This window comes from Chelonia mydas, chromosome 1 (assembly GCF_015237465.2).
Source record: "Chelonia mydas isolate rCheMyd1 chromosome 1, rCheMyd1.pri.v2, whole genome shotgun sequence".
In the NCBI taxonomy this organism is placed as follows: domain Eukaryota; kingdom Metazoa; phylum Chordata; order Testudines; family Cheloniidae; genus Chelonia; species Chelonia mydas.
In genome coordinates this window covers 78,417,177-78,993,892 of record NC_057849.1, presented here as the reverse complement: position 1 = coordinate 78,993,892, position 576,716 = coordinate 78,417,177, and the positions used below count along the sequence as shown (strand labels likewise).

General features: G+C 40.7%; 4 protein-coding genes, 3 long non-coding RNA genes and 1 other non-coding gene across 51 annotated transcripts; 4 read left to right on the top strand and 4 right to left on the bottom strand.

Moving 5' to 3' along the window:
* Positions 1-46,226: 46,226 nt before the first annotated feature.
* Positions 46,227-229,538, bottom strand: LMO7 (LIM domain 7). 26 transcript variants are annotated; one of them, XM_037895300.2, is made up of 34 exons: positions 229,218-229,368; positions 228,441-228,511; positions 174,375-174,445; positions 169,444-169,513; positions 135,573-135,679; positions 100,548-100,578; positions 100,010-100,123; positions 99,480-99,678; positions 97,059-97,311; positions 95,727-96,017; positions 95,286-95,420; positions 94,164-94,883; positions 92,619-92,648; positions 89,116-89,233; positions 86,271-86,413; positions 84,351-84,801; positions 83,238-83,555; positions 78,440-78,554; positions 75,228-75,389; positions 72,621-72,808; positions 71,079-71,139; positions 69,886-69,942; positions 67,849-67,874; positions 67,412-67,516; positions 64,832-64,924; positions 62,133-62,590; positions 60,000-60,065; positions 57,481-57,533; positions 56,513-56,674; positions 55,037-55,256; positions 53,742-54,047; positions 51,688-51,796; positions 49,925-50,027; positions 46,227-47,092 (listed from the first exon to the last, which is right to left on the bottom strand). In XM_037895300.2, the coding sequence occupies exons 2-34, from the start codon at positions 228,507-228,509 to the stop codon at positions 47,070-47,072; spliced, it is 5,427 nt and encodes a 1,808-aa protein (XP_037751228.1). In that variant the 5' UTR covers positions 228,510-228,511; positions 229,218-229,368; the 3' UTR covers positions 46,227-47,069. The 26 variants fall into 26 exon arrangements, with proteins under 26 accessions (XP_037751228.1, XP_037751244.1, XP_043389990.1 ...); XM_037895316.2 differs by having other exon boundaries at positions 72,621-72,727; positions 229,218-229,367; XM_043534055.1 differs by lacking the exon at positions 229,218-229,368 and adding an exon at positions 229,108-229,154.
* Positions 229,539-238,057: 8,519 nt separating this feature from the next.
* UCHL3 (ubiquitin C-terminal hydrolase L3) lies at positions 238,058-302,702 on the bottom strand. 2 transcript variants are annotated; one of them, XM_037895256.2, is made up of 10 exons: positions 302,429-302,702; positions 302,129-302,140; positions 288,572-288,700; positions 277,818-277,974; positions 277,146-277,231; positions 276,525-276,572; positions 262,617-262,715; positions 249,307-249,382; positions 241,240-241,298; positions 238,058-238,283 (listed from the first exon to the last, which is right to left on the bottom strand). In XM_037895256.2, exons 1-10 carry the CDS (start codon positions 302,468-302,470, stop codon positions 238,200-238,202), a joined length of 792 nt encoding a protein of 263 aa, XP_037751184.1. In that variant the 5' UTR covers positions 302,471-302,702; the 3' UTR covers positions 238,058-238,199. The 2 variants fall into 2 exon arrangements, with proteins under 2 accessions (XP_037751184.1, XP_037751190.1); XM_037895262.2 differs by lacking the exon at positions 262,617-262,715 and having other exon boundaries at positions 302,429-302,694.
* On the top strand, positions 285,367-334,945 carry COMMD6 (COMM domain containing 6). Of its 9 annotated transcripts, XM_043534044.1 has the most exons (9): positions 285,367-285,371; positions 294,671-294,676; positions 300,582-300,593; positions 307,756-307,773; positions 308,381-308,446; positions 308,558-308,634; positions 309,146-309,314; positions 313,306-313,458; positions 316,137-320,183. In XM_043534044.1, exons 6-9 carry the CDS (start codon positions 308,582-308,584, stop codon positions 316,185-316,187), a joined length of 426 nt encoding a protein of 141 aa, XP_043389979.1. In that variant the 5' UTR covers positions 285,367-285,371; positions 294,671-294,676; positions 300,582-300,593; positions 307,756-307,773; positions 308,381-308,446; positions 308,558-308,581; the 3' UTR covers positions 316,188-320,183. The 9 variants fall into 9 exon arrangements, 6 of the variants coding, with proteins under 6 accessions (XP_043389979.1, XP_037751209.1, XP_027685549.2 ...); XR_006286999.1 differs by lacking the exons at positions 285,367-285,371; positions 294,671-294,676; positions 300,582-300,593 and adding exons at positions 305,494-305,566; positions 330,083-334,945 and having other exon boundaries at positions 307,715-307,773; positions 316,137-316,283; XR_005224803.2 differs by lacking the exons at positions 285,367-285,371; positions 294,671-294,676; positions 300,582-300,593 and adding exons at positions 305,585-305,906; positions 330,083-334,945 and having other exon boundaries at positions 307,715-307,773; positions 316,137-316,283.
* Positions 334,946-335,443: 498 nt separating this feature from the next.
* TBC1D4 (TBC1 domain family member 4) lies at positions 335,444-489,885 on the top strand. Of its 7 annotated transcripts, none has more exons than XM_037895237.2 (20): positions 335,466-336,651; positions 424,437-425,030; positions 426,674-426,763; positions 430,297-430,401; positions 434,335-434,467; positions 436,754-436,845; positions 438,390-438,500; positions 439,811-439,930; positions 448,315-448,389; positions 449,554-449,780; positions 465,961-466,121; positions 467,055-467,264; positions 469,580-469,582; positions 471,667-471,825; positions 472,682-472,840; positions 474,054-474,298; positions 481,564-481,723; positions 484,748-484,917; positions 485,986-486,162; positions 487,547-489,885. In XM_037895237.2, exons 1-20 carry the CDS (start codon positions 336,181-336,183, stop codon positions 487,778-487,780), a joined length of 3,696 nt encoding a protein of 1,231 aa, XP_037751165.1. In that variant the 5' UTR covers positions 335,466-336,180; the 3' UTR covers positions 487,781-489,885. The 7 variants fall into 7 exon arrangements, with proteins under 7 accessions (XP_027685548.2, XP_037751165.1, XP_043389938.1 ...); XM_043533985.1 differs by lacking the exon at positions 335,466-336,651 and adding an exon at positions 369,776-369,956; XM_043533995.1 differs by lacking the exon at positions 335,466-336,651 and adding an exon at positions 402,763-403,094.
* Positions 368,067-371,218, bottom strand: LOC122463547. Its single transcript, XR_006287015.1, has 3 exons — positions 369,710-371,218; positions 368,255-368,311; positions 368,067-368,152 (listed from the first exon to the last, which is right to left on the bottom strand). It is a non-coding gene; the product is annotated as an uncharacterized LOC122463547 (long non-coding RNA).
* On the top strand, positions 383,902-384,004 carry LOC114021246. Its single transcript, XR_003565885.1, has one exon. It is a non-coding gene; the product is annotated as a U6 spliceosomal RNA (small nuclear RNA).
* Positions 489,886-524,508: 34,623 nt separating the features above from the next.
* Positions 524,509-530,288, top strand: LOC122463537. Of its 4 annotated transcripts, none has more exons than XR_006286987.1 (4): positions 524,509-524,659; positions 525,861-525,926; positions 527,442-527,694; positions 529,135-530,288. It is a non-coding gene; the product is annotated as an uncharacterized LOC122463537 (long non-coding RNA). The 4 variants fall into 4 exon arrangements; XR_006286990.1 differs by having other exon boundaries at positions 527,442-527,699; XR_006286988.1 differs by lacking the exon at positions 529,135-530,288 and adding an exon at positions 528,890-529,094 and having other exon boundaries at positions 527,442-527,699.
* A 2,369-nt stretch (positions 530,289-532,657) lies between these two features.
* Positions 532,658-547,380, bottom strand: LOC122463536. The gene is made up of 3 exons (XR_006286985.1): positions 547,073-547,380; positions 535,094-538,505; positions 532,658-534,332 (listed from the first exon to the last, which is right to left on the bottom strand). It is a non-coding gene; the product is annotated as an uncharacterized LOC122463536 (long non-coding RNA).
* Positions 547,381-576,716: the final 29,336 nt, after the last annotated feature.

The window sequence follows — 576,716 nt, the reverse complement described above, 5'->3', positions numbered from 1 at the left end:
ACAACTCATGTAAATGATACAAAAATAGGTTGTGTGGCACGACACAGTCCACAAAAACTAAAAGCACACTTGGGACTCTAGGCCCTGAATCAAATCAGTTCCTATTATTCTGGCCAGGAATTCTCCTGCAGGCAGCTCTGCTTGGTTCCTATTAAACCTAGTGCACCATCAAGGTCTGAAAATGGCTCATCATTGCTCAGGCAATGTGCAGACTCTGAACACCAGTTAACTATTTCTCCTCTCTTATCCCCTCTCTATCAAGAAGTCCTGACCATTCTCCTGCCTAAGCTGTCATTCATGATTCTCAGCTGAGCAGGCCCAGGGAAATCATCATGTCAATACATACAGGAGTCACCCCAGAAGAGGGATGGTGACAGCATTTCAAATTAGCCTGAAAGGGTCTAATTTACTGTAAACCTAGCTGCTCTCGGGAATATGCAGTGAGAGCTTGTGGGGAGATGCAGTTTCCAGATGAGAAATCTGACATGGCCAATTATCCATTCAAGGTGTAGCTCAGCATTTATGCTAGCATCAGTTCATGTCTGAGCTGGAGTAACTTATAAACATAACAGACGCCGTCAATGACAGTGCAAGGTGGGTGCACGTTTGGTAATTTTAGCTAACCCAGTGCACTGTTTTGAACAGTTCACTAAAACTGACAAGTAGTACTGGAATGTTTTGGGAACCACCCAGACCAGTAAAGGGTTCTGTCACCTCCTGCCCTGTAACCTTGGGGGCTTTTGTGCTGTGCAGCTGTGGTTCAGATCTCTCACCTTGACACCACTAGCTTGCCCTCAAGCACAAGGTCTTACCTTGGCTCTCATCAGCCTAGTTACTCTTTGCAGGGTGACAACAGCAACTCTTCCAGAGTGGAGAAATTCTCTCTTGACTTGAGCGCCCATATATATTCTTTTCAATTTCAGTTGTCTCAATGTCTTTCCAGTAACTATAATGACCCACCATTGTCTTCTCCTGGGATGGACAATGGAGAGTTACTTGAAGCTGGTTTTGTGTAAACAACTGGCTTGGGAAGTACCCCTGACTGCCCCCTGCCCTGCTGTGAGTTGTAGTGCCGATTATGAGCACAGTTTTCTATATACACAACCCTAGTCTGTATAATTTCATAATGACCATCAAATTCAGAACATTACAAACTTTCATAAACGCCCTTACTCAATATATTTGTGTAGTACAATAATGCAGTATGCACTCAGTTGGTTTATCTGCTAATTTTTTTAGTTTCAAACCTTGTGTTCTCTCCTTGGGCTGACAGGTGACAAACATGTTTCCAGCACTTTATTTGTCCTCTCTCCCATTGTACCTCTATGCACCATATGCCTTTTTCAAGGAAGTACTTTATTTCATTTCTTTTCAGGTATTGTTTGTGTGTTCTTTATTTAAAAGCAATAGCTATAACCATCCATCATTTATGGAGCCCAGCAAAGATTTATGGCCACAACAAAATTATAAAGCCAGGGAACAAAAGGTTACTATTTACAGCTCTTTAAGTCTCCAGGGGAAAAGATCACATGGAGCTATTCAAGGAAGAGGAGTGGTACGAAGGGGAGAAAGATTCTCACTGAACTATAAAAGATTAATTAATGCTCCTTTACACTTCTCTTTGAAGAGAAGCATCATGCCATATTGATTTTTAGTTCAATTAGATTGATACATTTTTCCAGCATGGCATGACGTTTTATTTAGAAGAATGACTCATAATTTAATATTTGTCAGGCCACAAAGCAGAGATGGGACTTTCTTCTATGCAGACAAAAGTAAGCTTCCTCTTCCATTACAAAAAGACTTTTCTAAGTATAAAAAAATACAAACCGGCCACATTTGCTGAACTGTACATTTTCAGAGTGGTTTTGGATATATTCTATCCATTGTTCTAAGTACAATCAAATAGTCCTGTAGTTGCTTGTATGATGTTACATGGGTGACGTTAGAAATTATAGGTCAGACCATCTGTTGGTGGAAATTGGCGTAACTCCAAAGACATCAAAGGAGTTATGCTGAGGATCTGCCCCTATATTGTCTCTTGTTGCGCAAGATATATCTTTTCCTGTAATGTATTTCCTGTCGGTGAAAATCTGACATACTGTATGCATGTAAATCCTCCACACCGTTAACGCTGCATGTACTACTTTTTCTGTTTAGATATTATAGATTCGTTAAGCCAGCCACTTATGTGTCTAAAGTATGCAAGAGGACTTTCACCTAGGACACAACTGGCAAAACTTCTTATACTAGCTTGGCTAGACTACATACATATATCAGACATCTCAGGTTGAACATTAGTTAGGATGTTCACCTGTACTAAGCTAAATTCACAACTGGCATAAATCAGTAACAACTTCAAACTTAAAGAGAGTTGCACTGGCTTATGCCAAGAGTGAATGTGGCTTGCTGAATCTAGCAGGTGCTGGATGAGGAATTGGTTAATTCTAGTCAACTCTCCTTCCAGAAGTTGGCAGACAATTCACTTAAAATACTTTTAAAATTGGTGTTGCTCCATAAAACTTAGAGGTTTACGAGCAGGATGCTTGTGTGATAAGAATGAATTTTCTCTCTCTCTTTGCTCCTGTATATGACCATTCTTCATATCTGACTGACAAGGATCAGAGTCTTCATGGCTAATGACCTTGGATCAGAATTGCATCTCTGCTAAGTCACACATTGTTGTAAAGCAAATAAGAGAGCTCAACATTAGTGCTGAGATACTAAAATGATAATAAGTGCTACAGAAAGACATAAGATAGGTAAGTAGAGGGTGTTGCAAAGGAAACTGACTCCAAGCTTGGGAGACTTCTCTTAAACCTTCTACAGCACACCACAAAGCAGAGTTTGGGGATTTATTCTCTTTTTGATCAACTAACTGAATTAAAATGAATAGTGATGATATGCATGTGCTCTGAGAGGAAGTACACTCATTTCCTGTTTTGAAAAGGAAGCTGAATCATGCAATTCTTTACTAATTATTATCAAATCATATTTAAATTTGCATGATTTTAAGTCATTTTAATTTTTTTTCTTGTATATCTCCTGTTTTTCAAATACTCATGTCAGACCGCAGAGGGGTGGAAGCTCCAATTTCAAAGACTTTCAAAACATAGTAATTACAACCCTGGAAGAAGCCAGAGAAGTCCTCCACATACAGCAAATCAAAATAATTTAATACATATTTTAAAAAATAGAGACACAATGCCTTACCAATATGAACACTGGAGAAAAACATGCCCTTGTGAAACTGAAAATTACAAAGAACTGCATTAAACTGAGCAGCCAACAAGGTTAATATTGCATGTCAAAAACAAAATGACAGAAGTTAACTGGTGTCAAAGATTCGCTCTTTTCTCTTGCAGTCAATTATAAAACTGGTTGTCAGTATTGCTAAAACCTAATAATCATCATGATTGATAGACAGCTCTAAAAGTCAAGTATATAAAAGCAAAGTGATTTTTCCCATTTACTCCAACACTTCCACCCAGATAATAAATACAATTTAAGATCTTTTGTGGCAAAGGTTAGAAAGGATCAATCTGATGTTTAAAAGAATCCTTAACACCTCAATTGAAAATAGATCATTCAATACGCCAAGACAAAAAAGTGCAAACTATATTCAGTCACTCAGTGACATCAAAGTAATTTCAAATAAAACATTTTAAGCAGCACAAGTTTTAATCTTCAAAGATGAACTGTTAAAATGAGTCTACATTCAACTGAGAAATAAAAGTGAATCTGTCTAGTGAAGACAATAACAATGTTTTTAACAGCATTTCTGAGATGTTTTGATGCACACTTAGCTGAATTACAATATACCAGATGAAAGGGCAAGAATTTGATGGGATTTTTCTGACAAAATTATTGGGTAGTATTTTCAAATGGGCTGTTCATTGGGCTAACTCTGCTCCTAGTGCCAAATCTGAGCACTATTTGAAATCCCACCCACAGTGGTTTATCCACTATAGCCTTGTTGATTTTGTAATTGTAGCAAATTGGAAAAATGAAACGCTCAGATGTCCATAATTAGATTGGTGTTGAATTTTTGGGGCCATTAATTGACTTGAGAGATGGCACAGGGTAACTTGTAGGAGGAGACCACAGACATGATGAAGCACACCAACCTGGCAGAGCGTGTGGCATCAGTGGGGCAGGGGTTGTTTGAAAATTTTAATCCAAGCCCTGTGGTAGATTTCCAACGGCCAAAGACAGATCCCATCATGGTACTTTTCAGAAGGAGCAGGGATAACATTGTTTTCCTCTATGGTAACAATCATTTGAAAGTTGAATTCCCCTATTCAACTGAGTTTACTGTTGATTTTCACGTAAACAAACAAAAGACCACATTGCCCTTCTTTTAGGCACTTTTGCCATCAATTAAAATGCAACTCACAAGCAATTTTTAAAAATTGCAGAACAAAATCTCACCACACCTTGAATCCCCAAAGGAGGATTCCGTCGTCCCCCAACACTCTTTCCCAGAGATGAGCTGTTTCAGAGTGACCCCTGCAGGGGAACAGTTACAGGCTATTTTGGACCAAATGGGAAGTTCATGGGAAGACAGTAAAAAGTTACACACAGAGTCACTTTTTTTCGAACATTGCAATCAGGGAACTTTGTTAGAATAATAAATCAATATTTTTGCTGTGTTCTGTGTATGTCTCATAATGTGCTTGCAAAAGGTAACTTTCTTTTTTAGGAAGTATTCAAGAGCGGGGGGGGGGGGGGAACTGCAAGAGACACAAACATGCCAAAGGTAAGTTTAATACTACTGCTTGGTAAAGAGTGATAAATGAAAGGAAATGCAAAGTATTAGGATGGCATTCTGATCCTGACTCAGAAAAACACTTTACCCACTTGCTTAACTTTAAGTCAATGGGAGTGAAGCACATGCCTAAGTGCTTGGCTGAATCATGACCTCTTTCCTGAACTCAGTTCTTTGTGACTGAATGTACTGCTGGACTCCTGGAATAGCATGGAATATTAGTGCCATATCAAAATACAGAAGGGGAAGATGGGAAGGACAGAGATACACTCAATCTCTGTAGCTGTCCCCTATGACTCCTGGAAGTCACATGAGATTGAACTTGTAGGATAGATTCTCATTATCCTTATGGGTGACTCTCCAGTTTTGTGCTCTTGCTAGAAGGCAAACATTCTGCTCCAATCCCTGCCAATGTGTCCTGAAGGAAAATTCCCTGTAATCCCTAAATTGAGTGATTGATCCCTATGAAAGGGAGCAAGAATTACCTTAAATGTTTAATTCCATTTCCATCCCAAATAGAATGTGCTGTAATGACCAGGCAGAAAGGAAGGAGTTCAGGCAGGAATACAAGATTTTCCCTTGAGTTTATCAGCTATTCTTGGTTTGCATCCCACCACAATGACTTGAACGCATCCTTGTGTCTGTGCCCAAATTTTTGTTTTCAGATTTGTTAGGCAAAAGTATAGGCCAACTGTACATTTGGATTTATGAAATGTTTAACAGCCAGATTAAAGAAAATAGTGAAGGAAAGATCTGAATAATATTAGATGTATTATAAAATCAGGAATTAGCTGTGGGTTTTGTCCAACACCTCTGTCCTTAGAACGCCATCTATAATTTCTCAATAGAATTCTGATTAGAATTCCTCATGAATAGAACTTCAATCTACTGAACCCGCTTTACTTGATTTCTACCTGAAGAACTTTAGAATTCCATGGAATCTCATTTAGAAACCCCATTTCCCTTCCCTATTGATTCCTCTGTTTGATTTGAACTTGTTGGTTCTTCTTTTTCCGCCCTTAGAGGGTACCAAATATTTTCCAGTATTAAAGCCCTCCTGGCAGCTCGGTTTTCACTCTTTATTTTTAAAGCACATTTATCACTTATTGTACGTCCCCCTCTTTAATTTCTTTCCTTTAACTCTTTTTGTGTCCTAGATTCTGAGGAATGTTGGCAACTGCCTTCATTTACATTTTTTAATCTTCACCTGTCACTCTTTTGAGCTGCTGTTTCAGGCTCCTCTCTATCACCTTACATGCACTTTTCTCATCTTACTTCTATTTGCTTTCTCGGTTTCAATGAGGCATTTTTATTAAATACACTCATCACATCAGAGCTCTACTGAAAAAGAAATCATAGGGCCAAACTGCTCTGTTATGCCAGTGCAACCCCAGAGACTTCAATGAGGAAACACAGTTGTAAATGGGAGACAAATTTAGCTCTCAGTCTCTGGTGGCTAACTAAACTCTCTATCTGAAAGTGGTAATGGCAGATGGGATCAAAGGAATGACTAGAGAAGAACTCAAAGCCGATACATGTGATCTCTTATTCTGAACAAACAGTGATGGTTTGCAAGGCAATCAAAATGATGAAACTCCTAGATGAAGGAGAGAGAGTCTCTTTGGCATCATCAGGCTTCATATCTCATGAGATCTGATAACTTTGCATCAATGTGAACCCCAGATTTAGTTAAGAACAACATGGATTTAGTTAAGTGTAAAATTAAAATAAAAAGACCATAGATTACAGTGATCCTGATGTCTCTTCCGCACTCTTTCCCTCCCCACTGGTAACAAAACCTCAGTGATCACTTACAGCTCCCTTCTGTGATCTGTACATTTTAAAGGAAATTTACATCTTGCTGCCATTTCTCAGTTAATAGCGCCGCTGGCTTTAGCAACTGTTAATTAGACTTGTTAATTAGATCGCCTGTGAATTTCATATAAACACCACTTTCATAATTGTGCTAATGCGTGAAATGGGCAAACATGTCTCATCATCAAAAGCAGTAAAAAAAAAAAAATGTACTGACCTAGACTTCGCTATCTCAAAATAGAGAACCACAGTCCTGGAAGCCTTGTTTCAATTCAAGCAGAACTACTACCCTACTCTGAGTGCGTTGGATTACCCAGGAAATCATGAGCAGGACTCAGCAGAATGAAAACAAGAGTTTTTTTTTAAAAACACGTCGTTCAATCTGTTTTCTTGCTTGTCACCTGGATTTCAGGAAAGCTTTGTACCTGCGGGCGGGTGTGATGGGAGCTGAGCAGTACCTAGGTTTAAACTGTAAGCTTTCTCTGTGCTGAGAGCAGCTTTCATAGATATTTCAGAGACTCCAAAGCACAAAACATATGATACTGTCCTTCTCCAGGGCATCTCCTCCGGGCCAGCCTTAGGGAAAATGGCACTCTGGGCAAATTTGTATTTTGGCACTCCCGCTGCCTCCCCAGGCTCCCCATCCATGTCCCAGCCCCCACTGCCTCGCCAGCCACCCCATCCTCACCCCATTGACACTGCTGCCTCCCCCCACCCATTGCCCCAAACTCAGATTAAAAATAAAATCTCACAGAACAGCTCATTTGTAATGTCATGCCAATAGGCTGAAGCCAAACAACTTGACAGACTGCCAGGCATTTGTTTGGACACAACTCTAGTTCCCTGCTGAATTTTTTGTGAGCTTGTAATCCTGTAAGAACACACTTAGTGTTATTTTTCGACTTCTGCTTCCAGAGGAGTGGGGAAAGTAGAGTGTCATTAATTAATTAAACTTTTTACAATATATGTTTGTGATTGAAGTACCTAGAAGCTCTAGTATACAATCTTCAAACAAAGCCAACTATAAAATCAAAAACAACCAGTCACAATCAGCACCTTGCTATAAAGTATCATGGGGTAGCCGTGTTAGTCTATATCCACAAAAATAATGAGGAGTAAGTGTAAGTGTCCCTGTAACAAACTCTGTTGCCTTCTCTGTCCCCATATCTACTCTAGCGACACCATCATAGGACCCAACCACACGAGCCACACCATCAGGGGCTCATTCACCTGCATATCTACTAATGTGATACATACTATCATGTACCAGTGATGCCCCTCTGCCATGTACATTGGCCAAACCAGACAGTCTCTACGTAAAAGAATAAATGGACACAAATCAGACAGCAGGAATGGTAACATACAAAAGCCAGTAGGAGAACACTTCAATCTCCCTGGACACTCAATAACAGATTTAAAAGCAGCCATACTTCAACAAAAAAACTTCAAAAACAGACTTCAAAGAGAAACTGCAGAGCTACAATTCATTTGCAAACTTAACACCATCAATTTGGTCTTGAATTGGGACTGGGAGTGGCTGGCTGTCTCACTACAAAAGCAATTTTCCCTCTCTTGGTATTGATACTTCCTCCTCAATTATTGGGAGTGGACCACATCCACCCTGACTGAATTGGCCTTCAGCATTGGTTCTCCACTTGTAAGGTAACTCCCTTCTCTTCATGTGCCAATATATATTTCTGCCTGTATTGGTAATTTTCACTCCATGCATCTGAAGAAGTGGGGTCTTTTTACCCACAAAAGTTTATGCCCAAATAAATCCGGTAATCTTTAAGGTGCCACCAGAGTCCTCGTTATTCACCTTGCTATAAAATATCTCACATACAAACTCAAGAAGTAGCACAGGTTTTATATTATATTGAACGTATGAGATCATATCAATCTTTCAAATAATTAATGCAAAAGGGGCCATCTTCAGATATCGAATGTATACATCCATGTAGATGTAGATATATGTGAGAAAATAGCTACTATCTATACATATGTAACACATCCCCTCCACATGTGTAGGTTTGGCAAATTGGGCATTTGATAGGGATATGAAGCAGAAGCTCAGCTGGTGTAAATTGTCATTGTTCCAATAAAACAAGTGATACCAGCTGAGGATCTTGCCGTGAGTATATATACATGCACATAGTGACGTGAAGACCACATTTAAAATAAAAATTAATATCCACTCCTGCAACAAAGTGTGGGGTGTAAGACAGGGAGGGTGTAAAGCAAAATAAAAGATGATCAAAAACCTTACTCAGCTGGGATCAAACAGCAGAGAGAGAGAGAGGGAGAGCACATGCACAAATTCAAAGTCAGCCAGTGAAACACAGACGAATACATTTCTGAGACAGGAAATGGAAGAAATAGGCTTTCTTAAGAGCCGTCTTGAAAAACACTCCGACACAGGAGGGCAACGAGGCCCCTGTTGTTCCACTTGCAACAGTCTGCAAGCTCACACCTAGCCAGCCATTTCCTAGATACACACAAGTCATTGAAGATCCGGCTCATTGAAAAAGGGACACAACACGATTTATAGGAGAGCCTTAAAGAAACATGGTCATCTCCAGTATGGCCCCGCATTTAAATGTTGTTAAAACATGCTTTTACAACCCCAAGAAAAACGGTTGGTTTTGTTTTTACTTGTTGATGGAAACAGTCGGTTTTGAACAAACAGTCCCATGTAACGTTTGCAACCTGAACCGCCTAGCACACAGAACCTGAAGATGAAATTGATTGTAAACAAAAATGAAACCAACCTCAGTGTCCAAACTGAGAGAATGGAAAAACAAAACAAGCTTCACGTATATTAAAGGGTAAAATGAACTGTTTAATGTTCAGATTTTGTCATCTGAGAGCCAAAACCCATTGGAGTCAAAAGTCTCTCATTGACTTCAATGGGCTTTATGTCAGTCCCTAAATTGATACAAGGTATCATCTAATGTGTATTTAGTTATATATCTGATTATTTAATATTTAATCTACTAATCTCCTTAATAGTTGTCAAGGTTCCTTCCCCACTCTGAACTCTATGGTACAGATGGGGGGACCTGCATGAAAGACCCCCTACGCTTATTCTTACCAGCTTAGGTTAAAAACTTTCCTAAGGTACAAACTTTGCCTTGTCCTTGAACAGTATGCTGCCACACCAAGCATTTTAAAAAATGAACAGGGAAAGAGACCACTTGGAGACGTCTTCCCCCAAAATATCCCCCCAAGCCCTGCACCCCCTTTCCTGGGGAGGGTTTGATAATAATCCTCACCAATTGGTACGGACACAGACCCAAACCCTTGGATCTTAAGAACAATGAAAAATCAATCAGGTTCTTAAAAGAAGGATTTTAATTAAAGAAAAGGTAAAAGAATCACCTCCGTAAAATCAGGATGGTAAATACCTTACAGGGTAATCAGATTCAAAACATAGAGAATCCCTCTAGGCAAAACCTTAAATTACAAAAAGAGACAAAAACAGGAATACACATTCCCTCCAGGTTTCAGAGTAGCAGCCGTGTTAGTCTGTATTCACAAAAAGAAAAGGAGTACTTGTGGCACCTTAGAGACTAACATTCCCTCCACCACAGCTTATTTTAGCAGCCATTAAACAAAAGAAAATCTAATGCATTTTCTAGCTAGATTACTTACTAATTTAACAGGAGATGGAAGGCTTGCATTTCTGATCTGTTCCCAGCAAAAGCATCACACAGACAGACAGACAACCCTTTGTTCTCTGCCCCCTCCAGATTTGAAAGTATCTTGTCCCCTCATTGGTCATTTTGGGTCAGGTACCAGCAGGGTTATCTTAGCTTCTTAACAGGTGAAAGGGTTTTGCCTCTGGCCAGGAGGGATTTTATAGCACTGTATACAGAAAGGTGGTTACCCTTCCCTTTATATTTATGACAATAGTCTAAAATGTAAAATAGGTAAAGATACTTGTGTGTTTATAGTCTATGGATTTAAGTTGATTGAAACAAATGTAAAGTCCCTCTACACCTTTCAGTTTCATATGGTGGCCACCTTGTTAATAACCACACCTAGCTCAGCCATAGAGGAGGAGGAAGTTGTCTCATACCAGACCAGTAGCCTCCAGAGACTGTTGTAGGGAATTTAAATGGGAAGGATCTCTACCATCATATTTTATGTTTTCCCTCCTAAACACAAGGCTTTTGAAATGGGTTTATAAAGACTGTATAACAAATTATTGTCATTAACATAGGGTTCTGGTAGTCCTAATATCAGTCACGAAAAGTCCAGATGTTAGTTAGCATGCTGTTTCTTGGCCACATTATCATGAGAAATTAGAAATCAAATAGTCCACCTCATAAAGGCAGGTTGATAACTGCATGGTATGTTCTAAAAATGGGAAAAAATAATTCATACAAATCAAGCTATGCTGGAATGTTAAATTTAGTCAGCCACTCCTGATGCATTTTCTATAATTTACATCTTAACAGCCAGGACATTTGCAAGGGAAATGAAAAAGGAAAGGTACAGGGAATAACACGAACAAGGAATGTGGGAATTTATACTCTGAGCAATATCTCAGAGACTTGAGGCTCAGCTCTCTGATGGAATCTCAATTGGGAAAGATCAGATGTGGTACAAGTGCTCAAGTCTGTTGCTATCAGGATAATTATCTCTTCCCTCCTTCTAGAACAAATCCTCAAAAAGACCTTTACCCGTCTTCAAGTTTTCTTCACTAGGCCAGTCACTTTGCTGCTGTGTTTGTTAGTCCTGTAATAGTTTGATCACTTTTAAAAATAGGGATGGAAAGGACTGCTGGAAAAGTGGCAAAGTAAAATAGAGATGAAGAAATTACTTTTTTTCTTTATTCCCACCTCTTTGATGCATGCAAGGAATATAGCAAGGATTTGAGCAGAAAAGACTGCTGCCTTCCTCTCTTATACCAGACCTTGGCATGTCTGCATCTTTTAGACAATTTGAGGCCTGGTATCCCAAATTGATCTCCCCTAATCCTCTTTCTCCATGGAGAAGTCTGGGACAATCAAATGGGAGTTATTTCTATGCACAGACATGAGGCAAGAGCCATACATCTTATAAGTCTCATCCACTCATTACTGAGCATTGTCAGTAGGGACGAAGGATACCCAGGGATAACATGATCCCTTTTATAAGGGGCTTTCAATCTAGATTAGCCATTTTGAGCCAATGGAGCTACACTGATTTTTTTCATAGATTTATAGATTTTAAGATCAGAAAATATTATGATAATCTAATCTGACCTCTGGCATATCTGGGTCATAGAATTTCACCCAGTGATTTCTGCATCAAACCCAATAACTTCAGCTACAGCGTATCTTTTAGAAAGACACTTAATCTTAATTTTAAAAATTCAAGTGATAGAAACTCCACCACATCCCTAGCTGGCTGTTCCAATGGTTAATTACTCTGAGTGGAAAAACTTTGTGCCTTGTTTCTACTGTTAATTGGATTTATACCTGCTGAGGATCCGGCCCTTGGTGTAAGGTATAACATATTTGATAATGTTATCAAAGATAACAAAGATAATGTTATCTTTCTTCACGTTTAGCACAGTATTTCTTTTGATCTGATATGACAGTGAGGTCCATTACCACTCTGTGTGTCTGCCTAGGGAGGTTGTGGAAGCTTCTTCACTGGAGGTTTTCAAAAGAAGGCTGGATAGCCCTCTGTCTTGGATGGTTTAGACACAACATCCTGCATCTTTGCAGGGGGGTTGACTAGATGACCCTTACAGTTCCTTCTAACCCTATAATACTATGACATCATTTAAAATAGCAACACAACGGAACAATGCAAGAAGCAAACCCCCAGCACACACCATCCCCAGCAGAACTGAATAGATAGGACTTTCCCCACGACACTGGTGCCCATCCAGCTCCCCCTCTCTCCATGGCAAAAAGATAGACTTTGCAGCATACCCTGAAGGTCGACAACTCTGTACTTTTTGTGACCACAAGTGGAAGCTGAGCCAATTTCGTGGAGTAAGCTCTATCATCAACTCTCATTCTGTTACACTCAGGGGGCTGGTATGCTGACACATCTGCAAACCACAAGAAGTTTAGGCCAATCTTGAGCTTGTAAATTTGCATTTATAGACTGTTTGAATAGCAAATTATGCAAATATGTATTTAGGGATTTTAAAAAAACCTGGGTCATTGAGCTGTTAGACTATAACAGCTTCTTCAGAGCCATTAGCATCTATTCTGTGCGTTGATATTTACAGAATTGGTACACTGCATTTTAGCCACCCAACAGAATTTAACAGGTCTACTCTATTGTACCCAACTGCATAGATAGAATCCCATATTAATGCTAGATGCCTTTTAATATCAGATAGGCCACAAAGACCCTTTAATTATATTTAGACATTTTAAAAACACAGAGTTCTGCATAGAAAATTCTAATTAAAAATTGGAATAAGCCCATGTTCATCAACTAACTTAAAATTACAGTTCTTGGCCAACCTAGGGTTGTTTTTAATATAGCAAAGAGGCTGAGATCGTAACTAGAGATTAACTGCTAGGCAAACTTTATTTCCAACATTTGAGGTCAGAATATAATAGCATCAAACTTTTAAAGAATTTTATTTATGGTCTTAAAAGTTTAAAACAGCCGAAGTTATCTGTTTTTGAAATGTGTTAAAAATGTATTCAGAGCTGAGATGAACTATGGTACACCAGGCTTCAAAGGGAAAATGTTCTCAAGTTTTCAACTACGTGGAAGAGCTTTATATATATACGGTGAGCAGTCTCTCTGTGTACACACACACACACACTGCTCACCATAGCACATTCCTCCTTTGGTGTGCTGCTGGGAGCAAACAGCAACGGTTTTTTCCACTTCTCCACATGGTGTTCGAATATGTTCTGGTTTTTCAGAGGAGGTTTCAGGCTCCATCTCTCACAACTTTTGAAGCCATATGCCCTGTTTTTTCATGCAGAATCTCTAGTTACTTGTGCTGCAGTATTAGTGAGGGCAGAGGAGTTAATAAGCCTGACCTCTTCCCTGCAGAGGGAGCTGTTGTGCCAGTGCTACGCTAAAATGAGATCCCAACAGGTCATTTTAATCAGGGAAGCAGAAAGAGAAGGCTTCAGCTAACATTTTAATTTCCATAGGCAGAACAACAGTCGCTCCCTCCTGATTTTTTGCTCTCTTAGTCTATCCCAACTGTTGCAGTGTCAGAGGCACCAATGTCACACTCATTCCCACCCTTCATGTTGTCGGTAGTTGCTTTTCTAGAGCACAATGGCCTAAATTTTCAAAAGCGACTAATGATTTTGGAGATCCTCAGTTTTTTGGGTACCCAACTTAAGACACCTTCAAAAGAGGCTTTGTTTTCATAAAGTGATGAGCACCAAGACACTGAACATCTGGCCCCTTTTGGTGGTATTGTCAACTCCCCTTCAATCCCCATGTATGTGTCAGTCATGTTCGTGCTCCTTCAGTGCACCACATGGTGCAAGAGAGAACAGGCCTGGAAAAAGGAACAAACTAAAGCATCAGGGAGGCATAAACAATGTGGTTAGACTTTTCAGTACACAGCAAAACTAGTTCTCTGCACTTTCAAAAATGCCTTAAAATATACATCCAAAGCCGGGGGGGGGGGGGGAGGAACATATTTAGTTTCACCACCGTTTGGCTGATCTGAGCATTAAAAGTAGCATTCTCCTTCCATATACTAGGCTTGAATTCTAAATCTGTAAGCAATGCATGGAAAAACTATATTTGCTAATGTCTTGGATGTTGATAAAACAAAAGGAACAAGAATAACCGTAATATAGCTTTACAATTTATTGAAGCACATACAGTAGCTTTCTTAAGTAGGCACCTTCTCAGTACTGGACAAATTATATCCACTCGGCAGAAAAACTCCATGACTTTCATTTTTCTTTTTCATTTTCATTTTCAGTTTTCTGCAGTTTTTTCCACTGTGGGAGAGGAGTGAGACGCATCATACCCATCCTTAGATCTTAAAGGCTGGGAGGAGCAATCATTGTGACCCAAGAACTTCTTAATGCCCATTGGCCATGGGGACCAGAGGGCTTACAGGAATCTCCTGCATCTGATATGTACATTCTAGTTCACCAAAGAATGTCATGTGAGGTCTCAAATGAAAGCTGGCATCACAGTGGTAGTCAATATCCATGTGAAATGTATGTACAGATATTATGCAAGAAGTTATGTATACATACTAAAGTATGTTCTTAAAGTCTGTATCAAAGTATTAGTCACTACCAATGGTGAAAAACAGGTTTTCGGTCAGATAGATGTCTAGCCATCTAGCTGTTTACATGTAAATGGAGTATTGCCTCTTTCACGGGTCTCCTATCGCCAGTCTGAACTGAATGCAAATGAAGGATTGTAAGTACATCAGAAAGAACGGAAAAGGAAGAGAAAAACAGTGGGAGAAGAGAACTTTATCTTGAGGTGCATATCAAGTGTTTTCTTGACTATATTTAGGGGGACAAAGGGGACTACTGAACTATCTTCGCTGAGGAAGTATAAAGACAGCGATTTTGCTTCCTGCAGAAGGGGGCTCAGCAAGGCGTGGCTGAAAATGCTGGAGAGAACTTTGTATGAGAAAAGATTCTTTAGACAAGACAGTAACTTGTTAGTTTAGGCACTAGACAGCATGCTCTGATTTTGTTTTATGTGGTACCATTTGTTTCCAATATTCGTATTCATTTTTGTGTGAATCTGTTCTTTAATAAGAATGCTTGTTAAATTCGCTGTAAATATAGCTAAGTGCTGTGGAGTTAAGCACAGTGATGATCCCGAGTTGAATCTTACAAGCTAGTAGGTGATGTTCCTTTGGGAACCGCAGGCCTGCTAATTCTCAGTATGCAGTGGATAAGGGGCTGGATACTGCAGGGAACGTTCTGCATATTCAGGAGCTGGCCTATGGCTACCTGTACAGAGAGCTCAAGGCTGGCAGAGGCCTAGGAGGTGGGGAGTGTGTGTGCTGCCAGAGGCGGTGCGTTTCAGGGAGCTCATACACAGCAGGCCCAGACAAAACTGCTTCATGCTAAGGGTAGGTCGTGGTGAGGTGCCTCAGGTACCCCAGGGGAGCACCACAGTCATGCAGAGACTAGTGGGTTGATAACTTAAGGCACAAAGGGCAATTAGTTGCCCAGTGCGAGTCAGTAGGAACTGTGGCTCTAACTCCCATTTGTCTCCCCAAAAAATCACTTTTTCTATCCTCCTAATACCTTCCACATTAATTTCTTGTACCCCACATCCTTCATAGCAGCACCATTCTCCTTAGAAGCCGTGCTCCTGTGGGATCCTTGCCAGCAGCTGCACTTGAATACATTGGGTCTTGGGAATTACTAGAGCCAATAATGTAACTTCCCGTAACCCCCTTTAGTAAGTATTCTGCAGTCTCATGAAGACTGAGCAAATGGACTGGGAGGTGTGGTGGCGAATACTGTTTCGTTCCCTGGGTAGGGACTCTGCCTCAACTGCAGGCCACAAGGGCAGCAACAGCTGAAGCCAGAAAGGAAAATGTCATACAATGGCCAACAATAAAGAAGATGGTGAGATGCTGCTTTACAGCTGGAGAAGAAGGGTAGAGACAGCTGCCCACATGCTATGGCTCATTCAACACTTGGGGTGGGGGACCACTCCCTTTATCCAATCAGCAGGTCAGCCAATAGCCAAGCCCTGCCCTGGGCCAATCTGCCCAAATGAACAACTGCTTGAATGGAGAATTTCCAGATCCCACACTATTATTGCAAGTCACAGCATTCTGGGAGTTTGGGATTTGTTTGTTTGTAGCTCCTCCTGTAGCATCCTTGACCTTTCTCAAAATGGGCACCAATTCCCATTACTTTGAACAGGCCTGATGCCAGAGTGCCTCAGCTAAGCTGGTCATTTCCCTACAAGCTTTCCAGCTGGAAGAGAAGCTGCGGTAGATGCATTTGGCTGTTATTTTCCATAGTGTCTAATGGGACTGAAGTCAGGCTGCCCGCACTGAAGACTACCACTGCTTTTACGCTGGGGTTTCGAAACCAAGGTGAAGAAGGAAAATATGATGAATACAGCAGGGAATTAGAGAAAACAGAGAGCAGGTGAATGTAGAGAGGAAGTGTAGGATAGGACAGTGAGATGGGCACTTGGAGGGAAAATGGGGGTGGAGCAAGAAGCTGGAGGGTGTGGCAGGAAGGGAGGGAAAGTGATGGGAAGACAGGCACAGAGATGGAAATGGAGAAGAGAATAATGAAACACCCACCATCAGCAGAGGGTTAAATGAAGCCTCTCTCCCGCGCATGCACATGTGAACCTGCACACACCCCTCACTTTTGATGGCGGTAATGATCACACAGATGTTGGGGGTAGGCAGCTTCCTCCTATAGGCCCCCCAATCAGAGGGGAGACTAAAAATAATGCAAACTATTATTTTTAAATGTCATGATTTTTAGGGGGTGGGAGATCTGATTTACAATTTTTGAACACTTGGGTAAAATTCTGATCCCACTGAAGTCAATGGCAAAACTATCATTGACTTCAGTGGTGCCAGAATTTCACCCTGAGAGTTGGCAATGCTGTAATAATTTTCAGTACTATTACTGGAATTGTATTGCGTTGTACCTTAGCTTCACACACCACGAGGAGTGTGATGTATGTTTCTAATTGTAATTAGTGTTGGTCCTTTGCATACAGTGGGGGACAGGGGCTCTCTCAAGTCCCTTCCAGACCCCACTTCCAGTCATTTATAATGTCCTTCCCTGTTCACAGCAGACTGGGTTCTTTAAGTAAAACAAAGAGCCAGAAGAAAGATCCTCTCTCCTCTTTTTCTCTTGTGAGGGAGGGGAATCTGTTTGAAAACAAAGAAAGGCAAATGTGGCCTGGCTATCAACCAGTCTTTCTGGATTTGGGCCTTGGCTTTAGCAGGTTTATTGTCTTCTTAGAGGGGGTGACCTCCAGCCCTTCCCTCTTGGGGCACACTGCTTTGTAGCTGGGCCATGCAGCTTCGGGAGCAGTGAGACCTGCCGTTGTCTCCCTCTCAGCTTGCCTCAGCAGTCTCTGAGGTGGAGCAGCCTTCTTCCTGTTCACCACTCCTTCCTGTGGCAGATGTTCCCTGGGTAAGCTCCCTCATTGAGGCAGAACAAGCCTTGCAGGCCCAGAACAGCTGGTTAGTCTCCTCTCCACCACAGTGAGGGCATGTCCCTTCACACATGTAATGACTTGAAAAACTCCTCAGTGCTTTCACAACCATCAGATGCACCTTGATTTCTGAAATTGTTTTGTGCTGGAGTGTGAGGTCAAACTAAAACGTATATTTTCAATTACAAAGTAAAAAAGTGGGGGGAGGGGGTGCGTGTTTCAGATTCGACATGTATTTTTGTCAGTGAACAGGATCCATGTTGTGGCTATCCAGTAAGTTTTCCAAACTAGAAATTCTCCATGGTGTGATAATTCTCACCATCTGTGATCTGTAAAGGTCACTTTGACAGCCAACTTTTAAAAAAGCTTTCAAACTGTAAAAAAAATACAAACCAAAACAAATGAGTTACCAAAACCTGGAACTGCTCTATGCAGGCTCCCCATAGAGCCACTTCAATAAAGCCTTCAGAAAAAAAATGTGGGAGGAGATGATTTTACAAACAGGGTATTTACTTCCACACCTAAGTAATCAAGTTCTCAGGAGCCTCCTATCCATTACAGGAAATGTTTCCTTCAGGTGATTGCTGCTTACCTTCACGTTAAGAGAACCTGACAGCTTTAAGTAGATTTCCCAGAGGCTGGCTGAGCTGAATATATGCAGAGGTATTTGTTGCAATAATCCCATTTTGATGGGATTGTTGTCAGTGCAAACTATCCAAGAATGTACCAATTCGTGCAGTGAAAGTAAATACCCTATTTGCAAAATCATCCCCTAACTAGTAAATGGAACGCCTCCCATGTGGTTTTCTGAAGGCGTGATGGGAAGCTCAAAGTCAGAACAGCCTGGGTGCAACCAAGGAGACTCTGTTCTGCCCTAGGGCTGACCTATTTAAACAGGGTGAGAAACCTGAGCAAGAGAAGAGGGAGGAGATTAGAAACTATCCAATTTACAAGGGGTGATGATCTCTCTCGATCTCTCTCCACCCCCATTCCCTGCTCCCCCTCTTCCACGCTCCCGGAGGGTTAGCCTGACCAGACACAGAGACTTTGTTTTGGACTTTAACTTCGGGAGCACTGAACTTGGATCCAGAGCTAAGGACCTTTAACTTTTATTCTATCTGAATTGTATTTAAAGGAAACACTTCTTTTTATTAATTTCATTTGGCATCTCATTGCCCTGATCTCTGCAAGCAGATGGGTTGACACCCAGTTGCAGGAAAGTTAAGTTGGGACTCACCCGCAATGCCACACCTGGCCAAAAGGGTCACATTGTAAAAGGATAAGCCATCCTAACAAATAAAACAACCCTAGAAGAGAATTCAGTCCTGTTCAGACAAGAACATTAGTCACATGAAGACAGATGGCAATGACTGACTTTTTATTTCAATAGCAATGCAACCATTACAGATCTCTCTAATGCATTCCCTCTATCCAGAATTTCGACTAACACCTACCAAGGAAAGGCAGCTCACCTAGTCAAAGGTTATATTCAGCACAAGAAACAGGTCATTCTAAGAAAGGCAGCTGCAGCTAGCTGGAGAGTCTTCAATAATAGATTTCCCCCAACAGCTGCCTGAAGATTTCAGCCCCCAGAAAGACTGATCAAGAAAAAGCAGCATGGAGGGTCACTTCATACATTCTCTTATTATCTACTACATTTTTTACCAGGAATTTCTGCTCCAGAGAGGTTGTTAAGCGAATCCAGCCTGTAATGCTACATGGAAAATGACTTTAAGCTGTTTAAGCAAGCAGCCTTTGGAGAAAAAGACTGTAAATAGTAACTAATATAGTGACTCTAGTCCAGTGAACTAGAGAGCCCACTCCAAAGTTTGATTATAAAATGTGGGTTTGACGTAGAGTAGGATAAATCAAATGATAAATCAAGCAGAAGTGTAGGATCACAAAATGCAAAGTAATATTTGATATTATTAATTCACACTTTACTTCTATATTTTGGCTTAGCCAGGAATCCTTATATGATTGCTTATCCATGTCAGGATATAGGGAGATCCTGTGTGGTTACTCTAGGCAGCATAATCTATGTTTAGTTAGCTTGGGTGTTAGCCAGAGACAACAACAAAGTTTGCCTGTGTCCAGTAGCTCCAAGAAAGAACACTTTGTTTTTATTGCATATGTCTCTACCATGAGAGGCACTTCCAGTGGGACGCATTACAGTGAACGAAGATATGGCTAACAACCGACACCCTTGAAGAACCAACGATACTCAATAGCCTACCGTTGTTGTGAAAAGCCTCAAGAGAAAAGATGTGGTACATTTATCAAGAGTCAGTTATTTAGTTTTTCACTTGAAATCAAACTCCAGTAAAGAAGAAAACCCTTTAGTGATCAACTAGAAAAGCTCGGTCAGCACAGTAAAATCGAGTGCACAATTAGCAACTCAAATAAAGAAGGGGAGGCCACAAGCCAAAAAGGAAAGGCAAAAATGAAAGTCATAGTGTAAGGAATGTGTAAGAATTTTCTAGGGTAAAATAGTGTGGTTGAGATTTTTGAAGCAATACAGGGAATTTAGCCACACTTTCCCCACCCATTTTAATGGGTGGACTAATTTTCTGATGATATTTTAGTGATACTGAATCATAGATATATCTATCTATCTTTGATTTCATATACACCTTGGACAGAACAGGATCCAAACTGCCTTTAGGATGGCATGGGAGAGAGGAAGGTGCTTTAGAGAGCCTCCTCCAGTGCCGAGCATAGCTCCTCTGTACCCAACATTACTGTAAACCAGCCAGGCAGTTTACAGACTTGGATGATGTGCTATTGAAAGCTCTAAACAGAGCTTGTCAGTGCATACATGGACTAGAACAAGTATCACAACTGGGTCCTGGCTAAATTAAAGATATTTTATAGACTGGTGAATTACCTGTTTATAGCATTCTGCTTATAGGGGTACATACGTCCTAAGTACCAAAGTTTAGATGGTAATATACCATTCCGTTGTATGGAAGTGTTATTGCAAATCTATATTTCTGCTGAGGTAGTAGATGTCTTGTATAACATCTGGATTCTAGTACTGTGATTTTTATGCTTTCTAAAATAAAGTGGTCCAGGTCAAGATTAAAAACCTAAGATGATGGATTCTAAAACTATTCCAGGAAAGCATACAATGTGCCAGAAAATGCCATTGTTGTCTGGTACTCGGAAATCAATTTTCAGCATGTTATAATCTTCCACAACAATTTTTGATTGCATTAACTTTCTTTTGCACCTACTGCTTTCTTCAGAAGTGCATTCTCTGAGGCTCTGTCTATACTACAAAAGTTGGTCGATGCAAATTATTCTGGCATAAATCTGCCATGGTATGTCGCTCATGCATGTGCACACTTGGCTGCTTGTGTTTGCACCACAGGGGCTCACCAGGAGTACTTATGACAATGAGCAATGTGGTTCACCATGGCTAGGCATCCCAGTGTGCAACTTGCCATCATCTGGCACACTGCCTTTTAGGAAACTTTGGCAATGCATGATGGGGCATAAACGAGTCCTGCAAGGGGGTGACTGGGAGTGAGGTCAAATTCCCATCATGCAACGTTCTCCATCCCATGATGCCATCCATATCCCATCATTTTCATGCCTTTTTTAAAAAGCCCACAAACCCATGCAGCACTTCTCGCTGTCTGCCATGTCCAACGGAAGCATGGAGCCTGCACAGCTCTGAACTACTGCCATCAATGTGGCAACCGCAGGACGAATAATCCTCTGGTATTGCAGAGCCGCAGGAAGAACTGCAGCAATGGGAAACATGCCAATTTTCTGAAGGATGGATTGCTGTGGGATGTACCAAAACCAATTCAAGGTTGTTGGTGGCATTCACAGAACAGCTGCAGATGGTGGAGGACTGCTTCTGGGATCAAGACACAAGCGCTGACTGATGGGATTGCATCATAATTAAGGCTACGGTTCTGTCATGGAGATCACAGATTCTATGACTTTCCAGGACCTCTGGGATTTCTTCTGAGGCAGAGCAGGAGCAGCTGTCAGCCCTGGGGCTGCTGCAACAGCTGACCAGCAGCCAGCCCTGGGACCGCCAGAGCAACAGTCCCCAGCCCGCCAGAGCAGAGGCTACGGTTGGGGTAGTGCCCTTGGGGCTGGAGCAGCAGCAGTCAGCCCCTGCCCCAGGAGCAGTGGCAAGACTGGAGCAGCTGCAAGCCCCAGCAGCGCTCTGTTTGTCCAGCTCTCTCTACCCCCAGGGGATTTTTATGAAAAGTCAAGGACAGCTCATGCATTTTTGTTTATTGCCCGTGACCTGCCGTGACTTTTACTAAAAGTAACCATGACAAATATCTTAGCCTTAATCATAATGCAGGTTTGGGATGATGAGCCGTGGCTACAGAACGTTTGGATGTGACTGACCGCATTCCTAGATCTGTGTTTTTGAGCTCCCCACAGACCTCCAGCGCAGGGACACCAGAATGAGAGCTTCACTGAAAGTTGACAAGCGAGTGGTGATTGCACTGTAGAAGCTTGCAGTGCCAGATTGCTACCAGTCAATGGGGAATCATTTTGGAGTTGGAAAATCCATAGTGAGGGCTGTTGTCATGCACGTGTGTAGGGCCATTAATTATCTCATAGAATCATAGAATATCAGGGTTTGAAGGGACCTCAGGAGGTCAGCTAGTCCAACCCCCTGCTCAAAGCAGGAGCAATCCCCAATTTTTGCCCCAGATCCCTAAATGGCCCCCTTGAGGATTGAACTCACAACCCTGGGTTTAGCAGGCCAATGCTCAAAGCTCTGAGCTATCCCTCCCCCCAAAAGGACTAATCCCCAATTTTTGCCCCAGAACCCTAAATGGCCCCCTCAAGGATTGAATTTAAAACCCTGGGTTTAGCAAGCCAGTGCTCAAACCACTGAGCTATCCCTCCCCTCCTGCTACACAGGACTGAGACTCCAGGAAAGGTGCCGGACATAATGGATGGATTTTCATTAATAGGGTTCCTGAACTGCCGTGGGGCAATAGATGGCATGCATCCCTATTTTGGCACCAGCCTACCTTGCCACAGAGTACATCAACAGAAATGGCTACTTCTGCATGGTTAGGCAACCATTGGTTGATCGCTGGGACACATCACAGACTTCAATGCTGGCTAGTCAGGAAAGATGTATGACACTTGCATCTTACAAAGCTGCAAGCAGGGACACTCTTTCCCAACCAGCAGATAACCATTGGCAATCAAAATTGAAGTGCGAGTAGTGATCCTGGAGGACCCCCCAGCATACCCCTTGTTCATGAAGCTGTACTCAGCCACCTTGACAGCACCAAGGCAAAATTCAACTATTGGCTCAGCAGGTGCAGAATGACAGCTGAATGTGCTTTTGGTGAGTTGAAGAGATACTGCCATTATTTACTCGCAAGATTGAATCACAGTGAGAAAAATATCCCAATGATTATAGCTGCCTGTTGTGTCCTGTATACTGTCTGTGAGGCAAAAAGGAAAAGTTGCCATTGGGGTGGAGGACAGAGGCGGAGCGGCTGTCTGCTGACTTTGAACAGCCAGACGCAAAGGCTATTAGAAGAGCTAAGCGGCTGAAGGCGGCCTTGAAAGAGCATTTTAACAGTCAGCAACAGTAATGTGGTATGGTGGACTTTTCCACTTACATTTTGGAAGCTATTAGGAATTGTGTGGGTGCTTGGTGTACATTTTTGAGTATAACAGTGCTAAGGAACCTATTAATTTTGCAGTGCTTGCTGTGCATTTATAATTATTACACTGTTTGCCACTGATCCTATGAGTTCTGTTGCCCTGTGCAATTAACAAGGAGTGGGGGCTTTCAGGAATCGTAAGTGTTCTGCAGCATGTGTTGTAAGGTAATAAAGATGAATATACAGAAATAAAGATGTATCATAAATTAGTTATTTATTGTAAACAGAAACCAATGTACAATTAAAATATGGACAATAACTTCTGAAATACATTAATGGAACAGAACTTAATAAGGGGAAAGAACATTCATGTTCATTTCTGTTCATTTTGGCTACACATACAACAACCATGGCTATCACAGGTCTGTGCACATGAAGGCTCCTGATATGTGGAACACTGGAGTGTAGGGAGGTGCTAAAATGGAGTTCTCCATTGGCTGCAGGGGGAAGTGAGACTGCATTTGTTGTACCTGTAGGTCAACAAGAGTTTACAGCATCTGTGTTTGCTGCCAGAGAAGCCCCATTATGTCTTGCTGCTGTCTTTTCCTTTCCAACTCCTGTCCGTTTTTTGTGTCCACTTTTTCAGTCTCCATAATGTCTGCAATATTAACCCTCCAGGCCCTCTGTTCACAGTCCGAAGCTTGAAGGATCTCACTGTACATGTCATCCAAGTCCTCTTCTTTAGTCTTCTCCTCATCTGTCTCAGGCATTCTGCGGGTGTGGACGGTGAACCCCTCAAGGCCGCAATAGGAATAGCTGCAGATAAACACACACAGGTATCACTGTATGTATAATCACAACAGAAAATGAAAGTTACCTTTCAGTACTCCTTTCCCTTGCTCCCCCGAAGTTCTAAATAAAACATGCTTATAGACATTTCAGCCTTAGACTACCTGTGCACAGCACAGATCTCCAGGCCCAGACGAGGTGAGTGTGGTCCAGCAAGGGTGGGAGTGAATGAGGAAGGAATTGTTCAGGTATGTGAAACAATAAAATGTTGGCCCTTATTTCAACGGGTAAGAGTACAGGGCAACAGCACTCACTCCTGGCACTCTTTTCCACAGGAGGGTGGTGATTTTAGCTGATCTGTCACTCCTGGAGGGTAACAAAGGCACACACAGCACAGCAGCCGCTCGCACCCCAAAGCTGTGCAGGCCCATATGCTGCTAGCCTGTTTATTGCACTAGTGCCTGCTGAAGTCATCTTGGAGAGGCACAGGAAAGCAATTTACTGCAGACAAAAAAATCAGGCTGCCATTCCCAGAAACCTTTGGGGGAGGGTTGCAGTGTGTCTCTATGGAAGTTCCATCAAGGTTCTCTCAGGAGGATTCCAGGAATGTTCCTGTATACATAAACAACCTGCTCCAAATGCCCCCCTCCCGCCTAGCTGTACGGGGCAATGAAAAGCAGGTAACAGCTCTATGTCCGTTTGTTGTACCACTACCCCTTCTAGTGCAAGTACATTAATTAAAGTCACTACCTGTGTCCGGCTACACTGGGGCTGGGCGCCATTTGTACTTTTAAGCATTGTAACACATTCACACAATTACCTGAGGCTCCTTCCCCTGCATCGGGCTTGCCCATGCTCAGCGGACTAGATTGGCTATACTGCAGTGGAGACTTGAACAGATCCTGGCTCATGGCATAGCTGGACCCATCGTTGCACATCCCCCATCCTCATCCTCCTCGCTGTTCACAGCAAGGATTTGTGCCTCTGGCTCTGCCAAGATATCCACACAGCGTTTTGCTGATTTGGTCTTCACCAAGTATGGCATGCAGCTTGTAAAAACTGCTACGGCTCAGCACCAGATCAACTGTTGGCTTCCCTGGCCTTCTGGGATGCTTGCTGCAGTTCCTTGGCTTTCACAAGGCTCTGCTGCTGATCCTGGTCTTACCCCTTCGCTTCCATCCCCCATCCAATCTGTTTATAGAGGTCCATGTTCTGTGACTGCACCGTAGGTTCTTCCCACAGGCCCAAGAGATCCAATATACCTCTGTACTCCAGGCAGGAACACGACTGGAGTGTGTAGCTGGCATGATCGGCTGGGCAGCTGCATACAACAAGGGAGAGCTGCTAGGAGTGCTCTCCAAGCCAGTCATTTCAGAAATATGCAGGGTTTTTCAAAGAGTATGGGGGGCAACGGGGATCCAGTCTCCTTGGCAGTGGAGTTCACAATTGTGACCAAAATGGTCACTGTCTGGCATTATGGGACAGATTCTGGAGGGCTGTTAGGGTCGATATAAGTCACACAGTACATTGACCATGGCTAGATGCAATCTGGGAAAGTGGTGTTTTAATTCATCACCATCATGGGATACTTAAGTCAGTGGGAGGCAAGTTTGAGCATAGACAGATGAACAACTAGGTCAATGCAAGGCAATTTACATCAGTTTAATAGTGTAGCATAGACCTGGTTTGTGACATTACACATCACCAATCCATGCCACTGTCCACCAATTCATCACTAGAACCATCACTGCACATTGATAACTGTAGTGTAAATATCTCAGAGGGAGGTACTATGGATAATGTACCAGCTGAGCCAGAATGAAACCAGGCAGAGTAGAAGGGATGCAAGTGATCTCAGCAAAGGAGCAGCGTGGCATCAGATGCTTGAGAAGATGTCAAATAGAAATTAGGATTATAAAATTAGAGGTCTGCGGAAGCAGATGTTTAAAAAAATAAAAATATTAATGCAATCTATAAATATTCTTTCTGGTTTGAATTGATGTCCTATCGCCAACGAGTCCAACTGTAAGGTCATGCAAACAAAAAGCATCATCGACTAATGCTAATTGGGAACATGACATGAAAAGCTATTGCATTATAGCACAGAGAATTGCCCAAAACCACACTGACATACTAAATGATGGTTTCTTTACAAGTGTGTTGCCAAGACAACCAATTAAAAATCACTCTCTCTTGCTGAATTAACTAATGCCTAAGTTGCTAAAAATATAGAGAAAAACATTCTGGGTAGTGATCATATCCTTGTGACTAACACAGAGATTTAAAACGAGTAGCAACTTGCCTAACAGTTTATATCAATTCCACAGTAAAATAGCTTTGTGGGGGATTGTGACGGGGTTGTGCTACTCCCTGCTCATCGATATGTCCTCGTGGCTCCTCTGGGGAATTAGTTCACTGCTGTCCATGCTCTAGCCTGCAATTGCTTAGCCTGCTGCTTCAGTCACTCACTCTGCGGCTCCTCTTTCGCTAGTCGGGAGCTGTAGTGCCTCTCCTTCATGGCGCAGCCCTCTGGCCAAGTCTCAGCTGTCTCTCCCAGCTGGGATCTCACCAAAGTCTCTCTTTACACAGTCTCAGGCAGTCTCCATATACATGGCACGGACTCTGCCATTTCCACAGTATAGGAGAAACTGGGCCTACCCTCTACAATAGGTTCCAATCCCAGGACCTTCGAATCTGCAGTTCAGATCGACATGCTCCCAGATTTTACTGCTCCTTTGCTGGACTACTTCCTACGCTCCTATTGCAGGTTCCTGGTCTTCACTCCTATTGCTGGGCTACTTCCTACACTCCTATTGCAGGGCCCTGGTCTTTCATTTTAAAATAGCAAAATTAAAAGAGCTCATCTGTAGATGCACTAAAGCGCCTTAAAACAGAAAACCGCTGATTAGAAATTTTAAACTTTGCTTGTACAGAACAACTTTATGATCTTATCAGTTAATTTCGCCCAGAAGTTAAATCTAAGCAGTGACTTTCTACCGGTCTGTCTTAAAAATGTAGTTTAAAAAACAAAATTTTACAAAATCCAAATACTAAGACTCAGATTCTAGGATGCTTAGGATCGGTAGGACAGTGATAAATTAACAGGACTACTTGTGGAGTAAAGATGCTATTCAACATGAGTAAGGTGCTCAGAATATGGCTCTGAATGTTTTTAGGACATTAAAATTTCAAAAACTTGTTTTTTTTGTGGGTTGAACTTAAATATTCCACCATTGTTTGTATTGAAGCATCGTACTACTCTCTAAAAACTATTCTGAGGAAATAACTACATGAAAAACAGAAAGGGACATCTTTTTTTCATGGTCCAAACTGAAGCTCAAAAATGTAAACAGCAACCAAATGTAAATGGACTTTATAAAAATTGTTCTAATAATCACCATCATTGTTAGTAACACAGACATGGGATTTTGACAGCATTCTTTTAAAATAATAAAATGTGACTTATTTGGTTGTTGGATTTTAGTATTTTTTTAACCAAACCTTTCAATAATACCGTATAGTTGTTTTAAAGAAGTTCTAAATTCTTAAGTAGTAGTCGCCAATATCCATACGGTCGGATTCTGACTCTCTTAGCCCTCAGTGAGTCACCACCAAAAACTCCATGGATTTCTGTGACACTAAGCACCCCTGTACTCACACCCTACACAACATTGTAATCTGATCATTAACATTCTTGTGTGATGTGTGTGTGTGTGATAGGTAGAAAGAGTTACAAATATATGCTGGAATTCTAACTAAAGGGTGTATAAACCAGGCATGTCAGGGGGAGTTGTTAAACAGGTCTCTCCTAAACAAAGGAATGTGTGTTTACCTCAGTTTACATATAAGCAGTTAACAAATTCATCAAGCTAACAAGGGGTGGAGGCAAACCTCACACTAGCAAGTGGGGGAATAGACAGCACAGGGTCTACACCAGAGGTGGGCAAACTACACCGCATGGGCCAAATCCGTCCCGCGGGACCCTCCTGCCTGGCCCTTGAGCTCCCAGTCAGGGCAGCTAGCCCCTGGCCCCTCCCCTGCTGTACTCCCTCCCCCACAGCCTCAGCTCACTGCACTGCCAGCACTCTGGCCCGCAGCTCCTGCCGGGGAGCACAGTGGCGCAGCTGCAAGGTCCTGCCCCTTTGGGCGGCATGGTAACAGGGCAGGGAGCGGGGGAAGGGGGCAGGTTGGATAAGGGGCAGGGGGTTCTGGGGGGAAGTCAGGGGACAGGGAGCAGTTGGATGAGGCATGGTGGTCAGGGGATGGGGGGTCAGGGGGCAGGAAGGGGGGTTGGATAGGGGGTGGGGTCCCAGGGGGCGGTAAGGGGCAGAGGTGCGGATAGGGGTCAGGGCAATCAGGGGACAGGGAGCAGGGGGGGGTTGAATAGGGGTTGGGGTCCCAGGAGGGGGCAGTCTGGGGTTCTGAAGGGGGCTGTCAGGGGGCGGGAAGTGGGATAGGAGGCAGGGGCCAGGTTGTTTGGGGAGGCACAGCCTTCCCTACCCAGTCCTCCATACAGTTTTACAACCCCGATGTGGCCCTTGGGCCAAAAAGTTTGCCCACCCCTGGTCTACACCCACCGGGCAAGAAGCTTGGTCTGGGTTTTACTTGTCAGAAGAATCCATTTCAAAGGTTTCCTGGACTACAAAGACATGGGGCTGATCCACAAGTGATAACCAATTGAATCAACTGGTTGTATACAATGTTACTGTATTATAAAAGTGTATAGAGAGATCTTTTCTGAACACAAATGACACACTGGTGATTAATATGCTTGTGAAATGTGTGTATTAACACTATATGAAGAATTATGAAAACTTATTGATATTATATTTTAAAGTGTGTGGCTGAACAAAGGAAAGAGCAGTTCCTGCCCAGACCAGGGGAGGGGGTCGGCAGCGGCACAGGGAGGGGCAACTATTACCTGTAGGGTCCTGTGTAAATTAAGCATGGTAGATCAAAACAATGGAAGCCTCATTTACATACAGTGGGATAGGAAGTCCACAGGAAGGAAAGAACAGCATGAGATAAGCTTTCTGGTGGACACAGCAAGCTTCCAGCCTCCTAAAGCAAAGTCATTGAATTTTGGAGGTTATAAGCAAGGACAGCAGCCATCTTTGGCATCCATCCCTAGACAGACACAAGGGAACAGAGCTGAGAAAGATGGGCCCTTCAACCAAGAGAGGGTTGCAGTCACTGGGAACTGATTTGTGAGAGACCCGCTCAGCCAAAGATTGTACCTTTTTAGATTAAGTTTTAGACTTTTAGAAGAGTATTTTGTTTTTGTTTTACTTGCAACTCTTTCTATCTTCATTCCTTACACTCGAACTCACTTAATGCTACATATATTTTATTAATAAATTTATTTTGTTTTTACCAGAAACCAACTCAGTGCTGCGTTTAAAGGGAAGGGTGTATTTACCCCCAGTTAAGTTAATAAGCTGTGATTTGCAGGAGCAATGAACCTTATTATTTCTCTGAGCTGTCCAGGAGAGGGCTGGACATCTCAGGGCACATGGTTTTGGGAAAATTTGGGACTGGGAGCGTGTTGGGGTCCTCTTGCTGGTTGTAACCAAGGCTGGTGGGATCCAGAGTGTGACTGGTGTGTTGCTGGCAGGCTGCTGGGATCAAAGCTGCTGCACCAGGGCTGCACCTATACACAGACACTCAGGGTGTGACCTGCAGGCAGGTAGTGAGCAACTCAGATTGGGAGCTAAGCACTGAGAGGCACCCCAGGGTTTCAGGGCAGGCAGTGACATAGCCTCTCACTGGCCTGAATTGCACCTCAGAAGGTGACAACCTCACATACATAAGCTGAGGATCTGAACCATGCATTTTGTCAACATTGCAAAGAAAAGGAACAAATATGAAGATCTGTAAGCATATAAAAAAGTAATTGATTATTAGGGCTGAAATAAAAATACATGGGGCAATATGATCACTTTTTAGGTAGAATTACAAAATTAGATAGAATGACAAATATTTAGATCATCAGAAAAAAAATTGCCATACCAGTGAGAGCACTTTCCATTTTAAATAGTGATAGCCGCATTTATGAAATTACTTAAAACTGCTCTGGAGAATATACATGTAGGGAATTATCCTGCTCTGACACAGAAGATATTTACGAGGTCCTCTAAGCTGTCTTTCTCTTCTGATTTTTTGGGATTCCGAAATCTAATTTAAAAAGAAATCTGTTCACTGACGCTATTTTAATGAAAACTTAAAAACAAGCCCCAAGCTTAAAAATTACTAGATGTAGTAAATGAAAGAAGCAGTATAGTCACCAATTGTATATTATACAGAGAGTTATGAAAGCAAACCATTCACTCCCATAACGATGTACAGCATAAAAAATTAGTTAAGCACATCAATCAGTGAAATGGAAGGAAGTAGCTTCACAAAACATGCACAATAAAAATACTCCAATGACGTTTGTAGAAAAAGAGCAGATCATTTTTTTTGGAGACGCTCTCACCATTCTGCTGTGTTTTGCTTGATTGCTTTACATTGTCCTTGGTTGACTAGCATTTTGAGTGTTATGAACAGGTGAAAGGAGGTTAATTATAATGGGAATAAATGTATCTCAGTTTGTAATTTGATATGGTCTTGTAAAATGATTGTAGCTTTAAATATTTCCATAAGTGACCAGACCCTTCATGATCCTTTGCAGATCATAGTGACTACTGGGCATATCTTGATTTCTGAACCATGACTTTTGAGTCCTGTTTAAACTCAGACCATATTACCAAACAATAATTAGAAAGACAGTAGCAGTAAGAGGCCCTCAAAAGCAGATGTTCTCTACAAGATGTCAGTTCACACTGGACTATGATTAGCTCACAAGTACATGCCAGATTTAAAAGATTGAATAAACTGCAGCTCTCAAGCATGAAGAGAATTAAAGCAAGTGAAGAACTACCATAGACTTTTGGTTTTCTAGGTCTTCCTTCCCCCCTTCACATTCACGTTTCATTAAGTGAAGGTGAAGCTAAATCTTCAGTCATGGCAGTGGCCTCAGTAAGTCTCACAAGCGAGGCAAGTTCAAGCCTAGAGAAAAAGTGTGAATGTGAGACCTCCAAGGAAAATGTGTGTCCCAGAGGAAGTGGTGCTGGTTAGAGCAGGTCAAACACAAGGATATTTTTCATGAAAAAATTAGTCCCCATTTTTCAAAGAATATTTTAAAAATTAATTTTTATTTTACCAGTTCTGATGATGGTAATTCAGAGACACTCCTCTGAGTCAGTTCTGCACTGATTCTGCAGCACAAGTCTGTATTTTGGAAGTATAAAAGCAAGGGCCTGCCCAGTTCCACTTAAAAGATCCTGTGCAGTTTTTTTTTGTTTTTGTTTTTTTTATTAGAGTAGAGGATCCAGTTTCCTGGATAGTTTGCAACTTGAATAGTTCTAGCCTTAATTCTCCATTTCCCTTCAATTGAGTATTCTTCACTTCCTGTCCTAAACAGCTATGCACTGTCAAACATCTGTCATATTCCACCCTAAAGGAGGCTGCACTTCAGTTGTGGATCAAGTAATTCCCAAATGAACAGTTTGTAACATACTTCGGGGACCTTTGGGATGAAAGATGCTTCAGTATATAAATAAAATATGTTACTTTTAAAGGCAGGAAAGGGCAAGTCATGAGAAGAGTCTGTATTCTATATGGGCAGGAAGACACAGCTTCCAATCTGCACCAGCCTGATAGCAAAACAAGTCCAGGCAAAATGGGGCGACTCCTAAAGCTACCCATTGTTACTGGAAATTATTCCTCTGTGCCACCTTCCAAGTGTCACAATGACTTTGCTCCATGAAGGAAAACCCTGGGCCAAGCAATGGTAAAAGTTAATATCATACCAGGACTGAATCTAAAATTAACTAACAGCATTTTTTTGTCTTTACACTTATTTAGTTCCACCCTGAAGCTTACAAACAACTGTGGGGTACATCATAGGTATCTGAAAGATTTAAACCTCAACCGCTCAGGCTGAAAATACAAGTCAGTGTAGCTTCACAGACACTTACTGCAATCATCTAAGAAAGCTAGAAAATACCACATGCAAATTCTGTAAAAAGATGGACTTATTTGTTTCAGTACAATGTAATGAGGAAAGTACAAACCCACTGCCTGTCAAAGCTTGGTATCAGCAGAGATTGTCCTAGCTTCATTAGATCATAATAGAACCCAATACAGCAATGATATTTTATGCCAAGCAATCATTGTATTTAATCAGGAACAAATGGCTTTTCACAGATAGTTAGCTGAAAAATTGCCAGCTGAATTTAATTTGTATAGAAATTCCTGGTTTACTCTCATTTTCCTCAGTCAAAACAAGTCACTTGATAGACAAAAAATTACCAGAAACTCAGAATCCTTGAAATTAGAGATGTCATGAGCACCACAAAGATGATTTATAAGCCCCCCAAATGTGTGGGCACTCAACAGCTTCTCCAGAGGATGGATTTATTTGTTTTTACACACACAGTTACTTCCCAGTGCCTCTCTCAAACTTCCAGAAATACTAGAAGGGGATACTTACACAGCTATACATCAGGAATCAGGGAGACAGGAAATAGCTTTAATTAACTACAAGTCCTAGTGGTTGCTTTGGGTTTTTTTTAACCCACACATTTTTACATTCATGGCTAGATCCTCAGCTGGTGTAAATCAGTGTTGCTTCATTTAAGTCAATGGAGTCATGCTGATTTTTTTTTGCCAGTTGAAAATTGGCTTTTAGCATTTAGCTCAGTCAAAATGACCACTTAGCTGCCTTACAAATAGGCCACACAGAACTAAGTCACAGTTCAAATTATAATTACTCTATGTTGGAGCAAATCTCCAATGGTTCTGGAGCCTTACTACATTTTTGTACTTTTAGCAAACACTTGCATGTGCTCCCATTCCATGCAAGGCACTGGTGTTCAGCAAAAACTGTCTGGTGCCAGTGGATTAGATCCAGAGATCATCTTCTAAGCTGGGTAACAAGAGCGTTCTTGCAGAGTGCCTGCTCTACCATAGGAGGCTACAGATGGGTGAAAGACTCCCAGACTTACTTTTATTTAGCACTGCACTGCAAACCCCACTAGTCGGACTGTGCCACTCTTTGATTCCCGCAATCAGCCTATGTGCACTAAAACAGTATTATACATGTATCTGTTTCACTGGCTCAGCATAAAGCCTGATTGGAAGGTAAATATATTTGCTGAACAACATAACAACCCCTGTTCCCATGTAGAGACACCGTGGAGCTGAAGCTATGAGAAAAATATTATTTCGGCTATGAAAATTAGGAGTGCCAGGTTTAAATATTCTTCTTGAAGGACAGGGAGCGGGTCTGGTTCCGTCCACAGAGATGGATAGTTTTGTTAGGCTATTCCAAAGGTCATGTCCTTGAGAGACTAGAGGAGAATTAAAATGCCTTCCAACTCTAGATGAAAACGATGCTTTGATTTCACAAGCTCAATGAGTTTGGCAACTTCAATTAGTTTCTTATGAGTAATTCTCCAATTTCAAGTTGCCATATGTGATTGCTCATGATTTGGAATATCTGCTTAAGAAAGATTCAAAGACTACATGCACAGAGTTTCCAGACAGGATGGATTCTTGACAATCAGGCTGAGAAACTACAGAGGAACAGAGTTTTGGAGGAGTGCATGGGGATATAGGCCAAATTTCTATGTTACCAAGTATCAAGGAAGTGGGAGTGTATGTACTTATAACAACATTTTGGACTTCACATTTTGCAAGTGCGATAGGGAGAAAATGAGGAGGAGAGAGAATGAAATTAAATAGGGTTGGGTGGCTGAAATAAAGGCAGATAAGAACATAAGAACGGCCATACTGGGTCAGACCAAAGGTCCATCCAGCCCAGCATCCTGTCTACCGACAGTGGCCAATGCCAGGTGCCCAGAGGGAGTGAACCTAACAGGTAATGATCAAGTGTTCTCTCTCCTGCCATCCATCTCCACCCTCTGACAAACAGAGGCTAGGGACACCATTCTTTACTCATCCTGCCTAATAGCCATTAATGGACTTAACCTCCATGAATTTATCCAGTTCTCTTTTAAATCCTGTTACAGTCCTAGCAATCACAACCTCCTCGGGCAAGGAGTTCCACAGGTTGACTGTGTGCTGACTGAAGAACTTCCTTTTATTTGTTTTAAACCTGCTGCCCATTAATATCATTTGGTGGCCCCTAGTTCTTATATTATGGGAACAAAAATAACTTTTCCTTATTCACTTTCTTTACACCACTCATGATTTTATAGACCTCTATCATATCCCCCCTTAGTCTTCTCTTTTCCAAGCTGAAAAGTCCTAGCCTCTTTAATCTCTCCTGACATGGGACCCATTCCAAACCCCTAATCATTTTAGTTGCCCTTTTCTGAACCTTTTCTAATGCCAGTATATCTTTTTTGAGATGAGGGGACCACATCTGTACGCAGTATTCAAGATGTGGGCGTACCATGGGTTTATATAAGGGCAATAAGATATTTTCCATCTTATTCTCTTTCCCTTTTTTAATGATTCCTAACATCCTGTTTGCTTTTTTGACTGCCGCTGCACACTGCGGGGACGTCTTCAGAGAACTATCATCCACGATGACTCCAAGATCTTTCTCCTGATTAGTTATAGCTAAATTAGCCCCCATCATATTGTATGTATAGTTGGGGTTATTTTTTCCAATGTGCATTACTTTACATTTATCGACATTAAATTTCATTTGCCATTTTGTTGCCCAATCACTTAGTTTTGGGAGATCTTTTTGAAGTTCTTCACAGTCTGCTTTGGTCTTAACTATCTCGAGCAGTTTAGTATTATCTGCAAACTTTGCCACCTCACTGTTTACCCCTTTCTCCAGATCGTTTATGAATAAATTGAATAGGATTGGTCCTAGGACTCACCCTTGGGGAACACCACTAGTTACCCCTCTCCATTCTGAAAATTTATCATTTATTCCTACCCTTTGTTCCCTGTCTTTTAACCAGTTCTCAATACATGAAAGGATCTTCCCTCTTATCCCATGACAACTTCATTTACATAAGAGCCTTTGGTGAGGGACCTTGTCAAAGGCTTTCTGGAAATCTAAGTACACTATGTCCACTGGATCCCCCTTGTCCACATGTTTGTTGACCCCTTCAAAGAATTCTAATAGATGGTTTCCCTTTACAGAAAGACATGGTTTCCCTTTACAGAAACCATGTTGACTTTTGCACAACAATTTATGTTCTTCTGTGTCTGACAACTTTACTCTTTACAATTGTTTCAATGAATTTGCCCGGTATGGACGTTAGACTTACTGGTCTGTAATTGCCAGGATCACCTCTAGAGCCTCTAATATTGGCGTTACATTAGCTATCTTCCAGCCATTGGCTACAGAAGCTGATTTAAAGGACAGGTTACAAACCATAGTTAATAGTTCTGTAATTTCACATTTGAGTTCTTTCAGAACTCTTGAGTGAATGCCATCTGGTCCCGGTGACTTGTTACTGTTAAGGTTCTCAATTAATTCCAAAACCTCCTCTAGTGACACTTCAATCTGTGACAATTCCTCAGATTTGTCATCTGTAAAGGATGGCTCAGGTTTCGGAATCTCCCTAATATCCTCAGCCGTGAAAACTGAAGCAAAGAATCCATTTAGTTTCTCTGCGATGACTATCGTTTTTAAGTGCTCCTTTTGTATCTCGATCGTCCAGGGGTCCCACTGGTTGTTTAGCAGGCTTCCTGATTCTGATGTACTTAAAAATCATTTTGTTATTACCTTTTGAGTTTTTGGCTAGCTGTTCTTCAAACTCCTTTTTGGCTTTTTTATTACATTTTTACATTTAATTTGGCAGTGTTTATGCTCCTTTCTATTTACCTCACTAGGATTTGACTTCCACTTTTTAAAAGATGCCTTTTTATCTCTCACTAGATAGGTATGTGTTTTGTAGAAAGTTATAGACAATGACTCACCCCACATTTTACATAGCTTATTAGACTGACAGGACTCTTCAGCAACACACAAGGATCCAGAGAATTTTCATTTGGCACCACCAGTCTGTCTTACCAAAAGGAAGAGTGAAATCCCAAGGCTCAATGTTATTTTTACAGGTGTCAAGGATCTAACAACCACCACGAAGGCAGGAAAAAAAGCTCTACAGAGATAGAAATGAAAACATGACATGTTGCAGAGGAGGATTGAATTCCCCTTACTTTCAAAGACACAAAATGATGAATTACTCCAATGGAGGAGAAATAGGGGCAATTTGTCACTCTTCATTTGTTGATGACAAAAAAATCCAGTGGAGAGATGTCTGTAGTGTCACTGCTGACAGAACCACACACTCGGTTGTCATACTTGCTGCTAATGTTAATTCTGAGTAAAACAACTACTCTGACTAGCTTCCCAGACACTTATTTTTATGCAGCATATCTTGCTAGTGAAGCATTGAAGTCCCACCAAAGATGAAGATTCGTGACCAGTTGAAGGCTACACATTGGTAATTTGGTCAGAGACAAACCTACCATCATTGAAGTCAGTGGGAGTTTTCCCATTGACTGTAGTAGGAGCAGGATCAGCCTCATAATTTGCAATAAAACAGAGTATTGATATAACTGCCATCATCATTCCTAGTCAGGTGTGATCTGTGTAGAATGCCACCTGGAGGTGATATGAAGGTTCCGTAGGGGAATTATCCAAGCAGGATACCTTGAGCTGACATAGTGGGTTAAACATCTCTTTACACTGGGGTAGATGTGGCATGTCATGCACCTGCAGAATATTTGCCCCTTAAGGTCTCCTGATAGCATGAAGTGCAAGGTTGGACAGAACAAGCAGTGAGGCCAGGTTACTTGGTGTCATGCACAAACACTAAGAAATTCTGCCAGTAAAATTTCACCATATAGACAAACCATTAGTTACAATGTATTGGCCAAGATTTAAATTCTTTGTTCATTTTAACAGCTGCACTCCATGGCTTAGTAACTCTCTGAGAGTCTGGTGATATAATCCACCAATTTATAATTGGGTCAGTCTCTGGTTTCTCCTTTATGTAGAGTCTAAACATTCTCCCCTCTGTTTCCTGTGTAATGTGCTAGATGACGCTTTTAAACCCAATAAAATATATTATATATATTGTGACAGGGTCAGGCCAGATGGCTACAGGAAAGTGATAGAAGGCAGATGTATTAGCCCCAGGTTAAGTAGGTCCGTTGTCCCTGGGTAAGGTAACAGGGAAGGTTCCAGAACAATCAGGAACTTTCTGGAAACAATTAAGGCAGACAGGCTGATTAGAACACCTGCAGCCAATCAAGAAGCTGCTAGAATCAATTAAGACAGGCAGGCTAATCAGGGCACCTTGGTTTAAAAAGGAGCTCAATTCGGTTTGTGGTGTTCGTGCGAGGAGCTGGGAGCAAGAAGCTGAGAGTGAGAAGGCATACTAATGGAAGACTGAGAAGTACAGCATTTTCAGACATCAGGAGGAAGGTCCTGTGGTGAGAACAAAGAAGGTGTTGGGAGGAGGCCATGGGGAAATAGCCCAGGGAGTTGTAGCTGTCATGCAGCTGTTACAGGAGCCACTGTAGACAGCTGCAATCCACAGGGCCCTGGGTCGGAACCCGGAGTAGAGTGAGGGGCCAGGTTCCCCCCATCCCTCCAACTCCCTACTTGATACCGGAGGAGTTGACCTGGACTGTGGGTTCCACCAGAGGGGAAGGTCTCTGGCCTGTTCCCCTATCCACTAAGTGGATCAGCAGAGACTGCAGGGATTGTTCTTCCTTTTCCCCATGCTGGCCAGTGATGAGGCTAACTGAGTGAACAGCAGATTTGAGCCACGAAAGTGGCCAAACCGAGGGCTGCTGTGAACCTCTGAGGTGAGCAAACCCGCCAATAAGCGCAGGACCCACCAAGGCAGAGGAGGAACTTTGTCACTATATATATATATATATATATATATATATATATATATACACACACACACACATATATACACACAAAAAAAAGTTGAGATCCTATTAGGTATCCAAGATACCAGCTATCAAAGTCTTCCATAATTCCCCTGCCCTCCCCTTCGTTTCCAGACATTGCAATGGAAATTTTTTTTAACATCCTGTTACATCCTTGTCTCAAAATATACCAGTTTATTTCAAAACAAACAAACAGTAATTGTCCAACCTCTCTCCCTCTAACATTAGCAGAAGGCTGGATACAAGAAGGAGTTGGTGCTGATGGCATAGAGAGTACACTTATAAAGTTTGCTGATATACCAAGGTGGGAGGGGTTGCAAACGCTTTAGTGGACAGGATTAGAATTCAAAATGATCTTGACAAACTGGAGAAATGGTCTGAAATAATTAGGACCAAATTAAACAAGGACAAAAGCAAAGCACTAAGGAAGGAATAATCAATTTCACAAATACAAAATGGGAAATGACTGCCTAGGAAGGAGTTCTGCAGAAAGGGGTCTGGGGACTATAAAGGATCTCAAACTAAATAAGAGTCAACAATGTAATACTATTGCAAAAAAAAAAAAAAAAAAAAGCAAACATCATTCTGGGATGCATTAGCAGGAGTGTTGTAAGCAAGACAGGAGAAGTAATTCTTCTGCTCTACCGAGCACTAATGAGGCCTCAGCAGGACTTGTGTCCCCAGTTCTGGGCACCATACTTTGGGAAAGATGTGGACAAATTGCTGCTTTCCCCTGAAATTTCTCCAAAAATGATTAAAGGTTTAGAAAACATGGCCTAGGGGAAAAGATTGGGAAAAAAATGGGTTTGTTTAGTCTGGAGGAAAGAAGATTGATGGGGGACATGATAACAGTCTTCAAGTATTTAAAAGATTGTTATAAAGAGTAGGGTAATAAAATTGTTCTCCTTAACCACTGAGGACAAGACCAGAAGTAATGAGCTTAAATTGCAGAAAGGGAGACTTAGGATAGACATTGGAAAAAACTTCTTGTCAGGGTAGTTAAGCACTGGAACAAATTACCTACAGAGGCTGTGGAATCTCCATCATTGCAGGTTTTTATGAACAGGTTAAACAAACATCTGTCAGGGAAGGTCTCGATAATGCTTAATCCTGCCTCAGTGCAGGATGGCTTATCGAGCTCCCTTCCAGTTCTACATTTCTATGATTCTGTGTTGCCTGCTCAGCTCCCCACAGCAAAGTCAGTCGACCAGCAAACTTCCTATAGTTTGTCACTTCAGAGTTATGTCCTGATGAACCTGAACTGCTTCAGAAGACTCAGTCCTGCAGAGAAGCTGAGGACAGCGGTCGGAGCCCGGTGGCCATTACTGGGGAATAGAGGGGAGACTTAAAAGGGTGGATGGGAAAGGGGAGAAGAATATTAACGCGCCTTTATCCTCCTAGGGAGTCTTTTTTGAGAACATATGGGAAATGAAAATCAGCCATACTCCTTCATTCTGAGGCATACTTTGGTCTTAATGAAAATATTTCAACTAGTCAGCTTTAAAATGCACACAGAGTAGAAGTGACCAGTTTTCAAAATTTCAGTGTAAAAAAAAAAAAGTACTTTAGTAAAAAGCGCTATAAGCAAAAATTAAAATTGATAAGCAAAGTCATTAATGTCAAAACTCTGTTTATAATCTAGCAGAAAAAGAAAGAATCGATCCGACAGTTGAAAGCTGATGTTAAATTAACACGGACTAGAAACAAGGTGCAATTTTTTAAAGTGGGAGCAATTAACTACTGGAACTATTTACCAAGGGATTCAGTGGATTCTCCATTACTGGCCATCTTTAAATCAAGACAGAATATCTTTCTAAAAACTATGCTATAGCTCAAACAGAAGTTATGGATTTGATGCAAAAATTGTTGGGTGAGGTTTTTTTGGCTTGGGGTTTGCAGGAGGTCAGACTGGGTGATTATAATCATGCCATCTATCCTTAAAAATCTCTAAATTTCCATCCTAGAACACAGATACAATTGGAAAACTGATAAATGGCACACCGAGTTAACTCCCCAAGAAAAATTTCAATTAAATGACAACACAGTTATTACCCGGCTACTTGCGAAAATGTTATTTAAAACGTCTACATGGTTAGCAAGTCTCGTTCAGAGTGGTTGATATTTGGGTATTAGTGGATCCTAGCTTAAACCTCTTACTTGGCAGTCTGTTACTCCATAAATTCTCTCTTTTTTTCAGTCTGTTGTGGCTCGTATAAGCGTCTACTCATCTCAATATATACATATTCATACATTTTTGATACTTTGTACAATTTTGATTGTTACAGCAAATTCGTAACATAAAAGTGAATATATTGCAGCACAACATATTCCTCTCTTAACTATCGGTTGCCTCTAGCAGCTACTTAATTGGCAAGTTTCTTTCCAGTAGGACGTGTCAGTTAAGAGGATTCTTCAGTATTACTAGACGAGGTACCCTACTGATCACTCCAGATTATTCTCCCTTGGACTCTACATCTCTTCATATATTGTTAAAAATGCTCCTCCCTCCCCCAAATAAGAGTACTGTGGAATAACTCCCACTTCCTTCCAGGCTAAAACAATCTGAGCTCAGAGCTGCTGTTGGTGCCATAATAGCTTATTAAAAACCGCTAACACAAATAGCTGGCTTAGGACATATTCATTCCTTCAGTCAACCAGTAATGATGTTGAACTTTTCCATTTGGAAATAGCAGAATCTAGCCCTTTCACATTTTCTAAGTAATGATCCTGGTCAGTTTAAAGATATTCAGAGAACAACTTTTAGCTGAAACTAGTTTAACATAGATCCTGTTGTTTCAACCTAAAGAGAAACTTCCTCATGGCTCACCTGACAAAGTGACTTCCTTCAAAGAACTAAGCTCCACCTTCTTGTTTTGGCTCTTGTAACTTGCACGAAATCCAGCCACCAGGTAATAGAGTCTGCTAAGCATAGCCATCTGTTAGCAGACCCAGCAGTATGGCTACCTACCTCTGTATACATCCATACATTGTAAAGAAGGTACTTTTATTGGGTGTGTGTGCATATATACATACACACACTTGCCAGTTAAACTAAAAACATATACAATATTTCAAACGGCTCCACTTGGAGAAAATTTTTTTTATTATTAATAGCTAGAAATACACTGTCACAATAGATTTTTGGAACTGACCATTAGTAAATTTACACTGACAAAAATCTTATTAGGATTATTTTTTATCTTTTGATGTCATATTTTATTTAAATGCTCCCCCTGACTGGAGACCATTATCAGGCTCCTCTGACTGTGGATCACCGTTTCAGAAGCAGGATCAACTGCACATTGCAGTTCATGCCTGGCACAGATACAAGTAGAAAGCTGGTGCAGATCTAGAACTGGTGACTCTTCGAGTCAGGGTTTCTCAGACACTTCAGCAACTGCAATGGTGGTGGCAAATTTATTTTCTAGGGACACGGTGTTCAAAAGTCCCACTAAGAATTGCCACTGCATGTCAAGTTTCCTTCTTTTCTTCAGCTCCCTTCTATCTGGTGGTCATCCAGGTAGAAGGTAAATATCCAATTAGCAGTTAACCTGGACATGAGCATCATCCTTTGATCTTAACATCCCACCCCCACAATACCAACAAGTGGTAAGACTCAAGACGGCGTGAGAGATTGCTGCTCCGTTAACCTATACATACTCTCTGTCCTGGGAGTATAACTGATTGCTGAAGCACATTGAGATACTGACTATGAACGCTGCTATGTAAAACCAATTTTTATTCACCACTTATAATTGCTACTTGCAATTCTTTTTTACGGAGACATGTGCACAGTTCCATTCCCCAGACAAAAAGCCATAGATACTAACTTAGTCATCGGACGATGACATTGGACTGTACTGCAAAACAGCAACAGTTTCAATTTGCTCTTCTCCAGGCTGTGATCACTTGGATTTACTATTCTTCTTCTTGCTGATCTATAGTGCGACTAAGCACTGGTTCCTGTGTAGAATATTAACAGGGAAGTAACATCAGTTTTAATTCCAAAAGATGACTTTAGGATCCTTCAGCAGATTAAAAACAGGCATTTTTCTTTCATGTCAGTTGTATTTAAACACTGCCATCTTGTGTTTTAGTGTATATCCATTTTGTTAAACTTCAAAATTTGCCTTCCACTTCTGCACCGAATCCCTGTACCTTTGTGGAGAAACCTACACCTGCTGCTTGGAGGAACAGGATGGAATATTAGCCCTGCAAGCCATGGGTAAGGGTAGGTCAGCAACAGCCTAGCAGAGTCCACCACATAAAGGGAAGGCAGGGAAAAAGCACCAGTAGCCCTGAACAGTCCATTACACCAGGAAGGGTGTGTAGAGAAGCCCTAAACAGTCCACTGTTCTGGGAGGTGGGGTCAGCAACATCCCCACAGAACACTGTGCGGGGGGCAGCAGCTGTCCTACAAAGTCTACTGCACCAAGTCAGGACAGCAGCTCCACATAAGCAGGAATTGGTTGGGAGAGAGGCTGCCCCCATTTCTTACCCAGATTCCCCCCAATCTCCAGCCCAATCACCTTATCACTGTGATGCTCCTTGAGGGGCTCCTTTTGATCCAGATCCTTCCCGCTCCTATGCCATACCCTAATCAACATCCTGACCCTCTGAAACTGCCCCTGTCCTCTTTCCTGTCCAAAACACTCACCTCAATGGGCCTCAGTGATCTTTTTTGCCTAGCCCTCATGATCTCCCCTTTCTCAAATCTTGCAAATCTTGTGCCTGCTCAGTTTCCCTTCCTCCCACCCAATTTTTTCATCCCTTCCTTTTAGCCTTCCTAATCTCTTCTGCTACCCCCGAGCCTTCTTTTTCCCCCAAGACTAAAACTCCTCCTTTTTTCTTCATAAAAGAGCTAAATGTGTGGGGGGGGGGGAAGGAGAGAGGGAGAGAACATAACTTAAGAATGGCCATACTGAGTCAGACCAAAGGTCCATCAAGCTCAGTATCATGTCTTGGACAGTGGCCAATGCCAGGTGCTTCAGAGGGAATGAACAGAACAGGTAATCATTGAGTGATCCATCCCGTCACCCATTCCTTGCTTCTGGCAAACAGAGGCTAGGGTCACCATCCCTGCCCATCCTGGCTAATAGGCATTGATGGACCCATTCTCCATGAATTTATCTAGTTCCTTTTTGAACCCTGTTATAGTCTTGGCCTTCACAGCATCCTCTGGCAAAGAGTTTCACAGGATGACTGTGCGTTGTACAAAGAAATACTTCCTTGTGTTGGTTTTAAACCTGCTGCCTATTAATTTCATTTGGTGACCCCCTGTTCTTGTGTTATGAGAAGGAGTAAACAACACTTCCTTATTTACTTTCTCTACACCAGTCATGATATTATAGACCTCTATCATATCCTCCCCTTAGTTGTCTCTTTTCCAAGCTGAAAAGTCCCAGTCCTATTAATCTCTCTTCATATGGAAGCTGTTCCATACCCCTAATCATTTTTGCTACCCTTTTCTGAACCTTTCCCAATTCCAATATATCTTTTTCGAGATGGGGTGGCCACATCTGCACACAGTATTCAAGATATGGGTGTACACGGATTTATATAGAGGCACAATGATATTGAAGGGAAATAGTCCAACAGATGGAGTGGAATCTGAAGCTCCTGGGTGAGCTGTGTGCGGTGCAGAGGATTTCTGCTCATGCACCCAACACAGTATGAAGAGAGTCACCCAGCAGCAGCTGCAGCAGAAGCAGCATCTAGAACAGATAAACTTTGAGGCTGGCTAGAAGGGCCCTGTGACAGCCTGTTCAGGCCTAGGCTCTAGGGGCAGAATTACAATCAAGGCCCTAAACCCAGCCTACTGCGTCTAGTGGTTAACCTGGTCCTCTCTGGTCTCTTCCCCTTCAAGTAGAGTGGAAAAAATGCAAATGACTAAAGATTTTTATATGTGATGCTGTTCAGTAAAATTCTACCATCTAATTTATGCAAAGACTTTTTCCATTAGTTCATAGACTCAGACTTTAAGGTCAAAAGGGACCATCATGGATCATCTAGTCTGACCTCCTGGTCATTGCAGGCAACAGAACCTCACCCACCAACTCCAGCAATAGACCCCTAACCTCTGGTTGAGTTATTGAAGTCCTCAAATCATGGTTTAAAGACTTCAAGTTACAGAGAATCCACTATTTACTCCAGTTTAAACCTGCAAGAGACCCATACCCCATGCTGCAGAGGAAGGCAAAAAAGACCCAGGGTCTCTGCCAATCTGACAGGAAAATTCCTTCCCAACCCCATATATGGTGATCAGTTGGTACAATGAGCATTTTGGCAAGACCCATCAGCCAGACATCTGGGAAAGAATTCTCTGTAGTAACTCAGAGCCTTCCCCACCCAGTGTCCCATCACCAGCCATCAGGTATATTTGCTACTCGCAGTCGCAGATTAGCTACATACCATTGTGGGCAGTCTCATCATACCATCCCCTCCATATACTTATCAAGCTCAGTACTGAAGCCAGATAGGGGTTTTGCCCTCGCTGCTCCTCTTGGATGGCTGTTCCAGAACTTCACTCCTCTGATGGTTAGAAATCATCTAATTTCAAGCCTCAACTTGTTGGTCAGTTTATATCCATTTGTTCTTGTGTCAACATTGGCACTTAATTTAAATAACTCCTCTTCCTCCCTGGTATTTATCCCTCTGATATATTTATAGAGAGCAATCATACTCCCCCTCAGTCTCATTTGGTCAGTTAGATTAACTGTTTCTTGTCAAATTTAGAGATACTTCAAGTAAGAAATGCATGTAGATAATCCAAGTTTTGGCTGGAGGCATTAGCTTCCACTTTCTTTCCTAGAAAAGGAACATTTAGTTGTAGAGATGGCTCCTCAACCCATTCACAGAGGTAGAAGTTTTTAGCAATGGTAAAAATGTAATCTTGCTGCATCTGAAATGCCATACTATAAAAGAAAGTAAGAGATGATAAATTCAGTTGCCTGAATTTCAACTGTGTCGAGTGTGGAGAACAGAGGCGGCCACACAGTGCATACCTTTTAACTGCTTTCTTTTGCAGTTCTTGTTGCTCATCTTCATTATGACAAATTACTTATTGCAATGAGACCCACATTTACAGGTCAGTACGATAAAGAACTTTAGCATGCAGTAGCCTTGTCATCCCCATTTCCTTGAAGGCATTTACATTATATGCCAAATGTACCAAGTCAAAGACAATAGGTCCACAAGGACAGCAGAACAGGCAATCTACCAACTTCAGTGTGATCAGGTATTTCTAAAGGAAACCCTATATTTAAAAACAACACATAGTAAGATTTGTAGGCAATTATTTGGGTCAAGAACCAAACAGAAGTTGAGGAAAAAGATCAGTGAAGCTAGAATGTTGGTGAAGATAAATAGCACTTGATAAAATGGAGGAAAATTACTGCCTAGATTTGTGCTAATCTGTTTCCCAGGCTCAGTTTAAGAAAACAGGCCAAGGCAGAAAATTTAGTATAAACGGTTACATCTCCTTTATGAAAGGATCCCTCCCCTGCTTCCTTCTGCTGCTGCAGCTGCGGCTTCTCTCTCTACACCACGCTCACCTTTCCTTATCCTATCTAAGGTTCAGAGCCCAGTCAGATGAAGAAACATTCCGGGGGCTTTGACATAAGATTTGCTGCCCGTTGATGTGTTACTGCGCAAGACTTGAGTCTGTGCCTCCCTCCCCTCACCCTTTTTTGATGCAAGCCACCAAATGGTCAAAAAATGTCTTGTGAGCCAAATCCTACGCATCTTTGCACCTGTCAAGGACTGTGCAATATGATTGGTCACAAGATTATTTTTCTGCCATTTCAGGGTCATTGGTAAAAAAAAAATGTTGAAAACCACTGTCCACGATAGCATAGTACACATCCCACCAGAGTTCTCTAACGCAGCAGCAATTCAGAGATACCTTCTGCACTTCATTAAACAGCCTGGTGACCTCAACAAAGCTTTTCAGCAAAGCTTCCAGCTATCCTTAATTAACTAGCACATGTTATGCAACACAGACGGTCAGTCAGGTCACTCGTACTAAGTTTCAAAAAGAAAAAAAACAAATGGAGCTTGACAGGAAAAAAAACCTACTACATTTCAATCTGGAGTGAGTGAAACAGCATATAGCAAGAAGTGAGCCATTAGTGTCCCTGTGCATGCATGGTGGTATGGTGAATATTAAACAAGAAATGTTTTACCAAAACAAATTCAAACAATCATATTTATTGTTCAGCAAATTCACTCTATGCACCATTCATGGCTCTGAATATTTTGAAAGGCAGGAAAGAGAAAGAAGTACCTAATAAATTCAGCATCAGAACATTTATTTACAAATATACTGGAATTCAACAAAAAATTCTCCACTTTCTGGATTAACTTCTTTGATGGGAAACTGATAGTTATATTTTTCAATTATAAAGAGAAAAGAGACCCCTTTCCTCCAAAGAGGTTCCATTGTTCTTATGCAAAACATTATGCCATCACCACTGAACAAACAGCCTATACTTTGTACTTTACTTTCAAAAAGCAAAGAGTAAACAGTTTTAGAAACCAGAATACAGAAAGCAAACATTTTGGTGTACATTTTAATGCAGCTTCATATTATTCTAGAGACTTCACCTCGTAGCATATGTCAAAAATAAAGATAGCAATTACAAATACATATTTATATTAACTATTTCAATAGTGTTCATTTAAGAGCATAAAAAACAAAATACCCTCTTCATATACCATTGGAAACTCTGCTAGCTGATTATCAGCCTCAGAAATGTTTTGAAGTTATGACTGATAAATGTTTGTTCTCCCTTGTGCTTTTAAGTACATTGAACTCAAAAAGTGAATGTGTTTTCCCCCAAGAGAGTTCCTTCTTGTGATTACATTCTCATAAATAACTAAAGTTGAATGAAAGATACAATGCATCTTCTACATAATCTAGACAGGCAAAAAAGTTACCCTTAAAAAACACAAACAAAATACATATTTATAGATCTACATCACCAGCAACCACCTCCTCTTCTATCTGCAACAATGGTTTCATGTTTATGGTTGCTTCACATGGAGGTTGGCTGTCCAGCTATTGGGGTCGGGGAGAAATAGAAAAAAAAGGTTTTAATTAAGGAAGAGTTTATTGGAGTGTTTTAGTAAACGTAAGATACTGAGTTCAAAAATGCTTGTCAAAATATCATCATTAATCAATATCTGTTTGCAGTTCCCTTTTGCAAAAGGTAATTAACACAGAATCGAAATACAAGTTAGAATCAACATGCAAACTATACCGAAAAATAGCAACAGTGGTTATACTGCGAGAGTAAATCTAAATTGCCATTTAAAACAAATGGATTTTCAATGGTGTATACAATCTACCTAAAAATATCATTTTAAAACTTGTTCTCAGTCAAAAATATTGGGAGGTTTTAGGTATGGGAGTGGGGCAGGTTTTTTATTTTTTGCCAAATAAATGTTTGCCAGATAGCTAAGCCCTTAATCGCAAATCTTTTCAATTAACGTTTAAATTATCCATCTAATACTCTGTTGCTTTTGCAATATTAAAAAATGTTACCATTAAAATAAACAACTTTGTACAATATATTTACATGTCACTATCATAATAATCCTATAATTTACCATCCCAAGGTTCTTAACCAACCTTCTACCCAAAGCCATCCTTAGAAGTTTTTAAGACCTGGCTTGACAAAGCCTTGGCTGGGATGATTTAGTTGGTGTTGGTCCTGCTTTGAGCAGGGGATTGCACTAGATGACCTCCTGAGGTCTTTTCCAACCCTAATATTCTACGATTCTATGAAATATATGAGGAAGAAAATGGGCCACTGTACAGCATGTCTAGAAGTTTCACAAAGTATAGGTTGTGACAGACCAAGAGGGACAGAAGAGACTAATCAGATCCAGAGTCAAGGCCCTTTTACAGAGAATGCACTATAAACAGCACTCATGTCTACAATGGGATGGGGTCTAGCTCAAGTGCCTCCACTGATCACAACTGCTGTAACAACATACTGTGGGAAAGGCAGCTTCTCAGCTATCCACGTCCAGAGAACTGTACTTATTAGGTTAAAATCAAGATTCCACGTGGAAGCAAATTGGTCTCCATTGCAGATCCAGGAGCACTGGTGCTCTGTGCATAATATTTCTCTTAAGTGATCACACAGCCACATTGTGTGTTATTCATTTCATTCCACTGATGGGGTGAAAAGTGGTGAAGATATAGAGCCCTCTCCTGTAACTTACCCTCTCAATGGCTTAACATACACACTGAACTAGGTAACAAGTTAGAATCCTACAGTAAACTACATGAGAACTTCTTTGCCCCAAACGACCTTCTAGGTCTTTAAGAAGGGTAGAAAGGAGAGCCACTCCAGAGTAATTCTGTCCAGGGATGGCTACATGTCACCACAGCTTTGTGGACCAGAATATTACAGGCAGCTCTGAGATTTAAAAATTAGCAGGGGCACTTCATCCTCATCCACAGCAGCAAATTTTCAACCACCACCACTCAAACACTGGCTAGCTATAGTCAAGAAAATCTGTGGATTACAAATGCCAGTGTTATATCAGTTACACAGCAATTTTCCCCAAAAAGGGCAAGTCATCAAAGGTAAGTCAGCAAGAGCATATGTGACAAGAAATGGTTTCTTTAGAAGAGGCACCACAGTTGTTTTTCAAAAATAAGTGGCATCCCTTTACCTTCTCCAAACACATACAAAAAACCCCAATCGGGAAAGGGTGACTGTAACAAGGGAACCAATACTTTTTCCCTTCCTCCTGCTGGACCTCCACCATCCAGAAAAAGACCTGGGGGTTCAGCTCACAGCTTGTCACCCAGGATATCCCCATTCCCTTCCAAACCTCAGTGAGCCATACAGACCAAAATTCAATGGAAAAGCTGGAGTGTTGGTCTCTCTGTCATTCATTCTTAGAAACTCTGACACCCCTCTCAAAATTAATAATTTAAAGATGTTTGGGTTTGCCACATAAAAGTAGCAATATAGGAGACTCTGGGCAGAGAACTCTCCTCATAATTAAGAAGTTGTTTAGCACTTTCTGCAGCAGCAAAGAGAAAAATGCTTTTTATTCAAAGCACCAGCACCAAGCTCACTAAGTTCGAATTTTTGTAAATGGGAATAAAGAAAAAAATTCTGTACTGCATCCTTTAATTAAAACCTGCAAGTAAATCAATCCACTGCTGATCTAATACTCCCAAATGAATAAATAATCATGAGGCTATAATTCAAAAAAGAGTAGCTTTGGAAATAGTAACCAACATCCTATAATTAGGATAAACTAATCATTTTCCTAGTATGTGCATACATCAGTTTTATAAGTAGATGCAATTTTGCAGCGTGACTGATTTGTTATTTAGTGAACAGCAATGACTTTAAGGGTATGCCTACACTGCAACCAAAGGCATTATTCGAGCATACTGTAGTCACAACAACAGTGAAGCCACAGAAGCAAGGGCTGCAATATGGACTGTACACCCCATCCAGGACCACCCAAGTAGCTAGTCTGTGACTCTGTGGCTTCACTGCTATTGTTAGTCAAGCTAGCTAGATCAAAGCTAGCTCAGATATGTCTACACATGCGGCAGTCACACCTCTGATTGCAGGGCAGCCATACCCTAAGGTGCCACTTTCCCAGATTTGTAAAGAATGAAGCACATCCGTTATAACGGGATGGTAAACCATTGCACAGTATGTTAAGGGAGTGGAGAGTACAGCCCACAGAGAGAAACTGAAATGAAACCTTTATGAATCAATTCACTAATATACCAGGCTAGCACTAAAAATAATAGCCTTTGATAAGTACAGCAGCAGGCAGACTCTGGGGGCTCCAGAGCAAAAGTAGAAAATAAAGTTTTCACACACTTATTATAGTCTGATCTCCTTACTTTTAAATTTGACATAGCAGTCGTTGCAGAAGAGTTCATTGTTTCGGATCCTGACTTCAGCTCCTGAGTGCGAGCCTCCGAGGTCGCATGCACAAGCTGTGCACTGTATTAAACATCAATAATTAGCAACTGGTTACAAACACGGGGAGAAATATGTACATAAGCAGCTTATAATAAAAACCAGCGAAGCCTGAACCATAAACCCAAATTAGCAAAAGCAAACATACGATTTGCAAATTAAAATGCAGCCAACCAGATGAGACATCATTTAAAGGTGATGACTAGCAAACTAATAGAGATGCACATTCTAAACATATAAAACAGAAATGATTCAGAGATTAGCTCATGAAATCTTGTTTAAGGTTCAATTTCTCAGAAACAAAATTTTAAAAGATGGCACAACAGGAAAGAACTTGTTCTTGAAATGGTGACAGCAATTTTGGCACAGAACATTTGTGTGTGCCACTTGCAGATTCCGTGCAACACTATCTGCTTTTCATTCTGTTAGCTTTCTTTTCAAGACAGGAAGCATTTATGCCCAATTATTCTAAGTGTGTATGCATAATTTAAAAGAATTCTCGGGAGCTTCAGATTGCTTCCTTTTGCCAAAACAGAATTCTTGCCACCCTTTCTTATGCTAATATTAAAACGTTTAAGCATAGTGGGCGAACAATGCATTACTATAGCATGAATTAAGCAATAGCTCTCGACTCTCCAAGCAGGCAGAGGACACACATGTACATCTAAATCGCATCGTGTCTGGATGGACTGTCTCTGTATCGCCGTTCACAATACATGCATGCTGGATTTAGAAACTAAAAATAGTCTTCAAAGGGGTTAGCATTTGCAGCCTATGTGAAAAATGCTACAATATGATGGCATCTAGCAAGGGTATCAGGAGAAAAAAAAGGATTCTAGAATTAAGATATATTCATTCAGCTGTTCCACAGGGCCTTACACACATCGATAAAAGCCATATATAACATCTAAAATAATAAATTCAACTCTGCAATACTTTGTTCAATGGTGCACTAATCCTAAAACAATTTCCTTTAGAAGAGATCATAACTCCTCCTATGTGCCAGTGCAGGTGAGTGAAAAGAGGTAATTCCTCTGTGCTGACTACCCATGTAGCAGGAAATAACATGGAGGAAAGGCAGTGGAGAGCACCTTGTGTGGATTTCTATTCTTCCTTCTGTGCAGGTGTACAGAAGTAGGTGAAGCCTTGGCTCCTTCCCCTACAACATGCCACCCAACACAGCTGGCACAGATTACTTCTTCCCTTTAGCCTGGGGGGAACCAATGACCAGAGACACTTAAGTCTTAATCTAGTTTCTCATCTATTCCTGGAGCAGTGCATCTATGTGTTGTCCCTTACTAAGGGGTTTATGGCAAAGTGGCAAGATTTTCAGAAGTGACAAGTGATTTTAGCTGACTCAATTTTTGGGTGCCCAACTTGACACACCATAAAGCGGCCTGAGTTTCAGAGAGCAGGTGTTTCAGCATTTTCTGAAAATGCTTTTTTTTTAAACGTGAAACTTGGAGTGTAGATGTTAAAACTTTAATACTACTCCTCTGATTGTTATTAAAGTGAATGCTTAATGCCTGTCGATAGGACTGTTGCATGGATATATGCATGTAGCACACAACATGAGTGGAGCATGTATCATGTGATTAGTAGAGCCTTTGCAACCAGAACTCCAAGTAGCCATGCGTGCTCCAAGTTAGTTCCCGTTTCTTCACAGTGTTTCTCCAGCTCTCACCTTAAAACAATGTAAATGATAACAAAGACCAAGAGATTCGATGATCATGGCTGCTCCTTTGCCCAGAACGTTATTACAGTATGAGCATATTTTCTTCCCACTGACTGACCTAGATACAGAACAAGAATGTGGCTCAGGCCCTCAAAACCACTTGAAAAGGTTTAAAATATAAACAAAAGTGATCAAGAGCATGTTGTCATGATAGAAAGCATTGAAACAGAGGACTGTGTGCTGCAGTAATGAGCGGAAAATTAGGTTATCAGGAAAAAAACATCAAAATTAATGTTCTGTAATTAAATATGCAAGCTATAAAAATCTAAAATTTAAATGGGAAAAAATATACAGAAACACAGACAAAACAGAAGTGAACATAAGATTTTATGCAGCATTCTTGCGCACTATTTTATCATGTTAAATGCTGGTTGAAGAGGAGTCTAAAACAGATATTGCTAGGCTTGGAAACTAGTGATGCATAGTTTTTGTGCTCCTGCCTCATTTCTTATCTGCAAGGAACTATTATTAGGGCTACACTTTACTAAAACCTTTGCCAAGTACCACCCTCTGTAGATTGTTAAGTAACTGAAGTCTGGTTCTGGACATACATTACATTAACTCCTTTAAACATGTGCCTTATAGAGGTCAATTTCCACGGGCCAACCGGAATATTTGAAATCCGAAAATGGAAGACAGAACAAGAGAAGCAGCCATTTTTAAAATGGTCATTTTCTTACACTATTAAAAAAAATTAAGAAGTCTAGCTTTTAAAAAATGCATCAATTTATCAAAATGTTCATGAATGCTAGAACTAGGAAGGGTGAAGGAATGCTTTTGCAATGGTCTCATTACACCTATTGCATGTAATTGAGTGTGCATGAGTTTCCACAATCATATATACATTTGATTAAAAAGTTTTAATTACATGAAAGAGCATGGTTACCTTCAGTCCAAAATAAACTGTAATTAGTACTTCCTTTTCTGGATTAAAATAATGGCCTACCCTACAATTACCCAGGATCACTAGCCATGAACATTCCTGAGAATTCCCTGAGAAGATGTTGACCACATGTCAGCAAAAGAGATGTGGTCAATAAAATGTGGGTCTTAAAATTTTATGTATTTATTTTTTAAACAAAAGATTCTTACAAAACCAATACATGTCAGAAGTGATGTCTGGAAAGTACAAGGAGACTTTTATCATCGTTTTTGTAACCCATAAATAATTTTGAGTTGAGTGACTAGAGATTTATTGCTTCACCTGGAAAACTTTCTGAACAGCTATGAGAAACATGGAAGTTATAACACTGTTCTTCTATGGTACCTTTCTGCTAGATAACTCAAGGGACTTTTCAAATATTAAGGTTTCAGAGTAACAGCCGTGTTAGTCTGTATTTGCAAAAAGAAAAGGAGTACTTGTGGCACCTTAGAGACTAACCAATTTATTTGAACATAAGCTTTCGTGAGCTACAGCTCACTTCATCGGATGCATACTGTGGAAAGTGTAGAAGATCTTTTTATATACACACAAAGCATGAAAAAATACCTCCTTCCACCTCAACAAAAAAACTTCAAATCCAGACTCCAGCGAGAAACTGCTGAAACAGTTTGTTTGTTGCTGAAACAGTTTCTCGCTGGAGTCTGGATTTGAAGTTTTTTTGTTGGGGTGGGAGGAGGTATTTTTTCATGCTTTGTGTGTATATAAAAAGATCTTCTACACTTTCCACAGTATGCATCCAATGAAGTGAGCTGTAGCTCACGAAAGCTTATGCTCAAATAAATTGGTTAGTCTCTAAGGTGCCACAAGTCCTCCTTTTCTTTTTTCAAATATTAAGTTTTACAACACTCCAGTGTGGAAGTACAGTATAATTATCTCTGTTTCACACACAATCAGACTCCAATACTAAGAGATCAAGTAGCTTGTTTAAGATCAAAGCAAGCCAGTGGCAAAGCTTGTACAAGACTCATTAGTTCCAACTACCCCGCTGTAAGTACTGTATGAGCGTGTCCACAGTTCAGCCCGCTATTTATAAATTTTCAACAGATGGGCAACTACTTACCTGTTCCGCTGCTGAGCTCCTGATTGGGAAGCAGAGGTAGGAGACTGAGCACGAGGTACAGAAGAAGGTGCTGAGGGGAAAGTGTGGGATGAAGTTGCTGATCTTCCAGAGCTGGCTGAAGGAGGTGCTACACTGGAGGAGGGGGTACGTATGTAAGCTCGGTTCGAAGTAGACACTAGTGGAGCAGCAGAGCGACTAAAATCTTGATTAGATGACAAGGATGTGGAAGAGGCAGATTGATTCGTCCAAGGTGGAGATCTCCATGAACTTGTTCTTGAGGAATCAAGGTTATCTAAAGATTCACCTCTGAAATGTATAATTGTTATGTGCAGAATATTACTGCCCAGAAACATATCTTCTTATGAACTAACACTTTATCATGCTTTGATTTTACAAAAAAGAAATATTTAAGTTTTCACGGTACACGAGGTATCAAAATATTCACTGTACCTATTTTAAAGGTTGATTTTCTAAGCATAATTATTTTTGATAACCTGAATATTTTATTATATTCCTTTATTAAAAATATTTGAAGCTGCAAACTGTTTATAATAACTGGGCTTCACTAGCCTTAGGGGAAAAAATGACCAAAGAAGGTGAAGCTAAAGCACGAAAGATAACAGCAAAATACACTTCAGTACAGCTTTATCAGCGTGAACCAAATCAAATTGTTTTTATTTAGTAATGACACCAGATAGTGGTGGTGTTTGTATTTTTCTCTAAGGGATACCAGTTCTAAAATAGATCAATCCCTCCCCTCCATTAGATAGTCACATTGTTCAGAAACCAGCTGTTGGCACAACTATGGTCTCATGACTGATATCTTACTGTTTCCTAAGTGACAAACCCAACATTTAGACCCTATGCAAGCAACAAACACAGAAATTCTGAAGTTTCCTACAAGATATTTGTGCATGTTAGAAATTACTGAAAATTATTCTTCAGAACCCATAACCTTTATCTGAGAACAAAGTAAATTACTGAGGTTCTCAAATACATGTACAAATGACAATGCACATTAATCATTAATTCACATTACTGGTATTTCAAAGGAGAAATAAGCAATTGAGGAAGTATTTACAGTTCACACAACACCACCTTTATACTCCATACTTGCAAATATTTGATCTCAGCTATAACACAACCAAGTTTGACCCCACTATGTTGTGACTCAAATTAGCTCAAAATCTTTACTGGCTTTACAATCTGTGCTGCAAAGCAACATTAGAGCGCCCCAAATCTAAATATTTATCTAGAGACAAAGTTCAGTTTACAATTTTCAACAAGCGTCCTACCTCTTCATTGTATTCTTGTGAAGATTAACAGGGTCCTTATGCACACTAGAACTACGTTGCCTAATCCAGCTGTTGTCTGTATGTAGTGATGTTTTCTTTCTCATTTCCTGAAGGATATGTTGTCTCTCTATTTCTGCTGAAGACTGGGCACGCTCTTTCTGAGACCCCTTCTGTGAATCACTGACATTCCAAGACTTTTCCAAATATTTGTTGTTTGTACCTAATTTGAAAAATACAAACATCTGTCAAGTTTTAGGGAGATAAAACACAAAAGCTAAAATTAAAAAGCAAATTGTAAAACTAGTGTTGTAAAACTACTGAAGCAACGTATGCACCTTTGTGTTATTAATATTTGATGAAGTATAAATTTCACCATTTTAGTATTGACTGCCATTACTAAAACAAATATTACCAGACAACATGCACATTAGAAGCATTAAGGATATCACCAAACAAAAAGGGAGATATCCAGTGTCAAGCCAGCAGTGAACTATCAAATATCAAAGTTAAAGCACAGAAGCAAGCACCAGGTATTCTGTACTTCTAGGCTATAGTGCCAGAATGGGGTATGAGTTATTTTGCGCTTCCTCCTCTGCCCCCCAATATAAATATCCCTAGCCTGCTTTTCACAGGTGTAGGGTTTTCATGTGACTAGTGACAAATCAAGCAATAAATCATAATTTACAATGTGGCAATTTACAATAAAAAAAAATCAAATAGAGACAAGCAAAAGCTGCTTATCAACCATGGTACAACATCACGCTACTTTTAAACAAATGGGTATTCCCTGCACTTTTAAGGTCAGATGAAAGTCAGAAAGATCCTTTGCTCTAAAAGCCTGAACTCTCCTCCCTCTTTGAAAGAGGCTTTTCTCCAGTAACGAGATGGAAACCTGCCGGAATACACAACTGCATCACAAGTTCCTTCTCCCCTTTCAGAATTTATAATCCACACCCCCTCTAATTATAGGAATTATTCCCTGTTCAAAATGTCAAATTTATTGTGTTTTAGAGGAGACAGTCTTACTTTATAAATGTATCTGCTTCAAAAACGCCCCTTGCTGGAAGCATTTTATCTACTACCTAGTTACTGGGATATCTAGGCCATTGAAGGAAAGGTCAAACTTTTGGTGTAAGGCATCCTTTGGTCCTTACTTGACATCTTAAAAAGGTAGAAAAAAATGCTATTCTCCTCAAAATGAACAGAGTTACTAGTGTTTTAAAAAAAAAAAAAAGGAAATTTGTTTTTATTCAGCTATTCTTTGTGCTAGGCCTACTTAAGTGAACAAAACAGTAAGTCACTTCAGTTGTAATAGTCCCTCTTCTAATACTGCTTTGACTACAGATTTACTATTGGATTTATTGGTACAGATTAACTTGTCAGATATTTCTGGAAGTCTAGTCATCTCATTAGTTTTGGTGATTGAGATGTGATTTGAGAAAGCGATCTTCTTGCCAATTTGAGATGCACTCCCACCTTGGTCTGGGTTAGCATGTTCCATCTGATAAACCATTTGTTTTCTTGTAGCCTCCAGCTCTCGTTCTTTTGCCTTTTGCAGAGTCTTCGTACTTTGCTTTCGGTTTAACTCCTCTTGCAACAGCCATTGGGCAATACCACCTAATGGTTTTCCATATTCACCTACAATCACGTTTGCATACACAAACCCATTTATCACTTGTACAAAATTTTTTTTTGTAAAGTAGCTTGTTGTATCTTCCATCATATTGTCTTTAGTAAGTCACCCACATTCCCTTACATACTATACTCGAAGCAGATTATAAAATATCTAGAATATAATTTCTAAAGAGAATGCTATGTAATCTTATATTTTAGCAGCTCCTTAAGAAAATTGAAGCCATTGTTATATCCCCACGAAATCATCTCCAGCTGTTTTCTTCCCATATAGACATTGTAAATGTTGCAAAACAATTTTGTTAAAAATAGTGCCCCAGTGTTTGTAGCATTGAGTTTTGTTATTCCCAATTCAAACGCACTAGCATATCGTACATCTATTATCCACATTAGCCCCATTATTTCTATATTCAATCTACCACAGAAAATGTATTAAAATACAGCCTTACACATAACTGTTTAAAAGTATTAATGCACTATATAGATTATCATTACAATATGACTGTAATCCATACTACTTTAAAATAAATTTGAACTAAAGTATATCTTAGAAAAGCATCCATTCTGAATTTAAAGACACTGACTTTTGGATAATTTACCACATCTCTTAGATAATCTATACTAGTGGTTAATTTTCCACACTACTAAAAATCTGATATAGTATATGTATACTTGAATTATGAGTGGCAATCAAAAACAATTATTTTTGCCCTTCAAATATCTAGTTGCTGTAACTACCCTTTGATTGTATTCATGTTTTCATGCAATTAATAATCAACTTAAAAAGATCTAAGAGCAATTAAAGTGCTCACCATTTTGACTTCTGGGGTAATCATCCAGTTCTGAAGTCGATCTGGATTTATTTCTATAAATACAGAAAACTTGTATTACCATAGCTCTAGTCATGGTGCAGGACACTGTTGGGCTAGGCACTGTACAAACACAGATCAAAAAGATGGTCTTGCCCGCAAAGAGCTGACAATTTAAGTATAAGACAAGATATAACAGATGGATAGACAGAGAGTACAAAGAAATAATGAGGCAACACTAGTCAGCATTGACAGGCTGTGGTCTCAGCACACTAGCGGTATAATCTATTGTTATTTAGTACTAATCTTGCAGTAATTCCCAGAGACCTCAACTACAGAGTGGAGCATCATTCTCCTAGGTGCTCTACAAATATTTGTAAACATGGTCCCTACCTCATTCCCCTAGATCATTAGACTGCAATATCAATGAAGATCAGAGACAGTGCAGCCTACCAGTCTAAGGAGGACTGTTTCAATTTTTTGGGTGCATACTTATGTTTTTAAGTTTGTTACATGGTGACGTATTTACCACTTCCTAGTTTGGATGTGCTATTGCCACTGAAAGAAAAGTATGGCCTTACATGCAACCTGAGGATGTTTCTTGGGAAAGCCTTGTGGTTCATTGATCCTATCATGCAGGGGAAAGTGCCTATGGGTTTTAGCTGACAAAAGTCATCAGATGCACAAGAAAATGAATAGTAGGCAAAAGTGTTCTGGCTGCCCAATGTGAAAGTTAACATCGTACCTGGCTGCTCTATGCTTAGCTCTAGCTCATGAAAGTGAGGCTCTGACTATACATACAAATATGGTGTTTATTTAGAAAAGCAACAAAGAGCTCATTTCTTGGGCAGCAGCTTCAATATTTAAACTACAGAGGGCTGTTACAGCAGCAGCACTGTATGCATTCACGACCCAGTGCAAAATGAGTCCGTCGTATTAAACCAATATGGCCTTTGGATGCAATATTCTTAATAATTGTATACAGTTTCCTGCTCTCCATATTAACTGTTTGTGCTAACAGTCTGACTGATCAGTTCTTGCACTGGTGAAGAGCTGGTGTTACAAATGCTCAACTGCTTATAGAAGCAGTTACAACAGGGAACAAGGAAGCTAGACCGGTGCTTATGCCTCTAGCACCTTTGGCCTCTCCCCATGCCTCCATAGCATAACCATTTGGTGCAAAAGCCCTCACCACTCTGAGGACAGAGCACTAAGAGGAAAGAATACCCATCAGTAGACCTTGGCAAAATATTTTGGACAAATAGTTTATTTGCCAAAAAATGCAGTTTTGGTCAATCCAAAACTATTTGTCAATTTGACAGGAATTTGCTAAATAGTTTCAGCCATTTTTCCCCCCAGGATTTAAACACCATTCACAAAGTGGAGAGGCGGGGAAGAAGAGGAGAAAAGGAGGAAGAAGAGCTAGTGGTAGTCCTCCCATACAACCATTAGCCCTGGGCTAGGGTACTCAACCAGGATGAGAGACACCCTCCCTCGCTCCTTTCTATTTAAAGTGGAGAAGGGATTTGAACTGAACCTCCACCCTCTCAGAAGAGAGCCATAACCATTTTTGATTCACCAAAAAAATCCAGAATTTTAAGTTCAACGAAACCTGAATTTCATTTTCAAGTTTTCAGAACTGCTAATGAACTAAAAAAATCATTTATGTGCCCAGTTCCATGCATCAGATGCACCATCTCAGGTCTTGGAGTTTCTTCTTGTGACATCACAAGTGCCATACTTATTTCTGTTGAAAGACTGGATTAATTGCTGAAAAAGATATACAGATGACGCTTACGAGCAACTGTGGGGTACTATCTATATTAATGTTGGATGGGAGAGTTATGGATAGAAGATATTTTTACAGAGATGGGGAATTTAGAACTTTTAGGGTTATTCCAATAATTAAAAGGGGAAAGAAAATACAACTGTGCATTCAAATGAACCAATGCATTTGTAACTGTTGACAAAAAAGCTTTTATTAAAAGCAGAAAAGAGGATAGCAAAAAACAGGCATGAGTTAAAACAAAACAGAAAATAGGCAAAGTTTAAAAAAGGGAAAACTAAAAATTTGTGTACCAGCTTCCTGATAATTTTGTACCTTCATTTTATCCCTCCTTTCCCTGCTTATCTTTTATTATGTTACACAGTTTTGTGTGTGGGAACCGTGCCTTAGGTTGTATTACACATTATGACACAACCACTGTAATAGCTGAGATTGTTTTCCAGTCTCATCAGTCCACTGCCACCCACACATTCAACTCCTTACACTTCTTGGCTTGCTTTATAGAAAGATCTACTGACTGAAAGACGTTCTACGCTACAAATGGAGTATGACTTAAAGAAATTAGGTGGCCAAAGCTCCTGTAGGTGAAAGCATAGCATAAGGACTGCAAAACAATATTGCAGGTAAGGACTCTAAACTGTACCACACCAAATGGTTAAAATTTATTGTCAAATCCAAGGCTCTGTAATATAAAGGTGAAATTCTAACCTGCCTGGAGATTCAGTATCATACTAACCTGTCAGCAAGAAAGTGGCCAGATGGATCTTCAAAGTTTTTAGATACTTCATAATGGTCATAATGTCTATAAGCAAAAAATAAAATAAAATAAATACATGAAATAAGGTGAATTAAGTAAATATCAAACCCAAATTGGGAAGAGATGAAGAAATAAGGTACAAACAACAGATCCCTAAATGTACATAGCAAACAAATTCTAGGAGGCTCAGCTCTTGTTTCAGTTAGAAACAAAGTTGCATGACAGATACAGCTTTCAAAGATCTTTTATGAAGTCAGACCTACAGTCTGTAAATGACAATCATCAAACACTGATACCAAAGCTCTAACATTAGAGGAATATGTATATCTACAGCATGAATACAGCTTTTGGGGGCAGGGGCCACGTCTTCATACATGTTTGTATAGTGCCTAGCACAAGGAAGCTACCATCCCAATTGTACCGGAAAGTATTAATATTGTTGTTAATACATTTAAAGTCCTACTTCAGCAAAGCAGTTTACACATGCTTAAGCACAACCCTATTCAGCAAATCCTTAAGAACACTCAAAAAATGTTTTTGTTTCTCTGATATTTTACTGAGAGTGGCACTTCTATATTATTTGTAACACTAGTAGGTGAAACACTTTCAGAAAGGAATGTTATATATAAGTTAATGGGTGTCCCTTCCTCCCACTCTCTTTACTGTTTAAAATAGACTGCTGAAAAAGGTAGTGGAAAGAGATTGTCTGAAATAAACAGATTTAGACTAGGTATTTCTAATATGCTGTGGTATCTAAGCTAATATAAATTATCTCATAGATACTGTAGAATCTTTAATCCACAATTAATAGAAACATATTGCTGTACTGGTCAAACCACTGCAAGATAACAGCAGTAAGTGTTTTGACTTAGGAATGCAGACATGCAGCTAGTAGGAAATAATTAACTCAGTATTTCATTATAAATCTCTACAGAAGTGTTGAACCACAGACTTGCAAATTCCCCATTAATGCTACATATTGTCCACAGAGCAGAGGTGGGCAAACTACTGCCCGCGGGACCGTCCTGCCTAGCCCTTGAGCTCCTGGCCGGGGAGGCTAGCCCCCTCCCCCACAGCCATGCAGGCACCACAGCTGGCTCTGGCCAGGCAGCCGGGCTGCAAGCTCCTGCTGCTCTGAGCTGCATGGTAAGGGGGTGGGCGGGGGTTGGATAAGGGGCAGGGGGTTCTGGTGGGGGAAACTTAGGGGACAGAGAGCAGTTGGATGGGGCAGAGGTTCTGGGGGGTGGGCGGTCAGGGACGGAGAGCAGGGGGGTTAGATAGGCATGGAAGTCCCAGGGGGCCTGTCAGGGGGCGGGGTGTGTGTGTGGATAGGGGTTGGGGCAGTCAGGGGGGTCAGATAGGGGGTGGGGTCCCAGAGGGACAGTTAGGGGCAGGGGGTCCTGGGAGGGGGCGGTCAGGGGACAAGGAGCAGGGGGGGTTGGATGGGTTGGAGGTTCTGAGGTGGGCAATCAGGGGGCAGGGAGTGGGAGGGGGTGGATAGGGAGTGGGGGCCAGGCTGTTTGGGGGGGGTGGGACACAGCCTTCCCTACCTGGCCCTCCATACAGTTTCACACTCCAATGTGGCCCTCAGGCCAAAAAGTTTGCCCACCCCTGCAATAGAGCTAGGTGATAACCTCAGAAGTTTTCATGGTAAATTTTCAAGTTTTTGGCCCAGCTCTTATCAGTCACCATGTTCACTTGCATAAACCCTTTTGAACAAAAACCTAGGAAAGCAAATAAATAAACTAATTTCGTTAAAAGTCAAAACCACCAGCTTTAATTATGGGACTGATTCTGTCACACCCTTACAAACCGTGAATAGCACTTTACTCTGACACTCAGTAGGATGATGAGCAAAATAAGGTATCACTCCATATAAGTAAGGATGACAGGCCCTTATGTTGGACTAAGGTACAAAATGTGTATTGGTATTGTAATGAGACAGGTTTAGGTTGTCACAGAATGCACTCTGCTTAGTGACTTCATGTCTGTCTTTTCTCTTGATATTCACAGAAACATATGTTTAATATGCACATACTTCAGGACATCTGCATTATCTTTGAAAATATACTTTTGAAAAGTAAATGCATCTCCCCAATTGTGAGTGCAGACCTTCGGTATTGGGGCATCTGTATTGGTATCTCCCTTTCTTTTTCCATGCGCCGCTTCTGCTCCTCGGCCTCTGCTCGCCGCTTCTGCTCCTCGGCCTCTGCTCGCCGCTTCTGCTCCTCGGCCTCTGCTCGCCGCTTCTGCTCCTCGGCCTCTGCTCGCCGCTTCTGCTCCTCAGCATATTGTTGTTCCTTTTCTTTCTGCTCTCTTTCAAGCTCTAGTTCTTGGGCTTTCCTTTTTTGCTCCAAATGCAGGGCTTTTTCCTCTTGAAGTCTCCTTTCCTCCTGGAGTCTCCTCCTTTCCATTTCCTTCTCTTCCTCATTCTGCTGCGGTTCCCCCCACTCATGTCTTCTGCCTCCTTCAAGAACATCAGCGTCTTCTCCCACGTTTGTTCTCCAGCGAGAAATAGGTGGAGCATGGGCAGGTACCGATACTGTGTTGAAGGTTAGGACAGTCGGCTCCTGTAGGAAAGGAAAATAATGGTTTTAGAAACATGATAGCGCAGGCTACCTATTTAGGAAACATTTTGTTTTGTGACCAGGGACTTGAGGGGAAGGATCTCAGGGGACTCTCAGTGGCAACAAAGAGTGCGCTTCTTAGTTTATGCTTTAGGGACGCCTACACACACAGTCTTCTAAAGTGAGAAGTTCCATTCTGTTTGCTAGCCTTGATTACCCCGTTGCCTAGTCTTTCCAAAAGTGTCCGCAGCTTTTATTTTTTAAACCACCTTTATGCATGAAACACCCAACCTATACCTATGCTTCAAGCCATTCCTTCTCCTCTTAAATCCCTACACTATTTCCACAATAAGTGAGTCAGTGAATATTCACTCACTTTTTTCCTTATTTTACAGATTTTTAGAAACAACCTTAAGTGAACTACAGTGAGCACATATCTAAACTCAATATCCATGTTAACTGTACTGATGTAACCCTTATCCTTCAGCATCCTCCAGCATCTAAAATTTAAGAACATAATGGGCATACTGGGTCAGACCAAAGGTCCATCTAGCCCAGTATCCCGTCTTCAGACAGTGGCCAATTCCGGGCACTTCAGAGGGAATGAATAGAAGGGCAATCGAGTGATTCATCCCATCATCCACTCCCAGCTTCTAGAAGTCATTTCTGACATTGTATTTTTGTATGCACTCCTATGAGAAAGGTCTTTGAATAGTTTGTTTCCATGCAGGAAGCAAAATAACCCTTTGAAATGAAGGAATAATGTGTCAGCCCAGATCACACTCCCAGCACTTAACGGTTTAAAACAAAATGTCCTTGAGGGCTTCATAGTGAAAGACTTAACAGCTTAATTGAGGGACACCAGTCTTGCTGTTTAAGTTATATAAGCTTTAGATTTGTTTTGCTTTCCTGTTTACCACTGTATAAGCCTAAATACACTTGCAGGTACATCTGAAGGAGGAGGAAGTGCTCACTGAGCTGATACAGGAACAGGGAACATTGATGCCGCTAAAGCATCTGGAAACCCAGAATATAGCCTGTCCAGCTGTAGAACAGACTACAGCTGCAGAAGGAAGCAGCTAAAGAAACTAGACACACTCTTGACATTTTGAGATATATGGACGTCTTCCATCAGCAAGGCTGCAGTTGATTTCTTCTCTAAATTCTTCAGAGGTAGGATGGCTCAGCCTTAAGACCGCAAAGGTACTTAAGCACATGTCTTAATTTGAGTATGGGATAGTCCTAGTGACTTCAGTGGGACTGTTCATAGGCTAGAAGTTTGGTACATGCTTGATTACTATGCTGAATCAGGGCTGAAGTTGGTCATTTTCACTCTGGTCACAATGATATTGTATAAGCTGGTAACTGGCTTATAAAACAAAACATTTCTTGTGTTCATACACCTCAGCTGCATGTTGTCCTGCTGTCTTGAATGAGTCTAAACCAGGGTGGGCAAACTTTTTGGCCCGAGGGCCACATCTGGATATGGAAATTGTATGACGGGTCATGAATGTTCACGAAATTGGGGGTTGGAGTACGGGAGCAGGTGATGGCCCCGGATGGGGGTGCGGGATCGGGCTGAGAGGTTTGGGGGTACAGGAAGGTATTCCGGGCTGGGACTAAGTGGTTCAGAGGGCAGGAAGGGGATCAGGGCTGGGGTAGGGGGTCAGGGTGCAGGCTCTGGGCGGTGCTTACCTCAAGCAGCTCCCAGAAGTAGCGGCATGTCCCCCTTCCGGCTCCTACACGTAGGTGCAGCAAGGAGACTCTGGTGCGTGCTGCCCCGTCCGCAGGCACCGCCCCTGCAGCTTCCATTAGCCATGGTTCCTGGCCAGTGGGAGCTGTGGGGGCCATGCTTGGGGTGGGGGCAACTTGCAGAACCCCCTGGCTGCCCCTATGTGTAGGAGCCAGAGGGGGGACATGTTGCTGCTTCTCGGAGCCACGCGGAGCGGGGCAAGCCTCTGATCTCGCTCCCCGGTGGGAGTTTGAGGGCCAGATTAAAACATCTGGAGGGCTGGATGCAGCCATCGGGCTGTAGTTTGCCCATCCCTTATCTAAAGCCAACTGATCACAAAAGTAAACCACCAACTTTGTAGACAGTTATTTTTATTTTAGGAGTATTTATTCTCTGCATTGGGCAAATGAGAAAGCAAAAAAGTCATCTGCATATTTAAGTACCTACTTTTGCTAATGCTCAATAAAGGAATCGTGAGAAACTTGAAAGGTGAACACACACACATCGCCTACCTCATCTAAATATTTGGAACTCTCTCTTTCTGCTTCTTGCTGAGCCTGTAGCCATTCTTTCCGCAATTTCTCCTGTTCACGTTTGTATTTCTCCTGGCAGGAAGAGTCACGGATTATATTAAAAGCAAATAAAAGCGACAGGAAAACACGACCTTCTTCATTAGTATTAAAATATTTGTTTTAAAACTAACCTTGTGCAAAGCAGTAAGTCAAGTAATAAAAAATCCTAATAGATTGCAGATGGCGAAATCCTGACCCTAATGAAGTCAAAGGGAGTTTTACCATTGACTTCAGGGGAGCCAGGATTTCACCCTAAGCCTCAGAAGACTCACCAACCTATTACATTTCCCGCACCCACTTTCACCAGGCTGGGGCAGCGGGTTGGGGTGCGGGAGGGAGCCCTGGACTGGGGAAGGGGGTGTGGGGCCGGGCATGAAGGCTGGGACAGCGAGTTGGGGTGTGAAGAGGGGGTGATGGATGTGGGCTCTGGGAGGGAGTTTGGGTGCAGAAGGGGGCTCAGGGATGGGGCAGGGGATGATGGGTGCAGGCTCTGGGAGGGAGCTCAGAGATGGGGCAGGGGGTGATGGGTGCAGGCTCTAGGAGGGAGTTTGGGTGTGGGAGGGGGCTCAGGGATGGGGCAGCAGGTTGGGGTGCGGGCTCTGGGAGGGAGTTTGGGTGAAGGAGGGAGTATCCAACTTGAGGCAGGGGGTTGGGGTGTAAGAGAGGGTTCAGGATTCAGGCTCTGGCCAGGTGGCACTTGCCTCAGGCAGCTCCCAGTCATTGGCACAGTGGGGCTAAGGAGGGTTCCCTGCCTGCCCTGGCTTCGAATGGCTTCTGGAAGCAGCTGGCATGCCACAGTTCCTGGCCAATGGGAGCTGCAGAGCTGGCGCTTGAGATGGGGGCAGCATGTAGAGCCCCCATCGCCGTCCCTGCGCCTAGGAGCCAGATGCGCCAGCCACTTCTGGGAGCCATGAGGAGCGACGGTAAGCAGAGAGCCTGCCTTAGCAACACTGTGCCGCCGACTGGACTTTTAAGAGCCCGGTCTGCTGTGCCAGGGTCCCTTTTCAACTGGGTGTTCTGGTCAAAATCCAGACACCTGGCAACTATAGGAAACATCCCAGCTTAATGCCAAAGCTCAGGCTGGATTTGCAGGACTAGCAATTAGAAAAAAAAATATATTTTGCTCATTCACTGAGCTACCGACAAATGAAAATCAGTAAGAATGAACATGGAGTCTCACAACGCCATTTTTAGAAAGCCTCTTTCAATGGGGAAGAAATCAAACTGTACATTAAGACTACTCTAACAACAGCTTTTTGTGGCCATAAATATTTAACACTCTCTAAAGCTGACTATAAAGAACATGAAGCCTATTTTCTCCTTTTTTAAAGAGATGTTAGAAGTGCCAAGTCACTCTATTCTCTGAGCCTCTACACCACTGTGGTGAGTGACTGGTCCACTGCTATCCCAAAATATTGGGCTGTACAACACTAAGTTATCACAGATGCATAATTCCCAGTACAAAGCCTTGTTGGAAAAATTAGTACAATAGTAGCTGCCTTTTTTATTTTAATATATATTACTAGTACACTAGTCCATATAAAATATTACATTCCATTGCTTAATTTTCTATTGTGACTGACAATCAAAAATACTGGAAGTGAAGGGGGTCATCTATTATAGAAAAACAAAATCTTAATCAAAGTTAATGAAGACTAAAAATTATCCTGTATAGTCCATACATAGCATTTAAAATTACTTTTAGTTTGGTAAACTACAAATATGTATGAACTGTTCTTAAAATGAGCCTTCTTAAAAAATATTAATTAAAACTTAAAAGATTAATTTTAAACAAATCATTCCGAAATAAATTAGCTGGGTTATAAACCTGTAAGTAGAGCTGGTCGAAAAACCATTTTTTCTAGTGAAAATTATGAACAAATTTTTTCATTCAAACTTGTTGATTTGAATTTTTTGCAGGGAAATTTCAAAACAAAACAATGTATATCACATCAACATTTTGTTTCAATTCACCTTTCGGAACAGAACATTTTGATTTTCAGTTTAGCAATTTTTGGTGCATTTCCCCCTCACTTCCCTCCCTCCCCCCCTCCTGCCCCACTGAGGTTTGTTTGTTTGTTTTTTGCCATTGTCTGCAACAAAACTCTGATTATTTTAATTTTTCCCCCATCCCTTCTTTTTCCACTATAACTTTTCAAACTACCTCCAACTTTTGAAAAGTTACAGAGTGACAAAAGAAAATTTTTTTGCTATTGTGTAACTTTTCCAGAATTGGGTAAGTTCAGAAAAGTAGGCCATCCAAAGTCTAACATTAATAATTGTTAATACTTCTGCAGCTTTTATTCATAGATCTCACAGCACTTTACAAACTTGAATGAGTAGAATTATCATTGTACAAATGGGAGAAGTGAGGTGCACAGAAGTGAAATCACTCATCCAATGTTATACAGCATCTCAGAGGCAGAGTTGGGAACAGGGCCTAAGTCTACTGAATGGCAGTCCCATACCCTTCCCTCAGTCAAAGGAATCCCTATATAGAAGTACATAGTTAAACTGTACCTGAAGTAAACGTTCCTGTTCTTTCTGCCATTTTTCCTGTCGTTTTCTCTCTTCTTCTTGGTCCCAAGTCCAACGACTTGGAGCATTAATAGATGGAACTGGGAGCTAAATCATCACAAAAAGAGGATGATTAATCCATTGTCATTTTAAAAACACACATTTTTTAAAAGCTAGACACAAAAACATTTACAAACATTAGCTACAACCTTAGAGCAATAAGAACCTACACACTTACAACAGTTAAATTGTAACCATTATTACGAGCTTTAAAAAAGGTTTAATCAGCAATCTGGATAGGTGTCTGATCAAAATCAGAGCATGCAATATAAGAACAATAGAAAACAAAAAGGTAGGGTTCCCTGAAACGAACAAAGCCAGGCAAACTAATAACCTCTTCCATAAAATTCATGTATAAGCAGTTTGTAAGCAGTACTCACATCAGACACTGCAGGCTCTGAGCCTCCTGTAGGATTTAGGGTAGGGAGGAGAAATAGAAAAAAATATTACAATTATGTGTTATGAGGTTTGTTTAAATGTGGAAAGTTTCACTGGTATGAATTCCAGGATATAATTTGTTTAAACTGTAAGCCATACTTGTTTCATTTGACCCTATTCCCTTTATTTAGGTCAAGGAATATTTAGGTATCTTCAACGAATACATATCTATCCAGGAAGTTTCTGAAAAGAGAATAACTCTATAACACCTTCAAATCTTTCAGATGCTATCTATAATTACTCGGTCTTGAATTAGCAGTACATCCCCAGCCTTGTAACATGAAGGACTAATCACAGTTTTCCCATAGCTACTCTGAAAAAATAACTCAATGCTGTTTCATAATCAAATAAGCTACTCTCTTAATCTAAACAATTTTGTTAGGATTCAGTTATACTGCTTATATATTTAGGATTCTAGAGACTCACATTTTACATGTATTAATACCAATAGACCTTCCAAAAGCAACTAATCTTCCACTACTAACCAACATAAATACCTCCTACTCTACTCCCAGAGAGAATCTTCGACTTTTCCACACTTGATAGTGTGTGTCAAACCTGATATTTGAAGGTTGTCACTCTAGCTCTGAGCTTATGCCAGGGTGATAAAAAAATGCATAAACTGCATTGATAAACTAAACACTGAGGAAAAACTGTGAGAAATACACTTGGTTGTTGTTTTTTTAAACAAATTCTTGTCCATTTAATTTTGTTGTCCTAAATAACCAATAGTTTAGATCATGTTACTCACCTGCAAAATTTAATTAGTGGAAAAAAGTAACAGGAAAGCAACATATCGGAACCTATTATTTTCCTACAATATAACAAAGCATGGTGGAGAAAGTGGAACAAATTTGGTGTACAAAAAATGTCTACCTACTCAGAGGCCTTATGTCAAATTGATATAAAAATGAACATACATTAATTATATATCTTCAAAAACAGGAATTTATTATTAGTGACAAAATTAAAGCTCCTTAAGTGAAGCTATTAACATACCACATATTTTAACTATTAATACAATATTTAAGTGGATATTAATAGTATGCTTTACTATATGAAAAGATTTTTTTTTGTAAATGAGGGGAAAAGGACTGCAAATAAAATACTGCTGTTAAAGCAGAAATTTAGAAATGAACAGCATGAAGTGTGCAGTGGCATTTCAAATGTCACTTGACAAAGACAACCACTCAGTGAATTCCTAGCTCTCCTGGAGTCAATGGCAAAATGCCATTGATTTCCATGGGTCCAGAATTTCATCCTCGAGGTCTACAGCAAAATACTGACATATACAAAACACCTTTGAAGACAGTGTTAGATATTCTACATTAGTGAAAATATGAGATGTGACATGCAGAACACACCAGAAAAGCAAGCCTACAAAACTGTAATGAGAGCTTTATTTTGCACACCTTAAAGCAAAATAATAATAATAATAAAAATAATACAATGAGCTCTGCAAAATTTGTATTGCATTTTCTTTGGACTTGGTCATTGTTACCTACTTTATAATGATAAGTTATCCATTTTATTGTATTCTATCAATTTGGACATAGATGTAAAGCAGCAGCTTTGAATAAATTGAATTTACTGTTAAATATTTTAAATGCTCTTTAGCCTCTGCACTAAAACTGTGCTGGAATGGTCAGTTTTAAGCTGTTTTGTAGGGAGTTGCAAACCTGAAACAAATCTGTTACAAGTGGAAAAGTGTTTTGAACAGTATGTCAGAGGTTTAAAAGGTTTTTATATATGTACAAAAAAACATACAAAGACCCATTACCACAAAGGTAAACCCATGAATTGTAACAACAACCTGATGACCCTGGGGAAAGAATGGAAAAGGATTATGTTGCTTTGTCATGGTTGCAAAAAACAAAACTGAAGAGGCTTAGTACCCAGCACCAGAGAGACTTATTAGGTAGAATGTACAGTGGGAACAATTTCATGAAAGTACATGAAATGTTAGATTTTTGTTTTACCTTGTTCAAAAAATTGTGACCGTCTTTTTAAGTTTTTCAAAGAAATAGGTTCAGATTCTATTTGAAAAATACAAAGAATACAAAGAAGTCAATACGGTGCTGTCTAATTACATATTTTTAATGACTGTCACCACTGAATAACAAATGACATTCATCAGACCTTTCCAATCTACAGTAACATCACTTGGAAAAACTGACAGAGAAAAGCTAACCTTTTGTTACAACAAATGCAGATTTTTTTAGTAGGTTACACCACATAGAGATTAGTACTTCATTTTAGTACAATTGCTATCCATCTACTATAACAGCCTGGTTGACTCACTTTCTGTGGGCCTGGAGATCTGGCAGCACCATTTTTCCTACCTAAGATCCCACCCAGATTTTAAAAGTCTGTTTGATAGATTTTATAAATTTAGATTCCTTGGCATCTCTTCTCCTCTACTACTCTCAATTTAACGGTGAGTCTAATGCATTGCACCTTTGCCTATGCATATATTCTCCTGTTCACAAGGCTCACCTGTAATCCACCATGCACATTTACAATACTACACAATGTAATTGCATAAGTTGTTCCCATTAGGGAATTAGAATTCTATTAGTAGGTTTAAATGCCTACTTTCACTCCCCTTCTCCCCCGGCCCAGGCTACCTTTGTTAACAGAGTCACTAACAATTATGGCACAGAGCCAACGATATGCAGTCCACATACCCCCCCCAAAAAGTAATCACACTTGAGTTCTAGCAAAATAGAGATTTGGATGCTCTTCATCCCATGTCTCCAGGAAGGAGGTTGGAAGGGAGAGAAACCACATTTTCAAATTCTTAAAGGCAGAAGAAAGACTGATCACCATAAGGCATCTATGTTATAGCCACCATTGCAGAATGGATAGGTGGAGTTAAGTTTCTGTGTCTTCTTGTTTCTCCTCTTTCATCCCTATCACACAGTCAGTCCACAACCAGTCATGCTGAGATCTAGGAACTTATCATCAGTACTCTGTCTGCAGTTCTTAAACCATTCAATGCTCCCTGGATTAGAACTCCATGCCTCTCAGATGCAATTGGACTTACATACTACACTTATAGCTTTCATTTTCTCAGAGGCCTAATATTTATTTCACTGTACTAGTAATATTTACAGGTATAATCTGTGTTCTCCTCTCTCTCAATTAGCAGCTGAAAATATTGGCAGTTTACCTTTTTGCTCATGAGAGCTCATATCTGCTTGCATTCCATTTATCACTTTTGCTCCAGCATCCTACAAATAGAAAACAATTTTGGTATAATTTCATGTGAATCAAGTTTAACATTTCCTCCCATAGGAATTCCACACAGCAAAGTGGGCCAGGTTGTTATAAATTCCTCAAGTTAAAGAAATTGTTTAAATCTTCTTGCATATATTTTATATAATAAAAAGACCGTAGGCATTAGCTAGGATTAATGACCAGTTGCGAGATGATGGCCCAAAAGGAAACCATTAATTCACCAAAAAATGTCATCGGCCAAGATGGATACCCCAGTGTTTTGTTTATAAATAAAAGCACACAATTTCTGTTTCTTGGAATGGCAGTATTCATGTAAACTGTCACTGGAAATCCCTTGTACTGAGCATTTCTAAAGAATTCAGGCTCTATAAGGGTTGTTATAATCAAAAACATGTTCTGATTAATCTTAAAACAGCCTTTAAATTGCTTTGTACTGATTACACACTCATCTGGGCATACAGTAGTCACCCAAAATGTGTTATTGGCCTTAAACATCATCATATCAATATTAGCAGTATCCCATGTGTTTCCTATAGTATATGGAAGTAAACGGTACACAGCAAACCCTGCAGTAACTTTATCAAAGGCAAAATTGGCAAATTTTTAAAGGTCAGCACTGCATGTACATAACTTAATAATTCAAGTACATAAACAATATAATGACAAAACCGAACTGCTCCTCACTCCTTGTCTAATGACAAAAGCCACCAAGTAAACATGTTCACACTTATTTTATTATGCAGCCAGGAAGACCAAACAGTATAATGTCATTCTGAATAAATTAGTAAATCTAAACTCTAGATAAAGGGGGGAAACAAACCCCTAGACTCAAAGAGAGCAAAGGGGAATCAGGGAACCCTCTGATTCTGTACTGGTCTCATGCAGACATCAAGAGCAGCCTAGTGGCTGCTCTAACTTACATCAGTGGAGGACTGAAAAAACAGAGATCCAATCTGCCAAGTCCCCAGCCCACTCCTATCCTGGGGTGAAAGTGCCATCTAGCACAAGAGCTGCCACCGCTAGGTTTAGATCAATGGAGAGTTCCTCCCCACAAGTGGAATCGTCCACTGGCTATTTATGGCCAGAATATGGCTCCTTTGTGCCGTCATTCTGGAGAATGTGCCCCTATGTCTGAAACTACATCAGTGCTCAAATAATTTTATTATACCATGAAGTGTTTGTGTATTTATGCAGAAATCAGTTACCTAAAAATGTAATTGCTACCAGAACAAAAATATTGCTATCGTATCATCTGTGACTCCATATAATATTACACAAATTTTGTACAGAAATAAGTTAGACACACAGGAATTAAAATATTTAACTGAGATTCTAGTATTCTAATTAGAAAGCAAAATGAAAACTGCTTTCCTGGAATTGCTTTCTTATTCCTCTGTGAGGCCTTAAAGCTTTTCCTTCATTTCTCCTCCCAAACACCCAGACACCCTTCATGCCCTGAAAAAAAAAATCTTACAGAATTTTGAAGGTTGTAGAAGAAATCTCTTTTGGCTGATATGTTTGAAGAGTTGGTAGAATTGTGATCTCCAGAAGTTGCTTCAATCCATTTATTTTCAGGTGTACCTACAATGTTGGTAGCCATACTGGTGAGATTGAGGATTTTATGCCTTACATATGGCAGGGAAGGCTGGTCTTTGCCCCAATCTGATTGGCACATGGAGATCAAGAAATGAATGTGGACAGAAAAGTCAAAGTATAAAGAACAAAAGTTAGTGAAAACACATTCTCATTTTAAAAAAAGACAAGAAGAGAGAGAAAGATGAAGTAGGTAGAATTCCTAAAGACAGGAAATGGTTAGGGCTTTTATAAATAGACCAGCTTTCCATAACAAGCAAGAGTTAGTCAAAAGACAGGCTTGAGAAATACTAGCAAGTTTACTAAGATTCATTACATAAACATGAAGTTCTGTAGTTCAACATTACAAATATAGATATTAATATTCATTGAAGTTATTTTTCCACAACATCATTGGTAAGGACAAAAGTTATCTCACCTATAATCAAACCTTAGGGGGAGTGAGCAGTAAACTGTGTTTTAACTAAAAAGAAAAGGAGTACTTGTGGCACCTTATAGACTAACCAATTTATTTGAGCATAAGCTTTCGTGAGCTACAGCTCACTTCATCGGGTGCATACTGTGGAAACTGCAGAAGACATTATATACACAGAGACCATGAAACAATACCTCCTCCAACCCCACTCTCATGCTGGTAATAGCTTATCTAAAGTGATCACTCTCCTTACAATGTGTATGATAATCAAGTTGGGCCATTTCCAGCACAAATCCAGGTTTTCTCACCCTCCGCCCCCCACACACAAACTCACTCTCCTGCTGGTAATAGCCCATCCAAAGTGACCACTCTCTTTACAATGTTATAATCAAGTTGGGCCTGGATTTGTGCTGGAAATGGCCCAACTTGATTATCATACACATTGTAAGGAGAGTGATCACTTCAGATAAGCTATTACCAGCATGAGAGTGGGGTGGGAGGAGGTATTGTTTCATGGTCTCTGTGTATATAATGTCTTCTGCAGTTTCCACAGTATGCATCCGATGAAGTGAGCTGTAGCTCACGAAAGCTTATGCTCAAATAAATTGGTTAGTCTCTAAGGTGCCACAAGTACTCCTTTTCTTTTTGCGAATACAGACTAACACGGCTGTTACTCTGAAACCTGTGTTTTAACTGACAGACGCATTGCTCCTGGAATATTATCTACACATTTTACAGGAGTACAATCCACCAAATTCGCCCCTGCAAATGTATGGATGGATGGTATAATCCACACTACAATTGATTAGACCACACAGGTAAAGAATTTTAAGTGGCAGACAGCACCGTTAACTGTATAGTAACTAGGAAGAGAAATTGTCCTCACCTTAACTAAACCAAAGCAGCAAAATGGGTAAGGAGATGGCTACCCCTGGCCTAACGTCTACATTAACCTCAATCAGGAATTCAGCCCAGGAAATGGACTCCCACATCATCTTCCCCACATGCAGGACATGAGTGTATAAATGAGAAGTGCCTCAATTTACAGATGACTTAAAACCACTCAAAACCCCAAAATCAATCAAGGTCTCTGCGAGAAGCCTCCTGGGTTTATCCCAAGAGCTGACTCCATTACCTTCTAGCCTAACCTGCACTGGACACGAGACAAGTTGTGACAGACCACTTTGTTTGTTTTTAAACTAATAACTTTTTCTACCTACTGCAATGCATGAACTTCCAGGCTCTAATGGTGAATGCCGAACATTCATTGCACATCAGCCATATGTGGGCAGAAGGAAAATCCTTTCCTGATCCAAAAAAGGGCCAGCACCAGAGCATATCTGGATTCCTGGCAAGGCAACTACACAACCCAGAAAGAATGTAAGGGTATGTCCATGCTGCAGGGCCAGTACGGTGCTACCATGAGTAGGAAGGAATTTTTAATGCCAAATGGATGGGCTGAATGACCTAATCAGCTCTTACAGCCCTCCCCTGAATGGGCCAATCATAACCCAGAGGGGCAATGGCAAGATCTGCACTCTCCCTCCCCACCAGCTGCGCATTTCACACACATCGTCCATCCTGAGGGGGACACAGGGTGCAATGTTATATCAGAAAAGGCGGGCATTGCTGCCTCTCTCAGATGCGAGCAAGGATCCTAGGAATGGACATCCCCTCCTGGTCTGACAGAACTACCTTCTACCCCTAAACTGAGGTGGCAAGAAGGGGGCATTTTCAATTCCTTTCTGTGGTGCCCTTATGGATCTAACAAAATAATCTAGGACGTACATGCAACTATGCATTCCCTCAAAAATTAGACCAACGCAGAACAGAGTAGTCACCAGTTTAAGGTTAGCAGACTTGCTAGTGAAGTTATTTGTGATACGAACTATATAAAAAAGAAACCCCAAGTTGTGTTATAATAAAATAGACATACTAACAAAGCACATAGGTTCAGAAAAGGTGTTACTGAAGCAAGGACTATAGGTCCCAATCCATCAGAGCAACTTCACTAAACACAAAGCTTATTCACCTTATACAACATGCTGTAGTTGGCCCAGTGAAACAACTCACCATTTTTTCCATATCGTCTGACATCCATGACCAAGTTTCCAGTTTCTAGTGCATTGGCCATGGCTTCCTCCCACTGATTATGGTCCATTTGTGAAACTCTTGTGCCATTAACAGCAATGATTTCATCATCTACTTGCAGCTGGCCAAGGTCTGCAGTGCTACCTAACAGATCAGACAAAAAATTCCTCATGTCTGGGTATACTTAAACACTTCTACTACAGTCAGGATGTGGAAAGTGGCTATAGAGTTTGTTTCCTGAAAAAAATGCTTATTGTTCTCGGCAAATGGGAGCTGCGGGAAGCGGTGGCTGGGCCCACACCGCTCCCCGCAGCTCCCATTGGCTGGGAACAGCGAACCACTCCACGTCTAGTTGGCAGCTGGTATCGAGCAGAGTGCTCCAAGGGTCGGTCCTGGGGCCGGTTTTGTTCAATATCTTCATTAATGATCTGGAGGATGGCGTGGACTGCACCCTCAGCAAGTTTGCAGAGGACACTAAACTGGGAGGAGTGGTAGATACACTGGAGGGTAGGGATAGGATACAGAGGGACCTAGACAAATTACAGGATTGGGCCAAAAGAAATCTGATGAGGTTCAACAAGGACAAGTGCAGAGTCCTGCAGTTAGGACAGAAGAATCCCATGCACTTCTACAGACCAGGGACCGAGTGGCTAGGCAGCAGTTCTGCAGAAAAGGACCTACGGGTTATAGTGGACGAGAAGCTGGATATGAGTCAACAGTGTGCCCTTGTTGCCAAGAAGGCTAACAGCATTTTGGGCTGTATAAGCAGGAACATTGCCAGCAGATCAAGGGAAGTGATCATTCCCCTCTTGTTCGGCATTCGGGAGGCCTCCTCTGGAGTATGGTAGTTTTGGGCCCCACACTACAAGAAGGATGTGGAAAAATTGGAAAGAGTCCAGCGGAGGGCAACAAAAATGATTAGGGGTCTGGAGCACATGACTTATGAGAAGCAGCTGAGGGAACTGGGATTATTTAGTCTGCAGAAGAGAAGAATGCGGGGGGGATTTGATAGCTGCTTTCAACTACCTGTTGAAAACAGCTATCAAATGATGGAGCTTGGCTGTTCTCAGTGGTGGCAGATGACAGAACAAGGAGTAATGGTCTCGAGTTACAGTGGGGGAGGTTTAGGTTGGATATTAGGAAAAACTTTTTCACTAGGAGGGTGGTGAAGCACTGGAATGGGTAACCTAGAGAGGTGGTGGAATCTCCTTCCTTAGAGATTTTTAAGGTCAGGCTTGACGAAGCCCTGGCTGGGATGGTTTAGTTGGGGATTGGTCCTGCTTTGAGCAGGGGTTGGACTAGAGGACCTCCTGAGGTCCCTTCCAACGCTGATATTCTTTGATTCTATGAAAGACAATGGGGGACAGCTGTCAGTTTCAAAGATCCTGGATTTTATCTCCAACCTTGTTTTTCCAGGCAGGGAACTAGACATCAAAAGACTTGACTGAGCTAAAATCTGTCTTCAAAGTGAGTGGTGTACTGCTGCTCAACTGGAGTAGCAAAAGAGGGCATGGAATTGCATGTGGGAAAAAGCTAGAATTTCAAACAAGCCTCCAGGAAAAAAGTTGAAGAATTCAAGGTCACACAAATCCTCCCATACCACCACCAGAAGGTAACATATCCAGGACCAGACCAACCAACCAAATTTGAAGCAATGGCACTTGCTGGGGTCTCCAGATCACATCCGTAGACATATATCAGATGACCACATGTCTGTACTAAGCATTTTTTCATTCCAGTGCACAGGCTTTTAGATAAAGATTGAAGCACTCAGTTAAGGTATTTTTTCATATTTTTCCTGCAGATAAAAGGTATTTTCCTTTCTAAGAAGTGTAAATATTGCCATTTTTCTACTCTTATTTTTGATACAAGTATTTCTTTAGTTCTATTTGAGCATTATGGTAGCAAACTAATGCTCAGCTAGCTTCATATAGTAAAATTAAAATATTTCTGATTTACACTAAAGAGCATATAAAGACAGCCCTTTGCACAAAATAACTGAGACTTAGCGGCAGTGAAAACAAATCTAAATTGCCTTTTGGATAAAGCAGTTATCAATTGTTTTAGCCTGTTTTATCTGGAAGGAGCAAGCCATGATTAACAGTGATTTAAAACCTGGCCTTAGCTTTCATTTTAAAGTCAACGTGTAAAGTGATTGTTACAATTATTTTTCTCTCTGTGAAAAGAAATGCAATTAAGTGCCAATCCAATGTGAAGCTTCCAATGGCGTCTTCTCTGCTCTCATTTTAAGCCTGTCTCATTGAAAGGTAATGTTGTTGTTGTAACCAAGGACGTTATCGAATATGGGGTGAATGTTACTGAAAAAATATCCGTGTACTCCATGAGACTTGACAGTTTATAGTTTTGGGGGAAGAGGGAGTTGGATGAATTATTGATAGGAGAAATTTTTAAAATAAACAACAATGTAATACAAATCATTTTAATTTGTTCTTTAAAACAAACTACAAGAAACTTAAGAGATATTGATTAAAGAAAGATTAATTTCCACAGGAAAAAAATGATTAATCCTGGATATTAGTAAATATCTGAAGAAAATGGTACTATAATTTATGAGTATTTATTCCAATACCAAATGAAACTCAGGCTAATTCCTTTTTGCTACTTCAATAAAAAAATATTTCATGCAGATAATTTAGAAGCTACAATTACTCATGGAATGTAATATTTTACAATCTTTAACATAGTGGAGGAAAGGAAACCTGAAATTAAAAAAAAAAATCTGCTCACAAATACCTTTTCTATGCACCTGTTTATAGGTTGTAGGAAGTGAAACCTTTTAAAATATACTCCAAGAGAGGAGCAGTCTATATTTTATATGCATGCCCCTGTGACATCCCTAAGTAATTGTATTTAGCAGACATTTTGAAGCCTTAGAATAATGTTCGGTAAATAAACCAGAATTTACACCATTGCTATGGATTTAAGACTTCTTTACTTCAGAATACACTTTCAAATATTTCTAAATTAAACCAATTGTAGTGGATGAAGATACAAAGGAATCGTAGTGTATTTAGCCTTTAACAGTCAAATGCTGTTTTCTTTTCACTTTCTTTCCATCTAAATTCTTTGGAAGAAGATTTTTATTCATCATTAAAATGAAATGCCTGTGTCTAGCAGTCTCAATCCATTAACAGTAAGAGAAAAGTTCATAAAAGGGTTAAATATTAGTTTACCTTCTTCAATTGTCTGTACAAAAACCCCAGAAGGTTTCCAATTTGTGGTGAACCCGAAGTTGTGACTGTTACCAGATCTCTGGTTTATACTGATTCTCATTTCACTGTACTTGTCCTGAAAAATAAAACATGACACTGTACTATCGGGTGTCACAGGCATCTACATGAAGGAAAGTTTATCCACTAAATAAGTGAGGCTACTCACAATATATGCTTTAATTATCTATTAACTGACTATAAAGCGGTTTTCTTTGTAGAACATGCTAACTAGGTTTTTACTTAGATAATTTTACTTAGATATAGGTGTGAGGTTTTTTTGTGGGAGTGGTGGGTGAAATTCTGTGGCCTGCGTTGTGCAGGAGGTCAGACTAGATGATCATAATGGTCCCTTCTGACCTAAATATCTATGAATCTATGAATTTATGTTTTAAAGGTTACACAGAAGACATTTAGTGTACATACATTTAACTGTGTGTAGATATTATTAAATTCGTCATAGCATGCTGCTTAGTGCAAAATGCTTTAATAAGAGTTTATAGGAATTAGATGACAGTGTGACACCATGGAAAGTGAAATGGACTGCTAGTTTACACAAATTGTATCTCAGGAGACCGATTTATTAAATTAATTATGAAAGATTTGAAGAAATGGAAACCCTAAATGGGTCGTCATACATAATATAGTTAACCTGAGGAATTAACTGCCTCATAAGACTGAAGCTCATAACCTAACTGGAATTTGAAAAAGCTGGATAAAATGACTCATTTAATCTGTACATTATGCATACTAAGGCAGGGGTAAGCCATGCTCCTTTAGGCCCCAATCCTGTAACAGAATCTATTAATGTGGACAACTGCCTCTGTGTGGAGTTCTAATGAATGGGTTCTGTATAAGCACAGAGGTCTTAAATTGTAAGCAAATTACTAGAGCAGCTCAAACAAAAATTTCCATTCCCTGGGAAATTCTAACATTTTGAAATTTACCATGAACAAGAATTCTGAAAAATTCAACTCAGAATTATGAAAAATATTATTTCATTTTGATAATATTGAAACACTATAATATAATGTAATATGATATAATATAAACACTGAAACAAAATTAATTGACATTATAAAAGTCAAAGTGAAATATGTTTCAACATTATCGAAATGAGAAAATCATAACACTTCATTTAGACTTTTTGGTTGAAAATGTTGTTAAAATGGACATTTCCACAAAATGAGTATGTTAATACTAAACCCTTTACTGTGGCAGAGTAGGCCACTATTACTGTATTACATACAGTATAATACAGGAGATAATCAGTTCGTACGAATGAGCAGCAAGCAGCAACAGTTCCAGCACCGTCACTGGTGCAAAGAAGGAACTGAGGGTGGGGAGAACTGGCAGCGCCCTATATATCACGGATACGGCTGAGGGAAAAACTTCCAGCACCAGTGCATGTGGCGAGCACACACCCCTAAGTAGAATGGACATGAGCAAGCACTCAAAGAGGAATACAAAGATCTGCATAATTCCTGGACATTCTACACTGTTCTGAGCAGCAACTGTCCTCAAATCTCCATCCATATACTTACAAATTTTGTCATCCTAATTTCTGGCCTCTGCCCTCATCATGTCACTGTCTAACCCCACATACATTAATATCAAAACAATTCAGTGAGAGGAATTATTCTAATTAGTGATGGGGGAAGAGCTAAATTATAATGAGCAAGGAAGAGCAGGGAAAATATAGCGAGTAATAAGACTGGGTGGGATGACACGATGAAAAGGGTGTTCCAAGCAGAGGCAACCACATGGTTGGGCAAGTCTGACAGCGATAGCCAGTTGTGCAGAGGGGTTTACAGTAGTCAGAGCCCAGGCTGCAGAAGAGGAACATACTACAATACATCAATATGACATTTCTACCTGTTTACCAGATAATCATCTTGGCCAATAAAGTCACAGACACTCACAGTATATAAGTCCAGGACAGATATTTCTGAGTTAATTATTAGTCCAAGATACAGCTATTAGCTTATAAACCAGTAAATGTCCTTAAATTATTTAAATAGGCTTTTACTTTTCTTGCTATACAACTGATCTAATTAAATATAAAGAGAGCATTATACTAAAGTTAATGTAGTATATTGAGTAAGTTCAATACAGTATCATATATTAAGAATGCTTTTGGCTCTTAAATGTTCCATAAATGTAGGGTGGATAAAAATTAATGATGTTTTTATTTAAATTAAATACATTTTTCTTTTTCGAAATAAACCTACTTAAATTTAAATGTGAAATTATGACAACATATGCTAAAACCTAAACTTAGTATAATTTATGAAAAAATCATTTTAAGTTTTAATGCAAATCAAACTGCTGAACTAGGAGAAGTCACTAGCTAAGCACTGAAACCAGAGAGTTTGTTGAAGTACTAAACTAGCATTTGACAGCAGTAGTCTCTTCTGCAGGTGCAGAGAGATAATTTTCTTCATTTCAACTTATTCAACTAGTTCAGTTCAATAACAAATGGAAACATAGGAAAACTTGTTTTCCTCTTCTAATCCATGGATTAAAACTAGGTACAAGAGAGTGAGTTCTACTAGTTCTAAAGTTTTGAAGGACATGGTGATCAGAAACAATCACTTCAATTTACTAAACTATAGATACTACTTACTTTGCTCAATAAATCAATTCGTTTTAATGCAAAATATGTTTTGATAAGGAAAAAAGTTTACATATTCAGCATATTTAAGATAGCATTTTCATGATCTTTTATTAGTTAAATAAAGCTATTTTTATTGAATTCCAATTTCCTTGCAAATCAGTCTAGTAAATAAGAAATGTACCATTCACCATTTTCTATCATAACAAAAAGTAACAATTAAGAACCTGAATAAATGTATGTTAAGCTATATAATTGCTTAAATAAATGTGTATAGATAGTGTATTCTCCTAATTAGCAAAAGTAGTATCTAATTTAGTGTATAGACTAGATTCATTTGCATATCAACACATACTGATATGCAAATAAACTAATGAGACTCAACCTTTCTTCAGGAAAATAACTGAAAAATACAATTGCAGAATCAGTTAAACTTGATTATTTAAATCAGTGATTTAAATTGCTCAGATTTATATCAATCCACCCTGCAAGAAGGTCTCATGTCTATTATTTTCGTCTCCTCAATCTGAAGATGTGTTCTGTCTCCTCAAGCCCAGCTGCCAACAGAAGGGCAATCCGGCTCCATGCACTGAACTGCACCATTTGGTCAGGTCCACCCCAATGCCTACAGCGCTCTACAAACTCTGCATGAATGGTTCAGTGGTTCACAGAGATACCAGTCTCTCACTTGGCTGTGCAATGCCTTTCCAGCACACAAGTGGACATCTCAATATGTGGGAAAGGAGTTCCCACCTTAACTATAGCTTGTTTGAAGCATGTGGTATTAAAAAAAAAAATTCCTCATTTGCGAGGCAGGAGAGTTAACCATCACGTACCTGATAACCAAGCCCCAGCTAGGCTTGGTCTGAGTTTTAATACAGAGAATAAAATGAAATCTGATCCAGAAAATTTTGTTTCTATTCAGCTCACATGAGCCACAAAAAAGGACCCATATCTAACCTAATATAATTCTTTTTACTGCAACGCACTGAAACCGTCTCCTCCCCCTACATGCAACACTCATGCTGTCAGAACCTTTGATTAAATAAAGCAGGATGACAGGCCTGGCAGCAATGCTAGGAGCTTGTGGTGTAAGCTGAAAAATACTTCATTTCAAAGTTGTTGTTTTTTTAAAAAAAACTGTTCAAAGTAATATTTGCAAATCTATTTTAAAACAAAAATAGAGCAGGAAGTGATTGAACCATTTGGAATTCAGGGTCCTGTATTTTCCCTGCAACAGCTGACATAATTGCTATCTACAGCAGCATAAACAATGTAGAGAATGCAACTCCCAGCATGATCTTGGGAGTTAGTGAGGTTGTCAACTGTTGCAAGAAGCTACTGACAGCTGACACTATTAGTATTCAGGTTACATTTGAAAGAACGGACTGAGGGCAGGAAACAGCAGTCAGTAGCGGAAGGATTATGGCACCTTACATGCCCCAGAGCTCTTAAAGTAGAGCACAAGACCTAACTTCTGAACCAAAGTTGGAAACTTTTCATTAAACAGGCAACTATTGAGGAAGTGATTTATTTTTAAAAGTAATTCGTGAATACAGTCATTAGAGTAAACCAAATAAAAATTATTGTGTGTGTGTGGAGGAGGGTGGTGGTGGGAGAGACAAAAAAACCATGCCTCAAGCTATTGCAGTAAAAAGTGAAACCTGGAGTGATGCTTAGCACATTTAAAGGTCAGATATTCAGAAGCTGCCATTCATTTTGCCACTTAACGTCTGAGGGTGCAAATAAACGCTAGTGCAACTAACCTAATTAAACCCACAAACCAGATTCTTCAATGTCCTAGTGACCTTAATTGCTACTGCAAATAACAGAGTACAAAAATAGAAACCTGCTTGACGCTAAGCTGAAAATTTGGCTCATTTTTCACAAGAAACAGAGTCAAACTCAAAACAGAAAAAAGAGGTTTAGAAAGATTGTAGTAATTAAAAGAACAAATTACACAGGCCAAGTATTCCTTTTTTCATCATCCATGGGAAAGAGAAGTGCTTCTTAAGCGAAATGGGTTAGCTGTTTATCTGAATACCTCTCATTGGTGAAGCATGTTAGCCTACGGTTTTAATAATCTTTGTTCACACAGACCTAGTACTACTAGGTTACTATGGGTAATTATATACTTTTCAAACTCACCTGTGACACTGAAACCTCTGACTCCGGCAGGCTTCTTATTTCTGCAGAAGCTGCAACTGTAACAGGGTCAGGATGAGTATAATACTCTGATTTAAGATCAGGGGACACTGCATCCTGGTATTGGGATGTAGCAGAGGCTCTCAGGGTAGGAGACTCTTTTCTTTTAATGCTTTCCTTTTCTTCCTCACCACCACTTGTCATTGCATCTGCAGAGAGAAGTGGTCCTGCTTCCAGTGTTGAAAATGAATAGCTGGTGAGCAAAGTTTGAGATCTCTTGGCTCCATCTACTTCTCCATTATATTTCTGGACATCGTCCACCTGGAATGAAAATGCTGTTGTTTATACAGGAACATGCTGCTTTGTTTTAAAGCATAAAAGCCTCAAGTTTGGTTCTCAACAAATTAAGCTAAACAGTCCAGAGAGCTCAGCCCAGAAGTTTTTTTTATCTTTTTCTCCATCAATTCTTTCAATGCAATTTCCAATTGCCACACGCACTACCCTATTATCCACTATTACTAAAAGAGCAAGATGGGTTATTTCCCCTTGTCAGATGCATGTGAGCAGGATAACTAATTCAGGTCTGGATTTAAAAGAAATGCATTAAAATAGCTTTTAGCACATCAGTTTCAAAATTAGGGCAGCTAGGGAATTATGGAAAAGACAATGCAATTTATGCAGATATGCTGATTGCCCATATTAGGTTTCATTAACAAGGGGCAGATGCTCAGCTGGTGTAAAATTGTTCTCATTCCATTGACTTGATGGAAGGACAATTTACAGCAGCTAAAAGTATAATTATGCTAAGTAAGTTTCAGAAAAATGTACTGATATGTCAATAAATTTTCTGGCAGGAAAACACGAACTTTTACAAAAAATATTGTATCAATATATTTATCAGATGCCTATTCATAGGAAACAGATGGTCATTTTAAGTACATAAACATCAGCAATTGTTTAAGCACTAACAGAATTATCTGCTCCATTATTAATACATCCTTTGTTAAACAGGGGCAGGAAATTTAAAACTAAATGCATGAAAAAGTTAAAACGGTATTGGGTTAATTATTCAAGATAGTAACATTCACAAACATGAATAAATTGAAGAAGTTTTACCGTAAATGATCTGGGAAGTGATGAAATTCCTCTTGAGTGGACACCAAAAGGTCTTGGTGTAACCACAGATGTTAACCTAGAGGTATCTGTTTTCTGGTTACTTCTGGGGAGAGAAGCTGAAACCCGAGCTGACCCCATTTGTGCATTCACTGAATGGTGAGTAGACAAAGGGACTGAGCTCTGTTCTTCTAATAGGCTTTTAGATGGAATTTGAGTTTCAACTGTTGCATAGATCTCTAGCTTTTGAGAATTCTCTTTGTTAGTTTGTGCAGCATATGATTTTTCATTCTTCTTAAAGCTGTAAGGGGCATCTTTTTCGACAAGATGATCTTTTGCTACTGATGGTCTGGAAGGATGTTTTTCTTCACTAAATACATCATCTGATGAATACATTCGAGTGCGTTCACTCTTTTGCTGCATGTCGCTGTAGGATCCTTGATCTCTGTTCTCCCTAAGGAGACAGAGAATTCATTAACATACCAAAGGAGTGACCTGGAGAATACATGGACTTTAAGAAGTCTTTCAGCTATGAAATGCTCAAAGCAAAGACTGAAAAAACTATGAAAGTCTTCCTGTTTAAATGAAAATGAATCTACCTCTAATCAAAAATTCAAATTCTTTCTTTTTTCCACATTTTAAAATGACTAATGATATTTTCAAGTTGTAAACTGTTATGCCAAGAATGACCTTTTGCCTGAGAAAGCAATACAACTAGTTCACGTAAAAATGCTTGAAAGACTAGGTTTTCATTTTTAGGGTTTTTTTTTTACATCTTACTTTATTTATTTTTTGATGTTCGGCAAGGGTTGGATGCCGAGTTAGATTTGGTAAGGTGGAGGACTTTGAAAAGTGTAAGCCAAACTCTATAGTGCTATTAATCTAGCTACTGAACTAGAATGGTATACCAATTTATAGAGAACACATTTTAGACATTTGCTAGCACTTAAGTGGAAACTTGGTTCCTTGCCACACACATTTCCTTATTCTGTGAAATGACACAAAAATATTATTTAGAAAACAGTTTTCAGAAGTTTTGGTAATATTGATATTAAATATGAATATCTGTGCTATGTTACTGAACAAGATGTCATTTCTATCCTAGAAATAAAAACAATGGAAATTAAAAGTTACTGAAACTCAAAATATTATATTTATGTTTTAAAAGTATCCTTTAAATTTAGTTTGTAAGTGTATGCAGCATGTATATATACCTAAACACATATCCCATTGATTTAAACATGGATGGCAGTGCATTTATAAATCCACCACCTATAGGGCAAATGGTGTTGTTACTCCATTTAATTTCTGCTTATTTAGAGAGAAGTCTTAAAAATATTTACAGTCTGCTCATTCTGTAAACACCAGAAGGATTCATATAGCAACAGCATAGGGGAAAATTCAAGTGAAATCTTAATCCTGCTGTTTTGCAATATAAACAAAAGCCCTGGCTATGTTTACTCAAATGGCTAAAAAAGAATTTCAGTTGCAATATTAATGCAAAGAAAAATACACAGTCATAGTAAATCAGAAACAAGATTATTCATTCTAGACAATTGTTTTTAGACCTGTTTAAAAATATACTCTTAAAGTGAATGAAGTTTGATTTCAAAGCAACATTTATTCCTACTTTGTTTCACTCTGCAAGTTACTTTTTACTTTACTAACTTGCTTTAACTTCCACTTTAAAGAGTTTACTAGTATCTGCCTTTCAGTTGTTTAGATTTCTGCATTATATAAATGGACCCAAAGGTCAGTAAAGAGTAGCTTTATCAAAATATATTCTTCAAAAAAAGGTGTACCGAGATAGTTCTATTTCATATATGAGCACAATTAAAATGCTAGTTAAAGCTGCTCTAAGATTAATTAGCACATATGCTCAAACGTAAGTAGTGCATACAACATCTCCATTAGGTGCATTACCTGTCCTGCTGCATTTCTTTCAGTGACTCGTTATTTCTTTCAGAGGTCTCAGAGGCTCTCCTTTCGATTTCTTCTCTCTCCTCCTTTTTCTTTTGCAAATCTGAAGTGAAACTCTTTCGACGATTTTTCCATTTTGCTAGATCCTAAAACAAATCACATTAATATATGGAGATCTGATTTTCTAGAGATCTCGAACAACTACTGAGACTACCCCATTACATTGCTTAGACTGCTCATTCCAACTGGATACCAGTGTGTCCTAATTTTGCTTTATAAAGCCTGCTTGTCTGCACCAAGTCTAGAGTCTCATGTGTCTTCCTGAAAAATCTGACCCAAATGATTCTGACCTAAACGTTTCTGAGACTGACTGTTTATATTTTTCAGGTAAGGTGGCCTGCTGCCTATCGTTAAGTAAGGGTAACAATTGCAATTTTACACCATAAAGAAAAAGTGCAGTTTTCCTTTTAACTTCTTTCCAGTCACCTCTGGCAGATGAAATTTAATGTTGACAAATGCAAAGTAATGCACATTGGAAAACGTAATCCCAACTATACATATGAAATGATGGGGTCTAAATTAGCTGTTACCACTCAGGAAAGATCTTGGAGTCATTGTGGATAGCTCTCTGAAAACATCCACCCAATGTGCAGTGGCAGTCAAAAAAGCAAACAGAATGCTGGGAATAATTAAGAAAGGGATAGCCGATAAGACAGAAAATATCATATTGCCTCTATATAAATCCATGGTACGCCCACATCTTGAATACTGTGAGCAAATGTGGTCGCTCTATCTCAAAAAAGATATATTGGAATTGGAAAAGATTCAGAAAAGGGCAACAAAAATTATTAGGGCTATGGAATGGCTTCCGGATGAGGAGAGATTAATAAGACTGGGACTTTTCAGCTTGGAAAAGAGACGGCTAAGGGGAGATATGATTGAGGTCTATAAAATCATAACTGGTGTAGAGAAAGTAGATAAGGAAGTGTCGTTTACTACTTCTCATAACACAAGAACTAGGAGTCACCAAATGAAATTAATAGGCAGCAGGTTTAAAACAAATAAAAGGAAGTATTTCTTCACACAACACACAGTCAACTTGTGGAACTCCTTGCCAGAGAATGTTGCGAAGGCCAAGAACGTAACAAGGTTCAAAAAGGAACTATATAAATTCATGGAGGATAGGTCCATCAATGGCTATTAGCCAGGACAGGCAGGAATGGTGTCCCTAGCCTCTGTTTGCTAGAAGCTGGGAATGAGCAACAGGGGATGGATCACTTGATGATTACCTGTTCTGTTCATTCCCTCTGGGGAACCTGGCACTGGCCACTGTCAGCAGACAGGATACTGGGCTAGATGGACCTTTGGTCTGACCCAGTAGGGCCATTCTTATGTTATGTTCTCTTCAATATTTATCTAAAATGTAACAGCAATGCTTAACTGGATATTAACTTTAAGTGAGTGAGAGAGAGAGTGAGTGTAAAATACAGAAAAGTAAAGCAACATCTGAATGGATTCATGTATGGACTTGAGTATATACCCGCCTTAAATCCTAAACAGAAACTGTGAAGTATCAACCTAATTTATGTTTGTTCATGTTCTAAAATCACAATGCAGTTTAGCAGTCAGCTGTGTCTGCCCCATAGAATACCAGAACTAGTTTAAGCAGAAGTGCTAAATGTTTAGAACCAAGATGCATTAACTAAGCAATGTTGCTCAGTGCCCAGTGCTTATTAACACTAACCCCTCACTTCTATAATCATTACATTTCAACATTTGAAGGAAAAAATTAAGGTTTTGATATGCCCTGATGGATGGATAGACGGTTAAAAATGCTTATCTCAAAGCTGGGATATTAGTTTTCATGGTAAATTTAAACAAGGACTTTTTTTTAAAGGGAGAAAAACTAAAAAAATTGGAAGAGAAAACACAGGGGATATTTTTCCGAATGACTAAACATTCAAACATAAAACCATCCAAATAGCTTTACAATGTCACTGCATGTGACTATGTGCTAAATTACTGCACCTAAAAATACACATTCTGCCTCTCATTAGATTTCACAGTATCACTAGTATGGCGTGCCCCGCCAACACACACACACGTTTGGTTTTGTTCTGCTAATCTGATCTGCAGCCTGTTTTTGTACCCCTTCCTGTGAAACTAGTTTATAAGATTACTGTACTGCAATACATTGTCTATTAGTATTTTAAGAAATTTACGCTTGCCATTACATTAACCAAAAAAAAAAAAAAGATGCAAATAACTGGTAAAATGACACTGTGCTAATTATAGTGCCTTATCTTTCATTGTCCTGCACATAAATTGGGCCTGAAGCTGGTTTTTATTTTTGTACTCTTTAAAAGCTATCATACAGATAAATATTCCTCTGCAGAGTTGATCAAACAAACAGATAACACAGAAAGAAAAGGAGTACTTGTGGCACCATAGAGACTAACAAATTTATTTGAGCATAAGCTTTCGTGAGCTAGAGCTCACTTCATCGAATGCATCCAATGAAGTGAGCTGTAGCTCACGAAAGCTTATGCTCAAATAAATTTGTTAGTCGCTAAGGTGCCACAAGTACTCCTTTTCTTTTTGCGAATACAGACTAACACGGCTGCTACTCTGAAAGATAACACAGAAGCATTAAGGATTAAGGATTTAAGCATTAAGGATTTACATTCCACACACCCAGATAATCTACAAATGTTTAAACTGGTCATTTATGACCCAATCCTGTGATGTGCTGACACCCAATGCCCTTTGGCTTGAGTGAAAAGTGACACTGGATTACAGAACTGGGCCCTTAGTGGGGCATTTAGGGGGAGCAGAAAGGAACACTCACATCTTGCCACTTTTGATCTTGTTCCTGTAGCTTGGATTTTATTTTCTGTAGCTCTTCATAACGAACCTGACGCAGCACTTGGGCCTCATCTGCACTCACATCATTCAAAGACTTGCTCCTAGGACCAAAAACATTGTTTTGCTTAATGTAGTCTTTCCAGTAAGACTTCCAAGAGGGAGGAAGGGATTTATATTAATATAACTTAAGCTGTCCTATCATGCATTTTTAAACAGAGCAGGAAAAACATATACTAGCTATTTTTCAGTATCCTGTATGTAGTGGTGCCAACACAAACATCAGTGACAGCATCATTGGTCAAACGTGACTAGGAAAAGGGAGACTCTGCTCCTATGGTCTCCTACCAGCTTTGCGCTGATCATTCAAACTGCACTTCTCTGCTCTTGAACTCTCTCCCCCTGTTCAGATTTTTTTTTAACTCTCCCCATGTGTTCAAAATCTCATGATGGATCTCCTCTGCCTCTTTGAACTAAATATTTCTTCTCACCTAATCCCACTCTCCTCCCTACTTTCTCCTTCTGCATTTATAATTTCATTAGTCTGCCTGTTCCTCAGGCTTACAAGCTTGGTGTCATTTTCAATTCTCTGTTCTTCTCTTCCCTTCCATCCATCTCCAGGTGCTCACAAAATGTTACCACCTCTCCAGCAAAACTGATTTCTAAAAGACCACTCCATTGTCACTACCGAAAAAGCTGGTTTGTGCTATGGTTCTCCTTTGCCTGGACTACTATCAAATTCCACCTCAGTCTCCCTGACTGTTCTCTTGAATCTAACATCCAACAGCTAAAGTAACCTTATTCTCACTCTGCTCTCACCATGCAACCCTTCTCCCCCAGTACGTTCACTGTCTCCCTCTCTCCCCTCTTCCCTAATTCTTCAACACTGGTTTCTTGCACCCTGCTTTCCATGTCTGACTTCCACTCCTGCACTACGAATTCATCTGCTCCTGCCCTAACTTTATTCCCTCATTTAATGATTCCAGAACTTACGATTCACTTGCTATAGAATAGGACTCACATTAATTTGTGTTAGTCCTAGCCCTTTCTTTTCTTACTCCCTCCATTCATTGTCTACCCCATGCTCTATATTTGCCTAAATTGTAATCTCTTTGGGGCATGGACAGTGTCTTTTCTTAATCTTTTTAAAATGCTATGCAACAGCACAGTTCTGTATTACGTATTTAAAAGGGACAGTCTTTTTTTTTTTAAATTAGTTCTCCCATTCAGAACAAAGCCCTATAGGTCTGTGAGGTCTTTGTACCCTCTAACCTCTTTAGTACTACCTGGGTTCAGAAGTCCTCTGCTAAAGCCCCAAATCCATCAAGTTTCCTTGTAGCCTGACTTCAGGGTTTGGCCATCTCATGGAGAGAGTGTATTATAATTTTCTCCCTGCCATTTCTGAAATTTTTTAAAGCCTCTTCTGGATTGGCCATGGATGTACCTTTGGAGTGACGTGGGACCCTCCCTTCCCATCACAGTACTTCAGTTGATTGCCTGAGGTGTGCTCCCACCCAACCAGCTCAAGGAGCAAAGTGACTGAAGAAGGAACCAATCATATGATGACCTGAATGACAGTGAGTGGCCACTAGAACACCAGGCCAATAGAACATATTAAATGTTCCTGAAAGGGAGGAATTAACAGTACTCACGTAAGCCCATTATAACATGAAAAGGTATTGTACACATTTCACCTATTTTTTGCCAAAATAATTCAGTCCTGATCTGCTCCTCCAAACTTGGGCCTATCTGAAGCAGACATGAGCTGTACAAAATTATGTGGTGGTTTTGTGATGCATGCAACTAGGGACTAGGAAGAGGGTAAACTTAATTTCAGTGGCAACCTAAGACTTTGGACTCTGCTCTTTAGAACATAAAAAGGTACAGCACTCAGTTATTGCCCGTTTATTTTATTTTTTTTAAATGGGAAGCATGCCAATTCTAGCAACAATACCATGGTTACTACCTCAGGCACTATTTGTTTGCTTAGTTTTCTGTCCTGTCCTTGTTTTTATAATTCACTTTTACGTCAGGCACAGAAATGGTTTTTGTATTACAATAAACCGGTATCAAAGCACCAAAATTGTTCAAGACTGGTTGAGGGAGTGTACACTAATTATTATGAACTGCTTTTTCCTCTCTGCTTTTCTATATTCTCCTTGAACAAGACAGAAAATGTAAATAATTGAAATTTATATATTTGATTAAAACCTACTTATAAAAAGTGTGTTATTTTTATGTAACCATCTTAACATCAAAAACCTATCTAATGGATATACCCTCGTATTCTCCCTCCTCTGAATATGTAGCAGTGCTCCCTCTCAGACCAGTTTTCACTCCTTACTGATTTTGGCAATAATTAACCAATTATAAATAAAAGCATGTCACACAACTTTTTGGTTTTTTTCCAGATTTTTCTTCATTTTTACAGATCATGGTCAAAAAGTGAACAGATTTCAAAAGGGAAAACTAGAAAAAATTAGTAAAGCATGCAAAAAACAAACATTCATGCATATTCAAATCTACGAAGTACATTCAGGCAAAAATCAGTAAAGCACTCCTCTTCCCAAACACACACATATTGTAAGCCAAGTAAAAAGCAAGACTCAAATGACAAAATGGTGCTTTAATGTGTATTGCTGCCATAGAACATGAAGTAAGTTTACACTTAGTATTCAGTCACCTAGCACTGGACAAATAGAATCAATAAATTATACAGTATCCAGAAAGCCCAACCTCTCTAGTGGAAACTATACCATTAAATAACCCTGAAAGAAAAAGCTACCCTCACTTGCCTATCTATTTTTATTTTAAGATGCCCTCGTTTTGAGTTGCATTTTTGGTGCAATCTTTGACAAAGATTCTTGACCTCAGATGCAGAATGATATCCAAAATAATAGGAAATGCTGTGCTAAATTAATTTCACATTAATTTAAGCTGCTCTTGATTTTCTTTTCTTGATTCTCTCTCATTCTAGGTGATTTATTCCACACATTTGGACCTTGGCCAGTTGAGATGTCTTCCTATACTTTCTTACCAGGATAAACGTAGGTATTTAAATTCACATCAACTTCAGTATTCTTCCCAATGCCCTCCATTAAAAAAGAAGAAATATTTACTAGCTTTACTCTAGATTTGTTAAAACTCTAAAAATCCAATTTGAATATAGGGGGAAAAACACACGTAAGTTTCAGCAAGAGTGAAATTTCACAGCTGATTTTTAAAAGCCTGACAACAGCAGCCATTGCAATTTATTTACTATATGTGCAATACTTTATGCTACAATGAGCGTCTATCAGAAGTATAGCTATTGTGTTTCCTATAACTTATGGAAGTTACTCACGTCCAGAACTACAAAGCAGCATGCACAAGGTGCTCTGAGCAAGAGTTTTTAGCTATTATGCATGCATAAAAATTACTGGAAAAGTTTAATAAGATGCACAAAACAAATAGTATGGTGAAATGTTCATATTTTTATCATAAACTTACCCATCCTCATCAGAAAGCTTTTGAAACAGTCTGAGAAATCAGAAAACCAAAAATAAATTCATTTCAGGGTCTTACTCTATATGTAAGAGAACATTTAGAAGTTTGATGCAGAAGCACTTTGACTAAAGTGATGGGAGAACAACAAAAGATCAAGAGTTACAGGCTTGGATCAGTACCTCAAAGTTCAGATGCAAGACAAACTTACCAGAAACTGTGTATTCTGGAAGTCAAGCTTAAAAATCTCACAATACAAAAGGGTCCCTATCACAATTCCTAGTATTTTCTGTTTTGGAAATAATGCATGAACATTCTAATAGTTATTACTCATTGCCTCTTCCAATGCTATCTAACACCAGGAAGTGCAGACAAAAAATGACGACTATTTTGAACTGAGTCCTAAGACAAAGTTTAGTTCAGAAAGGTTATATATGTTCAAAGTAATTTTCCCATTCCTAATTTTAATGCATGTAATAAATGGAATGAATAAACAGAATGCCAAAAATGCATTCAGCTTAACACATTAAGATGCAGAACCAGATGCATCCAATGTGATGCACTGAATTAATTTTTTTTAAATTTTAAAATACTTAGTGAAGACATTGAGCATAAATATAATTTTTATTGAGTGAAATAGCCTTAGAAGTCAATTATATTCAGGTGTTTTAGAAATACTTTTAACCAAATGTAAGCTTTGTCTAGTTGTGTTAAGCTTCAAAATTAACGACATACACACAATATTAGCTGGAACATAAAATTGTATCAGTTATGAAATGATGCTGAATGAGAAAAATTGCAACTTGCAATTCCGTATTTTCAGCGATAAGGAGGACTTGAAAAACCCACTCTCTCTGAGTGAGCACAGAGTTTGAAAGAGGGCTGGGCAGGAGTTAAAACAGAGGGCAGATAGGATAGCAAGGCTCTGAGTGAGCCAGGCAAGGAGTTGAGCATTAAATGGTGACACATTTGATTTGAAAAAAGGGAAGACTTGACTAGAGAAACAAAGATGGGCTAGAGGAAGTTAAATATATACAATACACACATACCCCCTTTTGGGAGTGTGCTTTTTAGGATCATGGCATAGGCATTGTTCATCTAGTATAGTACCCTTTGAGCTGTGGGCGAGTGAGCCTTGGGAAATTTTTTTAAATCCTAGCTCATAAGCAGTATTAACAGAGCTTCTATTTCCTAAGACCCTTCAATAATATATACAGATCATTTAGGAATGTTTGTACACTAGTGTAGAGAAATGACATTGCCTTCCATGGTCTCTTAAGTGCTCATATTCCTGCTCAATCATAGAAAGACGCATATTTCCTTCAGTCTCAAATTATACAATATACATTACTGGAAGGAATCGAATAATCTAAACCATGTTGAAAATACGGTATTGCCCTGTCATAAGCTTTTCCACCACTACACAAAATAAATACATTGCAGTTTCACACTGCATGCACGGTTCCATTCAGTACAAGATGATGCTTTTCTTAATGGGAACATTTCGAATACTCAGACACAAGCACTCTCCACACAGGGACACAACCTGACCTCTCAACCATCTGGCGTTTCTTGTGTCTAACTTTGCTGGCCTCTCTGATAGCCTCCCATTTTTTCCAGTCTTCTTCGCTGCATGGACCTGGAGTAAAACTGACTGGCTGCAGAACACTTCCTATTTTCCAGGACTCAATCTTGCGAGTCAGCATATCATCCTTCTTCTGCTGCAAAGAGGGTGATAAGACTCTACCACCATTTTTTTCATCTTCTGTTGGGGTAGTCTTCTCAAGTAAACAAAGAAATTTGGATTGGATTTCTGGTGGAAGACTCCAAGGATCAGGAAAGAGTGCAGGATGGTATTTGTCTGGAGCACCTGATAAAGGCACTTCTTTTTTATGTGTTTGTACTTTACGAACAATCATGTCATCTTTTTCTAAGTCTGGAATAACAGGTTGGTCCTCTCTGGGTTGCAGAATTATTTCACCCTCTAAAAGAGGTTCTTGCTCAGAGGATTTTCTAAAGTATTCAAAAGCTTGGAGAGCAATTGGATTTATGTGGAAAGTCCCAGTCTTCCGAACAAACAAATCGTCATTTTCCAAGTCTGGATATGGGTCTCCATTCAGAGTTTCCCTCTGGTTGCATCCTGGTGTAAAAAAAATATTCTTTCTGCATGTTATGACCCTAGGGCCAGAAGTAGGATCAATTTTGGTCTTCATTTCAGAAGACAAGTAGTCATCAGAGTATTTTTGGAGGGTCTGAAGTAATGAAAACTGACTGAAGCATATAAAACAAAAAAGAGGAAGGAAGAATATCATTAATTGCCAGAAGACTCAGACTGCAGACAAAAAGTATTCAGAGGAGCATTTGTTTTAGAACTGGAATATTCTGAGAAGCACACATACAATTCAGTATTTGCTATAATGCAGCACATATCCACCCCTCTAAAATGACAGTACAGCATATTAACCTTGGTAGAAACAGCAAGATCACATGCTCAATACACGAAGCCAACAATCTTTTACAGTTTGTTATGCCTTTCAGTAAACTAGCAACTTGTGACTATGTACAGAGATAACAGCAACTTCACGGGTTGCACTTTTAATTCACTCAACTGTTACATTACGAGTAGTTTCCCTTGATGCAGCAAGTGTACACAGTTCATGCAATTATATCAACCTGGATTGATCAGAGGCGTATGTGATTCCCCCTTCTGCAATGTGGGACAATGATTCCCCCACATAATCAGCAGTCAGTTTGGCATTGCTTTGTTTATAGACTGAATCTTCATCCTCAGAATCAGACTTCCTTCTACTGTAGAGTAGCATGAGGAATGGAAAAGAGCGGAAGTTAATATTTAGAGTAATTATGGACCAAAGCACAAAAAGATAGAGGTGCATTTGTCTATTGTAGATAATACATCAGTTTATTTCCCTGCAAAAACCTCTGTTTGAACAACAAATAAGACACAAAAAAAGCCAGCTGTTAAACTTTAAAGAAACAGCCAGTGGAGTTGATAAAAAACAGACCAAAAAAAAGGTTTCTTGATGCATTTAAAGCTACAGTGCACTCAACCACTGTGCATACATGAGATGTTAAGAGGAGCATGCACACACAAACCTGAATCCCTGAAGCTCCTTATACCAGGGTTTGGAAGAGGATCCTTTTTTGATTTTTTTCCAATGCAATTCTTCTGGAGTCCAAAATTTAGGTAGAAACTTATCAAAAGAAACCATTGGGTTTGAAACTGCAGAGTTTAGTTTGCGAACATAGAGATCATCTTTTTCAATGTTTGGGATGCCTACTGCCTTTTCTTCCTCATCATCAGAATAGCCGGAGAATTCTGAAGAAATGTTAACTTTTGGCTTGCTTTCCTCTTTAGGGTCCAAATGCCTCTGCCTCCTCTGGTTACTGTTCAAAATAGCCAATCAGTTAAGATACTTTAGAAGCAACTTCATAACATATGCAAGAGACATGCTTTTTGGCTCAAAAGTTCAAAATTGTGAATGAAGCAAATTAGTTTTTAATTCCATTACTGCAGCACTAAAACAAAGTTAAGTGGTTATAACAGCATCTTATTTCATCTGATAAAAAGAAAGGAATTTGACTACAAAGAATGTAGTAATTTATCAGCAGCTTTAAACAAATGCTGATTAGAAATGTTGCTTTTTGATGCAGTTATTTATGGATTGCAATTTTGGTAGTACAATACTTTGGGTCTAGGATTAGTATCTCTGACCTCATCGGTTCAAGCACAGCAGCTAATGGACCAGCTGGATAATTTTGTTGCAAACAAGATTTAGGAGAGTCTTTGTGCAAGATGTAAAGATGTCCAGGTGCAGCAGAACTCACAGGGCTCTTTTTTATTAAGAATCTACGTTTTGCTAAATCATCCATAATCACATCAGGCAGTCTTCTTTCATCTTCTGAATCAGAGCCACTGTCATACTCATAGATCATCTGCAGGGAAGCTGGATTTGTAAACCCACATTCTGCTCTGCTATTCTGACAGGAAGCTAAAGGATTCTTTCCTCGTCCACTGAGATTGACCAAAACAGGAACAAAGTGAAGACAGTGAAATCACCTAGGTCATGATGAAGCCCCAAAAATGCCCAATAATCTCAAGTGTGTACATTTACAAATTGGAAAACTGGACAGCAGTGATTAGTAACAACAAAATTTGGATAAGCTTTAACCAAAAAAGTTAAACATATGTTCTGGTCGCTTTAATTCTGCATTTTAAGATCATATAAACTTCCACTGTTAAAGTTTTATCCATGTCACAATGTTATTCATCAATGAGCTATGCACAGAAATAATGTTTTTTATTTTGTAAATCTCATATACTTTACTTTTAATTACAGTAGAGGCAGCTTCTCTTGCTTTAATGAATAAGTCTGTTCCTTTTGCCATAAATCAAAAGTTTGCTCTATTTAGATAATACCCTAGTACCTTGAAAATGTTCCATCTGGCTCAGTGAAGACAGGACTTGCCCAGCTTCTTCTGTTGTCCTCATTCTTCTCTGTCCTTTTTTTTCTGAGTGGTGCTGGCATATATGATGCCTGTTTGGTTTTGCAGGGTAAGAAACGATTGAACTCTGTAGTAGGTTTTGGTTCAATCACAGCAGTCCTGCGATATGACATGTCATCTTTGCCAGAATCATGCATTTTGTAAGGCAGTTCAGAGTCCGTGTCACTTTCGCAACCTTAAAAAAAAGCCAAAAGCACATAGTTTATCCTCTAGATTTAAATCTGACTAAAACCTAAAATAAAACAAACAAAAATAAAGTTGATTGAGCTATGTACTTTCAGAAGTTTCACCTGAAAACATGCAAAGCTACTAACAAGATAACAGCAGAGGTATTTTTAGAAGCATGCCATGAAGCTTTGATAGGATGCATTAGGTTGAAATTGGTTTACATACTAGTGTTAGAATGTAAATGAATGTTTTACTGTCCCTATTTGAGGCTGAAAGCCACATGCTCATCTCCAGAACTAAACTTAATTTTAAGGTTGTGCATTTGCCATTCAAATCAGTCAAAAAGACTGTGTGTTAGCACATTTCATGTACTAGTGAGAAATTTAATAATACTTTTGATTTATGAAATGTCATTAGATTAACACACAACTCCAAAGAGGTTGGCTGAGGCCAGGAAGAAAAAAAAAAAAAAAAAATCTATGAAACCTTGACCAAGTAGCTCATAGAATTTACACATTTGGTTTTGTAAATTATACAGTTTAAGCAGATCCGAAAACTTGGACAACTATAAAGTCAATTTTACTTTACTATTGAAATTTAAAAGCATTCAACTACAGGAGATATGCTATATTCAAAAATAACGGAAGGAATTTGATTTAACAATTTTGGCTCTTGGCAATTTTCTTCATCAAAACTAAAAAGCCAAAATAAAATTACATCTATTTTCAAAATCTGGGATGAAAACCTTTTGAAGTATTTCACTTCGATGCTGGTTTATGAGGGAATGTGGAAAAAAAAATTAGAGGTATGACATGCCTACAAAAAGAACAAGGTAGAAAAGACTTGTAATTAAGAGGTCTGTCTAAAGATCTTTAAATAATATTACCTAAAGTGTTGAAATATACAAGCAAAGGAGAACAGGATGTGGTAAGTGTAAAGCTCGGCTTCATTTCCCATCTTCCTGGCTGCTAGTGATTTAAGTCCCACATTTAAGGTACATCTACACTGGAGCTGGAGATGTAATTTCCTTCTGGGGAAGATGTACATGTGCTACCTTTGGTCAAGCTGTTTAAAACAGCAGTGTAGCTACTGTGGCAAGGGTAGTGGCTCAACTACACTGCTATTTTTGGTGTGCTAGCTGAATCAAAGCTAGCGCATATACGTCTATCTGAGCTGGAAAATTACATCTCTAGCTGTAAATGAGCTAGAATGCCCTTAGGTAAGTATTATATTACGCATGTATTACATCATTTGTAAAATGCATAATTAGACTTTTCATCTGCTGTTCTCAATGTGCTTTACAAAGCATTTCTATCCCCATTTTCTAAATGGGGCAACAAGCCCAGAAAAGTAAAGTGACTTGCCAAGAGTTAAACAACAAATCAGTGGTAGTGTCCAGTGCTCTAGACATTGGAACAGTGAATACACAGAAGAATAGCCTTAACTTAATATGTAGAATAATCCACATTTTACACCTTTAGTTGTTTGGGATTTTTTAAATAAGTTATAGGCATTCCAGTTCTTCACAGAAAGCAATCTCATGTAGCATCTCCTTTGAAACTAGACACACCCGTGGAGATTCTAAAATCTGAAAACCATCATTAGTGCTGGTTGAAAAATGTTAGGTGTGTATTAATTAAAATAAATAGAAGACTTTTTATTTTTCAGTTTTGATTATGATGTTGAAAGTTTTTGGAAAAAATGAAAGTTTTCCATGAAGGCTTATTATTGATCAACAAGTTTCAAATCAAAATTTTTTGCAAGCACTATTAGTCATGCAGTTCAACAGTAAAATCAATCCCACTTCCAATCAAAGCAGTGTGGGATAGGAGAAAAACCTGGTGATAGGCAAGTGGTCAGCAGCCAAACCCTCCCCACAAATTAAAAATGAGCAAGAGAGGACAGTGGGGCAAAAGTCCCAAACAGTCCAACTGGAGACACATTTGTGTGACTAGATTATTTGTTTTCAGCCAGCTAGTCAATAACTCTTCGTGCAAAAACGTCCTGATATGGCACCCAGTACTACTGCAGCAGCATCTGACTTGGAGCTGCCTTTGAAATCAGTGGGAATTTAACGTGTTGAGCAGCTGCAATATTAGGTCCATACACTTTCTTCCCCCAATCTGTCTCCGAGAATCCATAAATTAACAGAGAACCCTAATAAGCAAAAAATACCTTCACTGCCACCCTTCAAGGTTATATCTGATGAAAAGCTTGTGGAGGATCTTGAACCAAAGGAGTCCAGGCTATCGAAAGAATCGTCTCTTTTATGGCTAGTGGAAGGTGAAAATGCTTCTCCACGGTCAATGTACCAAATATCACCGTACCCGCTATCCCTGCCACTGCTTTTCAGACTGCTGGATTCTTCGAGGGCCTAAAGGAATAAGTTATTTTTTTTGTTTTGAGCAGTTATTTTTTTCAGCAATTTAAGAAGCAGGTAGTATTTTACATAGTGCATGTTATACACACTATTAAACTGGTAGTGGAAGAACCCAAATATGCTTGAAGTTTCTTAAGCACATTAGAAAAAAAAAATGTGAGGAGAAATATCTGCCATTTTCTACAAGAAAAATGTAATTAAACCCCAAAGAGATGTTTGGAGTTGACATCTCTAATGCACAGCATATGGCAAACTATGCAGCATACATTTAATACTCAGCCTTACAAAAGTACATAGCAATTAATATTCCATCTGGATTTCTTACCCTGGTCAGAGCTTGTCCTAGTAATTTCTCAAATGCTTTAAGGTTAAGGTTTGGACCATTGTAACCAGGGTTGTTTTTTGCTTTCCTCCCCAGCCAGTATAATGTAATCAAAACCTAAAACCAAAAAGACAAATTGAGAAGTTCATTAGTTAACTATTAAACAGCATGCCAGTGCAAAAATGTTTGAACACAAACTGCTGTGGTTGTTTTCAGGTTTTCCATAATGAAGTGTAAAATCCCTTTTTTATACATATTTGCCAGGCTGTCTCAATCAAAATCAGCTGAACAGTTACCATTGTGCTCCATACAGATGTGTGTCAGTGAGAGAATATTTAATTATTACTGTTTCTAATTAATTTTTTTAGTAAAGTAAACCAGGAAGAGAGACACAGTAAGGTAGAACTAATCTACATCAGACACATGAACAGCTGAAGACTAAGCTAAGAATGACAACAGCATGACTGGAGAAGTTTTTAAAAGAGTAAACTGGAGTAAGTGTGAAATCATTTCAGAAAGCATTAAGGTAAACATGTCTTACATTTTTCAGTCTTCTATTGGTCTCTTCTTGCCTGCAAAGGAGAAAAAAAATTTCAGTATTTCTGACTAGAACACGCAATACAATTTTAATCTGAAATAATGTAGTCATTAAAAGTCAGAGCTATTGTTTTTTAAGCCCAGTTAGAAGTTGCCATGAAATATGGATAGATTTGATTCTTTAAAAAACCAAAACATTACAGGCATAATTATTTACTACTTCAGCCACTACATATAAGAACAAAGCTGAAGACAGAAACAAAGAGTGGTCTGAGGTTTTAGACCACTCTCTGTAAAAGAACATGTCCTTCATTATAAATCGGTATTTTTGACTTTAGGGGAAAACCACACCAAAGCAAAAATCTGAATGGTTTTGTATTATAAAACTTTTGCTGGAGAACTGAAATGTTTAGCTAAAGTGGCAAACAGCCTAATGCTCCTGGGGATAAACTCCCTGTTAATCTGAAAGATCTACAGGTCTCTCTGGTTCCATCTGCAGATTGTAACAGATTGTAACCTTGAGGTATTTTTGGAGTACATTTTCCAAAATATTTGCCTCTGAGCCGCAATGATGCGTAGCAAGTTTCTGCTAAGAAAGAATTTTTCAGAAACTTGAGCAACGGAAACTGGAAACATATGGAGAAGTCCATATTTCAGAGAATGCACTTGAAGAGTACAAGCAGTAATACTAGTGACCCTGTTTTTAAAAACTGCTCGCTTGTAGAGATTTGGTGTGTAAATCCAGGTGTATTTTCAAGGGTTCTGCTCCTCCAATAAAATTTTTAGGAGGAAAATTAGGAGAAACTTCTCTTCCTCTGGGGATGCTCTCCAAGACTCCATAGAAGATCATACAGTTTCAGTAACAGATACTTCAAGTGCGGAAGAAATCCTATAGTGGACAACTATGAAGTCATCTGTTTATAGGGGAAATTTCTTCCAAAATCCCTTCAGTCAGGGACTACGAGGGCTTATATCTCCTTATGAAAACATTTTGTCCTACCTAATGTAACTGTTGGCCAGAGACTGGGATTTTCCCCCTTTTCTTCTTGGCTCCAGGGAGACTTCTATCCTCATCTAGTTCACCTGTAATATCTCTCCTGTCCTTTACAGCATATATACATAACTTTGTATCACTGACAACCTTAACAGATATTTTGATCTAAGTGTTCCTTGCCACGTCTGCTTTTTGTCAGGACTTGTTTATATGGTCTCCCCAAATCTTACTGATTTTGTACCAACCAGTTTGGTTCCACCTTGGTTCAGGTGCAACTTTTCACTTCTGTACAAAAATGCTCCTTTCTCTAAAACATTCCACATGCCTAATAAAATTAAAACATCTACCCATTCACAATCCATTCCCCAAGGTCCCGTCTTGATGGCCCTACAAGCAGAACCAAGCCAATTCAAACAAAAAGCTACCTTGGAAACACCAATTTAAGCCTTTTTGAGAGTAATCTAAATTTAGCATCCAGGACCGCTCACACCTTCCTGTATTACTGGTACCAATATATACCGTGACCACAGAGGCTTTGTCTAAGATATCTCAATTTTGTTTGCAATTTCAGATGGAGATGCAGTATATTTTTAGTATGTTTTATACTCTTGGGGTCACCTTTGCTGCTTCTCTCAAAGTGGGGCCTTACAATGCATGTTTTCCACTTATATTTGACAAGGGCTCTACAATGTTTATGCCAAGATGTAGACTTCACTACAGTATCTGTGCTCTGGAAAAATCAGGGTGGATGGCTAATGTGCTCCACTTAGAAACAGGAAGGTGTCCTGATAAGCCTTCAGAAATTTCTGATAAAGCAGAGAATATGACAACCCACTTTCTGAGCATGGTGAGCCCCTATGAGCATATAATTCCTATGCTCACCACTCCATCAGTTCTGAGTCCAACCCAAAAAGTGTTAACTTTATAAGATCTAAGAACTATTTATTAAGATGCCATTACCTCTTTTTTCCATTACAACCATTGGAGTTAATTCGGGTGTCCTGCCTGATAAAAGCTGAAGTTTTGTTTTCTGGGATTGGCAGCCGGGTGTACAGTTGAAAGCCCTACCCCTTATCGTGTGCTAGAGCCTATTTCTGGGGCTCAAGTCACAAATGGTTTTTTTTCAGTCAGGCTTTTCAATGAATATTATAGTGTTTACTTGCAGTTGTTTGTTTGTTTTGGTGGATTGCTTCAGGCCAATTATTTTGAAATAGGAAGACATTCCGCTACTTTGGGATGTTTAAATAACCATTATATAATACCTGTGTAGGTTAACTATAATACTTAAAGCAATATAAATTCTGGAGATCTACTTTTACACCTAAAAAGCCAATGAGTTTATCTTATCCCAGAAGAAAACGCATGAAAATTCCCGGAAAACTTAGTTTAATGAGGTGAAATCGCCTTAGGTTTGCTACTGTAATTAAATAGGAAAGTCAAGAGTTGCTCAGACCTATCCAGTAGGTTTTCTATCACTCTGTGCTGGCACATACATCACTCCTTTGCTTCCTCTAATTTGAATTACTATCAATTGGTGCTTTGGAGCAGCCTGTTACAATGGATGCAGCAGGAAGGCATGGAAAATAATCTCTCAACCCCAATATGATAGCCGCCTTCTCATTTAAATACCACCCAAAGATGCAAAGTCCAGAAATAAAACCTATGAGAAATTATTAAAGATTCTTTTTAATAAGCTACCTAGACTGTTTCTGGTTCTTCCAGTGTGTCTCATCTTTCTATGTTCTCTCTTCTGTATTGTAAATTGTCCAGTGCAGGTGGTACTTCATATTCGTATTTTGCACAGTACAGCAATATTATGGGCAACTAGCAAAAACTTGACTTCTTTTTAAAGTGGCTAACAACCTAGCTTGCCAAAACCTGCCAACATCCTAACATGCCAAAGCAAGTATCAAAGTCCTGAAGGAATTTTCCAGCAATATGGTGTAGATGTTTACAAAGAGAAATTGTTCAAAGTGCCTATATCAATGCTGGAGTAACAATAATAATAAAAATAGGTATCCAAAACCTTGAATTTTAGTAAAATGTAAACTATTAAAGCAGCCTAATGAAATCCTGGTAAAAGCGCCAATATCACCATGTTACTGAATGGAATTAACAATTAACAAGTCAATTGTCACCCAAGAACTTGCTAAGAACTTGTCACCTAAGAGTTGCTACTCAATGGTTATTCTACCTGACAGGTGCAACAGGAATGTAACTCAGATTCACCCACTCCAAAAGGCACTTGTTATTATCATTTGAACTATTAAAGAACCTCCTACATGAACATATTAGCCAAACTCGTGACCAAAGTATAAAATCCACAAACAACTTTACACTTAATACTTGATACATTTCATTTAAACAAACTGATGGAAAAGATTATAGCCATTTGGTAGGAACTCATTGTGAATTGCGGAAAAACTACTAAGAGTGCTGGTGTTTTTTCCAGGTCTGCATCAAATTAAACCAGTGTGAAATTTTAATTTCGTTGTTATTAATGAAAGTGTGGAATAAATAGCAGCACACCTCAAGTTAACATTAAATTTAGTTCTCTTTAATAAAGCACTCCTATTGAAGTGTTAGTGTATTACTGTGTTAATCATCATAGGCTGGATTTTGCCTTTAGTATAGACCTGAGTTAGGGTGGAGCGTATGAGGTCTTAGGCACAATATCTCCTAGAATTCACTGTAACACTTGGGTCAGAAGAAGGAGTTTGTGACATCCTTTTTGGGGTGCCACACTTCTCAGCCTCATAGCCCCAGATGGCTAGCCAGCTTTGTAGCCAGTGCATAGGACAGAATAGCTCCACCTACTCTCCACCCACTTGTTCCTATCTGACATGCAGCCTCTGTTCTTTGAGCTTAGCTCTCGGTAGCTTTAATGCAGCCAATTAAGGTTCACCTCTACTCTTCCATGCAGCTCCATAAGGGTTAGCCACAATTTAGCTCTGAACAAGTTTTCCTTAACTTTCCATTCTCCTATACTGTGTTTGATGGAAATAGAAAAAAGGATAGTACAATGATTTTGACTATGTAGCTTTTGAATCACTTAACATTCTTGGATAATTATAACCTCCTCTTGAATGTGAAGATAGAGTATCCAAGTACATATGCAGCCCTGATTTAACAAACACTTGTCTCCTGTAGGCAATCCAAGGAATTTAAGTGGTATATTAATTGCTGAAGCAAACAGAGTTCACAGTTTCTTAATCAATGCAAACAAATTCTATTACATTTAAATTTGTAACCAGGCTGCTCCTTTGCTCACTAAGAACACAATGACACAACCCAAGGCTGCAGCTATGATATATTTGTAACAGTCATGTTGGGAAAAATACGCATTACTATGACTTACTATAAGCCAGCCAAGTCACTAGCAATATCATTTTGCTAATGTAAATTATTGAAGTTTCAATTTATAAGGCTGCCTAATGTCATTGTCAAACATTACTTCCTCCCTGTTCCCAAACATTTTAGTAGAAAATAGCACTAACTGTTAAAGCTCTGAAGCTTCTCTGAAAACAAAAATAGTTATTTTAAAAAAAAAAAAATTACTGCATTTTCAATATGTACACTCTCTCATGAGGTTCTCCTTACAGTTACACAGATGAAGAAAGAATTGTAACAGCTATATTTAGAATTGTAACAGCTATATTTAAAATTGATTTGTTTTGACCATTTAATTTGAGTACTTACTAAGGTTTTAAGAAAAAAAACCTCTGGTCTGTTTTGATGTCAACACTTACTTTCCTTCCCCGTCTCCTGATAATACACACACTAAACTACAGGTACCACCAATACATGAGTTTATGGCTAATTTGACATTTCCCAGCAACAAGTGACATGAAACTCAAAACAAAGAGCCCTCAGGTCAGGGAAATACTACTGCTGCTGATTTCATGGCATCCACTGAGGCATTAAAATGCTTTCTAATTTACTCTATTTTTTAGTTACAAATGTAGAAATCTTATCCATAGTTCTAAAAAAAAAAAAAAGTTTATCTGTTATATCTGAATCTGGGAAAAAATCCATCTTTATTAAGGTGTTTTTTTAAAAATTCAGTTGTATCTCTCAAAATATAGATGGCTATTTTTCTTTTCCAGACCTGCTCGGTATATAAATCCATGCATTGATAGACTTCTGCTCTAGGCCAGTGCATTCTGCAGTCATCCAAGGCTGCTGAATTTGCCTCTGAACGTGTAATGTGTGTGACCATATGTAAAATCTTCCCTTGTTCTGTCTGGCATTGAGAGCATCTCTCATTACCTGACACAGCGGATAAAGCAATGACCTGTACTCTATTAGTGACACTGTACAGGAGTACAACGATCTCTCTTAATGAGCCAAGACAGTTCTAGGAAGGGCACTCTACTCATTCTCAGGCTGAGCAAGTTTCAATGCTAAACTAAGGTGCACGCCTTTGTCAGAAACAAGACTACTAGATCCACATCAGATCTCCTATAAGGAAGATACTGTTGAGGGAGCCAAATGGACATGGATGAGGAGAAAGAGACCAGTTTGAATCACCCAACAGAAGGAGGTCTGGAAGACACCATTAGTGGAAAAGAGACTATTACTCCTTTCATCACTGACAAATGCCCCAGGCCCATTGCTAAGCCCATGCCCCAGCGACAAATACCCTGAACCCCTCCTGACAGCTCTCAAAACTCTCTCTCCCCTACTCAGTCCCCCATACTCTAAAATATTGTCACTATGCAGTTTATCATAAAAACAGAAAACAGATTTCTTTTAAATAGGTATCATATTATTCTCCTTTTCCACCTTGTATCATCAGGGGCTTTTCATTTCACAGATGCAGGCTGCAGACTAGAGGTCCGCTGTATTGCGGAATGCACAGGCCCCCTAACTGTGCTGGAACGAACCAAACACTCATTAACGGACTTAAACAGAGGACGGACTCAACTTACACTTATGAGGATGTTAAAGCATCTGAAGGTTTCTCCACCCACTCAGGGATATGCTGCACAAGTGAGTTGTTCAGTCTCTCTGCCCAAATGGCAATACACTCATGCTAAATTTTAACCTCCTTGGACACCTACTCAATTGCTAATAATATTCTGACTATCAGATTTCACTGAACTCCCACATGTTGCTAAGAATAGAAGAGCTTCAATGGAAATGGCACAATTGCATGGTTACAGAAATATAAGGACACTTCCAGCAGCTGAATTTTTCATAATCTGGATATTCAGCTCAAAGCAGCCTCATTTCAGAACTCAGCCCAGCATAAACATTACCCTGTGATTTCAGCCAATACCCAACTTTAATTTGAGCTCAAGCCCAACTTGCAGATTTGGTCATTCTTTACAGGTAAAAAACCCACAAATATGTTTCAATTTAGAGAGTAATGTGCCCACTGGACTCCATGCTATGTATCATATATGTAACAGCATATCAGGCCACCTGTAAAGTAATGTTTAAGGAGTCTCCCCTTCAAACACCCACTCCATTTATGACTACGTTCCCCACACCTCTGGGCCCTTGCAGCCTGCTCAGACTGTGACAACCATCCCTCATCAACCTACTCGTGAAGCTCTATTGTCTCTGATGACCAAGCAGCCACAGCACTGGAAAGCTAGATGATGGAGCAGAGAATTTCCAAAGTGAGGAGAGGCAGCCAGGGAATTAAAAGACTGATGCAGATTTAAAGTCTTCGTGTGCTCTTCCTATTACCCACCTCACTGCTATGATCTTTCCTGCTGTCTCCTGAGACTGGAACACCCTTGCAGATCCCATCCATTATGCCTGTGCATTTTCTTACATCCCTTATCAAAGTGAACAGAGTCATTTCTAGATACATGCATTAAACCTGGCAAGGGACGGCACAGTCATTTTATCCACTTCCTCATGCTTCTCCTTTCCTACCCCTCCCTGTGTAGTCATCCCCTCTAGTTTGTTCACATCTTAATTTAGATCATGAGCTCTATTGGAAAGGAAATCCACCTTTATATTGCAAAGTGCCCGGCATATCTATGATGCTATATAGTACAACAGTGCCAATAAAACAGGACTATGGCCAGAGACTAGACATTCTGGCTGACAAATTGAGTGAGGTCAGGATCCCTGGTCAAACAAGTCCCTATAGGTCACAAACCTAAAGCCACAACTAGTAGGACAACTGATTGATAGGGTTTGTAATTTCATAAAAAAAACCAAAACAAACATTTTAAGGTATTTTAAAGCATGCTAGAATGTAAGTTATATTGGTGGTTAATGCAATACCACTGACTGGCTCTAATCCTTATATTTTTCTTAATTATCCAGACCTTGAGACCCCTACAGAAAAACACAGCTTCTCAGCTGAGTGAACCAAACAGATTTGCCTGGGTAGTTAAGCTGTGCATTCCCTCTGCTTTGCCTGTTTACTCAGGTCCTGAAAATATGTGGAGACATCATGAGGTAACATCTGCAGGCTTACGTAGAACAGTTACCTCCACAAAGCTAAAGCACCTAATTTTAGGCCTACAAAGTTTTGATGATGTTTTGGTGGTTGGTGACTGACAGCACTATGAAAAGTTTCAGCCTCCCCCCAAAATTCAGTGACAAGGAAACCACTGTTTATGAAAACCACATGAAACAAGTGGATAAATGATACTGTGAAAATGTTCACATATTTCACACAACCCTAACTGGTGCCCATCTACACCTCTGCTTTGATTTTTGTCTAATTTTTCCTTTCTGACACACTTAAAGATGTTTGTGAATGTAACAGTAATACACAAAATCACATGCCCTTTTTCTCTCTGCTCTGTGAGCACAGTACCTATTAACATCAACTTCTGGAAACCCATGAGACCTAGTATGTATGTCAAGTAGAAATAGAAGAAAGTTGAATAAAGTAACTACCAGGTTCTTTGTTGCAGTCAGCCACATGCCAGTCATTCTGGCCAACAGCACCAGTACAACACCCTACTTTCACAAGAAATGCCTCCTCCTAAAGATAGCAAGTTAAAAGATGGAAAGATGACTCAGGCTTGCATGGGTGATAAAGAGCTCTCGAAATTTTGGATAAACAGTTTAACTTTATGGGACATATCTGAACTTCATGTTAGCGCATACTACTCACTAGTTGTCTACTCAGTGATAAAACAGAGTTGGTCAAAATTATTATAAACAAGTAATTTTTAATCACATTTAATGTTTTAACAACTAGCTCCAATAAAATCATTTTTTTACATTTCATACCATTATTGGTACATCCGGTTATTCCATAGATCTTCAAAACATTGCTCCAAAGTATTTGTAGAGTATTATCTGAGGATTTTTTCTTCCTTTTGGCCTTCCTCCGATTGTTTACATTTCTCTGTATTGAATTGTATAAACCCGGTCGGTCTTCCCAAGCATCTTAAGTTACCCTAAAGTTTATTTCCTTTATCTTTTGTTTTGACTGCCTTTTGCTTCATTAGTGATTTTCAAATTATATAACCACATTCCATATTCCTTCCTCAAAGTCAATACAGATCCTTATGGTTTTCCACTAATCTCCACATGCTCACTTTCCTTGTATTTATTTTCTCAGGTATATTTTCTGGCTAGACCATATAATTTACTATTGACATAAAAAAAAAGTTGGTCATCTGCAGATTTTGTAGCTATCCACACAAGGCAGTGCAACTATCTAAATTACAGTGCTTAGTTTTCCTCCCAAATCAGACTGTAGACTTATTTATGAGGCCTCTTCGAAAACTATAAATATCAAATTAAATGTTAAATCAGGTACTGTGATTATTGACTATAGGCACAACCCATAAAGGTATAGTTGTGGATTAGCACAGAAGTATGGCAGAAGTTCAACACAATATATCAAAAATATCACTGAGTAAGAAAAAAACCAGCATTTACTTTGACTAAATTAGAGTAACCATGGTAACTTGCAGGAAGAATGTCTCAAAACAATCCCAATATTCAATTTCTCTGCCAGCTGGCCTTGTTTTGTTGCCATTATATTAAGTTTAACATTTCTTCTGAATCATGAAAACACAAGTGCTGTACTTTTACTTTAATTTCTGCTCTTTGATTTTGATTGAAATATTTGCAGTGTGAAAAAATTTGCTCGAATGGGGTGGATACTAGAATTAAAATTTCAACTTCACTTTCCTTTCATCCACCTATATTCTTTCATTACATCCACTAAAAGTTGTGCTTGTCACAGTGGTATCTGAACAATATCAGAACCTAGACAGATTAGACTGAAAAAAAATATATCTGTTGAGGCTCCCTGCTTGGTCTGTACCCAGATGTAGATTTGTTAATTGTTACTTGGGTGGTAGGAAAGCAGGGCGAAGGAATATACTCATTAAATTATTAATATCTTTGTACAAATTAAAATAGCTGATTAAGGTTTCAAACTTTTAGTGTTAAGCCCTCACTGAAGAAAAGTTACTGCTTACGATTTGAAAAACTGTTCTAAATAAGTTATAAGCATTCGGTTGCTTATTTGGATTGACAATTTCTGCTATATTTTATTTCTGTAGGTATCTGTGGGTAAAAGAGTGGCAGGTGATGGTAACTTGTATTAACTATTATTGCACATAGGACTATAGCAATACTGAATGTCGCTAAGTGTGAACTGTTCTTTGCTTCACTGCTGGATAGTTATGGATTTATGTAGAGACAGCACAGTAGTTTAAACGCTCAATGGAGATTGTTTTCTTGGCTAACTATTAATGTTTTATACTATTGGAAAATCAAGATTCCCAACTCTCCAGGGAAGAAGAAATAATTATTTCCAGCACCTGATGGTACATGAAATACTGGACTGAATAGGCATCATTGGTCAAAGACTCACTGTAAGAGTCCCAGAAATAGGACAATGTAATTTTGTGGTCCTGATGTTAATGAAATCTAGTCTGTTGCCACATAAAGAAATACATTTTTGTGATAGGTTCTTCTGAAATGATGACAGCTGTGCGAAAGTTCTTGACAGAACAAGAATCTTGGAAGTCGATCTGGTTTATTCAAAGAAAGGACAGAATGCAGGTGACAAAAGTCAAGGATGGTAAGTAAATAATTTATTCCACAAGTGTCATGACAATATGATATGGAGGCTTCACAAACACCACCATAGTTAAGGTTGTGCTGAGACTTATCTTTATGTCAGGGTTAAATCCTTCTGTTTCACACTTCAGTTGTTGAATTTAGTCTCCAAATTTGACATGTAATATTTTGACAAAATATTAACATTTTATAGTTCCTTTTTCAAATTTTCCCTTATTTTCCTCATGTTTATTTGAGTTACTCTAGCAACCACTATATATTATCAAAAAGAAAAGGAGGACTTGTGGCACCTTAGAGACTAACCAATTTATTTGAGCATGAGCTTTCGTGAGCTACAGCACATCATCATATATGAAAGAGAGCAAGTGGGAAAGAGGTCAGAGTAATAAAAGTAAAGGCAAGCTCAAATTGAACCTTGTCTCCAGAAGCTAAAAAAAGACTCAAATAATTTGGTTTCAATCACATGTGCACAGAGTGAGGCATAAAGTAACTGACCACAAGGAAAGTATTCAAGTTTCATATTGCCTTAGGTTTTCCTTGTTTGCCTCTTTATTTATGGGCAGAGACTTGAGCCAGAATCAGACATTCCACAATTCAGATTTTCATTGACTTGCCTTCTGGGTTCAACTTCCTTTTTGGACAGAAGTTGTTTCTCTGAAGTGGTTCATGTAGAAATCATAATCTAAACAGTAAAACTATTGCACAAACAAAAACTATGAATTATAATCCCCCTGCAAAAAGTCAGAGAACAATTATCTTGCCTCATTTTGCTTAGACAAGAACAAGCTAAAATAAGCAAATATTTTCCACATTTGCTGCAAATATCACGTGCTGATCTCAGCCCTTGTATCATCTATGTGTAATGGAGCAAGTTAAAGGAGTGACCAACCTGAGCTGAATTTTCTGTAGTTTTCAGTCAGTTCTCTAACATTTGAATCATTACTAAATTTAATTGGTCATTGTCACTGAGAAAGTTACTCTTTTTCTGCTGGAAATAGAACAGCTCTCCAGTGAAATGGACAATCTAAAGTGCTTTATGGTACATGGAAGCACTTACCTTTGACTTAAGCCAGCCAATCAGATAAAGGATATTTTTAAACATTTGCTCCAAATGTTAAAATTTGAGGAGCAGGTCTTCTGTCCAAGTTCTCAACGTTGGAAAAATGAATGCTCCTCTATTGAAAGAGTGAGAGAATGGGTAAAAGTCCAAGTATTTGCCTTGTCAGCATGCCAGAAAGTGGTGTGCTTGGGGTGAGGTGCGGGGGGGAACTAGTCTGGCCACGTACCTTCAAAGTTAGAGTTATATGAAGCAAAACTATCTGTATTCTCAGCACCCCAAACAACCGAAATCAAAATGTGCTGTTAGTCACATGAGAGTATCCTCTGTAAATTGGAAGTGTAACAAAAATTGTTAAACTAAATTACTAGCATGGGCAAAGAGACCTAGCCAAATAAATATGGATGATCTCACACCCTTACTTGCATTGGTACTTGTGAAACATGTAATTTGTACCAAAAAAGTGATGACTGAGAAAAAAACCTAACATCATAATTAAGACACCACTAAAAAGAGCTTTAACAGGCTATTCCTACTTGACCTGCAAAAGAAATGGAACACAAGGTCCTGCCCCTGTTTGAAACAGAAGTCAAGAGCAAAACTCCCATTGACTTCAATGGGAGCACAAAACAGACCCTAAGTTAGGAAGCTTTCATCCAACAGAAAAAAGGTACTGTACTGTAGGCATTCACACTTTCCACCGAAGCTACAATTGGTCATCTGCAAGCTTTTAGCAAAGTCTAGCCAAAATAAGTATAGGTCTTGCAAGCTCACTGAAGCAAACACACATATGTAAGGAAAGTGTATGCTGACCTTCCCAAAAGCCAAGCTTCCTTAGTGGCTTTGTCCTTCGCAGCCAGAGGTTGGGTGAAACTTAGGGCTTGCCTACACTGGAAAAACATGTTGCTGCACACTAGCTACTCCACACTATGTGTCTTTATGCGCATTAACTTAATGCATTTTGGAAGTTTAAACTAAACCACCTGAGGTCACTCAGTGTGCAAAAAGCGTCCACACAGGGAGTTAATGTGGAGTAGCAAGTAGCTTTAAAGTCATATCCTAGCTTGTCACATACTAACTTTCCCATATACACAAGCCCTTAGTCCATGGAAAGCAAAGTGGGAGTGGAGAAGAAGTACAAAGCCTTCTTCCAACAACATACAAATAACATTTCTGCTTGCAAGATGGAGTTTCTTTTGACCCAGCTAAGAGCCAGAGGCATCCCAAGGCTCTCATCTGGGACTATGGGCCTAGAAAGATTCAGGGCTTCCTTAGAAAATTGTGAATTGTGTCATTTATAGGAAATTACTAAATTAAATAAAATCAAAAGAAGAGCAAACAACTAAATCTGCCATTCACAAATTACAAAGGGTCAGGGTGAGCTCAGGATAGTCAATGATAAGTGTCACATGCAGTTAAATTCAGCCTTGTTTCCTATTTAAGTGCACAAGCTCCCTGGCATCCTATCATTTACCACTTTTAGTCCACCAGTAATTAATGGTTTGTCACCCATCTGCTCCTGGGCCAATACTCTCTAATCCCATAACAGAAGTAATAGCCAAGTTCTTATCATCCAAAGTCATTTAAAACTTCTAATCTGAGATCGGATCATAAGCCTGAAAATACATCCAGTCTGATCAAACTAATCCACGGTTTTCTTCTTATTAGACTTACAGCTATGGTTCTAAGTGTATCTAAAACAAAATTACATTTCTGGAAATAACACAGGGAGGGCCAGCTCAGAGACGTACTTGCCCAGAGATGACTCTGCATTGTGGTAGACCTGGGCTAAATTCTAGCCCTGTTCTCTTATCCAGTGGGCTAGAAGTGCTACAGAGAGGAAATTCAATCAGCCCAATGGAAAATAATTTTATGGTGTCACTCAATTTCAACCTCTAAAGATGATTAAGGAATAAGATTGTCTGGCTCCAGCTAGAACCCATATGCTCCTTGGTCAAAAGGATGAAGGACATAAAGCGCATGAGGAAAGAATGGTATAGGAAGTTCTTGGTGCCATGACATGGATGCAGAGAACTTGGGAAGAAAAGCCAAACATACAAGAACTGTCATCTTGGTAGATTAATCTTAAATTTACATATACATGCATTAACCAGGTTCTCTCTACATAGTCATTAGGAACAAATGCTGTATTCTTAATACAGCTGATTTACAGTCACCACACACAGTCACAGCAGTTAGAGAAGGAAAATAGTTACTAGAGGTTCTCAGACAGTGGTCCACAGACCACTGTTGTAAAAAGTATTGACCATCACAAATGTGTTGGACCTCCTTATTACAAGCTGCTAAATGGAATTAAATGCTAAAAATATATTAAATACTTGCCTAATACATCCTCCTTTTCCTGTTTCATGACAATGAATGGTTGGAGAGCTGGTCCATGACACACCAAACCTATTCATTTATCTAGCCCGTGCTCCTGCCAGTGTGCTCCTCACTTGTTAGTACATAGGCTAGTCAACTCTAAAATGTCACCAAGCTGGGTCCCGTAGTGTATTTTAAAAATAATGTATTGAAATGCAGGCTTATGGTAAAAAGTTATGAAAACATATAGAAATTAAAGTTTAGAGGTTATTCAGCAATTGTTTTATACGTCAAAGGAATGATAACCATTATCAACATAGCTTATATTAATGAGAGAAATTAGCATGATTTACCAGTTTTATAGATTATGGTTATTTTCCATATTCTCAGCAAAGGATTGCCCAGATTGCAGTGTATATCATGCAAGCATCATCCTTTATCATTTGAATTTTTTCTCATAGCAGACCACCTCATGATATAACAAACCATCTGTTCAGTGTGATATTATTGGGCGTCTGCAAGGAATATATGGTGCCTTAGAGAACAAAGGGGATGAGTGTTAAATCTCTCATCACAGTTCAGGAGGAGTTCTTCTTTGAGTAAGGTTTCAAAAATATTGGACAAATGGAATGATATATGCCTCAAAAAATATTTGGCATGAAAACTATTCCACAAGAGGATATGATGAAAGTTGCTTATCTTATCAGAGCCCCTTCAACATAAATTTGAATATGAAACTACATGAAACTTCAAGCTTGAAGTGCAAATTTAGGGAGTAACATAAAAGCGTTACATAAAATTTGATGGCATGAATGCAAGACAAAGCTTCCATATGTATCTGTATTTATGAAAACTGCACATAAAAGCCCTTTGCTTGGAAAAAATATAGTACAGCGTATATTTTAGTAAAACATATTCTGCAGCTCACTACCTGACATCATATTAAGCTGTTTTGCATTTGCATGAAGACTTTCACCCTAAAGAATCCCAAATTGTTTTACAAACTATGGACAATGTATTCAAGTATTTAGGCACTTGAATTCCTATTTACTTCAAAAGACAGTGCAGGCACTGACCATATCTGTAAATCAGACCATTTATTTAGGTGCCTTTCTTTAGGCACCCTACATTTTGCAAATTTGTTCTGTATACATAAAGTACCACTGAAATCGAGGCAACCTGTTTTGAAAACTACCACCATGAAGAAAGCAGAGCCAATGGGGATACAGCTGTTACCCTGGGTGATGATAAAAGGAGAAATTGTGGCCAAGTACTTTGGACAAAAACTCCTACCCTTGTAAGCAGTGCCATAGGATCTTCAACATCCACACAGAGCTGACAGGACTGTGGATTTTAAAGCCTCTTTCTGAATCACTGGATTGTATGTGATTTAGAGTAAGATATGCAAATTTGAATACATCAGAGATCTAACTTAACTCTGTGCTCATTTAAACCTACTTAGAATTCTTACCATACTCAAAATGCTTAAATTTACGATTAGACAAAATTAATTTTGAGATCCTCCTGGTAAAACTAATGAAAATGCATTATGTCTTTTTTGAAAAGCTCTTCATTTTGCTCTCTAATTAAGCGCCCTTCTCTGCAAACAGAAAATCTAAGTCCAAAGTTTCCTGATATACCTTTTGAATTGAATCAAAATTATGTTTAGATAATATTACAGTGACAGCATAGGCTTTTAGTATGGCAGTTAGTAAAAGTCACACCAAAAAAGTTATTTTCCATGGACTACTAGAACTCATTTCTTTAATGGACAGTGAATATAATATTATACTACAGTATTTACACATTTATTTTTAGTGCCTCTCAAATTCATTGTATTACAAAACTCTTTACATGGTTAAATAATGGCAAGAGAGATTAACAGATCAGAGGATCTGCAGCTCACATCAACAAAGGTGTTTCCTTTTCTGGCTCCGCATTCCCTGTGATCCACCTGTAATGTGGATACCTCCTCCTTCCAAGCTGTCCCTCACACTTGGAACACACTCCCTCAAAGTCACTACTCATAACTTTCAAATCCTGCCTACAAACTTACTCTTAACATCTCCTTTATAGTGAGTTTTGGGGAAGACAGGTAATTTTTTCTTTAAAAAGTAATCCTTAACGTCTTAACAAGCAACTGTGTGATCGTTTGACACTCACTGTCTCTCTCTCCCTCTCTCTCTCTCGTAACATCCTTCAAACACTCCTTGCTTGCATCCTTCACTTGTTGTCTCATGTTATACTTGGATTGCGTGCTCTTTGAAGCTAGGGCCATGTTTTTACTTGTTTTGTGAATTGGCTAGCATATGTCTAGGCTCTTGAAAAATAACCAAGAACAGAAGAGATGCATTTTCAGCAGAGATCTGAAAAGATATGGAGAGATACAGGAAGGCTATTCCAGACAGCAGGAGGAGCAGAGAAGGCTATTGGAAACTGTAGCTAGATTGCATGTAAGAATTCAAGAGGCTGAGATGATCACAAGGAGGGGAATATAGGGTGGAACTGGAACAAGATTTTGAAATGATTTCACGCAAAACTTTGCCCCTTGTAAAATCTAACAGAGTGATACTAAGACTAGAGTATTTTAACACATTAGTTTAGGCACCCAAGGTACTCTAAAAGTCCCTATTGTCAAACACCTAGCATGTCACAATTAATAATAAATCAAACACCAGTCTTGAAGTAACCTGAAATAACCAGCACAAAAAATCTATGATGTATAAAGCTGGAAAATATGTATTTAACAATTTTCCTTCTACCATTTTCACTACACCTCATTCTAGTTGGCAAGAAGCCCAGTCTCCTCTGAATAGAGCTGAGGAAATAGTAGGAAAATTAATTAACGTGATCACTAAATGCTACATGCCAAACCTATATGCAATTAAATCTGATCAAAAAGTGGGGGCCTTAAACATATTTGCTTTTCTGTGAAAATTCTGGGAGGAGCTTTTATTCACATGAATACAGATGTCTTGCAAGAATTACCATACTTCCACCAGCAGTGCTAACATGCCCCTACATCCAGTGACCAATAAATCTAGCTCCTCCCTCCCTTGTTCAGTCAGGAAGGAACTGAGCCATTTTAAATAATGGAGTTCAAATACATAACAAATATAATCCTTTTCTTGGGGACAAGAAACATTTCAAAATGCCCCCACACTTTCCAGGCCTGCTATCTCTTGGCCTCTCTCTTCCCACAATGAAGTGCTTTCTCCCAGGTACATACGCTCTCAAAGAACCAAAGCCTCAATGACTTATTCAAGCTTTTCTCATATTATATATATATATATATATATATATATATATATATATATATATATATATATATATATAGGGGGGGGGGGTAGATATACCCAAAAGGGAACAGAAGTCATCCTATATGACATAGGTCAGTGATTCTCAGACTTTTGTACTGGTGATCCCTTTCAAATAGAAAGCCTCTGAGTACGACCCCCCCTTATAAATTAAAAACACTTTTTATATATTTAACACAATTACAAATGCTGGATGCAAAGCAGGGTTTGGGGTGGAGGCTGACAGCTCGCGACCCCCCATGTAATAACCTTGCAACCCCCAGAGGGGTCCCAACACCTAGTTTGAGAACCCCCGACATAGGTGGTCAAGTCATGCAGCCAGAGTATTGAATTCTGACTACTGAATACTCCAAGATTTATTTGATGCCAGCAGTTCACAAACAACTCAGTTTTAGAACTTGTAGCTTTGCAAACTTATTTGAGTCTATATGAACAATTGCAAAGAACTGTTTGAATCATGGAAAACATTTACAAATAAATTTGTGACTGACAATTTGTGACAAATTACTCTCTTCTCTGTATGAGCTAGCTGGATAATTGAATAAATTATTCATGAGCAGATTTTCTATGATTAACAGGAACATAGTTGTTGAATATATTATTCATCCATCTTTGTGAGAATAAACTGAGGAAATCAGATTGATTCATGATGAAGTTTGTACAGACAAAAATGGGCCAAATAAAACAAACACACAAGAACAGTTAAACGAGCTACTTTTGTGAAAAAGTTGCATGGCTTTTCACCCATGAAGGGGCGGAGAGAAGAGAATGAAATGGAAAATACTATTTGTAAATCCTTGGAGCTCAGTGACCTTTGTAAGATTTTCCACCAGCAATTGACACGCAACAGAAGCATGCACAGTCTAAATTTCAAAGAGTAAAATACTCTGGATAGCAAAAGTGACTGTGGTTTGCAGAATGACAGCACTGAAGACATATTTCGTTAGCAATGCGTCTCATTCTGTATTTATTCAGTCTGGGTGGGTGTGCCTTCTGCTTAACCATCTGATGTGTGATCTGAAAAAGTTGGTAAAAAAACTCTTGAAATCACTGCACTTTATAAGAGTAAACTTACTACAAGTTACGATGTTGGATGCAAAGTATATGAAAATAGTTTTTTGCTTATTTGTAGACAGTAATCTCAGCCACTTCTGCTAATTTGTTACTGGTATTCACTAGCTTTAATAAATAGAATGTTAAAATGGTTTTATAAAATAAAGTATTTCTAAAAAGCTAAATTTCTACGAGTTTATGACAAATATCCACTTTCCTGTGAGTGACTCTGAGCTGGTCATACCTACTAAAAAAAAAGTTTCACTCTGGTCTAGATTAAGAGATTCCTTCCCTACACTGATTTTACTGAGATCGTCAAAGACAACGATCCCATTATTCTTAGTACTGAGGAACATTTAACAATTGCAGGTAGACATACATACGCTAGCTCTGCTAGTTCAGTAAAAATAGCAGTGCAACCAAGGTGGCACAGGTAATGGCTCGGGCTAGCTACTGGAATATGCACCTGGGGGTTGGGTGGGATTGTATTTTGGCGACAAGCCTGAGCCATCGCCCGTGATACCATGGTCATGCTACTATTTTTAGTGCACTAGCTTGAGGAAAGAGCTGGAGCGTGTCTACCCAAACTGGGAATCACACTTCCCTGCTGCTGTGTAGATATACCCACAGAAGTTAAGAGCTGAAAAACATCCTGGATGAGGTTTTCAAAGTCTTGTAAGTGACTTTAAAGCACAAGCCATAAACTTTCAAATGGACTTGTGCTCTTAAATCACTTAAGTGCTTTTGAAAATCCCACCCCGCAACTAGTCTGGCCCCTACTTGTGCAGTAGGTGCCTCCAGTTTTCACAAAGGCACCTCAGTGTCTCTCTCTTTCTGCCTAGTCTATTCTTCCACCTATCTTGTACTGGCTTCATTAGGCTGGATGTGCCACTCACACAATTTTCTTTAAAATGTTTCAGTCATCTAATAGGGATCCAGAAAATTACCAAGCAATTAAGTTGACCAGTTGCACAACAGGATTATTGAATATCATATATTGAAAGAACAGTTCACAAAAACCTCATTGCTTGATGTTTGTTCAGTATACAGAAATCAGAATTGATTTGCAAACAGCATAAAGGGCTACATTCATTGGATAGTCTGACCAGCTCTAGTTCCTAGATCCATGTTAATAAGGTATCAGTTCCTTTGAAGACCACCAAAACAGTTTGAAAGGAGAGAAGTTGAAAAAAGAAATGGAAGGAAAACGTAAGGAATCTATTGCCACTGTAAAACAGTTGGAAAAATACAGAAAATATACTTTGCATCTATTATTAATGTCAATTCAAAATTGCATATGAAAAGCTCAGTGATTCAAGTTAAAACAGCCATTACCCTTTGTAACCATCACTTATGCAACTACCTCACGCTTTCTATTCCATTCTATCTAGGTTGTGACACCACGCCCACCAACGTGGCAACTGTGTGATGGCTTAATCACCGTAGTGATGAGTATTGCGAAACATTGTGAGGGTGGAACACAAGCTACGCTCTTACCTACATAGTTTTCAGCCTACTAAGATAATATTGCCCAATAATAGCCCTCCTAGAGTTTCATGTGAGAGTTAAAAGCCTCTCTGAAAACCCCAAAAAACCTTTGAATATAAAGAAAAAAAATTGTTTAAAAAAAAAAAAGCAGCTCAAGAGACACCATGCATGTCTAGGAATAGTCCCTTTAAAATGGACTATTAGGGACTAAAAGCAAATGGGAGTTGAGGATGCTCAGCATCTTGCAGGAGTACTAAGTATCTCATAGAATCAGGCTAGCTAATAGGGGAAGGAGGCAAGAAATAGAAAATAGGAAGAGGACAAGAAACAGGCATTCATCAGCATTAGGCCAGAACTCTCAGAGCTCACATGGTAGCATCAAGGCCAGAGATCAGTAGCAATATTTTTAAAAGATACAAAACAAATCATAAAGGAGCAGAGGAAAATATATAAATTTAAGCATAAAATTTTTTAAAAGCACATTAGCTCAGCAGTGAGCTAAGGTTTTGTGAATTTAAATGTTTAGCTTGTCTGGTTCTTACTCCATGAATATCATATAGTAGCTAAGCTAATCTTTCCTTCATTTAAAAACAAGTTATACACAAGCAAAAAACCCAACAGGATTATCCATTTTGTCAGTGTGAAAAAGTTAGCAAATCTTGAAGAGCAATTGAGTCTGCTTCTGTGAATATGCAGACAAAAGTCTATTGGGTTTTTAAGTTTTGTTAACATCTGTTGCACTGTGGAGTTACACACTTTTCCTTACCTGCACATAATGGAAGTTTTTCAGAAATTTCCCACTGCTGCTAACACCAGTTCAGTTCCACTCGTAGTAGCAACATTAACCACCAGCATAGAAGAGTCTCCAGCTGCTATGCCGTCATTCCTGCAAGGTGCTGAGCACTGTCATACACCTTTATAGTGCCACAGTTTGTTCTTCCATTCACCTTTCCCTGTCCCTTCTCACTCATTTTTAAGAAAAATGTTTTTAAAAAAGACTATGTTAAAGCAGGATCTGTACCAGTACCCCATAGCTGGAAGACTAAATCTACTCACCAGGGTAAATTCAACTTCATCCCTCCTGCAATTTTGAAGGAATAGTTGTAGCATCTTGCTTATGGGATTTTTATTTAACCTTTTCAAGACCATCAATCTTTTCTTTTTATCAGACCTCTTTCCCTTCCTGGCCTCACTTCACCTTTTCTTTCCTATAATAGATCATAAGGCATCTTTTCTTGCATTATTTTCAGCATCTGTTCTCTCATTCCTATTTTCTCATTTTACCCCCTTGTATTTTCTTCTTCATTTCTGTTCAATATTCTCCTCTGTATTTTCTCCTTCCTTCTGCCTCCAAAATCTTACTTTTGATTCCCTACTGCTTTTTTCTAATTTAATTACCTCAGTCTTTCTTCCAGTATCTCTCTTGCACACATCCATCCTTAGACCTACACATCTAAAATTTGCAGTTATAATGTTGCAGATATTTTTGCATTTAATACATATACGGACATTGTATAAAAGGTCAGTTCATCACAACTCTCACATTAGCAACTACTATAACAGAGAATTAATTTAATTCTGATAATGCTGTTGAAGACAAATCTTTACACGGAGAAAGTTATTATTGCAATTATTAGCGTGTGCAAAACTGGAGGCTGAAATACACGTGTTCCACTTCTGTGGGTTTTTTTGTTTTTTTTGGTTTTTATTATTAATGGAGCATCTCATCAAGGATTGTTTCCCTTTAAACAGGAAAAAAGAACAACCATATTAGAAAGTTACCCTGTGAAAGAATGTTAAACAGAGCTATTGACTGACATAGTCAACACTAAAGAAGGCGTGGATTAGTATTAGTTTACAGAATTATGCGATAATATCTTTGCTATTCAGATTTGTGATGAAAACACGTCTTAAAGTCAAACACTACTAGCCTTAAATCTGTGCAACTAAACCCTGACTTTCAACTGCTCTAGGTATGTTTGACCACTTTTTTACATGACTACATTGATCACACCTGAGGACAGTCAAAATTTGAAAGTATCTTCTGCAATGTGCTGCAACATTTGAAAACAGCCTTCGACATGGGTATGAATTAAAATGGATACACTATTACCACATGGATTTGCCCAGTTTCTTTCAACAGTTTCTTCTTGTGAGTTATTCACTGGGCTCCAGAAAATTTGGCTGTAATTTAATATTCCATGTAACAGTGTAAATATTTCAGACTCAGCATTTTATTTCCAGTTAAATATATCCTGTCATGTATAGCTCAGGGATTAACAATGGCACATATGCAGTTCTACAACATCGGGTTCACAGGTGAGAGTGTATATTTACAGGAGGGCTTTTGTGGGAGACTAGAGAAATGGGAGAAGAAATATCACCCATATTACTCACAAAAAGTTAGTTAACTAATCATCCTTAGCCGCTTCATTGCTTAAAATACAATTCTGAGTCAATATCAGAGACCCGAGTCATTTTTACAGGAATCAAGTGTCATTACTACTGCCTGTTGCCTTTACCTGTTACATAGTTCTCTAGTCTTATGCTTACAACAGGTCTCTGCCCTTTCTTCAGACAGTGACAAGGAAAGAGTGGGCCACTTCAGGTTGTTTATACGTTTCTATCAATTTGGCAACCTTCATTTACACAACACTGGTTGGGGTTTTTTTGATCATTTGTGGAACGTTCTTGTGATAAGATAGCAGCAATAAGGGAGGTGGGAACAGAAATTTCAATCCCCTTCAATTTGTACTATATAAAATAATTAGTATGCTATTTTTGTAATAGCAATTATTTCAGATAGTACTAGAAGTAGAAATCATGCAAAATGTCTTAGTGACTATTATATGCCTAAAAATTACAAGAAACATCTGTTAGAATTTTGGTCTTTGAAAACATTTTGAAATTGTATTAAGTAAAAAAAATATATAAATATGAACTGATTACTAGAAGTAGAAAATAACCTGTTGCAAATGGAAGACACACTATTAGCTTAGTTGGCCAACATTACTGTCCTCTTGTATAGAAGTTTGCTCACTGTTACTCTGCAGATAGGAAAGGTACAGAAAATAATGCAAGTGTCTTTCCTCCTCTACTCTCTGCTCTCCCCAAAGCAAGAAATAAAACATATAGCTCCCAGTAGATTAAAAAAAAAAAAATCAGTTCTTCATGTTGCATGCGGGCTTGTCTATTGAAGAGACAACTGTATCATTCAGGGATTTAGTGGTCACTTACAATTAGAGATAATCTGACACTGAATTTGTATCTAAGAGTTTATATATAATTTGGCATGCATACCAAGAAAGTAGATAGTCTACATTATCTTTACAGGAGTCTTTCAACATACCAAATCCCAAAGGCACACAATGTATTTCTATAAAATAAGGTACCAGCACCAAAAGATTACAACTTCCATAATGCACCTTTGCACCCTTCAGTATTAGCTTCCATTCTTCAAACTGGATTTCCCTCCCCTCATCTCTCCCATATTGTTTTATGAATACCATTTGTTTTCGGATGGCAAGAGACTGAAGGCCAAATTTGCAAATGTATTCAGGTGCCTAAAGTCGCAGATATACATCTAGTGGGATTCACAAAACAGCCTACGCAGATTAGGTGCCTAACTCACATTGACTTCATGAAATTCACTATAAAAGCCAATTAGTAATAGTGATGTTATCTAAATTAAAGTTATCTCAGGAGTGTACTTTTTAAAAGGTAACATGCGTGAATCCTGATCTGAACATATAAATTCCTTCAAGAAAGTTGCTCTTTTTTCTTATATGGCAGTTAGATTTGGTTGAATAACTTCCAACTATTTAAATACCAATAAGGGTTGACTGGTGGCACCATAATCCTCACTAAATGTATTTGAATTACTCTCTCATCCATTCCCACGCTACACTTTATGTCAGAATTTTTCAGACCTTTTCAGCCTTTCTGTATTTCCGGCTGTCAACTAAACTGCTGTGGTTTTCAGCTTTTACAGCAGAACACTCTTACAAAACAATCAAGGTAACCAAACAATATACAGACTATGATCGCTTACAAAAAACACAAGATAAGCAAGATACCACTAAGGATCACTAACTAGTAAATTACCCTACAGAATGACCTAAATCCAACAATCTTAATTATAAAAGACTTCAGATAAAATAAATAAGATTAAATAGTTTAAAAGATTGACATGTATACCAGTTACTCTGAAAAGCTAGATTTAATTCCTGATACGCAAGTCCAAAGTCCAGAGCATATTTTATTACTTACAACCATAAATGACTCAAAACTTAAGCATGTTAACCATATGAACTTTGAATATTTTATACCCAATGTTACTATGATTTATGATACTATTAGACTATACAACGTGTAATGAGTTCCATTCTCTTGACATGTGCATACTTCTCATTGATATAAATGAAAATTACACATTACAAAGATTCAACTGCCATAGACACTGATACACATATGGAATTACCAACTCTAAAGTATTAATTCAAGTTTTATGTTTTTAAGAAAATACTAGTGGTAAATGACATGAATAGAAACACTCAATTCATGAAACCCTTAAGGACGTTTCTGGTGGTATTCTGAAATGGGGTTCCTGAGGGTTTTTTTTTGTTTGTTTGTTTTTAACAGCTGTCGTGTGACCAGGAAGCTTAATTACTACAATGAACATATATTTTAACTATGTGTAAGAAATATTTTTCCTTCTCATCTGAATGCAAACTTAAACAACATAAGAAAGGTCATACCAAGTCAGACCAGAAGTCCATCTAGCTCAGTAGCCTGTCCTTCAATAGTTGCCAATGCCAGGTGCCCCAGAGAGAATGATGTTTCAACAATTGCACTTTAATCTCAGGTTAAGTAATATTCTGATGTATAGACAGGTCAATTATCGATAAGTCAGTGAAATCTTGCCCTTTAAACTTTTCATTTTAAACAATTAAATTGCAGTTTCTAAACTTGATTCTTCCCCATTAAATTTAACACTAAGGAGGATTTTGTTCTTATTTACATTGGTATAAAAATTGGAATAACTATTGAGGTTAACTACAATGCCACTTGTATTCCTGAAGTACATGACATGCATCAATTGCATAATTCGCTGTTCTGCAAATTTAAAAAGTGTGAAATTGCAGTTCTTTGAATAGTTTAAAGTTGTATTTTCCAACTTACTTAAAATGTTTTCTCCTTGAAAGTAAGGAGCTATAGCAAAACCAACTTCCCCACCCAACTCAGCCAACATATCTCAATTCTGTCATGTAGCATGGCCACCAATGCGCTATTTTATAGTGGTTGCCAAGAAGAACAAAGTTTGAATTCAAAGTTGCTAGTAATGAAACAATAGCAAATTAAATAACTGAGCCACTTACTCACACATTTGCTTGAGGTCTTTTCTTTTTAAAGACAGATATTCTAGGATTCCCATTTTATAAGCCTTTAATTCTGAATTCTCCAATCCAATTGTGGTACCCTACAGCGGAGAACCAGCTACAATTCCCTGAAGAGCTTGTCATCAATGCACCTTGAGCTGGCCAGATGGTCCCTTTCATCGTTTGTTGGAGAGTCTGAGTGTGTTGCCTCCACAATGTTCTCACAATGCTAAGCTAGGGAGCGAGAAATGGTACTGTCCCAATACTAACACCCAGGCCAACAGACCACAAGTGCAGTTCTCCCCATAGATTTCTCTCTATTCTCTTCATTTGTGTATCTTTCATCTTTTCTTTTTCTGTCTGTCTGTCAGATGTTTATGACTGTACGCCAACTATTGAAAAGAATCAGCCCGTCCTTCCCGCACACAAAAAAACCCACTCCCCAATATAATTTGGCTTAAAAATCACAAAAATATTAGGTTTAGATTTGTCCTCGTTTTACTTGCCATTTGATTTTAGAACATTTACAGGACACTTGAGTCAAGTTTTTCAGACTTTTCTCTGCAACCACAAGGGCTAGAAACTGATGCTTTTAAATGAAAGCTGAGATTCTCAGAATCACATGACTCCAGGAGCCAGGGTTTTACTAAAACCACCAATATTACAAGTCTTGCAATAAAAGTACGAGAAGTTGGTAACATTGGTCATGCGTCAAAGTCAACACTTGGAATACTTCTAAATATAATGCTTTCCCCATTGATGCATAGAGGAGCACAAGCATGGATGAGACCTCCACCAGCACCAGGTTTCAGAGTAGCAGCCATGTTAGTCTGTATCCGCAAAAAGAAAAGGAGTACTTGTGGCACCTTAGAGACTAACAAATTTATTTGAGCATAAGCTTTCACGAACTACAGCATCCAATGAAGTGAGCTGTAGCTCACAAAAGCTTATGCTCAAATAAATTTGTTAGTCTCTAAAGTGAGCTGTAGCTCACAAAAGCTTATGCTCAAATAAATTTGTTAGTCTCTAAGGTGCCACAAGTACTCCTTTTCTTGTTGCGTACACCAGCACCAGTTTCACTCTGCTTTTGGTGATTGAGCACAGGAATGGGCATCATTAGACCAGGATTCTACGCTCAGCTCAGCTACTATTTCCATTGCAATCTGTATGTTTCCCATTTGATAGCATGTATGTGGGTGGTGTTACCAATCTATCAGAGCACCTCTCTCCCTGTAACATACTTTTACAGTTGCAGTCCACAGAGATACCTGAGCTGGAGCACCATTGGTACAGGAGGGAAGGCACTATGGGCAGGGTGCTCTGTGTTAGAGCCCTGTACCTTTGGAATTCACTTCCTCCCTTAGTCCATAAAAGTTTGATAATCTTTAGTGTGTGGCAAGGCCATTCTTTTCTCTATCTCCCATAAGGACATGGGTGATGAGTTAGGGCTGGGTAGCAGTGAAGTGGAACTCGGGTGGGGGAGGGAGGAATTTTTGGGGAGGTTAATTAAATTTATATTCTTTTAGGTTATTTGATTTGATCATGGTGCAATTGATGGTTCTATTTATGTCTTTTTTAAAGATTGCCCAGGGTGAAACCATTTTTGGATGGGTGAAGAGGAGCAAAAACACAAATAACTTCTACTGCTATAAGTTACTCACTTAGCTCAAAATGTAGAGCTCTATGCCTTGGAGTTAAAAGTGCCAAGTTATTTTGTTTTAAAAACTAGGAAATTACATACAAGCCATTCTCCATCCCCCATGTTTAAAGAACGATAAAGTTACAAAGACAAGCACTTAAAGAGTTAGGAAATACCAAAATTAAAGTTGCCCATGCAACCTTAATTAAGCCCCTTTATGTTTGCATAAGCTAGTCTTTAATAACATCATATTCTTCATTCTGCTTCATTCAGTGCACAGAATGGACAGTGAATGAGGCGAGGGTTGTCAAAAAAGCAGAAGTATTCCACTGAGGTTAAGGAACTAATTTAAGGCCAGAACCCCTTGTACTGAGGAACCTCACCATCAATATAATTTAATGGGAGCTGAAGGTACCGATCTGATCATTAAGTAGCATGAAGGCTAGTTAACTATTGCTGCTTAGTATGTCCATGAACATTTGACTCAACTTCTGCTTAAAATGGAAGCCTATTACTTATTTAAATTAAGTTAGTGAAATATTTAATTACATATTTAATTCAGTCCTTACAGAAGGCTAGAAGTGGGGTATTAAAGTTTAACATTACTCCTTCAGCACAAGGTTTTGGAGCTTGCGATAAATTATTAGAGATTCTTTAATGCTAAGCTTTGCAACACAGGAAATTCTTTCATAAATTTTTGGCTTACTACCTTTTTTCCAAACTTTTTACCTCTTCACCAGCATTTATTTTGTATTACCCATTCACCCATTGGAAATAAAAGGTCTTCACTTCTTTAATTAGTTATACACTACTGGCTCTGCATTTTACTCTGATCGAGGCATTTGTCCACTTGAGACGGACAATCCCTATTCTTTAGCATCCATATCTGTTGAATAACTAGGAAGCCCATGACTAGAGTTTCTAGTATCAGTAAGAACATTTGAAATTTGATATTTCACTGAGGTAACTGGTAGTTTTAAAAGCTATTGCACTATTTTTGTAAGAACCCTGCGACAACTGGGAACAACTGGGTGTGTCATTTTAAAAAGAACTTGGTAGGAAGTACTCAAGGTTTTTAAATAGTAATTGTGTTGCTAAATGAAAGTCACTGAGCCCATGTTACACTCAAGCTAATATAACTGAAGAGACCCAAATGAATCAGAAAGGCAACTCCATGCTCTTTCAAATTAAAAACCATTGAGAAGTTGGTGGGTTTAACAATAATACCATCTCATTTAGTTCTAAGTATAATAAATGTTTAGGCTAAAAAACTGTGGCAATAAATTACATACCCTGAAGAGAATGAACAGAGATAGCCAACCATGAAGTAAGAAGAAATGCACACAACTCTTTGGGATGCTGTATGATGGACAGTGCCACCGGGATCATTTATTTTAGACATGACACATTGCTATACTACACCAATAGCCAATAATTTCTAGAGATTTACAGAAAAACTGAGCCATAAATATATCAGACACTAAGCCCTGTTCCCATCTTCACTGGCAGAAAGTCATTCATGCCAATATATTTCCCATGTCACACTACTGCTCTTCTAGTCACTTAACTGCCGTGGTATGAAGAGATTTGCAATCTTCTATACATATAAATACCAGAATTTGGATAATTCAACCTGCACTTTTTCACAAACTTCCATCTTTAACAAAATGTTAAAGCAACTGTTTTAAAAGCATAAACTAGTTATCAAAGAGAATAAAAAACACTAGAAAATTAAGAGTTCTATTTAGCTCTATGGCAAATACAACAAATATTTACAGCAGGAATTTCAAATTACAGCTACCAATCTCAACTGTGAGATGAGGAAAGACTCAATAGAAGTTGGAGTAAATTAACTTTTAAGCACACTTTTAAACATACCAATATAACAACTCTGCAGTGCTTATTGCATATTCAAGCCTGGATTTTGACATGTGGCTCAAAGAACATGATCTGATTAGAATTGTGGGCTTTTTTGGTGTTTAACAGACATTAATAAAGTCTCAACGACACAGTTGCAACCACATTACTGAAGATCATCAGTTTGTTTATATCAATCGCTATATCTTGGTATGGCTTCTATCAAGATAGGACCCTCCATAGCAATGCTGTCTTGAATCCACACAAAGTAAAACTCCATCTGTCTTAAGGTGTTTCTAATACCTGTTGTGTTGGAAGTGAACTCCTCTTCCTTTAAAAGCCAATTTTTTCTGGCATAATGTAAATTAAGTATTGTTCGGTGTATGATCATTTATATTCTAATAATTTGTAATTCACCAATGTGCTAAGTACTGTCCCTCACACACAAGAAGAAAGTTCCTGCCCTGAAGAGCTTACAGTTAAGAAACAATTGATCTAATCTATTTTTAATAGTGTAAGACACATACTCTAACAACAACTGAGTCTTTAGTTGAGTTCAGCACATAAGCTACAGTTGCTTATTGTGGGTCCTGAGATAAGACCAAAGACTAATTCTGGACCTGCAGCCTTGTTTTCAAATGTCACAGAGGAAGACAATTGCAGATGAACGTGTGTTGCTTTTAGCTTTACATCTTGCATGACTCTCCTTGATTGCTGCAATCAGTGAGCTCTCAAAATCTTTCAGTCCAAGGTGGCAAAACTGCTGCCATCAGATCTTGTCATGGGCCAAGAACTCCCTGGTGTTGAGTTCAACATTGCAAGATTAGAGAGTGGCTTTGAGAGGTCCTTGTAACATTTTCTTGATCTACCCCTAAAATAAGTTCCAATCTGCAGTTCTCCATAAAAGATGGCCTTCAGTGTTCTACTGTCAAACATATGGACCAGAGGACCATGCCATCTCAGCTGCAATTTCACTATAAAAGTGTCAGTGCCTATGATGTTGCAGCACTCGAGAACCTTGGTGTTTGGAACCAAATCTCTAACAGTGCACTAATACGACATAGGTACATTACTCAGATGTTTAAATGCACTGTGCTATAGGCATACACTAATACCATACTGTACACCCAAATGCAGCTGATTTAAATGTGGGCAACTAGCCTCCGGTGAAAGCAGAGAAAAAAATTTGTTTGGGGATTTTAGGAGGCCTTGAACAGAAGTAGAGGATACAAAAATCCTTTATGAAGTCAGCATACAGTAGAAGCTCAGAGTTACAGACACCTTGGGAATGGAGGTTGTTCGTACCTCTGAAATGTTTTGCAACTCTGAACAAGAGGTTTCTGGATGGGGTCAGAGGTGGGGGGCAGTGTCATGAGGGCTTCTGACTTTCAGGGTGTCAGGGCCCTGGACGGGGGCTCAGGGCTTCTGCCCCATGAAAGCACCAGGGCTCAGGGCTTTAGACCTGGGGGGAGTAGTGGAGCTTCAGCCCCGCAGCTCTGTTTCCAGCTTCTGCCCTGTGGGGGGGGGGGGGCGGGTCGCCAGAACTCAGGGTTCCCCACTGCTCTGTTCCTGGTTGCAGCTGCAGGGGAGGACACGCCGTGGTTCGGGACTTTAGCTACGTGGGGAGAGCTGGGGCTGAAACTGGTATTCCCCTCATAGCTAAAGACCCAATGACCCCAGAGTGACTGAAGCTGAGAATGAAGCCGCGGACCTGAAGCACCAAGCCCTGGCTACCCCTATGGGGTAGAAGCCATGAACGGAGCTGAGGGACTGAAGCCCCGAGCCTCAGCACTCCCCCAATTCTAAAGCCCTGAGCCCTGGTGCTATTGAGGATCAGAAGCCCTGAGCCGACCTCCCCACACCTGGATCCCCCACCCACCCTGCAGCAGCAGTCCAAACCCTCCACGTCTGAAGCCCTAAAGTCTTGCAGTACTTGTGGTTTCGTTTTTGTCTCCACTGCTGCCTGATTGATTACTTCAGGTTCCACATGGTGTCTGGTTGACTGATATATCCGTAACTCTGGTGTTTGTATCTTTGAGGTTCTACTGAAAACAAAATCTTTGTCTCTTTATGACACCACCACCACCACCACCACCACCATTAACTTTATACAAAACACTACTGTAAACAAGGAATAATGCATTAGCATCGAAACAAAATGCATACTAATTTGGAACAAGCTCACCTCATATGGTATATGAGAAACAGCATCAAAGTTCCTAACACGACGCAGTGTACCAATTTGAGGCAAGTATATATATTGTATATAATTCCATCTGTATACGTCAGAAACCTATCACTTGTATGTAATAAGAAATGAAGTGAGCTGTAGCTCACAAAAGCTTATGCTCTAATAAATTTGTTCATCTCTAAGATGCCACAAGTACTCCTTTTCTTTTTACGGATACAGACTAACACGGCTGCTACTCTGAAACTTGTATGTAACATTTCTAATGTTTTTTTAAAAGACCATTTAGAGAGTCACTTTTTGAGCACATACTGTTAATCCGCTGACAACCTTATTATGTTATCTGGGAACTCTCTGCAAGAGACAGCCTTGCCTCCAGGGTGATTACGTGACATTCAATCAACTTTCTGATGAAGAGTTATCCTAGTGTAAAGCTCTACCAGAAGTTTAGCAGGAAATGACCACTCACTCACTCTCTCCTAACACAAGTTTTGTGTGTGCCAAAATTTGCCAGGATATTCAATTTACTCCTTTACAATGTGGTCAAACTGAAATGTCATGGCATTTTAGACATATTATGGAGCTATCATATGATACAGGTTACACAGAAAGTTGAACTTGTATTCAAACAAATTAAAAAAGCATGACGGTATGGTATGCAAGTATTTTCATTCTGCTCTAATCTTTCTGTATATTCGTACACATGAACCATAAAAATGATCAATGTTTAAACCTGCTTTTCCTAATAATTGAATAAATGGGGCCCTGTTGTGTGGTGGGTTTAAGATACTATTTTACATTACTATATGACACACCCATATTTGATCCCACTTTTATTTCTCTGGGAACTAGTAGAGGAACTAAGGGTGTTAAAGGAAAAGTTCTCAAAGCCAATTAAAAGGAAGGATAGACAAGTGGTTAGAGAATTAGCCTAGGACTTGGGAGATCTGGGCTCAAGTCATAGAATCATACACCTGGAAGGGACCTTAAGAGGTCATCTGGTCCAGTCCACTGCAGTTATGGCAGGACTAAATAAAAACTAGACCATTCTTGACAGGTGTTTGTCTAACCTGTTCTTAAATATCTCAAATGATGGAGATTCCACAATCTCCCTAGGTAATTTATTCCAGTGCTTAACTACCCTGACAGTTAGGAAGTTTTTTTCTAATTTCCTTCCGAGGCAGTCATTTCCCATTTTGTATGTGTGCAATTGTTCCTCCATAAGTGGAGTACTTTGCATTTCTCCTTATTGAATTTCCTCCTATTTACTTCAGACCATTTCTCCAGTCTGTCCAGATCCATTTGAATTTTAATCCTATCCTCCAAAGCACATGGTATCATCCGCAAACTTTATAAGTGTACTCTCTATGCCATTATCTAAATCACTGATGAAGCTATTTAACAGAACCGGACCCAGGACTGATCCTTTTGGGACCCCACTCAATAGGCCCTTCCAGCTTGACTGTGAACCACTGATAACTGGTTTGAAAACAGTTCTAGAGAGTATTATGCACCCACCTTATAGTAGCTCCTCTAGGTTGTATTTCCCTAGTTTGTCTATGAGAGGGTCATGCTAGCCCAGCATTTCTCAAATGCTGCCAGCAGGGGCTTTTTTTTTTTGCGGCCACAGCCCCTGGACTGTTACTGGGGGTGTAGGAGGGGGCAAAGTAGTGGTCCCTCCCTGTTGCTCCTGGATGCACCGCCTTGGTGTTTGCTGACAGCACCGGCAGTCGTGGTTGGGCCCTACTCCCCTGTGGAGACACCTGGGGCACAATGCTGGAGGACCAGGCAGCCAGTGAGTTCCCCACCTTCCCAGGGGTGGTGGGGTTCAGGCTTTGGGCTTCAGCCCTGGGGTGGCGAGGCAGCGGGGAAGCAGGCTCTGGCCACAGGGCTTTGGCTCAAGGCCCCCCGCAACCTCACCAGGGCTTAATTTGTCCCAAAGGCTTGACAGGCCTGAGTAAGTCTGCTGTGACAAGCGATATTTGTATGCTTGCTGATATCACTTTTCACAGCAGACTTACTAGCTAGCAATAAATAAATTACAATGATTTGGAAGTGTAAATGTGCACATTTAATTGTTCTTCCTAAAGCAAATTATGTATTTTAGGAAAAAGTGTGAGTGGCCACCAGCAAAAGTTGTTGGCTACACTCTGAGGCCACCAAAAAATGTGTCTTGAGAACCCCTGTGCTAGACAGTATCAAATGCCATACTAAAGTCAAGATGCATCACATCTATTGCTTCCCCCCTCTACCCCACATCCATAAGGCCTGTTACTCTGTCAAAGCAAGCTATTAAGTTGGTTTGACATGATTTGTTTTTGACAAGTCCATGCTGACTGTTACTTATCACTTTAAGAACATAAGAACGGCCATACTGGGTCAGATCAAAGGTCCAACAAGCCCAATATCCTGTCTTCCAACAGCAGCCAATGCCAGTTGCCCCAGAGGGAATGAACAGAACAGGTAATCTAGTGATCCATTTCCTGTTGCCCATTTCCATATCTTTAATATGTTTGCAAACTGATTGCTTGATTATTTACTCCATTTTTGGGTACCGAAGTTAAGCTGATTGGTGTGTAATTCCCTGGGTTCTCTATATTTCCCTTTTTATAAATGGGCACCATATTTGCCCTCTTCCAGTCCTCTGGAATCTCTCCCGTCTTCCATGCGTTTTTGAAGATAATCGCTAATGGCTCAGATACGTCCTGTAACTCTCAAGGAGCTGACTGAGGAGGTATTTCATCAGGCCCTGGTGACTTGAAGACATCTAAATTGTTTAAGTAATTTTAAACTTGTTCTTTCCCAATTTTATCCTCAGTCCCTACCTCTTTTTCACTGGTGTTCACTATGTTAGAGGTCCCAGTCATTACTAACCTTGTTGGCGAAAACTGACAGATTTCCTGAAAGACTTTGGACAAGCCACTCTGTGCCTCAGTTCCCCATATATAAAATGGGGATAACACTACTGCCCTATCACACAGGGGTGTTTGAAAATAAATACATTAAAGACTGAGATGCTCAGGTATCACAGATACTAATGGGTGCTATATAAGTATGTAAATGAGATAGACAAGTCTTCTTTCATTTCATGGCTGACCACCACCACCCAGGCACACCTGCTACTTTTGTGACTTGTGGTTAGTACTCAGACAAGTTGGACAACATACCTTGCACAGAAGTTTGTTAACTTACTATGTGACCTCCCTCAGGTTTCAGATTGTCAGAATTTACTTTTCTGAAGACTGACTAATCACACACCATTTTAAATTACTCTTAGCTATATTTAAAGTCAATCTAGACTAAAATAGGGATTTGGAGACTTTTGTGAATAATTATAGTAAGGCAGAGTTTACAAACATCTTAGCTCCTTGTACTGCATAAAGTCAAGAATGCCAACATTTTGAAACTCAGCAGCTCAATCATCATCAGCTAAATCATCAGGCCAAATAAATCAAATATTTTAGAAGTATCTTGCTATCATAAGCATAAGAGTTTAATCCTGAATTAAGTTTCATTTTGCAATGGACATGAAGAACATTTCCGCATATTCCCATGCAAGCAACCTATACGAGAATCTTCCAGATTGAAAAAGCTGGGTTGTTTCACTTTTTTCCCTCATCACCTTTACCAAGGGGGGGGGGGGGGAGGGGAAAGAGATAAGAAGAAGAAGAAAAAAGTGTTCCTACCAACTCAAACAATTGTACAAAATCAAAGGACATGTGTATTCAGTAAGTATCCTGGAATTTAAGATAGTCAGTTTCCGTCCCCACCCACTGTCCCCCTTCCCCTACTGGAACTGAACAATTGAACAAAAGTGCCAACCACTACAAAGCTAAATAGCCCAAGGAAAAATTTGCTGCATGCCATATTTACCTTAGTAACACCTGTTAACTACCAAGTTCTTGGCAGCTTATTAAGGGCTCTATGCTGTTCTCATTGAAGTTAACAGAACTCCCATTCAAATGAGAAAAGCGTGAGTCCTAAAATTATGGGACGCAATGAGTTATATTGCGAGAACAAACATGTCTATTTCATGGGAAAATATTGTCATCTGTAAACAGAACAATTACTCTGAGTGTAATCCAACATCTAGTGGTCTCAATACATTGTACTTAGTTCCTGTTTCTCTCCCCACTCTGAAGTGTGATGTTCAGTAACAAATCTTTGAATGATATTCTGAGTGGAGAGAAGTGTGGTACTTCAGAAATACAATACTCATACCCACAGCAACTCATCTGAATGCCACAAATTACTAGTCTAATCCTTGCGATTTTTTTCAACTACTGATTTCAAAATTTAAACAAATAAATCAAGAAATAATTTTTTAGAATCTATTTTTATCACCTTCTGGTTATTATAGCACACAATTCACCTACAGAGTTTATTTATTCTAAAATTAAATTGTAACAGAGCAGTTTCTGCTTCACGTCTTTAAACACTAAATATTAATTAGCAAACCAATATACTGGTTGGTTTTAAAATACTAATTTTAAATTACAAAGTAAGGTTCATTATAGGAAATATTTGCACTAATTATATCAGACCTAACTTTAACAGACTTTAACAAAGCTAAGACCGTTCTGAGCTACACTGCTTCAAAACTGCTCTGTTGCTACCTGTTTTAAGCAAGAATTTTCTAGTCAAACATTTTTTAAAACTCTGACTGTAAAACATATTAGCTAACTTTAAAAATATTAAGTGAAAAAAAAACTTACTTGACAGTAACTCGACTGGACAAATCCTGAAGATCCCCAGGATGAAAGAGCTGAGCTGCTTTCAATCCAATATTTTCACAAGCTTTCAGAAAAACATTTATATTATCCTGTGAAGAGAAGTGGAAAGTGATTGCTTAGTTAAGCAGCACTGAGCAGGTACTTCAAGTTGATTAGTATGAACGCCCAAGTTTCAAAGTCCAGCTCATGGAAATTAAAAAAAAAAAGCAGCAGTCTTCCAGATCATAAATACTAGCAATATTTCATATACATGCTGGGCTAGCTTGTAATTTTTGTGACTGACACACACATTAAAGATAACCTGGTATAAGGCAAGTGGCTAGCCAGTAGGCAGCAATCTGCACTTTGATGTCAGTTCTGCTCTGCAAACAAACGCCCTCTTTCTAGCTTTGCACGACAAGCCTCACCTCTCGCCTTTAAAAATAGCTCCAGCTACTGACATTCACCCACCCAGAAACTGTTGGCAATGGAGGAATAAGAGGAGGAACATTCTGTTTCTATGATTACAGACTACAGAATGATTGTGGAATACGGCACCTGGAATCTGGGTTTGGTTGCTGAGCAGGCTCTTGAGAGAGAGAGAGAAACCAAACTGCATGATCAAGGAAGCAGCAAAAAATATTTTTTTATAGTGTGAAACTATAAAATATAGAAGTGGTACAGTACTCACTCATTGCACCTGCTACAGACCAACTGCCTAATAAAGACAGGGTAACCAATATACAACTGTAAAGATTGCACAATTCACTATTTCATTTTCTACTTCATAATCAACAGGCAATTTACAAGAAATTCTCTCTCATTATATATCAACAGAAGAATTTCCCTTTGCACACACTTCACAACTCAACATGGTAGAAAGGGTTACAGGAGACGGGAGGCTAATGTTACTTAATTCATAAGCTAATATAGCCTTGTCGTTCAAAGTTTCTGTACTTAAAGTACTAGGTCAGACTTTGCACAGTCTGTAAAACAGCCATTTCATCAACTCAGTACCACCTTAAAACATCCTTTCCCCCTTTTTGCTCTCCCTTGGGGAAAGAGCTCAATAATTTAAATTATAAAAGCCCCTCCCCGCCCCCCCATCCAAAACAAAAAACAAAAACAAAACAAAAAACAACCAGAAGTATCAGTAGCTTCCAATACAAAGCACTGTTTAATGAGTGAACTTCAGTTTTGGTAGGTCCTTAGACTCCAGTATATCTTAGCATATTTATGAATGGATAAATTCAAGTTTCATTTCAGGAAAATGCCTGTATAACATTTAACATGTAGACAGTATTGTATTATACCATATGTCATAGACCCCAAGCCTCACTGGACATGGAGGCCCATGGAACCAGAAGCATAATTCCTCCAGGTGTAGGCTGTTCCCCTTATGCAGAGGGTGGAATCGGGGACAGAGTGGCACACTGGCATAGGCACAGGAACTAAGGATGAGGGAAGTACTGCAGCACCCACAGCTCTAGGCCCTGGCTGCTAGCCTCAGGCACACCCCCAACTATGGCCCGAGCCTCGGCACCCTTACTCCTGTCCATGCCCCCCCCCCTTCCAGAGCCATGGATCTCAGGGGATAGGAGGGGCACAAAGTAAAGTTTGGGGGAACACTGCTTTACAGTTTCCTTAGCTGACTTTCAGCACCCCCAGGATAAAAAAAGTGTTCAGCTCCACTGCACACTGGAGAAGAGGCAGGGCCATAATCACAACCCTGCCCCCACACACACAGCCTTGAACTGAGTGCACTGCTGGCTGTACAAGCAGTGAAATTATAGCTGCCTCTTGAGTGGGTTCACTGTGAGGAAAGGCTCTCATGCTCTCTCCCCTCCACCCAGTGCACACACACAAGAGGCAGCCTCAATCTGGCACTTAAGGTGCACTGTCAGTTTGTTCTGGCCTACAAATTTACCTAACCTTAGACAGGAAGGCAAATTTATGGAAACTCAGAGCATACCTTTGCCTTCGGTGATTTTATAAACTGAATGGGGCCTCAGAAGCCTCAATGAAATGGAGAACACGCACTGTACATTGGCCTGCAGAATGCTTCACGGCCAGAAGGGGCAAAAAAGGACCCCATTACCCTGAAAAGTACAACAGCTGGAAGGAGAGTAACCATGACGCACTCTGATTGGGGAATGACACTGAGATAGGAGGAGCTGAGAGGCTAGACAACTAAACTAGGAATTGTTTAAAGGCCTAGGGAGTCCGAGAAAAGCATGGGGATAAAACTGTTACTGAGCTGCTGTGAAAGAATGCGCCGTTACCCTGGGGGATTTGGAGTGATAAGGGTGGATTCAGGAGTTAAACAAAGGTGGCATCTTTTCAATGGGTGGGCATACCAAAATCAGAAGAGAAGAATCAGAAAGTACTGGATGTTCCAAATAAAATGTGAAGTGGGATCAGAATGTGCAGATAAGCAAGGAAGGAAGGGGTCAGAGAAAAGAAAATTGGGTCTTGCTGCCAAACAGATAAGCCAAAGTTGCTGGTCAGGTTGGGAGAGGAGAAAAGTTGTGTACACAACAAAATTAATTCTGAAGATGCTATACAATATTTGCTCAAGACAAAGAATCAAAACGTAACAGCAAAATAAATTTTTAGGACATCAGAAGCAAGAAGCCTGCTAAACAGCCAGTGGGGCCACTGGACGATCAAGATGCGAAAGGAGCACTCAAAGAAGATAAGGCCATTGTGGAGAAACTAAATGAATTTTTTGCAACGGTCTTCACAACTGAGAATGTAAGGGAGATTCCCAAACGTGAGCCATTCTTTTGAGGTGACAAATCTAAGGAACTGTCCCAGATTGAGGTGTCATTAGAGGAGGTTTGGGAACAAATTGATAAATTAAACAGTAATAAGTAATAAATCACCAGGACCAGATGGCGTTCACCCAAGAGTTCTCAAGGAACTCAAATGTGAAATTGAAGAACTAACTGTGTTATGTAATCTATCATTTAAATCAGCTTCTGTACCAGATGACTGGATAGCTAATGTGACGCCATTTTTTTTTAAAAGGCTCCCAAAGCGATCCTAGCAATTACAGGTAGGTAAGCCTAAACTTCAGTACTAGGCAAATTGGTTGAAAATATAGTAAAGAACAGAATTGTCAGATACACAGATGGATATGGTTTGTTGGGAAGAGTCAACATGATTTTTGTAAAGGGAAATCATGCCTCACCAATCTACTAGAATTCTTTGATGGGGGTCAACAAGCATGTGGACAAGGGGATCCAGTTGATATAGTGTACTTGGATTTTCAGAAAGTCTTTGACAAGGTCCCTCACCAAAGTCTCTTACGCAAAGTAAGCTCTCATGGGATAAGAGGGAAAGTCCCCTCATAGATCAGTAACTGATTAAAGACAGGAAACAAAGGGTAAGAATAAACAGTCCATTTTCAGAAGGTAAATAGTGGTATACCTGAAGGGTCTGTATTTGAACCAGTACTATTCAATATATTCATAAATGATCTAGAAAAAGGGGTAAAACAGTGAGGTGGAAAAATTTGCAGAAGATATAAACTACTAAAGATAGTTACGTCCAAAGCAGACTGCAAAGAGTTAAAGGGATCTCACAAAACTGGGTGACTGGGCAACAAAATGGCAGATGAAATTCAATGTTGATAAATGTAAAGTAATGCACATTGGAGAACATAATCTCAACTATATGTATAAAATGATGGAGTCTAAATTATCTGTTACCACTCAAGAAAGATCTTGGAGTCATGGTGGATACTTGTCTGAAAATGTACACTCAATGTGCAGTGGCAGTCAAAAAAGAGAAGAGAATATTGAGAATCAAAAAAGGGATAGATAAGACAACAGAAAATATCATATTGCCTCTATATAAGTCCATGGTATGCCCATATCTTGATTACTGCATGCAGATCTGGTAGCCTCATCTCAAAAAAAGATACTGGAATTGGATGAGGTACAGACTCGGGCAACAAAAATGATTAGGGGTATGGAACAGCTGCCATACGAGAAGAGATTAATAAGACTGGGACTTTTCAGCTTGGAAGAGAGATTACTAAGGGGGGATATTATAGAGAGCTATAAAATCATGACTGGTGTGGAGAAAGTAAATAAGGAAATGTTATTTACTCCTTCTCATAACACAAGAACTAGGGGTCAGCAAATGAAATGAATAAGCAGCAAGTTTAAAAGAACAAAAGGAAGTATTTCTTCACACAGCGCACAGTCAACCCCTGAAACTCTTTGCCAGAGTATAACAGTGTTCACAAAGAACTAGATAAATTCATTGAGGACAGGTCCATCGATGGGCTATTAGTCAGGATGGACAGTGATGCAAAACCATACGCTGAAGGGGCCACAGCCCTTAGTTTGCCAGAAGATGGGAAGGGGCAACAGCAGAAGGATCACTTGATTACCTGTTCTGTTCGTTTCCTCTGAAGCACCTGGTACTGGCCACTGACAGAAGACAGGATGCTGCGCCAGATGGACCAATGGTCTAACCCAGTATCGCTGTTCTTATAAGATTGTGGAGCATTAGAATGTCATCATGCTAGTGCACCACAGCCAAGAAATGTCTTTCCAAATAGCTAGCAGCCATTTTAAATTCTTACACAAATAAAATACATTAAAATAAGTTTTTAATTGATTTTTATCCAAGTTCCTATGGGGTTATTAACAATAAGTGAAAGTGACCGAAACCAACAGCAAGCTTGAGAGCATCTCCTTAAAATATAGGAGCAGGAACAACAGTGATGCTATAATAGAATGGGATCCATCTGGTCAGGTAAAATGTGTGGCAACTAAGGACATTACGTGATTAGATCAACACCTCTCCTTACAAAATAAATAAAAATCAGTAAACGAGGTTGTAAGAAATAATTACAGGAACTCAAAGATAGCAGTTTCAGAGTAACAGCCGTGTTAGTCTGTATTCGCAAAAAGAAAAGGACTACTTGTGGCACCTTAGAGACTAACCAATTTTATTTGAGCATGAGCTTTCATGAGCTACAGCTCACTTCATCGGATGTAGCTCACGAAAGCTCACGCTCAAATAAAATTGGAAAGATAGCAGTGTAGTTTATTATGTAAGTTATCTCTCTATGGCTCTGAACCAGCCTCCAACAGGAGTTGTGGGGACAAACAACTTGACTAGTTTTAAGAGAGCTTGACAAGCTTGTGATTGCATGATAGGTTGCTTGCAAGGGTTGGGGGCAGAGATCAGTAGCCCTGTTTGTCCCTTCTGGTTCGCGGCTTTTGTCTGTAAAATCTCATAGAATCATAGGACTGGAAGGGTCACGAGAGGTCATCCAGTCCAGTCCCCTGCACTCATGGCAGGACTAAGTATCATCTAGACCATGTGGGGCCAGGAAGGAATTTTAACTCCACCTCAGACTGGCAGTGGCCTTGTGGGTTCGTCTTCATCTGCAGCATGGGGCATGGGCCATTTGTCAGGCTAGTCTGTGTGTGTCTCATTTAATTCTCTGCCATTGGTGCAGCTCAGTATCTTTTATTCTGTGCCTGTGGCACACAATAGCTTAGTCTCCTGGGGGTCTAATTTTGGTTCCTGGGTTTAGTGTGGGGGTGGCTGGATGGTAGCTTGTGATGTAAAGGAGGTCAGACTAGATTATGTAGTGGTCCCTTATGGTCTTAAGTTGTATGCCTCTTTATGGTTAGAAATCTGACAAAGTAAAAACAGCAGCTTACGGAATAGACTTACTGCGTGTCTATTTCATGTCACATCGGTGTAGTTTTCTAGCTAAAAAACAGTTGATGCTGCTTTTTACTCCTGTTTATACCACAGGGTAAATTCAGATATGTGAGATTAAAGGAAGAATAGAATCCCACTCTTACACCAAAATGAACAAACAAAATTTTAAGCGAAACATCTTGAACAGGTGGCCCAGCAAGAGAGAATAACGCTTTAACTTTCAGATCCCATGTTAATGCTGCAGAGCAGGCAGTTAGAAAGCCATCTTTTTACTGGTGCCACCGAAAAAAAATGGATCTGAAAGACACTGAGACAAATGGAACCTATAAACTTATTTTTAGGGAGTAACTTTTCATACCGTAACTGCACTTTAACAACATTAAGGTTTGATACTACTTGAAATTTGAAAGATATTCTGCAATCCTAGTAAAGTGCACTTTACTAATTCCATTGTACTCAAGTCACCTCAGGTCAGCATTGATGTTTATACACCATTTTATACAACTATGAGGCTTAATTGTGAGAGAACTTAAGACTGAAGGTCAGACACAAAATTCAAATGCAGTTAATTTTTGGTGGGATGTTATATGCAAAAAAGGAAAAGCAATTTCGGCTGCTTCATGTAGGACTCACAAAAACTATAAAGATGACATGAAATGAACACCACAAATGCTGACTTGCATGGAAATATTAGAATTCAGTATTTCATTTTGCCTGAATCAAAGTAAGCCATATCCCAAGATAATTCGATGGGATACTAATAGCAGATTCCCAACCTGTGGTGAGAAATATAATCTATGCTTTGGTCACCCACAAGCAGGAATTTAAATGCTACATATCTCAAGAATGAGGGAAGATGCTACACCCTTCCAGGGGTGCACCTGTCTCTCTGCTCTGTCACAGGGGATTGCTGGCCGCACAGTTATTCCTGTTTCTGCTGCTGAGGCTTTGCTATACAGTACTGTGTTAGTGCTGCTCTCTGCAATCTCTGTGGTAAGAGCCAGGAAGCAGCACTATGTAAGGGAAGGTGTGAAACAAGCAGCAGTAGTGAGGTTGGGAGAACAGACCCCTCAGCTAAAATATGGAGAAGGGAAGAAAGCCCCTAAAATGGAAGCGAGCAGCATGGATGGACAGGGAAACAGGTGGCAGCACTAGGGAGTACAGTAGAACAAGAGCAAGGAAGAGGAGCACCATGAAACAAACAGAGAAAGAGGGAGGAAAGTACTGTAAAGAGGGAGGGAAAAGAATAAACAGGACTGAGAAACAAAGCACAATAAAAAAAGTCCATAAAAAAAGAAAAAGCAAATGAAGGATACAAGAGAATAGAAAGATATAGGCAAACCAAAAAAGCTAGATAGAACACTTGTATCAAGGTTTGAAATAAGGGAGTGGGCTCATGCTCCAATTTGTTACAAAGAGAGGTCTCTAAATAAGAGAGGATGGAACTACTGTCTTATTTTGACTTATCTTGTGGCGTTTAAACATAAGGAAACATGCTAATTACATTAACATCAACTTACATTTATGAACTGAACTTAAACTGGAAAAATATCATCCAGTTTACAGTTATGGCTCCCTGATTAGTTGTCACTATGATGGGGGGTGGTGGGAGAGAGAAGGAAATCCAGAGCTTGTTTACTTTGAAACAGACTTGCTTTCTTTGGAGTTTAGTCACCCTGGGTGGGAAGCATATGTTCACCTTATGTAACAGTTTCTGACATTTTATATGTATACTGAAATGCAGTGAGATCTTGTTATTCAGCTGGGGCAAACAGCTTTTTAACATTAGTAGAAACACAAGTTGTCACATCTTTAGAATTCAGGGACTCTTAAAAATAGCGGTTTGGGGGGGAAAGCAGTCTAGTTAAAGTACTTGGAGTTTGAAAAAAACAGTTTCCACCGGACAACACAAAAGAGTATGTAATCCTCCAACCCATAGATTGGGATCGTCTGCCATTCCAGTTAACTGTAATGCAAGCACACACAGAATTAGACCTACTGAACTCAAGTAAGTTTCTTTTGCCAATTTACAACTTTCATAAAGGAACACACCACCCTAAGAACTATGAACCAGTGTTGATTTATGTTAAAGTACCACATATTCACCTGGATGAGGAGTTAGTGCCAAAATTTCTTTAATTTCTACTCAACACAAAGAAAAAAAGGCAAAGTGATGCTAAGATTTCACAATGAAACACCTGAAATTCAGGAAATGTGGAACTGGGTGGGAGTAACAGAGTGGTCTCTTTGCAGAATTTGGAAAGCTCTCCTGAGCAGGCATTCAGTTCTGGGTTGCTTAGAGTTCTGGTATGTCAAGTAAAAACAACTGCAGGACTAAAAATCTGCCATGCTTTGAAGAGCTACATCAATAAAGCATAAGGGACACTTTGCTCTTCAGGAATGCTTTCAGCAGGCACTCTTTCTTGAGGACCCCACGGTTTCAGTCCAGGACCAGGGGAGCTAGCCAGCCAGCAGGCTTTAAAGCCTGCAATCAGGGCCAGCTCCCTCAATTACCCAAACATATAACATATTGTCTGCCTCTAGAACTTTACTAATCAAGCATTATTCATTAGTCACAGCACAGATGTGCATGCGAAGTGGGTAGTTTCAAGATGCAGAAATTTGAGTTATTCCCCCAAAACACAGTGGTTACAAATTTTAAAAGCAGGAACAAAACGAAAACACTCCTTTCACGATATCACATAGCAACAAACAGATGAACAGGATTAGCTCAAATCTTCCATATATTTCACCTTTGGGAAGAAATCAAGCATAGACAATTTCATTCTAAAAGGTATGGGAAAGTAACAAGTGTGGGATGGGGGGAGGGAGAAGAGGGTTATAATGAAAACATTTTTACTTTAAAACTATAGAAGTCAATGAGACTTTTGTAATATACTCAGACAGGCACATAGGCCAGTAGGATCATGTTACCCACTAAAAATATGCTATTTCTTAATACACTATTTATGATACTCTAAGTATATCCACAGCTTTGGCGGTGTAAACCATGCCACCTATATGTTCCACAGGAAGCCTGCTTGCAGACACTTGGGAATATACAGTAAAAAACAAAAAAAAACAAAACAAAACGGCATATTTCAGCCACAAATAAGGTGTTTAAAAAGTATAAATATTTGTTTGCATACACCCAAAGTCAATTATACTGATCAAAAGGCCCATGTTACTGGATTTAATTTAGGACAGGACTTGGAGCTGCATTTTGCAATAGTACCATATGATAGAGAGACATTTAAATTAATAAGCAGGGTGGGGGAAGAAATCTATAAAAGAATCTTGATAAACAAGATGGATGACTAGCCGTTTATCAGAGTTGTGTTCAGATTATTAGTAGTTTTCATATTATATGTAAAGAGGGGGTTGGCCTCAAGGTGTTATCACAGGACTGAGAGCCAGGAATTCCTAAATTCGAACGCTAGTCTCTTGTGTCTTTCAACAAGTAACTAAATATCTGACTCATATTCCTTACCCTTATTGACAAGGAAAGCAAAGAGACAAGGAGAAATCTACGGCCAGCACAGATAAAGGACAATATGGACTTTTTAAAGCATATTAGGAACAAAAAGAATCTTAATGGTATTGATTCATTAGCGGGTGGAAATGGTAGAATTATCAATAATAATGCAGGTTTCAGAGTAACAGGCGTGTTAGTCTGTATTCGCAAAAAGAAAAGGAGTACTTGTGGCACCTTAGAGACTAACCAATTTATTTGAGCTCAAGCTCAAATAAATTGGTTAGTCTCTAAGGTGCCACAAATAATAATGCAGAAAAGGTAGTCGTGTTCAATAAATATTTCTGTTCCATATTTGGAGGAAAAACAGATGTAGTTATATATGATAACATTTTCTACTCTATTAACATCTCAGGAGGATGTTAGCAACAGCTACTCAAGTAGACATTTTCAAAATCAGCAGATCCACATAACTTGCATCCAAGAATTTTAAAAGAGCTGGCTGAGGAGCTCGCTGGACCGTTAATGTTGATATTCAATCATCTTGGAACACCAGGGAAGTGCCACAAAAAAAGGTAGAAAGCTACTGTTGTGCCACTTTAAAAAAAAAGGATAAATGGGATGACCCAGTAATTACAGGCTTCTCCGTCTGAAATCGATCCTAGGTAAAATAATGGAGTGACTGGCATGAGACTCAATAAAGCACGAAAGAAGAGTAACATAATTAATGCCAATCAACATGAGTTTATAGAAAATATATCCTGTCAAACTAACTTGATATTGTTTTTACAAGTTTGGTTGATAAAGGTAATAGTGTTGATATAGTGTTGATATACTGTGGCTATGTCTACATTACATCATTCACAGTGGTGCAGCTTCACTGATGCTTCTGGTGAAGATGCTCTAAGCCAATGGGGGAGAGCTCGCCTGTTGGCTTAACTCTTGCCTCCACGAGAGTTAGTAGCTATGTTGGCAGGAGATGTTCTCCCACTGACATAGTGCTGTCTACACCTGCACTTAGGTCAGTATAACTTACATCACTCCAGGGTGTGGATAATTCACAGCCCTGAGCAACGTAAGTTATACCAAAGTAATACACTTTTTAGGCATTTGACTTGGTACAGCATGACATTTTGATTTAAAACTAAGACTGTATTAAATTACATCTCAAAATGTAATTGTAAACTGGGAATCATCATCTATCGGATGTGTTTCTAGTGGGATTTGTTCTTGGACCTATGCTATTTAAGATTTTCATCAATGACCTGTAAGAAACCATAAAAGCTAAAAAAATGTTCAGATGACAAAAATTGGGGGAGAGCTAAATAATTAAGAGGACAGGTCACTGATAAAGAGCATTCTGGATTGCTTGGTGAACTGGGCACAAGCAACCAATATGTTTCAGTAATGGTTAAATGTAAATGTGTACATCTAGGAACAAAGAATGTAGGCCATACTTACACAATGGGGGACACTATCCTGGAAAGCAGTGACTCTGAAAAGGACTTGGGCATCATAATGGATAACCAGCTGAACTCCCAGTGCGATGCTAATGGCCAAAAGGAGCTAATGCAATTCTAGGATGCACAAACAGGGGAATCTCAATTAGGAGTAGAGAGGTTGTTTTACCTCTGTATTTTGCACTGTGACCACCAGTTCTGGTGTTCACAATTCAGGAAGGATGTTGATAAGTTGGAGAGGGTTCACAGATGGGCCACAAGAATGATTAAAAGATTAGAAAACATGCTTTTTAGTGATAGATTGAGCTTATTGGGTCTAGTTAGCTTAACAAAGAGAAGGTTAAGGGGTGACTTGATTACAGTCTAAAAGTACCCACATGGGAAGCAAATAATTAATCATGGGCTCTTCAGTCAAGCAGAGAAAGATACAACATGATTCAATGGCTGAAAGATAAAGCTAGACAAATTCAGATTGGAAACAAAGTGAACATTTTCAATAATGAGAGTAATTTACCAAGGGTCATAGTGGATTCTCCATCACGGACAATTTTTAAAAGTAAAGATTGTATGTTTTTTCTAAAAATCTATGCTCTAGGAACTATTTTGGGGAAGTCCTATGGCCTATTATACCAGAGATCAGACCACATTGTCACAATGGCCCCTTCTGACTTTGGACTCTATGAAAAATGGCATACTACCACCTACTTACCTCAGAGTGGTGTTGTAAGATGCAATTAATGAACTTAATCCTCAGCTGCAACTCAATGCCAAAGGGGCTGAGCAGAATGACTTTCCTCCTCCCCTCCAATTCTGTGCCACTGCGGCCAAAATGATGCCTGACGTAGCTTAGATCAACAAAGGGCTGACCTAATCTACCCCAGCTGCAGTGGTCCAGTATGGAGTGGTGCACTGGTCAGGGATCAGATGAAGTGCCATGTGTTCTTCCCCTCCCTCTGCATGCCCTCCGCATAGCCTTGTAAGTGGGGCAGAGGGATAAGTGACTCTGTAGAGAAGCTTATGCTAGCTCTTGCCAGTTGAGGAATCCCCTGAATTCAGGACACACGATTGATTGTACCCAGTGTTTGTAAAGTATGTGGTGGATTAACTTTCAGCATTCAACTTCTAGAAAGTGTGTTCAAGTTTATTGTTCACGATCTTCCAAGGATAAACAAAAATTCTTGCAGTCTATAAGCTTTTCCATTAGCTCAGTGTTTTAGGTAACAATATTTTTTAATCTAACCTGCAATATGCACAACCATGATACACTGTGGAAATAATGTGTTTTGTGAACTTTAATACTTCGAAGGGGAATATTAAAGTTTAAAATCACTATAAGTGTGACTTAATTCAAGTATTTTACACTGAACAGGACCCATTGATTATGTGTAGCCTTCCTAGGCCTTTCCTATAACCAGGTACTTTACTATAAAGTAAGAAATAGGATAAGAAATACACACTTGTAAAACCTCTTACTTTAACGAATATGCAACATATGTAGTGGATAAAGGACAACTTGCTGCGCCTTGCTTATTCTGATTAATAAATTTAAAATGAACTTTGCTGCCAGTTACTTGCATGCATGTGGGAGAAAAGAAAATCAACCCATGTATTTTTCACTCTTGACAGTTTCTGAAAACATGAGTTTACAAGCTAAATGTGCGTAAACTACCAGGACACCAGGTTAACCAACTACATATAATCAGAATGACAGTAATCTACCTGAAGGCTAAACTTCCCTGAGACTTTATGAGTAAAGATTTAAAAACTTTTGGTTTGCCACTGAAACATGGAAGGTGCTGGCAAAGCAATTAGGTTTTTTTCACTTTTGAATACTGTGATACTCTGTACCTCAAACCTGAAACCCACACATTCAGCACCCTGAAACCCACATATTCACCATTGTCATAAGATTATGATGTGTCTTGTAAAAAGTATGCCTGGTGAGGTATTCAAAAAGTCTTGATCTGTTGAACCTTAATATCCTGTTGGATTGTACATCATTTTATATAAAGTTATGAAGTATTACTTTATGAGCTACTGAAATATGTTGTGAGGTTTGGAAATACCCACAGCCAACCTGTCAGTTGCAACAAAAGGAGGGCCAGACAGCATTAATGGACCATCAAGAAAAATCAACTATCCCAGACACTTCCCAGAGAAGGCATGTATGCAATGAGGGCAGACTAACCCAGGTCACAGCAAGGATCTTTCTAGCAACTGGAAGAAAGTATAAAAGAGGGACAGTGACATCATCACTTGGCCTCTCCCCACCCACCCCTTGCCATCTCAATGCCTGGAAGATGGTCTGGAAGACAAAGAATTTGAAGTAGGAAGACTGGTCCAAGGCTGTAAGGGAGTCTAGTCTGTCTTGAGGAACTGTAAGATGCTTGTACCATCAGTTAGGGTGAGACTGATTCAAATCTTGCTTAGTCTGTTTAAGTTAGAATTGAGACTGTGAATTAACCTTTTTCCTAGGTAACCAACTTTGACTGTTATGCCTGCTACTTATAATCACTTAAAATCCATCTTTCTGTAGTTAATAAATTTTTTATATTTTACCTAAAAACTGTGTGTTTGGTTGAAGTGCTTGGGTAATCACAGCTCAGATTGCAAAGGCTGATGCATGTCCACTTTCCTATGAAGAAGTGGTGAACTTATTAGTTAGTTTACATTGCCCACGGGAGCCTTGAGCAGTGCAAGATGGTACAGTTCTGGGGTGCAAGGCTGGGGATTTGGTGGGAAATTGGCTGAAGCCTTTCTATTGATGGTTCATGAGTGGCTAGGAGATTATTCATGTAACTCAGTTGGGTGTGTCCCTGCCTGTGGAAGTCAAGTGTCTGTCGGAGACCTGTAGCTTGACATCAGCATCACATTGCGAGAGACAGCCCAAGCTGGTGGCTTTAGATGTCTCGGTAATCCCACAGTCCAGGTTGCACCCCAGGGACCCCATCAGATAGACACAGGCTTTTGAGTTTTGTCGATATAGTTTATAATTCACCACAAGAGAATTGACCCTAAACTACTATATTCTTACACAGTACTTGTAGCAGTAAAGAAATGTTCGTATGTGAGAAAAAGGACCAAGCCAACAAAGTATCTGTCAGATTCTCTGCTCATTTACTCTCCCTTCCAGATTGTGATTGTCTGGCTATGCTGAAAGAAGGACAGGAGACATTTGGCATGGGCTTAATCAGGCCACAACTTTATTATTAGATGTCTGGGACTACCTGGCAGATAACAGTGTACAGAGCAAGTAATCCCATGTTTATTCCATAATTACCTGGGGGGCTTCTACCAGCTCCCCCTCTTTTTCCCTCCATGTCCCTCCAACAAATCCGTTGCTGGGACCTTACCATCCATCCTGCCGCTTGTAGGAGGGTTAAGGTAGGCTATCAGAAGGGGGGGTGGGGAGGCAGGTTTGGCTCCCTGCCATACCAATCATAGGAGTCTCCAACCGCCCCCCAATTCCTTCCTTTAATGAACAGCTCTTTTTAAGCCCTTTTCCAAGCCATTTATCCAGGGACTGTATACCTTTCCTATGGAGTACCTGCACTGAACATCCGCCCTACACTTAAATGAGTTGCGACATATGGCCTATCACCCATCATGCCATGCATATACGGAGCCCCCCCGAACCCGCTGTGGGGAAGGCAAAAAACCCCAACTGCACCCAAGCCAATCAGGTGGTAAGGGAAACATTCCTTCCCAGCCCCCCTAAAAAAAGGGGCAGTTAGCGTAATGCCCACAGCAGGTGTTGACCAAACCTGGTATTTTACCACCTAAAAGGGAGGGAGGGTGGGCCCTGCTTCAGCCTTGGTCCATGTAAAAAGGAAGGCTTGAGGCACCGAACAGCCTCTTTTTAAACCCTGCATTCCCAGGGGATGAGTCAGTGACCACACTGCCCCTTTTTGCAGTAGTTTTCATACCCCCCTCCAGCTATGAAGCACTGGTCCCTTCACTCAGCCAGCCAGCCAAATACCCCCCACACCCAGCTTAAAGGTGCAGGGCGGTCATTGCTCCTCTGCGTTTAAGAAAATTCTCTGAGATCTCCCACTCCCTACCCCTCCTTTCCTTTAAAAAAGCTTAGTTCATCTTCTGAAAATAACTTGCTTTGTACAAGCTGCACTCCATGAATTGCAGCTTACTGGATGCTGTAAGTATGATACTCCAGGCTTTGTGGACCATGGAGGAGGAACTGAAAGGGCTGCACATCTCAGCAACATCTAAGCTCTTGTGCTAGCAAGAAGTTCTCGCAGCACAAGAATTAGGATGGACCTATGCAGGAAGAAAGCAAGGGCATAGGGATGCAGCAACTCAAACTGCTCAAAGCAGCATTAATGCTGCCAGCTTTTTCATTAGTTCTTTTTCACACATGCCATCACAGAAATAAGTAGTATGACACAGGCAGGTATGTAGCTAAGGCAAGAAGTTTAGGTATTTGTATCACAGTGATAGAAATGGAACGAGACTCTCAACAGAATAGAAAGGTGAGCAGTATACCTGTCCAATTCAAGCACTGAACTTTATGAAACGATCACCTCTTGCAACTCATTTAAATTTATCCTTGCATCAAAAAGTGGATAGATATGAATCTTTCAACAAAAGATTCTGTGACAAGCGGGAGAGAGAACATGTGTCCTGCTTATAAATATCCTTTTAGTTTAGCACAGATACTATGAACTGCTGTAATATAAATTCCAAAATATCTCCTGAATTTTTTTTTTAAGTCAAAGCATAAAATGTCACTAACATAATCATGCAGAAAAGTTTAAGTTGTCATATCATCATTTAGTTAGGAATGTTCCTTTACAAACATATTGCTAGTCATAAAATGTTTAAGGAAATAAAAATAGCATACAACAAAACAAAACAGTACATACTAGACTACAGTTGACTCTGTTGCTGGATAAACAGTCATACTGTGCAGCCTATCTAGCAACATGCTTTGCAAGATGTGAAAATGTTAGCACCTCTTGGGGGCTGAGGGGGAAATCAGTCTTTGGTGTCTTACTATGGATTTAGGTATGGCACCCTAGTTTAAAAACTTACTTTACAGGTTATTTTAAGTCATGCCTTTATACTGGCATTAGAAAAGGTTCAGAAAAGGGCAACTAAAATGATGGGGGGTTAGAACAGGTCCCATATGAGGAGAGATTAAAGAGGCTAGGACTTTTCAGCTTGGAAAAGAGGAGACTAAGGGGGGATATGACAGAGGTATATAAAATCATGAGTGGTGCAGAGAAAGTGAATAAGGAAAAATTATTTACTTGTTCCCATAATATAAGAACTAGGGGCCACCAAATGAAATGAATGCGCAGCAGGTTTAAAACAAATAAAAGGAAGTAGTTCTTCACTCAGCGCACAGTCAACCTGTGGAACTCCTTGCCTGAGGAGGTTGTGAAGGCTAGCACTATAACAGGGTTTAAAAGAGAACTAGATAAATTCATGGAGGTTAAGTCCATTAATGGCTATTAGCCAGGATGGGTAAGGAATGGTGTCCCTAGCCTCTGTTTGTCAGAGGGTAGAGACAGATGGCAGGCAAGAGATCACCTGATCATTACCTGTTAGGTTCACTCCCTCTGGGGCACCCAGCATCGGCCACTGTCAGTAGACAGCATACTGGGCTGGACGGACATTTGGTCTGACCCAATATGGTCATTCTTATGTTTGTACATTTAATTAGGGGTCCATTAGCAGAGCTATGATTCGCACTATAAAAAATTAAATTAAATTCTCTTGAAACTTCAGTTTGGCATGCAAGCTCTCATCCCCAACACCCTAAGAAACCCACCTAACCCTACACTTTGTGGTTTTGTATAGAATTCATAAATATGCACAGCATTTGCTAGCCCAGCGTAAAGAGGACTGGGAACTGAACCATACATCCCTAGATGGCCAAGCAGATGACTACTTTTAGATATCTAGATCAGCACAGTTTAACAGACATTAGATTATTAAACTGCATGTTATATCACAGTCTACTGTGAAGCTAGGTTTTACCCTGCTAGAATTTCAGTGCTGTTACTAAAAATATCCCACAGATTTTATATCACCCTGCCCTTTACATACACACCCTGCATTTCAAAATGTTTGGGCAGTAACAAACAACTGAACAAGTTCATTGTCAAGGCTGAAACATACCATACATCCTCAAGCAGAAGAGCACAAGACACCAGTGACCCACATCAAGAACTAAAAACATGCTCAGTTCGGTCACTGGAGGATATATGGCATGCTTCATCTCTAAATATTATTAAGAAGCCCTACTTCTTCCCAAGGGAAGAGAATTGAGACCCAGCATGTGCAGGGATTTAGAATGTTTTCTTTGTTATTCAGTAATGTGAAAAGTTTCTAAGGTTATTTTAATACTTGTTATATACCTATTCACTGTAAGACTGTGGGTGGGATACAGGAAAAGAAGGGAGTTATGATTCTACAAATAGCCTTATCAATCTTCCATTTTTCAAGTGTTTTTTTTTTAAATCTACAGTTTGAGGTTCTTTTTGTTAGAAGTAGATAGTATGTATTTCTCAGCTAAACTCTATATTAATGTTTTAGTTTATTTCCTTAATTTTTATTCTGAAAGGGTGATAATTTTTCTTAGATAATGCATTTGTCTTTGTTAGGAATAAAAAAAGACAGGCTTTTTTCCTTCAAAATTCAATATTTTAACCATTTGATTTAAGGGACTGTTTCATAGGGCTTCTTAAATGTGGAACAAGAATTGCTTGGGAGGACAGAAATATCATGAGACTCAAAGCCTTTCAGATTCTGCAATGAGAGGAAGCCACACCAGAAATAACGGTGTTAACTTGTAATTACATTTTGTAGAAATATTGAGAGATTTTACATTAATAAGATCCACTAACCAAAATAGCAAAAAAGTTTAATAAGTTAATAAATTGGTTGATATTTACACTAGACAAGCATGGCTTCCCTGTGTCAGCTCAGGCGGGCTCACGTTAAGGGGCTGTTGAATTGCAGTGTAGACATTCAGGCTCAGGCTGGGGCCCAGGCTATAAGACCCTGCAATGTGGGAGGGTCCCAGAGCTCAGGCTGCAGCCTGTGCCTAAAAGTCTACACTGCAATTAAACAGCCCCTTTGGCTTGCAGTCCTCAGGCTGAATCCAGAGATATTCATGCAATTTATTTCAAACTGCACATTCTGAAACATGGTAGCTAAGTTTCAGAGTAGCAGCCGTGTTAGTCTGTATCCGCAAAAAGAAAAGGAGTACTTGTGGCACCTTAGAGACTAAAAAATTTATTTGAGCATAAGTTTCGTGAGCTACAGCTCACTTAATCGGATGCATCTCTAAGGTGCCACAAGTACTCCTTTCCTTTTTACGATAGCTAAGTGCTCTTACTATTTCATCAAAGTGAATTTACTGTAAGTTTAAAGGCTTCAAGCTATGGTCTTGTGTCAACACAATCGAACAGATAACTCAAACCACAATATCAGGGACAAAATCTAAAGGGTTGTGTGATGCATATACTATACTTGTTTTTATGAAATGTAGTAAATACAGCAGAAGTATTTAGAACAATACAAATTTGAAGTCACTTGCAATCACCTGGTGTTTAATGCTTTTTTACATACACACAAAATTTGCTTCTGGGGGGTGAGGGGGAATCTCACAATATACTGAGTAGCAGATCTTGTTATATTCTGTAGCTTTGTGCTGAGGATATCACTGATAAAGAGATGAAGTAAAGTGAATTAATCTCATCACTGCCATTTGAAATATGCTTACTTCATACATGCCTTCATATATGAAGGCTGAAACTTTGTTAAAATAAGGTATCAAAGGTGATCATGGATGCTTAAAAACATCTTCTCTTCCCACTTCCAAAAGGAGAACTCACTAGCAGGATGGCAATAAAGAGAGGAGAGGAAGCATTCATATGATATGGGCTGGGCCAGAGGCATAAATATAACAGCCTGAGAGAGAAGGATGTGGTGCAGCCTTCACTTTCTGCCTGCCCCTGTTAAACATTGCTGTACACAGATTGAAGTTGATCATGAAACACACAGCTGGTGTAGTAACTGAAATGTGTTAGTTCATTTAACTAGAGATGTTAAATCTACTAATTAAGAATCTGCTAAATTATCAGGCTGTAAGAACTCCACAAGAGTGTGCACAAATAGAATCATGTTGGATGAGGGAAAGACAATAGCAACTCCTACCACTATTTCTCTCAGTTCAACCTGTCTGAGAGTCCCTCTTAAACTGTAAGTTCTTCAGAGTAGGGTCTACCTTTTTGTGTCTTGCCCTGTGGCAAATATAAAACAACAAGCTGAGTAAGCCAACGTCTAATTTAAACACACAATACTTTTTAGTAAATCAGATTACACAGCACTTTGCGAACAGTGCAAGCCACATACCCTGCCCCAGAGATTTTCTGTCTAACGGTACCTTCCCTGCAGAGTTAGCCCAAGTGATCAGCAGCCAGAATTGAGCACCTGAATTAGCCTAGGCCAGGTGTGAGCAGTCATAGTACAAAGCCCTACCTGAGTCCTCACCATTTCTGCCCTGTGCTTGTCTGGGGGCATTTCCCATGGTTCTTTGTGCTGAGATGCTTGACAATTCTTTCACAGTCACTTGTGTCAATACTAGGAGAATTTGTCAATCAGGGGGAATTGTGGGAAAGCACTGGAGGACCATCAGCACTCAAGCTTTTTATTCTGCATTCTTGATTCCCAAGTGGAAGCCACACTCTAACCTATATCCCTAATCAGGTCAGCTAGCCTGGGCTTAAAGTGCTTCCAAATCCAGGTTAAAAAGGTGTGTGTGTGTGCGCGTGTGTGTGGATAGTAGGGGAGTTTGGGCTAAAAGCTAGGTAAGTCTGTAGTGAAGATATTCCCCAAAAGACAAATCAAAACCACTAGAAAAGACATGGCTCAATAGTCAAGGAAAGGGAAAATGAAGAAAGATTTTTGGTGAAGAGGAGAATGCGAGGGTAATCTTAAAAGAGGGCTTTAAGGAAGAGTTTGTATAAGAGATCCTGTTGCTGCATCAGTTTATTATAGTCAGTGATGCTTGTAGTTAAGGTTGCTTAAACACTTCAAAAAAAAAAAATTGCTCCAAACCAGTCAGTGTACTAGAATGTGTTAGTCCTTTCTGCCATGGGGAAAGGAATATGCAACCAATACAAGCAAACAAACACAGAAATGTTATCCTAAATAAACAACAACAATTTCAATACAGTATTAAGTTCACTGGCTCAGTGGTTGTCAACCAGGGGTACGCATACCCTTGGATGTATGCAGAGGTCTTCCAGCGGTACATCAACTCATCTAGATATTTGCCTAGTTTTATAACAGGCTATATAAAAAGCACTAGCAAGTCAGTACAAACTAAAATTTCATACAATGACTTGTCTATACTGCTGTACGTACTATACACTGAAATGTAAGTACAATATTTATATTCCAATTGATTTATTTTATAATTATATGGTAAAAATGAGAAAGTTAGCAATTTTTCAGTAATAGTGTCCTGTGACACTTCTGAATTTTCATGTCTGATTTTGTAAGCAAGTAGTTTTTAAATCAGGTGAAACTTAGGGGTACTCAGGATAAATCTGACTCCTGAAAGGGGTACAGGAGTCAGGAAAGGTTGTGAGCCACTGCACTAGCCATCTCTGAACCAAAGCTTCCCTGGCTATGCCCATTTCTCCCAAGGTTCTGGGATTTTTATTCTACTCCGATTCCCATTTGTTAAACCACTGCACCACCTGTGCCTCCAACTCACTCCTTTTCCCATTACTTCTAAGTACTATGGTAAAAGTTAAGTGTGTCAACAATTTCACAGCAGAGAGAGGCGGTTATCCTGTCCAGACCTGCCCAGTGGGTTTTTATTCCATGCTGAAACCTTAAAAGGAGCTGGAGAGAGTTAGGTGCCCAACAATTCCATTTGAATTGAGTACTAAACTCTTAGGCTCCTTTGAAAATCAGTGTCTTTGGGTCCCTTTCAACTCAATCCTCGAGAGATTCACCAAAAACATAAGCCCATAACTGTGGGTACAAAGTGAGCCAGAGCTGCCCTGAACATGATAGACAGGGTTAAAAGAAGATAGGCCTTTTCCTCTTAACTGCAGCTGTGTTTGTATATTTTTTTTAAATCGTTGGTGGGTGGGTATTGGGAATTTCTAGTTGTGCTTGCACCTCCAGAGATTGCCTTGGCCAGAAGGGAAAACAGGACAAATTGTCATGACAGGGTTTGGGAGGTGTGATCTGTGAAAACAGAGCTTGTCAAAGGATAACTGACCTGGATGAAACTGCAACATTTCCCAGACAAGCACAGAAAAGCAATGTGAACTTGGACCTCAAAGTTCAGAGCCCTATGGGCAAGAAACTCCAAGACCCTTCTCAGCACCACCACAAGCAAAATTGTAGGCTTTCCCAAAAAGCTGAGCATTTAGAGTATTGTTCTCTGCCCTCTTCTTCCCCACCCCAGAAACTCATTGCCAGAGCACATAACTACACTAACTGGAAAATCTAGCTAAACAGGGCAAAGTGTCCAGCTGAGCACTTCTGTGTAAGGAAGAGCAAACTTGGGGAAAGTCAGGAGAGAAGGGACAATATCTACATGTGCCAAATTATTCTGCAGTTTTATTGGTGTGAGTCCCTCCTGCATGAGAGACAGACAAAAGCCCACTAAACATGGACTGATGTTAAAAAAGCAAAAACAAACAAAAATCAGAGGAAAATGCGAGACCTCTTACCTGAAGATGTTTTATACCAAGTTTTTTCTTGCAACCTCTGGATGATGTGTCTCTCTCAGAGACTGACCTGGAGAGGCATAGCAACCTCTGCCCTCCCTCCCAATTAATAGCCCCTGTGATGGTGTCTCCCATAAGGCTTTATGGAAATATGCTTATGTATGTATATATGTGTTTTATGCTACATATGCCATGTAACATATCTCTGTAAAGATTATGATCCACTGAATCTATTAATCCTATTTGTATGCATGTATCATTTTTGTATTTGTAGTTATGAATACTGGCTTGATTTCTAAGCAGCCTTAGTAGAGCATTTGGTCAGCTTCAGGAGAAAGGAATGTGCATATTACGTACCCAATCAAGAAACACTTAAAGGAAAATTAATCTTGGAATGCTCCAATGCTTCAGGAAAGCAGACTTCGACTCCCTCAGGGAACAGATGGCCAGGATCCCCTGGGGGACTAACATGAAGGGGAAGGGAGTCCAGGAGAGCTGGCTGTATTTCAAGGAATCCCTGTTGAGGTTACAGGGACAAACCATCCCGATGAGTCGAAAGAATAGTAAATATGGCAGGCGACCAGCTTGGCTTAATGGTGAAATCCTAGCGGATCTTAAACATAAAAAAGAAGCTTACAAGAAGTGGAAGGTTGGATATATGACCAGGGAAGAGTATAAAAATATTGCTCGGGCATGTAGGAAAGATATCAGGAGGGCCAAATCGCACCTGGAGCTGCAGCTAGCAAGAAATGTCAAGAGTAACAAGAAGGGTTTCTTCAGGTATGTTGGCAACAAGAAGAAAGCCAAGGAAAGCGTGGGCCCCTTACTGAATGAGGGAGGCAACCTAGTGACAGAGGATGTGGAAAAAGCTAATGTACTCAATGCTTTTTTTGCCTCTGTTTTCACTAACAAGGTCAGCTCCCAGACTGCTGCGCTGGGCATCTCAAAATGGGGAAGAGATGGCCAGCCCTCTGTGGAGATAGAGGTGGTTAGGGACTATTTAGAAAAGCTGGACGTGCACAAGTCCATGGGGCCGGACGAGTTGCATCCGAGAGTGCTGAAGGAATTGGCGGCTGTGATTGCAGAGCCCTTGGCCATTATCTTTGAAAACTCGTGGCGAACGGGGGAAGTCCCGGATGACTGGAAAAAGGCTAATGTAGTGCCAATCTTTAAAAAAGGGAAGAAGGAGGATCCTGGGAACTACAGGCCAGTCAGCCTCACCTCAGTCCCTGGAAAAATCATGGAGCAGGTCCTCAAAGAATCAATCCTGAAGCACTTACATGAGAGGAAAGTGATCAGGAACAGTCAGCATGGATTCACCAAGGGAAGGTCATGCCTGACTAATCTAAATCGCCTTTTATGATGAGATTACTGGTTCTGTGGATGAAGGGAAAGCAGTGGATGTATTGTTTCTTGACTTTAGCAAAGCTTTTGACACTGTCTCCCACAGTATTCTTGTCAGCAAGTTAAGGAAGTATGGGCTGGATGAATGCACTATAAGGTGGGTAGAAAGCTGGCTAGATTGTCGGGCTCAACGGGTAGTGATCAATGGCTCCATGTCTAGTTGGCAGCCGGTGTCAAGTGGAGTGCCCCAGGGGTCGGTCCTGGGGCCGGTTTTGCTCAATATCTTCATAAATGATCTGGAGGATGGTGTGGATTGCACTCTCAGCAAATTTGCAGATGATACTAAACTGGGAGGAGTGGTAGATACGCTGGAGGGGAGGGATAGGATACAGAAGGACCTAGACAAATTGGAGGTTTGGGCCAAAAGAAATCTGATGAGGTTCAATAAGGATAAGTGCAGGGTGCTGCACTTAGGACGGAAGAATCCAATGCACCGCTACAGACTAGGGACCGAATGGCTAGGCAGCAGTTCTGCAGAAAAGGACCTAGGGGTGACAGTGGACGAGAAGCTGGATATGAGTCAGCAGTGTGCCCTTGTTGCCAAGAAGGCCAATGGCATTTTGGGATGTATAAGTAGGGGCATAGCGAGCAGATCGAGGGACGTGATCGTTCCCCTCTATTCGACACTGGTGAGGCCTCATCTGGAGTACTGTGTCCAGTTTTGGGCCCCACACTACAAGAAGGATGTGGATAAATTGGAGAGAGTCCAGCGAAGGGCAACAAAAATGATTAGGGGTCTAGAGCACATGACTTATGAGGAGAGGCTGAGGGAACTGGGATTGTTTAGTCTGCAGAAGAGAAGAATGAGGGGGGATTTGATAGCTGCTTTCAACTACCTGAAAGGGGGTTCCAAAGAGGATGGCTCTAGACTGTTCTCAATGGTAGCAGATGACAGAACGAGGAGTAATGGTCTCAAGTTGCAATGGGGGAGGTTTAGATTGGATATTAGGAAAAACTTTTTCACTAAGAGGGTGGTGAAACACTGGAATGCGTTACCTAGGGAGGTGGTAGAATCTCCTTCCTTACAGGTTTTTAAGGTCAGGCTTGACAAAGCCCTGGCTGGGATGATTTAACTGGGAATTGGTCCTGCTTCGAGCAGGGGGTTGGACTAGATGACCTTCTGGGGTCCCTTCCAACCCTGATATTCTATGATTCTATGATTCAATCCACACAAGAAGTCTACTTGAGGACGTTCAAGGAAGCATGTGAACCATGGCTGCTACCCTGTAAATTCTGAGTCATGCATCGACATGTGACTTGTCCATATGACTCCAAAACTCCATCTTGGAGCTGGACTTTGCATAGGAGAGAGGAGGGGGTCTCCACCCACACGAGGAAGTCTATTTAAGCCCATGGGAGACCCCTCCATTTTGTCTTCAGCTGGCTAAAGAGAGAGTCTCTCCACCCCCAAAGATACCTGAAAGAAACTGGAACAAAGGAAAGTAACTATAGGGGGTGTGAGTGATTGCTGGATCCAGACTAGAAGGAGATTAGTCTGTAAAAGGAAGCTTACTGGGTGAGGTTTTTATCTGTGTTCAGTTTTATTACTGTACTAGACTTAGACTTGCGTGTTTTATTTTATTTTGCTTGGTAATTCACTTTGTTCTGTCTGTTACTACTTGGAACCACTTAAATCCTACTTTCTGTATTTAATAAAATCACTTTTTACTTATTCATTAACCCAGAGTATGTATTAATACTTGGGGGGGGGGGGCGAGAACAGCTGTGCATCTCTATCAGTGTTATAGAGAACAAACAATTTATGAGTTTATCCTCTGTAAGCTTTATACAGGGTAAAAAGGATTTATTTGGGGTTTGGACCCCATTGGGAGTTGGGCATCTGAGTGTCAAAGACAGGAACACTTCTTAAGTTGCTTTCAGTTAAGTCTGCAGCTTTGGGGCACGTGGTTCAGACCCTGGGTCTGTGTTGGAGCAGACTGGCGTGTCTGGCTCAGCAAGACAGGGTGATGGAGTCCCAAGCTGGCAGGGAAAGTGGGGGCAGAAATAGTCTTGGCACATCAGGTGGTAGTCCCAAGGGGGTTTCTGTGATCCAACCCGTCAGCCCCCCATCAACAAAATGGAAGAGCTACTACTGGTATACTCTAATCACTACAAATAGCTTTCTGCTCTGCCTGAAGCACATGGCCAGAAGAGCTGCAGGATATGTTAACCATAGCACTCTAGCCTCTGGTTTGGCCATGTATTCACCAAATGCAGAAAGGTGTCTTAATCATCAGCAGGGGTAGTGTGCTGCACTCCCACATAACCAACAAGATTTATGGAGAAGGGCACGCAGGCTCAGACAGGGGACTGGACAAGAAATGCCAAAGGCAGGGCTGAATTCTAGTCTCTCCCATACTCTATCCAACTCCAGAGGCCTTCCCCTCCACCCACCCACCAGGTTATCCACACCCTTGTCCTGTGTTTGCTTCAGTCCTTACTCAATGCACTCCCAGCTTCAAAACTGATAAACAAGTTTTGTTTTGCCTCAGAGCACACAGGGGAAAGGAGTACAGTACAGTCATTCCCCTTGAACTATGCAGAATACACTACTGTCACAGTTTCCACAAAGTGAAGCTTGCTGACTAGTGCTGGTTGAAAAAATAATGATTTTTTTCCACAAAAAATACTGAGTAACTTTCATTCTGCAGATGTTTGGAAAGAATGAGCTTGCCCTTTTGTTTCTTGAGTTAAAAAACACAAAAGTTAGGCCAGAAGTTTACATCAAATCAAAATTGTGAAGATACACAAAAATAAAGTTACACACCAGTCTGGTGCTAATATTTTAATTCAGTGCTGATTTTTAAGCACTTTGGGGTATTTCTTACCTTAGCTGCAATGGAGTTACACCAGGGAATAACTGAGCCTCATTTCCAATCACTTCAACAACTGGCAGCTCCTTACTGAACTCACTATTTTATCCCATCCCTTAAATTGTGCATCTGAAATTTGACAGCTGAGCCCCCTTCAGGAAGCCTAAACTAATTGCACCCACCTTCCACCCTGAAATATGGTGTTAAAGGCCAACTCTTACATCCTCCCCCCCCAAGCTAGTTCTTTGCACTCATCCCACCTGGGCATGCCCCACACCTTGGGAAACTCCGCTATAATCATTACATTAAGGGTATGAACCTTTCCCTCAATCCTTCACCCAAGTTTCCTCCTCCCAAAACAATATTAATGGAATCTCCCTAGAAAGCTGCAGCTCAGGCCTTTCAAACCTTTGTGAGGCAAGAAATACTATTGTAACCCCTTTGGAGCTTTAAGAGCATGGCCCATTTAAAATCTTTTTCCTGAGGCGGGGAGTGATGATTATTCCAGAAGGAGGAAGTGGGGAGGAGAGAGCAAGGGGGTGTGTGGCTGCAGCAAGCAGGCCCTCACAGAGTGAAGCAAAGCAAAAACCTGCCTGAAGCCTGGGAGGGACAGAGCAGCCAATCAGGGATACCCCAGGACAGGAGCCAGGAGGAGCACTGTGCCAGGGAGAAATCGCCTGATGAGGACAGACTGGAGCTGGACCCAGTATTTCTCTTGCCCAAAGCTGCATGGGGCTGAGAGTACTGAGGCTTGTGACTCTGCATTGGGAATAAGGAGGGAGGCTGTTACTAGCTAAGTGGGGAGGTGGTTGCTCTGTGTAGCTTTGCAGAGAGCAGCAGAAGAGGGCACAGGAGGGGTTTGTTGGAGAAAGTTTACTGGCGCCAAAGATGAGTAAGAGCACCCAAGACTCACTGCCAGATTGGAACTTTGCCCAGGACTCCTGAACTCTGTGTGCAGACACATTGCTTGGTGTCTGCCCTTTCAGATTGTGGTACCACTGGGCCTTGAGTTGAATGCATCCCTGTTTTACTGCTCCCCTAATATTTCCCCATTTTTCTTCTTTCATCCCTTGGTGAATATTTCTCCTTCCTATATTCATTGTACTTTTCTTGCGCGTGCGTGTGGCCCTGGGATGGAAGGGACTTTCACTGATGCATTCCTACTCATGCTTTCTCTTGGCCATAGCTGCCTGCAGAGCAGACTTATCTTGGCCACCAGGGCGCTAAAGTTACACTGTGTTGAATTATCCTTTATCTTACTCTAACAAAAGATAACATTTATTTTAAGCAGGTTTAAGACCACATAGACATTTATGGCCAGTGAGCGTACATCTACCCTGCAAAACACCCCACAGCAGCAAGTCTCAGAGCGTGGGCTCACTGCCTCAGGCTCATGCTAAGGGGCTAAAAACAACAATGTAGACACTGCCACTCAGGCTGGAGCTTGGGCTCTGAGACCCCCCACCCCTCCCTCAGCAGTTTCAGATCCTGACCTTCAGCCAGAGCTGGAATGTCGACACTTCTATTTTTAGCCGTGTAGACAGAGACAGTTGACCCTGAGTTTTGAGAGTCTCAGCCATGGCTCTTTTATTTGCAGTGTAGACGTACCCTGAATGCCCAACTTTCATTTCAGTGTTTAATCATTCAAATATACCATTTATTGTCTTTTTTATCCTTCCATCATGATTATCCCTGAACTGTGTGGGGCACACCCAAATTCTCTAAGCAGCAATATAATGAAACTAGACATGAAAATTATAGCTTGTTTTCAACTGACTAAAAAAAAGCTTGGAAATAAAAGTGATCCCACTAAAAAACTAATCCCACCTATTTTTTTTTTAAAAGTAGAATACAGCTAAAAGGTTACAATAGCAACTGACTTATGTCCATTCAGAAAAGAATTTGGTACATAAAAATATGCACATCAGTTTCCTGTTGCAACAGGCAGAACACAACAGCACATATTTCAGGTGAAATTTAGAACATTATTTTTGCTTTCACTGTTTATTTTACCATATTCAACAAGTTTATTTTCAATATAATCTTAAAGCTAGTAATCATAAAATTCTGCTGCACAGTCAAGCACATGCGATGCCTTCAGACCTTCATTAAAACATCCTACTGAAAAATTTCTGGGCAACTCTTTAGTACACAATTATCACCAGCCCTCTCTTTAACCACAGCTAAGCATGTCAGCTTCATACCATATTTGCATTTCAGATCAGGCAAGTTCTATCAGAGCAAAAACAAACCTGTGAAGGAATTCTGTGAGAAAGGCAAAGGGAAAACGAGCATTCAAGCCACTACGTTTTTTTCTCCAAAGGAAAATGATTTCGAAACGGCCACAGTCTTGAAAAAAAATAGTAACTGTGCATTTCTATCAGTCAAGCCGTGAGCGAGACCAACGTGAGCAGCCTGAGATGAAGATTGCATGAAGTATTTTGGAAATATAGTTCTATAGTTTGAGTATGACATGGTGCACCTGATGAAGAGGCTGTGGCAGCATGAGACTAGAAGATCTCCAGGAGTAGGGTGTTGGCCTGAGATTTTAGTTAAAGTCCCAGCTCCACTACATACTCCCTGCATGATCTTGGGCAAGTCACTTAGTCTCTCTGTGCTTCAGTTACCCATCTGTAAAATGGGGATAATAGTTCCCTACCTCACAGGGGTGTGATGAAGCTAAACACGTGAAAAGATTGTGAGGCACTCTGATACTACAGTAATAGGGGCCATATAGGATATAAAAAAAGACACGCGCACACACAGCATACTCCAATAAACAATATAAAGTGGAGGAAGGAGTTTTGGGAGGAGTAATAGGCACTATGAAGATATTTTCAAAACACAACAGGAAAGACTGATTCGTAACTTTCTAATACTTTGAGTGCTTCCAAGCAATGGAAGTCCCATTATTCTGAAAATTTAAAAACAGCTAGACAAAGCACAAGTAAATATTGTAAGGAGTAATCCACAACTGGTGGGATATAGAGTTGATTACCAGTAGCTCTTTTCCATCTGTAATTTCTACATTTTTGATTTCACTGACCTGTCTTGAACCCCTACGGTGGCAAGTAACTATGTTCAATATAGTCTCCTTCCTTTGGATAAACACAGAAGGATAGAAGATTAGGGTTGGAAGAGACCTCAGGAGGTCATCTAGTCCAACCCCCTGCTCAAAGCAGGACCAACACCAACTAAATCATCCCAGCCAGGGCTTTGTCAAACCGGGCCTTAAAAACCTCTAAGGATGGAGATTCCATCACCTCCCTAGGTAACCTATTCCAGTGCTTCACCACCCTCCTAGTGAAACAGTGTTTCCTAAGATCCAACCTAAACCTCCCCCACTGCAATTTGAGACCATTGCTCCTTGTTCTGTCATCTGCCACCACTGAGAACAGTTGAGCGCCATTCTCTTTGGAACCCCGCTTTGGGTAGTTGAAGGCTGCTATCAAATCCCCCCTCACTCGTCTCTTCTGCAGACTAAACAAGCCCAGTTCCTTCAGCCTCTCCCCGTAAGTCATGTGCCCCAGCCCCCTGATCAATTTTGTTGCCCTCTGTTGGGCTCTCTCCAATTTGTCCACATCCTTTCTGTAGCGGGGGACCCAAAACTGGACACAATACTCCAGATATGGCCTCACCAGTCCTGAATAGAGGGGAATAATCACTTCACTCGATCTGCTGTCAATGCTCTACTAATGCAGCCCAATATGCCGTTAGCCTTCTTGGCAAGAAGGGCACACTGCTGACTCATACCCAGCTTTTCATCCCCAGGTCCTTTTCTGCAGAACTGCTGCTTAGCCAGTCAGTCCCCAGTCTGTAGCAGTACATGGGATTCTTCCATCCTAAGTGCAAGACTCTGCACTTGTCCTTTTTGAACCTCATCAGCTTTCTTTTGGCCCAATTCTCCAATTTGTCTAGGTCATTCTAGACCCTATCCCTACCCTCCAACATAGCTACCTCTCCCCACAGCTTAGAGAACATGATTGGTTCTCTGTGTGAATTTCACTAACACAGATAAGGGTTAGAATTTAGGTTGTTAGTACCATAAACTGCATACACAAAAGTTTGCTTACCAGCGGATACCAGCAAAAAGACCCAATTTAAAAAAAATCAGGCCTGTACTGATTAACAGGGCAGTACATTTGTAATTATGATAGACTCCCATCATTTAAAAAAGGATTTCTCAATCAAGTTTTTCGAGGCAGGATTTTTCAGAGATTCTTAATTAAATATAATTTTAGCCAGCTGCATTGTGCCTATATTCACCCCATGTTATGGCTAATCTTGCTTTGTTATGTTCATTTTTTCCCTCAAACTCTTTGTTAAGATCTTCAATGGGAACGGTAACGCAACTTGAAGGGGCTACAACACAACAAAATGTGTGTGTGCAGGGTCAGGGAGAGCTATATTCCTAAAAACAACGTGACACTCCACTTTTTGCGCTAGCAAACAAAAAATATGCCTGCAAACCTTGAGTTCTTAGAACTGATCTAAAATAATAATAAGATATACACCAGCTTTAATGTGTTAGCTATTAAATATTTCAGTGATGATTCAAGCCAGAAGTTAAGCCACCACAAAAATGAAATCTATTCCATGGTTTTCTGGTTTGGATTATTGGCTGCTTCCAATGCCATTTAGTCAGTCAAGCTACTAACAGAGTAACTGTACTGTCTTCCACAAGGATAATTTTGGTTTGACTTAAGTTCTTCCTTAGATTTTTTTTGATGGGAAAAGAGTTCAGCACAAAATTATTTATATGAGTAAAACCAATAGCCTTTCTAGGATGAAAGCCACTAATGCACTATGCACTTATCTCATATGGAAACAGATATATGGGCTTTCCATAGTTTTCACAAGTACACATATTAAGCTATCCCAACTTTATGGCATCTTAACCAATTAATTTCATAGCTCCTTCTCCTCCTCTAGAGACTTAAGAGCTACATACTTTGCCCAAAAAACTGCTGATATGTTTTTTACAATTCTATGTTTTTTAAAACATAGAAAGTAACTGCAGACATTCTGCATTCCATTTGCAAGAAAGAACATAAGAATGGCCATACTATGCCAGACCAATGGTCCATCTAGCCCAGTATCCTATCTTCAGACAGTGGTTGGGGCCAGATGCTTCAGAGGAAATGAACGGAACAGGGCAATTTATTGAGTGATCCATCCCATCATCATGTCCCAGCTTCTGGCACACGGAGGCTAAGAGATACCCAGACCATGGGGTTGCATCCAATGTTCCCTCTAATTTTTTTCATCCATGTGTGAAATAAATTTTGATATGTGCAGATATGCGCCACCAGTAGAAACAAAAAACCTAGATATAATTTATATTTTAAAAAGTTACCATAGGGATAATTATTCCACCAAGGACAGGTTAGGCATTTTAGAACTCACTACTCAAAGAATTAAATTTAAATGTAAGAGAAATAATTATGGAATGCATAGATCAGTCAAAACACTAAAATAACACTCTTTGAAAGAATAAAATTAGAGTGTGAGTGTGAGCTGGCTGCTGGGGAAATCTCAGAAACAGCGTAAAAGGCACTCAGTCACTCATCCTTCATCGCAGCAGTACCAAGTCCTGAATCAGGCTGTGTCCCCTCTCCCCTGCTCTGCAGATATGGGATACAGGGGCGGGGGCAGGGGGACACCCTGATATCAGCACCCCCCACTCCACCCCATCCCCACTCTGCACAGCCAGCAGGAGCGTCCCAGGAGCAGCTACAGGACAGAGCAACATCTGGGGAGGGGCACCCGAATACATGCTGCCAGCTCTGCACGCTCTGCTAATCAGCTGGGCAGCATTTGAATCTCTCCCGAGTGGCCATGCAAGTGCGCGGCTTACAGGGAACACAGGTTGCATCCCTGATCATCTTGGCTAATAGCCACTGATGGAGCTATGTGCCATGAATTTATCTAATTCTTTTTTGAACCTGCTTATACTTTTGGCCTTGCAGGGTGTAACCATGAAACACTATGTCTAGGAGCCAATGGTCTGAGGTGATTTGGGACCAGGCCGAACAGAAGGGACAAAGACGGTTGAGGAAAGAGTGGGGTGGATCCTGGAAGGTGACTGGGGCAATGCTCTCGCCCACACCTTCAAAATAAGGGCTTCTGGCCCCCGGAGTGTTTTGTGGATTGGGCTGCATGGGTGAGCGGGTGGAAGATGGACGATAGCATTTCTGTCCCTTCTTGCAGGTCCCTGTTGAGACTGCCAAGGCCTAGGCAGCGGCCAGAAGTGCTTTGTCACAGGCTGCGGCGTATGTATTCCCAGCGAGCGAAGGGTGGCCCTGGTGCCTTCAGCCCACGCAGCCTCGCATCCTTCTAGTCTGAAGAAAGACCATTCCCATTGAATGGGAGGTCTTGGATGGAAGTCTGCATTTCCTGGGAGAGACCTGCAGTCTGAAGCCAGGAGCTGCGCCTCATCACCACTCCTGACGCGACCACCCTGACTGCCGAGTCCACCACATCCCATGCCATCTGGAGGGAGCACCTGGCAGCCAAACCATGTGGAAGGGACTCCTTGAAATTATGGAGGGAGTCCCATAAGTTAAAGTTGTAACGGCCAAAGAGAGCCTGATGGTTCACCACCCAAAACTGCAAACTGGCCGTCAAATAAATCTTTGTCCCAAACAGATCCAACCATTTGGCCTCTTTATTCTTGGGGTCAAACTGGTATGCCCTGCTTGTCTCTTTCATTGGCTGCAGAGATCACCAGTGAGCCTGGGGGAGGGTGGGTATAGAGGTTCTCAAACGCCTTGGCTGGGACAAAGTACTTCTTTTTGGCCCTCTTTGAGGTGGGAGTAATGGAAGAAGGAGTTTGCCAGAGACCCTTGGAAACCTTAAGGACACTACTGTGCACTAGCAGTGTGACATGGGTTGGAGTGGAGGCTGACAGAACATTAAACAAGATGTATGTCTGTTCAATCATTTCTTCCACCTCCAGGCCCAAGTTCTCGGTCACTCGACACAATAGGGCCTGACGTTCCTTGAAATCGTCAAGCAGGCTTGCCCTCAAGGGTCCGGCAATCACCTTATCTGGGGATGAGGACGATAACTGCACCACTGTAGGGAGGTTCCAGGGCATCTTCCCCCGTGGGGGAGGGGGGCTTGGGGTAGGCACTGTTCCTTTTGCTTTGACCACTGGGTGTGCCTTGTGCACTGAGCCCGGTGCCATCAGTGATGCCAGCTGCTGCTCTGAGGTGGCAGCTGATGAGCGGTGAAAAAGGGGGCATCGGCATAACCGGCATTCCTCATGTGCCTCAATAAGGCCACTGGCCGTGCTGCCAAGTCAGCGCCGTTGAAGCGGCCTTGTGTGCCTATTTGTGCCGGTGCACACTAGGCAAGGGGCTGAACTGGGCTTCCGTGCTGGAGGAATCCCCTTCCGGTGACCATGGTGTGGCCGTCAACTCCTGGGTTTGCTTGCTGACCGTCGCCATTGGGGACCGGTGCCCAGAGCAAGCTGGTCAGTGCCAGTATCAAGAGGACTGGTGCCGGGGGGGACTAGAGACGCGACGAGGAGCACTCCCAATATGCAGGCGATTAGGACCTGTGCCTAGAGGGTGAGTGGCATCGATAGTATGGAGACCAGTGTTTTGCTCTAGGCGATCTGCATCAAGACGGCGGTGACCATGAACATGGCACCGGTGAGCACGGACGAGCCCCAAAGTGTCTGGGCTGCAACTCTGGCAACCTGTGGCGTGGAGGCAGAGAGCGCTGCTTTGTCTCGGGGGATTGGCGGCGCTCCACTGCCCCCCCGAGGGGTCTTAGTGGCTGGCTTGCCCTCTTAGGGAGCCTTTGCCAATTCCTGGGGCACATGCTGCATTGATGATGTGGGTGGAGGCCTGTGCTATGTTGGCACTGGAACAGCCTGTGAAGGTGTTGGTGTTGCCAGGGTTTTTGGTCCCAAGCCGCTCCTGGGAGTCGAGCTTTCATGGGTTTAAGGGTCCCAGCTGGCAAGGAGTGAGCATGTGGCTCCAGAGTGGCCAGGCAGGCCGAAGCAGGTCCTTTGCCCGATAGCCCATGGCACTTTTGCTCTGTGCCAGGGAGCCATGCTTTTTAGTCTTCTTTTGGGCACCAACGATGGGTAACAGTGCCAAAATACAATACAAATAATAGACAGACCTATATGCATAGTACAACAGACATTGCAGAACAGTAGCTATTGTACACCAGTAACCAGAGAAAAATAATTATAGATTGAAACATAAAACACAAAGTACAGGGCATCGTTACTTTAAAATCAGAGAGAAATCTTACACTGACACTGAAGATATTGGAAATGATTGTATTACTTACCAAACCAGCTATTGGAGTAGACAGACGATTGATCTTCTTAATGATGCCAGGTTTGATCTTGTTAATCAAACTAAAAATGAATGAAAACATTAACCATATGATATGCTATTATGCGATAATGTTAACATTTTACCCTAGGTATACAAAAAAAAAAATGTTTGTGACAAATTGTTTCTACATATTTCTGATTTAAATTTGAACCTATTAAAAAGAGGATCTAAAATAAGTTTATACTCAGCCTTTCCAAACATAAAAAGCAAATCAGTCACAAACATAATCAAGAAGCAAGACTGCTGAGAATGGCAGAGAGAAGGCACAAAAGAAATAAGAAATGCATAGGTAAGGGAAAGAAATGGATTCAGGTTCTTGCCACAAAAGTGGAGATTTTCATCAGAATCTAAGCTCTTCTGTTAAAAAAATTCTTCTGGTTGAGAAGATACCAGTATTTTAATTTTCAGGCTGAAAAATATTTAGTTCGCACTGCACACACTATAATCACCACCACCAGATTAACTGAAAAAGAAAATTAATGTTTGTAAAATGGCTGTTTGTACACAAATAGCCAGTCTTTTATAATCAGCACAAAGAAAAAAAGGGTTATCACTAAAAAAGTGTGCCAACATTTCTTTAAGATATGGTCAAAACTCAATGTTAAATACTTCAAAGCTTACGTTTGTCTAAAACACACACCCAATGGAAGTCTGTAAGACTCAGTTTTAATACATTATGTCATTCACAATACAAAATAGCCTTCAAGAACCTGATTTTCAAAATCAAAAGCATGTAACTAGCATCCTTTTAAGCATATATGTGCAAGTCAGGTATTCATGCTTACATAGTCAAGCAATTGAGCCAATTACTCCCTTGGAGAATAATTAAATAATATTTTTATCATAAAAATGTCATGCAATTGTACTTTATTTAGGATAAAAGTTAAATCATTAGGATAGCAAAACACATCCTTTTTTAAAGGATTGGAATAACTAGAGGGAGGGAAAATGGCTCAGTGGTTTATTCAATATAATTCATTAGTCCTGCATCTCTCTCATCCTGCTGCTGCATTCATGTGGACAGATCACTGCATCTGCACAGAGCACCAATGATGCCCATACAGTTCTGTGGGATGCACATAAAGATGCAGTTGCAGAAACAAGGTCTTAAAACTACCTGCTCTGCACAGATTACTTGCCCCTGCAGTATAGATTTCATAGAAAAACTATTAAATTCCAGTAATGAGATGGGAAGGGTAGGAAGAAAGATACTTTCCCTTTTTGAAAATCAGGTGGAATTTTAAGGCTTCAGGACTATTGGTATTAATATCTCAACATTTCAGTAAGTAGTCACTAAAAATAAGAGCATTTGAAGATTTTTTTTTTTTTTAAAAAATGTAAAACATACAGTTGGGTGGCTTTTCAAAGAATTTTTTAGCTTCTGAATGCAACATTTTCATTTGTCTGTTTTTGGTGCAGGTGGTTTAGAACATGGGATGGCCTACAAGTAGTATGACTTAAATGGATTTACCTTTCTGGACTACCCACAGCAAATTCAATGTATTACAATGAGAATTCAGTCTCCTTTACCTCAACCATTGCAACAGAGCCACTCTGAAACAACTTAGTAGTCTAGTATTTATTTTACTATTTGAATTTTTGCCCCCTATTGTACCACAGTGGAAATACTGTAGTTGGAAAACTTTGCCCATTTTACTCATAAAACCACCTTTCCTTCTACCTCTGAATATATGAAATTGAAATAATTTAAAAGCTATCTATAAATCTTAAATGAAGACTGGAACAAGATAGTGCAATGTAACTACATTTTCAGAAAGCATTTTTTAAAAAAAGAACGTTGTATGCTAAGGCAGCCTGCTCAGCAGAATTAATTTCAAGATGTATTTTACTGCATACGGCTATTAATGAGAGTTAAGCCGATTAGCTTCAGAAGAGAGCTCCCATCTGCCAAGTGCAAATTATTCTTCCATTATTTTGCCAAACATGACAATAATGACCACACTGCACCTTTCGGGGTCGGGGCAGGGGGAGGAAGGGGGAGACACTGTTTGGCTTGGCAGGGGAATAGTGCTTGGCAGGGGAATAGCGCAGGGGAATAGCGCTTTACGGGCTGGTGGAGCAAGGCTCAGAAGCTGCTGCAAAAAGGGGGAGTGGGTCAGAGTAGTGATGCTGACACATCCCCAGGGACCAGAAGGACTGGGGAGTTTAAAATGGTCAAGCCCAGTGGGAGAAGTCCCTTTTCCCCAGACCAGGTGGAGCAGCACTCACCCTCCCTGCACTTGAAGTGGCAAAAATTACCAGGTTTGGTGAGGACCTGCTGTGGGCATTGCACTAATTATGGCTTTCTAGGGGGACTGGGAAGGAATTTTTCCCTCACCACTAGCTTGGCATAGGTGGAGGGGATTTTTTTCACCTTCCCCACAGCAAGTTCAGAGAGGGCTTTGTTATGGTGAGTAGGGAAGGGTGTTAGGCTATGGTGTCACAACTCATTGTGTAAGAGTGGGGTGGACGTCCAGTGCAAGTACTCCATAGGAAAAGCACACAGTGACCAGATAAATGGCTTAGAAAAGGATGTAAAATGGAGGTGTTGGTTAAAGGAATGGAACCAGGTGGCAGGGGGCACATATCAGGGCTCCTATAACTGGCACGGCAGGGAACCAACCCACTTTCTCATAGCCCACCCACCTTAACCCTCGTTTGGGGGGAGGGGGGGTGGAATAGTAAGGTCCCAGCAATTGGTTGGCTGGGGAACCTGGATGGAAAAAGAGGCGGGGCTGGCAGAAGTCTCCCCAGGTAGATATTGAACAAACACGGAATTACCTACACTGTACAATTTTATCTGCCAGGTAGTCCCAGACAATAATAAAGTTGTGACCGGATTAAAACCATATCAAGTGTCTCCTGACCTTCTTTTGGTATAGCTGGATGATGAAGCTAGCAGAAGATTTTAGAAAATATCTGTTCAGAGTTCTAACGCTGAAAGAAACATTTTAGCTTTATTTTTAAAGCTCACACCTTGTTTTTGAATCCACACTTCTCTCTCACTATATTTCCAAGACTCCATCTAACTGTTCAGTTTGTTTTTTAAAACAAATGTTTCCAATTCATGATCATTTTGAACTAATTAGTTGTTACTGCAATGTAAGAAGTACACTTTAAAAAGATATAAGCCACGTATTTTATTGCATCAGCTCTTGTTCTACTCCAGGTTTCTCAACATTTTTCTTTGAGGCCACCTCCCCAACATGCTATAAAAAGTCCACGGCCCCACCTTTGCAACAACAACTGTTTTTCTTCATATAAAAGCCAGGACCAATGTTGGGGGAGGGGGAGCAAGCAGGGCAATTGCCTGGAGCCCCACGCCACAGGGGTCCCCACAAAGCTAAACTGCTCAGGCTTCAGCTTCAGCCTCAGGTGGCAGGGCTCATGACCCGGGGCTTCGGCTTTTTTCCCTGAGCCCCAACAAGACTAACACTGCCCCTGCTTGGGGGATCCCCTGAAACCTGCTTGCGGGCCCCCAGGGGGCTTCAGACCCCTGGTTGAGAACCATTGTTCTACTCAACATCTGATTGAAGCAGCATGAGGAAAGGACAAGTTCTCCATCTCTACTGTGGTTTTTACTTTTAAGAAATCATAATTCATTGTTCACTTTGCTGGTCAACTCCTGTATCCCGCAGGGGAAGATGGAGGAAGCAGCCAGAAAAATAGGATGGGAAGGAGAAGAGAGTGGAATAAATAAATAAATAAATAAAAAATAAATAAAGACAGAAAGTAGAGAGAAGACAACAAATAAGGACAATGAGAGAAATGCAGAACAAGTTGCACTGTTTCTGCACTTTCCATAATCATTGTTTATGGTACGTACAGAGAGAAACTTAAAGGCTTGGAAATACATATTTTGGTAGCCCATGTAAACTAATATTCCCCCATGCTAACTCATCTAAAAATAATTTGGAGACACAACGTGCAATTTATTTTTTTAAAATATTCTACTAGGAATTCTTCTGCTCCCACCTAGATATTTCCCGGTATTGTTGGCATTCTGATTACTTTTACTCCTGCCCTAAAATCCTTGCGGATTAATGCTGCTTGCAGTCCTGGGATCTTGCACTGCTGGAGTTTTCTTTTTCTTTAAAAAAAAATGCAGGGACAGGGTGAAAGTTCTGGAGTACTTGTGGCACCTTAGAAAGTTCTATTACTCTGACTCACTGTTAGCTCCATGCCAGTAACTTGGAAGTTTCCTCTAGAAACATTCCAGCTACGAGGGACAGTGAACAATCATAGAAATAGTCAAGCTGATGGTGCAATTATTTAAGTCAATAAAGTGAGTGAAGAAAGGAGGAAAATTTATACCACATCATCAGTGTCAATGGTTCGTTTGAACTAAAACTATTCATATTGATTTAGAGTGCTTTAACATTTTTAAATTTTTCAAAAATAAATTAGAAGAGAATTTTGAAACAAAACAAAACAAAAAAAATCAAAGAAATCAAAATGTTTAGACTTCCTTGGTAGGTAGGGTTTTGGTTTGTGTGTGTTTTGGTTGGTTGTTTTTTGTTTTTTCTAAATATGAACAATTTGGCAAAAACAAGGATTCACAAACTATTTTGTTGTTTCCAAATCAGTATTTTTTGCTAAAAATAAATTTGGATGAAAAATTTCACCCAGCTCTAATAGTAAGTACCACTTGGAGAATATTACTGTTTCCCATCACCTTCCATCTTGGACAGTGTGGTCTCAGACTGCCAAGTAGAATATTTAATCTAATTTGCTCTGACAGATATTGTTTGCAGCCAAGGAAACATCAGTTGAACAAAATATTTGAGAGAAAAATTGGTCAATTTCATCTTCATTAGTGAATAGATGATATATTTAAGCTATGCAGTTTTTACATTAATAGCAAACATTTTCCATACTTACTCGCACAACAGGACTCCGTTTTCTAAAGCTGCTCGAAAATCTTTGGTTCCAAAACTTTTCCCAGTGACTGCCTATAAAGAAAATAACAGTGTTAATTTGTCTTTTAAAAATAAATTACAACCGGGCTAGCAACAGATTGAGAAGTAGTATTACAAGACTCAGGACTTCACAGTCAGAAATTTATATCCATAGAGTTCTTTGGAAGTAATATCATCAATAAAAACTTAAACATTCAAAGGAATGCAAGTTTGGTTTTTTATACCTCATAAGAAGAGTTTACATTTAAACTATATCAGGAAATTCCATCTCCTTCAGCATGAACCAATTTCCAATTACACACTGGGAATAGCTACCGTTATTTTCTAATGTAAACGATTGCTGTGAAGTGTGCAAAGCATGGTAAATTTGAAACAGAAGAACTAAACAATTTCCATGTTTCCCAGCTATTTTCAGTTTGCATACACACACTTTTCTAAAACTATGATACATAGTAGAGTGCAGAATTTTCTAGACAGCGGGTTTTTCAACTATATTTGTAAAAGAGAAATTAAAGCTTGCTATCAACGTTTGACTTATTCCATCCAGCCTTTACTCAATATATCCAAACTGATACCTATTTCTAGGATGAGTCATGGATCTTTACTGATGTGACTTTTTAAAAAAAATTAAGGTGGGGAAAGAGAAGTTAGTAAATTAAAGGGGAAATGGAAAAAATATAAAGCTTTTAAGGACCTGATCCTGCAACGATAAATGTGCATAACATGAGAGTAGTTCCACTATCTTCAAATCATTGTTCCTAAATAACCAAATGAGAATTTACATTTAAAAAAAAGCTTTCAGAAAGTTAAGTTTTTAAATTATTTTTAAACTGTGTTATGTCATGTTTATTTCCAAAGTGGCTATTGAGACAAACAAAACAGATTATCAAATAGAAAAATGAATACATTATGAAGCTCTTCCTGTTTGTTTGGTAGGGTGTCATGTGTTATTCCAGAATTCACAACAAATAACTAGGCAGGAAGACAGGGTGTTGACTTCTAGATAAGAAACTTCAAAACCATAAACATTCAGAAAACAAACAAACAATCTTGTAACAAAAATAGTGAAACTTGTTCTTCTAGATAACGTATATCATTTTCCTGTTTAAAAAAATGGTTTCAGCGTGTGCTTGTGTTTGAGACTATCGACTTATAGCTGGTTAGTGACATCACTTTAAGAGATATTAAAGTTTACCGATTAACACATCTGAAAGCAAGTTCAAGTAGAAGCACCCGCCCTGCCCTCCCCAAACATTCATAGGCATTTGTGATACACGTAACCTTATTTTAGTACCTTGTTCTCTTTCAACCTGTTTTACATACAATGAGGAACATTTTCTTCTTATATTGATTGTATTACTTACATTAAATTAAAGATTTAAATATAGACAGTTTATATAAGAGTTTGTATTCCATAAATTAAACTAGGCCCCAGATTCTGCAAACACTAAATTTTAAATCACCTGCGTTAGCTAGTAAAAGTGAACTCTAGAAGAGTGGAAATCATGTTTGCAGGACTGGGACCTAGAGTTGTAGTTATGATTCAAACTCAAAAATGACAGGAGGCACCGATCTAGTTAAATACTAAGTAACATACCTAGGGGGCAAATTTTATCCTCACTTGGTCTGCTATTTCGTTGATGTACATACTTAAAGTCAGGGCAGAATTTGGACTTAAATATGGACAGTTTATTCATAAAGCCACAATTGGAACTGTAAATGTGATATTTCTTCCAGTCAACACCGAAGTGGCTACAGTTGGGTGTTTCACGAAGCTGCAATGACTTATTGACCTATAACCCACAAACCAAGCACATCCCAATGTTGAAATTCCAAACAAATTTAAAAGTTCGTAATTGAAAATCTCATTTGCAGTTAGAGTGACCAGGTGTCTGATTTTCTACCAAAACACCCGGTCGAAAAAGGACCCTGGCGGCTCTGGTCAGCACTGCCGACCAGGATGTTAAAGGTCCAGTCAGTGGTGCTGAGGTTATAAGGCAGGCTAGAGTCCCAACCTGTCCTGGCTGGCACCATGTTGCACCCCAGAAGCAGCCAGCAGATCAGAATCCTAGGCAGGGAGTCCACAGGGCTCTGCACTCCCATGGGCCAGGAACCGCTGGCTGCTTCCACGGCACACATAGTGCGGTGCCAGAACAAATAGGCAGGCAGGCAGACTGCCTTAGACCCCCGCTGCGCTGCTGAGCAGAAGCCGCCTGAGGTTAGCCCTTGCCCCAATCCTGAGCCCAAACCCCCTGCCCCAGCCCCGAGCCTCCCCAAACCCAGAGCCTCCTTCTGCACCCCAAACCCCTCATCCCCAGCCCTACCCCAGAGCCTGTACCCCCTCCTGTACCTCAACCGCCTACCCCTGCCCGGAGCTCCAACCACCTGCCCCAGCCCAGAGCCCCCCCAAACCTGGAGCACCCTCATCCCCAGCCCCACCCCAGAGCCAGCACCCCCAGCCCAGAGCCTTCACCCCCTCCCACGGCCCAACCCCCTGCCTCAACCCTCCACACTCCAAATCCCTTGGCCCCACCCCCCAGCCTGTAGCCCCCTCCTGCACCCCAAACCCCTCATCCCCAGTCCCACTCCAGAGCCCACACTTCCAGCCAGAACCCTCACCCCATCCCATACCCCAACTCCCTGCCCCAGCCCGGAGCCCCCTCCCTGAGCCCCTCATTTATGGCCCCACCCCAGAGCCTGCACCCCCAGTTAGAGCCCTCACCCCCTCCTACACCTCAACTCCCTGCCCCAAGCCACTGAAAGTGAGTGTGGGGGAATGTAGTGAGCAGGGGTGGGGCCTCAGGAAGGGGGCAGGGCTAGGGTGTTCAGTTTTGTGCAACTAGAAAGTTGGCAACCCTATCTGCAGTAGTCAAAAAATACATTGCTCATTGAGACAGTAACTGTCTAACTCATTGAGAGAGTCCCTCCAGAACACAGAATTGGCTCTAGTGGCACAATGTGAGGAATCTTAACTTGTCATTGCTTATGCTGAGCCTGTTCTCTAAATAAAGAAAACTTCATTCTCCAGACCTGTCAATGGAGCACCTTTCATAACCACCAAGTTCACGGACACATGACAGCAGCTGGAAAAGACCCAACACTTTCCAACAAAAATTAGTCTGATTTCATTGTGAGGAGTATGCAGAGATTTGCATTAGACTTCTGGACTTGTTAAAATTATAAATCTAAAATTAAAAGACAGTTTGCACTAGACACATGTTAGCCTTTTAAATTAATTCTTTTTACAGCCCCTAAGGCATCTGCATTAATGGTGCTATATATCTAGTGGAAAAATTGTCACACTGATATATTTTAAGAAATTTTTAAATTCAGATAGGTTTACTATGAGATTCTGAATACTATAATAATAAAGAATAGTGTTGGAGACAAGGTGGGTGAGGTAATATCTTTTATTGGACCAACTCCTGTTGGTGAAAGAGACAAGCTTTCAAGCTACACAAGAATGGTGTTGGCATTCAAATAAAACTTCAGCACGGCCAAATTAGAGATCCTGGATACTGACTTTAAAACTTGATCATGATGTATAGCTAACTTAAAGGCCCCCTCAGTGAGCAATTTAAAATTGATGGCTTGAGATTGAGAAACACCACGTTTTCCACATTACACAGTTCACCATGTATTACTGGTCTCAGAACAGAAGTAGCCCATTTTACTTAAATTTTAATATTAGATTGTAAACTTTTCTGAGACGAGACCTTGTGCAGTGTAAGTATACCGAGAAGCATCTAGCACATTATCCTTATATGGTAATACCTATCTGTTATAAAACCTATAATTATTAATTCTTTGAAAGTGGGAAGAATTATTGTTTTTACACTGTTTCCATTATCAACATCCTTTCTTGAACTGAATGGCACTTTATTGCTGTCATAAATATAAAGGGAAGGGTAAACACCTTTAAAATCCCTCCTGGCCAGAGGAAAAATCCTTTCACCTGTAAAGGGTTAAGAAGCTAGTATAACCTCGCTGGCACCTGACCAAAATGACCAATGAGGAGACAAGATAGTTTCAAAAGCTGGGGAGAAGAAAAACCTCTGTCTGGGTGATGCTTTTGCCAGGGACAGAACAGGAATGGAGTCTTAGAATTTAGTAAGTAATCTAGCTAGATATGCGTTAGATTATGATTTCTTTAAATGGCTGAGAAATTAAGCTGTGCTGAATAGAATGGATATTCCTGTCTGTGTGTCTTTTTGTAACTTAAGGTTTTGCCTAGAGGGATTCTCTATGTTTTGAATCTAATTACCCTGTAAGGTATTTACCATCCTGATTTTACAGAGGTGATTCTTTTTATTGTTACTTCTTTTTTACTGTTTCTTCTATTAAAATTCTTCTTGTAAGACCTGAATGCTTTTTTCATGGTTCTTAAGATCCAAGGGTTTGGGTCTGTGGTCACCTATGCAAATTGGTGAGGATTTTTACCAAACCTTCCCCAAGAAGTGGGGTGCAAGGGTTGGGAGGATTTTGGGGGGAAAGACGTTTCCAAACAACACTTTCCTAATAAAATAAACCCAGATAAACGTTTGGTGGTGGCAGTGGAAGTCCAAGGGCAAAGGGTAAAATAGTTTGTACCTTGGGGAAGTTTTAACCTAAGCTGGTAAAAGTAAGCTTAGGAGGTTTTCATGCAGGTCCCCACATCTGTACCCTAGAGTTCAGAGAGGGGAAGGAACCTTGACAATTGCTGAAGTGAATTCCCTTTTTCCCATTTTGCTATTGAGAAGGGGGAAAGAGTGTGGGAAGGAGACATAACTCAGCTATTGGAATGCTGAAATACTTGATTTTTATGCTGTGACTTGTACTTCATAGTAGTACTAGACTGAAAGATTAAGGCCCAAGTTTGTAGGCAAGTTATTTAAGAACATATTATTGTATCCTTATGTTTTAACTTGAAACCTTGGATTATTTTAAGGTGCAAATGCACTTGTCACAAACAGGTTCTTTATATTCAGACAGCATCTTAGAGAGTTAATTAAGATGATGATATTGGTGAAGCACATACAGATGGAGTTGTATTTAGTACAGGCAAGTATAGTTGACATCATAGAAAAATAAGATTCTGTGGTTTAAGCATAACCAAACAAACCCCTGAATTGTGCATACTTACAGCCTCAGAGCCAGTGCAGAACAGAACAATCCCTAATGCTGACATACTTACAACATTACAGAGACTGGCAAGAGTAAAGATAAAGAACAGTAAGTGGAGATCACCACAAGAAATGACGACAATTTGGGCTGCCACCTACTCACTCACTCCTGATGTCTCACTTGTGAACATTCATGCATCAGGTTTTACACACCCATGATCATATTTACTTAGGTCTTGGCTCCTTATTCATGTGTTGCTTTCCGGGTACCCATACTCAGGGTTTCGATTGCTGACATAAATTTGGGTCAATACTCCATTCAGACATTTCCCAGTGTTTTTGGTATGTTAATGCGGTTAACCTCTTGGTTACCCATAGTAAAAAAATCCCCTGAAAATCCATTATTTCAAGCATAAACTATTCTTTTGCACTTAAGTGCTTTGTTAAAAACAAGTTGTTACTAAATCTTATAAACTCAGGTCAAGCTGCTTATGCTAATTCTGACATCCCTTATGCTAAAACACTTCTAACTACTATAGGCCACACTGGGCCTTAGCTTATTGCCTAGTCTTCCTTAACATTAATATCCATCCAAACTGTATGTTCTCCGACTAGCATTTCAGCTATATTGGTTTCATTAATTATTTTAAAAAGCAATTTCACACACACACACACACACACACACACACACAATCTGAAATAGGCTTGTTTCAGTGTCTCTCCAGGATCATATCCTGTGTCACAGGTCAAAAGACTGCATGTATGGAAAAATCTAAACTAATTGGCTACCTCTGATGGGTCTTTATTACTAGGGTGACAGTTTAATTCAAAAGGAAAAAAATGTATTTTGATATTATGGTAACAATCCGTATGAAAAGACCACCTTAAGTGAAGTAACATCATAACATGATATTGTATACCCTGTTACACATGGAATCAAAATACTTGAAATGTCAATAAAAAGTAAGTGATTTAAGCACTTCATTACTCATGACCATCTCTGTTCAATATCATCCTATTTGTTACATATCACTATAGGACAGCATGTTCAGATGTTAAGGATAAGATTTATGACTGTCTGCAACATGTTCTGATCCTTAGTCCTTAAAACAGGTTATGCAGGGTATGGTGCATTTATGTAATGGGCATAACTGATTTAGGGACATGACCAACCATTTAGACCATGGGCATATCATCTGACCTACCAAATACCAAAGGAAATAAGATTTGTTCTTGCAAGATGATCCATCTCTGCACTTCATCAACACCCCCATCTCTTTTCAGATTATTCTCTTTTCCTGCTGACTACATATCCTAGTATCATTTCAGCATTTTGGGAAGAGACAAATGAAAAGGATATCAGTCAGGGGATTATTTTTTATGTTACTTACACACACAGGGAAAGGGGGGGAGGAGAGGGCATGAGCACACGGGAATAACTGCTGCTGCAAAAAATATTAATTTGGTTTTTTTGGAGGGAGGTGTCCTCTCATACACACTTTATATACACCTTTGCAATTACTGATGCCAGGCAGTTTAATTTTCAAATCGATCCTTAATTTATACATTGTTTTAAAATACTTATGTGAAAACCACACAGTTAATTTTATTAAAAATCTGAAAAATGCCTGGGACACATCAAATCATCCTGCTAAGGGTTTTTTGGGGTGGTCAGAATTGACTAGCCACCCACTCTGGACCAGCAGAGGATATTATTGAAAGCCATGGGCCAACTGAACAAAGTACACATGGCACAGAAGAATACATTAAGAATCAATCTCGACATAGAAATTATATCTGGCGAGGTTCTTTGGTCTGTGTTATGAAAGTCCAAACTAGATGTTTATAATGGTCCCTCCTCGTGTAAAAAAGAAAGATGAGATCTGACATCATGCTGAAAAATGCATGAATGGTAACAACCAATAAGGGAGTTCGTCTCATATATTAATAGCTGTATTCGCAGAAACATGAACAGCTTTCTGATAAGGACAGCCCTCTTGAAAGTGTGTGTAAAACTTGCAAAATGGTTTCCTATATCTTACATGAAATATAAGGAAACAGCAAATAATCACTTTGTTCACATTAAATCCCTATTCTTAGGCTGCTACATAAAATATAATGGGAAGAGATTCAGAAGTTTGCTTTTCTCTACTCAGTGTCATGAAACATGATTACAGTTTGGGAGACTTGCAGCCAAAACTGGCCTTAAAAATGGATCAAAACAAACACTCATGGAGCAAAAATCTTTAACTGCAATTGTTAAGTCTCTCACTATTATTTATTATTAGAATTATGAGGCCAGGGCCTCATCATTCTAGGCACAGTAAAAATATGGAACAAAAAAAGTTTCACTTCCCCAAAGAATTTACAATCCAACTAACTATAGATAACCAGTGGGTGCAATGAACAGAGTGAAGGACAACAAAACAATAACTCAGGCATGATAAACAGAAGTCAAATCATATCAGTTGCTTAATCATTGTCAAGTTTTTGTATTTTCAGGCACCCTGGTCAGTTACTTCTATGCTACACAACACTGGCTGCAGCATGTAGTGTATGTGCAGCCACTAGGGCTGTTGATTAAATCAGTTAATTCATCTGATTAACTAAAAAAAAAATTAATCGCACTGTTAAACAATAGAATACCATTTGAAATTAAATATTTTTGGATGTTTTTCTACATTTTCAAATGTATCTATTTCAATTGCAACACAGAATACAAAGTGTACAGTTCTCACTTTATATTTTTGATTAAAAATATTTGCACTGTAAAAACGATAAACAATAGAAATAGTATTTTTCAGTTCACCTCATACATTTTTTGTTTTTATACAGTGCAAATATTTTTAATAAAAATATAAAGTGAGCACTGTACACTTTGTATCCTGTGTTGTAACTGCAATCAATATATTTGAAAAATGTAGAACACATCCAAAATAATTAAATAAATGGTATTCTATTATTGGTTAACAGTGCGATTAATCACGATTAAATTTTTAATCACTTGACAGCCCTAGTAGCTACATGAAAGCAAGCTGCAGCCACACAGCAGCGTGTAGCTACACGTGTCAGTGAAAGGCTCTGGCAGAGGGGAGGCAGCTGGAAAAGGTTTCAGCAGCTCCCTGCTGCAGGCAAGGCTCCAGCAACAGGGAGCTGGCAGAGCCTTTCCCCTCTGTGGGAGTCTTTTCCTATGGAAGGGAAAAAAGACTTGAGCTGCAGGGAGGCAGTGGGACATTACCCTGCTAAAAATAATAGTGTAAACAGGTAGTCACAGCTTGGATGAGCAGAGAGCACAAAGGATAGGCATGTACTCGCATACATACCCACACCCTTCAGGTATGTCTTTATGCCAGCTGCCTAAGGCATGCCCCACCAGCTACACTGCTATTTACATCATGTTAGGGGGCTACGCAGGTACGTACTCTACACAAAACAAAAGCAGCATGAAATGTAGACACACCCACAGAAAAGTTTTAAAGAGGGACTTCAAGGGTGAGAACAAAGTCAATTTGTGGATCTCTGTGGGGAGCTCCTCCTATGCATAAGAGATAGGGCTGCCAACTTTCTAATCACACAAAACTGAACACCCCTGCTCTGCCCCCGCCCCACCCCCACTCACTTTAACCAGGCTGGGGTAAGGGTGTGGGAGTGGGTGAGGGCTCCGGCGGGGGGTGCAGGCTCTGGGGTGGGCCTGGGGATGAGGAGTTTGAGGTGCAAGAGGGGGCTCCAGGCTGGGACTGAGGGGGTTCGTAGTGTGGGTGGGGGTGCGGGCTCTGGGATGGAACTAGGGATGAGGGATTTGGGGTACAGGAGGGGGCTCAGGCCTGGGGTTGTGATGTAGGAGGGCGTGCAGGCTCCGGGAGGGAGTTTAGGTGCAGCAGGGGGCTCAGACTGGGGCAGAGAGTTGGGGCACAGGAGGGGGGGTTTTGGTTCCAGCCAGGCGGTGCTTACCTCAGGCAGCTCCCAGTTGGTGGTGCAATGGGGCTAAGGCAGACTCCCTGGAAGCGGCGACATGTCCATCTCCTAGGCACAGGGGCAGCCAGTCTGCTCCGTGCACTGCCCGCACCCACAGATGTCCATAGGTGCCGCCTCCGCAGCTCCCATTGGCTATGGTTCTCAGCCAATGGGAGCTGCGGAGCCGGTGCTCAGAGTGGGGGTACTGCGCAGAGCCCCCATGGCCACCCCTTTGCCTAGGGGCCACAGGGACATGCCAGCCATTTCTGGGAGCCATGCAGAGCTAGGGCATGCAGGGAGCCTGCCTTAGCCCCAGGTCCCTGCTGCGCCACTGATCAGACTTTTAGCAGCCCAGTCAGCGGGGTTGACCAGAGCCACCAGGGTCCCTTTTCGACCAAGCGTTCCGGTCGAAAACCAGATGCCTGGCAACTCTAATGAGAGATAGCATGGAAGAAAGCACAAAAGTGATTCTTGGAAAACTTTTTAAAAACAGGTAGTCAAAATCAGCATCCTTTCAGACATCTCAAATGCACACAGAAAGACAGGTTTACAACAGTGCTTGCTGATGGAGCTGCTGACAGGTCTAGAGCTGAGTGAATCAGCATACATCCATCAGATTGGTGCAGGTTGGGCAATTTTTGCTGACAAAATTGACTTGGAATGCATAACAGTTTCTGGGGTCAAGGCAGACAGTTCAAATCACAACTGGCTGAACTGGTACAGCAGTTAATATAGGTGGTTCAAATGACTTACAAACCAAGTTTAGAAAAAAATACTTCTCATTTTTCTGTGCGCTGCATCAACCATTACTCTGAGCTTGCTATTCTAGGTTTCTATTTAATTAAAAGTTTTAATTTAATTAAAAAATTTAAAAAAAAAGCAATTTCAAGCCTTGCAGATGCTTTTAGATAACCAAAAGCCATTTCAGAGGCATCTACCAGGCATACCTTGGTAGCAGATAGCCAAGCCACAGCACAGGCAGGACTTATCAAAAGTTATCACTGGGCTATTGCCCTTTAGGAAAACTGAGTTCAAGAGCCAATAAGAATGATCCTAGTTCAGGTTAAGGAGGAGATTAAGATAGCAAGTTTTTGGTCACATTGTATTTCCTGATGGATGTAATCAGTGTTGTGACTGAAATCTTACTTTTTAAGGAGAGAATCTCTTCTTGTTTGAAACATCATAAGAGCTAGAGCGTATTATGCTGGAACTCACAGCAGTAAAAGACAGACGAAGTCTGAAAAGATCCTTGGGAAAAGTAAAACATGAAAACATTTCTAGGAACTTTGGAGGTAAATTAGCAGGAAGACATATCTTTACATTTTGCAGGTTCTACTGAATTTATTATACCAATCTCTTCAGGCTACAGCAGTCACCCTTCATGGGGCGTCAATGCTTTGACTCCACACAGAGGCCTAGTGATAAGAAAATTCATCCATTGTGGTAAAATACAAAGTAACAATCTTGTAGATCTCTCACCCAGGAACGGAGTGATTAGGAAAAAGAGAGAGTGCCCTATGTTAGTGGACCACTCAGAAGGTGCACTTAAACACTACCCTGGCAACAAATGACAGCACACATGCCTGTTTAACAAAGCTTTTAACCACCAACCCATCTACCTTTCTGGATATATTATCTTGGAGTAAATACCGTTGTCTTTGACCTGCAGCCCTGTAGTGAGAGGATGTGGGTTTTCCCACAACTAACTTTACCAAAAACAAGCCCATGCATATTTGTGTAGCAACACACTTCAGGACTTTATGGAGATCCAAGCATATATGCTTTGCAGTTCCACCAGGCTATTTGGTACTGGACTCAAGGGACACCAAGAGCAAAATATTCGTGGGCAATGACAACTCAACAACAAGCAGAGGCAATGGATGACCGAACTAGTGCTGCTTTGTATATTCAGACCTGCATTTCAAGCCAGCCGCACATGGTCATTTAGGTATTATAATTGTTGCTTGACTTTGAAATAAGTTAGTGTCATCTGAATTCTCACTCATTCCCAGAATGGTGGAGGTAGTGGCTTTCTGATTTCTATTAAAGCTAGACAGAGAAATTACACATGAGTTTAAACTAAAACAATAGAATAAAAAAAGGAATCTGAAAAAAAAAATAGTAAAACGCAGAACAAGAACCACCAAATCTCAAGTCTTACCTATGAACAGAAAAGTGAATATTGTCATCTTATTTTTTGCCCCAGGCCAATCACGTTACCACAGAACCACAAAATTCAAACAGCACAAGCTACAGAAATTCAGAAGCTCACTAAGCCATTGTGTTGCCTTCTAAAACTTGAGTTATACTGTACTGAACTGAAAAACCTTGATCATCATTACAAACTTGAATCAGTTTAGCATAATTTCTGCATTCCATTGTGTGTTTCTCAAGTGTGATCTCCCTAGGACCCTGGCACTGGACACCAAAGGCCATTATCTTAATTATTCTTATTTGTCCAGTGAGAAGTGACCCATGCCTATGCAAATTCACCCCATAAAAGAGCAATAGCAGCAGATGTCCTTGTTGGAGAGAATATTTAAAACCTGAAATTATGAGGGCATAATCCATTCAAATGTTGCTTTTGTGATATTACCCAGGCCCCTCAATGGGATTATATCCCAAGAGATCAGATTTTCCTATTATTTATTCTATAAACATTACATAGGTTCTGCTGATTGAGATGGGAATCCAGTTCAAAAGCAGCCACCCTATTTGAACGATATTTATTTGAACATTAAACTATTCTTACATCTCTTGCAACTAACTTTATTTTAATGAAGCATGGTCTTATTTTATAAACCATTTATTATTGCAGAAAATTAATGTTAGATTGGTAAATTGAAAGTTTCAAGTAGAGTTGAACTAATTGATTTTTCAGTTTCTGGCCAAGCTGGAAAAAAAAATCTGGAAAAAAAGTATTTCAGGTCCAGCTAAAACCAGAAATTTTTCAGTTTCTGGCCAAAACAAAAAAGCAAAAAACCTCTTGGTTTAAAAACATATTTTGTTGAACCTGAAGTGAGAATTTCTTGTTAATTTTCAGGTGTTCTTTACCCTTTTTTGGTTCTTTAAATAAACATCCTCAAAACAAAATATTGTTTTAAAACAAAAAACTAAACATTTCATTTTGAAAGAGTCAAAACAAAACAAACTTTTTTTTTTAAATGTTCTTTTTTTTTTTTTAATATGAAACAATTCACCAAATTCAACCCAAATTCACAAATATTTTCAGTTCCCGCAGCTCCAAACTGCATTTTTTGGTGAATAAACTATTCAGCCAAAAAAACCCTGCCCACTCTAAACACAAATTAGCAAACCTACTTACTCAACACTGGCTATTTCTGACTGACATTATAAGAGAGGGTAATTAAAAAAACAAAACAAAACAAAAACAAAAAACACAATCTATGACCTTAACTGGTAGTATTACCGGTTGCAAAGAGTTCAGCTGAAAATCATGCCAACACAACATCTTGAGCAGTTAACATCATCCCATAAATGCACCAAAAAATTCAGTTTAACAAACAGGAAAACAATTGGCTTCCTGAGGCTGATCCCATTAAAGTGACACATTCTACTCAAGTGGAAGTGATGATACACTAAAGGGTACATTTTATTAGCCACTAGAGGAAAATTCAACCCGCTTGAAGAATACATATTACACAGAAACTGGTTTTCCAGAAACACAAATAACTGAGATAACAGATATTAGGGTGTGACTCAAGACATTCCATTTTCATTATTTATGTAGCTTTTAGCATTTTACTTAAGTACACTTTAATTTAGTGTAGCCAAAAGGAATATTGACATTTTAAGCATAATCATAGTACATAAGTGCACAAGCGTTATCCTTTCAAACCATAATTTGAAAAGCTTCCAACAATCCTGTAAGTACAAATACATTCAAAGCTGCCATTTTCATTCCCACTCTTAGTCAATACATTCAAACACATTGAACTGAAGTTGGAATGAGGATAAGAATTGCTCCTGAGCCAACAATTTGTATGCCAAGTCCCAGCCAGAAGCAAAACACAGGAAGAGCACATTTACCAAGTACCTAACTTTGAGAGTCTATAGGAAACCTTTCAGAACCGCATTATCTAAAATTCATAGATAACATTTCAGAACACTGCACTGATTCACCAGAAGTGTCATTTTTGTGCTATTTTATTAGCTCATTCCAGCATTAGAAGCATACAATTAGTCTCTTGGCTACAACATTGCTTAGGATTGGCAACGTTTTTTTAAATACACAAAAGGATTAACATCACATTGCTCATTCCCCAAGCTGCATTTTCTATTTTAATGACCATTGTGTGGGAGGATGTGTCTATCTTCAAAAACTATAGTTTACTATGGATGGGGTAATACATATCTGCCATTGTGTGTTTACAAGGTTCAATTTGCTAGCTACAGCCCTACCCACTATTGTTTAAATTTGCTATGTGTGTTTCATAATAGGGCAGAGTTTCACTGTGAGTAGTATATGGTCACATGGTACAACTCAGATATGGACAGAATGAAAACAAGTTTGTAAATAACTTGACTCACTAAATTCTGTCTGATTGCCGTAACTCACCTTCTGTCAGCTCAAGATATGTATTAATGGGATGCTGACAATTTGAAATCTACCATTGTTGTTTGCAGTGTTATATAGCTGTGCTGGTCCCAAAATGTGAGAGACACAAGGTAGGTGAGATAATGTCTTTTATTAGACCAACTTCTGTTGGTGAAAGAGACAAAAAGAAGAGCTTCACAAAGCTCTAGTCAGTTTACACAATGAACTACAAGTAATTTCAGATACCACACCTGCCTGAGTCCCCTGGACTACTTTGGGGTTTTTGTCATCGCTTTAGTGAAATTTTCTTGTTTCTGCATGAAAGACAAATATGTTAATGAGACAAGGGAAACACTGACAGCACTTTTGTTACTGTTGGTGTCAAATGAATAAAAGGAAAAGGAAATATTGAATTACACTCAGTTATAGTAAGATTAAGCTACTTGTAATACATAAAGTTTATAGGCAGAACTGTGATTTTTAAATTTGAGTATATCTAAGGCTACGCCTATACGCCACACCTCTTACAGTGGCATGTAGGATGTGCGTAGCTATATACCACAGTGAAAAACAAGCTATGCCCACGCTGCTGTGCGTAGCAATACATATCAGTACAAGGGTCTGGCAGAGAGAAGCATCAGGGAGCTGCAGGAGCCTTTTGCCGCTGCCTCCCTCTGCCAGAGCCTTTTCCCGTGGCCGGAGTCTTCATGTAGGAGGGAAAAGCTCCAGCAGTGCCTGTGCCCATTGCCTCACCATTTCCCTGATGTGGGGAGACAAGCCGCAGGACACCACAGTACTAAAAATAGCTGTGTAGACAGGGAAATACTACTTAGACAAGTAGAGAGCATTGTAGGGCACATACCCACAGGAGACAAGTGTGTGTCTTTACTCACCTAAGCAGTGTCTCACTGTCCACACTGCTATTTATACCCATACTGAGAGTCAGGAATGTAGGGTATGTACTCTACACACTGCTGAAAGGAGTGTGCAGTGTAGACATACCTTAAGATGGAAGAGGCTTGTGCAAACTATAATCAACCTCTTGTGACACAGACAACGGAAGATTGGACTTCAACTTTATGCAGTAAATAAATGTTCATTCCATACCAGAATGTATCTGTGTTATAACTGAAGTTGCAATATAAACTTTCAATACATAACTGATATACAAAATTGATAAACATTAATAAGTCAACAGACCCAGATGGTATTCACCCAAGAGTTCTGAAGGAACTCAAATGTGAAATTGCAGAACTGCTAACTGTGGTATGTAACTAATCACGTAAAATCAGCCTCCATATGAGATGACTGGATGGTAACTAATATAATGCCAATTATTTTTTAAAAGGCTCCAGAGGTGATCCCGGCAATTATAGGCCTATAAGCCTAATGTCAGTACCAGCCAAACTGGTTGAAACTATAATAAAGAACAGAATTATCAGACACATATGTTAGGGAAGAATCAACATGGTTTTTGTAAAGGGAAATCATGCCTTGCCAATCTATTCGAATCCTTCAGGGTGTCAACAAGCATGTGGAGAAGGATGATTCAGCTGACGCAGTGTGCTTGGACTTTCAGAAAGTCTTCGACAAGGTCCCTCACCAAAGGTTTTTAAGAAAAGTAAAGCTGTCATGGGATAAGAGGGAAGGTCCTCTCATGGATCAGTAACTGGTAACATACAGGTAGTAAACAAAGCATAGGAATAAATGGTCAGTTTTCACACTGAAAGAGGTAAACAGAAGGGTCCCTCCACGATCTGTACTGGAACCTGTGCTATTCAACCTATTCATAAATGATCTAAAAAAGGGGGTAAATAATGAGGTGGAAAAGTTCAAACAAGCTACTGAATTATTCAAGATAGTGAAATCCAAAGCTGACTATGAAGAGTTACAAAGGGATCTCACACAATTGGGTGACCGCACAACAAAAAGGCAGATGAAATCCAATGTTGATAAATGCAAAGTAATGTATATTGGAAAACATAATCCAAACTATGCATACAAAGTGATGAGTCTAAATTAGCTGTTATGAGTCAAAAAAGATCTTGGAGTCACCATAGATAATTCTCTGAAAACATCTGCTCAATGCACAGTGGCAGTCAAAAAAGCTAACAGAATGTTAGGAATCATTAGGAAAGGTCTAGGTAATAAGACCATAAATATCATAATGCCACTAGATAAACCCATGGCACGCCCATACCTCAAATATTGCATGCAGTTCTGATTGCCCCATCTCAAAAAGATATTAGAATTGGGAAAGTTACAGAGAAGGTCATCAAAAGTGATTAGGGGTGTAGAACAGCTTCCATACAAAGAGATTTTAAAAACTGGGACTGTTCAGTTTAGAAAAGAGACAGCAAAGGAGGGATATGACAGAGGTCTATAAAATCAAGAACGAAGTGTTTTTTCCCTTTTCAGATAACAGAAGGACCAGGGGTCGCCCAACAAAATTAATAGGCAGCAGGTTTAAAACAAACATGGAGGAAGTTCTACTTCACACAATGCACAAATTGTATAACTCGTTGCCAGGGGACATTGTGAAGGCCAAAAGTATAATTGGGTTAAAAAAAAAAAAAGAATGAAATACATTCATGGAGGATAAGTTCATCAATGGCCATTAGCCAACATAGTCAGGGATGCAACCCCATGCACTATGTTCCTAAACATCAGACACCCAGAAGCTAGGACAGGACAACAGGGATGGATCACTTGACAATTGTCCTGTTCTGTTTATTCCCTCTGAAGCATGTGGCACTGGCCAGTGTCAGAAGACACAATATCAGGCTGGATGGACCACTTGTCTGACCCAGTATAGCCATTCTTAGGTTATTATTTTTATTCTTTGTTGGGGGAAGAGCATTAAGAACAGTAGCCTTGATTACTGTAGAGGAGAGCAGTGTGCTAAATAAATCTCCACCGCTATCTTTCAGCTAAACCCTGTTGGGAATCCTTAGGCAGGCAGAATCACAACTGCTACATTTCAGGACTGGCAGAAGAAAGGAAGGGAAGTACCCACACTTGGAGGAGATTTTAGATCTTAAGTATAGGTTGCATTGATTCTTTTCTGAAAATAGTGCTCTAATAGTAGTTCTGGAAGTATTTTACTACTCTGTGTTTTCAGTCATTCTAAATCTTTTATGATAGTAAACGTACATGGTTCCATAGAGTGGCAGTTGAGTGCCAAATATAGTTGGTCCCTACTTTGAAGGGTTTAACCTAGAATCATTTGGGGGTGGGGGTGATGTTGCACTCCCTATGTTTTATGAAAATATGCTTGTGAATATGAATATAATGTAACTGGCATATGCTTTATGCAAAAGGTCTCTTGTAAGGTATCATAAAGGTTATAACCTACTGAATATATTTGTATGAATGTATCATTCTTGTATCTGAAACTAGAAATATGAAGTATAACTCTGAGGTCCTATTGAATTATGCAAATTGTGGGCCATTAATGATGGCTTAGAATCTTGATAGCGTCCATTGACTAAGACAATTGGTTGTGAATGGATTTATTTACCTGCAAGCCTTCCTGTATACATGTGGGCCAGCCCATGGGTAATGAAGAATGAGGTCTCACAGGACATATGACCATGTCGCATGATACTGGAATGCATCTTAAATCTGGTACTTTTCCATTTAGAAGGGACAGTAGGGACCCAGAGAGACAAAAGATTCCCACTTTGTGCCAAAGCTATAAAAGGGGGCAGAACAGAACAAAGGGGGTGACCAGTCATGAGAAAGCCCCCGTTTTCCACCTAGGATGTTTGCTGGAACTAACAAGGACTGTACCAGGGAAAGGACAATTTATGAGTTTACCCTGTATAAGCTTTATACAGAATAAAATGGATTCATTTGGAGTTTGGATCCCATTGGGAACTGGGTGCTGGAGGCAAGTAAGCTGCTGAGCAGTTTTTAGTTAAAGTCTGCAGCTTAGGGGGCATGGACCAGACCTGGGTCTGTGTTGCAGCAGGCTGGCATGTCTGGCTCAACAAGACAGGGTTCTAGAGTCCCAAGGTGGCAGGGAAAACTGGCTCAGAGGTAATTCCAGCACATCAGGTGTCAGTCCCAAGGGGGTCTCTGTGACCGAACCCATCACAGTGCGGGTGGGGAGGAATTCCAAGAGATAAGGAGGTGCATAAAATGAGAAGAAGCCAATGTTTTGGTATAGCTGTTTTGTCACCTACACTGAGGTGATCCATATATTTATTATTACTGGACAGTTTCCCAACACCAGAAGATACTTTTCTGGAGGAACTATTCCCTATGTAGTATTCACAACAGAGAAGAGCTGGTCCAAAAAAAAAAAAAAACCAAACAACACATTTTTCACAAGATTTCTGAGCATTGATAGCTTTTACATCTCATCTCTTCCCTCTCCTGTTTTTCTCATCTCCCTCTGGGCCCAATATTTTCCAACCGATTCCATGTGCAAGACTAGCAGGTAGATGACAGATACAGAATCTGGATGCCAAACAACATTTCATAATGGGTAGGGAAGCTACACAAGTCTGTGAAAGTCCTGAGGAAATCACCATAGTTGTGGGTTAATAGCCAGCGTCACCGCTCTTTCTATTAACTGCTGGACTTGATCCAGGGTATGACCCTGCAGAACTGTTAACAGTCTATCTACCTAGCGATAGCCATGCAGACTCAATGATTAAACATAAGTTTAAGAAAGTGAAGACATCTGTGCTTAGGGCCAAAAAATATTGTATTTGCTGGTTTTTCAGGAAAACTTAACAGTAACATTGACATTACATAACAATGAAAATTAAAGAAATTAAATTAAAAAAACCACCACACCAATACATTCAGGTCTATAAAACCATTAGATACTGCTTTATTTTTTGAAGCTACAAGCCAGGTTTTAAGAGGTGTAAGGAAAGCAAGCTACTCAATGCTTTGTCAAAAAGACCTTAAATCGAATTATTAAAGTTGAAAATGTGGAAGACGACAACCTAAAAAACAAAGGTGTGTGCTTATTCAAGTTAAAGTGTTTTAACTCAAGTAAACACTAACTCAAAAATTCTGTATTGGACTGTCTGGGAGATGCAGAAGCAATGTAACAAATGAACCTACTCAGGAGTGAGATTTCAGGTCTTCCATTTCTGATGGCTTGTAAAAATGTGTTTACGTGTAAGTTCTGAGATTTATATCAAGGAAAGTGTTAAAAATGGAAGATAGAATATTGCACCAGCTGGTGAAAGATACATAATCCAACGGTTAACCATAGACTTCAAGCCTACATTAGGCCCTCTCCCTGGCAAGAGATAAAAGAAATTAAATAATTACAGTCGGCAGAGAAGGATGATTAGAAATCAAGAGAAAAAAAAAAAATCTAAGGAACAGCTAAACAAAGGATCACTCACATCTGAAGACCTGAAGGGAAGACAAGGGTAGGAAGAAAGTGTAGAACTGGCCTAATAGTAATGAAACAGTAATGAGAAATCTGCAGAAGAGGCAGCTGGCAATCATAGGCACTTGATATTAGCACAGCTGATATGAAATTTTGATGAAGGTCTTCATGGAAGTTTCAGGGTTTGGGACCGGTACATAGTATTTTTAATGTTAAAAACAGAATTCATGTTACTTACAAAATCAAAAATGTCGGTATTGGTAACATCACTCCTCTAGCTGTAATTAGTTGGCACTACTACTAAATGTACATTTTTTAAGAGCTAAGGTGGAATTCTGAATGTCTCAAAATATCAACTGTCTGTAATTCAGCACACACTTTGGTGGCTGATCCGGAATGGTTTGTCTCTAGTTTCACCGTTCAACTATTCATTGGATTTAACATGTCTAAACATTGTTTACTCCTCTTTAATATAATTATCTCAGAATAGCAACTGTGTTTTTATTCAATGACACAATCACCTCCAATTTAGAAATCAGAAGTGGAAGAGGCCTGTTAGGTGTTTCATTTCATCTCCCTGGCAAGCAGAGCTGTTCCCTATGGTATAGGTGTTTTTCCCATCTACTTGTCAACATTGCAAGTGACCCTGCTTTTAGCACTTCACTCTGGAGATTACTCCACAGTTTCCAGTAGATATTTTTCCTCTAATTATCAGTCTATTCCTTAATTAAATTCCAAATTATACCCATTTCTCAACATCATACTTTTGAGAAAGTTATATGCCTAAGTATACTAAATTCAAGAAGCTTTTTCAATTATTCATCCTAATTTTGCCTTTAATTTAATCCATTACTCCTAATAATGTCTTCTTGTACCACCTTATTTCTCCCCTCCTCCATAGGGGGAAATCCTGCCCCCCCCCCCCCCCAATTAAGTCAGTGGCAAACCTTTCATTGACTTCAGTGGGGACCAGGATTCCTTACTGTTTACACCTTTCATTTATTTGTATATTTACTGTTAGCCAAGCAAATTTAACTCAAATATTTCCTGAAATGAATCCCTCCAGATCTGATCATTCTTGTTGCCATTTCATGAACTCCCATAAATTTGTCACTATCCTTCTGGTAATGAAAAGTGCCAAGAAGTGAATGCAATATTCCAGACGGGGACATAGTAGAATCACATGTAGTGGCTATATCTCCCTGTTCCGTGACTTAGTGGCACTATGCATGCAGTCATCCACATTTCCCCCCCTCCTTGCTACTGGATTGCAGCTTAACAGAAGTTTGGACTGCAACTTTGTAAAGCCAATTGCAGGATTGGGGCTCCAGTCAATAACTCTGAGGTAGGATTTGTCAAGAATAGATGTATACCGTGCAGTGCACCAAACTGTCAGCAGTAGTGTTCCCTCCTTCTTCCCTCCTGCTCTACCCGCTCCCAAGTCTCTTTAGATATTATTTCTCATATTTCTTGATCCCATTAAGTGGGCCTGACTTCCACTGAGTAAGTGGTTTTACACAAGATGTTGAATGACAAAAAATACTGTCCAAAATTATTCAAATAGTGATCTGGAGAAAGAGCAGGTAGCTGATTTAATTATAATTTCTTGCAATATAAATTCAGGGGTGTGACCCACAACATCACATATGCTCTATCTATGCCTGAGGGAACAAAACTCAGAAAAGTATGAGAATTCAAAATTGTGAATAACGAGACTAAAAAACAAAGTGAGACAGTCAAACAGAATTTGTTCCATTACAAATTCTCCTTTTATGTCTACCTTGCTGAGAGAATCTAAGATAGATTCCATGTTCTGGAAGAGAGACCCACTTACTGCAGCAAAGACTTTAGAAAGCTGAAACAGAAGTTAGTTATATCCCAGAAAGTTAAATTGGTATATCCTGTCTAATTATCATAGGTTAGTTTACTGATAGCAAAGGAAAGTTTGTTTAAAAACTAGCTGAACAAATGATCTTGTGAAGGCTTACAAAATTTGATAACTGAAGGAGAGTCTCCCTATGATTTGAAGGCAACACTCAGAGTATTCACTTAAGAATTCAGCATTCCGTCCCTCTTAACCTATCATCTCACTTAAATAGTGTTTGAGACAGGCAATATAAGGAAACTTAACAATCTTGGTCTTTACATGCTCATTGCATGCCCCTTCTCCAGGAACACTTTAGCCAGCCATACAGGATTTACCAGAAGAGGCTGTTGAAATATTGTTGTAACTTGAATTACAACAGACAATTTAAAAATGGATTTTGAAAAGTTAGGTTAACTCTTGCCAGTACTTATTAAGACCTGTCCTACCAAATGAAGGTTAAGTTCTGATGGAATTAGCATTGCATGGATATTAGCACCCTTAGATTGGTTAACACTGCTGAGTCATGTGAATGAAACAAAAAAGATTTTTGAGTTGAGATTTAAAAGAAAGCTTGCCCTATTGGGATAGGGAAAATGTTTAAATGGTAGACCTGGGTGTGCAAACACAGTTTTCTTACATTTAATTTATTTTGGGTGCTTCTTGCCTGGTTGAGGCAACCAATGTTACTAGGATTTCTATGCAGGCTTTATTCTTTTTCCTTACCCATGCAAATGTTGTAGACCATTTTTCTAATTCCAGGATTGTTTTTACAGTACACTTTACATTTGTTGTGCATGGGGCAATCGTACCAGGAAAAAAAAAAAAAAGCAATGATTTATGTAGTCATATGAGAATGAAACCACCACTTGTTAGATGGGAATCTGCAAGGCTTAGTGAAAATAGCAACTATTAAGAAAAACAAATGTTTTGTTTAAAATGCATTCTTGCTTCACATCTAGAGACAAAAGATTCAGGGTTTAGCTTTATAACTACAAAGGATTTGATTTTTATCAGTAAATGTTGGTAAACATCAATTTCAACACACACACACACACACACACACAAAGTATTTCCATCAATAATAATCAAAATGTACAGATAGGCAAAATAAGAAAACTGTTGCCTGAAAATTTAGAATTTTATTTAAGGATATTTACTTTGTATATTTTTGACTTGTGATGTTGACAATTTGTGTTTTAACAGTTATAAAGCTTTAAGTTTTTAATCTCACGTAGTGTCATTAAATAGTTATTGTCTGAAACTCACACTCCCAGGATTTGCCACAAATGTGAAAATTTTAAATGGATAAAAATTTTAAAAAAAAAAGAGTAACATGCATTGATATTATCCATCAAAATTATAAAAAAAGAAAAACCAACCAAAAAACAAAACCCTGATTTCTGCCAACCCTATTTATAAAACTAACTTTAGTTGTAATGAACTCTGGAGACTAAGAACACTTTGAAGTGCTTTAAAACGTGTATCAAGCCAGGGCATGTTTAAGGATGTGTATATCAGTCATGAAAGTTCTCTTATTAAACCCCATTTGGAGTTCTCTCTGAGCCTTTTCACATATTAGATTTTTCTCAGTTGGGTTCTAACAGCCAGTGTTAGGAATGTTTTTAAATCATTTTTGTCAGCAGTCTGATAGAAGTATCCACGCATTTTTCAAACTGATTAGTTAAAAGTGAGAGGATGGAGGGAAAGTAAAGGTTTCTATTATTTAAAAAATAATCGCACACTCAGCTGGCAGCAGTGGCTCCTGTGCCACAGGGCTGGGCCCAGGTCCCTACTCTGGGCATTGTAACCCAGCACATAGGGTCAGAGCACCATCCAGATTTGGCCCACCCATCCCTCAGTCATTCAACAGAGTGGCATTGTGACACGGCACATGAGGTCACAGCACAAAGTAACCGTGTGCATCACGTCACAACACCCGGAGCGGAGAGCCAGATGTGGCCTCATGGGATAGGAGCTACCGTTGCCAGGTGAGTGCAGGGCAGACTCACTCCCCAGCCCCATGTGAAAATTTGTATTGTACACCTTTTCTCAAGTGCATAATATGCTTGAAAAGGTGCCACACATAGACCTAAAAGCCCCTGGAGTGTGTGTGGGCAGGAGGGAGGGAGGGCAGAAGACGACTCCAGTTATTGCCCCTCTCCTACATTAACCTTACCACTGACCAACACCCTGCTCTAACCTCTCCATATGTCCCACATCACTCTGTGCTCTGTCCCTCCCCTATCTTAATGTCTGAGTCAAGTCATAAGTTGACTTTGAGCAAAGTCCAACATGGCACTGGCAACCTATTTTTCAATTAAGTCTGTTGTGTGGGAATTAAAATTTAGGACATGGCTATATGTATAGAGATGGTTATGACGGTCAGTGGTGCAGCAATACCAGCAGAGAGACAACAGGGAGAGGGAGGAGTGCCATGCAGCCCAGCCCCTGGCCGTGGCCCCGAACCCAGGTGGGGCACAGACACATTCCATTACTGGTGGGGGACAGGACATAAGAGGAAAAGTTTGGGTACCACTGGTTTAAGAGTTAAGGTGAGGGAGGGAAATTGGGGAATCCTGGCCCATGAGGTAAACAATGGGCAGCAACTACAGCATAGTGACATCTCAAGGTAATGTCTTTCCTAACCGTGGCATTATCCCTTTCCCCAAACCATTCTTCCATCACCCACCCACCCCCCTTATTCTATTCTGTGCGATTCTGATCTCCTCCAATGTGAAACTTCCTTTCAGTTACTATTTTATTGCTTCACTACAGCATTGTGTGGTTTTGAGATGGGCCAAACTGGTCTGACAGAACTCTAACCTCCTAACCAGGGTGTGTTTATAGGAACCATAGGCAGATTTGGCTATCTCGCTACATACACATCGGTTGCTACATACACTGGCTACAGGGTGAGTTTAAATTACTAGTATATTATATATAGTTTTTCTCCCATTGCAGAAGCCATTTATTAGTGTCTTATTTTTAATAAGATATTTCATCAGAAATCTGTATGTCCTACAGCAAGGGTGGGGAAACCAAAGATTTAAAATATCAAACAAACAATCTTCACATAATGGACTTAGTATGAAAATTGTTCCTTTATGCACTTAAACATGGGTATTTTTCCAGGGTTTTAATATCTACATTTTCCTTGGAAGAGGATACTACAAAGAGAAAGAAGATTTGGCAAAACTACTTTATCTGATAACGCTCGTCTCAAAGAGAAGTCTCGATATTGGATTTACTAACTAGCTAGGCAAAGACAAAAGTTCTGTGTAGCAGAAACTTATGTTAGTTTGTGCTACCTCTAGGCTGAACCATTTACAATATTTTTCAGGAGAGATATTGGACTATAATTAATGAAAATGCAATAGGAAAGAATAGTCTTTTTTGTGTTATGCCAGTGGCAGACACACTAAACCCTGCAAGAATGTTGATCCAATCCTAATAATTTAGTTTGTATAGCTTTTACCCAAGAGCAAATACACACTTTTTGGATTACAAAGTAGATGCAAATGTTTGGGATATAGTCTTACATTTCTACTTTACTGTTCTGTCTTTAGGTATAATAAATCTGAAGCACTGATCTGGAATAATGTTACTTCTAGACCAAACAACTAATGTAATAGGAAGATGCCTAAAATACTTCAGACTTCCATAGAATAGACAAGATGCCTGAAGCATTATTTTCAAGCCACAATGGCTTCTATGATCAAATACCTTTTGGAATGTTCAGACTTAAGAATGTCTGAAGTTCTGCCTAGCAACTTAGACAAGGCATAGACTACTGAGTGTATAAACATATTTCCTTTATACATATTTCATGACAGCATGTATTTCTCCCCCTTAATCTAGTAAATAATTACTTTTTCTAAGCAAAGGTAAGTTTTATAATTTTATTTGCAAATCAGTAGAACAGTTGAAGATACCCTACACTTTACCATTAAAACAAAACAGACCGGCAGATAAATACTTTAAACATTAGGTCATTGCTTCATATTCTTGATGTAAAACTGGAGAGAAAAATAATGTTGCTCCCTTTTAACTAAGTCACAGTTTTGACTACATTGCCTTTCTGTGCAAGATTTAATATTATTTGTGTATTATAAATCATGCATGCTGCATATTTTTCAGAAGACTCTTGGACATTAAACCTTACATCATCTCCTTTTAGAATAAAGCGTGCTGGGGTAAGCTCAGCGCTGAAATATTCACAAATTTGCATTTGCATAACATTTAAACAGGGACAAAGGAATTACAGTACTGCAGGAAATTAGTTGTCCATATATCCTGCTATCCCATCACCACTGTCAGCGACAGTGACCAGTACCAGATGCCTCAGAATAAGCAAGAGTCTATTCAGGAATTTGTACAGTTTGTCTACCTTTTATGGTGGAAGACTCTTGCTCTCTCTCTATAATGGTATGGTGCAATGAAAGGAACAGCTAGACAGCAATGAACATGGTTACCGCAGAGAAGTCACCAGGAAATGGCAATCACCATAGTGAGAGGAAAGGTATTCAACAATCCCTTTTCCTGGTACATAGCAAATAACCACTCCTACACTTGAGTCAGCGTACTTGCTGTATATTTGTTTCTTGTGCAACAAGAGGGTGGAGAACAGGCACAGCTGGTGACGTGACTTTTCAGCTGTCACCATTTATCATATCCAGGGGCACGTAATAGGTCTCATTGCCCAGACAGCTTGCTTTACAGTATTCACAAGACCACCACACACAAAAGTGTTTTAAATTGCCTGCTCAGTTAAAACATCACTCTACAGAGCAAGGAATGTGCCTTGCTCTGTTTAATGAAGTACCACATACATTTGTGGCACCATATAAATTAACAACCAATTTAGAGAAGGCAAAGTGAAGGAGAAAGAGTTTGCCCATGAGTATGAGGAATCAAGTTAGTCCTCAGCCTTTTTATTCACTTGTGAACATAGAATCTTATCTAGTGAAACAGGCCCCTCATCTTCCTGCCTGTGCATAATATATTCAAAGTCAGAAATATTTACATTGTTCAGATGTAGTTTTGTTTTGTACAATGGAATAATACATGCATCACATTTTCTCCAAGAATAGCAAAATCAAAAATCATGTAACACGTCCAAGGAATCCTGGTCACTCAATATTACACAAATGAGTCCCATTTTTGAAATTTAAAAGCACTGAAGACAACAGGATGTAGTCTATTGCGGAACAATCACTCCCCAAGAATATACTCTACATAACCTTCCCATCAATACAGTTTAAAGTATGTTTTCATGAGTTCCTTAATGTAACTTTATAATACATTTAAAGTTAGTACTTTACAAAATTTTAGTAAAATGTTTCTCAAAACAAGACTGACATGTTGGAATTCAACGATGGAAACTTACCACTTTATTTCAATTTTTATTCAACTCTTGACCATTACCATTAAAATAAACATTCATCATATGACAGGTTTCAGAGTAGCAGACATGTTAGTCTGTATTCGCAAAAAGAAAAGGAGTACTAGTGGCACCTTAGAGACTAACCAATTTATTTGAGCATGAGCTTTCGTGAGCTACAGCATCCGATGAAGTGAGCTGTAGCTCACAAAAACTTATGCTCAAATAAATTGGTTAGTCTCTAATTCAGAATATGGTCATTGTTACATTCAAGTTCTGTTAAGTTATTTGAATTCAGTTTCATCCCCAAAATACTGATAATTCATTTTTCATAAAACAAACTAACTATCCAGTCATTTATTTTTTCTATCTGATTATCCAGTGTTATTACTGAATAAAGTAGCATGAGAGTTAAAGAAACTTATTTTGGACTGCTACAGATGCTGATTTTTAAATTGAAAGATGTAGCCATGACAGTTAAAAAAATGCAGACTCATATATTGGCCAATTAAAAGAAAAGAAAAGGTGCCTTTGCTTAGGTTCCTGCGTTCGTATTTAGGCAAGTAAGGGTGGGATATTTCTCATACACCTAAGTGATTTAAGAGGACAAGAAATCAAAGCTTTCATTGAAGCTCCTAAATCATTTAGCTGTATGAGAAAATCCCACCCTTGCACACAGACACACCCCTGGAACCCCGACCTGGGGTATTCTATCTGCTACCCAAAATCCATAAACCTGGAAATCCTGGATGCCCCATCATCTCTGGCACCCTGACAGCAGGATTGTCTGGCTATGTAGACTCCCTCCTCAGGCCCTACATTACCAGCACTCCCAGCTATCTTCGAGACACCACTGACTTCCTGAGGAAACTACAATCTATCGGTGATCTTCCTGAAAACACCATCCTGGCCACTATGGATGTAGAAGCCCCCTACACCAACATTCCACACAAAGATGGACTACAAGCCATCAGGAACAGTATCCCCGATAATGTCACGGCAAACCTGGTGGCTGAACTTTGTGACTTTGTCCTCACCCATAACTATTTCACATTTGGGGACAATGTATACCTTCAAATCAGCGGCACTGCTATGGGTACCCGCATGGCCCCACAGTATGCCAACACTTTTATGGCTGACTTAGAACAACGTTTCCTCAGCTCTCGTCCCCTAATGCCCCTACTCTACTTGCACTACATTGATGACATCTTCATCATCTGGACCCATGAAAAAGAAGCCCTTGAGGAATTCCACCATGATTTCAACAATTTCCATCCCACCATCAACCTCAACCTGGACCAGTCCACACAAGAGATCCACTTCCTGGACACTACCATGCTAATAAGCGATGGTCACATAAACACCACCCTATACCAGAAACCTACTGACCACTACGCCACTACATGCCTCCAGCTTTCACCCAGACCACACCACATGATCCATTGTCTACAGCCAAGCTCTACGATACAACCGCATTTGCTTCAACCCCTCAGACAGAGAGAAACACCTACAAGATCTCTATCAAGTGTTCTTACAATACCCACCTGCGGAAGTGAAGAAACAAATTGACAGAGCCAGAAGAGTACCCAGAAGTCACCTACTACAGGACAGGCCCAACAAAGAAAATAACAGAACGCCACTAGCCATCACCTTCAACCCCCAACTAAAACCTCTCCAACGCATCATCAAGGATCTACAACCTATCCTGAAGGATGACCCATCACTCTCACAAATCTTGGGAGACAGGCCAGTCCTTGCCTACAGACAGCCCCCCAACCTGAAGCCTCACCAGCAACCACACACCACACAACAAAACCACTAACCCAGGAACCTATCCTTGCAACGAAGCCCATTGCCAACTGTGTCCACATATCTATTCAGGAGACACCATCATAGGGCCTAATCACATCAGCCACACTATCAGAGGCTCGTTCACCTGCACATCTACCAATGTGATATATGCCATCATGTGCCAGCAATGCCCCTCTGCCATGTACATTGGTCAAACTGGACAGTCTCTACGTAGAAGAATAAATGGACACAAATCAGATGTCAAGAATTATAACATTCAAAAACCAGTCAGAGAACACTTCAGTCTCTCTGGTCACTCGATTACAGACCTAAAAGTCGCAATATTACAACAAAGACTTCAAAAACAGACTCCAACGAGAGACTGCTGAATTGGAATTAATTTGCAAACTGGATACAATTAACTTAAGCTTGAATAGAGACTGGGAGTGGATGGGTCATTACACAAAGTAAAACTATTTCCCCATGTTTATTTCCCCCCCCCACCCCCCACTGTTCCTCAGACATTCTTGTTAACTGCTGGAAATGGCCCACCTTGATTATCACTACAAAAGGTTTTCTTCCCCCCCCCCCACCCCCCCAGCTCTCCTGCTGGTATTAGCTCATCTTAACTGATCACTCTCCTTACAGTGTGTATGATAACACCCATTTTTTCATGTTCTGTGCATATATAAATCTCCTCACTGTATTTTCCACTGAATGCATCCGATGAAGTGAGCTGTAGCTCACGAAAGCTTATGCTCAAATAAATTGGTTAGTCTCAAAAGGTGCCACAAGTACTCCTTTTCTTTTTGCGAATACAGACTAACACGGCTGCTACTCTGAAACTTGCCTAAATATGAAATTAGGAACCAAAGCTGAGGCAGCTACTTCTGAAGGGTATGGCCAATTATGTATTTTTAGTCTACAGCATGAATACTAACAATATTTGAAATAACGCCCTGGAAAAAATCAGAAGATACTATTATGCAATGAAGTAGTAAGACAGCAGGAATTTAAATAATTCCTTACAATTATTTCACATCCCAGAACATAGGTTTAAAATAAAACAATAAGCACCCAGTTATTTAAGGAGATATATACATTAATGTCAAGTAATACTGACTCAACTGATTTGATACCTTACATTGCGGGTCTGGCCCCTGCACTTCGAAAAATGAGGAAAAAGGCATTGGTTCAAACTAACAGTGGTCTACCGGAAGACACCCTCCCTAAACTAATGTGGTTTCTTTGTCTTTTACTTCAATATATGAAGTATTATTTACTAGTCAATATCATATTTAAGAGAAAGTTAATTCCAGCAAAGTTTTTTCCTCTTTCAGATGCCTGTCCTGATTCTCTATAAAATATTAGGCTATTTTAAAGAGGCATTTGTTTGCATTAAGACTTAGCAGAACCATTTTACCAAATGCTTTTTTTGACAGTAACAACTGTTTATAGAAGCCAAAAGCATCACTATTTTGGGTGAAGAGTTCATCCCTTTCACCTATACATTTTCCACCAAAATGTACACATTATTTGATCACTTCCCAGATGATTTAGTTAATACATTCCAGCCTTTATTTGATAATGAGAAACATGTCGCATTATTTCTACCTGATTTTTTTAAATTCATTTTGGGTACATGATATTTATTGGAAGGAGAGAGCTTCAGTTCAGAGATAGTCACTGTGTAGTATCTCTGTTCTGCAGTGATTCTGTGCATCTCCTGACATCTTGTGTTATGAAGAGGAATTTATTTCAACCAAATCATATATACTGGTACTCAATGTGTTGCTTCAACAGGATAAATGAATGTTTATACTGTTAGAACCATTGTATAGCTAGTCAAACAGAAAGACATTTCAGAAACTACAATACTGTATTTCTAGTAGTTTTTCTAATAGGTCTAGAAATGACCCCTATTTTTCCAAAAGAGCAGCCATACAAATTCATTCTGAGCTGTAACTTTAATGAGATTCTTTATCTAAAACTGAAAGTGACTCTTTAGGGTTTTTACTCCAGTAAGTTCAAAAACTATTTTTTTTAATTTATGTATTATTGTTTCTAAATCATTCCAAAGCTTTGTTTAAACAAATCAAAAGATTCATGTGAAATTAGTCCCCATCCATTGACAAGTATATATGGATAGATGAAAAATATTTAACAACTCATTTGCAAAGTGCCTGTGGATTTAATACACTTAAGTGTTTTTAAACCACTGGACCTTACAAACATCAACCAAATTGCCACAACAGCTTCTTTTCTGAACACCACTCCATATTAATGTTTCTAATAAATCTTGATATGTACTGATCCACATAGTGAATGCTTCAAAAGTCCAGCAAATCATGACACAATAAGCATATGAGCTAATTAATTCCGTACTTAATAAAACTGTCTCGTGGCAGTTCCACATACCATCATTTTGACGTACAGAGGCACAGAAGTTAAACAGATTGTCTGTCATGCTCAAGATGGAATATACTCTTCCCTAGTATGTTTTTTAAAGGACACCTTGTCCCCACCCTGGAACTCGCCCACTGCTTATAGAGCCAGGGTAGGAGGAGTGGACAGGGAGCTTTCTTGCCTGCCCAATCAGGATGCAGTGAGATATGGGGGCGGAGTGTCAGTTGGTGGAGTGGGGCCGGAGAGAGCCAGGGCCCTGGGAGGCTGAGAAGATTAAATGGGCCATCACCAATGGCAAGCCCAGCTGCTGGCCCCACTCCTCGAGTGCCATGCAGAGTCCAGATCCCTCCTCCTGCAGCAGCAACTGCTCCTCTCATGCTCCCGGTGGCAGAGGCTGATCACGATTACTGTGGTAACTGGACTTTTGGTATCCAGTCAGCATTGCTGACTGGACACTGCACAGGTCCCCTTTCGACTGGAATTTCCGGTCAAAAACCAAACACTTGGTAACCCTAGCTGATGAGCTCTGGAAGGAGCCATCTCCAGTATACCTTGACCTGTAAGGTGAAGACACTGAACCTTTTAAGAGGGATGCTCTGGCATCCCCACCACCTCTGTCAGACACACTCCAAAATAAAACTGAAAAATTCAGATGGGAGGCATGCAAATCCCAGATTCAATCTTCTCTTAGCATGAAAGTTGGAAAGAGATTTTATTGAATATCATACAGAGCGGGCATCTGAGGCAGCACTCTCCCTTTGAGAGTGTAGATGGAAGACCAAGAAAGACTGGCAAAGAGTAGTGTTCAGTGAGCATGCTCTCTGGGACCACTTCTCTATCTACATCTTATGTTTAAACCAGACAACACACACAACTACCTCTGAAGAATTATTTGATAGTCTAAAGATGAGAGTTTCACAATTGATATTAGAAAGACTATGTGTGGAAAATAGTTTTGTTTATTCTTTGTGCCCATATTTCCTTCTAAGAAGAGTCTATTCATATATTAGTCCTCTTCAGATAATCATGCTGTTCTTACAAATATGTTCCTTATCAACGGTTGTTAAAAATGCCCCTAATGCTTTTTTTTTTTTTTTGCTTTAGTATATAAAAAGCTTTTTCTCATGTTAATAAACACCATATCTGATCAGTTTTAATTACATTTTGGATTAGAAAAAAATATAGTTACAAGCTTTTAGCCATAATTTCTTAAGATTTTTCTTTGACCCTTGCAAGCACATAGGGATTTTCATTTTGGTCAATATGCCTTAAGAAAACAGTCTAAGCAAGATCAATAAATAAAGCCATTTGAAAAGAACCTCTACTAAAATGGTAAAACAAACAGTCTAATTATAACTTGACATGGCACCCGACTCTATTGCACAGATGTCACTAGGATATCCTGTTAGTTCACACATTCCAATAGTAATCTTCATATGTTTTCTATCACTTTTAGTTGCAACTATCATCCACCGGAAACTAAAAACATAAAGGGGCTCAAGGAATGCCATTTTGGCTCCAGTAGTACCATGTTGATTATAAATAAACAGCAAAGATACTAGAAAGTACCTCATACAACCTATCAATAGTGTCCTATGTATTTCAGTTAATTTTTTTTTCTTTTTTGAAGTGGGGAACCGATACTACTGCTTAAAGCTAGGCATAGCACAGCTAATTATAAAAAAAGGAAAAACACAGATCTATGCCTTTTTTAGAAAGAAAAATCAAGCAATTCTCAAAGATTTATAGGAACACTAAGAAGGTAGCATTAGGATTTTAAAAAAAAAAAGATACGCTTATCATACCTTAGTCACTAAGGTATCAATAAATTATGGGAGCGAAAGGTAGCCAAATCTACATACAAGGCATTCAGCAACACACAGGATCAGGCCCAACATTTCTTTTACTCTTCTTTTTATGTCCAGGAAATAAGCTCCACTAGGCCTTTTTAGCAGAGTGAACTATACTAACCACACACACAATGAGAGAATGAATAGGTACAAAAAAAAGTAGAATGAGAAATATACATGTATATACAGTATAAAATATATACAAATACTAAGATAGTTGTGTCATACACAAAACTATGCTATCAGAAAAGTTGTGGGAAACTGAACACTGAAAAGCTGACTGCTCATTCACTCTCTTTATTTGAGCTTCAAAACCTTTCTTTAGCAGGGTTACTGGTCTCGTAGATGGGAGGAAGCTGTAGATGTGGTGTATCTTGATTTTAGGAAGGCTTTTGACAGTCTCACATGACATTCTTATAAAACTAGAGATATGAGAGTTGGATGAAATTACTATAAGGTGGGCATACAACTGGTTGAAAGATTGCACTCAAAGAGTAGTTATCAACGGTTCACTGTCAAACTGTGTGAATGAACCTACTAGGATCCCACAAGGGTCTCTCCGGGTCCATTAATATTCAATATTTTTGTTAATGATTTGGATAATGGAATAGAGAGTATACTTATAAAATTTGTGGATGACACCAGCCTGGAAGCGGTTGTTAGCACTTGGGAGAACAGAATTAGAATTCAGAATGAGCTTGACAAATTGGAGAACTGGTCTGAAATCAACAAGAAGAAATTCAATAGAGTGAAAAGCACTACACTTCTGAAAGGGGCGGGGGAAATCAAATGCACAACTGCACAATGGGGAATAGCTGGCTAGGCGATAGTACTTCTGAAGAGGATCTAGCAGTTATAGTGGATCACAAATTGAACACTGATCAACAATGTAATGCAGTTACATAAAAAAAGACTAATATAATTCTGGGCTCTATTAACTGGAGTGTCATATGTAATCCCTCAGGGTATAATTATTTTCTGCTCAGCACTGGTGAGGCCTCAGCTGGGATACTGTATCCAATTCTGGACACATACTTTGGAAAAGATGTGGAAAAAATGGAGAGAGTCTCCAGAGAAGAGCCACAAAAATAATATAAAGTTTAGAAAACCTGACCTATGAGGAAAGGCAAAAAAACCTGGGCATGTTTACTACTGAGAAAAGAAGACTGAAGGGGAACCTAATAGCCCTTAACATATTTGAAAACTGTTATAAAGAAGATTGTAATCAATTGTTCATGTCCACTGAAGGAAGGACAAGAAGTAATTGACTTAATCTGAAGCCAGGAAGATTTAGGTTAGCTATTGGAGAAACTTTCTAACTACACCTCTATCCTGATAGAACGCTGTCCTTGGGAGCCAAAGTCTTACCGCGTTATAGGTGAAACTGCATTATATTGACCTTGCTTTGATCCACCGGCGCACGCAGCCCTGCCCCGCCGGAGCGCTGCTTTACCACATTATATCCGAATTTGTGTTATATCGGGTCGCGTTCTACCGGGGTAGAGGTGTAGAAGGATAGTTAAGCACTGGAATAGGTGTCCAAAGTAGGCTACGGAACACTACTCCTCCCACCCCCCAATCACTGGCGGTTTTAAGAAAAGGTTAGACAAACATCTGTCAGGGGTGGTCTAGGTATTCTTGAACTTGCCTCACAGCAGACGGCTGGACTAGATGACCTCTCGAAATCCCTTCCAGGCTCTTAGCCAACATGGTCAGGGATGCAACTCCATGCTCTGAGTGTCCCTGGCCTTTGTTTGCCAGAAGCTGGGAATGGATGACAGGGGATCAATCATTTGATTGCCTGTTCTGTTCATTCCCTCTGAAGCATATGGCATTGGCCACTGTGGAGGGTAGATGGACCATAGGTTCGGCCCACTACAGCCATTCTGATGTTCCAGCCCTACATGTCTATGAAAACCAACAATCAATTTAAGGCCTCTATCTGGCAAACATTTATTCATGTGCATGGTCCCACTGATATGTGACTACTCACATGTATCGAATCAAGCACATGCATAAATGTTTGGAGGATTAGGGCCCAAGTCATGAAAATAAAAGTTCACTTTATGATCTGTGTGTATTTCTCCCAGACCGTTGCTTGAAAATACAATAAATGGACAGAGAAAATATCTACAGAGATGGATTTATTCTATGACACAGACTTTAGGAAGGAAATCAAGTTGGTACGATGATTTGGCAATGGTCAGCCAACACTAGTTTATCCAGAAATGAAAAATATTGTTTTCCATACAATTATATGGATTGTGGTAATTATTACTGTCTTTGCAAAATTACACAATGTAAGTGGCACTTAAAAAGCCATAGTCTAAAAAGGACTGGATTCCCATAGAGAACTGCTCCTTAAAACTGCACTTTTTCTATGCGTCAGTCTTGGTGCCCCAGAGTGTAAATTATACAGAGAATCGGATTTACCATAGGGCAGAGGTGGGCAAACTACGGCCCGCAGGCCACATCCAGCCTGCGGGACCATCCTGTCTGGCCCTTGAGCTCCCAGGTGGGGAGGCTGTCCCCTGGCCCCACCTCTACTGCCCCCCCTCCCCCACAGCCTCAGCTTACCATGCCGCCCACACTTTGGGCAGTGGGGCTGCAAGCTCCTGCCTGGCAGCGCAGCGGCATGGCTGGCTCCAGCCAGGAGACATGCTGCTCTGAGCAGCATGGTAAGGGGGTGGGGAGCAAGGGGGTTGGATAAGGGGCAGGGGGTCTCAGTGGGCAGTCAGGGGACTGGGAGCAGTTGGATGGGGCGGAGGGGCAGTCAGGGGATGGGGGGCGGAGGGGTGGGGGGTTGGATAAGCATGGGAGTCCCAAGGCGCCTGTCAGGGGGCGGAGGCGTGGATAGTGGTTGGGGCAGACAGGTAACAGGGGGGGTTGGATAGGACGTAGGGTCCCAGGAGGGGGCCGTCAGGGGACAAGGAGCAGGGGGGGTTGGATGGGTGAGGAGTTCTGAGGGGGTCAGTCAGGGGGCAGGGGCCAGGCTTTTTGGGGAGGCACAGCCTTCCCTACAGTTTTGGAACCCCGATGTGGCCCTCAGGCCAAAAAATTTGCCCACCCCTGCCATAGTGTAACAAACCATTAGATCAATATTTGATACATCAGAGGAAATCAAAGACCACGCCATTGATTGATGCTGTGTATAGGGGAAATTCATTCCTGTCCCTTGCGAAGGATCATCTCATAATGTGATGCGCAAGATTCAAATTACTTTTGTTTTTGCTTCCCATAGTTTATATCAGGGCTTCATGCAATCAATCACTGTGGTAATGATTAACTAGGATGCTGGGGCAAGGTTTCTTTATAGAGGTTTTTCTCCATGGAGGAATGTAGGGAGGAAGCAGGATGCTCAGGAAGTCCATGGGCTGTTTACATATTTACCTGTCTGGAAAGATCACATGATGAACACAGATAGATAAAGAAAAATTCCAGTTTTCCCTGCCTCTAGCAGAGAGTTAATCCTGACCTAGCCATGACAATGGCTCTCCATGCAAAACTAGAATTACATGGGGAAAGCGAAAAGAGAAGAAAAAGAAAGGAAACTGCTACTGTTGCATTTTTGTCTTCAAGCTTCTGAAAATCAGAGACAAAACAAAGTAAAACATCTCTTGAAAGAGAACACTTGAAATAAAAACAGATCTGGAATTCATTAAATAGCTCTCAACCTCATGAAGTCTTATGTACCTGGATGAAGTGACTGCCATTGAGGTAGGTACTTCAAAGGATCTGACCTGCTGAATAGTGCTGCTAGATTTAAGGGAACAGTAAGGATTAAGACAAACCCAAAAGACTGGGAAATTGGGTTGTTTTTTTTACGAGGACTTGTTGACCAGTCTTTGGCAGGTTTGTGCCTGAGGTCTTCTAACCCGAAGTTCAAAAGCCGGAAGTCTGGAGCCTTCTCTCCAAGACGTTGGCTACACCAGGCTTTAAAAGGATGTTAGCTCATGGGTTCCAAGACATGCATCTGAAAAGCATAGCGTAGGCAAGGCCGTGTATACTTTACATGTGCTAAGTTGGTTAGTTGAAAACCAGACTTAGAGGTGACACGTGATTTGCTGCTTGGCTTGTACTGAGCATGCTCAGTAACACTGCAGAAGCCACCTGCCCTCACTCCCATCCCACCCTCCCCCTGCACACACTATCGACAGGCACACGTCATCTCTGCCCAAGCTCCCCATCACTTCACTTGGTTGTGAGCCATTCAATGGATTCCAAGTTTGCTCCTATTTCAAGCGTTGTCTTCCTCAAGTTTTACTTTTTTTGTCTTGGAATTAAGTTTGAAAAACACTAAAGGCACTACTCTAACATGAACAGCTTTGAATGTGTTAAAGTCAACACAGGACGCTAGTTAATATTTTCTAATGCCACATCTCTTATCCTTGTCTAGACAAAACCTAGGTCTGGTTATCGAACTAGCTATCGAGTTCTGGTGGATCTACCCCATCGCCCACCCCAACCCCAAATTCCATAAATTAATGTCTTAAGCGCAACCACTAGAGTCACCTGGGGGCCTAATAGGTTTGTTAAAGCCTGTTCGGTAGTAACTATGATACAGCACATGCTAAGAGGAAAAAAATGTTAGTATTACAAACGTCATTCTGGTGGACTAATAGTACCGCTCTGCCCTGCCAAATAGGAGGCTGCAATCTAATTCCCTACTCCAGTCAGCAAGTTCTGAAACAGATATGAATAAAAGTAATCAAATTAATCCAACATACTGTCACCTTGGGCCAGAACTCCTAATCCAAGATATTTGACCCAAAGTCATAGCTACAAGAACAGCAATCCAAAGATACGTAAACAAGAAAGCAGTATACATAGTATCAGGTTTCAGAGTAACAGCCGTGTTAGTCTGTATTCGCAAAAAGAAAAGGAGTACTTGTGGCACCTTAGAGACTAACCAATTTATTTGAGCATAAGCTTTCGTGAGCTACAGCTCACTTCATCGGATGCATACTGTGGAAAGTATAGAAGATCTTATTATATACACACAAAAAGCATGAAACAATACCTCCTCCCACCACACTCTTGGGAGGAGGTATTGTTTCATGCTTTTTGTGCGTATATAATAAGATCTTCTATACTTTCCACAGTATGCATCCGATGAAGTGAGCTGTAGCTCACGAAAGCTTATGCTCAAATAAATTGGTTAGTCTCTAAGGTGCCACAAGTACTCCTTTTCTTTTTGAGTATATATAGTATGACACAGAATTAGGCTATGCTAATTGATGGAAAAGCCACTGTCAACCCCAGAAAACGTATCAACTCAGACCAAATGCCATGTAGAAGAATGTCAAAAATCAACTGTTCAGAGGACCGTTTCTGTGTCAATAAAGCAATTAAAGTGAATGACCAACCTGCTCTGACTGATTCAATAACTAACTCCTACAAATATGCAGTCAAAATAGAGTCACAATTGAAGACCTATACTAAGACTTGCTAGCTCATTGTTACAATGACTACAATGAAACTTTCCTAAAGTGCTTTTTACTCATAGCAAAAGAATGGATGTGCAATATATTGACAGTGAAACTGTTAGCTTCACACAGTACTTCTGAAATAGTACCCTTCAAAAACAAATCCCATCTCGAAGAGGATGATTATGAAGGAAAAGTGTAGAATTAACACAATACATTCCTTGGAGACTTAGATTATATAAAGCCACAATACACTGCAATAGAGGAAATTATTATTTTAATCAAGTCTGAAAACTTTGTGGACTGGATTAAATGATAAGCATTTTGTAGTCTCATGAAAGATCTTGTGATAGAACTTGTGATACTAACATTTTTTCTGGCTGCTAAGATATTTTACTTCCCGTGAAAGTATGGTTGGTGATGTTTTCTAATAAAGTACAAAATTAGTTATGATGAGAAAACCCACATTAAGGAACTACAAATATTTGAAAATTGTATATAACTATTTCCTATTGAGTTTCACATGAGACTAAATTAAACTTCAACTCAATTCCTTTCTGTGTCTAGGTCAAATTTTTCATATAAATGAGATATTTGTTAAAATTCATAGCACTTCAACTACACATTCTTCCATTATGACATAGTGAGGGTTATTTTAAGATGTTGGAATGCCATTAATTTGTGCCTCTAAGCTCAGTAATTTGTAAATGATTAGCTACAAGGCACTGAAACAAAGTAAAGCCTGACTAAACCTATTTCATTTGACTAACTGTTAGCATTTAATTTAAATAAGTTTTCAAATCCTATTGCCAGAACTCAGCACCTATTACTAAACAAGAGGAATTAAACAGAGCAAGCAATAAGAAGAAAGCAAGAAAGATGCAGTAATATGCATCCCCAGAAGATCAAGAGCAAGGGGTTTTTATGCCTACAACTAAAAGTATTTTAGACAAACTTCCATACAGGTTTCAAACAAGAATTTGTGTTTCCTTCATTAATGTCTCCATGAAAAGAAGTTTAATTTGTTTACACTATTTCTTGCTGTCATGAACTTTGCTTTGCACTGTCAAGCATGACAAAAATATACACTGGAATTGGATCAAATATAAAACCATTTAAATTCATATTCTCCTTCCCACAAAAGATGCTTATTTAACATGGGCATTGCTCTTTTCAAAAAAAGGAAAGAGGCACATAATGTTGGACTCCTTGTCAGATCCCACACATTATTAATGGCATCGATCATAGGTGTGACAGTGTTTGGATGTGTATGATGGTCAGACTAGGCTGCATGAGGGGTTAGAGGAATGCCTCATGAGAGCTTAATTCCTCAAGAGGTCATGGAGCTTTGACCCAGGTCAAAAACAAAATTCTAAAATTAAAAAAAAACCTGGAACACATTGCGTTTACAAAAGTTAGCATGAGGTATGGAACTCCCATGTTCAGTTAGTCACTATTGCAACAGCACACATTAAATATACTTTTGGATATTTAGTACAGAGTACAAAACTACTTATAGCATTTATATTTTTCACTTTGAACAATTCATCAGGAATTGAAGATAACACTAGTCTGAAGGTCAGGGCCTGTCCTAGGTCAGTGGTTTTAAAACTCTGGGTCACGACCCCGTACTGGGTTGCAGAATGTCAGGCACTGGGGCGAGGCAGCTCTGGTCAACACTGCCGACTGGGCCATTATAAGTCCCGTCAGCAGTGCTGCCCAGCTAAGGCAGGCTAGCCCCTACTTGTTCTGACACCGTGCTATGCCCCGGAAGCGGCCAGCAGCAGGTCCAGCTCCTAGGTGGGGGGGCCAGAGGGCCCAGCACGCTGCCCCCGCCCCGAGCATGGGCTCCACACTCCCATTGGCCGGGAGCTGGCCAATGGGAGCTTGGGATGCGGTGGCTCGGGCAAGAACCTCCTGGAACCACTTGTACGCCTCCGCCTAGGAGCCAGACCTGCTGCTGGCTGCTTCCGGGGCGCAGTGTGGTCCACGGTGCCAGGACAGGCAGGAAGCCTGCCTCTGCACCCCCACTGCACCGCTGACCGGGAGCCACCTGAGGTAAGCCCACACCCCATTTCCCTGCCCCAATCCTGAGCCCCTCCCCACAAAACCCCTCATCCCTAGCTCGAGCTAAGGGGCTGTTTAACTGAGGTGTAGATGTTCTGGCCTGAGCTCTGGAACCCTCCCACCCCACAGCCCAAGCCCAGAGGTCTACACTGCAATTAAACAGTCCTGCAGCCCAAGCCCTGCAAGCCCAAGTCTGCTGGCATGGGCCAGCTGTGGGTTTATAATTGCAGTGTAGACATAACATTTGTTTCCTTGTGGACTGTGAGGGTATGTGCTCTTGGAAAGCTGTGGCATTCTTCCGTTTCAAGCCCTGGTATTTTGAAGATTCTGGACCTTAAAATCTTGCCACTTTGATTATTAAATGCTTTAATCTGAATGTGTATTGCAATACAAAATTAATTGCTATGATAGCCAGAACTAGAAACAAATGCTTTATGCCATATGAAAGTATGTCTCAGTTCTCAGATAGGATAAATCTTTAATCTACTTCTGGCTCTTAGAGTCACTGGATACTTAAGTGAGCACTGCTAACTTCAACAGAAACTTCATTAATTAAGCACTAATTTAGTTACTACAAAAGGTCAGTATACTCCTACATAAGGAACACATTTTACTTTTAATCTTTGTAGCTAGCATCTATTCACAGAGAGATCTCTACCATGAATTGATGGTAATACATGACCTTAAGTTTTCAGATCCAACTCACAGACCACAAATTCAAAATGTAATCTAGCCCTCATTTTTACAACCAGTAAACTTTCCTAGACTAACAATCAGCAAGAAAAGAAATCTCTGGCCATGATTTCTAAAAACTGCTATGGCAGATGTGCCCATGAGTGACATATACTTTCCCTCCATACCTAGACAGATGCTGATAATGGAAACTTAAATACAGGCAACCAATTATTTTAGTTTCTGACTTCAAGCCATTTCTCAAGACAGATGAAATGTAAGAACTTGTCTCCACAAGAAAGCTGTACAGATTTAGTTAAGCCAGTACAAACACATTGTCTGGACACTTACTTCAGTTTAAGTGCAAGTTTTTTCAGTTTAGTTTAAACAGATTCCTAATCTAAGCCATAATAAACTTGATTAGTGGGAATAAGGTAGTTCGCAATCCTGTAACATGCAGCCGTGAGGCTGAAGACCCAAGTGGTCTTCACTACATTGGACTCTAGGATACATTTTTTGCCATAAGACAAGTTAGTGGAGATAAGGAAATCTTACATCATTTAACAGCAAGAAATATTTAGTTATAGGTAAGTGATCTCTCAACCATAAATTTTCTTAAACTGATAACAGGAAAGAAGCAAACAATGAACTCCAGAAGAGGTTTTTAAATATGTCAAATACAGTTTTTTGATCCATCATACCTAATAGCTTCCCCACACAGAAATGACATCAGTTTAGAAAGGAAACTCAAACAAAGTCTATAGGCTTCTTCGATGGGAGAACCCAGAAAAAAAAAAGTTGCTTTTGGAGGAGATGGAATGGACTCATTGGGGAGAACAGGTCACCGGATTCCAACAGAGCATATGCTAAAATGTTTTCTGCTGATTAAAGCAAATGAGTTCCTCCAACCCCAAGCATACACAGACTGACATCTTGTTTCTAGTGCTCAGCATCAAAAGTGTCTCATTTCCCCAGTTAGCAAGCAAGAATCAACATTAAATTCCTGGAGTCAGTACTAAATGACTTGTATGTTAAGGCCTGTTGTGAAATAAATGCATTGCTACCTCTTAGGCTTTCTGTAGGACCACAGGAATCTTGCTATCACATTCATTTGATTGGTAGAATGGAAATATGCCCCGTAGCTTTTGGGTTAAAAAAAGTCTGGTGTAAAATTAAAACTGCAGACATTTAAGTGGAAAGCTGCCAACTGTAAACAGGAATCAACTCACATTTGATGTCAATGATGACAACATGTCAATGCAATGTGGTGTTTAAATTTTCAAATAGGATCAACAGCAAAAAAAATTTAAAGCCATTGACTGGCAATAGCACAATGGCTATCTATGAATAAGTGGATTAGAACAAAGCATCTGAGCAGAAGGAGAAAATGAGCTACTAATATTTTCTATGTTCTTTGCAGCAGTTTTCCAATTTACAGATATTCTGGGACTGCTACAAAAACACTGTATTAGCATAATAATCAACAGCACTGCTTGACACTAGACAAAATAGAAACAATTGGCTTTTGGAAGGTTATAAGCACTATGCAGCTTTTCTAACAACTGGAGACTCCAAACTGACAGACAGTTTATGATTTAACTAGGCTTGCACAATTTTCCAGAAATTGGTTAACTAATTTTCAAGGAAACTTCTTAAACATTAGTTGTGATATTAGCCTGCGGCACTGCGATGAAGAGCTATTTATACCAAAAAGTTTAAAAGTTCTATTATGAAAATGTTCCATTATGTCTATTTCATTTTATGTAAAAATCAATCACCACCAAATGTGAGGTTTTAATGATCATTGGAAGCTGCTGCCATCATCTCTAGTCAAATTCACTATAAGTTAGAAAGTGTCCTGGCAAACAATAGCCAGGAGGTGATCAAAAATGGGATTCTTACTGAGGAAGAACAATTACTACTTCAAGGCTCCCCAAGGCACAACTCAGAGTGGATGGGAATTCACATTAAAAGAATCCAGGATTAAAACCAGATTCCCTTTGTAAAAGACTAAATATCGTTACGCTCATAAAGCCTACATTAAAATAGAGAGGACAATCCTTTAAGCAAATCTAACAAACAGGAGATGCCTAAATTCACAGAAGTAAGTAGACTTCTAAAAGTTCACACATCAGTTGGGAATGTGACAATGATACATAGATAATTTGCAACAACATCGGCTCTCTGATCATTAGTTTCAAATATTCAAATGATTGTGTCAAATGCCCTAAAATTACTTTGTGTATATTAAAATTTTATGAGGTCATGATGCTAACCATCTGACTAGCCATGAGCAAGTAATGCTCCGCTTATTCACATCTCCTTCAAATTCACTTATTTTCTTCCCACATCACAACATTATGACACTATTTTGAAACTAAAGGGGTGAAGGGAAGGAATTTAATCTTAGCAATGTTTACAGAGTTCTTATTTCCTCTGCCATAGAGCTGTCCACATGCCATAGGGAAGAAAGGGCATGGAAAGTCAATTACAAACATTCCCCAAAATAAGAATTGATTCAAGCAATCTTTTAAAAAGGAACTATCATCAGATATTCTATTTCATGGTCAAGATAATCCATTTTACAATCAAGAACATAAACTTTTAAAGGAGAAAGTTTGTCATATGCTTCTGCCACATTTGAAAAGTCACTATTATTGCTCTGGGTTAACAATTCTGGTAACCGAAGAAAAAAGGACAAGTGATAGTTTGGACATAATCTCATACATTAAAACTCTTCACCCAAAGTAACCAAGAACAGGGGAACAGTTTCCTATAAACCAGTCTCCTAAAAGGAGTGAAATTAGCTAATTTATAATCCAGTCAAAATTAAGTTTCTAAAGCCAAAAGTCTCAAAGAATCAAGGGCCTCAAATTTTGGCTGTCACAATATAATAAAAATACCTAGCTCTTATATAGTGCTTTTCATCAGTAGATCTCGACAAAATCTTAAACATCTGGAGCTGTCTGTGGTCAGATAGCCACAATTTAAACATGGTACAAATGCTACCCAGATTGATAATCCTGAAGCATGAAAAAGACTTACTGTGCTGAGTGGGCCGCTGAGTGGGCCTCTGTGTGTGGCACACCCACCACCTACACACACACACACACTCCCACCCCCCACTCCCCCCGTAAGATTATGGTTCCTACCAGACAGGAAGCACCCAGTCCCAAAAAGAAACAGAGGAAGCTGAAGTGTGTGCATTTCCTGCCTTGGAGAGGGAGGGCAAGTGTTTGCACCAGCACCTGGAGGGGAACTGCCTCTGTACTCTTTTCCAGTAAACTGAGCTTATGCCAGTCTTATCGTTCCAGAAACCCTGCATGGATGTGCTAACCCACCAATAAGGAGACCACCAGGTTCTGTTAGAGGCATAACACAGTAGATATTTTTATTTTGATCAAATTATTATTAAACTTATTATTCAGGGAAATACAAGACCCTAATTTAAAGATAAGAATGTGTTGTATTAATTCAAAGACAAACGCAAAAAAGGAGGGGGATAGAGGAATTTGCCAGACTTGAAAACCTTTCCCATAACATGGTCTTCCCCCTGCCTAGTTTAGTGCAACTTCCTTTTCTCTTTCCTAGACATTTCTACAGCCACAGTTCAGCACTGCGGTGTTTAACTGCTACAGAAAACGTGGGAGTGTAGAATCCCAGAACAGAAAGTCAACTGGGCTAATTTTGCATGTGCAGGTTTTATTTTTATTTATTTAAAAAAATATCAGTTCATGGGAAAGTAGGGTCACCAACCCTCCAGGATTTCCCTGGAGTCTCCAGGAATTACAGATTAATCTTTAATTAGAGATCATGTCATGTGATGAAACCTCCAGGAACATTTCCAACCAAAATTGGCAACCCTACGGGGAAGGCTGCAACATCGTTGAAAAGGTAGGTTTTACCTGATCTACAGAACATCCAACTCACTCTATCCTGTTCATCCAAAATGCTGCTGCCAAATTAATCTCCCTCACTTCGTGTTCAGACCGCGTCACTCCCTCTATAAATGCCTTCACTATATTTGCATTCCCTTATGCAAATTCAAACTTTGTCCTTGTTTTAACATCTGTAAAATATGTCCCTCCCTATCTCTCACTGTTTACCTACTATACGCCTGCAGGGACTGAAATAATAAGAGGAAGTGAGCCAGGGACACATGCTGCAACTATATGCCAGTTGTGACCAAGGACACTCAAAATACAACAGACGTGCAGCCAAGCATGAATCTAGTATCACAGTAAAATGTGAAGTATCAGGGGGTAGCTGTGTTAGTCTGTATCCACAAAAACAACAAGGAGTCCGGTGGCACCTTAAAGACTAACAGATTTATTTGAGCATAAGCTTTTGTGGGTAAAAACCTCACTTCTTCAGATGCAAAATGTGAAGTATTTTTTTAATGTGCTTCTGAAGAAGTCAATCACCTACCATACAAAATAAGCAGTCCAAGTGACTGAAAAAGCACAGGGATTCTACGGGTAGACTTTACTTGTCTAGGCTAATCTGATTTCACACCACTCCCTTAGATTTCTCCCTCCCCTCCCTTCCCATGCATGGGGGACTAGTCCTCACCTCAACACCCTGCCATACATGATAGAGAACCCAGTCTCTCTGTCTGGGTATTTAAATGAGTCACCACCAGAGATCTGAGGTTGGAATATCCATCTCCCCACAACCTCCACTGAAATGCAACAAATTAGTATAATAAATTGCTACTTCCAAAACTGAACCTTCCTCTGTTTCAACACTGGTTGCTGGTGCGCCAATCCAAAGCATTATGTTGGTTGGTTATATAGCTCCTTCAGAGGCTACCCTATCACTGAGCATACCTGTAGAGCAGCAGGGAGAGCTACTGCCACCGTAATGCTGTCTCTTTTCAATTCTCTCTCTGCTGGGTTTTGTTTCCTATGTAGCTCATAATCACAGAGCCTTCCTCACATAAATAAAAACATAGATGGACATTCCTTCTTTACCAAGCTTCAATCTTTGGACTGAGAACAATCTTTTGAACTTAGTAAAAATAAGACTCTCTCCAAAAATTTTTAATGAAACATGGGTTCTTTGATCAAATTAAATATTTTTCTAGGACAATTTTTCCACTGAAAGTATCTGCTTTAATTGAAAATGGATTTTCCCCCCTCCCATCAGTAAACCAACAATTTTTGGTTGCTAACAAAAGAGTTTCCGTTGGGGGGAGGGGAACAAAACAAAACAAAAAGCTTTCCAATCAGCTGTAATAAACTTCCATTCAGAATGGTAATTTACACAAATAAAATTTCTATTTAATATTTCTGCATCAAAAATGTATGTAAAAATAAAGGAGGTATTGATAATGAACAGTAGCAAAGAAGACTAATGACTAAATCTGAAGGCCCTTGAAATTATCCATTCAGAATCAGCAAGCCAGATAGAAGAACATATCATTTCCTAAACAAAGGGATTCTGGTTAAAAAAAAAAAAAAAAAAAAAAAAAAACCAGCAACTCATCTTTTGCCATAGCTGAAGCCAATTTATAAGCGAATCAGATGCTTTGAGAGCTTTGGATTAATACCTTGAATATGTTATGCTTCAGAAAGCTTCAACAATATAAATAAAAATATTCATCTAATAAATTTAGTGTGTCCATTTTAGATGCCACTGAGCTTAAAGATTCACAGATTTATTCTTTTGGTTAATGGAATGAAAAGGTATTTTCCTCAAAACAGTATACTGGCTTTATTTTCAATTAAGATATCACAGAATCTCTCCAGAGAATAAGCTAGGGCCCTTCCAGTTGGCTGCTATAAAAATACATCATTGAAACACACAGCACACTCACCATCAAACAGGCTGACCCTCACAATGATTTTATCCTTTAGAGAACACCAAGTTCTTCAGACCCCACACTCAAAACAGTGCGGGACGGTTAAACAGTAATTTTCCAGGACACTGAAGAGATTTATTGCCAAGTATCAACCAAAATTAGCATCCACTTTATTAATGTGTCATGGGTTGCACCAAAGTTAAATCTCAGATTTTCCTATTCATTAAAAGCTCCTAGCACTAGATACACTCGCTAGTGCTTATAGAATTCAAAGGGTAAAAGGAAAAAACAGTGCTTAAAATAAGAGTATACACTATAGTTCAATAAAGCTAGGTATTTTTAAAATGACAATGTGCAAGGATCCCAAAACAGAAACAGCTTCCTGAAACAGTTTCTCCAACATATAGGATATTGGAAGTACAGTTGCTTAAACTAACAGAAGTATTTGTAGCATATTGATCTGTGAATATTGGTAGTTTTTACATAACAGTAAGTAACTTAACTAACTTTTCCAGTTTTTATGTTTTAAAAAAAGTTTCTCCTACACGTTATATCTCATAACCACTTTTGCCTTTTACTCCTGTTCTCCCGTAGATTACTTTACTGCTATAAGGAAGTCTAGAGGAAGGGAGCGGTGGTTACAAGGAACAGCTGGAATGTGTCTGGTTTCTATAACACAATAGAATCCAAGTGTTTTCCACAACTCTGCAAGGTTGTATTAAATATAATACACCCAAGTGCTCATTAAAAACTTCAAAACTTTGGATGAAAAAAGAAGTATGTTTGATAGAGAAAAAGGAGTTAAATGAAGGAAGTTATTTCAGTGTCGAAAAAACTAACAAGAGCACTCTGAGTATGGAAGATATTATCTGATGTCTGTTCACTCCTGAACTGTGGAAGGAAAATATAAGTGGCCCCAAAAAGCTGATGAAAGGTTCAGGTCACAGTTCAAGAACACAGAAGCAGAGGAATAATAATAGTTCCATGATTGACTGTAGCTAGGAGCTTGGCTAACTGTAACTCAGAACAAAAGAAAGCAACAAGTAAATCTAAACACATCAGTCTAGTCCAAAAGATCAACTAAAGAAAGAATGTTACATATCCCAAATATTAGAAAGTCTAGATGTACAGCTAGTGATATTCAGCAGCTTTAGGAAATCTTCCTAAAAATGCTGAATGTTAGCATCTGGTGGTAAGATTTCAAAGCAATACCAAAAAATACAAAGGCAGCTATTACCATGAATAAAAGAAACAATTACATGTCTGCAAACCTACTGAGAAGCACTGTAAATTCAACTAAATTCTATATGCACACATTACAGAACTGTGAAGACAAGTAACAAACATTATACAAAATACTGACTAAAGTGTAAAAAAGAAATCTTACCAATTCACTAAAATATCTTTATATTCTCAAACAACAAAATTACCATCCCAATAGTTCTCCTTGACACACCTCCAAACACACACAGCACTGTGACACTGCATTACTGAGAAAAGAGAACTTCAGCTAAATGTAAGAAGAGCTCAGCCATCATCTTCCAAAATATTCTTACCATCTCTGCTGTATGAAATTCTTGACAGTCTTTCATAGTTTTGAATAGATCAGAGTAAGGTTACTTTTAAAATTGTATTTCATTTTCATCACTATTTACTTTAAATATTTACTTTAAGAATATCTTGCAGCGGCAGTCCATGTTCATGCCTTAATTGGATAAGTTTAGATTTATTCCATGCAAGTACCCATGGCCAAGAGTCTACACACATACAAAAATGAAATATTGATGCTTTTACTTAATAGAGGCTTAAATCCATCCCTTATGTAGACATTAAGAACCCAGCCAAGACTTGACAGCACAGCTATAAAAAGGTCTCCAGAAACTAGCCCACCCAGGTTTTATGGTTTGATCATAGAATTACTCAATAATAGATACAGTACAGGCAGCACAACATACAGATTTTACTTTTCAACTATACAGTTCCATTCTGAAAACATTCAGGAGATTGATGGGCTTTTAGCATGCAACCTGGGCACACTTTATTTGGAGCCAGGCAAAACCTTTTCACCATGGTTAGCACAATTGAGGTAACGAATAGTCTGCTCAGATCACATTTCTCTAGGCAATGAAATGAGACAGGAATGCCTACCATCTCTACACTCATTTGTCCCATCTGTTGAACCAGACTGTATATATTAGATCCATGCTTGAAAAGAATGGGTGAGAGAGGATCCTTAAGCAAATGCAGGAAATACATCCCAGCTAGTCATCTTTGCTGCATTGGCAGAAGCCATGAAAATATACAGTAGACATGCTGGCTTTATACCAAGTTCCACAAACAAAGTCATTTGGTGACCACATGTTAAACGACCATTCCATTGGACTCAATCCTTAGACAGCATGCCCAAATTTAAAGGTTATTTTACATAACTCTGGTCACCTTTTAAAGAGTAAGTTCTATCTTCAAGATGGAACATTCTGCCACTAACACTGAAATGAAATATGTAGAATTTTGTTCTAAGATACCTGTAGTATAAAAAGTATTCTAAAATAAAATTTTAGATCACTAATTTACATCAACGCTACATTGCAATACTCCTGCACAAGAAGTGTAGCACAAAACGGATCTTCCTTATAACTAACATTCTTGGTGACCATGCATCTAAAAAACCCAGTTAATGGTTCTCAGAACATGAGACTATTTTTAGAACTCTAGATCCACTGATTAATGGGGGAAAAAAATCCACAGACATAGGTCACAAGAGGTCCCCTGACATTTTGCAATGCTGAATGTTGCTTGGCCTAACATCTATGTTCACATAAGTGGATCAGTTAAAGTTGTGTCAGATCTACAGGTCACAAGCCACTGAAGTGAAACTTTTTAAAAACAACCAATCTCCCCCCACCCCCACTAAAGAATCTGCATGGATTACTTCCAAGTAGAGATTTACTACTATAAAAAGAAAAGGAGTACTTGTGGCACCTTAGAGACTAACCAATTTATTTGAGCATGAGCTTTCGTGAGCTACAGCTCATGAAGTGAGCTGTAGCTCACGAAAGCTCATGCTCAAATAAATTGGTTAGTCTCTAAGGTGCCACAAGTACTCCTTTTCTTTTTGCGAATACAGACTAACACGGCTATTACTCTGAAACCTAACATTTATTTGAGCATAAGCTTTCGTGGGCTACAGCCCACTTCATCAGAACCTCTCCAGTGCATCAAAGATCTACAACCTATCCTGAAAAATGATCCCTCACTCTCACAGATCTTGGGAGACAGACCAGCCCTCGCTTACAGACAGCCCCCCAACCTGAAGCAAATACTCACTAGCAACTACACAAGGAACCACACGAGGAACCTATCCTTGCAACAAAGCCCGATGCCAACTCTGTCCACATATTTATTCAAATGACACCATCATAGGACCTAATCACATTAGCCATGCCATCAGAAGCTCGTTCACCTGCACATCTACCAATGTGATATATGCCATTATGTGCCAGCAATGCCTCTCTGCCATGTACATTGGCCAAACCAGACAATCTCTACGCAAAAGAATAAATGGACACAAATCTGATATCAGGAATCATAACATTCAAAAACCAGTAGGAGAACACTTCATCCTCTCTGGCCACTCAGTAAAAGATTTAAGGGTGGCAATTTTGCAACAGAAAAGCTTCAAAAAACAGACTCCAACGAGAAACTGCTGAGCTTGAGTTAATATGCAAACTAGATACCATTAACTTGGGTTTGAATAGAGATTGGGAGTGGCTAGGTCATTACACATATTGAAACTATTTCCCCATGTTAAGTATCCTCACACCTTCTTGTCAACTGTCTAAATGGGCCATCCTGATTATCACTACAAAAGTTTTTTCTCCTGTTGATAATAGCTCATCTTAATTAATTAGCCTTACAGTTGCTATGGCTACTTCCACCTTTTCATGTTCTCTGTATGTGTGTGTGTATATCTATCTTCTTACTATATGTGTTCCATTCTATGCATCCGATGAAGTGGGCTGTAGCCCACAAAAGCTTATGCTCAAATAAATGGGTTAGTCTCTAAGGTGCCACAAGTACTCCTGTTCTTATTGTGGATACAGACTAACGAGGCTGCTACTCTGAAACCTGTCAAATAAAACAGTAGGTTTATAAGACAGTTGATATCTCCACTGCTTTACCTGCATGTATTCTAATGGAGTCATTAGCAATCCGAAACCACCGTTCCTTCTGAAATCTTTGAGGGGCAGACCAAAGGCTCACTTCCTATCCTTACCCCTGACATTACCATCTATGGTGGTAAGTAGATATCTTTTTCCACCCAGATTCATTAGAAAGAGTCTTTAGGTTGTGGACAGGGGTAGTCTATTCACACATCTTGAAGCAGTGTGGAAGGAAAGAGTTCTAAGCTTGCAGTTATCAAACTCAGTCCAATCCTTTGATTCCTCTTAGACTATCCTTACAGTAGCAGGCATCTCAGGAACCATACTGAGTTCAACAGGAGAAGTAGAGCTATTCAGATTATTTCCTAGTTAGAAGAGAGGAAGGATGGTCTTGTGGTTAAAACTCAGGATGTTAAGAGAGTAGAGTTCTACTCTATTCCTGGCTTTGCCATAGGCTTGCTGTGTGACCTTGTCCTTAGGAAGGGATACCTCTACCCCATCAGAATAATATTTTGAAGATGGCATTTCTCACATCAGGAATTTATGCTAACTGTGATTGGCTCTCACCTACCCAACCAAGCTGCGAAATGAAAACGAAGCTTTGTATAGTCTTGACTGGCAATGGCTGTTATTGTATAGATTTGGGGGACTCCAGAGGTCTCAGATGTAATGGTCTATAAACCTAATGCTCTACTGTGCTCTGATTTAGAAAATAGTCTGCATAAGGATGCCTGGAAGTGGTTTTCATTTTGTGCTCATACAAACTATTCTCTGCCACAGAGAAAATTAGGAAGCTCCAAAAACATCTACCTCTCTGAAAATGGTCAGTCAATCTCCTGCTGGAATATTGAATTCTGTGTTCATCAAAAAATTCTTTAGAACATGGAACTCTGTCCAGATTTCATTGAAAATTGCACTTGGTGAAATATATATGTCCTTTACTGACAAGGCCTGCATTCTAAATGAATGTACTGTTACACAGTGTTCAAAAGTGACCTCTTCCCCTTACTAGCATTAGCACTACTGATTACCTTAAACTCCTTTCCTTTCTTCTTCTCATCATGTAAAAAGATTATGCCAAAAGTAGAAGTACTGAAATCTCAGCTAATGGAGGACTCACCGCAAAGGGCAATAAACTGCAGTTTACAAAAAAGTTTTCTTTTTTTAAGAGATACACAAAGTAGCTAGCGTTTGTATCCTTTCATCTTCCTTCAGTGTTAGAAGGTTTTGCTTTGCAAAGTGAAAAAATGCCTCAAGTAAGCAAGCATTTCTAACAAAGAAACTAGGTTTTAACAATTTTCTTGCAGTTTATCTAAAAATGTAGGCAAGATTTTCAAAAATAGAAGCCTCACTAGAGGCTCCTGGATACATATTTGCGAACCTGCCTGATTTTCAGAAATGCAGAGCACCCAACAGCATCTGCCGAGGTTGATCTATTTTTAAATGTTACTTTCTAATAGATTTATGTTGCTGTATTTCACTAGGATTCACAGAGTAACAAACACAACAAGTTTCAGATCTAAGGTCTTGTCTACACAGTGTAGCAATACACACTAGATGTGTGTGAATTCTAACATGCACCAACATGTTGCATGCTAACTGACCAGCGTAACTGGCCTGCTGGTGCACACTAAAGTTCCCTGGTGTGTGTTAACATAATACTGTAATATTGTTGAAGGTTTATCTTATCAGGAAACTTTAACAGGGCCAATATCTAAGAGAAAAGTTAATTGATATAGCCAAAGTTACTCGTACCAACTGACTTCTGTGTATTTTTTGTAACTGGATTTAATTAAAAACAACACATAGCAAGAGAGACTATAATTGGTTTAAAGCAAAGCTTGAATTTCAAAGTAAACACATTTAAATTTACATTTGCCCCGAACATAAAAGGATTTTTTATTTTTTAAACAGGTTATAATAAAGGTGTTGAAAACATTTTATATTTTAAAATCTGAATGTTATCCAGGCAGGTCAGATTACTAAATGCTAAAGAATAATAAAGAATTCATAATTCAGAAACAAAGCATATTTATATTACATCACACAAGCTAAACAGAAGTTTAAAGCTCTGTTTTTACACTGTGCAAGAAGTACCAAATACTTTACACTTGCTACTCCTCTCTGTTTGCTACTACCAGTAGAAGAGAGAACTTTTTTTGATTGGTATGACCGGCCAAAGTTAAATGGAAATTTTTTTTAAAAAAGTTAGGTTTTCAAATATGTTTTTGTTCAAGCGAGTTAATGTCATTAAGTATAAACTGCACTGACCTTAAAATAACTATTCTTAAAGCGGGAGTGCAAAAGTGCCATTTACTTGCCATGTCCTGAATTGATAATCCTCTAAAATCCCTGCACAGTTTTTAGGCACAAGGATGTCATCAATTTGCAAACAGGAAAGAGAGAACCCTGAATCCAGGATTTGACAAGTAAGCAAAGGAAAAAATTAAAAAAATAGTTTTAAAAACCAAGTATTTTGAAGCATGTGTACAGTCAAAAAATTTAAGTTGCTATATACACTTTAAAAAAAAAAAAGAGTTCTTTATAAACGTAAAAATGATTGAAGTTGGAGCCAGAGTATTAGTCTCTCTAAAATTTACAGAAATTCACTAAAGTTAGTGTACTCATCTTAAACAGTAACTTGACTTGAACACATACCATGCAATTGTATGTCAGGGACAAACTATACCAATCACATTACTTGCTGTAATTCACACTAACAATATGCACACTCTAGGTCACCCGCTGAACAACCATCCCTTTACATGCTATTCTGTACAGTGACCACAGGCACAGGCTACAAAAGTTCTGGTATCCGTCTACACATAAACAAGTTATATTAACCAAGAATCAGAGTTTACAACTCACACAGATACAGGTTACCCATAATTTCCGGAAGACTATGGGGGTGATTAGATCAAGCTGTCCCAGGAAAAGAACTAAAAAAAATCATCACAAAATTGTAAATGGTAATTACAGGAGTAAAGCCCTGGTATCCTTTAACGGAAGGGTTTATTTTTGTTTTTAAGTTATGAGGCAAGGAAGCTTTTAATAACACATTCTACACATAATGAACTGCAGCTATTCATGAAGTTAGAAAGTTTGTAAACAAGTCTCTTGTAGGCCAAGCTTCCCTCAACTACCCGCTAAAACAAATTAAAAAAAAATAAACTTCGGTTTACAGCGTAGCTTCTCTTCAATTACTTGCTCTGAACTCGCAGCCCCCACAAACCAAGTGGGGCAGACAACCTCCGTGCTGCCCACAGATGCAGCCTTCTCCCCCTCGCCCAGGCTTTGAGCTCATCAGATTCCCTGCTAAAAGAATGTGGACCCTATCGTTTCCTTTGAAACGCCCCAGACAGCATCAGTGGAAAACAAACATAAACCGTGTGGAAAGGCTGGGAGCAGGATAACTTCACCTTGAAGAGCAGGGGGCATTTCTTTCTCCAGCAGTCAGAGATGGACAAACACTAAGGTTTACAAGCACCTAAGCTCCATCAGCGCTGGACGCCCCCTTATCAGCGAAGGGGAGTCTCCAGGTCTATGGGGAAATGTTTAGCAGCTGGTGGACAAGACCCAAGCTATAAAGCAAAGCAGTCAGTCAAGACAATTTAAAAAAAATCCTCTCACCTCCACCCATCTCTGAGCTTCAGCAAAAGCTACATCGCAGCTGCCCTCAGCATCCTCTCTCCCCTCCATGGCTGGGAAGCAAGAGAAAAGGGGTGGGGAAGCGAGAGATCAGTGGACAACCCCCAGCAACGCCGCCGCTCCGGTGGGACTGGAGCAGGAGACAGTCGCCGGCGCTCCGCGAGGGCTTTTGAACGCTCCGGGCAGCTCCTCCCCGGGAGTTTGGGAAGGCTCCGAAAACCACAAGAATCTGAAGAAGCCGCTGCCTCGAGACCAAATCAGAGTCACCCCAGTAAGGGGCGGAGGATGGGAGGGGGGCGGAGGGGAGGGCGGGAAGTTTTGGTTGAACCGCATTTTTCCCCTTCCCCCGCCCCCCCCCCAAAGCAGCAGCACCCCCAGAATGTCAGCCAGCCTCTAGCAGCTGCTTCCAGCCCCGGGGCCGCGAGCCGCCGCCTCCTCCTGCTCCTCCTCAGGGGAAGGAACTCGCTACGCCCGGGTTAGGGGTTCAGCTTTACGTCCCCCGGGACAAGTATCCGGAAAGGCCGGGGCTGGGACATGCCCGCCCGTGCCCCCTGTTGCAGCCTGGCTGGATGGGGGAGGGGGGTGGCTAAGGGGCTCCCCCCACAGCCGGAGCAGCGCCCCCAGCCCGCGCAGCGGCTCCGACACGCACCGGGGATAGCTCCGGACAGCTGCACCTCCCGGCGCCGCTCGCCACCCACAAATGCCGAGCGGGGACTGAACCGCGCCCCGCCCTCGCCTCCCCAGCCGCGCAGCTCTTACCTGCCGCTACTCGCCCGGGCCGACTCTCCCCAGCTGCAGCGCAGTCTGGCGGCTCCGCTCTTCACGCCCTGGCTCCAAGCGTCCCTCCCTCGCCCTCCCGGGGCGCAGCGGCCCGGCCCCACCTGGCGGCAGGTAAAAGAAGCGCCGCCGAAGGACGCGCCGGCCTCGCCTTGGCACCTTGGTTGTGCCGCGCGCCTGCAGGTGCCCTGCAGCGCCCCCTCTCCGCGCCGCGGGGGAGGGAACGGGCTCGCTGAGCGAAGCGAGGACAGCTCCCGAACTGGCCCGGCAAGTAGCCCTCCCCCCTCTTCAGCCGAGTGCCCAGGTGGAGAGACCCTGAGGGCGCCGCAGTTTACTACAGGCGCAGGGCTCCTCTTTCTCCTAAAGTCCTTAAAAGGAACAGCAGCTTCCCTTGTGCTGCCTGGAGAGCCACAGCACCCCGGGCGTCTTTCCTAAGAGCAGGGGTGTGCCAGTGCCTCCTTAGCCAAAAAAAAAAAAAAAAGCCCACCCTCAGCCCAGGCATGTCGGGCAGGGCTCCAAAGACGGGTTACTTGTTTGGATTCCTTTCCCATTAAATGGTGCTAAGTTGTTAGCTACTGTTAAGCCCTCACCCACTCTTCCAAAAAGCCCAAAGGCAACCTCCCTAGTGGAGATGCCTAGGGCCCATGTCAATTATCACCACTGGGAGCTAGGGTAGTGTTGTTAGGATACAGACTGCAATGGTTATTCCTGTTGAATTTGAGAGAGTAAAGACTTTTGTGGCAGTCCAAAGGCATGGGGACCGCCTTCTGTATTGTCTCTGTGTCAGTCACTCCTTGTGTTGTCTCCAAAGGCACAAGTAAAAATGCCAGAGGCAAGATTCCAGTATCCTGTGACCACCACTCCATACGTTTCAAATGGAGAGGTTTTTCCCTTTTAGCTCTAGCGACTCTTTGAACTCCTCTAGTTAGGGTGGACACAAGGTTAGCCTTAGGGAAAATGGTGCCCTGGGCGAACTTGTATTTTGGCACTGCTGGACTCCGTGAGCACCCCCCCCATTGCCCCTGGTCCCCATGGCTCCCCACGGCCCCATCACCTCTGGGCCCTGCTGCCTTCCCCACCCAATGCTTAATTTGAATTGAAAAAGGTGCCAGAGCTCAGCCCCAATATAAATTAAGCACTGGCTGGGCAGCCAGAGAGCAGTAGCTGCTGAGCGGGCACCTGCTCTGAAGGCAACACCACCGCCATCAGTGGCGCAGAAGTAAGGTGGCATGGTATATAGTGTATTGCCACCTTTACTTCTGCACTGTTGCTGTGGCGTGAGGTGCCTGGTGCTTGGTCTGTGGCTCAAGGCAGGCTGCATGCTGTCACATAAGGGCTGCATCTTGCGAGAGCCCATGGCCCTCCTGCAGCCCTCGGGCCGTGAGGCACCACCTCCTCCTCCAAGGGGTGCCATTTCAGATTGAGGGGGCAACTTTGTGATTCCAGGAGCTACTTAAGCACCTGAAAACTAGTTTGTTTTTTTTGCAAATAACAACTTAGAAATTAGCTGACTGAAGCACTGTATCTAATTCCTATAGAAAGAAAGGGAAATATACATATATACAAACACCAATTAAACCATATTTTCAATTTATATGTAAATTTAGAACAATCAGGAGATAATAAAGGATGATAGCCCAATCCCAAGCCTTGAAATATCAATTCTGGAGCTTTAACACAGATATCAGAAACACAAATTTGATACTTTGTACACGATCTTTACTAGAGATAAATAAAATTGGCTTACTTTCTCTTCCCCACTCTGTGTTACTGCCATTATCTACTCTATTTTAACCAATTGCTTTTCACTCCACTAAAAACACTAATTTTAACATACTCAGTTAAGGATTTTTTCCCTCTTTTATTAAGAAGGGGGAATTATTTTTCTAGTTATTTTGGCATTTATGTTTACTGACCACAATTGTGTACATGACACACTAACATTTGACTCCATCATTACTATTAGTATCAGACTTGAAACCACATTTATTTTTGTACAAATTTTAAGTTATTTTACAAATTAACTAAAAATACAATTTGAAAGTAAGCAACCCTCATCTTCTGAGTGTCTAAAGTTAAGTGTTTAGCTATTTTTTTTAAACTGGCACTGCTAAGGTTTGTACAAACTAAATTTACATTCTAGAAGGATACTATTAGTTGATTGTACCATTTTAAATAATGAATGACAAAGCACAATATGGTAATAAAAGTAATAATGATAATTACACCAGCCAGGACAGGTTAGGCATTTTAGAACTCACTACTCAAATAATGAAATTTAAGCATAAGAGAGAAATAAAATTATGAAATGCACAGACCAGTCAAAAAATAAAATAAAATAAAAAACAGTTCTGTAATCATTAATGAACTTTGAAAGAATAAAATTACAGAGAATATATGTGCATTGCACATTTTGAAAGGAAGTACCAAGAAGTAACAACAACAACAATAATACAAGAGTGCATCTGAGAGAGCTTGTGTGTTGGGGAGACTGTGTGGGGGAGACTGTGTGAGAGAGTGTGTGTGTGTTTTGGGGGAGTGTGTGAGTGTTGAGGAAGTGTGTGAGAGCATGCATGTGTATGAGAGAGAGCACACATGTGTGAGACAGAAAGAGCATGTTTGTGAGAGTGTGTGTTGGAGATTGTGCAAGAGAGCATATAAGTGTGTCTGTTGAGGGGAATGTGTGCATGTGAGAGTGTGTGTTGGGGGAGTGTGGGAGAGAGCATGCATGTGTGAGAGTGTGTGCATGTGAGAGACAATGTGTGTGTGCCTGAGTGAGTGTGTCAGTTCACTATGTCTTTAAGAAAGCACTCAGAGGCAGGAGCCTGAAGGCTTGTTCAGACACCAGCAGCCACTGGCAGCTCCCACTCCAGACCCAGAGAGGCAGCAGTACAGCAGGTTCCCCCCTGTCTTGCCATCCAGCTCAGTGGAGACCAGGTACATGGGTAGGGGGAGGGGCACACCCCGACATCAGCCCACCCCTCAAGCCCTGCTGCTCTGCACAGCAGACAGGATGCTCCCAGTGATCAGCTTGGCCAGGAGGACGGGGGGAACAGGAGCAGCAGCTGCACAGCAATGGAATAGGGGGAGGAGCGGCATCCCTGTTCCAAAGGAGTCACCTGGCTGTTTGCTAGGGTGACCAGACAAGAAGTGTGAAAAATCAGGACAGGGGGTGGGGTAATAGGAGCCTATATAAGAAAAAGACCCCCAAATCAGGACTGTCCCTATAAAATTGGGACATCTGGTCACCCTACTGTTTGTCCAACTGCCCCCCTATAGCTTGGGTTCCTTTGCCCTCTTCAGATGCTTTTGCTCGCTTGGCTGCCTCTGTAAGCTCAGCTAGCTCGTGGTGGTCAGGGGGGACTTAGGTACCAAACTCTGCGCACGGAGTCCTCTGGGACACCACCCAGCCCGTCCACCCCTAAAGCCGGTCCTGAGTGGACATTTTCCATTTCTTTAATCTATGTTATATTTCTACACTTAATCATTAGTGTAATGTTGTGGAGGTGAGGGTTTTAACTGTTCCTTAAAGATGCCAGTCAATTTGATATCTGAGGAAGGAGGGGGAGGGGCTTTTTACCACTTATATTAGATAAAAGAAAAGGAGTACTTGTGGCACCTTAGAGACTAACCAATTTATTTGAGCATAAGCTTTCGTGAGCTACAGCTCACTTCATCGGATGAAGTGAGCTATAGCTCACGAAAGCTTATGCTCAAATAAATAAGTGAGCTATAGCTCACGAAAGCTTATGCTCAAATAAATTGGTTAGTCTCTAAGGTGCCACAAGTACTCCTTTTCTTTTTGCGAATACAGACTAACACGCCTCTTACTCTGAAACCTTATATTAGATAGGATTTGAATTCTGTACTGGAGTCTGAACTGCTCATTTTATACTCACAATGATTGTGGTGCAAGTTCCAGTAGCAAGCTTCCCTACAGTCTCACTACTGTGCTTCAACCCTGACCTATAGGAATCCCTTTAAGTTATCGAAGGGAGTTAATTTGCTCAGTGTGTCTACTAAGGATATGTGTACCCTGCAATGTAAGTCAGGGGTTAGTAGGACTTGAGTCCATGGACCCTGGGCTTGAAAGCCCAGGGCTTGAGTGTCCATACTCATTAGTGAGCCTAAGGTTTAGACTTTCTGGACCGAGGCCCCACACCCGTGCTCCAGTCTACACGGTAGTAAGCAGACCTGAATCAGGCCACCATAACACACACAGGCTTCTTAGCTCCCTCCCCAGTTGTGGCCGCTTGATGGCCCGAGTCAGAATTGTATGTATGTGGACAGAAGGTGAGTTTGGGCTTGAGCCTGAGAAGGAGCCCAATCTTTCATTGCAGTGTAAACATATCCTCAGTGATTGGAGTCTGCTGAGACTGCCAACAGTGATACGCATCATAATGTCCATTGATCTATTTTGCCCCTGTATCTTCCCCTCTCCTGCCCACGTATTCTCCTTGCTGTTTCCTGTCCCAGTTACTCTATAATCTTTCCTCTCCTACCAAAATCTTCTATAGTCTGACTTTCCAGTTGTTCCTGAGTTTGGCTCTCTCTAGGGTATTGTGCTCTGGTCTCTATGGTAACTACATATAACTGTTCTAGATAGAACTATGCCCAGAGATGTCCCTAGGCAGTTTCTCTCCTGCTCCTCTGTAGAGAGCAGGCACATTAATTTGCCACTCCAACTAGATACAGGTGTGATGACTAGATCAAACCAAACTGCTCATTTCCAGTTCAGCAATTTGCAAATCTACCATCATATCAGAAAACATGTTCATCTGGGTAAAGGGGAGGTCTGTATGTAGAATGGTGGTATAATTTGAAACCCTGTATCCATTAGAAAATGTGCAATCTTTTAAGAAATCATTGTTTGAAATTTCCTGACATTTAAAATTACCTTAAAATTAAATACATGCTAATTTTGCACTAAATTTTCAGTTACACTTTAACATAGTTTTTCTATAAGCAAAAAAGTTTAATTGGTGTTATCATTTATTCATATTTTGCCAGTGGCTGACAGAATGCTGCACATCCATCAAGGTTTTAGATTGAAAAACATCAAGAACTTAGTTGTAAACCAAGCATAAATAGTAATCATTTAAAGCTTGATCTTAAACTACTGTGAATCCTCAGCTCCTATTAATCCTTAACAAATAGACTAACTCATGATAGTATTGCTAGTCTGAAAGCAGTAAAACTTCCTTGGATAAAAGTTTTTGCAGTATACATAAATGAAAGCCATACCAGATGCACAATATTATTGGTAAGTGTAAAAGAAATTCCAACAATTTTTACTGAAATATGTTTGCTTGTAAAAAGCATACTTGGATTTCAATCAGTTGCATATTGAAAAAACCAAATTGCCTGCCTCAAGCTATTATGAACTTCTTTCTAATATATCTTTTATGAAATCTGATTCCTTACATTCAAATCTATGATACACAAATTGGATTTTTAGCATATCTACCCATGCTTCTGTTTGACCTGCATTGGTGCAACTTCACTAAGGATAGCAAATTGTCCTAATCCACAGATCAATTATAAATGTAATTTTGGCTGCTCCACAAAATGTATTTGATCTCTGGCTGTAAATTAGATCAGGGTTTTAGATGCACAGGGAACATTTCTCACAGAGGCTTTTTTATGATGGTAATGGGAGCTGGTAGAAAATGAGGCATTGACAAATCAGGTACTTGTTTATTAATTTCCCTCATTTCAAGCTTGGTGAATAGCAAGAGGTCTGTAGTGGGAAGACAGATAATTTGCACAATGTAAACCAAGTACAAGTACCTGCATCTGTTCATTTTTTTTAAAAGGTTTCTTTTATCGAAATTCTCACTCAATGAAAGACCAGTTTGACAGTCTTTTGGATCAAGCTGCCTTTTATACTGCATGTTGGACACTTTCTCTTTGCTGGCAAACCAGACATGTTACCTTTGCCCATATCTTCCCAATCAACCTTTTTGGGAGAGTGCCATAGTATGCTCTCCCACGAACACTCACCACAGAACAACTAGGTTGCCATTTTAAGAGGTAAAGGCAGTTCCATCTCAGTCATCACACATTGGGAACAAAGTGCAATGGCAGTTTATATATGCTGAGATTTTGAATAGTGAAAGAAGCTGGTGTTGACGCCACACTAATAGGACAAACAAAGGATCTTGAGGCAAAGGTGACTTAAAACATAGGGTAAGATTATGGTTTCAGCAACTAACAGAAAGGATACAAGGAGCTTCAGGAATGAGTGGAATCAACTAGGTAATGCCATCTAGAGATAAATCTTCTTTACCAAAAGGACCAGAATACTACCTAGCCAGAAACTCAGCTGTTTCAAGCACTAGGAACATCTTTAACCTTTGTTACAGCAAGCAGTAAAAGGAGAACAAATGGCTCCTACACTTCACCTGTGCCACACTGAACTGAGTAGAAACAGCTTCACTCAGGCATCAGGTCAGAAACAAGATTTAGGGTCATAGCAGCAGTGGCCCTAAACATCTTAAGGGTGAAGTTGCTACAAGCAATGTGGCAGAATTTAGGGACATTCATTCATGGAACAAATTTCAACACAGTATTCTCTAGGTTTGCTGAAGCATCTTCAAATTTTCTACACTCAGAATTTGGGCTTTCTAAAGGGAAATTCACATGCTTGTGGTGTTTGTTACTGTAATATTTACAATTATTACTGATGTCTCTTCCAGTTACATTACATGCAGCATAGTGTAAAAAATATGGTACATGAGAAAAAGGTACAAATATTACAGAGCTGTTGCAGGAATGGAGCTGAAAGTCCAAACTGTTTAACTTTAAACTTACCATTGGCTCTGGACAATGAAATGAGAGGTAGTAATCTATGTATCAAGTCAGGTAATGTATTGTCACCCACTGGAAATATATCACACATGGCGGTTACAGAGTCGATACTCCTGATAGTTCTCGGATGTGAAGCAATTTCATGGAGTAGAGGCTTTGTACCATTACAGCTAGAATCATTATGTACTTGTGCTGCGTGATACATCCAATTGGCTGGAAGTTGAAGCTAGACAAATAAGGCACAGGTTTTTTTAAATGAGAGCGATTAACCACTGGAACAATTACCAAGGTTGTGGTAGATTCTGTCTCTGGACATTTTTAAATCAAGATTGGATTTTTTCCTAAAAAATATGCTCTATTTCAAACATGAATTAATTCAGGGAAGTTCTATGACCTGTGTTTTGCAGGAGGTTAAACTAGTTGATCATGGTGATCCCTTCTGGCTATATAATCTAGGAATCTATAAATTGGTGCTAACAGCAAATGAACATGGAGAAGACAATATTTTACTAAGACTGATCCTTTTAGTGAGCGTACCCCCAAGTGATAATTAAAGCAAAAGCTTGTGTCATGTTTTTCCACAGACAGCTGTACTAAATATTTAGTACAATACCGTGTGCAATCAAGACAGGTTTCAAGACATTTTTAAAAGGGTACTCTTGATTTACAGCCACTACACACATTTTCTAAACACAAAAACACATTGAAATCTACAAACCCTCTAGCAATCTGCTTTTCAACTGACAGTCAAATATATGTAGGATGCTTTAAGGATGGCTGTTAAAGGATACAATATTGTAGGACGCACACATAGCAACATCAAGTAGCAAACATCTACAGTTAAGGTTACCTGACACTTTACATTACAGACCCGTTTTCATGACTTTGAGAAACTTCAGCATTTGGACTGAAATGTTTCCACATCATGTGTCTGCTGCCTAAGACTGCCTTTTTATTTATTTATTTAGAAAGTTTCAGCTTAAAAGATTCAGACATTTTCAAGACTGAGGTTAGGGAAAATACATCTTGACAATGTTAAAAATTGTTTTGTTGAGAAGCTCTAACAACAGTTTCATGTTTTGGAACAGGGAGATGAAAGCTGGTGAGAGACAGTCACTCTGTTGTCAGATGTGCTTTTGCCATCCCTGTGAAAATTTACCAAAATCTGGACATGCTGCAAGCCTTTGAAAAAACTAAAACCTCCTCAGTTTGCATATTCTTAATAGATTTGTAAGAATTTAACAGCTAAATTCTCCTAAATTCACATCCACACTGATCATGCTCCATCCCCGTGTGCTGACCACACTGCTCCTACACCACTCCCATAGAGCAAATGAGCATGCTCCAATCTGAAGTGAGAGGTGATGAGCAGGACATTCCCTGCCATTGCGTCTCCTGACTGCTAGGGGCCACTGTGGCACCAAGCACAGGAACTGAGTGCAGGGAAACTCTCTCTCCTAGGCTCTCAATGCTATCCCTGGCTGGTGCCCAGGCAGATGTGCCCAAAATTAAAAATATTAAGTTTAATTATATAATGTTAGTACTTAAACTGCCTGGATCAGAGAAAAACAGCTACGGCTACTTACTGATGGTAACTTTATGGGAATAAGCCTCTTCAATCTCTTTGCATTTATAAATATTTTAATGAAAACTACTTTTTGGTTTTCTGACTGACCTGAATAAGTGCTTTAAGTGTATTAATGTTAATTTATTTTTATATTAATTTATCATTACAAAACAGTTTGAAAAACAAAGAGCCCTACATTTTACATCTCTATTGTTCATCAATGTACAGTGTAGTCCCTGAAGTGTGTCTGAATGCATACGTTCAATTCTGGTCTTCTGGTTATCTACTCTTTACTTAGTTGATGAACTGGGATAAAATATCATAGGGGAATAATTCAGAATAACTAAAAGGAAAGATGAAAGTCAAGTGCATGGAAGATCTTTGGTGTGTATATGTAAGATTTTGTTTCAAAACAATTGCCTTAGGAACAAGCAACAAGATGCAGTAAAGACTAATTCAAGATTTAATCCATATATACTCACATCATCAACATGTTAGTGAAAGTATCAAAAGTCGTACATTAATATATGGCAATATTTTTATTTTGTTTCAGCAGATTAGTGGTGCAGCTTTTCCAAATGGGATAGTTAAGCTGCAGACAGAGCAATTGCATTAAATCTTAATTCTTCTGGGTCACGTTCCATGAACTTCTTGCAAACTTCTACTGCATCCTATTTAAAAAATAAGATATGAAAACACACAATCACTACTTTATTATATAAAAACACACTATTACTAAAAACAATTAAGGAATTGGCACATGAATTAAATACAGTATTGTAACTATGATTTACAGCAGTTATGTCCCTCATGATTCTTTCACTTTCTGCACAAACTTTACCAGTGTGTCAAACTGAACTGGAATTAATTTCTGATCTGAGTTGACACTGCTAAATATTACTTGCTGTGCCCAACGTAAGAAAGTGTTTTGAACCTCAGGAACAAGGATGATTTATTTAGTTGTTGCATCTAATAGTATGGAACATTATGGGTTACATTTCAAAAGATGAGGCAGTTACATAATTCTTTCTGCACGTTTGCCTTTAGTAGTACTGCTGCATTCAGAAACTTTTCTCCTTCACCTGCAGATGTAACTGAACTCCTAAGCAACATCACCAGCTTTGTATGTTGGGAAAGTGGAAAACTGTATATAACTCCTGTATCTAATCTAGACTGAGGGTGCACCACACAGTGCTTGTTATTTGTGTTAGAAAATATGAGGCATGTTGTGAAGGAATAAAAAAGGAAAATATGCACTCATTTCACACACACAGTGTGTGTAATTTAAGAAAAAGTGACTTTGGCAACTTAAAGAAAGCAGCCTGTGTGTCTCCAGCCTCTTGCTTCCCCAAAGGTTATGTAAAGTGACCATAAATATTAGATCTCTATGCATGGTGTGCTCCGGGGAGAATTCTGCACCACTGCGCAGTGCAGAACTTTTCAGAAATTAATGTTGGGCGTGTGGAATTCCCCCCCCCCCCCCCCCAACAGAAATGGGCTGCAGAGATATTGGCCGCCACTAGGGGCCACTGGACCCAGCAGAGCCCAGCTCACAAATAGAAGACAAGGATGGCGAGGAGCGGGGGGGTGTGCTGGAGGATTTCCAGCAGCTGCAGTTCCCAGTACCCCCTGAAGGAAGGAGGCAATGGTGCGCAGGAAACTCCGTGGGACCCAGCATCATCAGGCTGTTTCTCCATCTGGATCCCTGGGGTCTAGGAGGGTAGGCTCTGTGAATGTCTGAAAGCTGGCCTCTAGAGGGTAGGGGATGTGAGTGGGCCAGGGAGGGCCACATGGCTGGGCTCTGGGCAGAAGGGGGTGTGTCTGGTCCCTCATCTGGGCTCTGGGGGAGAGGAGGCAGAAAAGCAGGAACTGGGTTGTTGTAGAGGTTTCTTTAACTCTCTACTCCTCGGGGAATTTGTGTGTGTCTGTATTGTTACAGACATACTTGCTGACAGGTATTTTGAAATAAATTATCAAAATAATTGAAACTTGCATGATTATATTATGTTATTTTGACAAATAGAATATGCAGAATTGCTCAGAATTTTAATATGTGCATAGAATTTTTAATTTTTTGAACCAGAATTCCCCCAGGAGTAATGGTGCTATCTCTTCCCCAACTGGCATTACTTTTGTGTGAGAAAAGTTTATTCTCAAACCAAATGTATTCCCTTTGGATCCATTTTGCAGTCAAACAGCTCCGGGCACATTACTCCTGGGGGAATTCTGTGCCAATGCGCATAATTCATGTCGGTGCAGAATTTTCTTCCCCCCTGGCAGAAAATGCATTCTGCCCAAGAAGTGCTACAGTTCCACCTTTTACCCACCGGAGCCTGCTGTGGTGCCACAACAGCCAGCGACTGGCAGTAACAGCTAGCTGCATTTGTCACAGCAGCCTGCCCATGGAGCCAGGTTAGGAGGCAGAGAGGGGCACATGGGGCTGCTGAGGGGGTGGGGGTCAGACTGGGATTCAAAAGTGCTAGTGGGGGGACAGACTGGGGCGTGGGCTCAGGAGCTAGTGGGGTGACAGCATTGAGCCAGGTGTAGAATGGGAAGGGGCATAGGGGAGTGCAGGGCTACATGGGGACAGGAGAAGATGTGCCTGACTGGGAGAGGCTTGGGGTCAGAGTCTGCATGGGGGGGACTCCCCAGCTCCCTAACAATCCGTACCCCACCCAAAGAAAACTGCTCCATATTTCTCCTACCCATGCCCAACAATCCTTCAGGTTCACTCCCAGGCTTCTTCCCTCTCCCTCAGCTCCTCCATTACCACTGACTATCTGAAGCCTTTACGCTGCTTCTGATAGGTGTGGGAAATACATTTCTGTACTGTAGTTTAAATGAATTACTCAAAGTTCTATATTAATACGGATAGTAGGGAATCTGTTTTTCGAAAAACTTTTCCTGAATCTTTCTTGGTATCTGTATTGTTTCAGACATACTTGCTGACAGGTATTTTGAAATAAATTATCAAAATAATTGAAACTGGCATGATTACATTGTGTTATTTTCACAAAATATGCAGAATTGCTCAGAATTTTAAAATACTGTGTGCAAAATTATTAATTTTGTGGTGCAGAATTCCCCCAAGGAGTAGCACATTAAAGCAGCAATGAGCAAGTACGTTTAAGATAAAAGAGGTTAGAAGGGAATAGGTAGAACACAAATTGTGGGGGTTGAGAACTAGGGCAAAGACTATAAATGCTGGAAGAGAGAGAGTGCACCCTTTGTTAGCATGGCATCTCTCAAATTATAAAGGAAATAAAGGGAAGGAAAATAAAATACCTTCGCTCAAAAGTCCTCAGACACTGGTCATTTCAGGGCTCCCCCATCATGTATGCATGGTTTGAGAGCAACAGAAGCATAGGAACACCTCAACATGGGAGAAAAAGCAACCTGATCTACGGGTATGGTACCCTTATAAGATTTCTGCTCAAGCAGCTCTTGTCCATCATATTAAAATGTTCTGTTACACACAGAAGTAACGGCATGGGTATTCTGAAATACTCCTGGCTGAGAACTAATTAAAGGCCTTTTCCTCTTATCCCTTCCCTTACCCAACTACATACCTAGGAAGTGCATAAAGTTCAAGTTGCACAAAAACTTAAAGGATTTTTCTATTCTTACCTCTAAAAAAGTGTCATCACTAGTTTGTCCATGGTTTATTGGAAAAGGTTTGCGCCCATCTGTTGGAACACAAGCAATTATACAAAATATAGTTGTAAAACGAAAACTGGAAAACTTGTAATTTTCTCAGACAAGAACATAAACCCAAAGCATTAAATAATTCCCTCCTCATATGAGGACATGCCACCAAGATCAGCTCAGTTTTTCATAAACTTAGCATACTAATCGTAATACCCAACTATCCAGCACTTTCCCCTCTAAACAGAGTATTTCAATAGGAATACAGTATTATAAACAATGACAAATAATAACACACTTTTTAGTTGAACATAGATTTTTAATACACGAAAACTTTCAAACCAAGAGGTAACCTTGAGTTCTAATTATTTTGTTTCTGGTAATGTTTAAGTTCTTTGGGTTTTCCAAATAGGTCATTGAAAAAAAAACAGTAGTTATTTAGTGCATTTAGCGCCCTCCCCCTCCAAAAATTACTTGCCTGTACAGAAACTGTTCAAGATGTGCACATATACATTCCACTTCAGGTGTATATGCGCACAATGCACCCCTGCTCTCTTCATATGCTGAGTTAAGGACATAGAAGGGGCATATTTACTGCCTCCCTCTCCATTCCTTCACACTTCTGTATATATAATGTCTGAAATAGCAGGGAAGTGGAAGGATCATGGAATGTATATGTTACTATACAACTCGAAGAACAACGGTTACTATACAGGTAAGTAACAGTTTATTCTGTTTGGGGATTGGTCCTGCTTTGAGCAGGGGGTTGGACTAGATGACCTCCTGAGGTCCCTTCCAACCCTGATATTCTATGATTCTCCTGATTGTGCACATATACATTCCACTTTGGATGACACATCAGCAGTTCCCTTACAGGTGACGGGACATTGGATCACCTGAAATAGAGACGGTAGCACCAACTTGCCGAAGGCTTGAGTGATGGTAATGTCTGGAAAAAGGCAGGAACAGACGGAGGGACGTTGCTCAGAAAAGCTGATGAAGTAGACTGACCTTTAGTAGAGCGAGCTATTGTCCTGAGAAGAGGAGGAGGAGATCTTAGGAAAGCTGCAGCACAGCTTACTGCACCAGAAACCCAATGAGAAATTTGTTTGACCCCTAACTCTCTCATTGTAGGCTACAATAAGCCTGGGAGAGAAGGTCTGAAGGACTTAGTGCAATCCAGATACAATGCTGGAACTCTGTGAACATTTAAGGTGTGGAGCTTCTCTTCAACTTCGGAAGAGCAAGATTTTGGAAATAACACTGCAAGACGAATGATTTGCTTTCAGGTTGAAAGCTGAAACTGCTTTTGACAAACTTAGAGTATGGCTTAAGAGAAACTTTGTCTTTATGAAAAACTGTGAAAGGAAGATCAGCTAAGAGAGCATAACGTTCAAAACTCGCCTTTGCAGAAGTGACTGCTATCAGGAATGCCGTCTTCATAGACACCAGGGATAGTGAGGCTGTCATCCAAGGTTCAAAGGAAGAACCCACTAGTCTAGAGAAGACTGGGTTAAGATTCCATAAAGATTCCATAATGGTACTGGATCAGACATGTGTAGATGTTGGACAAAACTTTTTAAAAAAAATCTGGAAACCAGAGAGAGTGAGAAGATGGAAAACCCGTCCACTGGTGGATGCAGAGCAGATATTGCTGCCAAGTGGACTCTCTCAGAACTAACTGATAGGCCTTAGGGCAGAGGATTTCAAGTGTAACGAACAGTCCAATACATGTGAAATCTCTCTGTAGCGGGTCAGTAAACGTTGAAATTGTGCCCAAATAGAGCACCTTCTCCACTTGCATACGTATATCGCTCTAGTAGATTCTTTCCTGCTCCTCATTTAGACAATCTGAAGATCTCGGAAGCACAATCCCTTGTGAGCATTCAACCAAAGTTCATCCATGACATGAGGTGAAAAGATTGGAGGTTGGGATGCAGAGACTTGCCCTAGTTCTGAGGCTAGGGGAAAAGTTATCAGTGATCTGACTGAAAATTGATGTAGATCCGTGAACCAATACAAGCTCGGTGAGACTGGTTCCAGTCAGATTAATGCTGCTTTGTCTCTTTTCAGTTTCCTCAGCACCTTGGGAACGAGAAAATTGGAGGAAATGCACACAGGAGATGACTTGACCGGGGAGAAGGACAGCATCTGTGATGGAATATGGGCCGCAGCCTGTCCTGGAAAAAATATCCTGCATTTGTGGTCCAGGTTGGTTGCGAACAAGTCTATTACTGGGAACTCCTGCTGGTAGAAGATCTGGAGGAGAATGTCCTTTCTGATCGACTACTTGTGTTGGTCTATGAAAACCCTGCTGAAGGAATCTGCAATTGTGTTTCTCATTCCTGGAAAGTGGAATGACTTCAGGGAGACATTTCTGATGCATAAATTCCACAGGTGGATGGCTTTCTGGCATAGCCGAGACGACCTTGCACCTCCCTGCCTGTTCAGACAAAACATGGCAGCTGTGTTGTCTGTAAAACTTGTATCGTCTGGTTCTTGACAGTGGACATAAACATCTTGCAGGCCTGATAAATAGCTCCGAGGTCCACATACTTATGTGGAGTGAGACCTCCTGGGGTGAACAGAGAGCTTGTGCTCAAAGCTGACTAAGATGGGTTCCCCAGCTCTGGTAGACACATCTGTAGCCAGAGTCAGTCAGTTATGACTACAGAAAGGGAACCCCTCTGCACACTGAACTGGTGGATGGACCTGCACACCTTGACTGACCTCATGCAGGTATGCAAGTCCGCACGTTCAGGGAATGTTGGTCAGCCAATAAACTGCTTGGTTGTAGGTGGTACAGGGACTGGGGTTTGCCAGAGGGTGTTCATCAGCTCTAGCTGGGCTTCATTAATGAGAAGGGCAACTTTTCCCTGAAAGACTTTAAAGCCCTCTGGAGAAGGGGATATCGACTCCAGGGTGATGGCTTTGTCCAAGGAAGGGGATGAAATATAGGTACAGCAGGGCACATCTAGGGGTTCCTCCACTAATTCCCCTTCCTCAATAGGATCCAGTACAGCTGACAGAGGGATGGCGGAAGGAGCCTCTCTAGAGGTTTCCTGCATGGAGACTGAGATCTCCCCTTGGTCTGTAACTCCAAGGGAGTCTAGACTCCCTTGGAGCAGGCAAAGATCTGTAGAGTCACGGAGAATACAGTACAGGAGCCTCTTTATGGGAATACCAGTCCTGTTCCTTCTGCCTCATGCCCCTTGGGCAAGGTCTATGAAGTGAATATAAAGACTCTGATGGGAATACAGGCCCCTCATGCTCACAGTCTAATGAGGAGATGTAGGACTCATCTGGAAAGGGAGGAGCATTCACCTTTGAGGTCTGGAAGTGGTGGCGGGGGGGAGGCATTGATATCAGGGAAACCATCTGGTCAGAAAAAGCCCAACGAGGTGATTGGAATGCCAAAGTCATAATTGGTGCCAGCGGTTGGCATAAGGTACTGTAGAGAGTACGTTGGCTGAACACCACACATCAACAGTGCCGACAATGACCAAATCCAGGTGCAGCAACGGGGAGTCAGGTAACGGGACAAAGGAGACTCTTATGGAAAGGTAGGCTTATGGAGTTGAAAACACCAAGACAGCCAGGTGCTCTTCCAGTGGAGCCAAAGGAGGACACAGCAAAGATGAAGGCACCAGTCTCAACAACTCCAGAGGAGCCAGGGTTGACAGTGACATCTCAGATGGAGCTGTGAGCATCTGTGCTTATTCAAAGGCCCGAACTCAGCACTGGAGGACTTACTGGAAGCCTTCTTGTGCAGAGAAGATCATAACATTGACTGTTTGTCCAGGTCAGAATGTTTGGATTTCTTTAAAGAGGCCATCGGGAAGAGGAAAAGTGATGCTTCTCTCCAGATTTATGCTTCAAAGTTGAAGCTGCTGGACGAGCATTTCTCATAGTTTCAGAGTCCATCATCTTGTGATGGGGGCCTGGTCCTGAGGAGGGACACAGTCTCCTTCATGAGGTGAAATCTGAGGCAGAAATTCCTGTTTTTTAGTCCTAACAAAAAAATAGGTACAAATAGGGTATCTATCCCTCACATGCCTCATTCCAAGAGGAATTAAGCAGCTTCTGTGCCTATCCATGACAGGGATAATGGCTCTGCACGTGGCACACTGCTTAAAGCTTAGTGGTTTTTCATAACAAAGCCCCAGACTACCTAAAATTATTACTAATTAAGTATTCTAAGGCTAACTATAAGAACTATATGCACTAAAGATTTAAAGCTGGAGAACCAAAGCAAAAACTATGAGGTGCTCCAGTTCTCACCATGGGCAGTGGGAAGGAGTTGAGAGGGGACGGCGGACACATTCCATTTATGTTCTTGGCTCGTGCAAGAGGAGAGCAGGGGCACATGCTAGTGGTACTGCTGGTAGAAGTCTCCACATACACTTGAAGTGGAATGAATATGTGCACAGTCATTCAAAGGAGAATGCAAATTTACACTCAGACAAGTGAAACTAGGGTTTCTGGGGTGAGCACTAAAAAGGGAACTCCAAACCCACCAATTCTGAAGGGGTTAAAGGTCAAGTAATATGTAACTGAAGTATTACTCTCAATTAAGAGCAGGATATATAAGTCACAGAAATACAGTAAAGTTAATACTGATAATTTAATATAGTCATGATTCACAATACTAGTTTAGCACCCTACCAGAAGTAGTGGTTTACAAAAGTTTTCAATTTTTTCTTCAACTGTATTGTGCAGAACTGGGAAACTTCTGGTTTATTTTTTATGAAAGAATGTGTGGCTCAGTTTGTATTGATACCTAGCAGGGGTGAAAGGAATTTTCTCTCTTCCAGTGGGGAAGATGTGACACGAGACCTTCAAAGTGGGGCAGTTTCAAAGAGTTTTATATCTATAAAATGGTATGTGTATCTTTGTGAGCTAGGGATTGTATTCTGGCTCCATAGGGATGGGCTACAGAACTTCCTGCAGAAACTAAAACCCCTGGGTGAGAATTACCACAAATCCTGAGACAGATAAAGACAACTGTGTACATTGTACACACTGGTTTTGAGTGGGTCTAAGAGAACAAGAAAGCCAAGAAGGAAAAATGATATAGAGTCATCCTGAACTCACTCAGAATAACCCTCACTTGGATTCATGAACTGACAGACTTTTACCAAGAGGGCAAAACCCTGCTGGAAGGGTTTGAAGGACTCTGAAACGTCCTAGGGGCTCCACATGGAGAATGGGTGACAGCTGGTAAGCTTAGCATGCCTACAGACCATTTCTTGTTTTATGACAGCAGTTCTCAAACAGGAGGTTGGGACCCCATGGGGTCGTGAAGTTATTACCTGGGTGGTCGTGAGCTACAGCCTCCACCTCAAACCCCGCTTTGCCTCCAGCATTTATAATGGTGTTAAATATATAAAAAAGTGTTTTTAATTTATTTGGGGGGGAGGGAGGTGTCGCACTTAGAGGCTTGCTATGTGAAAGGGGTCACCAGTACAAAAGTTTGAAAACCACTGTTTTATGATATGTTTTCTTTGTAATGCGGTGGTCTTAAGTAAATGTACTGTGCTTTGTGAAACCACTGGTAAATGTTATCATGCCCCCTGGAAGAGACAAGAACTACAGGCGCTGGATTACAGTCAGGCCTGCTGGGATAAGCACAGTGAATTGCTGGGGACTGTAACCTAAAACTCTGATCCTGAGGCAGAGGAACACGGGTCCCCACCCAGAGTGAGAAGTGACAGCTAAAGACCTGAGAACTAAAAAGGTGCCCTTGGGGAGACCTTGGAGGAGACACAGGTACAGTTAACCCTGCAATTGTGATGTGTAACAGTGCCCATTAAGTGTGGTATTTCTCAACATATTTACATTTGTTGCTTACTATGCAAATATTTCAAGCTATTTATGAAAAACTATGAATGTCAAAACATGTGTTAAGGCATGACATTTTTCTCCACCCGCAGCATTGGCCTACTGAGCTTGCCAGGCCAAATTCTTTTTAGTTCTCAAATCATTTTTTAAAAATCTGCCATAATTTCCTTGAACTTGGCAGTATTTCTAACCTATAATTAGCCTAAAAAAACCAAAGTAGGCTCTTATGAAATATAATATATTAAAGCATTTTTGATATTTACTTTAATGACTAACTGCAACTTTAAGATAAAATCCTCAGCACATTCCAGAAAACAGAATTGAATGTCACTGTATTTCGCAAGCTGTGTTTTTGACTGAATTCTTAAATGCAGTTTGGCACAAAAGCATTTGAATGTACCTATGAATAGCATGTTTTTGATGGTAGTGTGAGCATTTATGTTCATGTGCCACTCCATAGCTTTCTGCCTGCCAGGGTCCAAATATTCACCACAGTGATAAAGCTGATGACTCAGCCAGAATTATCTGAACAGATTTATAGGAATCACAATGATTACAGGTTTTAGGAACTTCCGTAAATTATTTAAACAAGAGAAGAGAGTTACAGATTATTGTTTTTTCCCTTTTTCTTATTTCTCTACATTATGTCTTTAATCTCTTATACTGGTACAGGAAAGGGTTATTGTAAGGATGTTATTTATGTATTTGTAAAGGAAGTGGTGTTAGCATTCTATTGTGTAACTACCATCAACATCTTATACATATTTTTAATTCAAGCATACCTTAAAGTTCATCTCCTTCTACTTAGTTATTCTTAGGGAGTGTACAATATGCAAAGCTGATAATCATATGCTCTGCACTGTTTTTAAACTCATGTAAATGACAAAATAAAATATAAAAGCAACATGGACACAGTGACACAAAACTTCAGCGAGGAGAGCTTAAAACAATGGGTGGTTCATTATTTTAAAAATCATATTTTGAAATTTAAAGCCAAAAGTTATCTGTGCTGCATCGTACAGCTTTTACCCCGCTATTTAGTGTAAGTCACTGGCATCTAAAATATAAGCTCATAAAACACACTTTATGGAGAACAACGTACAACATTCATGAGGTACAGCTGACAGTGATGATTCTTAGGTTCAGATTGATTCAGAACATGTCCTTTATACTACATTGGCCTCCAAACTATTAAAGATGTGTGAGAGCATTGCTTCACTAGGAATATGTTTTGAAAAGGTTAAGTAGTCAGATGAAATACGGCAAGCATACTCTCACTATACTATATTGGAGTATTATGCTGGAAAGATGTCTGTGTGACTTGAGATTTTATCCAAACCTATTTAAAACTGCTTCAACTAGGATTCAGAAGTGTCTACAGCAAAATCGTGTTGCCCAGCAACATGCTTTAGACTAGGAGCATTATAGAATATCAGAGCAGAACTTAGTGCTGCTCAACCTGCAGCGAAACAAATAGTCAAAAATAATTCAGATGCAGAAGCTAATGCTCAGATGCAAATGAAGTATTAGCTATTAAATATGAAGCCAACTTTTTAAAACCAGCCTGCGATGAATGAATTGCAGATCTTCAATATCTGTTGGTATGCTATTCTTCACGCAGCACGTTTTGATTCCGACTATTCTGGTATTCAGTAACATGCCTCTAGCTAGAATTTATAATTTGCACTGTTCAGCATTAAAGAAAAAAAAATCACAAAGAAAATAATAATTAAATGACATTCATCAAAGAAGCCATCCCCCCCTCCAAAAAACCAACCCCCCCCCCCACCCCCACAAGTGTTTTCCTGATTAGGACCATAATTTTGTTGAGTCAGACTAGTTTCTAGCAATGGTAGTTTGTATCTTGCCCTTTATATTACATTCTCCCCCTCCCGCCCCCGAAAATAAGGTTAATCATCATAGAATATCAGGTTGGAAGGGATCTCAGGAGGTCATCTAGTCCAACCCCCTGCTCAAAGCAGGACCAGTCCCCAATTTTTGCCCCAGATCCCTAAATGGCCACCTCAAGGACTGAACTCACAACCCAGGGTTTAGCAGGCCAATGCTCAAACCACTGAGCTAGCCCCCCTCGTGTTATGGGGGGGTGGGAGGGGGAGAATCAACAGGAAGAATGCTTAATTACTGATTACAACTGACAAGATCACCACACTGACCTGTTTCAAGAGCAATGAAATAAAGTGTTCTTACCTAATTCATAGAGATGACTGCCTACGTTAACCAACGCAATAAAGTGAAGATCTACTTTTTCATCTATGCTTGGTGCCTGTAAGAAAACAAACAAAAACGGTATAATATTATATACACCAAATCTCTTATGATACTAAAAATACAATCCCCCAATATAGAAAGCATGTGACCTATAAAAGGAGGGGACTGGTAGCTGAGAAGCCCTAAAAACCAGCTTGGATTGATTTAAAGTGAAATTATTTAAATCACCAATCGGGCAACATTTAAGTAGTTTAATTTTTTTTCATTTGTATTCTTTAGTTATTTTCCTAAAGACAGGTTGGTTCTCACTGGTCAGTAACCAATCAGGCATGTTGATATGCAACTAAATATAGCTTTTACACTAAATTTGGTGCTTTCTGCTAACCAGGAGGATATACTATATCTTAACACATTTATTTAAGCAATTATGTAGTTTAACTTAAATGTAAATATCTGAATAAGTGTATCTTCACACCACCAATACCAAGGTGGTGATATTCCTATTTTAAAGATGGGGAACTGAAGCACACAGAGATTAAGGCCAAAGTTGTCATGTCCCCTAATTTTGACTTGAGTTTCCATTTTGAGGTATCTAGGTGACTAAGCCCTAATTTTTTTTTTTAAAGTATTTAGCATTTTATATAGCACTTTATATGTTCAATGTACCAGTTCCCATTAACATAAACGTAAAGTGCTTTGTGTCCTCAGCACTTCTGCAAATCAGACTACAGGGTCTCAAGCGGAGCACGCAGAAAGTTAGGTGTACACAATTACTGACCACTTGTGAAAAATCTGGTTTCAGTGATATGACTAGTATTATACAAGAACTCTGTGCCAGAGGGCAGGCAGAACTCAATTATCTGAGGGAACAATCAACTGCTTTATTCATGAGACCATCCTTCCTCTTCCTGCAATCCCTGTCTCATTCGTGTCTAACTTCTGCAATAAATGAAGGCAGGGATTCTACAGACAACAGCCTTATTTATTATGTACCCCCATTCATTCCCTGAGCCCCGACCATCCTGTGTGATGAAAGAGGCAGAGGTCCTGTGGAAAATGTGTTTTTGTAATTAAAGACTGTATCATAATGCATATTCAAAAGGGGGTTGAATTAAAGTTGCACAGGTAACCTTAATTCTGGCAGTTGCTAACTTTTGAGGAATTGATTCTGCAACTTTAGTATTCTGTTAATGTAGTTTTGTTTTAAATGTAATATTATATTCTGGTCATTTTCTATTGATTGCAGATTAAAAATACTATGTCTGAACAATTTTATTCCTTAAAACATGCAACTCTAGCTACTTCAGGGCACTGGGAGTTGGTGGGAAGAGGGAGTCTATCTTCTCAAACTTCCCTCTGCTCCAAAGCTTCATACTGCTGCCACTATTACTGAATTCTGGTGGCTGGAAGCCACTAGTCATTTCAAAGTCTGTAGGCATGTGGCAATTCTCCAAAAAGGGTCATAGTTTTGGAATATAATGTACCCATCCTATATACATCCACACTGTATATCATTTAAAAGCTTATTTTATGTACATTTTGATTAAGTATGATGTGGAGCTGTCAGGTGGTGTCATAAGCCTGCAGAAAAGGTGAAACAATGGTGTCCGAAATTAGAAAGTGTCATTTTTTGCACAGTTCCAGAAAAACTGCAACATGACGATTATACTTTTTATGGTTTCAGTTAATTTCAACACCTTAGTGTGGTATTTGTTGGTCAAAGCTACCAAACAACCATGTATTAAAATATTTTTATTGTTTTTGCCATACAAGATATTTTCCCCCTGAAATGAAGCTATTTGGCATGTGGCAAAAATGGCAAATATCAACGGTTTGCAGTAGAACATGAAATGTTTTCACATCTTATATTCTTAATTGTCAAAGTATCTCACAAGTGATTATAATAGTTTTCTATATTTTCAGTTGAAATTTGCTAAACTAGATCAGATTCACACTGAAGACTGTGCACCAGTAGCAGTACATTGTGTTCCCACAATTTGTACTGCACAGCGGGTAGATATAAATGTACGTGAATTCCTTACGTAATGCTTCTCCATTTGTAAGCTTATGTACATACTATATACTATCTAGTCTGCCTGGTAACCTGTTTTAATTTCTAATTGCCTATGAATGCAGTACTAGCCTTTGAACTGTTCTAGAAATGAGTTTTTTTAGTGACACTTATACTTATGCACAGGTCAGTATTAGTGTTAGAGATGGCAATACACAGCTTCATGTTATGAATATGCAAAAAATATGACAGAAAGAAGTGACATAAAAATTAGTGAAGACAAAGTCCACAAACAAGTCCATGCCTCTGCAATGAAGAGGGATGAAAAGCATGTTACAGCTCTTACAAACCATGTCATCAACAATCTGGCAAACTCATTAGACCCTGAATCACATGCAAAGGTGCTTATCAACACATTTACTGGACTGGATGTAGTAAATGTACAAGAGTCTCTACTGAAAATAGCAAATTTTGGTGAAGAACAAATGGAGAGATCTGTGAGAGGTGCACTTGATTATGATGGGACATGTAGCTTTTTTCAGCCCAGTCAAGAAATCTGGCATCAAAACATTTGCTGACATGGCCAAGAAGACCAAATTTAAGTCTGTCCTTCCCCCTCCCTTGCCAATCACAGGAGTGATCAGTCCAGAAACTGTTTTCTGGAGAGCCCTGTCATTAGCAAAATCCAGAGATGATGTTTCAGTGTTGACTGTTATTAGTCACCCCATGGGACCTGTGCCTATGTCCCTCTTCCATGCTCGTGCAACAGTGAACAGAACAGGCAAAGCTGAATTAGAGCAGCAGCTGGAGGCTTAAGCTGAAAGAATATATGAGCTAAGAGCATGCAACAAAGAAACGATAATGCACATCATAGGTGCCATGGCTATCTTACAAATTATGGCTGGACACAAATTCCACACGTTCAGGGAATTGACTGCTGAGTACTAGAGGCAGCTCCTAAAAGGATCTGACAAACCTAATTCTGTAATTGATGTTTTTGAGAGGTATCACAACAGTAACTTTGAAAACTGATGAAAAAGACAGCACCAGACAGGATCTGAAGTTGGATGCAAGAAATACCAGGGGATTGGTGGACTTCATGGAAAGAGTTTCTAAACATGGCACTCAACAAGCAGTCACTTGTAAAATTCCTCTGTGAATATATGGTTCAAAATGCACCTGAGCGCGTAGGAGTACACACAGCACAAACACCCCTCTTGTTGGAGGCTTTTCCAAGGAAATTAGCAAAGTCCATCCCCAGTAGAGGTGCTGAAGAAGCCCAAGACTTATACAGTACTCAGGAGGAAGTGGACATAAGGATGATTCTGGGTCTCTTGGTATCAAAGGAACCAGAGTAGTTAGGTCACCTGACACTGATCTTTTGGCCTTTGCTGTTCACCTATTTCCAAAAATGGAACACAGAGATAACCTGTTGGATTGAAACAGGCACCAAGACCAGCACAACTGACAAGCATTGCTTCATACCTATGCATGCAATTTGTGACACACTCACTCCTGACTTCTGTAACATACTTTCTGCTGTACACACATTAACAGCATGTGACACTGTCATCCCTATTTGGTATGGGGGGGGAAATCTGTGTTAAATGTTGTTAAAACCAAAGGAGCTTACTGCTTAGGAGATCTTGCCAAACTGGGAGAGAGTGATGGACAAATTCCAATTTCTGCATCAAGGAAACTGGTGGCAGCTCTGTATTATCAGAGCAAGAAAGAAAAGGAGACCCACAGAAACCTGAATTGCTTTACACCTCAATCTCACCATCAAAAAGAACAAGTCACTAGCCCAACTCCCACCACATGCGGCTGGTTTTTAAGATCATATGAAAGGAGCATCTTTTGGTAAACAAAGCTTTGGATGTCTTTGCACACAGGTAAACCAGATATTGGATCACCATTGCAACATGGATGGAAAAATGTGGATGACTTCCTGTATACTTCAAGGGCCCAATGATATCTGAGCTTCTACAACACCTTATTCATGCCTGTACCAGTAGGGGACACTGCACAATCAATTGGGTCTGTAGTTAGAACTATATTCCCTGCACAGAACCGTGTACATTCAAGGCAATGAAAACTGTGGTAATCCAGGCACTTTCAACACAGATCATAATGATTAACAAGAGGATAATGTTAACAAGAAACGTCACCAGTGCTATTACCTTTCAATGATACCTGTACAAGGGATGAGAGGTGATACAACTGCTCTCTCTATATACACATTGGGAGGTAAATAGCAGGGATGGTGAATAACTATTTAAGCTAAAGGGCAACGCTGGCACAAAAACAAATAGATCTAAACTAGTCAAGAAAAAATTCAGGCTGGAAATTAGAGGTAAGTGATAACCATCAGGGGGTGAGGTTCTGGAACAGCCTCCCAATAGGAGTTGTGGGGGCAAACAGCTTAATTAGTTGTAAGAGAGAGCCAGACAAATTTATGAGTGCAACTGTATGACCGAGTTGCTTGTGATGGTAGGGGACAGGGTACCGGTACTCACTTCCAGTTTGTGTCTTATGTTCCTAAAGCTCATGCTTCAGGAATTCAGCTGGCCACCAGCAAGGGTGAGGAAGGGATTTTCCCCACAATGTACTCTGGGAGTTTATTTTTTTAAATCTCCTCCCTCTGAAGCATCAGGGATGGCCATGGCTGGAGACAGGACATTGGTGGGGTGGACCCGGGCTCTGGGGTGGCACCACGCATTCTCTCACAGGTGCTTGGTTAGCTAGTTCTTGCTCACACTCAGAGTCTAACTGACTGCTGTATGTGGGGTCAGGAAGGAACTGTCCCCCATGTCAGATTGGCAGTGACCTTGGGTGGTTTTCGCCTTCCTCTGCAGCATGTGCGCATAGATCACTTGCCAGGATTAACAGTCTATATCTCATTTAATTATTTCCCTGCCATTGCAGGGGCCACAAGCACTGATGCGCCTTGGTCCCATCTCTTCTGTGCCTGTGGTCCATAATAGTTTAGTCTCCTGAGGGTTGTAATACTTTGGTCTTATTTCAGTGGTTGGGTTTAGTGTGTTGGTGGCCTGTGATACACAGGAGGTCAGATCAGATGATCTAGTGGTGGCTTCTGGCCTTAAGCTCTATGACTTTAAACTGACCAAATCAGTAGTGTCTGCCACTTAACTACTGGGTTTATCTAAAGTGCAGTTCTTCATTCTGCCAACTGCTGCTTCCTCTTCAAGGCACCAGGGGAGAGAGCAGGCCACCATATTGCTAGGTTTACAGGGAGTCCAAGTCCCAAAAACCTGGATGCAACATCTTCATCAAGGCCAGGACATAAAGAGTCACTGGCCTCAGGTCAGTGTCTATTAACTTCTGTTAGTCTCTCTCAACTTCCCATACTAATTCTTCTCCAGTTCTCCCTCCAGTCTTCACCAACAGATTCCTGGTCTGTGAAATTTCTTGACCTGTGCTCCCTGAGAACTTTCTGCCTTACTGGCAGTTAACCTAGTGCTTTGACACGTTTCCCCATATTTCATCTTCTCTGCATTCCATTCCCCCACTCTTTTGCTCCCCGGAACTACTACGCTCAACCCTCCCACTTTTCTCTAACAAGTTGATGTAATCTACTTGACCGTCCCTCAACCTCAACAGTAATTCCCATTTCTTAGTCTCCCAGGCTTCCCTCTCAATTACATCAGATCAGAGTGGGCAACTTCAGCTTTTATTCTGACTCCAAAACTTCTCATTTCTTCTCCTGCTACATCCTCCAATCTCCAAAAGCTGTGATTCAATAGAAAATTAATTCTCTCACAACATAGATGTTTTTCTCAGACATGCACAAAAACTCATGGCCTAGGAAATCAGATGCACCTCAGTAATTTTATCACCAGGTTAAAGAGAAAGTTATAGTTTTCCATCAAGGAAAGAGTTCTTTAAATAAGAATTTCAAACCTTAAGACACTGTTTGACCAGGTCTTCTTCCTAGTTGTAAATTACAATTGCAGGTTATCCATACATTTAAAAAGTGAGCAAGAGACATATCAATATATCCTCATTAGTATCACAGTAGAATCCAAAATATCTTTAGTCCGGACACATTAGAAGACAGTCCCTTTTCACTCAAAATTATAAAAAAGAGCCAAGGAATTGTTGGCAGGCCATAAATAATACTTCACTTGAAGTAGCATATTTTTTAAGGTGCAGCCAAATACATTTTATGGATAACACACAAAAATAGCTGAACTCCTTATTTATCCTGCTAACTGTATCATTAAAAAAAAATGGGAGAAGGAGCTAAACATCTCCATTTCCTCTGACATGTGGGATAATATCTGGTACAATATATGCAGAACATCCAATTCTCTGTTTTTGTATTTCTTTCAGAAGAAAATTCTAAATAGATTATTGGACTCCTGAGCCACTGCATAAAGTTGGACTTCCCCTCACAGTAAATGTTGGAAATGTGACTGCTCCAATGCAAAGCTGTCTCATATAGTCTTTGAATGTCAAAGTCTATCCACATTTTGGAAGGAAGCATGTGGTGCTCTGAGGTGATCAGAGTAGGGGTTTCCCTATGACAAGTCTCTATGTTTTGGGCATTCTAGAAGACCTACCGTGTTCAAGTAATGCCAGGAAATGGATTGCTGCAGCACTTACAGTGGCCAAGAGAGTCATTTTACAAAATTAGAAATCTGCTACAACCCCCACAATCAACACCGCCTTCATGGAAAAACTGACAATCTACAGAGGCACAAGATCCAACTATTAAGACACTTGGGAGTTTAATGAGAGCGTTCCAGTCTACCTGGAATCAGTTTGTTTTTCTGATTTTTTCTTTTGGGGGGGTGGGGGAGGGTTAACAGGGGAGTTGTTAGGGAATTAGTTCTTAACACTCAGGAGTATTTATCTATGAATATTTCATATTGAGTTATTGTTAAATCCATATTCCTGTTATATTTGCTTTGTCACTGTATTTGAATGTCTGTATGGATATGCTAAAGTTCTGAAAAATAAGATTGATTAAAAAAAAAAAAAAAGAGAGAAGACAGTCCCTATTGCAAAGAGCTTAAACTATAAGGACAACAAACACACGTGAAGGATGAAGCAAAAGGAACAGAATATACAAGCAAGGTTGTTTAATTATCCTGATACAGCAGATTTCAAATTGGCTCCTCTGCCTAATCTTTATTAGTTGGCTAACTCCTTGGCTCTTGAGGGAGTATATGGCTCTTGGGAGAGTTGTTTGAGGGTATTAGCCTTGTGGACCAGCTCAGAACAAATGTTCCATATATGGAAAAGACTTCAAAGGGGCATCAAGGCTGTAATTGCTGGTGGAGTGACATAAGAGACTTGTTAAACAGAAAGAGATAGAGAGAGTTATGTAAGTTATGACAATGAAGACAAAAAAGCTTGAATTTGATGTAGCTAGAGGACTGATGTAGCTGAAGAACTGAGGTCACAACAATTGGTAAGGAAGACAACTTTAGTTGCTGCATTTTGTATGGACTCGAAGGGGAGATGTGGGAATACCAGGGAGAACACAAAGCAGGAGACAATGGCTTGACTGTAAGTTTTAGCAATATGGAAAAAGAAGAATGGTTCTTGGACAACATTGTAGAACCTGCCTGGTTGCGTAGAGTCAGAGATGAACCCCTGGTAATAGGCTATAGTAACTGGAAGAAAGGCAATGGGTTAAACAAGGAGAATAAAGAATGTTGGTGGCAAGATCTCCAATTGATATCCAGGAGGTTGCTAACAGCAACCAGAATGTAATTAAATTTAACATCCCTGTAGGGAGGAATATAACTAAAGAAACCCACCACAGTAGCACAAAAATGGAAATTAAAAGGAACAGTCACAACCATGGAATGCCTGCAAGCTGCACGGAGACTATTTTAAAAGACCATAATAGAAGCGCAAACTAAATGTATACCCCAAATTAAACAGTAAAAAAACCAAAAAAATGCCACCATAGCTGAACAGTAGAGTAAAAGAGGTGATTAGAGGCAAAAGGGCATCCTTTAAAAACTGGAAGTCAAATCCTACAGAGGAAAATATAAAGGAGCATAAACTCTGGCAAATCAATTATTATAAGGCAAGCCAAACAAGAATTAGGAGCAGCTAGCAATATTGACAAAAAATAACAGTAATATTTTTTTAAAGTATATCAGAAGCAGGAAGCTTGCCAAACAATGAGTGGGGGTCCACTGGATGACTGAGGTGCTAAAGGAACACTCAAGGAAGTCAAGGCTGTTGTAGTGAAGCTAAGACAATTCTTTGCATCTGTCCTCACTGCAGAGAGAATCTGAAGGAGATTCCCACACCTGAGACATTCCTTTTAGGTGAGAGACCTGAGGAAATGTCCTAGATTGAGGTGTCAGTAGAGATGGTTTTGGAAAAAATAAATAAGTTATACAGCAATAAGTCACCAAGACCAGATGGTATTCATCCAAGAGTTCTGAAGGAACTCAAATATGAAACTGCAGAACTACTAATTGTAATACGTAATCTATCACTTAAACCAGACGACTGGAGTCACTGTGGATAGTTCGCTGAAAACATCTGCTCAATGTGCAGCAGCAGTCAAAAATAAAGCTAACAGAATGTTAGGAACCATTAGGAAAGGAATAGATAATAGGACAGAAAATATAATAATGCCATTATATAAATCCATGGTACACTCACACCTTGAATACTATATGCAGGTCTGATATATTAGCATTGGAAACGGTACAGAAAAAGGAAGAAAAATGATTAGGGGTTTGGAACAGCTTCCATACAAGGAGAAATTAAAAAAAGACTGGGACTGCTCAACTTAGAAAAGAGATGACTAAGGGGAGATGAGATATAGTCTATAAAATCATGACTGATGTGGAGAAAGTGAATAAGCAAGTTTTTACCTTCACAACACCACAAGAACCTGGTGTCATCTAATAAAATTAATAGGCAGCAGGAAGTACTTCTTTATGCTATGCACAGTCAACCTGTGGAACTCATTGCCAGGGGATGTTCTGAATGTCAAAAGCATAACTGAGTTCAAAAAAATAATTAGGTAAATTTATGGAGCATATGTCCACCAGTGGTTATTAGCCAAGATGGTACGGGATGCAACACCATTCTCTGGTTGTCCCTCAACCACTGACTGCCAGAAGCTGGAAATGGATCATTTGATAATTGCCCTGTTCTGTTCATTCTCTGGGAAGCATTTGCCATAAGTCACTGTTAGAAAAAAGGATACTGGGCTACATGAACCATTGGTCTGACCCAGTATGGCCATTCTTACATTGGAACAACAGAATGAAATGTAAGATTGCTTAAAGAGGGAGTAGTCAGAGAGGAAAGGTTAATTTGTTAGCAGTGAGCACACAGTTGATTGAAGATGGAGACAGACAAGATGACTTAGAAAGGAGGATGAACAGGAGAAAGCTCTGATGAACCCCCCACAGAGTGGGAAAGGGAAGAATCTCCCTACCACCACCCAAAAAGATGTTTAACAGCAGATTTGGTTTGCTAGTAGTGATGCTATCATGATAGATAAGGGAGGACAAGATGACAAGGAGAGTTTGATCAACCATGTCAAAGTCAGTGAAGAGGGCCAAGAGGACAAGAATGTCAGAGGTTCTGATACACCACTCCTAGCAAAAGAGGCAATCAGAAGCCTTGATCAATACATTACAATGAAGCTGAGAGGACAGAAGCCAGAAATGAGGGTATTCAGCATGGAGTTGAAGGAACTGAACTTCAGGTAACAGTTGTGGCACACACAATGAGTTTTGAAGTGAAGGGAAGAAAGGAGACAGAGCAGTGGAAGCCTATTGTACTGCATTCCAGACAACGGTCTCGCTCAGGAAAGGTGTCTGACAGCTTGAACAAGGACTACCACTGAGTTGTTTATAATAATAAATCCTACCTCTTACAGGACATGTAATTTGAATCTCTCCTGTTAGATTAAAAAGAGAACCTGCCAAGAAGAAAAGAGAAAAATCTAAAGGATCCAGAAGTGAGCTGAAGTTAATGAGCAATAGATTCAAACCGGTTCACTGTTTAATTTTCATGTCAAAAGTCACTAATTTAATTTTCTGAGTTAAGTTACAATTTAAGAATATTGAGAAAGGAGTGCTGGACTGGTGTGTGTCTGTGTCCGCTCCAGTAAATGAAATAGATGATTGGATTCCCCATGTCCACAAAGAGTGGGCACTGTTTATCTAAAGACATTTTAGGCTCAATGTACTGTATTAGTTGCACTAGAAATGGCTTTAATTGCATCCTTGACTTCACTCTTGATATAGGTTTATTGAAAAAAAACAACAACAACTAAGTATATAAATATTCACGAGCAACTTTTAGGCAAAGTGTTCTGAAGATACAAAAATAAACTTAAAAACAAACAAAAATATTCCTCACTGAATATTAAGAGACAGATGAATGGCACAGATTTACCAATGCTAATGAGAAGGCCAAGAGTGATATACCCCCTTTTCCTTTAACTTGTGTGTTTTCCATTGAATAATGTTCTCAAATTTTATTTGTTACAAACCAGGTAAAGCCCTTGTCATAAATATAAAGGGAAGGGTAAACACCTTTAAAATCCTTCCTGGCCAGAGGAAAAACCCTTTCACCTGTAAAGGGTTAAGAAGCTAGGATAATCTCACTGGCACCTGACCAAAATGACCAATGAGGAGACAAGATACTTTCAAAAGCTGGGAGGTGGGAGAAAAACAAAGGGTCTGTGTCTGTCTGGGTAATGCTTTTGCCAGGGACAGAACAGGAATGGAGTCTTAGAATTTAGTAAGTAATCTAGCTAGATATGCGTTAGATTATGTTTTCTTTAAATGGCTGAGAAAATAAGCCGTGCTGAATAGAATGGATATCCCTGTCTGTGTGTCTTTTTGTAACTTAAGATTTTGCCGAGAGGGAATCTCTATGTTTTGAATCTAATTACCCTGTAAGGTATTTACCATCCTGATTTTACAGAGGTGATTCTTTTTTACTGTTTCTTCTATTAAAATTCTTCTTTTCAAGACCTGAATGTTTTTTTCATTGTTCTTAAGATCCAAGGGTTTGGGTCTGTGGACACCTATGCAAATTGGTGAGGATTTTTACCAAACCTTCCCCAGGAAGTGGGGTGCAAGGGTTGGGAGGATTTGGGGGGGAAAGACGTTTCCAAACAACGCTTTCCTAATAAAATAAACCCGGATAAACATTTGGTGGTGGCAGTGGAAGTCCAAGGGCAAAGGGTAAAATAGTTTGTACCTTGGGGAAGTTTTAACCTAAGCTGGTAAAAGTAAGCTTAGGAGGCTTTCATGCAGGTCCCCACATCTGTACCCTAGAGTTCAGAGTGGGGAAGGAACCTTGACAGCCCTGAATATAAAAATCTAGAAAGTTTCATCAGGTTCTCAAACACTGATTTGCAACAGTCTGAGCTACTCCCTATCTATGTAAAGAATAAAATAAAGTATTTGAAGAGTAGTTCTCCAAGTAAATGAAAAGGTACATGGGGAACGGTCTCAACATTGAGATCCATTTCTTTTAGTGTATTTTTTTTTGTTCATTATGACTTATGTAAGTATTCTGTAAGTGAATACGCTTGGGACATTAAACACTAACAAGGATTTCCATATGCCTATTCAGACTGGGGAATTATTTAGTTTATAGTTGGCTCACAGTCAGAATTATTTCAGTTTAGTCAGAATCCACATAAATCAAATGCAAATTTCTAGCAGTGTGACAGTAACGTGATTATACTGGTTGAAACAGAAAGATAGCTATCCCAGTTGTAACTTGGTAGCATCCATCTCAGGATATATATTGTAGCAGAGCTCCGACCTTGTCCCCATGGGTCTCGTGCTTCCAGGCGGTTTATGCTAGCTTTCAGAGGCTCACTGCAACCCTCCACGTAGCCCTTCTCTCTCTAGGGCCAGGGATACAGTCTACTGAGCTCTTTTCATCATAAGCCAGCAGTGGAGGTTGGTGAGAGAATTCCCAGTCTCTGTTGCTCCTACGGCCTCATGCCAAAACAGTTTAGCCTCCTGTCCTGACAGACCTGTTTTCCCCTCCCAGGAGGTGTTTCTGTAGCGGTGGGTTGGGGGGAAGCCGGGCCCGTCCTCTACTCCGGCCCAGGGACCCTAATGGTAACAGCTGTTGGCAGCCAACCTTTTACTGCCAGAGTTGCTACATTTCCCTGGGCCACTTCCCCACAACTCTCCTGCTTCTCCCTTCTTCACCCTTACCTTAGGGCTCCCTTACCAATGACTTGAGGGTGTCTTCATTAACCAGCCCTTCAGCTGCACTTCCTCTCCTCTGGCTCCCCCCTGCCTGACTGGACTGAGCCCTTTTATATTATCAGAGGGGCCTTAATTAGAGTCAGGTGGTCACATTAGCTTAATGGCCTCACCTTACTCTTTGCAGGTTAATTGGAGTCAGGTGTTCTCATTAGCCTGGAGCAGCCCCTGCTCTGGTCAGTCAGGGAACAGAAAACTGTTAATCCAGTGGCCAGTATATCTGCCTTCTGCTACTCTCTGTACCCAACTGGCCTGGGTCTATCACAGTATCTTTCACACATTGGAAAGTAGTACACTTTATTTTTGTGAATTTCCACTCCATCATTCTACTTCCATTGAGAGCTTCTGAGGGTTCAGTCATATCACAATTATCTAAAAATGTTGCATACTAAATAAACAAACAATTAGTGTATGAATATTCAAGCCTCATGAATAAAGAGAAAAAAGTTGAAGCATGATATTTGATAAGGAACCACCATCTAAACAAAACATTTTAATCTTCAACCAAAAGATGAATTTTAGAAACTTTGCATCTAAAATAATAGGATCTCAAGGGAGAAAGTATCTAAGCCACCTCAGAACTATAGGAGACATTTCATCTTTGCTGAAACACCTAAAGGACTGTGAAGCAAGGCTCAGAACTGAAAACAAGAAGGAAAATGGGCTCAGGATATAAAACCACAGGAAGGGGAAATCATGCTGTATGTCAAAGAATTAGAAGATGCTAAGAAGTGTGTTTAGCAGAACCAACTGAAAGACCATAAAGATGAGGTAAAGAGCACAGAAGTTTGAAGGAGAGCTTATGGAAGAACAAGCAATTCCATAAAGGGCAAGCTTCTTGTATATTTGGAAAAATAGCTCTAAAGTTAAACAAACAAACAAACAAAAAAAACACCTCTCCCCCAAAAAAACTTAGGAGGCAAAGCATGGACTGATACATGCTTGCTGTTCCACAGGGAAAAGAGCCCTAAGAATGGTTAAGAGAAAAAACAACAGCTGTGTAGAGACTGAAGATGGACTACACTTACAGAACGGAGCCCAACAGGAAGGCGTATCAATGGCTGCCAACAATGAAGACGGATTGATGAATTGGTAGCCTGTGCAGGACCTACATGGTTATGTTTGACCTAGGAGAGAGATGCAGAGCGACACAATGGTGAAGCCTTCGTTCTGCACAGGCTAAACTGAGGCTGTAATGACAATGATGGTAAGGACAGTGAGGACAATGACGGACTTCATAAATATTTTTTAAAAAAACACCTTAACCCACTTAAACTTGAATTAACATATCTAGGGTGTAGGCTCCTGCGAAGTCTCCCACTTTCTGTATTGCGTATTGCTTTAATAAGCATCAGCATGGAAGATTCTTGCCTAGGAATGGGCTAGATTTGAACAATATGACAACAAAGAATGGAAATTAACAAAAGATATGGTCCAAAACTGAAGAAGTTCCCTGCTAGACAGATATGAACTCGGTAGAACAGTTGAGTTATTCACACCCAATAAACTTCATAAAATGAAGACAAGTTTAACAAATGTATCCGAGATCGATTGTTGGAAGAAAGGAGGAAGGTGATTGAAATCATATCTACTTCTTCTGGGAGAGATTAGAAGACACAAAAGGATCTATCCTGTCCTCATATATGCAGCCCAAAAGTCAGGTTTTCAAATAATTTAGAAGAAAACCATATGGTACAGTTCTGATTAAAGTGGACCAAGTCATTGCAGCACTATCCAGAGTTTCCATACTCGTATGTTCCTAATGTAGAAGGATAGCAATTGGAAAGGCTTACTGGGGTAAAGTATGCAACTTGACACACGTTCCACTTATTCTTCTAAAGTAGGTCAATGGCAGTACTGCCATTAACACAAGTTGAAATCTCTGTTCTGTTCTTTTTCAAATATTTGGACACACTAAGAATATGTCGAATAGCTGCTACTAGAAGAAAGACCACACAAGCAATAACAAAGTGACTCAAGCACAAGTGTGTCTCATTTTACAGAATATGTATGTATGCAGAATAGAAGATGTAATTCCACAAAATATAGTCAATAAGCATATATTCAACACAGTACACTAAGTGTTAAACAGTTCTAATGAATTACAAAGGCCCAATGAATAACGTGATTACGTAGTTATGCAAATAGCTGCAAAATATAAATTTACCTTTTTGTCAAATTGATACTTGTATCCCGTGTCACAAATCCAGTACCAGTGTTGCCTTCTGCTTTTACAACTTTCCACCTGACATTTTGCCTTTTTTGTCTATATTCATTCTGTGACTTCCCCACAAAAGGAGGGTCTAGTAAATTTCTGTGCCATACACACTGCCTTACACACTTAGAACAGAGCAAGAGGTAATCAAATAGATTCTTCCTGAATAAGAACTAAGGACGAGAACAACTGCAAACCTCACTCACTCAGAGATGAGTATACCTGGGATAACATGGGATTTTTAGCATCTGGGCCATGGTGAAGAGTCATGCAGAGGTTTGTAATATGCTGCTTGCCTTTAGAGCCTGATCCAAAAATTATAACTAATGTGTTCTGGATCAGGTCCTAGACGTTAGCAGCTCTACAGGAAAGAAAAATGTACAGCCAGCTAAAGGAAGAGGGAATTGATACAATCCAACAGCAGAATCAGACAATATTTGCAGGGTGAGAAAAGTTTGCAGGAACTGATGGCTGCTATGCTTCAGTTACACTACTTTGATTTCTCATCTCTTTATACTAAACAGGTATTGAGATGAAAGTAGGAAAATACTTCAAATGTTTATAACATATCAGAAGGACCTCAAAGCTTCAGAACACATGGCAAAATACTCAAAATTCCTAATCAAATCCTGAAGAACTACTCCTGCAGTTTCTTGCAGAGCCCTCCAAAGTCAATGGACCTACATGTGGAGGCACGGGTCTGCTGTTCAGAGCAAGTTGTAGGAGCAAGATCTCAATATCTAGTGGTTTGGCATGTCAGACCTCAGTGCCCTCCCTCCACAATGGAATGCCAACGCAGACTATATGAGGTTTTTCAATTCTGCAAATCTCTTGCCTATTTTGGTAACAGAGTTTTTTTTTTTCCTTCTTGAATCTGCAAGTATAGTAATTGTTTACGTAGCAACACAACAACAACAAAAAGCTTTAAAAATTATAGGGTATGAATTTAGTTTTGGCTGGGTAAACACAGTTGACAGGAAATTGCCTCACAATATGTATATTTTTGCTCTGAAAAAATACAGTATTGTATTTTGATAGCATAAAAGCTGTCAAGACAACATTGGTAATGCCAACCCATAAGGGATGCTGAATTCTGATATTTGTTTAAGGGAGTAGAGACTGACCCAATATTTTGAGATTTACATACAAGACTTACTAAATCTGCTAGCAGAAATCAAAAGTTTTAATAAAACCATTCCTAGCCAAGTGTTCCATTTAGAGAAGTTAAATGACTCAATTATGACTTATCTGTTTTCCTTCATTTGCTATTATTTTAATGCACCTTGTATTAAATCCTATAGTTTAAGTAAGGCACGACTTAAGACAAAGGGAGTTTTGATTAAGGAGCAGGAATTTTTCCCTTCATAATTTACCATTCTCAATGACTAACACCTATTTCTGAGTTTCCCAGTTGTTGCTTTTTTTTGTTTTAAGATCATGAATAAATTCAGTAAGTGTTTCTGAATAGGTTTTAAGGCCAGAATGCAACATGGGAAACTATAAAGGCAAGGGAACTTGTTATGGTCAAACAGGAAGAATGGGGTAATGGCTCCTTTAAGGGTTCCCCGTCCTTTGGGATGGGAGGGGAGGATGTCACCTGAGCTGGGGACTTGTCAGAGGGACTCATGTAAGCCATTATCTCCCTGTGCACCAGGTGGAAGTTAATATGCTCTCATGCCCAGATCAGCCATTCTTACCCTCCAGCCAAGGGATCATAGAAGGACTGGGTTTTTGTGGCTGGCTGTAGACATCGTATTTGTTGACCTTTCTGGAACTGGAAACTAATTTTTCCCTCACCGCCAGATTGGCTGGAGTGGATTTTTTCACCCTCCCAAAGCAGCTCCAGGATCCAGCTAGGTAAGTTGGGAGCCATAGTTTGTCAGGAAGCAGGGCCTGCAGCAGAGCCAGTCTCCGGGCAACCTAGTGAGTGCAACAGGCATGTAGGAGGCTGCCAGATTGCCTACACCCTGAGATTGATTGGAAGAATCAAGAGAGTAGCTCTTAAGCCCAGCAGCAGTTTAGTGGCTGCTCAAAGCATTCACCCATGGCTGTGGTAGCTCCTGTGCCTGCTTATTCCCAGCCCTGCTCCTGCCTTGCCTCACTCCAAGTTACCAGTCCTTGCCCTCAGCGTGGACTCCTACTCTAACCACTAAGTCTGACTGCCCATGTCCCAGTCACTGGCACGGTACAAGTAGCTGCAACTTAACAGGTGGTAGGTATCTGGTGCAGGGACTCATTCCATAGGGAATCTGGCTCCCAACAGGGCTAGCCTTAGGAAGACTGGCACTCTGGGCAAACTTGTATTTTGGCACCCTATCTTTGTGTTGGAGAACAGCAGCACTGGGCACAGGGCACAAGGACCAGCTCCTGGCCCCAGAGTTCAGATGGCCTGCACAGGGAGGAGTTTCTGAGTCCAAAGGCTCCCCTGGCCATAACCCCCCTGACAACCTACCAGGAGGAGAGCAAGTGTGCAGCCTCCAACCTTGCCCATGGAAAGGGGGGCCCCAGGGCTGGCCCACTGGTCCCGCAGGAGCAAGCCCTCCTGCGTGCGCCTCCCCGCCAGGTTGGCAGCTCCGGGCAACATCGCCCACCCTCAGCTGGCCAGGGGCTCCAGCCCTGGGCTTGCTCGCACTTAGTGCTTAATTTGTGCCGGGGCTTGCCGAGACTTAGCCCCAGCACCTCTAGGCTCTTGGCCAGCAGTTGCCACCAGCAGCAGCACAGAAGTAAGAGTGACAATACGATACCATGCCACCCTTACTTCTGTGCTGCTGCTGGCAGTGGCGCTGCCTTCAGAGCTCGGTGCCCAGCCAGCAGCTGCTGCTCTCTGGCCACCCAGCTTGAGCCTCAACACCTCTTGCATTATAAATTAAGCACTGCCTGCATTCACACCTGCGCCAGCAGACCAGGCCCATCAGTTTGCGGCACTTGGACGGTCGCCCCCTGATCATGGTGCCCTGAGCAATCGCCAGCATCACCCACCACTAAGGCTGGCCCTGCTGACAGACCAGATGTCACAGATTTTAGGGAGCACCCCTTACTGGCCTCCCACTAGGACTACTGTAAGGGGAATCCAAGCCCCTGCACTCTGGATCCCAAGAGTGCTTCAAGCTTGAATGGAACCCAGATGCTGCCCCAATCTTGGGGTCCCCTAAGTATACTTTCAGGGCTCAAACCTTCTATCTGGCACCCTCTTCCACCTGCTGGAACTCGCTGTGCAGCCACCGAGACTCTCTGGGTGAAGTGGAAGGTATGAGGACGTGTACTGTGTGAATTATTGCTGGATAATTCCAAAATTAGTTAAATTAATAAAGTTGCAGTCTAATTAAAGCACATCCCTTACGTCTTGCCTTTCTTCCAGCCTCTAAGGGACAATGGACTACTAAGGCCATATAATCACCCTTCCTGCATAACAGTCCATAGAATTCAGTAAGTAATTCTTCCTTAATACCAAACTGTCTGTATCTTTTAGAAAGGTATCTACCTAATCTTGATTTAAAGACTACAACTGATAGAGAATTACCTTATCCTTTGGTAAGCTGTTTCACCTGTTACTTAATTTACATTTTATTTCCAGTTTCATTTTTTTCTAATTTCATTTTCTAGTCATTAGATCTGGTTATGCATTTGTCTGCTATATTAAAGAGCCCTCTAATATGAGCTATCTTCTCCTTGTATTCGGACCTCATGATCAGCTTGCCTCTTGAATTTCTTTCGCTTATCAAAGAAAAGTTTAAGGTTTTTTTTTTTTTTTTTTTTTTAATAGTAATTAGACAAGTGTGATGTCTGGACTACTAGGAATTAGGAAATCCACAGAAGGCAGATTGCCAGTATTTGATTAACAAGATTACTTTCTGCAGTCACTTAATTCAATGCTTAAGTATTTTTAAAAATATTTTTACAAGGTCTGATATTTTTAACTCCACCTACTATTTAAATGATCTGAGCCCTCTATTGTTTAATACAGAGAGCCAATACAGATTATTTTGACTGTTGCTATTCCAAAATACCTCTATATTTAGAGATGATGCATATTTATTAAGGATTCCATTAAGCACGACATTTCCATTTTAATTTGAGACTTAGAAGTCACAAACACAGCTTTAGATGGTATCCTCTACCAAGGTCCATAATAGCAATCAGCAAGCATAAGGGAAAAGGGAGACTCCTGGGCTATGCAATTATACAAGATGAAAGGATTTGTAGTTGAAGTACCTTCCTGCAAAATGCTGAGAATTCTAGAGGATTAAAATCCTTCATGAAATTACAAATTAAAATGACAAAAAAAAAAAAAAAAAAAAAAAAATGGCGCACTAATAATCTGTGGCAAATAAACTCCAGAATTATCACAGAAGCGGATATCATCTATGCTATACCACAGATGAGAAATTTGGAATAAATGTTTAATTTTAATTTCAGGTTTTTTATATACAGACTTATTGAATAAGTATGAATGTTAATATAGGAACACACTGTAAAATGTTTCAAACATAATACTACCACCTACCTGTAAACAAGATTTATATTAAGTTGCCTCCAATTTCATGAACAAAAGTGTGTATACACCTACTGCATACAGGCATTGTGTTCATCAGTGTTTGCGCAGTGCCTTTTAAAAAGTATTAGAATGTTGGATCAAAATGAAAATTGTTTCTAGGCAGGTATTTATAATTAAACTACAATTTATCACAGCTGAACAATTTTTTTTTTTTTTTTTTTGAAGACTTACGTTGATGGGTCGGAAGTTACTACATTAAGCAGATTTAATGTTTCAACACATGTAGAAACAGAATACTTCATACTATGCTGAGTGCACATTGTACACAGAGAAGTCCAATTGCGAGAAATAACCTCAAAATGTTATTTTTTCCCCACACACTTCCCAAAGTAGCATGCACTCAGATACTACGGTGACAAAATCCATATAGTAGCGAATATAAATATATTTTACAACTTTCAACCTTTACTGAACGTCTGTTGGATTGAAAACATCTACACACACACTTTCCAATGAAAGCTGTTAGAGAACATCGAAGATGACAACATCTGAACTTAATCTTCATATAGGTAATACACTTATCAAGTAACCAACTTTCAAAACTGAAGCTTAAAAACATCTTTTACTTCAGTTATCCTGCAATGTATTACATTTTATTTAACAGTAAAATAGTACTATCTGAAGATAAAGAGAGTACATTGTTTTTTAGTCATCCAAGTGACTAACTAGGAAAGCTTAATTACAACATTTTAATTGATTGTGTAGCTTTTAGTTCATCAACTATTTTTAGAAGTCACCATAAAAAAAAAAACTTTTGTTCTGTCAACACTGGGAATATTGAAGCCAGCACAATATTGTTGGGAAGAGGGTTTGTTAGCTGACCTGTGCTCTATCTGCTTACTGAACAGCTGCTTGTAATGGCAGAAGGAAATATTTCAGGTTGGTACTTAAGAATAGCAGATTTAAAATTCAACATCTCTAGAATCCAGAAGGCATCCCTCCAAAAAGTGAAGTTTTTGGCCTAAATTACTTACAGGCTCTGTAACCAGTAGATGGATTTTTTTTTTTTTTTTTTTTACAGTGTATTTCCCTGCAATTTATAATCCAGTCCATAATGGAGGTAAGCATATTTTGAAAATCTCCTGAGAGTACTACTTAGTGAGACAAATGGCCTCAGACATAGGGCCTTGAAAATAAATAGTGTCCAGATTAAAGTCCTAAATACTCTTCCATATTTAATTCACCTCCGTTGTAAATTTCTTGAAAAGTTATTTCAGTCAAATCAATCTAGAATCCTCCTGAAGTGGTTGAGGTTCTATGGCAGGGGTGGGCAAACTTTTTGGCCCAAGGTCCACATCTGGGAATAGAAATTGTATGGCGGGCCATGAATGCTCACAAAATTGGGGTTGGGGTGCGGAAGGGGGTGAGGGCTCTGGTTGGGGGTGTGGAATTCCTTCACATACTGCAACTGGAGTATCAGAGCTGGACCGCACATCTCTCTCTCAAATACACCACTGTGATGCAAGTGACAGTGGAACACAGTGAATCATAGTTTGAGTGAAAGTGATTGTAAATATATTTCTTGTTTTCTGGATAGTTGGGAGAGAGAACATGTAAACCCAACCTTTCAGTAAGAATGTAAGATAGAAAGTGAAAAAAGAAAGAATACTTTGGTCATGCTACAGAATGTTTAAAATTTCATTTCATTTTCTTTACAGGGTATGTTATGGAGTATTAAAAGTTGTAAAAAACACTATTATGACCCATATTTATAATGGCTGCAATAGTGTCACTGGAACCTTGGAGAAGCTGCAAAAAACATTCCTTAAGGAGGTCACATGGGTTCCTGGAAAAAAAAAATCATGCAAAAACATGGGCTATATGTCAAAATACACAAAATACCATTATACGCTCCATGGAAAAAGATAATGGCAAGCTCCCTCATGTTATTTCTTAACCAATAAATAATAATAACCCAGGAAACCAAAGACCTTTGAAAGCCTACATTTTACAATGGTTGAAAATGGAATGTCTTCACTCTTTAGTTTACCATCGCCAAGGCTAACCACAGCAATCACAATCAAAGCCTGAGCGTGTTACATTCCAAGCAAGTTCTGCTGGCATGCTAAACAACTTCTTATAGCCTAGAATTTGCAGTCACGGTTCAAGATAAGGAAGACGTCCAGCTAAACTATGATTCCAACTTACTGGTTTTCAAGAAACTTCAGAGTTACTACAACTCCAATCTCTCTAAAAAATACCAGTCCTAGTCACAATGCTGAACTGTAACATAGCTTTAGGTTCATGTATTCATATACATTAATGAATCCATAAGTAAACTGTGAATTTGAGACCAATTCTCTCAATTTATGAGTAACTAAAAGCAGCAGTTCATTTTGATTTTCCAACATTAAATTTCTCATTGCCAGAATTGTTTGTCAAGTTTCAATGGAAATAATAAGTTGTGCGTTGCCACTAGAAGGCGTGACAGTTATACTGCTACACGGCAATCATGGTACAACAATTCAAGGATTACTCAGTTCCAGGGTCTCATCTTTCTTAGCCAAACATGCACAGCTGTAGTTGAAGCTGTCACCTGGTAGCCAGAAGTAGGAAACATACAAGAAATCCAGAAGTAGTACAATGTCAAAAAGTAGGAAATTATTTCTGTACTTCCATAACAGGTGGTATACTAGGGTATATTTTCCCCACTGTCATCTTCTCTTTTCCTCCTCCTCCTCGCCTTCGTTCCACTGATGTGGGGCTGTCTCTGAGTCCTTCTCAGTTCCAGTCTTTCTTGAAGCAGTTTGTCAGAAACTATGCAGCTAATCAAATCCTTTTGTATAACATCCATCTATCTAGCTTGGGTCCTCCAGCCCTTCTCCTACCTTCTACTTCTACGATTAACACCCTGTTTCCTATATATTCTTCTGATCTTCTTTTCACATGCCCAAACCACATAAGTCTGGATTCCCTCAGCTTTTCTATAATTGGTATCATCTTCACACTTCCCCTAATTAATTTGTTCCTAACATGGTCTATCCTTGTAACTCCAAGCATCCATCTTAACCTTTTCATTTCCACTGTATTCAAGATTTTCTCCTGCCTCTTCATCAGTGCCCAGCATGTGGAGCTATACAAAAGTACAAACCTAATTACCATCATGTAGATCTTATTTTTCAATTTGATAGGCATTCAATTAAAGATGACTTCGCTCACTTCTCTCCATTTAGTACATGCCTCTCTGCTTATTAGTTTGTTGCTGAGTTCAGCTGTACTACCAAAACTAGGTACTTGAGCTTTTTAACTTTGATAATGACTGCCCCTCCAGACTTCAGTTTTGTTGTCTTCCTGCAAGGTATCACTGAGTCTACAAACCATATACTCTGTTCTATTTCTGCTGATCTTCAGACCATCTCTCTCAAGTACACACCTCCATATCTCTAAATCTTCTTCTACTTCCTCTTCTCCCCCATGAGTACATCAATCTGCAAAAAGCATACACTAGAGTGCCACTCTCTGGATGTTTTCTGTAAGCACAGCAAACATCAGTGTGAACACAAAGGGGCTTAGTGCAGAGCCCTGATGTACTTTATTACTAGAACCTGTTCACTTTCTACATACAGCCTTCAGTAATCTCTCTCGTTCTCATACACTACCCAATGACCACTCTCATAATGTGGTCATAAGATTTTTCAAAGATGAACAGATACTATGTGCAGGACTTTCCTCTTTTCTCTATATTTTTCCACAAGCAATCTCAGCGCAAAGATCGCAATAATTTTTTACTTGCCTGGCAAGAAAATCTTAACTGATTGTCACTGACCTTTACTTCTCTTCATAGTCTCTTATCCATAACTGTCTCCCAATTTTTCTTCGTGTAGCTCACCAGTTGAATGTCACATTAGTTACCCGAGTCCTGCTATGTCTGCTTTCCTCTTAATAATTGGTAAGGTGCTCTTCACCAGGCATCATCTCAGTCTTCATGACAAAATTAAACTGTTGTATGGAAGGTGTAAACATATTGATACTTCTGTTGGTATGCCACTCGGGCATACATTTTTTTATTTTTCATGTTGCTCAGTGCTTCTGCAACTACTTCCTGGACTGATGCCACCAGACCCTGGTTTGATTTTAATCATATGGCATGGTTCTCTTGGATTCTCTTTATTCATAAGCCTTTCAAAGTAATTTCACCACTGTTCCTTAATCTGATTTTCATTTATTAAGGTATTTCTACATTTATCTTTAATTACTTTGATCTCACCATTGTCTTTAGTTCTCTTATCACGGGTCTTTGTTAGTCTATATATTTCTCTCTCACCTGCATTCGATTCAAGATGGGCATATAATGACTTTTGGCTTAGTGGCTGCCACCTCTTTCTTTGCTATCTTTTTGGCTTTTTTTATATCCTGCTGGAATGTCGCTTGCCTATGTTTTTCACACTTTTTCTTTTCCTTCCCAGCATCTCAAATTTTCTCATTCCATCACCAGATCTCACTGGGCAAAAACCCTCTTGCTTTTGTTTCACCAAGCAGATCTTTACACATTCTTGAATTTTGCTTGCAATATGATTGGACAATTGAATCGTATTTTCTCTTAACCCTTCTAAAGGGATCTCCCACACTTTCATTTAAAACTTTTTGCTAACACCATTAAAGCTTCCACTACTTGGTTTTCTGTACTGCTTTCTTCTCATGTAGGATATATACACCGTAGTCAAAACACAGAATGGTGGTTTGACTTGCAGTGCTTTCCTCTGGGATGAGCTTAACCATTTTTGGTGCTCTTCAGCTTAGTTTATTGAGAAATAATCTAGCTGCACTCTCATACTACCACTCTTAGGCTATGTCTACACTATGAGCTTGGGGTACGATTCCCCTGCTCATATTATATATATTTGTATTAGCACTCAATAATCTAGCATGAATATAAATAGCAGTGTAGCTGCATTAGCATTGACAGTGGCACCAGAGGCACGACTGAGCTGTGCTGACTAAAAACCCACCCAAATTAGTGCCAAGTGCATACACAACTCAGTCGTGCTTCCACTGTCACTACTTGTGCTAGCACGGCGACACTGCTATTTATACTAGCATTACCCTGGTAAGAGCTACCACAAGTACACGTATACAAGCAGGGGAAGCCACACCCCCTAGCTCGTTGTGTAGACATAACCTGGTAGATACATTTGCCACTCTTTTGATACAATTAACAGGGTAAGCTACAATAGCAATGGCATTTTTATATATTTCAATGATTTTCATCTGGAGTTCTATTTATTATTTTCCTCAGTCTTCCACAGCCACTTGTAACATTTTTTTAAAAAATTATATACTAGGCTCTTAAGCATTCTCAAAAGCTTCCCAAGGCAAAAAAAGAACCAAACAAGACAGGCACAGAAGAGATCTTATAAAATGTATGCTTTAGATTTTAGCATTAAAATTGTAACATTTTACAATCCCCCACTCATTTTAATGGCTCCTCTATTTTTCCTCCATATTCATTCTGCCAATGAAAAAAAATAAAAAAAAATGCCATGTTACAAAGTTACTGAGCACTAAAATTAGAAAAGGCCTTTTTGCATGCTTGAACTACAAGGGTATACTGTTAACCATATGCAGCTGGGCAAAAATGCACAAATCATTTTACAACACCCATTAAACAATAATTGTATCTCAAACTGTAAGTGTGTTTGTGGAATATCTAAAACGATACTAGGTTATGTTTTTGGAGAGGTTACAGTAGCGAGGTAACCAAAGCTCCTGTTTTACAGTTATTTTAAGAATGCAGTTTTCTACAAAAATTTTCCATATATTATACTATAAGCTCTAGGAAACCTATATGTGTAAGTGCTGCAGGGTTCTACAGCCTGCTTTTACTTAGGTGAGACAAGCTCTGTGGACAGCCACCAGCTTATTACTTAATCAGATCTGTTCCAGTAAAGTTATTTCAGGAGTCAGTCTGAATCTTGTTCTCTGCTTTGGAAAGTTGTTTTTTGAATTTGGTAAAGTAAGGTGGTGACAGGAGATTTTAAACAAGGTTTTTTTGCTCATGTGTGTCAGACATCTGGCACCGTTTTTTCATCCTCCCAAAAAACTGTAATAAAAAGGATACTTTATTAATTAAAGAATTTTAGAAAGAATTTATGGTTTTCCCATAAGTCTGAATGCAGAAGATTGGTTACTCTGCAAAAGTTTGCCATGTAACCCAAGAAACCTTTATTTCCCTATACCTGAAAAACAAAACCTTTGCTGCTACTGCAGCAGGCAACCCGCTCTGTATCCACTTCTCAGTAAGCACGTTCCAATATCCTATTTTTAAGTAGTTAGGTACAAAAAATGTTTTTCCACCTGTAATTTTGGATTTTATACTTTACTCATACTTCCTGCTTTGGCTTGAATTGAAACCAGTTCACTCCTCTTACAGATGTTTCAAGCTGTCTGACTGAATCTGCAAACATCACTGCATTGCTTACATTTGGGTCACATTTTCAATCTTTTCTTTTCAAACATGAGGGCCAGGCAGTGTACTTTTCTTAAATAAAAGATGAAAGTGACGTAATCACAGGATTCTGGGAGTCAGAGTCCTAGCCATGGGCATATAGTCCCTATACCTCAATCTGGCCTCAAACAGAGGCTCCTTCAGACCTGTTGTGAAGTATTCTAAGGTCTTAGAATACAGAGACACTAGCAAGGCCATAAGAGATTTAAGGTAAAATTTGCTCTGCGTAGACTGATGCCACACTTCTAGGAAAGCATGTACTGATCTGGAAAATAACTAAAAAGGACCACTAACATCTAAAGTATGGATTCCCCTGCTAATGAATGTGGCTTAAGGAAAAATACTGGCAGACACATTAGTTCAGATGTTACTCAGTGACCACAGAGGGGAATTTAGGGAGTAGTTAGAAAGCTACTTTATGTTAGACTAATGTTATTTTGCTGAAGTTAATCTAAAAGCCCATGTTTTTCCCCCTTGGTGACAGGGGAATCTATCCCTTTTTAAAGTTTTGTGCTCCAAAATCTAAGGCTTCACTTAAAAAGTAGTTAATTTTGTAGCCATCGGCTGTGAAGATACACTTCCAAACACGAACCAAATGTAAATTGGCACAGTGTTTTCTTTCTGAGACCAATAAAAATGAGCTCCAAGACAGGTGCAAATTACCACCATTTATCAGCAAAGAGAAAGCTTTATCTGCCAGAAGCTTCAACTGTCTCCTGGATGCCTAGAACTCGAGCCATTTCTCTACCTTTTCCTAGCTAACAAAATCTTCCATTTTAACCCCTATTTCCCAACCTCCACATAGTCCAGACAAGACAAAAAAACATGCATGTATTAAAAATCTATATGGGTGCTGCCATTACTGCAAACTATATTCAGGTTTCCAGGCTTCGTACAACATTTAATGACTTGGAGAATGCACAGTGAAGAAGAAACTTGAGATTTGCCAGAAACAACACAGACCTGCTTGTTACACATGTAAGTAAGGCGTGTGTTCTAATACTGACTGAGAAGCATATACAAGTCTCTCCCCCGCAAACTTGAAAATGACTGGATTATTTTACAGCATTTTAAAATTAAGTTTATAGCATAGATTTTAGAGCTTAACTGAAGTTGTCTGTACCCAAGCAACATCGCACCCATGTTCATGAGGTGTTAACATTTGAGGATTTGTATTCCCAACATTAAGTAGTTTTGTCCTATATAAAAAAAGTTATAAAAAAGTGTCAAAGCCACTTTTTCAGCTTCAATGACTAATTTATATCTTGTTTATAAAGTTAACGTCAGAGTTAATTTTCTGTTGACACAAAACATGCAAAGTACAATGTTACCAACTCTTGTGATTTTATTAGAAGAGTTTTGCAATATTTGGTATTTCTCTTAAAGCCCCAGCTCCATGTGCTTACAGGAGAATCTCAGTTTTCACTATAAAATGAAGTTACCAGACCTTCCTGGCTTTGGAGAAAAGCTTGAAAATATGACCCAAGATACCCTAATGGCTCAGAAACCTAATGGGAAATAAAAAAACCCCAACTAAAAGAAAAAAATCTCATTTTTAATCCAGTCATGATTTTTGAACATTTGAGGCTGGCAACTTTCGTTCTAGTGTAGATTTTACATGAAATAAAGAAAATATTAAAATGGTTGAAAATCAAACAACTTGAAACATTCTGTCAAAGTATTATGTTCGTAAAATAAACAAAGTTAAAAAAATGGAATACCTCAGTCTGACCTTCATGGGCACTGGATTCATGAGTAACACGAATAGCCTGAAATAAGAAAACATGTTTAATTAAACTTCAAACAAAAAAAATCATTTCCTAAAATAGCAGGTGTTTAAAGACTCACTTTACTTTCTTCATTTTAACTTGTAGGTTATGGAAGTCTACATCAAAGTAGAGGAAAGTTGTGCTATATACTATATTATATGATTTTTTAGGGTTGTAACTATTAGAAATATTGATTAGACATTAACTAACCTCAAGATATCTCAATTTTTTAAAAAAGACAGTATTTTAAAAGTGTTTTAAGAGTTTTTTAAAACTGTAATGCTGTTTCATGCAAAGTTAAAATCAAACAACAGTTGTTAAAGTCATCCACGTGTTAGTGAGATTACTAATTCCCCACTAGTAGCAAGCAACATTTACAATAAAGCATTTATGTCTTAATCTAGCAAAGCACTTCAGCACGTGCTTAACTTTAAACACGTGAGCAACCCCATTTACAACAATGGGACTATTTAAGCACATCAGTGTTTGCTGGATCAGGAATTAGATGCAAGACTATTCCTGCTAACAATTCTACTATACTTAAAAGAAAGAAAAAAAAAAAAAGATACTAACTTCATAGGTTTCTAAATATTTGGCTCTCTCTTCAGGACTCATAGGTGACGAATCCTCCAGGAATTTTTTCAATGTAGAATCTGATTCTTAAAAATAAATAAATAAAAAAATTAATAAATCATTCAATTCCTCTTACTGTTCTATGCAACTTAGAAAATTAGATGAAAACTGAAAGGTTACAACATAAGGAACAATTCTGATTTGTATTATTTCTTCTTTACTTTTCCTCTGGGCTAATATTAAACATTACATTGTCAAAAAGCTTGTACACAAGGCATACAGTGTATTTACATCCAGACAGGAGACTTAAGCCTGTAATGCAACACATTCTGTTCCACTACATACAATGACAAAACAATTTAAAGTCACCAGACTCTTATTATGGTGTGAAATATTAATATAGTATCTGCTACTTTGAATTTGGAGTTCCATTTTATTCATTTAACTATATGCTGTATTACTGTCCTTTGTATTACTAAAAATTCTTAATGACTGCCAACTAACAAAAGTCTGTGTTGTATTGCTGTTGTATAATTAAGACAAGACGACTAATGGTGAATTTCTACTCATGTCTTTTAAAGAATTTTCAAGTAGAGTCAACACTATGAAAGAAGTACTGCGCCACCTACCCTCCAAAAAATAATATTAAGTATATTAAGAGAAAAGATTTACCGAAGTTCATTTTATCTCTGTTGTTTGCAATAGCATGAATAAGTCCAATTGTTCCACAAGCATTGTTGATAGTTTGCTTCATGAAATATACTGATGATCTGACATTTTGTCCCTGGGCTTTTATTCTCTCTTCCTCTTCTGTTCTGAATGTTTCATACTGGAAAAGAAAATCAAAAGTGTCTTGCATGTAGAACAATTACAGTGAACTATTTCAAATTTCCTGTCCAAAAACAAAAGCTCCATTAAAATTTTAATAGTAGTTTGAAACAGAAGGAAGCAGAACCGAAGTAGTAAGGGATTGCAACCTTTATTCACATGACCAGTCTCAGATGTACCTGAGATTATTCGCTTGTATAAATCTGTGAGATCAAATCCTAAATCAGTATCTTGTCACCAGCTAAACATCAGGGTCTTTTATCCAATATTCTAAAACACTTAACTTGTTGTGCCATCTAGTGCTATGTCAAGAATGTTCAAAAATGAAGATTGATAAGCTAGGCTCACTTTTAGAGAAACAGTCCCCTCTACCACAGCCTCCTTTGTCTCCCTGCAATCCAACAAAAGGCCTTGAAGAAGGTAACGTAAGTTCTACATCTATGGCAAGCAAAGTGGAGTACAATAAATAATGCGCTAAAAGGTGGGGGGGGGGGAATGAAGCATTGTAGAAGCTCCAACATATAGTCTTAACCTTTTCCAGAAAAAGTTGAGTCATTTATATTTTTTTTGAGTGGTACTGATAACTTTGCAAATGGGCCTTTTGACACCATAAGACGATGACAAACTGAACAGAATAAATAAAATTATTCCATGGCACAGTTTGGCTGTGTAATCTGAAAATTACTAAATTTATATATGTATTCATATTGTAACAGGGTCTACTGGTAAGGGAAGCATCCTGGGGTGGCACAAGAGGATTCCAGAGTTTGTCAACTATAGTAGTGACCTTTGGGATAAAGAAGGTAGCCAATAAGGAGTGAAGAAATGGTTTCAGGAAGGAAGGATATCCAGACCATTGCTTCTGCCGTTTAGAGTTTGATGATAGAGCTCCTGGATACTGGGTAGACTCCCCTCTGTAGGGAACCATTGGAAGTCTCAGGCCTGGTCTACACTACGAGTTTGTGTTGGATTTAGCAGCGTTAAATAGAATTAACCCTGCACCCGTCCACACAACGAAGCCATTGTTTTTTTTTTTTTTTTTTTTTTTGACATAAAGAGCTCTTAAAACAGATTTCTGTACTCCTCCCCAATGAGGGGATTAGCGATGAAATCGACATTGCCGTTTCAAATTAGGGTTAGCATGGACGCAATTCGAAGGTATTAGCCTCCGGGAGCTATCCCACAGTGCACCATTGTGACTGCTCTGGACAGCACTCTGAACTCAGATGCACTGGCCAGGTGTACAGGAAAAGCCCCTGGAACTTCTGAATCTCATTTCCTGTTTGGCCGGGCGAGCTCATCAGCACAGGTGACCATGCAGTCCCAGAATCGAAAAAGAGCTCCAGCATGGACCGAATGGGAGGTACTGGATCTGATTGATGTGTGGGGAGAGGAATCCGTGCTATCAGAACTGTGTTCCAAAAGATGAAATGCCAAAATATTTCAAAAAATCTCCGAGGCCATGAGGGACAGATGCTACAGCAGGGATGCAACACAGTGCTGCGTGAAACTTAAGGAGCTCAGACAAGCTCGTACCAGAAAACCAATTAATCGAACGGACACTCCAGGACAGAGCCCCAGACATGCTGCTTCTACTCTAAGCTGCATGCAATTCTAAGGGGGGCTGCCACCACTACCCCACCCCGGACTCCGATGATGGGGTACTCTCCGCCATGCCTGAGGATTTTGCGGATGGGGAAGATGATGAGGAGGAGGATGAGCTTGAGGAGATCACACAGCACACCATTCTCCCAGACAGCCAGGATCTTTTTATCACCCTGACTGAAATACCCTCCCAACCCAATGAAGCCGGAGAAGGGACCTCTGGTGAGTGTACCTTTTAAAATACAATACATGTTATAAAAGCAAGCGTTTAATGATTAATTAGCCCTGAGGACTTGGGATGCATTCGTGGCCAGTACAGCTACTGGAAAAGTCTGTTAACGTGTCTGGGGATGGAGCGGAAATCGTCCAGGGACATCTCCATGAAGCTCTCCTGGAGGTACTCTAAAAGCCTTTGAAGAAGGTTTCTGGGGACAGCAGCCTTATTACGTCCTCCATGGTAGGACACTACACCACGCTATGCTAGTAGAAAGTAATCTGGAATCTTTGTATGACAAAGCCTGGCAGTGTACGGTCCCGGTGTTTGCTGGCATTCAAGCAACATCTGTTCTTTATTTCTCTGTGTTATCCTCAGGAGAGTGATATGGTTCATGGTAACCTGGTTGAAATAGAGGAATTTAATTAAGGGGACATTCAGAGGTGGCCGTTCCTACTGGGCTGTTTGCCTGTGGCTGAAAAGATATCCTCCCAGCAGTTAGCCACACGGTGGGGGGCGGGGGGCACTGGCGCTGAGCTGTTGGCGTTTGGTTAGCAGGGATCTTCCCGGATACCAGCCACGTGGTGGGGTGAGAGGTAAAGCATCATCCCAGAGAACTGGATGGGAGTGGGGGTTAGTTTGGTTTCTGCTACTGCACGTTAACAGGAAAACTGCAGCACTAAATGGCCAGCTCAACGTGCTTTGCTTGGTATGGGAGAGGAGGGTGCTGCTGTTACAAAGGTTGCAGAAGCCTAAAGACTATGGCTTACCGTGGCCGCCTGCAAGCCGAATTCTGTTGCCCGGCACTGCATGTGTGATCTCTAACACCAAAGCCACAGGCACTCAATATAAGATGCAAAATGCAACCAAAAATCACGTGCTATGTAATGTGAATAGTGTTGTTCACCGTGAAAGAATATAGCCATTGTTCTGTAAAATGTATCTTTTTAAATACTTCACTCCCTTTTTCTCCTCCAGCAGCTGCAAACGTTTCAAGCCTCCCTCCTCCGTCCCAGAGGCTATCTCAGATGAGGCGGTGAAAAAAAACGCATGCGTGATGAAATGTTCTCTGAGCTCATGCAGTCATCTGGCACTGACAGCTCAGCAGAATGTGTGGAGGGACACAATAGCAGAGTACAGGAAAGTGGCTGATGAACGTGAGGAGAGGTGGCAGCAGGAATATCAGAGGAGGCATGAGGCAATGCTGGGGCTACTGCGGGATCAAACAGACATGCTCTGGCATCTGGTGGAGGTTCAAGAATGGCAGCAGGATCACAGACTGCCACTGCAGCCCCTGTTTAACCGTCCTCCCTCCTCCCCAAGTTCCATAGCCTCCTCACCCAGATGCCCAAGCAGGCGGGGGGGTGGGGGGAGAGAGAGGCTCCACGCATCCAACCACTCCACCCCAAGCACAGAAGGCTGTCATTCAAGAAGTTTTAAAGTGGCCTTTTCCTTCCTGCCTACTCTCCTCCCACACCCCACCTGGTCTACCTTGTGAGTTATCTCCCTGTTTTTATAATCAGTTAATAAAGAATACATGTTTTTTAAACTATAGTGACTTTTGCAAGCAAGCTGTGATCGAAGGGGTGAGGGCGGGTGGCTTACAGGGAATTTAGAAGCAACCAAGGGGGCAGGTTTTCATCAAGAAGAAACAAACAGAACTGTCACACAGTACCCTGGCCAGTCATGAAACTAGTTTTCAAAGCTTCTCTGATGCGCAGCGCTCCCTGCTGTGCTCTTCTAACCGCCCTGGTGTCTGGCTGCACATATTCAGCAGCCAGGTGATTTGCCTCAACCTCCCACCCTGCCATAAACATCTCCCCCTTATTCTCACAGAGATTGTGGAGCACACAGCAAGCAGCAATAACAATGGGAATACTGGTTTCGCTGAGGTCTGAACGAGTCAGTAAACTGCGCCAGCGACCCTTTAAACGTCCAAATGCACACACTACCACCATTTTCCACTTGCTCAGCCTATTGTTGACCAGTTTCTTACTACTGTCCAGGGTGCCTGTGTACAGCTTCATGAGCCAGGACATTAAGGGGTAGGCTGTGTCCCCAAGGATAACTATAGGCATTTCAACATCCCCAACAGTTATTTTCTGGTCTGGGAAGTAAATCCCTTCCTGCACCCATTTAAACAGACCAGAGTTCCTGAAGACGCGAGCGTCATGAACCTTTCCTGGCCATCCCACGCTGATGTTGGTGAAATGTCCCTTGTGATCCACCAGTGCTTGCAGCACCATTGAAAAGTACCCCTTTCGGTTTATGTACTGGCTGCCAAGGTGCTCCGGTCCCAAGATAGCGATATGCGTTCCGTCTATAGCCCCACCATAGTTAGGGAATCCCATTGCAGCAAAGCCTTCTGGTATGACCTGCACATTTCCCAGAGTCACTACCTTTGATAGCAACAGCTCAATGATTGCGTTGGCTACTTGCATCACAGCAACCCCCACACTAGATTTGCCCACTCCAAATTGATTACTGACTGACCGGTAGCTGTCTGGCATTGCAAGTTTCCACAGGGCTATTGCCACTAGCTTGTGAACTGTGAGGGCTGCTCTCATCTTGGTATTCTTGTGCTTCAGGATAGGGGAAAGCAAGTCACAAAGTTCCATGAAAGTGCCCTTACGCAAGCGAAAGTTTCGGAGCCACTGAGAATCATCCCAAACCTGCAATGCTATGTGGTCCCACCACTCTGTACTTGTTTCCCGTGCCCAGAATTGGCGTTCCATGGCATGAGCCTGCCCAGTAACACCGTGATCTCCAAATTGCTGGGGACCATGGTTTTAGAGAAATCTGTGTTCATGTCCTCATCACCGCGCTGCCGTCGCCTCCTCACCTGGTTTTTCAGGTGCTGGTTCGGCATAAACTGCACGATAATGTGCGAGGTGTTGACAATGGTCATAACTGCTGCGGTGAGCTGAACGCACTCCATGCTTGCCGTGCTATGGCGTCTGCTGGGGCAATCCAGGGAAAAGGGTGCAAAATGATTGTCTGCTGTTGCTTTCACGGAGGGAGGGAGGGAGGGTTGACTGATGACATTTACCCAAAACCACCCGCGACAAATTTTTGGCCCCATCAGACATTGGGAGCTCAGCCCAGAATTCCAATGGGCAGCGGGAATAGCGGGAACTGTGGGATAGCTACCCACAGTGCACCGCTCAGAATGTCGATGCTTGCCACGGTAATGTGGACGTACACCACCGAATTAATGTGCTTAGTGTGGACGCATGCACTTGACTTTATACAATCTGTTCCCAAAAATCGACTTCTGTAAAATCGGAGTACTTTCATAGCGTAGACCTGGCCTTAGTTCAAGGTCTGCTGGGGTTTGTAGGTCGCTCTACCAAAGCTGGCTGAGAAATGATATAAGCAGCTTCCTTCCATTCAGAAGGAAAGACACGGTGGGAGGGAACTGGAGCTGCTGAGAGCCTCTGAGCGACAATGAAGCAAACTCTGGGTCTCAGTACAAGTTCCCAGATTTCTGCTGAAGAGAAGCTACCTTTAGGAGCAAAAGCTTGTTTTGCTTTGAAAATACTCTACAACGATGGAATTGGGAGGGTTTTTTGCTGATGTTCAGCCCACTATACACACACATTACTGTATTGTTTCATTTCTTTGGTGTGATCTACTCTGCTGCGGAGAAGTTTACCAATATATAAGTATAAAAGAAACACACAGTGCTTTTACAAACAACTGGAAAAACAAATAAACCAGAAACAGCTGCTTGCAAGTAGAACAGAGTAGACAGGTTTTCAGATAGACAATCTGGACTACAAGAATGAAGGTATGTCCTGATTTTAAGTCTTTCCACCTTTTCAATATGCTGCCCTAATGACTGATTTTTATCAGTCAGCTCAGCAAACCTGAAAGCACTAGACAGCTGGTTTTGTCAATTATAGAACATTCCATTCTCTTATCTACTGCTGGAATGTTGTTCTCTCTGGAAATACGATGCTTCCCTCCTTTAATTCCTTGGTTAATCACAGAAATAAAAAGGGTTGCAATAAATAATAGTTATAAATCTCTAAGCAAATAACCGTACCTGCTTTATACATGTGCCTAAAATGCTCTATTGTGCACTTTTTTACAGCAATGCTGCTGCAAAAAATCCATTACATTTCTTTAAGCAGAACACTACAAAAATGTATTTATGGGATTAAAAAATTACTTGTTGGTACAATGAACTAGCAATACTACTACTAAGGCATATTCAGTTTCTGGGCACTATTACTCACTGAACTGGCCAGCAGAGGTTAGGGGTATTACAAATTACAGTCAGGTTGGCCTTCAGGAAGGAAAGAATGCCTGCTCTGCTGTAAGCATTCCAGACTACCAGGGCAAACTATGCAGCACTAATTGTGAGGCCTCAAGGAGGCACATTAATAGTTCTAAACAGCGGCTTATTCAGTCCCCCTCTGTCAAAGGGCTAGTACTGATGTAAGGGCTCAAGATTGAGAGATGTGGAAGTATCAGAAAATAAGGAAATGATATGCCAGCAACAAGAAGCACCCATTTGGGACAGCAGAATGGCTCAGAAAGGAGTCACACTAATATATACCACAATGCACACTGACTGAATGCAGCCCTGTATTCACACCCTACACATTACTGTAATAATTTTTGTACAAAATATGCTTTGTGAGGTATCATTTGAAAACTATCAACTCGCTGGACAAATATATCATGGTGAAATATGTGTAGCAACATTATATGTAGAGTTATGAACATAAGCTGAAATTATGATTCAAGGTGTTTAACCAGGCAAATCTGGGGAGTGGGTAAACCAGTTTCCTGAAGACAAAGGACAAACTGACGCCTCTAGCCCGGGGTCAAAGCTGACTGGCGATCACCTGTCAAGTAGCCATTCTTTGGCAGTGAAGAGGGGTAGAACAGATGGATTTGCGTTTTAACAAACAACAAGGTCTTTCACCATGAGACCTCACGTCTGCATCCTCACAGCTGGAAGGAACTTTATCTAGGAGTAACCCTCAGGAAAATGCATTTCAAGGATGACTAGATTATAAAATGGAGAGACAAAAACAACCCAGGTGTTCATTCGCTATCTATCCCTATCCTTCTCTCTTGCCCTTTCGTTGAAGAGGACAAAAAAACCCAGACCTTTGGGAATGTTTCTGACCTGAGAATTTGATCAGCCCTGTTGCTGGGAACATGTGGTAAGGATTTCTCCTTGAACCAAGTCTAGTTTGTTAAGTTTTAGTTACTAGAAAGTGGTTTATTTTTTATTTCTCTTGTAGCCATTTCTGACTTTAATGCCTTATACTTGTACTTCCTTAAAATCTCTCTGTAGTTAAATAAAACTTGTCTTATTCTTTTATAAAAACTAATCTAGTGTTGTATTCAAACTGAATTGTCTGGGAGACTCCACTTCAAGTAGCAAACTGTTCAATATTATTTTAGGTCCGTTGCCACTGTAAGGGAATATACAAACTGTGCAGGAAAGGGCTGGACAGTGCAGAACACATGTTTTGGGGAGAAATTTGGGACTGGGAGTGTGTTGGTGTCACCCTGCAAGTGGTAACCAAGGCTGGTGGAAGCCAGTGTGTGACTGGAGTGTGCTGGAAGGCTACAGTTATACACAGTGTACACCAGGAGTGTGCACCAGGCCCTCTGAGGCCCCCTGCTGGACCGAGCAGTCCTCCCATACCCTGCCCCACAGTCCTCCAGGCCTGCTTAGAAAAGCTGCAGGGAAGCAGCCAATCAGAGCCCAGCAGGCTCAGATAAAAGAACTGCAGAGCCTGAGTAGGACAGTTCCCAGGTGGGACCTGAATGATAAGGAAGGGTGCTCTGCTCTGGCCACAGAAGGTTGAGAGATAACCAGAAACTGAATTCTGGCCGCATTTTGATTTCTAAAAGGAGAGTGTGGACCTGAGAACCGTAACCCTAAGAGGGAAGAGACCCAGTGGGAAGAAGCCCAGGGAAAACAGTAACAGCTAATTGTCAGAATTAAAGGGAGCAGTGTGCAACTGCTGCTCGTAGGGTCCCTGGCTTGTTGACTGGGAGATTTAGTCGGAGGGCTGAGCCACTGAACCAACCTACAGGACACCAGGAGAAAAAGAAAATTGCAGCTCCACAACCAGCCAACAGAAGGCACTCAGAAAAGGTGAGTGCGCTCCATCACACACAGACGCTCAAGGTGTGACCTGCCTGCTGTTTGTGAGGGGCCCAGGTTGGTAGTTACAGCTGCAAAGCATTCTAAGGCACCCAAGGCAACGCCTCACTGGTCTGGATTGGACCCCAGAATGTCATACACATATCTACGCGCTATTTTTCCTGAAAACCTGAACAAATTAAGATTAAATTATAGTAGAGTGAAAAAAGTGACAAAAAGAAGCCATAAAAGATCTTTCTAGGACTTGTGCCCTTTGCACACTTATGGGTACAGTACTCACACTAGTCACAAGTAGTCCATTGATATTACCCCAATTCCCCAAGATAAGAGAGACAAGACATTGGACAAAAAGTTCAGTTTAGGGAGCTTACTGTTCTTTTCCCGAACCCAAATAAACCCAGTGGAAAAACCCACAAAGGTTTTATAAAACACTGATTTGCTTCCTAAGCATATTTCTTAAACATAAAAAGGTACACATTGTTTAGAGGAAAAAGCTTGCAACATTGAATAAGACAAGAACACAGTCATCAGTCAAGGTTAGAGAGGTCTTCTGACTGCAGTGCTGTTTTCCCTGCAATTGTAAAAATCATGTTTTGAGGCAGAGTTCCTCTGTGCAGTGTCCACTGACTCCCTTGACTCTCAGAGCAGAGGGCACTGTCTAGGGTTCTCTACCTGACATAATCTTTTAGAGCCTGTGACCTTGCACCTGTTCCTGTCTCCCCCTATCCTCGCATCTTCCTCCTCATTATTTGTCCTTTGCCATTTAGGCCTTGTCTAGACTACGATTTAACATGTTTTAGCTAACATCTTTATGTAGACAAAGCAGTGAGCCTTCAACTCCAACAGTTCAACACATATTAAAGCCTAGCCTAGCCAAGGCCTTCATTTATTGCTGATTTGTCCATGACCTCTCCCTTCTGTTGAGAATAACCATGGTTGAGTATCTCAGTGGAAGTCCCCTTGTACCTCCACTCAAGCATCACAATGATTAAATAGGCCAAATATCTTTCACAAGTTCACTTTTAATAAGAAAGGTGGTCTTAGAAATAATTCTGCTACTCTTAACTTTAAAATAGCAGCCAAATCCAATTCTGAGACAACTGCTTCATTCTATAGTTATGTTAAAGACTACTGAAACCCTCATAATGAACAGCTATGAAACTAATGAACTAGAACAGATAAAACAGATAAAAACAGCAGTTCTGAAGTATGTGATTATGATCTCATTGTTAACTATCAACAGGATCGTTCAGACAGAAGTCCATAGGTGCTGGAACTAGGGGTGCTGCCGCATACCCTGGCTTGCAGTGGCTTCCATTATATACAGGGTTTACAGTTTGGTTCAACGGCTCTCAGCACCCCCCCCTTAAACAAATTGTTCCAGCACCCCTGCAGAAGTCATCTGCTTCTTTCACTTCTATAGCTAGAAAAGTATTCCTGTGAGCTCCTGGCCCAACATTTTCCTCATAATGCAAATCTTACAACAATTCATGACTACCAACTTATTTCTGTGGCAATTTCTTTACTTTTATTACATGTTTCCAGTGATTCAGAATGCCTTATCGATGAGAAAAGTTGTGTGTTAAGAGGACAAGAGAAAATGAACACTTCTGTTTGAGATGTTAACAGCGTCATTAAAATTTTATCACCGGTGATACTATGGCAAGATTTCATAGAATCATAGAATATCAGGGTTGGAAGGGACCTCAGGAGGTCATCTAGTCCAACCCCCTGCTCAAAGCAGGACCAATCCCCAATCAAATCAAATCTATATAACTGACGTGTCAGTATAAATCACATGCTACAACAGAAAAATGGAGCAGCCCCTCTCACTCCAAGAAGAGATAAATATAGATATGTTTAAGTACATACATTTCCAGTCAAATATGCAATTGCATGAGATGTACTCAGTAACTTGAGAATGTCACAGATTCAAAATATTTAAAGCAATCGTTAAAATATTTAAAAAATTGTCTCCAACATATGCTCACTCTAGAGTCTATATTTACATGTTGAGTGATAAGTGCATAGCCTGGAATGGGGATTGGGGAAAGATGTACACTTTAACCCCTCTTGACAAAAAACACAAATCAAAAACAAAGATTATCCCCAATTCTGCCTTAGTTACAAACATGTCCAAGAAATGAAAGCTATGTTGGAGCTACAGGCTTCTCTAGACAGTGATTAAAGCTCGGACTGCATTATGATACTACAAAATCAATACACATTTTATAAATGGCTGTTTGACTTTTTCCACATTTTCCATATCCCTTCTTACCACTTTGTTCATGCCTTAATGTGATATAAATATTAAAACAGCAAAAATAAATATTGCCGTTCCATTAAGAGAGGATATGAAAATCCTTTAAATTATCATTCACATCTATCACTGACTCAGAGCAACATCAGATATCCTTTGTTTATACATTTATTTTTAATACTTTTTCAATTGTACAGTTTTGTTTAATAATCTTATTTGACAAGAACAGAATCTATCACAAACCAGAGGAACTTTGAAGAAAGCTTGTTGTTTTTTTTAAGTCTCACTGATGTACAGAATCACAGATTTCATATTATATATGATAGGGCATTTTGACTGATCTGCCGATCTTTAATTACTAAGTATCAATAGTAAATATTTACCTTTTCTGTTACTGGGAAGAGCAGTAGCACTGCACAGACAGGTCTTGGCACCATGCTAAGTAGTTCTGGATCCATACCATACACATCTACAAATTGCCAGTCAGGATGTATACCTAACTGTTTGAGAAACTAGTAAGGAAAAGAAAAAGGCACAGTATTAAACAGATTTGTTCATAAATAATCCATCAGAAGCACGTTTGATCACCTGTGAAGTCAAATACACTTTTTGTGCAGATCAAGATATTTGAGAGGGAAACAGGAAGATGAAGTAAGGTTAAATTGTCATGACTGACAAACTGAAAAAGTGTAACGCTTTGCTAATCTAGATACCTTGAGGAACCATTGTCACAGCATAAACAGTTTTAACTATATTTAAATGCCATATGGGGGGGGGGGGGAGTGGATGTTCAAGTCAACAATTTTTCAAGTTGCATTTTAGTCACTGAGACAACGAAGATCCCAGAGGAGCACATGGATCTGTAATAGATGAAAGCTGAGTGCATGGATTTAAGAAAAAAATCCCTGCCCTCACATGTATTTTTCAAAGTATACCATATTGAGTGTTAATAGGCACGTAACTCATTTAGTCACTTGACTTGAGCAATCTGACCCCTAAGAGGACCTTCTTCACTAAAGAGATTAATGTTTGAGCATTTTACACAGTACACTTTAGAGGTGTTCTTTTGCAAGAAGGATGATATATAATAAAAATAACCCTATGACACCCAGCATAAAGTACCCATTTTACCTAGACAGAGATTAATGAAAGCTAGGCCATAACAATGCAGTTTATATAGTTCTCAGTTTGTTTCTTCAGAGCTATTCACTAAATTCTAGATCAGTGGTATTCAACCTCTCTCACACCAGGACCACACGTTACAACAGCAACAAGCTTTTGGATCATGAACTACCACTTGTCTAGCCATTAACAAAACTGGAAGCTGAACCTGCCTCTAACAGGGGTCATGGCCTTCCAGTTGAGAACCTTAGATCATTCCCCTTCACGAACAGTATCTCCCTTTGAAGTTGTTCGTCACATAATAAGGCTATGTCTATACTGCAGCTCTTACAGCAGAACAGCTGTACCACTACAGCTGTGCTGCTATAAGTTCTCGAGTGTAGCCGCTCCTTGCCGGCAGGAGAGAGTTCTCCTAATTAAACCACCCCCAATGAGCAGTGTTAGCTACGTCAGAAAAAGAGCCTTTCCTGCCAACATAGCACTGTCCACACCAGCACTTTTGTTGGGGAAATTTGTGTCAGTTAGGAGTGTTTTTTCACATCTCTGACTAACAAGTTTTACCAACAAAAGTAGTTGTTTAGACACAGCCTAAAATAACTATCTTCTACTCCTCAAATATGGAGGATTTCAGAACCCACACACAACCATCTCACAATTTTGAAATATTTGCCATTCTGATTGACCGTTTTGTTAGGATGTCATGAAAAGAGATTAGATGAATTTGATCAAATCACAGTTCAGAAACAATTGTTACTATGACAGATGAAACATAGCAACTTTGTTCTGCCTTATTTTATTCTAAGCAAAACACTGTGAGATGCCAGTGCCCTATCTTAGAACACTCCTTCCACAGTCTAGAAAAGTAGTGTATTTAACTTTCAGACCTGCATTGTTGTCCCTTAGCATATGCAGGGGCTACATGGTTTCCATGTAGGTTATGGATTTTCACACCTTCCTACAGGTCTGCCCCTAATCTAAAAAGAAATCTTATTCAACTGGCTGCAGTCTCAGGATGCAGGAGAAGGGGAAGGGCAGCCAATAATAGCCCCTGCACTTGGTGAGGGACAATCTGGTCACTCATATTATGGGGAGGCTAATGCTTCTCCCTCCCCTGCTGAAAGGCTGGAGAACTCATATCCTGAGAGCTGGCTGGGGAGCAGATGCAGCTCTGCAACTCCTGCTGTAGCTCCCGAAACTGCTAACTCAGGCCTGGGAGGACCACCAAGGAGGTGTTTTGAAAAGCTTAATAGAACTCTCCCCCCACAGTTGTTTAAAGGTGAGGATTTGTGTTGGTTTCTTTGGGTTGGGGGGGGGGGTGTTTTGGAATGACATGATAATGCAAGTAGAGAAGGAAGGAAGGAAGGAAGGGGGAGACAAAATTAAAAACATCTCTCAGCCCTCTCCTCCCTAGCATGGTGCCCCCACTGTACATACATATTTATGCAAATTTATTTACATTAATTAACAGGTAGGTACACTTACGTAGATTTATTCAAACCTGACCTAATTTTTTTGCTCAAGGATGTTGGCTGGGATGTTTACATTCAAAAGTACCCCCACTCCCCCCCCCCAAAAAAGTATGAGTATTTGATTACTGTAGTCCTTTCCTGACAATTTGAAATAAAGCAGAAAACAATTAAAATACTGATTAAAATTAGTCTTGCATTGGATGAGAGGCATGGTGGCTGTCCTTCATCATAGGAAGCCCAGGGTACCAATTACCAATGTTTGAAGATATAAAAGGAGATTGTTAGCCCTTGTAGAAACAGAGTGCACAAGACTACATATATTTGTGAGGTGGTATGGGAGGAAGTAAGGAAGGAAAAGCAAAGAAATACTTCCAACCATATTTAGTTTATTAAATTTTCTTTTAACAGCTGTGATTTATACCCACTGTTTTGGGAAGCTTAGACACTTAGCCATTTTAAACATTTTATTCCCAATATTCTCCTTACTTGCTATCTCACAGTGCAGAACAGTTAGCTAAAACTCTCATAATAAGTTAAGTGGAGATTCAGTGTTAAAAGGAAGTATAAAAGAATCTAGACATAGTGCATCGATTAAAGTAAAAATGATTTAAATAATTGATTTTAATCCATGATTTAAATCAACAATCAGCAAGCCTTGGTTTAAATAATCAATTTTAGTCCTATTTTACATTTGGATGTTTTAGTTATTATTTTCCTAAAGAAAGGGTGATTCTCATTGGTTGGTAATCTTTAAAGCATTATTTTAAACTACTTGATTTGCAATCACCTCTAGCCTCTACTCTGAATTTGGTATTTTTTTTAAAACCAGGAGAGTGGTGTGTATTTATACACATGTTTAAAGCAATTATATAGTTATGTACATTTAAGATTCTTAATTCTTACATTTTAATTCTGTTAGAAAGTGATGCATGATGTATTTTTATTTACTAGATTAATAATCTGTGTCGATCTTTATTTGGATGAAATTGGAATTCAATGTGCAAAAACAGAATTAAAAATACAATTAAACTACCTTAAAATGTGCTGGATAAGAATGGCAAATTTCTTATATTATAATTTCCTTTCTGCTAGCTGAATCTCCCACAATTCTAATACACATGGGCCATTCTCCTCCTGTCTGTGGTTTCTGGAGACAGTTCAAAGCTGTAACACAGCCTGTGCTACCCTCACACCCTTCTCCAGCCTGCTGCCACATGATTCATTCCAAAGCTGTGTACAAACTCATACAATATGATTAGTAACAACAGCTTCAATGCCAACCCATAAATTATGTACAGTAGACTATGGCCTACAACAGGGGTGGGCAAACTACGGCCCAGGGGTGGCATCCGGCTCTTCAAATGTTTTAATCCGGCTCTCGAGCTCCAGCCAGGGAGTGAGGTCGGGGGCTTGCCCTTCTTTGTGTGTGCCGTGGCTCCGCATGGCTCCTGGAAGCAGCCGATATGTCCCCCCTCCAGCTCCTACATGTAGGGGCAGCCAGGGGGCTCTACACGCTGCCCCTGCCCCAAGCACTACCCCCGCAACTCCCATTGGCTGGGAACAGAGGCCAATGGGAGCTGCAGGGATGGGGCAGCACACAGAGCCATCTAGCCATGCCACTGTGTAGGAGCCAGAGGAGGGACATGCCGCTGCTTCCAGGAGCTGCTTGAGGTAAGTGCTGCCTGGAGCCTGCACTCCTGATTCCCTCCCATGCCCCAACCCCTCGGTCCCAGCACCCTTCTGCACCCCCAATCCCTCATATCCAGCCCCACCCCAGAACTCGCACTCCCCGCCGGAGCCCTCACCCTCCCCCACACACCCCAACCCCCTGCCCCAGCCTGGAACCCCCTCCCGCAACCTGAACTCCTAATTTCGGGCCCCTCCCCAGCGCCTGCACCCCCAGCCAGAGCCCTCACCTCCTCCTGCACCCCAGCCCCCAATTTTGTGAGCATTCACGGCCATCATACAATTTCCATACCCAGATGTGGCCCTCAGGCCAAAAAGTTTGCCCACCCCTGACCTACAAGCAGAACTACCAAAATTAAGTACTATCCCTTGGCTAGGAAGACATTCAGGGAGGGCAGAATTGCGGGAGATACTGCTAGCAGAGCGGAAATGATCAAGTAAGAAACTTACCATTCTGCATCTCAGCGTCTCCCACAATTCTGATATGTATGGGACGTAGCAAACAGTGAACAGACATGAGGAATAAGAAAGACAGAATGAAATAGGGAAGACCTCCTCGAGTTAATTGCCCAAAATGACCACCACTTGCAGCAACTTTCTGCCAAAGGAGGCCTCTGGAGAGGACAGATAGTCCACTCTATAGCATCTAATAAAGGTGTTAAGTTATCAGCATATTGCTGTCCTACACTTTTGTAGTGGAAGCACAACCGCTGTCTGCCCACAAAGTTGCCATAGATTTTGTGGAGTGTGCCTTGATGCTGCATGGAACAGGCACACCTGACACTTTATATGCCTCTATGTCACTGATCCACCTATGTTACTGATAGCTTGGATACCCTGAGCCTTTAGCACTTCATATGAAAGGAGATAAACAAGGAGCCCAGTCTTGTTGATTTTAGTGCACTTGAAACAGATCTTTAATACTCTGAACATCCAAAGTTTGCCACAGCTTTTCTACTGGGTGATTTGGCTTTGGACAGAAGGAATGGAGGGTGCTCTCCCATGAGGTATAAAAAGATGAATTCACCTCAGACAAGAATCTTTGGAACCAGTACCTGATGTTTCAGCAAATAGTTCCATACTTTCAAGAGAAAGGCCTGGTGGTGCCTGATATGAGACTTTGACTAGGGGGTGATTCCTATACACAAAAATCAGGAGGCCCAGCAGCTGTAGATACTTAACTATGTAACAGCGTGACACAGCCAGACCTATAGACTCTGGATTCAAACTAAAGCCTACAAAAAGGATGGGTGAGATGGAAGACTTTGAAGAGTAACATTCTGTTGCCAACATGGAAGGGCATCGGTGCATGCCCAACAGAGACCCAGCTCTTCCTTGTGCCCGGCTTTCCTGGCCAGTTAGCCGCCACAAGCTATGAATCCAAGCCATGAACTCAAGCTACATTCAGGACTGGTAACTGTTCAGCAGCTGCAGAACCTGTGTGTGTGTGTATGAACGAACGTGTGAATAAATGTGAAACTGAATGAAATGTTATAGCTGTAACTGACTGCCAACTATGATTCTTTTTGTATTCACAATAAATGTGACATTTTGTCTTATCCCCTCTAATAAGATCCTGCTGGTTTTTATTTTATTGGTATAACAATCTAACCTGCAGACTCTCAGTGTGGAGGAAATCACAAGCAAGCACAGACCCAGCAGAATGGCTCCCTCTTGCTCTCCTTTCCCAGCACAGGAGTTGGGGATAGGGAGGTTCTATGTCCAGCTAATCCCTGGCAGTTGTAACAACACTTTGAGGCTGTTACCAATTACCATAAATTACAGCTGGCCTGAGACTGCTCTATATTGAGTTTTGGGACTGGCATGATGACTCCAAGATTGAAAATTAGGGCATAAAGTTAATGTAAAGCCACATATTCCTCACCACCACCCTTCTGTCAAGCACAGAAGGGCTGTCTCAATAATCTAGACCATCACGTATAATGGACCTGGTGCTGTTCAGCCTACCTTTCCAAATAAGCAGTCAACGGGCTGTGTGTTATTTACCAGGTACTATAAAAACATGCAGCACCTACAGCTCCTTTCATCCAAGAAATTTAGAGCAGTAAAAAATACCATCTTCTCTGCCTTGCTAAAACGTAATCTGGTACAGTAAGCAGCTCACTTGTTTGTACCAGGGAGACAATGGCTTTTCATTATACTGTATACCATTCACTAAAGATGAGAGCTAGTTTTGCATGAGAGTCAGACTGTTTTAGTGTAGTCATATCTGTAAGACAGACTGTTGAACAACTAACTGAAAACAAGGAAACAGAAACAAAAAGGTAAGTGAAAGCAAAAAAAGCAGAACAAAAGTCAGAATGTTAAGCATGCAAGAGAGACTACTGCTACATTACTGCAGCAGCTTCAAAGGCAAATGAATTCATACTTAGCAGAATGAGTTAACATTTCAATTACTTCAGACGGATCAGTTTCCTAAAAGATTCATTCTAAACTCTGCCACAAACTGTGAGGGATTGTGAATTAGTCACCTTCAGAAACTTAAAGTGACAGTAGTGGAAGGAACCATTATGAACATCTAGTCAAAACAATTTGTGCCTTATTTCCAGTCTGAATTTGTCTAGCTTCAATTTCCAGCCATTGGAATTTGTTCTGCCTCCTCCATTCCTACACACAGATCTAGAGGAAGGATAATTCAGGGGTAGAGAAAGAATGGTCCAACAGTAAAGGTGCTGCCTCAAACTCAGGAGACCCAGGCTTAAATCCCTGCTCTACAACAGACTTCCCATGTGACCTTGGGCAAGTCACTTGAAAATCCCACTAGATGTTTATCTGCATCTTTAGTCACTTAAGTACCTTAAAAAAATCTGACTCTCAGTCTCATTACCTCAGTTCTCCATCTGTAAAATGGGGTTAGCAGTACGTTCCTACCTCACAGGGGTATTCTAAAAATAAATGCATTTAAGGTTGCGAGGCACATAAATACTATAGTATAAGTATCTAAGAGATACACCAATACTTTTTTGTTGGCATCCATTAGGGAAGTAGTCAAGAGCTTAAGTTAAGAAAGTGGTATACTAATGTATTATAAAGGGTTTATTTGATAAATACAGTAACCCAATTGCACAAGAAGGATATCTCTTACGAAGTGTTTCTGGGGACAGGAGGGTGGGGGAGAAGAAATGTAGGAACTTTGAATAGGTTTACAAAAATCAAACGTGAATTATTCTTATTTACTGTAGAGTTTGGGTAAAGTTTTTTTTTTTAAAAGCATTACTTAATATCTTCAGAAGGACATCAATGTAAATATTAAGATGTGTATTTATCTATATTTCTTAAGATTTTATACTGTCACCCATCACTGTAGTATAAGAGTTTCTTCCATGTAAAAATCATAGCAATAACCAAATCTCTAGTGAACTTCATGGAGTCTCTGGCACTCCTTTTGGGATAAGAATCTCTAAATGGGGCAGGGTTTTTTGTTTTTATCTTCATTTTTTAAATTTTTTCGGGGCTTACTGGGTCTGAGAGTCAGTGCTACAATAATCATTTTTATGGTGGAAAGGCATTTTTCACAGGGGAGGGTTTTCTAAAGCAAATGAAGCATTTCCTAAAGATGCTCAGACCCTGAATTTGTCTGATCAACTCTCCATTTGTTCTATAACTGGATCCCCTCAATCACAAATACTTTGTCCCCAACTCCCATGAACTTGATCTGGGGTGTTGTGATCTGTAATGTCCCAGAGGAGCACAGCTTGTGCAGTGGTTCATAAATAGGAATTCAGTCTTTAACGCAGCTGGCGTTTGATCCACTGATTGCTTTGAAAATTAGGAGCAAGGCCTTCAACTAACATTGGAAACTGAGTGAGAGCCAGTGAACATAAGCATCACATGGTCACAGAAGCCTAGACCATGGAGAAGACAAATTGGAGGAGGACTGGGCCAAAAGAAATCTGATGAGGTTCAACAAGGACAAGTGCAGAGTTCTGCACTTAGGAAGGAAGAATCCCATGCACCACTACAGGCTGGGAAAAAGGACCTGGGGATTACAGTGGACGAGAAGCTGGACATGAGCCAGCAGTGTGCCCTTGTTGCCAAGAAAGCCAACAGCATATTGGGCTGTATAAGTAGGAGCATTGCCAGCAGATCAAGGGACTTGATTATTCCCCTCTATTCGGCACTGGTGAGGCCACACCTGGAGTACTGCGTTCAGTTTTGGTCCCCCAACTACAGAAGGGATGTGGACAAATTGGAGAGAGTCCAGCAGAGGGCAACAGACATGATTAGGGGGCTGGGGCACATGACTTACGAGGAGAGGCTGAGGGAACTGGGGTTATTTAGTCTGCAGAAGAGAAGAGTGAGGGGGGATTTGATAGCAGCCTTCAATTACCTGAAGGGGGGTTCCAAAGACGATGGAGCTTGGCTGTTCTCAGTGGTGGCAGATGACAGAACAAGAAGCAATGGTCTCAAGTTGCAGTGTGGGAGGTCTACGCTGGATATTAGGAAACACTATTTCACGAGGAGGGTGGTGAAGCACTGGAATGGGTTATCTAGGGAGGTGATAGAATCTCCATCCTTAAAGGTTTTTAAGGCCTGGCTTGACAAAGCCTTGGTTGGGATGATTTAGTTGGTGTTGGTCCTGCTATGAGCAGGGGATTGGACTAGATGACCTCCTGAGGTCTCTTCCAACCCTAATATTCTATGATAAGAAGGGTAGCTGTATTGTGTATCAGCTGTCGTCTGTGTATCATATACACTCAGCTTCAGATACAAAGAATTACAATAATCCAGCCTGGATGTCACAAACGTATGGATCACTGTGGCCATGTCATTGTCTGGAAAGAACGGGAAAAGTTTCCTGGCAAGCTGTAGGTAAAAGAAAGAACTTTTGATACCGATACTACCTACTCATCCAAATTTAGAAAGGAGTCAAACAGGAACTTTAGCATTCACACCACTTTGATAAACAGGGGCTGCATGTCTTCAATGGAAGGTGATGATAACTTTTTTCCCTTTCTAGACAGCATCACTTCCATCTTGCCGCGGTTCAGCTTGAGCCAGCTGTTCTCATCCAAGAGCGGTAGGTTTTGTTAACGTTTTAGTTGTGGTGGTGATAGCAATAATTTAGAATAAGATCCCTAAATTTCTATGAACTGATATCTGGAAGGGACCTTAAGAGGTCACTGTGACATTACACCCCATATTTTTCATAGTAATATTATTGTGATATAAGTATGGAATAATTATGATGTATTTTGTGCAAGATAAGGAATCTGAGATATCATGGAAAAGGTTATGATTTACTGAATATGATTATCCTACTTGTATGCATGTATCATTATGGTATCTGAAGTTTGGAATATTGTCGATATATCTATTACAAACGTGTTTACACCTGAGGAACGCCCACTAGGCAAAAGACTGTCAGGCTCTGTATATAACATTACTGGCTGGCTGGCAAGGGCCCATTCAAGCCAATGGACTATTAGGAAGAACAATAGGTCTAAGAAGAAGCTAATTTCCCACCAGGGAGCCTTTCTGAGGATGCTACAAACAGCCTCAGAGTCATGGCTGCTATGACACTACAGGGGCATGTGACCAGATCACCTGGTACTGGACTCCACCTTGGAATACCAGTGTTTTTAGCACTGAAAGGCATGGGAGCCATGCTTAGAGACAAAGGGTTCCCGCCATATGCAAAAGCTATTTAAGGCAGGGGAGTGCCATCATCATGGTTCTTCACTGACTCCCCGCCCCAGAAAGACTCTTGGAAACACCTGAGGAACAAGGATTTGAACTGAGAGGAAGTGCTGGATTCAGGCTAACAGGGAATTTTAGCCTGTGAAAGGAACACCTGGATTTTTTAAGATGCAAGCAAGTGCAGCTTTCCCCTTAAGAGTCTGCAGCCTCCTTGAACCAATAATTAGGGAGAGAATTTGCTACTCCTATCCAATCTCTTTAGTTATATTAAGCCGAAATTGTGTTTTTGTTTATTTGCTAGGTAATATGCTTTGATCTGTTTACTATCCCTTATAACTTAAAATCTATCCTTTGTAGCTAATAAATTTGTTTTTACTTTATCACAAACCGGTGTGTGGGAGTCGTAACTTGGGGCAAAAAGCTGTTGTATATTTCCTTTCCACATTGAGGGACGGGGAAAATTTCATGAGCTTATGCTGTACAGGTCTTTGTGCAGCACAACACAGTGTAATTTTGGGTTTACACTCCAGAAGGGGAGGGTGCTCTTGAGCAGCTGGGCAGTTCCTTAGCTGTAGCCTCCCTTTGCAGAGCTGATCACAGCAGCCTATAAGTACTGCAGCTGGGTGTGTCCCTACTGGTGTTTATGCTGGTGAAAGAGCAACCTTGGAGAGCTTGACAATTTATCACAGCAACACAGGGTGAGAGGGAGCCCAGACTGGTGGATTGGGGGGGAGGAGAGAGGGGGCTCAGTGATACCCCAGTTCCAGGTGGCACCCCAGGGGGAACTGGTCACAGTCACCTAGTCCATTCATCCCCCCATCTCACTGCTCAGGCAGGATTAAGTATACCTAGTCCTCCCCATTCTTAACTCCTCTAATTACAAGGATTCCACCACATCCCTAGATAACCTGTTCCTGTGCTTAACTAACCTTGTGGTTAGAAAGGTTTCAGAATATCTAACCTAAACCTTTGTTGCTGCAAATTAAGCTGATTACTTCTTGTCCTATGCTCGGTGAACACTCAGAAAAATTAATCACCATCCCCTTTACAACAAGCTTTAGATATTTGAAGACTTAAATCCCTTGCCACAGTTCAGGACAATTGTACCTGTATTTCCTCTCAAGTGGTTCAGAAAGGACACCCACTCTCACTTTCCAGGACCCCAGCCATGGTCTTTCCGGGTGGAGACCCATGTCTCTCCCTTCTTAGCATGGTATTCCCAAGTTGCACAGTTCCCTGCCTTCACTGTATAACTCCCAGCACAAACAGGTTGCCTAAGAACTCCTGCTTGCTGTCTCTTCAGAGATACAGAGTGACTGGCAACAGATATAAGTTACTATGCAGCACTTCCTACGCAAGCACACTTTATTCTTTAGGTCAGTCATTTCCAGACTTGTTCCACCGCTTGTGCAGGGAAAGCCCCTGGCGGGGCAGGCTGGTTTGTTTACCTGCCGTGTCCGCAGGTTCGGCCGATCGCGGCTCCCAGTGGCCCCGGTTCGCTGCTCCGGGCCAATGGGAGCTGCTGGAAGCGGTGGCCAGTATGTCCCACACACCACACAACACTAACCCAGGAACCTATCCTTGCAACAAAGCCCGTTGCCAACTGTGTCTACATATCTATTCAGGGGACACCATCATGGGGCCTAATCATATCAGCCACACTATCAGAGGCTCGTTCACCTGCACATCTACCAATGTGATATATGCCATCATGTGCCAGCAATGCCCCTCTGCCATGTACATTGGCCAAACTGGACAGGCTCTACATAAAAGAATAAATGGACACAAATCAGACGTCAAGAATTATAACATTCAAAAACCAGTCAGAGAACACTTCAATCTCTTTGGTCACTCGACTACAAACCTAAAAGTGGCAATTCTTCAACAAAAATTCTTCAGTGGAAAATACAGCTCCCCACTGAATGCATCCGATGAAGTGAGCTGTAGCTCACGAAAGCTTATGCTCTAATAAATTTGTTAGTCTCCAAGGTGCCACAAGTACTCCTTTTCTTTTTGCAAATACAGACTAACATGGCTGCTACTCGGATACTGAAAAGAAAGTTTTCTTTCCCCCTTCTCACCTTATTCTAACTCAAAACTCATCAAAAATAAAGGAAATTTATCTAGCAGGAGTCCTGAAAACAAGCTAACAAGATTAATAATGCAAGATAGGATTGGCACATTCGAGTTGTAGCTTGTTTTTGTTATTCCTCCCTACTTAATGAATTTCTGTTTCAATTAGAATAAAGAGCAGCTGAATGGCAAGTAAACCTCCCTTCTCAGCTAAGAGAAAGGAGAAGAGCACTTCAAGTGGGAAGTATGTATCCTCCATCATCATCCACAGCTCATAGATCTCCCCTGCCTATGAAGTAATCAAAAACAAGGTAGTTTAAAACAAAGCTATGTATACCACGAATATTTTAAATTTTGAAAGTCCTAAAAGAAAGTTCAAGTTGAGTGCTCTTCCGTTGATTACAAAGGAAAACAGGCATTTCCATTAGTTAGTCTTCACATGGAAGAAATTCATTTTCAGACATTGCTAGTTTTTTTAAAAGCCAAATTAAGTGCAAAAGCCAAATTAAGTGTTTAATACAAGATGGCATAATTCTGACATTTTTCAAAATGTCATTAATTTTCCCTCAGTTTCATCCTATCACTGCTAGCTAGTCCCAAGCTATATCATGTTAAGTTTCTCTTCGGCTTCTAATTATTATAGTTATGAGTTGTTAAAAATTAATAAACTTGAAGCTTCTCTTGTCTTATTTTCACCTTTTTCTTTCTCACTGGAAAGTAACCAGATACTTAACTTGGATGTCAAAAGGACTATTCAGTCCAGCTATCCAGTTTATATATTATAAAATCTGAAATAAATTTAGCTGTAAGATTCCAGTAGCATAGGGGGAAAAGCAGAGAACATGTGGTACACTCTCAGACATTTTAGTTTAAAATTATTTTTAATTTTGTCAAGTCATTGCACTGAAATGAAAGCACTGGCATAGAAACTGCTGAATTACAGTGCTTAGTAGGGAATGTGGAAATAACCTGAAAAAATGATCTAGTAGCCACCTTCCCTGTCCTGCATCTTCCAACAAATTAACTTCATTATCATGGAATTTCTTAAAATAAACATTCTACACACATAAAGAGCAAGGTACATGATCAACTCAGGGCACACAATGCATTATTTCACAGAGTAATAGTACTTCAGCATTCCGCTAATTTTAAAAATGTGATTCTGCTCTGAAAAAGTCAAGCTATGTTTTCTGGCTCAAACACCATCATTAGTAGCAAAAGATGTATACAGGCCAAATGATGCCTTTGCTGAGACTATTGCTTTTATTAAGGAATTCACAGCTGAAACTAAGGGCTACATAGGTGGCCTTACAAACAGAACATAGCCAGTCATTCTACTGATGCATGAGGTAGAACAGAGCTCACTTTAGCTGTGCTGGTTCTACAAGAGAAACCAGAGTAAAAAGATGAACCAAAAACTAATTTCTGACACTAAAATGAGCAAATATGACTGAACAAGAAGCAAGGTACAGATACATTGTTTTAAATAATGCCATTTTCACATACATTTTTCAGAGCAAAACATGACTATGTCTCCGGTTCTGTAACTGGATTTGCATAGGTGAGCTCTTGGACTCTACATGAGTACAGAAGTGCACATCCAACCAAGCCCAGAATTAGGACCCAAATATGTACACTGATGTATAAACAGTGGGAAACACCCTCATAATTAATTCACTTCTTCCACATTTTAAAAAAACCCTGTCTTATTTGCATTCTTAGGACTGTCACACACAAAAAAAAATGTTTGCACTTCTTCAGAAACTCAAATGGGCTATGAAAAGGGCGTGGGGGTAAAAGAGGCTTTGTTGGGAGCAGTGAAGGGGTATGGTCCCTTAATTACAGGGAAGCGAGAGAAGTTGGGTGTGATGGTAAAGGGTGTGGTGGAGGAGGAAGGGGCTGGTTATTATATGAAACAAAGCTGCTCACCTGGTTAATGACCTGAAAAGAAAACAGAAAAAAAGAGAGTAAATTGTCACACCAGCCCAGCTACAGCCACCAAAGCCCCCTCGGTGCCCGCTCATCACCCCCTCCCCATAGCCCCAGACCCCCACCCCAGGCATCGTCTCCTCCCTCGCCCATAGCCCCCCGCCTGTCACCCTCCCCCGTAGCCCCCTCCCCCTATTGTCTCCCAGTCCCCCTCCCCCGTCACTTCCCCCAGCTCTGCCCCCTTCTCCCTTATACTCCCCCTCTCCCCAGTCACTCCCTTCCCCCGCCTCAAGCACTCACGTCGGGATTGGCCTCTAGGGGCAGCCAGCGGTGCGGCTCCATGCTGCGGGCTCTGGGCGCTTCCTTCTGCGGAGCTGCAGGAGCGGGCACTGACAGCGCCTCACGCGCCTGCCGCCCCGCCCCGGGACCGCACCACAGCGAGCGGGGAAGGAAAACATCAGCCTCCTCCTCCCCCGGCTCCGGAGCGGCCCGGGGCCTCTGCCCGGCGAGAGGGACGGACGCCGCACCGGCCAGGCCGGGGGGAGGGGGCCCTGTCGCCCGACCAGATTCTCCAAGGCATTCCCGCCACCCCCATCTCTCGGCACATGGACTCTCCCGCCCAGGCAGGGGCGGGGCCGCGGCCGCAGTCTGCCCGCCCCTCCTGCCTCGCTGGCGGTGCGCGGCGCCGGCGGGAGCGGACCGTGGCCGCGGGAGGGCTCTGTTCTGTCCCGCCGCGGCAGCCGGCTCCGCTCGGCCAGGCCCAGCAAGGGCAGCGAAGCTGAGAGCCCAAGCCAGCGAGCGGCGTTAATCGCGGGCAGGTGTCGCGGTGACCCTGCAAGGCACCCCAACCCCAGCGCAGCCCGCAGCGGGGAGACAGACAGGCAACCCCTCACAGCCTCTTCCCCCCGCCCCATACATACACAGACCCAGAGATGGACACCCCCCACAGTCACCCCAGAGACTGATGCCCCCAAAACGACTTACATTCAGATACACAGAGACCCCAGTGACTGACACCCTCACAACCATACACATTGCTACACGCAGAGACCTTCTGACTGACACCCACACAGAACTCCCCCAGTGACTGACATCTTCCACACAAGCACTCCAGAGACTGACCCCACAGAACCACAGGCATCTATACACATAGACCCCAGTGACTGACACACCACAGTGACTGATGCCCTCACAGAACCACACATCTATACACACAGATCCCTTTCTTATTTGAACACTCCCTTTCTCTCCCTGATCTTCAACCTGAGTGTTCACCCCAAAAACCTATCACTAAGTGTTTGTAACAGAAATAAAACATACTTACATATTAAAAATAAACTCACAGAACAAAACATAACATGAATCTGTCATCTGCTTACACATTGTACATACCTTTCCCTTTTTGTTTTATTTTATTTTACACCTTGATCTTTCCAAGATTTACACACATGCTTAATTGTATTCACTGAATTAATCCCATTGACTTCAAATTCAAAGGTGACATCTAGTATGCAAAAATAGAGGGATCAAATGAAGTGGATGGCTATGGCAGGAAGGTAGACAGAGAACTTCTTCCCAGTCTTGTTAGTCTTGTGAGAGGGAAATAAATATGAAGAATCAAGACAAGGACACATCTTCACTCGCTTCCCTGTTACCTTGGCCACAGGAAGCATCAGCAAAAACTCACATCCCATTCTGCCTCTGCCAAAGAGAGCAGAGCATCTACTTGGGGTTCTTTCTGACTCCAGAACAAGTGATTTCCTCCTTCTCACTCATCAGGAGTGGATAACAAACTTCAGAGGACTCAGGACTCCTAGCCACAGTCAGAATAAAGAGTTCTGAACTAAAAATGGGGAAAGTGACAATTCATCAGCAATCTGAGCAATGACCAAATGGGTCTAAAATGAATGATGAGAGAACCTTAGTGAATTGCACAATGCAGGTGTTTTGATAACCATGAGATTATGGAGGTGTGTAACCTCCACCTTCATATAACATAAACACAAATTATTATATCATTGGGAAAGGAGAGGGCAAGACCAAACAGGAATCTGACTCATAGGTATAGTGCTTCTTATTAATAACAATAAACAAGTACATAATGTTGCACAATAATTGCAAACCTAGGATGGGGTTGCAAAATATTATACCTGATTTGACTAAAAGGGGCTTTAGTTAAATATGATGCAAAACTGTGGGGTATAGATTAACCAGCACCGCCAGTCTTTTACAGTTTTACTAATCAGTTCATTTTCAATATGAACAAATTCATTATTTTGAGATCATGGTAATATGGTAATGTTAAAAGCAAACTGCAAATAGAACACCTATAAAACCTGCATCACGAGGAATATCTGATGTCAGATTATTCCATATATTAGACATATGGATGAGAGGAGATAACCAGGGTTCTGACCAATCTTGGTTTTGGGAATACTGTACTGAATTGGGGTAGGTTTTCCATATATCCTGTAGGCCAGGCGTGACTGATTTTAAGGGTCCCAAATTCGGTTTGACACTGATGCAGCTTCGTGACACCAACATGCCCCCAGTGCATCAAACTGCGCTGTGATTTGACTGTGCCACACAGCATCGCGTTGCCACACCAAGCAGCCACACACTGTGCCACACAGCATCTCGTTGCCACACCAAGACGAAGAAAGTATTCTGCTGCAGGACGGAGCCTGGCGACAGCCCCTACATGTTGCATATGTACTAAGGTTTCAGAGTAGCAGCCATGTTAGTCTGTATTCGCAAAAAGAAAAGGAGTACTTGTGGCACCTTAGAGACTAACCAATTTATTTGAGCATAAGCTTTCCTGAGCTACAGCTCACTTCATCGGATGCAACTAAGTACCTCTCGGATCCCTTTTGATTTAGTGACTGTACCGACTGAAATCCGGAGTCTCATCCAACAGGTTTTAAACGTGGGGAGGGGGGGGGGAGAAATGCCCTTTCACTCCGGGAACGCCGCCGGAAAGGGAAGACGTCACAGATCAAGGACACAGAGCGGCAGCCCGCGAGGAGGTTCAGGCCATGCGCCGCGCGAGACAGGCTGAGTCAGCGGCTCGCTGAGCTAGACGCACACAAACCGCTGGGGCCGGACAAGCGCCCTGGGAGCCTAGCTCCGCGCGATCGCCTCCGACGGAGTCGCGTGGTTGGCGCCGACCCCACCCCCTGGCGCTCGATTTCAACGCCATAATGAGCAACCAGTGAGAGCTCGGGAGCGGGGCGGCCCGCGGACCCAGCAGCCAATAAGCGTGAAGTGTGGCGGAAGGTAGCCGACTGATGATTGGACAGCGGAGGGTGGGTCTGTAGTTGCTAACCAATGAGGTGGCCGCTCGCGGGTGTTGTTAGCGGAAGCAGCCTGACGGGGTCACTGGCGGGAGGATGGCTGCCGGAGCTGCCGTGGTGGGGGCGCCCTCCTTGGAGCCCTGTGGTGAGAGGGCGGGGCTGGAGGGGCCCATGGATGGACGGGTGGAGGTGGGGTGTTGGCTAGGAAGAGATTGATGGGGCACGGGGGGGGAGGAGTGGGTGAGGCAACAGGGAAGGGGAGCTCAGGGCAGCGGGGTGCTATATGGGGGCAATGGGGAGGGAGTTAGGGCGGTACATGGAGGGGGTGGTGGTGGGACCCAAGGTGGAGATGGGTCTGGAGTTGTGTATACACACACGCCTATCTCTGAGCTTTGCTGACACCCTAAGAGAGGGCCGAGGCCTGCCGTCATGTGGCTATCATTTCTTGGAAGAAACTGAACATTTTTGGATTCAGGTTTTTAACAGTGAGTCGTTTCAGAATAGCGGCTGGGTTAGTCTGTATCCGCAAAAAGAAAACGAGTAGTTGTGGCACCTTAAAGGCTAACATTTATTAGAGCAGGTTTCAGCAGCAGCTTTCGTGAGCTACAGCTCACTTCATCGGATGCATACAGTGGAAAATATAGTGGGGAGATTTTATATACACTGAGAACATGAAACAATGGGTGTTGCCATACACACTGTAACAAGAGTGACCAAGAAAGGTGAGCTATTACCAGCAGGAGAGCAAGGATGGGGGGAAACCTTTTGTAGTGATAATCAAGGTGGGCCATTTCCAGCACTTCACAAGAACAGTAGGAGGGGGAATAAACAAGGAGAAATAGTTTTACTTTGTGTAATGACACATCCACTCCCAGACTTTGTTCAAGCCTAAATTAATTGTATCCAGTTTGCAACTTAATTCCAATTTAGCAATCTCTCCTTGGAGTCTGTTTTTGAAGTTTTTTTGTTGAAGAATTGCCACTTTTAGGTCTGTAATCGAGTGACCAAAGAGATTGAAGTGTTCTCCGACTGGTTTTTGAACATTATAATTCTTGACGTCTGATATGTGTCCATTTATTCTTTTACGTAGAGACTGTCCAGTTTGACCAATGTACATGGCAGCGGGGCATTGCTGGCACATGATGGCATATATCACATTGGTAGCAGTGCAGGTGAACGAGCTTCTGATAGTGTGGTTGATGTGATTAGGCCCTATGATGGTGTCCCCTGAATAGATATGTGGACACAGTTGGCAATGGGCTTTGTTGCAAGGATAGGTTCCTGGGTTAGTATTTTTGTTGTGTGGTGTGCGGTTGCTGGTGAGTATTTGCTTCAGGTTGGGGGGCTGTCTGTAAGCAAGGACTGGCCTGTCGCCCAAGATCTGTGAGAGTGGTGGGTTGTCCTTCAGGATAGGTTGTAGATCCTTGATGATGTGTTGGAGAGGTTTTAGTTGGGGGCTGAAGGTGATGGCTAGTGGCGTTCTGTTATTTTCTTCGTTGGGCCTGTCCTGTAGTACGTAACTTCTGGCTACTCTTCTGGCTCTGTTAATCTGTTTCTTCACTTCAGCAAGTGGGTATTGTAGTTGTAAGATAGAGATCTTGTAGGTGTTTGTCTCTGTCTGAGGGGTTGGAGCAAATGTGGTTGTATCCTGGAGCTTGGCTGTAGACAGTGGATCGTGTGGTGTGATCTGGATGAAAGCTATAGGCATATAGGTAAGTATAGCGGTCAGTAGGTTTCCGGTATAGGGTTTCCATCATAGGGCCCTGCTCTCCTGCTGGTAATAGCTCACCTTTCCTGGTCACTCTTGTTTTAATAGTGAGTGTAACTAACCCTTAGAACAACTTATCTGGGGAGATGATTCTCAGTCACTTGAAGTCTTTCAATTAGGACTGATTGATTTTTTTTTTTTTTTTTTTTAAAGTGCTGTAGCTCAAATATAAGGTATTGACTTAATGTAGAAATACCAGATAACGTTCTGAGAGTTATGCAGGAAGTCAGTCTAGAGATCATAATGGTTCTTTCTGACCTTAAAATCTATGTCTCTATGGATTCAATTGTTGTTAAAATTTACCTTTAATGCGGTCATTAGGTATTTTTTAATAGGTTTAGTTTTTGTTCATGAAGCAGAAATCTGGCAATAAACTCCTGGATCTTGACCAAAGATTTTGTTTAAAATGCAAACCCTGTCAGTGCAGAGGGGATGAGCTGAGAGCCTTCCCATGAGCTGAGAGGATTTTTTTTTTTTTATTTAAGGGCACACAGCTAATTTTTTTTTTTTTTTTTTTTTTTTTAGATTTTGGTAGTACTGCTGATATTATTAAACTAATACCTAAGGATCTATTTGCTGAGCTAGTAAGTAATATTTCTATATTTAGCTCTTATGCTTTTGTGTATTGTAAAATGTTTGAAGTGATGGTTATGTTACTAGCTGTTTGAGTAAAAATTTCCCTGATAGGGTAATAGTAATGTCCCCCACCTTTGCCTTAGTAGACTAAGTCAATTTTGTATTTTTAGAAAATACTGATTTTGCTTTTGAATAGTACACACAGGAACAGCTAGGCTGGCAAACAATCCCTTTCATGTTTTCTATTAAATCATTGGAAAATGCACCCTTAGTGCTAAATAGTATCACTAGTTGCAGCTGTGTGTTGTAAGTAGTGCAAAGCAGGTAGGCTAGTGGTTTGAACATTTTTTTTTTCCCCGCTCTTGTGGGTTTGATGGTATTTAAATGTAGTTTTAGCAGCAGCTACTGACTTAATACATCCTTTTCCTTTTCACTTAGTATATGTGTAAAGTGGTATAGCACACTATTTGTATATTGCCACAATAGGCTTCTTCGCTTGGCCACTCTGTATTGAAACCACATGACTCCAGGTGTACACCCACTGTACAGATATTTTTAAAGCATGATATTTTAATAATTTCACTAGTTATTGTCCATGTAACTTTTTCTTTGCAGTGTGAGCGAATTATTCAGCATCTTCACTGTCAGATCCCAGGTGTAAATACAGTAGAACTATGCCAGGTAAGTTATGATTAGTGGTCATCCAAAAGCAAATCACTTACATTCATTGTATATAGCATGTCACGTGAATTACAGAATGTTTCTAAGACTTACATTTGTTTGTGTTTCTAGAGATTTCAAACAGCTGGAGTTGAAATGAACGTTGCTGACCTAGCAAAGATAATTAATGTTGTTTCCTTTTTATTCAGGTAAGCCAGAACCCATCCTCCCTATACCTCTTAATTTTATTCTTTCTTTAAAGAATAAAAAAATGGGGGGGGATCATAAAAGGTGGAAAGGTATAAATTAAAGCGGAGGAGCCAGAAAATTTTGACTTTGAGTACTTGAGAGGATCTAAAGGGGCTTGCAAACTTGTATTAACTCAATTTTTTAAATTCATAAATCAGAAACTAGTCTGTTTTTCCACTTAGAATATTTATGAATATTAAATATATGGGGTATACATAAATAAAAGGAAATTGCTCCCTTGTGGGGACCTTGCATGCAAATTCTTAGCACAGTTTACTTTGGGGGAAATTAAGTAAAATCCTTTGCGAAAAGAGTGTGTAGGTTGCATTACACAATTACTATGTAAAATAATATTAATGAACAGAACATTAATGGAAATGTTTGCCTATTTTAAAAAAACCCTGGATTTCTTGAACATCACTCTTACAAAAAGCTACAAATTGTTGGTTTGTTTTTTAAATTTATCTACAGCACAGCAGCCAAAAACAACCTCTCTGCAGAAGAACTCTCCACTGGTCTGGGTAATGTAATCAGTATGCTGCCAAAACATGCAGTTCAGGTTATTCGCCATATGTGGAATGAACAGGGCAAATCTATCATTATGTCAGAAGATGCTAGAAATATGGCCACAGTGGGACAGGTAACTAGCTCAGACTTCTAATTCAATCGCATTAACTTTCCAAAAATGTCTACTTCATGGTGGATGCTGCTGCAAAAGTGGCAAACAATATATTTAATGGACCGTTGGATGCCTGCCCATTGTGATTAGACCTGGCTAATATTAGTTTCCCCTTAATACTTACAAATAGTTAAATGCTTAAACATATAGAGCTAGGTGGTTCAAATATTTTTCCAACAAGTTTAGAAGACTTCCATTAATACTGCATTTTCATTCTGACAACATAGATTTCTACTTAAAGTTGTATATAGGTTTTATAACTTGAAAGAAGTGAATGCCACTAAACACACTTGGCACTTTTAATTACAAAAAAAAAGTTTGTCTGCTTATTCGTACAAGTGACAGTCTGTTCAAACTACGCTTCTCATCGTTGTTAGTGAGTTAAAATGGAGCTTTAATATTTTAACTTCCATGAGTTTAACATTTTACTTAATGTATAGCACAATAAGGCTCTGACATTCATGTACTTAAGCAAAACATTCTGATGTGAATTCTTACATTAATACTTATGCATGATCTTTATATAAAACTGTTACGGTCATGTTATGGACTTTCATGCACAAAAATAAAACAGTAATTCTGCCTCTTTTAATGCGTGAATAGATCAAGTTGAGTATTTGAAAAAATTCAACATGTGTTTCTGAAAGTCTAGAGTTAGCTAAGAATACTTCTAGCTCCTAAATTCTTGATGAAGATTACAAAGAATACAGCCATAGCAAAAAGGTTTCATATAGGCATTAGTACAGTCTTGTGCCTCTTATCAGGGGCTTAGGAGTGATGTTACCTGGATTTTCTTTATCAATTAAAGATGGGTGGATAAAATCCTCCTGCCATTAAAAATTGCACTGGCAGCAGAAAAATCTGTTCCTGCTTGTATACTTACAAACAACAACAACAGAGCACTAAGAGCTCAACATAAGCAACCTCATAAGTAGGTTTTGCTCTTGCCCTTCTTTAAGGACTTAATTTTTGGTTGTGTGTGTTCATTTAAAAAAAAAAAAACCCTTAGGATTTAATGCCAGTGCCTTTCAGTGATGTGTATCTGCTAAATTATTGGAGCTTATGTTGTTGAAGAAACATTTCATTGCAACACAATTGTGAAGACCTAGACGTGTCCTTAACCCTTTTTGTTAAGAATCAAAAATAAAATCAGTGAAGCTTGAGTGATACTAGAACCCTGGAATTGTCAGTAGAACCATGCTTTTGAATATCTGTATCTAATCCTCTTTCAAATAACAATCTGACTTCGTAGTAATTGCCTAGCAAGTAACAACAAACAGTTGAAAATGTTTTTTCTTGAATTTGTGTTATCTATGAAACTTCAGTCAAATCTAACTTCACCAAAAATTTGCAATTGTAAATTTATAATTATGGCTATTGACGGATGATGATCTCTGCTATGCCAGGAAAAAGCCTGTTGTCTGGGCAAGTGAAATGTAACTGCTTAATGTCAAGCTGGAAACCTGTGCCTAAATCCTGGTTGTATTGACTGACTGGTAGAGTCTTCAAATGAAAATGGACCCATAAATGCTACCGAATGGTAGAAGAAATGGATGATGTATTTGCCTCTCCCACTGACTTATTGAATTCTCCAGGGCCTCTTTTTTTCCTGAAATTGTGTTCTATATAGTAATTTGAAGCTATGTTTGCATGGCTACAAAGTACTTTGGAACAACAACTTTTTGGGGGGAGGAAGGGGAGCTGCAGTTGAGACCCAGGTTTATTTAAGGCAGTGGCTCTCAACCTTTCTAGACTACCGTATCCCTTTCAGGAGTCTGATATGTCTTGAGTACCCCCAAGTTTCACCTCACTTAAACTACTTGCTTACAAAATCAGACATAAAAATACAAAAGTGTCACAGCACACTATTACTAAAAAATTGCTTTTTTTAACCATATAAATAAAAAATTGGAATATAAATATTGGGGGTGGGGGGAAGCTCTTCCTGTGAGAGAAGCCTGCATGTGAGTAGTTTAATGTGGGGGAGCCGTAGTGCACCAACAGCCACACAAATCTTGGCAGAAGAGGCACTTGTGTCTTGTGGCAAGGAAGTCCGAGACACCTAGGGGTTTCTCCTCCTTTGCAGCCATTGAGATGTGATCCTGCTTCATCTGCCTGCTCTGCCATTGAGGTCTTTTACTGGGTTGTGTTGAGTTGGGCTGCACTTTGTCTGGTACCTTGCCTTCGACCTTACTGCAAAGAGTGACCCTATCAGAAGTACAGGACTCCCAACAGCATCGGTCTTAGGGTCTTAAGTATACGCAAGCTTTTCCACCATGTCAAGGTGGCAGCCCAAGGAGAAGATTTATTTACAGTAAACATTGTACTTTATTTCGGTGTATAGTATATAGAGCAGTATAAATAAGTCGTGTGTGTGTGTGAAATTTTAGTTTGTATTGACTTGCCAGTGCTTTTTATGTAGCCTGTTGTAAAACTAGGCAAATATTTAGATGAGTTGATGTACCCCCTGGAAGACCTCTGTGTACCCTGAGGGATATATGTACCCCTGGTTGAGAACCACTGATTTAAGGGGTCAGGATAGGGAAGAATTTAGTCTTGTTTAGAGCATCCAGTAGGTGACTCTTTATGATACAACATTTCTTAACGTTATCTTCCATTTTCTGCAGTTTTAGCTATAGTTTAATAGATACTTGAGGCCAGTGATGTCTCAACCAGAGGTACATGTACCCTTGGGAGTACGCAGACATCTTCCAGAGGGTACATCAACTCATCTAAATATTTGCCTAATTTTACAACACGCTACATAAAAAGCACTAGCAAGTCAGTGCAAACTAAAATTTCATACAATGACTTCTTTATACTGGTCTATATACTATACATTGAAATGTAAGTATAATATTTATATTCAATGAATTTATTTTATTATATGGTAAGTGAGAAAGTAGGCATTTTTTTCTGTAATAGTGTGCTGTGACACCTTTGAATGTATGTCTGTCTGATTTTTGTAAGCAGGTAGATTTTTTTTTTTTTCTTTTTTTTTTTTAAGTGAGGTGAAACTCAGGGGTACACAAGACAAATCAATCTCCCAAAAGGGGTACATTAGTCTGGAAAGGTTGAGAACCACTGCTTTAGGCCACAAGGGATTGTTAGTCTGACCTCCAGCAATAAACAGACCACAGAATTTTACTCAATAGCTCCTACGTCAAGCCCACAACTTCTGGGTGAGCTAGAGGATGGTGGGCTAATGTATTACTGATAAGGCTGCAAGTTCGTCATGGATTCTGTGACTTTTGAGCAGCTCGGGCAGCCCCCAGGCCAGCCGCTGCTGGGGCAACGTCGGGCCACCGCCTCCCACCAACAGCAGCAGCAGTTCAGGTGTGGGAGGGGACTCAGGGCTGGGGGTTGGGGTGAGGGCTCTGGGCAGTGCTTACTTCCAGGGAGCTCACACACCCCTACCTGAAGTGGTGACATCCCTCAGGTCCTAGGTGGAGGTGTGGCCAGGTAGCTCTGCACACCGCCTGCATGCACTGCCCCCGCTGCTCCCATTGGCCACAGTTCCCAGCCAATGGGAGCTGCAGAACCGGCGCTCGGGGCAGAGGCAGCGCACAGAGCTGCCTGGCTCTGCCTAGGAGCTGAGGGAGTGTGATGTTGCTGCTTCCAGGCAAGTGTGGAGCCAGGTAGGAAGCTTGCCAGCGCCACCAACTGCACCCCCCCACACCCCAGCCAGCACTAGCAGGGGTCCTGGGATGCACACTACACACCACCTCCTCTCTTCTCTTTCCCCCCCCTTAAAAAATTTTTTTTTGTCAGGGGTATATAGTACAAGTCATGGACAGGTCACCGGCGGTGAATTTTTGTTTACTGTCCATGACTTTCACTAAAAATACCCATCACTAAATGTAGCCTTAATTACTGATAGTATAGTTTAATGTCAGTAGGATTGATTGGAAGTGTTTAAAAACTGTTTGGTTGCTCTCTCTCTTTTCTTCAGATTATAGATATTCAGTGGAAACTGGGAATGGCAGTGAGCTCTGACAGCTGCAGGTCTCTTAAGTATCCTTACGTTACAATGACACTAAAAGTGGCAGAGCCGTCGGGCCAGATAATGAGCAGATCTTTTGAATTGACAATCCCACAGTTCCAGGTTTGTAATCCAGTTTCATAAAAGTGTTATTTCTCTAAAAGAGTTGCATACAACACTACTTTCTTAATAGATAAGCAAATGTTTACATGTACGAAAGCACATTTCTGAGACATTTAATTACATATGTGGTAATGGAAAGATGAGACGTCTACATATGGTTCAGATTAAAAATCTATTTGTTTAAGCAACTGAACCTGAACATTGTTAATTTAATAAGAACTCTGACTTAAGAATTCCAAGTTTAAAATTGCTTTGCCCTTATCAAAACTATCCTGTTTCAATGAGTAAAATTGTAACCAAAGACTACTAGATCTTAGTATGTTAACTCGCTTTATGATCTGTCTAGTTTGCTACCCAGCTGCCTCTCCTGCAGTCACTGAGTGTGTTCGAAGTTCAAGAGGTCTGTGGGACCGCTCCAGCCTTAAAAACTGAAATTTGAATTAAAGCCTAAAACCAAACTTCCAGGAAAAAAATCCTTTAATGCTTAGAGCAGGGGTTCCTGAACTTGGTTCGTGGCTTGTTCAGGGTAAGCCCCTGGCAGGCCATGAGACGCTTTTTGTACCTGCGGATGCTCAGGTAACCAGCTGCTTGCAGCTCCCAGTGGCCGTGGTTCTCCGTTCCCGGCCAATGGGAGCTGCGGGAAGTGGCGTGGGCTGGGCCACCACTTCCCGTAGCTCCCATTGGCCGGTCACTGGGAGCTACAAGTGGCCGTACCTGCAGACGCTTAGGTAAACAAAGCATCTCACGGCCCGTCAGGGGCTTACCCTGAACCAAGTTTGGGAACCCCTGACTTAGAGCAATAGCCGGTGCCAGAAGTCAGATTGCTGGGAGTTTGAAGGGTTCTGTGAGATCATTTGAAATGGCCAGGGTCAAATGGGTAAGGAGCTAATGTATGATAAATCCTTAACCTTAAAAATTGTTTTGCATTTCTTTAGTCTTGGGCCTAATAAGAGCTTTCTGGGTTCTTTTATGGTACTTAAAGAGGCAGAGGGCTAGCGGCTCTTTCAGAGAGTTTAATCTGGTGAGACGGTCCCAAATTTAAACATAACTGACCTGAACATATTCCTCATGAAGTGGAATTGTCAATTTAAAAAAAAAAAAAAAATTGTGCAACTCTCCTAGCTTCTTCAAAATAAACATGGATCTCCAAATCACTTGAATCATCATAGCTGAATGTACACTAACTTTTGGAACCATTTATGACTATATAGTTAAACAGCAGCTGCTAATTAAGTCTCTTCTGCTGCTGCTCTCCCTTCCCCACACAATAAACACGGAGAGGTGAAAGTAGACTACCAATTGGTTGAGCTTGCTGCAAGAGACTTCCTAATGCTGAACAGAGCGACCTCTCAGTGTGATTATATAGCTTATATTTTACAGGCTTACATTTATAAAAGTAAAAAAGTAGCACAAATCACTAGGAACAATGCCATTTAAAAATAGCACTTCACTCTGAGGTAGGAGGATGTTACTAATGCTATAAATGAAAAAAAAATCCAAGGGGTGGGGGTGTTAAGGTATCTGCTTGGTTTGTTTACTTTGTGTAGTTGGTTTCACTGTGGTCTCCCATATAATCAGGTAGTCAGTCACATTCTCTTTCTTGATTGTGTGAGTCTGTTACTTGGTTGTTGTGTGAAAGAGTAGTAAAAAAATATGGCTGTAAAGCCACAAAAATTGGCTGGGGTTCTCTGGGCAGGTGTAATACTTGAAACGAAACATTGTTTTTAAATGACTAGTCAAGTTGATTCTATTCCTCTAAGGCTGAAAAATCTTGGTTCTTCATATAAAATATTGTACACTCCTTTTTGCTGGCATTTGTGGACCTACTGTAACAGCCATTAAAGGAAGATTTTATTTTGGTTTATTGGTGGGTTCCCTCCCCCCCCGCCCCCCGCCAAAATGTTCCAGCTCTGGTGCCCCACTGTGTTCTACTATTGCCATATCTTCTGTTCAGTCACAGCATACCTGCACCCCAGTCCAATTTTACTATTCTCCTCCTTCCTTCCCCCCCCACAGCAGTCTTATCATGGTGGTCCTTAATTCCTTTATCTACAGCTGAAAACGTGGGTGGTGGTGGTGGTGAGAGCTTTTGTTTAGCTATCAGAGTTCAGTTATGTTAAAGGGTCATTACATCTCCTTTGTTTTTAAACTAAACTTCTACAAGCCTAACTATCAATAAACCCCTTTAGTGAAAAATATATTAAAGGCAAGGGATGACTGGTGATTTTTCTGAATCTAGATCCGCTCAAGTCTCAACTCTGTTGATTGGAAACTATTTAATATATTGCTGTTCAATTGCTATGTGAAAGGGACACTGTAAACTGAATATCGAGGTTATTTCAAACTGGGAATAAAAGTACTTTCAGGTATTACTCCTATCAATTTCTGTGGTCTTACAACCACATTTTCCTACTTCTAAAACATTTTTTTTTTCTCTCCTGTTCCCAAAGGCATGAGATAAAACCACACAAATATGGCATCAGACTATAGTGAAAGTGACTTTACACAAAGTGCTGACTAATACATAAAGCAATCTGGAATAAAGTTCTCATATTTTAGATACTATAATCTTGGGTGCTACTTGTAAACATAGGAAAAAAATTCCAACAAGAAGCTGTTGGCTTTAACTACAATGCAAATTGTTAAAGTGCAATTTAATATTGCCTCTTCTTTTTCAGGACTTCTTCAGACATTTCAAGGAAATGGCAGCTGTTCTTGAAACAGTTTGAGCAAAACTGTTTAAACACTTCAAAGACACACTTTACTTGATCCAAATAAGCCTTCCTATCTTGCACAAGTAATTAAAGTGTCAATGTTTAAGTAAGGTATGTATTCTCATGGTCCTGTCAAGAATATTTTTCAATATCTTCCTTTTTTTTGGATCACGCTGAAAGCTTTTTTTATTTATGTAACTTTTCTTCTAAATATATGAAAGAACAAACTCTGCAAGGTGGTAATCTGAGTAAAAGTATATTTAGCTCTATTCAGGCAGAAGATTGTGACATATCCTTAGCTATGTAACAACCTCAGACTTTTCCTACTGTTCAACAGCAGAAGCTACGTACTATATATAAACTCGGCCATGTGGAAACACCCATGAAAATGCTAACTGAGGAAACTACTGGAAGAAGTGTAAAGCCCATGTTTACACTTTTCTCTATAAAATCAATGATGCCATTGGTGTGCACATGGAATCAATTATATCATTATCTATGTAGAGTACATAAAATTACAGTCAGCAAGCATATTGTTAGCCATGAGTAGTGTTGTCAAACTGCTAAATTCCAGTTGTATCAAGTAGGTTAGAAGCCTAATTTTTACTCCCTTTTGTTAATTATTGGAGAACATCTTCCATCATTCTATTAATAAAAGATTAGTATCACTGAAATATTTCCATAAATCTGGATTTACCGTCTCTCCTATTGTAGAAAATATCTCTAGTAACAGAGTCTAAAATCTTAGTTCTGTGCAGGGAAGTTAACATTGACTAAGCAGAACTTATAGGTTAGTTTAAATTTAAAAAAAGTGAGTGTGTTAAATATGTTTTGGAGCACATAAATTCAGTTGATAGCACATTATTTTGTTGTGCATGTATGTTCTGTAGTAAATTCAACTTTAAACTTTTTGTGGCATTTACTTACTATTCTGATCAGCAGATTTTGTTTCCTAATTAAAGTGGAAGCTTGATGCAGTTGCATCACTTGGTCTTCTGAACTGGAAATTTCAAGTCAAGAAATGGAAACTTAAGGTCAGCCTGAGCTAAACAAATCACTTACGACAATATTAAGAGTCCGACAGACTCTTTGAGCTGCGGTACTCTTTCTGGTAGGAGTCCACAGTACTGCATTGCTTTCTGTCCAGAGACTAGTTGTCCTTGTCAGTCAGCAGTAAGATTCTGACTTAGTGGCCATCTGTGATCAAGAATGAGGGTAACTTCAAATATGGAATAATCCAGCTTTCCATTTTTGAGTGTCTTCATATAAACAGAATAATTAATTTAAAATGGAAGATTACAACTAAACGGAATTAGACATACGGAAAACAAAATATTCTGATATGTAATAAGTATGCTGCAGGTATTCAAATCAGATCATGCTTTGCTTGTGCAATGGAGCAAATAAGTCCTGTATGAAAACCGAATGGATGAGGGTTACTGGACTGAGGCTTAGTCTTGATAATAAGACCAGATGAAAATAGGTTGAAAGCAATGGGGAAAAAATTGGCAACAGTCATCTATGTGCTACTGAAAGAGGGGTTGCATCCACCATTTGACCTAGTTTCACAATATTGAAGGTGGTTGGAACAAGAGCTGCTTTTAAAAGATCAAGTAGCAGTGCCAAAAGGTGTTTGTGTTTTTTTTTTTTTTTTTTTTTTAAATCTATAAGTGGCTAGAAGAGTTCAAGCTCTTCTTCTGATGCAGCTTTTGCTATCATCATCCCTGCCTTTTGTCACCTCAGGACAATATGATTGTAATGCAGTCCATGTTGTGGGTGCACTCTGGAACCATTCAAACTCAAGGCTGTGCAGAGTGTGTCTGCTCCTTCGAGCATAATGCAGGGAGTACAGCACCAATACTCAGAGTTGCACTGGATTCCAGATGAACTGCAAGGTGATGGGTTTAACCTTTCAAACTAAATAGTTTGGGACCTGGAACCTTACTTGAGGGACTGTCTGTACAGTTCAGATCAGTAGGCATGTGCAAGTGGCACTTGATTGATCTGAAAATGAGAGGCGGCTGCTTGCAGAATATTCTCTGGGAGAGGGCCTGGCCTCTAGAATGTACTTCCTTCCTCATTCTGCGAGAGCCTGGGTTTGTCAGCCTGGGCATACCCCGAAGTCCACTTTTTATGAGCCTTCAGGGAGATGGTTGGTACAGAGTCTCATCACATGGTCAGTTGAAGGATTTCTAGAAGAGCCTACATTGGTGTTTGTAATTGAAGCCTATTGTTTTGTGTTTTAGGTGACTGCATTTAAGAGTTTTGGGGACTGTTCTTAGACATGTGCATAGGTGACAAAAGTAAAATAAAAACAAGTAACCAGATGAACCACAAATTTTGGGGTGACACTTAAATTTGCTGTTACAAACTCTAGTCAGACTTTGTATAGCTGATAATGTTTGTGCTGACATTGGAACATGAGTGGAGAAAAGACGCTTTGGTTATTGATGCCTTTTTGTCCAGCAACATTAAACTAGCATTAATAGCAGCTTCTCCAAGTGAAGATTGAGAGTTTTGGTTACCAGTTCTGTTTACCTCTCTCCACAATGTGGCAGACCTGTGCAGTTGGAGCAATTTGCAGTAACCCTATTTCCAGTACAGATGGGGAAATGTTCATACCATTATACAAGGCACTGGTGAGACATCATTGGGAATACCGTGTGCAATTCTGGTCTCCTATCTTTAAGAAAGAGATGAGTTCAAACTGGAACAGGTGCAGAGAAGGGCTACTAGGATGATCAGAGGAATGGAAAATCTGCTTTATCAGAGGAGACTCAGAGCTTGACTTGTTTAGCTTAACCAAAAGAAGATTGAGGGGAGATATGATTGCTCTCTCTAAGTATATTGCAGGGGTCAGTACCAGGGAGGGAGAGGAGTTATTTAAGTTAAGCAGAAGAACAAATGCATATGAACTGGCCAACAACTTTAGGCTCAAAATTAGGCGAAGGTTTCTAACCATCAGAAGAGTAAAGTTCTGGAATAGCCTTCCAAGAGGAACAGTGGGGGCAAAAAACCTAACACGCTTCAAGGCTGAGCTTGATAAGTTTATGGAGGGGATGGTATGATAGGATTGCCTGCAATGGCATGTGGCCCATTTTGCCAGTAGCAAAAATCCCCAACAGCTGGATTTGGGACACTAGAGGGGGAGGGCTCCCAGTTATTACAGAGAATTCTTTCCCAGGTATCTGACTGGTGGGTCTTGCCCACAAACACAGGGTCTAATTGATTGCCATATTTGCGGTTGGAAAGGAATTTCCCCCGGGTCAGATTGACACAGACCCTGGTGTTTTTTCACCTTCCTCTGCAGCATGGGCCATGTGCAGTTTTAAACTAGTGTAAATGGTGAATTCTCTATAACTTGAAGCTTTAAACCATGATTTGAGGACTTCAGAAACTCAGCCTTAGTTGAGGAGTTATATTTTAGGAGTTGGTGGGTGAAGTTCTATGTCCTGTAGTGTGCAGGTCAGAATAGATCATGATTGTCCCTTGTGGCCTTAAAGTCAGAGTCTAAAACTGTCACATTATGGCAACCTGAGACCATAATGCCAGAAACGTTAATGAATACTTTGTGAAACATCTCTGCAGGCCAGGATATTGAAACTTGTTAGAAGAACTCCAGAAGCATGTGTCTGGTATGACTGTTCTGATAAATCTCAATGAACACCTTTTTGATTTATATTGTTTTAAATAGATGGTGACTGAGAGTTGGCTGTTGAGGCAAATCCCAGATGTTTTATTCAGTCATCTGTAAGAATTACACCATTAAACAATGGAGCAATTAAATACTCAAATTTGTTTTAGAAATTGAATTGTGTGGAATAGTAATACTGGCGAGTTAGACAAAAGCAACTTTTTACTATTGTGCCTGTGTAGAACCAGATTTGTAGCAGAATAAAGAATCATATCTTATCTTTAATATTACTTTCCATTTTAATACAGATTTCTATACCATGCATTTTTGTATGTTTACAAACTAAGTTATTAAATATTTGGATAACAAATTTAAAAGTGGTCTATATTTGTTCATGACAGTGCTTATTTGTTGCATGAAAGTCTATCTTGACTCCCTTGAGGACACACACACTTTTTTTTTTTTTAACAAAACAAAAGACAGGTAGTCTAACTAAACTTCTCTCCAAACTGAATTAGGTAAAACTTGCCAAATTCTTCCATCTATTTATCTTGCTGATCACACACAAATGAGTAGGGAAATGGAGGAATTCAAAGCTAAATTCGAAAGACTACAAGGATTATTTCCACCACTGAGAAATAAATATGTTGGAAATGCACTGTATGAGCCTGGAAAATGATATAGGCACAGACTCCATGGGTGCTTTTGTGGCTGGAGCACCGGGGGGTGGGGGGGAATAGTGGATGCTCCACACCTACCAGCAGTGCCCCCAACCAGCTCCCTCTCCCCCCATGTCTCCCACCCCCCAGTGGGCCTCACCTATCAGCTCCTCCTCCTCCCTCTAGGTGCCTCATGTTGATTCCGATCATCTGTTAAGGGGTGTGCAGGAGGTGCTAGAGGAGTAGGAGTGGGGAGAGGCAAGAGCTTGGAGCAGAGCAGGAGTCAAGCATTCCCCCTCCCTCCCCCCAGCAACTAAAAGACAGCACCTCTGGAAAAGGGAGAGGCATCAGAGACTGAAATTAGCAGGGCCTGTATTTAAAGATTTTTATTTGAGTTGAATAAAAGACCACATTAGCATTGCTCAATTCTTTTCTGACTTTAACGTTTTATAGGGGAGGGCAAGGAATATCAGTCTTACGCAAGGAATTGTATTTAAAGAAATGTGGCTGTTAAAGTAAATAATGTTCTGTCTTCACAGCACTACCACACTTGCAAACTCTTACTGGACAATGAAGATATCTTTTCCAAAGAGCATCTGCATTAAGGCCTAGATTATCCTTCTGATCACTTGCTCCTGGGCATGTCCCAGTTTCATCCAGATCATGGCCAAAGCAAAAACATGGCTCCATTTAGTCTTAGTCAAGGTCCCCAAAATGCCATTGCCTTTCTTTCTTTCTAAATTGCATTCTGAACAGATAGTTATGTGTTTGAAATAGCTCCTGGCCTTTTTAGCTTTCCTCTTTCCAGGTTTCTCCTGCTTTTTGAATGACTTCTGGATTATTTTTCTTCAGAAATATTAGCTTGTATTTTATCCTCCAAGCTTGATAAACTTTTCTGCTCATATTTTCTAACCATTCTAGCTCTCTTTAATTTCTCCTTCCTGACACAAATATGAAGGGCAGTTTCTAATCTTTTGCATAGGAGTGTAGCGTTCTTCTATTTAGCTACTATGACTAGTTTAGGGGGCCCAGATTCATAAAGGTACTTTGCTGATGAAGAGAGGGAATTTAAACTGGGATCTGCTGTGCTTTAATTACTAGATAGAGGGACCCACATCAGAATATCCCACAGTTTCTCCTATTGAAGTTGTTCTATTTCAGTTAAGTCATTTAATAATTAAATAGTCATTAGGCTACAGAGAGTGAAAATCACTCTACAGTCCAGTAGTTAAAGCACTTAACTGAGCCGTGGCAATTCCTGTTCAAATCCCTTCTCAGGCAGAGGAGTGAATTGAACTGTGGGTCTCCCACATCCCAGGTGAGTACCCTAACCACTGCTCTAAAGGTTATAAAAGAGGTTCTGCTCTCCCTGACCATTTTATATGGAGATAAAGGTCTGCCTAACTCATTGCAAGAAATACCCTAGGTGCCTAAAAGAAAAGGAGTACTAGTGGCTCCTTAGAGACTAACCAATTTATTTGAGCATAAGGTGCCTAAGCTGTTTGTCTCCAGGAGAGGAGTTCCTGGATGTGGATGGCTAGCAGAGATAGGCATCTCCCTACAGCACAGATTTAAGCACTGATCTTCATGAGAGGGGTGGGTCTTAGGACACACCCCCTGTCATTGGCATCTCCCATTGACTAGTTTAGGCAGCTCCCTGCCTCCTATGCTGGCCTTTTTGGATTATAGTCTAAAATGTGTCTCTCTCCCCATTCATTCTATAGGGAGCCTGGGCACTTAACTCAGGCTTTGTGGATCACATTGTTCCAGTGATTTTTCTAGACACCTAAAAGTCAGGTGTTGTCGTGCTCAGCATCATGATGCCTACATCCCTTTGTGAAGCTGGGCCTAGAACCCTCTATAAAGATGCTGAGTAATTACAGCTGATTCCTGGTAGTAGGTGGGGCTTGTTAGCTCTATCCAAGCTACCAAAGTTGTTAGAATGGCCCTTTCTGAGGCAGAGAGAAGATCCTAAGGCTTATTCTTGTACTGCTCTGCTCCTCTCCACAACTCTGCCTGTTATTACCTTTTATTTACAGTCCTTCAGCCATTTTCAATCCACGTGGTAATGTGTGTCCTAATCAATTTGATTTAATTTTGAGTCAAATGTCATGAGATCTACCACATGCTTTACTAAAAGCAAAATAAGTGAAAGCTGTGCTGCCACCACACACTCTCTTAAATTAAAAAAAGCAATTGTGTCTGGGAAGACTTGTTCTTAAGGAAGCTAAGCTACTTTTAGTATTTTTGACTCTAATCATATAGAAATTCAGATTTTTATCATGTTTTAAGTATGTTTCATGTTACTTTGAGGGATTGAGATAAAACTTTGTGGAGGGTAACGTCTTGGATCACTTTCTCTCCTCAGAAGATTCACACCACTTCCTCTTCAGTCTTTTGAAAAATCCTTTGTTCTCCAGGACTTATACTCAGTGGTTCAATTAGGCTATTAGCTAATGAGCTTAATCCTGGATGTGTGTTCTCTGGATCCACTGGTTTATATTCCCTTACCTGTTCCTTATCAAAATTTTATGTTTTGGAAGTTCCTACTTCCTAATTGTCATTCTTCCCTTATTTTTCTTGTTAAAAACACTTTAAAAGAAACTACCTCTGAATTCCTTCCCCTCTCCCTTTTTAGTGAGTCTTCTTACTGTCCAGTTCTGCATTCCCTCCTTAAATTACAGTAGGTAAGATTTTCAAAAATGGGTGTCTAAATCTTTATTTAGGCATCTAAGCGAGAGGCCTGATCTCAAAAAGCCTAAGCATCTAGAAGGTCCCATGGATAGCAATGAGGCTGCTAGCTGTGTGGACCTTTTGAAAACCAGGCCTCTTATTCAGGTGTTACTCTGAATATACGTTATGTTGAACAGTTTCTGATTTATATACCTCTGTTTATGTTGCCTGCGAAATAGAAATCAGGTTATAATTTTAATTTTCTGTTGTAAGAGAACAGTTTTTAAGATCTAAGTTCGTTATTTCAACAGACATCTCTCATTGAAGTCAGTGGCAAAAACTGATGCTGACTTGAATGGAAACAAGGTTGAGCCCTAATTTAGCAAATGGTTTACCAGTCTGCTCATAAAATTCTGGAGCAAATCAAAATGTAAAAAGCCCATTTGGTCCATTTCATTAAGCAGCCTTTGAAATAGAGCAGATACGTGCACTTGGAGAGCTGCCTGAAAAAATATTGCTGTTTAAAGGGATGACAGTTGTCTCTGAATATGTCCATACCAAAGCCTCCTAAAACAGTGTACTTTGAGAATATGCTGACAGATTCTCTGAAATGACTTTTTTTTTTTAAGGCTCTAAGGCAGTGGTGGTGGGGAATATACTGCCTCTTGAACTGAGAGTCATGGGATACTCCTAATGGTAATAGATTTCAGCTTTTTGTCTCTTCGCACTAGTGATTGGGTCAGTTTGGGAATTTGGATATTATCTGTCAGCTGTCAGGAGCTACTATTTATGAGCTTTTGCAGGTTTTCTAGTTACTTTTCCTGGTCAGGTAGCTGAGAATGGTACTGGGTAAACTCCATCCTGTTTCACTTGGCATCCCAGTAACTTCTTGTTAAGAATGAGTGAGTGTCATCCTTCCCAAAACAGTCTATTAGTGTTATACGTATATACGCAATGGCATGTGGTAATGTAAAATGGAAATATTTTATTAACTTCATACTCTATGTGCAAAGGTCCAGTTAAATAGCACACAAATGATTTTGAAGCAATGAGTTTTTTAATACACTTTTTGATTTAAAAAAAATGGGGGGAACCATTAGTTTTAGTTCACTTGCTGTGGTGCTACATCATAAGGTTGCCTATTCTATGACTGGTAGCAGTCACTAGGTGACAGGTTTCAGAGGGGTAGCCGTGTTAGTCTGTATCAGCAAAAACAACGAGGAGTCCTTGTGGCACCTTAGAGCAGAGGTGGGCAAACTATGGTCCGCGGCTCACATCAGGGGACGGGGAAAGGGGGAGGGAGGGTGGGGGTTGGGTAGGCATGGGAGTCCCAGGAGGTGTGGAGGTGTGAATAGGGGTTGCGGCAGTCAGGGGACAGGGAGCAGGGGGGTGGAATAAGGGGTAGGGTCTGTGGGGGGGCGGTTAGGGGTGGGGGGTCCCGGGAGGGGGTGGTCGGGGACAAGGAGCAGGGGAGGTTGGATAGGTCAGAGATTCTGAGGGGGGCAGGAAGTAGGAGGGGGTGGTGGCCAGGCTGTTTGGGCCCTCTATACAATTTCAGAACCCTGATGTGGCCCTCTGGCCAAAAAGTTTGCCCATCCCTGCCTTAGAGACTAAAATTTATTTGGGCATAAGCTTTTGTGGGCTATAACCCACAACTCATGTACTGTTTATTGTATTTTCCACTCCATACAGCTGATGAAGTGGGTTATAGCCACAAAAGCTTGTGCCCAAATAAATTTCTTAGTCTCTAAGGTGCCACAAGGACTCCTCATTGTTTTAGTCACTAGGTGGTGCTGTTACACAGTGTAAGAAATGTTTCTTATGTAAACAAGAGTCTTTGAATAAGTACTGTGGTGTTAGTGTTGCAGTGCAGCAGTCCTTTGAGAGATGCTGTGGCAGACAATGGAGAGTTCACTCTGCTTTATTTTTTATGGGTGGAGGCATTTCCTGAGAGAGACTAGCTTCTTGGGAAGCTGAGTGGGGTTGGGCTGAGATTTCTGGAAGAAGGGATTGATTGCCTGCATGCTGTTTGTAATTACCTGTTACAAAACTAGTGTGCAGATGCAAATAAAGCAAGTTACATTTGGAATATACCCAGACTCTGCCATTGATTTTCTCCTCCACTGGAAATTGTCCTGTAAGGCTCCACAATTCTGCTACTATTTGGCAAAGTTGATGTTAACAGTGGGACACTGGTGTTGAAAGAAGGGATCACACTATTTATAAATGTCTTACTTAGTGCTCCTTGTTTCTTCCGGGAGACTATTTCTCAGTCTAACATTACTTTTTAGAATTTTTCCCAATGCTCAACCTAAATTTCCCTTTGCTTGGTTTTATCCTATTCTGTAGTTTATCTCAAGTATACCAATACAAATAAACCCAAAACTACATGAGATCTACCTATCTCGTACTCCTGTGGGTCCTGCATTCTTCCAGGATTTTGTACCTGTAGTATGTCATATATGGATCACTTCTGAAGAAACCTTTGTAAATGTGGGTTTAGTTTTACATCTTCCCTGTTGCTTACTTAAATTTATTTAAAATTCACACACAAATTTCCAGCTGCATCTACAAAATATTAATAAAAATCCAGTGCCTTGATGATAAAATGAATACTGTGCATTGCAGTAAAAGTGATACACTTTTAAAATAAAATTAATAGCCATGTATGATGTGTAACTGTTGTTACAAGTAACTTTTTTTAAGTTACAGTGTAAGAGTAACAGCTGTAGTTTAGCTTACGTAGCTGAACATACTTTTTTCCTATATTTCAAGGTTATGGAATAAACATTTGTATTTCCTTGTCTTACACTCATGAAATTTAACCACCCTATTATTTTTCTAGCATACTGTATTATTCAAGTTTCAGAGTAGCAGCCGTGTTAGTCTGTATCCGCAAAAAGAAAAGGAGGACTTGTGGCACCTTAGAGACTAACAAATTTATTTGAGCATAAACTTCTGAGAGCTACAGCATCCGATGAAGTGAGCTGTAGCTCACAAAAGCTTATGCTCAAATAAATTTGTTAGTCTCTAAGGCGCCACAAGTCCTCCTTTTCTTTTTGTATTATTTAAGTTGTTTAATTTATTGTCAGGCCTACTGCTCTCTCTAAGCTTTCACTTTTCAGCTACTGAAGATGGCACTCTTACTTCTGTTCCCAGCTTAGTTCCATTTAGAATTACCTCTGAACCTAGTGTTCACAATAATGTTTTAGGGTGAAATCCTGGCTCTGTCAATGGGAATTTTGCAATTGACTTCAAAGGGGCCAGGATTTCATCCCTAATGTTTTAGGTGGATATTTTCTTGCATTGGTTTGGCATACCTCTTAAGCAAAAGATTTTTCTCTCCAGTGATCTTCCAAACTATTGTCAAATACTGCATCCACAATTCAGTGGTGTTAAAATGTGTGTATGAAATGGGCACAGGAAACAAGTTATACATCCCATATGAGGTGCTGGCATATTCCTACTTGTTACATGGCTGTGTAAAATACTGTCCACTCCTTTCCAAGCACTCTGAAACTAAAAGGATGGTGACCAGCGCTGTATAACTTCGAGATATGGTTCTGTGCTGCCCTCTTAGTTATTCTCAGGAAAATTGCAACTTCAGCAGCACCTATAACAATTTAAGTGTACTAACCATTGCCACAAAGTTACCATAGGTATCTCCTTCTCTAAATAGAGGGAAACACTGTGGCATTTCTAATAAATGTGGTAACTTTTGCCAACTGCTAACTTTTTAAATGGTGGTTTTGGTTACTTACAGTAAGTGACATTTTGGCAGTGATGTGTTTAATGAGACTTTAAGAAGGGGATCCTTTGTTTTTCATCTCAGTCAGCCATGGCTGTGATGCTCCCTGATTATAATACTCTTCCTTCCAAAAAAAAATCCATCTATTCCCAATCCCATACCTTACCCCAAATCCACCAGTCCTTCTCAACTCACTATGCTCCATCCACCTCAGCAGCCGAGAGAGGCTTCTGATGGTGGCTCTGCAGAGCAACAGCAATGACAGAGATGCTAATAGCCTCTGCCTGTGGGGCAGAATAGGGAGCAAGGCTCCAGATCCCTCCTAAATTTCAAGGTGAGGCTGGGCAGCCAGGCCCTGGCAGAGAGAAGTGGACTCCAGGAGCTGCAGAATTTCCATTCACTGTAGCAGTTGGTATTTTGGCCCTTCCTCTTTTATTTTTCCTCCTCATATAATATTCAAGTGGCTGAAGAAAGGCACAGGGATTAAGTGATGTATCCCCCATGTGCTCCAAACAGCAATGGTGAGGAATGTAGAAGCAGAGTTCTCCTTGCAGCAATAAAAATAGTATACCTGTGTGTGGCAGCCATCTAGCAGCCTGTTTACTCCCAGACTCAGAGAGGGCTGAAAATTTTAATAAGCAGAGCTAGCCTTAGCATATTTTGGGGGGAGGGAGGCACTGCAAAACAGCATTTCACCACATTCCCACTCCACAGCCATAACAGATCCACCAGGATCACAGTTGCATGCACAAGGCCAGGCTAAACATTCTGGGGAGAGTTAATGGGAAGGCTCTTTGGAATCTACTCTAAACATAACTGACTCACATTATGTATGGTGAGTGTCTGTGGAGTGGGAGATGTTTTGGTCCTCCCCACCCTCCTACTGCAGAAATAGTCCAGCTACTTGTTCCTTTAAGCTCTTATAATTAACTTGCATTGGTTTACATTTTCACAGCTGTATTTACTAGAAACTTTCTTTTGTAAACAAAATCTAATATTCATCTTTGGTGGCCTCAAAGCCTGTGCTGTTAATGCAGCTCATGGTGCCATCTTTGACTAAATAACGGCAGAAAACATGGCTGCTACTTAAATCAAATGTCTCCTTGAAGCAAACATTTAATATTTGAATGTGTATTTTCATTAGTGTTATTTTAAATTGTGTATACACTGAACATAGAAATCCTAACCAGGATCCCTGGGGCTTTGGAGACTTAGCCTATCAGTCTCTTAGAACAAGATAAGATGATGAATTTAATAAAAAGTTCAGTGAAAAACAATGTCCAGATCTTATATGTTACTTGAGGGTGACCCAAGACTAAAAATGAAATTGATGTAGTTCAAAATAATGCAAATAAGTGATTGGACTCTGGAATACATATGGGTTGAGAGAGGATGCTATTTTCTAGATGGGTGATAGATAAGGAGATATCCCAATTATTATTAATGGACATATCACAGAATTAAGGTATTCTGGTCTGATGTAATTATGGTTATACATAAAATATAGGAGTATAAACAAACATCTTTGTCTAGTTGTTCTTTCTTAATACTTTTTTCCACACTTAAAAATGCAGCTAAAAACATAACCATTGCTGGCTAAGGGCTTGGTATAAGGCAGGTGTTCCCAAAATTAGTTCGCGGCTTGTTCAGGTTAAGCCCCTGGCGGGTTGCGAGATGCTTTGCTTATCTGAGCGTCCACAGGTACGGCTGCTCGCAGCTCCCAGTGGCCACAGTTCACTGTTCTTGGCCAATGGGAGCTTCAGGAAGTGGCGCGTGTCGGGCCGCTGCTTCCTGCAGCACCCATTGCCCGGGAACAGTGAACTGCGGCATGTGAAAGTAGAATGAATTATACTGAAATTATAATTCATTAAAGAAATGCTACTTGAAGGGTTTGTTGAAATATAGTTGTTGGGAAGAGAAACATTAAGGAGTGTGAGACAATGGGTCCTCAAACTAATTAACTTAGAGCTCCTGCTGAGCTAGGAGATTGGTAAACGTTAGTATGCAAATAAGATATGTATGTATGTATATTTCTCAGTTTCTGCTTTTTTTTTGTCTCTTATGTTAAATTGGCTTTGGCTTATCTATATAAATAAGTTAGCTTGAGCCTCAGAGAGGGGCTCACATATCTGGGTGCATTGGCAAAGCGCTTTACTAATAAACAGAGTGGTCTGACAAATTATGTGAGTCCTGAATCTGACTTTGACAGGCAACTGGGAGCTGCAAGCACCCGTACTTGCGGACACTCAGGTAAACAAAGCGTCTCGCGGCCCGTCAGGGGTTTACCCTGAACAAGCCGTGAATCAAGTTTGGGAACCCCAGTCTAAGGCTTGGTCTCATTTAAGTTAGTGAAAACTGCAGTTTCTCAGCACCTTGCAAGATCAAGTTCTGCGAGAGTGGTTTTAAGGAAGTGGAAATCCAATACTGATACATGGAGATGGCTGATGTAGTGTCATGTGAAGACCTAGCATATTGAGTTAGAGGGATTGTCTGAATCTTCTTATTTATCATCAGAACTTATTTGCTTCATTAAACAGAAAAAAGACAGCCATCCTAATAGTGTCTAAATGAAGTTGCTCCAATAAAAGATATTACCTCACCTGCCTTGTATCTCACATCATGGGATCAATATGACTACAACAACACTGCAAACAATGAAGATACTGAATTTTGTCATCTGAAATAAAAACTCCAGATGGGACTGGAGACCTCAGTCTTACGACTCCAATTTCCCCCAGATAAAGCTTAAGCAGATCTGAGATGAAAGAATCGGGTCCCAAGAGTTTTTATAGAGATTTTTGCAGCCTCTTGACAGCACCAGTCTTTGGGTGAACAATAGGCTTTTGAAGTAACCTATTTCCTAAGCATCACCGGTAGTTAGCTACATGGATTAACATAAGACAATAGCCTATCTCCAAGAATACGCAGGTGATTTGCTACACACTTCAAAGAGAAATTAAGACCGTGATATCAGAACATTTAAATGTTAACGTCTCCTTTTGATCTCTGAATTAACAGAATACAGCTACAGAGAGGAACTGTTTGGTTACGTTGTTAACCTCTAACAATATACATGTAAACACACAAAACATCTACTAATATGTCACTAAAGGTTGAATCAGGGTCAATTAGTCTGCAAGTTGCTTAAACCTTTTTGGCCCAGCATCACAAGAGTAATTATCTTTACATCTTTCAGATCCTGGGGTATATGGCTTTCTTCCCAAGAGGTTCAGAGACGGGCATAGATGTGACTTGCAAGCTTCCTACCTCTGGAGCTCCTAAAGGCAGCAGGGGATCTGACTGTAGCCTTCTCTACATCTTCAGGAGTTGGTATTTGGGCCAGCTCCTGCATTGTTGGAAGCTGGTGATGACTGCTTTGGTGAAAGTTGGAAGCTGGTGATGACTGCTTTGGTGAACGCGTCATTGAGGTGCCAGGCCTACACTGGGAATGGCAGTTAAGGACAAGTCTACACTCCAGCCTAAGTCGATATAACTTACGTTGCTCAGGGGTGTGAACCCCCACCCATGAGCAACAAGTTTTGCACTGTCCACACCAGCGCTATGTCGGCGGGAGACGCTCTCCTGTCAGCATACCACATCTTTACCAGATGCACTACAGCAGCACAGCTCAGTGCAGCTGAGCCAACGTAGCACCTAAGGCAGTGTCACAGATAATGACATCCTTTGAGTAGAGTTCTTTGTAATGCTCAATCCATCGGTCAAGTTGTTTTTGCCTGTCAGTTAATATGGTATGATCTTTTGCTTTTAGGTTTGCGGTCTTTTTACAAGATGGACCCAGTGCTTCTTTAATTGCACTATAGGTACCACAAAGGTCCCCTCTTTCAAACAGATCTGAATCTTTCTGCACAGGTCTTGCCAATACTTCTGGGCACTTTCTTTGGTGGCTTTCTGAACCTCAGCCTTACCCTCTTTAAACTTGAGAGTTCTGGTCTTAGGTGGTTGTTAAAGTAAAGTTAGGTGAGGATTTTTTCCCCCCCTATAAGTGGGAGCAGCAGATGTTCAGATGCTGCAAACCAATCAAGATGTTTTTTCTCTGTTGTTCCAAAGCCATCCTTGGCAGTAACCAGAATCATCTTATTAAATTTTTCCCACAAGGTGTCAAAATCAGGGGAATCAGGTTGATCATTTTAAAAAACAAGCTCATGCACACATTGAAACTTTGCACAAGTATCAGAATCCTTCATGTTAGTGATGTTGAGGCAAGGTTTACCTTTTCGCTTTGCATAACAGATCTTTTTATGATGCAATTGGAGCTTGGCCCTCAAAAGAGCATGCTCAGTGTCACAATCAGCACTAGGCATTGATTGAACGTGCAATACATTGCAAATGTTTCTGCGACAGATCAGGATAAGATCAAGCTGACGCCCATGTGCTGAGTGAGGGTGCCTCCATATGACCTTTCTGCGGCTGCTGCCACCTGCCAGCAAAATAGGTGTTTGGGACTATCTGCTCACAAAAGGCACAAAGTTCAAGAACAGCTGGCCATTTCTGTTGAGGCTACTTGTGCTGTATTGACCAATGATGTGTCCCTTGTGCTCCCAATCCTTACCCACACAGGTGAGTCTGTCCCCGGAAAAAAAATTAAGTATTTATTCCAGCTGAGAATAAAACTCATCTTTTTGCTGTTTGGAATAATCAAGTGTTGGGCCATAAATGGACAGAAGAGTCAGTCACACAGAGTTTGTGTTTGTATCCAGCTGCATGATCCTCTTATTGATAGGTACTGGAAGGGGTACATACACTGAGGACAGACTTCTTGACAGCATATCCAACATCACGTATCATTAGTTCATTGTCAGGTTTCCCAGATGAGTAGAACTGATAATTTCTTAGATCCAATTTCTGAAAGCCTCGTCTCATTGAGGGCTGCAATATCAATGCCCAATTGATGTATTCTCTATCAGTTAGAATCTTTCAGTTCAAGTCTGGTTAACATAGTATGAACATTTCAGCAAGCACTGATTAGTTTAGTTTAGAGCCTGGAAAGAAACTGGAAGGGAGCTTTTTTAACCCACCGTTCCTAGTGCCTTCCCCAGATTGGGGCAAGCAGGCCACTCCTAAATAGGGCTGCTTGGAGATTTGAGCCACTGCTGAACACCTGGGTCCTTCTCCACCAGAAGGAGCAATGGTCGAGCACCACCAGCTTAGGTTAAAACTTCCCCAAGGCACAAATTCCTTTCCTTGTCCTTGGACGGTATTGCTGCCACCACCAAGTGAATTAAACAAACATTTAGGGAGGGCCACTTGGAGCCCTATCCCCACAAAATATCCCCCCAAGCCCCTTCACCCCATATCCAGGGGAGGCTTGAGAATAATATACTAACCAACTGGTTACAATGTAAGCACAGACCAAATCCCTGGGTTTTTAGTACACTGAACATTAATCAGGTTCTTAAAAGAAGAATTTTTTTTTTAAAAAGTAAAAGAATTGCACCTGCAAAATCAGGATGGAAGGTAACTTTACAGGGTAAATAAAAAGACTTAAAACACAGAGGATTCCCCTCTGACTCTGCTTCCCAGTTACAAAACAGGAATGAAATTACCTCTTAGCATAGGGAAAATTCACAAGCTAAAAGAAAAGATAATCTAACGCATTTCCTTGCCTTACTTACAATTTTTTAAATTTTAGATGCTCATTTTAGGTATGTTTTTAGGAGATGTTTTTCCTGTCCGGACCCTCTCTCTCTTGCGAGAAGGGACACACAAAGAGAGCACAAACAAAACCTCCCCCTGATTTGAAAGTATCTTCTTTTCCCATTGGTTCTTCTGGTCAGGTGCCAACTAGGTTAATTGAACTGATTAACCCCTTACAGGTAAGGTGATTCTGTATCTTTGGCCAGGAGGGATTTTATGTTACTGCATACATAAGGGTTATTACCCTTCCCTTTATATCTATGACAAGGCTCATCTGCTTTTCTGGGAACATTTCCTTCCCCCATTGGTTCCACTACTCCACCCCTTAGCACAGCTCGGCCTGAAGCCGTTGGAGCTTCTCCTGATATTAAGCGCCACCTGTCACTCCCCATTGCATCGCTGGCTGCACCATCTAAACATTCATTGGTGAATCCCAGGAAAGGGCCTGGTTCGATGCTGAAAGATGTGTAAAAGAATTAAGTTGAGAAGAGAGAGGACTGGTTTTGAAAACTGAAACTGTGGTAGCTGGATTAAAGGTTTAGAACTTAATTATCTCAAAAATACTAATGTTTATGTAAATGTGTAGGTTTATAAAGAATTTAGCACTAAAAATAAATTGTGTGGATCAAAATAACCAAATCTAACATCACATTAAGCAAGTCAGCCAAATGAAACATTAAATCAACTAGCTTTACATAAGTGAGCAGCAACAGTAATAAAAAGATAAATCTCTGGCTATTTTACAGATGCTATACGAAGACACACACATATATTAGAATAAACCCCAGAATTTCAATCTCAAGTTTCATATATTTCTAGTTTTCCCCATTTCTTCACCATCTGCCTTAGAGAAACATTCAATAAAACTGGAGTATGTCCTTAGGAGATGAAATACACACCCTATCTATAATTGTATCTAAAATACAAAATGCTATTTTGTTGAGAAAACCAGCAAACAATAATTATTTGCAGTTTCTACTTTCCCAACTGAAAAGACTGCTTGCTCTTGTTGAGCAATATGGAGGTATGATTTACTGCTGCTGCTTGCAGGAGGCACCTTGTCCAATCTCAGCCACTTTCAGAATTATATTTTAACAATGAGATTCATATGTTATTAGCCCTGCCTTCTCCCTTCCTGATTAACATTATTATTTGTATTACTGCCTAAGTGCTGCCCTAGTCATATACCAGGACCCCACTGAGCTTGCCCAGAGTAGTATGGTAGCGTGTGGAATTCCAGTGTAGGAGATAGAAAATGCAACTGACCATCAACAAAACAATACTGACTACATAAAGTAAAGAAACTCAAAAAAGGAAGAGTATATTTTTCTCTATGTGTCTTCTAGTAACATGGGGGATTGTTTGTAACTATGTATTGTAAAAAATAGTGTTAGTGAAACAGTTTTGTGCCACATCTGATACTTCCTACAAAAATACCACTATAACCCTATTGAGATGAAGTGCATCTGATGAAGTGAGCTGTAGCTCACACAAGCTTATGCTCAAATAAATTTGTTAATTGCTAAGGTGCCACAAGTACTCCTTTCTATTGCGATGTTAACTCGTGTCTGATTGGCCCATGATACCCATCCTCCATCACCCACTTGTTACATTTTCAAACAAGCACCTTCATGCTTCCTCCCATACTGCACGCACACTTTGGAGGAGTTCCCCATAAACATCTGCAAAACCAACTAATTTTTCTCCTTCAAACCCTTCCTTTCTGTGTTTTGAAAACAGTTAGGATGCTGTAGTGCTGTTCAATATTGTCTCATGATTCCCTTATACTCCCCTCTATCTGTATTAATTTGTTGTCTCTTGTCTTATAGACTGTAAACTCTTTGTGGCAGGGGCTGTTTTTTGTTCTGTTTGTACAGTGTCTAGCACAAAGTGGTCCTTGACTAGGGCTCCTAGCCACTACAGTAATGCAAATAATAAATAATAATCCACTGCTCAGTGTGTGTTACATGTCCTTGAGTCAGGATGTAAACCTGTTGAATTCCCCAGCACGAAAGACTGCTTCTTTAGTTCAAGTTGTAGATACTTAAGCTTTCAGCTCCAGAAGTTCCTGGTTCAAGCAACTGTGTTGGTCAAGACAATAACCATTACACTATATTACTATGAACTAACTAGGGCTTGAAGCTATTGCTATTTGATACCGCAAACGTGTACAAAAGGAAATAGTCAAGAAAAATATTTCAATGTCATGAACATGGGTTGTATGGGATTGAAAAGGAATTGTCCATATGTGTCTTCAAGCAAAAAAAAACAACAACAACAAAAAAATTTGTGGTAGGTGGCAAATTTGACATCAAAAGAGGCATCATAACAAGAAAAATAAGCCTAAAAATCCAACACTCGCAAAAATGAAAATATTTAAGCAAAAAAAAAAAAAAAATTAAATGAAAATCTGACCTGAAAATCACTCAACAAAATATTTTTCTTACCGTGTGGGGTATGCAAATTCGTTACAACAATACTGCAAACAAAACAGTTACATTAATGGGGGGCGAGGGAGGGACTGGTCAGGCACAAGGAGATAGCGAGCACGGCCCTGATCCATGAGGGCTCAGGGATCCGCCCGCACAGCTCAGCTTGCCGCATTGAATCTAATTATACTTTTTCTATCGCTCTGGATGTTTTCGATCCCAGCATTGGAAATAGAGATCCGGATTTTAAAGCCTATACATATTTCTATAATCCTTCTCTTCTATTCCCTGCCCCTTCTCGGATCTGCTCCGTTCCCTCACAGCTCAGCTCCTTTCCCCCATACTGAGCCCTCCCTGCTCCTGTGGGTTTCAGGGAAACCGAGCCTCACAAGAGCTGAGGGAACAGTACAGCACTGGTAAGAGGCAGCAGCCTCTCCTCCCTGGCGGGCATGTGCAGGCCCTTCACACATGCTCGTTGGGCTGCCCTTGGAGCGCGAGCATGTGCAGAAGCAGGAAGGGCGCGCTCGGAGCCGGAGCGGAGCCTGTTCTTACACCTGGCGGGGCGGGAGGAAGAGCAGCCGCGGCGCCGGCGGCGGTGGGGGCGGGGAAGTGGACAGGCCACGTTTGGTTTTGTTTTGATTATGGGGCGGGCGAGTTCCCTCCTCCTTGGCGGGGGCTGCGAGTGGAGCGCCCCGGCTGGAGCGTAGCTCCCTCCCTCCGCCCCCAGAGCCACTAGGAAGAGGGAGAATCAGCCCCCTCCCTTCGCCTGCGCTCGCACTAGTGCTGACCCCGCATGGCTGGGGAAGGAGGCGAAGGCGGAGGCTCTGCACCAGCCAGGCGGCGGCGGCGGCGAGACAGCGGCGAGAAACAGCGCTTGCTTGCTTGCGCCGCTGCCTGCGGCGCGGGGGCTGCCCGCGGGGCTCGCTGGGGCCCTTGCAGCCCAGTCGGGGCGGAGGGGGTGTGACAGCCGCGAGCTCAGGCGTAGGAAGGCTGAGGGGCAGGAGCAGCTCCCGCCGAGTCCTGCCCTGCCAGTGTAGCGGGGGGAAGCCGAGCAGGATGCACGGGTAGGGGGTCCCCGCTCCCCGGATCTGCTGTGCCTGCATAGGCCCCTCTGACTGCCCTTGGGGGCCGCTCTCCCCTTGCCCGGGTCAGCGGCGGGAGGCTGCTCCGCAGCACTTTGCACGCCCCGGCTGCTGTCTGGGAACGTAGCATGGAGAAACAGGGTCAGGACGAGACGCTCCCTCACCCCCTGGAGCCGGAGCCGCAGCCGCAGCCGGTGGGGAGGGCGATGGGGGAGAAGCGGTTCAAGCTGTGGTATGTGGGTTGGTCCTGCCTGGACAGACGGACCACGCTGCCCATGCTCCCCTGGCTGATGGCCGAGATCCGCAGGCGCAGCCAAAGGCAGGACCCTGGCGGACCCCTGGGTAGCTCGGTGCCCGCCCGGGAGGTGCTGCTGCTCCTGGGCTTCCCGAACCTCCGCTGCGTCCCCGCCACCTCCAGCGGCAGCCCGGGCAGCGCCAACCCGGCCGTCTTCATCTTCGAGCACAAGGCGCAGCACATCTCCCGCTTCATCCACAACAGCCACGACCTCACCTACTTCGCCTACCTGATCAAGGCGCAGCCCGACAACCCCGAGTCACAGGTGGCCTGCCACGTCTTCCGGGCCTCTGACCCCAACCAGGCAAGTGCTGGGGCTGCCCCGAGTAGGCGGCTTCTCGGGGGACAATAGGGTGGTGGGAACGTAGGTGATATATAGATTTCGTCCCCCCCTCCCAGTGGTGGTTCGGGAATAAAGAGGCTGCTCTTCAGAGACTATAGACATGGAGATCCTTCAGGGGCCACTAGTATATGGGCACTTGGGCTGTCAAAGAGGGTAATAGAGAAAAGGAGGGTATGGAGATGACTTCTTTGTGGAGCGCTTTGAGATCTAGTCAGTGGTATTATGGGCAGGGTCCCTGGGATCAGTAGAAGGGACTGGGAAAAGGGAGGCTTTCCAGAGGGCTGTGGGTAGAGGGTCTTTTTAAAGGCTTCATTGCCCAAAGTGGAAGGAATATTCACAAAAGCTTCTGGTTAACTCTGCATGTGGGTGTGTATGGATCATAGTTCAGGTTCTTACACCAAGCTCACCCTGGGGGGTATTAATACAGAGGTGAGCAGCAGGCTTCATAATGCTGTGGGTGGTTGGCAGAACACTTTGTATCTACTTTTGTTCCATAATGTAGTGCATGCCCAGGAGCTAGTTCACGGCTTCTCAACCTTTCCATAATGTGGACATGCAAAGAGTGGACCATCTCCACTTTTTCTTTCTCGTGGACCACCTGGTCTTATTCATGATCACATAACATCACTGTGGTAACCACAGCAATTGCTTCTGAAGAGAAGTAAAAATATTTAATGTATTTTAAATTATCCTTAATGTGGCATAGCCATTGGAAACCAACAGAATAGCCAACACTATGTGACCCATCTGCTCTTTACAGACCACCATAAACCACAACAGGACCATATTTCACTTTCAAGGCATGGTAAGGACACCTGGCTGTGCCAGGCACATTCAGGAGTGTTATAAAAAGTTTTATCTGGGAGGGGACATTGTTGAGCTGGTGCCATCTGAAAGAGCTAGCTAAAAGTATGTATTTTTGCAGGATCTGTAGGAGGCTTTGGTTGTTGCATCTAATGCACAGAGGGCTCCTTTCTCCTGGCTATACTAATCATGTGGGGAACAACAACCTTGACAAGTAGGGCCCATAATTATGTTAATATGGTAATGGCAAGAAAGCAATCTTTCAGTGATAGTATTTTATTTGAGCAACATGAGCAGCTCTCCCAGAGGTTTACACAGATATATGGGGGTGGAGAGAATATGACTGGTTATATGCACTGGAGTCTATCGAAGCCATTTAATCAGCACATCTAGATCTACTGAACAGATTTTTTTTGAAGTGAAGGGAGCAAGGGGGTGGCAGGAAAAAGGAGTGTAAAACAACTGACTGCCAAGGTTCTAGAATACTAACTTGGGTTTCAGCAAATTAAGTGCTCAAGATTAAAGAAGTAGTTAATGTGGAGTAGTGTAGGTGTATACATGGTACTAATTCATATACAGGGCTTGATGCAGCACACATCAAAGTCAACAGAAAGATTCTCTTTGACTTGAGTGAATGCTAAATCAGAATCATTAAGTACATCACCTATATAGATCCATGCTGGTCCTATTATTACGGGGACAGAAGGGAAATAACAGGGACAGAAGGGGGTTGTAAAATATCCATTCACTATTACTCCTTATATGCCTGGCTCTTATTTCTTTCATTCTATTTTGGATGCTACTTTTTATTGATCATTCACTATAGATTCTCCCCTGCCCTCCACAGAAGAAAACATAATAGTTTGCACAAAATTAAATAAAAAAAATTTGTTATACGCAAAGCACTCTTATGCTAGGGAATTAGAATGGATACTTTGATTGGAAGTTATTAACAGAAACAAGTTTTGTTATAAAACACCTGCCCACTTTTGACTATGTATCATCTTAAGATATATCCTAGAAGTAAGATTTTTTTTTTTAAGTTCTCACTTAATTAACCGCCAACTGGTAATGAGTTTTATTTTTATTTAGTATTGGCATTGAAGACAAAGAATAAAACTAACTGATGTAGACACAGGGCTAGCCTTATGATCTGTAAAAAGAAAAGGAGTACTTGTGGCACCTTAGAGACTAAACAATTTATTTGAGCATAAAATGCATCGGATGGTTTTCCACAGTATGCATGCGATGAAATGAGCTGTAGCTCACGAAAGCTTATGCTCAAATAAATTGGTTAGTCTCTAAGGTGCCACAAGTACTCCTTTTCTTTTTGCGAATACAGACTAACACGGCTGTTACTCTGAAACTTATGATTTGTGGAACTCCAAGCACATTAATGGCTTCAGTCTGCCCTGAGGGAGATCAGGCAGAAAGCTGTCTCCCTCCCCAGTTCTGCTGCCAGTGGGAGAGATTGGGCTAACATGTTATTTGCCAAGTCTATACAGGTCTTAAGCAGTTAACCCGTAGCTCTGAGCAAACAGAATGAGGTGTGAGTTGCTGACTTGAAAAAGCACAGTGTTCCTCCTAGAATTACAAGTTCTACAACTGATAATATCCTTGCAGTTTCTCAAAAGATGGTAGAATATACAAGCATGGTTCTCTGCAGTAGTTGAGCTGTGTGGTGTTTATGGTGTATGTTATCCTAAACAGTTTTTTATGCTCCTTTTTCAAGACTACTTTGCTTTCGCTGTAAATGTTTGAGCTGTTAGTGCGAATAACAGGTCAAGTTATTCTGGAGTGGAGGAAGGGAGTCAGAGGAGTGTTGTAAAAAACAAAACAAAGAAACAAACCAAAAAAACTCGAAAACCTCAAACCAATGGTCTATGAACTGTAAAGGTAAAATAGTAATTATGGACTTTCAAGAGAGCAGTGCTTAGTATTGTAGTTGAGACCAAACAATGGCAGATCTGGGAACAGAACACAGAAGCCAGTGCCTCCCAGCCTGTTGCTCCGTCCACTAGTTATACCAGGGTGGCCAACCTGTGGCTCCGGAGCCACATGCAGTTCTTCAGAAGTTAATATATGGCTTCTTGTATAGCAGTGGCTCTCAAACTTTTGTACTGGTGACCCCTTTCACATAGCAAGTCTCTGAGTGTGACCCCCCCACCTTATAAATTAAAAACACTTTTTTATATATTTAACACCATTATAAATGCTGGAGGCAAAGTGGGGTTTGGGGTGGAGGTTGACAGGTCGCAATCCCCCATGTAATAACCTTGTGAGCCCCTGAGGGGTCCCGACCCTCCAGTTTGAGAACCTCTGTTGTATAGGCACCGACTCCGGGGCTAGAGCTACAGGTGCCAACTTTCCAATCTGCCAGGGGGCACTCACTGCTCAACCCCTGGCTCTGCCACAGGCCCTGCCCCCACTCCACCTCTTCCCGCACCCTCCCCTGAGCCTGCCATGCCTTTGCTCCCCCCCCCAGCCTCCTGCACACCATGAAACAGCTGATCAGGAGGGAGAGGGAGGCGCTGATCGGTGGGGCTGCCGGTGGGTGGGAGGGGCTGCTGACGTATTACTGTGGCTCTTTGGTAATGTACATTGGTAAAATCTGGCTCCTTTTCAGGCTCAGGTTGGCCACCCCTGAGTTAGACCATGCAGCCTCATGCAGGCACACACCCCCATGTTGGAACAAACAGCTGTCACTCACAGTAAAATGTTCAGAAGAGTGTATATTTGAATACATAGCCTTTTTAGATTTTTCACCTGCAACAATGGTCCAGAAATTCCACGCAAACAACATGTGATTGTGCACCCTGAAATTTAATTTGTTTTTTTTTGTTGTTGGTTTTTTTTGCCAGTTTCACCCAGTTCTGGCAGTGAAGTTTTTTTTTTCCCCCCACTCAGGGAATCCCATTTCCGAAGTACCACTTCTACAATTTCTTTGTTTCTCCTTCCTTTTATTTTTTAACAAATGTTACCATAAGCACCTGTTCCATAAAGGCCAGTTCTATACTGCAACAGAGATCTAGAAATGTTATTTACGATTGCTGAAGATTTAAAGATAGATCTTGAAAAATTTCACTGCGTGTCATTTGAAACACCCACTAGTCTTAGGCAGATCTGAAAAATATGAGGGTGGAAGGAGGGTTCTACCTGGATTCAGGGATAGTACTATAGCAAGAAGCCTAGCTAAGAAGCTCTGAGCTGTGGGGATGACTGTGAATACTGAGATTTTTACAGGGTTTCTGTCCCTGGCCACTGTGTAGGATCTCAGTATTTTGCTCTCGTGCTGCTGGAAATGGGAGCGGGGAAGAGTCCCAGAACCTTCTGATTGATGGGCTTGGAAAGGAAAAAATCTGCTGCTCTTCTCTTCTCTTTCTGAAGAGCTGCAGTGCTTGCTGCTGCTCATACCTTTCCAAAGCAGCAGCTGACTGAAATAGACTAGGATTCTTGTTCATTTCAGTGCTGGCTACTGAATAGCAGAGATGTTAGTTTCACATAGCTTTCTCTTGGGAATAATTTAGGAGGCATGGGGTCTATCTGAGTCTTCAAGATGACAGCACTGTCTCACTTTATATTTAGAATGTTTTCTTCGCAACTACTGAAACTAGAAGCTTTCAAAAAAAAATGAATGGAATCTAGAAATTGATGGTTTAGCCCCTACTTCCCTCTTTTCATCATCTGGGAAAGCCTCAGATTGATCAGCAAAGTCTTCAGACCCCACCTGAGCTCATAAAATGAAGTATACAAAACGGGCATGTTTGTTTTAAATGTGGAGTCTGAATACAAATCTTAATGGTATTTGACAATCATCTTAAATTTCTTAAAGTCGCATACTACTTCCTTAGGAAAAGGTTCAGAGTCTGATTTGCTGTTTCACATGATGAAATAGAATTCTCATTTTCTTCATGAAACATGAACAAGACCAGTAACTTGTATAGTACCAAATACAAATCATTTGTAAACAATCTTATTGTTATGATTGATAGTTATTAGTGACGACTGTTACACAATAATGACATTTCCTTCGTAGACAAGTACTTAGCTGACATTTTAAAAAATGTTACCATACGTTTTAGGTTTCATTTAAAGATCCTCATAAAGAGTGATCAAAGTGTGTACCTCTCCAGCATTTCAAATGTAACCCAAGGACTGCATCAGCTGGGAAGAAGGAAATTTTCTACTGTACAGCCCTCTGTATAGCATAGCGTTATCAGTAGCTCCAGCATTCTGTTGTTGCTGTGAGTTAATGGGACTAGACTGGCCTAAGGCAAAGCAGAAATAATGGAGCATTTTGCCTATAAAGTAAGAGTGAGATAAGAACTATAGTGGGTAGGCTGGCAGAGTCAGGAGCCTGAGGCAGCCCAGTTGTAACGCAGATCCTTGCTCTGTAATCGCTGTACAGGCTGTAAATAAAATGGTAGACCTCTTCATATATATGTTAGTTGTCTGATAGAATTAAAAAAAGAAAAAAGGCACTGCACTAGAACAATTCTGTAAGATGGCTCATGCTGAGAAACTAAATGTCAGGACAAAACCTTTGCTTTTATCTTAACCCCAGGAGGGCTCTACCCTGACATTTCTTATCAATACAAATAAACAGGAAGCTGTAATTATATTGGAAAGTGACCCTTATATTTAGAATTTTTTTATGTTGTCACTTTGATTTATATGTCCCCTTAAAACGTCCCATGGCTTGCATCACAGCAAATGCCTGGAAAGCAAGTTCACATCAAGTGAAACTGAATGTTGCACAGGTTAGTATTAATGTTGAGTTTTGGAAGCTGGATCTAGATTTTGTACACATGACAAACAGGTTGTTCTGGGTTTTGAAGGGCTCTGTCTGAAGTAAGATGTATAGTTGAACTGTTGAGTAGACTTGTTATAAGCCACATAGGCTTTGTCTGCAGCGGGGAGTTGTAATTCCCAGCTCTTGCAGATGTACACATGCTAGTTCTGCTTGCACTGGAGCACTAAAAAATAGCAGTGTGGCTGTGGTGGCACAGGCATTGGATGGGACAGATGCTTTAGTGCCACCCTGTCGGAGATGATAGGCACATACTCAGGTGGCTAGTCTGAGCTGCTTCCCTGGACTGCCGTGGCCGCACTGCTATTTTTTAGCACGCTATCTCAAGTAGAGCTAGAGGAGGTATGCCTACCTGAGCTGGGAATTACACCTTACAGCTTCATTGTCAACACACCCAGAGTGTACCTGGGTTTGGGGTTGGGGGAAAGAAGAGGTCGGTCATACTAATGGTGTGGCCTCCCAGTTTTGTCAGTGAAAGCAAAGTTAGGGTGAGGGGCACCAGGGGAAGGGTTTTTTTTTCAGGTGTGTTGAGTTCAGGGGAAGATGCAAGAAGAGAAGTTGAAGAACCTTTACTCCAAAACAAAACATGAACACTGGAGGCTTATGGCAGAGTGAAAAATTGTTCTGTTGCCAGACAACATTTTGATTGCAGCCTGTCAGAAATAAAAAAGCATGTGTGTTTTAACGAGAGAGAGAGCCTCAGTTGTAGAGTGAAGTGACAGTCTGGTGGCAAACTATTTTATGTTTGTTTGTTTTTTGTTTTTAAAAAAGGTTTGGTTAAGATTTTCAATATTGGAACATAAAGTTAGGCTTCTGAATCCATATTCACATACCTGTCTGACTTTCAAAAGTATTGAATTCATTACTTTTGAAAATCATGCAGATGCCTACTTATGGATTTAGAAGTCCCGTTTTAGAGTCCTAATGCTAAAGATCTTGGCATTCGTCATCTTTGTCATTGACAGACAAATGGGGGAAATACCAAAAAGGTGTTTAAACAAAATATTTAAAAATCCTCACATAAGATCCCAGCTGCTCCTACTGCTATCTAACCTGGTATGTCTACTGACAGCTTCCACGAGGAAGGAAAATGTTTAAAGCCAGCTCCCCTCTGCTGCCTTCATCGGTTGTCATTTTCCCCTCTCCAATTCCCCCCTAGCATCTAATTGTCAGTCGGAAGGGAAGGACGGTCACTGGAAAGAAGACTTCTTATATTTAAAAAGGGATAGCTTTTATAGGTAAGACTTGGCAGAATGATCAAATGATCTTTGAGGCCATTTAAAGGTAATATAAATGACTAGAAAATAGAGCCATATGAAGAAAGATAGTGTAGGTTCATTAGCTCTGTGTAGACTATTATTTGGCCTCCTCCTGAGGAAGAGGATCCATCTACACTGTTTTTTTTTACACATTAGAAGACCCCTTCAGTTTAAAATAATATTTTGTAGCAAGGTTTGGCCAGTCTGTGCAGATGGGGCAAAGTGTTTAAAAAATATATACTGGCATAGGTAACAGCCTGGATTTAAATATGGGAAAAATCTGTCTGAAATGCCACTGCCCAGTGGTCACTAAAGGGTATGAAAGAGGGTACATTTCATTACCCACCATCCCTGCAGAATCAGAGCGTGACTTCTTAACTTCCTTTACAGCTCCCTCATCTCACCACCCTACTTGTACATCTGTTGGCCCTAGCAGATAGATTAGCTTCTAGTGCATGCTATTTATACTTATTTCCCTTTTTCATATCCAGTACTTGTTTCCATTTTCCTCTCCTATGGTTCCTTCTCCCCCCACCCCCCTTTTATCTTTGTGTAAAGTGGTGAATTCTGCAAGGTGAATTCTAGACGAGATGCGATAAATTGATCTCCGATAGATCGATCACTACCTGCACGTTTTTCAAGCCCTGATAATATGCCAACAACCCCCAGTGTCTCATTAGATGCAATTCGTTATGATCACTGCTTTAGGCTGCCGAGGAAGACTTGATCATACTGAATTATTTTGCATGGTTTGACAGTTATCTCATAGCACTGCTCCTGGTCAAGCTGCTGTTTTGTCACTTCTGATATTCCTTCAAGTTCAGAAACAAGGAAAGAAGGTATCGTTATTATCCTGATGCAAGATGGCTTTTCATTTGTCTTATGTACAACATATGGCTTCATCTGTCGTCACTTACTGTAGCATTCTGAAACAGCTTTAGAGAACACAAATATTGGTGAAGGTGGTTGATCTACACAGGGAATAAGGAATGCAGTGTTTTTTAAGGGTAGTCTCAATTATCTGAATTAACTTCATACTACACAAAAGGTAAAATTAAATGAGTCATTTTTCTTAAGATCTGTCAACTCTGTTCTTTTCTACTTAGGTTCTTATACCACACTCCTTCCCTTAGTGTCCCATACAAATAATAGATACAGCAGAAGCATATTGCAGTAGTTCCTGGAGATCCCAACCAAGATAGGGGCTTCATTATGCTAAGTACTGTACAAGGACATAGTAAGAGACAGTCCTGCCCTGAAGAGTTTACAATGTAAATGGACAAGACAGGCAATGTGTCGGAGGGGTTCTAGAGGTGCAGGCATGGTGAAGTGACTTCCCCATTGTCACACATTAGTTCAGTGGTAGAGCTGGAAAAACCCAGGTGGCCTGAAAACCAGTCCAGTGCCCTGACCACTAGACCCGTGTTTTACACACTTTCTTCACTGAGGAATTCTCTCCCTCCACCCCCCCCCCCAACTATATTAATGATGTTACTGTTTTACATCTGGGTAACAGTGAGGTGGACAAGCATACATACGGATATTACACTTGATTGTCCTGTAAGCCTATCTCTAGCCTAGAAATCTTAGACACATTGCATTGGTAATATTCTCCTGTCTCAGCATGCATCCACAGAGACACGCTTGTATGCATGGCAGTATAGCTAAGACTATTAGAACTAATCACTTTCTGCAAAAACAGTTTAAGAATTAACAAATGTATCAGTATACGTCTAGGACCGGTTGAGGCCCAGGAGGTGAATGAGATGGGAGTCTTAGCCCTGGTCTACACTCAGGCGGGGTCAACCTAAGATACACAACTTCAGCTTCTGCCTCTTGCGAGCTGGAGTTCCAGAGTCAACGGGGAGTGCATTCGGGGATCGATTTATCGCATGTAGACGAGACACGATAAATTGATCCCCGATAGATCGATCACTACCCGCCGATCTGGCAGGTAGTGAAGACCTGCCCTTAGGTTTTTCAAGCCCTGATAATATGCCAACAGCCCGTGGTCCACCAACTAAGCCTGTGTTCAAGGCTAAAGTACACCAGTCCTCAGGGTATGCTCCCTCCCGAAACTACCCTCTCCCGTTGATCAGGTACGCCCTACTGCTTGAAGCCAAATACCCTCCTGTGCTGCTGACTGAAGGGAGGTCCCAGTTAAAGCCAGCCCTCTCACAAGCAAGACTAGCTAATCAGCCTATCCACCACCAAGTCAATGAATACTTCCCCCAACAAATCAATGAAAGTCTGTCTCCACTCCCACTTGTCCACTGCTAGGATAGGCTGGGGACTGAGGTTTCTCTTCTCCTGGACCAGATCCTAGCCTGCACAAAAAAAGAAAAAAGGAACAGCAGGATGAGGGGCAGGGAGGCGCAAGAAACCAAGCGCTTGCTTGCACCCTAGCAGAGTGCTATGTGTGTTGAATCCAGCTGCTTATTAACAGATTGCTTGTACTATAACATGGAGATATGCAGCATCTAACCCAGAAACTTAAACATGACTTATTCAGTATCTTTTGCACTTTTTACAAGCCTTAATTTAACAGTAAATATTTGATTAATGTGTTCTGTGAGATTGAAGATTTTAACACTTTAATAATTTGATAAGAATTATCCAGATGTACCTTGTGTTAGTTCAGTTTGAATCAGCTCTGAGAGCGGTGGTGTACACCACTTTAACTGCTGCAACAAAGGACAAATGAAAGAATTAGAATCAGTGGATGCAGGGCCTCTCAACTTGAAGTACCATGTTCAAATCTTGCCTAGTAACCAAAAGTCATTCCATACTTCAGCTTGTTGGTGCTGTATGAAATAAATTGGTAGCTTTAGCCCACTTCCTAATGCCCAAGCGTCCTCATTGCAGCTAATTCCTTGGTTGCTTTGGCATAGTGGCCATGATTTGATTTTTTTTTTTTTTTTTTTTTTAAAGCTAGTTTAGACCTAGCTTTAGTAATGATCCCTCCTGGTCTGTATTAGGGAACGTTGGAAGGGTAGCTTGGTAAAGGCTTCATTGTTCTGCCCATGCTGTATCTGGTGAGGATAAATAAGACTTCAGTCTTTAGGGCTGGTTAACTGGCACTTTTCATAAGCACTAAATTAATTTTAAACAGTTGTGAAAGAAAAACCTTATGAAAAAATATACAACAGTATGAAAAAAATATATAAGCTGACCTCCTTCCCGGGTATGGCTTCAAAGCTTCCTTTTTTTGTTTACTTTATTTAACAGTGGGTTTTATTTTCTAGCCATACAATTTGTTTCTATCTGACCTACCAACTTCATGCTAGGTAAAAAATGAAACAAACCTAGTTACCACTGTGCCCAATAACACATGGAATCGGAAATTCTTAAAGCCATGTTGTATAAAGAGTGATCTGTAACGTATCATGGGAAACGTTTCATGGGAAATAGAACTGTTATTTTCTGGGGTATACTAGTGATGCTTTTCAAAATAGTTGATAACTGTTTCTAGCTGGATTTTAATACATATTCTATTTTTTTAATGCTGACGTTAATTGCACTTCATGTACTCAGTGAGACTGATCTGGGGTTTCCTGTTTTTTTTTTTTTTTTATATATATATATATATTTAAAAAAAAATTCTCCCAGGAGCTCTCTGGGAATAGTTAGTGCTCTGTGGGTTATTTTCTTTAAAGCTACAAAAACGTAGTAATATCATGAAACGTTGGTAGGTTCAAAGATATGTCATATACAGTGAATAATGTTTTCTTAGAGCTCACTTCTTGCATTTAATTCAGAGTTATACTTATAAGCTGTAAGTGACCCTCAATTACAATATGACTTTTAAACAAAAGGAGAAATGAGATGAGACCTGAAGAACTGTATTTGCTAGAAAGGAACAATAGTTACATGTGCCTGATATTTCCTTTCTTTTTTGATCAGTCTGCTGCTAGAGTAGGAAGAGACAAAGGCATATGAGAAATTCTAGCTACACAAACTTTCACACGTGACATTGAGTAACATACTGATACGGGCCCTAGTCCTGGAAGCTGATTTGTGCAGGCAGACCTCAACACCCGTGTGGGGCCCTGTTGAAGTTCACATGGCTCCAGGCACGCACCGGGGTCCACCTATACATATAATCTTGTGGAATCAGGGCCTTAGTCGGGGGCTATATCTACGCTTCCTGCAGCATGTAAGGTTACGGATACTGCACGCCCTGCTAACACGGGTATAAATAGCCGTGTGGACCGTGAGACATGGCTTAAGCAAGTAGAGAGCCCTACACACCTGAACCACAGGATGTATACTCTAGTCTACGTGGCGCTCTACACATCTAGGCAGTGCCTCCCATGCCTCACTGTTGTTTTTAGCAGTGTAGCTTCCCACTGCATCCCTGCTGTCTGAGCCTTTCCCTGCCACAGTGAAAGGCTCTGGTAGCAGGCAAAGATCCAGCAGCAGGGAACTGCCAGAGTCTTTTCCTGCTGCCAGAGCTTTTCATTGTGGTGTGTAGCTGCATGTGTAGTGCCTGGATTCTGCATGCCACCATAAGTGTAGACACAGCCTGGGAGGTAACTTTTATATTCATTATTACTGGTATCAGGATTAGAGGGATGCTATTGAGTGTAGATTCTGAGGACTACTATTCTCAGCTGCATAAGTTAACTCTAAACAGTTGCACCGAATACCACTGTGGTAATCTAAATGTGTTAAGATATCAGTTCACAGGTGAACAGTCAGAACTGTTTCCCTGTGAACTTCCTTTGAGCCACGACTACAGACTTCTGTTAGCATAGCTATGTTGGTGAGGGGTGTGAACAGGTTGGATTTCTGACTGACTAGCTGGGCCAGCAGAAGCCCCTAGTGTAGATGTAACTATACCAGCAAAGCTGCACTTTTTTCCAGTGTAATTTGTTTCACTCATGTGGGGGGGTTACTATATCATCACAAAGTGCAACTGTGCTGACATAGTTGCATCCATGCTTGGAGCGCTTTGCCAGTATATTATACCAATATTCGTGTACTGGTAAAGTGCTCCAAGTGTAGATGTGGCCTTAGATTGTGGCCTGTTGGTCTATCCTATATCGTAGGACCTAATAATTCACAACCAGATCCTATATTTATTTTCAGCTTTGCAGGCAAAAGTATTGCTCTATCAGTTCTAAATGTATGTATGTAAATAATTATTTTGCTATTGTAAGATCTTACTTCCTGGCTTAGCTTTATGAATAAGGCTTTCTTTTTTAAAAGATAGACTTGTTGAAAATCTCTGGCTTTGTAAAAACATACAGCCTGATTTTTGCAGTCAAAACTTCACCGAGGGTCATTCGGCTTTCCCTGCAGAAGGACTGCAGGGCTGAGCCCGATGAAGTGAACGAACACACTATAAATAGAGGCAAGAGCTTGGTACTGTTCAGTAGCATTTCGGGGCGGGGGAGGGGGGAGGGGTAAACCCTGCCAAAATAAAGAGTCAGCTGATGGTTTCACTCGGAACAGCACATCATGCTTTTTTTTGAATTCTTCATGAAAAACATACAGATGGAGCTTGCAAACGTTTGCCGCAAGTGTGTGTGCAACATAAAGCTATTTTGAGAAGACTTATTTAAAATGATTGAGATGCAGAGCAAGCCATGGTAGTTAATACATAGGATGGGGGTTCAGGAGAACTGGGTTTACATCCTAGCACTTACTCTCTGTGTGCTTCATTTTCCCCGTCTGTACAATGTGAGAGGGAGGGAGGTAAAAATAATGCCCACGTTTTATGGGGCTGTTGTGAGATTTACAAACAACAAGTTAAAGTCTTTGATACCTTTTGATGGAAGGTACTCCAGAAAATGAAGTGAAATAGAAGGAAGCAGTTCTATAGATAACCTAGAAAAACAGGACAGAGCAAGGCAAACCAACTTGTTCTTTACTTAGAAATATTTCTGCATTATACTCAGGAGTATTGAGAAATATGGACTCGTGCCCAGAAGAGTAATGTATGCTTCTGGTATTGCTCACTAAAAATAAATGTTTGCCTGCATGCATTCAGCTCCAGTTCTGCATTTCATCTACATCACTTACCATCTCATCCTTTTATTTTTATTCTTCACTGAGGATGACAGTGGGATGTTGAAGTCCCCAACATTTTACGGTTGACTGTAATTATCTTATGCATCTCTATTCAAATTGTTAGGGTGCTTTTGGAGACAGATTAATACAGTAGTATAAAATATCCTATTGTTAAGAAATTTGCATATAATGAAAAGTATTGGTATAGTCTGTATTAAAAATGTGTTTAATGCTAAATCTGAAATCCAACCAATATATAAATCCTAGGCTTAAACTCTTTACCTTCATTCTTGTTCTTTTCAGCACTGCTGAAAAGAAGCTGGCCCTAATTCCATATAGCTTCTTGATGTCCGTCCCTCCCCCCCCGGTGACTCTGGGTGCCTCTGCTTAAGTACCCATCTTGACACATTAAAGGGGCCTGATTTTTTTTCAGAGGGTGTGTACTCAGCACTTTCTGAAAATGTAAGCCTCGGACAGGCTGTATAGATCTGGATTACTACTTCTCTTATCCCCAGCCAAGCACTATGACCATGCATGATGCACCCCCCAAAAAATCTCATTTTGGAATTGCTGAAATTAAACCTAAATACTGTGGTTAAAGTTTGAAATTTCACCCAAATGTTTTCCTAACAGGATTTTTGCATTTTGTCCAATTTATTTAGGCAAATTTGAAGAAGCCTTTTAAAACTCTTTTTATGTAGTTAATCCTGCTGCTGCGAAAACTATCAACATCATGCTGCACATTCTTTTTGCACTCCATTTACATACGCAGTATGGTATCTGCTGAAAACTACAGATGTTGGTAATAATTTGGTTGAGTACCAACATCTTTTCTTGGCATTTCAAAAAACTCAAAATACCCATTAGGATCTTAGAAATAGTTAACTATCTTCATCATGGAAATACAAATAACGTACCGCAGCTTGTGTGCCTATGCTCAGCACAGGACGTATTCATTATATCAGATAAGCACATTTTGTTAATATGCTTTCTGGTATTGAATTTACTACATGTTTGCACCCTGTCAGTGATAATTTTGATGTGTGCCTGCATCAGCTTTAATGCATTTGAATAGGGTTAGATTACTGAATATGTGAAAAGTTCTACAGTCCGTATGAAACCAAAACCCAGAACTTCCTAAATTGCGTTGAATAGTTAGTCCATGCTTTTCAGTTTTGCAGATATTTCTCTTTCATCTGTAATTGGGAGCTAAATCTGTATTATACATAATTTATTCTAGGTAAAGCCACTGCCACCCTCATGACCACGCTGTAGTGGGCCAGTTTTATGGAACCAAAGTATGGATTTCATAGTTTCCTATTCCAGGAGTGAAGCAAAATTTACTGTGGCGTTCTTTGATTAGGGGGTTCTGCACCTCACTCCAAAGACAGTTCACACCAGTTGTAGTGGATCAAAACTTACCCTTCTTGTGGAGGGTTGGTTGGCTGTTTAGGATGAAACTATTTAAAAAAAAAATACAGTCCAAGTCTTCTGTTGAGGTTTAGTTGTTTTCTGGGATTCTCTAAGGACTGCCCAGCCTACACGCTGCGACCGCTCTCTAGAAAGCCACTCGGGTGGGGTCGGAAGCCAGCTGCAACAGTGAATCAGGAGAATCCATTTACCACTTTTCAGCAGGATAACTATGGACTAAGAGGGTGAAATTTTCTGGCACATTCTGTCAGCCTGTTATATGTCAGTTATTAATCCTAGAATAGCCTGCTGTGTGATGGAATAGGATATTCTAGTACTGTTTTAGAAAAGTAATAACCTGTAACCTTTTGTTGTAATGATATGCCTATTTAAAAATGTCAAATCATCTACCAACTTCTATGGTGCTCTACTTAATAAGTAAAAAGAAAAGGAGTACTTGTGGCACCTTAGAGACTAACCAATTTAAATCTAAATTTAAGTCTCTAAGGTGCCACAAGTACTCCTTTTCTTTTTGCAAATACAGACTAACATGGCTGTTACTCTGAAACCCACTTAATAAGTAGTTTGATATGAAAGGTATGGCAGATTCCTGATTGACTCAATCTGAACATGCCACTCAATGCTTTTTGGAACCGTGCAGAGAATCTAAGAACATATATTTCTCAATCTTGCAACTCTTGGAATGCAGATGGGCCTGCTCTGTTTTCAAAGTGAGCAGTTGGTACACATGGCAAAGACATTTCAACTGAATGCTATATCTGGTTACTGAACTCTAGCTATGAGAACGCATGATGAAACCAAACACCTGGAAGCTAACAGAACCATTATTGTAAAGGTAACAGGCAGCATTGTGTTGAGAATTTCAAATGATCCACAAACATGAAGAACACTATCAATGAGTGTGCAAGGCAGAAGGAACCATAGAAAGTGGATTCTCTGGAAGCTTGTAAAGTTCATATTGTTATGGGCAAATGATGTGGTGATTTGATGTCACGCCAGTTTGTATTATGGAGGATTGGGGCTTCAGGAGACTGAGAGCTTATCAGTTCTACTCCTACGCATTTTTTAGATAATGAGTTAACCTGAAAGTGAATAAGGCTGGAGACCACAAGTTGCTACCCATTATATTTCATAAAGACAAATCTCCATGCAAACAGTTCATTCACCTGTTGCTTTTGTCACAACCCAAGATGGTACGCTTGTTGGGGCAGGGACTCTCCTTGCTTTATGCAATATTACCAACCCCAACCATTCAAAGTCATGGGGCAGGCGCCCGCCCCCCCCATGTGATTTTTAAAAATGTTTGGGTTTTTTATTAGCTATCTGTTTTTCAGCCTTTAGGATTCACACTTAAAAGTTTCTTCTGAAACCCCCAGGGCTAGAATCTTCTTACTGAATGAAATATGAGCATCTCACAGTCACATTATGTGAGGAGCCGGGTCCTTAAGAAAAAAAACAGATAGTAAGATTTGTGATAAACAGTGTTGCCAACTCATTTTATCTGCCACACCAAGCACAATAATACCCTGAGTGTGCTAAGTAAACACAACTGTGATTTGTGTAGTAAGGCTTATCTGAAAGCATCAATTTAACATTTATCTTATTTTCAAATTCCTAGTGTAAGCTTTCATATTTTGGAGAAGCATAACCTTGAGACTGTAGACTGCTGTCCTCTTTCCTTATTACTGACCTTGCTTTTTATCTGAGAGTTGGTAACAGCTGTATATTGAATTGAATGATAGTTGAAGTATATGTTTACTAAACTGTGTGTAAAAAGCTTAAGTACACAGTCCTGGTGAATTTCAATTTTAATAGAGAAAAAGATGCTTTAATGTGTTTTAAAAATTTCTTAATATTCAAGGTCCAATATACATTTTTTTAAAAGAATATTTGTCAGGCTATACCAATGTTGGTTTAGTCAATCACATGACTTTAAGTTATATTTAGACTTAATTTTAAGTCAACATTATGCAAAGTTTCCCTCAATACAGCCATTCATAACGTATTACAAAGTGAAAACTTAACAATGGTAACTTCCATCTTGCTTTAACTTGGGAAAGAAAGTAAGTAAAATACTTCTACTTCATAGAAAAAATCTGATATTAAGCCACCTTTTGCAGAGGAGGAATGCACTGTAATGTGAACAAATTACTTGTTATATAGTTTACTGCAATTGGCAAACACTGGTACTGAGCCAGTAATTACTTAAGAGCTGCTAAAAGATACCAGTTATTGCATGAATGTAATTGAACGATCTGGTGGTTTCCTTGGTTATCTAGTTTGTTTTGCTTTTGCTTCCCAGAACCTTCATTGAACTGCTGTGTAAAAACAAACGCAGATAACAATACTCTTAATCTTTGGAAAGTTTAATTGGATCAGCTACATACCCTAAAGCCAACACAATTCAGTTGTGCAGACTTGTTCCTTGACATTAAAAAGCCAGTTTGATTTGATTTTTCAATGTCAAGGCCTGAGAATTTATTTCAGAAGACATTTTAGTTTTGCCTTGTTCATTTAAAAGCCGCTGAAGTTTAACTTTTTTCTTTTTTCCTCTTCTGGTCAACTTGCTACAGATTCAAAATACTTATCCTTAAAAGCGTTCTGATTATTGTTACAGTTTACTTCAGTGTAGCAGAAGACTACGAAATCATTGCACAGATCTCCTGACGTGTACACCCCATGATATTTTACGGATGTAAATACAAACTTAGGCGCATTCTTTTACCTAGAATTAGTTGAAATGCGTACTCAGACTCTTCTGTATTTAAACCCACCTACAGTATCCTATGAACAGCTTATTTTGTGGGCCCGGACCATGGCCCTGCCCCTGCTTGGCCTCTTCCCCGCAAGACCTCACCCACTGCTTGCACGGGGGGGACACACCAGGCAGAGGGGAGCACCCACCGGCAAAACCAAAAGTCAGCGCCTGTGCTGTCAAGCTTTACTTGCACAACTAGTCCCAGTGACTTTCAGTGGGGTTACTCATGCGAATAAGGCTTGCAGGGTCAGGCTTTAAGACTAGAATTTTGCTCAAAGGGATCATTTTAAAAAGATGAACATCCACGTGAGCTTACTGTTATTAGAGGAGTCTTACAAAGTATAAGACATGCTATTGCCAGTTTTAACTCCCTTTGGCAAAGTTTTTTAAGAGTCTACATGAAGATCGGTCTCTATTTTCATGTTTTTATACATTTATCAGCTGTTCTGAAACATGGTTTAGTTGGGGACACATCTTGAATCTTTTCCCCCCACTAAAAAAGGAAATGTGTTTCACTTAATTATGTAGTGCCTGCATTCAACTAATTATGAAAAATATTCCAAAGAAATGCTGTTAATTGATGATTTATCTGATACTATGAACACCTTGCTCAGTCTTGGCAATGAGCAGCTGACTTGCATACAATGGTCAGTAATCTAATTTTGGGCCTAATCTTGCATTGGGCTTTTCATTGTGAAATGTGTCTTTGTATAAAATGATATTTTACAGTTTCTTAGTAGCTTTTGAGATTACACACACTAGAAGTATGTTTTATATTTTTATTTTGTTCATGGTGATTATACCAAACATTGTCATGCTCACTTATGCTGAAAATCCCTTTCCTCATTGCAGAACAAACAGAGAAGAGTCAAAGATGTTACATTCATAGAAATAAAACTTTGGCTAGACAACATTTCTTTCCTACCTTCCACTTCCTCCATATTCTATAACTAAATTACATACACACAACTGTTAAAGGAGCATTGAGATTGCAAACTCAAGTACTCAAATTAAGAAGTGCCAGGAATCAAGATACTGTATATTCCCTTGTACATGTGCTGTTAATTACATGACCACTGCCTCAGTGCACAGGATTGACATATGCTGAGGATGAGTCAAGATTGTGTAGTGAAAGAAAACTGTCTTTAGGACACCTAGTTTATTTGTTGTATTTGCCTGGAGATAGCAGGCCTAAGACTGCCCAAAGCTAAAGGCCTTCCCCCTCAAATGAGTGGAAGGGGACATTGAGCCCAAACTACAAATAAATAGTAGGGACACATGGAAAAAACAGTGTTGGGAGCGAAGGTCAAAGGGCAAAAATCAGGGAACCGAAAGTGGACATGGAGTACTAAAGTCCCCCTAGCTAATGGGGTCAAACCCAGACTACAAGTGATTTGTGAGGACAGCAAATGAAAAAACAGGGATGGGAGTGAAGGTCATAGGGTTAAAATCAGGGAATCGGAAGGGGACACTAAGTAAAAAACCCTCGACAGCTTGTAGAAGGTGTGTAGTGACTGGCGCAGGGGAGAGAAAGGATGGCTTAATTGCTTAATTGTAAGGGAGTAGAATGCTGCCCTGGAGAATTGGATTCTATCCCTGCCTCTGCCAAAGATTTCCTATGTGATCCTATTGGGATCCAGGAAGTGGGCAGGCAAAAGCCCACCCACTGCTAAAGGACCTCCCCCCAGCTAAGGGGAGGATCCACAGGACCTGGAAGCCAAATGATTCCGGGGGACAACTAATGAGATAACAGGGACAGGAGTGAGGTCAAAGGGTCAAACGAAGGGAACCTGATGGGGATACCGAGCAGAGAACCCCGGACAGCGCCCACTGCTCTTCAAAGGCATCAAGGGAGCCAGCAGACACCACCCAGAGGAACTCTGATCAGACGCGTGAACGAATGGAGGATCGGAAATAGGCCCCACAGTCACAGGAGACCCCATCAGCCAACCTCCTCTCCCTGGTTTTATAGATGGCCACTTTAGCCAGGGCTAGGAGGAGGTTGACCAGGAGGTCCCGTGACTTTGTGGGGCCATGGATAGGGAGTGCATAGATAAGAAGGTGAGGGGGAAAAGTGCAACCAGAAACATAACAGGATATCTGGAATAGGGGCTGCAACCTGACGCACTTCAGGTAAATGTGCGCCAGGATCTCCCTCACACCGCAGAAGGGGCAGGTGTCCGGGACGGGGGTGAACCGCGCCAAGTACACACCCGTGCTCATGGCCCTGTGAAGGAGCCGCCAACTGATATCCCCGGTGAGCCTTGGGACTAAGGTGGAATATAGGCTGGCCCACTGGGGCTCCTCACCCTCCAGAGGTGGCAGGAGGTCCCGCCACTTTGTGTCGGGGCGGGACGCAAGGGTGAGGAAGTGAAGAGTGTGGAGCATGAGCGTGTATAGATGTTTCCTCGGTGCGGTCTGGAAACGAACCGTCTGCAAATCGTGCAGCCGGCTCACGGTGAAGGGGGGAGCCTGTTGGGTCCACAGGGCAGGGGCCTGATGAAAAGATCCAGAGATGGTAGGCAAGTCATTTAAACCAGAGTTTTCAGAGGTGCTTAACACTAACAACTTCATCTGAAGTCAATGGGAGCTGTGCTCTGAACATTTGAAGTGCTATATAATGCTAAGTACTCTGAGAAATCAGGTCCTACGTATCTCAAAGTGGGCACCCAAAGTTAGTGGATAATTTTGATCATAATTTCTGTGCCTCACTTTCGTCTCTGTACAAATACGGATAATACCACCTCACATCTCATGGAAGTTCATGTTTGTGAACAACAGTAATTAGTGACATTGAAAAGCAAATGAGAAAATGATTTATTTTCAGAACAGTGTGTGAGTAGTGCAGTAAATAAGGCCTAAGGCCACACACTTAACAATGAGAACAAAACCGAAATACTGAATAGGCTAATTAAGTGAGCAATATCCATCCTGTGTACTGAATGAGGCAAGGTCCTGTGGAAAAAAGTAGGATATGAGCATTTAATTAGACAGTAGGGCAGATTAGAAGAAAGTGTTTGTTTATCTTTTTTGGCTTCTCTCCTGGGGCATTGGTTCACAGAAGCTGTCCTCTTTCTGCAAGGAAAGTAAAGTGGCAATTTACCTTTGCCAAAGCCTAGAGGATTAGATGTGTGCGCCCAACTGTGGGAAAGCAATTTATGTAAACATCCTTTGGATAAAGAAGAGGTGGGGGTTAAATGTCTTTGTATACCTCATTCAGAGTTACTGTTCTGAAGATGAACAGAAAAAAAGGGAATAAAAGCCACATTGTTTTTCACGCAAGAGGCAAAGCCTTTCAGTACCAGTGATTCCCAGCTGCCAAGTTTCACTTGTCCATAATTAGATTCTGTTTTTTGAACCAGCAGGCAGCAGAAAGAACTGTCATCTGAACACACACCACCTAAATGTGGATGATAGAGGGAATCTTACAGTTCCCTCATGTTAATTACCAATGTACATCAGGGAGGAGCTGCTTCCAATCTTCTTTCTGCATTGAGCAGATAGCACTGCTCCCATGTCATTATTTAGAAGTATTGATTGTTTCCAGTAATACTCTTTCAGGCAAAGGCTTCATGGTCTCTGGAGACACCTCAAGCAGTGACCACGTCACACTTAATAATGATGACTTTCAGCCAGGACAGCTTATAGCCTCTGCAGACAGCAAGCCACCGGGACTGACAGACCATGAAGATTGACTGGCAAAGAAAAATTGTTCAAATGGATAGGAGAGGCTCCAAGAATGGAGGCTTTTGTATCAGGTGAGAACATCTCCAGGGAGTGGGAGGGTAAAGTATCTTCTCCCTGTTGCTGAACAAGGAGTAAACATCTGAGGCTGAGGACCTTGTAGGGAAGTCAGATGTTCCAGGTTGTAGAACAAGTTTCAACACCATACGTCTTTGGGTCATCTTTAGTGAAGTTGTAATTCAAGCTGTGGCCTAAGATACTTTGCCTTTGATCTATAATCTCAGCGCTTGTTCTATGCAGTCAAGAAAACTTGCATGTAAAGTGGGTGAGCTCCTCTAAAGAGCCATTGTTGCAGGCCCTAGTTAAAAATTCAGCTATGAAAGAAAAGTAGGCCATATGGGTTTGATGATGAGCTCCAGGTGCAAGGGTCCCCACTCACCTGATATCAAGTTCAGGGCTAGGAGGATATTTTAAATGGGTAAAGTCGTGTCCTCCAATTCTCTTTCTTTATTTATATACACACACAAAGGGATACTTGATATATTTTCTGCAACAGTAGAGCTGTTAAATGTTATATGCTGGCAGGTTTACTAGACAATGCATGTCTAAGATGCTTTGGTAATGGTAATTTCACATTCAAGGCAAAACAAACTTTCAATAATTATATTAAATGCAATTTTACATTATAAGTGGACTTAATCATGTTGCTATTTTGAAGATTATTAGCATTTACATTACAAGCTTCATTTTTAAATCCTTCCAATGTGAATAGAAAATTTTCCATGCTGCAAACAGAGAGTCAGAAAGGAAAAGACTGTGTTTAGTATATTTTTAAATATAAAACAAGTCTATATAGTTTAGTTCTGTAGAATGTAGCCTAATATATACTAAAAAGCAGGTGTGTACGTGTGTGTAATTGTGTATATACCTATATCTTTTAAAAGGTGAAATTTAGTTCTTGTGAAAGGAGCTGGACCGTCAGCTCTTAAAAGCCTCAATTTATCCACAACACAGGTTGACATAGGTAGCAGCCATGCAAAGTTTCCAGTGTAAACTTGTAAAAATATTTCAGTTCAGACTTTGAGTGATCACCCGTAGTGGTGAGAGGGCAATTTAGTCATCTCTACATTCAGTCTTTTTCCTACTTAAATCTCCAGTAGTGTTTGAAGTGAGTACATGTACACTATCAAGGGTGAGACCAGCCACTATTTTCACACACATTATAGAGCAATCAGAATCTAATAGCTTTTACTTACTAGTAACTAAGGCTGGATTAGAACAGTGAACAGATAAAATGGTCCATATTCATTTGCTAGTTCTGAGTCATTCAGTGGATTTCTAATGCAATATTTAGAGTTTAGCTTGACTATGTTAATACATACACAGCTGACTCCTCCAGTACTTATTATACAATAGGCCACAGCCCATTTTAGACTTGGGCTTTTAAAAAAACAAACATGATTTACCCAACAGCTCTAATTAAGCTATTCAGGTGTTTGAGTGAAGTTTCTTACAAACCTCTACCATTACAACATTGAACTATGCCGAAAAAAATTAAATTTAAACGAACAATGAACATGCAGAGGTGAAATTGAAATTCAGCTCCTCTCTCATCAGGTATGCCTAGATAGTGCAGCATAGTCTGGAGACCAGCATAGTAAAGGATGAATCTCCAGTCATTCTAGTTTTAGGGAGACACGTTTAGTTTTAGGGAGACATGTGGTTGAACATGTGCAGCTATATCTTATAAATGTGACATGTTTTAGTTTTTGTATCCCACTATTGTCTGGGATTGCGTTATTCTGGAATTCAAAAAGCAATATTCTAAATATTTCCATTATAGAAGTGGGTGGAGAAATTCTTGCAGTAAAACATGCATATCCTCACTTTCTCACACAGCAAGCTCCTTTTCTATAGAGCAGATTATTGAAATTGCATTTCAGATATTAATCTAAAGAATAGACCATACAGAATTAACAATAAAAAATTGATTAATTGTGTTTGTCCTGTTGACAAAGTAGCACATTGATGTGCTGCAGAACTTTGGATATTTTAGAAACCCTTTCAGTGTAGGGAAAACTTCAGACTCCCCCTTTCAAATTATAGCAGCTTGTTGCATGATTTCTAAAACTGAGCACTCCGATTCCTCACGGCTGCTACTCTGAAACCTGTCATTAGAAGCTGTCATTTGAGTTACGGTTGGGACAAGGGAGTAGGCGCTTTCATGGAAGAGCAGTATTTTGATAGAACCTTTTCTAAATGTATTGATATTTTCAGTTACTCTGTTCTAGCTTCCAGTAGATGTAATTTACATAAGTACAAATTACTGTTCTTTCCTCCTTACTTAATGATTAGTCCAGTGGGTGAATGGCTCTGCATGTGAAAAGAATCCCCAGCAAACCAATATGGGAAAAAACACACAAACAAAAAAATGTGTGTCTTTAATAGTGACGTTCCCAAGTTTCCTCTTCAGAATTTGAGAAAGAGTTCCCCAAATCCACTTGTCTCGTGATTAAGAAAAGCTGAGCGCAACCCTGAAAAGAGGGAATCAAAGTAAGTCCCAAATTCCTTTTCAGCAGAATTTTTTTAAAAAAAATCAGGGAACCCAAGTCTTGACTTTCAAGACACTCCCAGCAGCTGACAGCTTGTCTTCCAGGATTTTAGCCTGGAGTTTTTGAAAGGGACAGACTGATAGGCTCCAGCTGACTTAGGGTATGGCTAATGGAAAGAAACCAATCAGCATAGAGTCCTGGCCCAGAACTGAGGGTTCTTCATTCTTCTAGTCCCAAGACAAGTATGTGCTTATGGCCATTAATATATTTTCAGTTGATCAATTTCAGAATCCTCCTATCTGTATAGTTTTTCATAATCATTTCATTTCACTCTATATTGCCTCCCTTCTGAAAACTGCATATCTGTCTTGTTTGGTTCTGATGGATATTGTAGTAACTGGTTTCAGTGGCACCAAATATGAATAAAAGACTTTAAAAGAATGTGACTCTTTTGGTACTTCGATTACTAATAAAGACTTAGAATATTCTATCAAACAGAACATTTAAGAAGAAAGTATGAGCAATTTAATCAGTATTACCTAAAACCTCACTCCCCTTTTTTCCCTTCATTAAGCAACCTCCATTTGACCTCTTTCTTGATTCTACTACCCCTGTTATGGGTTCATTGTATGCTAAGAAGCCTGTGAGTGAGAAATTAACAACTATGGAGTGTGCACAATTAGGGAATTTATAGTGTGATGGGGAATCCATTCATGTTGTAGGGTTTTTTTTCCTGAAATCCCCTTTAATTCTGCCTGTTGTGTATTCACCTGTTTATAAAAGTTATGTTTACCCTTAAGAGTTTCCCAGCATTTGGTTTTTACTTCTATTTGTAAGGGCTGCTGAATCAGCTGTAAAAATCTGCCGTTGGCCAAAACTTGCCACCTACAGCCTACTGTAAGAGGAGGAATATTTTTAAAAATTGCTTTGGAGTTTAAAGTAATTGTTTTTAGTTCTGAAATTTAATTTGCCTTATTACAATGATTTGAGGATTTTTTTTTAAATCCCCCCACCCAACCATTGTTGCATGTTTGCTCATTGCATAGCAACAATTATCAATTAAGATGATGATTAGATAGAGATGTTTTGGAATGGCAAGATTGGCATGGTACATCTTTAGAATAAAAACTCCTCCTTTGGGCATAAAAGGTGCATTTGTTTTTTAAATCACTTAATAGCAACACACACACACACACACACTAAGCATTTGATCTTCCAAAGAACTCCATGTGAGTGGACTGCTGTGCATACACAGAGTACCACTGGCTTTCAGCACAAGTGCAGGAGACCAGTCAACCACAACTTGTCATAGGATTAAGACCATAAGGGTCTACATAAGTAGAATGTTAACAGCCATAATAGTTTGTTCCATAAGAGATGCTGGGAAAAGTGATGCAAATGAAATTGCTCAGTCATCAGACACAATTTCACTGTGGAATTTCCATAAGTATATTAGAAACTTTCGTAGAAAAAAAAAAGTGGGGGGGGGACTATTAATGTATTGCTATATTTGAAAGTTTAAACATCCACTAATCAGGAAACAAAGACAAAATACTGAAAAAACACACAGTCATTTATTGGGACAGCCTTTCATGTATACCAGAAAAGTCCAGAAGTTGAAAGATTTTTTTTGTTTTCATTTTGATTGTTTGCATCATGGTAGCTCGCTATACTGCCAGTCAGGATCAGGGTCCCATTGTAAACTCAATGTAATTTTAAAATAAGATGCACTAAATGAGTGTAAAACTGGGAAGCAGGTGAAGAAGAGTAACAGTAAGCAATAGAACTAGTTGAAAAGTTTCTAATTTTGAAATTTTCTCATGGAAAAGGGGAAAACACCTTCCCCCCATCCTGCACTAGCAATAAGATCACAACATATAATTGGTCAGCAAGTGCACTTATTTCTAAGCCACAGTTCTTCAGAAGTCAAAAGCATTGAGAACTAAGTACAGAGAGTGACATTTTAAAAAGCTGTTTGAGTTATCAGAATAAAAACAGCACACATTCTTAAATAGGCAAAACTATTTTTTAAACAGTAATCTGAAATTAGGCAGTTAAATCAAGGAAAAAATTCACCACCGGGAAAGAACAAAAAAAAAAGTTTCAGCTCAAACACACCTCCTCTGCCCCAAGTTGTAAATCTGTGATAAAGGATTAAAATGAAAGTGTTTCCTCCATCATAGCTACAAATTAGATGCCACGATCCTGTGACATTTATTTTGTATTGGTTTGGTGTTTTAAAAGACTAACTTAACACTAGGAGGACCAAAATTTGGTCTGCCTTTTTCATATTACCAGTATGTGTACAAGTCCATGTAATTTATGGTTTCTTCAACATGTCAGTGTGCTTGCTTAAAAAACCAGCACTCTCAAGGAGCCTTGCAAACCCATGCATGTACAATTTTGATAGAGACATTTTAAACTAGATCTACAGGAAACTAAATGGTTAGTAATCAGTTTGCCATCGAAAACCATTGATTAGGTCATTGTAAAGTTCTTTTGAGATGTCCAATTTAAAACGATGACATGCAAAAGATTAAAAATATAGGCTTAGGCTCATTTTGTGCTGAGACCAAGGCAACCTTAAAATTCTTAATATTTCCAAGTCTGGGCTTGCCTGGCAGAGCTTTCAGTATTAAGTGATATATGTTAGCTCTCCCACCCTCACGGAAGGGGCAGGGCGCCGATACTTTAAATCAGACTTCCTTTCTCCAAAATTTTACCTGTTTGAAGTTAAGTTTGTGTTTTGTTTTGTTTTTTTAAAAAAAATCAAAAGTTTTAAGCCTTAGTGTTGCAAAAGTTTAACTTTTTTTTTAAATGTTTTGTTAAACTGGTGCAACTTTTATGCATCAGGCACAGATCTTTTCCTTTCTCATTTTGTTTGGCTTTCACTTGTCATTCCATAAATTCAAGAACCGTCAGAACATCTTCCTGCCTAGATAAGACCTAAGCTAAATAAATGTAAAGATTGCCTTCTTTTTAAATCAAAGAAGCACAAATGGAGACACACCTAGTATGCAAGATGATTCTAGTAAAATAATGCCATTTAAGTTATTTATACTCAATTCGCTTCTGTATTTAGTTGTGTGTTGCAACTTAAGTTCCTGCATACAGCTACAAGATGACATGCAATACTTTAGCACTATTATAATTATTAGTTCCTGGAAAAACATAATTATATTTCAGCGGCAATTAAGGGAAATGAATCTCTACAGTGAATTTTTGGCTATTTGTTCAGAGACAACCAGATTCTGAAAAATCTGGACTTGCATGTGAATGCATGCTGTTAGTGTTTTGCAGGATAAAAATTGTAAAAAGTTTTCTCCCTATTCAGTCTCTGCAACTGTGAACACTACTTGTTCAAAGGAGTTTACTCCAATACATTTCTTACTACTTATACTAGATAAATATTTTTAAAAAGTAGCTCTCAAAACGAGTGAGCTAACATGTATTTTATAATGCAATGTACAATGTAACTTACTGAAGAAGTTCAAATCAAGATGTGCATTTTATTAGTTACCCCACAACACAAAAAAACAAGGAAGGTTTATTTTTCCCTCTACTCTGCACTTTTAATCACAAAATGCTGTGACGTAAATATCCATTCTGTACAAGACCTTCATTTTTAAATAAACTCTGTGCTCCTAAAAAGGTGCTGTAGTTCTAGAGATTGAAATCCTCTGTCCACAGCATCGGTAGAATGTCTGCAGCTGTATCAGCTTTCCTACATTATCCCACATACCTCAAACCTGATGAGGAGAGAGAATGTCAGTTCACCTCTTTAACTTCATTTACTTGTTGGCCTCTGAGTTGAGACTAAGAGGAAAAGGAGAGAATAAATGTGACTTAAATATTTATCCACAAAAATCTTGACTGAGATCGGCTTGTTTCATGTAGATGAGTGAACCTGCAACGGGAATTACTTTGTCTCTCCCCACTTGGGCCAGATTCAGATAACTGAGCTAGAGATTGTGGCTTTTCCAATTACCTGTGCCTAAGACGTCCATTCTCTTAACGAGTTCACATTTATAGTGGTAACCTGACCATGAGGGCTTGTAATTTGCAGTATATTGTATTGCTGATGGATATGGAAACCTCCTAGACACACTGCAATACATAAATCAATGATTTAAACCACAAACTTAAAACATTACTTTTATATCATAGCACCTCTCATTTAAGGTTATGTATATACTTAAAACGATACAGTGGGACAGCTGCATTGTTGTAGTGCTTCAGTATAGATACACTATGCCGACAGGAGGGATTCTCCCATTAGTGTAGGCAGTCTACTTCCCCGAGAGGCGGTAGCTAGGTCGACAGAAGACTTAAGGATCAGAATGTGCTTTTAAAAAAAAATGTACGCTGATGTCAAAGTCAGATTCACTTTGTATTTTGTCAGACCACTGTGTTTATTAGCAAAGCGCTTTGCCAATGCACCCAGATATGTGAGCCCCTCTCTAAGGTTCAAGTTAACTTATTTATACAAATAAGCCAAAGCCAATTTAACATAAGAGACAAAAGGAAGCAGAAACTGAGAAATATACATACATATCTTATTTGCATACTCACGTTTACCAATCTCCTAGCTCAGTAGGAGCTCTAAGTTAATTAGTTTGAGTACCCATTGTCTCACACTCCTTAATGTTTCTCTTCCTGACAACTATATTTCAACAAACCCTTCAATTAGCATTTCTTTAATGAATTATAATTTCAATATAATTCATTCTACTTTCACACTGACAACCCAAAAGAAATTTTGCTCCTTATTTTTACTGAACGGGGAAGCAGGATTTGACCTACTCCAGGTCTGACATCAAGTGAGAGAGATGGGGGTATAGAATCCTGGGTTTAGGAGTTTCATTCCAGGACCTGACCAACTACAGTACTTGCTCACAGATGGAAGTTAAGGTCACACAGATCACGTCTTTAATAACTGCAGGACACCGATAGAAATAGTTTGGTTTAAATTATGTTCCAGCGCTCCATCTCACAATTGCTGAATTTATTCAGGAGGCTCGCTGGTGGAGGATCATGGAAATCTGAAAATGTGGTTTTACTTTGGAGGAAGTGACCGTGGAAAAATAGTACCAGTTCAATCAACTGATATTCTCCCTGTGTGTGTTCAGAACCCTGTGTGCTTATTTAGTGACAAAACCAAATACCCTTTTTTATTTTACTCCAGTTAGCCAACAAAGAGCCAAAAAACTGTGGGAGAGTGAATTAGAGTCAGTTCCCCCCCCCCCCCCCCCCCCCCCGGATCAGCAGAATTAGCCAAATTCAAAGAGCATGGCCCAGTTCTACTCTAATTACACTTTCTATATCACATCAAACATAAGGTGTTTGTCTTCACTTTCACTGCCTTTCGTGGTCTATCCCCACTCTCCTGATCATCTCTCATTCGTTATCAAGCTGTCAATGATCACATCAATTTATTAAATTTTTAAACAGGTACCTTAATGCTTTTTCTCACACTGTCCCACATGTTTGTGAGGTGCTTCCTATAAACATCTGCAACACGACCTCATTATCCTCCTTCAAAACTCCTTGACAATGGTTCGGGTGCTGAGACCACAGCCTATCATGCTTACCAATATTATCTCATTGTTTCCTGGTACTACTCATCTGTCTATGTATCTGTCCAAGTATACTTAGATTGTCAGCTCTTGGGGACAGGGACTGATTTTTTTTGTCCTTTTTGTACAGAACCTAGGACAATGGGGTCCTGGACCATGACTAGAGCTCCTGGGTGCTGCAGTAGTAATACAGATAATAAATACATGACTAGAGATAGAATTGGTGACCAGGGGGCTGTACAGTTATAATTGAAAACAGAAGTTTGCCTGCAGTTTTTTTTTTTTTTAATAAAATGTGAAAGCCATGACCTCCACAACTTGACTTTTAAATCCCAGGTTGAGTTTGCAGGATTAGCAATTAGAAGTAACATCCTGACTTGTAAGAAGAGTACATTCCATATTGATATTACAGAGAGTCAACTCATGATGCCATTTTTCAGAATGTAGCTGCTCTTTAAGAGTAATTGACAAGTAAAATCAACTCTTAGATGATCCATTGCTGACGAAAGCATGCATATGATTTTAATATAACTTGGCCTTTCATCTCTGTGATGCAGTGTGGCAGGCACCTATCAGTGCTGAAGTAGAGCAGTTCAATACACTGTTAAATCTAGTGGTTGAATACTAGAAAATATCCCAAGATTTTCAATACATTTCTAGGGAACAATCTCCAGTTTATCATTTTAAGTTCAAAGGTCATTTAGACTAGCTGTTAGGGATCAGGATTTGAAACAGGATCTTTTACAACACAGCAGAGCAATTTTGATTTTCTTTGAATTTGAATTTTTAAGGTTGTAGTTAGAGTAGTAAGGACCCAGTGAAGCAAGTGCGGCTGTATATTGGGGCAAACAGAGCTCTATGATGCTTTCCTGGGGTGCCCAGGACTTAGTCACCTTATTACCGCCTTGTCTCCAGAAAATGGGAGTCTTTATTGTGGCAGCTAAGTATTAGCTCCCTGACACTGTCACAGTCACTCAAGAAGTCTTCAGTGGGCTTATGCCAGCCCTAAGATTGTCTTGCAGATTAACACCAGGGGCATCCCTGCCCCTGAGCTCCTCTGAAGTGTCCCTCTGCAGTATCCTGTCACTGCACACTCACAAACTTAGCAGGTAAGCTGTCCCCAAAGGAACAGTGTACACAGCTTGACTGGTACAACTCAGGACCTTTATAACATCACAGCACAAATATATTTATAGTGAAACAATTGTAAGTCTGTCATCAAAGGTTTAGATTTAAGAGATAGTGAGTAAGGATAATACATGGAAACAAATGATTACACCCATAAAACAAAACACAATCCTGGGTCAATACTTATCAGTGATCACCTTTCCTATTTAATAAAGTAGAGTTTTTCCCAAGTATTCTTTGACAGAGCTGCTGGTTTTCAGTTAAAACCAGGATCCAAGCATTCATAGACAACCCATGCCTTTCAAGGAGTTTTCTTAGTAAATGGATCCCAAAACGTCTTGTCCTGCAGTTATAGTCCAGCAAACCTTTGAAGTGCACCTCCAGATACGTCTCTTCTCCCCCATTGCTTGTTTTTCATGTTGACTTCACATCCCCATGAAAGAATCTTTATTGGCATTCAGTTCAAACCGGTGATGAGAGGCTCATTGTGAAACAATATAAAGCTTAATGTACATGTCAGTTCATTACATGGACAAACACTACTAGCCTGAGAGAAAATCTGTCTCTCCTGGTGACTCATACTTTGATATAGATTCTCAGGATATATTTTCATACATGTCCACAACTCCTTAAATAGTATCTGTACGTACATTGTGCAATGATATTAATGACCAGCATGCTCTTGGCTTTCATTTAAGATCTTACATGGCCCTCTTTATGGAAAAAATGCCATGAAAGCAATGTGTTATGTGCATGAGCTTATCGGGCCTGATAGGAGTTGCTGTTCTAGAACAGTGAACCAACCCTTTGCCATTTAACGTGAGAAGCTCTAGGGGTAACAAGTTCATTGCAAAAAGAACAGGAGTACTTGTGGCACCTTAGAGACTAACACATTTTAGCCCACGAAAGCTTATGCTCAAATAAATTTGTTAGTCTCTAAGGTGCCACAGGTACTCCTGTTCTTTTTGCAGATACAGACTAACACGGCTGCTACTCTAAAAGCTCATTGCAGGATCCTAAAGGTGGATCTTTCAGTAGTTGGAAGAACCTGACAGTAACTAAGTAGAGCAAAAATAATGGAAGATAACAAAAAGTTTTCTCCCTTCCCCAGAAGAAATCAAGCTCATTTCCATCACAGCTACATGATTTTCTTTCCTTCTAAATTGAGAGAATCCATTTCAGAAACTGCTGTATAAAACTGAATGAGACTAGAGCCAGAACTATCCTTATTTAGAGTTACTGTAGGTTATGGAAACTTGAGTTTGTATTTGAAGTGTCAAAACTGTAGCAGCCTTTTTTATTGAAAGTGATTAAAATCTTCCCATCTCTTGATTAATGTTAGAATAAACTCTTTTAGGAAGACAAAATAATACGGGTTTATTTTTTTTAAATAGACTTGCACCAATTTCCATTGACTCTGATGGGGTTTGTGGTGGTCAACAATTCTGAAAAATCAAAACATTAGTGTTAGAGTTTTTAAAAACTCTGACTTCAACAATTTGCTTATACATACTTAATTTACCTAAAAAAACCAAAAACCTCCTTACCAATTCTGTTCCATAGTTGTTCAATTTTCCAAATCAAGATTTTTCTATGTAAAATTTCTGTAAGATAATGATCAAATCTTAGGCCTGGTTCTGTCTTTAACCCTAAAGAGTCCATTTTTTATTACTTAAGCTATGATAATACAAACATACATATAAATCAGTGACCACCTATTTCCTGAGATGGAAGTCAAGATAAGAGACTATTGAAATAATTGGGACCGCTCATGATAGCGAAGACGAACATGCCACGAACTGCATGATTGGGGTCTTATGTATCAAGATGGGAATTAAATCAGTTTGTCTAAACAACATTGTGACCTTTTGGGAAAAGGCTAACTAGAGTTATTCTAACTTTTAGGCTTTTAGAAATTGTTGAGTTTTTTCATTATCACTCAAGTTTACACAGTGCAGTTATTACAGGCACAAAACAGTGTTTTAACAGTACTAATAAAATCGTATCAAACCAATGAACACTGATTAAAAGTACGTTTAAGGAAGTAATTCTTCACTTGGGTCACATACAAGCAAAAATTTAAGACTGGCACTTCCCTTGAGAGAGCCCTTTTAAAAAAGTCTAGAGCCAAAGGGCTCCAATGACCAGCCAAAACAGAGCAGAGCAGAGAACTAACATAACCATATATGGAATATTACAAATCAAGTCTCATAAGGAACTAGATAAAAGGCCAAGCAAAGTCTTGGATAACATGAATAAAACAGTTAAATAAACTCATTGTCAACAGAGGCTTTTTCAGAGCAGTCTAACCAGCTGAGCCACTTGAGTTCTTGTAACCTTTACTGTAGAAGCTGGAGGCAGATTAGGGTGATATGGAAAAAAAAACCAACAAGTCATAGAGGACCAGAGTATGAACACCAATTCTTACATATGAGCAAGTATTATTCAGAGTTTAGACACACTCATTCTTAAATATAGTAAGAATTAGTGTTTTTAAGTTTTGGAGTAGAGACTTGGATTTAGGACTTTCACACCAAACACTAGTTTTAGTCCGTCTCTAGGGACAATGGTGGGCCCTTATACTGCAAATTACTTCATGTAAACTTAAGGGCCAATTAGTATGAAGTAGGTTACTGCATCAGGATATTAGATGGCATCTGCACAAAAATCTGAGGAAGCAAAGTCAGTTCTGTCACTTACAGTCATCCAAACATTAAGAAGGAAACCTCAGTAAAAGCCACAAAAACAACAGTAGCTTTGTGTTTTTGTATCATGAGCATGAAGACTAAATACACTAAGCGGTAAGCTCGTAGGTCAGGTTAAGGAATGAGGGACCAGTTGTTTCTGATATTAATTCTAGTATCTAGAAAACTACATACAAGAAATGTTAAAATACACAGCATACAGGAAGAAAAAATTAATAGCTAAACAACCCTAAGGATCTCCCTTTTCATAAGTCTTCCTTTAACCAAAACATCAATTTCTCCTATTTCACATATTACCTTTACACTGTGATGTGGGACTTGCTGCCTGGCGCTGTATATATAGAACCCTAGCTCCACCTCTTTTAGGGTCTGTCCACTACCAGCATTCCCACAGAAGACCATGAAGAACCTACTGGGCATGCTCTGTAAAAGTAAATTTCCTTAAAAAGGACCCTGTCTATGTTTATTTATCCTCAGGAATAAGATGGAAGCTTATGCTATATTTCAGTCTATAACCAGAAACAGAAGAAGAGTTTTCCCTAAAGTAAGTTTTTAAATATCTACTTGCTCTAGTATCCCATGTTTGAGTATGATACCTGTAAAGCTATGAGGGATAATACAGATTGGGAGAAAATGTATCAGTTTATGGTAGTCATCTCAGCTGAGCAAGTATTTAGTATAAAGTGTTCTGCTTGTTGGCAAATTAACTCTGGAACTTTTCTTGTTAATTACTTTATCCTTTATCAACTACAGCTGATAAAGAATAACACCACCTCAGTGTGATTTGTCTCCTACTCTTACAGAGATGCAACCCCCCCACTCCTCAAAACAGAAAACAAAAACAAAAAAAACCCTCTCCCAATAACAACAAAAACCTATCCAAAGCCTGATCGTGTTAGTTGCAAAGTCCCCCAAAATAAATAAAACATGGATATAGTTGTAACTTCTCTAGGTCTGGAGGTTCAGAGCTTTACTTTTTTTTCTTTAATGTTGTTTTAAATAGCTGACTATTTGGGGAATGCTTCCTTACAATTCATCTTGTTAACTTCAGTAGGATTTTCCCTTCCCTTCACCATGTATGACTTTAGAATAGCTGATTTTATTTTTTTTTTTAAATGACTGAGGTTAGTAGCCAAGACACTTGTATACACTTTTCTAAGCACCTACTTTTAAACTTTTTTTTTCTCTGAATGTCTAGTTTTCCCTTTATCCATTGCTCTATATGTATTTTTAGCCTCTTCTCATTTTAGCATTCTCCCCCACCTCTTAGTTTGAAAGCTGTTATTCATGCTTTAATTCTCTTCCATAGTAGTGGTTGCTGTCAGGATCTGTTACTACTTTTCCCTCTCTTCTTTTCTTCTTCATAACAATGATTTTTCCTTTGGAGGAGTGAACTGGAAGCTGTTTCCTTCAGAGCCTCTCTGTGCTACTCTTTCAGCAACTCCTCTAGCTAACTGAAAGTATAGTTTTACCTCAAGAGCTATGCACGCCGCCTCTGCAGAACTCTGACAACCCTCCATCTCCCATTGCTGGTGCAAGGAGCAGGGATCAAACTCAGTCATGGTTATGGGCTACCAGTAGAAGAGTGGGACATTTTCCCCACTGCTTTCATCTGCCTCAGTCTTTTTAGCACTTCTATGCCACATTCCATGCAAAGTTCTTAAAGTGCTTGTAGACAATTAATATTAGCCTGGCAACACACCTGTGAAGGATAGAAGTCCTATGAGGGAATTGAGGCATGAAGAAGATCTTTCCCCAAGGTCCTAAAGGAGATTTGTGGCTGAACAAAGAATTAGAACCCTGATTTTTCTGAACACAAGACCTGTATGCTTTAGTCACAAGACTATCCTTCCTCTATCATTTCCCTATCCCCATTTGTTTGTCTACCTTTCTCTTTATTTCTGTTTCTCAATCACCTGTTTGTTCGCCTGCTAGGGCTGCTGCTGTGTCCTTATGACCTTGTTAGATGGAGAAATTGTTTACATATCTATTGTGGAATGACCTTAGCTCTCCATATGTCCCGCTGTGGGGACACTATTACAGAGTGATTGCTCACAAAGCGGAGTAATTATTTGGGAATAAAGTGACTTATTCTGGACTAGAGTGTGCAGAGGAGGAGCTATTCTGCAATAGCTTTGCCAGTCAATTTCCCCATCTAGACAAAGCCAGCAGCATAGGAATAATAGTAAAACCAGCAGTATAGGAACAATTCTCTTCTGTTGGATCTCCTGTGGGGTAACTTCAAAAATGCACTAAGTGTGGGAAGAGTATGTGTGTGAAAACAAAGGGTATGTACAAGCCCACCCCCAAATTTCAGTCTCTGCCTCTCCAGACAAACTCATTTGTTCAAATGCTGATGATTGTTAGGTGACTTAAGCACAGTGTATGCTGAGGCATGCAATGGAGCTAGAAGTGTTTGTTGTGGAAGTGTTTATGTAATGGTCTACAAACATCTGGGAAGAAAAGCACATTTGGAGTACAAATGCACTGAAATGTTTTTTTACTGTTCATCAGGGTATTAATTCAGCAACTAACAAAGTTGGTATGTTTCATCTTTTGTTTTCAGATAACACTTGGAAATAATAATTCACTGTTACAAAGGGTCTGAGGAGCTTAAAGTGTGCAGATGTAATCCCCTTCTTACAGACTATTGAATTTCTTAGCCTCATTCTATTAGCTGGCCTATAGTCCTAGAATCAGCGTCAGGGTTGGGAATAGAACTACGTTCCCTTGACTCCTAGGGCCCTACCTCATGGGGGAAATAAAACCTTGAACTAGTTTAGACAATGCTAACTTTAATAATTGAATGCAGCTAAAATCTTTCTGTCTCTAAAGCTGATCAGTCTGCTGCCATCTCAGATCCCAAGAGCACATAGTCAGTGTCTTCATTAAAGCTGGACTTTTAAATATAGTGAGTTGTGCTTTAAGAACCAAATGTGAAAAACCTTAAAACAATGCTAATTATTTCATGAAATGCTGTCCTCCCCTGAGCCATAGTAACTCTTAAGTGTTTACTAGCATGGTGTGTGAAGCCTTCATCAAAGCACCTATTATATAAGTCTCCAGGACCAAAAGAGATTGAAGATTAGTCATACATTCCTATTTATTTAATTCAGAATGTTACAATTCCCCTTGCCTACTGGGTACTCTCTTTCCCCTAGGAATATTATGTGAGAAGAAAATTTCTGAACACATTTAAAAAAGATAGTGGGTTTTTTTTTTGGTTTTTTTTTTTTAGGGTTTTTTTTTTTTTTTTTTTAAATTATTGTAAAGCATGTCAAGGCATTTCACAGGCATAGGGCAGCATAGAGGTTGAAGGTGTAAAGCCAAGAACACATGTTTCAGAGTAGCAGCCGTGTTAGTCTGTATCCGCAAAAAGAAAAGGAGGACTTGTGGCACCTTAGAGACTAACTAATTTATTTGAGCATAAGCTTTCGTGAGCTACAGCTCACTTCATCGGATGCATTCAATGGAAAAAAGTACATGGTAGCACATGCCTGATGTCTCTTTGGTGAGTAGTATCATGAGCTGTTGCAGGTGCTGTCTTGAATGGCAAATTGAGACCAGTTCTGCTATGACCAAAGTATCCTGTTAAATAATTAATACGTGTATTACAGTTGCAGTCAGAGGCCACAGTTGAAATCAGGGGCCCCATTATGCTAAGTTCTATACAAACACAAAAGGAGACATGATCCTTTTCCCTGAAGAGCTTGCAACTTAAGAAGGCAAGTGATAGACAAAAAGGGAACCAGTTGTGGGGCTGGGGGGAAGAACAATACAATCAAACATTTGCTATTTTAAATAAAAGTGTAGTTCTGTATGTCCATCTGTCTCTCCATGGATAACTGGCCGGGACTATTTACAGGGATTGTGGCAGAGGTGGATCTTAAGCAGGGATTTGAAGGATCAGAGTGTAATTACTTATGGATCAGTTCAGGGAGGGCGTTCCGTATATAAAGGGTAGCATGGAAGAATGCAAAGAGACATTTATGATAAGCTGCCAAGTGGGAATGTGAGGCTGGTGAGCAGAGGAAGTGGGGGTGGACACAATAAGAGAAAAGTGGACAAATTTTAAGAAGCTTGAAGATAAGGAAAAGTGTGAACTTGATGCATGGGCAGCCAAAAGAGGGGGGAAAGGTAGTCAAAGCAACAGGCAAGGAACATGATCTCAGCAGCTATGTTGTGAGTGGGTTGGTGGGAGTTGATATGTGTGTCAAGAGGTTGGAGAGGAAGGAGTTTACAGTGATAAAGATGTGGATAATGAGGACCTACATCAGAGTTTTGGCTGTCTGGACAGAAGGCAGTAAAGAAGACACAGACGTCGATGACTTCATTTTATGGATCACAAATTAATTACATAGTCATAATCTGTTTTATTATTGAACAGCTCAACTTCACATGCTTTGAGAACTACACACTTCCAAAGATCATTTACAGACAAAACTAGGAACCTATCATACAGTACAGGACTGGATTTTTCATTCCTCCTCAGAGCGAAATTGAATTTCAAGATGTGAAAATGGATGATGCTTTAAACGGTTATGAAAGTAATTCACTGGGACAGCTTGGTTGGTTGGTTTTCATAATGAACAATAGTGGCTGCATTTTTATGGGTAGACCTGGGGTTCCCTTACAACACTGAAATGTAAATACAAAGCTTGTAATGTCTTGAACATCAAACACCACGTTTTAAAAAATCTATTAGCTGCTTACTACTTCTCTGAGCTCTCTTTCTCCAACCATCTACTGCAGTTCAGAGATGAGCTGTGCCATTGGTTTCTCCCTCTCTCTCTCTGGGCACTCTTGCCAAGTGAGAGGCCTATCCTTGTGCATCTCTTAGGGGAATTCTATGATTCAACCCATTTTAGATTGCACTGAGCAGGTAACAGCGCCCCCTGTTTATCAACTGTATTACCTCAGCAGATCCAGCTGGCTTTGGCCCTTGCTATAGCCCTCTCTCCAGGGATTTGTGACTAGTATGAAATTGTTTTGAAAAAGCTATGCTGTGTCAGTACAAGCGTTGTTTGTTTGTCCATAGGAAAATAACAAAGAAAAAGGGGTTAAAACAACAAAAGCCGACATGCATATTGGCTTACCTAAACTTAGCCTTCCATGCCTGTTTAAGTTGGTCTTACCTGATGCAGGCACCCCCAGCACTGGAGTTGGATGAGACACACAGCATCTCTAACAGTAGGACCGTATTCCTCAGGTCACAGCCTGTCTTTTTATCCATTTCAATTTTTTTTTTTTGTTCATGAGTTCTTGCCTGAAGATCTCCTGAGATTTCAAATGGAGATCCTGAACCTGATCAGACTGGTTGGACTTTCTCCAGAGGGGGTTGCAGGTAGTTTTCAAACAGTGGATTCATTGTATTGTCTATTTGAGCGCCAGGCAATTCAATTAGTCATTGCTGGGTCCTTGGATATCTGGGGAGAGTGCCAGCTAGAATTAACCCATAGGGATCCATAGAGCCAGTCAATACACAGTGACCCCCCCCCCCAAATCCATAGATACACATCTGTATTAATTGTACAAATTTTATATATTTCCCACATTTTTCAGATGTCCTGTATTGTCTGTTCTTTTCCTGTGATGGTTTTATCTTTCAGTCTAGAATTAAATATCTCTGCATCAATAAAGTCTCTTAATACTTTATATTCCCGGCAAAGGACATTAAGAAGTTATCCAATTTAATGTTTAACTTGCAGAATTGGCATAGTACAGCCATAATTTTTTTTTAATTACATAGAACAGGACATTCATTTTCATGAGCCTCTTCTCTTGCCCATGAAGTATTTTCAAATCCTTTTTACTAACATAGATACACATTTCCTCCATTATCTCCCCCCCCCCCCCCCTTCCATATTTATCTAATGTTTTGAAGGTCACTGTCTCACGAGATGTCTCCTTCACTTGACTATTTGGAACCTGTTGTTTTTCCACAGGAGAATCAGGACTAGTGATAAATCATTACCTTGTGATAAGTCTTTCTTTACATCCTTAGTCCTGGAGGTCTGGAATTCTGCCTCCTTTAAGTATACTTAGATATCTTTAGGGCTGCACAGTGCAATACTGCTTAGTAACAGTGAAGAAAGGAGCAGTACTCTAATTGGGACAGCATTGTGATTATGGTGTCCACTTTTTGGGGGAGAGTGGGAAGTGGCTCGTGGAGCCCTGTTTTAAGACGAATAGGGATTTTTGCTTGTGAGTCAATGAGGAATATTGTTGTAAGAAGTCAGAAAATAGTTTTTAATCTTATGGTGTAATACAATACCTAATCTAGAAACCTTTTTTCAGTCCTTTCAGCAAAGCAGTTCCATTTCCCACCAGATGAACTAACAAACACTGAGTAAAGAAAGTTAATCTGTATTTAGAAAGCTTTTTTTTATCTATTAAAAAGTTAAAAACTATGCAAACATAAGGCTTTTGCAAGTTCTTGTCTGAATTGGAGTGAATCATAGAATATCAGGGTTGGAAGGGACCTCAGGAGGTCATCTAGTCCAACCCCCTGCTCAAAGCAGGACCAATGAGTGAGTGTGAATAATACTGCATGTAATACTCTAAGGGAGGTATATGCACAGTGCCTAGTTACTGATTGGCATCTCCATTGATTTACATTGTGTTCCATTAGTAATTCACCCCAGTACCCAGCTTTGCTTTCATCAGAAAATTGTCTGCAAAAGTGACTTAGAATATTGTAAATTCTTTGTTCACTCATTGAATACAATGGGACTACTCACATGAGTAATGGAGGCAGGCTTTGGTACTTAAACCTTTCCTCTGATTCTTTGCTTTAAGGCTTCTATATTATGTGTTTTGCATTAATCAGTAGTCTTTTTCTGTTTAATTGCGCTTGCTTTTATTTTGCATAGGTTATGGCAAGTTATGTGCTTTAAAAACAACTTAAATTATCCTCTGTCTCATTGAAATATTTCTTATTTCATTGCTCTTTTCAATTCAACATAGTATGCAAATGTCAGAGGTTTGATTTCACTGCCACAGGACCTGTCCTACAAAGATTAAAAAACTGGATTCCCAATTCTAATGCCAGCAGTACTATGTAACAGTAAACTTTTATCATAAAAATGCATCTTCGATAGGCTACCAAATTTAATGCAAGTTGGCAAACTTTCATCAGATATACAATTTTCATCTTCTTTGTTGCCACAGTATATTCACTATTAACTCTGAAATCATGAGGAACTTGATACTGTGTAACTAAATATAAAATATATATATGAGTGATATGTGCCAGCAATGCCTCTCTGCCATGTACTCTGGCCAAACCAGACAGTCTCTACGCAAAAGAATAAATGGACACAAATCTGACCTCGGGAATTATAACATTCAGAAACCAGTAGGAGAACGCTTCAGTCTCGCTGGTCACTCAACAGACCTAAAAGTGGCAATTCTTCAACAAAAAAACTTCAAAAACAGACTCCAACGTGAAACTGCAGAACTGGAATTAATTTGCAAACTGGACCCCATCAGATTAGGCTTCAATAAAGGCTAGGAGTGGTTGGGTCATTACAACACCTAATTTCCCTCTTGTCAGCTGTTTGAAATGGGCCACTCTCATTACCACTTCAAAAGTAATTTTTCCTCCCTTTGTATCCTACTGTTAATTGACTTGCCTCGTTAGACTGACTTCCTACTTGGTAAGGCAACTCCCATCTCTTCATGTGCTGTGTATTTCTACCTGCTACTGTATTTTCAACTCCATGCATCTGATGAAGTGGGTTTTAGCCCACAAAAGCTTATGCCCAAATAAATCCGTTAGCCTCTAAGGTGCCACAAAGACTCCTCGTTGTTTTTGTGTATAAACTGGAACCAATAGGCCCAATCCTGTAGCCATCTCTCAGACAGGACTACAGGATTGGACCTTATTGAAGTCGAATCCCTCTTTTTTTTTTTTTTTTTGGTTTTGGGTTTTTTGTTTGGTGGTTTTGTTGTTGTTGTTCTTAGCTATCTAATTGATTTTCCTGGCATGGATTAAGCAAAATTGTAAGATGATAATAGCAACAGCCACTGTAGATCACATGAACCTAAACCATTCTTCTGTTGTATTTTTATTTTTGTTCCTCCAAGATTGTTTCATTATGTTTGCCAAGGGGTTCCGTATGGCTTTGACAGGGACAAACAGAGCTCTAGTTCTGCAAAGAGGTAATCTTGCAATTATGGCAAATATGTGATTGTGCTGTGGCAAGACAAAACACTTTGCTGTGGTCATGTCTGTACCAGATGGTCTATCAGGCCCCACACGATACATTTTTAATGTCCCCAGAGGGACAAATTCATGTATCCCTGATAGCAGGAGTGCAACAAATAAGAAATATTAATTCTGGGCAGTTGAAGACTTCATATAGGCTTCTTTTTTTTTCTTCTGAAGAAATAGTCATTTTTGTTTTGTTTGTTTTTTTTTGAAAAAAATGAGACTCTTAATGAAAGATGAATACCTTAGTACTTCTCTGTGTTTTGCAAAAGGAGTCTGACTTTCTGCTATGCAGTATTTCAATAGCCTGCTGTAGATTACCTTATCAACCTCTGAAAATCTCCCCAGCCTCACTCAGGGCCTTAACTTTTTTGGCCCTCTATTTAGAGGACGGGCATAGAATCCAAACTGAAGTTCAGTGACGTAAATGGTAGTGTAAATTACATGTTGGTGTAAGTTACATGCAGAGGGTGGAGTTGTAGCAGGAAAATATTAAAATTAATGCATATTCCCCCTGCTTTGCCACTTCTTGTTTACTCTTCTTTTCCTGCTACAACCTTTCCATACCTTACACTGATTTACACCATCATTTTATATCCTCTCTGAATTTGTCCACAGTGAGCCCGAAGGAACCTGCACATAACCCAGGCAGTCTAGAGGTCAGACTACCTGTCGAACACAGCACAGACTTTTTGTGAACATGGCTCTATCTCTGATCTGTCTGACTATTTTTAGTGTGCCAACCAGTGTGACCTCTAAGAGCCAGGTATCCTGAACTGTGTTACATCCCTCAAGTGAAGTGACTGTCTTTCCTCCAATGTTTTATGTTTTGAAATGAAGGAACTTTAGGCGCACTTAGTAAAATAATGTAAATGGGAGTCCAGGAAAGGAATTTTTAAAGGCTGCTAAGATTCACAAGGAAGTCCAGTAGCAAAGCATATAGCTGGCAGCTGGTTCTACAAGTGACTTAGAATGAAAAACTGGGGGAGGACGAGGAAAAGGAAAAATAAATGTCACATGAAAAACTGAAGTGTTGGAAGGTGTTTGTGTTTGGGGAGGTCAGGATGTAACAAAATTTTAGACTGATGCAATATGAAAGTATCTTAACTCCCCATTTTCCTTCAGTCCATTCCTATCACTTCAGTGTCTTTGAGTTGGCTCCTCCTGAGGCATTGCCTCCTGCCTGACTAGAGGCAGTATTTCAGATCAGAATTAGTCTTAAAACGCTGTTTCCATTTTTAGCCTTCATGCTACCTACTTTCCATCTCCTTGTTTCCACAGCATACAGGAAAACAATGTGCCCATGTCAGAAGCACAGCACCCAGCCTTTTGTTTGTCTTCCAAGGTCTAAACAGCACTGCTATGAAATTCCAGATATTTACCTGCAAATGAACACATTAAATTTATTTGACTTAATTTCCTTTAGCCTGAAGTAACATGTATTTTAATAATTTGTAAATGATTTAATCAAATTAAAAGGTTTTGACCTATAATAATCCAAATACAGTCAATAGTGCTAAATTTCTTCCTGAAAAATGTTACATTTTAACTTCTACAGATAGCTATATATTAGTTACATATTCAAAACTTTTTATTGTGAGTCGCACGTTTTTGTGCTTAACTGTGTGCTCCAGTGTATTGTTTTGTCTTTTTTAAAGTTACATAGCACATTCTTATTTGGTATTTCATTTTTTATTATAAATATTACTGCAGCAGGGCCTAGATGCATGAGGTTACAGTCTCACTGTGCTTGGTACTGTACAACCACATAGAGATGGCTCCTGTCTTGAAGAGCTTACAATCTAAATAGAAAGAACAGGAGTACTTCTGGCACCTTAGAGACTAACAAATTTATTAGAGCATAAGCTACAGCCCACTTCGTCGGATGCATAGAATGGAACATACAGTAAGAAGATACATAATACACATACAGAGAAGGTGGAAGTTGCCATACAAACTGTAAGAGGCTAATTAAGATGAGCTATTGTCAGCAGGAGAAAAAAACTTTTGTAGTGATAATCAAGATGGCCCATTTAGACAGTTGACAAGAAGGTGTGAGGATACTTAACATAGGGAAATAGATTCAATATGTGTAATGACCCAGCCACTCCCAGTCTCTGTTCAAACCCAAGTTAATGGTATCTAGTTAGCATATTAATTCAAGCTCAGCAGTTTCTCCTTGGAGTCTGTTTCTGAAGCTTTTCTGTTGCAAAAGTGCCACCCTTAAGTCTTTTACTGAGTGGCCAGAGAGGTTGAAGTGTTCTCCTACCGGTTTTTGAATGTTATGATTCCTGATGTCAGATTTGTGTCTACTTATTCTTCTGCGTAGAGACTGTCCGGTTTGGCCAATGTACATGACAGAGAGGTATTGCTGGCACATGATGGCATATATCACATTGGTGAAAGGAGCAGCTGTAGCACAAAGAGATGTAGCGACTTGTCCAAGATCTCACAACAGTGGCAAACTCCAAAATAGAACCCAGGTGTCATGAGTTCATCAGGTGTCCTATCCATTGGACCATACTGCCTATCTGTCATGTGTTTTCCCTAATTCACTAGACTGCAGAGCTAAAATAGCTGAAACATGTTTCTAGTATCTTCCTATATGCCTGCTGTGCTCCCCATTTTATCTCCCCAGGACCTAATCTCTTTAAAGAGTGACATTCCTGAATAGGTAAAACTCCTGAAGATAAATAAAACAAACTTTCTGTCTGTAGACTGTAGTGATACTTTGATGCAAAGAAAGATTGCCACCTTGATGAGTACTCAAAAATATTAAAATGAGCAAAGTATGAGTGTATAAACAGTGATTGTCAAACAAGGATGGACAGGTAAACTTGGGACACGAAGAAAAATCATATTCATAGTGACTGAATAATCAGAAGTCTTTGTACAAAACCAAAAAACTGATGACTGTGCAATAGCTGCCTTTCCTACTATCACCATAATAAAACTATGAAAATATAAAGTTAAGAAAATATATTCTTTACTGTATATTCACATTTTATAACCCTAAACCTTAAATATAAAAGTGCAGTAAGACAAAGTGAGTGAATCTCCATCCTGATAAAATATTAAACTGCACTGTTACAGCATTTCAATACAAGTGTAGAGAATAGTAACATATATTGCTGGTCACTGCAGCCTTGAGTTGCTTAGATCTGGTTTTAGATTTTTTTTTCTTCTGAAATGTACAAAAAAGTCTGAGTTCAGTTATGTGAGCAAAGTTTTATTGGCAAACATGTCTTCTAGAGAACAAGAAAGGAGATGAGAACGTTGCAGAATGTTAAAGTTGCGGCCTAATTAAACCACATCCAGTGTCTCCTGTCCTTCTTCCCACTCAGTGAGGCTCGTGGGCCGTCTCTATCCAGGATCCCACAGAATCTAGTTAATTTCATACTGAAAACTGAGTTAGTTTCAGAGTCAAATACTGCTCTGGGCATAAGTGTAGATCTCATTGTTCATAGCACAGCAAGAAAAACAGCCCTTCACCATGGTGAGCAGAGGGCAAACAGTAGGAGCTAAAATAGTTATTTTGAATTGTATTTAAAAAAATAAATAGAGGGGGGGAAAAAAGTTGACAGTGGCTTGGCAGTTGGCCAGGATTTTTTTTTTTTTTTTTTTTGTCAAAGCAAGTGGTTTGATGATGGATTGCAAACTGGTGTCTGATGTTTGTTTTTCCTTTACAAGTTATTTGGATGCAGCGTTAGCTTCCAATGCATATATACAGCAGAGATGCAATTCTCAAGGAGCAGTCTTCTCTTCCAGACCCAAGGGAGTGACTTTGGGGAAACACATGACAAAATAACTTTCAGATGTTATGGATTTTCTTTAGTTTACCCTGGCAGTCATTCAGTAAATAGGTATATATTTGTTTTCTTCTATATGTGAGAAATCTTTCTATGCTTAATGGGAATCACCTGTGTGGTGGACTTGTTTGAGATTGGTTTTTGTTTTTGTTTTGTTTTCTTCAGGGTGGGCATAATCTCCTCTGTTCTGTTGCCAGGAGGAGGCTCTACTCCCGAGTGACACCCCATTCCATTCCCCTTTTATTTTTTAACTGACTCCCAGGCTTGGAGGTCCCTGACACCGAGAGCCACCTTTGGTGAGTCTGGCTCTTTATGACCTGTCAATTCAGTTTCTTCAGCTGGCTTTGCAGGAAGAAGGAGTGTTGCTGAGCAATTCATGGCGCTTTCAGTCTTGTTTGGGATGAACCAGGCTAACTCCTGCACTTCTGAGGGTGAAGGACCAGTGTGTGGGTTTGGGACCCGTGTGTGTGACTTTTTGTTCTGCCTTTGGGCCACTCTAATGGTCACTTGAAAAATAATGCTTCCATCCTTTTTGCATTAAAGCTTTAAACCACTATGAGATCTCTTAGTAAGATAGCCCAGTTCAGGGAAAAATATAGCTTTTTCTTTATTAGGAACTGGTTAATAACAAGCATCGTTACCATATGTGACTTAGCTTTCTGACTTGACCTCTTGTCTGACTTCAGCATTTATTTTGAGTTAATAATGTGTTCCAAAATCTGTTTATGCAAACACTTAAGTGAGAAATACTTCCTTTCAAGCTTTAGAAGACACTGTGCATGCCTCATCTTTGTAGGATTTTACATAAGATTACTTCATCGAATGGCTGATGCACTGGTTTAATTTTCCTGCCCCCCAATATGAAGTTTGTTAAGCATATTGCTAGATTGAGTCTACAGTGTGCCAGGAGAAGTTGAATATGAGCGCTCTACCCACAAGAAAAAAATTTTAAAAGTTCCTGATTCCTGTTCTGGGCAAATTAAACTATCCTTGTTTTCTTGCAAGGTTGTTCTGTTCTGCTATCAAGCCTCTTGTACTTGAAGCCAAGATGTCAAATACCTAGATCAGCACTACTACTTCATGAGCAAGATTTTTTTTTTTTTTTTTATGTTGGCAGTGCTACAGAGCTCTCTGGGCCAGAATGTGAATCACTGAGGCAACAGTAATATATCACAGTACGGCAAGACAGTTGTTCCCTCAATTTATCATTTTCAAGAGCAAAATCTGGCAAGTAATTCTCTGGTGGCAGCTAATGTCAGTGTTGCATACAGCTTCTTCTGAAATGGTATCTGTTGTGAAGTGTTCAGTTAATTGTAGAAATACTTCTGAACACATTATATATCTGTATATATACATTGCTGTTTTGCTGAGCAGCAGCAGGTGTCAGCAGGCCTTGCAGGTCAGTTTCCTATTGGAAGAAAAACGAGTGACTAAAAGTCTGGGCATAATATTTAGTGCAGCTTATCTTATTTTACAATGTGTGTACCGGTCCTCGAAAAGAGGTGGCCACTAACAGCATGCAGATAATCCTCTTTCAGGGATCTCCGAGCAAGCACAGAGTTGCTCCTTGAGAATCAGGGAATGCCATAAGAATTGACTTTTGTTAGAGAGATTAAGGCCAAGAGCAAATTCCTTTGCTTCTTACACAGCTCCCTCAAAGAAACCGCACCCAAAAGTGAACAACACAGAGTTTTCTTCAAAGACTGAAAAATTTGCTTGCATGCTTTTTAAAAAAAAAAAAATGAGAGAGAGAGGAATTTATCAGAACATTTTTATCCTCATCTGGTGACCCCTGTCATAATCATACTTACTGAAAGACTACATTGTCAGAAAGTCTAAATCACTTTATAGTTAAGAGAATTGTGTGTCGTTCTAAGTCTGAGGCTGTTCGCACATAATGTGTCGTGTGGACTTTTCTCATATATTTCTGATTGAGCTTTTTCTGTATAGCAAAGCTGTAGTGCTTTAAGGTAAGGATTATTATTTATTTATTTATTATTTAATTATAAAATTATTGATGGGGAAAACTAACTGGCTTTCACCCCCCCTCCCCCCAAGTACTTTCTTGGGAGCTAGTACAGGAAAGTGTTAAATCAGTGAAATGTAATACATGAATTTATTACCCTGCTGAATGCAGGCTCTGTCAGTCAAAGAACCAAGTAATTTGTTGTGGGAATATTATGTGTAATTTAAGATTATATTTTGTTTATTAAATGATAAGATTGGAAGATTTGCCCATTAACTAGCTAGATTTCAATAACTTTCTATTAGTGGGTTAAATCCTGTTGTAGTATAAGAGAGCTAATTTAATCGGCTTCTCAACACCTTTTATTGAATTGTGATAAATTCACCATCCTTCTTTCATTAGAGGTAAGTAAGAGTATTTTTACATTGTTAAAACAAATCAAGGGCCAAATTGCCTCAGTTTTGCATCCACAACTGATGATGATTGAAATCCCTTTTGCAACTCGCTTCGGCAGCACATATACTAAAATTGGAAGGATACAGAGAAGCTTAGCATGGCCCCTGCACAAGGATGACACGCAAATTCGTGCAACTTGGCCCTAAACTTGGAATGTATGCTTTCTGTTTTTTACAGCCATATTCAACTACTTTTCAGGTTATGATCTTCCCATTTCACACAATTCACTGTGCATAATGTGAATTCTTGTTTTAATAACATGCTCTTGCTTTAAAAACTGCTACATTTTGATAGTTTTATATTTTTTTTAAAAAAGAAAGAAAAATCTACCTTCATTATGTCTAACATGCCCTTCTGGCAAATCAGATTTCTTACAAAATTTTCTGATTTAGATTTTTAATCAAATTCTATTTTAAATTCAGTAAAAATACTCTACCACCCTACACTTATTCATCCAAAAAATTGCTGTTTTGATTTTTACCTTTCAGTCTTATCGGTCTCTTAGTTACAGTGTGGTTTATTAATCTTAACGTGAATCATGTGTAATGCAGAAAGCTAAGAAGTATTTGTTTTCGAATAACATTCATAGGAATTAAGTGGCTGCCAGTCAAACTTGGCATGTTACTGGCCTTAATTTGAATCTTGCTCTTGGAAAAAGTAAAACAGAACTGCTGAGGTTCAAGGGAGTGGTTCTCAGATTATGGTCTGTGGATCCTCAGTGGTCATCACCTTTTCTGGTGTTAAATTTCAAGGACTCATGTGATGAGCTTGGTAGAAATAGATGGAGATATTCTGAGGACCAAGAAGTGATAGACTGGTTATCGGAGCTCTTTTTTTCTGGAAAAGATCTGTGGGATGAAGAAGCTCTGGATTGGTAATGGAATATGTAGTTTTTTGTTATAGTTTCTTGGTTTGAATACAGCATTCATTGCTAGTGGCTAAAATGCCTCCCAATAGCTTTTGGGTTATAACGATAAGTAAATTGAGGCTGCAATTCTGGTTCTAGTTTGCACTTGAAGTGTTGAAATAACACCAGAGGCCATACTTATGATCTGTCTGGCTCAGCCAGAGGTGGGACTTCAGGGCTGTAAGTCTGGTACCTTTGCTGACCACTAAATGTATTGCTAAAAATCAGTTCATATTGAAACTGTTACATTTGTGTTATGAATCTGTAGACAAAACTTTTTTTTTTCCCTGTATTGCGACAGCTGCGTTGGCATGAAATGGGCTTGTGAACTAACTTGCGTAATTTGTGAACTAATGATTTACACTGAAATACATTGTAATATATTTACATTAAATAGTTTGCTAGTAATCATTATGCTTTCCTAAAATACTTGTCATAAAAATCCCCATATTCTAGGTTATTATTAAAGTGGCTAGACACTTCCTATTATTAGACCCTGTTTTCAGATGCTTATAGCTTTGCTAAACTTGGGCTGAAATTGTAAATGCAAGGTGTATGCCTTAGGCTGAAAACTTTTGGAGACCTTGAGCCAAACCATTCTCAGAAACAGCTAAACTGAGGCTGGAGAAAAATACATTCCCTCCTCCTTGCTGCTGTGCTAAACTTAAAGAGAAGGCTGCCAGAGAAGGTCTAGCACCCACCTGCTGTGGAGCAGAGACTGGAAATTTGGCGAGGATGTCTTTACATCAGGGGCCTGCTTTTTGTCATCTCCGTGAAAATATGCCCATATTTGGCCAAGTTTATAAGCTTTTGAAGAATCTATTTGCAAACGTTTAATGGAGACTTGCTGGAGCTTTGCAGCTAAAAACTCTGAGGGTTCTGTCTGCATTGAGATGCTCAGACCCAGGTTGGAGCATGTACTTTTTCTTGCAATTGAAACTCTGGGGTGTGGTGAGAGACTGGATCTGAGAGCAGGGAAAGTTTCTCTCCTGTGTTCTCAAACCCCACCCCCCAACCCTGCTGGGCCCAGGCAATGAGGAGGAAGAAACTGCCTGATTTTCAGTGCAGAGGGAGAAAGGGTGGTGGGGCGGGGCAGGGGGAATAGATTGGACCAAGAACCCTCGGGGTGGATGTAATTCAGAGCTGAGGACAGAGGGATTCATAGATTTTGTTTGTTTTTGTTGATGCCAGAAGGAACCGTTAGATCATTGGTTCCCAAACTCGGGGGTGCATCCTCCTCGGGGGGGCGTAAAGAAATTCCAAGGGAGAGCAAGGCTGCCCAGGCTTTGAGCTCCTGGCAGGGGGGGCTAGCCCCTAGCCTCTCCCCTCCTGTCCACCCTCCCCTGTAGGTGCACTGCCGCGCGGGTAGCATGGTTTGTGCCCACCCACCTCCCAGGCTTTCCAATAAGCCAGTCCTGCCACTCCAAGTGGCCTGGTAGGGGTGTTGGATAAGGGGCAGGAGGTCCCGGAGGGCAGTCAGGGGACATGGGGTGGAGGTTTTGGGGGGGCAGTCAGGAGACAGGGAGCAGGGGGGGTTGGATAGGGGGTGAGGTCCGGGGGGGGGCAGGGGGTCCCAGGAGGGGGCAGTCAGGGGACAAGGAGCAGGGGGGGTTGGATAGGGGGTGGGGTCCCAGGAGGGCCAGTTAGGGGTGGTGGGTCCCGGGAGGGGGCGGTCAGGGGACAAGGATCGGGGATGGGGGGCTGGATGATGGTAAAGGAGAGGTGGGGGGCGTGAGGGTTTCTTGAAAATTAAAAAGGGAGCGTGATGCCAAAAAGTTTGGGAACCACTGCATTAGAGCATCCATCTAGTCTGATCACAGAGGAGCCTGGGATTGTGTAAAAAATGGCAGAATTGAGGTTTGCGTGTGCTTGAAATATGATACAGTCTTTAATTACATGATCACATCCTTAATTCTGGCACTTCCTAACTTATGAGTACTTTACTTTGCATCTTTAATGTTCTTGTAACATAGTTTTTGTGTGTGCAATATAAGTCTGTTTGAGACTTTAATAATACAAGAAGGACTCATCACAACATAATATCGTGTAACTCTTCAAGAAAGTGTAAATATGATTTTTAGCTAATCTTGCCTTTATTTTCTTTACAAAGTCGGTGGCTACATGATCAGGTGGTACAGAGCATACCCCTTTCATGCAGGGCAGGCTTCTTTGATCCATAGATAGGAGATTATGCTGTGTGTGCTAGTTATCTGCCTTATCTATGTGAACCATTTAATTCTGCAAGCATGAAATCTAGGGAAATAGCTGAGTTTTACTTTAAGTTGTTCTTAAACTGGTTAACTTAAGATCAAAACTCTGCTTACCAGTATCCACCTGAGAGCTTATACCATGGTATGCTTCTTTTCCTTGATCTTCTGTTCTCTTCTTGCTTCCCACGCCTTTGCTGTTGTCCTAACGACAGCTCATTATTTAGTGGAGGAACTGTCACATCAAGGGACATTGGTTAATCATAAAGCACAATTTATTTTAGGTCTTTTGCATAAAATATTTGTAACTCTCAGTTCATTTAGTTAAGATGATTTTAAGCCTCCGTGTTTATATGTATGTGTTTATATATTGTATGTATGTGGAGGTCCACAAGGTCTTGGGGAAACTGCGGTCTCTACAGGGAATAGGTGACTTCTTGTCTTAATGACTTTTTCTTAATTATTTGATATCAACTGGGTATCACCTTTAGAATGCTTACATTTATACTTGGAAAGTCAAGTTAGAGGGTTAATTTCGAAACTAGACTACTAAGTCCGCCGGTACGGCCACTTGCAGCTCCCAGTGGCTGCGGTTTACAGTTCCCAGCCAATGGGAGCTGCAGGAAGCAGTGGCCCGGCCTGCGCTGCTTCCTGTAGCTCCCATTGGCCTGGAACGGCAAACCACAGCCACTGGGAGCTGCGAACGGCCATACCTGTGGACGCTTAGGTAAACAAAGCATCTTGTGGCCCACCAGGGTTTACCCTGAACAAGCTGCAAACCAAGTTTGGGAACCCCTGACCGAGATAAGTGATTATAAAAAGGCAATTAGCAATTCTTAATATCTCTTGTTTTCTGCAAACCGCATTACTCTATTGAATATTAAAAGAAAATTTGGAAAGGTGCCAAGTATGTTTAACTGATAGAGCATAATTTGATATATCATATCAATATATCAATTCTTTTTGCACATAAAATGGCAACTAGGTTTGTAAATTTAATCCTATGTAGCAAGCAAGTGGAAGCATGCAAAACTTACACCTGAGGTTGTCTCTGCAAGCACAAGTGAAGGCTGTTTGGAATACTTTTGTCCCAGTTAGAACATAAGATGGTTTTCTGTTGTGATAAAACCATAATTTATAATTCAGTAGCAAAAAACTATGTTAACACCGAGTTGAGGTTGTGTGGTGGTATGTGATTGCCTTGCAAAACACATGAGTTGAGCAAAACTCAAACTTCTGAAAACCAGGAAATGTCTATGCAACCTTAACTCTGACCTCTTTCAGCAATGTCCCAATACACCCTTTTGACATACTTACCTTTTATTCTGCCAACCCCACCATTAAGGTTGCATGGGTATACCTGGTATAGAAGGGTTTCTATTACTATTGCTTCCCCTCCTCTTATAACCCAACTCACATGAAGTGCCTAGAGCAAAGGACAACTCTATTACAGTGGAATGGCATTGCTGGTTGGAGGGTGGAGTTTGTGGTTGGGCCGGTGAGAGAAATCAGACTGTTTCTGTTCCAAAATACTGATAGTTTTATGCCTGAAAGAAAGATCCTCTGACTCTTGTCCAATAGATGTACCACATTTCTGAGAATCAATGAGGTGTCTGTGCCATACAGAATACATGTTCTGGTCAGCCATGAACCCTCCAATTTCCTGATTAATGTTTTTCCAACACTTTATTAATAGCTTTTATATGGTCACTGCAGCAATTATTCAGATGCTCAGCCAACTTCGAGAGAACTCCTGGACACAAATCTCTGATGTGATCCAAATGTGCTGTCAGACACTATATGAGGTATACATCTGGGAGAAGGCCCAGTTCATTTCTGCCTGAGTGAATCAGCACAATATCTGGTAGATCACAACCTCTTAAGTCACCAGTTAGACTCTGCAGAGCGGGCAAAACTTTGTCAAAGCAGCTACCTCTCTCCACCCAAATCAGCCTGTAGTCAGCAATCACCATGTCATGGTGTATTATCTGTTTTTCCCTCAAACCTCAGCAATTTCGTGATCCAGGAATTGACCAGAATCCAGACATTGGTAACCCTGGCAGCACACACGTTTCTTTTACCCTCAGCGCTCAAGGTACCTGTGCTCTGCACTTTGTCTTTAGAAATGCCATGTTAATCTGCCCTGTGGTCAGGGAGTAGCCACTTACCACCCCCTTCTCCGAGGGACTAGTAAAATACAGATTTTTTTTTTCTCAAACATGCAAACCTTGGATTGGTGCCCACCCCCACAAAATCCTTTGTCCAGCTCCTCCCCACCTATATAACAAACATTTTGGTAATACCGCCTGCTGCCTATTCTGCTGTGTTCACAGTAAGTCTCCACATTTGATTAAAAACCTGTTTTATTATTGAAGACTACTTGTAACAAGCAACATGAGATATTAAATCTTTATTGTGCAGGTGCACAAAGATTTTGTACTAAAAATATCAGTGGTGAGGTGTTCACCAGGGGCAATGGCATCAGCACATTCCCTCAGATTACCCAGGCAAACCATAAAAAGGCTGCACAGAAACCCTCTCATGTTTTGTTCTTTCTTGATGCCCATGCAGTGTAATCCTTCCAGACTATACACGTGCACAAGCAAAGAAGTGTACATGTTCTTAAATATTCTCAATTTGGGTGCCCCAAAGATGTAGTGGGTGGCATGCACTACCTTGGGTAAAACTTAACAGATTGAGACCATTTTGACCCTCATCACACCAGTACTTCAATCTCAAACTCTGTGCAAAAAGTGCGGGGGGAAGTACCTAGAAACGTTTTGAAAAACAACTATTTTGAGGGATGGGTGCGGGCTTATAAATCGAACACCTAGCTCAACTCATATTTGGATCAATAACCTACCCTGTCCCCTTCTGAGGCACACCAAATTTGAAACGAGTATGACTCAATATGTCCATTTTAGAGGATGATCTTTAAATAGACATTGTGATGCCCACCTTAAGTGCAGTGGCGCTGCTGCACCACTAGACTGCTGTACACCTAAAGACAAATACTGGAGGTCAAATGGTACACTTGTGTTTATATATCAGGTTTGAAATCCGAGCATCCGTGTTACAAGGTCATATACATATACTTTATATAAAGTATACATTTTAAAAGAAATTATTTCAATCCCAAATTTGTAAACTGCAATATAGGAATATTTAATACTGAGAGCGGAAAAGTAATATAAAATATTTTGTAGAGAATGCCGTATTTATAAGTAATGGAAGTTGTCTTAACTACATCTCTCAGTTACCTGTTCCACACCACTGGGAATATATATTGGATTTAACAACCCGGGGCTGATTTAGTGCTCATTAAAGTAAATAGCAGTCTTTCTATTGACTTCAGTAGCTGCTAGATTGGGGCCTCAGTTCAGTGTAAGTCAGTTATTTATTAAACCACACACAGGTAAATACTACTTTTTATTCCTCTGCCCCTTTTTTCCGAAGTGGGGATAAATACTCCAACACATCTACTTACACAAAGCTCCTGTAGTGAGTGAATAGCTCATTACAGGTTAGCAGATAAACCTAGTCTGTAATGTGGTGAAATTTCAGACTCCTGCTGAAGAGGTTCCTTGAATATTAACATAGTTTCTGAAAAGCATTCTCTGATTCTGACTGGACCATTTAATTTTTGGGTACCCAGTCTGTGATACTTTCAGCAGCCGTAACTGTGCTTTTCCTGGTTTTCAGAATTGTTCAACTCCACATGCTGCAAAGGGACAACATACCACCCAGCAACTTTAACTTTGCATTAACAATTTTTTGCAATTAAATTCTAGTTCTGGTTGTTTTTTGTTTTTTTAATAAGAAAAGGTATTTGTTTGTAGGAATTAGTAGTCATTTAAGCAATTGTACATAGCACGTCCTGTAATATGCATAGCTGTTGATTTCAATTGGAGTTATGGGTGCGCGCATGTCTGAAAACCAGGGCCAGGATGAAGGGCTGGCCCTACGTGTTTTCCCATGGGGGGGGGGGGGGGAGCGGAGCAGAGACTTTTTTGGCACCTTTTCCCCTCCAAGCAGCTGAGTAAGAAAAAAAAGAAGAATGCCCCCACACACTCAATTTGCCCTCCCTCCCGCAACCCCCTCAGCTGTTGATTTGTCCCCCCTGGAAGTTGGCACCCAGGGTGATGCCTGCCCCTAAGGCTGGCCTTGCCATGTGTCTCATGTTGGGCACCCAGAAGTAGAAGCCACTTCCTGAATGTTCTGGCCTTAATGACGGTAGGGAGCAGGAAGGGTGAGCGAGAGGGGTAGACAAGTGAATAAAATTTGTTTGGAAAAGATGGTTTCAACAAACTGATAACCGCCAGTTGTATTCTTAAAATGTCTGGACTTCCGAAATGTTTGTAACTCATTTTTGTATGGCGCTCCAGTCCTGGATTCAAAACAATGGGTTTACCTGAGATATTTTTATTACAAAATCCTCATGCAGGGTTAGTGATGTGTTTCTTGGTGGCTCTCTGGGGTACCTCCAAAGTCCCCTTATTTCCCATGGAGATTTTGCTGCTTTGTTGACTCCAAGTATTTCTTAACAGCTTTCCATTCACTAGTATAAAGATAAGTGTTTACCCATCTCCCTCACCAGTAGATTATAGTACCTGATCCATATGCCTAAGGAATCAGTGGGATATTCATCCTTGGCTTTTGTTCAAGCTGCCCAATACCCCCTAAAAACACAATAATCTGACTCTATTTATGGTTTAGACAAATCTACTACTATAAACAAATATAGCCACGCCCAGTTCAACATCTGACAATTGCTAGAATGTGCCAAACATGAAGGACCAAGTCTTCTGACCCACCCTACCAAAAATGGCAATGGATGATGAAGACCATTTGCACCTACACAGCCATTTTGCATTTACACAGCTTCTTTCATGTAAAAATCTGGGAGTTCTGGGCCACTGAATATTTTTCCAAATTCTGTATTAGTCCATTTATGTGTTATGAGACACTTGGCTGCTCCACCATGTTCTGTTTTTCATACCTTCTTTGGAAGGCGAATATGTAACTCAATGTAGTTATTTTGTTTAATTCCACCCTTTATACTGGAGCTTTGTGTCCAGCTTTATCCCAACTAGCTATGACATAGATGGAAAATCATAGTTTATTGGCTCTGCAAAGATTAACAGAGTTGTGTTTAAGAGCATACAAGCTTTATGGTTAATATTCCTCAAACATTTAATGCTTTTAATCCTTGCAATTGTTTTGAAAGCAAAATAATAAAGTAATAATTTGCCTAACAGATGTTTCAGTTTGTGGTGTAACATAACTGCTTTTAAAATATTGCTAGTGGGAGGAAGTGGGAGTATTTTTTTTTTTTTATAGCTATGTTAGTGAATCATTACATTTGCAAATTAAATGCTTAGAAGTCAGAAAATATAAAACCAAGCATCCTATGCACATAAGCTGAACTGGGCTGGCTTGTAGTGGCTTCGTGCTTTCGTACTTCCTTGTGAAAGAGGTGCCATCTTGTGTTCCAGAATCTAAGATTTCATTTAAAAAAAAAAATCTAGCCACTTTGTGAATGTGATCTTCAGAGGCCATGCCCATATTGGGGGAAAATGTCTTGTTAACACACATTAATGCTTTCTAACATGATGTTAAATACAATTTGGTGCCAACTATAGACAAGGACAGGTTATGTTTAAAGCATGTTGTCCTATCATGATTAACCATGAGCTGAGTTCTTTATCAGATACCAAGATGGATGTTTTATTCTGAAACTAACATGGCAGAACCCCCATTTCTCGGAAACTTATTGGTCTCTGCTTGAGCCTTCTATTCATAAGGGTTTCAACGTGATTTTTATTTTGCAGTCGACTATGTGCTGCCTCCCTTCAGGGTTTTGTTGTAGTAGCCAGGCAAGGTACTAACAAACTTCAAGCAGGACTTTATTTTTTAAAGTGGAAACCTCTTTTCCAAGCTGCTGCTGCACCCTCAGTAGCTCTCCCTCCCTCTTCAACTCCTCCCCCTCCTTCCTGTTTCCTGTCCTTTCAGACTCCCAACAGCCAGTGCTCCCAATTCTAATAATTACAAGCAACATCTAAACACCACATTCCCTTCTCTCTTAAGAAACTCTCCAAGTTATAATAAACATTGTTGTTCTAACCACAGAAACAAATAGGAAACAAGGCACTATACTGTTGACAGAAATATTACACTAAAAACACTATAGATACTACATAACAAAGTCTCAAGTCCAGACAGGTAGTCATCTGGGTCTGACAGGCCGTCTCTCAAGCCCCAGTTCCAGTGCAATGTCTTGTTGTGTTGATACTACGGTGAAGTCATCCAATGCAGACTGGGTGTTGGCATAATCTCCTCTTGGTGCACAGGCAGGTGCAAGATAAAAAAGCATTCCATACCCGCCCATCAGAAAGTCGATAGGTGTAAGGTCCCTTCTTCTCTATGATTTTAAGAGGAGCTGTGAATTTATGGTCCGGTCCCCTTTGCATAAAATTCCAGGTTTTCATAAACTTTGGTTCCTTAGCACCCTGCTGCTTGTCTGTGAAAGCCTTATACTTTGCTTGGTTCTGTTCAACTGTTTTTCTCACATCATCCTCGGTTGGGGCCTCAGGTCGTGCCTTTAACAATCTAGCAATGTTTAGTTTAGTATTCATCCATTTCCCATGCAGTAACTCAATAATTGAAGGAGAGTAGTCTTGCAGACCATCTAGCAATACAATATCCTGCTCTTCCTAGTCGTTTCGTGGTGAGCAATGTCGTCAAAGGGCTATGGTCTGTGCGCAACTTGAACGTGCGGCCCCACAGGTAAGTTCTCCATTTTTCAGTAGCCCAGACACAAGCAAGTGCTTCTTTTTCGACTGTTCAATATTTTCTCTCAGCATTACTTAGTGTCCTTGAAACAAATGCAACAGTCCTCTCTGTGTTGTCCTCATGCAGTTGTGTGAGAACAGCCCCAAATCCATAATCAGAAGCATCAGTAGTTACAATTGTGGGCAATGCAGGACTGAATAGTGCAAGTACTGGACTATGTACAATCAAGTCTTTCACTGTTTCGAAACTAGCTTGTGCATCCATTGTCCACACTAAGGTTGACCTTCCCCGTAGTAATTCTCGTAACGGTTCAATGACAGAAGCATAATTGGGAATGAATTTTGCATACCAGGAGGTAAGACCCAAGAAAGAACGTCAGTCTTGAAAATCTGTTGGAGGAGCATTTGAAATTGCCAGGATATGAGCTGGATCAGGTTTTAGTCCAGCCTGTGAAATTGTATGCCCCAGAAAGGAGAGTTCAGTTTATCTAAATTTGTATTTGGACCTATTGAGCTTGAGGCCTGCTTTGCTGATGCAGTTTAGTACAGACGGCAGGTTATTGTCATGCTCCTCAGAAGTATTTCCAAACACAATATCATCATCCAAATAGCACTGAACTCCATGTTGTTTCTTCAGAATCAATGACATCATTTTTTGGAAGGCACTTGGGGCTGATGCGAGACCATATGGAACACGTTTAAAATGAAATAGTCCCTCATGTGTAATAAATGCTGTGAGGTCTCTGCTATCTTCATGCAACATAACCTGGTGGTATGCGGTCTGCAAATCAAGAGTAGAAAACATCTTTGCTCCACGGAGCTCTGCAAATACTTCTTCTATGTGAGGAAGAGGATGGCTGTCAATCACAATAGCTTTATTTGGCTCTCTTAAGTCCACACAAAGGCAAATGCCTCCACCCTTCTTCTGCGTCACCACTATAGGTGAAACCCATTCAGAGGAGTCGATCTCTTCAATAATGTCCTCTTGAACAAGTTTTCTAAGTTCCTCTGAAACAGCTTCCCTGACTGAAAATGGTAAGCACTGTCATTTCTGTCTTACAGGCATAACATTATTCTGCTTTTTAACTTTATGCAGAAACCCATAAGCACAGCCGAGTTCCTCCTCAACCTGGTGTTGGGTCCCAGCTGAAACTGTGTGTTTGTGTGTTCCACAAGAGTGCTTTGCTGAGGAAGATCAATTCGTCCATTAACCACCCTGAGATTTAAAGCAGCCAATAAATCTCTGCCAAGCATAGGAATGCCTTTGTGGACAAGGTAGAACTCTGCAGTTACACAGCAATCACCAAAAGTAACTATTGTTGGCAGGCAGCCACGTACTGGAATATGGTTTTTCAAATAGCACACCAAGCGAAGCTTGGGTTCAGTAAAAGGCACATCTTTAAAGTAAAGCAAAGAGATGGGATCAAGTAGTATAAATACTGCTGAGCCAGTGTCCAACATTAGCTGAATGGAGTGTGATTTGCCTGAGGATATGGCAGAAATGGTTACTGTGCACTTTATTTGTTCTGGAATACGTGCAGTAGTGATTTTGTCCACGCTCAGCACAGTAACATCTGGTATTGTAACTACATCCACCTGTTGATTGAACTGGCTGCTGCAACATATTTTAGCGAAATACCCAATCTTTTTGCGATGATTGCACTGAGCTACTTTTGCGGGACATCCTGTGTAGCTTGCAAGGTGTTGTGGGGATCCACAGCGAAAGCATGCTTTTACTGTATTTTGAATTTGCTGATTTGGTGGTTTTTTCATTAGTTTTCCTCTTGTAATTGTTTGTCTGCAGCAATAGTGAACTCTTCTTGCAAAGGAGTCACAGCCTGGACTGTGCCCCTGTATCCATGCTCATTATTTTGGCTTCAGCTATAGCTGACTCAATCTGTGTACCAATGGTTATTGCTTTGTCTAGTGTAGTGTAAGTTGTGGTTCTAGAAGTCCGTGTCCTCTTACACAAAGCATGGTTGTTTTCTCAATCTGTTCCCAAAGTCACAAGTTACAATCAGTCTCCTCAGGGAAGCAATATACTGCATTGTAGTCTCCCCTGGCTTCTGCTCACGCTGGTGGAATCTGTAGCGATTAGCTACTACATTCACTTTTGGTACAAAAAGGTTCTTTAATGCAGTGAGTGCAGTCTCATATTTATCATCTGCAAGGGGAAAAGTGTAAAATATACGCTGCCCTTCTGCTCCAAGGCAGTGGATTAGCAGAGCACGCTTTCTTACTTCAGAAATCTCTGTAGCACTGATGGCAAGCAGATAAGTCTCAAACATATGGATCCAGGCAGTAAAAGCAACTGGAGGCTCACCTGGGCTTTGTAGAAAGGGTGCAGGTGGGTTCAGAGGCGGAAGATCCATCCTCGTCGCCAAAATGTTGTTGTAGCCAGGCAAGGTACTAACAAACTTCAACAGGACTTTATTTTTTAAAGTGGAAACTTCTTTTCCAAGCTCCTGCTGCACCCTCAGTAGCTCTCCCTCCCTCTTCAACTCCTCCCCCCTCCTTCCTGTTTCCTGTCCATTCAGACTCCCAACAGCCAGTGCTCTCAATTCTAATAATTACAAGCAACATCTCAACACCACAGGTTTCTTGTCACAGTTTTGCAATGATTGGTAGTCTATTTGGGAAAACTTGCATTGCCTATGTTCATTTTTTAAAGTCAGAGTGGTAGCCGTGTTAGTGTGTATCAGCAGAAAGAACGACGAGTACTTGTGGCACCTTAGAGACTAACACTTATAACAATAAATAAATAAATTTAAATGTTAGTCTCTACGGTGCCACAAGTACTCCTCATTCTTTATATTAAGTCTATAATTAGAAGATTTCAGGTACAGGAGCACTGATATTTTGTACACTTCTTTGGTTGGAACGGACTTATGTATCTCAATTAAAGTTGCTAAAATAAACAATGCATCTGAATATATGTGAAAACTGTATGCATGTGTCTCCTTCTCTTGTCACCCTTAACAATATTTTAGGCCCCAATCCTGTAAATGTTTCCATGTAGTCAAACCCTTGTGCTGGGCTCAGAGACCCACTCAATTGCTCAACTGGGGCTCTGCACCAGTGCAAGGATCCATCCATGTGCAGTCAATTGTGGGTTTGGGGACTTGGATTGTAAACTATTTAGGATCAGGACTGTGTACAGCCAGGGCCTACCACCCTCATTTGAATTGGGGCCTCTGAGCATTATTGTAATAGCCCTTTCGATAATATTTTAGATTATTGAAGTGCACCATTTTAAAATATCTGATCATCTTTTCACAGTTCATGCTGCTTGTTTTACTTTTAGATCTTCCTCAGCTCACACTTTTGAAACTAGAGTGGTCTGTTTGTTGTTGTTGTCTGGGTTTCATTCGCTAGCATAATGCTGCAGTGTTTGTAAATCCAGATACCACTGGGAATGTTTAAATCAGAACAAAAATTCAATCTCTCAAAAGCATGATTAATCCTGTGTAACATGCTTTTAAATACTAATATAAACACAATTCTTTTGCCCTTAGTTTCCTTGTAAGGGGATGTAGTGAAGTACTGGAAGAAATGATTGTCAGTGTCTGAAATATTGTTCATTTGAATGGCCTTGTAAGAATAAAGCGTAAGACTTAAACAAGCTGCTTTTCTCCTTTGAGAAATTAAAGGTCTGAATTTTTACAGAACAAATTTTCCCACTGTTTTATGTGATTTAGATGAGGCTTTGTTTATGGGTCTTAGTCTGCTGTATTTCGCTGTTCTCAAGTGATAAAATTGAACTAACCAACAGATTAGAATTTGAAAATTCTGCAGTGTTTCCTCGAAATGGAACTTGAGTTTATGTGGTGGAGGATGTGGAAGCCACCATTACCACATGCATTCTTTTTTTCACACGAGAATTGATAAATGTGCTAGGAATTAGAGGTTATAACTGAAGTGTAAACAAAAAAATATCTCCTGCTGATGTAGTCCAGCAATCCCAATGACCAAATTTAGACAACCATACTTAAATCTCTTTTTTTTTTTTTTTTTTTTGAGAGCGAGAGGTGAAAGGTTTAATTTTTATTTCTCTCATTAAAGTGAAAGCTCATTGAAACAGAAAATGCATCATGCATGCCCGAAACAGAAAACAAAGTAGAATAATTTTAAAAAACAAAACAAACCCCAACTAAATAAAGAAACACTGGCTTTTAAGAAGCAGAGACTGTGGCTTTGAGGTAAAGCAGTCTACACACTAATACCTTCTGTTCCAGAAACTGTTTCCCTTTGACCCATAAGCCCACTCCTAAAAAGGAATTGCCAAATCTAGGGTACTCCTGTTTTGCATATGTAAGCAGGGGAATAGTCCCGCTATTGTGGGGAACTTTCCTGGCTTCTGCACTACCTCGGTGAAGTGGGCTAGCGAAAGGATCTGAGTCCTCGCTCCCACTTCCTTTACCCAGAGTCCTCCCTGCCCTTGGGGACTTCCCTTCCACTCTCCTGTCTGGCAGAGTCCTCATAACCCTGACAAGGCTGGGCCCAGGATTCCTGGGGGGCTCGACCCCCAACCCTGCTGTGGTCACCTAGGACAGGGGCTAGGATGTCCCCACTCCGGGGTACTCTCTGTGCACTGGGCACTTCTCTGACCCACTGACCATTACATACAAGTTAAAGCAAATGTAAGTTATTTAATCAACAATTAATTTTAAAAAGGAAAAATGGGAAAGGTTAAAGGAAACACATCAACCCGCTCTGTGGCAGGGAACATCACAAACAGTGTCTCTGGAATGCCAGGGCAGTTCACCGTCTGTTCCTTGTAAGTCCCAGGCCTTCTTCTCAGGCCCCGGCTGTGCTGTAGGGATGCTGTGGGTTGGACACTTGCTCTTAGAGCGTGTGGCCACCACCAGGCTCTAAGTGGTAGGACCCTTCTTCCCAGCGCTGTCCCCGCCCTGTCGGGGTTACGATCCAAGCCTAGCCTGCAGAGCCTCTTGGCTGAGGCGTCTCCCTGTGCTGGGCCCGCTGCCCAGGGTCCCCCTCACTCTCCCCGCTGCTCACCGCACCCAGCTCCAGACTGCTCCAGCCCCAGCTCCTCCCCTCTGTCTCAGCGCTGCTGCTGCTGCTCTGCCTCCAGCTCCCTGGGCTGCTTCTTTGGCCCCTCTGGCTCTGGTTGCTCCAGCTCTGCTCCCAGGACAGGGTCTGCTCTCTCTGGGCTGTGCCTCTGGATCTGGCCCAGGTCTGCGCCCCAGCTTACCTTGGGGCCCCTGCTTTCTCCTTACCTCGGCCCCACTCTGTGTGACCCAGGCAAATCCAGCTCACACGGAGGACGGGACCTCCCTGGCCTCCTGACTCTCTGATTAGCCTGCCCGCCCTGTCATTCAGGCTGACCTGGAGCATTGGCCTCTTCCCCATTGTTCCTGGGGGCTGTCAGTCTCAGGGTCCTGATTTCCCATAGACCCTTCCCCTTTTAGTACTGGGAGCTAGCCAACCAAAACACCCCCACTGAATGTTAGTAAGGGGGTAACAGTCACCTTACATATATCACACCAATCCAAATGAATGCTGTTTATATCAAAAAGACTACGGGGTATGTCTGTAATAGTCCATATATTCAAAAGTGTTAGCTACAGTGTTATGATAGCTTCCCAGTTGGAGAGGTTGTAGTACAATAGTATGTCCTTGTTTAAGGTTATGTGTAGGAACTTGGAGAACTATACTTTTTCTGGAAGTATTTTCAAGCATTCAGGGAGAAAATACTTGGCAGGTATTTCAGGTGCCATTTTACAGTGAATCCTTTCTGGAAACTGTGTGTTTTATTGCTGTCTTTCTAGTTACTGTTCCGACTTGCATCTCCAATGTTTTGAGTAGTTTTTGCACAAACTGAGTCAGACTTGCATAAAACATACTGACTTTGATGTTGGCTTTCTGCATCACTGCAGTCTCTGAGGTATGGCATATCTCTTGACCCACATCTCTGACTTTGTGAGTGGTGGTGTTTGTTTTTGTTTTTTAAATTGTAATCCCCAGTGAATGATTTGTAAACTCTTTTTTAAGATTTATAATAATCCTAAACTGGACTCGAGAGCCATCTTGTCTGAGCTGTTGCAGCTTGGAAAGAGCTATGGTGCCTGAGGAAACCTTGACATGCAACAAAAGGTAACTTAAACTGTTTGGCACAAAGGAATTGAATTGGTGGGTGGAATGGAAGAAAATAATTCGCTACTGTTTAATTTTTCTGTGATCTTTATTTTAAAGGAGAATACAGTAGTTAAACCACAGAAAACAAGGAGAATCAAATATATTTGGGAGAGGGAAGAAGACAGAGGGGAAAATATGAAAGCTTATGTTATAGCTTGATTATATCTAGTAGAACTATTGGTATATTATAGAATAAACTTGCATATAATACCACATTAAGAAATAATTAGCTGTCTCTCCTTAACAACAGAATAAAATTGGTAAGTCACTTAATGTCAGCTTGTATATCAAAAAAACTTAACTCTTTTTCATTCTTTATATTAAAAAACCAAATGAGGTGGGGAGAACTGGATGTTTTTACTGATTTGCCTTGAATTGTTTAATGTGCTCTGGTAAAGCAAGTATAGAAGTGTTGAGAGCCTAGTTGGAAAGATAAAATGCCTTTGTGTTCCAAAGTAGTTGCTAAACTTCTTGCTTAACAAGAAGACCTCTCTCTATAACCTAGAAAAGTACTTCAGCTTGTCAAGTTCTTGAGTAAACTCTTGAGTCCTTTTCTGATCTCTTACATGCCTGGAACCACAACTCAGCATGGGCACAACACATCCTCTTCTGGCTAGGCTGCTCAAAGTAAAGAATTCCTTTGAAGCAGTAAAATGCCTCCTGTTTTTAAAAAAACAAAACAAAAAAAAAAAAAAACTGCAGAAGAGGTTTAAACTCTGTGTTTTGGTGCTACAATCAGAGCTGCACTGGCAGACTATTACTAGTCAGCTGAGCATATTTGAACAAGTGTCCTTTTCACACAAATCCAACGTCAGGATCAAGGCTCTGGTTGGTAAGCAAGCCCCATTATGTATTGCACTTAGGTGTTCATCCTTCGCTGTTTAACATCGACAGTAGAATTTTGTAGACTAATTCAAAAGGCTACTTTTATAAACTTAAACTAGATTTTTCTTGGGCAGGGAATGTGTGGAGAGAAATGGCTACATTCATCTGTAAAGTGCCTGTTACCGTAGTACTGGGGTGCTTGTACATCTTCCCCTCTCTCCCACAAACAGGCAATGATCTCTCCCAAAGGGAGCAGAATCTTCCATCTTCTATTCCTTCTTCATAGCCTCCTAACAGAATATCCTTTAGGAAAACACGCGCACTGGGAAGTGTTAATTGTAGTTAATTTTTAAACGCCATTGGAAGAGATTGATTATGAATTAAAGGTTTCAATTTCTTACTGAGGAAGAAGAAAAGGAGGACTTGTGGCACCTTAGAGACTAAGAAATTTATTTGAGCATAAGCTTTCATGAGCTGCAGCTCACTTCATCAGATGCAGTCAGTGGAAAATACAGTGGGGAGATTTATATACACAGAGAACATGAAACAATGGGTATTACCATACACGCTGTAACGAGAGTGATCAGGTAAGGTGAGCTATTACCAGTAGGAGGGGGGGGGGGGGGGGGGGGGGGGGGGAACTTTTGTTGTGATAATCAAGGTGGGCCATTTCCAGCAGTTGACAAGAACGTCTGAGGAACAGCAGGGGGGATAAATGTGGGGAAATAGTTTTACTTTGTGTAATGACCCATCCACAATTGCTAATTTATATCCATGAATATAATACTTCTTAAAATGATGAGTAAGTCCAGTTTTGTTGCTCTTCATCAAAGGATAAAATTCTGGATAGATATGTAACATATTTAACATCTCTATTCATAAAATACACATACCAAACAGTATTTCAGGACACACACGAGCAAAAACCAGTGTGAATTAATAAAACAAAATAACCAGCCCAAGAACTCATTAAGCTCTAACCCACTCTCTTGGTAAAATCCTTAGTAAACAGATAGACTTGAGGTAGGTACTGAAGGACAGTGGATCTGGAGGCTGTTAGGCAAGGGGATGGGGAGACAGTTGTGGTTTTTTGTTTGTTTTGTTTTTTTCCCCAGTTTTGGAGAAGTCACAAAGAACACCTCACTGCCGGTGCCAAACTGTTTAAATATGGGGGCTAGTATTAGTTCAAGCACTTCAAGTGATCACAAATGTCAACATAAAATGTGAGGAGTGAGGCCAAAAGTGAGTTAGGACCCAAAGCATAGAGCACAACCAACATTGAAGTGCGCCTAGAAACAAATCAGCAGCCTTAGCAATACTGCGCTGTTCATAGAGCACAAGTGTAGGGTAACTTTGCAAGAAGCACTTTTAAGTAGCTGTCGGGTTGTTGCATTCTGCATTAGATAATGTTCTTTGAGGATGGGGCTTCATGGGCCAAGCCAAACAGAGTAGCTGACAGACATGTCTGATGGTCAACCATATCAAAGTATGTCACAGAGCTAAAAGGAAACCATAGGGATACTTAATCTTTGTCCATCACTAAAAGGAGACGGGTATAGCCTCTCTATATATTGAGGCTTAAAACCAGATTGGAGGCGGGTAAGGAAATGTGAGTACTCTGGACTTTATTTTCAGATTTGCTGCAGTGGTCTCATTCTTCCCCAAAAACAGAGATTCGATAAATTAAATAATATTGAGAAGAATGAATAATAGTGAATGGATGTCACTGTTAGTTATTTAAAAAAATGGCTCTATATTTGAGGACTGGAGGGTTTACAAATATTTTAAAGGAGAAAAGATATGGTTAAAATTTTCAAAAAACATAATTCCCATTTTTGAAAGTGATGTAGGCATTTAAGATCCTAAGTCCCGTTGCCTCAGTCACATGTAAGCTTCCAAAGGCTTATGTCACTTTTGAAAATGGGATTTGGGCTGCTAAAGGTACTTAGGCTCTCTTAAAATGTTTATCCTACATCTTATTTTCCTAGCTTCTTTAACTGCCTTGATTTTGAAAGTTGATTGAGGATGGGATGGATGGCAATGGTTAAATGGCAAGGTAAAGGGTAGGTGGTCTGTGGCAGTACAACTTAATTTCCCTATGTTGGTTTCATTTGTGCTGCTGTTCTTGGGTTGAAGGTTTTGGGAGTAAATTGATCTTGGAAGAGTTTACTTCCCTCTTCTTGACTGTCTTCTTTCTTGCATGCAGTTATGCTAGACTATCAATTTAAATGAGAAACTTTAAATATCTCTTGCTGAAGTTATTAGGAGATACACATCAATACATGCCATGCATAGTGGGCAGAAGAGTTTGTTTGCAAATTGTCATCCCTGAACTAGAGAGCCAAGGAATATGGTGAGTTACCTTCTCAGCTCTGTGTATTGGTTTTTGTTTTCTTTATTTTGAGTTTAACCAGCATTTACTAGTTTAAAAGAACAGCTTGTATTCCTGTGTTGCCTGGAGGGTTTAAAGTTGTTCAGTCAACATGTTCGCAGTTTGGTGCTGGGTTCTTTATCGCACAAGAGCAGTGCATGTTTTGCTAGAAAATGTAGTGTAGAGTTCAGATAAGTGGTGAAGTAATAAATACACCTTTGTTCTTAAAGGAATGGTGAAAGGGGCCTCTTGTGCAATGTAGAACAGATCTTTCCAGTGTTCAGTGTGACGTTAATCTCAAAATCTTTAGATACTGTAATTCAGATTTTGAAACTAGTGTTTCAGGGAAGTTTTTCAAAGCAGCCTTTGGTTTACATGGCCCTAGTTTTACATCAAGTTTTTGCGTAGGGAAAACCTTGCAATGACATCTCTCTGTAAATGCTTGCTCAAAAAATAACCTTGCAGAATTTAATCAACAGTTTTTGAAGCAGATTTTGCAAAGCTTGCCTTTATACAGGGCTTGTAAAGTGATCTACTTCTAAATAGCAGTCTGTGTTCTCCCTTTCACCTGCAAGCCCCATTTTAAGGTAGAACTTCTATTGGAGCTAGTAATAGTTTCCAGCCAAATAATTGGAGGTGGGAGGCAATGGTTGACTTTTTTTTTATTATTATTTTTATTAAACTACTGAGTGTGAACTACAATTACATAACTATTACAATTACATAAATATTAGAAGAAATTGTAAAATATCATTCTTTTAAATTTAAGCTCAATTTACTATTTTGTATGCTAAAATCATGCAGAACAAGGCAGTGAAAATAAAATGTTAATATTATGTACCATAGTAACAAAATAAACAAAAGAACGTAGTATTTGGCTGTATTTCCTTGATGCTCGTTTGGCGAAGGTGGAAGATTTGTACCAATTTAAAAACTACAAAAATTAAGTATTCAAAAAATCTCTGAGTCATATACACTGGTACCTCAATTAAATATTATTTAGCAAGTTATTAACCCAGATGGCTTAGATGTATAGGTATTAACATAACCCAGTAAAAGTTGACAAACCAGGGAACCATGTTTTGTCCAACTATAAATATAAGAATTTGTATCCAGAAATATTAAAATTCCTCAAAGTGAGTCGTACTGAAACATTAGAGAAGTTGCCACCTGGCAACTTCGAGTCAAGTCTGATTTTCAGAATTTTTCTGTTGTGCTACAAATGAGAAACTCTCATGTCTAAAGGTAAACTCTTTCAAAGTAAGAGTGATGTTCATTTGGGAGGATTCTCTCTCTCTGTCTGTCTTTTTTTTAATTAAAAAATAAAATAAAATTCCTAGTTAAAAGATTTGTCAACTTTGTTTCCCATTAGCCTGGATGTAAATGACCATTACTGTGAAATACCAGAAAGTTCAAAGACATGTTTATTAAAGGTTATAAAATATAAATAAGTACTGTTTGGGGAGGGGAGGGGATCTCTAATTCTTGTTTAAGTACATAAATAACGTCTCAAAACCCAGATCTGATGTTTCTTTCTTTCCTAGAGGATAAATGGAAAGAACAGAATGTTTATAAATCATAAAAGAAATATATTGGCTTTCCATAGCAGAACGTGTCATAGACAGATCTCATATACTGTATGTGATAACACACCAAAATAATTCTTTGTTTAAATCATAATGTAGAAATTTACAAAACTTGGTTATTTCTTAATAGAAATCAGAAAGGGTCTAATAACCTGGTCTAACATGGAACTTTCTCATGGACACTGGAGTGTGGGAATTCGGCATCCTGAATTTTACTAGGAAAGTGTGTGTGTGGTAAATCTTCCACATCTTCATCGGAAATTCTTAACCCAACCAATCAGGAACCTGCAACAAGTAAATGAGCATAGTTAGGAATTAATCTTAAGGAAAGTCTAGAAAGGCTCCCTGCGAGAGTGATCTCCCTCTGAGGGTAGTCTGCTGTCTAACTAATAATTTACTGGAAATTTATCTTTTTACAATTGAAATAATAGCCCAGTATTCTGACTTTAACAGCATGTGATGCTTGCAGTCTCCATTTCATACCACTTCTGTAGGGTAATTGCCGAAAAAGAAGCAAATAGAAATGCTAGTTGGAGGCAACAACAGGTAGCACGGGGCCTGAATCAGATCAGTGTTCAGGTCTGGATGCAGAAGATTTTTTAACAATGTACATATTTCACTTCTATTTTATTTCATATTCCTCAGCCCTCTGTTCTTGTGCCCTGTTAATACTTTAGCCATGATGCAGATGATGACAGAACAAAACTTTGTGACTATCGGAACTATTAAGGACTAAAATCTTTCATACCCGGATGCTTAAAACAAGGCTCCTAAATCCTTTTAGCCACCTAAATCTATGCCTTATTTTCAGAACAGCTGAGCACTAACCAGCTAAGAAGTTGGCTTAGCACTCTTTTTTGCAAAATCTTGAAAGAGTGCAAAGTTACTCTGTCATTACAGCTACAACCCACTGATGATCATCTTTTTCTTTTCAGAAGTACTAATTTTAGCACAGGGATTATATTTTAGCACCTCTCATGAGGCATTTCATCTTGTGGTGTTGTACTCTATTTTTGTAAAAATCTGAGAACTTAAGTTTTTGCTACTTTCACGCCCTTGGAATAATATTTTGTACATGCACAGAGCACCTGTCACGTGAATCTCAAAAGTGCTTTTCAACTGTTGAGTCTTACCAACATCTCTTTGCAGCAACTATATTATGATGGCAAATTCATTTGTGAAGTTTTCATCCCCCCCTCCCCCATATTATGAAGATGTAAGACAGTAGAACTGGGAACAGAACCCATGAATGTTTGACTGTTTTGTTTGTTTGTTTTTAAACCACTAGACCAGTGTTTCCCAAACTTGTTCCGCCGCTTGTTCAGGGAAAGCCCCTGGCGGGCCGGGCCAGTTTGTTTACCTGCCGCTTCCACAGGTTCGGCCGATCACGGCACCCACTTTCATCCCTAATTTCTGTAACGCTTGATGTGTTTTGTTTTTCTGTAGCCCATGTTCCATGCCGAAAAATGTTTCACAATAGTCTCCTGCCCTCCTGACAGACACCTAAACTGCATTCTCTTTAATGAAGGACAGTTCTGTCAACCTAGTCCAGCATCTGTGTAATTTGGCAGGGGCTAATGGTCTGACAAGTTTTGGTCTGTGTGCTCCTCATCAGGAAGCAGTCAGTGAATGGAAGAAAGGGAGTTCCAGAAACTCACAGTACTGTCATTAAGAATTGAGTTCGTTTGTAGAGCCAACAGTCATGGTTGTAGTGATGTATGAGCTCTTCTCCTAGATTCTTCCAAGACTTTCAAGGTGATATACTCTTATTCTTACATTGCTGCACTTAGAGTGCTTCATATTTCAATACAATGGACAAATATTAATCTGATATTAATTTAAGCCCCAAGGCTCAATTATCCACGAACTAGGAATTTTTATTCCTTTGAGGTTTTTTTTCAAATGATCCTTAATAAAATGTGTACGTGTCTGATTGTGAATCAGTAAGTGCCTTTCTCTTGAATTAATCTGGACAAGCCACATACCAGATCAGTTGATGTCAAAAGTGGCCTTTGGTCCTACAAATTGGTCAATCCGGTAGCTGCCTCAGTCAACAGGTCTGCAGATTATTTGTTCCTGGGAATTCCATTTACTTTATCTTAGCAACAGAGTAGGTGTGCAAGTGGAGGTTTTTGCTGATTGGTTTATTTGGTTTCTTTTTGGGGAGAGTGAAACCGATGAAATATGGTTTTTGGTTTTGTGGTTTTTTTTTTTTTTTTCTTTTCCTTCTGGGAATCTAGCAACAACAACAAAATTGCTGCTGACAAGGTGGAAAAGTATGGCAACGTATACGCTCCAGTACTCTAACAGCCAGGACATAGCAATATGGCTTAACATGGATAATCACAGTCGCTGCTTATCTCTGGAGGAAATATTTGCTGCTTTTTCAAAAGGCTGCAAGAGCAAAGTGTGGTGGAAATGAAGTGCATGTCTAAAACATACTGTATTCCAACATAGCAGATAAAATCAGGAGTCCGCACAGTACTGCTTTGGGACATGAAAATGTAGCTTGTTAGAGAATGGAAGATTAGGCAAATACTTCTTAAAATTCAATAGTCAAGTCCTAAGGTGCCAATATGTCCTTTTACAGTCCCATGACCATGGTATGTAAAAGGTGAAAAATGTCCACTTACAATCATTAATGTATACTAAGGCAATATGGGCAAACTTCTGACTTTTCTTCTACTTAGTGATGAGGGAAAAACAGAAAATTCCCCTCATCCTGGTTAGCTTCAGAAGAGATACCATCTACAGGCCCAAGCCATGTTGCTGTCACATTGCACTCTATATGCTTTATGAAAATATGCTTTGGAATATGAATATAATGTAACTAGAATATGCTTTATGCAAAAGGTCTCTTGTAAGGTATCATTACAAAGTTTATAATCTACTGAGTGTGTTCATCCTATTTGTATGAATGTAGCATTCTTGTATCTGAAGCTAGAAATATAAAGTATTACTCTGAAGTCCTATTGTAACTATGCAAAGTGTGGGCCATTAATGGTGGCTTGAAATCTTGATGGCTCCCATTAACTAGGACAGTTGGTTGTAATTGTCTCTGTTTACTTGTAAGCCTTCCTGTATATATGGGTGCCAGCCAGTGAGTAATGAAGTCTCACAGGACATGTGAACATGTTATATGATACTGGAATCTATCTTAAACTTGGTCCCTTTCCATTTAGAAGGAAGGATGAAAACCCAGAGAGAGACAAAGGATTCCTGCCTTGTGCCAAAGATATAAAAGGGGGTGGAACAGAACAAAGGGGCCTGCCAGTCATGAGGAATCCCCTAGTTACCACCTAAGCTGGAACGAACAAGAACTGTACCAAGGGAATGGATTGGGCCCAGCCTAAGAAGGAGTCTAGTCTGTGAAAGAAGCTTAGTGGAACATCTCTGAGGGTGAGATTTACCTGCATTCAGTTTCTTAACACGCAAATCTAAGCCTAATACATTTTTGTTTTATTTTGCTTGGTAACTTACTTTGTTCTATCTGTTATTACTTGAAACCACTTAAATCCTACTTTTTATACTTAGTAAAATCACTTTTGTTTATTAGTAAACCCAGAGTAAGTGATTAATACCTGGGGGAGCAAAAAGCTGTGCATATCTCTCTATCAGTGTTATAGAGGGCAGACCATTTGAGTTATCCTGTATAAGCTTTATACAGAGTAGAACAGATTTATTTGGGGTTTGGCGTCCATTAGGAACTGAGTGTCTGGGTGCTGAAGACAGGTGATTTGCTGAGCAGTTTTTGGTTAAAGTCTGCAGCTTTGAGGGCGGAAACCAGACCTGGGTCTGTGTTGCAGTGGAGTAGCATGTCTGGCTCGACAAGGCAGGGTTCTGGAATCCCAGGCTGGCAGGGAAAATGTGCTCAGAGGTAGTTTCAGCATGTTTCTGTGACCAAACCCATCATAGTTGCATCCTTAGGCAGTCCTAAGTCAGGCTATTCATGATGCTAACACATGCTGAATCTCTGAATCATCACATGTTTGGTAGGAAGATCCTGGGATAGTTAATGCTACAGGTGCTGACAGATCTGGCATCTAATTTAAAGTACTGTGACAGGCTATGAAAGGATCATGGATCCCAATAAAGTCAATGAACACAGCATATTTGTCTTTTATGGACAAATACAGAATAGGCCAAAGAACAAATTAAAACTTGTTACTCACTTACAAAAAAAAAAAAACAGTTGGGGAGATGGTGTTGGGAAAATAAAAGTCTCTGTCTCTTGGTAGTGAAACACAATTTTGCTCTCTGATACAGCATAGAGCCATGAAATTTTTTTTGCAAGAACTCAAGCTAGTTTGCAACCTTTAAAAAGAAGTATTTTTCAGGAGTATGTGTGTGGAGGAGGAATTCTGTAAAGTGCTTAGAATTTACCTTGATGTGCATTTCGTGGCATCTGACTAATAAGCAGAAAGAACTGCTGTTATTTAGCATTGATCTAGACCGTGGCTGTCAAACACATCACATTCCTTCTGCAGAATCTGAATCTTTATGCTCCTTTTATTTCTTAGACTTAACCTTATTTCTTTTATCTCTTTGACTTTTGCTTTCCAGTTGGGATCATTTACGGTTGAAGATTTATTCAGTATTGCTGGTTTGTTTGATTAATGTTCGGCATTAGAGAGACAAGGTGGGTGAGGTGATATCTTTTATTTGGACCAACATCTGTTGGTGAGAGAGACAAGCTTTCGAGCTTACACAGAGCTCCTAGAAAGCTTATCTCTCTCGTCGAAAGATGTTGGTCCAATAAAAGATACACCTCACCCACCTTGTCTCTCATATCCTGGAACTGACGCGGCTACAACAACACTGCATACAGTAATGCTGTCAAACTGTTAAACTCAGTTGATGTTTTTTTGTAACTTCCTTTAAGAAGCTAGCTAGAGAATGAGAGTAATATTTCAGTTGCCTGTGAAAGAAAATTTTCTTATTTTGACAATGTAGGCACGCATTTCCCTAGGAATTGTGTTGAGCTAGACCCAGATTCCTGAGACTTGTGAAAGAAGCAGATACTAGAACACACATGGCCTATGCCAAGTATGGTAAAGGAGTAAAGTATTAGAAACCCAGTTAATTAAGTACTGTAGGTCTTTTTTCCTACTTGGCTACAAGTTCAGTGTCCTGCAGTGTGTGTATTGGTGGCTGTCTGTGTAATTGTCTAACTACATCAAATCACAAAAAAGTCTTGCTCTTGTTTATTGGCCCCTCTGGGCAGTGTCACAGCTGTAACTCGAAGGCATGCATGCTTGAGTTCCACTTTTATCAGGTAATGTTAATAATCTCTCCTTTGAAAGTGAACAACACCAGAGATCTCAGTTAGCACAAACACCTGAAACATATGCCATAAAGCTAGATCACAGAAGAGAAAATGTTATAGCATGTCTGAATCATAGAATATCAGAGTTGGAAGGGACCTCAGGAGGTCATCTAGTCCAACCCCCTGCTCAAAGCAGGACCGATCCCCAATTAAATCATCCCAGCCAGGGCTTTGTCAAGCCTGACCTTAACTTCTAAGGAAGGAGATTCCATCACCTCCCTAAGTAACGCATTCCAGTGTTTCACCACCCTCTTAGTGAAAAAGTTTTTCCTAATATCCAACCTAAATCTCCCCCACTGCAACTTGAGACCATTACTCCTTGTTCTGTCATCTGGTTTTAATGCTGATGATTGGGTTTGGAATAAATTTTAGAATAGTTCTATTCTGAGGATTTCTTGTTTTGTGGTCAGTAATGCTTTTGCTAACCACCACTTAATAGTCTTGTTGAAGAAAGCTTGCTGCCCAGACTAAGTGAAAGAAAAGCTCTAAAATCCAGCTAGGTTGGCATTCAGTGCCTTCCTGGATATGACATTAGGAGGTAACTTTCTGAAACATAATTTGACAGTTCTAGAAAGAGTTCATTCACTTTCACTGAGACAACAGTTGACATTCTACCTTATTTTTCAGTCTTTGAATCTTTCTGCTAAAGGCCAAATTCTGCTTGCTAAAAGTCAGTGAGAACTTTATTGGGAACAGGATCTCCAGACATTCACAATATGAAAATTCTGTTGACATGCTGTTGGTTAAGAACTTGTCAGCTTCGTCTTTTCTTGTGTTCTCCCATTTTAATAAATGGCTCAATGCTTATAGTAATTTCTCAGTGTGTGAATAAGCAAGTTACCTCATCCCAGTGTTCATGATATAGATCAGCAAGCCAAATGTTTCACCATCCAAAGTGACACTATATAGGTTATGTGATACAGGAGGGCCAGGGAGCAGTGGGAGAGTGCTAGAGGGGAAATATATAAGCTCAAGGCAAATTAAGGCACGGTTCCCTGTAGACTAGGGAAGGTGGCTGCAGGTTAATTGGAGCACCTGCAGTCAATTAAAGCCCTGTTAGGAACCTAATAAATCCCCCCTCAGTCAGGCACACAGAGGTGGAGGAGGAGGAAGGACTGGAGCTTGGAGGTGCATTGAGAGATTTGGAAGACCTGAGAATTGGAGTAAGGGAGACGCTGCCCAGCAGGACAGGGAGACTCCCTTCCCCCCAGTATCTAAGGACCGAGGGTAACCCCACCTAAGGGGGACGAGGGTAAGAAACCCACAGGGGCTGGGACTCGGAGCAAGGAGCAAACCCAGACCCCTCCCCTGCTTCCCTCCTCTACCACCTTCCCGGGCTAGTAGCGGGGCCCTCGGCACCCAAGAGCAGGGGCAAAGGATGGCATCTTAGCTCCCCACCAAGAAAAGTGCAGGACCCACCAAACTAAATCGGCCATCTTGCCACTGAATAATAATAATTATAGGAAGAAAACAATATAATAATTTCTTGATTGTGGCTTATACTGGAAAAACCCACACATCTATTTTTAACATCTTAAGTTTTTCAGAATGACAACAACTGATGTAATGGTTTTCACACTACCCAGGCAGTTACTTCAAGTAACTTATCAACTGCCACCCGCCAAGAGTGTTCCTTTGGGTCAATGGCATTTACAGCATGCTTCAAAATAAAGACCACACTGAAATGTCATGCAATTGCTGCTGTTTAATCTAGCATAACGAGTGCAACATACTATTTTCGTTTTGGAAAATGGATTTTTAGATCCATGTCTAGACAGGAACCTGGGACTTGCCATATTACACCAGTGGCATATGGATTCACCAAGCTCTCAGGACTCTGCCTTTGCAGCATCTGATCCCTGGCAGAACTAGGGAGCATGACTAAATCCAGAAGCTTGAAGAAGTTTTGGATCTTTCACGACAGCGTGGAGAACTAACCACAAGGAGACCCGATTGCCTGAAATAGTGAGTGCTGACCTATAGACTGTTAAAGTATTGTGCAACTGCAAACTCAGTATTAACTATTGTGCACTAAATGTTTGAATATTCACCTAGACTAGTATTTACTACAGAATGCTGACTACAAATGCTTCTTCCTTCAGTGCAACTTTTTGTCATTGGACTGCACAAGCAGTTGTCTCAGAATATTGTAGTGCTGCATTTTAAGACTTTCCAGGAACTTGCCTCTTATCCCTCTTCTTTCTTCACCCCCTTTCCTTCACCTATCCATCAGTAGCCTCGGTCCATCCACAAACTCTTCATACTTGGTGCAAGAGTCTTCTCCTATAGGTCTCTCTTTCTCTGTGGAATGAGCTTAGTGTCTTTGTCTCATCAAGTCCTTTCATTTCAAAACTCCTTTAAGTGTAGTGCCTCTCCTTTGCATATAATACTTCATTTTTTTTCTTCCTGCTGATCAGTTCTCTAACTGTTTTAGTGTAAAGTTATTTTGCAATTTCAATGATGGAAGCAAAATGAAATAAAATTATATGATATCATGGCCAAGTTTTTCATCACTAAAAACCATTTAAAAACCAATATTTCTCCATTTTAAAATCTTTGCTTGAAGTAATTTTGAACTTTCAAACTCACTTTAAATGTATTAGCTAAAATTTTGTTCACAATTAACTTAAGAGCAATTCAGAAAGTCTTTATATGGTAGCCTTAGGAATAATAATCAGTGATTGAAGGCTGTAACTAGATTATCACATTTTTGAATGAGGTCACTTAGCTTTTGGTGTTCCATCACAGATTGAATAACAGCACATTATCATTAATTTGATTTTTCCTTTGCCTCTGACAGATACTCAACAATCATTGAAGGTTTTGTTGAAGAAAGTCCATTCCAGTGAGAAATAACTGCCACACTCAATATTTTTGTTCATGTTCTAACACTTCAGGCTATTTTGCAAGAATCTGCTAAAATTGTGGAAGTGTGTGTGTGTGTGTGTGTGTATATGTATATATAATTTTTTTTTTGTTAGTGGAACCCATGTGGCTCAAAATGCCATATTCAAGATCACCTTTATAGCTGTCTTGTTCTTTGTTTACAGTACAAGGCTTATGCTGACATTGAATTATAGCATTTGCTGTCTGTTTTAGTGGTTTCAGAAGAAATTATACTACCATGTTCTCGTCATCTACGATGTTTGTAATATTTCAACCACTAACTTTGTAGCTGAATAAATCTTTAACATTACAGGATCATCCCAACTTCTGACTAGTGAGGGCTTGTGTCATAGTTGTACATAGGGAGATTTTTTTAAATACTGGCAAACATTACCATACTTTACCTGACAGAGAGAACTTGTTTTCAAGGTCATTAGGCAATGCAGCTAATAATATAAAGTTGAAAATGTGAATGTTTTAGTAAGAAGTGTGCATCTGCTTCTTAGCATTCTTTCTCTATATTCTGATTCCCTCCTGGTAGATAACTTCTTTGCCTAATAGCAATGCAGGTCCTGTCATGATACCACGTACTGATGAATTTTGAAGGATATCACTCACTTCCTACAAGTGCAGGTAAAGTAGTCAAAGGAAATTGTTCTTTGGATTGGGGATCCAAATTCTTTACTAATCACTGGTGAATTACTAGCCTGATGTGGAGGCTCACAGTTAATGATTCCACTGGAAAAGTTTCTGACTTTTCTAGGAAGTGAAGACTGTCCTCTGTCTACTTAAACCTTTGTATTGGTGCCGCCTTTATAGTAACTGAGCATCTCCAAGGTCAATATATTGGCCTAGTGAGATCCCTGGAGGACTATGAGGTGTCTGAGGCTCTTGCTGGGGTACATTTTTCTTCACATTAATCCTTTTTGACAGAAGGGGAATAATGAGTAAGATGCAAAGGCCCCAAATCATTGCTGGCATCCACTGAAGTCAGAATTGTACCCACGTACATAAGGGGTGAATTTGTCTCAGACCAATTTACTTGGAATGCTAATGAAATTCTAGTTGTAAGAGTGGGGGGAGAGGAGAGAGAGAGAGGGGTAAAATAAGATCCATGCCTACCTTGAATAGGGGGAATATTTTGATAGTTCTTGAAAAGAATTGTATCTTGAATCCTCATCTACCAGTTTTTCATGTAAGAAGATGAATTTTAATCAGAACCTTGATATCTTGATATAATGGATTCATTATAAAATACATACAACTTTTGGTCTGTCTGGCATGCCCCTGTTAGCTTACTCTACAACTTCAATAAAGTTTGGCTGTACAGTACCATTATTATGCAATGAACAGTGGACAGAGTGGGATCTATTATTCCCTTGCAAAATTTATGACTTGGAATGCAGCAAATGCATTAGCCATTCAGGAGATAAATTAAAAAAAAAAAAGTTAAGACTTTAAAGAAGCACACACATGTTAGCAGTGGTAGAGGGCTGAAAGTTGCATGACATACTTGCATCTTTAGTCAAAAGGACAGTAATAAATGCTCTGTTTTCACTAGCAATGTGTATATTTAATATCTAGTGTAAGGTACGAAAGCACAAAATTTCAAAGACTGAAGGAGAAATGGAGGACACATAAGACTGAGGAGATACAGTATGAAACTTCAAGTCAAACGAGCTACTCTTAAACCCTGAAACCTCCCCTTTTCTAAGGGTTTATCTGTTTTGGAAATCGAATCCTGAAATTATTTCCACATGCTCAAAATAAATAGTTTGATGTTTTAGATGTTTACTTATTTAAATAATGCTATCGTGCTCATAGGACACTTGCTTCCGGGGGACACATGATTTTTCTATTGATTTATATAATGCTTAAAAGGAAGACTGGTATAAAAACATAGGTTTTGTTTGAAGGAAGGAGAGTAATAAACTTGAATTTCAAACACTGGCTACCAATTTCAAAATACTTAGTGGAAGAATTGAGAAAATTCCCCAGTAAGAAAATATTTCTGTATATATTCCTTGTAAAGAGTTGAAAACTATTAACAATTTATCTAGGTATGTTGTGTTTGCCACAGTATTTCCTTAAATGGTTTGGATTTTCTCTTTTAATGTCTACTCAACCAGCCAAGTAGTCACCTGTTCCATGTATTCTTTTCCTCCCTAATAATCCCTTTTGCCTGTTGACTTCTTTCTCTTATGGTCTGTGTACTTTATGGTATCTATTTAGATTAAGAGCTCTGAGGAAGGAACATGTCTTACTTTGTCCACTCAAAATAAGCTAGCTGCTTTATGTGTGTTTCCACAGGCAAATCATGTAATACTGTTGTCTGATTTTATGTATTACACAGCAATTACAGTCTGACTATGCTCAGAGTTTCATTAAAATCAAAATGCATCAGTCATTTCTAAAATGAGATTAAAATAAGTATTTCATGACAATTTTAAAATTTCTAGCTTCCCTGTTTAAAATGTTTCTTTCCCCTTTGCACTGTGGAAGTACTCTGCTTTGCTTTTGGAAATAGGCTGTATTGTCTTCACATGTAGAATCTTACTATGTGTGAGTGTGCATTGGTAGTATAATGAAGACCTACATCTCTGTGTAACAGTTCTTGCCCACAGCTGAGAAGCAGTTTTGTCAAGACCTGAATGGAAACATCCACTTGAAGCCAGGCGGAAAGCTAGGGTTGCCAGGCATCCAGTTTTCGACTGGAATGCCCGGTCGAAAAGGGACCCTGGCAGCTCTGGTTGGCTCTGCTGACTGGGCTGTTAAAAGTCGAGTTGGCGGCGCAGCAGGAACCCGGGGCTAAGGCAGGATCCCTGCTTGCCCTAGCTCCACACAGCAATCGGAAGCAGCCACCAATTCCCTGCGGCCCCTAGGCACTGTGGCGGCCAGGGAAGCTCCACACGCTGCCCTCGCCCTGAGTACTGGCTCCACAGCTCCCATTGACCCGGGAACTGCAACCAATGGGAGCTGCAGGAGGTGGTGCCTGCATTTGCGAAGGCAGTGCACACCATGCAGAGCTGCCTGGCTGTCCATGCACCTAGGGGCCGCAGGGACCTGGCGGCCACTTCCTTGAAGCTGCAGTCAGTGCCAGCCCAGTCTGGAGCCCCCTTTTGCAACCCAAAACCCACATTCCAGAGAGTCTTCTCCCCCCCCCCCCCCCCACCCCCAGTCCCTGGGCTTTTTTCTCTGCTTTTGGATTTTCATGCTGCACCTTGATGTTTCTTTCTTTAACAAGTCGTGTGTTTTAGGTTTTCTGTCTCAGTCCAAACTGACAGTAGAACAAAGTAGAAGTTGATGGCAAACATTTCTTGATATTTGTTCTGATCTGTATTTGTTTCTGTTAATTTGTACTACAGATACTGGGCCAAATTCCAGTATGATATAAAAGAAGACTTGCATATTGATTAATATGTATTTTATATAAGGCGGAGTAGAAGAGTAAGATTGTAGAAAAACAAGAGGAAGGCTTAAGAACACCTAACACAGGCATCCGTCACCACTCCTGTTGGTTGGTTCTCCTCAAACAACTTCACCTTTCTACCCCTCAACATAAATTACACCGAATTACTGATGTATAATTAAATCATTTTAACCAATTCTGTATTTAGGCCTTTATCTGGCTATTAGCAAAGAATGCAGCACAATTAGTAATGAGCAGCAATACTCTGAGTACTGCCAGGAGCGTGTTTTGGGGGTTTTGTAAAGCAGGTTTCTATAGTTTCAGACTTTCAAAAGATCTGAATGCTTGCTATGTGGAATTGTATTTTGAAGAGTTATAGCTGCACCACCGGCAGCAAGCAGAAAAGTACACGGAGTAACTTCAGCCAGGTTGCCAATAGGGTTATTAGATGAGTTGGGTGAAGGTTTTTTGGTGACTGGTACATTTGCTGGAAAATGCATTTTGGGGGACCAGAGTTGTGAGGCACTTTGCTACCACCTGCTCTTAGCATGAGGAAGCCTTTTCCGTTCTGGCCAGGGGTCACCTCCTGAACTTCACAGGCAATGCAAGCACTCCCCTCTCAGATTGTGTAAGCTCTGCTGTCCCTCTGCAAGTTAGTGATAGGCACACTCCAGCCCTCGAATCTTCCAAGCGTCCCCCTGGAGTGTCCAGCCCCTGGTCCACTGGGCCCTCACAGAATTCACAGATCCACTACTCCCAACGGAACAGTACCCCCAAGTTACTGGCTTCACCCCAGGATTACTGCTCTGCTTAACTCGCAGCGCTTAGATTTGTTAATAGTGAAAACGGGTAGTTCTTTAATGAACAAAGAATAGAGATTTGAGAAGTACTTTCTAGAGCCTAGATTTAACTAACGAGACATTTTACTGTGTAAAGAAGTTTTAGCTCATCCAAAGTCTTTCTCCCAAAATTAAATAGCCAGGCTGGCTGTGACCCTCTGTTCATAAGACAAGCATGTTGGCAGCTTGTCCCCTAGGTGAAGGATATCATGTGACTCCTTGCATTGTCCTGATACACCAGACAAATTTTTTGATCTTTGTCATAAACAGGACACCCTCCCTGCTGTGTGTTCTTCCTTCAGATTTTGTGATCTCTTGTCAGCTTTGCAATCTTGATCAGCTGGTGGCTCCCTATGCAAGTAGACTTACATTGTAAGTCTCACAATACACAATAACCCACCAGGGTGATAAGTATCTACTACCGCTTGTCTGACCAGAACCTGTTTGTCACCTCCTGGTGACCTATCTTAACTTATAGATTTTAAGAATGTTGTTTGCAATGTTGTAGTCGTGTTGGTCTCAAGTTTCCAAGTCTCACAGAGAAGAGCTCTGTGAAGCTTAAAAGCTTGTCTCTTACACCCCTAGAAATTGGTGTACTAAAATATATTGCTATATCCACCTTGTCTCTTATATTTTAAGAACACAGTATAGATACATAACTTTTTAAAAATAATATCCTTACATACATTTTCCAGTTATGATGACCAGTGGGGTGCGGGCTCCCAATAAAGACCTTACATGCCACCCTTTGGTAACTATTAAGTAGATATCAGTTGCAGGGGATTCCTGTAAACGCCAATGCACCATTTATGCCCTCTGCCACTTGTGACCCAGTTACCCCTGGATGCCAGGGGGCTCTGAAATTATTTGCAAATTTGGGTTGAATTTGGCAAATAATTTTGGCTGGAAATAAAACAGAAATTTTGGAAATGTCAAAATGGATTCAAAAATATTATTTTAAACAAAATGTTGAATAGAAATGACATTTTTGAAAAGTAAGATTGAATCAACCCAAACAAACTTTTTTTTTTTTTTTTTGCTTTGGTGAGAAATTGGAAAAAAATTAGTTTTTGCTTCTAAATGAACCAAACTTTCTTCAGATTTTTTTTTGGTTAACCATGAAATTGAAAAACAATTTGCTCAATTCTTCTTATTAGCATGCAGATTCAAATTTGAAATGACAATGTAGCTTGTAAATCGTAAGGTGGCCTTTTCCTTATTACTGTATAATTTATATAAGATTCCTTTAGGTAGAATTTAGTAAATCAGACTTATCTTCTGTTGCACCAGTGTAACTGAGTAAACTTTAGCCTGGGGTGGGAAAACTACAGCTTGCAGGCCACATCCAGCACATCAGACTTTTAAATCTGGCCCTCAAGGTCTCACTGGGGAGCGGGGTTAGGGGCTTGCTTGCCCTGGTCCACATGTGCCGTGACTCCTTGCAGCTCCCGGGAAGCAGTCGGCATGTCCCCCCTCCAGCTTCTATGCGTATGGGGCAGCCAGGGGCTCCACATGCTGCCCCCACCCCAAGCCCCACCCTGCAGCTCCCATTGGCCAGGAACCACAGCCAATGGGAGCTGTGGAAGCTGTGCCTGCGGACAGGGCAGTGCGCGGAGCTGCCTGGCCACACCTCTGCTTAGGAGCCGGAGGGAGAACATGCCGCTGCTTCTGGGAGCTGCTTGAGGTAAGCGCTGCGAGGAGCCTGCACCCCTGAGCCACCCCCCTTCACCCCAGCCCAAGCTCTGGTCCCCATCCTGCCTTCAGAACCCCTTGATCCCAGCCCAAACCCCTCATCCATGGCCCCACACCAGAGCCTGCATCCCCAGCCGGAGTCCTCACCTCCCACCACCCTCACTCCAACCCTCAGCCCTAGCCCTGAGCTCCTCATTTCTGGCCCCACCCCAGAGCCCGCACCCCCAGCCAGAGGCCTCACCCTTTCCTGCACCCCTATCCCCATGGCCCGCCATACAATTTCCATACCCAGATGTGGCCCTGAGGCCAAAAAGTTTGCCCACACCTACTTTAGCCCTATGTTATAAAATGTCTTCACTTGCTTCTGTGCAGCTAACTATGAATATGAACATAAAAGAATTTCACTTCTTCACCAGTTATTCTTTTGAAAGTTTTCTAGCTTCAGCAGACCATATGGATTCATTCCTTGTTTCATTATACTGGTCCTCTCTTGTTTTTTAATTATTTTGTGAATTTTCAATCTGTCAGAGGTTGAAAGCCTCATAAAGAGACTCTTATAAGTGTTATGTAAATATGATCTCTGTACAGGTTCCCTAAAAATATGATTTTGATGCTATTATTTCCCAAATCAGTAGATGTCAGAAATCTCTCTGTTCCTGTTAACTGTAATCAGAACATGTACTGTTTGTTTATTTTTTAAGATAAAAATGTGGCTGTTCAAATCCTATGTAGCCTGTGTGGTTCCAGTGGCAAATCAGGGAGCACTTGACTTTTGAAGCACCAACGATTACTGTCTAGAGGCATTGTGACGGGCTGGAGTATGATATAATGAACTGAGTTTGTCTGAGGAAACGTAGTGAAATTACTCCCAGCTTCTGTAGTGGGAGAAGCTTTCTGTGCTTTTATTCGTAGCAGAAATCTATTAAGTGCCCCCTATTCATTAGAAACATTGTCATTTACTTCAGTGTACCCTGAGAATGCCTTGGCTATTCAACTGGGATCCAAACCCAAAGGTACCACTCTTCAAATGTTGATGTATGGTGTTCTTTCTGCTTCCTATGTATTTTGAAAATATGTCTGTGATTAGGTGGGATGGGATAACCCACCTTGTCTCTCTAATATTGTGCGACTGACAAGGCTACAACAACACTGCATACAAAATATATCTGACACACACAGAGCTTCAACTTTACTAGTATATGTGTGATTCAATTTAGAGCTGAGTGACCTCTACTCACAACAGAAGGTGTTCAATACATTAAACCTGATTGAGTAATACTAGGCTGTAAGTCTCTCTTACACATCGTAAGAATAGTGGACTTCTGTTGTTTTTAAATAAACTGGGACAATTTGCCTTCGTGATGCTTAAATTCCCTTTAGAAGCTTTATGAAGTTAGAAATCAACTTAATAAGGCATTACAGTTTCCCTATATTTCACAGTGAAATCTAAAAACCCATTTAGCTGTTTTTTATGCCAATATGTAACAAGTATGAATTTGTGCTTTTTGAATCTTTGTGAATAACCTGCTTGTAGTTAGTTTTTTGGTGGAAACTGGAAACTTTTTTTCTGATTTTTGTACTATATATTGTTTTGGGGTTCATTCTTCCACTCAGTGAATGTAGTTGTGAATACTGAAGGGAGAACAGTCTACTAGGACTCTAAACTCTTTAGTCGCTTGTATTCTTGAAGAGAAGATCCAATGTTGCCATGGAGTTACTTGTCCCATTCTAGAGCTGTAAGAATGGTTTTCCTTTGTGCTGTTTTCTTTGCTGCAGCATGCATCATTTATCAAAACTGGTAGTCTCTAAAGTCTAAACTTTTATCAGCTCTGCCACTTTAAAAACAACAAGCAAAACTATTATATACTTGATATTAATGCTAGACACCTACGCTAAAACTTTCACAAACACTACTTGAACTTGTTTGCAAGTCCTGTCAGTAAGTTTTAATATGTTTTTTTCCCCACTGTATTTGTCTTTTTAAAACGATCGTATGCTTTCATCTAATACCATAATGGGTAGTTAAACTGGGATACATAAGGATTCCGGCGTGAAAGTGTATCTGTAAAGCACACAGAGATTCCTAACTTTTACTTTAATCTATTTATTTAAGTATCTATCCAAAGTTCTGAGAACTTCTACATTTAAAATTACACTATACAAAATAAAAAGTGTGTGTGTGTGTATACACACCTTTTGTAATACTTTCTGCACAAAAAAGATATTTGCCCTCCATTCCAAAAGGCTTGTAATAGCCCCTTATCTAACCTCTCTCTCTCTCTCAACCTGCTTCCACTCTCAAACCCACAAACAAAGATATATATTTGGAGCATGTCCAAAATGTTTAATAAATCTGACCTCTGGCTAAGGTGGAGCGCTGGTGTCAGATGCTCCCATTGAGGAGCATTGCAACCCCGTTCTATGCTAGCTTTAGTTTCTACAGTAAATGGTTTTAAGATGCAGCCTGCAGATAGTGCATTGCAGTAGCCTACAAGATCCATATCCCATAGGAAGATCATATTTGCTTTGCCAGGTGCAGGAGGGGTGAGAAAGTGCTTTTTCACAACAGCTGCTACTTGTGAATCCAGCAGCAGCCTTGGCTCTAATATGAGCTCTAAATTGTAAGTGAAGCCTGCGTTACAAGAGGCAGTCACACGTCCTCACAACAGTCCCCCTGATTAATCTTTTGTAATTTTCTTCTGGTTGGCTTTCAGAGCTGCCTCCTCTGGGCTGAGCTGCAGCTAGTTTGCCTACTTTCAAGCTGCTGTCTCATGCGGACCTTGGGAGATGCAGAGCGGAGTATCATCAGCACACTGAAAATATCACAGCTCCTCTCTCCTCGATCACTAGCAACTACATCCAGTTTGATGAAGTGGATTAATTAATAAAATATTTACAGCCTATTAAAATCCTTACGTAAATCACCAGCTTTAAAAGTCCACCTCCCTTTTAGTTTAAAGGTATTTTGCCTATTAAATTCTGGTATATGCTGATCAGATTCAGCATGACCCCAATACAGTGGAACATGGCTATTTAAATTTCACTGTACTCTTTTTGAAGCCTGCACTTGTGGTAATGTGCAGTACAGTATTTTTAACTTGATTTCTAAACCAACATTTTCCAAAAGTATCAGAGGCCTTTGTTCTCATTGAGGACTACATCTGTTATCTTCCATCCATCTTGATCTGTGTCTCTTTCCCCCTCCCACCCTCCCATGTACCAAGGAATACCGCATCCTACCCCAGTCCTTCATGACTGAGTTTCTGTGTCCACTGTTTTGACAGAGCTTCCAGAGATGTATCTTCTGTTCTTAGTTAGACTTCTGACTCCTGAGTCTTGTTTTCCAGACTTCGAAGAATGTGTCTCAGCACTTATCCCCAAAGGCCCTCTCAGTAATTCCAGAGGATAATGATCTTGCATCCAGCTTTATGCAAGTTAGAAAAGTAAATGAATGAAGCAGAATACAGCATGCCTATTCTATGTTCTCTAAGAGCTTCCAGGGCTTCACTCAAAAGAATACTCTTAGACTGGCTAAGCAAGACTAAAAGCTTTAAACAGAATTTTTATGTGCCTGTTCCTGCACTCATGCTGACAGGGGTGAGCATTTTGGGGTCAGTCTGGCACATCTGTCATTGAAGTGCTTACTCACTATTCCCTTTGGCTAATGTCCCTTTATTACTTGGCAGTTTTTTGATATAGAAAGTGTTCAAAGTCCATATTACCAGTTTAGACATGAGGTCATTTTGTATTAGCGCACAGACAATGATCTTTCTCCATTACAACACATCTGAGTAAGCTTATTTTTTGTCAGTCTCCATTTCTATGCAATCTACCATTGTACCCAATATTCCATGAGGCTCACAGTTTGACAGATAGCTTTTCAATTTACCTCCAGTTAACATGCAGTGTTTCAGAGGACTTCTTCAGTTTCATGAGAGACCTTCTCTGATGAGTATCTTTTTTAGAATAAGGCCTATTATATGTTGATGACCAAGTCCAGCACTATAAATTGATCCTGGAACCAGAGCTGGGACATACTTCTAGCCCTGAAAGTTTTGTACTGGTCTATCTACTGTTTTCATTGGTGGACCGAAAAGCACTGCTGACAAGTAATTTAGTAATGTTGTCAGTATAGTACTTTTCAGTAACTTTAAGTAAATGCTATTTGGAGTATGAGGAAACATTCCCCTCAAGGAAATCTGAAAGGTCTGTTGAGACCGATTCATAAGTAGTTTTTTCCTGTGGACTCAAGAGGAGCTACAACAGCCCTATGAAATTAAGCATAGAAAATATTCTATTTCCGTCATAGTTTAGCCACTTCATTTCATTTGTCCACTGTAGGTCATCTTGCACTTGGAAACATTTAAATTTGAAAGTACTTTTGAGAGGATTTATCAATACTAAATACATAACTTTTTAACTAATTAGATGAGAAGTGCGATCCTTTAAATTTTCATTCTGATTACTACCTTGCCTAATTGTCATCACCCTTCCCCCGCTCCCCCCCAGCCGCAGTTCCAAATTTTAACAGCTGGTACCTCATGAAATGACAAGCGTTAGATTAATGCTTCGAGATCTGAAAGCTTAGATCAGGGTGTCAGAAGGCTTTTACAGTAAACCATAATGTAGAGAAACAATTTCAAAGGTGATGAGATGCTGCTTTTAGTATAGTGTTAAATGCTGTAAACAGATGGGTCATCCTGAATAGAAATAGGAAGCAAGTTCCACAATTAAGCATCTCTGTAAGAATACCTTTGCCATACTTTGCTCAGACTGCCTTTGAGGCCAAAACATAACTGGGAGCACTTAAAGAAATCAACGTACTGAAGGGGGAAAAAAATCACTCTAGTCAGTAAAGCTACCAGGTTTTAGTAACTGATGGAAAAATCAGGATTTTCAGATATGAACTTGCAACTCCAGTGAAGTTAATTATGTTGTGGCCAATAATGTAAGCTGTGAATGTAGCCCACTATTTCTATGCACTGATAGGATTAACAGGGTAGTATTTTGAGAGACTACAAAATTCACGTGTATGATTAATATCCCTGAAATGCACGCATCTTGCTCTGTTGCCTTTGTATACGTGAAGCTTTGCATTGTTCACCTTGCTCCCAAGGAAATCAAAACCACAATTTCCTCTGCAGCTGTACAAAGCACCACAATTAGACGTTGGAGCTGGTATGCCTGATTTACTGTATTAAAGGGTTTGTTAGTAGCTTAATTGTAAGGCTCTAGAAAAATACTTGACATTGTTTCCCCGTCTGAAAGGGTGCATACGGGATTCAGGAATGACTAGTTACGTATTTCAAGGCATGAAGCTGGTAGCACATACTGCAGTAGCTAAACTGTTAGTTGCATGAATATTTATGTTGCCTAAGACTGAAATCTTATTGGGAACATCCTTGGGGCTGTACTAACAAAGCCGTTTCTGCCAAATCCAGTTGAGGATCATGATGGATTTTCTCTGACATTCTATTACTCAGTCAAATTCTAATCCATTTTTTTAAAGGCCTTGCGTGTTGGACATTTGTGGCTTTGGTCTTTAATTTCTGGTTTCCTTAATGAAGATTTTTAATTGTCACCCAGGTTCCTGATGTGATCAGCAGCATAAGGCAAGTGTCCAAAGCAGCCCTGAAAGAGGATGCCAAGCCTGGTAAGGATAGTGAAGATGCCTTCTACAATTCCCAAAAATTTGAGGTTTTGTACTGTGGAAAGGTGACTGTGGCCCATAAGAAAGCCCCCTCCACTCTAATTGATGAGTGCATTGAGAAATTCAGTCTACATGAGCGCCAGCGCCTGAAACTGTTGAGTGAGCAGCGGAGCACAGATTCCAGCTCAGACTTAACCTTGTATGAAGGAGACGTGCCAACTTCTCCGTCAGATAGTCCATTTGAGGAGTTAGATGGCACGAGCACCACCACCGGGCACACTGGGATCTTTACAGTTGGAGGCCAGACCAACCTGGCTGGCACCCGTGTCTCTTTCCCCGAGCGAATTTTGGAGGATTCTGGCTTTGATGAGCAGCAGGAATTCCGCTCCCGGTGCAACAGCGTCACTGCAGTTATGCAAAGGAGGGTTCATGATACCAGCCTGAAAACACAGCCACGCAGGAGACATGCAAGTGCACCCAGTCATGTTCAACCCTCAGACTCTGAGAAGAACAGAACAATGTTGTTTCAGGTAGGTGCCATAGCAGTACTCACAATTTCATGCATACAATAGAATTAGGAGAGCTTGACTTAGACAATTATTGTCACTGCTGCATATTGAAACTTCTTATGCAAACAATTTCTGTTAAGCCAAAAATCGTTTGCTTTTCTACTTTGTATTACAATACATGAAACCATACTGGGGAGACTCTAAATAATATTGAATAATTTGTATCCCAGTTACTTTGGGGGAAGCTAAAGTTTAAAACATATGAGTTTCGTAAACTTGAAGGGAATATAATTGCTTATCTGTTAATTTGACAATATTAACATCAAATTTAAGAGACCAGTGTATTTTGTCTTAGAATCTGATGCTAATATTCAGACTTCTTTCAAGTGCTTTTGTGGATTGATTTCTCTATCCATAACATTTTTGAACAGAGCGAACAAAATCTCCCTTTTGTGTTACTAAAATGAACAAGTAGTTAAAGCTGTGAAAAATAATGTGCAGTTTGACTCCTTCTCTTTTTATGTTAAATTTCAGTGATGCTAAGAAGTTCCTCATTTCCAGAATAGGAATAATCTGTCTTGCAAAAAGTCCGTTGAAAAATTATACTTCTAAGATCTGCTCAGTGGCTTCATCCCCAAATCCTTTAGTCTTTCTTCTCTCCCCTGAAGTACGTTTAAAGATTTCAGAGCATATGCGCTAAGGAAACAAGAGAAAATTATTAGAACAGGTGACCCATAAAAGCCAAAGATCTTTTGCTTTTTAAACTGATAGGCTGCTAAATGCTTAGGAATTCCCACCCCCACCCCATTTTAGAGAACAGACTTGCATTTTCATCCTCTTGAGAAACACTAACGGATGTGAGGAAATATATTGCCATTTAGAAACCCACAGCCCATCACTGGTGGTGAAAGGGCCTTAGCTGAAAAACCCCTCAAGCTCCATAGACTATATTCATGTGCCCTTGGAGAGCAGTTCATGAGAAAGCAGAAGGGAAATTCACTGCAGCAAATAATCTGTTCTCGTTGACAATTAAAAAGAGGCTAAATACATCACCTTTATTTTAAAATAAACAGCAGCAAAGAACTGAAGACCCAAACTGTTTGTATTTGTATTTTAAAAACTCATCTGGATGGTGGTTTTTGGTGTAATAAGACTTGTAACTTACCTTGATTGTTTCAGATCAGTCTAACGGAGCTTTAATTAGGGCCCGTCAAAAACTGACTTTTGATGGAATAAAACTTAAACTGTGTCTGATTCCTGCAACTTTATTTGTTTGGTTTTTTTTGTTTGGTTTTGTTTTACCCCCAAACTGAATACTTTGCCATTTTTGTTGAAATTTTCTGCAATTCCCCTCCCTCATTTTCCTTTTTCCTAAAATGCTAAATTCTGCCATGTTCGTTCACTCGGTAAGTAGGGTGACCAGATGTCCCGATTTTATAGGGACAGTCGCGATTTGGGGGTCTTTTTCTTATATAGGCTCCTATTCCCCCCCAGCCCCCTTCCTGATTTTTCACACTTGCTGTCTGGTCACCCTATGAGTAAGCTACTATTCAACATGAGTAGCAAATGCAAAGATGGCAGAATCTGCCCAGTCATTGAACTTCATTTGGTGTATTATTCATTTGTGCCTTATAAAACAGTCTGATTTAAATTTTGTTTTGAAGGTTGGACGATTTGAAATTAACCTTATCAGCCCAGACACCAAATCTGTTGTGCTTGAAAAGAATTTTAAAGATATCTCCTCATGTTCTCAGGTATGTATTTGTTGAGTAGCTTGCAGTACATCCGGGAAGGGACTTTTTTGATTTGGAGACACTCTGATGGCTTTTTTAGTCAGTGGGCAGCAGAAATAGTCAATCAGAGCTTTTGCTGATTATAGAAGATTAAATGAAAACACAGTACAGAATATCCTTAAACATAGTGGTTGTACATCATATGTCTTTTTTTTTTTTTTTTTAAACAATTATAACTTTGTTTTAGTTAACACCTGTATAACTAGATTTTGGCTTTCTCTATAGAACCCTAATAAAAACATGGTAAGACAGCTATTCTGTGCCCCTTCTTCCCCACCTGAGTACTTTGGAAATGTTAAATATTATCTATAGAGTGATGTTTGAGGTAATCATATTTTGAATGAGAAGAACACATGCTACAGTTTAGAAGTGGTAAACCGCAGTATAGTTTTGGTGACGGCACTGGAGGAAGATGGATTTTAAAATTTGATCAATCATCCGGTTGCTACTATTGTAGACTACAGGGGTAGACCCTCCTTCTTGCAATAGATCAGGCAACAGTAATTCAAAGTGTAGAAATTCTGTGCCTCCAAATGCCACTTACTGGTTTGTGTTAACTCCCACAAAGTGCTAAGAATGGCACAGATACAAAGGAAAGCACAGTCCCTGCCTCAGAGCTCACAATCTGAAGATGTACACAGAACTAGTGAATTTCTGTGAATTGTAGCATTCTGTAACTGTGAATTGATGAATAGGTCATCATTCACCTGCAGCTAGATGTGAATTTTGTTAACTTAAGGAAAGAGACCACTCGGTTCAATTTAGGCAGTCGCCTGAAATCTCCAGTTTGGAGGTGCTCTATGGTGGTGACACTGTGTTTCAGTGAGGGCTTTCGCGAGGAGCACAGCTGTTCTGCTACCTTGGGACAGGATACAGAGTGTGCCTCTCCCCAGTGTGGGACTAGCTGTGCCTCTGAGGTGGGGACAGAGCCATGGCTTCTACCTCATTTGGAGAATTTAGTGGTAGCAGCAATGCTAAAGTTGGGAATTCCATGTGGTCAGTACAAGAGCTATTAAAGGTCTCCAAATGCATTTTCTGATGGTTCTTAGACCAGCATCTGATCCAAAGCACTCTTTTCAGATGTTCAAATAACACCAGTCAAATCTTCCCTTGTATATGTGTTGCGTGGCTATATAGCTTGCAAATTAGAACTGGGATTAGCATATACTGTTGTTTCGGATGGAGGGCAAAGGGGACTGCAAGAGGAATAGGGAAATCTGGCCTACATAGGCAAATGATAAAGATGAAATAATAGTATTTGTAGCATACACTGATCAGGTAGGCACACAAGAAGGAGAGGTAAGAAAGAAGAGAACCTGTGGATGCCCTGGGTCCAAAAACTTTGTTTCCTGGGGGAATGTCATGAGTGGCAGCTGCTAGTTTCCATGAGGGTCCTGGTAGACAGCAGGTGAACCCATGGGCAGCTCAGGAGAACAACACAGGTAGTGAAGTCACTGATATTTAAAGTATGGTAGGAACTGGCCTTGTATCTTAGACAGTCCTCTTTGTTCCTGCTTTCTTCTTAACTGAGACAAGGTGCTTGAGGTTATATCTTTTATTAGACCAACTTACGTTGATGAGGGAGACAAGTTTTTGAGCTACACGAAGCTCTTCTTCAGGTCTGGGAATCTCACTCAAAGCGTCACAGCTAAGTACAAGGTCGAACAGATAGCACATACATTCAGACTATGTGCTAACTACTTATGCTAAACTATATGTTCGACCTTGTACTTAGCTGTGATGCTTTGAGTGAGTTTCCCAGATCTGAAGAAGAGTTCTGTGTAACTCAAAAGCTTGTCTCACCAGCAGAAGTTGGTCCAATAAAAGATTACCTCACCCGCCTTAGCCCTGTCAGACCCAGGATCCCTATTTTTATAGGGACAGTCCCGCTTTTTGGGTCTTTTTTTTTTTTATATATATAGGCTCCTATTACCCCCCCCACCCCCACCCCCTTCCCGATTTTTCACAATTGCTGTCTGGTCACCCTTTCTTAGAGAGATATCTACAACTTCTTCCAAACCGGGCATTTGTAAGCCATAAATCACTTCAGACTAGGTTTCATACTGGTGTTTATGTAGTCTTTCACTAGAACTTGAGTGGGTGGGGAAAAATAAAAGCCTTATTGAGAACTAAACTGAATAGGTGCTAACAAAATGTTCTGTGTTTCCAAAACATCTGTGGCATATTAGTGAAAGATTTGGTTTAAAAAACACAAAACAAGCCAACCTTGCCCGCCCCACCCCTCAAACCCAACAACTCTGGAGAATTCTTATGCTCAATAGAAATGAAATATTAATTTATTCAAGCCAAGTACTTGGTTCCACAGAGCTCATCAGCATTTGTTCACTGTTAAACACCCTGTGTTTATTGTAGATTTATTAGCTAATGTTATAGCTTGGAATATTTACCCTTATGAGCTTAAAACTGATTAAAATGAAAGAGAGGAACAATCTCTCCAGAGTGTATTCAGGGTTATTTTATTTCTGCACTAGTAAATGTGTTGCTTTTCTGTGGCATGAGTACGCTAGGGTGCTTCATTTCAGACTGGAAAATGCATGTCTGTAATTTCTATAATTGACCAAGCCACAAATATAAATGATAAAATTTTATATATCTACATGTATAATCTTAAGTGTCACAGGCAGCTGTGTGGGTTTCTTGTTAAGCCTCACTGACTTTGTGGGTGACCCAGAATAATAAACAATCGTCACATGTCCCATTGGAATGACAAGTTGAGACGCCCTGTTAGAGAACAGTGCTGGAAGTACAGTTAACAGACAAGCTTGCTGTACTATTTTCAGGTACAGTGACGCAAGTGTCATCCCACCTCCCCCATACACCTTCCCCTATGCAAGGAAATGAGAAAATTCAGAAAACAGCAATAGATTTTGCTGTAATTCTTTCTAGAGTTGTGTTTAAAACAGTTTTATACTGAGTTTGGGAACTGGTCTGCTAGGGACTCATTTTAAGAAAATATGTGAGTTTAACCAAAATAAAGTTCAGAATGGTGGCTCTTTCATATGTATAAAGTCTGTCCCTTCCTATTTAATGAATTGAAGGTCCTAAACTGCCACAGGGGAAATGGTTTGAATTACCTCCCAGTGTTGTAAGGTGAGAAGATAGGGGCTGATTTGAACAAATAAGTCAGAGAAATGTAGCGAAGGTCAAATTTTTTCATGAGGAAAGAAACTGAGCATTATTCATTGCTGTTGCTTCAGGGTTTTGTGTGTGTAAGAAGTCCTATGACTTACAGGCATATTACACTTTTTTCTTTGATAGATGGTGGCAGCCATTAAAGAAAGAGTTACCATACTTGATATCTGCGACTGCCTAGCTTTCTTATTCACTGCAAATTCTCAGTATGGGGAAAGTGGTGGTATCTCAGAGATGACTGTTGGCAAGAACTGAAATACAATTATCACAGTATTTCTGAACTGATTTTAAAATATATTTTAAAATAAATACGTCACTAATGCTTTTGAAAAAATTTTCAGGGCATACAACATGTTGATCACTTTGGTTTTATTTGTCGGGAATCTATTGAACCTGGGATAAACCAGTATGTTTGCTACGTGTTCCAGTGTGCAAGTGAATCTTTGGTAAGTAATTTTACATAAACTGTTAGGCTTGGTCTACACTACCAACTTATGCCAGTATAACCACGTCACTCAGGGGTGTGGCAAATCCTAACCCCCGACGTAGACAGCGCTATGTCGGCAGGATGGCTTCTCCTGGCAACGTAGCTACCACCTCTTGGGGAGGTGGAGTACCTGCACTGACAGGAGAAGCTCTCCCCTCGGTGTAGGTAGTGTCATCACTGAGCGCTACAGTGGCACAGCTGCAGCGGTGCCGCTGCAGTACTATAAGTGTAGATAAGCCCTCGGTTTTTCACATTTTGATAGCCTCTTTCGTCAGTGAATCTCAAAACACTTAATAATCCCTGAATCTCTGCAGCTATATGAAGGTGATAAGTGTTGTCCTCACTTTGCACATGGGTAAACTGAGGCTCAGGGATTCGTCTCTGCACTCTATTGTGAATGCACACCTACAGACAGGTACAAGTACACGTGGCAATAGTTAGCATCTGGACATGTCCAGGTGTTAGAATTTGCAGACACAGATGTTTACACAGGCAAAGTTCAGGTGTATGTGTTTGAGTGCACAAGTGGTGGCTAGATAAAGGCTTAGCTGAATATTTGACCATAAGTAACTTGCACATTTTTTATCTGTTGAGACATAGAAATGTAGGACTGGAGGGGACCTTGAGAGGTCATCGAGTCCAGTCCCCTGCACTCAAGACAGGACTAAGCATTATTTTAGACCATCCCTGACAGGTGTTTGTCTAACCTGCTCTTAAAAACCTCCAGTGGTGGAGTTTCCACAGCCTCCTAGGCAATTTATTCGCATGCTTAACCACCCTGACAGGAAGGTTTTTTCCTAATATCCAACGTAAACCTCCCTTGCTGCAATTTAAGCCCATTGCTTCTTGTCCTCTGAGGTTAAGGAGAACAATTTTTCTCTCTTCCTTGTAATAACCGTTGACATGTACTTGAGTACCTTGGTGAACTGGGGCCAAATTACTAAATTTAGTAACAGAGCCAGAAATAGAACTTGGATGTACTGAGTTCCAGTCCATGGTTTCTACTACTAAGTTGCCACACTCCTTGCCTGTGCTATGCACATCCTCCCACTTTCCAAATGTGGTTGCTCTCCTTTTTATTCCTAACTACTCTGAGAAGTGAAATAGAAACGTCCGGTTTGAAGCAGAAATTTTGATCTATAATTGTTCTGCATAATGGACAGTTGAAATGTGTGACATAAAGGATGTGTCAGTCAATTAGCTATTGTGGTTGTAAGACTCAGCATACTCAATATTTAGATATGACATATATAAAGTAATGTCTTTGCTATATTTTCTGAGGGAGAGAGAGACAAGATGCGTGAGGTAATAACTTTTATTGGACCTACTTTTTGTTAGTGAAACAGACAAGCTTTCAGGCTGCACATAGCTCTTTTCTTAATGTCCGGTACAAAGAAACCATATTAACTGATCGCTTTCTAACTTATTAGTGTTTCAAAGTGAAAGGTAAAATGCCATGAATTTATAGAAGAGATGCACTATTTCCCCTAATAAAGCAGGGCCTAACTGCTCATAATTAGAACTAGTTTTAAACAAACAAACAAAAAACCTCTAAAATGTTTTTCAAGTTTTTTTTTTTTTTACTTTAAACAATTTTCAAAAATCAAAAAAATTGAACCCGTTCTTTAGCTGTCTCAAAAATAAAAAAAACTTGATGAAAATGTTTGTCAAAATTTTTTCATTGAAATTCAAATTTTTCATAAATATGTTTAACAGATATAATTTTGACCAGCTCCACTCACCTCAGAGCACTAAACAATGCCTAGTTATTTGAGCATTATGGAGGACCACAGCAGTTGTTATGGGCTAAGCATTCTTAGCAATGCTTCAAACAATGTAGGGGTAGATCCTCAGCTGGTGGAAACCAGGTTTGCCATAGGTGCTGGAACTAGGGATATGAGAGGTGCCGCAGCACCTCTGGCTTGAAGTGGTTTCTGAGCATAGCTTTATTGGAGTCCATGGAACTATGCTGCTTTACACCAGCTGAGGATCTGATCCACTGTCAAAATTTGAGGGGAGAGAGAACCTATTGCACGGCCAGCAGAATGTCATTTAAAGGAAAATTATGCCTTCATCTGACCTTTTGGTTAATTTGATCCCTGATAATTCACAGGTGACCTAAAAGAAAGGAGGTGGTTTACAAATAAATAAAAACCCTTCTCAACTCCCTCACATATTTTAAGAGTAATAATATTACACTCAAGTAAGTATTTAAATGGGCAGAGTCCATAGAAAAGAGCCCTGCCATTTGTAAAAGCCAACTAGAAGGCTTTGCTGTTGTAGTCATGTCTGCATTCCACGAGCCTCGTGAAATCTTACAGTGACAGGACAAGAATAAATTGAATTGTGAGATGTGGGTTTCTGTCAATAACCTTAATCAAATAATTTTCATTTAACAAAATTAAACGATATGCCATGGCACACAAACGGACTAATTCAAGCTTCCATGCCCATGCAAAGCTTTGTTTGAACAATTATGCTGGAGACCTGACCTACAGAACACTTTTTTTATAATCCTACTTTGAATGTTAGCAGACTGCTTGTAGACCGAAACCTGAACATGCAGTCACATTTCATCCCTCACAAACGTGCTCCACAGAAGAGTGATAGATGGCAGCAAAGGACAGGATCTAAAGTACAATATTTGAAAGCCTTCTAAGAACTGAACAGGAAATTTCAACACAATTTCCTTCTGCCAGGCTGAAACAAGGACGTGGGTTGGTTTGCTTTTAATAGCCATGTGTCCTTAAAATACATAAGGGAAAGGAGACACTAAGAAGTCTGTCTACAAAGGATGAAAGTGCATTTGAATATCTATCCCAGCTGAGGAGAAAATGATCACCTCTGACCTCTTTCCCATGCAAAATAGATTTTGGCCCTACTCAGTGCTGCAGTGTGTGGGGACGCTGCATTGCCGTATTTGTGATGCTGTGAGAGGGAAAGAGCAGGGCATAGACTGGAATCTGGAAAACAATACATAAGGATTATTTGTTGGTTACAAAGAAACTTATAGCTTGTCTTTCAAATCCTTTGATCCAAGTGAGTGAGGGACCAAGAGACTAAATAGGCTGGTCCCTAAAGTTCCCATACCAACAGGCTATAACTGCAGCAACAGATCAAAAGCATTTTGATCATAGAGACTTGTATCAGGGCAAATGTATGGCTTTTTTCCTAGAATAGTTTTCATAACTGTCTCTGTGAAAGGGGGCAATACAGGTCCTTTACTCTTAGTAAGACTACTGCAAGTTATGTACCCAACCAAGCTAAAATCTAAATTGCATAGAAGCAAATTGGCAGAAGTGGAGGTCTTAATATGCTCGTTTGCAGCTACTGGAAGGTAAAACGTTGTAATCTCTGGGCGCAATAAGAGACCCAATTTTCAAGCCTGAGTGTTTAAAGTTACATGTTTATGGCCTGATTTTCTCCCCCCACTCCCCAGGGGTGCTTGTTTTCAGTGAGAGCTGTGAATGTGCAACATTTCAGAAATAGGCCACTAAACTCCCACAGATTCCCACTGGGAACTAGAGACCTGTATTGTAAATTTTCAAAAGTGCCTAAGGGCCAAATTTTTTAAGGTGTTTCGGCACCTAAAGATGTAGATAGTCATGTAGGTGCCTCGTGGGATTTTCAATGTCCCTTGTCTAAAATCCTCTTGAAATCAGTAGTAATTTAGGAATAGGACCTTGTTCTCTTGACCCCTAGACGACTGAACTTTTATGTTAGGTCACTGTATGTAGTATGAACAGGAAACAACATTCCTAATAAAAAAGCACTCCGTCATGGAATGACTTAAAAGTCCAATAGGATGTGTATGACATATTTTCACTTTTATACTGTTTTGTAAAACACCCAGATTTTTTCATAGCCTGTTTTGTTTTTCTTTTCCTTCTAGGTTGATGAGGTAATGCTTACCCTCAAACAAGCCTTTAGCACTGCTGCAGCTCTACAGAATGCCAAGACTCAGATTAAACTGTGTGAGGCCTGTCCTATGCACTCATTGCATAAACTCTGTGAAAGGATTGAAGGTAACAATTCTATTTATTTTAAATTTATATAGAAGATGTTCTGTTTTCACTCCAGAATCATCACAGTGCATCAGCTCTTAGTTTAATTAAAACTTACCTAATTGCTTGAATCTCAGTTCAGTTAAAGAAAAGAAAAATTCACATGACCATGATAAATGGCCAATAAATTGAGTAAAGTGGTGGCTATCGCAATAATTTTCCAACTGGCCCCTCAAAGTTCTTGCTATAACTGTAACATGTTTCTCATATTTTTTTTTTTTGTCTTTCCTTTTGCCCTATTATTTTAGCATGTACAGAAATTCTCAGCATAGTGCTCTGAACACATTTGGAGCTTTTAAAGATGGTAGTAAATGAAGGGACAGTAAGGATGGAACTGACGTTTTAGCCTTTCTTTTGGTTTGTTCTTTTTCTTTTGTAATCTCGTTGATGATGATTTTTCTCCTGGGGCTGATTGCTTTATGTACTTCATTACCTTGTTCTAGTATATAAAATATCTTCATAAAATATGAGGTTAATGTCAAATTGAACAAGGATAATAAAGAATTTAGGGCTAGTGCCTGACTTCAGATCTTCACACATAGCTCTGACTTTAACGACAGTTAAATATGCCACGATATGGCTTTTTAATATTTGACAGGATGGTTAATAAAAATAACATAAGCTGGCAGATGGAACCAACATCCATAATTAAATATGAGATGCTCTATTCACTAAAAAGTAGTGGTGCGTTCACACAAAACTTGTCTGTTTTTGTATGAGGCATTTTAATAAACACCACAAAACTTTTGAATTTGTTAAATAAAAATGATTATCACTTAGAGTTATTAGTTCCCTCTGGTGGGTGAAAAGCATGAGAAGTCTTGGCAAGAAAATACAATTTTATAGTTTGTGTTAAGCACTAGAGTGTTCAGAAGTGGCAAACCTTGGTTGGAAATTCCCTGTTTCTCAATGAAAAGCTACAAATGCATAAGCTGCTGTTTCATCCCACTGATATGCATGGAAAAGGAGCCAACACTGAGATTTTTCACAAGTGACTTATGAGTTTGGGTGCCTCAGCTTTTTGGATACCCTAACCTGAGACACATTAAGAGAGCCCGATATTTTAAAAAGTACAGAACATCGACCATCTGAAAATCAGGGCCTTCTAATATGTATATCAAGTTGGGCATCTCAATGACCTGTCACTTCTGAAAATCTTTCCCTAAGTAATTGTAAAATATTTTGCTACAGTGTTTTTGTTTTTTTTTCTTCTTCTTTTTTTATATTTTGAGGCTGCTGGGCTTCAGACAGAACCAAGGGGTGTCATATTACCAAAGGATTTATTATAGGGGAGGCCTAACCATTTTTATTATAAGACCCTATATTCAGTTGCTTATAACACTCTGCCAAACTTGAACCATTCAGGTTGAAATCCTCCATGCTGGGTGTCTGCATCAGCCTAAACATTTTTTAAAAATTTCAAATAAAATCATTCAGCGGCTTGAGAATGAAGTTGGGGGAAAATGTGGTGTTTGGCCAAGGTTAAAAATCCTTACCTTTCTAAGTTAAGAAGCTCTAGTGCTTGTATTCTTTGGAGCAGGGGCATGGAGGTTGTCTTGCCCCCTCCACCCCCCCCCCCCCCCCGGTGAAAATCCACCCAATTTTGGCTGGGGTATAAATCTCTGAAGATTGCTGCTTTCACAGAGCATAGTGTGCCCTGGGGCTGAACTGGACCTCTTTTTAAAGTTGTTACTCCCAGCTGCTGAAGTTGCTGTGGCCCAGGAACTGAGAGTAGATAGACTGTTTCTCCTGTACATTGAGTGATCCCCCTCCTGGAACCCAGAAAGCATTGAGGAGAAGAAGGAAGCAGCCTGACTTGAATGTAGAAGAGTAGATGGGGACAGGAGCAAGTTGAGGAATGTTCGGGGAGGAAGGGGGACAGCTTTGCACCTCGATACAGGGTCCTAGAGCTTATCATTGAGGTGTTCTATTCAAATCCCTCCCAGATGGGATTCCCTATGCATTGTTAAAATAAGGCACTGAATTCTTACCTCAGTATGATCTAGTGAGAGTAGACAAAGTAAGAGGTTTATACTTTAATAGAATTTGAAAAGTACTTTGTAAATATGTTAATAGCTTTTTAACTGAAAAGCCTTCTAAAATATCTCCTCTTTTAGAATAAATGAAAGTGTAATATACTTACGTAGTTTTTATAGCAGCATAGATAGGAATCATAGGGTAGTCTGGTAAATGAATTTAGTTTTAGTAGTTCTCAAAGGATCTATTTAATATTTGTTTTTCCTGAAGGTCTTTACCCACCAAGAGCCAAACTTGTAATTCAGAGACACCTGTCATCACTTACTGATAATGAGCAAGCAGACATTTTTGAACGTGTTCAGGTAATAAAGTCAACGCAGTTCTTGCATCCCTCCCATATCTACATAGGTTTTGACTTTCTTCATATTCTGGAAATCTTTTTAGCGTATATACGCTTGTGTGCAAAGTTTTATGCTCAAGTTGCTGACTTTTCTGTGGTCAGTGGACTATATTTTAAATTGGAAAGTACCCACATTCTTCTTTTCAGCTGTATTTGGCTTGCTTTCTTATAGTCATCTGCATGGAATTAATACTGTACATTAATTCATTTCTCAAAACTATTGTACTATAATAGTATACTCCAGTCTAAAGTGATTTGAAAAGATGCTGGTATGGGAACAGTTCAGTTCCTAACTCTGCTACAAACTTCTCATGTGACAGTGGGCAAAGTTATTTAATCTGTCCGTGCTTCCATTCCTCATGTGTAAAATAAGGAAAATAATACTTCCCTATCTTGTGGGGTGATGTGGGGCTGAGTTCTATGAAGTATGTGAGACGTTCAAATAATGAAGTGATGTGGGCAATAACAAAAGGCTAGAGATAAAGTGATTCTAGTATAGGATAAAATAATACATGGTTCCAAAATTCCTCTTAGAATTATTTACACAGAGTGTTGACTCTGGAAGCTTATCGTATAAGTGGAGCTACTTTTTTTAATCCTGTTCCCATCCCGCAGTCTGGGGGGTTTTTTGCCCACCCAATCCCACCTGCAACAAAGTACATTTTACTCCCGCTATTATGGCAGTAGGTCCTGCGGCACCCGTGGGATCCCAGTGCTGCTTCAGGACTCTATAAGCAAGTATATTTAATGTGCAGATGAAGAATTGGTGCAATGTGTAAGAGCATTTTGGCACATATGAAAATCTTATCCCAAGTCCCATTTTCGTTGTAGAGATATTTAGTCATTGCTCCACTCCATGCTGCAGTGTCTAAGTCTCATTTTCAAAATGAACTTAGAGCTCATTTTGAAAATAAGACTTTGGGAGTCTGCAGTGCCTAATTCTAAGTCTCATTTAAGGTCAGTTGGACATTGCAAGTAAATACCTGCATTACTTTTGAGAATGAGTCTCTGCAATGCCTAATTCTTTCTCAAAAGTAACGCAGGTACTTAGAAGCCATGTCCCATTGAATTCAAAAGTCAGTTATGCATTGTAATCCTGATTTGGAGCAATACCTAAATACCCCTAAAAGTCTGAGGTAAGGGTGCAGATAGGCACCTCCATGGTATCTTCAAAAGCACCTAGCAACTTCTGAAAATGGGACTTATGCCACTTAAGTGCTTTTGAAAATTGTGCCTGTGAACTTCTTTTATGCTTGCATAGTGCAAGGCACACCTGCTGTACGGTGCTACATAAACTTTTGTACAAGTTGTTATTAGAAGTAACTGAATGATATTGATAGTGTATATGCAATGCATATTCTAAATTGCTGGCATCTGGAGCATCAGGAATAGCTTAACTTCCAAGAACACTTACTAATAGAACATTCATAGTATTTCTAATCAGAAATCAAATCAAAAGTGATGTATTGAAAGAGATTCTTTTATTTATTTGTCTATTCTTGACAGAAAATGAAGCCTGTCAGTGACCAGGAAGAAAATGAGCTTGTGATCTTACATCTGCGACAGTTGTGTGAAACTAAACAAAAGACTCATGTCCATATTGGCGAGGCACCATTGGTACAGCCTAATACTTTACTTTCTTTATTTATTCATATACAACCTTCGATAACACTAGCAGGATGGTGCTAGAGTACAGCAGTGAGAATTGAACCTTTTATATTATGAATGAGAGAGGACTCCTTATCTGTTTTCCATAACTATACTGTTTTTGATTCACTTTGGCATGTTTGATTAAAGTTATTAAAGTTTATGTTTGGGTTTGCTTTTCTGTTTTTCTGTTCACTTGGAAAAAGCAGACAGGTAATTTTTGTTGCAGTTTTTAGTACAATATAAGCAATGCCAGAAAAACCTTAACCAGCCTAAACCACAGTAAGAAATATTTGTGGTACAGAGGAAACTGTACAGAAGGTTACTTTTTTAGGCCATATGCTTCCTTTCTTTTAAATAAATAACAAAAAACAAAGTTTGCCGGGGTGGGTGGATCTTAGAAGCCCATTTTAATCCGGCCCTCGAGCTCCTTCTGGGTAGCGGGGTCTGGGGCTTGCCCCGCTCTGTCACTCCAGCCAGGGAGCAGGGTCGGGGGCCTCTCCACACAACGCCCAGAAGTAGCGGCATGACACCCCTCTGGTGCTCCAGCCGGGGAGTAGGGTCAGGGGCCCCAGAAGCAGGGGGCTCTGCTCTGAACTGTACCCCCACCCCAAGCGTGCCCCTCCCCCCCCCACAGTTCGCATTGGCTGGGAACCACAGCCAATGGGAGCTGCAGGGGTGGTGCCTGCAGATGGGGCAGTGTGCAGAGCCACCTGGCCGCACGTCCACATAGGAGCCAGAGAAGGGACATGCCACTGCTTCCGGAAGCCGCTTGAGGTAAGCACTGCCCGGAGCCTGCATCCCTGAGCCTCTCCCTGCACCTCAGCCCCCTGCCCTAGCCCTGATCCCTCTCCTGCCCTCCAAACCCCTTGATCCCAGCCCAGAGCACCCTCCTGCACCCCAAACCCCTCATCCCCAGCCCCACCACAGAGCCCACACCCCCAGTTGGAGCCCTTCCTCTTCCCCAGCCCAGAGCCTCCTCCCACACCCTGAACTAATTATTTCTGGCCCCACCCTGGAGCCTGCACCCCCAACCAGAGCCCTCACCCCCTCTCACACCCCAAAACCAATTTTATGAGCATTCATGGCCCGCTGTACAATTTCTATTCTGAGATGTGGCCCTTGGGCCAAAAAGTTTGCCCATCCCTGTCCTGTAGGCTAGATTTGTTAAGTAAAGGGCACATTGCTTGTTATGTGATCAGGTTTAGCTTTAGGTTTCAGAGGCCTTCAGTTGCCCAGGGTACTACCAAAGCTAAAAGTGTTCTTGCTTACTTCAACAGAACATTTCAAACAGTGCAATCCCAGAAAACACTGCCAGCAGTGGCCGGTTTAAACTCGACATTCTGAAAAACAAGGCCAAGAAATCCTTGACTAGTTCTCTGGAAAACATCTTCTCAAGGGTAAGATTAACAGCTCATTGTCAACAGCTCTTCAGATATCATTAATGATAAGGTTCTACAGTGTTGGTTTGTTTTCATATTTAACAACAGTTCAGATTTATACTAAAAACTAGACAAGCTAAGATCATATGCATGAAACCTAAGTGCTTCCTATGGGGTTAATTTGGTTGGATTATGTTGATGTTAAATGCAGGAGGAGCACACGTTCACAGAAGCAGGAAGACAGTCTTTCAGCAAATATTTCTGAAAATAGATTGAGTTCCCATCAACAGCAAGTAGTGCACAAAGTTAACCTTGCAACACTTACAGATATTTTGAAGCACAATAGGTTAATCGTAATTTTTGCATTAGGTTTGTGACAGACTGACCAATATCCGGCCATATCCTGGGCAAACCTTATGGAACAAACTTTACTAAATAGGTTAAAACTTAGTGACTTAGGGTTAATACCTTTTTGGTGTCTATTATGTTCAAAACTCCATTGGGTATGGGTTGTTGTGGAATTGTATGTAACTCCTCTAGGAGGAGGGGGGTGCTAATATAGTTCTTCCGGTTATCGGCCCTTTGAAGCCATCTGCTGAAGAGGTAGGCATATATGTGATCAAACTGGATTCTCCAAGGACCAGCTGACAAAGGATTTTTGGATAAATAGCCTGGTTTTAAACAGGCTCGGAGTCGTCTTGTGATCCAGCACACCGACAGGATCCCTAGTCCACTGAGGGCCTCAATTCTTAAGGAAGGGTTGGAAGGTCTGGGCTTGCTGAGATGCCATGAGCTGGGGGCTTGTTCTGAGTTGAAGCTGTGATGGACTGGAAGCCACAAGGAAATTCCTTGGCTGGGATCTGGAAGGACTGCTACTGCCAGAGCCCAGGGTAGATTGGGATGCTTTTATTATTGCAGGTTCTTTTACTGTTTTTTAAATGTTTTCTGTGGTTGTACTTTTTACCTTAAGAATAAAATAGGCTTGCTTAGAAAGAACGGCATTGTAACTTACAACGGTGGGCAGTCACACTGCTAAAGAGAAAGCAAGCAACTGTGCTGGGAATAACGCAATGAAGGCAGGGAACTGTACAGCTTGGAAACACTCCAGTCAGAAAGGAGTGAGATGCAGATCTCCACCCAAGAAAGGAACAGTTGGGGAGCAGGAAGTCTGGGAGTGGTTGCCCTTGCTGGACCACTGAAGGGAAATACAGGTGCAGTTGCTCTGAACTGTGACAACATTCATTAAGTAAACATGGTCAGTCCCTTCTGAAAGAGCAGTGAAAAAACAGCATCACGTGTAGTCTGTTGTAACTCTTCTCCCTCGTGAAATAAATACTTGAGCACTATTGCTTCTAGCTCCATGAAGCCCGTGTCAGAGGGCGCTCCCTCAGCTCGCTGGTGTGCCGCACTGCCTGGCCCATTTTGGGTTGTCTCTTACTCACAACATGCACACAGGCCGTTTCTTTTCCCCATGTATAGCTTTAATCTTTAGATTCCCAGCTTCGCAGAGCATAGTACAGGCAGGTATTGGGAGGAACCTTCTACCCAGGTGTATCTAGTGCACACAGCTCACTCTCTCATCCACCCATAACTTCCTATTCCTGCCAAATATATATCATCCCTTGTTGAGCTAATTACCTCATTAGCCCAACCATTGCCCCCATATGTCAGCAATCTCACCGTCACAGGTTAATTGCCTCCATTAAGCCTGTAATCTTCCCTGTCACACAATTACCTAAGTGACCAGTAGCAAAAATTGTGAAATATTAAGGTCATGGCTATATTATGTGCAATAAGAGGTACCCAGATAATGATGAATGGCATCTCATTTCATCATCAATGTTAGCCAAGGTGCAATTTGTAATTAAAACAAAGTAACAATTGGAAAAGTTGAATAATTCTAAAAGGTATAGCATGATAGTATTTTCTCTCCTCTCCCCTCAGCTCCCTTTTCCCCCACAGTGTGGTGTTCTAAAATCCTATTTAAGCTCAGACTGCTAAAAGTGCTGTAACTGAATGATGGCAGGCAGCCTAGGAGCAGAGAGAAGAGGTGTAAAGAGGAACAAGGGAGGGAGGTCTATGAGTTATTGGACTGAGAGCTGTAAATCCTGATGGACTGTGATAGTGAGGTGTAACTGTTGTGCTGATGATGATATGCCTAAATATGTTGCCTGGGCCATCAGAAGTTGTTGAACTACAAATGGGAGAAACTTAGGTATCAGTTCGGCAAGGTACTTAAGCCCTTAACTTCAAGCATAGGAGTCATCCCATTGTAGTCCTTGTGCTTTAAAGTTAGGCATGGGGTTAAGAACCTTGCTGAATTGGGACCACACCTATCATTAATTCTTGGATCAGATTAATCTGACGACATTTGGAAAGTTAAGAAGCAATTGTAACACCCTAGAAGTCATGACCCAAGTATGGGGGAATGACCCTTAGAAGATCTGGGTAATTTCAGCAGTTAGAAATATCATCAGATAGTGACAGTAACAACAATGCCTTGTGATTTGAATCTTTTATTTTTGTTTAACGTCCATAGAGCATATGACTCGGGAGGGGGAGTATTCTGGGCTCTGATAGTTCAGTGCTTCACTAGGGGATGCTGCTATTGAACAGACATGTCCTGGAGATGGAATATGAATCTAGGAATGACCCAATAAATATTATGAAACAGTCTTTACTGCATAACTCAGTCAGGTATGTGGACACATTAACATTTTGTGGCTCACAATGTTAGAAATTGTTTCCACTAAACTGGTACTACAGGTGAGTCGGCTGTTTTCTAATTGGTCTACTAAAGATACAGAAACCACTCTTAAGAATTGCTCTGTAAGTAAGATCATTTTTCTCCATGATGGCTTATTTCACCATTTAGAATATGGTATGTCTCTCTTCTGACCAGGGTCATTGTGACATAAGGCAGTGCCTTGCAGTGTGCGTGCGTGTGTGTATATGTATATATGTGTGTGGGTGTATGTGTGTATATATATAGTCTTGTCCATTTATCCTCTGATATGATGAGTATATTACATGACCAAATAAAACTGCTAATTTTAGGTGCCAAAAATGTATCTACAATTGATTAAAAACGATCAGTATGTCACAAAGCATCTTGCAAAAAAACTAGAAATTGGCCAACAGGGCCTTGCACTTCCAGTAATGGCTTCATTAATGCAAGAATTGGAAAAGTAGTATCTTACAAGATTGACATGGCCATTTCATCTAATTAGATTTGGGACAGGGACTTGTTGTTGTGTATGTACAGTGCCTGGCACAACAGGGCCCTGATCCAGGACTGGGCCTTTAAGAACTACTGTAAGACAAATTATAAAAAAATAATACATTGTAACTTATCTTTGTCTTTTTTGCCATCTACCTTTTAAAAGGCTGCTGCTCGTTTCATGTTGGATTGCAAGCTCCCTGAGGCAGGAAATGTATTTCTCTCTGTGTTTTTCTACAGTGTCTTGCACAATGTGGCCCTAATAATGGTCCAAGTCATTTAACTGTACCATGATGTAAATACTGATGACATCACTTGTCCTCTTTATTTTAAAGTTTTAGTAATCAAAAGATTTATGTAGTTTTATAACCATGAAAGAAGACCGTCCTAGTTCAAGTATCAGAGAGGTAGCCATGTTAGTCTGTATTAGTGTTAGTCTCCTCATTGTTTTTATCATAGTTCAGATCAACTGCACCTGTTTTTTTTCCCCCTGTATGGTACAGCAAGAACACCTGCTCACAGGCTTCCGGCTCCCTAAGCTGTCAGCTCTCTTGGGTGCAGATGTCTGTCTCTGTCTCTCTCGCTCGCTCTCTGTCTCTCTCGCTCGCTCTCTGTCTCTCTCGCTCGCTCTCTGTCTCTCTCCTTTCTGACTGGAGTATCTCCAGGCTGAACAGTTTCCTGCCTCCACTGTGTCATTCTCAGCAAAAGACAGGCTGCCTTAAGCAAGCTTCTCTTGCCTTCTGTTCACTAATAACAGAATGATTGCCAACAGTTAATAAGTTACCACACAGCACTTCCTATGCAAGCCTATTTTATTCTGAAGGTAAAAGCGATACAGAGAAAACACATTAAAAGCAATAAAAGAACCTACATGCATGCTAATAAGCTTGCATGAGCTAAACACAACCCTAATATGGGCTCTGGCAAGAGCAATCCTTCAAAACCCCACCCAAGGAATTGCCATGTGGTTTCACATTCATCATAGCTTCAGCTCAGAACAAGCACCTTCATGACATGTTTAGTCCACCCTTCGTACAGTTCAGGGGTCTTTGATCTGGAGTTTCCAGGAGAAGGTAATTAGCAAAGAATTGAGTTCTCTCCCCAGGGCATACCTTCAAAAGGATGGATTCACCCCCTCACCCCCAGGTATTTCCTAGGAAATCCACTTTACGCAGGTTGTCACCAAAAATCCTTTGAGGTTCCTCATGTCTCCCGCAGATTACATTAATCCTGTCTTCTTGGTAAAGAAGTTCCATACAATCCCACAGCAATACACAAACGTTTTCATTTTTAATGCAATGAACTCCAAAAATACTAAACCTAATTCAGTAAGGTTTGTCTAGGATAATACAGGATAATTGCCTAAATTGTCATAAAAACAAATTAAAAGTTTCTATTCAGAAAGTTGCTATGTTCGTAGTCTGAGAAAATCTGTTCACATATTTGATTAGTAGATCATGAAAGAAGAAAGACCAAGAAATCCATGGAATGTAAAATCCTTCTTTGTCCTCTGATTGTACATGCAAAGTTTTCATGTTTGTCCATTTTTAATTTTTTTTGAAAGATGCATTTATTATAAAGCCTCCATCATAATGGATTAAGAAATACATACTTATAAAACACTCAAGCAATACAGTAAGGACAGGATCATGAACAGCTACTTGCCCAGATAGTCCCATTGGCATCAATGGCACTACTTGAGTAAGAAGAAAAGGAGGACTTGTGGCACCTTAGAGACTAACCAATTTATTTGAGCATAAAAGCTTTTGTGAGCTACAGCTCACTTCATCGGATGCATCCCATGAAGTGAGCTGTAGCCCATGAAAGCTTATGCTCAAATAAATTGGCTAGTCTCTAAGGTGCCACAAGTACTCCTTTTCTTTTTGCGGATACAGACTAACACGGCTGCTACTCTGAAACCTGTCATAACTTGAGTAAGTGCTCACTAATGTCAGTAGAGGGTTTACAGTCTAACCCTAAATGAGAAGCCTGTTTTATTAAAAATAAAAACCTCAAAAGTATGGCTCTTTCTCATTTGCTTAGTTTGCTGAAATTTCTGGAATTTGCCAGGGCTGCACTGAAAACAAGCTGTGGCTTCATAACTGTGTATCCCCGAAAAATAAATGTAACCTGTGCTTGACCTCAAACCTCATAAGCACTGTTTGTGAATTTTGTTCCTAGTGCACATACCAGACTAAGAAAACAAAGGTTTTTCTCCGGCTCAAAAATGTAATATTTATAGTAGCCATATTTTTTTTGAATGTCAAAAGAATAACCTGATCCTTCCTTAAACTAAAATAATGTGTTAATTCACTGTAATCATTCATATCTCTGTTACGTGATATGCCACTGAAGAGAGATGGTTCAGGGCCAGCATTCCTTTCTGTTGGGAACGGGCTTTAGGAGGTCGTGTGCGCATCCATGGCACCGTTAGTGGTTTTCAGGACTAAAGCTCTGGCAGGAAAAAGTAACCTGAAGCAATTCTTAACATTGTTGACATTATAAAACATTACCTATGGCTGTGAGTACAGCAAGAGGAGCTACTGTGCCTTAAGTCTATCAAGAATTTCTATAAAATATTTATTTATAATTGTATTACTGTAGCACCTATGGGCCCTGTCAATGACCAGGACCCATTGTTCTAGGTGCTATACAGTCAGAACAAAAAGACAGTCCCAAAGATCTTACAATCTCGGTATAAGATGAGATAATAGACCAATATAGTCAGATCAGATGGGGCAGTACAAAAAAACCCCAATGAGACAACATTGGTCAGCATGATAGGCTGTGGTCTCAGCAACCAGCAGCCTAATCACTGTTACACTTTTGTAGCCATCACAGAAAAAGGAGTGTTTTGAAGAAGGATAGCGAGTTAGTTTTTTGGATGTTTATGAGGTGCTTCTCCCAGGTGCGAAAAGTAGCCTGGGAGAAAGCAAATGGGTCTGCTGTTGCGTGTCTGATTAAGTATCAAAGTAGCATGCTTCAGGAGCTGGGGGATATCCATTCCCGTCAGATAATAAAACAATGTAACATCATGTACTCTGATAGCATATTTCACCCAAAGGCTTGCAGTGTTCACTGACTATTCTCAGTAAATACGGTTGTGTTATAACTGGATAGATAGCAGAACTGCAGAAAAGAATGTGAGGGTCATAAAGGATCATCAGTAGTGTGACACTATTGCAAAAAATGCCAGTGTCATTCTGGGTGTATTAACAGGAGTGTCATGTAAGACATAGTAGGTAACTGTTTTGCTCTACTTGGCACAGATGAGGCCTCATCTGGAGGACTGAGTCTGGTCTTGGGCATGGCACTTTAAGAAAGATGTGGACAAATTGGAGAGAGTCCAGAGGAGAGAAACAAAAATAAGAGGTTTAGAAAACCTGTCTTAGGGGAAAGTCTGGAATACTTGGGCATGTTTAGTCTAGAGATGAGAAGGCTGAGGTGGGACATAAGTTTTCAAAGAAGTAGAAGGTGATGTTATAAAGAGGACAGTGATCAATTGTTTTCCCATGTTCACTGAAGGTGGGACAAAAAGTAATAGACGTAGTTTGCAGCAAGGGAGACTTAGGTTAGATATTAAAGAAAAACTTCTAACTATGTAATAAGCGCTGGAACAGATTACCTAAAGAGATTGTGAAATCCACATCGTTGGTAGTTTTTTAAGAACAGATTAGATAAACACCTGTCAGGGATGATCTAGATATGTTTGGTCTTCCTTGTAGCGGGGAGATAAACTACATAACCCCTGGAGGTCCCTTCCAGCCTTACAGTTCTGTGAATCTGTTCTGCAATAGATCATGCTAACACCAACTGTAAATGGCTTGTAGAAGAAAAGAAAGGTACCTTACACAAGTGTAGGATGGAATCCCTTACCCCCAGGGAAAAGTGGGAGACCCACAGTAGAATTTGTAGGTTTGTGACTCCAAATCCACTCGAATAAATCTATCATTCTCAAAACAGGATTTGAAGAGTCAGGGAATTCGGTGCAGTCTGTTTGTTCCAGAGGGTTGTTGGACTGGGAATGGGAGAGGAAGCCCTCTAAGAGAAGATTCTACTCTGTTAAAGGTTCTGGGCAGATGGGGAACAAATGAAGTCTGATAAATTTGAGGAATATATAGAATGTTTTGTCAAATAGGAAAAGATTCTTTCAGAAAGACATGAGGGCACGAGACAGGTCCTAGAAATGTCTTAATGATTATGAGAGAGATTCTGTGGGTTTGAATGGACAGGAATCCAATTAAAAAAAATTGTATCTCTCTTCTGGTAATTCTGTTTTTGATTGCAGTAGGTCATGTATTTAGATTTCAAAACAACTCTTTGTGACTTTGCATGTTTAAACTAAGTTGCTAATCACTACACCTACTGCCTTCAGGAAGATGAGGCATAGGTATGTCCCTATTTGGAGCATGTCCCTGTTTGGTCCTTATTGCGATCAGGGCCTCTTCCTAAAGTTTGTTGTATTTTTCCCTTCAGGGGATGGCATTTTTAATGCAGAAATTCTTTCTTGCCTCTGCCAAGAGGTAGCTTATTTTTCCTTGTCAAAAACCTTGACGTGGAAGCAGGCAATTCTTTTTACTTGCAACGGATTTTTATGCTTCAAAATCTTTCCCTTCTTCACTGCAGAAAAAGACCAGTGATGACTTTCCATAATGGAGAGAGGGCTTAATGGACTGTAAATTTCACTGTATAACTCTGAGATGATGGAACTGTACTACACAGATGTAAACATACGATAGACTGTACATTTGAGGCATACTCTGGTTGCAACCATGCTGGATTGGATTGTAAAAAATATATGTAATGCACGTGTATAAAAATCCCAAACATTTATAGCTTCTATTTTATAATCCATGAACGCCATCAGAATTTAAGATAAAATTCCATACGTTTTTTCCTTGCAAATAACTTTATTTAATATTTGAACCCATTGCATAGCATGCTAATTAAAAAAATTAGTGAGTGAATTTACTGCTCTGAAATCAAAGGATAGATTGAATTAGATAAAGATACATAGTACATGCAGTTATTACGTGGACTTTTTTTATATAGCACTTTATAGCACCTCACTGTTCACCTGCAGGATCACTGCTATTTTTTCCAGTCTTCTCTTAAACAATTTATTTAATCTTACTATGAAGAACAAAACTCAGGATAAAATGGAACACTCTCATTCCTGTAGGGAGCTAGCAGAATGCGAGGCCGTCTGGGCAGCATGGACAGCTTTGAACGGTGCAGCAGCCTTACTTCTGACAAGGTATGTAACAAAATTAAGTAAAACTGGAATGTGCTGTGGTTAATGCTGAATCATAGTAACACAGCAACTCTCCTTCTTTGATTTCAAGGTGGCCACATAAAGAACATATGTATTTTGCAAAGTTCAAGTAAGATACATCTACAATGGAGGAAAATCCTCCTTGGCCATTGTATGTATTTTATTTCAGTTTTCTAAACCACATTATTGTGAAAGCTCAAACCTAAAGAAAATCTTGCTGTTTTTCATTTATGCTGGCTGTTTATTTTTTAAACTTCACGTAACTTGCTTTTGTGAGCAAACTAAACCAGGGAATTTATAGTCTGTTTCTGCTTCATAACTTTTCAGAGGGATGTTTAAACTAAAAAGAAAACACAATTAAAAAAAAATTATTACTTTTTTTCAAGTAAAAAAAAAGCTGCTTTTACCACATTAAAATGGTGAATGCAAAACTAGCTAACAGTCGCCATTGTTAAAAAAAGAATGTACATAAAGATGTTGAAACACAAAACATTTGTTACTGAATAAAAGAGAGGCTTGAATCTTTTTTTAAGTAGTTCAAAACCCCATGTGTAATGCCAGTTTTGTTCACTTTCATTTTATTTCCTGTTTTTAATGTCTTTTTCCTTTTACCTCGCACAACATTTGAATGAATGATAGCTTTTCCCAGGAGAAGGAGGATCCATAACAGCTTTTATTATTTGATTTTCCTGCTGCTGTTACTCGGAATCTGGCTGTGTAGTAATAATCTTTTTTCCAGGATATTGCTTTGACAGTACAGGAAATATGTTCATGTTATGTCGAGGAAGCTAGTATAAACCAGCTTTGGCCGTGATACTTTCTTTTTCATGAAAGAGCTAGAAGTATAGCAGTTGCAATTGTTAGTAGCCAAAGGGTGTTCAAGAGAGGAGCTTCTGATCTATTATGAATGCTTTGTGTACACCCTCTTTGTTGCTTTAAAAAGGACATTGCTATTTCAGAGCTAATTATCAAAGGATGTCTGGTGTTGGTTGCGCAGCTGATAATTAGCATACAATAGGCCGTGACCAAGAAGGGGAGAGGCTTTAGTCCTTCCAGACCCTTGATGAGCTGTAGGATTTGTTCAGTTATGTTACCAGTTGTACAGTGCAGGGGGGAAAGTGTCACTCCTATCTGATTTCCTTTCAGGACTGTTCACCCGGGGATTCTCCTCCGGCCACTCCTCCAGCTTCCCCCGTGTCCTCGGTCTGGCAGCCATTTCCCGAAGAGGACTCTGATTCTCCTCAGTTTAGAAGGCGTGCACATACTTTCAGCCATCCAACGTCCAGTGCCAAGAAGAGGATTACTTTCCAGGACGGGAGGTCCCAGAGTGTTAAGTCTCCACTTCTGAGGCAGAATTCTATAGAGCAGAGCAGGTGAGTTTTCAGAGCTCTCCTGATCAGGAAAAATAGAATGAAATGAATAATATAAATAAGGCCCATCCATGCATTTAAGCCACAGTTGTTAATGTTCACATAGGCTGCTTGTGCGAATGTTTAGATTTCTAAATAATTATATTCAGAAAATTTCTCCACAGCTAAAGTACTTGTTGCTGAACCCCAGTTAATACAGACAATAATTAACTGACCAAAGAGCTAGTTCTCATCTCAGCGGCCTTGGGCAAACCACTTAACCTTTTTGGCTGTCTGCTTTAGAGAATTTTAGGGGGTGGGAAATTCCCATCAGTTCAGCTTCACAGGTGGCCACACGGCAGGAGTTCTAATGTAGGCAAGGCTCTAGTGCCTCCCATTGTCTCCCACCAGGTCAGTTAAACCTCCTGAGGAAAGGTTTGTAGGAATTCAATACGACCACATTGTGAGACTCCTCAGCTATATTTAACTTTTTTGAGGGGATAGCATGTGTAGGTTCCATAGTGCCCTTTCCCAAACATCTCCCTTTTAAACTCTTTTCCTTTTATTCTGGAAACCTTGGGAGGCTGTTCCCATTGGAGACAATCATGGCTTCTTCATTTTGGTCAGAAGGAGCCACCACAATTCTTTTCCAGTTCTTCTTGGATACTCCTTTACTCTCCCCATGTCCAGTAGTGAGCATACAAGCACAACATCACTTAGTCTTTGTTTGCTTGCTCATGCCCATGACCAGTGGTGGGCAACCTGCGGGCCACATGCAGCCCATCAGGGTAATCCACTGGAGGGCCGCCAGACAGTTTGTTTACATTTTCATGGCCGCCCGCAGCTCCCAGTACCCGTGGTTCGCCATTCCCGGCCAATGGGAGCTGTGGGAAATGGCAGGCAGCATGTCCCTGTGGCCCGCACCACTTCCCGCAGCTCCCATTGGCCGGGAATGGTGAACCGCGGCCACTGGGAGTTGCTGGCGGCCGTGCAAATGTAAACAAACTGTCTGGTGGCCCGCCAGCGGATTACCCTGATGGGCCACATGTTGCCCACCACTGCCCTAGACTCTGATTCCTCTTACCTGGTAACATTCTTTTCCCAAACTACTGAGGTGGCCTCTACATTTTACACGTTTACATTTTTAGAAATATATTTTTAAAAATCATGTTGGGTGAAATGGTAGTAATTCTTTTTTCCATTCAATATGCTTATTAAAATGACGAGGTTAATACCACAAGTGACTCTCTTACTTATGAAGTTGATTCTGTTTCATACAGAGGTGCGGGGGAGGACAAGAAAAAGAAGCTTTGAAATGAGTTCATCAGAATGTTGTTGTTCCTGTGTTTGGCAGATAAGTTTAGTATTTTTTTTTCACTGACCAAGATGGTGTGCAGACAGGAAACCTTAGCAATTAGTATTTAAAGACTTGCTGACTTCACTGCTTTGCAATAGTCTTCAAGAAGTCACTGATTTAAGTTGCATGATCAGCAAGCTTCCAGTCAAAACAACAGCTTCACAACAACTTGATCTTAGGTTGTTCTTCCTTTCTGTCACAGAATGAAATATTTATATCAAAGCAACTGAAATGATTCTAATATGTCTTCAAATAGGTTTTTATTTTTTCCTTAATTATTGAAACGTTATGTGATTGTCGTCTTTGTAACATATATGTAGGATTTGAATTTTCCAAAATTTTTGAAATTGGTGTTGAGTAATTCAGTAGCAATTTCTACAATAACCTTGCACTTGAATTTTCTGAAAAAATTTTCACCTTTTAAATGTACTGAGAAAATATTCTTCTTAAACTTCTCTATAATGTGTTCACTTTCCTAGTTCGTTCCCACTCTAATCTTTTTTGGTATTTTTTATTTATCAAAGCAAGTTTTGCTATAAATGTGGAACCACTGAAGTGCATTACAAACACTGGGTATTTCTCTGTCTTGTTGAAATTAACTAAAACTAAAGAAATAAGAGGTTTTCTTAGCTGCCTATACTTTAGTTTCATTCTGGTGTCTCTAATTTCATCATAATGCAATAATTTGATTTATTAAACCATTTTTTGCCCCAATTTATATCCTGTACAATTCTATTGACTTTGTTGGGGACACAGTCAATGTAAGTCAAGGCCGCAGCTGGTGCAATATCTATAACAGTTGTAGGTATTTTAATTGTGTAACCAGCACACTTAAACACATTTACTACATTTTGTCGTCTTGCCTGCACTCAGTCCTGTGCCTGTAGCCCGACGACGATATCGTAGTGAGAGTGGACTTCCCTCTTCCTTCTCTGCCCCCTCTTTCCTGAAAAGCTTTTACCAGAGCTCAGGCAGGCTGCTCCAGCAGTCTGAAAATGATGTTTCCAAGAGGTGAGAGGACTGTCTTATGCCTGCAGTGCAGCGCGTTCTTCAGTGCAGCTGGCTTATGACATGGAGTTGTCAATTAAATGGCATTTTGGTGTTTTGAAACATGTCGCTTGTGCTAACAGGTTGTCTCAATAGTTGATCTGAATTGATGAACTGACTGTAGAAATGCTCATTAAAAGTAACAAGGCACGTCCGATTCCAGGGGGTAACCACGCATAGTTACAGTTGTCATAGTGCTGCAAAACTACTGCGTTGATTTGTAATACCAGTACATGAGGCTTTTTGTGAGCATTTCACCAATTAACTTCTCCTTTCTGTGTTTTGTGGGACAGCATGGAAAGTGTCATAGTTTGGCTAACCACCAGCATGAATCATTCTGTAAAGCTTTTAAAATGAGGGGAGAGAACCACGAAACATGCGTAATATGCTAGTCCCTTGCTAACGTGCAGCCTTGATACGTGTGGTAGAAAAGGGGGTACCTTGTTGTTTACAGTGTTTCATTCACTAATTAGTCAAATCCCTCACTGCTAGGGGCTTCACAAACGTATCATGGCCCTGAAGGGTTTACAGCCTAAAAGAGGCAAAAAGAGGATGCTGTGGGAAGGCCACATAAGCACCTTGATAGACCAAACAAACAAAACCTCAAGCTTGCAAACATAGGCCCTGATTCAGGAGAGCATTGAAGCAAATTCTTAAGTGTTTTCCTGAATCAGAGCTGTAGTGATTGAGATATTGGTCTCGCACTCTGATTTCATGATTTTTGCAGCTGCTTTTTAAAAAAGACTCCCTTTCTTCTCTCAGTCCCTCTTCCAATCGGCCTTTTGTGCACTCCACTACTTACTGGCTTTTCTTCTGTCACCCTGCAGACTGTTGCAATAACTGCTGATTCCCCTTGATGTGGGGAAGAAACCATTCTCCTGTTGGGGCCATGACAGGGGCTATCTTGACTGTCCATCCCCCACCTTCCTCCACTGCACAGGCACCAATGTCTGTCAGTTGTTGTCTTAGATGGTTTATTGTCAAATCCTGATCTGAAATCTGTCTGCAGACAGAATGTTTATGCATAAATGTCCAGTCATGTGATACGTAAGGGGAAGTTGCTTTTAAAGTTTTTGGGGTGTCTAAAGGAAATCATATTCCCACTTGCTTTCTAATGAACTTGCAATCACTCATTTAAATTAGGTTATAAACTGTGGGGGGCAGGGACACTATCTAGTTGCATATCTATCCAGTTCCAACATAGAGAGGCCCTGATCCTGAGTGAAGCTTCACAATACTGACTACAATGCCAGCATTTTACCGTCCTTTATTCTAGCATAGAGTTTTTTTCCGATAATATATTGATCGGGTTAATTAAAGGTGAAGGAAGTGCCCTCTTCTCGTAAGACTCAGAATCCTACTTCTGTTTCACTGCAGTAGATTGATTTGGGAGTTATAACTTTGTTAGACAATAGGTGTCAACAGTCATCTACATTCGGTTAATGCTGAGGAGTCTCCATAAATCCCACAATTCTACCACAAAGTGGAAGTATTTGTTTATCACTTTATATTTAAATGGCCCTGCCTTTCTGTCTATAAACATAATGCAGGCCTGCCCCGGGCTTACTAAGGATAAGCACCTGTGTTTCCGGCAGTTGGGGAAGGGTGAATGTTAATTCCACACAGAGTGAGATACGGTCATTGCCAGAAGTCAGTTTTTTATTTTTCTGTTATGTTGTGGGCCAGAGTCTAATCTCAATAATGCCGGTGTAAAAATCTCCATTGAAGTCAATGAAGTTGTTTCAGATTTACACTAGTGTAATAGATCAGAATGTGGCCCTCTGTCTCAAAATCTGTTTTTGTAAAACACCACTTTTTGAATAATACATTAGATAAGGATCTTGTGCACTGTAGTGTGGAGTTTTTAAATGAAAATTAGTGGTTAATCCTAGCAACAGGGTTTATCTCGTCTGTCTGTCAATATAAATAGTGGGGAAAAATGCAGAGGTTTTATTAGAAAATTCTGTACTGATGGTGTTTCATCTGCATTACTTTGAGCTCTGCAAAACATTTCACATCCTGTTCTTTCTGTTCCTCTCCTTTTTTGATCCAGAGTGTATGTTTGTGAAGATGAGATATCACAGTCTTTAGGCAGTTAAAACTGAGTGATGATAAAGTAGCTATGTAATAATCAGCAGTCACCCAAACATTCAAATCCATATAATTTGGCTTGGTTTAAAGAGGAATTAAGTGCATCATCCAAATGATGTTCTCTTCCTAGATTAGATTTTCTCTGATTCACATTACTTTGAAACTACCATAACACGCCATCAGGTTGAGGCATGAAAGAGGAAGTTCACATCTTTCTTGTGGTTTGATTGATATGTTTTTTTGCTGACAACTTTCTGTCTTGATAGGTTCATGTAGCAAAAGTCTGCTTTTTTTTTTTTCCCCCCTTTCCTGGGATGTCTGGAAACTTCATATTAAAAAAAACAAAACAAAAACGAAAAAACAGGTTGTGTAATACAACAGTTCTTTGAAAGGCAAAAAGCTGTAGATTTTTGTTTTAACTTCTAAGGCCCTTAATTATAACTTCAAACCACTTGTATCTTTTCACAAACCTGGCTGTTGTAGTAAGAGAGATCCTTGCAGAGATCAGTAGGAGTTTTTCATGTATATCTTGGCTCACACCACCTTTTTCCATATTAAGAAAATGCAGTATCCTCTGATACAGGTTTTCGAACCTTTGAAGGCTTGTTCACAACACCTAGTGGTTAATGTAGATGTTACTGGGGAAATTCTTGTTCGTCTTCCCCTTGTGCAATTTGAGGTTTCATGTAAATTATATGTAGCTTGGGGGGTGTGTGTGTGTGTGTGTGTGCATGCTACTGGCAGTTCTACTGCAACTCTTAATGGGCAGCAGGAGTGTGTCAGCTTACTTTTCACAGAGCTAATTTTAACAGCTATGTTTGATTTATAGTAGTTGGATGGGTTTATTCAAATACAGTAAATACCAGTTAAACTGTACAGCTGTTGAGTAAAAAGCAGCCCTGCTTAAACTGTGCAGCTATTTTAGGTGGTACCAAAGTGAGAATTCAAGATACACAAATGTGATCCTCTGAGTATTTTGTTTTCCACATCTTCATTGCAATACCCATAGTCAATTTAAAAAATATATATATATACTGAGGTATTAGAGACCTAATGTCTGTTTCCCACAACAAACCTATCTCATTTTAGCTGGACAATGTGTGTTCTTTGTGAAAGTATCTTGGTGATAATTACTGGCTTTTACGAAAAAACTTTAGTGTGTGTTAAGCACTTCGGGCCAGATTTTAAAAGGTATTTAAGCGCCTTGTGAGATTTTTCAAAAGCACCGTGGTGCCGAACCCCACCCCAACACTTTTTGAAAATTTCACTAGGCACCTGAATACCATTAAAAATCTGGCCCTTTTAGAATAAAATGTGCAATGTTATTGGAAGTACTCTATTAAAATGCCATCATTAGGACAAATCCTTTGGTCCTTATCCACGTCTTATTCTGTCATACTTCAAACTTGGTTTCATTAGAAGACTGAGTAAGGCTCTTCAGACTTTCCCCATTGTTAACAGGGTTTGTCCATTAACAGATACCATAGCTTCATAGAGACGATTCCTGAGTGATAACGAACACCCTCAACTCTGCCTTAGTCCATGGATGTTGCTAGTGCTCGGAACCTCTCAGAATTCAATATGGAAAGATTTTGCTTGCAGTGGTAAACTGCTTTCTGCCCAAGTGCAAGTTTAGGGTGGAATTTGTACTCCGAGCTCTTTTTGTTTAAGACCATTTTTAGGTGTTAACAGGGTGGGGGTGAGGGTGTTTTAACTGACTGTTTAAAATAACCCTTTTGAAGCTTGAAAGCAAAATCCAGTTTTTCGTTTGTCTTGTTTCCTTCATCTCAGGAATCTTTGGTTGTTGTAGGGTTGCTCCTGATGGCTAGACTATTGACGTGGATTCTTATTTTTTCTGTGCAAGACACGAATAATTACATGGACTTTGCAACAAGGAAAGAAGTTAATTCCAGTTTAGAGCTTACCAGTTTAAATTGTGTCCCAGCTGCAGCATGCTGTTTTACCTGTTGTGTTTTGACTGGCTACCAGTGAGTTCAGTGTGTAATTTAGTTAGTATGCTTTCCAAATCTTTGAAATATTTTATTGCTAACAATAAATTATTAGTGCTCTTTGCTTTTCTTAGTTGCTAGGATTTAGGAGCTATCTCTGAACAAAACAGCAGCAGAAAAATCATCTTTCAGAATAAAGATAACTGACAGCAAATATGACCAAAAGAGATTTAAACTGAGGGAGGAATACTTTATTTCTTAACCTTATGCCAGCCCAAGTCAAAGAATTTAAATTCCATGTGATCATTTGTACTGGATTTGTTTGTCCATTTAGTTTTCAAACAGTGAAGCAGGTTGTCTGTTTACCCAACTGCTATTTAGTTAGTTGCATCAAAGAAAAGAAAAGCAGAAGTTGAAGTGAAAGCAAATTGAAGAAAATGCAAATCTTGACATGAACAGCAAGAGTAAAGAGTTACTCCTGGGTCAGTTGTAATGAAGTGATTTTAAGTACAAAAAATTTCAGGTAAGTATTGTAATTCAACATGATCTTATTTCTTGGTAGAGCAATCTTGGGAGGGTACTTTAAAGATTTTATTTTGAAAGTAAGCTTTAGATAAGGTGAAGAACAGTTTTTATTTGCAGTTAAATGAAAATAAGCAGTAAGTTACAAAGTGTGTCGTACATAACAGCTGTCTCAAGAAGCTGTCTAGTTTTCAACATAGCATGTACTGTCTAGCATGTAGTATCTAACAAAGAGGTAGCAGACATACTGGTGTGCTTTAATATAATATAGTTTGCCAAAATGAGAAAATGGGTTATTGATCCTTCAGACAGATACTTGAAAATTTTCCTATAAAGCATGTCTTAAAGCTCTGGTTAATGTACATTCTGTTTCTACAAGGCAACTATCTTCACATTATGTTCTGGCTGTTGAAAAGTTAAAGTACAAACTGATAAATGTCTGAGGCATTTCATTGTATTTCTAATTTCATTTTTTGCGTTATATATATATGCAAAAGATTTCAGTATTAAGGATCAAAGAGTATTTGTTCAGCAGCTTTACTGAGAATGATCATTCCTTATTTAGACTTGAGCTGCGAAGAGAGTGCCTAGTAGAAACAGAATGTAGAATACTGTACTGTATATTAACCAGAGCTCTAAGTCATGCTTCAGGGAAAATGTTTTAGCAGGCAATGACTACCACATACAAACATGCTTCACCTTGCCAGAAGCCTTGTTTGTGCTTGCTAGACACAGAAAGGACCATTATAAGCAAAATCCCAAACTGTTTTTTTCTATGGAGTCGGAAAGAGTCAACATATCAGAATTTTTAAAAAATTTTTATTTTACTTCAGTCAGTTACATTTTTAGGGATCTCTTTGCATTTGCATGACTTCCAAATTGAGCTCTTTATGTATGGAATCTTTACTATGAGAATGCACGCTGAACATTTTTAATGAGGAAATTGTTCAGATGCCACAGCAACATCCATGTTTTTAGTTCAGCTGTTTGCAGTATTCTTCAACCCTTTCCTTTCTAGCGATTCTACTTTTTGGCTGTTTAACAGTTTATAGTGTCAGATATTACCTACCTATGTTTGAAAATGCAGAGCATTTTAATTGCATGTACAAATCCCTGCATGCCTACGTGTGGCTGGGCAATTAATATTACATAGCATACAGTTGCAGTTTTAGTTTTACTAGTGCACATGTTATGATACAACAAAAAGAACTGGGGTGGGGACGGGGGAGAGGGAGTGTAGGGAAGGAATTACGTAGCTTTTGAAGCAATTATAAAATACCCCTTCTCGAAGCAACTTGTTTTCAATTCATGTTGAAAAATCATAGAATCATAGAATAACAGAGTTGGAAGGGACCTCTGGAAGCCATCTAGTCCAACCCCCTGCCCAGAACAGGACCAATCCCAACTAAATCATCCCAGCCAGGGAATTGTCAAGCCTGACCTTAAAAACTTCTAAGGAAGGGGGTTCCACTACTTCCCTAGGTAACGCATTCCAGTGTTTCACCACCCTCCTAGTGAAAAAGTTTTTCCTAATATCCAACCTAAACCTCCCCCACTGCAACTTGAGACCATTGCTCTTTGTTCTGTCATCTGCTATCACTGAGAATAGTCTAGATCCATCCTCTTTGGATCTACCTTTCAGGCAGTTAAAAGCAGCTATCAAATCCCGCCTCATTCTTCTCTTCCGCAGACTAAACAATCCCAGTTCCCTCAGCCTCTCCTCATAAGTCATGTGTTCCAGACCCCTAATCATTTTTGTTGCCCTTCGCTGGACTCTCTCCAATTTATCCACATCCTTCTTGTAGCGTGGGGCCCAAAACTGGACACAGTACTCCAGATGAGGCCTCACCAATGTCAAATAGAGGGGAACGATCACGTCCCTCGATCTGCTGGCAATGCCCCTACTTATACACCCCAAAATGCCATTGGCCTTCTTGGCAACAAAGGCACACTGTTGACTCATATCCCGCTTCTCGTCCACTGTCACCCCTAGGTCCTTCTCTGCAGAACTGCTGCCTAGCCATTCGGTCCCTAGTCTGTAGCGGTGCATGGGATTCTTCCATCCTAAGTGCAGGACTCTGCATTTGTCCTTGTTGAACCTCATCAGATTTCTTTTGGCCCAATCCTCCAATTTGTCTAGGTCCCTCTGTATCCTATCCCTACCCTCCAGCGTATCTACCACTCCTCCCAGTTTAGTGTCCTCTGCAAACTTGCTGAGGGTGCAATCCACACCATCCTCCAGATCATTAATGAAGATATTGAACAAAACCAGCCCCAGGACCGACCCTTGGGGAACTCCGCTGGATACCGGCTGCCAACTAGGCCTGGAGCCATTGATCACTACCCGTTGAGCCCGACAATCTAGCCAACTTTCTACCCACCTTGTAGTGCATCCATCCAGCCCATACTTCTTTAACTTGCTGACAAGAATACTGTGGGAGACCGTGTCAAAAGCTTTGCTACAGTCAAGGAATAACACGTCCACTGCTTTCCCTTCACCCACAGAACCAGTTATCTCATCATAGAAGGCAATTAGATTAGTTGGGCATGACTTGCCCTTGGTGCATCCATGCTGACTGTTCCTGATCACTTTCCTCTCCTCTAAGTGCTTCAGAATTGATTCCTTGAGGACATGCTCCATGATTTTTCCGGGGACTGAGGTGAGGCTGACCGGCCTGTAGTTCCCAGGATCCTCCTTCTTCCCTTTTTTAAAGATGGGCACTACATTAGCCTTTTTCCAGTCTTCCGGGACTTCCCCCGATCGCCATGAGTTTTCAAAGATAATGGCCAATGGCCCTGCAATCATATCCGCCAATTCCTGTAGCACTCTCGGATGCAGCGCATCCGGCCCCATGGACTTGTGCACGTCCAGTTTTTCTAAATAGTCCCGAACTACTACTTCCTTCACAGAGGGCTGGCCACCTCCTCCCCATGCTGTGCTGCCCAGTGCAGTAGTCTGGGAGCTGACCTTGTTCGTGAAGACAGAGGCAAAAAAACCATTGAGTACATTAGCTTTTTCCACATCTTCTGTCGCTAGGTTGCCTCCCTCATTTAGTAAGGGGCCCACACTTTCCTTGGCTTTTTTCTTATTGCCAACATACCTGAAGAAACCCTTCTTGTTACTCTTAACATCCCTCGCTAGCTGCAACTCCAGGTGTGATTTAGCCTTCCTGATTTCATTCCTACATGCCCGAGCAATATTTATATACTCATCCCTGGTCATTTGTCCAATCTTCCACTTCTTGTAAGCCTCTCTTTTGTGTTTAAGATCAGCAAGGATTTCACTGTTAAGCCAAGCTGGTCGCCTGCCATATTTACTATTCTTTCTACACATCGGGATGGTTTGTCCCTGTAACCTCAATACGGATTCTTTAAAATACAGCCAGCCCTCCTGGACTCCTTTCCCCCTCATGTTATTCTCCCAGGGGATCTTGCCCATCAGTTCCCTCAGGGAGTCAAAGTCTGCTTTTCTGAAGTCCAGGGTCCGTATTCTGCTGCTTTCCTTTCTTCCTTGTGTCAGGATCCTGAACTCGACCATCTCATGGTCACTGCCTCCCAGGTTCCCATCCACTTTTGCTTCCCCTACTAATTCTTCCCGGTTTGTGACATGCAACAAATCATTTATTTTTTTTTTGCCCCCTCCCTGTGTCCTATGAAAAGTGTCTTCCTAACAGATGCTTATTGACTAAGCATAATTTGAAATTAGAACTACAGTGATCACCCTTAGTGTTTTTATGAGGAGGGATATTAGTAGAACCTGTATAAGCTTTCTAGCATGTAGAAATGTTTGCCCAATGGTACCCTCCTGTGATAAAGCCTTGGAAGACTCCTTTGAATTTTCCCCTCAGGTAGACATTCAGTTTGATGGATCAGTGGTAAGGATAGTGCTTCCCAACCCTGGTAGCTGCAAAGACCTGGTGCTTCAGTTCTCCGTGCTGGTGGCTGGCCTGTTGTTGCCCCCATAGCAGCAGAGTCTCTGGAGCCATACTGTCATCAGTAGGGCCCTACCAAATTCATGGTCCGTTTTGGTCAATTTCATGGTCATAGGATTTTAACAATTGTAAATTTCATGATTTCAGATGCTTAAATCTGAAATTTCAGGGTGTTGTGACTGTGGGGGTCCTGATGCAAAAGAGGTTTTTTGGGGGGAGGTTACAAGGTTATTGTAGGGGGGTCATGGTATTGCCACCCTTACTTCTGCACTGCTGCTGGCAGCAGCGCTGCCTTCAGAGCTGGGCGGCCAGAGAGCGGTGGCTGCTGGCCGGGATCCCAGCTCTGAAGGCAGCGCCCGGCCAGCAGCAGTTCAGAAGTAAGGGTGGCATGGTATGGTATTGCCACTCTTACTTCTGCGCTACTGCCTTCAGAGTGGGGCACCCGGCCAACAGCCGTCGCTCTCCGGCCACCAACTCTGTAGGGAGCAACACAGAAGTAAGGGGTGGCAATACTGCGACCTCCTCCCCCCCCCCCCATGACTCCCTTTTGGGCAGGACCCCCAGTCTGAGAAACGCTGGTCTCCCCTGTGAAGTCTGTATAGTATAGGGTAAAAGTACACAAAAGACACATTTCACAGGGAAGACCAGATTTCATGGTCCGTGATGCATTTTTCAGATGTGAATTTGGTAGGGCCCTACCCATTAGCATCTATATCCATGCCTGGACAACTTCTCCCTCTGAGGAGAGCTGGGAGTTAATGTTTGGCTGTCCACTGAGTTCAGAGTGGGGTAACTATAGTGGTATTGATCCTCTGACCTCCAGCATGCACCTGCCTAACCTAGGTACTAAAGTTTTGGGCTAGTACACATCTGAAGTAACTCCTCTGAAATTAGCTAATCTGGATTTTCATTAGTGTAACTGAGAGCAGATTCCAGCCCACTAGGCCTAGATACTGAGTTGAACGGTTTTAGCAATACCTAAGATAGTTGTATAGAAATCTATCACCATATACTTGAAAGTTTGGGAATATATGGTAGAGCTGGTATGACCATTTCTGCAACCATCTTGGCCAGCTTCTGGTTCCATCTGCTCATCTTAGTGGTGGAGCTTATAAATAACATTAACATTTGTTTGAGGTGTGGGTTACTTTTCCTGTTACCCTATAATACATCCTTACATGCCTTACAGATCAGACTTTAAATTTAGGTCCTCTTAGCTCAGAGAGGCAAACTATCAAAGTAGAATTTAAGAAATTCCAAGGCACTCTATTTTATGGTTTGTTTGTTTTTATTTTATTTGAGGGATTATCAGAAAAAATACTCTACACTTTTTTAAATAGCCATGTGTATCCCATTGTATGCTTCAAGCTGTGTGCATAAGTCTGACACCAACTACCTCTACAATAGTCAATTGTTTTTGGAAAAGGAAATGAGGAACTAAGATAGTCATTCAGAATTACAGGGGAATTTTGGAAGATAATGCATAATTACCAACTTTATCTTAAATGTCCAAGGATGTGAGACTTATTGTGTGAAGTACATAATGGTAGCCATGTTTGTCTACAGAGAAACAACCAGTGAAGCACAAGTAACTCATCACATTGTACATACTGAAGGTCAGAAAGGTGCGATATTAAACCATAGACTAAAATGTGTGGTAGCTATCTCTCCACCTCTAATTTTTCTATGCATATTAAATACTGAAAATAAAACACTGGTGATGTTTCACTTTTCTTCTCAGTCACTTGCCCCAGAATTGTATGTCCCCAAACTGCATCCCCCTTCTGAGGGCTTGTGCTAGAATAATGGTTTTGTTTTTATTATTTGTATAAAGAATGATAAAAAGAAGAGGTTATGCTTCTTTTCTTGTTCTCAAGGTTACATTTTTGTAAGATTTGTAATGATTGAGCTTTATTTTCTAGTGCACGATGCAAACATTTGAATAAATGTAAATAGTGGTTGTAGTTTGCATCCTTAGTAATCCCTCTGTACCAAATTAATTAATAGACCCAAATCCTAGTGCTTTACCTGCATGACTTGTCCCATTGACACTCTCATAAAGCGAGCAGATTTTGGCCCAAAATGAATTGTATCTTCTGCAGTTACATGTCATGATTTTCAGACTACTCTTTTCATCACTTCATTTAGATTAGTATTCACATAACATTCTCTGTAGTTGTATACAATAGAAATAGTATTCCTTTTATTATCCACAGAAAATGTGTAAGGCAACTATTGGGCCTTACATTAAAGATAAAAACTGGGATTTTTCAGTGTTATTTTGGTAGGATGTGGCACTAGCTAATCCAAAAGCCAATCCTAGCTTTTACAATGGATCATTGTTCAGCTTACGATATTCGATAGAAGAGTTTCCCAACTGGTGCTAAATCTCTGTTGAACCTGCAGTCCATGAATTGGCAGACAAAACAAAAAACAGGATAGATTGGGTACATACAGACTTAATGTGGTCCTTCTGTTCAGATGATAAACCGCATAATCATTCTGTTTTAAAGTTCAGTAAACTGAAGTTTTTCAAAGACCAGAACTGGCTCTGATGAAGGTACATATGTGACCTTGATTCAGCATGTTGCTTAGGGCAACATAGCTAACATAACTGTAGCTTTTAATATGACATGGTCTAGCTTACTTGCATGCTTTCTCTTTTTTACCAGTTGAGAGGTCAGAGATGCTGATTACAATTGGCAAATTGTTGTAACATTCCGTTACAGACTTGCTTCCTAAATATCATAGTGAGCACTTGTTGATCTGTCAGCCCTCCCTTTTCTATAGATCCAGGAGTCTGTAGCAGCAGTACCCATGGAGGATTAACAAAATTATATAAGTACTGTAGGTCCTGGGGGCATGAAAAGTTCTGGTTCTTTTAGAACTTTCCTGCCAAAAGCTGCATCTATAGATGCAATGTTCTGTAGTGTCCTGACAACCCGTTATGATACAGTTGGAGCCTTGCAGTATTCCTCATTTGACACTTTCAACCTGTATTCCTGATGCATCGTCATCCCACTGGTTGAGCGTGCAGTGATAGTTACCTGTGACATTGCCCTGCTAGCTTTGTAAACCTCTAAAATACACCCTTTTAATTTTATCTTAGTATTGAGGCTTTGGTGGTCTTCTTTCCCCAGATGGCAGTGTGGGGTAAAGCACTGTAAAAGGACTGCAGACTTTCTGTAACCCAGAGTCCTATGCAGGTGTTCTTTGAGAAACTCCAGTGAGTGCCACCCACCTCCTTTAGGGACAAATATCTCAGATTCTTATATATCACAGACCTGAGGTGCTGCAACTGAATGCTAACAGAGTACACGGTAATCCTCTGGCAAGCACCGGCAAATCTCTGGCATCCCCCTTTTAGAGGACTTCCATATAGTACAGAAACCCCATCACTTCTTTGAGATAAATGGTCCATTTTACCCCTTCTTCCTCTGCTGAATGTGTTCCAGCAGCCTATTCCAGGAGTGTAGTCATACCTCTGTGGTTAAGGGTTGTCTCAGGTCCATTTGGGGATGGCTGGTGCTATTTGTCCTTATCAGCTGCTACTGCAAGTGCTTTGTCCAAGCAGTATTCTGCCTAAATAATTAGGATTGGTAAAGATTTGTTTGACTTGTACATCTGCCTTCTGCTAATGAAGCTGTAGGTGTCTGCAGGCCAGTGTAACTGCCACGTGCTGAGCCATGGAAGGAGTGCAGGGATGGATCAGTTGCAACAGAGTCAGCCAAGATTTTTTTTAAGAACAGAGCTGGATATAGTCACTGCCCTCATGGATTCAACCAGTGGTTTGTTTGGTTCAGTGTCCTGGGTAAAACTTTCAGATAATGAAACTCAACAGGACTTGAGTTCCTATTTGACTTAAGTGCTTTTGAAAATTTTACCCCTTGTCTCCAGCAATGGCCAGTGCCAGATGCTTTAGAGAGAGTGTACTACCTCACCTAAGTTCCTTCTAAGCTGTGCAGCTGCCTATTAAGTGCCACGCAGGCGCTCAGGGCTGCAGCAGGGAGAGATGCCTCTCCCCAAGCCCCGGACCTGCTGCGACACCCCTCCCCCGGTCCTGATCCAGCTCAACCCTGGACTGGCCGGGGGACAGGCCCCTCCCCCTCATCCCCTGCCCAGATGCTGCTGTGGGGAGAGAGCTGGGGGGGGAGTCCTCTCTCTCCCCCCTGTAGCCCCAGGGAGCCCCACGGCACCCAAGCCCCTCATCCCTGGCCCCACTCCCAAAACCCACACCCCCAGCTGGAGCCCTCACCACCCCTGCACCCCCGCCCTCTGCCCTAGCCCTGAGTCCCCTCCCACACCCCGCCACATGAATTTTGTTATGTGCACCAGTACGGAGGTGATATGTCACACATAACAAAATTCATTCCACACATGGGTGGGGAAAAATTAGAGGGAACACTGTACCTCACAGGGGAAAGTTTCCTTCTAATCTCCTGCTCCACCTTGCTCTCTGCTGCCTCTTCCTCCATCAGTATTATCTGCTCAGCCAGCTTCCTGTGGCCCATTTCTACGTGCCAGTTGGGGGTGAGATCAGTCTCCTCTGGAGCACTGTGACAGGATCTCTCTCCCCTGCTTCCTGGCCTCTGCTCCTTCTGCTGGGAATGCTGGTACGGAATGCAGACTCCCCCTTTAGTGTGAGGCGGCGGGGGGGGAGCACTCTCTAGTTGTCCCATTGTTCCCTGTCACTGTCAGCCATCTCCCTGAAGAGTGGGAAGAGGGAATGATTCATGAGGGGGTTGCTGAAGCCATAAGCACTTCCACCTTTGGGCTCATGAGTCTGCTTGCTTTTAGTCTGTCCTGCCAATTAAATGAGGAGTTGGGTTTTGTGCTCAAGCGATGTCCTCGCCTCAATGTGTTGCATCAGATCCTCTTCAGTCTGAAAGGAAAACAAATTGCAGCCTTTTGAAGGCTGAATATTAGTTTATTTTGCTGCACTGGAATGTCTCTTAGTTTTTCAAATGGAATTTTGAAAAAAAGATAAGCTTTAATTCTGAACACTAGGCTAAGCACTCCTTCTACCTGCTGTCTGGCGTGAATTTCGCAGCATCATTTGGCAATTGCATCCGATGAAGTGAGCTGTAGCTCACAAAAGCTCATGCTCAAATAAACTGGTTAGTCTCTAAGGTGCCACAAGTACTCCTTTTCTTTTTACGAATACAGACTAACACGGCTGTTACTCTGAAACCTACCTAACGCTGACCCAGCATATGCGTGTGTGTTTCTATGTACTAAATGAACCTTTATCAACTTGTTTTCAAGCTGATTTTTTTTGGTTGTGCTCTCTGCTTGTTTTCCTCCAGTGATGGGGAGGGAAGGAAAAGGACCTCGTCCGTCTGCAGCAACGAGTCTGTAAATGCCAGCGGGGTCACTCTTACCCCCCGCCGCATCTCCTGGCGGCAGCGAATCTTCCTGCGGGTTGCTTCACCCATGAACAAATCTCCCTCAACAATGCAGCATCAAGGTCGGTGGGCTTCAAAGAAAGCAGACTGTTCATATGCTATTGCTGGTTACTCCTGGAAAGAAAAGTAGATGTTTAACGAGAAGCAACTTAATGCAACATTGTAATGTACTTGCTGAACCAGATTTGGAAAATATCTCGTTGGGGTGACTTTGAGACTTTGTTTTGAACTGGTGTTTCTAGCAGCAGAGGCAAACTAATTGCATGTTGCTATAGTTGTCATCAAGGGCAGAGAAACTGCAAGAACTGCCTTTAAGTGATCAAAATATCTGTCAGCAAATATTGCCACACCCTGCTTACATAAGACACAAGAATATTTATTTTTTAAAAAGAGCATTTTGTCAGTGTTCTGTCCCAAACAGAAAACAATCTGGATGTTAAGCACCCTTCCCTATTTTCTGCTTTAGTTCTAGATGTTAATCTACTGGTCTCCTAAATGCACTAATGCATGAAATTGCTTCTAAAAATTCAAAATTCTGACTAGTTAATATGGCTCCGATATCACTCTTCACAGCTGTGGATCCACTACAGAAGTTCTCTCAGTTCAGCAGTTGTAGATGAACTGATAGATTTATTGCACAAATACTGTGTGTTAGCAGACAGAAAAACATGGCTTCTCTGCTAGGCGGAACATATAGCAAACTATGGCAGTTAACAAGCTTAACTGTAGAAAGAGGTAATAAGGATGCAGTGGGAGTGGTCAACTATTAAACTGCCCTTTGTAACTTGGAGTGAAGTTTGTGGAGGGGTGCTCAATATAGCCATTGACTTTAACGCTTCATTTAAAATGTTGCCTTCACTGTTAGAAACGTGTGGTTTTCGCTTCTAACCAGGTGCATTGTTGCTGAACGTGACAGTAGAAATTGCTGTCTTCACTGTGGCATGTATAGCCAATGTAATCTGGATTTCCAGTGATAGTTATGTGATTCTTTGCAGATGGGCTTGAGGGGAATGAATTGTTGCCACTGTCCCCTCTTGCTCCAGCCTTGGAGGAGGACCCTCTTTCTTTGATATTGCAAAATGAGGATGCCCCAGATAAGGCTGGCGGGAGGAAAAAATCGGAAGAGTTGCAGAGTCTGTGGAGAAAAGCTATCCATCAACAAATCCTACTGCTTCGAATGGAAAAAGAAAACCAGAAGCTGGAAGGTTAGCCACTCAGAGAAACAACTGGACCTGGTTTTCAGAGGCCCAGACCACAAGCAGCTCCCATTTACTTCAGCTGAAAATCAGGGCCAGTGCTGTTATAAGTTATGCAGTAGTTTCAGAAATAGAATTGCGTCAAGACTGAGGTTTACAATCTTAGAAGCACTGCTGTTCCATGCAAAACTTGCAGTTTTTCTTTGGTTTAGTGATTAAAATACTTGAAAAGACTGGTCATATTAAAACATGACACAGCTGGCATATGAATTACTGTTCTGGTCTTTTCATGGCAAGAATTGTCAAAAAAAAGGCATAGATGCGAAATCTTCCATGATTTAAACAGTCTCTTTTCATGAGGTGGAGCAAACATATAGCATATACTGCAGCACATTCTCCATCAAGTTCCCCTTCTTTATAAAAGTACATGCTTTATATGTCAGTTTTGCAATTTAAAAACATGCTTTCTGTCAGAATAAGATTCAGCATACTTGTGTATACTAAATATATACAAACCATTACAATTCATATCCTGGGCAACCAGCTTCTGGAATACCAGACCACCATACAGGATTTATTCCTCTTTCATCTCATAGCAAACTGGCATGAATACTTAAAACAGTGGTGGACTGGTCCCTTCATGCCTCATTTCAACAGGATAGTGAATGATTTTCTATTGCACTGTCCAGATAGGTGTTATAAATCATAAAAACATATGATGTTCCAGCAAAATGTTTCTTGTATATTTTTCCAGTCTTTCTTACTTTCTTACCAGAGAAGTAATTAAGGTCTTAAATTTTCAAAAGCAATTAGTATTTTGTTGCCTCAATATTTTGAGTGCCCAACTTAAAATACCCTAAAGGTGCTTCATTTTTCAGAAGACGAGTGCTCAGCACTTTATGAAAATCAGATCCCGATAAGCGTCTAAAGTTGGACACTCACTTTCTCTCTCTCTTCATTTATCAACATTTTGGCCAAGATTCTTACCACTGTTATTCAGGATTCCTTCTACAAAAGGTAGTAGTCAACATCCTGGTCTAAATGTAAAACTTGTAGAAATCAAAACAGATTTAATTTACACTTAGTGCCTTTACGCTAAAGAAACTGCAAATGGTAATTTGCATATGTTGTCCTGTGAAGCCTTTAATTTTCCAGAGGCTGGCATTATGCTGCAGTGTGATTCTTTCAGCATAGATATCCTTACCATCCTCATTTGTGAAAGTCTCATGCCCACCTTCCATTTCTTTAGTGCACCATATATGCACCAGTCCATGCTAAGAATACTAGGGGTGAGGAAGGAAAAAAATGGCAGAAGCCTTTCCATGTGCCTGCAAACGCATGCCCTTGAATACACTTCTTTAGCACATAGTGTGTTACCCTCCCAGTTTGCCTACTACTAGAAATACTAGAGGCCTGTTGGGGTTTGTAGGGAACATGGTTATTCCTTTAGATTCTTTGTACCGCTGCAAGGGCTGTTTGTATCTTGAAATCTCAAACCTTGCAGGTATTCCAGACACTTAAAACTAATCTGACCTCTGCAAGAACAAATGATAAAACAGCTAAAGAAGTAAGTGGTTTATAGAGTAAAGAACATAAAGCTAATGCCTCTTTCTTAGTTAATGATTAACACTAAATGTGCATGTCTGGTCTCCCTGGTGAAAACCAGAAAATAACAGTGTAGTGATGGGTGCTGTGTAACTGCATTCCAGTTTTTAACCCACTGTGTTCTCTGACTTGTGGAGATTTATCAGCTGAGAATGCATTGCTGCCAATATATCGGACTTAATCTCACCAAGTAAATGTAGGTGACTTTGCTTAAGGAACCTAGGCATTGGTTACCTAGTGTTAGAGGAGACAAGATGACTTGAAACAAGGTATAGGTTGTTCTGGAAACTTTCCCAGTCTCCATATTAATTTTGCATTTGTTTGGTTGAGATATTATAGTCCAAGCATGTGGTATTGTATTGAAAGCACCTATTGAAAGCTGACACACATTAAAGCTAGCAGGGTATTTCATTATTACACCTTGATTCAAGTGGTGATTGGTATCCCAACACTACAGTCCATTACAGACTTGAGAAAATGTAAACCCAGAAAGGGCTAAAACCTCTAGTGGCAGCCTGATTCTTAATTGTATATTCATCGCACTGATTATTGCTTTGTTTTTAATATGCAACTTCCACCCCTTTATGAAATAGCTCTCAGCAATTCTTATCTGCGAATGTGTTGTATTAAATGTACTGATTAAAATATTAACAGATTATCTCCCACTGTTCTTTATGCCTTCGAGGAAACTTGAATGCTAATAGCTATTTGTTCTGCAGAAGGTAAGATTTGTGAAGCAAATACCTATTGCTTTAATTTTGATAGTGGCTAAAGGCTACTTTTTTAAAACACAATATTTCTAGGTGATTTCACAACAGGAAAATTTAAAGAAGATGGTAGCAAGCAATTAAATCTATAAGAAGCCTAATTTTGATGCCCTTATTGTCACTGAGTAGTACCTTACTCCACATGCACTGGGACTAGCTGCGGAGCAAAGTGTACTACTCAATGTAAATAAGGGTGCCAGAATCGAATGTCTTTTTGGCAGTACAGGCATTTCACATTCTTATGGTCTTGCATTTATGCAACAGTTTGCATTAAAAAAATCAGTGGGTTTTTTTGGCCTTTGAAGAACAACCGTTGTTCCCTAAAGGTAACTTTTAAAAAAATCCAAGTGTAATATCCAAGTTTAGATTGAAGCTCATTGAAGTAGGAGCTCTCCTAAATGCTTCGTGCCTAGCACAAAGCTACTGGGTCCCCTAGACACTACCACAATACAAATAATTACAAGAATTTTTTATTGCGCCCTTGTCAGTCAGATAAAGATGAGGACGAATTATAAAGCACTTGGGGATACTCAGCAACTAAACTTGTGGAATGGCCTAGACATTTAATTTCTGATCCTGTACGTGTCCTAATTAACTGAGGCTTGTCATGCGTTTCTTCCACTTTTCGCTGAAGCATCGGGTATTGGCCATTTCTGGAAATAGGGTAGCTAGTTTGAGGGACAGAGGGTCTGATTTGGATTTGCAAGTCCTATGTTCCCATAGAATCCCCAGTGTTGGTTTGTATCACTCTGATCTGGGAAAAAAATCATGGTTCCTCAGTGAACCATGTAAACTTACTTCCAACAGTTATCATGGTAAATGTGTAAAACTTAGTTATTGGAATCCTTGAGGGATCATATTGTGCAATAATGCAGTAAGTAACCTGCTCAAATGATTATCAAAGACTATTTGCAACAATTGGACTCTGGAACTGCATGTGGGTTAAATCTCAACATCAGTAGCATAGTGTGTGCATTAAACCCTCCACTTCCTAACAAATGCACAGTAAAAGAGCTACTGTGACATTCCCAGGTAGAAATCGAAATTTGGCCTCCATGAAAATCCAGAATTACCTGACAGCTCTTCTAGAAAAGTTAGTCTCCAGGAGTTGCTAGAAGAAATGAGCATAAAGCAGGACCTAATGAGAAGAATAGGTGGTAGAGCATCAGACTGGATTTAGCAAACGGTGCACCTTAGAGTCAAGGAGATTAAAAACTCTTATAACTTTCTGCTATCCTGCATTGTGACTCTGAGCAATGGTGGTAAGGGGAAAGGATACTAAAATAAGAATCTCATTGCTGTGCGAAGCATCTATTTAAAACTGTCATGATCTATTAGGACCACTATGAACAGTGCAGCTGGTGGGACCACATAATGATAATCTTGACTTTGTCATTTAAAAGAGAAGTTTCCTAAAAACACTTCACCAAAGCTCTTGCAGTTCCAGAAGGAGCATTCAAAGTCTGAGGTTTCTCACACTGAAGTTATTTTAAAGTGCAATATACATAAAGTAAAAATTATCTGATAAATCGCTTTGCACGATTGTTTGTTGCTGAGATGTCAACATTTAGCCACAGAAAGACATCTGATAATATCTTTCCATCATCAGCAGAACTCCAGATCATGTCTTTTGAAATATGGAAAGATGATCCTTTGTTCATTCCATCAACATTGGTTTAAGGATTATAAGGATTCTGTTGTGGAATAGTCATTTCACTCAGCAAAGCTTTGCTAAAGTTAAGAGAAGGAGCAGTTGTGGGAAGGGGAGGAAACACATCTGATTTTTTTTTTTCTTTTATGTTTCTTGTACATTGGTTTGTGACTTTATCATATACTTTACTCAGCAATCTGAGTCATATGTGTCAATAGAGGTATAGCCCAACAGTTCATTTAAAATCTGTCTCCTATTATTTGTCCATTGATTCAAAGTGTCCTATGCAGTAACAGAAGAGAGATTCTGGATACTACATTGGCTGTATTGAGATATTTGATTTCTGATATGATCTCTCATATACTCTCCATCATGTTCTATATTCCAGCAAGCAGAGATGAACTCCAATCGAGAAAAGTTAAATTGGACTACCTTGAAGTTGGTACATGTCAGAAAGATGTCATAAATATCTGGGATAAGAAGTTATTAAACTGCAGAGCCAAAATCAGATGTGAAATGGAGGATATTCATACCACTCTGAAAGAAGGTATTTATTATGTAGGATGTGTTTTGTCCGGGGCATTTGGGAGCCTTTTTTTGTTCAGTCTTTAAGATTATTTAAACCAAATCTTACCTTCAGTAAGCTTGTTTCAATAGCACCAAATCAGTAAAAATTGCCCGTTGCCTTTTTTTCCCCAACACCAACTAACTGTTGTGCAGTGAGAACATATACTGATTCCGTTGTGCCTACAATATATTGAAACAGTGCTGCAGAAAGATCAAGTGAATGATTACATAGCTGTACTACTGTATCTAAGGTGATGTCCCGAGATAGGTTAGCATTGGTGGGGATTTCTCCCAGGGCCTCTGGATTTAAAAGCGGGAACCTCTACTCTGAGACAAAAATTCCAGTTCTTTGGCTCAAGGCTGTAGCAGACTCATAAACCTCTATACGTGGACTAGTCACTAGACAGGGGACAGAGGGCCACAGTTCATCAGTGTGGGTTACACATTTGGCTATGGAAGCTCACCCTAACAATTCCCATATGGGTTACCCCTTGTAACACAATGCCCCAGTTGGGAATTGAATCTGAGATATCTGGGCCTAAAATCATGAGCCTTTGTTTAAGCACAAAGACTAAGTCCATTAGCTTGAAGTCAGTAGTAGACTTATAAACCTCTAGATGAACTAGCCAATACATGGAGACAAAAGGACTATACTATTATTGTGAGGTACATATAGATTAAGTCTTTATCGTGGTTCTCAACCTTCAAGTTAGGAACCTTAGCTATAATGCATTGTATGACATTATCTTTATAAAACAGAAATCACTATTATGGATAAAAGCTTTCAGACTGTTCAGCTGCTCAGGGCATTCGTTTTCTCTCTCCTCTGATTTTAGGTGTACCAAAAAGCCGCCGGGGAGAAATTTGGCAATTTCTAGCTGTACAACATCGCGTAAGACATGGACTGCCAAGCAAACAACAACCTCCTGACATCTCGTACAAAGAACTCTTGAAACAGCTGACAGCTCAGCAACATGCTATCCTTGTAGATCTAGGTACTTTTGTGGTGGTTGATAGATGCTCTAAAGTGTACTTTGTGTCCTATTGCTGAGGTGAATAGAAAATGTTGGTTTTTAGTTTAAGTTTTGGGTTGTTTCATGTTGGCACAGAAACAAAGATGCTACTGTACATTAACACACGTTCTGTCTAGGCTGCCTTCGGTGTTGTCTTTGCCAAACACTCCTGCTCCTTTAGTTTGTGCTGTATGCACACCATGTCTGCAATGGGAGACACTTAGCCTGCAAAATTGCACTCATCAAATTCATGGGTAACTGCAGAGCAGAAAGAAAATGGACTGGTGTGGAGCAGGAGTGAACCACAAACTTGAAGGATATAATTCTGGCACTATTGAAGTCAGTGGTGAAATTCAGTGTGACTTCAGTTGGGGCAGGATTTCACCTGAAGGATGAAAAGAAAAACAGCTGTGTGAAGAGAGGACAGGGCTATGTAGGCTGGCTGACTTATGAGAAAGCAATGGATCAGTCAGTAATGGTTGGAGGGAGATGACAGAAAAGCAAATAAAAATGAAGCGAAAAAGGGAGAGAGGAGATCAGGGTAACCTTCAGAATAATTATTCTTGGAGAACATGAATTCAAGTGTTACTTTATTGACTCTGTTTTTTAAAAATTACAAATGCATGAAATTGATCCTCCTCTCTCCTCTCCCACCCTCTCGTATGTCAGTTGTCTTAGATTGTAAGGGGCTATCTTTCTGTGTGTTTGTATAGAATCTAGCACAATGGGGCCTGATCCTGATTGGAAACTCGGTGCTACTGAACTAGAAAGAATTGGATCCTGCAGCTTGAACCTAGCCCTAACCTGAAGTAGCTATAGTACAACTTTGGGGGGAAAATAATAGGTTCCAGAACTTCTATTTTTTTTTTCTGTTTCATAAATAAAAAAATAAAATAAAAATAAATGAAGTGTATAACAAACAACTATCCAGAGCTTAGATACAACAGCAATGGGTGCCCTAGAACTACCCAAGATATGGTTTTATTCAGTACAACTTTGATATTGCCCTAGTCAGAAAGTATGACCAACTATCCAAATTTTGTTTCATAATTTAAATCCAATTCTAAGGATATGTTCTGGGAAGGCGTGATAAGAGAAACTTCTACAAATACAGAGGAGAGGAGTTTTATGGGTTTCTTCTCTCTAGAAAAGAGAACTGAGAATTAAATACCTCTTTTATTTATTTTTACACCAGGCAGGACATTCCCTACACATCCTTACTTCTCTACCCAGCTGGGAGCAGGGCAGCTGTCACTCTTTAATCTCCTGAAAGCTTATTCTTTGCTGGACAAGGAAGTGGGTTATTGCCAAGGTATCAGCTTTGTGGCTGGAGTGCTGCTTCTACACATGAGTGAGGAGCAAGCCTTTGAAATGCTGAAATTCCTCATGTATGATCTTGGCTTCCGTAAACAGTACAGGCCAGACATGATGTCACTACAGGTAAGTTGGTCCTTTCTCCTAAAACAAACTAAACTTGAATCTGCTGTAGGGTTTCCTAGGGGCTGTGCCTGTTCTAATACTTGGAAAGTTGCAGTTTGTTATGATGATAAGTGCTAGAGGTGAGTAAAATGCATATAGTTAACCTTGCCAAACATCTCTCTTCTTTTCTCATTTAGAATAAAATAGATAAAAGAATCTTAAGAGTTGTAAAGTTCTTCCCATCACAAATCGTGATACTCTTTCATTTGGAACCTGTGCTTTTTCTTTTCATCCCTTCCTTTCCTGCTCATTTTTCTGTCCTCCCCTCAAAAAACAAAGCAAAAGCAACCACTCTCCAAACCCCATATAAACCATGATCATTTTTATCTGTCTGCTGGCCCCGGCCTTCACGCAGAGAATGAGTAAAAACAAGGAAACCCTCAACTAAAAGGTGAAGATTAAAGGCCTCGCTCCTGTCTTTACGTCATTTTGTTAACTCTGTCCAGCAGGGTTTAGAATTTAAAAAAAAACCAAACGTGCCCCCACTGCTGCTTCACTTTGGGAAGCCTTTAAAGCCTTCATCAGAGGCTGTGTCATCTCTTACGCCACCTTTCAAAGAAATGGGGAGGACATAGAATTGATACACTTGTGAAGGAAATTAAGGTCTTGGATGTGGACTATCCTTGTGCGCCCTCCCCAGAGAAACTCCAGGTCCCTCATCAATCTAAGATATGAAATCAACAAACTTCTGTCCCAAAAGGTTAAGTTTGCTTTATTTTGTTTGATGATGTTGCCGCTAATCGCAATAGTAGCAATAAATGATATACAACAGACATTAATCAACAATTTCAAAAGTTTTATTCAGAACTATATTTATTTACCTGGAGGGAATCCGCCCTAGATAACTTTTTTAGTGGATTGTCTCTGTCACAGACCTGACTGTTAGAAGGAACGTTTAGATGCTCCTCTAGAAATCGCAGAACTAACTCTGGCTATCAAGGAAATGAAGGTTGGAAAGACTTCTGGCACAGATGGGTTCCCAATTGAATTAAACGCCTAGATTATTGAATGTTCAATGAGGCCAAGCATGAGCAAACTCTCCTGTCTGCTCTAAGGGAAGCTGTAATTTCAGTTATTTCTCAATCTAGAAAAGATTTTGGAATATGTAATAATTACAGGCCTATTTCTTTAATCAGTTGTGACGCTAAGAATTTGGCTAAAGCTCTTGCTATGTGACTGGCCAAAGGTCTTTCACACATCATACACATGAATCAGGTAGCTTCCTTCATAACAAGCATAGCTCAGATGATACTGCCGCTTCAGGAAATTCTAAAGAATCCTGAGCTGTCGCTTCTTGAGAGCCCTTTGACCACATAGCCTGGGCCTATCTTTTTCATGTGTTAACAAAGTTTGCATTTGGTAACCAATTGATTGCTTGGATTAAACTTTTATACTCTAACCCAACTTCCAAGGTAGTTATCGATGGTATTATTTCCACCCCTTTTCTATTACAGAGAGGTATGAGGCAGGCCTGCCCCCTTTCCCTCTTCCATTTGATTTAGCTCCAGAAACTTCAGCCATTGCCATCTGAGGAAATCAACATATTCATGGCATCAGGGTGTGCCAAACAGAGCACAAAACTACGCTGTCTGCGAACGATGCTCTTGTATTTGTATCTAAGTCCAAGGTTACCATTCCTAACCTTCTGAACACCATTAATAAGTTTGGACTCTTCTCAGGATATAAAATTAATGGGTGGGAATCAGAAATCGTGTGCTTTAACAAATATACCCACAAAGGCATTTTTTCAAATTAGGACTTTCAGTGGCAATCCTTTTATATGAAATATTTATGAATACTGATCACCAAAAATATTCCAGGACATCCCTAAAATAAATATGTCTGGGAGGCTTTTGTTTTCCCAACTTGGAAAATTATCATATCCTTTTTGTTAAGCCAGGCATCTTTGTGGCTGGTAAAGATGACCATGTGGACCGCACCTTGTGTTTAGATTGAACAAGAATTGGTATACCCTCTCCCCCTTTCAGGCATTGTAGGATCCAATTATTATGGATTTGATGGCTCCAGAGCTCCCACAATGACAGTGGTCGGGCAAGCTTGGTCAAAATTGGCTAGAAAGCTCTGCTTCCATCGATGTGGAGGCAGTCCTAGCCTTAAAATCAGAGGCAAAACCTTAATGTGGAGAGATTTGATGGAGAGAGGAATTATGACTGTGTTGCAGCTAACTGACCATGATGAATTGAAACCATTTGTAGATCTTCAGCAACAATTTGGCTTGCCCTGTTGCAGACTATGGAAATATCTCCATTTAAAGCATTTACTTACAAATGTGTTTGGACAGGATGCATTGGGAGCTCAAGAACCTCCAGAACTTTTATTGTTTCGGTTTTCTTGGCCAGTTGTGTCCTTTTACAATTTTGTGGCCCCAAAAACCTCTGCCTTGATAATTTGAGAGTTGCTTTTTTAACATTAAATACAATTGTATTCCATTGGGTCGGAGATAGTTGTGTATCCAAATCTCTATTCCAAGCAACTATAGGCCTGAGACTGCAGCTTATTCATCAAAAGGTAACTTTTTCAAATACACTGGTTCCCACATAGAGTAATGGTAATAGGCCTCATAAATGCTGGCCACTGTTAGATGCATCCGATGAAGTGAGCTGTAGCTCACAAAAGCTTATGCTCAAATAAATTTGTTAGTCTCTAAGGTGCCACAAGTACTCCTTTTCTTTTTGCGAGTACAGACTAACACGGCTGCTACTCTGAAAACTGTTAGAAATGTAATTCCCCTGGTGCTACATTAGTTTATATGTTTAGGCAGTGCCCCTGTATCAAGAATTTCTGGTAAGAAGTGGGTCAAAGGACCAATTTGGTATTGGATGCTAAATTGGAGCTCTCCCCCTTAAGTTTCATTCTTGGGCAGTGGCCAGTACCAGATTTCTGTAAGGAAGGTGCAAGAAACCTCCTAGGGGGTAATTACGGAAGTACTTGCCCATACAGAAAATTTCTTCCTCACCCTCAGCTATTGCTTTACTTATGCTCTGCAGCATGAGAGTTTATATCCATTTCAATTTTAGAAAAATCCTTACTAATTTAACTCTGTTTACCCTTCTTTTTATCCATAAAAATATCCAGCCCTTATTAGAATCCTGCAAAGCTCTTAGCTTTAATCATACTTTGGACAATGAGTTCCACATGCTGATTGTGCATTGCATAAAATAATTTTCTTTTATCAGTTTTTCATTTTGATGCCTTTCAGTTACATGGAACATGCCTTTGTTCTTGTAATGTGAGACAGAGTAAACAGAAGTGCCTGATCTGTGTTCTCTGTACTATTCATTTATTTTGTATTCTTCCAGCCTGTTTTCTTTTAATTTGTCTCCTCTCTCAACTAAACTATCTCAATTTCTGGCTTCCACCTGGGTGGAATACACTTTTTAGACCCTTTTTAAAGGAGGCTAGATGGCCTTTGAGTAAATGGCTCTCACCTTTAGAAAATGAAGATCTGAATTCTGCTTTCATTGCAAACAAATGTGGGTTCGGTTTCATCTCAGTCTTTTGGAGACATTTGCCTGCGTCTTGAAGCCACAACCTAATGTGGCATGATTGGCAGTCTTCAGTTGAGAGGCTTACGTTCTTTGCAGGGGAATTGTGAGCTAAGACTGATGAGCTCTGTCACACCTGTACTGTATGGGGAAAACATGCACAACTCCTGCCCATGTCACACCTGGAGCTGTAGCATTTTATACTAGAACTCGCTCAGAATAAAATCTCTCTCAAATTAGATCAACAGTGACATCCAGTGGTCAGTTAAGCTACTGATAGGGCATTACCTCTTCTGGCTATTCTAAATGATATATCAGTTCACTGATTTTTCTGATATAAAAATGGCAGAGAGAAGAAATGTTTAATCATCAGGCTATAACCAGCACACTTCTGTATTATTCACATAGATAGTATACATTTTTTCAGTGAAAAAATGTAAAGTTTAGGCTACAAAGTTTAAAAGTATCCTAAGCAACTAGTGATCCAAAATTCAGCCCCTCTTTAGGAAAGAGCCGTTTTCTGAATCTATGTAAACTGTAGTATTCTAAGTTTGATGATCTTTTTTTATTATGAGTTTTACAAAAACTGTAGCTGTCTGAGTCCCTTGGAATACTAGATTTTTAAAACAGGAATTTCTGTGACTCTTTAAAAACTGAAACCTGGTATAGTAATTCCACTAAGTAAACTCTGAATCTATTTGGTATCATATGCTTGCATTAGATATAATTCATTATTGAACATAACAAATTGAACCATTATTCAATGGCGAATGAAAAGCAGCAGGTCATATATTATATGCTCTCAGACAAGTTGTGCATTTATTTTCTTTCCTGGAATGGCTATTTCCAGTAGTGGATTTTCTGTATTCAAAGTAGGAGGGCCATGCTGTTAGACCCTTCACTTACAAATTTGCTTCAGACACTCATGAAAAGGATCTAGTCTAACTGTGTCTGTGTTACCTGACTTACCCATCTACATCCTGGTGGATATGGGCCCTGATTAACCTTGAACTGTCTCTGCATATGGCTCAAAAAGAGAAAGCATTGGGTGTTTACGGTGCTTTATTTCATGGAATGCTGTTCTGACTAGTGAATACAAAACCCTAGTCTCTCTTTAAAGCTTGAATTGTCTGAGACACAGACAGGGATATGTAGTCATATTTTCAATCTTTTCACACGCACAAATCTATAAAGTCTGAGTTTCAAATTGGGCTTCCTCCTGCTCTGCATGTGTTTGACTGGGCCAATTTCACATTAAGGGGGAGTTGTCTTTTTCATATTTCTGCAGGAGGAATTTAAGACCATAGTGTGAGGTGTGATTCATACCTCAGGCTTATGCTTGATGACACTGTATATCTCTTCTGAATGTCTGTTCTGACTCAGTAAATGTGTTTTTTTAGAATATGGAGTCCCTGGGAGCAGGTGGTAAATACACAGCAATCAGAAATAATGACAGCATGAGGTTTGCACTTCTGACTCACAACTGAGAAAATAGAGGCTGAGAGATATATGAAACCAACTTCCATTTTGCTTGTGTAACTTCAGCAAAGTATGAAAGTGGCATATCTAGAAGACAACCTTTGACTGAGAGGCTTGGCAATCAGATATATAGCTGGCAATGGACATCTAATAAAAGATAGTCAAAACTTAGATTAAAAGTGGGTTTTTTTCCCCCTACCCCTTCACCTGCAACCCATTGGTAGAGAACTTTGAGAGTTAACTGAATTTGTCTAGACCCATTTGGAGGATGGGGGGGCAGGAGGTTGAGGTAGGGCAGGACAGGCCCGGTCTTAGGAATTGTTCCATTAAATAAATAAGAGGAGTATTTCTCCTTTTTGAGTCTTAAGCAACCTGTAGTTTAAAAATAATTTGACTATCTTATAATGAAGTAGAGAGTGAAAAGGAATAAAGAATTACTTCATCTGGGAAAAGTACTTTATCCATTGCAACTTCTGTGGTCTGAACTCTGATGGAGTCAAACAGGATGGACATATATCCACAAATTCCTCCTTTTTTAAGAAGAACATTCATGCTCATTCTTGTTTGTTTTTTTATGGGAAAGTGTTATCATTTCTAGCTTTGCTTTCCATCTATTAAAGAAAAATGACTTTTGATAACCAGCACTGGCTTCTAGGTGAATAGCTTATTTTAGACAAAAATACACAAGTTTTCTCTGCTAAAGAGATTATAGAAGATGATTTAGCGAGAGGATCGAAAGCTAATTAAATGGAACATGTAGTTAAAATCTCAGGAGTAGAAAGCTTGCATAGCTTAAGTGCATAAGGCTTTACTAAGATGTGAACAATATTTTTTCCCATAGAAAGAATTACTGATGGATTTATAGGTCACTGCTAACGGTTTTATTACTCTCCTTTGCCCATGGAATTCTAGGAGTTCTAAATTAATGCATCTCTTGCTTGGCAAGGAACAAGGAGTAAAATTTTCAAAAGCGCCTTAAATAGACTACATCCCATTTTCAAAAGGATTTGAGACTTCTATCTCATTGAAAGCCACTTGGATTTAGGCTCCTAAGGGCTAGATTCAAAGAGGTTATTAGATGCCACTGACATTCTCAAAACTATCGTTCAGCTACCACCTAACCTTGTAGGCACCTAAGTCCCCATGGCACCTACCTTTCTGCCAGTAGCTATGTGCAAAGTCACCTAAATTCTGCCCCCCCCCCTCCAGCTATTGAGCTGCTCAGAGCCCTTACTGACACCTAAGCCCCAGCAAGATTCTCAAACTAATTGTTCCCCCACCTATTTTGTCTGCGGGACCCAATCCAGTAGGCATGCTCTGAGCACAGCTACTGGTTTGGGCTGCCACAAAAGACAGATGGGGTGAGAATTTTGGGGTCTGGCTGGCATCCATGTGTCCATCCATCCCAGTCTATCCAGTAGCCCAGTGGTTATCTGGGATGTGGGAAACCCAGATTTGAATCCCCACTCTGCCTGATTTGGAGCAAGGACTCACATCCTAGGTGAGTGCCCAAACTACTGGGCTATAGTCAATTGCTCACTTCCTCCCCCTCCACCCCCCCAGCATAAAGAATATTTAACTATTTATCCAAAGTGCAACAGCTCCAATGGGAAAGAATGAGACCGACCCTACTATAGACAATAGCCCATGGGTTAGAGCACTCACTTGGGCTGTGGAAGAGCTGGGTTCAAGTCCCTGCTCTAAATCATACAGAGCTGAGATTTGAATCTGGCTCTCCCACATCCCAAGTGAGTGCCCTGACCGCTGGGCTATTCTCCATAATGGGATAGGGGTGATTTCTCTGTGGGGTTTGTTTTTGTGAGAGAGGGCTGACCTGGAGGGTAATCTGGAGTAATTGGATTTGATGCAAGAATTGCTGGATGAGGTTCTATGCCCTGTTAAACAGGAGTCTAGATTAGATGATCATAATGGTTCTTTCTGGCCTTAAAATCTAGAAACTGAATGTAGATGATACTTCAGTAATAAAATGGTCTGGTTCAGACTGCTCCTTCTTACTTCAAGTGTTTGGTTTTAGTTCATGAGACTGAAATTTACTCAAAGGTAAAGGATCCACACAAGCCCTATACTCCACTTAAGATCCACTTTACTGGGCCTTCTGTGCTTGGGTTAATTTCACCTGAAGCGCATTGTGAAGTGATTGAAAAATTCAGAGAGCTCAACAGTTGGTTTTTTTGTTTGTTTGTTTCTCCCCCCACCCCCCTTTCTCAACACTTACTATAGATTCAGATGTATCAACTTTCAAGACTCCTCCATGACTATCACAGAGACCTCTATAATCATCTTGAAGAGAATGAAATCAGCCCCAGTCTTTATGCTGCACCCTGGTTTCTCACGTTGTTTGCTTCTCAGTTTCCGTTAGGATTTGTAGCCAGAGTTTTTGGTAAGAGAGAGTGTTTTTATCACCGTCATAAGCAGCACAATATCCTGTACAATGTAAGGAAAACATGCATGGGAATATTTTGCACTTTGTTTTATATATGAATAGATAAATGCCAGATAAATTGTTCCAGTTGTCAGCCACAATTTGATTTATTTATTTATTTTTAATAAAGTCAGACTGAAAGCTGATAAACTGAAGGAAAAAACTGGCAACAACAAATTGTTATGGTGTAGAGACTTCATTGCTGAAACTTTTAGTCACTTGTACTGACATTTAAAAATAAAGGGTTTTTTTTGTTTTGTTTGTTTTTTAAACGGTAAGCAGACATCAGAAACTTACCTCATTAACCGTGATGATTAAGGCTGCGAGTTTGTCACGGAAGTCATGGTTTCCGTGACTTCGGCAGTGGCTGCTGCAGGGGCAGTCTTGGGCCACCATGCGCTGCTCCCCCACAGCAGAGTTTTGATGTGGGAGGGGGCAGGGGTTTGGGGTGAGGTGGGCTCTGGGGGGCACTTACCTAGGAAGCTCCCCGGAAGCGGCGACATCCCCCTCGCTCAGCTGCTAGGCGGAGGCGTGGCCAGGCAGCTCTGTGCGCTGCCTCTGCCTGCAGGCACTGCCCCCACAGCTCCCATTGGCCACGGTTCCCAGCCAATGGGAGTCGCAAAGCCAGCGCTCTGGGCGGAGGCAGCACACAGAGCTGCCTGGCTGCACTTCCACCTAGGAGCTGAGTGAGCGGGATGTGGCCCCCCCCCCAGCCAGGTAAGCGCTGCCCAGAGCCTGCCTCACCCCACCCTGTGCCCCTGCCCCCTCCCACACTGAGACTCTACTGCTGTGGGGGGAGGCACGGAGCCAAATAGGGAGGCTGCAGGCCTCGCCAACCCCCCCCCCCCCGCTCCCCGCCGTAGCACCAGTGGGGTTCCCAGGCTGTGCGCCGCCGCCCTTCCCCAGCCCCCCACCCGGGCCGCCCTCCCCCCAGCACCTGCAGCGCCCCCAGGCAGTCCCTCCTCCCCCCCCCCCCCCCCCAAAGTTTAGTCACAGGTATTTTTTAGTAAAAGTCAGGGACAGGTGACTGGCCATGAATTTTTGTTTACTGCCTGTGCCCTGTACGTGACCTTTACTAAAAATACCCATGACTAAAAGTAGCCTTAGTGATGATACAGGTATTAAACCTGTTTTGCATAGGGCTACTCAAGAGCAGTATGTCTATCTCAAGAGGTACAGTATTGTTTTGGGACTTCTAAACTCTGAATTGTATCATTATGGAGAAAAGGATGATGCAATAGGTTTTCAGTGCACTCCATTTCTTTCTGTAGATTTCATTAAAGTAAGCCATTGAATCCAGAAACTTGAACACTATACTCAGTTTTGATTTCATGAATATTTTAGCTATTTAGGTATTAAACAGTTTCAACTTTAGTACATTTCATATTCTATTTAGATAACCTTTTAGAGTCTGATGTACACAGGGCAGTGTTTAATACAATAACTTCAATAGAACTACTCATGGTAGTAAGTGTTTATAGGATCACATTGATAGTTAGCAATATCTGCATCTTAACAGGTTAGGAATAATAATTTCAAATTTCTTCATTTCAAAAATTACTTTTTATGCATGCAGCTTTGTGAGAGTTTGTCCAAAAATACAACAGATATCTAGATACTGTAATATACTACAGTTATCAAGAAATGAGAAAAATATATCTCATACTTTGATATCTCTTAAATCAATAGTAAGTTGCTTTTGATTTTTCCTTTGTAGCATTTGTGAAGTGTTTCTGCACTCTCAATTTTTTTTTTCAGCTCCTACATTATTCAAAGTGGCTGCTTAATTTCCATCCTTTTGTTTGTTTTTGAATTATTTTTTCCTAAGTCACATTCATATTTTTTCTCCTTTTTGCTTTTATAACAAAAATAGACATAATTACATTTTATTTCCTATTTTGGGGCCAATTTAGAAAATTAGATGGTGGTTCACTTATTTCTCTATAATTGTGAGTGTTTAAATACTTTTTTTAATTCATTATAATCATGCTTTACAGAAGCAAAATAGTAAAAATAAGTACTCTGGTTTATTTTGCATTTTGTTTAAAAATATTATTCTAATGTTTTGTTGCTTCAATAGACTTTGAAGTCCGGGAGTTGCCTTTTTTGGAGGGAGGATCATAGGTGGTTGTTCCTTAAATAAATATAGCAAGGTACATCATCTGGATCTACACCAGAAACATTGTGTTTTAGTCCCCACTCCTGCAATCTCATCTGTTCAGACAGACTCCTGAACCCTTGCAGAGCCCAGCTTTCTTTAATGAGACTCCCTGGGTGAAATCCTGGCTATGCGGAGGTAATTGACAAAAATTCCATTGACTTCAGTGGGGCTAAGACATCACCCCATTTGGGCATAAGGATCTGCCCAAGCTGATCAGATTGCAGGATCAGGGCCTTAAATTATAGACAACAGAAGCATTGCTATGGGTTTTTATGAGTAGGGTTTTTAGTCTTTTAAAGAGCTTATAAAGCTTCCAGTAATGAAGTAGCTATTTACTACCTTGTGAACAGTAGGATAAAATAGTCATTTCTTAACTGTCATTCTGTATTACATTTAATGATCAGCTCCCAATAATAAATGTATGTTAAGGTTTTTTTAAATTAACAATATACATTCCTCTTAATATGGTTAATATCACGTACATTATAATGATACTCAAATGCCTTTCACACTTCTTAGCTCTTCAGAGTGTGCTTGTCCAACAAGCATAAAATCTTTTTTTTCCTAAAGCACTGTATTTGTAAAAAGGCAGTAAAAGTTTTGTACATTTTTTTCATTTATTAAACTGATGCTGAAATATTGGTGTCTTCTAAATAATGAAAATAATATGGTCAAAATATGATGGACCCTATATTCGTTTCCCTCCACAGTTTACTACTGCTCAAATATAGAAAGGCAAAGGAAAGTATCCCAGCACAAAAATTAACCCAAATAATTTTAATACTTATTTTCAATGTATTTACAATTTTTTTCTGTTTTAGACATTATCTTTCTTCAAGGAACTGAAGTCATATTTAAGGTAGCTCTGAGTCTACTTAGCAGCCAAGAAGCACTTGTAATGGAATGCGAGAGCTTTGAGAATATTGTTGATTTCCTTAAAGGCACTATCCCAGACATGACTAAGCTTCAAATGGAAAAGATTATTACCCAGGTAAAGTTGGGGGTTTTTCCCCTTTATTTCTTTCCGTGTAACTTATAAATAAGATATTAATCCTAAAATGAATACAGGGGTTTCGGCTAATGATGAATCACTTACTTCAATTTATACAATATCAATTAGTTCCCCTCTCAGTTGCTATAACACTAAATTCAAGGAGTCATTTTCTGGACTATCCTTGTAATCTGTAGGTCATATCAATTTTTTTTATAGTTTTGATGGCCTCTAGTCTGATCAAGAAATCCATCACTATAGAAAATCCTTATGAGCCAATTAACACTATGCTTAAAATCGCATTAGTGACAAACCCATTCAGACATGGCTGTTGCTAGCAGTTTCCCTGACCAATGGGAAAAGGATATTTTTCCAGAAAACAACGCTAGCCATCCCGTGCCTCAGCCTATCTGCTCTACTCTAGTATGCTTTTTCTAACATGGTTCTCAAATTCCTGACCTCGTTGGTTGGGATTACCATGTTAGAGCCTTACAATCCCCATGGACATTGAATTGGTATGTATGCTTCTTACTGTGCCTAACAGTATATGATAAAAAGCAATAAAACATAACAGTAACATGCATCATCATTAACGTCATTGGGTTATCAGGTATTAAGTGTATCTCTAAATTAGAGGGAGAAGTTGCTCAGTGTGTATGCATTCAGTAATTAACACAATCTAGAGTTGCTTAGATTTGAGTCACCTGAAAAACAGCAAACGTCAATCTGAGCCTGAGTTTTCTGCTGAGCTGACAGTTTCTGAGACTTTCCCTTGCAAGGCTGGTGTCACCCTAGCCTTTGTCTCTCTCTTACCTTAGAGCCTCTCTAAAGCCATATTTCAAAGGCTCAGAAAGGCAGTCTATCTGTTCGGTGCTTAGGTAGCCCCCATCAGTGTAATGTGCCAGTGCCTCACAATCTCTCTGAATATTGTTCCTTTCTAGTTGGGGCAATGAAGTCTATGCTAGATGGCAATTAAACTATTAAGTAAACCAAGTAGAATTGCCAATTAACCAAATGAAGTTAATGCTCCCTGTTGTAAGCAAAGCTATTTTTTCCCTCTCCTGGTAGGTTTTTGAGATGGATATTTCCAAACAGCTTCATGCATATGAAGTAGAGTACCATGTACTACAGGATGAGCTGCAGGAAGGTTTGAATCCCTGTGATGATGTTGAACCTTTGGAGAAATTGGAGAGGGCCAACAGTCAGCTAAAGAGGCAAAATATGGACTTGTTGGAGAAGCTACAGGTAAATGGCCAAAGATAATTGGATCACCATGCATTAACTTTTTCCTAAAATTCAGCAAACAGGGGATTTTCTTTTAAAGTCATTTAAGAAATTGATTTTTTTTTTTAATGTTTAAAAACTTGGCATTGGGAGATTGTTCCATAGCCTAATAGCCTTTGCAATCAAGAAGTTCTTGTTTTGTGTGTTCGATGTAATTTTTTTTTCTTTTACTCCATTTGTAATCCTCTGTACCCATTTAAATAATTCCTCTTCCTTCTTGATGTTTCTTTCTCCAAATACCTGTAGGTTGTGTCCATCCTCACCTGCTTAATTATCTCTTGGATAATTTGTACATCTTCAACATTTTTAATCTTCTCATAAATCAGTTCCTCCAGCCCCCTCATTTTTTGTTTTTTCTTCAGTTTGTAAATATCTAGCTCCTCCATACCCTGTATCACACTGGGTTTTGGCTGACTGTCTTTTCACCAACTTAAATACAATTGGATGTTCCGTATCAACTCTAAAGCATGATTTCATTCTAAGTTCGTACCTCCCATTGGCTATCTGGACTTTGATTATTTTCCCCGTTTGTATTATCTTGCATTATTACAAAATACAATACCCTTCTTTCCATGAGACCAGACCAATTAATCTTTAGTAGTGATCTACTTATTTATTTTCATATAGCAATGGAAGGATCTGTACAACTCCTGTACAAGATCACTGAAGAATACCATGGAGTCCTACCAAGATATTGTAACTCCGTCCTCTAGCAGAGATGTGAAGAAGTAGGGAGGTACCTTGTGGCTGACAATGCTGCTAGTATCACCTTAGGGAGCTGTATGCTTCTGAGGGGAGCAGGGGCCTGTTCCCCAGTAACTATGGTACCAGAACCTAGGAATTATTTCACAACTCGCTGAGGCACATGATGTTCACTTTCCCTCTGAGCTAATGCAAATTGCTGAAAACTCCAAATAGATCAGTTCCTTCCCTTTTATAACCTTCCAGTTCCTCTGTCAGGTGACTCCCAGATCACCTGCCCTTAGCAGGTATCTTCATTACCAGGCAACTGCTCTCTTGGCAAACCAATTCTCCTGGATGAAGCCAGTCAGTTGTCTAGGATGTTTGTGTTTGAATAGAGGACCATCCCAATTTAATGACCTTGCATTAGCAGCCCTATATCACTCCCCTTTGGAATTTCAGTCTAGCATGAGAGAGGCAAAGGAGAGTAGACAAAAACCTGCAGCATACAGAAAATTCCTAATCTCACACAATTGTACAGATCATCATATTATGTACATGAGTTGTATGGAGGCAAATGGGTACAACCACATATTGTGGTAAAGGTCTTAATCTGAATCTCTTAGAAGGTAATGTAAAGTGATATTCTCACTACTTCTTACAGATAGCTCATGCTAAAATTCAGAGTCTGGAATCCAACCTGGAAAACATATTGTCTCGAGAGAACAAAATGAGGAGCTTAATCCAGTCGCTGGAACAGGAAAAGATGGCATATCAAAAGACTGTTGAGCAAATAAGTAAATACCTGCCAGTAGAAGCACTGTCTGACTGTGAACTGTTCCTGAAGGAAGTAAATGCCAACCCAAACAATAAAACAAAGCAAGGAAATAAGCCATAAGTAAGAGTTTCAGGCAGTATAATTTCAAATATGAAGGGAAAGCAAAGATATGTATGCTGCTATAACAGAACTCAGAAAGCAGCAGGTAGTGGTTTGCCTAAAACCGGTGCTGGGACACTCATAGCAGCAGATGGGCCTTGTCACTCTCATTATGCAAATCCCAGGTTATCAAAATAGATTTTTTTTTTTAATGGTTGTGTACATATATCACAATGGGAAATAAAGGACTGTTGCATTTAATTGTGACAAGTAGATGTATATTTAGAGTTGATTTAAAGGAAAAGGTCAGAACTTCACTAATGAAAGCCAAAGTGGTGGTAAATTAAAATTTAATTCTAGATGCCTATCTTTTGTCTTGTAGCAAAATGAAGATAATGTGTCTCATATATATATATATATATATATATAGTATAATACTTGAAAAAGATGAATGTATTTTTTCCTCCAAAGAACAGCATGTTTCACATGTTTTGTGGAATTCTGTGTAAACGAGTGTGTTTGTCATTAATTCTACTGACGTGTGTATATAACAATAACTAAGGCTGACTGTCACCATGTGGCTCTTATAGGGAGAATTATAATGCCATATGCTGCCTGGAATGTGCCAGTCAGGAAGTTACTCCCCCATGCCAGTTGAAATTGACAGGCATTATGTCACAGTTATGCCTAAAGAACTCAAAAGACTGAAAAGTCAGGAAAAAGCAAGAGCCAGAAAATGGTTGTTACCTCACTTCCTGCCTCTCCCACCCCGGGAGTTTGACAATAGGAGTTGAAGGAAGGAAACAGGGCTGCAGAGTGGTCTGGACTCTGAGCTTAATTTCCTGCAGGTGACATGTTGTGGTAATGTATTTAAAACTGGACAGGGTTTTCAAATTGCAAAAGAAACCTTGTAAGACCTTCTGTTGTCAGACAGTTCACTGATTCCCCCAATAGTTATATAGCTAATTTTTGGGGGGTGGGGAGGTATAATGGGGCACTGGATAAAGTGGGGAGCTAGGATTTCTAAACATTCTGAATCCCCAAATACATTGTGAAAGACATACATCGGATAATTTTCAGGCTTGTGCTGTGAAACTGAATAGGGAGAGGATTAGCTAGCCAGACTTTAAATGTCATGTACCTTTCAATTTAAAGCATTGGTTTGAAACACATAATTGAAAGGACATATTATAAATGCAGCTTAACGCTTTCAGGCTGTTCCTGTATTCTGTTACCACCACTTCTTTGTAAACTTGTTTTAATTATCCTGTCATGAGTGAATCTGTCCTAGACAGAGGAAGGTAAGCCCAGGTAATTTCTTAGATTGTATGTATGTCAACCAAAAGACAATAAATAAGATGTCTACAGATTTGAAAAATCTAGTTGTGATTAGTGTAAATCTGCAAGAAGGTTTGTTTGTATGTAGGAGACATGTATTTTGGAATTCATGTCAGAGTTGTTACTTGAATGTTAAAATGGGTCACGTTATCTTACCATTTATGCTATATTCCAGGCAGGTGGCTTTTTTTGTTTTGTTTTTTGTTTTTGAAGTATAAAAATCAAGCCAAGTGCCAAATTCAGCGAAGTGTCATTTACGCATAAGATTGTTTGATTGGAAAGCAAATGTTGAACCTAACTGCTTTCTGTGTCACAATGCTTTGTTAATTTCAAGGGAAAAAAAGAGCAACAGAATCACTGCTTTGCTGCTCATTGCTGCAGAGTTTAGTTTTATTTCCATGGTGGTTTTCTTATTTGGTAGTACTCATTCAATTACTGTATTTATCTTTCTTATTACTGTCGGGTGCAAGCTCTTACACTGTGCATAAAATTACATGGAATCTGACTTGGTATTTCAATAATGTTTCATTGCACCAGATGGAAAAATGCCAAGTGAAGAGGCAATTCTTTGCAGTTTGTTCAAAGTAAATTTTAGCTAATATGTATATACAGAACTAATCCCAGGGAACTGCAGTACAGTGTAGTACAAGACCAAGGGTGTTCAGATACATACTGTTACTTTTTCTTTTTTTTTTAGATGCACTGAATGTGCTTTATCCTCTGTTTTACTTATATCAATTTTTTTCATGTGATGCCTGGAGAATTTCCAATAAATGTAATTTGCTGCATTTCCCATGGCCTCTGGCTTTTTTTCATTTCTCCTCATTTCTAGGACCAGTTTTTCACTTGTAACAGTGCTGTCTTCATGGAAAAATTAAGGAATCTGTTTAGTCTCTGTGTGTGAAAAACAGGATTTGCAAAAGGACACAGGAAAAATGAAAATTATGACAATTTAAAATATACAAACAATATATTTTTCAAAATTTCAAAGCCTGAATTCTTTTTTTTTTTTAATTTTTAAGCTGTTCACTTTCAATAGACAGACATGTTAGGAATGATAAATATGGGAATTTGTTTAATTCAGAGGAAGGAATCTGAATCTCTAGCGTTTTGTGCCCTCATTTGAAAAACCTACACAAGTGGTGACAAACTATTTTTCACGGTGTATTCTATGTTATCAGACATTCATCATGGTCTTTGTTCTGCACACATGCATAATTTGTAACATGTATCTCTGGGGTGCCCTGCTTCAAATATAAAACCTACAAAGATCTGTTTAAGATGAATAACAATCAAAAGTATAATTGAAGTTTGTCGTTTAATTACAGGTTTTTCAGGGTGTTTGTGTGTGTATGTATGTATGTTTATAACAAATCACTATAGGTGATCGTTTACATCCCATATCCCCAGATTTTTATTAATTTCTCGTTTTATTTTAAGAAAATCAAATTAGTAGTTTAGGCCCAAAAGGTAGATGAGTTGAAATAAACAATAAAACCTAATACCAATAAAACTGTGTTCATGGTTTACAGAAAAAAAATATTAAGGGGTTGAGCATATTGCTTGAGGTTTAAACATTTCCTTGCACTATTTGCAAAGCTAATACATGAGGATCAGACATTGAAAATGGCCAGTCCATTTTTACTAAGATTAGGGAAATCCAAAAAATAAACTAGATTTTTTTTAAAATTCCTTTAGTTTTAATAATTTAAGGTATTAGCTACACAGATAAGAAATTTGCTCATTAAAATATATGGACTCAAACTCCACTCTGATACATGTGTGCAGAACAATGGAGGATGATGTATGAATGTAGCAGAGCAGCATTTTCCCTTGATTTTTAACCTGACAGCATCCCTTTTACAAATGTCTGTACAGCTTATTACTTTCATGTGTAAAGCTACTGTTAGTTTAAAGAACCTGTATGCCACATTCACCTTTTACGCACATTCACCTGTTACACACACACCCCACACCCCCCAAGATGAAATTCTGAAACTGTTGATCAGTGCACACCAATTCCACTGGAAGTGAATGATGCCTTATGCAATTTAAACTGAGGGTATGGGGAAGTTAAGGTAAGAAGTTTTGGAGAAGGTGCTCCCAGTCCGTCAATGCTGAACATTGCCAAAGAGTTTGGGATATGGACCGTGCCTCACTATATACTTGGAAAGCATGTAGCACTTTGGGAGTGCTAATATAATACAAATAGGCACTGGATTTTGCCCCTTCTTGGGAAAAGTGTTGGATCCTTATTGACTGCAAGTGATCAGAACTTCATTTCTTCATCTTACCTGAAATGTGGCAGCCCACTATGCTATGGCTCTAACTGAGAACAGGTCAGAAGGATGAATGCAGCTACTGTATCTTCCGCACTACATCATGCAGCATCTAGGAGGAACTAACTCTAAATTATTGAACCTCTCAGATAGCCGAGGGCTTCCTTGAAAGGGCTGTGAAGGTTTCAATATTTTTAGCTCACAAGTTATAACTGAAAACTACTTATCTCTGCCAGGATTCTGATTACACCAGGCGGGATCTTGGAGAAGAGCTAGAGCTGGGTGAATTTTCTAAAAAACCTTTTGTGTTGGAAAATTTTCTTTTTGACCAATTTTTCCGGTTTTTAGGGGAAAAGAATTGAACTGACAGCCAAAGTCTTTTAAACCGAACTTTTTTTACCCAAAAGAAAAACCCAAAGAGTTGTTTTGTAACCTTTTTGTTGAAAAACAAAAATTAATATTTTGAAATAATAACATTGGCATTTTTCAACCAGCTGTAAGAAGGGCCTCTTTGAAAACAGGAATGGTGACCTGTTATCTTCAGTTAAACTTAAGCGTGGAGGTCATCCTGCTATTGAGTTAGACAGGTTTCCTTGCTTCTTAACCTCCTCACTGCAATGCTGCCCAGGTTGCTCAGAGTTGCCTAAATGGAGGCAATCGAGGGTGTAACAGAGGTTCTGAGGTCCAGCAATTTGAAGCACCCAGTTGTCCACAATGAGGACTTCAGATTCTTGCATACTTAGCAAATGCTGCATCCCACCTAAGAATGAAAAATTGCATCTGTTTGCTTAGAACTCCTAGAGACAGAATCTAGCATCTTCAGAAGACACCTCCACTCGTGTCTGCCACTGGACCAGACATCATAATGAAACAGCTCACCCTCCCTTCAGCTTGGTGTCTTTCCTTCATGGACATTAGATATAAAACTTTGTCTAAGTTGGGCATATTGAGGGAGTCCAAATTCTGAGTGCCCACTGTCCCCTTCAGCTTGGTTCAGCATCAGGTTATTAAAGATGATTGTGTAGAAGCCTGAAGATTTCTGCATCCACACTTCCTTGATGGCACTAAATTTGATTTTAGGTAACTTAAAGGATTGTAACTGATCCTACCGTTTGTAGTTAGTTCAGATTTTAATATTGATGCTAGCTTTCGAACCCATCAGTATATGATGCTGCTTCATTTCCCTTGTGATATTAATCTCCTACCTAGCTTGTGGATGGGTGAGGGAGGGATTCTGAGCCCCCTTCTCTCTGTCCCCCACTACCATTATTTATTTTGCCTGAGAGATGCATCATTCAGCACGTCACCATTTTAAACTCCACTGGGACAATGGGCAAAGCTAAAATGAGGGGAGTGGGGTTTATGTTAGAAAGCATTAATGGCTACCTTCAATCAGTTCTTTGATCTGTACAAATACCATCCTGGTTGAGATGATTCTGTCAATCCAATGCCAGAGGCACTGTTTGTCCCCCATTTCCCCCTTCTCGTTTTCTGATTTTCACCAAAATCAGTAAGGTGCTGCCTAGAACATTTCCAATTTTGGAATTGATCAGCTGCAAAGTTCAACAGTTAATGCATTATATACTGATGGAGACTTGCCATTAAGTTGAGTGCAGGGTTTCCATATTCTTGGCCAATTACATATAAAACTATCATATTAAAGAACAGCAAGATTGCAAAATCAAGCAATCAAGTTAAGAATTGCCAGTGCGGTGAATGTGGAGATGCTCAGTGATGAATATTATAATGTAGTAAGTATTTTTGGTGTGCTTATTTCCACCTGGTGGCCAAGATGAGAATTGCTATTTACTGTTAAGAAGTCCTAAGATTTTACTTGTGGCACCTTAGAGACTAACCAATTTATTTGTTACAGCTCACTTCATCAGATGCATACTGTGGAAAATACAGAAGATGTTTGTTTTTATACACACAAATCATGAAAAAATGGGTGTTTATCACTACAAAAGGTTTTCTCTCCCCACACCCCACTCTCCTGCTGGTAATAGCTTATGTAAAGTGATCACTCTCCTTACAATGTGTATGATAATCAAGGTGGGCCATTTCCAGCACAAATCCAGGTTTTCTCCCCAACAGCCCCCCAAACAAACCCACCTTGGTTATCATACACATTGTAAAGAGAGTGATCACTTTACATAAGCTATTACCAGCAGGAAAGTGGGGTGGGGGGAGAGAAAACCTTTTGTAGTGATAAACACCCATTTTTTCATGATTTGTGTGTATAAAAACAAACATCTTCTGTATTTTCCACAGTATGCATCCAATGAAGTGAGCTGTAGCTCACGAAAGCTTATGCTCAAATAAATTGGTTAGTCTCTAAGGTGCCACAAGTACTCCTTTTCTTTTTGCGAATACAGACTAACACGGCTGTTACTCTGAAACCTAAGATTTTACTGAAGTTGTTCCAACAATTGTGTGAGGAAGTTTTTTCAAGATGTAGGCTGATTAGTGGTCTGTGAACCTGTACCAGAATAAAAGATTTCCTTTTCCAGTTCTAATTGGTCTTGGATCTCCATATGCTATGTTGGCCACAAGGATAAACTAAAAACAACAACCAGCTAGCTCTACATACTGTTTGCATAAGTGACAAACTTTTTTTTATTGCAAAGAAAAATGGCTGTATATGGAAAATGAAGGTGTATGATTCAAAGTAGGAGGACTAGACTCAGTACTTGGAGACTCTCCCAGAACTTTATTACAAATGATATAGAGGATGATAAAAAGAAACATGCCATTTTATTGAGTGTTTGTGGAGCAAAAACATAGTTTAATTAGATTTTTGGTGGCACTAGAAAAGCTCAGTGCCAAATACTTTAATTCGTTCAAAGTGGTCATGCGCCATCATAACCCAATGCCATCTGAGATTGTGCAGCGTTTAAAATTTAAGTTTCTCCCACCAACCTGGAAAATCGGTGGCAGGTTTTGTACCAGAACTATGTTTGTTGGAGTGCTGTGGTTTTGGAGATACATTAAAGGCCGTGGCTATGGTATCAGTGTTGGCAGAGTCCACCTCAGATTTTAAAAAAGCTCTGGAATTAGCGCAAAGCATGGAAGTAGCTGCAGAGTATGCTTTAAAGTTACACAGACGCACTAAGCAGCATGTAGCTAGCCAATCACAGGTACCATGCAAAAAATATCCAGCATTTCACACAGAGCAAATGAATCATTAACAGAGGTACCGCCTTAAGAACACACAACTGCTTTAGGTGTGGGGAGAAACATACAAGGATACTGAGTGCTGGGTTTGCCAGAAGTGAGGTCATCTTGTAAATGTGCACCATAAAAAAGAAAGACACATGGAAGGGAAAATGTGGGTCATGAGAGGTGCATCATATTGTAGAGGAGAAAGAGAAGCCAAAAGCTGAAGACTGGGTGCATGCTATGTTTACTGTTAGCAGTAGCCAAAAGAAGAAATCCCCTTGAGTGGATGTTACAATTAATGGACAAAGAATAACCATAGAGATTGATATAGGAGCTTCACTGTCTATAATCAGCCCAGACCTGAAGAAGACGTCTTTGTAAGCTTGAAAACTGCGCGCTCTCTCTCTCTCTCACCAACAGAAGTTTGTCCAATAAGAGGCATTACTTCACCCATCATCCGGCCCTCTGACTACTACCCCATGCCACTCATCCATGCGGGCACTCATGATACTGCGAAGTAGGACCCTCAGTAGATCAGAAGTGACTACAGGGCTCTGGGAGTAAGGGTGAAGGAGTTCAGTGCACAGGTGGTGGTCTCTTCGATCCTTCCGGCCAAGGGTAAGGGGCCCAGGCAGAGGGACATGCATCCTGGAGGTGAATACCTGGCTGCGAGGATGGTGTCACCAGGAGGGCTTTGGCTTCCTTGACCATGGGATGCTGTTCTAGGAAGAAGGACTGCTAAGCAGAGATGGGGTCCACCTATCGAGGAAGATGAAGAGCATATCTAGATACAGACCAGCTAACCTACTGAGGAGGGCTTTAAACTAGGTTCGAAGGGGGCAGATGACCAAAGCCCACAGGTAAGTCAAGAACATGGAGTCCTAGAAGAAGGTTTGGAATTGTGGGGGGGGGGCATGGGCTGTCATAGCAGGGATAAAGGCGAAACAAGACCGAACTGGGGGGGAGGGAAATCAAATCAGTATCTTAGATGTCTGTATACTAATGGAAGAAGTATGGGGAATAAGCAGGAAGAACTTGAAATGCTAGTAAATAAACACAACTATGACATAATTGGCATCACAGAGACTTGGTGGGATAATACACATGATGGGAATATTGGTATAGAAAGATACAGCTTTCTCAGGAAGAACAGGCAGGGAAAAAAGGGAGGAGGTGTTGCCTTATATATTAACAATGTATACACTTGGACTGAGGTTGAGATGGAAATATGAGACAGACTTGTTGAAAATCTCTGGGTAAGGATAAAAGGGGTAAAAAACAGGGGTGATGTCATGGTAGGGGTCTACTACAGACCACCTAACCAGGAAGAAGAGGTGGATGAGGATTTTTTAAACAACTAACAAAATCATACAAAGCACAGGACTTGGTGGTGATGGGGGACTGCAACTACCCAGACATCTGTTGGGAAAATAACACAGCAGGGCACAGATTATCCCATACATTCTTGAAATGTACTAGAGACAATATTTTATTTCAGAAGATGGAGACAGCTACTAGGGGAGAGGCTGTGCTAGATTTGATTTTGACAGATATGGAGGAACTGGTTGAGAATTTGATGGTGGAAGGCAGCTTGGGTGAAAGTGATCATGAAATGATTCTAAGGAATGGTAGGAGGGAGAACAGCAAAATAAAGACAATGGATTTCAAGAAGGCAGACTCTAGCAAACTCAGGGAGTTGGTAGTAAGATCCCATGGGAAGCAAGTCTAAGGGGAAAAACAATAGAAGACAGTTGGCAGTTTTTCAAACAGACATTATTAAGGGCACAAGAGGAAACTATCCCACTGCGTAGGAAAGATAGGTAGTATGGTAAGAGACCACCTTGGCTTAATCAGGAGATCTTCAATGATCTAAAACTAAAAAAAAAAAATCCTACAAAAAGTAGAAACTAGGTCAAATTACAAAGGATGAATATAAACAAACACAAATATGTAGGGACAAAATTAGAAAGGCCAACACACAAAATGAGATCAAATTAGCTAGAGACATAAAGGGTAACAAGAAAACATTCTACAAATACATTAAAAGCAAGAGGAAGACCAAGGACAGGGTAGGCCCATTACTCAAGGAGGGGGAAAATATAAAAACAGAAAATGTGGAAATGACAGAGGTGCTTAATGACTTCTTTGTTTCGGTTTTCAACAAGAAGGTTGGTGGTGATTGGCTGTGTAACATAGTGAATGCCAGTGAAAATGAGGTAGAATCAGAAGAGGCTAAAATAGGGAAAGAACAAGTTAAAAATTACTTGGACAAATTAAACATCTTCAATTCACCAGGGCCTGATGAAATGCATCCCAGAATACTCAAGGAGCTGACTGAGGGAGATATCTGAGCCATTAGCGATTATCTTTGAAAAGTCACGGAAGACCAGAGAGATTCCAGAAGACTGGAAAAGGGCAAATATAGTGCCAATATATAAAAAGGGAAATAAGGACAACCCAGGGAATTACAGACCAGTCAGCTTTAACTTCTATACTCGGAAAGATGATGGAGCAAACAATTAAGCAATCAATTTGCAAACATCTAGAAGATAATAAAGTGATTAGTAACAGTCAGCATGGATTTGTGAAAAACAAATTCTGTCAAACCAACCTGACAGCTTTCTTTGACAGAGTGACAAGCCTTGTGGATTGGGGGTGGAGGGGAGCAATAGACGTGGTATATCTTGACTTTAGTAAAGCTTTTGATACTGTCTCCATGACCTTCTCATAAACAAACTAGGGAAATGCAACCTAGATGGAGCTACTATAAGGTGGGTGCAAAACTGGTTGGAAAACCTTTCCCAGCGAGTAGTTATCAGTGGTTCACAGTCATGCTGGAAGGGCATAATGAGTGGGGTCCAGCAGGGATCAGTTCTGGGTCCAGTTCTGTTCAATATCTTCCTTAGTGATTTAGATGATGGCATAGAGAGTACATTTACAAAGTTTGCAGATGATACCAACCTGGGAGGAGTTGCAAGTGCTTTGGAGGATAGGATTATAATTCAAAATGATCTGGAGAAATGGTCTGAAGTAAATAGGATTAAATTCAATAAGGACAAATGCAAAGTACTTCATTTAGGAAGGAACAATCAGTTGCACACATACAAAATGGGAAATGACTGTCTAGGAAAGAGTACTATGGAAAGGGATCTGGGGGTCATAGTGGACAAGTTAAATATGAGTTAACAGTGTAACGCTGTTGCAAAAAAAGTGAACATCCTTCTGGGATGTATTAGCAGGAGTGTTGTAAGCGAGACACAAGAAGTAATATTTTCACTCTACTCTGTGCTGATTAGGCCTCAACTGGAGTATTATGTCCAGTTCTGGGCACCACATTTCAGGAAGGATGTGGACAAATTGGAGAGAGTCCTGGAAGAGCAACAAAAATGATTAAAGGTCTAGAAAACAGGACCTATGTGGGAAGATTGAAAAAATTGGGTTTGTTTAGTCTGGAAAAAAGAAGACTGAGAGGAAACATAAGTTTTCAAGTTTGTAAAAGGTTGTTACAAGGAGGAGGAAGAAAATTTTTTGTTGTTAACCTCTGAAGAAAGGTCAAGAAGCAATGGGCTTAAATTGCAACAAGGGAGGCTTAGGTTGAACATTAGGAAAAACTTCCTAACCGTCAGGGTGGTTAAGCACTGGAATAAATTGCCTAGGGAGGTTGTGGAATCTCCATCATTGGAGATTTTTAAGAACAGGTTAGACAGACACTTGTCAGTGATGGTCTAGATAATTAGTCCTGCCATGAGTGCAGTGGACGGGACTAGATGACCTGCTGAGGTCCCTTTCAGTTCTATGATTCTATGAAAGGGTTGTTTCATTACACCTGCCTCCCATTTGGAGTGTCAGCAGCTCCAGGTATTTATCAAAGGGTGATGGACAATTTATTCCAAGGGATGCCGCATGTCTGTGTAAACCTTGATGATAGTCTGATTACAGGGGAATCTGAGTCAGAAAACTTGCAAAATTTGGATCAGGTATTACAAAAATTGGCTGATGCAGGTATGTGTCTTAAGAGGGAGACATGTATCTTGCAGGCTGCCAAAGTCATTTACCTGGGACACAAAATTGGTGCAACTGGCTTACAACCAGTAGAGGAGAAGGCATGGGCACCACCACCAAAGTCAGTGTCTGAACTGAAATTCTTTCTAGGCCTGCTAAATTATTATGGTAAATTTTTATCAGCTTGGCATCTGTGTTGGCTCCACTACTCAACTGTTACAGAAAGGGATAAAATCTCCAGTCCAGTCAAAAACAAAAAAAAGCTTTTGCAGAAGCAAATAAATTATTAAAGTCATCAAAACATTTAGTTCATTGATAGCCAGAAAGAACTAATATTGTCTCATGATGCTTCACCATCTGGGGTGAGAGCAGTATGTCAGAGGGATCTGAGCATCTCATCAGTTACGCATCAAGGTCATTAGCTTCAGCAGAAAAAAATTCCTAACTAGAACGAGAAGGGCTAGGAGTGGTTTGGGGGGTAAAGAATTGCCATATTTTACCTATATGGCAGGCATTTTATTTTACATTGAGATCATAAACTTAAAGGTCTGTTTGGTGAAAGCAAGTCTGTACCTTCTATTGCATCTGCCAGAATTCAGAGATGGGCTCTCACCTTTATCATCTTAAGACTACAAATTTGATTATAAACCTGGAAAGCACTGGGTAATGTGGGGGCTCTGACTAGGCATCCTATACCAGCAGCCCCCCAGAAGTTCCTCAGCCTACAGAAGCAATCCTCCTTATTGAACTACTGTCTACTTCTCTAACTGATGCCGCACAGCTAAAAAGAGAGAGAGATCCGTTATTTTCTGAAGTGCAGTAGATGGTTACAAATGGCTGTACAGAGAGGGTAAGTACAGAATTCCAATCTTATTACTCCTGAAACAAGTCTTTAAGTGTCCAGGTGATCATACTTCCAGTAAGTAGACTGGTGGTGCTAAAATTGTTACATGATGCACATCCTGGCATTGTACGCATGAAGGGGCTTTCATGCAGTTGTGTGTAGTAGCCAGGAATAGATTGGGAAATCAAGACTTGTGTGACAGTGAGTGGTTTGCCAGTCCAGCAGCCATGCTCCACTAAAAGTTCCTTTGCACCCATGTCAGTGGCTTCTGTGACCCTGAAAACTAGGTTTTGAATAAGTGATGCTCCATTCAAAATGGATTGAGGTGCACACAGTGCTCTCTACTGCAGCTGAGATTACAGTTGGAAAATGTAAATTGCAGTTTACCAATTTGGTTTGCCTGAGACAGTGGTGAGTGATGATGGTATCCAGTTCACTGGTGCTGTATTTCAGAATTTATGGAAAAAACCCAGCATCAAACCCGTTAGAGCCATACCACCCTTCTTCACATGCCCTAGCACAGTGGGCTGTGCAAATAATGAAGATGATGGCACATAGTAGCATAGAAGCCAACCTGAGCAAGCTTCTTTTCTAGTCTGCTGTGACGTCCACAACAGGAAAGTCATCTACAGAACTCTTAATGGGAAAGAACCCGAGAACTTATGTGGACTCTCTACACCCTGATGAAGCTGCTAAGGTGAGGGAAAAGCAGACAGCCCAAAAGTTATATTATGATGTAAGAGCATCACCAAGAACATTAGGCATAAGTAATGTAGTATATGTTCTTAACCAGCGCGGACCATTGCAAAAATTATCAGGTTGCATCACAGCACATGTGGGACCACTTTTTGGATGACTGAGTTACCGGCGGGTGGGGAGGCACATTCAAAGGCATCAGAATCAGGTTCATCTGTGGTACCATGAAGAATTGCCTATAGAGAATTCTCATTTGGATGTTGAGATACCAGGTATTACGGCATCATTAGACTACCCAATTGCTACATCCAGAAATAGTGAGATTGTGGAGGACCACATACCAGCCACTACAGTTGACTTGGAAGATAAGGCTGTAGAGGTGGTTGTAGTATCAGAGAGCCCTTCTGCACCTGCTGCTGATCAAGGACCACACGTGTTTCAATTGTGCCATTTCAGAAGGTCTCCCTAAGGCAGAGACAGACTGGATTTGTAGTAATAAGACAATTATGCTAGAGAGGGTGTCACACACACACATGCCCCCCCCCCAGGGGGTTCCCTGGGAAGGCAAATCAGCACTGTATGTTGCTAACGCTGTTGTAGGCATTGCAAAGTATTCTGGGAAGGGTTAAAGGTGTAAGTGTGGGTAAAAGGCTCCTTTGCAGGTTGCAAAAGACCAAAGAGGGAGGGAGAGAGCAGAAAACGAGTTAACTCAACACTTCGGCTAGCTCGGTCCAAAAATAAGATGCTGGCTCCAGCTCAAGGCTACAGCACGCAACCGAGGCTCGGTGGCCTGCCAAGAAAGATGGGGGGGGGGGGGGCCTGGATTCCAATTCCGACCAGCCACGAGAAGAAAAAAAAAAAAAGATTCAACTTCATAAACCTGCAGTGGCTGCAAACCGAGCAAGACAGTGAAGGCCAAAGAGGGAGAAAACAACTGATGTAGTGTCCCTAAAGCCAGGATGTTTGGCAAAACTGAAGAAGCCATGAAAGGCCGGCTCGGACCGGTACAGAGAGCACGGGAGGTGGGGGGCAGAAGTCCCGAATCGAGACACCCCCAAAGGACCCTAAGGTTTAAAACCCTCCCAAGAGCTGAAGCAAATTGGAGATTGGCAGCGGACCCTGGACGACCCTGTGCGCACAGGACAGAACTCCATTACACCCAGTCCTGGCCAGCCTCGGGTAGTGCGTATGTGAGTATGAAAGTGGGTTAGGGGTAGGGGCACTAATGCTTTCTTCCTTCCTCCTGAGTGACGTGGGAAGCACCCATCACACTCTGCTGTTATTTTATCATTTTATCAATAAAGCTTTAAAACTCAGTTGCTTGATGTGCTCCGTCATCTCTTCCCCCACAATGATCCTGTGGCCTCAGCCTGATCACCTAACGGCTCAGGCAGATTGATAATAGAAATCTGTCACAGTTTTGGTGGAGATTTGCGGGGTGGGGGGAGCCCTGCAGAGCACACCAACTGCTTTGCCCTTGGTATTTCAAGTTGCTCTGTCTGGCACTGTTACTATTGCATGTTGGGAATTTTATAATTAAAGGTGAGCCCCACCCTCAGTTGTAGTATGACAGAGAACCGGAGGGAGGTTTAGCATTCCTCTCTCCACCCCAGTTGGCGGGGGATGGGTGCAGCTGGGTCTACCCCCGGTCGTAGAAGTACTGGGCAATAGGAGGTGGGCTTAGAGACCCTCACTCCATGCAACAGGTATCCTCGGTGCATACGCCCTCAGTCATAGTATGACTGAGTTAAAAAGGAGAACATAGGGTGTCTCGCTCTGCCCAGGAAGGGTTGTAGTATATGTATCCTCAGTGGGATCGGACTGAGTAATACAGAGGGAGGCTTAGCGTCTCTCCCTCCGGCCCCGCAAAGGCGGGGGTGAGCATTGTAAGCCCCGGTGCCGGTGTGGGCAATGTGAAATCTCAAGTAATTAAGACCTTCAGAGTTGTACTAAGGGATTGTGATAACATGTTCAGGAAACGGAAGGGTACAGCTGCGGACTCGGGAGTCCCACAGTTGTGGGCTATGGCTTCAACAATGGGTTCAAGGCCAGACTTACGGGCATTAGGGAGCATGGACATGGTAGTCTGGCTGCCCGGTCAGCTGGCGTCATGGGAGGCAGGTGGACCTGATGCCCGAGCCACGGGGGAAGGCAGCAAAGAGGGACAGGACCCTCTGCCTCTTTCAAAGGGGGGGATAAAGACCACTCCTGGCTGGAGAGGGCTCTCACCAAAGTGGGATACAATCCCTGGGGTTCCATGGCAGAGCTTCAGAGAGGCATGCATACTTGACAGGATTTACTAGACTTGTATGCCAAGTATAAAAAGCAAAAGGAAAAAAACCTATGGGCAGCTGTGGGATTAATTTGGACTGCAGCAGCCATGTGGTATCAAATGTTGTCGGGACAGAAAGAGGAGTTGGGGAAAAGGGAAGAGGTGTGTACCCGACAGCTGGTGGAAATTGAGCAACTGAAAGCATAAATTACTAACCAGGCAGCAACCCACGCCTATGACCAGGACAAGTTGCAGGCCTTAAAACAGGACATCCAGGCAGAAAAAGCAAAACACACCCACCTGGAAGCACTGGCTAAGCAAATACCGGTCCTTCAAGGACTTGTCAAAGACTTGACCATTCGTGCTCAGGATATGCTGCAATTGGCAGTGTGCCCACCATGAAAAGGAAATTGAACAGTTAAAACCTCAGTTAGCCGTACGTTCAGTCCAGGTGGCGAGCCTCACGGGGGATAATTTGGGTGACCCCTGTGAGGGCTTTGATCTCTCCCTTTGTAAGGATCCTCAATTTTGGGCGGAACCTTGTTGCACCCCTATAGCGGCCCTCATTAAGACCGAGGAGTGGTCCAGTGGGTGAAGGGGGAGAAGATCACATGTACGGAACCCCCAACTATGGAGAGAGCACTCCGTGGGGTAATTATGAAGAGGAAAGGGACCAGGAGGGGTGGGAGCCAATTAAGGAGCCCACCTTCCTTACTAAATTGGTAGTGCAACAAAGCCTGTGCCCATGGAAAGGGACAGTGCAGCAAGAAAAAAGAATTGGGCCCAGACAAGCAGGCAGGCAGCAAACAAAAATATTAGAAAACAGGTTGGAAGCCCTAAAAGCATAGTGGCAGGAGTAAAGGAAGCAGTAAGTACAGGCATAGGAAATTCAGATCCCTAAAATAGTACTTGGAATGGTAAAATCTGAGTTAATAAAGGTGTCAGTTTGGGAAATAAGCAAGTAATTAAAAAAAAAAGTTAACTTTGCAGAGGCTGGAGGGAATTAAGCAGTTAAATGTTGTAACAGTGTTAAAAAGGAAAAGTATTATAGAAAGAAAATTCTTGGTTTCTTTGCAGCCATTCTGAAGGAAAAATGGGCCCTTTTCCAAAGGAATGTCTGTAAATAAGCCAGGCAAAGAGACTATCTAATTAAAATCATTTGACTATGGACAATTTAGTCAAATTTGCTAAAAGAATATAAGGGGGTTCTATTGGAACTTAACTGCCCCAAATGTATAAAAAATGTAATTTATATACAGCTATGTAAAAACAGAGCAGTGTACATTATAGAAAGGATAAAACAATTGCAAACATAACATGCTACTTAATTACAATCCTATTAGGGCTCCAAAGGGAGCCACAATTGGCTGTGTTTTCTTTTTCAAATTTTTTTATGTTTTAAAAGCAGGAGTTGAAAGTGAACAGTAATCAGAACTCTGGTGAAAGTTAATTGTGTCCCTTTTAAGACAGAGTCTCTGAGCTGCTCATGGCTTTGAATCCAAAAGCAAGCCAAAAAGCATTTATGTTAATGCAAATTACCTAACTAATAAAGGTAAAAGCCATTGAAACCTGGCCTGGCTATAAAACAAACACAAGAAAATATAGTGGTAATTCCTCTGTTTTGCCTGCAATCAGCAAGGGTATTTGTAAAAAAAAAAAAAGAAACATTTTAATCAATAATCTGCCACCCCAAAGGGGTAAAAATATGGGGGTTTTTTGTTCTCTCAGAACAACAGGAAAAGTTGATACCAGCTGAAGAGCAATCAAAATATCAGAAATCTACTGTCACAATAAAAATGGTGTTTTGTGTTCTATGTTTTATCTTGTGTTGTCCGTCTTGTAGCTAGCACTGTTGTGTACCAAATGCTGCAGAAAAACCTCCTCAGGTAGCAAACACCATATTAGGAGAAATTGGTTTTGGAGCAGGAATTATAAATACTGTAGACCTGCAAGTAATTAAAAATAAATTAAGCTCTCTGTCCCAGCTACAGGACAGCCTAATACAAAAACAAATGAAAATAAAAGATCATACTGCTATTGCACATGGAATGTACTGAAATGCTGATACTTGCTTTGTCCACCTTGAAATACAAAATGCTTTGGGTAATATCAGGAAACAGTAAGGTATTAATACACTTGCTAAAGCAAAGCAAAAAATCGCTGTTTAATACTTACCAATACAAATGAATGCAGTATGTTTCTGGCATAGTAAGGCCAGACCTTTTAATTGGGAAATTGTTGTTAAAAAAGCACACCAACAAGCTCTGAAAGCAAACATATAAAAAGTTAGCTCACTCCTCAGATGGCACATGGAATCCTTCTGGCTACCCCAGACCTCAAGCCAGTGGTCTGGGGAGGGAGGGAAGTACTGGACACCAGGGGTTGTACCAAGTGGACTCCTCAAAAGTGGGTGTGCTTGTCCTTGCCTGTTGCTCCAAAGCCCTGTAGTAAAGACATTTCACTAAAATCTTGTATGTAAAATAAATTAAATAATAAAACCAAAATACTGTATAATGGCCAATGTGTATGTGTTAATTCCTGAAAAAAGGTGTTTTAAGAGGATGGAAGTGTTAGCAACCCGCTAGTAAACAAATGTAAATGTAATGTAAGTGCTGTGTTTACCAATAATTACATTTACTGTTTGCCACAACCAAAAAAAAAAAAAAAAAAAAGTCTTAGTTCCTCCCTCCACTAAGCAAAGCTATGTAAAAACCTGCAAAGCCATAAAGGCCACTTTAAATAAAGAAAAGGCCAAGTATAAGGGAATCGTTCTTAAAAACATCCGGGGATGGCAAATTAAAAACAAGGTAATGTTGCAAAAGCTGGAAAAGGCAGCCCACGCTCCGGACGCCAAGTGGGTGGGTCTGTACTCCATTGTGAATTGCATCTCCCCGGTAGTGTACCAGCTTCAGCTACCAGGCAAACTAAAATGGGCGCTGCCAATCAGCTCAAAACATATGCTTCTCCCAAGGTTTCTGGTCATGGCGTTGTGGGCCTTGGCTGTGGACCAGCCACCTACCTGGACCATCTGGGTTTCCAGCTATCCATGGAATTATCTAAATCATAACTATAAAAAGGAAAAATACCTCCAGAGGCTCTCCCTAGCTGGAGCTGCCGAGGCGGCCCAAGCCACACTGTGGCACAAGGCTGGAGGGAAGGTGCCGTAAAAACAGTGCATAGTCCGAATAAACACAGCAGGGCCACAGCAAAAAACCTGGTGGGTGGCCCCAAACCTCCCCAGGATCCCATGGGGACATACCCTGTTCCTCCTGTGGTGGTCTAAAATAAAAGTAAAATGGGAAGCCCTTTAGCAAGCAATAGCAATTACTAATCTCGGAATGTAATATTATTGTTGTAACCTCCTGAACCAGGCAAACAACATCCATGCCAAAAGCCAGGGAGGGTTGTAATGGGACAACTAATTTAAAAAGTTTTTCATCCATGCCTCAGTTTCCCCAATAGGCGCATTTGTGTTGTTCTCTTTCTTTCCCTCTTGCTTTGTTAACAGGAAAAGGCAGTAATAGCGAGAGCCCAGGAACATCCTGAACAAAAATGGTGGGACTGCTCTTGCTGCTTCAAGCCTGCAAAATTCGTCAGGGCAAAACAATACAAATGCTTCATCCTTTACCATGTTGCAGCACACGTTTAATCTGGAGAAAGCTGCCTTTGCCACAGCCATCCGGATGGGGGCATCTATGTCAACAAGGGAACGTGTTATGCTATGTTACTAATAAAGCCAGAAGCCACTACTGGCTAGTGTATGCAATTGTTGCTGCTCTAACCATTTTGTTTGTGCTATATTGCTGTTTATGTAGGAGATCAACAGTGACCCTAGCCACCATGTCAGAGGGAGGGTAAAAACCTAAATGGTGACCCTTCACAACAAAATATTGATTCGGGGTCAAGAGGGGGAATGTCACACCCCCACGGCCCCCCCCAGAGGGTTCCCTGGGAAGGCAAATCAGCACTTTGTTGCGAACGCTGTTGTAGGCATTGTAATTTTAATCTTGTAATTTCCTGTGGATTAGGGTAGTTTACCCCAACCTCTTAGTTAGGATGTTTTATTTTGTTGTGTTGATGTTTAAAGTTTATGATTACTAATAATTTAAAGGGGGAGGAATGTAATGTTGTTAGTATTTTTGTTATGCTTATCACCACCTGATGGCCACAGTGAGAAGAGCTATTTACTCTTAGAAGCCCTAAGACTCTACTGAGCATGCTCCAGCCAGTGTGGGAGGAAGTTTTACCAAGATGGAGGCTCATTCATGGTCTATGTGAACTTGTACCAGAATAAAATCTCATTTTACAGTTCCACAGTTTCTATGTACTATAAATATTGATCTCCATCCTAAAATATGATTCATGCATTGGATTTCTGAGATGGTGTTTTGGACTATCAAGGCAGAAAACCGTTTCAGCACACTCCCTTACAGTAACAAGTCCAGTGACTTGGAAGCTATTAAGGCTGTATGGGCCCATATTTTGATAATGGGGAATATAAAATTCTTATTTCTAGATCATTCTAATGAGTATAATTACACAAAGACAATTGGATAAATTAGTTTTCTTAAACTTGCCTACTGGAATAAATGATTTAGCAATGTATTTTACAACTAACATTATTAATTTTGCTTCTTGCCCTTAATCTTTCCAATTTTGCCTTAGTAGACAAGGTTACTGCAGTGTCTGTAGTATTATCAAAATTTTCCTAACAATAAATCCTGAAAATTCAGCAAAAATAAACGGTATACATGGAGGACCATAAAGTACTTTCCAACTAGTTTTTATCCCTAAATTGGCCATTAGATGTCACTGTTTTTACTTATGACATTTTCTTTTCATGTTCACAGTGGTGGTGTAGCTGTGTCAGTCCCAGGATATTAGAGTGACACGGTGCTGGAGGTGATATCTTTTGTGGGACTAATTTCTGTTGATATGAGAGAGAAGCTTTTGAGCTTACACAGAGCTGGAGAAGAGCTCTGTGTAATCTCGAAAACTATCTCTCTCACCTGAAGAAGTTGGTCCAATAAAAGATATTAGCTCACCTGCCTTGTCTCTTTATTTTCTTTTCATGAAAATTTAGTTTAGTTACTGTTCCAGATGCTCTGTCTGAACAATGCAAAACATTGTGCTTACAGAGCACCAAGATTCCGCTTTAAACAAGACACTTCATTTATTTTCATGTATGATGGAATATAACATTTTATTTATATTATCACAATACTGTACAATGTGCCTCTATTGGTCAAATAATTGTTTTTCTAATAGGAACTTCCTGGGGAAGGGTTTCCAGAAAGAGGGTCCTTTATAGTTGGACCTAGACACAGTCAGGCTTGGGTTCAACCTGATGAGTTCTGGCAAGGAGTTGTATACAGATGGTCCTCTTACAGAGAACACTGTGCTCCCCCAGCAACCAGTACCCTGAACGTAGTGTCTCAGTTGCACTGTCCCTCTGCAGAAGTGGAGCACAAGGTGGCCTCTAAGGAAGTTAGCTTCCACTTCACTAATATTTATGGATTAAGATGAAAGCTTTGTATTCCAAAGGGAAATGGGGAATCCACAGAGGGAAAAAATATGGCATTGGGGCTAATGCTGTCCCTACTGAAAGCAATGACAAATCCCCCAACTCACTTCTATCGGGTAGGATGAGGGCCTTACACAGGTTTTTAACAATGTAATTTCCCATTAGAACGCTTACATTCATAGGCTCTACTTGCAGTGGGATTCCCTTTGTTTTGAGTCAGATGGGGGTACTGTACATTTTCAAAGAGTTGGGCATTTTCCCCAAATTTTATTTTCATTAATTCACCGTCATTTTCACTGAACAGAGCAAAATCAAGGAATTTCCTCCCAACCCTTTTTCATGAGACCACTGAGCAATCAACACTTGCCAGGTTCATTTTACAATTTAAACTTATTCTCGGCTTAAAACAGAACAGGCTTTGGGTGTTGCATCTGTTTTAAAAGGCAGGAAACACATTCAGGGTAACAAGATGCTGCTTCAATTGCTATAACTCTAAAGACACAGCTATGACTAAATGTGTTTGGATAATGAAAGAGATTCATGTTTGCCTACCAAACAAAGCCATAATGTTTGAATCACGCTCAGGTAATTATGGCATCAGTGGTTCCCTGGGGACCTCTGGACATAAGCAAAGAGACCACGTCTACTTTATGATGTGTTTGCATTCCTAAGAGCACCAAATTATGGCCAGGACTAATGGGCTGAAGATGCTTAAAGCAGGTCTAGGGCAGGTCATTTGCAATATACCACCATTTTGAAAGCTATCACATTGAGGGAACACCATTCAAAACCTAATTTAAATAATGTTAATGTCTGCCATGAAGATATATTCTGACATTTATAGGTTTTATGTCTATTTCTGCACTTTGCTGAAATGGATGGGCTGTGGCTGGACCTATGATTATTGTTGCACATTAATAATGTTCAGATAAAAATTGTGGAGGCACTTTGCATTATGCCAAGGTAACTACAGATGAGAGAGAGAGAGAATCTACCAAGTAATTTTCTGGTATTACATATTTATGTAAATAACAATTGGAAAGATTCTAGTTACTTATTTTAGCTGCTGAGATGCCTAAAGCTTTGAGTAAGGGGATCTAAGAGAGAGGAAGGAGTTTTCACCAGTATTAAGGGGGAAAAAAATCAAAACCTCCTTTCAGCTCATTACAAATGTTAATAAATTAAACGTTATGACACCCCCTTGGAGTAGGTGTGTGTGTGTGTGTGTATATATATATATATATATTCCCATTTGTATAGCTAGGAGAAATGGGGCACCTTTGTTATGAACAGTCTGTGGGAGAGCCAGGGATAGACCCCAGATCTCCCAACTCCCTTTTCTTTGGTTTAATCAAAGTCTAAATTCTTCCCCTCACTGACATGCACAAACAAAATAAAATGTACCACTGTCATAAATATAGAGGGAAGGGTAAACACCTTTAAAATCCCTCCTGGCCAGAGGAAAAACCCTTTCACCTGTAAAGGGTTAAGAAGCTAGGATAACCTCGCTGGCACCTGACCAAAATGACCAATGAGGAGACAAGATACTTTCAAAGCTGGAGGGGGGAGAAACAAAGGTGGTGTGTGGTATTTTGCCAGGAACAGAAAAGGAATGGAGTCTTAGAACTTAGTAAGTAATCTAGTTAGATATGCGTTAGATTCTGTTTTGTTTAAATGGCTGATAAAATAAGCTGTGCTGAATGGAATGTATATTCCTGTTTTTTTGTCTTTTTGTAACTTAAGGTTTTGCCTAGAGGGATTCTCTATGTTTTGAATCTAATTACCCTGTAAGGTAGTTACCATCCTGATTTTACAGAGGTGATTCTTTCTACTTCAATTAAAATTCTTCTTTTAAGAAAATGATTCCTTCTTCATTGTTCTTAAGATCCAAGGGTTTGGGTCTGTAGTCACCTATGCAAATTGGTGAGGATTTTTATCAAGCCTTTCCCAGGAAAGGAGGTGTAGGGTTTGGGGAGGATTTTGGGGGGAAAGACGTTTCCAAGCGATCTCTTTCCCTGTTATATATTTGTTAGACACTTGGTGGTGGCAGCAATAAAGTCCAAGGGCAAAAGGTAAAATAGTTTGTACCTTGGGGAAATTTTAACCTAAGCTGGTAAAAATAAGCTTAGGGGATTTTCATGCAGGTCCCCACATCTGTACCCTAGAGTTCAGAGTGGGAAAGGAACCTTGACATGGTGGCAGAGCGGTGGGATTAACTTGAAATCATTTTGAGATCAATTTGAGATTTTTTGAACAAGAAGCACAGATTTTAAAAAGGGAAATTTATTTTTCCTTTGGGCTGCTGGAAAGCAGGTCTTCAGCTGAAAGCAGTTAGAGTTTTTTTGTCTCTGCTTGGGGGCCAGAGCAGAGACAAAAGGGAATTGTCTTTTGTGAGCTGGAGTTTTCTCTACCTAAAGGCAGGGTAGTTAACCTCCTGCATGGAAATTCACAAGTCTTCACAGACCTGAAGAAGTTTTTTTTTTACCTAAGAGCAACTAGAGGGGTTTTCTGTCTATTTGCCTGGAGACAAAGGTGTCAGGTTTGTTTTTTTTTAAGGATTTTTCTGAGGCTGACAATCACCATCAGAGAACATAGGTATCTGATTACAACACAGCAAAATTTTACAAGCCAAGTTTTTTGTTTGTTTTATTTCTAACTCTTGGATGTAAAGTTAGTTAAAAACAGAGAGGCAAACATGACTGAGCCCAAAACAGAAACAGCCAAAGAGACTGCACACAGGAGAGCTATGGAGGCAAAGGAAAAAGCCCAAGAGGCTGCCCACAGGAGAGCTATGGAGGCAAGGGAAAAAGAAATGAAGCATACACTGGAGATGGAGAAGGCAAAGGGTCAGCAGAATAGCAATCCTTCTCCAGGTACCACTTCACATCCCAGGAAGTTCCCCACCTACAAGGCAGGTGATGATACCGAGGCCTTCTTAGAAAACTTTGAAAGGGCCTGCCTTGGGTACAGCATCTCTACAAACCAATGCATAGTAGAGCAGAGGCCGCAGCTCAGTGGACCCTTAGCTGAGGTGGCGGCTGAAATATCTAAGGAACACATGAACAAGTATGAACTATTTAAAACCAAGGCAAGAGTCAGAATGGGGCCAACACCCGAGCATTCCCGTCAGCGGTTCAGAGCCCTAAGGTGGAAACCAGACGTGTCATTTACCCGACATGCCTACCACATTGTGAAACATTGGGATGCCTGGATATCAGGAGCAAGTGTTAAATCTCCAGCAGATTTGCCCTTCCTAATGCAAATGGAGCAGTTCTTAGAGGGTGTTCCTGAGGAAATAGAAATATACATCCTAGATGGGAAGCCCAAAACTGTAATCGAGGCGGGGGAGATTGGAGCCAAATGGGTGGAGGTGGCAGAAAAGAAAAAAACTGGTCACAGTTGGAGTGGATACCAGAAAGGACAACTTCAGACCGCACCCTATTACCGGGGGCCACCCAAGCCCCACCTACCCCCCAAGGAACCCTCCAGACACCTTATCATCCCGCCACACTGTTCTCCAGCAACCCACCTCGCCCCAGTGATCCGTCAGCTGGACGACGTTTTAAATGTAATGAGCCGGGGCATGTGAAGGCCAACTGCCCCAAGAACCCCAACAGATTACAGTTCATTGCACTGGAATCACACCAGAGATCCTCAGGCCCAGATACCTCTCAGATACCCTCAGAGCAGAGGGAAACTGTGAGTGTGGGCGGGAAGAAGGTCATCACGTGGAGGGACACGGGACAACAAGTGTCGGCTATCCATGCTTCCTTAGTGGACCCCAATTTAATTGACCCAGAGATCCAAGTGACAATTCAACCCTTCAAGTCAAACTCTTTTGACTTGCCTACAGCCAAGTTGCCGGTCCAGATCAAGGGCTGGTCAGGAACATGGACTTTTGCAGTCTATGATGATTATCCCATCCCCATGCTGTTGGGGGAAGACTTGGCCAATCATGTGAAGCTAGCCAAGAGGGTTGGAAAGGACACCCGCAGCCAGGCTAAACAAGCCGTCACGCCTAGCTATGTTCCGGAAACTTTTACCAGGACCCAGTCAGAGGTGATGGACCCAGACCCCCGGCCAATGTCTGCAACAGCAGTAGTGGATCCAGTCCCAGAGACCCAGACAGAGACAGAACCGGAACCGGTGGAACAACCAGCACCAGACCCATTGCCAGCACTGAATCCAGTACTTGCAACCCCAACACCAGAGGGCTCCACCAAACCTGAACCAGCAGCAGCTGATAACCCTACACCAGAGGCTCAAAAGGAGCCTGGACCCCAACATAGTGCACCAGCGGAGAGCGGTTCACAGTCAACGGAAACAGCCCTATCCCCTACATCGCTTCCAGAGGGACCAAGCATAGGTCCACAATCCAATGAGGAACTGATGTCTCCAGCATCAAGGGAACAGTTCCAGACCGAACAGGAAGCGGATGAAAGCCTCCAGAGAGCTTGGACGGCGGCACGGAGCAATCCACCGCCTCTCAGCTCTTCTAATCAATCCAGGTTTGTTGTAGAAAGAGGACTTTTATACAAGGAAACTCTTTCTGGTGGACACCAGGAAGACTGGCACCCTCAGAGACAGTTGGTAGTTCCAACTAAGTACCGGGTAAAGTTCTTGAGCTTAGCCCACGATCATCCTAGTGGCCATGCTGGGGTGAACAGGACCAAAGACTGTTTGGGGAGGTCATTCCACTAGGAGGGAATGGGCAAGGATGTTTCTACCTATGTCCGGTCTTGTGAGGTATGCCAAAAAGTGGGAAAACCCCAAGACCAGGTCAAAGCCCCTCTCCAGCCACTCCCCATCATTGAAGTTCCATTACAGCGAGTAGCTGTGGGTATTCTGGGTCCTTTTCCGAAAAAGACACCCAGAGGGAAGCAGTACATACTGACTTTCATGGATTTTGCCACCCGATGGCTGGAAGCAGTAGCTCTAAGCAACACCAGGGCTAAAAGTGTGTGCCAGGCACTAGCAGACATTTTTGCCAAGGTAGGTTGGCCCTCGGACATCCTCACAGATGCAGGAACTAATTTCCTGGCAGGAACTATGGAAAGCCTTTGGGAAGCTCATGGGGTAAATCACTTGGTTGCCACTCCTTACCACCATCAAACAAATGGCACAGTGGAGAAGTTTAATGGAACTTTGTGGGCCATAATACGTACATTCGTAAATAAGCACTCCAGTGATCAGGACCTAGTGTTGCAGCAGTTGCTCTTTGCGTACAGAGCTGTACCACATCCCAGTTGAGGATTTTCACTTGTATATGGCTGCGAGGTTAAGGGGCCATTACAGTTGGTGAAGCAGCAATGGGAGGGGTTTACACCTTCTCCAGGAACTAACATTCTGGACTTTGTAACCAACCTACAAAACACCCTCCGAACCTCTTTAGCCCTTGCTAAAGAAAACCTACAGGATGCTCAAAAAGAGCAAAAAGCCTGGTATGATAAACATGCCAGAGAGCGTTCCTTCAAAGTAGGGGACCAGGTCATGGTCTTAAAGGCGCTCCAGGCCCATAAAATGGAAGCGTCGTGGGAAGGGCCATTCACGGTCCAGGAGCGCCTGGGAGCTGTTAATTATCTCATAGCATTCCCCACCTCCAACCGAAAGCCTAAGGTGTACCATATTAATTCTCTAAAGCCCTTTTATTCCAGAGAATTAAAGGTTTGTCAGTTTACAGCCCAGGAAGGAGATGACGCTGAGTGGCCTGAAGGTGTCTACTACGAAGGGAAAAGTGCTGGTGGCGTGGAAGAGGTAAACCTCTCCATGACCCTTGGGCGTATGCAGAGACAACAGATCAAGGAGCTGTGCACTAGCTATGCGCCGATGTTCTCAGCCAGCCCAGGACTGACTGAATGGGCATACCGCTCCATTGAAACAGGTAATGCTCACCCAATTAAAGTCCAACCTTACCGCGTGTCTCCTCAAGCTAAAACTGCTATAGAACGGAAGATCCAGGATATGCTACAGATGGGGGTAATCCGCCCCTCTGGCAGTGCATGGGCATCTCCCTTGGTTCTAGTTCCCAAACCAGATGGGGAGAACCTTACAAGTCCCCCACTTCCCTGTTTTCCAATTCCTCCATTCTCAGATCTCATCATCTGCTTTAATTATTTCCATAATATTTATTTGTACTTCTTTCTTTTTCCTCTCCTTTTCCCCTCCATTAGTTTGTCTTTGCTTTTCTGTTTCTTGAAAGTCAAACATTTCTTCCTGTCTTTCTTTTTTTCAATTTATTTCCCATTCTGTTTCCAATTGTCCAGCTTGTTGCTCTCTCTATTGCTCTGTGCTCTCTTCTGTGACCCCATCTCCTTTTCCCTCTGGCCTTCTGATCTTTTGCATTCAGCTCTCCTGCTGTCTATGTGCCTGTAGTGGTTTTTCTTCCCTCTTCTGGAATAGCTGCTCCCCAATTGTGCAGCCTCCCCTTTCTCCTTTTCTTCAGAAGAGCTGGGAAAAGAAAGCTTAAGAATAGCCAAGGTTCTCTGGCCGTTTCTTTGATTTGTGCTGACTTTATCTGCTTCATACAATGGGAGCACAATGACACCTCTAAATAGAACACACCCAGCATCCTGAGAATTCTATTTCTGAGAGCACCATGGGCACTGGAATTTCTGCCCTGCTTATGAAGAGGCAGATATCCTTGTCTGTCAGTTACTCAGGGATAGTTGGCATACTCATGCTCAGTTTACACACAAGCAAAGGAAGATGATGCATGACAGCTGGCTCCCTGTTAAAGTTCCAGGATTTTGATGCAAATTTAACTAACCCACTCTGTGGTGGTGGTTTTTTCCATCTCTCAGTGAAAATCAGCTTGCCATGGTTAGACCGCACCAGAGTAATCTTTTGTTTTCTGGTTTGTGGGGAAAGGTCGGGGTGGGTGAATTGGTTATGGTGATGATGAAAAAAATTGAAATAGGGCAGAAAAGCCATAAGAAAGCATAAGGACTTTTGGTGTTAGACTGACTGATTCAACTGCATAGATATATCGAACAGCATAATAACGATAGGCAGCCTTGCCAAGTTATGAGTATTTTTGGCCTCTGAACATCTGTCCCGCTTATTCCACACAATACATGTGATCCTGTCTTTTCTAGTACCACCTGAATAAACCATGGCACCCAGAGAAAAGAAAGCATCATTACAGTGCCTTGTTTCACGTGCTAGTTGGCCAACGTGAACTTTGCAGGAAATATTTGTTATTTGCATTACAGTATATACAGAGGCTTCAGTCAGGATCAGGGCCCCATCGTTCAGAGTGTTGTACAAACCAAGAATAAGAGACATGTTGTACCCAAGGAAGTACAATCATATCTAAGGCAAGATGCAACAAGTCGTTGTAATGAACAAACAAGTAAACAAAGGAAGTGAGGGAGGAAGGATTTAGGTGTTAAGAACATGTTTACAGAGACTAGCTCTATGTCCATGTAGGTAGTCTTAGCTCATTCAACATTTTTATTATTTTAATTTAACTATAAGAAATAAACAATGATAGATTGCAGTTACTTACTGGACACTTGCCTAGCCATTACGTAGCCTAGCCAAACCCTTAATTATGTACTCTTCTGTGCAGGAAAGGAAAGTGATGGGGCTGTGGAGGGGAATTGTAATGTTTTATTGCAAACCTGCTGTGTTATGGAGTAGGACCTGTCGACTGGGTCTGAATGTCTAACTCACAAAAACGTTGATTTGTACAATGCTTAAATATCTCTGGTACATTACTGAGTCCATGCTCTGTAAACAAATGATAGAGTCCCCAGACAGAGGATATACCAGATATTAAACTGACACGTTTTATCTCAATGTGGAGGGGAGGTGTCCATGCTAAGAAAAGGCTCACAAACCTCTGAAATAAAACGAATACATAACAAGACAATAGGACACTGGATGTACAAAACTGCATGACCACCCATAATTTACTATGAATAGGATTGTTTGGGGGAAGTGGCACCAGTGCCTTCAGCTCTTGCTGAGAGGGCCTGGACTTAAAAGCATTTAGGAGGAGAGATTAAAAAACAGTGTAAAATTTAGAAACAAAATGGAGACGGTCAGTCTCCCACAGGAATAATTAGCACTTCTGAGATGCTCTTCCTATCCACAGTCTTCCATTTTTTCCTGTAACAAATGGAATTGCAAGTGCTTGTCATTTCTGAGGACCAGGACCTTATGGAGAAGAACCCATGTGACATTCTCTCAATCAGCCTGGAAATACTTAAACTCCTCTGGGATCAAGTTTAGTTCTGAACTTGAAAACCAGCCTTCTTGTATATTAAGGAAATTGGTGGTGGTGTAATTACATCAGCGCAAATATCTAGTGTCGACATGCTGCACTGACACAAACCAGGGCTGACAATGCTGCCGCTTAATCGGGTAACATACAGATGTAAACATCGCCCTGGCCTATGAGCAGATGACACTGCAGCAGTATAAGCCCTCTTTGTGTCAGTGCAGGGTTATGCACTGATGTAGCTACACAGATGCAGTAAGTGGAACAAATTTCCTTAATGTACACAAGGCCTCAGACTGGATTTGTCAAAATGTTTACAAGCCCCTCTCATGGTCTAGAATGATTTATGTTTCTGTAGCAAACACTCATGGCTCTATATGTGTTTTTTCCCCACGTAAAACTAGATGAAACTCAGAAGTTTTCACTGTGTTTTTTTGAATGACAGAACCAGCATTTCGGTGCAGAACTCTGAGTGTGAATGTACAGGAATCAGAGCAGGAGTAAATGTTAGCAAAACCCCTTCCTTTAGGATGACCCCTCCACATCTGTTTTAGCATGTTTGTTTTGCTATAATGGCCACTTCCCAAGTACTGGACACTTACCACTCCCTTGGTATATCTCCCATTTGAAGTGTGGGCAATACAGTAAATATTGTGGTAAAGATAAATCCTGGTATATTAGACATTATTTTTAACGGCCCTTGCTGCATTACACCTTTTATTTAGATAAGATTTTCCTGGTTGGGACTCTGGTAGCAGTATAACAAAATGCTAATGCAGTATTATTAATTTTTGGGGGGTAACTTTAATCATGCATTTGTATTTCAGTGCTAGAATGTATCGTAAAAGTTAACACAGCTCTTCAAATTGTTCCTCTTTCTGTAAGCGCGGGCTACATAATAGAGATTTAGTGGGCTGTAAACAGGATGTTGTACCGTGTCCTCCGTCAAAAATTAATGATGGCAATGAAGATTAAATTATTCTTCCGTGAAAGTACAGCGCATACACGGGAGATGTTTGCAGGCAGGCTTAAAATAGGCCATTCCCTGGGGGCAGTCTGGAGAGCTTGCTGTCTCCTCTCTGTTCCTGGGGAAAGCCTTGGTCTGCCACAAAGGGGAGCTGTGTTTGATTTTTGCAGAAATGCACAAAGGAAGGCTTTTGTTTTTTCTCATTCCAGGTGGGCGCTATTCAGATCTATGTTAGGCTGTGGTATTCTTATAATATGATATTTGGCTACCTGCAGTATAATCCCATTGCTCCAATTTGCACTGCTGGTGTCCTTTAACTGTCCTTCATTGTTAGAACTCTTTGCATTTTGGTCTGTGGGGATTCATTGTGAATTCAACTATGCACATTTGCAGGAGTGGGGGGAGGGGGAGTGTTTCACAATTGGAAATTGAAAACCTCCAACATGTCTATACATATATGCTTCTACTAAAATCATCTTCCTTTGATTATTTCTGGATGCTATGTGGAGAGAAGAAACATATATTTGCTGAGACAGGTTTGTTCTGATGTTGGCCAGTATGAATAGTCTGGTGTCAAGCAAAGCTGTTTAATTTGGGGCATTAATTTCTATCGTGGCAGCTTCTGGGAAACCCGTGCTGTTTCTTGAATTCCATTTTATGCCTGTAGATGGCTCCATGTCTCTATACAGGGTTTCAGTTGCTTGGTTTCAGTTAGTTCAGAGTATTCCCAAAGCTGCCTGCTTTTACATTCCCCAAGCTTGTTTTCCATATTACCACTCTGTAAAGATGTAAATATTAAACAGAAGATTTCATGCTTTTTTACAAGGGCATGGCTTTCTATGTGAATTCACTCTTGATATCATGGAGAATATTGAGAAACTACATCTTCCATGGAACACGTCACTGTGACCTGTTATTCCCTTTTGAAAGAGCTACTAAAACAATTCAGGCTCAATTATCTTTGTCTTCTCACTGCAGTTATTGGTTGGACTCCTGAAAAATCAGCAGATTTTGTTTTTTGCTGTTTTTAAATCCCCCCTCCCTCTTATTCTTCACTGCATCTGTCATAAACATAAAGGGAAGGGTAACCACCTTTCTGTATACAGTGCTATAAAATCCCTCCTGGCCAGAGACAACATACTGTCACCTGTAAAGGGTTAAGAAGCTCAGCTAACCTGGCTGGCACCTGACCCAAAGGACCAATAAGGGAATAAGATACTTTCAAATCTTTGGAGGGGGCGGGAGAAGGCTTTTGTTTGTGCTCTTTGTTTACTTGTTTGTTCTCTCTTGGGACTGAGAGAGGCCAGACAGAAATCCATCTTCTCCAACCCATCCTAATCCAAGTCTCCAATATTGCAAACACTATAGGTAAGCCAGGCAAGGCGGATTAGTTTATCTTTTGTTTTATGTGAATTTTCCCTGTGTTAAGAGGGAGGTTTATTCCTGTTTTCTGTAACTTTAAGGTTTTGCCCAGAGGGGGATCCTCTGTGTTTTGAATCTGAATACCCTGTAAAGTATTTTCCATCCTGATTTTACAGAGGTGATTCTTTTACCTTTTCTTTAATTAAAATTCTTCTTTTAAGAACCTGATTCATTTTTCATTGTTCTTAAGATCCAAGGGTTTGGGTCTGTGTTCACCTGTATAAATTGGTGAGGATTATTAACAAGCCTTCTTCAGGAAAGGGGGTGTAGGGCTTGGGGGGATATTTTGGGGAAAGACATCTCCAAGTGGCCTCTTTCCCTGTTCTTTGTTTAAAACGCCTGGAGGTGGCAGCATACTGTTCAAGACCAAGGCAAAGTTTGTACCTTGGGGAAGGTTTTAACTTAAGCTAGTAAAAATAAGTTTAGGGGGTCTTTCATGCGGGTCCCCACATCCGTACCCTAGAGTTCAGAGTGGGGAAGGAACCCTGACAGCATCCAATTAATTTACTTGTTTCTCTTATTCTATTTTATGTTTCTTCTAACATGCATTCCCGTGTGGGTAAATCTTTATAGCTGTGTCCAGTCCTGGAAAAAAAATCTTCTCCTGTTTATGAAGCCTAATGTTTGAGAGGTTCACATTTTTGGGTACACCTGGGATGTACAGGATGACCGAAGTTACAGAGGGAAAAGACCTGCTATGTCCATCTCTCTGCAAGTGCCGAATGATAGTGCCTTGGTAAAGAATGTATCCGTATTAAACAGATGTTGCACTTGATCTTGGACACACTCAGTATGTTTGGATGGAAAGTATCCTTTGTATGCTTCAAATTCTAATCTGCCTTGAAAACATTTGGTGAACTTTAACACTGTGGTGGGGGGACTAAGAAACATCCTTGTATTAAAATAGTGTAAACTTTTCTGCTGCAATTTCCTCTGTAGTCCGTCACTTAGTTTTTTTTTTCCCAGGAGACATTCAGTCTCTCAGTGATCTGTGAATATTGTTGTTGCTTGTCTCAGAATTAATTAAGTAGCTTGTATCACTGTGTTAAAATGACTCAAATAAATAAAATGTGCAGGAATATAATTCCATTTTGATGTTGGCAGCTGGAAGCTACCAGCACTGGACATCACTATGATAATCCACAGAGTGGCTAGCTATGATACTGAGGATGTCAACCAGGTAAATGACTGCTGAATTCAAGAACATTGCAAAAGTCACTAATGTTGAAGTCACACATGCATAGCCACAATATTTATTGAACAAAAACTTATTTTTGTATGTGTTCTGGAATCATAAAACAGTGGATTTGGGAGAGGAAAGTGCACTTCTTCCATATTATTTTTTTTAGTCATGTTTGCATCCAATTTCATATAGTAGCCATTGGGATTTTCTGGTACAATACCTGGGCTAGATCCAGAAATTGGATGCACCAGTGAGTTCAAGACGTGCAGGGGGCATGCCTGTGTGAAGCCCAATGGAAATCCAGGGTGCAGCTTGGTCGATCTAGTTTAGAATTTAATCCTTTCATTGTGTAGTTGTTTTATCCAAATAATAACCAGAAATCTTTTAGGATCCCATAGGATCCCTTCTACCTCCCAAGCTTGTTTATTTTGGTAGTGGTAATTCCTCCCTAGTCCTGGTCTTCACATCAATAGAAAAGCATTTTTTTGTTCCTTGATATCAAGAACTCTACCTCCATGAGACCTTGCCAAGGGAGATACTCGATCATCGATTTGGATTTACTTGTATCAGAAACCTATGATCCCTGCTGTTCTGACTGAGCCCACTAGGAACAACAGGCAATCTGGATTTCACAGTTATGATGAGATTTTCAGAATCACTCAAATAAAAAAAAAGTGGATCGGCTTTTTTGGGTTAGATGAAGAGGGCCTTCACCGCCCCTTGTGTCATCATTTACACCTTTACACAGTGAATGCAAAGAGAGTATATGACCACCACCAAACGAGATTCCTCCACTCACTTCCACACATGATACCATTTTACATCCGCTTTGCTCAGGTGCAAATGACTGACAGCAGAGGCTGTATCAGGAGGAGAAAAAAGTATCTCTGTATCTTTAGAATGTGGAGCAGACTGGGGGCAGGGAGAAAAGAGGGGCAGCCTGGGGGAAAAAAGAACTTCTTTGAAAGAAAATGGGAGAGTGAGTTGGAGGAGCTCTGCAGGAGACCTTAGTGGGTTTCCACAAAGCTCCATGCAGGGCTTACAGTGGCTGTTTGATCTGTTATGGGAGTGAGAGAGAGGTGAAAACAAGTGGGAACACAAGCAGCAAAAATATCCTGCTTTAAACAACCCTTCACCACAAACATACATGTGTAGTTCAGCTGATCCGACAAACACAGAGGAGAACTGTAGACATTGTAACTGAGGAAGTGGGGGTATTATTTTCAGATGAGCAGCTCCTTTCTTTTCCTTTCTTCTGCATGGAGTCAGCAGAGAAGTAGACCCCCCCCCCCCCCCCCCCCGCATCTACTAGTTCAGCGTTGACCAACCCCTGTAGACAGAGCAGCAGACAATGAGAAATCAATTGATGGTCACTGAAAAATAATACACCCAAAAGGTCAAATGTGGAGGGACCACAGCTCTTAATCTACCATGCTGCATACTTATTTATCAGAAATGCACCCTGCCATAAATGAACATTTCTTGCCTAATTTGTTTTCAGAGAAAAATCATTTGCTTAATACTGGTGGCAATGAACATAAATACAGTACATTAACTGTCTAGTGTCTGCCTAGAAAGACTTGAGTTCTTCAGAGTGTGTGGTTAGTGGCGGAAGAACAAGACAAACTTGAAAGTACAGATTTTTTGAAGTATTTTTGTCTCCAATATCTACTTTTACCCAAAAGTTTAGATAAGTTTCTCATAAATATCCATATTTTTCCAGCCTTATCTAAATGAAACTTCCAACCCTTGTTACATGCCCATCACAATATCTGTTTTTTCTGGTCATGTGACACTGATCTTAGAATAAACTTTTTAAAAATCAGAGACTAACTGAAATATGGTAGAAAGAAAGGATGAAGTAAGTAGTTAAGAAATAATATATTTTCTCTGCACTTACTGGATATCTCAAAGGCATGTACGGTATACAATTTTATTGTGTGGTTTCAGAGTAACAGCCGTGTTAGTCTGTATTCGCAAAAAGAAAAGGAGTACTTGTGGCACCTTAGAGACTAACCAATTTATTTGAGCATAAGCTTTCGTGAGCTACAGCTCACTTCATCGATGAAGTGAGCTGTAGCTCACGAAAGCTTATGCTCAAATAAATTGGTTAGTCTCTAAGGTGCCACAAGTACGCCTTTTCTTTTTAATTTTATTGTGTGTATGTCTGGGAAATATATATCATTAGGGCTGTTGATTAATCATAGTTAACTCAGACGATTAACTCAAAAAATTAATCGTGATTAACCTCCGTTTCAATGGCACTGTTAAATAATAGAATCCCAATTGAAATTTATTAAGTATTTTTGGATGTTTCTCTACATTTTCAAATATATTGATTTCAGTTACAACACAGAATACAAAGTGTACACTGCTCACTTTATATTATTTTTATTACAAATATTTGCACTGTAAAAATGATCAACAAAAGAAATCATATTTTTCAGTTCACCTCATGCAAGTACTGTAGTGCAATCTCTTTATTGTGAAAATGCGACTTACAAATGTAGATTTTTTTTGTGACATATCTGCACTCAAAAACAAAACAATGCAAAACTTTAGAGCCTACAAGTCCACACAGCCCTACTTCTTGTTCAGCCAATCTCTAAGACAAACAAGATTGTTTACATTTACGGGGGATAATGCTGCCCACTTCTTATTTACAATGTCACCTGAAAGTGAAAACAGGCGTTCGCATGGGACTTTTGTAGCCGGCATTGCAAGGATATTTATGTGCCAGATATGCTAACATTCGTATGGCCCTTCATGCCTCAGCCACCATTCCAGAGGACATGCTTCCATGCTGATGACGCTCATTAAAAAAATAATGTGTTAATTAAATTTGTGACTGAACTCCTTGGGGAAGAATTGTATGTCTCTGGCTCTGTTTTACCAGTATTCTGCCATATATTTCATGTTTTATGAACATGGATGATGACTCAGCACATGTTGTTCATTTTAAGAACACTTTCGCTGCAGATTTCACAAAACACAAAGAAGGTACCAATGTGAGATTTTTAAAGATAGCTCCAGCACTCGACCCAAGGTTTAAGGATCTGATCTGAATGGGGTGCGTGGAGCAAGCTTTCAGAATTCTTAAAAGAGCAACACTCCGATTCAGAAACTACAGAACTCAAACCACCAAAAAAGAAAATCAACCTTCTGTTGGTGGCATCTGACTCAGATTATGAAAATGAACATGTGTAGGTCCGCACTACTTTGGATTATCGAGCGGAACCTGTCATCAGCATGCACACATGTCCTTTGGAATGGTGGATGAAGCATGAAGGGACATATGAATCTTTAGCATGTCTGGCATGTAAGTATCGTGCGAAGCTGGCTGCAGCAGTGCCATGCAAACGTCTGTTCTCACTTTCTGGTGACACTGAAAACAAGAAGCAGGCAGCATTATCTCCTGCAAATGTAAACAAACTTGTTTGTCTGAGCAATTGGCTGAACAAGAAATAGGACTGAGTGGACTTGTAGACTCTAAAGTTTTAGATTGTTTTATATTTTAATGCAGTTATTTTTTGTACATAATTCTAAATTTGTAAGTTCAACTTCCATGATTAAGAGATTGCACTACAGTACTCGTATTAGGTGAATTGAAAAATATTATTTATTTTGGTTTTTTACAGTGGAAATATTTGTAATAAAAAATAAATATAAAGTGAGCACTGTACACTTTGTATTTTGTGTTGTAATTGAAATCAATATATTTGAAAATGTAGAAAACATCCAAACATGTTTAAATAAATGGTTTAACAGTGTGATTAATCGTGATAATTTTTTTAATTGCTTGACAGCCCTACATATAATACATATAAAGTGGTAAAAGTTCTGTTACTACCATATTTGAAAAACATTTTGACTATTCTTAATCAGATCAAAAACAGTGGTTGCTTGCCTCCATAATCTTTGCTGCCTTGATCTATTTCCTGAGTTCAGTGTAAGTGTCTTTCTCTGGATTCCCATGTTTAATGATGTGTGCCCACAGAATGAATTTAACTCTGTGTATTTGGCTGCACTAAAGAGGTGAGATATAGCCTATAATGCCCATTATTTGTATTTGTGATGGTGTTTGAGATATAACAAGGTATGGAAGTACATCTGTTTTCATCAGTGAACACTATTTTTGGAAGAACTTGTGCAACTTAACATAGGTTTGCATTGTTAAATCATTACAACAACAAAATTGCAACATTGCTAGAAAATAGATGTCTTCATCTAGTCCATCGGACTCAGCCTGACCTTATTGGATATACTGGGGTTGTACACCTCTTGTGAAGTCTCCACATCTCCTCTTGTAATGAGACCAGATGTTTTGCACTGGAGTTTGTCTTAAGCATTGTCCTGGATACCCAACTAACAGGGATGAACAGATCCACTTAAATAGCATAGATTCTCAGATAATTCTTAAATTATTGTGTGCGCGCTATATACAAGATAATCATGTGTAAGTGGGGTCTGAATGAGCTCTCCTCTAACATCTAGGGATGAGCTTGGGGAAAAGACTTCAGGAGCAGACCATGATTGCATAGACATGCCTACTCTGTTTAGGGGCGCAGCAGACAGAGCTGCTTTGCCAAAATGATCAATTTTCGCTTGTTTTACGTTACAAATCACTCTAGTATTCGAATGCAGGATGTATCAGGCCCTTTGAGGTGCCCTTTTGGAAGCCTTGTGGTCCTACCATACCCTGCCCCAGAAAAGAGCAGTAGAGGTGGGTCCTCCAATCTGCCTAGAGAGGCTGGGGGGAAGGAGCCAATCACAGAAAGGCTGCAGGGAGCAACCAGTCAGAGCCCAGCAGGCTCATATAAAAAGGAGCTGCTTGACAGAACAGATCAGTTATGGCTGGAGTCAGGATTGTGCTCCTGGCTAGGTGCAGGAGTTGCAGTACCTGGGCAGAGCAGTGGCTGGCTGAAGCTAGAGAAGTGAGGAAGGTGGCCTTGGCTGGTGACTGGGACTCAAGCAAGACTTCAGCCCCGAGGTAAGAGTGAAGCTGAAAGTGCTGGGGCTAAGAAGGGAAGTGGCCCAGAGAAGCACAGCAGCAAGTAGCTGAAGGGAAGCAACCAGTGGGAGCTAAATAGAGGGTCCCTGGGTTGGGACCCAGAGTAGTGGGCAGGCCTGGGTTCTCTTCCCCCTCCCCCACCTGCTACAGGCAGAGTGCCCTGAGCCAAGAGAAGGGAGCTTAACCAAACCCAGATAAGGGGGCAGAAGACCCTGAAGAGGGTCAGCCTTTAGTTGAACTGTGTTAACCTCACAAGGGATTGAACTGAACTAGTGACTCAGCTCGGGGTCAGGAAGACTTGCTACAGAGCAAAGAGGCACCAGGGAGGTGCTTTGAAAGTTAGCTCAGAAGGGTCTGAGGCTAATCAGGGAACTGTGATTAGGCCTTGTTAGACTGACTGAGAACCAAGCCCAGAGACAGAGCTATGGACTGAAATGTTACAGAGGGCACTGTGGGATTTGTACCCCCGAAGAGGTCTGTTTTGTTGTAGACCTACAGACTGCGTGACTTGGCTGGAGGATCAAGTCACTGAAAACTGCTCGAGACGTTTAACTATTAACAGGGTCACAGCAAGGAAAGAGTGCAGGTGCAGACAATCCTGGCTGGCAAGAGCTCTCCTGTGAGATAAGTGGCCCTATCACAAGGGGTAATGAGATGTTGTTATCCTTATTGTATGAGTACAGGGCAGCAGACTGTGCTTAGCCTGCCCTCAATGAGGGGGTCACCCTACACCAAACCTCACTTGCTAAGTGGGGGGTAGGGATGCCAAATCCTAGTGGGGAGAAATGTGGGTGAGACAGGTGTTCCTCCTTGAAGTGTAGACTCTGGCCAATAAGCCCTAGGTCCCTCTCTCAGATTTAATAACATCTGATTGGACTCATTTGAGAGTTCTTGTTTTTGACTGGTGATTCCTAGAGCTGACATCACTGCTGAGCTTGTGTGGGGACAATGAAAGACAGCATAGAACCTGCACTGGCTGTGAGGTTCCCCGCTACCTGTGGAAATCACAGAGAGCTGGGTTAAGTGGTAGAACCTCAGAACATGACATTGTGGAAGCAACCAGCGGCGGCGGCTAGTGGTGGTAGAGAAGCAGCAGCAGCAAAAAATGGCAGCAGTGAGCCAGTTGCAGAGACATTGCTCAACACCTCTTCTCTTCTTCTCCCCCTCACCCCCAGCCCAGGTGGAAGGTGAACCCCAGGAATGCACCTTTGAACTCTGCATCTTCACTAACCAAGGCCAGCTAACTGTGAGTGGGGTGCAGTGCAGGGAGAGGGGAGTGATGTGTTAAAGGGATGTTTGTTCATTGGACTTTCCCATTGCAAGGTGGGAAACGGAGGTAAAGGACACTGCCCAACTCACTGTGGGGTTGGGTTTGCTTATGGTCACATGCTTTTGAATGTGGTTGTGGTGTTTTACCAAATTAATTCTGGGTTTGCTTTCCCTTTTAATAAGTTCCCTTTTCTTACACACCTCCCCACTTGCAGACACTGAGTCTGCATTGCCTGAGAGGTGCCGAGGGGTAGGGTTAAGTTTTCCCAGATTACTACATGGGGGCTCGAGCCAGTTCTGTTCTTGTATTAAGAGGAACCTTGGGATATTGAACCTGGCCTTTGTTGCTGCTGACTCTACCTGGGTTACACCCATAACACTGAAAGGAAATGGAAGCATGCAGATAGGAACATCTCAGAGCACCCTAGCCTCATTTGATTCACACCTCACATATCGTGGCAAATCTGAAAGCTATAAGCTATAGTCAAAGGTTGCTCTCGAAAGGAGCATATCCTTATAATGGAGACTCTCTAAAGTCTCCCTCTCTTTACTCAGGAGCTCAGGTAAGCAAAGTTGGCACTTCTGTTAGTTTGTCTCTTTGTTCTTTGTATTTATGCCCCAGCCTCATTCGTCCCCTTTCCCTGATAAGACTGAGATAAAGTGTGATTGATCACCTGCTTGGATCTGCTACAAATTATCATCTCATTTAAAATGTTAATCTGGACTAATTCAAGATAAGGTGATGGGGTTCAATTAAAATGGCTATTTGCTTAGAATGTAATTTCATAGACCCTTCTCCCTGTTGCTAAATCTGCAGGCCAGTTGAAGGTCTTCAACCTTCTGGGGATGTTGGGCCCCCACACACCGTATTGTTTCATCCCATCAGGGCCATAAGATACATGAGGGATCACTTGAAAATATGAGCCATGCAGAAACTTTAACCACTGATGTATTCACACTGGATGACATCCAAAGCCTATTGATTTCATTGGACTCTGCATCAGGCCCATAAAGTAGCTCATAAAATCACAAGTGTATGAAGGTTTCAGAGTAACAGCCGTGTTAGTCTGTATTCGCAAAAAGAAAAGGAGTCCTTGTGGCACCTTAGAGACTAACCAATTTATTTGAGCATAAGCTTTCGTGAGCTACAGCTCACTTCATCAGATGCATCCGATGAAGTGAGCTGTAGCTCGCGAAAGCTTATGCTCAAATAAATTGGTTAGTCTCTAAAGTGTATGAAGAGCTTTAGTTCTCAAAGTTGAAGAAGAAAATAAAATTGTGCAAGGCTCCTGATGTCACTGAAGGGACAAAATTATTACTTATATTCATATGTTCTGACCTTGCATTAATTAGCAGTTTAACTACTGGGAATTTCATTGGAGTATATCATAGACTTGAAGTTAAATATGGGAAAGTTTTAGTATCTCATCTAGTGCATGATTGGTCAATACTAAATATATATATATATATATATTTTTTTTTTTTTTTGCAGGGACCAGTGCATTTCATTGAATAGTTAAATGTCTCCACCAACTGAGAATCCAATATGTCCTTTGGAAGAACATTACACAGCAGAATAGATTTCATATTTTGGATTATATTGATTTTTCTAGTTTAGTTTTGTTTCTGGGACTTTCCACAATGTGTTACAGAAAGATAGCATGATCTTTGCACCAAAGAAGCTACTCTAGAAAAGACAAAAGCAAGATGGAGGTGATTGGTAGAGGAAAAGGAACAACAAACAAGTAAGGTGATGTGATTGGCCATGTCAAATAAGACATGGCTTTTGGTTTTGTTTACATAGAATATATAAAGTTATGTAGGCTACTCCAATTGATGTTTCTACCATGGTGCTATTGGACGGTAGTTATTTGTAGGCATCGTGGTTGAAGTAGCTCTGCAGGAGGGATTTGGATGAGAAGCATGCCATAGCCTTGAGGACTGGCCTTATGCAGGATGCCCTGCAAGTAGAGGAGAGGATGGAAGAAAGTACAGAGATTTGATGAGGCAGGGGACAATGAGCTTGCTGAGTCTGGCATCATTGGCAAAGCTGATGGGATGGGGTGCAATATAATAAGGAGCAGGGTGGGGGCAGAAGAATGCAGGATCTTGAGGGCAAGACTCCAAGCTTGAGTTTCTTACAACAGATGAAAGGAAGCCAATGGGCAAAGAACGGATCCTGCTGGTAGCATTTTTGTATGGACTGATATGGACAACTTAATTTCACCTTATTCTCCACTATCACATCCTAACCAAACATCTTAGATTCATACCTAGATAAAGGAGTGCTGGCAAAAATGGAGAAAACCATACTTCTTACTTATCTGCCAATCTCAATGCACCTCAGAAAGGTAAATAAGTATCATTATGCTCAAGCACAGCAAGGTTGAGGTACATGGAGTCACCATCAAAGCTGGAGACAGACCTTGGATCTCCTGACTCCCAAGCCCATGTCCTCTACTAAACAATGCTGCCTCCCATTAGTCTCTAGGTCTTTGGAAGTAGAAATACCTTTCCTGTCTCATTTTGTGTCCTCCTGACTGTTACCCAGGGTGCATATGGCTCTGCTAGCCCTGCCACTGAAGAAATGCATTTGGGTTTCTGGTCTGAATTCACAGACAGCATGCTGAACTGAATGTTTCTGAAATGAAGCAAATCCAACTGCATTGGCCTTGCCGTGGGCGCATACTAATTAATAGCAAACATTTCCATATGTTACACCTTTTGTGCAGACCTGTCTTTTGTGATTTAAATGCTCTGAGTCGTCTCATAAAAGACTTTCACACTGGGGATAACTTTGACCTGTGTCACTGCACACTTACCTCTCATAGGTTTGATTCTTTTTTTTTTCATGCCCCTCCAGCTAATTATCAGAGATTTGTTTGCTTCATCCACTGCTTTCCCTCTGACAGCCCTGTCACTTTCTCCTTCATTCCGCAGTAAAGTTATAATGCTGAATTTGACACTGCGATCATTTTCATGGCAACAGACTGTGGTGTCATAATGATGGATTATGATGACTTTGCTGCAGCATCAAGCAGGAGAAGCTTAGTTTTGGGCAGGGAAAACTTTTTCACAGAACATCAATGCCTTCCAAAACAGTGGGGAGAAATATTGACAATAAATTTTCTAAATCAAATTGCTACATATATTGCAAAATATTCTTTTTGTTATCTTTGTCCCAGTCTGCAGATCCCACTAATTATGCTTGGTGAATCTTTGTGTATCCCTCAAGTCCTGGAAAACCTTTGGATGGTTATCTGAAGCTTTCTAAATTTATTGGCCTTTTTTTGGTCTTGAAACCTCCAAAGAACAGGCTTTCACAAGAGATTTCTACTGTGGTTATTACTATTAATGTTCTATTATTTATACCATGCTATGGGTGTGCATGATGCTTCACAGACAAATACAATGACAGGTTATTGCCTCAAGTTGCTTGGAGTCTAGTAAACAAAGGGAAGGGGTGAGGTTTGGGTTAGACTGGAAGTAACCTTTCTTGTGGTAGCTTGGTGCTTCAATTTCTAGTTCTTCCCCCACCCCCAGTCTGTTAACGTTTGTTCTGAGCCAAAGGTTCAAATTTTAGATAAATCTTAAGGCTGATTCTAATCTTAGACTAGTTCATCTGTGTTTCCTACACCCCTAAACTTTACACATCTTCTCTAGGCTTCCAAGGAGCTTGACTGCCATAGCATAGGTCAGGTTGCAGAGGCAGATGAGGCTGGAAGCTGGAGTACAGCTGCTGTATAACAAAGACGTATACAGTAAAATTAGAGCATACAGTTTCTCAATTATCTTAGTGCTTCTGAAATATTGTAGTGAATTATCTTGGGAATCTAGGACCCAGCCTGGCACTCCCTCCTCACCTCCAGCACAGGGGGCATACTGGGGGTGGGGAAGGGGCATGACAGAGATCCCCCTTTCAGACTTTATGCTAGTGGTGTACATTAGAGCAGTCCTGTGGCTGCTCTAGCTACCACTGGGGCCAGACTTGTGCAGAATCCCATCCTCTGTCAAAGCTGAATTCAGCTATAGGGGAAAATTAAGCTCTGTTTTTGTGGCTGTGCAGCCACGCTAACACCTAGTGGGCACTACCAGAATACAAATAATAAATAACATGAAAGTGGGCTAGCTCTATAACTCGGTCTCTAGCACAGAAAAATAATCCCTTCCGTAGCCCATGTTCTGCTGTCTGATAATAGCTGTTCCCTCTTGTACAAGGAAATTCCTTTCTAGACACTCCTCCAGGATTCTAGAGTTAGATGCATTTTGTGTTCACAATATTTAGTGTTACTATATGCTGACATTGCATTGGATCTCTTTGGAGCCAATGGTAAATACTATGTACACCCAAGTTATTCTTAAAGGGTGGTATCCTCTTCACACTAAGGACTAATACATGATACATAACAGCGTGGCCAAACTTACTGACCCTTTGAGCTGCATATGACAATCTTCAGAAGGTTGAGAGCTGCGGCACAACTGCTGGGGCTTCAGTTCATGGAAAGCACCTGCTGGGGCTTGGGGATTCAGCCCCACTCCTGTTGAAGCCCCAAACCTCAGCAGGTGCACCCAGTGGGGCTGAAGCCTCAAGACCCTCCCTCCTCCCCCCCCCTTGCTGAACAGAAGCCCCTATCCCACCACCCCACTGCAAGGCAGAAGTCCCAAGCTCTTCCCCCTCCCCGCCCCGTCTGGTAGGTAGAGAATGCGGGGGTTAGGGGGTGTGGTTCTGCAAGCTCCACTTTAACTGTGGTTCACCAGCTGCATGTGGCTCTCTTACAGTTTGGCCACCCGAATATATAATGTTATGGGCTGGGTGACACCTAGTTCTGGGTTAAGATAAACCCTTTGAGACTGATAGATGTGAACTCACCCTTCAATTAACACAATTATAAGCATAAGGTGTGTCTGAAGCTGCCCAGGATTTTTTGGCTGAGTATTGTGTTGGGTAGGGGTGTGTGCGTGTGGAAGAGAGATCACCCACAAACTGAGGCTATGTCGACACTACAGAGTAAAGTCGAGTTAAGTTATGTCTACTATCATAAGTGCCTTTAATTACATTGGTTGTGCACATCCACACAACGTTCCTTGTGTTGGCAAAGCACATCCACAGTCGGCAGTTTTGCATGTACAGAGTGTTGCATTGTGGGTAGCTATCCCACTGTGCAACTCACTACTCTCTGCCATCCTCTGCTTCTGGGAATGGATTGTGGTGCATCATGGGGGCGTGCTTACTGTCCCATATGCAGTTCTTTCCTTCCCATCATTCCATGGGATGGGCTTCCCATGGGCTTCCAACTTCATTTTGTGCCATTTTTCAACAGCCCTTGTTAACTGCGCACCCACCATCTCTGCCTGAAAGCATGGATCCTGAACTGCTGACCAGTCTGGTAATAACCGTTAAGAACACAATGCATCTGATACTGCAGTACTTCATGAGCTGTGAATCACAAAGTGAATTGCCCAGCTGTGTGCTGTGGAAAGAAATAATTCAGTATTGCTGATGGCATTCAAAGGGTAGCTGCACATGGTCGACCATTGGTACTGAGCTCAGGAAACAATCACTGAATGGTAGGATCACACTGCAATGTATGTATGTGATGAGCATTGGCTGCAGAACTTTCGGATGCACAAATCCATCTTCGTGGAGCTGTGTGCAAGGATACCAGAGTGAGAGCTGCCCTCACTGTGGAAAAGCGAGTGGGGAATTGCTGTGTGGAAGCCGGCAACTCCAGACTGCAACCAGTTAGTTACTAATAAGTTTGGAGTTGCAAAGTCCACTGTGGGGGTTGCGGTGATGCAAGTGTTTCGGGCCTTTAATCATATCCTGCTATGAATGACTGTGACTCTCGGTAATGTGCAGAAAATACTTGATGGCTTTGAGGTGATGGGATTCCCTAATTGCAGCTGGGTGATAGATGGAACACGCATCCCAATTTTGGCCCCAGACCATCTTGTGATGGAGTACATCAACTGGAAAGGCTACTTCTCCATGGTCTTGCAGATGTTGGTGGATCACTGGGGCCATTTCACTGACATCTATGTGGGGTGGTCAGGGAAAGTGCATGATGTGTGCATCTTTAGGAACACTGGACAGTATAAAAAGCTACATGTCTGGAAAAAAAGTTCCAGCCAGAAGATTCAAATGGGGGATGTGGAAATGCCCATAGTGATCCTGGGAGACCTCACCTACTCTTTGCTCCCATGGCTCATGAAGCCTTACACAGGGAACCTAGACAGTAGCAAGGAGCACTTCAACAACAGGCTCAGCAGGTGCTGACTTACCATTAAATGTGCCTTTGGCTGATTAAAAGGGCACTGGTGCTGCCTTTTTGGCAGGTTAGACCTCAGTGAGGAAAATATTCTGATGGACATTGCAGCCTGCTGTGCTCTGCATAACATTTGTGAAGTGAAGGGGGAAAAGTTTGCTGTTTTTTGAGCAGCCAGATACCAGGCAATTAGAGGGGCACCATGGGGGGCTATTTGAATTAGGGAGGCTTTGAAGGAGCATTTTGACAATGATTCCCAGTAATGTGTATTTATGTGATGCATTTGGCCAGCCAATGTTTACTTGCTGCCTTGAATGACCCCTGTAGCGCTTGCTTTCTCAGAGTTAATTATACTGAGCAAATATTCTTGCCTATCGCCACCGTGTTTGAACGTTCGCACCAATTAACGTGTGCATGGCACAAATAAAGACTCATTTTATTTCAAAGACTATGTTTAATAACAGGACAAAACACAAAAATGTTGTCAAACAGGAGACATGGTAATGAGGAACAGTCTGTTGGTTATGGCTCTCTCAGCTGTGTGTAACTCCAGCTTTCATTGTGAAACCAGCCATATGGGTAGAGTGCATGGGGTATTGTAAGGGACCAGGAACTTGCGAGGAATGGGATGGGGGAATTTGGGAAGAGCATGGTGTGACAGGTTCGATCACAGAAACCCCTTTGGGGCTGCCAACTGCTGTGCCAAGACTACTTCTGTCTTTGCTTTCCTGCCCTGGCAGCTTGGGACTTCAGTGCCCTGCCTGGTTTGAGCCAGACCCAGGTCTGAACCACATCCCCTAACAGCTGTAGGCTTAAACTGAAAGCAGCTTAAGAAGTGTTCCTGTCTTTAACACTCAGATGCTCAACTCCAATGAGGTCCAAACCCTAAATAAATCCATTTTACCCTGTATACAGCTTATACAGGGTAAACTCAAATTGTTCGCTGTCTATAACACTGATAGAGAGATATGCACAGCTGTTTGCCCCCCCAGGTATTAATACATACTCTGGTTTAACTAATAAGTAAAATGATTTTATTAAATACAGAAAGTAGGATTTAAGTGGTTCCAAGTAGTAACAGACAGAACAAAATGAATTACCAAGTGAAATAAAATAGAACACGCAAGTCTATGGCTAATAGAGTAAGAAAACTGAATGCAGATAAAAATCTCACCCTCAGAGGAATTCAGGTAGGCTTCCTTTTACAGACTACTCTCCTTCTAGTCTGGGTCCAGCAATCACTCTCACCCTCTGTAGTTACTGTCCTTGTTCCAGTTTCTTTCAGGTATCCTTGGGGGTGGAGAGGCTCTCCTTAGCCAGCTGAAGACAAAATGGAGGGCTTACATAGACTTTCTCTTGTGGGTGGAGACCCCCTCCTCTCTATGTAAAGTCCAGCTACAAGATGGAGTTTTGGAGTCACGTGTCCATGCATGACTCAGATTTTACAGGCAGCAGCCATTGCTACCTTGAACACCCTCAGGTAGACTTCTTATGTGGATTGGAGCCTTCCAAGATCCATTGTGTGTTAAGTGCTTCTTGATTGGGCACTTAACTTGCAAATTATTTTCTGAAGAAGCTGACTAAATGCTTTACTAAGGTTATTTAAAATCAAACAAGTATACAGCCAATATTCATAACTTTGAATATGATAATGACACATGCATACAAATAGGATGAATAGATTCAGTAGATCATAACCTTTTCAGAGATATGTTACATGGTATATGGTGGCATAAAACATATTCCAGTTATGTCATATATACATTCATTTCCGTAAAGCCTCATGGGGGACACCGTCACACATGGAACAGAGTTCTGTGTTGGCTGCAGGGGGAGTTGTGTATAGATGTGCTCAGACTGCAGTGTAATGAAGGACTTGAACACCTCTGCATGGCCCTCCAGCAGCTGTATCATCTGCTCCTGCCCCTGTGTCCTTTCTAAGCTATCCAGCCTGAGTCATTCATTGATTGTCTCCCTCTACATTCTTGTTTTGCTATGTGCTGCATATATTGACTCCGGCACTTCGCGAAACATATCTTCCTTACTCCGTCTGGTTAGCCGCCTTATCTGATAGAGGTGGTGCACCAGTGTGGAGGAGTAGGCCCTCTAGGGCGCATCTGCAGAAGCCAAAGAAACAATAATCAAAGATAGTATCATGAGTTTGCTTACAGTCATGAATCTAAGGTTACACACACCTTTCTCACTTTGCTAGCACACAGTTCGGTGAGAGTCCAAACTATGGTGAGTTTGGCAGGAGAGGGCAGTTGGGACAAAGGGTCTTGGTGGCTTATGATGAGGGTCACTATGTGGACCTAGGGAGAGTATTCTGAATATTGGCACCCTTTTCCACAGGCTGGGGTAATCAAACCCACTATCTCTCTCCTGAGGGTAACCCAGGATGCAAGAGTGCATCTCCTGAATGCATACAGCTTTAGAGTGGGTCTGTGTGCTGCTTGTCTGTGCGCTGCTCTGGTCCCTGCAGAAATAATTGCCAGTTGGTGCAGCAAAGTTTCCTTTGACAGGGGGAGAAACAAGGCAGCTCTGTTAAGGAAACTTCATTCAGAGGACTGCAGAATACTTACAGAAAAGTTTCCTAGAGACCATGATCGAGAATTCCCAGGACATCCCAGTGTACGTTAACACAATTTTTATGCAGGGGCCCCACTGCGTAGCTGCATAGGCTCATTTGTTAACTTCTGTTCCTTATCCTTCCTCTACCATATAACAAAGTACATGAGAGCCTAATCTTCTCTCACTGTGTAGTATCAGAGCAAAATGCATGTTTACCAGACCTTGTGTCCCCTGCTTCAGGCACACCAGAGCTGGAACACTGGGATTGACTTGATACCTCCAGAGTCAAAAAGAGGTCCTTACTCACCATGTCCCCGGATGACCGTGTTGTGTGTTCCACATCCTCTTCCAACTCCACTTCACTTCATCATCAGCGTTGATTCTGCTGGCTGCTGCCTCCAGACCCCCCGAAGTATCCACGGAGCTCTTGGTGGTTGAGGTGGGGTCACTGCTGAGGATGGCGTGCAGCTCCTTGTAGAAGCGACATGTCTTCAGCACTGCACCTGAGTGACGGTTGGCCTCCCTTGCCTTCTGTTATGCCTGCTGCAGCTCCTTGATCTTAGCATGGCAGTGCTGTGTGTCCCTTTTGTGCCCCTTCTCCTGCATCCCACTAGCTATTAGCCCGTAGGTGTGAAAGTTCCTATGGCTGGAGCAGAGCTGCAACTGCACAGCCTCCTCTCCCCACCGACCCAGCAGATCCAACAGCTCCAGTGTACTCCATACGGGAGCACATCTGTTGTGGAAATCCAGCATGTTCAGCTGGGAAGATGCTGTGTGAACTGTCGATGCTGAGCAAGCGGGAAGAGGAATTTCAAAAATTCCTGGGCCTTTAAATGAGGGAGGGATGCATGCCTGTGTACCTTCAGGGCGGCGGAGTTCAAATTGCTGACCAGAGCAGTCATGATGGGCATTGTGGGACACCTCCTGGAGGCCAGTTAGGGCAACATAAGCAAGCACAGTGATACTGCATCAAACTAACTTTGTTGCAAAAAGCCCTATGCCTCTCATTGAGGTGGTTTTATTTTGTCGACATAGCAGGAAAGTTAAACTGGCTGGAGGAGCATTGTAGCATGTACATTCCCATTGTTTTGTTGACAAAAGCTGACTTTTGCTGACAAAACTGTCAGGTAGACAAGGCCTAAGAATAAAAAAGAACAGAGAGAGGGAGAGGCAAGAAAGTCAGGCAGGAGTCTATCAACACAGTGTGACTCTGGGAAAAGCTAGAGAGACTTTTTGGGTCTGGTGTTGGCTAAGGAGCCTTTTTGGGCTGTAAGCTAAGGAACTGCCCCTTTTTGTTCTTGGTTCCTTCTGCATTCAGAGATACAGGACTTTGTACATTCCTTGTAAATAAACAAGGCTGCATTAAAGAAATACCATATTCCATCAATTTCTACTTCCATCTGGAACATCTCCAAGGCCCCTGAACTTTAACTAGCTGCTCAGGTCAAAAAGGGGGCAACACTGGTGTCAGGTGCAGGATCAATTTTACAGAGATAGAGAGTATTCCTGTTGAACCAGGCTGGAACACACAATGGAGGTGTTTGCAGAAATGAAAAAAAATAGCCAGCAGTATTTAAAACAAGACCTGAAACAGAAGCTGGAGGCTTCACAAAAGGAATTAAAGCAGCATCTGTAGGATTCCCAGAAAGGGCTGAGGGTTGAATTACAGATGAACATCGAATCTCTGTTGGAGCAACAACTACAAAGAATCTGGACAGGTTAGGAAGCCCAGCTGGAAAGCTCCCAGGCTGGAATGGCAAGACATTGACCTGCCATAGGCGAAAAGTTTTTCTATGAAGTCATGGGAACCAAGTAAGGTTTAGCCACCTTGGAACTTGGTAACAGAGATGAACTGTAGCAAGCAGTTAAGGAGCTGGAAATTCAGCTCCAGAAGCAAATCACAGTGGAAGGCAGCCACTTGGATGAAGAATTGAGCCAGGCAGAGAACAAGGGTAAGACTGGACATTTATGACCCTTTTCTACCCTATTTATAACCCACAGAGGCCCAGAGGGAAGAGGTCAGGTCGTCCCAGCTCAAATAATGCAAAAGCTTGATACATTTAGGGAAATTCTCCCTGGCAGGCTTATTTGGCTCAATGCAATGTTACAGCTCAAATCAATGGCTGGGAAGATAGACAGAGGGGTTACTAGCAGTCAACTTGGGTGGCTCAGCTCTGGAGAACTTATCCCCACAGAAGAGGATGGAGTTATCCAGACCATGTACAAGCCCTTCACATGCAGTATGGAGCTAACTATCAATCTGAGCTGGCCAGGGCACAGTTTAGAGCTAGAAGGACAGGGAAAGAAGAAACCTCACCTGAACTGGCAGAGGACCTGCAGAGACTTGTGTTCCTGGATATCATGAGGTGTTCTAGGATAGACTGGCAATGGACCAATTGATAGATGCACAGCTGGACTACGATAAGTGTCTTGCAAATCTAGATCAGCAAAAGGAGGCCACAGATGCTTTGAGAGGCTCGGTTTGCCACCAAGTACTTAAATCTTTCCCTGTAGTAGTTCACCAGAACAGGAAGCAACTACTACTGAAGAAGAGGGAAGCTGATTGCCATAAGCCCTGTAAGTACAGTTCTGTGTCTAATATGTATGATGAAATGGGGGTGTAGGGATCAATGGGGACAAGTCCTCGGTTTTGGAATATCTTGAACCCAGGGCGGCGGGGGCTCTGGGTCTTTAACGCTCCCTTCTCACCACCAAAGGAGCTAGACAGGGCAGCACCTCAGGCTTACCTCCCAATACCAGCTCCTGCTCTGACCACTAGGTCTGACCGCCTATGCCCTGGTTCCTAATGGGGAGACTAATCTGGTTCATGACCATTTTGAACTATTAGAACAGATGATAAATTTGGTTTTTAAAACCAGGAAAATTGGTAAAAATGCAAAAATTAAAGGAGACAGTTCAGATAAATGCTGGCACAGTAATAAAACTGGCCACAAAAAGAAGGACTGTTATAAATTAAAGGTAGGCCAAGGCTGCTTATCACAGGTGTCTAGTGAAAGCCTCTCTCTCAGTTTGGGAAATGGGGGAAGCTGAAGGGGCAAAATTTGGAGGTACAAGCATTAACTCCACAGTTTTTGTTTAGATCTGGGCAGTTAAACAACAAGAATGGAGTTGGGCTATTGAGTTTGTAATAAGATCTGTGATGTGTATAGGGGATAGTTAACACAGGCTCAAACATAATTTTTTATTAGACCATACGGGCGAAAAAGGACAGGGAACAGGGGATCCAAACCTGAACTGCCTAATTCGTCTGAAATGGAGACAGTGACTAGGGCAGGGCCAACTGTCCAGAAACAGAGACAATTGTGTCTGAAGATTGGACCTCTAAAATTTGAGTAAGAAGTCTGGGTTGCTGAAATAGTGGATGAGCTAATAATTGGCTTGGATTTCATTATGGCTAATAACTGCGAATTCAGTGCCAGGATAGGTGTCTTACAAATTCAGTCTGTGGAAATTCCCTTTAAAGATATGGCCCAGGTGAGACACATGGTTTGTAGGCAACTGGTTTGCAATTAAGGAATTGTCCTGCCCCCTCAGGAAGAAACCATTATATCAGCTACATGCTGTGGTACCGTTCTAGCAAGGGAAAGATGGAGAGTGATTGAAACTGGTTTTGAGACCCAGGATATCAGGGGAATCTTAGCTGCTAAAGCTCTTGTGGATCTGATACATGAACTGATCCATTTACTTGCAGAATGTTTCTGAAAAAGAGAAAATAGTAAAAAGGAAACAGCAGTTACAAAATTTGAGCTGGTAATATTGGTATAGAAGAAAACTACAAAGAGGAAAAGGGTAAGGTGACTCCCAGAGTTTCTACTGGATTTGTTCCAGTGCAGTGCTGTACACTTCAATGGGGAACAGCAGAATAGTCTGAGACTTTCTGGTTAGGAATCAGCAGTTATTCTCTTGATCCAACAGAGAGATAGGTTGTACAATACTGGTCCAGCCAAGATTGATATGTGGGGGAAACAGACCCATTAAGCACCCACCTCACTGGTTACCAGTAGCAAAAAGGGAAGAGGCGCTACAGACCATCAAGGAAATGCATCAGGAGGGCATAACTGGGGCCTCACCCATTGCTCTGGTTAAGAAAAAGATGGCAGAACCACACTCTGTGTGGACTATAGAAAATAAAGGAAGACACTTTAAAGCAGTAGTGAGCAATCTGCAGACCATGGGCCGCACACGGCCCATCAGGGTAATCCGCTGGTGGGCCGCCAGACTGTTTATTTACATTTGCGCGGCCACCCGCAGCTCCCAGTGGCCCCGGTTCGCTGTTCTCGGCCAATGGGAGCTGCAGGAAGCGTCGGCCAGGCCCATGCCACTTCCCACAGCTCCAATTGGCTGGGAACAGTGAACCGCGGCCACTGGGAGCTGCAGGCGGCCGTGCAAATGTAAACAAATGTCTGGCGGCCCACCAGCGGATTACCCTGATGGGCTGCTTGTGGCCCGTGGGCCACAGGTTGCCCACCACTGCTTTAAAGGATTATTATCCATTACCATAAATATATGATAACCTGGATGCTGCAGCAGGTTCAATCTGGTTTTCCACACTGGATCTTAAAAGTGAGTATTGGCAAGTGGAAGTGGATCCAAAAGACGGGAAAAGCTGCCTTCTCAGCAGGACCAGGCTGGTGGCCATTTAAAGTGATGGCTCTGGACTTGTGAAACACATCAGCCGCATTCATGCCTCTCTCAGCCTGTCTGTACCATCTAGGTGATATCAAATGCTAAAACATTTGAGCAGGAACTAAAACATTTACAAAGGATCTGTGAGAAGCTGAAGGCAGCCAATTTGAAATTGAACCCAAGGAAATGTGAGATACATTATCTCTTTTTGAAGCATCTTGGGCACACAGTTAGTGAGGAGGGAATTTCCACTGAGGAAAAAGAAAATTGAGGTGTGCCAGAGCTGGTCAGCTCCCCAAACACTCATTTTTTACAGGGCTCTGCTCCTATTACTGAAGGTTTATTGTTGGGTTTGCTAATATTGCAAAACCAATGCATAGGTAGAGTGAGAAAGGGAAACTGTTTCAATGGTCAATAGTTTGATTAGCATTTTCAGTGTTTGAAAAATGCTCTGGTGACAGCTCCTATCTTGGCCTATCCATATTTCAACCCCCCTTTTCATATTGGACACAGATGCTACTGCTTATGGTTTGGGGGCACTAGTGACACAAGGACACAAGCAGCTTGAAAGGGTGGTAGTTTATCATAGGAAAAGTCTAAATCACTGAGAAATTATTGCAGTATGTGAAGGAACTCCTAGCCTGGGTTAAATCTATAGCAGATCATGCTTCCCTGCAATGACTCTTTAGATTCAGGAATCCTGTGGGACAGCTTCTCAAGTGGTTGGAAAAACTGTGAAATCATAGCACTGCAATCGCATACGGGTCTGGCCATGAGCATGAGAATGCTGGTCTCTTGTCCAGACAGCCTTGTGGGTGACTAATTGCAAGCACTTCCTTGAGCAGGAAAGCAATGAATTAGACGCTCAAGGGGAGAAGTGTCCCTCCACTCCTCCAATTCCCAGAGCCCATGGTCCTGGTCCATCCACTGAAACAATGTGGATGAGGTGGCAGGAATGGACCCCGGATCAACTGAAAACCAAAGAGAGGATCCTGATATCAGGAGAGTGTGTGATTGGAAAATCAGCCAGCAAATGCAGCCACCCTGGAATATAGTGCCCTCACAACACCCCAGTAAAAGCTTTCTGGTCACTGTGGGAAATATCATATGGGAGATGGGAGAAACGAGTGGGTGAGCAATACAAGTGCCAGCAGGTTGTACCAGATGCATTGAAAAAGGGGGTACCGAGGTTATGTCATGATTTTAAAACTATTGAACATTTCTGGGGTTGCAAAAGCCTAAGCTAAGCTAAGGGAGAATTTCTATTGGGTAGAACACAATCAGGATGTAGAAAAGTGGCACAGGAAATGTGATGCTTGCATTGCTAAGAAGGGCCCCCACTCTAAAACTGAGAGAAGCCCTTTGCTATAGTAGTTTGTGTGGGCACCAGAGGAGCACATCCCCACTAATGTTCTTGCACCATTGCCTGAAGCAGGCTGGCAATCAATATTTGCCTCAGTCACCAAATTCCACAGCAACAACAGGCACTCCTCAGAGGCTGTTTGGCTTTTCTCTCTGTGGATTTCTTTGCAGAGATTTAGATGGGAATAAAATTCATTTTGCGTTGGTGATTGTGACAGAATATACCCCAGTGTCCACACCCGATTGTAATAATCTTTGTATAAGGTATGTCATCTTGCAAGGTATCATCTGAAAAGTCATAATTTGCTGGTCCACATTCTCCAGATAAAATGTGTGGCAACATTGTATGTGAAGTTAGAACATTTTGCATGCTGTTATTAACAGATGTTCCAAACTGAGGCAAACAGGTCTGTCTCAATCAAAGAAATATGTGCTCTGCTTAATTTGCATTTAAGCAGTAAACAGAGTCATCAAGCAGGAAGGGGAAAAAAAAGAACCTCCAACAGGTGAGGAAAAGCAGCAGGGGGCACCCTTTCCTGTAGACTTTCTGTCTCCTGAATCTCAGTTGGAAATGTTTTCCAAGGGGGAGGGGGACTGACCCTATTAAAAAGGAGGACAAACACCCCAAGACACCCCTCCTCTTCTCTCACTTTCTGTCTATCAATTCCCTGCATGTGAACGGACAAAGGTAGCAGCTGCTTAACAGAAGAAGGGGTCTTGACTGAAGATATTTGGCCAGTAAGACTATGGAGAGCATGGGGTGAGGAAAACTTTGCTTTGATTTCCACATGGTTTGTTAAGTTAGGCATTAGTTGTGTTTTATCATTTTTTTCCCTTGTAACCATTTCTGACTTTTATGCTTTATTACTTGTATTCACTTAAAATCCATCTCTTCGTGGTTAATAAACTTGTTTTATTGTTTTATCTAATCCAATGTGTTTAAACTGAAGTGTTTGGGAAACTCCATTGGGGATAGCAAAATGTGTGCATACTTTTTCCATTGATGAAATTGCAGACCTATTTAAATTGTATCCTCTAAGAGAGGGGTGGGCAGTACAGGACATACGTTTTGGGAGGGGAATATCTGGGACTGGGATTGGTGTTGGGACCACCCTGCAGTATAATTCAGCCTGGTAAGAGCCTTGGCTTGGCTGGCTGGCTGAAGCATGCACACAGACATAAGTGGGAGTGACATACATGTGTTTGTGAGCAATCCAGGCTGGAAGCTACAGCAGCAAAGCAGTGTAATTGGCACCCCAGGTTGGGGGACGGGGTGACACAGCTGCTCAGTCTGGATTGTACCCTGGGTAAGTCACAATGATGTGAAAACATCTTGACAGAAAGCCACTGTATATATGTGAATGGTAAATCTTGTATCATTTTAAATTTGTCAATTATTTCTTTTTTCTGTTTTGGGATGGGTTGTTGGGTGTAACACTTTTACGCCTTATCAGGATGATGAGCAAAGCAGAGATGGGGGTGGTGGTTTGAGCTGGGCAAAACCTAGTTATGGGTTGAGTTAGAACCCCATTGAGATTGATAGGTGTGCACTCACCCTTCAATTAATATAACTGGAAGCTTAAGTCCCCACCTAAAACAAAAGGTGTGTGAGTGAACCTGCCCGGTAACTTTTGGCTCAGTATTGTTTTGGGTATGTATGTGGGGGTGGGGTGAGGTAACAGGGAAGACAGTTCACACAGAAATTGAGAAGAAACAAGAACAGAGAGAAAAGGAGAGACAAGAAAGTCAAGCAGGAGCCTGTATGCACAGCGTGACCCTGGAAAAAGCTAGAGAGAGAGCAAGAGCTTTAAGATCTGGTGTTGGCTAAAGAGGCTTGGAGGATGTACACTAAGAAACTGCTCCTTTTTTTTTTTTTCTTGGCTCCTTCTGTGTTCAGAGGTACAGGACTTCATACATTCCTTGTACATAAACAAGACTGCATCAAAGAAAATACCAGACTCGATCAACTACTATTTCCATCTGGAACATCCCCAGGGCCTTGAACTTGACTAGCCGCTTGGGTCAGAAAGGGGTAATATTAACACAGTAAATTATAAGCCCTAAGGGCTTAACTGGGATTTATATGTAGCTCTTGTTAGCCCCCTGTACAGGGGTGACTGTTACTCTGATTCTATTTTTAGCTCTTCTGCAAACATCACATCTAATACTTTCCTTTTCCAAGCTCCTCAAACCTTTTTTTTTTGCTGACAACCTGAAGCCCTAATTTGCAATGCCAGCAAAGTAAAAAAGTTGATAGCAATGTGTGATAGAACTCTAGCCAGCCATTACCCTTAGATATAATGAAGACAGTTAATAACTTTTTAACGGGTGAGACAGGAAGGCTGCATGAATCACATTTTTTAATGGTCTACCCTGCCCCTGATTAATACTGGAGGTGCTTCATTAAGTATGCATAGATGTACTGTACTTTGTGTGAACTAGGAAAAGGAATGTCAAATCCTTGCATGTGTAATTCCAAAAGTCTTTTTCACTGTTCTCCCCCTGGAAGGGGTAAGCTAAGATGTCTGACTTTCAGTCCCCTTTAAAGTGATGCATTACGGAAATCGGAACCAACCTTGATAGAACACAGAAATTTGTTATCACTTGCTGCATGCTCAGGGAGTCAGGACTGCTCGGTGAGGCTATATTCACATTAAACTCTGCTTTTTTTCTTTCAAAAGCTGGCAAGAAGTATGTCAGATTGAAACAAAAAGTGCCATTCAAGGAATACAAATCCTAAATGAAACTCAGATTTAGCCAGATATCCAAAAATATCAGATAATTAACAAAAGATGAAAAAACTTCCTGAACAGAGTTCAGAATTTTTTGGCAGTCCTGTAATTCTCGGGCCACTGATGTAACAAATGAACAGAAATCAATGTTAAAGCCTATACCAGTGAGTTCTTTGAGTCTGTGGACCCAATGGTCTACTGCTGACAGGTTTTCTGCAAATACATTGGGGTCTCGCTGCAATTCCACAGGGCTATGGTGTGCAAATTAGCTATTCAGGCTACACTGGCAAAGACAGAGAAAGCAATGCGCAATCTGTTATCCTGTCTAAATATCTGTGGCATAAACAATCACTTTATAATGATTAGTTATTTGATCTTGCAATTTAATTGTGTTATAAAACCCTATTTATTATGTAGCTGCCTGGTTTCTGGGAGCCGCACTACAAAAGACTTGGCATGGTTGGAACCTATATGTTTGTCAGTAATTTGCAAGGCATGCCTATTAAATACTAGAGTATTTAAGAGTGTGAAAAGACTGTCAGCAGAAAGTATGCTTTGTTATACATAAACCAATCCAGCAAAATTAGCAGTATCTGAGGGCTTTTTAGGAAAGCACTCCAGTGAAGAATTCACCAACCTATGCTGAGAGCTGCAGAGGCCGAGGGAAACAAAGAAAAGATAGAAATGCACATCCTAATCTAATGCTGCTGAGGAAACTACTATGCTGTCAATTTACTGAGCTGTAGATGTAGAAACAGAATGGAGCCTTTCAATTCTGCTGCCTTCTCCCTGGGGTTAGAGACTGGTTGCCATGGATATCCTGGATTCCTGCAGCTAATGGGAGGGAATTCTGCAGCTGTGGTATCCTGGGGACTGTCTAGGGTGAAACATGAAATGGAGGCCTATGGGTGTGGTGGTGCAGTACTCCGAAACAGAAGGTCACAGGGTTGGCTTCCAACAGCGTTAAAGCTGAATTTTATTTCAAGTCACATTCATTTGGCTCTTTTTGTATTCCTGAAAATCAGACCTTTTTGTACTTCCCCTACTGTGCAACAGAATCATCACTGCCTTTAAATGGTTACTATCACAGCACTAACTATTGTACATAATTAGATGTGCACCAATGGTTCGCAGGATATTTTTAACCATACCTTCAAGCATTTTTTTTAAAAATAATTTAAACTGGGTTTGGTTTTAAAACTGGTGATTCCAAAACATGTACTGTGTGTGTGTGTGTGTGTGTGTAGATGGGATATACTAGAGATTTGTTTTTCATTTTTTAAAATACTGGTGCCTGATTCTGCAACTCTTACTCCTGCAGGAAATCCTTGCACGTGAGAGCAGTGCCACGGACTTCAGTGGAATGTACTTGTGTATATAACGATAACTCATGTGAGTAAAAATGTCAGGATCAGGCCCTTACCCTGTGTCTGTTTCTTACTCTGCTTCTCACACACTGCACCTCTGAACCCCTTCCATTTTTCTGCCTTTCAAAAAATGCAACACGCTCATGCTTGTGGGAAAATAAATAATCCTCTGTTTTGCTGGAATGGTAGGATGAAGTAAAGGTATAATATTTGGCTATGGTATCAAATACTGATGTGCTCCTGAATGAATTTAAATCCTGCTCTTCATAGTTCTCTAATTGCTAGGGTCCTCTGCTGCTGTAGGAATTAAATTCCCCTCTGCCTTAGCTGCATTGCAATATACTATGATGAATTACACTGCGGGTTAACTGAAGCTGCTCACTGATTTCTGTCTGTCTAATATATGTACAGGAACCAGTAATACTGTCAGCTCATAGCTGTGTCCTGGTTTTAAGGTGTCATGTATTCTCTGCCTAGCACTCAGCATGGGATGGTAAGATGAGGGCTGTGGAGGCAGGACTGGCCTCAGTTGACTTGTGAGTCATGGGAGTGTGTCTGAGGATGGTGCAGTGATGACAAACCAGTCTCACTGAGGACCGAGGGCTCTTTTTAATTTTTTTAAAACATCATTATCTCTTTATTAAATTTTAATAGAAATACATACAAGATTTTTTTATCCCCCACAGTGTGCTCATCTCTCTACAAAACATGTAAGAAGGCAACATTCCTGCTCCTAAAGGCTTATAAACTAAGGCTCCAATCCTTCACTTATGTACCTGCTTAACTTTATGCATGTGTGTAGTCACTGAGTCAAGTGTAACTGAAGTCACGCATTTGCAGGATCGGGGCCTAAAGGCTCAGTCCTGCAGAAATTTTCCCGCAGACAATCCCAATAGGTCAATGGAACTATTCAGGAATAAGGACTACTTTGGGGGTAAGGATTTTTAGGATGGGCCCATAAATAAAATTCATTACACCACAACCACATAAAATATAGCACATGGGAGAATGCAGGGCTATGGGGTTTGTTTTATTTTTGTTTTCTGTGGAGTGTTAGTGGCTATGGTGGATTTTCACTATAGGCTTTGAGCTAATCACCAATATGTTTGTCAATTACATTGATTTATATCCATGTAATACCTAAACATTATGAGCCAAATTAATCCCTGATGTAAATCTATTGACTAATGGAGTTACGCTGGGGATGAATTTAGTCCATTATGAGTAGGATAGATATTCCTTGTTTATAGGATTACAAGGAAGTAGCAATCATAGTCACAATCTGCTTTTACATCTTAACTAATTTTAGTGATAAATCCTGATTTTTCAATATTTAATAAAAAATGGTGTTTTATGAAGCCCACAAGGTCAGGTAATCCATTGAAGTGCTCATTTTCTGTAAATGGAGAAACCAGTGTGATTATTAGATTGATTCAAATCCAAAAGTAGCTATAAACAGATTTTATGTGATGGTAAGAACAGAAAACTAGTTTGGAAGAATAGCCCTGGCTAGATTTGAGATCTTCTCCTGGAACCTCCAGCTGATGCAGTTTTGCACTCACATCCCACTCGGTGCCTGGGGATGTCATCATGCCTGAATTCGGTAAACAACTGAGCTTTTGCTGTGGTAGCCCTGATACTGTGGAATTTGCTCCCTGCTGAAATCTAGCTTTCTTTGTCTCTCCCCACATTTAAAACTACCTAAATGCTTATTATTGTAACCCTTCTGCCCATCAGAGTTGGCAGCAACAAAGGCCGGGTTCAGTATCTAGGGGTTCCGTTTCAATAACACAATGCAAAACCGGCTCGAGCCCCTACCCAGTGACCTATACCATCCCCCTTGATGCATTTAAGAGGCAATACTTAAATTTACTCGCAAGCACAGAGTCTGAGTGTAGCAAAAACCTCTTAATAAAGGAGGGAAACACTGTGGCATTATGTTGGGGAAACATCACAAACAGGATTCATAACACCAGCCATGAGCAACAGACCCACCCCCAAGTAAGTTTGACAGTGTCCTTTTCCCCTCAGGGTTTTAAGTCCAGCAACCCAATAGGCCCCTCCACCCCCCAGTTTCTGTCCTTGGTCAGTACAGCCCCCCCAGAGTTCAGAAGTTCCTCTGAAGAGTTTACCTCCCAGCCTGGGTGGAAGTGGAGGGAGGTATGGGGGGCATCTTACATGCTCCGCTGCTCAGGTTGACAGCCGAGTGCCACACCTCTCCATGGGGGTTCTGCTGCAGTCTTCACCACCAGCTGCACCTCTCCGCCAGCTGTCCTGCTGGCCGCTCCTCTCCGCCAGCTGCCCTGCTACCTGCTCCTTTCCGCACCTCTCCGCTAGCCATCATGCTGGCCACTCCTTTCTGCCAGCTGCCCTGCTATCCAATCCACTCTGCTCTCTGCACCTCTCCACAAGCCATCCTGCTGTCCGCTCCTCTCTGCCAGCTCCCCGCTCCACTCTCTTCCCTGCTGTCTGCTCACCAGCTTGTCTTCAGGCCCCACCCCTTAACACAGCTCTCAGTGATCTCAGCTCTTTGTAACTTGAGCTCTCAGTGATTTTTAGCTGGTAGTAGGGGAACCTCAGTGCTGGTGCACCACAAGCCCAAAGTAGGTCTAATGTTTAGACCTAGGTATCAGTGATTTCAGCTCTGCAGCATGTAACAGACTCCTAAGGGAGCCAAAATTAGCCCTGTTATTACACAGTGGAGAGTCAAAATAATGTTGGGGACCCACACTGTCTACCACTCAGTCAACCCACCCTCTCCATTCAGTGGGAGTTGGAACCCAGTTACCTTGCCTAGTGAGTGCTCCTTAGTTGAGGACGAGTCTCTCTGTCAGAAAATGCCAAGTACAGTTCTACTGTCCTTGATTCACATAACCAGGATAACAACCCTTTATTACTCCTGCCCCAAATTACAAAGAGACTGGGGATCCCACAGCAGCCAACGTGACCATTTGGGCAAGTAATCCATCATGCTAGGCAGGGTGGGCGTGCCCATGCAAATGAGATCAGCCCCTGAAGTCTTTTTCCACAGCTCACCACCAGATGTCAGGGTAGAGCTCATTCTGACTCTGCTTACATTATTTTCAGCATTGTTTTTAAATTACAACCACTGTTGCTATTTTATTGTTCTTATTGATTTTTGTTTACTCTCCCTTGTTTGGAATGTTGTTGAGGTTGGGGTAGTTCTTTTCATTAGTTAACGAGAAATTGTTTGTTGTTCACCACCCCAAGCATTTTTTGGGGGGTGGGGTGCTTTATACATTTATTTATTATTAGAGTGGTGTAACTGAGAAGAGTTTGGCCCATTACATTTAATATCCCTCCTGAAGGAAAAAAAATTCTGTCAACAGGGAAAAATAAATAAATTGTTTATGTAAGAGCTGAAAAAATGAGAAAATATTTCTCTTGCACATATTAGAAAATGTGAATAAAATCTGTGTCTCCCAAAATATATTGGAATTGTAGGTGAATTGTAACTCAAGAGGGGATTACCCGGTCAAACCCAGTCAAACCTTTAGAAGTAGGAGGGAGGAATCCTTGTCTTTAAGTTTCGCACTTGGAAACTGTTTCTTAAAAGGCATGCTTTTTCTTCATTGGGAGGAGGGAGAGGTCCCTGTCTAAACTATGCCTTGTGCTCTGACCCATTTTTTAAAAAACTTTTTCTGGGTGGTGTTGCTGATTGTTGTTTTTAAAGCAATACTATTCCCATTTAGTGGAGTGATGGACAAAGATGGTGATGAAAGTCAGTATCTCACAACAAGGTTCGTTAAATTAAAGCCATTGATGGTTACTTCATCAAGTTCTCAGATGCTGCTGTCCAGTTGAAGAATGGCACTCTTACTACACCACTGTTTACACTCAGTGGACCAATTCTGTGCTCAGTTGCACAAGTGTAACTTCTGTTAAAATCAGTAGGACGCACAGTCATGTAATTAAACACAGAATTGAGTCCTCAGCATCTTGTACTGCTGCTTTATTTAATTATCACTATTCTATTGTCCTACCCTCCCTTCTTTTTATCTTGCTTTTCTATTTCAGCCTTTGTCCTGCCTATCTGGCTTGATACACTACACACAGGCCACCCTTCAAGACATTGCTTGGCAATAATTCAAGGACTTTTATGTAATTCGTCATCTGCAAGGACATCAAATTTCATATGAAATGTGGACAAAATGGAGATGAACCAAGCTAATCTCTTGAGCATTCTTCATCACTTGTTGTGGACATTTAACTCATGAGCAGGGTGTCCTTTCTTAACAGCAGGAACAGGCTAATGGGCCAAAAAGGAAAATCATTTAGAACTTAGTTGCTTCCGAGAAGCATAACATTCTTTGTCCAGCAAAATGGACTCATTTCATAGAAAAGAGTCAAGGAGGACTGTGATAACTGACAAGTCAGTGCAACTTGGGCAATTGAAACACTAAGGAGATCTCATAGGTATATCATCACAGTATCCAGTGCCATTTGTGAAAGATGCCAGACTGATGGCATTGGAAACTGAATTCATCTAGCCTCAGAACATGCACCACACAGAAAGTGGCAGTGCCAGTTTCCATGCACCATTCCATCCAGATGCCTCATTTCATAGTGAGTGGGCCAAATTTATGAGCGAGAGGGTAGTTCAGTCTTTGGCCTCTGGGTTGGGACTTCTCTGAAGGATATCAATGGTGATGGCAGTTCATGAGAACTGCCCTGAGACCATTATACCACTGAACATAGTCCTATAGCTTTGAAATTCTGCTTGACCTGAGGGAGGGAGTACCTTTTTACAGGAATTCAGTGTTACCAGAAATGGGCAATTTTAAGGTTCCAGAACGGCAGGGCACCAACAAATGTTATGTGGTGATGACCTTGTGCCGGAAATGCACCTTAGAGCTGTCACTCATCTAGGATGATTGTGATTTTGATGGGGGTGATCCTGAACTTAGCTAGTGGAACATAGCTGAATACAAATCTTAGGGCTGATAGAATGTCACTACAAGATAGCATCATTTTGTTGCATTGCTATCACGTTTCACTGTGACATGCTGATGTAATGTGCCGTGAATGCCGTGATATTGTGATCTAAGTATTGCCTTATACTGATACATGAGTGTGTTCCATCAGGTTAATTTATGTAAGCAACAGCCTTACCTGTGACTTACACATGAAAGGTATAGTTTTGATAAAATGAACGCTTATATGCATAATTAAGCAGCTATACCACATAATACATCCTACTAATTTGTTGAACAAACGGCCGTGCAATAATTTTTGAACACAAAAAGGAAAAGCAGTACTATAGCTACAACAGGAACAAGACAGCATTGTCATTAGCCTTTGACTGTTAAAACAAGGCAGTGTCCTTGTAAAGCCATAAACAATCTGATTTCAGTAATTTCTGAACTTGGGAACAGATACACAGTTTATTCCCTCCAGCTGCAAGATTTCAATTTTTAACTTCATCTGCAACCAAACAGTGAAGGGGGTGGAGGGTAAGAGGGAGGGGAATTCCCAGACCTACAAAAGTATTATTGTGTTTTCAGAACCCACGTGACACTAGCCAGGGAATTGCTGCCAGTATTGTAATAAGAAGCACCCTTCCCTCCAAAATAACAACAATACATGCCCCCCCCACCCCCCGGCACACCTTTCCTTGTGCTAAGACAGTGTTCTCAGATACCATGGTGAGGCACCCAGATACCAGAGGGATGGGTATGCTATAAGTTCCTAGATGGAGAGAGGATGCTTGTAGACAGGAAAGATGAGGGACTGGGAATCTATTATCATTTTCCAGTTTAAATAAACACATTTTCTCATAACCACCCAGGAGGTCCCTCACTTGCTAAACCCAACTTGCAATATGTTGAGTCAGATTTTCAAGGGGTCAGCACCTAGCAGGTCCCATTAATGTCAATGGGAGCTGCTGAGTGCTGAGGACTTTTTAACAACTGGCCGTAAGCGCACAGGCTAGAAATGTTTATGCTTTGTTCCTGAAAAGAAAATATACGGATTATATGGAAGTAGAGCATAGTGCTCAACTTGTGTCATTTGAAGTGCTGTGTGTGAGAGAAATGCTTGAAGGGGGGCCCTGGGATATCCTGAAAACTGAAGGATAGGAGGTTTCAGGAGAATGTTCTGAAATAGTTGACAGCTGCAACATGGTGCATTCCAAAAGCAGACCATTTGCTCTTCAGAAGCAGCTTTATGAACCCACCGATGAAAGTCTGTCTTTGCAGAAAGTTGCTGAGCTCTATCAGAGGCAGGGAATTCAGCCCTCTTTTCTGTTTAGGCTGAACACTGGTATTGCACATACATACTTTAAACAAAGAACCAGTACCCACATAGGGTATGTATGATCCATAGCACAAGGCCGGTGTGTTTGTATTGTTGTGTACTGCAATAAAAGTGTGACCCACACAGGGATGCTGGTAATAGAATGATATTTACAAAAGTTAGTTACAAAAAGATGCACCTCCATGACATGATAGGGGTCAATATCTGCCGCTTGAGTTTACTGTTGCATGTGCTCTAATTCAATTAACATTAGTTAGACCCATTTTAAATTCAGTTGTTGCTAGCAAGCTAGCACCATTTTCTCTGGTCACTTAGGTGTAAACTCTTTATAAGATGATTTATGAAACATGCTAAAGACTAGGGCCCTGCTATTCTCAGTGGCAAAGGGTGTTTCTCCCCGGGCCCCTTCCATCCCTTACCTAATGAGCAGCTTTATTTGAACTTTACCTCCTCCCCCATCCCCAAACGCTGGATTGATAAGCTGAGGTCAGCTGATGTTGTCATATGCCGCCAGCTATCTCCTCTCTGATCTCCCTCTGCCCGCTCCTCCACACTTGCTGTGCTGTAGTGAAACAGTTCACAAATTAATTCCAATTCAGCACAATGAACTTAGGCTTGAATAAAGACTGGGAGTGGATGTGTCATTACACAAAGTAGAACTATTTCCCCATGTTTATTCCCCCCCCCCCCCACCACTGTTCCTCACACGTTCTTGTCAACCGCTGGAAACGGCCGCCTTGATTATCACTACAAAGGTGGTGTCCCCCCAACCCCCTTCCTGGTAATATAATAGCTCACTTTACCTGATCACTCTCGTTACAGTGTATATGTACCCATTGTTTCATGTTCTCTGTGTATATAAAATCTCCCCACTGTATTTTCCACTGAATGCATCCGATGGAGTGAGCTGTAGCTCACAGAAGCTTATGCTCAAATAAATGTTGTTAGTCTTTAAGGTGCCACAAGTCCTCCTTTTCTTTTTTTGGAGTTTAAAATGTCTCTCCTGTTGATGGCCTTGTGTAAAGCTGCACAGCTCCTTCTGGTGGGGAAACTGAATATTAACCAGGAGCTTCCATGAGCTCCTTCCAGCACATCACTATCTTAGTCAGCACAAGCATATGGATACATAGGCCTTGTTTTCAGACCTTGGTCTCCAGCTTTGTATTTACTTTTCCAGTACTAATAGCTGTGTCTGCAAGAATTAAAATTACATAGCTAGATTCTGTCCTGCTCTGAGCAGGGGGTTGGACTCGATGACCTCTTGAGGTCTCTTCCAACCCTGATCTTCTATGATTCTCTCCAGTGCCAGAACACCACTTCGTATGTGGGGAGTGGGATGGTGGGGGGAGGGAAGAAGGGGCATGTCGGGGATCTATCTCTGCCTTGAAGGGACTTAGATGAGCTTCTGGGCTGTCTAAAATTATGCCATTGGCAAGAGTTCTTAAATGATCCTGTATCAGTGGAGGGTTGGCGTTGTGGAACTCTGCCACACGTCGGGCACTCACCCTCCATCCCTCAACAATTCCCCTTCACTGCAGTAGAGGGGGGAATGGGGCACAGGATCTGGCTACTGCATGCTTGTGCCAGGAGGGATTCCCCTCTTTCAGGGCTATTCTCTGCTGGGTATATTATGGCCAGATTACAACCCCTTAGCACCCCTTGAGCAGTGTGATGGGGTTATGAATGCAGTAGAGAATCTGGGCCAAGTGCTGAGGTCCCAGTAAAAATCAGGCATTGGGGGTTTATTACCCATTTCTGTTCACATGGAGAACTTTTCCTCCCTATCTGACAGAAAAAAATATTACTGTTTGAGTTGTCAGTCTTCACTCTGCCAGTTGTCATAGTGCAGATTTCTTTTGAATACTTCACTCAGGACAGAGAAAGAGAAAATGAAGCTAAGAAATTTTGAAAAATGTATTGTTTTGGGGCTTTCCAGATTTTGCAGATATTTTTTCTGCTCTGCAATACTTTGGGGACAGGCAGTTATAAATGATGGACTACAAAAAAATCCTACCCACTCACAAAGCATGTATTAGTTACTGAGATATCTGGGAGGAGTTGCAGAGGGGATGTTATGGGTTCAGAGAGGAAGAATGACTGCAGAGATGACAAGTTCCCTCTTCTCACTCAAAAAAAATCTTTCATATGGCTTAAAAAAACTTCCTTGAAGAGCAAAACTCCCCTCTATCAGTCAGGAAATGTGAGGCAGTTGAAAAGCACTTGTGGTTTTATGATGTTGTCCAGTGCTTCCATTTAAATAGTGCAGTTTTGTGTCCAAGGGACTAGTATTAGATAGATGTGGATAATCATAAAAGTGAAAAACCTGATTACACAGTATTTATTGTCATTCCCCTTTTTATAGACTAGTCTGTGAAGCTTTGTTCCATTGTGTGTGTTTGCACCCCCAACAGCTGCTCTAGCAATCTTGCATTTACCAGTGCTTTACAGTCTTTAGCTACTACAAAGAAGGACTTTTTTTTCTCTATAGGTCTTTCTGAAGGAAATTATTTTATATAGTGTATGGCAAGAAGCTTGCCATCAGGGTCAATGACCATCTAAGAAATCACAGAATAACTTAAATAAGATATAGGAAGCATGCAGTCCATCATCCTGCTGGCACAGGATCATCCCCTGAGTATATTTTTCTAATGCCTTGTTCAGTCTAATTTTAAATAGAGCGGGAATTTTAAATATGATTTTAAAATAATCTCAATCGATTTGTCCAAAAATATTAATCATGTAGATTAGCTAGCAATCCATTTTCTCCAGGCGATCAATCAGTTTTAATGCAAATTATCACATCCTCAAATCAGGCCACAGAATAGCAAGTAGTACTTTCTTGGTCGATAGGGGTTTGTGAGAAGGAAACTTTCCCCTCAGCTTTTGGGCAAACGAATATCACAGAGACCATTGTTAATTACTGTAAATAGGACACAGCAACAGGTAAAGAATCTTTTTTCTTCTAGGAAAGCAAGGATTGGACTTTAAACACTCACATGATTACAGCAGCATGAGGGCTAGTGCCATCTAGCTAACTACCGAGATAACTCTCATTCCCTTAGCCAGGAATTGCCACCTAGATTCCTGAAGCTTCCCTGCATAGCTTTTTCTCCCTCATGGAGTTTCCTCTTCATTGTTCCCTCAGGAGGAGGGTGGGATTTGACCCCTGCAGATGTGGCAGGTGGTTCAGCCTACAAAAACCACAGATTCCTTGAGATCCACAGTAGAATGCAACCATTCATACAGGGTGAGTCATAGTAGAGAGGGGAAACCCATGGAAATTATTGGTTTGTGTTTCCACAGAACTAATTTATGCCATGATGATCTATGGGTTAGGTGGTAAGGGCTGGTACTGCAGTTTCTCTCCCTTTAAAATGCTGATCCTCATGCAACACCTGTGTAGAAGCTTGTATTGGATTGGGGCACTGGGAGAGGGAGAGAATGGGTAATATGTTGCAGAGCTAGCAATATTCTTTCTCTGTCATCTTCCCCAACCCAGGTCAGGCCAACTTGGTTTTGCTACACTTTGTCTCAGCAGAGGAGGGTAACTTTTGTTGTCGGAGGTTCAATATGGCTATGGGCACTGGAGACAGCTATTCATTTGTCTACCTGGGAGTGGGAAGGTACCACAACTGTTGCTAAATATACAGGAGCAGAAAGACAATGGAGAAAGAGCAACACAAATTTTTAGCTTCAGGAACCTACTTATATGCGTGATTAACATCTCACGAATGCTCTGATTGCTCATATATTGTTTAGTTTTTTCCTTTTTATTTTACCATTAGGAATGCATACCCTGTGATAGTCTCTGGCTTAAAATGAAGGTCTAATTTGAAAAATGACACCCCGTGGTTCCACATTTTTTCCTCTCATTAATTTCCACATCAAATGTGCTCAGTTTACAAGTTAAAAGGTAGAGTTTTCCAACTGTCAAGGCTGCAAACTCAGCCTGAGATTTGAAAGGCAAGCTGTGTGCATTCTGACTTTCTTATAAGCACTGGTTAATTAAAAAGAGAAAAGTGCAGGCCAAATTCTGTCCTCTGTGACACATGTCCAACCCCCATTGTCTTCACTGGGCTTGCACAAGTGTACCTGTTTGGAACTTGCCCAACAATTCTGTTGATACACAATAAGCAGCAGAGTTGGGCTCATTCTCTTTTCTCTGTGTTTGCGTTGCAGGGCCAAGAAGAGTTAAAAAAAAAAAGTGATAAAAACTTATTTTTGTCACCAAAGGGAAGAACCCCGACACTGATTGCACACAGGGAGCAGATCTATGGAATAAGAGTTTGCCAGTTTTACACAGTCTTTTTTACCACACTTTAGGTAACAAAGCTATTTTTAATAGAAATAAAACCCTAAAAGACAAATTCATTGGATTTTGCTTATGCCAGCAAGTGTTTTTCATCAAAGTGGTTTTATATATGCCCCACAAGGGATCCAATGAAGCTATTTTAAAAAATAGTAAACACAAAATCCGTCCGTAAAAAAATCCAGGCACCCTATCCGCATACTAAATACATGGCAGACCTTGAGGAAATCAAACTAATACCAAAACCCAGGGAAGTATCCATGTAAACAGATGGTTCTGCCTCAAGATGTTATTCTCTGATGGCTATCCAAAGAAGAGGATGAAGAATGGAACCACGTGCTATGTTACTGGCTCTCTATTTAGTGCCTTAAAAATGCCTTAAAAATTAAACAATTTGTGCTGATTTAAGCAAAAATGGAAAATATAATAAATTTCATTAGAAAGAAAAAAAAACAAGTTCTGTCTCCTCGAAATCATTAAGCTACAGCCTTTTTTCAAAACTGAAAATGGAGAATGGCCAAAGCCATCTATTATTAGTGCTGCAAGCGTATGCAACTGTGGCATATAAGGACAGCTCTGCATCCAGAAATTGTATCATTTTACATTTGTTTCTAAATTCATGTGACTAAATCAGTGCAATGCCCTTGGGTTGATGCTCAGAAATCAATTTGAGTGGCTAACGTCAATCTAGTTTCATTAGGCTAAATCATGCTTAGCCACTCTTAACCCGGTCTGAGTGTTCACCGGTTTAAGCATATCAATTTAGAAACAGACTTAGTTAAAGTGGTGCAATTTCTGGGTGTAGACCATCCCTCAAAAAGTTTCTCTCCAGTTTAACATGGTCATTTCTCCTTTTGCTCTGTCCCCTTTCTTTCTTCCCCTTTCTCCCTCTTCTTGTTAACTGTTCCCTTCTGTTTCTCCCAACTTCTCCTCTGCTTTTTCTACCTCCCACATTTAAACTTTTATTGCTGCCCATTGGGACTCATGAAGACAGATCCTTATTAAGAATCTTAATAATAGTAGTTATAGTGGTGGTATTAATTCATAATTTCAAAGGAGCATGCCTTCTTTATTGTCAGCAATGAACAATAGCCGGGCAAGGTGAGGAAGCACTTATTTCCCTTTGACGTGCCACTGGAATAGTCTGTCCTAAATTCTTTGGAATTCCTATGTTGAGTTCAAATGGGCACTGAGATTAGATTGTGAAACCACCAAAGTCATTTCAACAGTTACCAAAACCCAAGTCTCCAGGATGAACGGATGAAACTGTCCGCTGGAAAGTTTTATTAGAAATAATAGGCCTATAAACTATACTAAACACAGGAAGCATTCTCGTTTTCTGCAGCTCAGGTACAGTGTAGGCAGGGATTATGTAAATTTATGGTCCTGGCAGAAGTTCTCAAATGATAATGGAATAGGCCTACTGAGAAACAGCCATAGTCTACCAGGAGAGCAGTTGACACACACTAAATTATTTCATTTTCTGACTTAATGTGGATTCAAACTTAAAACAGCAAGAGGGAGAGACCAACAGCATCCCTCAGGTATGCATCTCACAGAGACATATCCCAGGGTTGATAGTTTTGCATGATTTTATTCTGTAGTCTCCTGTGATCATCTGTTTGTGGTTTTAACATTACCCAGGGCAGCAGGAAGAAAATGATACAGCAGCCTTTCGTTTTATGACTCAGAGAAACAAAGCCTTAAGAAAAGAGAGACATTATGGTGCTAATGGTTAGGATTAGTTTACCTCAGCAGAAAATCTATTATAATATTTTTTGAATGAAATGAAATTGATTTTCTCTTCCCCAAAGTCTTACAGAATTTAAGTGTTGGTTTTTCAGTTATCTATTACACAGTACTTAGGACTTCTCTTATCAGCTATCCCGTGTATTCCAACACATAGCAAGCGATGCATACATACAGAGAAAATGAATAGACTTGTATGAGTCAAACCTTTTTATAGAATGCATGTAAAGCACTCTGTGCTTTTTTTAATTTTATTAAACTTTTCTAGGCCAAAAAGCCTGCAGGAATCTATCTATCTATCTATCTCAGGGGTTCCCAAACTTGGTTTGTGGCTTGTTCAGGGTAAGCCCCTCGCGGGCCGTTTACCTGAGCGTCTGCAGGTACGGCCACTCACAGCTCCCAGTGGCTGTGGTTCGCTGTTCCCAGCCAATGGGAGCTGAGGAAAGCGGTGGCCCGGCCTGCGCTGCTTCTCGCAGCTCCCGTTGGCTGGGAATAGTGAACCGCGGCCACTAGGAGCTGTGAGCGGCCGTACCTACGGACGCTCAGGTAAACAAAGCATCTCGTGGCCCGCCCGGGGCTTACCCTGAACAAGCCACAAACCAAGTTTGGGAACCCCTGATCTAGGTCTATAAACTTACAAACTACTACTCCTCTATCTATTCTCTGCTGGCTGGAATCTTTTCAGTAACTGTATTAAGCATACTCACCCAGAAACAAAACAGAATATGTATTTAATTTTGACAAATAATTATTGTAGCACTAACAGATTCCCTCTTCCCATGATATTTACTAAGATTACAAGGGAAATAAACCTGTTAGAGGAAATGTCCTTATTTGACTACCTTCAAAGACTGTTTGACAAATATATACTGGTGTCAACATCCATAAATTTATCAGTTAGGTAGGGATACATTGCACTTACCATGCACATTTGACAGCCTCACCTATAATCTGCCCACTAATGCATCTCCTCTGGGACTGCTTTGAACATTCTCTACTTCTGAAAAGCTTCCAATGTCTGCCATTTTTTATAAAGAAATCTATTTATCACAAATATTTTCTTAATTCCTCCAAATGTAGAATCCCTATAATCCCCTCAAAAATAATGTTGGCTCAAAGCACACCGCACAGACAATATTCAATCCTGGACCAATAATAGGTTTAATATCAGATATCTTGAAATTCTGCAGAGCTAGATATGGGAACTTTATGCCATTGGAAAAGGCAGCTACTCAGCTTTCCAATGGGGTACACAATGTTACAGGAGTGCTATATCAACGGTACATATGTGAACATTACAGATGAAAAGCTACTCTAGCAAAAAATTAATTAGGTTGCAAAAGTCAAGAACTTGCAAGTTAGGAAGCGCATGATTTTTATTATCCTGTGCACCCTTAATTCTGCCCCCTTAAGCATCCCTCCTGTGCACTGAAAAAGTAGTATGTGACTACGTAGTTATATACGGTATCCTAATGCACATGGACAAGGTGGAAGTGAGAATTTAGAATCACAAATTTTTATTGAATTGATCAATTCAGTTTTATCCATCAGAATGTGGTTTTATATAACATGTTCTCTTGGATGTAATTTTTTGTTTGTTTGAAAAATTTTAGATGATAATTTTCTAACTCCAAGGTCGTTTTACTACTGGCAGCAAGTGACTTTCAGCATATGTCCTTTAGATTGAACTCCTTTCCCCGCCCGGATAACACAGCCCCCCTCACCATTATAGAGAGATGCTGAAGAGATGCACCCTGTTCTCTATATAACAATGTTTATCAGAATAGACTGGATCTCCACCAGGCACTTTGCAATTGAAACGTAAATCACCTAGTGCTTAAAATTTTTTAATTACAAAGCAATTGCACTTAAAGTTTTCAATGCTTGAGTTCTGGTAATTCCAAAAGGCAGTGAAGGAGTTGTGTGGCAGAGCTGGGTAGAGCAAGAAGAAGCATTGAACTGAAAGGGGTAGGGCACAGAGAAGGCTCTGGGGTCTGATATGGTTCGGCACCTTCTGTAATTGACAGGTCTGCTAAGGTCTAGTGGAGGGAAGTGCCACTCTGTTGGACTGGGACCATCAGGGCACTGCTTCCCTCTTGGTGACCTTGGCGGAAGGGAGAGAGTGGGATGGGAGCCGTGTCATCAATTGAGATATTTCTTGGGGGCGGAGCAAATTCTGGTCCCCACTACCTCCACCGGCGGGGACTCTGTTGCAGTCTCTGCTCACCTCCCTTCCAGCCTCCCTTCTCTTGCCAGGAGTTGAGTTCTTTGTAGACTCCTCTGCACTCCACCCTACAAGAACAGATATCCCATGCACCAGGCTGCAACACCATTTGGCCTGAACACCCTTCCATCTGAATGGAGGAATAGCCGCGCCTAATTTGAGTCGCCTTGTGATCCTGTACACCAGGTCACAATGACACTCACTGAAATTTGGCTTGGCCACCCGTCCATTTGTATGGGTGGGGGAGAGGTGGAGGCCTGGTCAAATTTCAGTGGTGTTGTGACGAAGCAGCTAGAGCAGTGCTTTTGGACTGCTCTGTCAGCAACCATGCTGATTTAGTACAGGAACTCTTCTTAAAAGTGATCAGGCCATGCCCCTTCGCCCCCCCTCCCTACCCCCCATCTCTGTGGCCTATGGAAATGTGAGCAAGTGCAAAAACCTTGTGGGGGCATTCACCACTTCCACAACCCACTCTAATTGGCGCCACTGGATGGGGGACAGAAAAAGAATGAGGAGGGGGCTTACAGCTTCTGTGTTTCCAGCCTCTGTCAAAGACAAGAACCATGAGATGAAATCCTAGCCCTCTTGATGTTAATGGCAAACCCCCATTGACTTCAGTGGAGCCAAGATTTCACCCATGGAGCCTAGAAATTGCACGTTCCAGAAGCGCATGTCAGGGAGCAGAGTTGGCTTCAGGAGGTGAGCGCTGCCTGATGTCTGCAGTCCAAGGTCACAAAAAGAATATATGACAGACCTGGGATTCAAACCAAAGATTCCTGACTCCTAGGCTCAGGCTTCAATCACTAATCTACATAGCCTCACCTTCAAGGGGGAGGATATCAGCATTCTTATTAAAGGGGAAGATTTTAAATAACTTGCTAAATGAAGCTTTTTCAAATGTTTACTGGTAAGGCAGACTGATGTAACAGAGAGTACTCTCTTTGATTGACTATGGAAATGTTGGGTCTGATTCTGCTCTTAGGTACTGCTGTCAATCAGGAATAACTCAATTGAAATTAGTCTGAAACTGGTGTGAGTTGAGAATTGGGCCTACTGTAGGTGGGATTGCACTGAATGCATTTGACAGCCTGAACTGTACAGGAGCTTGCACAGATCATCATTGTGATTTGTGCAAACAGTTGAACAGGTTGAATCTGGAAGTGGGATGGGACATTCACTGGTTTCAGTTTTGTTGTGTGGGATGGAAGTGATTCATCAGGGTGCATGCCTGTTTACAAAAACACTGCTGTAAATCTTATTGAAAACTAGAGTAACAAAATGCTTTGTAGACAAAGTTTGGCTCAATTCCCTTGTCAGTGTTTACCCAGGCTGCAGACTGTTTTCCAAAAGAAATCAAAGAATAAATATGCTCTAAGGTCGAAAGATTCTCCCAACTATGTAAAACCCAAAATAAGGGCTGGGAAGGGCAGATGCTCATTTGCATTTCTGGCATCCAGTGCTCATGCCTGGAACAAGATGTGGTGCATGTGCATTACTATTTAAAGGAAAAGTGCATCTAATAGAACAGCTACCATGTATGTGTCTTTCTCTCACATGGTAAAAAAGTGCAAACTCCATATTACAAAATGTCAGTTAAGACTGATTCTCAGCACACCGAAGAATCCACTGTGCCAGGGATTCTCAAACTTCATTGCACCGCGACGCCCTTCTGACCACACAAATTACTACACAACCCCAGGAGGGTGGATTGAAGCCTGAGCCCTGCCATCCTGAGGGGAGGCAAAGCCCAAGGGCTTCAGCTCCATGCAGGGGCTTGTAACCTGAGCCTCAGCACCCAGAGCTGAAGCCCTCAGGCTTCATCTTTGGCCCTGGGCTGCGAGGCTCAAGCTTCGGCTTCAGCCTGAGGCTCCAGCAAGTCGAATGCCAGCCCTGACGACCCCACTGAGAACTGCTGCACTATGCTAATGAATGGATGTGCTCTTTGAACAGGTGAAGATTTCTGCAATGGGTTTGATTCATAGTCCATACTAATTGTTATACAGTGTGTGTGTCTGTATGTTTATGGCTGCTATGCTAGGTTCCCCAGATTCTTTCTGTCTAATGCATGCTGAGTTCCCTAATCTGCTCTCCTGCCCTCCTTCCTGCTGCAGCTTCCCTGAGGCTGCCTTCCTGCAAGCCTGATTTATCTCTCGGCTCAGGGCTTCTCTAGGCCTCCAGAGAATTGCTTTGAATAGCTCCTTCCAACCTCTTTTCGTGGCCTATGATGGCTTTTCCCTTGGCCCTGTGAGATGTCATGTCACTCCTAGAGCTGCGGAAAATATTCATAGCAAAATGTTTTCTTTCAGTGGAATGGACTGACCTGTTGAAACTTCCACCAAAACATAGCATTTCATGCACCAGTTTTCACATTTGCAAAGCATTTTAACAAAATTAGGCAGTAAATGTTTTCCACACTTTGGATGGTTTTGATCAACAGCTGCCTGGCTGGCATATGTATTCAGCAACTGAAGTGCACAGCTTGGAGCTAGGACCTCCTGAGGTTTTTTTCCTAATCTCTGCCAGTGACCAGTTCTAAAAATACTTTGCAAAAATGAGACTTAACTATATAACATTTGTAATGTCTCCCGACACTCATCTGAGATGGGAATGATATTTATCTATTTTAGAGGGGTTCATAGAGCCCAAAACAGTAGCATTCATATTATTCTCCAGGGGATCCTACCCATCAGTTCCCTGAGGGAGTCAAAGGCTGCTTTTCTGAAGTCCAGGGTCCGTATTCTGCTGCTCTCCTTTCTTCCTTGTTTCAGGATCCTGAACTTGACCATCTCATGGTCACTGCCTCCCAGGTTCCCATCCACTTTTGCTTCCCCTACTAATTCTTCCCTCTTTGTGAGCAGCAGGTCAAGAAGAACTCTGGCCCTAGTTGGTTCCTCCAGCACTTGCACCAGGAAATTGTCCTCTACATTTTCCAAAAATTTCCTCAATCGTCTGTGCACTGCTGTATTGCTCTCCCAGCAGATATTGGGGTGATTGAAGTCCCCCATGAGAACCAGCATCTGTGATCTAGTAACTTCTGTTAGTTGCCTGAAAAAGCCTTGTCCACCTCATCCCCCTCATCTGGTGGTCTATAGCAGACTCCCACCACAACATCACCCTTGTTGCTCACACTTCTAAACTTAATCCAGAGACTCTCAGGTTTTTCTGCAGTTTCATACTGGAGCTCTGAGCAGTCATATTGCTCTCTTCCACATGTAGTGCCCCCCTCTCTACCTGGTTACTTCATTTAATGCCAATCCGCTTAGTCATCAACAGTGGCAACAGGCTTGCTGGCTTTTAATGCACAGATTACATTCCCTGCAGGTCCTCGCAGGCTTTCTGCCACACATTTCCTCTTTTCAGCATCACTACATTGCCATTCCTGCATCACCTGATTTAGTTGATGCCTCCAAGCGTCATAGTCATCTTCCCCTACAGGCACTGGTTTAATACCTGAAAAGAACTTCAGCTTTCTGGAAGGGCCCGATTCATATGCTGTCTTTATGGACTCCCCTATTGCTTGTCCCATAGCAAAAATTATTTGGTCCGTAGAACTTGGAGGAGGCACAGGACTACTTCCCAAAAGAGTCCTTAATTTAGTCATGGTCTTCCCTTCCTGCCTAAGGAAGTCCCCCAATTTGGACTGAAAATTGATAGTTTCAGATGGTGGGGCAGATGGGGAGGGAAAACGTGATTGTGCTTGTATGGTCACCTTCCATCCGTCCTTCTCTCCATCTGACAGAATTACATGGGGAGTCACTAGAGTAGACAGTATAATCTTGCTCTCTACAAGAAGGGATAAAGTAGCTTCCCCTTTTGCTTGCATCTGACTCCGAACCACACAGGTTCCCCATTCTTTAACATTAGCAATCTCATCTTATCACAGAATCATAGAATCATAGAATATCAGGGTTGGAAGGGACCTCAGGAGGTCATCTAGTCCAACCCCCTGCTCAAAGCAGGACCAGTCCCCAACTAAATTATCCCAGACAGGGCTTTGTCAAGCCTGACCTTAAAGACTTCTAAGGAAGGAGATTCCACCACCTCCCTAGGTAACGCATTCCAGTGTTTCACCACCCTCCTAGTGAAAATTTTTTTCCTAATATCCAACCTAAACCTCCCCCACTGCAACTTGAGACCACTACTCCTTGTTCTGTCATCTACTACCACTGAGAACAGTCTAGATCCATCCTCTTTGGAACCCCCTTTCAGGTAGTTGAAAGCAGCTATCAAATCCCCCCCTCATTCTTCTCTTCTGCAGTCTAAACAATCCCAGTTCCCACAGCCTCTCCCCATAAGTCATGTGTTCCAGTCCCCTAATCATTTTTGTTGCCCTCCGCTGGACGTTTTCCAATTTTTCCACATCCTTCTTGTAGTGTGGGGCCCAAAGCTGGACATAGTACTCCAGATGAGGCCTCACCAATGTCGAATAGAGGGGAACGATCATGTCCCCCAATCTTCAATTTGTCTAACTTCCCATTCAGTGGGTATATCAGTGAGTAGGAAGTGGCGTTCAGGGTCAGCTCCCTCCAGCTCACACCAAGTTACAAGCCTCTTCTGGTAATCCATACTGGGAATTTACTTAATTTCCCAGGAAGACAGCAGAGGTGTATTTAAGGTCTGAGTTTAAAAGACGGGATCCCAGCTGTGCCTCCAATGTAGTGTCCCCGCTCCACCTGGTTACCTCCTTTAATGCCAATCCATTTACAGGTTTTGATGGACAGGTCTGGGTTCTTTTGGATCCTGCCACCCACTCAGCGGGCTGTATCTTCTTTCTTTTTTCCCTATGAAATCATTTGGGGGTGCCTCCACCCCCCTTGCTCCTTCCTGGCAGGGTCACCAGGGCAGCGTGGGTGGAAAATTCTAGCTACAGAGTAATCCCCACTTACTGGCCCCACTTACTTGGAGACTTCCAAGAAATAACACAAACACATAAAAATATATTCAACATAATAATTATATTAAACAGGAGACAAATACAACATAACAGGGTAAAACCGGTGCCCACACTGAAAATACCCGTGACTTGATGTAGCAAATGTAAAATTAGTGTCCTGTTGATACACGTACTTTACTGGGGCTCTTGATGATCTATAATCACAAAATTCTTCTCTGCAGTGGTTTAGCAGCGTGGGTGACTGGGTTCAGTACAGCCCAAAGGACTCACAAGTGGAAGAAGGTGGTAAATCCCTCCACAGATGTAATATGCAGCAGGCTGTAAAATCGTCAAACCCTTACTCCCTGGCTTGAGGACACAGTTCAGGGAGTAGGGGGTCCCCAAAACAAATTCCCTAACTAACTAAAAGATGGTGCACTCACAAACTCCATGAATGATCCTCAGATTCGAAGATGACTCTGGTCTCCTCGGTCACTGCAGAGGGGCTGCTCTCTGCAGGCAGAGATGCTCCTCAGGCAGGAATTGGGCTGCGTCGGTCCCAGGATTTCCCCTCACCACAAAGGGGTGCAGGGCTCAAGGTGCAGATTACACAGCTACAGTAACCTCCAAATGGTAGCCTCCTAGCCTAGCCTCCAGTCACATGCTCAGCAGGCAGCTACCCTGGACTAGTAGACAGAGCAGAGCTGACCATGTGGTGACTGGTCTCACCTAGGAAGCTGGAGGGTGAACTCAGCCTGGCTGGGAAGTTTCCCAGCAAACGCTACAAACTGGGAATGATCAGTGGGGAAGGAAAAACCCAGCGGAGGGATCTGCTGTCAGGTCACTAGAGGCCTGTTCTCAGGGGGAACCCTGCATGCAGGCCTGGGACTCACCAGCTCCCCACACAGCCAGTCCTGCCCTTTCCCTCGCTGGCTCCAGACTGACTACAAAATGGCTTCTCCCTGAGAGGGCCTCTCACTCCCTATTGGTTGCTGGGCAGACTCTGAGTCTGCCTTGGCTCCCCCTCCCTACCAAGGACAGTGTGCCGCTCTCTGAGCTGCCAACAGACAGAGCCCCAGGAATCCATGTAATCTCCTTGGGGGTTACACGTACAATGCAATTCCCCCACCTTTTCTGCCCTGCCTGTCCTCCCAGTTTATATCCATCCATGACAGTACTCCAGTCATGCGAGTTATCCCACCAAGTCTCTGTTATTCCAATCACATCATAATTCCTTGACTGTGCCAGGACTTCCAGTTCTCCCTGCTTGTTTCCCAGGCTTCTTGCATTTGTGTACAGGCACTGAAGATAATTCGCTGATTGTCCTGCTTTCCTCTTGCGCTCTCTTGCTTGTGCTTTCTCCTGGTATCCCACTTCCCCACTTACTTCAGGGCTTTGGTATCCATCCCCCGGTAAACCTAGTTTAAAGCCCTCCACACTAGGTTAGCCAGCCTGCTTGCAAAGATGCTCTTCCCTCTCTTCATTAGGTGGAGCCCATCTCTGCCTAGCAATTCTTCTTCTTGGAACACCATCCCAAGGTCAAAGAATCCAAAGCCTTCTCTCCAACACCACCTGCATAGCCATTCATTGACTTCCATGATTCGAAGGTCTCTACCTGGACCTTTTCCTTCCACAGGGAGGATGAATGAGAACACCACTTGCGCCTCAAACTCCTTTATCCTTCTTCCCAGAGCCATGTAGCCTGCAGTGATCCACTCAAGGTCATTCTTGACAGTATCACTGGTGCCCACGTGGAGAAGCAGGAAGGGGTAGTGATCCGACGGTTTGATGAGTCTCGGCAGTCTCTCTATCACATCGTGAATCCTAACTCCTGGCAAGCAGCACACTTCTCGGCTTTTCCTGTCGGGACAGCAGATAGATGACTCAGTCCCCTTTAGGAGGGCTTTCCCAACCACCACCACCCACCTCCTTCTCTTGAGAGTGCTGGTCGTGGAACCCCCATCCCTAGAACAGTGCATCTCATGCCTTCTAATCGGTGGAGTCTCCTCTGCTCCCTTCCCTCAGATGTATCATCTAGACCACTCTCCTCATTAGCACCTGTGGAGAGAACATGAAAATGGTTACTCACCTGTATCTGCATTGCTGGTACATGGATGCTCCTCTTTCTTCTTCAGGAGGTCACATGCTGCCAATTTTCTTCAATGTCCTTCTGTCCCCACTGCACAGCCTGCTCTGATTCTTCAGAATGATGTGCCTGCAGAAGCACATCCTCATGTCTGTCCAGGAAATCTTCATTTTTCTCTTATGCAAATCAGGGTTGATACTTGTTTCTCCAAACTTGAACCGTCTCAGTGTTCTAATTTTTTTGATTCCACTGGAAGTGATTTTTAGGATTTCCCCAAAGAAAAAGCAATATAGTAATCCATCTTAAAGCTCACCATGGCACAGTTCACCAAGACAATGTTCCCAGCTGAAAGAGATGATTGAAGCTTCTGAATATGTTGGAAATGAAAAACTGGCCTTGTTCATAAATGAAAAGTTGAGCTTCTGTATTGAGCTCACAGACAGAAATAGCGTCTATATTGCAAACCCTATTTTTCCAGCCACATGACACCTCAGTCTGGAAATCTGGAGGGAAGGAGACTGAAAATGGTCCTATGGTTAGAGAGGAAGAGGGGTCAAATAGGCCTTTTTTTAGGACAGTGAAACAGAGAAGGAATGGGAGGTGGCAAAGGAGGTGTACCAAGTGAATACTGCATAGCACTAAATGTCTTTTCAAAATTGAGAAATTACTTTTGGGTTCCCCGAACTTCTTATAACATCTTACCAAAGAATGAAAATAGCTTATTTGACATTATCCTTTTTAACAGCCTCACATTGGCAAATATTTATCACATTATTATTCTGCAGGCATACAATGTGTTATATAGTTCATCTAAATAGCAAAAACACTTGGTTAAGAGGCTATAATATAATTTCTATGCCGAATATAAATTCATCTAATAAGAAGGAATAGTAAAATCAGCATTATATATATTCAAAGAACATAGGGTGTGACAGATAAGATCACTATAAATGTTATTCTGTTACTCACCCTGTTTTTGGTTCTGTGTAGCCACTGAGGGATATTAGCATCAGAAAATGAACCTAACAACCTTTGAAAATAAATTAGTGTCTTGGCTGGAGATATTCATTGAGGAAATGCAGGGTTTTTTTTGTTTGTTTTAAATAAGAACATTTGGGGAAAGGCAAGAACATGTTACCTTGACAGCCGCACCGCTATCTAAGCATGAAATATAGCATCTCTGTTACTTAAGTGAAGATGGACCTTAATCAAAGTACTTCAGATAGAAACTCACAATTTTGTAAGATAATATTAATTAAAATTGTAGTGCAGTTTATCAATGGACATTCTTTGTGTGTCTTACATGTTGTTTATTACAGTTATTTTGAAGCCTTATTCTGCTGAATTGATCCCAGTGATACCTTTATGGCAAATACCTATTTGTTTGATTTGTGTTGTCATTTTTATTGGAGCCCTAGTTTTTCAATTGTAGTTGGAGCTTTTTTAAATGAAGTATAATAAAGGCTTAAGAAAAAAATTCCTCTTCACTGCGTAAATGCATGTCATAGTTTTGTGTTGCACTCTTAATAATAGGTTGAGCAATTATACATACAAGGTTCCAGTCAATTTGGTGGCTTGTGTAAAGAATATATTAGAGAACAAAGTTTATAAAAGTTGCACTGTCTCAATACAGAAGTCGTATACTACATGGAAATAATCAATGAGTGCATTTCTAAAAGCCAGATTGTAGATACTCTTCTCAAAGCCAAAGTACATGAACCTTCATATAAACAGGTTTTGAGCTTCAGACAGATTTAAAGTTGCTAGCAGATTTATCCATCTTGTTCACAGATTATTAAAAGATAGCATATATTTATTAGACCCTTGACTGATCAGAACACAATAGTTTCTGGAATGTATAATGTGAACGGTGCTTAAATGGATTGAACAAAACAAAACCAACTGAATAGCACTTAATTTGGTGTCCTTGCCTTGTTTCTTCTCATCTGAATAGCTATGCAAACACACACACACACACACACACACAAATAGAGACAAATGTACAGTGATGATCTGGCATTACTCTTGTTATCAGTCAAGAGTTTCAATATGACTGATGACAAAAATTTGCTTGAAATTTCTTGAAGCCTAGTCCAGACCTGCAGAAGCCTTAAAGGAGTAAGCTGATGGCTAAATATTATTATTATTGATTATTTATGATTTGTATTAGCATAGTGCCTTGGAGCCCCAATCATGGACCACGACCCCATTGTGCTAGGCACTGTACAAGTGCAGAACAAAAAGATGGTCCCTGCCCCAAGTCTTGCATACAGTTTTGCTGCCCCTATGATGATAGTGCTGGAAACTGTAGTCCTCAGCTTATCCACTAAACTGGTATATCCTGGGCAGCAGCAATGTGAGCCTCACCACATCGATCCACTTGTGTGTCTGAACTCTGACCTGAATAGCCCTCACCTTAAGTGTTAACACAATCTGGTCTTCATATTGACCAAGCATTCCTCAGCCTCAGATATGCTGAGATATGCTAATAGTTATAACAATGGTAACAGGAACAACTGTTGCTTTGGCGTTTTCCATAGATTATCTTAACAGATGGACCAAAATAGCAATAGCCAAGTGTCCATCGGATTAGTGATTGGAGGCCTATCACAAGGACCTGGGGGTGAGACCCCTTATTACTCTGAAAAGGGGTGGGGACTCAACTGACCTAGCAAGAGGGCTGGAGTCATAAAGTGAGACTGAGCTTTATAGGCCACATTTTGGAATTGATACCAAAAGGGAAACTGAGGCAAGGCCACTGTTATCAAACACTTGGCCATGAGGGAGCATATGAAAGTGCGAGAGGTCCAACAACATCAACATGTCAGATTATAGGCCCATAGCTTTATTTATCTGTAGTTTAGGGTTCCATGTTTAAAAAATGAAGCCTCTCCCACTCTGTTGTGGATCATCTCCTGTTCTCTTTTCTTTCATCTCATATTTTACTTTCCTCTTACATTTCTACTTTCTCTTGAACTTGGATCAGCTTCTCCTGAAATGCAGCACAAGGTGCTTCTTGAAGTGGCCCAACAGTTCTGACCCAGCCATCCCCTCTAACTTCCACTGGAGTGGAGTGGCTCTCACTGGAAGTGGTACTGGTGCAGGCTGCTTGGAAGTGTCAAATATTTACTGATCAGGTTAGTTTTATGATAACATGTTTGTAATGTATGCCATATTTTTTTCTTGGACACACTTTGATTCATTGATGTGATGCTAACTCACTCTTGTGGTAGAATGTAAATCAGTTATCCATTAACAGCTATTCATGTCTCTGCAATGGAGTCCATTCTAGGTGGTGATTTGGAATTCAGTAATGGAAAAAATAGCACAAATCAGTAATGTGGGATGTTGAGGTGCTTAGCCCAAAATATAGAGTGATGTGTACTCTTTGGGGATATTAAATATCTGTTATGTACCATTAAAAAGGGAGAGAATTGGGCTAGAAAGCTAAGACTTACACATAGTCTTCTAGGCTGTTAACTAAATAAAAATATGTACTTATAATAACTACATAAATGCTTGATAAGATTATAAATAAAAATGCAAAATATCATGTGCTGCTTATATGTAATAAATATTTATTATTGCTAAACAAAAAGTGAATTTCTATTAAACTGTATCCTGTATGACACACACATTAGCACCAAAAGTTCATTCTAGTTAGTTTTAATGTTGTGAACACCAATAGAATTAGAGAAGAGACAGTGAAAATAAATTGAATCCACGATTTACTGTTGAGATAGCCGTAGTCTTGATCAGGATCAGGACCCTATTGTGTTAGGTGCTGTACAAACACACAGGTAAATATCATCCTTTGCTCTTCTTTGAACTCCTTACTTTTTCTCTACAGTGCTCTGGGACTGAGGTGAACAAAATAAAATTCAGTATTTTACGTGTCATCTCACCAGAGTTGAACAGAGAAGTAGTATGCTGTCCTCAGTATGCAGATGATTCTCTACATTAGTTTGGGGGTTGAAGAGAGCTAGCCTAGAGTAAGGTAGGGTGAGTTGTGTTTAGCTTTTTTAGGGAGCAGCCTGCTTTGTGTGTCTCTGGGTTTTTGGTTCTTTTCTGTTATCATTCTGAATTCTAAGAAATAAAGTAGTGCTATATTGTTACCTTCCAGCAAGAATATGTTCTGTTTTTATCTAACATCTCTGTGTATGCTGTGAACATAACAATATTCATTACATATAAAGATATTTCCCAGTTTATCACACAGTACATCAGGTCATAATTCATGTCTGCTTTTAGGATTTAATATTTACTTTTTAAAAAAAGAACTATGGAGAAAACTCTCTAATGTGTGACAAAATTCCTTCTATGATGGATGAAATGTCAGGAAATGCTCACATGACCTCCAAAAAGGAGCCCTTTATGTAATGACACCAGTTTGTTTTTTAACAGTAGACGAGAAGATGGATTTTGGCAGCTTTGTGCAATGCAGTCTTTCAAATTTCTGTTTGCTCATACTCTAATAGTGAACTGCCCTGTCCTGTATTATTTTTGTACAGCATATTATTGTTATGCATCTTTTAGGTCAAGCAAAGGCTGCCCTAAGCTGGCATGGCATGCGGTCTCTAGAGGATTGCTGAACTAGGGATAAAAAAATGTTTTCCTTGACAGTTCAAATTCCAGGTGATTGCCAGCTTGCAAGTGACAACAGCAGTAACAAAAGCTGAAAGTTCAATTCTGCAACTCTTATTCATGTTGAATGGTATGTTCTTATGTGAACTATCCCACTGAAATCCCATTGAAGAGCTACTCGACAAGACTGTGTTGCAGAATCAGGTCCTCTTTGAATAAGAATTCTTATCTTGTAGAAGAATAGAAGGAATATGGTTTCATCACTGAAGTAAAACAGATGAAAATCAAGAAAAGATTAATTTCTCTGCCCCTTATTGGACCCTTGAAGGCTTTTATAGGAGTTAGTGTGTTTCATGAGCTATGTTTCCAGGAATGCTGGCAGAATACAGGGCAGTCACTATTTCATGCCATCTTGTCAGATTTATTTTAACTTGCTTCAGATGGCTTTTGGAAAATGGGTAGGGAGAAACTCTCAACTAGCTCTATTTAATTACACCTCTATCTGGTTACCTTGCCTAACAAGCTTGGTCCCATTATTGATTTTATGGTAAATGTAGGCCTTATGAAATTATTTCAGAAGGGTGGAGCAGGGCAAAGAACGTAGGTTTTTTTAATTTCAGAAGTGGGAGAGTTCCAAGTAACCTTGCTGGCAAAATAAGACACTGCTTACAAATCTGCAGCTTTATACCTTATTCTTAATTTTCTGTCTTAAACTATTATGTAATATTGCTGTTAAAGTGTTCTTGCAGTTGGCTGGATTTGAGTTTTGGGTGAAAAAACGGATTTAATATATTTTACATGATGGTCTGATGAAGTTGGTGAAGTTACCAGTGGGTTACCAAGTCATCCCAAATGAGTGCTGCACACCATCATATAGTCTGTGTATGCCAGACATTTTACAGAATAATATTTTACAAAAGTTTGAGAGAGTACTCTGTTTAGTATCTCACCAACTCTGGGCTTCCTTGGTGCCATGAGTCCAGCTGTATGAGAGTCAAAGACTGGGAAGACAAATTATAACCAATATATTTTTAGAAACCTAGAAACCTTTAATAATTACTTAAGCTAAGCCAGCCTTTCCATACAGAACGACACTGATTTTTAGGTCCTGAACCTTATGATATGTGGAATCAGGATTAGGAACAAAAGTCTAAAACCGTTAGAAAGGGAGATTCCTGACTTTCTTATGGGGGTAAAGTTCAAGTTTGCAGCCCTGTTGTGTCATGACATACCAGGCTTTAAACATGTAACTGTTCCAGAACAAAATGTTGCCCATTCCTGGCCTCTAGAAGGTATAATATTATTGAAGAAAACCCACATTTGGGGGAATCTTAAACAAACCAACCCCCCAAAAAAACAAAAGCTAGATTTTTACTAAATGACTGCTTAAAGCTGTAAAGAGGTTTGGTATGTTAGAAGTAGTCCTGGAAATATGGATTAGTGAGCCGAAGTGGTCAGCTGTGAATTATAAATTGCATTTATTACATTGCTTTGCAGTCTGTCACATAGACATCCCTATCACAGTTCAGGGCAACTGCACCTGTATTTTCTCCTCACTGGTCCACTCTAGGCTCCCAGCTTCTCAGCTATCTCATCTCTGGGCAGAGACCTGTGTCTCTCTCCTTCCTTACTGTTTTATTTTCCAGACTGCACAGTTCGCAGCCTACACTGTGATTTCCCCAGGAAACCTGACTGTTTAAACAGGCCAATGTCTATGCTTTGCTTTCTCTCTGAAGGCTATGAACATTTTAATTGCCTGCAGTTTCAAGTTACCACACAGCCCTTCTAAGCAAGTACATTTATTATTAAGGTGAAGGCATTACAGAGAAAACATATTTAAAAACAATAAAAGAACCTACAGGTATGCTAATAAGCTTAGGTTTAAAAAAAGAACAAGATAAGTCCCTGGAGGATTAGTCCATCAATGGCTATTAGCCAGGATGGGCAGGGATGCAAAACCATGCTCTGAAGTGTCCCTAGCCTCTCTTTGCCAAAAGATGGAATGGGCAACATGGGATGGATCATAACCTGTTCTCTTCATTCCCTCTGAAGCATCTGGCATTGGCCACTGTCAGAAGACAGGATGCCTGGCTAGATGGACCTTTGGTCTGAACCAGTATGGCCGTTCTTATGTTCTTACCAGAGATCACCCTCCCAACTCCAACCAGGGCTCCGGTTGGAGTCAGTTCTTTGAACCCTTTGTGACCGGTGCCTGGAATGGACCACACTGAGAACTCCACCTCAAGGCAGACTTCAAGAAACAGGGCAGATAATCCCCTCAAACTGGTGGTTCATTCTATAATTAGATTCACCAAACCAGTAACAAAAGAGCTTCTGTAGCACCACACTGGCTAACAAGAAGCCAAACACAGTCCCCTTTAGGCATTCCAGCCCTTGGTTCCCATCCAAACAAATTGGTCTAATATAGTGAGAGGTTACTGAAAACCCAATTCACTATATATGAGGTTCTAACTGTCCCAAAGGACCAGACACACCATCAGGTCAATATATATTTCAGCTCTTACCTCAACATCATGTTGTCAGCCAATCCTTAGTAAACCAAATAAAGATTTATTAATAAAAGAAAAGAAGAGAGTTATTGAATTGTTAAAAGATTATATACATTACAAGTGCTTGCAAGTTCCTTATATCAGATTTGTTCTGTTCCACAAGTATGTTCTGAATGGAACACAGTGGCGCCACACCGTGCAGAAAGCCACAGCTCACTTGTAGGAGAACAGATGTGCTCATGAGACAGAGAAGCAACAAAGGAGGAAAGAAAGGGCACAATAGTCCAGCCAACAACTATGTCTCCTCCAAGATTACACCTGTCACTTCTGTGGGAAAATCTGCAGGGCAAGAATTCGGCTTCTCAGTCACTTAAAAACTCACCAATGAACCCCCTTGGCAGACATCATCCGAAGATCAGATTTGTAGCAGTGATGGATGAGTCTGTTTTCTTGCAAAAGTCTCTCTGGAATCACCCCAAAAGGTTAGAATCCAAATGCAGCTTAGATATAGAGTCTTAGTCTTTCCTTGCATTTTACAAGGTATGCCAAGTATCTACTTGGAGATCCCAGCCCTACGGCTTGGATCTTTTCCTGTTTAAAGTTCAGCAGACTAGAGATGCAGGATCAGGCCAGAGGTTTCACTTTTATAGCTGAAGCAGGCTGTCAAGTATTTTGAGAACAGTACATGACTGAGAATTCTTCTTTGTTGAGCACACACTCATCCACCACTTTGAAGTTAACATTTAATTTCCTAGGCATACATACAGGTTTCAGAGTAGCAGCCGTGTTAGTCTCTATCTGCAAAAAGAACAGGAGTACTTGTGGCACCTTAGAGACTAACAAATTTATTAGAGCATAAGCTTTCGTGGGCTACAGCCAACTTCATCGGATGCGTAGAATGGAACAAATAGTTAGAGATATATATATGTATGTCTCTAGTCTGCTGAACTTTAAACAGGAAAAGATCCAAGCCGTAGGGCTGGGATCTCCAAGTAGATACTTGGCATACCTTGTAAAATGCAAGGAAAGACTAAGACTCTCTCTATATATACAGATAAGTTGGAAGTTACCGTACAAACTGTGAGAGGCTAATTCGTTAAGATGAGCTATTATCAGCAGGAGAAAAAAACTTTTGCAGTGATAATCAAGATGGTCCATTTAGACAGTTGACGAGAAGGTGTGGGGATACTTAACTTAAGGAAATAGATTCAATATGTGTAATGACCCAGCACCTCCCAGTCTCTATTCAAACCCAAGTTAATGGTATCTAATTTGCATATTAATTCAAGCTCAAAACTGGATACTCTCATAAAAAACCTACCTTCCACACAAACTTCCTCATGGATAGATTTTACAAAAATTAGACAAGCCATTTACAACACAAACTTTGCTTCTCTACAAAGGAAAAAGGACACTAAACTATCTAAACTACTACATGCCACAAGGGGCCATAACAGTGGTTCCCTTAACCCACCCAACAATATTGTTAATCTTTCCAGCTATACTCTTAGCCTGGCAGAAGAGTCTGTCCTATCTTGGGGCCTCTCCTTTTGTCCCTCCAGGCCCACGAACATGATACAGTTCTGTGGTGACCTAGAATCCTACTTTCTACATCTCAGACTCAAAGAATATTTCCAACACACCTCTGAACAACATACTAATCCACAGAATCCTTCCTACCAACACTACAAAAAGAAGGATTCTGCGTGGACTCCTCCTGAAGGTTGAAACAACAGACTGGACTTCTACATAGATTGCTTCCGTCAACGTGCACGGGCTGAAATTTTGGAAAAGCAGCATTACTTGCCCCATAACCTCAGCCGTACTGAACACAACACCATCAACAGCCTTAGGAACAACTCTGACATCAAATCAAAAAGGCTGACAAAGGAGGTGGTGTTGTCATCATGAATAAGTTGGAATATGAACAAGAGGCTGCTAGGCAGCTCTCTAACTCCAAATTCTACAGGCCATTATCTTCTGATCCCACTGAGGATTACCAAAAGAAACTACACCATCTGCTCAAGAAACTCCCTAAAAAAGCACAGGAACAGATCTGTGCAGACACATGCTTAGAACCCCAACCAGGGGTTTTCTGTCTGCTTCCCAAGATCCATAAACCTGGGAATCCTGAACACCCCATCATCTCAGGCATTGGCACCCTGACAGCAGGATTGTCTGGCTATGTGGACTCTCTCCTCAGGCCCTACGCTACCAGCACTCCCAGCTATCTTCGAGGCACCACTGACTTCCTGTGGAAACTACAATCCATCAGTGATCTTCCAGAAAACACCCTCCTGGCCACTATGGATGTAGAAGCCCTCTACACCAACATTCCACACAAAGATGGACTGTAAGCCGTCAGGAACAGTATCCCTGATAATGTCACAGCAAACCTGGTGGCTGACCTTTGTGACTTTGTCCTTACCCACAACTATTTCACATTTGGGGACAATATATACCTTCAAGTCAGTGACACTGCTATGGATACCCACATGGCTCCACAGTATGCTAATATTTTTATGGCTGACTTAGAACAACGCTTCCTTAGCTCTCATCCCCTAACACCCCTACTCTACTTGCGCTACATCGATGACATCTTCATCCTCTGGACCCATGGAAAAGAAGCCCTTGAGGAATTCCACCGTGATTTCAACAATTTCCATCCCACCATCAACCTCAGCCTACACCAGTCCACACAAGCGGTCCATTTCCTGGACACTACTGTGCTAATAAGCAATGGTCACATAAACACCATCCTATACTGGAAACCTACTGACCGCTATACTTACCTACATGCCTCCAGCTTCCATCCAGGACACACCACACGATCTGTTGTCTACAGCCAAGCTCTGCGATACAACTGCATTTGCTCCAATCCCTCAGACAGAGACAAACACCTACAAGATCTCTATCAAGCATTCTTAAAACTACAATACCCACCTGCTGAAGTGAAAAAACAGATTGATAGAGCCAGAAGAGTACCAAATAGTCACCTACTACAGGACAGGCCCAAAGTAAGTAACAGAACGCCACTAGCCATCACCTTCAACCCCAACTAAAACCTCTCCAGCGCATCATCAAGGATCTACAACCTATCCTGAAGGACGATCCCTCCCTCTCTCAGACCTTGGGAGACACGCCAGTCCTCGCTTATAGACAGCCCCCCAATCTGAAGCAAATACTCACTAGCAACCACACAATAAAACCA

Excerpts from the sequence above, each read along its gene's own strand:
- LMO7 (XM_037895300.2), bottom strand. The coding sequence starts at position 228,509 with ATGGAGGGGAGAGAGGATGCTGAGGGCAGCTGCGATGTAGCTTTTGCT. Across the intron at positions 86,414-89,115 it reads AAGATCAAAAGTGGCAAGAT|GATCTAGCAAAATGGAAAAA; the intron begins GTGAGTGTTCCT and ends GATTTGTTTTAG. Across the intron at positions 78,555-83,237 it reads CAGAGGTTTCAGTGTCACAG|GACAAGTACAGTGAAATGAG; the intron begins GTGAGTTTGAAA and ends TTTATTTTTCAG.
- UCHL3 (XM_037895256.2), bottom strand. The coding sequence starts at position 302,470 with ATGGAGCCGCACCGCTGGCTGCCCCTAGAGGCCAATCCCGAC. Across the intron at positions 277,975-288,571 it reads TCTTCCCAGTAACAGAAAAG|TATGAAACATTCAGAACAGA; the intron begins GTAAATATTTAC and ends TTTCTTTTCCAG. Across the intron at positions 277,232-277,817 it reads CAGAGATAAAATGAACTTCG|AATCAGATTCTACATTGAAA; the intron begins GTAAATCTTTTC and ends TTTATTTTTAAG.
- COMMD6 (XM_037895270.2), top strand. The coding sequence starts at position 305,705 with ATGGGGGCAATGGGGAGGGAGTTAGGGCGGTACATGGAGGGGGTGGTG. Across the intron at positions 307,774-308,380 it reads AGGATCTATTTGCTGAGCTA|TGTGAGCGAATTATTCAGCA; the intron begins GTAAGTAATATT and ends TTTTCTTTGCAG. Across the intron at positions 309,315-313,305 it reads ATATGGCCACAGTGGGACAG|ATTATAGATATTCAGTGGAA; the intron begins GTAACTAGCTCA and ends TCTTTTCTTCAG.
- TBC1D4 (XM_037895237.2), top strand. The coding sequence starts at position 336,181 with ATGGAGAAACAGGGTCAGGACGAGACGCTCCCTCACCCCCTGGAGCCG. Across the intron at positions 434,468-436,753 it reads ACTCTGTGAAAGGATTGAAG|GTCTTTACCCACCAAGAGCC; the intron begins GTAACAATTCTA and ends TTTTTCCTGAAG. Across the intron at positions 472,841-474,053 it reads TGCTATCCTTGTAGATCTAG|GCAGGACATTCCCTACACAT; the intron begins GTACTTTTGTGG and ends TTTTTACACCAG.